The sequence below is a fragment of the Microcaecilia unicolor genome, chromosome 2, assembly GCF_901765095.1.
Source record: "Microcaecilia unicolor chromosome 2, aMicUni1.1, whole genome shotgun sequence".
NCBI lineage: Eukaryota > Metazoa > Chordata > Amphibia > Gymnophiona > Siphonopidae > Microcaecilia > Microcaecilia unicolor.
The window spans coordinates 174,261,545-174,838,260 of record NC_044032.1 but is presented as its reverse complement, the minus strand read 5'-3'; the positions used below and the strand labels follow the sequence as shown (position 1 = coordinate 174,838,260).

General features: G+C 42.4%; 1 protein-coding gene across 2 annotated transcripts; it reads right to left on the bottom strand.

Annotated features, from left to right (window-relative positions):
• Nucleotides 1–219,533: 219,533 nt before the first annotated feature.
• COMMD10 (COMM domain containing 10) lies at nt 219,534–560,132 on the bottom strand. 2 transcript variants are annotated; one of them, XM_030193512.1, is made up of 7 exons: nt 560,034–560,131; nt 539,376–539,466; nt 525,920–526,030; nt 520,921–521,076; nt 499,428–499,538; nt 224,634–224,693; nt 219,534–220,095 (listed from the first exon to the last, which is right to left on the bottom strand). In XM_030193512.1, exons 1-7 carry the CDS (start codon nt 560,066–560,068, stop codon nt 220,057–220,059), a joined length of 603 nt encoding a protein of 200 aa, XP_030049372.1. In that variant the 5' UTR covers nt 560,069–560,131; the 3' UTR covers nt 219,534–220,056. The 2 variants fall into 2 exon arrangements, with proteins under 2 accessions (XP_030049372.1, XP_030049371.1); XM_030193511.1 differs by lacking the exons at nt 219,534–220,095; nt 224,634–224,693 and adding an exon at nt 492,185–493,328 and having other exon boundaries at nt 560,034–560,132.
• Nucleotides 560,133–576,716: the final 16,584 nt, after the last annotated feature.

The following is a 576,716-nucleotide window of genomic DNA, read 5'->3' as shown; positions in this document are numbered from 1 at the left end:
GACAGAATGAACTATCTGCCTCATTAAAATATGTCTGAGAGTCAGTCCTATCAGGAGATAGACTGCTGCTCTAATGTAGGGTTACCATACGTCCAGATTCCTCTTTTTCTGGGGACTGTTGGGTGGTTTTTATAAGCCTGCCCGTTTCCCGGGTTTCTGAGCGGATGGGCGGACAAGCTGGTTGATGGGCGGGCGAGTGGACAGGCTAACTGGCGGGCGGATGGGCTGGCTGGCGGGCGGACGGACAGATGGACTGGCAGGCGGGCAGGGCTTCTCTCTCCCTCGCCTTGGTGATCTAGTTGCCTGTTGACGCTGCTTCTTTAAAGTGGCAGCCTCGCCTCACAAGATTTCTGCAGAAGTCTTGCGAGGCCACAATCTGAAATTTCGGCAGCCATTTTAAAGAAATAGCAACAGTGGGCAGGAAAGAGTGGGCTTCTTTCCTGCCCCAAAGAGGCCAGGGAGAGTAGGGGGGTTGATATGCTGCACATGGATGGGAGGGAGAGAAGGGGACAGGCTGCACATAGATAGGAGGGGGGGTTGATATGCTGAACATGGATGGGAGAGAGAATGGGACAAGCTGCCCATGGATAGGAGGGAGAGAATGGAGCAAGCTGCACATGGATGGGAGGTGGAGAAGGGGAAAAGCTGCATGTGAATGGAAGGGAGAGGAGAGGAGAGGGGGACATGCTGTATATGATGGGAAAGGAAGGGGGAGGGGAAGGGAAAAGGGGGAAATGCAGCAGATAGAAGCGGATGGAGTAGAGAAGACAGGGGGTCTTGTTGTTCATGGATGGGAGACAAAGAAAAGGGGAACATGCTGTTCATGAATGCTTGCTTTTTAGGAAATGTACATATTTTCTAATTTTGTACTTAGCAAAGTACAGAAGAAAATGCATTTCTGTTACTTTTACCAATATTTACACCACTTATGGAATCTGACTTTCTTGAGGAGTCAAAATGACTGTGCAGGAGAGTGTGGTGCAGGGCCAGGGGCAGTGCAAGGGATTGGTCGGGAGCAGGGCATGGCTGGGGGTGGGACAGCATTTGATTTTTTTCTGTCCTCTTTTTTGCCTCTGCAAATATGGTAACCCTACTCTAATGAAATCAACATCATCTGGAACTGAGTGGAGGGAGTGCACAGTAGGGGTGGGCACCCAAAAATTTTTAGTTTTCATGTTCATCATTTTTTAAATCAAGTTTATTTAAAATTTACTATCCTGTCCTATGGAAAACCTTCAGAGAGGCTTACCATCTAATCAACAAAATGAAAAACAGTAGTGACACAGGACAAGACTTGAAAAGAGAGAGTAAGGAGGTAGAACCACAAAGTCAGATAGGACAGCGGGTAGGAAAGAATATGAGGAATGTATCAAGGCTCATCCCAGAAAAGGGTAACTAAAAGAACGTGTCTTTGAACAAAAAAGTTTTAAGATCAGTCTTGAACTTGTCCAAAGTGGTCTGTAAACGAAGAGGAAGTGGGAGAGAATTCCATAATCATTATCAAATGAATTTCATTAAGAATGCACACTATCAGTAGCATACCAAGGGTGGGGCATTGGGTGCGGCCCACTCCAGGTGCAGGCAGCAAGAGGGTGCATGAAGCAGTTGCGTGTAGCTCTCAGCTCCACCTGTCCCCTGCCCCCTCTGAAGTTACTTCCTGTTCTGGGGCAGGAGACCGGTAGAGCTCACAAACGCGTAAGTGCTCCATGCACCCCCTTACTAGGAGAAAGGGTGGTAGGGGTGATGCGCTTCGGGGGTGACATGCCTCAGGGAGGTTGACACTCTGGGGGGGTCACAGCAGTGACCTGCCCCGAGTTTTTTTTCTTTTTGTTACATTTGTACCCCGCGCTTTCCCACTCATGGCAGGCTCAATGTGGCTTACGTATTGTATACAGGTACTTATTTGTACCTGGGGCAATGGAGGGTTAAGTGACTTGCCCAGAGTCACAAGGAGCTGCCTGTGCCTGAAGTGGGAATCGAACTCAGTTCCTCAGTTCCCCAGGACCAAAGTCCACCACCCTAACCACTAGGCCACTCCTCCACAAGCAAGCAAGGTACAAGCCACTGTTCACTGTCCCACAGATTCTATACAGATTGTCCAAACTTGGGTGCGGAGCTCAGATGAGCATGTAAACTAATTAGTAAACTGGGTGCTAACAACCAAATATTGAGGTTAATTGGAGTTAATTGTCACTAATTTGGATTTACGTGCACATCTGTCTACGCATAATTCTATAACGTTGGGCACCAAAAGTGTCTTGCGCACAACCCATAAGGGGGCATGGGCGTGGAGGGGTCAGGAGTGTTCCAAATCTTTAGGTGCAGTGTTACAGAATACTGGGGTTACGCCAGGTTTCAGCTGAAGTCTTCATGCCCAAAGTTGGGCGTGGGAATCCATTCTAAGTGTGATTCTATAAAGAGCATGTAAATTTGGCCATCATTTGTTGAATCTGGCCCTATGTGCACTATGCGCACTCTTTTCTAAAAGTGAAAGCAGTATTTTCACATAGCACAGAACATAAGAACAACCATACTGGGTTAGATCAATGGTCCATCAAGCCCAGTATCCTGTTTCCAACAGTGGCCAATCCAGGTCACAAGTACCTGACAGAAACCCAAAGAGTAGCAACATTCCATGCTACCAATCTCAGGGCAAACATTGGCTTCCCCCATGTCTATCTCAATAGCAGACTATGGACTTTTCCTCCAGGATCTTGTCCAAGCCTTTTATAAAACCCAGATATGCTAACCTCTGACACCAGTTCCTCTGCCAACAACTTCCAGAGCTTAACTATTCGTTGAGTGAAAAAATATTTCCTCCTGTTCGTTTTAAAAGTGTACCAGGTAACTTCCTTGAATGTCCCATAGTCTTTGCATACATTTCCACCTGCTGCTCCCAATTTGGCATAAGTGTGTGTGTGTACTTGAAGCATGTATTCACGTACTTTATAAAAATACATGTACATCAGAACTTCACTCTTGCCCTACCCATACTGTACCCCTGGCAGTGCCCGCACACAATCAAATAAAAGCAGGCAGGGCCGCCGAGAGACTAGGCTGGGCCCGGGGCCAGGCCACCCCTGGGCCCCCCCCCCCCCCCCCCCCCCCCCCCGAGGTTGTCGTCATCATCCCCCTCCGTCCACCACCGGGCTGGGCCCCTCTGAATTCAAATCATAATACCTCACCTCGACCTCGCTCCATGTGAAAGAAGCGCAGCAGAAGCAGTCTGCAGATCGCCTCCCTTTAGACCTTTCCTCCCTGTGTCCTGCCCTCGCGTGGGTTATGTCAGACGAGGGCAGGACACAGGGAGGGAAGGCCCAAAGGGAGGCGATCTGCAGACTGCTGCTGCTGCGCTTCTTTCACACGGAGCGAGGTCGAGGTGAGGCGCTATGATTTGAATTCAGAGGGGCCCGGCCTGATGGTGAACGGAGGGGGGCGGGTGGAGGGGACTGCGGCGCTGGGCCCCCCTTGGAGGCCTGGGGAATTTTGTCCCCCCCTGCCCCCCCCCCTCTCGGCGGCCCTGAAAGCAGGTGCACACTTTCCGTGCATGTATTTTTTTACGTGGGTATGTAGCTGTGCAACTTTATGAAGCTCTCTTCTGTGGTAAAGCAAGGCTTTACACTCAACAATATAATACAACACAATAGCTTATATACCGTAAGTTCTAATCAAGTAGTTCATATTCTTCTTATTGTTAACCACATTGGTTTATGGTTTACTTTATTTGATATACCACCTTTCCTTTAGTAATAACAAGCCATTGCACAATAAAAACATGATAAGCAAGCAAAGAATGGCAGTAATTTGGGAGAGACAGAGAACCAACAGAAAGAATAGCAGAGATAAAGGATATGGAGGGAACCCTATTGGGGGATTCATTCAATAGTAATCTAAAGAAGGAGGAAGGGAGAAGATTATGGAAGCTAGTAAACCTTCATGGCATCCCTAGTGGTTGGCTGGCAGTTACAAGTTTTCTTTCAAATAGCTAAGGGCTTCTTTTACAAAGCTGTGCTAGTGATTCTCCCGCAGCAAATGAGAGGAAGCCCATAGGAACTGAACGGGCTTTCTCTCATTTGCTGCGGGGGAATCACTAGTACGGCTTTGTAAAAGAAGCACTTAAAAGCAGATTCTAAAAATAGCGCTGGAACAGCACGGGGCGTTATTAGACCTATGGTCAGAGATAATTGCATGCAAATTTAAGCACGCAATTATCTCTGATCATGGGGTAGAAGTGCAAGAGAATTGTGCCTGATCATGTTCTCAGCACAATCCTCCTGCACTTGTTTGACAGGTCTGGGCTGTCAAAAGCCCAAACCTGTTAAACACAGGGGCTGGAGGTTCCTGGGACCAACAGGCCCCAACTACCCCTGCCCCGAGCAATGGGGACTGGAGGTCCAGCGGACCTCCGGTCCCCCCGACGATCACTCCCCTCCAAGGTTTATTTATTTATTTGTTTGTTTGTTACATTTGTATCCCACATTTTCCCACCTATTTGCAGGCTCAATGTGGCTTACATAGTATCGTAAAGGCATTCACCAAGTCTAGTAAAGAAACAAATACAGGTGATACTGTGGTTGAATAAGGTACATGTGTTTCAGTTACAATGGGAATCAAGGAGAGGAAAGATTATATAACTCCCTTCAACATTTCCCAAACAGTTCCTGGTGACCCAGTGGGCGACCAACCCCCCCTCCCAAGCGACAAGGGGGCTGGAGGTCCGCTGGGCCTCCAGTCCCCCCTGACGATCCCCCCCCAACCAGGCTCAGGGAGGGCTGGAGATCCGGTGGGTCTCCAACCTCCCCAGCATAGGGTCCCTGGTGATCCAGTGATCAATCCCCCCCTCCCTACCTACCTACCCCCCTGCCCACCCCGTACCTTGTGGGTTGTTGGAGGGAGGTAGCCTGCCTCCCTCCTCTTCCTTCGACGCCACAAAATGGCGGCGCCCAGCCCTGCCCAGTGTATCCTGGGATGCTCTGGGCGGGGCTACAAACCATATAAGGGAGTTATATAAGGGAGAATACACTGGGCAGGGCTGAGCGTTGAAGGAAGAGGAGGGAGGCAGGCTACCTCACTCCCTCCTCCAACCCACAAGGTCGGGGGGTGGGTAGGGGGTAGGTAGGGAGGGGGTGGATTGATCACTGGATCACCAGGGACCCTATGCTGGGGAGGTTGGAGACCCACCGGATCTCCAGCCCTCCCTGAGCCTGGGGGGGGATCGTCACGGGGGGACTGGAGGACCAGCGGACCTCCAGCCCCCTGTCACTGGGTGGGTCCAGGTTTGCTTTGTTGGGTGGAATGGGGGCCTGCTAGCATGCAAATGCATGCTGGACAGGGCTCACCATTCCTCCCCAATGATCTGCAAACCCTAACGCCAGCTCGGAGCTGGAGTAGGGTTTGCCGCAGCCAGCGACCCAATCTTTGGCACGCTGGTCGCTGACCATTAGGGATGAGTATGTTTAGCCCTGTTTTGCATGTTAGTTGTGTTCAGAGCCCTCAAGCGTGTCATTTCACGCGCATGTGGACTCTGATCATTGGGCGATAGCAAATGCCAGCGCTAGTATGGCGCTAACAGCCTCTAGCGCCGGCGTTTGCCTTTGATCATCCCCGTGTAAGTCTTTAGTAGGGATCTAAATCTAGGGTGTGAAGGTTCAGGCCAGAGAGAATGTGGGAGGGAGTTCCAGAGCAAGGAAGCAATACAGAAAAAAAAGCTCTGGTTCACGTGGTTTTGTAATGGGCTTAATAACCAGGTAGATTCTAGAAAGGAAGCAAAGCAAACAGTGGATACAAAAAAGTCCTCTCTCAAGTGGTGTCTTCTGAAACAAGTTCTTTATTGCAAAACAATTAAAACAACGACCCGACACGAATCGTGTTTCGGCCGTATAGGCCTGCGTCAGGGGTCTATAAATAAATGAACATAAATACAAATCATTAAACAAACATTTAGATTTCATGTGTAACAAACTGAAATAAAAACATGTATATGTATAAACAACCTTAAAAATGAGGTATAAAAATGCATGCATCAAGGAACATACTGTACCTATTCGCTTCCAATCAAGAAAGAGAATATGTAGATAAAAATAATAACTGATCAACTTTCTGCAAATGAAATACTCTGTAATAAAAAGAATACAAAAGAACATTACATATGACATTTAAAAGGTAAATGTAAAAATAAAACACAAAATGATATATCCCATTTATATTATTCTAACATTTAAAAAGAGTGGAGGGGTAAGTAATAAATGTTGATAATACAAGCACATGCTAATGTATATGCATCTCTACAGTTTCTAGAAAGGTTCAGTAACTATCAAAATAAGTCAATACAAGATCATTTAAAACATCCCACCTGATATTCAAAGCCATTGAAGAGAGCAGGAGAGGCTTCAGCCTGCTTATATCTCTTCTGGCTGCTCGACTGCCGATATTCAGCAGCACTTAACCGAGCAGATCTGCTGAATATCAGCTCTGTCCAGCCATTTTAAGAAATGGACAAGTCAGGGAGCAGTACAGGGGCGATGTTGGGGAGGAACCAGCAGTTATGCGGGTGCTGGCAATATTCAATCCGGCACCTGTATAGCAAAGCAGGCAAATTTAGGACAGCTCAAATGCTGTCCAAATTCATCCTCTGATCCTCATCTCCTCCAGTCCTGATCCCCCTCCTCCCTCCCCCAACCATGAGATTCCAAGCCCCCTTCCCCCTAACCATGTAAACACCTCCCACCACTCCTCAACATGCAGGATAGGCCCCCTCCCCCCTCAATGCTTTCCTGCCATCCCTGCTGGTCTGAGGGAAGGGGTGGTAGAGGCAGAAGTGAAGTCTACTCGCTCTTATCCATTGCGGCTGCCTATTCAACATGGCTGCCATGACCTCATGGTACTTCAGTTATAGAATCTGCGCTTAGCTTGCATTATCCCAGCATCTAACTCTAGGCAATCTATTGAGAATTACCCCCTATAGGTACAAGTAGTACATATACATTTGAGAAAGGATGTGAAGATGAGGTATGAATGGAAAGAGGAATATGCATGGTTAGTGAAAATGATTGGTTGGTTGTGTAGTAGGTAGCATCAGACAAGGCGCCTTTGAAAAGTTGAGTGCCACAAAGTTTCTTTAAAACAGCAAAAAAGGCTGTAATATATATATTTTTTTTTCCTTTCCTTATGTAAATAAACTATAAAAGATTTAAAAAAAAAAAAAAAGATGGCACTGGCATGGCTCAACTGTTGTAATTATTCCTTCAGAGCAAAAGAAAATAATTTGAACATGTTTTCTCACATGGAGCATAATGTAAGTTGTACACGAAAAGGAAAGGCCCCTGCCTTAGGCAGAAGTAAATACATAAAGGTAGAGGCTCTGGATGGTGACTAAAACCTGAATAAGTGTGTTGGTTAATAACCCAATGTAGGCCATTTAGGGGAGGAAAGGAGCAGAAAATGATAATAGAGTATCAAGGAGGCCTCTGTCTCCTGCTTGCTTTAGGTATCTTTATTCAAGCCCTGGTGAATACCTTATGATAATCCCTGAATATCTCCAAAATAGACCATTTTACAAGAGTTGCTCTTCAGGAAATCCTGAAAAATCCACTGCACTTTGCTAAGCAGAGGCCCAGATGGGCTGAATTGACCCCTAAGAGACTGAGGCACAGCAAATAATTCAACACAACAATTTTCTGCAGCATCATTCATGCAATGATATCCCAACCGTCTTCTCAGTCAGTGTAAGAAATACATCGACATACTTTTAACTGGATTGCAAGGAGGCATTCCCTGAATCGCATTTAGACTAGGGGAGGAAAGCACCACACATGGACAATATTTTCACAACTATAAATGCTTTTCTGCTCCTCTTCACAAGTATAAAGAATGCAGATGCATATATAGGGCAATTCTATAACCTAGGTGTCGCATTTATATACTCCTTGTATGCCTAAAAGTATAGAATACCAGCACTTACGCACCTTAGAGTACACTTACCCATGAAAGTGCTAGCAAGGTACCTAAGCACTAGCCCCTGGATTCTATAATAAGGGACCAGATTCTATTTATGGCACCTGAAAAATTACCGCTTAGGCATAATCTATAAACCATGCCTAGATTTAGGCATGGTTTATGGAATATGCCTAAACGGATTTATAGGATACGCCTAGCGGCCATGCCAGCGCCTAACTCTAGGCGCATCCATTTATGCCAAGGAAAACTTGGTGTAAGTTCTGGTGCCTAAGTTAGGCGTGGATCAGGTATACTCTATAACTGCACATAAATTTTTGGAATGCCCACGAACCGCCCATTCCACGCCCATGGCCACGTGCACCACTTTACAGAATATGCTTAGCAATAGTGCGCATAAATTCTAATTAATGCCAATTGCTGTTGATAATTGGTTGTTAACATCCAATGCTCATTAGCTTATTAACCAATTAGGTTATGCACATTGTTATGGAATACACTTTGATTTCTGCAAGGAAATCTCTGCATTATATATAGAATCCAGGATGTGGCACCTAAATTTGCATGCTATCCCAAGATGCATGCGCAAATTAATTGAATAATGAGTCCTGAACCATCAATATTTGGGTGCTAAAACCATTTATTGAGGTTAATTTGCACCGATTAGGAATGGGACTTGATATACTACCTTCCTGTGGTTTTTGCACATACATTCAAAGAGGTTTACATAGTATATACAGGCACTTATTTGTACCTGGGGCAATGGAAGGTTAAGTGCCTTTCTCAGAGTCACAAGGAGCTACAGTGGGAGTTAAACCCACTTTCCCAGGATCAAAGTCCACTGCACTAACCACTAGGCTACTCTTCCGCTCCAGAATTTTTGTGCACATCTGGCTGTGTGCTATTCTATAAGGCAGGGCGACTAACTCCCATGCGTGTATCTGAAAAGGGGTGTGGCCATGGCAGGGAACATGGGCATGTCAGGGGCATTACGAAAAGTTGTGTGTGTACTTGTAGAATATGAGGTCAGTATACCCAACTTGGGTGCCAGCATTTACACCAGTTTTCGGCAGGGATAAGTCTGATGCCCAAAGTTTGGGTGCGGGAATCAGCATTCAGCATGATATTATAGAGGGTGTGTTTTATTTTTATAGAATTGCGCTTAGTACTGATCTTTTCTAGAGCCCATTTTTGAGTGTGATTAATAGAATTTCCCCTGATTCTACAACATGTGTAAGTAGCACAGCACACAAATGCCAGGGGATATATAACCGAATGGTACATGAGCACGGTTTCCACTTAGATACAATAACTTACAGAACAGTGTGCATGCCTGTAGTTATGCCAGGTCTCTGGCTGGGTAACTGCAAGCGTGTAAATGTAATGTAACCAAAAGAAAAATATTTTTAAAACCCACCTGGCCCCTGGGAGCTGGAGGAGGGCTCCGGGATTTGTTTTGGGTCTGGGGCGGGTCCGTCGCAAGGTCACGCATCTGGCGCAAACCACGGGGTTTCTGGACTGTGCTTGAGAACAGGAGGCAGGATATGGCTGGCAGGAAAAGCCCCACCTAAGGTCTGCAGGAGCCCGGGGGAACACTGTTTTTGTTGGCATGGCGTTTGCAGACGCGATGACATCATTAATGATGTTATTCGCGTATGCACGCTGAGAAAAATGGCAGAGGTCTCCGGTGGTGGATTGGAGCCCGGGGACGCTGTGCTACCAACGCTTTTATCATAAAATAGCAGGGGATACTTGTTCTGATCCAAAGAAAGGGTCTTATTATTTAAATATAATTGCGTCCAAAATAGGGCCTTATGCATGATCACGCATGCAAGAGGCGTGTGCATGTGGCGCACTTTTAATTAATTTAAACCCAGCTGGGGTGCTGGGAGGTGAGAGGGGTTATTGGAGGCATCCTAGTTGTCAGGGTAACCCTCGAAATGGCACAAAGTTCGACTCATGCTCAGTAAGGTCTAAGGAGACCTGCTCTGACACCCTCTAAAAGGTATTAAATATAAATGTTAAAAGTTTGTGCAAAAGTTATAATGGCAAAATTCTGATGCAAGAAGCAGATATATGTGTGCTGTGGCTTTATTTGAACTCAGGATTTAAGCAAATTAGTTTGTTTATAGGAAGTTCTAACTTGGGTATTTGGGGGTTAAAAGTAATGCAGATTTTGTAGGGTAGATGTGAGAGCATGGCTCTGACTTGAATTGTTATGTTAAAATTCAAAAATGAGGGTTTAAAGGTTTATTTTTTTTGTATATAAAATAGAGCTGCAATGTTGTTAGGAGTCTTCTGATTGGCTGCTTAGGTAAGGGAGACTGAACAGTTACAGTTGTGAGCAGAGCAATGGGCAGCCTGGAGAGAAGAGCCAAAGAAATGCTGCTGGGGTGCTGTTTGACTGAGAGAGAGATTTTGTGTGTGAAATTTAAGTATTTGTGGTTGAAATAATAATAAAAGTTGTCTGAAAGTGAGAGAAACAGAGAGTGTACATTTCCAAGGAAAATTTAAGGTAATTCAGAGCAGTTCCTACTGATTAGTTCTGAACTGATAACTGACTTAAAGGTAATTTTATTTCTGTGATAGAAGAGTTTGTCACAGACAAAATCCATGTATAAATTTTGTTTAAATTACAAGAGAATTTACTGACCAGTGAAGGAGAGGGAGTGAGATCTCTTGTAGGTCTGTATCTCTGGTTATATATATTAAGGAGGTTCTTTATTTATTAAAAGAGTCTCTCTGTAATATAATCTGAGAAGATTTAAAAGACATTTCTCAGAGTAAATTTGAAGCAGTTCAGAGCTTCATGCTTTAAAGCCAAGAGATTATTGTCACTAATGAGTGAATGGTTTGCTTAAGAGAGTAGATGGAATTTGCATGTGTGTCACACTGAAGAAAGAAGACAAGAGAAATTGAAGCATCATCTCTCTATAGCTAAAGTGAGGGAAAGAAAGTTCAAGTTTAATTGAGGATACTCAGACAAGATTTATTTTCCCAACATAACGGAAGTTTTATTTTATTTTAGTAAGCAAAAAACCAGTAAGGGCATCTTGTGTCAGGCAGGCACACAAACAGAGACACAGACATTTAAGGGAGGAAGTCTCTTTCCTTTTATCTTTAATTTGTAGTAAGGATTTTAGGGAGAAGATTCAGCTGACAAGTCATCCAAGACAGATGAACAAACCAAGATCAAGAGAGCTGGAAGAACCAACCATATGTAAAAAAATCTAAGACGTTAAAGTCCTTAACGAATTTGAAAAAACGAAGCATGCACCAAAAAAACAAGTCGCACATGTTCGGTGCAGTATTGAAAACTACAATGTATCAAAGATTCGTAATCCCCGTCAGTAATCGGCCCCTAAAGCATGCGCAGAGCAGCCAAGCGTTATGCTGGCTGCTCTGCGCATGCCTCAAATGTCCAAAACAGCAACAAGAAAAAAACACAAACACGTGGCTCCCCGCTTCCCCCTGCATCATCAAAACATACATCAAAAAAGGATCTGGAGGGGGCAAAGGCACTCGTCAGAAGCGTCCAGTATGGACGGCCTTGCCCCCCCTCCCCCGAGGTCACCGCTGCTCCCCGCTTCCACTCGTATAAAATAAAAAATTAAAACAAAACTAAAAAGTTTAGCAGCCCCGGTCCCCCTCCCTTCCTGTCTCTCTCTGTACTCTTTCTCCCATAGCTCCACCTCCCGGCATCCTCCGCCCCTGTGCCCCGCCCCCCTGAGCTGGTTGCCGCCGCTCCCCCCCCTCTACCGGACCCCTCCTCCGCTTTACCGGCCCGTGCAGCGCCTCTCACCTCTGTGTGAAGGCGCTGCACGGGATGGAACAGCTGATCGGCGATCACTGCTACCTCCTCCGACTGAGGTAACTCGGTGGACTCGACTACATTTTAAAAGGTGATTAAGTAGGTCTGAATTCATTTTCTGGGTGGGGCTAAGGTAAGGTACCCCATTGCTGAGTTACACCAGTATTCTGTACTGGAATCTTAGCGCCCAGTTGCCATTATAGAACAGGCTTCCACCACATATCCTCTGGGCACCCAAATGGAGGTGCTTAGTTGTAGAATTGCTCCCTTAGGGGTCAATTCAAGAAAGGTTTCCTAAAATTAGGCACCAAAATATCATACATTAAGCAAAATTTCTATAAAGGTAATTATGCCCATTGCTGTTATAGAATAGCTACTTAGCTTTCAAGCTGTCACCCTTAGAACCTCTGCCAACATGGCCAGGTTTCGATAGCTTCATCAGGGTAGAGGTCCGAAATTCATGGTGCAAGAAAGCATTACTGTGATGTATTTTGGACCTCTACCCTGATGAAGTTGTCGAAACCTGGCCTTGTTGGCAGAGGTTCCGAGGCTGACAGCATGAAAGCTAAGTAGCTATTATATAAATAATTCTTTAAAACTTGGATCAAATTACAAAAGGGCAGCGTGTGCATTTGAAAAAATTATATGCACTCAGCTAGCCAAGCTTCTGAGGATCCACAACAATAATCTACAAGTTTCTGACAATCCACAACAAAAAATTAAAAACACGCTACAAAGTTTTCATACGTTTGTGTGTGTTGGTGACATTTGCTGAGTACTATTTAGTTGCTGGGATATTGTTTGTATGGTTTATGTTCCCCTGCACGCTGAGCTGGTCCTTCTAATTGGATTTATAAATTACTAATTAGCATTTATATGCTAACATTTAAGCATGACCACTTATGCCATGTCTATGGCGGGTGTAAATGTATGTGTCTAAATGTAGCACCCTGCGTACATAATTGATAGCATTCTATAAAGTGTGCACTAGAACAATCAGAGCACCCATGACCCACTCATGCCCCTCCCAGGTGATCACCCCCTTTGTATTTACACGCCAGACAATTTATACATCCACTTTATAGATTAGGGTCATCATTAATGTATTCATTCATTCTATATACCACTTAGACCTAAGTGGTTTACAATTTTATTTTACAGGAACTACAAATTAGGGCCCAATTAACAGACAATTAAATAATTAAGGGGGTCTTTTACTAAGGAACGCTAGCATTTTTAGCACATGCTAATAATTAGGATGCGCTAAACGCTAGTGATGCCCATATATTCATATGCTAATCCCAGTATTCGGCAGAATATGACTTCTATTTCACAAACTTGATGGCATATATCAGTCACAATAAAGAAAACAAGCTTATATATACAATACAGCAAACTAGTTTTTTGCGGACCTCAGTGTGGGGATCAAACGGCTATTAAACTTTGATGCTGGACCAAATCACCCAATGTCGTTACTGGTCCCTATTATTCATTTTTTGATAATTTTACATTGAAACCATTATTCATATTGTTTATATTGGAAGGATCTTCCTTCGGTGTAGGCTAGCTCTGGCATGGGCACCCAGGACAGATGACTCGCTCCTCAATGGTCAGCACCACGATGGCTTGTAATTGGTGCACCATTTCTCTCAGTCGATTTTCCACTCACCAACTATGTACCCTACTAAGCTACTCCTGCTCTCTTTTATTGAGCAAGTATCCACATTCGCTGCATGCACCAGTCCACTGCTTGGCAAAACGTGTGAGTGATGTGACTCAGTTCAATGTCCAATGGCAGCTAGTTCTCAGGTTGTCATAAGCAATAATACATTTTCTGGGCTAATACACATGTTTAACCTTCATGCCTGTCCTGCAGCTCAGTTAGAACCCAGAGCAGATTTTACATTCCCAGTGTACTTCTAGCCCATCCGGGCTAGACTTCCAGTAACTGCATACTCCCTTCAAACTGCCACTTCGAAGGTCTCGCTATCAGCCAGAGGTAGACTGCAATTCCACCCGATCCCAACATGGGCCATGTTTTGACAAACACAGTCTTCATCAGGGGTTCTTTCAAATCAGCAAATTACATATTGTCACACTCAAACTATCAAGTGGTTTTAGAGATGCGCAGCGGCGCAGTGCTCCATGTCCACCAATTGCTGCACATGTTGGGTTATTGTGTCAGCATTTTCTGTCTCAAGAATAAACTTTGGTCTCCCTGGACACTGTGGCTGGCTTTTTCCACTTCTTTTGATTGTTCTTATGGATCAGACTTTATACACACATAATCATAAAACATAAAACAGTAAAAACAAAATTTCAAACATTAGCACATATAAAATCTCAGTTAAAGGTGCCTCCTGACTAAGAGGAAAAAATAAAATAAAATCAGCATTTTACAATTTCTTATACTGTGTGTTCAACTGCAACCAACTAGCATTATCATGTTCAGAGCCATTCATTAATTCAGATATGACAAGCAACTGGAGTTTCAAATGCTCTTGTAAATAAGAATCCCTTCAACAATTTTTTTAAAAAGCTGCTGTATCCAATGTCAACCTAATTTGTAGCAGAAACTGGTTCCATATACTTGTTCCTGCAATAGAAAAAGTGCCCTTTCTAATTTCTTCAAAGTGTATTTTCATTAGGGCAAGCATTGTCAGGCACTGTGTTCTTTCAGATCTTAGCACTCCGTTGAAAAATAAAGAGCTGACTCCTTTTTTTAAAGCTTTTTGTATCAAAAGGAGTCTTTTAAAATTAATTCTTTCCCCAACTGGAAGCCAGTGTAGTTGTTTAAGAAACGAAGTAACATGATGAAAGTGAGGGCAACCTGTCAGTAATCTGCAATGATTTTAGACTTGTTGCTGGTAGACCAAGATGAAGCGAACTACAATAATCCTACCCACTCGTGATTATACGCTCTAAAACTGTTCTAAAATTATTGTCTAGAATAATGTTTTTCAATCTGCTCAGCAGCCATAATCTGATATGGGCCTTGAAAGACAGATTAGAATTTAATGTAATTCCTAGGACATAAAACTGTTGTACAATTGGAATCTGCTACCTATGTAGGTCAATTTTGTAAAAAACCATTTGCTCAAAAACTTAGCCCACCAGTAATACTTCAGTTGTGGCAACACCGTAAGCTAACTTTTTCTCTTTCAACCACATTGCTACAGCAGAAAAATTGATCGAAGCCGGGTAATCTTTACTTTAATTTGGCTATCAAAGGTTGAAAGGAAGCTGTGTCTTCAGCATATACTCTGTAATGTACATTCAGGGCCTACAACTTCCAGCACAGGGAACAAGATAGATAGATAGCTATTATATAAAATGGCCAACATGGAAGAACCCTGAGGTATACCTGCAATAAGCTCCCTCAGGGACTCTTGCAGAAAGTTTCATAGTACAGCCCACATGAAATTAGCACTACAAAAATACCATGGAATGCTATAATCAATGAGCATGCAAATTACTGCTGTGTCAAAATCATGGCAGTAATCCGCAGCTCATTGCTAAATTTATTAGCTCAGGCACTGACAGGAAGGGTGACATTTAACAACAACAAAAAAAAGCTGCAGGCAAACATGCCACGGCATTTTGCATCAGCTGCTCCTTTGCTCCCTTGACCCTCCCAACCCAATGCCCTGACAATCCACTCCAATACATCAATTTCCCTCCCCCACTCACCCTCCAAAAAAATATCCCTAGTGTCTAGCGGCAGCTTCCTCCCCAATATGTCCAATCCCTTGGTTGCCCTGACCTCCTCCCCCCCAAATTCCCTAGTAGTCTAGTGGTCCTCCTTCCCCCACTTCCAAAAAATTCTCTGGTAGTCTAATGAGACATCTCACCTCATGACCTCCTGCCTAGGCCTCCACCAGACCCCTACTTTAAGTGAAGCAGGAGTGATGCTCACTCACCCTGCCTCTGATGCCGTCGTGGGGACACCCTGCCCCACAGGTGCATTGGGTGAGATCAATCTGTCATATAAGGGAAAAATTCTACCATCATACTGTATATTCCTCTAATTTCAAGAAATATAACCCCTATACATATACCTCTATTGTTGTTCTCCATTTTCTTTCTGTTTGCTGTAATTCTTTCCTTATAAAGCATCGCCTCCTTTTAGACACCCCATGCATAAGAACATAAGAATAGCCATACTGGGTCAAACCGAGGGTCCATCTTGCCCAGTATCCTGTTTCCAACAGTGGCCAGTCCATGTCACAAGTACATGGCAGAATCCCAAATAGTAGCAAGATTCCATGCAATCGAATCCAGGACAAGAAATGGCTTTCCCTATGTCTATCTCAATGACAGACTACAGACATTTCCTCCAGGAACTTGTCCAAACCTTTTAAAACCCAGCTATGCTAACAGCTGTAATCACATTCTCTGGCAACGAGTTCCAGAGCTTAACTATTCATTAAGTAAAAAAATATTTCCTTCTATTTGTTTTAAAAGTATTACTATGTAACTTCATTGAGTGTCCCTTAGCCTTTGTACTTTTTGAAAGAGTAAAAAAATCAATTCACTTTTTCCTCTTCTACACCATTAAGGATTGTGTAGACCTTCATCATATCTCCCCCTCAGCCATCTCTTTTCCAAGTTGAAGAGCCCTAACCTCATTAGCCTTTCCTCATATGAGAGGAGTTCCATCCCCGTTATCATTTTGGTTGCCCTTCTATGAACTTTTTCTAATTCACCTATATCTTTTTTGTCTATAGTGACCAGAATTGCACACAATACTCAAGGTGAGGTTTCACTATGGAGTGATATAGAGGCATTATAATATTCTTCATCATATTTACCATCCCTTTCCTAATAATTCCTAGCATCCTGTTTGCTTTTTTTTTTTTTGGACACTGCTGCACACTGGGCTGAAGATTTCAGCATATTGTCTACTATAACACCTAGATCTTTTTCTTAGATGCTGACGCTTAAGGTGGATCCTAGCATCAAGTAACTGATTATTGTTCCCAATGTGCTTTACTTTGCATTTGTCCAAATTAAATGTCATCTGTCACTTGGATGCCCAGTCTTCCAATTTCTTAAGGTCTTCCTGCAATTTTTCATAGTCAGCATGTGTTTGAACAACTTTGAATAGTTTTTGTGTCGTCTGCAAATTTAATCACCTCACTTGTTGTTCCGATTTCCAGAAAGTGTCAAGAGAGAAAATAAAACAGTACACAAATACAAACAACCAAAGAAAAAAAGAACAGCTGGGCCTTCACGACTGAGACAACAGGAGTCCTTTATTTTACTCCTGTTGTCTCAGTCTTGAAGGCCCAGCTGTGCTTTTTTATTTGGTTGTTCCGATTTCCAAATCATTTATAAATGCAGGATGGGCAGTGCCAATTTTGTAACAGGATTAGAATGCCGTGATCCATTATAGAATACTAGTGCAAATCTACACTGGTGCATCCTAAAGGAAGGTGCACCCATTGGCACCCTGTCAGTGACAGGCCTAAGTGGGTGCACCTCAATATTTGCATCTGATAGTATTCTATAAGATGCACATGTTGATGAGGGACACACCCATTGCCCGCCCATGTCCTGCCCATATGTATGCCCTTTTTGCAGGTGCACACTAAAGTATATATACACTACCTTACAGAATAGTGCATCATGCAATAGTATTGGATTGGATTAGATTGGATTTATTGATTACATATACCATTTTTATGCTTAAATGTCAAAGCGGATTACTAGGACTAGGGGGCACGCAATGAAGCTACAAAGTAGTACATTTAAAATGAATCAGAGAAACATTTTCTTCACTCAACATGTAATTAAACCCTGGAATTTGTTACCAGAGAATACAGTAAAAGCAGTTAGCTTAGCAGGGTTTAAAAAAGGTTTAGATGGCTTGAAAAAGTCCATAGACAATTATTCAGATGGACTTGGGGAAAATCCACTGCTTGTTTCTAGGATAAGCAGAATAGAATGTATTGTACTTTTTGGTGATCTTGCCAGGTACTTGTGACCTAGATTGGCCACTATTGGAAACAGGATGCTGGGCTTGATGGGCCTTCGGTCTGTCCCAGTATGGCAATACTTATATACTTATGTAATAACCATTAGTCATACAAAATACAGTAAGTATACAATTCCATAATACAATTTTTAAAACACTTCCATTAGAAAATGTTTCAAATAAAATTGCTGAAACAGCCACGTTTTAGAAATTTACGAAAACTGAGAGTTCCAAAGAGAAGGTCCACATATGAGAACGCTCTTTTTCTGGTTGATAAAATCGAGACCTGGAAGCAGAAGAAGACATTTTTTGTGATGAACGTAATTCCCTCTGAGAAATATACTTTCTCAACTTGTCAGACAAACCGGAAGTTTCACATTAAATGATTTATATATTAAACACAATAGCTTGAAAGAGATGCACGCAGCCAGTGCAATTGATATAACACTGGTGTAATGTGATCAAAACTTTTGCACCCAGTTATTAACCTAGCTGCAGTGTTTTGTACCAACTGCAAACATTGCAGGCTAGATTTATTGTGATCACCAATAAGGATTTGCACAACTGCCAATATAGCTGGCTCCTTGTTCATGCAAGGTGTGTATACCTGCTGTGCACTAATTCAAGTATTGCCCCATATTTTCTTTTCTACAAAATAGAACAAGAAAAAGAGAGAACACAATGAGCATAGAAGAAATGTGATCTTTGCTTCCAAAATGCCACTCTACCAGATTGATGTGAGATGTTGGTAACCACAGCCTGTGAGACAGAATGCAAAAACGTAAGAAGATATTTCCTTATGTTGTTCATTAGTTTCTGGCATTCTTTTTCCATCTCTTCAACAGACAAGAGCAGTGAAAAGTCCTCAGGAGCCAGACCAAGTAAGAGTAGAAAGCTGAAGTGGTGTAATCTTGCTTTTTACCGCTCTCCACACTTACCAAGTCACTCACATTTTCATTTGCTTTTCAATTTTATTATTCTTACTGTATTATTGAATATACATGTTCAGTTCTAGAAATTCTACACGTGAATGTGGCAGTAACACTTATTTTCCTCAACATATCATCTTGCTTTTCATGATACATTTCTTGCTATTATATGGTTTCCAAAACCAACATTTGAAAAATGTTGTATACAGATTGCAGCAGATTCAAAATGTGGCTGCATGGGTAGTCACTAAGAAAGTTCCACAGAATACAGTGACTCTGCACTGTTTGCCAGTCATTCCATGAATTAAATTTAAACTGCTGTGCTTAGCTATTTAAAGCTTATCTTTGGATTGCCTCAGTGTAATGCGGAATAAGTTTGCAGAAGTATATTCTGACATGTCACCTGAGGTCCAGTCAAAAGCATAATAGTGACTCCAGGTCTGAAGACTTATTAATTGAAAAAATCATATATATCATCTTTTTCATCAGTGGTTCCTGGCCACACATATTGAAATAGTCTGCCTCAAGAGATCATAGAGTTACAGTTCCTAAGGTTTATAAAACATGGCTCTTTGCATTGTTGCAAGAGAGAACATCACATGGTATTGACTACACAAAGATAATAGGCCAGCTGTCTTTTAAAGGACTGAGCTAGTGTTTTCAGGAGCAACCCCTAATCCTTGATCAGCCCTCAGTCTCATGATCAACCCTCAATCAAATCACCAACCTGACCCCCACGTCAGAAGGAGGCGGGGCCTGGGCCAGGGAAGAAGAGACGTCATGGAGACTCTGCGACCAACACAACAGATCTTCCTGCCCGTGCAGCGCTTCAGAAAGAGGTGAGAGGCGCTGCTCGGGTCGGTAATAGGGAGGGGGGTCTCGGTGGAGGGGGGGAGCGGCGTAGTCGACCTCAGGGGGGGCAGCGGGGGCGGGGCACAGGGGCGGAAGAATGATGGGAGGCGGAGTTAGCTTTTGGAAAACAGAAGAACAGGAAGGGAGGGGGACCGGGGCTGCTAGAATTTTGCTTTTTCGTGGGGGGGGGGGAAGCGGCGGAAAGTGGGGAGCAGCGGGGGGGGGCAAGGCCGTCCATACAGGATGCTCCGGACGAGCGCCCTTGCCCCCCTCCTAATCCTTTGTTTTTGTATTTTGCTGATCGGGTAGCCACGTGTATGTGTTGTGGCTTTTTTGTTTGTTTGTTTTGACATTTGCAGCATGCGCAGAGCAGCCAGCAAAACGCTTGGCTGCTCTGCGCATGATTTAGGGGCCGATTACCGACGTGTATTGTGATTCTTTGATACATTGTACGTTTCAATACCGATCTGAGCATGTGTGACTTTTTTTTTGGTGCATTCTTCGTTTTTTTAAAATCGTTAGGGACTTTAACGATTTAGATTTTTTAACGTTTGGTTGATGCATCTGCCTCCAAGTCATTTTCTACTTTGAAGCCTGTTAATGAACTGGATTGTTATTTATTTTTGAGTGATGCAGACAATGATATTTTGATTTTTTGGAAAAACAAGCAAACATGCTGGCCACAACTAGCAAAATTTGCATGGGGGATGCTGTACATTCTACTATCAAATAAATAAGCAGTTGCGTGATTCACTATAAATTGCACATTGAGTGTAGGGGGAAAAATCTCATATTGTCACATAGGCTATTTATGTCCACAATTAGTGCTTACAATCTGGACAATCTGGACAAGACTTAACGTTCGTGACTTGTGTAATCATAGACAAAAACCCCCGACCTCCTATATTTGAAGTGCAATATTTTTTACTTTTTTATGCTTTTTGCTTTTATCACTCTATCAGCACTAAAGTATTATACTATTAATGGTGTTTACAGATGGACAGTTACTTATCTGCATAATCTGAACATTCTCCGGACCCCGACAGGTTCTTGTTTCGCCTGAGCTTTGTCAAGGGATCTGGGTTGATGCAGATCTTCTGATTGCACCAATATCTGCCAATTGCTAATCCAGAAACACTGCTTTCTCCCAATCTATGGTCTATCCCCAGCACAGCTCAGGTCCGCCTGCACCTGCTGCTTGTACATTCTGCTATCAGCACATCTTCTAAGAAGACATCTTCTATTGAAAGAAGGATTGTGGAAGACAGGAGAGTTAGACAGTGCTTCATAGGGCGTATTTCTCCCCTCTAGGGCATACAGAACGGGTTGTATTTTGTACCCCTGCCATTTTAATACAGTAGATTACGATTTCTTGGGGTAGTAGAAATCAGCTATTGTTGGGGTTGGATGGTGGTGAGGAGGGTTATTATAGCTGCTCACTGTTGTTATTGTTTTCTATTTGTAATTTATACATAATAGTTACACAGCATATTGTTCCTTTTTATACTTTAATAAAAAGATTTAAATATAAAATCATAATTGTTTGAGGCTTCTGTAGATGAAGACAGAGCCCATGGGGACGGAGCTGGGATGGGGTCAGAACTTGCGGGGACGGGGCAGGGATGAAGACATGGCCTGCGGGGATAGAGGCAGAGCCTGCGGGGACGGGGCGGGAATGGAGACAGAACCCACAGGGACAGGGTGGGGATGGGGACAAACTTTGTCCCTGTGTCATTCTGTAATTGAAAGGTAAATTTGTAATAGTAGAGGGTTTTTTTGGAACACTGTGAAAGTAGTTAAGGCATTCAAGTAATTTTGCTTTTCTTATTTCTCAGGTAGTATCCTTGATAAAGCTTTAAGCTAAGCACGTGCCATGTCAGATAAGAAGTCCCCCAGCTGACACTTTAAAGAACCAGATCATTCTTAATGAGTACACTGTTTACTTTATGATTAACCCCTGCAGCCGCTCAGAGGGTCTATACCCAGCACAGCTCAGGTCCGTCTGCACCTACTGCTTGTGCTCTACACTAGCACCCTCCTCTCACCGACTGGGTCACAATTGCCACTGGACGAGTCTCCCGCTCCCATATTATCCCAGTGATTTCTAGGTTACTGGAGGCCACACTCTCAGTGGTCCCTCAGTTCCCAGAAAGCACTCAGAGACCCAACACAGAAACCACCAGGATTCTTTATCGGTCCAGACATAAAGATAATGAACATTGGACAGAAATGTGCAAATAGCAAACAGTAACACGTAACTGAAAATGGATCAATTAGAAGACTAACTAAATATCAATATACTGTCTAAACAGTATCTGGGAAGATCAGGACATACAGTATAATTGTTCACAGAGCCTTAGCAAAGAGATCTGTCTCACTCTTCTTCCAGCCTAAGACTGAAGCAATAGCCAGCTACTGTTGAGTAATTTGAAAACTTCAAGCCAATCAGAGCCCAGAACAGTCAAGTTTCAAATGAAAACTGGTTACATCACTATAGGCACTTCCTATTATCTGTGTGCCAAATAAAAGAAAGTCAGTGCTCTGTAACAGCTTTAAGCATAAACATGCACCATCTGCTGCCCAAATGGAGAAATACACTTCAGACATTTAAGACAGGAAAGTATCCAATACATTTTACAGGATTAAAACACACTGTTTCTTCACAATTGACAAACTTGAGTATATAATATATATGAAGACACATAGGGGGAGATTCCATATATGCACTGGAAAATCCGTGCAGAAATCAATTTCACCTAAGTGTATTCTAAAAGATTTAAGCATGGTATATAAAATACACTTAGTTGATGTCCCAGTGCCTAAAACTAAACGTATCCATTTATACCAATGAAAATGTGGCGTAAATCCCTGTGTGTAGATTTACGCAGATTGAGCCATATTGTATAACAACACATGAAATTTGGAAATGTCCACAAAATGCTCATTTCCCCACCTATAACCATGCCCCATTTTGGATGTGTGCATTAGAATTTAGGCACAGTGAGTTACAGCATACACGTGAGCTATGCGCGTAAATTCTAATTATTGCCAATTTATTTATTTTATTTATTTATATCATTTATACCCCACAATTTCCCACCGCTGGCAGGCTCAATGTGGCTTACAACATTTAGTTAACAAACAGGAAAGTGCAATAAATTGAAAGTGATACAGGTGGCGGGAAGGTACAGGGTTAAGAAAAAGTAGTTAAGTCCACAAGATCTTTATATGAGTTGGAGTCCAGGAATCACAGAGGCAGGACGGGATCTTTAGGGTAAGCTTGCCCAAATAAGTAGGTCTTGAGAGACTTCCTGAAAGTCAGATGATCTTGAACCGTTTTTACAGATTTAGGCAATGTATTCCACAAATGAGTGCCGATATAGGAAAAGGTGGAAGCATATGTGGTTTTATACTTGAGTCCAGAACATGCAGGGTAATGGAGGTTTAAGTATGAATGAGAAGATCTAAGTGAATTCCTTGGTGGCAAGTTGACAAGGGCATCCATATATGCTGGAGCTGCTCCGTAGAGGATCTTATGGACTAGGGTGCAAATTTGAAAAGTTGCGCGCTCCTGTACAGGAAACCAGTGTAAGTTCTCACAAAGTGGTCTGGAACTTCTAAACTTTGATGCACCGAAGATTAGTCGAGACGCTGTGTTTTGGGCAGTTTGTAGCTTTTTGAGAAGTAGGTCTCTGCACCCTGCGTATATGCCATTGCAGTAATCGATTCGGCTTAAGACTAGTGACTTGTGCTTATTATTGCTTGTTAAGTGCTGTTAACAATGCTGATGGCTTGTTAAGCCAATTAAATTACAGGTATTACAATGAAATATGCTTACATATGAGTGAAAATTGGTTTACCTATAACAGGTGCTAATAGCAGTACTTCAGATCTGAATATATTATATCAGTTTCCTTTAGAATAGCCATATTTTTCTGTGGAAGAAGACGTCTATAAAATGGCCACATGAGTTACATTCTTATAAAGTAAGTATGGAGAATGTGCCTACTTTTATATGATCTGGGTGTAGATATGTTAATGGGAGGAGTTTGAGTAGAATCTGTCTGGAGGCAAAATGTATGCACATCCTATATAATAATTCTCACCTCCAGCATTCTGAGGCTGCCTGGAACTGTGGATCCCTTGGAGGTGGTCTGGAGTTGGAGTAGATAATAGTGACGTCACACAACCCACACCAGATTGGCCAGTAGAAGGAAGAGGGGCAGAGCCACGATACAGGGAGCAGCGAATCAGCACAACACGGGGAATGCACAGCAGCAGGAACAGAAGCCTCTCTCACATAGTCATTCTCACATACACTCTCTCAAACGTACACACTCAGAGGAAAACCTTGCTAGCGCCCGTTTCCTTTCAAACAGAAACGGGCCTTTTTTACTAGTATTTTATAAAATATGCACATATGAGCATACTTGACACATGTGGAAACCAACTTAACCATTTGGAACTTCCTCAATTTTCACTTTTTTAATTCTTCTGAAAGGGAGGAAAAAAGCCTCTGCAGTCACAGGTGTGGAAACTGAGCATTATTTGTTTAACCCAGTCAGCTCTCAACATGAGACCCACAGTTTCCTTCTGACTCAGACCATTCATCGGCAAAAACCTCCCAATACTGTTTTTGATTTCTTCATAACTCTCGCAGCAAACATGCAATAGACTCATATATCTAATGTCCAGTCACACAGCAAACAAAAGCACTTAACTTAAATGTGCTCCATCTTCATTCTGATCCCAATGGGGACCCGTTTCACCATCATAGGCTTCTTCAGGGGGAACTGTGAATCTTGCAGTTGAAACTTCATGTTTACCGGCGCTTCACCATCATAGGCTTCTTCAGGGGGAACTGTGAATCTTGCAGTTGAAACTTCATGTTTACCGGCAAAGATCCATGAACATAAGAATAGAAGAATAGCCATACTGGGTCAGACCAATGGTCCATCTAGCCCAGTATCCTGCTTCCAACAGTGGCCAATCAAGGCCACATGTACCTAACAGAAACCCAAATTGCAGCGACATTCCATGCTACCAGTCTCAGGGCAAGCAGTGGCTTCCCCATGTCTATCTCAATAGCAGACTGTGGACTTTTCCTCCAGGATCTAGTCCAAACCTTTTTTAAACCCAGCTCCTGCTACCACATCCTCCTGCAATGAGTCCAAGAGCTTAAATATTTCCCTCTATTTGTTTTAAAAGTATTTCCTTTATTAAAACTATGGATTAGTGGCATAAGCTTTAAGATTTGCATTGCGCTATTTGCAGCAACTTTTGGGATTTATGACCGTCACGATCATCAAGTGATTTGAAAGTATAATTTTTGCTCTCTATGTGACTTTGCACTCAAGGTGTTTGCATATGTTACTGTACCCCAAAGATTCCTGAGGAAGGCTTCACAGATGAAACACAGCCCGTGTTGGGTCTACACTTATGAAACTTATCCACAGTTTTAATAAAGAACTTGCTGTTGTCATCCTAGTTCATCAGTGTGGTCATTCCCACCCCCTCTTGCTTCCACTTCGTCTTGTTTGTGGGATTAATTTGGTTCTTTGTGGTATCTTTAAAATAGCCCCAAAGTAGATGCTTATTGGACTTCCTACCTAGGTGGCCTGTTATAAAATTACTCTCTTAATGAAATATTGATGTTACATGCTAAGAATTCTGCAATTTCATCCTTCACACTTCAGGACATAGATCAAGAAAACACAATAGAAATATTTGGAAACATGGGAAATTTAGTTTTACTTCTAGTTTTCTATTGTATTTCTTTTTCTATTTGTAATTATATAGAAAATTGCTATGGTTTTAGAAAGAGCGGTATAGCAAATTTTCCAAATAAACAGAAACATTTATTAGACACTGTGACAAAATGCCTAGTCACCCGCCTGGGGCGAACCCTGCGGCCACCTGGAGGATCTGTCTCTAGCACAGAAAAACAATCCAGGTCCACCTGCGTGTACCACGTCTGCTCTACACTAGCACCTCCTCCCACCGACTGGGTCCCAAATGCCTCTGGGCGAGTCTTCTGCTCTCAGATTATTTCCCAGTGACTTCTAAGATACTGGGACCACACTCCCAGGGGTTCATCAGTTCCCAGAAAGCACCCACAGACCCAAACCACAAATCAGGATTCTTTATCAGTCCAGACAAGCAGAGCAAATAAACAATTATGTTTATTTTCATAAAAATATTATTGAACAGTGAACTATACAACAGATGGGGAAAACAGCACACAATAACAGGTAACTGAAATAGGATTAATTATAAAACTAAACATTTTATCACTACCTGAATAGTGCCTGGGAAGTACAGGAAATATAGCTGCTCACAAGTTACAGAATATAACGGATCACAGGGTCTCAGTTGAGAGGTCTTTCTCCCTCTACTTCCAAACTGAGACTAACAAATTACCTCACAGTTAGGCGGGAAAAAGAAAACTATCACTTCTGGAACAACTTTTTAAAAAAATAATCGCCATCTGCTGGCCAACCAGGAGAAACATATCATCAGCAAAACAACCATGAGAAATACATGTCATCAGCAAAACAATCCAGTTCATAGTTGCGCTTCCAAAAAAGGGACATGACCATGGACATGGAATGGGTAGACCGTGGGCATTCCAAAAATCTACTTGCACGGTTATAGAATATATCTACTCCATGCCTAACTTAGATGCCGGCATTTACACCAAGTTTTACTTGGCGTAAATGGATGCATCTAGAGTTAGGCACAGGTATGGCTGCTAGACATATTCTATAAACCGGCTAGGCATATTCTATATGCCTAGGCGGAAATATTTTTGCCACTGATTTTTCAGATGCCTTATACAGAGTCTAGCCTGCTATGTATAAAGTACTTGTATTTAGTCTGGGGGGGGGGCATTGTTTTCATTCATCTTTAGTTTCAAACAGGCAGCTACGGTAATTTCTCACGTTATAAAAGCTGTGGCAGGAGTCCAACATTTTTGAGGAAATTAAGAACTTTACCATCTGGAACAACTCTTTAGGATGATTTATTAATCCTGAAATTCTCATAGAGAAATATCTTTTTTTCACTCCCCTTATCAGGGACTTAAAGAATGTCATTAGCATTAGAATCCCCAAGGCAACACCCATAGACATCTCAGCATGTGAAATAGCCACCTCAACCTGTATCCTGCTGAAATGCATAAAAGTTAGCTCAATTTCACAAATCTGTATCTTAAAGCTGCAACTAATCATTGCCTACACATATAAATGTCAGTATTTCTGCACATGTCAATTTCAAAAATATGTACATTCTCACCAGTGTTTACACAGGGAAATGGCTTCAAAAAAAGAAGCTCTCCTCACAGAGGCAAATTGTAACCCAGGAGACATAGAATAAGAGAGGTCACTAAATATGAAAAGATGCATTTTGGCACTGCTGGCCACAAAGTGAATGCCTGCACCGTGCTGAAAATCTGGGTTACAATATACCTCAAAATTAACATTGTTTGCCTTAACAGAGATGCAGAAGGTTTGAAAAAGAAACAGAAAGACATGAAATACAATGTTAAGGTGAAGGCCAGTGGTATCTTCCAAAACTAGGCCAGTGAGCAATCTGTATCCTAGGCTAAGCAGCAGGTGCTGGCTGCAACAGACCAGAAGTAAAGCTAGACACCTCTTATGCTACAGAAAGAAGACATAAGTATACATGAATGACTCATGTTCCTACTTGTAACTTCTGGATCCTACTTTGCAGTGACCTTTGATTCTGCAGGACAGATAGATTCTCAATATTCCAGAGGACTCTTCCAGAGTTCCCTGAGCCTGCATAGAAGACCCTGCCTATTCATTTCTATTCTCCTGCTTAACGGCTATGGTGAACCTCTGAGAAGCTAGCTATTCGTGCAAGCTATGGTATGCACTTCCAGCCTTCCAAGTCCTTTCAGTGTAGGCCATAGTCTGTATGACCTGTGTCATGTAGATTGGTTCCCTTTTCTCCCTATTGCTTTAGCCACAAAGAATTCTAGCCACAGAAAGTACTGTAGCATGCTAGTAATTCACCAGCAGCATCCTAAAGATGGGTGTCTTCTCTTTACCATGCTACTTTCCATTTAAATCATTGATGGATGCCTATTATGCATTAGGCTTGGGTTGACAAAAATCCTGCACTGCCCTCACAATGTTGCTCCTGCAATTGCATGAATGTGAAACTATAATATCAGTAGTCCTCACAATGCCTACTCTTGCCTTCCTTCCCATTAATCACAATCACTTGTGTCTGAACCCACTCTGTTCCCAGGACTGTCCACCTCTTAATCAGCAAAATCTAGCTGCCCAGTAAAACTAGATGGCTATATTTAACTGCTCCAAAAGGAGAACTTTTTCCCCTTGAGAATTTAGCTTTTTAACACTAAAGGTAGGCAGCTAGATCGCTTTGAAAAAAATACTACTTGGTGTTTTAGGTTTTACTACTACTACTTATCACTTCTATAGCGCTGTACACTTGAACATGTAAGAGACAGTGCCTGCTCAACAGAGCTTACAATCTAATCAGGACAGACAAACAGGACAAATAAGGGATAAGGGAATTACTTAAGGTGGGAATCAGTGGCATAGACACAGGTGGGTCTGCGTGGGCCATAGCCCATCCACTTATGGCTCAGGCCCACCCAACAGCAGCATATGTTTAGTGCTAGCTGGTGGGGATCCCAATCTCTGCCAGCTGAAGACCTCCCCCTGATGGTGCTGAAAACATTGCTCTCCAGTTTAGCAGTCTAAGCTTCCTAAGCTGCTGATACCAGCCTCAGTGCAAGCCTGCTGCAGATTGCCAAGGTGGAGAGCAGCATTTTCCTTCAAGCTGAGATATTTTTTTAAGTTGGGGGGGAGGGGAACACTTGCAGGCTTATTTTCGAAAGAGAAGGGCGCCCATCTTTCGACACAAATCGGAAGATGGGCGTCCTTCTCCCAGGGTCGCCCAAATCGGCATAATCGAAAGCCAATTTTGGGCATCCTCAACTGCTTTCCGTCGCGGGGACAACCAAAGTTCATGGGGGCATGTCGGAAGCATAGGGAAGGCGGGACCAGGGCGTGCTTAACACATGGGCGTCCTCAACCGATAATGGAAAAAAGAAGGGCGTCCCTGACGAACACTTGGCCGACTTTACTTGGTCCTTATTTTTTATGACCAAGCCAAAAAAATGTGCCCTAAATGACCAGATGACCACCGGAGGGAATCGGGGATAACCTCCCCCTACTCCCCCAGTGGTCACTAACCCCCTCCCACCCTAAAAAAACAATTTTTAAATATTATTTCCAGCCTCTATGCCAGCCTCAAATATCATACCCAGCTCCATGACAGCAGTATGTAGGTCCCAGGAGCAGTTTTAGTGGGTACTGCAGTGCACTTCAGGCCCATCCCCCCCCCACCTGTTAAACTTGTGGTGGTAAATGTGAGCCCTCCAAAACCCACCACAAACCCACTGTACCCACATATAGGTGCCCCCCTTCATCCCTAAGGGCTATGGTAGGGGTGAACAGTTGTGGGGAGTGGGGTTTTTTGGGGGGGTTGGGGGGCTCAGCACTCAAGTTAAAGGAGCTATGTACCTGGGAGCTTTTTCTGAAGTCCACTGCAGTGCCCCCTAGGGTGCCCGGTTGGTGTCCTGGCATGTGAGGGGGACCAGTGCACTACGAATGCTGGCTCCTCCCATGACCAAATGGCTTGGATTTGGTCGTTTCTGAGATGGGCGTCCTCAATTTCCATTATAGTCGAAAATCGGGGACGACCATCTCTAGGGATGACCATCTCTAAGGTTGACCTAAATGTTGAGATTTGGGTGTCCCCGACCATATTATCAAAACGAAAAATGGCCGCCCATCTTGTTTCAATAATATGGGTTTCCCCGCCCCTTTGCGGGACATCCTGCGAGAACGACCTCAGGAAAACTTGGGTGCCCCGTTCGATAATGCCCCTCCACGTGTCCACCCAGTTCTTGACTAGGCCCACCCAAAATCTGCTGTCTGGCTACGCCCCTTGGTACTGAACAAGTGAATAGGGGCTAGGAGTTAAAAGCAGCTTCAAAAAAGTGGGCTTTTAGCTTAGATTTTAAGATGGCCAGAGATGGAGCCTTTCTATTTATTTGTTCCAAACAATAGGCATCACCCTGTAAAGTATTAATGTAGCATAAATAGCCAGGGCTGGTGCTACTAGGTGTGCAAACTGTGCATCAGCACAGAGCTGCAGGTAGCAAAGATAAGCAGTACTGATAGATACCGGTAGCCATAGCTACATGCAGCCGCAAAACATTAAGGAAGGATCAACTCTTTCATTCACTTTGGGGCCCTTTTTGCTAAAGTGAGGTAAAATCTGGGCTTAATGGGTTTTAACATGGGAATTTCCCGCATGCTAAGCTCAGATTTAAAGTGGCAACTTTTGGGGCTTTTTCTTTTTTTTTAATTTGCAGGTCGTGCTCTAATGTTCCCAGTAGTATGCAGTACCTGTAAAACATTAATGTAGGAGGCAGTAAGTGCTCCTGCGGTAACTTTTGTGTTACCTGGTTAGCATGCGCTAATCACAACGTGCTAACCAGAAAATGCAAGAATGGCAGTTCTCTGCCCTTGACACACTCCTTCCAAAAAATATTTTTGAAAAATCCATTAAGGACTCAATTCGATTAATGGCACTCAAATTTGAGTGCCAATAAAAATTAGCGCTAAGCACCATTTATAGGATAGCATTTGGTGCTGGGATCTGTACCCAAACTTTACACCAAATAAAACCTTGTGTATATTCTCAGGCCTAAACTAGGTGTGGATCTTCCTTATTAGGTAAAATTGCACAAATTCCATGAGCGCCACTGATTCGCCTATGATCCTCCCACAACAGCACCCACCTTTCCAGATCCACACATAAAATTTTTACGTGGATCCCGGAGCCTAAAGATATGTGCACAAATGTTTTAATTAATGCCAATTAGCACTGATAATTGATTATTAGCACCCAATTATCAACACTAATTGGCTCATTTATCAATTAAATTGTGCCCATATTTGCATGCACAATTTTGACTGCCATATATAGAATTAGGGTGTAAAAGTGGGTTAGCACATGCAAACAGGCAAAATACTGCAAAATGCTTTAATGCGTTTCTGCAGGAGCCTGTTTGCAAGTGCTAACTGTGTATTAAGGGTCCCTTTATCTTCAAATCTATTCTGTAAACAAGTAAACAACCACAGCTTATACTGCTTTATTTATTTATTTATGTTTGCGTAACATTGTTATTTTTTTTTTATGCCTGAGCCAAGCGTGCCCTGGACCAGATGGCTTTAGGGTAGGAGTGGCTACCAGGCCCACTTGGGCCACGAGTCCACTGAGATGAAGTGCTGCCCTTCATCTCAGGTTATCCTGCTGCTCTTGCTTTGTGCTAAATATAAAGTAAAAAACCATACCAAAATTTAACACATTTTTTTACACCAGGAACATTTCCCAGTTCAATAGATCTGAATGCAGTTTGCATGATGTCCGTGCTTCCCTTTAGTATAATGGTTGTACTGAAGATTTTTCTGTGCTAAAGCATGAACAAAATTTGGTTTTAGTTTTGTTTCTGGTGCTGAAACTGGCCCGAAAAGCTATTTTTGGCAGGTTTTAGTCCACCAAAAATGGCTGTCTTGAGTTTCTGCAGTTTGGCAGAAATTGATGCCCTGTTTTATGATGGTTACCAAACCCAGTACTCCAGCACCCCCTTTCCTCTGCATGCTCCTTCTCCTTTCCCCTCACCACTACAGTGAAAACAGTGCTACTGGGGGCGTTTCAAAATGGCGGCACGCCAAGTTCACGGATGAAACCTCTCGACAACGACGGTAGCGAATAAACATATATACCTTTAGCATTATGCCGCATACAAAGCGCAAAAGAGCGGTAAAGACCGGGACCTCATCGGTCAGGACCTCTTCTCCTTCGCAGCCATCTATCGAGAGGTTCACCGTGCGAATGCCAGAAATATTAGCCGGGAGCTGTCCTGCTGTCTCATTGTCGGGAGAACTACGAGAATTGGGACTCGATGTTACTCTCTCACCCCGGCAACCCCACGTACCGTCTCCACCCGAAGGTCTTCTCTCTCCTGTTGGGACGCCCGAACCGGAAGTGCTCGAGGTAGTATCCCAAGTTAGAGGTCAGGACGGGAGTCGAATCGACGGAGGTTTGAAACCGTTGGGTCTTCAAACCCATAGAGTTTCTTTGGTAAAACCAGAGACTGTTACCCTTGAGAGCATATGGGAAGCTCTCCAACAACTAGATACGAAGATTTCTAACGCAACTGATGGTATGGCAACACTCGTGAGTACTGTGGACAATCTTTCTAAATCTATAGATACCATAAAAATTGACTCTAAAAACCAAATGGATCCATTTAAAAAAGAAGTGGAAAGATTCCAAGGAACTTCTAATGCAATTATAAAAGATAATACAGCAATTCATAGGAAGCTTGAACAATTGGAAAATTATAACCGCAGATTGAATTTGCGCTTTTTAAATTTTCCACAAACTGTTGGAATTTCACCTTTAGATGCATTTAAAAGATACTTAACAGAGGTCTTAAAATATTCCCCAGAACATATTCCTCCGATAAATAAAATCTACTATCTTCCACAAAAAAAGAAAAGTGAACCAGGAATGGATATGGAGTCACAAAAAGAAAAGAAAGGACAAAATTTGAATTTAACTGAAATCTTAGAGTCCTCTTTAAATGAGGACTCTGAAAGAACTACCTTAATCGTTTCTTTTATTTTTGAACAGGATTTGGAAGCAGTTAGACGATTATTCTTTAGAAATGCGCAGTCCCTGTTTTGTGGGGCGAAAATATGGATGTACTCAGATGTTGCCAGACAGACCCAGGAACGAAGAAGGGCATTTTTAGCCATAAGAAAGGAGGTCTTAGAAATAGGTGCCTCCTTTTACCTGAACTACCCTTGCAAATGTGTGATAAAGTATTTGGGGCTTAAATATATCTTCTTCAATCCTGAGCATTTAAAAACATTTGTGAATTCCAAGAAATTGTTGGCAACCTAGTATCTAAGTGGGGTTAATTGAAATCTGATTTCTGGATTGGTGTGTAAAGCTATATGCTGGTTTAATTTTTACCTTAAACTTTTCTTTCTCCTGGAATAATATGAAACTCCCCCCGACAATAATTGTGGTCTAAAGAAGATTGCTAAAATATGCCTTGAAAACTTATCTGTTAAATTATATGCTTATCTGTATTTCTTGACAAGTGTTTTCACTTGAATTGTAAATTTAAAAATTATAATTAAAAAAAAAAACAGTGCTACTTCTCACCAAGCCTGAAGTGTCACTATCTGTAACAGCCCTTGTGTCGTGGGGGAGTGGGGGGTCAGGGGCCTGGAGGTCCAGGGTAGAGGAAGAAGGCCAATGGGCCTGTCTGGGGGGCTAGGGGGGGCTTTAGGTCCAGGGGGAAACCTCCTGTTTGACAGGTCCGGGCTTTTTTTTTTTTTTTGCGCATTGGAATCGAATTCTTAAATGTCCTCATCAGCATCCATTTTAATGCACTTTGTGGCCTTGTCTTCCATGTGAGTTAATTTTCACGCCCAACTCCTCTGTGCAGTGATTGGCCAGTAACGTTGGCAGTAACTGCTCAGTGAGGCTCACGGAAGCTTTTTGCTTTGGTCCCTAAAAGGGCAGTCAAATCAGGAACCTATAAAAAGGCATAAGAATAGTCTCAGTTTTGATCTCTCCTTTTCAAATAATCACTTATATTCAATTTGCTGTTTTGGTAGCTACTTGGTCAAAATTTCCAACATATTGTTCACAATGTCATTTTAACAACTTTGAATAATTGTCATCCACAAATATGACTACCTTGCTCCTTTCTCCAAAGCATTTATGAATATGTTAAATATCACAAGTCTTAGTGCAAACCCTTGGAGCCAAAGATACTAACTGATATTAATTAAAATTTATGTGCATATTTTTAGTCATAGAGGTCCGTTGCTCCAAAAAAGGGGCGTGGCCATAGAGAGGTTATGGATGGATCAAGGGCATTCCTACAATTTATGGGCTTTGTTTGGAAACAGGGGTCCTAATGTACAGATGGACTAATTGGAAATATCATAGTGTTGTTGCTTTAGATGCAAAATTCAGACTTGAAGACAGACTACAAAATATCAAATAAGATCTTATGTTTTTGTTTTGTGCAGCTGATGGTGTTTTGAACTAGTAAAACTCAATATTCCCATCCCCATGATGCGTCCCAGTAGATGGAGGATGGGGCCGGTTCACATGGCAGCAGCTGAACACAATAAGAGACTGATCACTCCATTCATTTCTTTTGTGCTCCGTGCAACATGAAACCATGATGAGCTCATGTAATATTTATGTTATCAAGACAGAAAAACTACAGTAGCTGAAAATAAATATAATTACAGCAAAAGAACTTTTTACAAAATGTTGGAGCTCTGGTATGTCAAAAAAAAAAATGAAACCAGCATTAGGGCTGCAGCTGTACATCAGTGTGTTCATGTTCCTATTAGTGATGTCCTTCGGCCTGTATTTGGAGCCGAAATCAGAATGCACCTCTAGGGAAGAAATAGAAATTGATCATAAGAGGAATTTGATAGTACATATATATATATATATATATTTTTTTTTAATTATTTATAATTTTTTTATAAGCATTTAGCATATTACACACAAGATAACTTTGTTAAAGCAAATTTTACAAGCAAAATAAAAGAAAATCAGGAAATTAAAATTTAGGGCCCTGTTTACTAAGTCACGTAAGCATTTTAACGCATACAATTAGCGCGTGCACTAACCATGTAGGCGCCTATAGGGATATTGTAGGTGTATACACTGGTTAGCACGCATTAAAAACGCTATCGCACCTTTAACGCGGCTTAGTAAACAGGGCCCTTATCAGTTTGCTTGTTAGGGGAGGGGGAGGAGAAAAACAGGTATGGAGAGGAATACCAAGAAAAACTAAATGTAAGGCTATAACATGAATCTAAATAATCCATTATAATAGCAGTCCCAAATACTCAACTAGAACCAACTGAAATCTTCTTTAAGCCAAAAAAAGCTCTCAATTGTTCTGAGGTAAAAACAAACAAACAAAAAACCACACACATTTAACCCCAGAGTAGCAAACCAAACATTTACATGGATATCTTAAGAAGCTATCACACAAATTTCTAGTCTCCTGCCTTTAAAACAAAAAGGCTCTCCCTGAGTATTAATTGCATCTAGATAAATCCATATCTTCTGGCCAAAAAATAAATATTGAGAATTGTGAAAATGTAGTCGTAGTACAGCATTTAAATTTCTTCAAAAATAAAAGACATCAATGATGTGGCTCTTTCAGACTCTTCAGCCATAGAATCTTCTAAAAATGCTGTCAAATTGTTCAAATCAATCCTATATTCCTAGTTTTTATCCGCTGGTTGTCCACCCAGAGTATTCCCTGTGGAAATTGCTGGAAGATAGATGTGAAAGAAATTGCTCGAAGAAAATAAACCTTATTCAAATGAGGAGCTGCCTCAGAGGAAAACTTTAAAATATCCATCAAATATTTCTCAAATATATCTCCAGGTGTCAGTGCCAGTGGTTTAGGGAAGATCAATAAACATAGATGATGAGGGACATTTTCAATGTGACATCTAAATCTGATTTTGGATGTTTGAGGGGGAAAAACGTCCAAAAATCCAGTAGCAAACATGGCCATTTTTAAAACAGAAAAACATCCAACTTTTTGTTTTAAAAATGGCCATTTGCTAGATGTTTTCATGCTCAGTGCATCTATCTTTTAGAACCATTTTTGAAAAAAGAAATCCAAGGGAAAAATGCACAAAAACAAGCCATTGGGATGATTTGGGGGGGGGGGGGGGGATCATTCTTAGTAGACTGGCCACACAGACATCCCAGCAGGGGACACTGCAGTGGACTTCACATAAAAGGTCCCAGATACACATCTCACCGTTACTCCCTTATATTATGTATGGAGCCCTCCAAAACCCATCAAAATCCTATTGTATCTAACTGTATACCACTACATTAGTCCTTATGCTTGCAAGTGTCACCTATATGTAGGTGGTGACAGAACAGTGTGCTTTAAGCCTGTAAAACTGCCTTAATTATTCTTGAAATATATTTCGATACTTTGGTCAGCAGGTGGTGCATATTATGTTTGAATTGTTACAAAGAACTGACCTTTCCTTTATTAGTTAATACAGATAAAGGAAATGCCTGCAAAGATGTAACCAGCTATTTTTAAAACTTGTTGTTCTGGGCTCTGATTGGCCCAGGAACTCATTTTCATTTGGATTTTATTGGCTTTTCCCCCCAGTCTTAGCCAGGAAGAAAAGAGAGAAAGATTCATTGCTAAGGCCCTGTAGACAGTTACATTTGATAATTTGTGAACAGCTATAGGTCCTGATCTTCCTAGGTACTTTTTAGAAAGTAAGCAAATATTTAGTTAGTGTTATAATTGATCCATATTTCAGTTACCTGTGATTGTTTGCTCATTGCACTTTTTTTTGCTCATTGTTCAATATTTTTAAGACAATAAACACTATTCAGTTTATTGCCTCTGCTGTCTAGACTGAAAGGATCCTGGTGGTTTGTGTGTTGGGTCTGTGAGTGCTTTCTGAGAACTGTGGGACCACTGGGAGTGTGGCCCCAGTAACCTAGAAATCACTGGGGATAATTTGAGAGTGGGAGACTCGCCCAGAGGTGGTTGGGACCTAGTTGGTGGAGGAAGGTGCTAGTGTAGAGCACAAGCAGCAGGTGTAGGTGGACCCGAGCTGTACTAGGGATAAACCCTCTAAGTGGCCTCGGGGTAACCCCAGATGGGTGGCTAGGTGTGGCCCTCAGTAGAGATTGTTACTCTGTAATTGCCAGAAGTAGAGGCTTCAGTAAGGCAGTATAAGTTTCCTTGTATCCTCAGAGTTAATAGAGTAAGTGTTGACTAACCCCATGAAGCTGTATCAGAGAGAGGCTACAAGATCCTAAGTTAAGAAGTGACTGTGTATTTATCTTGTGGAGCCTGTGCTTCAGGAACTTATAGTAAAGTTCCAAGTGATTGTATGGTTAAAGTGTCCAGCCTGTGGAGAGAACAGACTTGGGAAATCTTTATTTTTAAGTTTAACTAAACTTGTTATTCTGCTTGCAATCCTTTGACTGGCTGTATTTATTGAGGGCTCCCTGCGTTCTTGCCAGGTCACATTCCTACAGGCAATTATCAAACTGTCCACAGGGTTTGTGAGCTACATTGTGTCCATGAGATTGGAAGTTTATCAAAAAGAAAACACCCCCTTGAGTTTCCTTTTGAAAATTAATAGAAATAAAACAAAACATAGACAAGAAAATAAGATGATACCTTTTTTATTGGACTAACAATATAGTTTTTGATTAGCTTTCAAAAGTAACTCTTCTTCAGATCAGAAATGAGTAGATATTGACAAATATCAGAATGTATAAGTGAAACACAAAAGCATTTCAGTGACAGTCTTGCAGGAAGAGGGTGGCGTGGGTTAGGTGAGAAACAGGGGGATGGGGGGGTAAGAGACAGGGAGAGAAGGATGGGTGATACGAGAGTGACAAAGCAGTATACTTTTATGGTCTATAATGGGATCGAAGCCCCAGATCTTTGTTAAGTCCTGTCTGGTGAGTGTCAAAATATCTCATCATTTTGACTTCAAAGATCTTACATTCCTGGATTGTCTCAAAATATCTTTTTCGTATTCTCACCATAAAAATCAGCGATGCAGTGTTCTGGTTTTTTACAGGGCTGTCTCACAGAGGTGACACCCTGGTTGACACTGTGATGTTTTATATGACGTCTATGTAAATTGATTCTCATCTTTAGTATCTGACTTGTTTCTCCAATATATCACCCTTCTTCACACATTTTGCATTACATAAACATAAGAACATAAGAGTAGCCATACTGGGTCAGACCAATGGTCCATCTAGCCCAGTATCCTGTTTACAAACAGTGGCCAACCAGGTCACAAGTACCTGGTAGAAACCCAAACTGTGGCAACATTCCATGCTACCAATCCTGGGGTAAGCAGTTGCTTCCTCATGTCTGTCTCAATAGCAGACTATGGACTTTTCCTTTGGGAACTTGTCCAAACCTTTTTTAAAACCCAGATATACTAACTGTCATTGCTACATCCTCCGGCAAAGAGCTCCAGAGCTTAACTATTCATTGAGTGGAAAAAATATTTCCTCCTAATTGTTTTAAAACCATTTCCATGTACCACATTTGAAGATGAGCATGTGAAGGATTCTCTTATGCTTAATGATTTTCCCATGTGAGTGACTGTGGGATTCTGTGAAAAGAGTTGACACAGTTTGCAACATGGTATATTGCAGGTATATGTGCCATTCTCTTCTTTTAGAGCTTGTTTTGGGAGCTTGCCAAAATCAATTAAATATCAACATAACTGCTAGCAATTCTGCAACTCTTTGAAATCACTTCTCGTCAAAAACTTCCTAATAGTAGAAAACTAATTCCTGGTTTAGTCAATATTATGATATACTTAGCTACTAAATCCTTGTACTAGAATCCAATTTTCAATGTATTGTACTTAAAATTATCTACTGTATTAGTTTCACAGTTATCTTCTTTCTTATTACTGTGATTAACCTTTGTTGTAAGCCACACTGAACTCAAGAATCCTTGGGCTAATTTGAGATAATTCGACTACTGCAACTCCATTTATGCAGGAATTAAAGGAGGCCTTATCAAACAATTACACACTGCTCAAAATACCAATGCACGCCTCATATGTAGATCACCTCGCTTCGCCAAATCAGCTGGTTAGCAATAAAAGATAGAGTATCTTTCAAGTGTTTTTATTCACCAAATTCTATATGGTTCTACTCCATCATATATGAACAATCTCATTGAATTGCCCCCACATAATGCCATATTATCATCCAGAGAATATCTCATTCTGCATTTCCCTATTTGTAGGAATGTAATCTATAAAACAATTCACAATGCCAGTTTCTCATATCAAGGTACTAAAATGTGGAATTCTCTACCAAAAACAAGAAACCTAATGAAAACTCATTTTTTTTTCAATTTAGCCTTTTTGAAAACAAAGAATTCTGTTTGAACATTATCCATTCATACAATTAATTTAACTTCTTCTTTCCTCCTTAGTCCCATCTAGCCCTAATTGTACCCATATTTATTCATCTTCACTTCTGAGTTTTCAAACGTAATTATGCTTTGATCATCTTCTATATCCATCTACTCTTAAGAACAGTTGCATCCAGATTAATTCACCACATATATTTGTTTTACGTTACAGCATTATTTATTGTACTCTATAATCTGTTTATATAATTTTTTAAATATGTATCATTCATTTAATTGTTATGTAAGCCACACTGAACCTGAGTCACTCTTGGGCTAATGTGGGGTAAAAATGTCATAAATAAATAAAATAAATATGTGTCATAAATAAATAAAAATAAATATGTAGACTTGCTAGTCCATAAGGTTACTCTTTTTGTCAGCTGATGTTGATTGATGAATCTGGTTGAAAAGGGCAAGCTCTAAGCATTGCACAAAGGTGGGTGGGTGGAGTGTTGGAGTGTGAGTGTAGAACTACGTGGATAGTTGCTATCGTTATCTGACAAGCAATATATTCATCTTTAATCCAATTCTAGTGAATGTGCTGTCAAACAAATTCCAAATTGATCAGTCTTTATATACAAGGTATGTGAATATCATCAATTGTTGATGTCTATGGAATGTGGCTAGATCTATTAGGAATCTATTCGTGCCAAACGAATCTCATTGAGTTTTTTGATTGGGTGACAGGAGAATTGAATCAGGGACGAGCTATGGACGTAATCTACTTAGATTTTAGCAAAGCTTTTGACACGGTTCCCCACAGGAGGCTTTTAAATAAACTGGATGGGCTGAAGATAGGACCTAAAGTGGTGAACTGGATTAGGAACTGGTTGACGGACAGACGCCAGAGGGTGGTGGTGAATGGAGTTAGCTCGGAGGAGGGAAAGGTGAGTAGTGGAGTACCTCAAGGATCGGTGCGGGGGCCGATTCTGTTCAATATATTGTGAGTGACCTTGCCGAAGGGTTAGAAGGTAAAGTTTGCCTATTTGCAGATGATACTAAGATCTGTAACAGAGTGGACACCCCGGAGGGAGTGGAAAACATGAAAAAGGATTTGAAGAAGCTAGAACAATGGTCTAAGGTCTGGCAATTAAAATTCAATGCGAAGAAATGCAAAGTGATGCACTTAGGGAATAGAAATCCACGGGAGACGTATGTGTTAGGTGGCGAGAGTCTGATAGGTTCAGACGGGGAGAGGGACCTTGGGGTGATAGTATCTGAGGATTTGAAGGTGACGAAACAGTGTGACAAGGCGGTGGCTGTATCTAGAAGGTTGTTGGGCTGTATAGAGAGAGGTGTGACCAGCAGAAGAAAGGGGGTGTTGATGCCTCTGTATAAGTCGTTGGTGAGGCCCCATCTAGAGTATTGTGTTCAGTTTTGGAGGCCTTATCTTGCTAAGGATGTAAAAAGAATCGAAGCAGTGCAAAGAAAAGCTACGAGAATGGTATGGGATTTGCGTAACAAGACGTATGAGAGACTTGCTGACCTGAACATGTATACCCTGGAGGAAAGGAGAAACAGGGGTGATATGATACAGACGTTCAAATATTTGAAAGGTATTAATCCGCAAACGAACCTTTTCCGGAGATACGAAGGCGGTAAAACGAGAGGACATGAAATGAGATTGAAGGGGGGCAGACTCAAGAAAAATGTCAGGAAGTATTTCTTCACGGAGAGAGTGGTGGATGCTTGGAATGCCCTCCCGCGGGAGGTGGTGGAGAGGAAAACGGTAACGGAATTCAAATATGCGTGGGATAAACATAAAGGAATCCTGTTCAGAAGGAAAGGATCCTCAGGAGCTTAACCGAGATTGGATAGCAGAGCCGGTAGTGGGAGGCGGGGCTGGAGGTTGGGAGGCGGGTATAGTGCGGGGCAGACTTATACGGTCTGTGCCAGAGCCAGTGGTGGGAGGCGGGACTGGAGGTTGGGAGGCAGGGATAGCGCTGGGCAGACTTATACGGTCTGTGCCAGAGCCGGTGGTGGGAGGCGGGGATAGTGCTGGGCAGACTTATACGGTCTATGCCAGAGCCGGTGGTTGGGAGGCGGGGCTAGTGCTGGGCAGACTTATACGGTCTGTGCCCTGAAGAGCACAGGTACAAATCAAAGTAGGGTATACACAAAAGTAGCACACATGAGTTGTCTTGTTGGGCAGACTGGATGGACCGTGCAGGTCTTTTTCTGCCGTCATCTACTATGTTACTATGTAATCACTGAGTAATCCTGTTCAAAATGAACTTTATCTTGGAAGAAAATAGTAATTTTAAGCATTGAACACACTTATAGGTGATAAACAGATCGTACTAGACTGTAGGTACAGAAGAAAGAACTTTTCAAAGAACAGTTTTATATTTTTAAGAGCATGTCAAGATAAATTGAATACCCTTTTATGCATCTATTTTGGATCATATCGCATGGCAGTATTACTTTGCCATGGTAAATAAAGAAGGCAATTCTATGATTGGACGCCTCTATTTGAGTTCCCTGAGAGTGTGCAGTAGGATCATATTGGCGGCTAGGTTCCGTTATAGAATACTTCCGTAACCCAGTATCAATTGTAACCAAGTACCTCTAGGTGCAGCCAAGGATAGAACAATCTCTTTCAGCAACAGGCTCCTGGTACAGTCAAGAAAACAAATGTCTACCAGCAACTTCAGTTTTAAGGCTTTTATTCCATGCAGGTTTCTAGTAGACCTGATACACGGTTCCAACAGCAGCATTCACCTTTAATCTTAAGCACATGTAAGCCACTTGAAAGTGTGTGGCAAATAGTCCCCTTTAAGCAGTAGGCTACCAGCACCTACCAGGATTCAATACAGGCTCACAGTCAGCTTCAGTCTGGGCTCTATATCCAGTCCACAATAAACAGTAGTTCAATTCCCAAGACAAACAGTTCAATCAGTTCATCACCCCTGTTAAATCACAAAGCAGCCTTTACTTTCAGGAGGTTTCAATACTTTAGGGACTTCCTCACACCCAAGGGATTTCAGCCTGCTTCAGTACTTTAGGGACCTCTCTTGCCCAAGGATTTTCAGCTTGCAACTGCTTCTCTCCTCCTGAACTGAACTCCTCTGGGACTCCTTCCCACCTGCCAAATCAATCCCTGGCTTCTGTTCTCACAACCAATCATTCTCCTTCCACTAGCTTCCCCTACACCCATACCAGCTGAGTTAAGCATTAGACTAATGAGGAGCTCCTGCACACAGGGTTTCCTATCTCTCTTTCCCCCTAGTGGCAGCCACTCTACACATCCTGCCAGCTTATACCCATGTCTCCCCGATTGCAGCTAGGAGTCCAGTCTGGGTTCTTCATCTCACCCCCTGGCTCCTTGCCTGCAATGCCTTCTGGGACTTGTATTTCAGACTGAAACTGCCTTAACCCAAATATCCTGGATGTGATTTTGTCACACAATGTACCTAATATTTAGGCACTCACACTTATACCAGTCATAGAGCATCTGAGTTCAAGCATCTGAGTACAGCAGGTAAGTAAATAACTTACAGTATTCTGTAAGTTGTGCATGTCAGTGGGAGCCCCACATGTCCTGACTATGCTCACCCCTGTGTACAGCCCCTTGCAAATATGCACTATGGAGGTTAAGGAGTAAATTCTATACATGGTGCCAAAATAATTGACACCAAAAAGGTGCTATTTTATACACAGCACTTAAAGGGGTCCTTTTACTAAGCCGCTTAAGCATCTACGTGCACCCAACGCACACCAAAATGGAGTTACCACACGGCTACCACATAGCCTTTGTGGTAACTTCATTTTTGGTGCATGCCTGCTACGTGCGCCCAAAAAGTATTTTTTATTTTCTGGTGCACGTCAGCTACATGCGCCAAGTGGCAATTGGCATGCGTAGGTCATTATCGCCAAGTTACCATGTGAGACTTTACAACTCGGTAAATGGTTGGTGGTAAGGTCTCAGACCTAAAATGGACACGCGGCAATTTTGATTTTGCTGTACATCCATTTTCGTCAAAAATTTTAAAAAGGCAATTTTTGCAGGTGCACTGAAAAATGATTCTGCCCACACCCAAAACATGCATCTACACTAACGCAGGCCATTTTTCAGCGCACCTTAGTGAAAGGACCCCAAAGTTAGACGTGGTTTATAGAATGGCGTTTATGCCTGGGAATCGTGGCTAAGTTGGGCATGGCCATTTGCACCAACTGAAACATGGTGCAAATGTAAGCACCTAAATTAGGCACGTATCCCCCCTCTTTCTCCAACAATGTACATAAATGCTAGGAATGCCCTGTTCCACCCAAGACCCTCCCATTTCATACCTCCTTTTATTTACTCACACGTAAAATATAGGCACAGATACCATGCCTAAATTTACATGTGTTTATTTCAATTGAATCTAATTAGTGCCAATAATTGGTTGTTAAGCCAATTATCAGCACTAATTGGCTCATTATTCAATTAAATTGTGTGCACAAATTGGGCACACACCCAAACTTGTGCACATCATTTTTAGCAACTTTTATAGAATTTGGGGGTTACTGAATTTGCAGAATAGCTCTTAAGCAGTATTCTAGCATATACATGTGTATATGTTAATATTTTAAGCATTTAGGTGCATAATGAGCATGGAAATGTTTGCACAAAGCTTATATAATTGTCCCCAAAGTGTCCTGGATTTCAATATGATACAGTGATGGGATAAGAGATGAAAAGCAGATTTAGAGAGAGAGGGAGAAAAAAAAAACATGCTGCGTGGTAGTAATTGCTTCTGATGTCAGTATGGTTGATATGGCCATTAGGACTGAGTGAGTTTAGAAAAAAATATTGAAATGACAAAAATTGAAGCAAGTAAAAGATTGTATTTCCTCCTGTCCTAATAATTTAAAGATTGCAGGTCTGAAGGAAAGATTTATAATTGGAGCCATAGTAAGTGAGGCAAAATAATTAGCAGGTGCTAAAGCACAAAACTGTACTCTGTACTATTTTAACTGGACTAGTATATTATCCATTATTATAGTCCCCTTTCCATCACTCAGTCTGGAATGTCTTATCAGCAGTCCAAGGGGGATTGTCATGTGCCTATGGTATTAACCTTATCAATGAATTATAAGTTAGTAGCCTAGTTTTCAGATTTTATGGATAAATACAAATCAAGTCAAAACTTCAATTTCCTTTGTGGATCAATGAATGTATTTAAAATATATCTACAAGATAAAACAGAAAATGAGAAAAAATATATAAAAATGAAGAGAAACAAGTTGAAAAGGGCATTCTCTATGCATTGACCAAAGTGGATTTCATGAGTGTGTGGATGGGATTTTGGAGTGTGGGTGTAGAACTATGTGTATGGTTGCTATTGCTAGCTGAGAACTTGGGAATGTGTGAGTACAGTGGAGAGTAGCTGTCAGTACACAGTGAGTGTGGAGTCTGGCTATGAGTGCACAATGATTGACAGGTGTACCTGAGTACTGGGAGAAAACAGGATGTGTGAGTGTGAAGTAGGTTGGGGGATATGAGTGCAAAAGAGAATGAGAGTTTTGTGAGTATGAAGGATATGAGTACAGGGGGGCCTGCAATGGGGTGTCAGTGAGGCAGTGTGATTGTGAAGAGGAGAGGGGAGGGGAGGGGTGTGGGGGTAAAAGGTCCTCCCTCCCTTCCTTCCTTTTCTCTAATTCCCTTCCTTTCAACGTCTCCCTTACTCTCTCATCCTTCCCCTCTCTCACCCCCTTCCCTTCTGTCTCCTCCTTTATCTCTTCCAATCACTCCTCTGACTTTTCTTATCCCTCAATCTAGGCCACATCTTTATCAACAAGAGGCTGATAACCTCTTTGGACACTTCCACCAGCTGTGCCACTATGAATCTAGTCACATCTTTACCAAAGAGGCCTGATAACCTCCACTGCCACTTCCAGCCAGGCTGCTGTGGATCTCCTTGCATTCGTACAGGTAGAGCCTGGGTGCCTCTACCTACCCTGATGACATTCTACTGTCCAGCTACTGCTCTTTTTGGCAGTTTCAGGTGGTAGATACTGGCCTTCTCCACTACTCCATGCCTTCTTTTTTTCGTTTTTTGCTGCTGCTTCTTCCCCTGCCACCTCATTCTCTAAGTGGCAGCATCTGTTGCATCGAGGGTCCATCTGCCATCCTGCTGCTGACTGCCTCTGTACTCTATAGATTCAATTCTGTAAATATCACCCAAATTTGGGCACAAAGAAAATGTGCACTAAGTGCTAGTCTATAAGTGGCACTCCAAATTGGGGATGTGTGCACAAAGGAACAAAAACCTCGCAGACTTGCAATCACACAGGAAACAGGAAAGGCGACTCAAAGAGGAGCATTGGACAATGCTCTTGAATATAGAGTTTATTGATCAAACTACAAACCTGACAATGCCTTGTTTCGGCCAAGGGGCCTGCCTCAGGAGTCTTTAAGTGCTGTATGGTGCCTATATCTTGACTTAAAGTTGGAGTCAGTCAATGCTGGTAGAGGGTCTTGTCAAGAAGTTGAAATACCGCCGTTGCTAATGGAGCTGTAATACTCAGAAGGAATACACTGTCAACTCGCAGGACTGAAACGAATGTCTCTGGTCCAGAAAGAGAAAACATGGCAGCTCTTATTTATTCGTTTTCTCTTTCCAAACCAGAGACATTCGCATCAGTCCTGCGAGTTGACAGTGTATTCCTTCTGAGTATTACAGTTCCACTAGCAGCGGTGGTATTTTAACTTCCCACAAAGACCCACTACCAATATTGACTGACTCCAACTTAACTATCCTAAGTCAAGATATAGGCACCATTTACAGCATTTAAAGACTCCTGAGGCTCCGCTCCAAATTGGGAGCCATATATAGAATAGCACTTACTGCTGGGATTCGATGATTTACACCAACTGAACCCAGATGTAAATCCATCCCCCAAATAGTATAACACTGTAAGCAAATGCTAGAAATGTCCCTGACTCACCCCTCCTATGGATCCACTCAGAAAAATTTACATGTGCATCTTTATAGAATAGCAACTGTAAAGATACGTGCGGAAATTCAAATTATGGCCAATAATTGTTAGTGCCCAATTATTAGTTGCAATTGGCTCATTAAGCAATTAAATTGCGCACACAATTTGGGCATGCACTCAAATTTGTGCATGTAATTTTGAGCGCTATGTATAAAATTAGGGGATAAATGCTTATGGTTGAACCACCGCCAACTCCAGGCTCCGCTCATTCTGCCTCGCCTCACCCTATGCTTGGAACAACCTTCCTGAACCCTTACGCCAAGCCCCCTCCCTGCCCGTCTTCAAGCCCCACCTCTTCAATGCTGCGTTCGGCACCTAACCCTTACCGTTCAGTGAATCCAGACTGCCCCAATTTGACTGCCCCTATCGGACCGACCGTTCACTTGTCTATTAGATTGTAAGCTCTTTGAGCAGGGACTGTCTCTCTTTGTTAAATTGTACAGCGCTGCGTAACCCTAGTAGCGCCCTAGAAATGTTAAGTAGTAGTAGTAACTTAAATCAAGGTGTTCATCTTGGTTTTTTTTTATGACTTTATTTCAAGATCTACTAGAAATCAATTTTTACTAAAGTTTCCCTCATTTTGTCATGTAAGGGCAAAGAGATTTTTCAATCCATTTTTCGATATCAGGCTGCACAGTTTTGGAATTCTCTTCCTTCTTTTCTCTTAAGCATTTGTGGTTATCTTCAGTTTAGGAAAGCCCTTAAGACAGTGGTTCCCAAACCTGGTCCGGGGGGCACCCCAGCCAGTCAGGTTTTCAGGATACCCACAATGAATATTCATGAGAGAGATCTGCATTCACTGCCTCCACTGCATGCAAATGTATCTCATCAATATTGATTGTGGGTATCCTGAAAACCTGACTGGCTGGGATGCCTCCAGGACCAGGTTTGGAAACCACTGCCTTAAGACATTTCTTTTAAAGAAATTTTATTAATTTGTGGTAACTGAGGGTTTTTTTTATTTTTTGAAAGTATTGTATAATCTAGTTTAAACATTGTAATTCCTGATGTTTGTTCAATTTGCAGTTTATAAGACTGTAGTAATAATTTTATTTATTTAATTTATTTATTTATTTATTTATTTATTTATTGCATTTGTATCTCACATTTTCCCACCTATTTGCAGGCTCAATGTGGCGTACAATATTCCGTTATGGCATTCGCCATTCCAGAGTAAGAAGATACAATTGGTGTAGCATGGAATACATGGATGGCATTGTAGAATTGATCTTATAATGTTTCGGAGTAAAAGTTACAATCGGTGTTCCATGGAGTGCATGGATATCAATGTAGAAATTAAGGAAACAGATATATCGAGAAAGTGTTCAGAATGTAGTTGGAGTGGTGATGTGTTATAATTGAATTATTGCTCATTATGGTATGCTTGTTTGAATAGATAGGTTTTCAGAGATTTATGAAAATTGATTAGCTCGTGATTTGTTTTTAAGTTCCGTGGCAATGCATTCCACAGCTGCGTGCTCATGTTGAAAAGCTGGACGCATGTGTTAGTTTATATTTTAGTCCTTTGCAGCTGGGGAAGTGTAGATTAAGGGATATGCGGGCTGATCTTTTAGCATTCCTGGGAGGCAAGTCAACAAGGTCTATCATGTAGGCCGGGGCATCTCCGTGAATGATTTTATGAACTAGCGTGCAGATCTTGAATGTGATACGTTCTTTAATTGGCAGCCAGTGTAATTTTTCTCTTAGGAGTTTTGCACTTTCATATTTTGTCATTTTGTATTTTGTAATAATAATAAGATGAGTCATCCTCTGGACTTCCAAAGCAACCATATTCCCCTTTGGGTGAGCTCTTAGGGGCTGATAGCACAAGGTCAATGCAATGGGGTGCAATATCAGACACAGCAAAAATACTGACATGAAAAAGTACAGCTGAGCACACTCACAACAGGAGGGCCACTTTGCAGTCAGGGAATTGGTCAAGAGAATAGCAGGATAATTATGGAAATTGGGTCTGAAGAATAACAGGATCACAGCAGAGAATCAGGGTTCAAAAAGTACTAGGAATTTGTGGGCCGATGATCAGAAGTAAACGCAGGTGCTAAAGGCTATTAGCACCATGCTAGCACCTGCGTTTGCTACCGCCCCATGATCAGAGCCTCCGAATGTGTGAAACAACGTGCCTGCAGGCTCTGAACGCAACTAGCATGCAAATGCATGGAAAACAGGGCTTTTAGTGCAAGTAGCATGCAAATGCATGCTAAATGTATTCCTCCCCAATGATCAGCGAGCAGTGAGTTTCTCCCTTATATGTTTTGAAGCCCCACCCAGTGCATCCCAGGATACACTGGGCAGGGCTGGGCGCTGCCATTTTTGAGGCAGCACCAATGGAAGAGGAGGGAGTCCACCTCCCTCCTCCAACAAAGTTAGGGAATGGGGAAGAGGGCCACTAGACCACCAGGTCAGGGGGGGGGGGGGGTTGATTCACTGTCCACTGGGCCACCATGGCTCTATATGAGAGAATACTAGGGGGGTTAAGGGGGCTGGAAACCCACGGATCTCCAGCCCTCCCCGAACTTGTGTCGCTGGCTCGGGGTGGGGGTACTAGGCCACCAGGGCCATGCTGTTTGGGGTCTGGTAGTCCCATGGACCTCCAGCCCCTGTGTTTGATAGGTGTGGACTTTTGACAGCCCAGACCTGTCAAACAAGTGCGGGAGGATTCCTCCCACACTTTACCCTGTGATCAGAGATGATAGTATGCATAAATTTGCATGTTATTATATCTGATCATAGGGGCAGTAAAGCCCCATGCTGTTCCAATGCTATTTTTATAGCAATGTTTGGCGCTTTCGATCATCTGCCCATCAGTAAGATCAGGTAACATGCTGGACCAAGATCTGACAAAGAAACCAGGTGAGGTCTAAATAAATATATAGATATATATACCACATCAGGAAAAGGCATAAACAAAATGCTCTTGAAAGTAAGAAACACACTAACACTCCATCATAAAGTCGTCTTAGGAACAGAGTTACTAGCAAGTAGGCTGGCACTGGAAATTCACTTTATCCTGTGACTACAATTAGGACCTTTAGAGGGAGGGGAGAGTCAGAACAGCACTAACCAGAGCAATCAACAGGATTTCCATGACATGGCTAGCTGTTTCCAAAGGGGCTTGTTTTATTTGGAGGTAGTGTGCAAACAGAAACATGAATCATCCTGCGATTTCTGCAGCATGATTCTTATAATAGAACTCACAAATTCAGTGTGGCAAAACAAAAAGTGGAAACAATTTGCATTCACTTTACTTCAAATGCAAAGAAAGACATAACATCATGAAATGGCAGAAATAGCATTGGTATCTGCCTCATGGTTGAAAAAAAAGGCTTTTCAGCAATGTTCAATCCAATCAACTAACCGTAGGAGCCAGTAACAGCTGAGATATTCCCACAGGATTTTATGATTTTCTCTTTCATTCCAGGAAAGCATGTTTACCGAGGATTCAGTTCCATCACATAATTGGATTCTACTTACTGAACCCATCACATGGCTGCATCACAAGTTGGTAACAATAAAATTCACTCTTCTTAGGATTCTGTAAGCTTAATCCTTTCATAAAAATGGGTTCTAATGGATAGCTTTTGTCAAAGCACAGAGAAATAGGTCTTAAAAGAGGAGAATTACTACCCTGCATTACACCTGTTGTATACCATCTTGGATGAATCTCTTCATAAAGGCAGTTAATAAATCCAAATAAATAAATGAATATGTTATTTGGCAAGTACTACTACTACTACTACTTAGCATTTTTATAGCGCTGCCAGGGTTACGCAGCGCTGTCCAAGTTTAACATGGGGAAGGACCGTCCCTGCTCAAAAGAGCTTACAATCTAAAGGTTACAAACTATGTAGTCAGTGTAGGTATCATGAGTGGGGAAGGTGGTTAAGCGCCAAAAGCAAGGGAGAAGAGATGGGCTTTGAGTAAGGACTTGAAGATGGGCAGGGAGGGCGCATGACGTATGGGCTCGGGAAGGCAATTGGACTATTGGGTCGTCGGGTATCTCCCACTGTATTTTGTTACTGTTTGTGTTTTTTGGGCTCCGTTTTGGTTTTTTTGCTGATAAAGTTGTAAAGTAGGCAGTATTTACAAAATCAAAATAATACAGGAAATCAAAACATTTTCTAGCCAAGAGACACACAGCAGTCACCATAAGGTTACAGCAGGATCTGTTGGCTTCTATAGGTTTTCTCAATTAAGACTTCATTCCGCTTATTGCTTGCTTGAGCTTCAGCTGTTGCTGTCTCTTGTTCTAAGACTGTCCCGGCATATTAATCTACATTAATGCTGGTCTTAATATAGGAAAAATCAGGCTTAATGCACGTTGAAATAATGAGCCATGATGCATGCAATGCATGCAAATCAGCTTTTACTACATATAAGGATTAACACAGCTTGCTTTTACCATGCACTGCAGCCAGAAAGCTAACTAAACCTCTGGAGATATAGTTTTCTCCAGGAACATAGGTTCACTAGCATATGAACTGATGCTCCTAAGGATCATCTTAAAGCAGCCAGCATATCAGTAAAAAATAAAAAGTCCCCCTTGAGGAGCTCTTCTCGGGGATAAAGTCAAAAAGTCAGTTGCTGTCCACTAGACCTTCATGTTTTGTACAAATAATGCAGAAGCTTGATCATGGTGGACCTCTGACCTCCTCCATTTCAACTCCCACTAAGTAGGAAATCCCCGGAGTCTACTGGGGTGCCCCACTCCCATAGCACCATTCCAGGTCTTCCAGTTCAAATTTTATAGCCCAAAGGTCTACACCTTAAAGCATATCTCCAACCCTGAAAATACCCATCTCCTGTCTCCAGATCCACCACCATGAATCCTCAACTCATTCAAAGATGCCATAGCTGAAAGGGTCGAATGTAACACCAGGGTTCAGCAATGTGTCAGTTTCCAAGATGGCTACCATGTGGCAACAGCAAGTGAGGATCACTCTACTACTTTCAACTGTGACCCCTTGTTGGGGGGGGGGGGGTGAGTGGTTAAGGCTTGGAAAATGGCCAGAGGAGCTGAGCAGTTGATGAGGTTTTTCAGGGAAGAGGCTGGAGCTTTGGGGGGTGAGAATTGAGTTACCAATTTGAACTCAAAGACCCAGCTAGGGGAGGGGAGCACCCCACTAAACAGCAGGTACCCCTTTCATTGTATAGGTCGAGAGGGTTAGGGACCAACCATGATGAGGATTTGGCACTACTTTTGCATAAGGCCATGGGACTTGATGGGCCACTATCCAGCTTATAATCGAAAGAGAAAAACGCCTATATTGCGACCCAAATCGGGAGATGGGCGTCTTTCTCCCGTGGGCGCCCAAATCGGTATAATCGAAAGTCGATTTTGGGCGTTTCCAACTGCAATCCGTCGCGGAAACAGGTAAAGTTGACGGGGGCGTGTTGGAGGCGTGGTGAAGGCAGAACTGGGGCGTGGTTATCGGCCGAGGAGAGATGGGCGTCTTTAGCTGATAATCGGAAAAAAGGCGTTTTTACCGGGATTTTGGGTCACTTTTTTTGGACCCTTTTTTTCCACGAACAGGTCCCAAAAAAGTGCCCCAACTGACCAGATGACCACTGGAGGGAATCGGGGATGACCTCCCCGGACTCCCCCAGTGGTCATTAACCCCCTCCCACCAAAAAAAACCCACTTTACAAACTTTTTTTCCAGCCTGTATGCCAGCCTCAAATGCTGTACCCACCTCCATGACAGCAGAATGTGTTCTATCCTGTGACAGCCTTTCCCTGATTCTGATGTGGCTCTCAGGTGAGTGTGACACCTTTTCTGTTAAGGGCACTGCAGAGTCACATCAGCAATGCATTGTGGTGGGTGTAGGGTATTGGGCTCCGTGATTCCACTAGCTTGTGGCAAATGCTCACGATGTTGGTAGTTGGTAGGCTCTACTCCCATGGTGCTTTTCCCCCTGCTTACTGGGTCAGAGTGTGCCCTGTTTTGTTTCCGGTAGTCCATGAGGTAGTGGCCATTTTTGTAAGCCAGTTTTAGATCCCTTTCACGTGTTAGCCACGTTACAGAACTTAGTTCTTATCTTGAATGTGGCTGAAAGAGAGCATTGTACAGCATTCTGCCAGCTCTGACCTACTGCTCATCTCAATACCAGGGAGACTCATTGCCAGTGGGGCACAACCTCTGATCTGCAGTTAACTGTGAGTAAGCGTGCTTATTCCAATAAAGGATGTTTTCGGAGAGATTAGTCTTCAGGTGTCAACTGATGTGCCAATGTTATATAGCAGCAACCAGTCCTAGAGGCCTGCATGTATGCAGGTCCCTGGAGCACTTTTAGTGGGTACCGCAGTGCACTTCAGCCAGGCGGACCCAGGCCCATCCCCCCCCTACCTGTAACACTTGTGCTGGTAAATGGGAGATCTGCAAAACCCACTGTACCCACATGTAGGTGCCCCCTTCACCCCTAAGAGCTATGGTAGTGGGTTTTAGGGAAGGGGATTGGGGGCTCAGCACCCGTGGTAAGGGAGCTATGCATGTGGGAGCGTTGTCTGAAGTCCACCCCACTGACCTCTAGGGTGCCCAGTTGGTGTCCTGGCATGTCAGGGGGGTGAGTGTACTACGAATCGTGGCCCCTCCCATGACCAAATGGCTTGGATTAGGACGTTTTTGAGCTGGGCATTTTTAGTTTCCATTATCGCTAAAAAAAAACAAACGCCCAGCTCAAAAACGTCCATTTTTTCGAAAATACGGTCTGTCCCGCCTCTTCACGTACCCGTTTTTGGACATAGATGCCCATGGAGATAGGCGTTCATGTTCGATTATGCCCCTTCACCTGACTTTACCATTTCAGGAAGGTTTCACAAGGGGGGAACTTTTTTTTTCCTTACTGGTACTTTGGCCTTTATAAAGATAGTGGGCCCAGGACTGGGGGCTCACTATTCCATATTAAAGTGACTGGAAATACATGTTTGTGACTGCATTAAATGCGCACTACATTCCTGTGGGGTTTGCTAATTTGCTATGCTCAAATATTGCAGGTTAAATCCCATGGCATTTTTTAAAACTTAAGTTGAGATGCTTCAGTCCACTTTAGTACATCTAGAGCCCTTTGCCAGCTGATTTCAGTTACAAAATGGATTCAAAATAAAATTTGTGTTCGACCAGTCTAAGTTGCACTCTCACCCACATGCAAGGAACAGTTAGTTCAAATTCCCTCCTAGAACTGCAGAAATCCTCCTGACCCCTCTTACTGATTGTATACATCTATGGTGTAGGGCTGTTTCTGAGTTATCCTACTTTTCAAACTTTTCAAAAATAAGCAAGATGGGGGAGGGGGACTCTCTACATTTAAAGGACCTGTATGAAAGGTGAAAGGATGATTAGATGGAAGAATGGTGATGGTTTGTTGAATGTACAAGGGAATGTGGTATGATTGGGCGTGGAACATCTTTGATTGTTGCATCGGTTTATTTATTTATTTATTTATTTATTGCATTTGTATCCCACATTTTCCCACCTCTTTGCAGGCTCAATGTTGCTTACAATACATCATGAATAGTGGAAATATATGATAAGATAAACAATTAGTTGAATGCTACAATAAAAATTATATATTAAAAAAACACAAATAGGTTTCCCTCTTTAGTAAACACTGGGCATGCTACAATGTTGTAGATTGTATTTGAATCTAGTTATGCTTTATGAAACTGTAATTTTGTTAGACATGTGAAGGAAACATTTATGTGATCTAAATTTATGTCCTCCTAACCTGTTACATTTGAATCATTGTTGAAAGTGAGAATTGGATTAAGGCTATAATGTACTGTACACTTTCTTTCCTGGTGCAGAAATAAAACACAATATCAATAATAATAAAAGAAGGGAAAAGAAACAATAAGACAAATAGTCCATAAAAACAATGTGAAGTAGTTACAAAAAGAAATCAAATTGTGATTGATGGTGTGCTCTGAACAGTTTTCTCCACCTCCATTTCAAATATTTTTCACACGTATTCACAAGATGGTAGAAATCCTCATTCCTTCTTAAGGTGCCTTTCCCTTCCTTGATGTTAGTAGCCCTCTATGTTCTTTGGACAGTAGTTGAACCTCGTATTTCTCCTCTCCCTCTCATGTGTGTAGTAACAGTTCTCCCTCGGTGTTCATTCTATCACTTCTTTGTGGATCTATGTTCCCCAGTGCTTAGATTTCCCTTGTTTGGGACAAGCCAGTGGATAAGACTCTGGGTGGGTTCTATCTCCTGTTGCTTTAAGGTAGTTGCATTTACCAGCTCCACTGCCTCCACTTTCTTTCCCTGACAAGCATTGTATTATAAAGGGATGTAGATTTGGTACAATTAAAGCAGCACAAATCTAGGAGCCATATACATGCAAGTATGTTTATTCTTGTACCCGGGTGTGACACCCCGAGCATAGTGCATATTTGTAAGAGGGCATGCAAATGGGCAGAGCACGGGAAGAACATAGGCAGGACCCCCTAATTTAGGGGTCCTTTTACCAAGCTGTGGCCAAAAGATCCTTGCACTAACAATGGGGGCCATTTTTGCCATGTACTGAGGCTCTTTTTACCGTAATGTTCACTGATCTCTTTAGAGGGCTGTGCCAAATCTCAGCGGTTGGTTAGGAATGTTTCCCCCAAGGAATCAGTCTCTGGCTGGTTTCACAGCATTACTCTGCTCCACTTCTTCACTTAGATTCTCTAAAAATAAACTCTCTCCATTCCTATGTTTACCTGGAGTGATTTCTAGCTCTGGGGTGGGGGGGGGGGGGGGGGGTTCTCACTTTTACATTTTTTTCCAGGCTATCTCAGGATTGGAGTGGCAGAATTATCTTTCTTCCTCTTGACAGCTCAACATCTTTTTGTCACTGTTTTCTAATTTTCTCTCTCTCTCTCTCTCTCTCTCTCACTTCAGTAACTACTATTGGTGGTGCTTAATTGTAGTCCCAAGGACCAAGAAAATCTCTAGTCACATATACTGACTGCCTCACTCTATCTTTATTTTTTGGGGTGGGAGTAGTATCCCATAATTCCTAGCAGCACATGGAAGTTAACCCAGTTACTGCTGGTTTGTGCAATCAGATTCCTGTTTATTCCTGTTGCATTGTGAGAGACAAATCCATTCCATTCCTGCCTGCAATTGCTTGCAGGGCTGATTTTAATGCTCCAGCAAGCAGCACTGGCTTGTTTCAGGCTTTTACACTAACCAGTGAAGGAAAATACCAGAACTTAGTAAGCCTAATACTCAGTTCTTTCTTCATGTAACACCCTTTTACCTGGGCGCTTCTGAGTCCGGGTTCTGAGTGGACTGAAGCCCCCGACCCTCGCTCACTCACTTGGCGCACGGTGCCTCCACCTGGGGAAAGAAGTGTTAGTGGGTGGGATGACCCTCTTCTCCCCCAGGAAACTCAAAGTCAAGTCCAAGCCTCTGTGGGAAAACAAGGTTGGCAGTTAAGATAGGCTGCCTGTGGGGAGACAGCTGTTCACCTTTTAATCCAAATGTCCACTCCACAGTCAGCAGCTTAAAACTTAGTTTATTCTTCAACTTCAAAGCACAGGAACATCCAACTGTATGAATTCGTCATCAAATCCTTAAATAAATCTTCCTTTGGTATTCCCCCAGCAGAACTCCTGTATTCTCCTCCCTTAAGGTCTATGTTACAAGGTACTCTCAAACCGGGCTATTTACACTTTGTACAGATCCACTCCGTGCCTATCCCCAAAGATAGTGTTCCAAAGGCTAGGCTCCTCTTTCTGTTTCAGGTTCAGACCCTCCTGATCTGACCTCCACCCAAGATGACCTTTGCGTTGACTCACCCTGACTACGGGATGGGCACTCACTGGCTCCTATCCCATGCTTCTGGGCTGGGTCTCTCCACGGCCCACCCAGAGCTCTCCTTCATAATTACTGCTTCTCCTAACAGCAACTCTCCTTATTCTTTAGCCAATGAATTCACTTCATTTCAATGGGATCCCACCTCTCCTTCTTTGGGTCACTTGGCAGGGGCTTGCAGGCAACCAAAGGCCCCCAGCTTCAAACAAAAAAAAACAAAATGAAAACCAAAAGAGCCCTCCCCCTCAAAGGGCAACTAACTCTTTTATTAACAGTTAACTCCACCTCCCCTGTCACTTTTCTTTGCACTACACTTCTCTCTGCATGCATTTTATTTCAGAAACACTCTCCTTGCTTCCTCCCACCCAGGGACGTCCTAGTCACGCCCCCCAGTGACTCTCTACAGGGACTTACTCTTCTAGTAATCCCAACCTAATAGGGGATTACTAGGGGATGGCATCTGTTTTTCCTGAGGCCCTTCACATGTATGTGTTTTATGACTTTATTCAACTCTTTTGATGGGATTTTTAAGGCCAGGAAGATGGTCTTTAAAGAGATAAACTACAGACTATTTGCATGGTCCATGCACCTTCTCTGTTCTATTAAAGATGTTGCTGATGTAAGCAGAGTAATTTTGCATGTCTGGAAAGGGATAATGAGACTTGTGCATATTGTAATGAAGATGATAATGTGTTATGTGCCAAAGAGCAAGGACAGGCCTAACATCTTTCATAAAGGGAGTTTATTCTGAGTTTCCCAGCTGTGTGGGACCTTTCAGCAGCTTTTTTTAGACATTACATTTGATTAAATTTATTCACCTAAGACACTGAACACATTTTTGTCAGAAATGTTTCTGTCTCCCAAACCAGTATGATACTTAAAGAACCTCATACATGCTGAGGAAAGGTGATATTCTTCCTTGGAGAACAGACAGATGCGGAGAAATGTTTTAATTACACTATACAAACGTATCAATGGGCCCTACAAGGATCTAGCAAGCAGACTTTGTAAAATCTCAGGCATTAACAAAACTAAGGCACATCCTATAAGACTAAGAGAAACTAATTTTACCACATCCAGAAGAAGGAAATGGCAAAATTATGGAGCCTACTCTCAAAGCTATGCCACTAAACTTCAATTCAATTCAGATCAATTCTTGTATACTGCTAATATCCCCTTTCCAGGGTTCAGTGCGGTTTACATTCTAGGTGAGACAAAAGCAGAAAGTGTTAGTGTGAGGTATGGGAAACATTAGATACCATTGGTGTAATGCATGAGATTAAACAACTATAAATGAGAACTGAGCATATCTGTGAAGGAAAAAGATCAATGCCCCTGATGGTAAAGGGGAAAACACTAATCCAGGGACTTCAATGTTTCACTATATTTGAGGCTGAGAATAAATTCATTTATCTAAAGATAAAGAGGATAAATTTATAAAGATCATCTAGGTAGTTAACCAGACATCCAAGGGCACCCACTTAAAACTACTATTATAATGCTACTATTATATAAAAGGTCATTATATATATATATATATATATATATATATATATATATATATATATATATATATATATAAGAGATATCCCTTAAGGGCTGGATTCTCTATATGGCGTCTAAAATGTAGGTGAGTTGGAATAACGTGAGTAGCACTATTCTATAAACTGCAGTAAGACACAGTGTATAGAGTAGCGCATAGGCTGGGAGAACATGCATACATTTAAGTGCTGCCATTTACACCACTGAAAACCTGGTGTAGATACCTGCAGCTAAATGTATGTGCATTCCCTCAAATTCTATAACAATGAGCGTAAATTTGATTGACACGCCTACACTCCTTCCATGGCTGTGTCTCCTTTTCAGCTACACGTATTGGAATTTACAACTGCCTCTTTTTAGAATACACCGAAAAAGAAGCGCATGGAAATTCTAGTTATTGCTTATTAGTGATGATAATTGGTTGTTATTGGCCAATTATCAAGACTAATTGGCTCGCTACTCAATTGAGTAGCACAAATAAATTGACCACACACACAATTTAATGTGTGCTACTCATCGCACCTTATATAGTATCTAGCCCTAAATGTATAAATGCAGATTTTATACTTACACATGCATGAGGAACTGATATGAAAGAAATCTTACTCAAACCTTTTGCAGATGGGGCTGGTTTTCAATGCTGGAGAGGTACAGTGGTGTGAAAAAGTCCTGCATCACCAGTGTAATAATCATAACTCATCTCTGATCATCTTTCTGCCCAAATGTAAGGCAGAAAATATTGCATATCATATGCCATTTTCAAAATTCAACTTTGCATCAGTTGTATGTGTTTTTCTGATATTTTTTGGCGCCTATAATGGTTTTTATCCAGCCCATTGGTATTCCATTAGGAGCTTCTAAATTTGATGCATAATAGACCTGAGGTCTGGAAGCGTGAGCTAAAACATGCACTATATTTTAGTGCATATTCACTTGATTCACACATCTAAAAAAATATGTCAGCAGGTGCAGCAGGAAGGTTCTGGAAGCCAAATTTAGGATATTTGAAAGAAAGATGACAATGGAACAGGAGCACATGGTTCAGAATAATGTATGTTGAAGGATACTAACAAAATAGGGAAGTTGGACCATCCAGATAGGTTGCAATACATGTAAAAGTAGCCCTGGTGCCTTTAAGTAAACAGCCAACAGAGTTGGAAGATTCCAAATTACACCTCCCATCTGTAAAGCAGGTTGTAAATACAAACAAAAACATAGTTTGAAGTCTATAAAATAAAACAGGAGAATTAGAATGTATAGCACTGAATGAAGAGGAAGATATAATACTTCCATCCACACAGGTAAAATGTACACATACCTGTGTAAATGGCAGCATTGTCCCTAATCACTATTCTGTAATTACATAGCACATAACTGTTAGATGGGCATGCACAGGGGAAGAGTATGGGTGGGTCATAAGCAGGACTGGCATTTATGAAGGCAACGGACAGAATATTAGTTGCAAATTTGGTGCAATCGTTAACACAAGCCATAGAGCTGTTGTAAATGTTCATGTTTATGTTTTAGTGTGCTGAAACCAGGTTTACATTAGTATTCAATAAGGACACTTGTGTGTATGTGTCCTTATAGAACAGGCTGACTACTCGCTTTATTCAGCAACCTCAGTGGAGCCTCCCTGTTCTAGAACATATGTTAAAATATTGGGTCAAGACAACACAAAGAATGGAGGTGACTACAATGGAAAAGTCTGTTCCAGGAATGTATCATCAGAAGTCTTTATTAGCAAATGTGCAGTTCTCAAAACAATACCAATATACAAATTTTGGACTTCAGTATCTGAAAATACTGAGTCAATAAGACTAAGATTTTTGCAGGAAACAAATGTGGAATCTTTATGAAAAGAAATTCTTCATTCAGCTGAAAAAGCGCTTGCTAAAGTCTCCAGTGACCTGTTCCGTCTCGATCTATCTGCTGCTTTTGGCACTTTTCGTACTTTTAGTGTATACTCTGGTGGATCCTCCTCTACTTCTATCCCACTGTCAGTTGGTGTACCTCAGGGATCTGTCCTGGGACCTCTTCTTTTCTCCATCTATACTTCTTCCCTTGGTACTCTGATCTCATCCCATGGTTTTCAGTATCACCTCTATGCTGATGACTCCCAGATCTACCTCTCCACACCAGAAATCTCAGCAGGAACCCAGGGCAAAGTATCAGCCTGCCTCTTTCACATTGCCTCCTGGATGTCTCACTGCCATCTGAAATTAAACTGAGCTTCTTATCCAATGGCGTAGCCACAGGTGGGCTTGGGTGGGCCAGGGCCCACCCAACAGTAGCACATGTTTAGTGATAACTGGTAAGAATCCCAAGCTCTGCCAGTTGAAGATTTCCCCCTGATGGTAACAAAAACGCTACTCTCCACGACACCGGCACCTGCGCATGCTCAGTTTTCAGTGCATTCCTTCTGCCATGGTGGAAATAAGTGTTTTCCCACCAGCTGAGATTTTTTTTTTTGGAGGGGGGAGAACACTTGGTGCCCACCCACTTCTTGCCTAGGTCCACCCAAAATCTGTTGTCTGGCTACACCTCTGTTCTTATCTTTCCCCATAAACCAATCTCTCCTCTACCCCCATTTTCTATCTCTGTGGATAACACTCTCATCCTCCCTGTCTCATCAGCTCATAACACTGGGGTCATCTTCGACACCTCTCTTTCCTTCTCTGCACATATTCAACAGGCTGCTAAAAGCTGTTGTTTCTTTTTTTTTTTTTTTTGTTACATTTGTACCCTGCACTTTTCCACTCATGGCAGGCTCAATGCGGCTTACATGGGGCAATGGAGGGTTAAGGGACTTGCCCAGAGTCACAAGGAGCTGCCTGAAGTGGGAATCGAACTCAGTTCCTCAGGACCAAAGTCCACCACCCTAACCACTAGGCCACTCCTTCTATAATATCACCAAATTCATCTTTTCCTTTCTAAGCACACTACCAGAACCCTTATCCATACTCTTATCACCTCTTGCTTAGACAATTGCAATTTGCTTCTCACAGATCTCCCAGTTAGCCATCTCTCTCCCCTTCAGTCTGTCCAAAATTCTGCTGCACGACTTATATTTTGCTAGTGTTGCTATGCTCATATTAGCCCTTTCCTCAAGTCATTTCATTGGCTCCCTATCCGTTTCCGCATATAGTTCAGACTCCTCTTATTGACTTACAAGTGCATTCACTCTGCAGCTCCTCAGTACCTCTCCATTCTTATCTCTTCCTACACTCCTCCCCAGAACTCTTCACTGGGTAAATCTCACTTATCTGCACTCTTTTCCAGGCTCCGCTTCTTTTATCTTGCTGCACCATATGCCTGGAATAGACTTCCTGAGCCAGTACCTCAAGCTTCATCTCTGGCTGTCTTCAAATCTAGAAGCCCACCGTTTTGATGCTGCTTTTAACTCCTAACCCTTACACACTTATTCAGTACCCATGTTTTATCATTCCTGCCTTAGTAATTCCCTTATCTCTTATTTGTCCTGTTTGTCTGCCCTAATTAGATTGTAAGCTCTGTGAAGCAGAGACTGTCTCTTTATGTCCATTGTACAGCACTGCGTACGTCTAGTAGCACTATAGAAATGATAATTACTAGTAGAAGAGCAATGGCGTTAATTACCATCCACCTGGCCAGAATGAACAGACAGACAATGAATTTTACTAAACTTGGTATCGTGCCTCACTAACAAGCTAGAGGCATGTTACAAGAAAACTCTATGGGGTATGTTTACTACATTCCTTTAGGCATGTTAGTGTTTATAACATGTGTTAATGGTTGACATACGTTAAATGCTAATGTGCCCATAGGAATATATTGGTGTGTTAGCGTTTAACACATCTTAACTTTAAAGGTGTATTAAAAATGCTAACACGCCTTAGTAAACATACCTCAAAGTCTAAGTCAAACATGTAAGTATAATTTGAAATGTTCATCAAAGATGATATAATTTGTTAAAAATAGGCTAAAATAATAAAACTCTTCAGCTCTCCTATATCAACCAAATCACATTCACCCACTCCTCTTAGTAAGTCATAATGCTAAATCCATACAAAGTTTGGATAACCTTCAACAATATAGGGAAGCTAACAAATCTGGCAACACAAAATAATGGGTGATTCAATTGCCTATATCAACTGGGTAAGTGTCACATCAGGACATTCTAGGGAGGTAAAATTTCTAGATTAGAATGACTGCTTAATGGAGCAGCTGTTTTAGGAACCAAGAAGCAGGGGAGCTATTTTAGACCTAGTCCTTAGTGGAATAAATGATTTGCTGTGAAAGGTGATAGTGTTGGGGGGCCACTTACATTAGTGATCATAAATTTAAATTTGACTTAATAACTGGACTGGAGAAATGACACTAAGGAAATCCATATGCTAGCATTTAACTTTCAAAAGACAGGTTATGATAAAATGAAGAAAAAACATACTAAAAGGACAAAATGCAAAGAGTTTATTTCAGTTTGAATGTTACTTAAAAATACCATCATGGAGTATAAAGTTTGGGGCGTGTCAAGATGGCGGCGTAGTCAGACAGTGAGTGAAACGCTCCTGTTAAGCTGGAAGCTAATACAGTTTTTTCTTAGAGATATGCCGCATACCAAGCATAAGGGGATGGTGAGATTGGTGCCCCCGCCCTCCTCAACCTCCTTGCCGATCCAGTGGAACATAGAGCGCTTCCTTACCACGACCTTCCAAACATTGAGGGAAAAGGATCCCATAGCGGGGATAATCAGAGAAGGGGAATCCCTGTGGGGAAAGGAAATTTCCCTCTCACCACCAGCATTGTTCCCTCCATGTCCAGCGTCGACGGCAGCTCTAGAGGTGACCCAGTATGCCACCAGAAGTTCGGCGGGAGGGTTACTGAGCGAGGGACTAGCACTGCAAAAGACACCGAGGTCTGAGGTTGGAACCTCGGAGAAAGTACCGGAGGTAAATTTAGAGAAGATATGGCTGATGTTGAATAAAATGGATTTAACGCTACAAAAGTCATCAGGTGAAGTTGCTGCTCTTAACTTTAAATTTGAAGACTTGAAATCTACGGTAGACTCGGTTAAACAAGAATTAGCAGTAAAAGTTATAAATTTACAAAAAGATGTTGAACAATTGCAAGAATTTAAAGCTACAGTAGCAAAAGATAATATAGATTTATGTCGAAAAATTGAACAGATAGAGAACTATAACCGGCATTTAAATCTGCACCTTTTGAACTTTCCCAAACTCCCTGGGAGTACCCCAGTGGAATTATTTAAAAGATACTTAAATGAAAACTTGAAATTACCTCTTGAAGCTATGCCTCCTATAAATAAATTGTATTATATTCCAAATCCCAGGAGAGAAGAAGGAGGGACGGGAGACGCAGTAAACACAAATATTGATTTGAATAACATATCTGCACTATTGGAACAATCCCTAGATCACACAGCAGAAAGGTCTACACTTATTGTTCATTTGTATTCGAACAGGACCTTAATGATGTTATGAGACTTTAAGAATGCTAACATCCTCTTTGGAGGTGAGAAGGTGTGGATATTCCCTGATGTAACAAAACAAACTCAACAAAAAAGGAAAGTTTTTCTAGCTATGAAGAAAAGGACTGGGGAAGTGGGGGGATCCTTTTTTCTAGCTTATCCATGTAATTGTGTAGTAAAGTTGGGTATGACTAAATGTTTTTTCATTCACCAGATCAGCTAAAGTCTTTTCTAGATATGAAACAACTGAAATAATATCTTTAATAGTAAGTTGGAGGAATACGCAGCAGTGTTTAAATGTTTATATAATATAATCGTCTCTATTCATTTCATCCCCCTTGATATTGTGGTCTGAGAAAGCGTAATATTTTGCTTAAATTTTATAATAGTTGATTTTACTATATTTCCTGTATGAATGAGATGGGGTTTTGCCATTCTCTTGTTATAATTTAAGCTGAATTTTTGGTTGTATTTCATTTGACAAGTGTACTCTTGTTAATAATTTTGAAATAAAAAAATAAATATAAAAAAAATATATACCATCATGGAAGCCCAGACCAGATTTTATGTATTTTATTGGGCCTGATGTACCACCAAATGGCCTTAAAAAAGGCTTCAAAATGGTTTACATAGTTAAAATAATAAAGACAAGGGAAAGAAACCTTTTTGCCAAAGCCTTTAAACCTTTTTGCCAAAGCCTTTAATCCTACTGCTACCTGACCTCTGTTTCCCCTCCCTTCTCTCTTTGCTACTGCTCTCAAAGAAATGAGAGCAGTAAAAAGAGAGAAGGGAGGGGAAACAGAGGTCAGATAGCAGTAGGTTTAAAGGCTTTGGCAAAAAGGTGGGTGTTGAGCAAGTTCGTAAAGGCAGGTAGGGTGGGTTGGTTCCTGATATGAAGGTGAAGGTTGTTCCATAGTTTTGGGCCTTGGTAGCAAAAAGCAGTATCACGGGAGGAGGTAAGGTGTAATACTGAGAGCGGAGGGAGTGACAAAAGGTTGTTATCTGCTGATCTTAAGAAACAGAGAAGAGCATAGGAAATGAGCAGGTTGTTGACATAGGAGGGGGGCTGAGAGCAATCCAGATTTGTAAACTAGAGTTAGAATTTTAAATTTCACGCGTGCAGTGACTGGAAACCAGTACTTGGAATGGAAGAAAGGGGTTAAGTGAAGAAGTTTAACAGCTGTGGATTGAACATGTTGTAGATGCTTAAAAGAGTAGAGGGGAAGTCTGACATAGAGAGAATTACAGTAGTTGAGATGTGATATAACTAAAGCCAAGAGAAGAGGATAAAGGAGTGAGGTGGGAAGAAAAGGATAGGCCGAGTGTTTGCAATGTAGAGTGAAAAATGAAGAGCAGATAACTGAATCAATCTGAGGCTTGAAGGTTAGCTTATGATAAAAAATGACACCCACGGAAGGGGTTGGATGTCAACAGAGGGTGAAGGTGGAAGGGAGCTACGAGGATTAGGGAAAATAATAGATTCACATTTTGTTGAGTTAAGAAAAAAAAGACAATCATTGAGATTAATGGAGGAAGAGGGATTGGTGATGTGACAGAGTATCTGGATGTCATTGGCATAACAAAATGGTGTACAGCCGTGGTCCTGTATGATAGTCAGAAGAGTATAGGGGCAGTAACAGAGTCATGTGGAACACCAGATAGAAGGTCAAAGGAAGAGGTGGTAGAGCGGTTAAAGGTAAGCTGATAAGTATGCCCAGAGATATAGCTGGAGAACCAGGAAAGTACAGTACCAGAGATACTGATAGAGCAAAGGCATTGTAAAAGAAGTGGTTGGTCAACCAAATTGAAAGCCAAGGATAGATCCAAACGTACTATGACCACCAAGTAATATTGAATGAAGGAGGTGTGGATGGAGTCATAGAAGGCCATAAGAAGAGTTTCAATTCTGTAATTATGACAAAAACCTATTTGAAGAGGATGAACGATGTTGGTGTTCTCAATGTGCTGTTCGAATTGGATAAGAACAATCTTCTCCAGAATTTTTGGGAAAAAGGGAAGCTTAGATATAGGATGGAAATTGGAGGGGGATAGAGGAGTTGAGCTGGGGGGGTTGAGGAGGGGATGGACAAGGGCATGTTTCCAGGCAGGGGAAACCTGACCCTCAGAGAGAGTAAGCTGATGGAGGGGAAGGAGAAAATGTGTACATAAGCGTTTGAAGAGAAAAGCTGTCCAGGGGTCCATAGATGGGGAGGAGGGGTAATTACATGAGAGGGAAAGAGGACTAGGTGGATTAAAGGAAGACCAGGTAGCAATGGGACAGAAAACTGGAGGGGAAGGGAAGATTGAAGAAGTAGTAGAGTTGGGAAGTAGGGGGTGGTGGAGGAAGGGACTGGAAGATGAGGAGGAGGAAGGGGGAGCAGTAGTAGGCTGAATTGAGCAGCACAGGGAGGTAATATTAGTTTGCAGGCATCTGCAAGTATATCAAACAGAAGGAGGGAGGGATCGTAGTCAGGGGAGATAGAGTTAAGAATTGGAAAAAGGACTTAAGAAAGGTTGATGGCAGAGGAGATTTTCATACTGTAAAAGTCCCTTTGGGCACAGTGCAGCTCTTTATGATATTCTCTATACCAGGTCTGAAAAATTGTTAGAGCAGGAGTGGAAAGCCTTTTCCACCATTTTCTTTCTGCACTGCAAAGATAAGATTTGAGAAGGCGGAAGGCTGGGGAAAACCAGGGAGTAGGACAAAAACTATGGGCATATACTGAAGTAAAGGGAGAATGACTGTCAATGATGGAAGAGAAAGAGTGGTTGTGTTTAAGAACTTTTTGCAATAGGAAGGCAGAAGTGGACGGAGGGTCTAAGTAGTCAAGAGAAATGGCAACGCAGGTGATGGAAGTGTCAGTGAAGGAGCAGGAGGGAAATTTAGATTACACTATGGGGGGTGGGGCAAGGGGAGTGAGAAGCCGAGTAGAAAGTGATCAACCCACTCCTCCCTCTCCTTCTCTGCGCATATCCAGCAGATAGCCAAGACCTGCCGCTTCTTCCTCTATAACATTAGCAAAATTCGCCCTTTCCTCTCTGAGCACACCACCCGAACTCTCATCCACTCTCTCATTACCTCTTGCCTTGACTACTGCAACCTACTCCTCACTGGCCTCCCACTTAGCCATCTATCCCCCCTTCAGTCCATTCAGAACTCTGCTGCACGTCTTATCTTCCGCCTGGACCGATATACTCATACCACCCCTCTCCTCAAGTCACTTCACTGGCTTCCGATCAGGTACCGCATACAGTTCAAGCTTCTCCTACTAATCTACAAATGCACTCGATCTGCAGCCCCTCCTTACCTCTCTACCCTCATCTCCCCCTACGTTCCTACCCATAACCTCTGCTCTCAAGACAAATCCCTCCTTTCAGTACCCTTCTCTACCACCGCCAACTCCAGGCTCCGCCCTTTCTGTCTCGTCTCACCCCATGCTTGGAATAAACTCCCTGAGCCCATAGGCCAGGCCCCCTCCCTGCCCATCTTCAAATCCTTACTCAAAGCCCACCTCTTCAATGTCGGCTTCGGCACCTAACCACTATACCTCTATTCAGGAAATCTAGACTGCCCCAACTTGACATTTCATCCTTTAGATTGTAAGTTCCTTTGAGCAGGGACTGTCCTTCTTTGTTAAACTGTACAGCGCTGCATAACCCTAGTAGCGCTCTAGAAATGTTAAGTAGTAGTAGTAGTAGTAGAAAAGGACAGGTGGAAATTGAGATGGGTGGAATGTCAAAGCTGGACGAGGTAAAGATAAGGTTGAGTGAACTATCAGCCACATGAGTTGGAAGCAGAATATGCTGAGTTAGACCCACATTGGATGCAAAGGAGAAAAAGGAGGTGGCTACATCATAAGGGGGGGAGCCATAAAGGGACAGAACAGAAAGGACTGCAAGAAGGCCACGGTAAACAGAAGACTAGCATAAAGGGGGGCCCAAAGAGCGCACAAGGAGCACGACTTGCTCCTTGGTTGTGTTTCTTTGGCATGGATGTGTGGCAGAAGCGTCTTGCCCCTCAGGTGGAAATGTAGTCGGGGGAGGGTGACATCATCTTCGTGCAGTATCAGAGGAAGTTCAGCAGGATCAGAAAAAGTATAAAATGTGCAGTGAAACCTGTAGAAAAGCACAAAATAGAGAGACAGGAGATCAACAGCAAGACATCAGAGAGTATAGTGCCAGTATTTCATACATTAAAAAAGGCAGAAAGAAGGCTAAACAACAGCCAGGATGGTTAGAAAGTGAGGTAAAGGATGTTATTATATCCAAAAGAACATCTTTCAAAAAAATGGGAAAATGATCTGAATAAAGAAAACAGGAAGCAGTATAAGGACTGTCATGTTAGATGTAAGGTATTGATCAGGCAAGCAAAAAAATAATTTGAAAATACAATTGCCATAGAGGCAAAAACTCATAATAAAGTCTTTTTCAGGTTCACCCTAAGCGAAAAGCCTGTGAGGGAATCAGGTAGACTATTAAATTATTTAATTTTCTGCTGTATACCATTTCTAAATTGTTATTTCAATCTGTTTAAGGATTTGGTGTTTGTTGCTATATTATTTAGATTGTAATGACATTTAAGTGTATTGTGACTTTGCTTGGGATATTAAAACTCTCTAAAAAAAAAGTTTAAAATGGTACTCAAGGAAGACAAGGCTATAGAGCGCATAGACTAAATTAATTTTTTGTTTTTTGCTTCAGTCTTTACTGAGGAAGATATAAAGGAAATACCCATGCAGGAAATTATATTTAATGGTGATGATTCAGAACTGATACAAATCTCAGTGAACCTGGAAGATCTAACAGAGCAAGACTGGCAAACTAAAGCAAATCACCATTATTGGGTGGCCAAGATAATGCCAGTTTTTAAAATGGATTCCAGGTGTGATCTGAGAAACTACAGGCTGATATCAGTAATGAGTAAAATGGTAGAAATTATCAAGAAGAACAAAATTACTAAACAAATAGATAGTCATGGTTTAATGAGACAAAGACAACATGTATATAGCCAAGGGAAGTCTTCCCTTGGCTACATACATGTTGTCTTTGTCTCATTAAACCATGACATTTGTCTCACCGATCTGTTACATCTTTTTGCAGGCATGAACAAGCATGTAGATAAATGTGATTCCATTCATATAAGGGTCCTTTTACTAAGTTAGATACTTAGATACTTTTATTGTCTTATTGTGATACTTTGTTCAAGAACACAAGACAGGTATAAATCTTTCACAGGACGATGTTCACCTTTGGACAACAGTCTGCTGTAAGTTTACCCTGTAAGTGAAGAGTTTTGATGATGCCTCACTTTAAGCTAAAGCCTTTCTTTTTCTTTCTTTTTTTTTCACTTCAGGCTGGGTCTTTACGTCCTAAGAGACCCTGAATCTTCAAGGAGAAAAGCTGTACCAGATTATGTGATGCATTGTTATTTTGTCCTTAACCGTCTCTTCTATGAAGAACTGAGAGCCAGGCATTACAGAATGTGCTCTAATGAAGCACAAAAGCAGAAAGCTCTATCTTGTCTGGTCCTTGAACTAAGAGATAAAGTATCACATGGCATGCTCCAGTGTTTCCTAGGAAACTAGATGAGTGTAAAACTGTTCCTTATTGTCTTGGGTTCTTTCAAAATTATCTGTTTTGCATGCAGATATTAGTTCAATGGGGGGGGGGGGAGCAAACAAGCTGTGAAATTCTACATTTACAGCTTGATATAAACACATATTTTCCCTTCCTTTGGTTCCTCCCCTTCACCTCCACATCCTTCCCCTATACTTTTACTCACCTTCTCTTCCTCGTCCCTGTCTGGCAACTAGTGGTATCCACTAGCCATTTTCCTCTTTTGCCTCAGCTCAATCCCATCTCTTACTCTCTTCCTTCAATATCTTCCCTCTTCTCTACCTGCTCTGCTTACCTCTGATCCCTTCCCTTCTTCTGCCCTCTGTCTTGTAAGCAAAATGTATGTGTGTAAACTGGCACTGTCAACATTTTCAAAGCATGCGGGCTGGCTGGTAGAGCTACTGTGATCTCTCGTCCATCACTGTGGGTGAATTCTCGGTGGAGAGACTCAGGGTGCATACTGTCCTAATTAGGTTTTCCTCTCATGGTTTATAGGGTTCTTGGGTCGGGACTATCTAAGCTGAGAGGCCATTGGCCCGTGTGATCACTCACGTCGGCCACTTTCAGAAACTCACAATCCAGTCCAGGTTTTGTTCTTAACCAATAAAGTTTACTGAAAGTCTTCAGGGCTTCTTTTACAAAGCTGTGCTACCAATTAGCAGCACACTGAATGCGAAGAAGCCCAGTCTACTCTATTCCTATGGGCTTCTTCGCATTCAGCACGCTGCTAATGGTAGTGCCCTTAAATATATTTGTTGAGATTGGAAGCAGGCTGAGGCAGCAGGCAGCTCCTCTGTAGAACCCTAACCCTTCTGAATCCAACTATTAGGGTAGTCCTCTGAATCCTCTCCTCCTCTTCCATGATCAGTTGTAACCTTTTTTCACCTTTCTCCAATGACCTCCCATTGGTCCTCACTCCTTAATGTCTATAATTATAACGGGGATAATATTCAGCAGAAAGCAGTCAGTTTTTTAGACACTGGCTAATGGCAGCTAAATTAGATCTGAATATTCAGGGTCAGCCCCTATCCGAGTACCAGCGCTGAATTTCTGGGTATTCAGCAACCTACAGGGAGTTACCGGGGTACTGTTGATATTCAGTGCTGGTACCTGGATAGTTACCTGGTAAGCTTAGGACAGTCTTTTTGCTGTCCTAAATTAACCAGATTAGAGACTGACTGAATTTTGTTTTTTTGCTTTGATGCCAAAACTGGCCCAAAATTGGCATTCAACCTTATTTGATAAGTATTCAACCTTAATGATAAGTAGTAGTAGTAGTAGTAGTAGTGCATTTTTGGCTGAAACAAAAATGTTTTGTGACATATCCCATGGCTGCTTACCTCCCCCCTCTCTGAACCATACTTGAATATGTTTTTATCTTTCCATTGTCAATTCCATATTTATGCTCTTTTACCATCAGACTCTGTGACCTCAGAGATACACCCCTCATTCAAAAATAGTAACCTCAATTCAATCAATGCTCCATCATAGGTCATAAAAAAAACTCCACCGATAACAATGTCCAACAGTATGGCTCAAATCTGGTGAAATAAGGAACAAATCCACACTAAAAAAGCAAAATCACTTTAACCTCAGGAGAATCAACACTGTTCCTTAGATGTTTTCAACATTTGCTTTGTCTAAGGACAGTGTTGATTCTCCTGAGGCAGCCTGTATTGGCGAAACAGGGAATCCTGTCAAGAATTCTTCTTTGCTAAGTGATGAATGTTTGACTTCAGTTTTGATATATCAATAGACAATTTATTTAGTTTAAATGGCCTAGTTTGAGTAAAGTGATTTTGCTTTTTTCAATGTGGATTTGCTCCTTATTTTACCAGCTTTGAGTCATACTGTTGGACATTGTTTATTAGTGGAAATTTTTTATGATCTATGATGGAGTATGGTTTGAATTGAGGTTACTCTTTTTGAATGAGCGTTCCGATGTGTATCTCTGAGGTCTTTTTTCTCCACCTAGTTTTTGTTTAATGTCCTACAGTAGACCAGCTTGTGAATATTGTTAAGAAACATTATTTTGTAGTTTTCAGTTATATGTTTCTTGCTCTTTTTTTTTGTATTTGAAATCACCCATTATTACAGAGTTACCCAATTTGCCAACTTTCCTAATTTTTGTAAACATTTCTTCATCTGTCTGTTCATTCTGTCCTGGCAGATGGTAGTACAGCTCTACCAGTATACCCTTCCCCTTCACACACGGAATTTCTATCCATAAGGATTCCATGCTGCTATGTTTCATGTAGAATGTTTATTTTGTTTGACTCAATTCCACCCCCCCCCCCCCTTCAATCTGATCCACTCTATCATTGCTATATAATTTGTACTCTGATAACACAGTGTCCTCCTTCCACCAGGTCTCTGAGATGCCTATTACCCAGAGAAATGTCCTCTTTTTTAAGAACTTCTCAGAAATGTTTAATGGATTTTTCCTCCCAGAACTTGTATACATTTTTTTAAACTCACCTATGCTATCTGCTTTTACCACATCATCCACCAATAAATTCAATAGCTTAGTTATGTACTGTGTGAAACAATATTTTCACCGATTTTGTTTTTAATGTACTACTTTCTAACTTCTTTTCATCCTTTAGTCCTTGTACTTTTTGAATCAGTAAACAACCAATTCATATTTACTCATTTTGTTCCATTCATAATTTTATATACTATATCATAACCTAGCAAAGGGCCTCTTGAGAGATACATTGAGATACACAGCACCCACACTCATAGCACATGATACGAATGTATACTTGATCTGTCTTTGTCATTTTTGGAACACAGACTGTAGAAGTCCGCCTGGCTATGGCCTTCACAACTGCTGCAGTTGTCATCGAAGCCCATTCTAGCCCATACTGATGTGTCTTGCCATATACATAGACACAGACCTTAGACATCTGTCCAAACGGCCTTACTTCCCCACTACTGGAAGTTGTCATTAAAGCACTACTTTTGCCCATCATACCTCTTCAAGAGCCATGAGGTAATTTAAATTTTGTTTTAATACCATTCTCTTTCTATTTAGGTATTGTCTGTGTTTATCCTGTGCATTTTATAATTCTGTCACGATTTTTGTCTCTACCATCCAGGGCCGGTCTTAGGCCGAGGCGACCGAGGTGGCCACACTTAAGGGGGCCCCGCATGGCACGCCTCAGTCAGCCTGAGCCTCTTCCGCTCCATCCCCGGTGCTTTAAATTTACCTCGCTCCGCCTCTGACGTCTGCACAGCATCATTGAAAGCGCTGCCTGCCTGACGTCTCTCCACCAGCCTTCCCTTCACTCGTTCATTCCCTCTGTGACCTGCCCTCGAGGAAATGACATCAGAAGAAGGCGGGGCACTGATGGAATGAACGAGCGAAGGGAAGGCTGGTGGAGAGACGTCAGACAGGCAGCGCTTTCACTGACGCTGCGCAGACATCGGAGGCGGAGCGAGGTAAATTTAAATAGTTGAACTAGAAGAGAGAAGAGGGCAGGCAGGTAGACATGGGAGCGGGAGGGATGGGGAAAGAGGAGCATTGACAAGGATGGACATGGATGGGAGGGCAGGGCCCAGGGAGAGAGGATTAATTGCTGGACATGGAGGGGAGGGAGGAGAATTGCTGGATATGGATAGATGGCGGGGGGCAGGAGAGAGACAAGCATCAATGGACATGGATGGAGGGCAGTACCCAGGGAGAGAGGAGAAATTGCTGGACATGGAGGGGAGGACAGGGGAGAGGAAAATTGCTGGATATGGATTGATGGAGAAGGGAAGGGGAGAGAAGAGAATTGCTGGATATGGGTGGATGGAGGAGGGAAGGGGAGAGAGGAGCATCGATGGACAAGGATGGATATGGATGGAGGACAGGGCCCAGGGAGAGAGGAGAAATTGCTGGGGATAGAGAGGAGGGCAGGGGAGAGAGGAGAATTGCTGGATATGGATGGATGGAGGAGGGAAGGGGAGAGAGGAGCATCAATGGACAAGGATGGACATGGATGGAGGTCAGGGCCCAGGGAGAGAGGAGAAATTGCTGGGGATAGAGGGGAGGGCAGGGGAGAGAGGAGAATTGCTGGATATGGATGGATGGAGAAGGGAAGGGGAGAGAAGTGAATTGCTGGATATGGGTGGATGGAGGAGGGAAGGTGAGAGAGGAGCATCGATGGACAAGGATGGATATGGATGGGAGGACAGGGCCCAGGGAGAGAGGAGAAATTGCTGGGGATAGAGGGGAGGGCAGGGGAGAGAGAAGAATTGCTGGATATGGATGGATGGAGGAGGGAAGGGGAGAGAGGAGCATCGATGGACAAGGATGGACGTGGATGGGAGGGCAGGGCCCAGGGAGAGAGGAGAAATCGCTGGACATGGAGGGGAGGGCAGGGGAGAGAGGAGAAATGTTGGGCAGGAATGGAGGGAAGGAAAGACAAAGGAAGGAGATGCACATGGATGGAGGGGAAGGGAGAGAGGAGAAATGCTGGACATGGATGTAGGGGAGGGGAGGAAAGTAGATGCACATGGATGGAGGGGAGTGAGGAGAAATGCTGGATATGGATGGAGGAGAAATTGCTGAATTTAAGGGCTGGACCGGAACACTTTGAAGGCAGATGCTGAAACTGGAGAAAGGATAGGGACAGGGCTACAGATGGTAGACAGGACACATAAGGACACAGGAGGATGGTGGACATGGTGAGAGAAAAAATATCAATTGGAAAGAAGACACTGCATAAAACAGAAGACACTGGGACCAAAGCGAATAGAAAAACTAAATGATCAGACAACAAAGGTAAAAAAAAATATTTTATTCAGAATGTATTAATTGGAATATGTCAGCTTTTGGAAATGTGCATCTGTGATACTTTGCATGTAAGTTTCAATTTTTCTAGTATTGCTGCATGCTGAGTCTGACTTCTTGAGGTAACTTTCCAGTTCAGTATTTTGCCTTCATATCTGTTGTGTCATGTGTTTTTCATGTGTGATCAAGGTGCAGCATCCTGCTAGCGTGTAGTATTTGCAGCCCTTTTTGTTTTGTTTTTTTTTACGAGGTAGTGTATTGGTGTTTTAGAGCCTGATGTAATTACAGTTCTGCCTTTCCACGCATAAGGTTGTAGCGCGTCCTGTCCTTGGAATTAGTGCTGTTATGGTTTGGTAAGGTTATGAGTATGTTTTTACACAAGTTTGTGTATAGTGTTTTGCAGTGCAGAGATTGTGTGCCCGCACCTCTGACCCCCCGGGGTTATGAGAATTGGAACTACTAATTGTAGTGGACTTGAACTGAATAATTTCTGGGGAGGGGGGGTTTCATGATAGCATTGTGCTTATTATTCAATCAGTTTTTCTGTACAAGTTTAGCTTCATTTGTTTTTATTTGAAATTTCATAAATAAAAAAATTTCTAAAAATTGAATAATCTTATCAATGGGGTGGAGCTGGGGTGGGGGCGGGGCTAGGGCAGGGGCAGGGCTAGGATGGGGCCCCACTTGTTTGGGAAGTGTTTTGATGAGGTCTTTCAGTTGTTTTGTGTAATCCTGCATGGGATCCTCAGTTAGTTTCCTGTAGTATGTGTTGTCTGAGAGCTGTCTGTGCCCTTCTTCAATGTATTTTTGCGTGTTCATAATCACCACCAAATAAAAAAACTGCAGCCTGAAGCAAAACTTGCATCTCTTTGGTGCTTCTGAGAGTAAATAGAGAGAATGGTAGCAATAAAAGACAGTTTTCAAAAAAAATTGCACAGTTAACTAGTGACCTGGGTAAATATTCTGGGATGAAAATTGTTTACCATGCAGTGGCTAATACAGTGGCGTAGCTAGGGTAGTTGACACCCGGGGCCGGTCATTTTTTAACACCCCCCCCAAATCCAGTACTAGGCATACCGAGAATGCAAAACACTCAGGACCTATAGAGCAATTCTACCATACCATAAGCAGTAATTTGTACGAGTCACACAAGGAAAAAGAAAGCATCTTAAACACTACAGTGAGCACTAGAACATCAATTCACCTATTGTAAAACGAAAACAGACAAATTAGTACAGATCGTCAATCCTGCACAGTCAATGCCAACCGAAAGCCATGTCTTTTTCACAAACACAGATACACCCTAATCCACTATAGAATAAGTAATCATAAACTTTCTATTTAGACAAAAATTAAACTGAACCCCCGATGCCAGACTCTGCATACAATGCAACATCACAGAAACAGAAAATGTCCCCTAGTACTGTGCAAAATATAAAGACAGCAGATGTAAATTTGAAAAAACTAATACCAATCACCACTTTACAAATTAACAAAGAGAAATAAAACAAATACAGAAAATAAAATAATACCATGTTCAGCAATTCTCCTCTCTCCTGCCCTCCCCTCCATCCATGTCCAGCAACTCTCCATTCTCCCCTGCCCTCTCCTCCCTCCATCCATATCCAGCAAATTTGCTCTCTCCCCTGCCCCCTCCATCCATCCATGTCCAGCAATTCTCTTCTCTCCCCTGCCCTCCCCTCCTCTCCTGTCCAGTGATCTCTTCTCTCCCCCTGCCCTCCCCTCCCATCCCATCCATGTCCAGCGATCTCTTCTCTCCCCCTGCCCTCCCCTCCCATCCCATCCATGTCCAGCGATCTCTTCTCTCCCATTGCCCTCCCCTCCCCTGCCCAGTGATCTCTTCTCTCCCCCTGCCCTCCTCTCCAATTCCAGCAATCTCTTCTCTCAGTACTTTGCTGAGATTAAATATTCAAAGTCAAGCAGAAAATCTCCTCTAGAAACCTTCAGTTCAGATCACACTGAATCTGCATATGCACTGAAGGTTTCTAGAGGAGCTTTTCCGCTTGACTTTGTATATTGAATCTCAGTGAAGTACAGCTCCGGCTGAGATTAGTTCAGACTATAGCACAACTTCATAACGCTTTAAAAGTTGAAAGTGATTTCACTATACAAGCATCCTCCAGAAGGCTCCTGACGCAGGCCCGATAGGCTAAAACATGGCTCGTGTCATATCCTGGATGTTGATTACTTTAGCTTTTGGAATATTGTCTCTTCAGTTATTGAGTCACCTTTTCTGTGTCCATTGTGCCTTTATGACTGCAAGAGCTTTTGTTCTTCTGTATTCACGTCAGATCCTGTAGAAGACCCAGTACCAGCACAGAACAACTTTGAAGCACTGGAGGAAGTATGGGGGATAGAGGCTGCATGGAAAAGGAAGGGTGAAAGATGGCCATAGGACCAGGGAGCATAGAAGATGAGACACTGGACCTTGTAGGCGATGCTGGACCTGGCATGGGTTAGTAAGCAAAGGAAGAGAAGAGAAATGCAGGATCTGTGGATCAGATTGTGTATTAATTGATTTTCAAACTAATCATAAACTTTGTGATCTCTATGCAAGTCCTTCTGTATTTCTTCAGACTTGGTGTTAAACCCTGACATTGTGCTCAGCCTTTTAGTCTTCTGCGAACTGGTACAAAATAGCTAATAGCCTCATGTGCTGGTAGCTAAAGTTAGGCTTTGCACAAGGTTAGCTCCTGCACAAAACCCTTTTTTGCATTTGTGTACCTACAAAATTATGCACTAAAGCCATGCTAATGTAATAGGGGGTTAAAAGAGAAAAGAATTAAGTTTTTTTTTTGTTTGTTTCTTTGACTTACCTGGAAGGGGCTCCGGGGCCATTTTGGGAGCCTTGTGGGGCCGATTTGTTAGCCGTTGTGGTGAGGGGGAGTGCTGGAGAAGCGCTCCGGGAACTGTCTGGGACAGGTGATCCCCAGGTGCTACATCTTCATTGTGAAAGATAATTTCCGAGAGGGGCAGGTGGAGAGTGTCTCTAGTCCAGGAATTATAAGGATGAATATCCTACGACATCTAAAAGGTCTGTTTAAAGATCTCTCATGTTTCACCTTTGAGCCTGTGAAAACTGCTGGGGTTCTAACTAAGATTTCTACAAGACCTGTGGCTTCCAGAGAACCGGAAAGTTTGGTGAAACTGCAGGGAAGAGTGAACCAAATTAAGCCGGTTATGTCAAAGAGAATATTGGAAGAGAAATGCCTATGATTTGGGAGAAATTCGGAAGTGTTTTTAGTCCCTGCCTCCAGAAAAAACAGTGGGAAGAGTAAAGAAAAGGCGATTGCAGCTGTGCTGGAAACGAGCGCGAAGGAGAAGCTGCAGTCTGGAAGACATGAGAGAGAGGAAAAGTCAACAAGTGTCCTAGATATGGGATATGGGGAGGAAAAGGTGCAGAAAATGCAGAGAAATTCTGTGGCAATGGAAATAAAGAAACCGGCTGCATCGTCGGAGCAAGATTTTTCTGGCTGCCTTGGCCAGGGAGACATGGACCGGTGGCAGCAGTATGACCCGAAACAGGAAAGGAAGGTACAGGCCTGGCAACAGGCACTGGCACAGTGTCCTCAAGAACCTGAGACCTGAGAATTGAGAGAAGATGAGGACATTTTACAAGCTGCAAAACTTAATCTTCGAGATTTAAACTGCTCACTTCTGGGTGAGACAGGTTCTGATGAAGATCCTGGGAAAGAGGATATGTTAGATATGGGATGCACAGAGGCTGAGGCTGAAGTGTGGAAAAAGTATGCTGAGATAGAAGATCCTATCCATTCCGATCGCCCTGTCCGTGTGACCACACAGGGTCTGGCAGATGAAACGTCTTTAGAGAGATTCAAGTGGAGTTTACGTATCTTCCCCAGACACAAGAAAGGAAATTGGTCAAGGTTCCTCACAGATGTCTTGAGTGCTGCAGGAGGGGGATCAGGTCTTGCTGAGGAAGCAGAGATTTCCAGGGAGACACAAAATCCAGGACTTCTGGGAGGCCTGCCCATATAGGGTGATAGGAGTTTTTGGGGAACATGGAAGTGTAATAAAGATCCAAAATGAAACTTATGGAGAGAAAATTGTACATAGGGACTCTCTTAAGAAATATATTTTTGAGGTAAAAGGATCTGAGGTAGAACAAACTCAGGAGAAATTGGTTAGGTCTAGAGAGAAAAGTGATGCCGAGAAAAGTTCTATGAAAGAAAAACAAGAAGGTTACGTGGTAATTACAGAATTTGTGATCAACCCAAGTGCTAATCTATCTGTAACTGAGAATAAGAATGTGGAGAAATTAAGAAGTTCAAAAAGAAGTAATAAGGGTGTGCGTTCCCAATATCTTCAGGAAACTTTTATATTGGGGTAGTGTTTCTAGGGTTAAGTGTGAAAGTGTTGAATGAAGTAATCGGGAATGGTCAGTGGTGAGGGAAAAATTTTTTATGGAGTATGTTTGGGGTATAAGGTGGTATAGGGTTGTTAGAGAGGGGGAATTTGAATAATATTGGGGACAATAGTTGGTTTTTGTCCAGGCGAATGTAATAGGGGGTTAAAAGAGAAAAGAATTACGTTTTTTTTTTTTTTGTTTCTTTGACTTACCTGGAAGGGGCTCCGGGGCCATTTTGGGAGCCTTGTGGGGCCGATTTGTTGGCCGCTGTGGTGAGGGGGAGCGATCCGGGAAGTGGTGATTTTGTTTTTTTTGTCCCGGAGACGTTTGGGCACGCCTCCGGGAAGAGGGGCATCGGGCCGCAGTAGGGGAAAAAAAACAGCAACGTTGTTTTCGGGGCCAGGCGAGAGGCAGCGTTGACATTTTTGGTGCCTGGGACGATTGGGCACGTCCCAGGCATGAAGAGGCTCTGGTGCTGTTGGCCCGTCTTCGGGAATGTTTTAGGGGCCGGGGGAGACGTTGGGGACGCTCCGGGAAGGTGGCCAGCATCTCGTTGTGCGGGAGAGATCCGAGCTGCTTCATGGCGGGTGGGCCCTGTTTCGGGGAGGCGGGAGGCGTGCCTTGGAGGAGAGCGACGAGTTCGGGGTCGCCGCGGAGGCTGAAGACGCTGCAGAAGGCAGCGTTGAAGTTTTTTTTACTCCCGGGGTGATGGAGCGCGTCCCCGGGAGTGAAGAGCTGCAGCAGGGCCGGCAAGGGAGAGAAGGAAGAGAGGACGTTGAGGGAGAGCCATGAGGGCGTGCATGAGGCGGCGTGCCTCATGCATGAATCGGGGGCGCGCGTTTTTCCGTTTAGGCCGCAACCGGGGCCTAAATTTTGGGCTGGTTCTGGAGGTTTTTTATTTTGTGCTCCGTTTTCGCCTACAGACGTCGGGGACCGGAACTGAGGATAGAGGTCAAGTGAGGGGAAAATCCAGGTTCAGGTAAGGGGTCTGTTGACCCAAGATTTTAATTTATTTAATTTTAAAATGCGTAAATATGATTTTTGATTTTTAAAAATTCAGGGATTGGTTTAATTTAAATTCTGTTTTTGGATTCAGGTTCGGGGAATTTTAGTTGATTTTTCTGGTAGGTTAGGTTTTAAATATTTTTAGGGGGTCTTTTGGTGCGGGTCTAGTTTTAAGTGGTTATGAAAGGGTTAACTTTTTACATTCGACGGGGTAGGTTCAGGGGGAGGAGTGTGAATTTTTGGGGTACTTTTTAAATAATTTTGGGAATTTTAAAGGGGTGTTTCTGGGGAAAAATGGGGACGGACGTAAAAAAAATGTTAAATTTAAATTTTGAAAACATGATTAAATAGAGAAAGTAGTGTTTAGTATTTGGGGTGATTTTGGTAAAATTTGGGTGAATTGGGACTTTTAAATTTGGTTCTGAGTGTTTTTCCCATTATTTTCTATGGGAAAAGTAAAAATAAAAAGGAGATTCAGTTGTGCTGTCCAGGGTTCCGTTGGTCAGCGGGAAGGAACGGAACCTTGGGAAGGACAACTGATTGGCCGAGGGATCTACAGAACACTGGCCGCAGTTCCGTTGCTTAGGCAACGGGGCTGTGGACAGTTGGTCAGAGGAGCTGAAGACACCGAAGAGAGAGGTTGTGTCCAGCTGCGTGTCGGAGATTGTGAGAGGGTACAGATGTTTAAGGTGACTGAATGGTGTGATAGAGGAAAAAAAAATAAAAGTTATTTGAATGTTGGTAATGAAAGAAGGGGAATGTGTTGGAAGTGAGTGCTATAGTAAATAGAGTTAGATTTTAAAGGGGTTTGATTGGGGTTAATAGGGATCCGGGTGAATTAGCTGAAGTGGTGAGGTGGTGAGTGAATGTACAGCACTAGTGCTCCTCTTGAGCAGGGAAAAATAAAAGGAAGGGCAGGTCTGGAAGAATAGGTATATTTAATTTATTTTTGGAGAAGTATATGGCCTCAGTGTAACCCTTTCAACTGACACCTAGAGGTTCTACATGAAACTTTCATTAGGGAGATAGGGCTTTCTTTCCCTTTTAAGTTGTTTAAGTTAGGTTTAGAGTGAAGAGCAAGACATCCGGACGGCGAGTGGAGTGTACAGCTGGGCCCCTACGCAAGAAAGATTTCTGTGCTACAGAGAAAAGCTAGCTAGGAGTACAGCTACTGTAAGTGACTTGGAAAGCAAACCGATTTAAACAAACATACCTACCTGAGGTCCTGGGTTCCATCAGTGAAGTGGGGATCCTAGAAAGACAAAAATAATACAGAAAGAATCAAATTCTTGTATTGAAGGGGAAAAGAAAAATAAATTCACTTAATTGAACACATCAATCTCAGGATAAAGTTATAAGAAAAAATATATAGCATACTTATCTGATGTGGTTGATTTTGTTGTTATTTTAGGTTGACCTTTAAAGAAAGAAAACTGGGGTTACTAATATTGGGGTTCTTGAAGGTTTATAGAGTAAACTTTGATTATAAAAGCCTTGGTGAAATGTTCATTCTGTTTTGAAGCAATTGGTTATTGTCTAATAAAGTACACTAGAATTATTTAACCATCAGTGTCTGGTGCCATTGGATTTTGGGAAGATCAACATCCAAATCCTAAATTAGTTTAATTTTCCTCTCCCGCCCTTTGAGGACGGGAGATGAGGATAGTGAACCTACAACACTTCCGGTGCTTTGCAGTGTGTTTCTGAAGCCTGGCCCGACTACAATCACCTGGTTTTGGGAAACACGCGGTAGTACCTGGAGCACCGGAGGTGCTTGTTAGAATAACCCTCTGCAAAGCCCTGGGCACCACATTGCATTGGCCCCAGGAACTGCTCAGGAACAAAATTCTCCCCATAGCTCTCGCATAGCATTCCAGTAGGTTCAGTTTAAGCATAAAAGGCCAGATAGCTACTAAGCATTTTTTTTTTCATAGGCATGGCACAAGGATAGGAGTAACCCTTTAGGACATCTGGCCCAAAATGTACAAAAAACTTTCTCTGACATTCCAAGCAAACAGATTAAATTCAGTTGACTGCACAATACAGTTTTAAACAGTCTTCAGGTTATATTCCCTTTTACAAACATAGCTTTTAATCTTCTACAAATGATAACATTGGACAGTCAACAATGTATTGTATCTAGGGTACCAGCAGCCTGATACTGAAATGGTAGTCCTGACACATGTGCTGTTAATTAATGGACCCAGTGGAAAAGGCAAACTAAAATAGTTTGGTTTTTGCAAAGACTTCTGTTTAAATCTATGCCAGTGCAAACAAACCAAAACAACAAACACTCCCAGCTAATCAAACAAAGTGTCACAATTTGAGACAGATGAGGAGAATGAGTCATGAGGAACAGTGCCGGTTGGTGAGAATTCTAGACTGCTGTTAGACCTGCAGATCCTGGAAGCAGTGTGACTGGGCAACCACTAAACAGAAAGAAACTGTACATCAGTCTACAGGGGACGGGTGACGGCAAAGGTTTAATTATAGGGCCATAGGCAGAGGGAGGGAGCCATTATTATTATTATTAGTTCTCCATCTCACTGGGTTTATATTTGGGTAAGGTGGAGGATGGGGGAATGCTTTCAGCTAACTTCAAGAATTCTTAATTGCAAGAAATGAAGGCTGCATTAAAATCTCAGTGAGATCCTAATGACTCATAGTGCTCATGGTGGCTAGTTTATTTTTAAATTTATCATAATGCTTTGAGCTAGCAGCAAAGAAAACATGATAGATAGTGCCATGTGGAGTATGATTGTGAAGCCATTTCCCGTCCCCGTGTCCAGTGCTTTTGCATTGGAAACTGGAACTTATCTTCTTGCAAATATAGCTGTTGCATGCACAATGAATTACCTTCCAAAATGATAAATGATTGACCCGTTCAGGGAGTATAACATCTGTCTCATATCCCTTTTGGTTCCAGGTCCAAAGGGTAACATAACAATAAGTAGAAACTTATTGTTATTCTTTTTGCTGCAGCTCAGCTTCCAAATAAAGTCATCCTTAAACATACACCCTAATCTAGTCCAAGAAACTGTGACATATGATTACATTTGAGCATTTGCTTCAGATCAGTGACATAGATTCCACCCAAGCAGCCCCACCAGTACATCTTCAATCTTTTAATATGTTTTCTCTTCAGTGTTGTCTAGAAGCCATTGCCCGATGGTTCACAGACCATTGGCTAGTACTGAATCATGAGAAAATGGTGGTTTGTTGGCTGAAGGGTCACTTGCCGCCACCTTCTGCACCTCTTTCTTTGTTGGGAACACTAATGCCAATATCACCAATACTGTTCAATGTAATGATAGTGCCACTCAGAAAAAAACTGAAATTAATGGATTTCAACCATTTATATATGCAGATGATGTCACCAAAACAATATCACAAACATACAGGACAAAATAAAAAAAGAATTGGACCTCATGGAAGAATGGACAACAACTTTCAAGCTCAAACTGAGCAGAGACAAAATCAAATTCCTAGTACTATCAAGTCCACACAACCCCACATCCTACCAAAAATTCACAATCAACCAACAAACATACCATATCGAAACACAACTTTAAATACTAGGAATCATTCTCAACAAAAACCTAACACTGGATAATCAAACATCAACAGTAACATCAAAATGCTTCAGAACACTATGGAAACTGAGAAGAATAAGAATACTATTTGCTAAACAATCTTTCCAGATACTGGTCCAATGAACGATACTATCGCAACTAGACTACTGCAATGCAGCATACGTAGGGTGCAAGGAAAACACACTAAAATTGCTGCAAACAGTCTAAAACATGGCAGCAAGACTGATTTTCAAGAAATCGAAATATGAAAGAGAAACCCCACTGCTTGAAACACTACATTGGCTACCAGTCAAGGCAAAAATATTTTTCAAAGCGAGCTCCCTAATCTTCTAGATACTATTCGGAATGACACCCGAATATATGCTTAACAAGACTGAACTATCCTCAAGAAATGCCAGCTGAGAAAACAGAAACTAACTACTCCTACATCTACCCAACTGCAAAAACACAATTTTAAAAAAATATCTACACAGCAGGATTTAGCTACCTGGGTTCCAAATGATGGAACTCAATACCAAAAACCATAAGAAGCATCACATCCCTTTTCTTTGTATTTGTATTTATCCTACCCATACAGTTCCATTCTGTGGCCCCTATTCTCCTACACTCACACCTATTGCACCTCTCCTTCCTAAATGTTCTTCCTCCCTATCTCTCTATACTTCCCTCATCTTTCAGATCATTTCCCCTCATCTCTTCCTTCACTCATTTTTTCTCTGTCTTCCAACTTACCCCTTTTTATCCTCCTTTTTCTCCACTTCTGCCCCTCACACTTCTCTTCTTCAACCCTTCTTTCAACTCTTCTCTCTCCCCACTAATGTCTCTTTTTCCCCTTCCTCACCTTCCATTTCTTCATGCCCTTTCCTAACCTCTTTCCTTTCTTCTCCCTTCATCTCTCTTCTTCATCTCTTTTCTTTACCCTTATCATACCCTCCCTTCTTATATGTCTCCTTCTTCCTTGTTTCAACTACCCCCCCCCCCAGCATGCTATTTTCCTCCCTTTCTCCACCCTCTGGGCATATTCTTCCTCCTCCTGGTTCTCTCTCCCTTTCTCTCCCTCTCCCCCTCTAGGCATTGTGTCTACTTTCCCCCTTCCTGACACCCCCTATCTCTTCTCTCCATTCCCCTCCTCCCCCACCACTTGCCATCTCTCTCACACACACACATACCTTGCTCCAGGCAGGGCTGCCGAGAGACTAGGCTGGGCCCGGGGCAAGGCTGCCCGGCCTCCACCCCCCCCCCCCCCCGCCGCTGGCACTCCCCCCGCCGCTGCCACCCCCTGTCACTCTCCCCACCGCTGCCGCCCCCCATAACTCCCCCCGCCACTGCAGTCCCCAGTCTCACCTGCCTACCTCCACGGCTCCGGGCCCCCTGCATTCAAAGCGGCACTTGCAGATCGCCTCTCTTCTGGCTTTCCCTCCCTGTGTCCTGCCCTCGTCTGATGTAACTTCCAGTGTCCACGAGGGCGGGACACAGGGAGGGAAGGGCCGAAGGGAGGTGATCTGTGACTGCCGCTTGGAATGCAGGGGGCCCGGAGCCGAGGAGGCAGGCAGGTGAGACCGGGGACTGCAGTGCCGGCGGCCTGACCCCGGCGCCGGGCCCACCTTGGAGGCCCAGGTCTGGGGAATTCTGTCCCCCCTGCCCCCCCTCTCAGCGGCCCTGGCCCCAGGTACTCCACTTCTTTATTCAGCACACACTCTCTCTCTCTCTCTCTCCCTCTCTTTCCTTCCCCTTGACACACTTTCTCTCCTTTCCCCACCCCACCCCCCAGACACACACTCTCTCCTCTCCCTCCTCAGTTCCCATACTATACTCATTTTATAAAATTTAGGCTTCTCCACATACTATACACATTTTGGTTGTTCAAACAAGAACTCTTTTCAGAACTACAGATTTGATTGGTAAATGAAAATACTTTAAAATTTAATATGTATGAATGAATTTATTGTAATATTTTGTTCTATTTGTTTAAATTGATCTATTTATAGTTTTTTGAGATATATTTTTATACTTTGTATATTTTGTTTGTTTTTAGTGTTTTTACCCCTGAAGAAGATATATTTCAAAACATGTTGGGTATCTCACTTGATCAATAAAAGTTCGAATATATTTTTTAGGTTTTTTTGTATCTGCTGCCCTGTATTTATATCTTGTTCATTGCAGATCATTGCCTGTTATTTCCTACTCTCTTCCTTTCAAGCACATTTTCTCTGTCTCTCCCTCCCCTTCTCCCTTGCTCCGTCCCCCAACACACACTCTCCTTCCCCTTCTCCTCAGCTCCCATAGGCCCAGGACACTTCCACTACTTCCAGTGATACTGCTGCTCTTCAGCTCTGTGCAGTTTGCAGTACTCCTCTTCAGCTCTGTGACCAGAGGGTGCACATGCATGCATATGCCACTTTCCAGTTATAATGCCTTTGTATCACTCTATGATGTGACCGCACCTTGAATACTGTGTGGAATTCTGCTCACCACATCTTCTAAAAAGATATAGCAGAATTCAATGGCGTTCCTAGGGTGGCTGACACCCAGGGCGGATTGCCGATGCGCCCCCCCCCCCCTGGTGCAGCGCCCCCCCACCCCCGGTGAAAGGCCACCTCCCCTCCCCAGCGAAAGGACACCCCCCTGGGTGCATTCTTACCTGCTGGGGGGGGTGCCGCGCGCCTGTCTGCTTCACTCGTTCCATGCTCCCTCTGCCCCAGAACAGGAAGTAACCTGTTCCGGGGCAGAGGGAGCATGGAACGAGCGGAGCAGACAGGTGCATGGCACCCCCCCCAGCGGCGTGCACCCGGGGCGGACCGCACCCTTCCTCCCCCCAGGAACACCACTGGCAGAATTAGAAAAGGTACAAAGAAGGGCAACAAAATGATAAAGGCTAGGAAAGGCTAAAGTGGCTAGGGATCTGCAACTTGGAGAAAAGATGGCTGAGAGAGATATGATAGAGGTATATAAAATACTGAGTGGAGTGGAATAGGTAGAGGTAAATCACTTGCTTACTCTTTCCAAAAATACTAGGACGAGGGAGCATACATTGAAGCTACTAAGTAGTAAATTTAAAACAAACTGGAGAAAATATTTCTTCACTCAGGGAGTCTTTCACAAAGGTGCGGTAGTGTTATTAGCGTGCGCTAAACACTACAGACACCCATAGGAATAGATGGGTAGAGGAATGGCCTAGTGGTTAGAACACCAGTCTTGCAATCTAGAAGTGACTGGGTCAAATCCCACTGCTGCTCCTTGTGATCTTGGGCAAGCCACTTAACCCTCCATTGCCTTAGGTACAAACTTAGATTGTAAGCCCTCCTGGGACAGAGAAATACCCAGAGTACCTGAATGTAACTCACTTGAGCTACTACATTGCCCCATGTAAGCCGCATTGAGCCTGCCATGAGTGGGAAAGCGTGGGGTACAAATGTAATAAAACAAAAGGTGTGAGCAAAAACTAAATAAATAAATGGGTGTCTCTAGCACATGCTTACTTTTAGCATGCACTAAAAATGCTAGAGCACCTTTGTAAAAGGATCCCTCAATGTGTAATTAAACTCTGGAGTTTGTTGCCAGAGAATGTGGTAAAAGCAGTTAGTGTAAGAGGATTTAAAAAAGGTTTCCTAAAAGTCCATAAGACATTATTAAGATGTACTTTGGAAAATTCACTGCTTATTTCTTGGACAAGCAGCATAACATCTGTTTTACTGCTCTGGGATCTTCTTGCCAGATACTTGTGACCTGGATTGGCCACTGCGGGGAACAGAATACTGGGCTTGAACCTTCAGTCTGTCCCAGTACGGCAATGCATATGTTCCAGCGACGGGACACAATTTCTGGGCACCTGATGCATCACCAGAAATGCTGGGTGAAAAGAAACATTTATCAGCAGCCCACAGTATTTGATGGACATTGCTCTCCACCTCTCTGAACTATGCCCATGTATCCTCATAAATCTGAATGCCAAACTAGGAGTCCTAACTTCATAAAGATAACTTGTCTTCATAACATTAGCACCACATCTTCAGCCATCAGACTTATATGGTTATCCTCACTGAATATATGCGTGAGTAAAGATAATGTTATTCATATATCTTTTTAACTGCCCCACTGAAGGTTGTCCTCTTGGTTTCTAGAGTAACCATGCTGTGCAACTCAGCCTTGTCCTTGCAAATACATCTGATGAACGTTCACCATGGGTAAGTTGAACACTAGGACTGCTTGTAGCCCTCACTGAGAAACCTTGCATGAAAGGACAGATTGTCTGCTGCTCACTTAGAAAATTCAGTACTTAATCAAAATGAGGAACAGACCCAAATTAATGGAAGAATAGGAGAAATTTCCAAGGCTCTGTATTTCAAGAGGTCCCTCCCAGTCCTAATATAATGATAAATGTTCTTCTTCTGCTGTGCTATTCATTCTTATGTAGAGTAGCCTCATTCATGCTTATGCTACTGACCTTGGTCACTGAATATTTTACTATATTTCCATTGTTTGGTATGAGCCTTAATTAAAACAAATAGGAAGGTAGACAATATCTCTCAAAAGTGCAAATAGCAGTACAACAATGCACAATTGAATGTAATAACAAAGAGGGAAAAGCCTCAGTTTCACCCTGCAAGTTCATATTCACATAGCAATTAGGGGTTACAGTGTCTATCATCGGCATAAAGAACCTCTTTGTATACTTTATTAAGGCAAAAAACATCACAATGCTCACTGCAAATCACTTTCAAAAATAGCAGTACTTAGCTTAAAATTTTTCTAACCACCACAATAGTCTGACGGTGGCTAGCATTTCGGTCTCTGCATCAGGGACTTGCGTTCATTAATCAGCAGGAGCAAACATCTACAAAACAGAATATAGATCTAGGAATATGCAAACAAAAGTTCAAAGCTCTTTACAGTCTCTAGAAATAACATCACATCAAAAATTCAGGGGGCTCTATTTACTCTCGCTCTCACTCAGCCACTAGCTCTCTCTCCTCCCTGAACAGTAGAAACCTTCTTTCCTCTTCCCCCCCCCCCCCCCAACCTTAACAGAACAAGCCCCCCTCCAAGCCTATTATACATCCCCTGGTGGTCTAGGAACTAATCGGGGCCGAAGTGATCCCCAGTTCCTCCTGCCCATGTCCTCTCAACTGCCAAAAAGACTGATGTGATCTTCAGCAGCAGTCTCATGAGACTGTCACTGAAGGTTGCAGCAGCCATTCTGAGATTGGAGCCAGTATGGCAGGAGCAATTCCCATTTACTCCTTCCCATACTGGCTCCAATCTCAAAATGGCTACCTCAACCTCCAGTGGCAGTCTCACAAGACTGCCGCTAAAGACTGCATCAGCTATTGTGGCAGCAGAGAAGGTACGGCCAGGAGTGACTGGGGTAGCGTGTGCACATCCCAAAATTACCATGGGACACCTCAGCGTGCCCCATGGTAAATCATTTTTTTTTACTGCAGTAAGCACACATTAGTGCTTACTGCAGCTTTATAAAAGGGTCCCTAAGAAAATTTTGCAAATCCTTCATACTCTCAGAAGGAAGAAACAGCTATGAGACCCTCATTAATGCCAGCCACAGTAGAACAAGCGAAATTTTTATTCCTCTTGTTTTAAAGTCCTGGTGTTAATGAACCATATGCTCAGCCTTCAGGTCTTCTATTCACTTCTTTGCATCTGGGTTTAATAGCCAATTCTTTCACTATAATGGGATTTAAATGGGCTGTGTGCTGATATGAACACAAGTGTTTGCACAGACTTTGCTGATATACAGAACACCTTTTATCAATGAGTGGTTGCAGAAGTACAGAATACTATGCATAGAAACCATGGAAAACTATGCACAAAGCCTCCTGGACATTATGACAGCAGCCACATGGATTGTTAGCAGGAGCTCATTGGTGACAGGTCAGAAGAAATATTCCTTTTCTTCTACTGAAGAAAGAACATCTATATCTTATTGATCAGGTACCAAAGCAAGGGATGAATTTAAATAATATACTGCCAGGGAGAGGGGCAAAAGGTATTCCTTAGTGCAGTAGATTTCTGAGACTATAATATTTGGAGTGTTTGGAATGGAGGCAGTATATGCAAATCTAGCTCATGCATATTCTTTATAGATATCCTGAAAACCTGACTGGTTAGGTGTGTCCCAAGTACCTGTATGTAATATGTAAACCACTTTGGCTGTACCACAGAAAAGCGGTATATCGATAATATAATAATAATAATAATAATAATAATAAGGACTGGGTTGAAAACCGCTGCACCAAATAAGATAGAAGTGTTCTATCTCATCAAATTATTCACATTCACCGAGTACCCTAACCAAAAGTTTCATTTGGAACATTCCCATCCTTCTGAAACCACTAGGTCTCACTGCAGTGCTGCACTTAACCTGGTAAACATTGGCCAAGCTGGTGCCATTCTGCTTCCAGAGTCAGTGAGTTGCTGGCTGTAGTACACTGCTTTTCATGTCAGTCCTCTGTGCACACCCAGCCAGTTGGGCTTTCAGGATATCCACACCAGCCAGTTGGGCTTTCAGAATATCCACAATGAGTATGCAGAAGATAGATTTGCTAATAAATATCCAAACCAGGACACAAAGGTTTGGTGTGGAGGTGTGGCCTAGTGATTAGGGTGGTGGACTTTGGTCCTGAGGAACTGAGTTCTACTTCAGGCACATGCAGCTCCTTGTGACTTTGGGCAAGTCACTTAACCCTCCATTGCCCCAGGTACAAATAAATACCTGTATTCAATATGTAAGTGCATTGATGCTGCCATGAGTGGGAAAGCACAGGGTACAAATGTAACAAAAAAAAAGTTACCAAAACTCAAAATTATTCAAACACAAATTCACAGCAAGGGCTACCAAAGGAGTATTAGTGTATATTTCAAAATTTTTTATGAATACCCTCAGAATTTCCACTCATTACTGCAAGTGATGATATCACTGCCTGGTGGTTCAGCACTTCGTTCATCGGGTAATTCTTTTAATATGTATATTTTTTGTGCTGGTCAGGTGATATTAATCCTCAATTCACCTTCTATTAAATATGATGTAAATATATATATAACCAATAGCCAATGCTGCTGATAATATAGTCAATACATACACATGCACTTACTGTATCTTGTGATTCATGAATGCTCCATCTTGTTGAGTCAAAAAATATATCCAATAGCCTCCCCCTAAAAGACGCATGCAAATCTATCTCATGCATATTTATTGTCTAAAAGAGCAATAGGGTTATCAAATCAGTTCAATGATTGTATATTAAATAATAAGAATGTTAATCATTGAAATATACTTTATACATCTATCATATACAGCAGAAGTGCATAGACAACTGTTGGATAAACAATATTATAGGTGACTGCCTGCAGATCCCACTCTAGATATTTATGACCATATTATATCTTTATTACAGGCGGCAGCCCAACAAGGCATAGTTACTTCGAAAGAATATTAATATATTAACAGGAAGTATCCTGTAATCCCCATATTATATTTCATACCTAAACTACACAAATCATTGATTAACCCCCAGGCCGTCCCATAGTGTCTGGAAAGGGATCACTATTGGAGCCATTATCTCAATATTTAGACTATCACCTTCAACCCCGGGTCGGTTTAGTTTAATCTTATATACAAGATTCACCACATTTATTGAGAATTTTACAACAATTATCAGTTCCCTCAGGCAGAGATTTAATATTGGTAACAATGGACATTACAGTGTTCACACCAATCTTCCACAAGTTGCAGCCTTGTCCATTATACATTCTGAATTAGAACAAATGTCCTTGTCAGCACCAGTTATTGAATTTTTGGACAAACTAGCTGAAAGTGTTCTCTTGAAGAACTATTTTTTTATTTCAAAATGATTTTTTCCTTCAAGTTAAAGGGGTTGCCATGGGGGCCACCATGGCCCCTACAGTAGCCTGTTTTTCTACGAACAATTACGAAAATAAATTTTTATATTCATCGAGGTATATGTCCCAGATAGTCTTATGAAAGCAGTTTATAGATTTTATAGATGATATATTCTTAATACGGCAGAGTGATAAAGAGACCCTTGAAGAATTTTGTTTGTATTTAAATCAATGGCGATCCACACATTCAGTTAACTCGGCATGTAGGCAATCCCGTAGTATGCCATTGAGGAAGGAGAAAGAGTTTGGCTCTTTGCATGTGTGTTGCTGACTTGCCACCACACAATGGGTAAGGAGTCATGGATTTGATATACCACCTTTCTATAGTACAACTGAAACAGTTTACATTTATTATATGCAGGTACTTTCTCTGTCCTTAGAGGGCTTACAATCTAAGGGTCCCTTTTACAGAGCGATGGTAAACCCAATACAGGCTTACCGCTTGCTCTTTCGAGACTACCGCCGGCCCAACACAGCCGCCAGCGGTAGTCATGCCCTGAGTGCTCGTCATTTCTAGGGGATAAAGAAAACCCCTGGAAATGGCTTGTGCGGCAATAACCCAGTAGTAATCAGGTGCCGGGTTAGTATGGGAGCCCTTATTGCCACCTCAGTGAATGGCGGTAAGGGCCCCATTGCATGGCCATGCGGTAAGAGTTCTTTACCACGTAGCCATGTGTACCTGGGGTCTTTTTACCTGCTGCGGTAAAAAGGGCCCTGGCGCGCGAGAAAAACAGCCTCCGCCGCCAGCTCAGGGCCCTTTATCCCACAGCTTGGTAAAAAGGCCCCTAAGTTTTTGCTCCTGGGGAAATGGAAATGTAGGCGACTTGTCCAGGATCTCAAGGAGAAGCAGTGGGGATTGAATTCAGTTCCCCAGGTTCTCGGCCCATTATGTTAACCAGTAGACTGCTCCTCCTGCATGTATGTCTAGTTAGTACACAAAACCTTGGGAGGAGCTAGAAGCTGAAATGGGAAAAGCAACTTTTCATGTCTGGTTAGTCAAGGATTTTACCATAGGCATGAGATGGTAGGGCGAATAGCATTAAAAAAGGATTGGAGGAACATGTAAGGGTGTGACAGTCTGGAAATTGATATGGGTGGCTGAAAAGGGATCATGTATATGGAGGGATCTATGACTATCTTTTGAGCTACAGATCAATGAATTGGTATGGAAATTCTTTTTTTAATTTACGTAAATTAAGAGCTATAAGATCATTCCTGAATCCTGGAAATCTCTGGGTTATTGTGCAGGCAGTTTTAACACCCTATCTGTAATTCCTTATATAGCACTATTAATGTGAATGTAAAGAAAAGAATGCAGTTTTTACAAAATACAGCAGCTAGACTGATTTTTACATTGGATAAATTTCAGGAGGCTTCTCCATTGGTATATGTTACATTGGCTGAAAATTGAGCAGCGCATTTATTTTAAGTAGCATGTCTGGTATTTAAGAGTTTTTATGGTTTAGGATCAGAGGATGTGACTCAGCTTCTATCTATTGCACCTGCATGAGTACCTTTGAGAAGTTGTACTAAATTAACTATGGATTTTCCTTTGATGAAAAATGTTAAATTAAAATCCATTTGGGAACACATTTTTGGGTATCAAAGTGCTAAAATTTGGATTAGTGTTCCAGTTCATATCAGATAGATCACTTCATATTTACAGTTTTGCAAAGCTTCAAAAACTCATTTGTTCTCTTTGAGTTCTGAACGTTTTTTCATGTCAGTAATGTACTGATTGAATTTTGTATTGCAAATGTATTTCCCTTCTATTAGGAGTGATTTTTAGTGTAATCCGCTTTGTAACTGTGGTTGATGGCACAATAGAAATGATATAAATAGAATAGAAAAGAACAGAACATCAGGTGTATAGGGGGTCTGGGGAGATCATGTGTGTGGCATCTGGAGATATGTTTGTGGGCTCTTGGAGTAGAGACTGGGGGTTGTATAAGATGGCTCTTGTATCATGTGTTTGGGAGTGCTCAGAGAGATGTGTACAGAAAAGGGATCTGGAGGACAGATGTGCTTCAGGAGCTCTGAAGAACATGGTTGGGATGAGGCTCTATACTGTTGAGCAGGGAAGTAGCTAGGTGGGGCCACGGGGGCAGGTGCCTCCACAGATTTAGCCCTGGCCCCCTATACTTTCGACCCCCCTCTGCCGCCGACCCTCCCCCGCCACTTTCAAGCCCCCTCCCCTGCCGCCACCAGGTACCTTTGCTGGTGGGGGTTCCCCAACTCCCGCCAGCTGAAGTCTTCTTCAACGCCGGTCTCCAGCGCGTTCACTGATCTGTTTCTGTGAGTCCTGACTCCTGACGTCCTGCGTGCACATAATGTGCAGGACGTGCATGCAGGACGTCAGGAGTCAGGACTCACAGAAACAAATCAGCGAACGTGCCGAAGACCAGCACTGAAGAAGACTTCGGCTGGCGGGGTTGGGGACCCCCGCCAGCAAAGCTACCTGGTGGCGGCAGCAGCAACAGGGGAGGGGCAGCGACGGCGGTGGGAGGGGAGTTGCAAGTGGCAGGGCAGGGTCGTCATCGGCGGGGGGGGGGGGGTTGAAAGTGGCAGAGGAGTTGGCAACTGGGGGAGGTGGGCTAAAATGTGCCCTCCACCTCTGGCTCTGGACCCCCCTCCCGCCAAGGTCTGGCTACGCCCCTGCTGTTGAGTAGAGTTTGCTAGGGAAGAGAATGCTGATGGTGTTCTAGGGGACATGGACCATATGTTTGGGGGTGGTTGCTGATTGTAGATATAATCTTGGGCACACCTCCAGCTCAGCGCCACACTCTGGGGTTTCACTCACACCACCTGGGACCGGGGTCACACAAACAGAATACTTCTGCCATACACACAGCTCCCACTGGCTGGATCACTCAAGTTGGGCACAGGTTAGGGCCGGAATAAATCCAGTAGGCTGAGAGTACTCTTTCTTTGGTCACTTTCACTCCAAAGATTAGTCAGTAGTCTCAGTTGCAAAAAAAACTTCAACTTGCTTTACCAACAGTAACTTGGAAAAAAAACAGTTCATAAACAATCAACTTGGTCTGCACAGTTCAGGGTCTTTTTCTTCAGATGGTCAGCACAGTGCAAAATAAAATCTCTACTTGACATCAGGGCTTTCAAACTCACAGTTCTGTTCTATCTCAAATCCCCTTCACTTGCATCCAGAACAAATACTTATCAATCTCCTTTACTTGCAGCCAGGGCATCTGCACATGGTAACTGCCGCAAAGATCCCCATCAATCCTAAGTCATTTCCACGTGGAGGGGCATTTTCGAAAGGGATGTCCTTGCAAAACATCCCTATCCAGGGGCAGGGAAACGCATATTTTCGAAACAAGATGGGCGTTCCAATTTATTTTGAAAGATGGGCGTCCTTCTCTTTTGAAAATGAGCCCAATAATCTCTGCAGTTGTTCTGTGCCATCCTGACACAAAGTCCATTTCACTCATATAATGCAAGTCCCGCCAGAAGTGAGGCAAGCCCACTCCCACTTCTCCAGGCACTCCTACTTTGCTCCCAAGTCGGGAACACTACTACAGACACTTTCTGCCTTATGAAGAGACTTCCAAACACTACACTTGCAAACATCTCCTGCCTCTCACCCATGACTTCCTCCTTGGTACTACAGGCCTCAGTGGGGGTGGGCTACCAAAGACTAGAATTTTCTCTAAGCAATGCCTTTGATTAATTTCCCTGGCCTGCCCCCATGGGCTGTGCTTCACTCTGATTTCCTCAACAAGCTGTCAATACCAGCTCTGTCTCTTTAGTGGCCAGCCAGAAAATCCTTCCTCCCACCCTTCAAGCATAGAAGTCAAACAAGGCATGGAGTAGGGCAGAGAGCACAACCCTAATGTTACATGAGAAATCCAGCAACATGGGGCTGTTTGGATTCTCTATGATGTTCCCCAATCCATTTTAATGTCAGTGTTTTGTATAACTGGCTTCCTTAATCTAAGCTAGCTAATAAAGAGCTGCCTGCCATTTTCAGCAGCATGCATGCCTCTGCCCTTATCAATTGCAAATAGGCAGCCTTGAGCCAGTCTTCTGTGGCCTTTTGGTGAACCCTCGGGTTTCCTGCACCTGTCAGAAAAGCACCAGAATGATACCAGAAGCTTCCAGAGAGGTGGAGAACTAAATAGAATGGTTGGGAAGTCTTTGGAAGCTTATGGAAAGAAGGAGGTTTTATGATGATAGAGGGAAGGACTGGTGGCAGCAGTAGCCTCCCCCCTAAGTGATATAAACCCCACCCTAAGTCCACCAAATTTGTCTTAGGTAACATCTCCCACTTCTGACCATACAATTCAGAGAGATACCTTCCTACAATGCCTGCATCAGCATCTTGACAATGAATCAGGCTGCTTACTCCCACGGGTTGGCACTATAGAGGTGCTTGTTACAGAACAAGGATTCAAGCATTAGGGGCAAGAAACAGAACTAAACAAGTTGCTGCCTTGTGTAGTGTAGTGGTATTGGGAACAACTACATCCCTCAATAATCTGGAGAAAGGAAAAAGCAGTTACTCACCTGTAGCTGGTGTTCTCCGCGGACAGCAGGCCCAGTATTCTCACATGTGGATGGCGTCATCTGATGGAGCTCAGTGCAGATGCTGCCTAGCATGCATAGCTTTAAGAAACTTCTGGCAGCATCCCACTGCACATGCACAGGTGCCTTCCAACTCTATGCGCGAGCATGAGTACTGATATAGCTGAAGAAGACAACTCCAAGGGGAGATAACTTTGCTTTCTCCGAGGACAAGCAGGCCCAATGTTTTCTTACACGTAGAATCCCTAGCTACCATGCTCATCAGAAACAATGATGCTAAGACAATAGGGTCTCAAAACATCAAGACCTTGAAGTCAATTAACCTGAAACTATATACAAACAGGTTATGAAGGTACAATCTGTAACAGAATGGGAGCTACAGGACACCTTGGGAGAGAGAGAGAGAGAGAGATGAAGATGCTGAAGAAATTTGGGGGGAGGTGGCAGAGGAGATAGTAAGCATTAAGTTGTTAGATACTTTGGGGAGAGGAGTGGTAGGGAAGAGGAGAATCTGGACTAAGGGGGAGTACAGAAGGGAAGGAAAAATCTTGGACATGAAGGTGAGGAGGTAAAAAGATTTTTGAACTGCCCTTTGATGGAGGTCACATGGTTGAAAGTTTTCCTAGGATGTCAGAATCTCTTGGGCCATCCCTGATTATGATTGCCTTCCCTTATTTCAGTAGGGACTCTCTGAATGTGGCACAGCTCTCTTCCAGAGTCTGAAGAGACTTACATGTCAGTAGAGCCCTCCCCTGCATTCTCTTCAGCTTTTCCCCAGTGTCTATATTCCTAGTTTGAACTCTAGAATGGCAATTTTTGTTTGTTATGTGTATGCAGGCATACGTATCTTCATATTTTGGCCTTCAGTTCATGTGGACAATTGAATGGGGCAAATTACACGCATATATTTGAAAATCAAATGACTGTGTGCTATCTTACTTCCATGATCTGGATGGCACCAGGAATACCACTTTTCAACCTAGCTAAAAGTACACATGCTCTGAAAGCTGGCAACCATTTTATTTGGATAAATAACTTTGAATAGTGTCCTCAAGATCTATATTTTTTATTTTAGTTACATTTGTACCCTGTGCTTTCCCACTCATGGCAGGCTCAATGCAGTTTACATATACAGGTACTTATTTGTACCTGGGACAATGGAGGGTTAAGTGACTTGCCCAGAGTCACAAGGAGCTGTGCCTGAAGTGGGAATTGAACTCAGTTCCTCAGGACCAGAGTCCACCACCCTAACCACTAGACCACTCCTCCACTCCATTATTTCCCATTATTCCCAGTGTCTCAGCCTTTAGTCCCATACTGATAGATAAACCATGGCCCTTGCCTCCTCTTTCGCAAATGAGAGAAGTGTTCCTGGGTTTGGGGACAGAAGAGTCCCAGGGCAGAGACACCCCAGTCTGAGGCACAACAGAAAACCTATACTTTCCACACCATTCACAGCCCCTTTTCTTCAGCGCCACACTTTCTTTTAGCATCTGTAGATTGCAATGTGTCTGCACCAGTATTTTCTAAAATTTCATCCAGTGGTATTTCTCTTTCATGGGCTCAGTTCCTCTTCTCCAAGCTTCTTTCCCTAGAGGGTGGCTTCTGGTAGCAGTACTATTCTCAGCAGCAGGCTGGCTGCTCTTTCATTCACTGCACTGGCTCTTCCTTTGAAACTCAAAATGCATTTCAATATTGTTTTCAGGAATGCTAGATGATTACTATACTGTAGCTCAAGAACTTGATGTGATGCTATGTGTATAACATACAAACGGCTATATTCTTAAATCATGCTATGTGTGAACTGAAAAAATGGTTAAATAATTTAGAGAACTATCAAAAAAAATACTGCAATGTTTTTTTTTAATTCTGCAGATATAGTGCTGTATGCTATATTTATAGATCAAACTTAGCACTTCTTATAAATCTTTACAGGATTTTAATTAAGATTCAATGAATATAAATTAAATTGTTACAGTTAGACTAATGCAATTAACAATTGCTGTATGAGATAAAAAAAAAAGAATATAAAGTTTGAATTGGGAAAATAATGAGATTTTCGTTGCAAGACTGGCTCTGATTAAAGTTTGGTCATAACTAAGAGTTGAAAAGTACAAGTAGCCTGCTGCAAGTCACAATTGGTTGTCTTTTGGTGATTGCTATTGTCTTGCAAAAATCTTCACACTGCTTGTACTTTTCACATCTTCTTCTAAAAAATACTATTCAGACTCTATTATATGGTACAAGTTTGTTTCACTGATCTACACAATATACCCTATGCTTTCCATGTAAATGATCCATTATACTGCTACCTATTTTGTAGGTGGTAAGTGCTCATGAGCTAATCATATGCTAATTGGTTAGTGTACAGCAATGTAACTGATTGGCACAGGATGCACCTACTCTCTGCCCCCTCAACCTGTCCCCAGCGGTAAAAAATGAAAGCTATTTTGTAGTGCATGGGACGTGTGCGCTGATGGCAAAATTACTGTGAGATGCCTGACCACGCCCTGTGGTAAAGCATTTTAAGCTGCGGTCATCACAAATTAGTGCTTACCGCAGCTTAGTAAAAGGACCACTTAGTCTTTTTTTTTTAATGTTTGGGACCCCTTAAAGTCTTGCTTATGCAATCCTTCATAGCCCTTAAGGTCAATATTTGGTGGAAGTCATAAATTGATTGGGATATGTGTTTACCAACTTTACACAAGCACTCGCTCCTTTTCCAACCCCCCCTCCCCCCATGCTGATCAGAAGCACAAAGAAACAGTAGCTCCCATCAGCCCACAGCCTTCTCCTCTGCCACTTTGGCACTAAATGCAAAATTTGAACCACGTGGTTCAAATTTTACATTCAGTTCTGGATGGCAGTATAGGAGGCTGAGGCCTGACAAAAGCTGCTCTTTCCTTGTGCTTCTGATCAGCACTGGATGCATGCGTGTGTGCCTGCATACAAGTGCAACTTTAGGGGGCAGGAGGAGTGAAGAATAGCACTGCCACTACTGATTTATTTGCTTCCCACAGCCCCATTGGAAACACTTGTTATGCAGCTCAGGGCTTCAAAACTTAGGTGCCAGGTCCCATTTTTGTAGCTGGCATGGCGACCTGGCACCTGGGATTTGTCTAGCCCTGCTGTAATTTATGCAGGTGACTGCCATACTTAGGTGCTCACCCTTACACTAAAATCAACTCTATGGCCTAAATGTTATGTATGTATATACCTAGTTACACTAGTATTCTATAATGTAGGCAGCTAAATTCCTTTATAAAATATGTGCCTACCTCACACACTCTGAACACCTAATTATAGGCATCCTGTTATAGCATTGCTCCCAAAATGACTGAAAAAACAATAGGCATGGCATCAAAATTTCTTCTACCCTGGCCCAGTACTCACAATCAAAAAACAGCTTAAAAATAGGCACAAGAAGATGCACAATTAGCCCATCCTCAAGCCAAGTACTGACAATCAAAAATAAGCATGTAATAGGTCAGATTTCTATAATGCCTCAGGACTCTCTGTAAAGCTTCAGCACCCATAGCCCCAGTACTCTCCCCACCCCTCTTTTCTTCACTACCACAGCCAATATTCCCTGTTTTAAAAATCACCCTTACAGGCCCTTTTGCTGAGGCTTTTAACAGCACAGACCTCTTCATGCCAGCTGCTCCTAATACTTTTCATTTGGGATTGATGCAGCCGACCGGCACTAAACTAGGTGGCTCACTCAAGACTGTGGTTCAGCAGGCATTGAATCAAAGCATATGAGGTTTCAGAATTTCAATGCTGTTCTCATGAGTATAAGAACCGTGGGCTTTCTGATTCAGTGTGAGCAGAGCAGCAGCTGTGAGTGAACTGCATGGTTTAACATGATCTGCTACTGTAGATATACTGCTTTAATAATATCCATACCAGTCTGGGCATCCTCCTTGTCAGGTTTCTAATCTTGTAAAACTAGACTTCTTTGCTCATGAACCATACAATATGTCTAAGGATAGATCTCCATGCACGATTTTCTTTGCTACGCTAATTAATGAATTATTCATTCCTGTATCTTGACATCTCAGATTAAACGAATGCCTTATTTCCATCATTAATCTTTACAGCAGTTACAAGACAAATGGTTTTCAAGTTTGTGATCTAGACTATTACTGCATTTTATTTTTTGATCAAGTAGTTTTAACAGTATTGGAGTGGACCGCAGTAGACTGGGGGCAGAGAGGATTCATATTCCCCTTAGAGCCAGATCAGCCCTTCTCTGACTGAAAGACATGGATTGTGGTGCCTAATGTAACTCCACACAAAACAGAGGGTAGGGTTAAATGGCTATTTTTCTCAGTTGAGGAGGGTGAATAGTACAGTGCCGCTGGGATCTGTACTGGAACCGGTACTATTTAAAATATTTATAAATGATCTGGAAAATGGAATGACGAGTGAGATGATTAAATTTGCAGTTGATATAAAACTATTCAAATTTGTCAAAACAAATGCGGATTGTGAAAAATTGCAGGAAGACTGGGCATCAAAATGGCAGATGAAATTTAATGTGGACACATGCAAAGTGATGCACATTGGGAAGAATAGTCCAAATCATAGATACCTGATGCGGTTCCACCTTAGGATCAGCACCCAAGAAAAAGATCTAGGTGTCATTGTAGCCAATTCGCTGAAATCCTGAGTGGTGTAGAATAGGTAAAAGTGAATCGATTTTGCACTCTTTCAAAAAGTACAAAGACCAGGGGAAACTCAATGAAATTGCATATAAATACTTTTAAAACAAATAGGAGGAAATATTTTTTCACTCAATGAATAGTTAAGCTCTGGAACTCACTGCCGGAGGATGTGGTAACAGCAGTTAGTATATCTAGGTTTAAAAAAAGGTTTGGACAAGTTCCTGGAGGAAAAGTCCATAGTCTGTTATTGAGATGGACAAGGGGGAAGCCAGTACATGCCCTGGGATTTGTAGCAAGGAATGTTGCTTCTAACTGGATTTGTGCCAGGTACTTGTGACCTGGCTTTGCCACTGTTGGAAGCAGGATACGGGGCTAGATGGACCATTGGTCTGACCCAATAGTTCTTATGTAGTTTTGTCTGTTTCTTTTTTGAGAACCATAGATCAGACATATTTCTATAAACAGTTGCATAGAAAAAGTAAATAAATAGTCATCTTCTTATTCATTAAAGCTGAACACTCCCCTCCGAAGGGACACCACCTTGTAAGTGGTGGAGGGGTTTCCGTGTTTCAATGACTCAGAGGGCTATGCTGCAGGGTTACCCATATCAGACAGGCCTCTGAGGAGAAACCAGACAAAGAGTGTCCCAACTTGGAGGATCCAAGATGGCGTTGAGGGAGGACGTACGCTAGTTGAATTCCCGTTTTACACCAGAATGCCTGAAGAAGAGGGCGCGCTCCCCAGAGAATGGGGGAGAGAAAAGGCAAAGCCGTGGTGCTGTCCTCCTCGAACACGGCTGGGGTTCCCACCACTTCTCAGTCTATTTTGGAGAGATTCGGGGTCATAACGTCGGGGATATCGGTTCTTGCTTCGGGGAACAGCAAGGCTTTATTGCCGAATCTAGTGGAGGGAGTGACTTTGAGTCCCCCTGATGGCACGACCCCTCCAAGACCCGGAAATAGTAATGCTTCGCTATGGAGGTCAATAATGGAAACGCCCGAGTGGGTTAGGATTTTCATGTGACCCGAGGAGGTCCTGGTGCAGCATCGACTCGGATAATAAACCAACTGGGGGATTGGAGAGTGAGCTCTTCCCCCTGAAGATATCTGGAGCGGTTTCTGTGGAGAAATTGGACTTGGTGAAGCCAATAATGTCATAATGGACGTACTATAGGAACTGCAGGAGAATGTGAATAACTCTCTTCTTCAGATGTTTAAAATTTTTCACTATGTGAGTTAAAGAATTTATATTAATACTTATCTAACAAAGTGGAAGTCCAAGATATAAAAATAGAGACTTTGATTACGGAAATGGCTTCTCTATGAAAATCAGATAATTTGGTAATGAAGAATAGTTATCTTTCTTGTAAAAATTGGAATTTCTGGAGAACCAATTAAGGGAAAATAACTTGAGAATGATAAATTTACCTATAATATCCTATATATCAGCTACTGAATTCTTGAAGAAATATTTCTCTGATACTTTGCTAATACCTTCTGATAGCCACCTTTTGGTGACTAAAACTATATTTCCTTTAAAATCTTCTTTATCAGAGAAAAGAGATGTAAGTTTAACTGACATTTTGGAAAATTCAGAAGTTATAGATAGAGTTATTATTAGTGACTTTCGTCTATGATTTAGATAGGAACAATGTTTTGAAATTGTATTTCCGATACATGGTTGATAGTTTTTTGGGTTCAAAGATGCATATATTTCCTGACACATCAAGGGAATCACAGACTGGGAGGTGTGAAGTCTTGACTTTTAAGCCAGGAATCATTGCCCTAGGTGGGACCTTCCTAGCACAATTCCCTTTTGTTTTATTTCCTTATTACTTATTTGTTTGAACCTAAGAAATTATAAGAGTTTGTGGAAACAGATGAAGAATCCTCTGCAGCAACTTCCTTCAGTTACCACTGTACCGGCTGCAATAACTACTACTACTACTACTACTACTATTTAGCATTTCTATAGCGCTACAAGGCATATGCAGCGCTGCACAAACATAGAAGAAAGACAGTCCCTGCTCAAAGAGCTTACAATCTAATAGACAAAAAATAAATAAAGTAAGCAAATCAAATCAATTAATGTGAACGGGAAGGAAGAGAGGAGGGTAGGTGGAGGCGAGTGGTTACGAGTCAAAAGCAATGTTAAAGAGGTGGGCTTTCAGTCTAGATTTAAAGGTGGCCAAGGATGGGGCAAGACGTAGGGGCTCAGGAAGTTTATTCCAGGCGTAGGGTGCAGCGAGACAGAAGGCGCGAAGTCTGGAGTTGGCAGTAGTGGAGAAGGGAACAGATAAGAAGGATTTATCCATGGAGCGGAGTGCACGGGAAGGGGTGTAGGGAAGGACGAGTGTGGAGAGATACTGGGGAGCAGCAGAGTGAATACATTTATAGGTTAGTAGAAGAAGTTTGAACAGGATGCGAAAACGGATAGGGAGCCAGTGAAGGGTCTTGAGGAGAGGGGTAGTATGAGTAAAGCGACCCTGGCGGAAGATGAGATGGGCAGCAGAGTTTTGAACCGACTGGAGAGGGGAGAGGTGACTAAGTGGGAGGCCAGCAAGAAGCAGATTGCAGTAGTCTAAACGAGAGGTGACAAGGGTGTGGATGAGGGTTTTGGTAGAGTGCTCGGAAAGAAAGGGGCGGATTTTACGGATGTTGTAAAGAAAGAAACGACAGGTCTTGGCGGTCTGCTGGATATGAGCAGAGAAGGAGAGAGAAGAGTCAAAGATGACCCCAAGGTTTCGAGCTGAGGAGACAGGGAGAATGAGAGAGCCATCAACAGAAATAGAAAACGGGGGGAGCGGGGAGGTGGGTTTGGGGGGGGAAATGAGAAGCTCGGTTTTGGTCATATTTAATTTCAGGTGGCGTTGAGACATCCAGGCAGCAATGTCAGACAAGCACGCTGAAACTTTGGTTTGGATGCAAGGTGAGATATCAGGGGTAGAAAGGTAGATTTGGGAGTCATCAGCATAGAGATGGTAGGAAAAGCCATGGGATGAGATTAATGAACCAAGGGAAGAAGTGTAGATAGAAAAGAGGAGGGGACCAAGAACAGAACCCTGAGGTACGCCGACAGGCAGAGGGATAGAAGTAGAAGAGGATCCACCAGAGTGAACACTAAAGGTGCGGAGGGAGAGGTAGGAAGAGAACCAGGAAAGGACAGAGCCCTGGAATCCAAGTGAGGACAGGGTATCGAGAAGTATGCTGTGATCGACAGTGTCAAAAGCAGCGGAAAGATCAAGAAGAATGAGGATGGAATATTGACCTCTGGATTTAGCCAGTAATAGGTCATTGGAGACTTTAGTAAGCGCAGTTTCGGTTGAGTGGAGAGGGCGAAAACCAGATTGTAATGGGTCAAGAATAGCATGTGAGGAGAGAAAATCAAGGCAGCGGCGGTGAACAGCACGCTCAAGTAATTTGGAGAGAAAAGGAAGGAGGGAGATGGGTCGGTAATTAGAGGGACAAGTAGGGTCAAGTGAAGGCTTCTTAAGGAGAGGTGTGACCACAGCATGTTTAAAGGCAGCAGGGACAGTCGCAGTGGAAAGTGAGAGGTTGAGAATGTGACAGATAAAAAGAATAAGAGTAGAAGAGATGGCATTAAGAAGGTGGGTGGGAATGGGATCAGAGGAACAGGTGGTACATTTTGAGGAAGAAAGGAGAAGTGTAGTTTCCTCAATAGTAACTTCAGGAAAGGAGGAAAGGGAATGAGGGGAAGGAGAGAGAGGGGAACGGACTAGTGGAGGGAGAGGTGGTGAGGTAGAGAAAGCAAGGTTTATCTTTTGAACCTTGTTGTGAAAGAATTCAGCAAGGGTCTGAGGAGATAATGAAGGGGGAGTTGGGGGAGGGGGCACCTTGAGGAGAGAGTTCAATGTGGTGAAGAGAAGTCGAGGATTAGAGCCAAGAGAGTTGGTCAGTTGGATATAATAATCCTGTTTGGCACGTAAAAGAGCAGATTGGAAGGAGGTCAGCATGAACTTAAAGTGTAAGAAATCAGCAAGGGCCCGAGATTTCCGCCAGAGGCGTTCGGCGGAGCGGGTACAGGAACGTAGGTAGCGGATATTAGAAAATGTGAAGTGTAAGATTAACCATTTTGAGTTTTTCTTATTTTCTTTAAGATTGTTTTCCTGATCTTGGATCTTCCTATTGTGGACAATTATGTAAATATATATTGTTGAGAGAAAATGTTTTCCTTTTTATATTAATTTCTGTATTTCCTTACATTTATGTGATAAATGTGAATGTAATTAAGTAAAATGATAAATAAATTTAAAAAAAAATGAAAAGCTGAACACTAAAAAGACAGAAATGACGTGGTTTAGGGTCCTTTTACTAAGGTGCGCTGAAACATGGCCTGCGGTAGTGTAGGCACGTGTTTTGGGCGTGCACAGATCCATTTTTCAGCGCGCCTGCAAAAAATGCCTTTTTAAAATTTTTGCCGAAAACAGACATGCGGCAACATCAAAATTGGCACACATCCATTTTGAGTCTGAGACCTTACCGGCAGCCATTGACCTAGCGGTAAAGTCTCATGCGGTAACCGGGTGGTAATGACCTACATGCATCAAATGCCACTTGGCGCGCGCAGCGGATGCACACCAGAAAATAAAAATTATTTTTCAGGATGCGCGTAGTGCGCCAAATATGAAATTACTGCAAGAGCCATGCGGTAGCCGGGCAGTAACTCCAATTTGGTGCACATTGGGCACACATAGACACTTACGTGGCTTAGTAAAAGGGCCCCTTAGGAACTCTCCTAATAATATATCTTTGGCTATTCCAATGGAACAGGCTGAGGAGCTGTCAGTAGAAAAGCATCGAAAGTGTTGAGGATGGTGCTGAACTCCTCATTTTCTGTGGAACATCCGGTCAATAACCTTTTTAAGAAGGTGTTTTTTTAGACTTAAACAGTTAAGATCAATTTGTACTTGGGTATTTCCCTGTCCCTGGTGGGCTCACAATCTGACTTTGTACCTCAGGCAATGGAGAGTTAAGGGGTCCCTTTACTAAGGTGTGCTGAAAAATGGCTTGCGGGAGTGTAGGCACGGGTTTTAGGCGTGTGTCAATCCATTTTTCAGCACGCCTGTAAAAAAAAGGGTTTTTTAAATTTTTGCCGAAAATGGACGTGCAGCAAAATCAAAATTGCCATGCGTCCATTTTGGGTCTGTGACCTTACCACCAGCCATTGACCTAGCGGTAAAGACTCACATGGTAACCAGGTGGTAATGACCTCCATGTGTCTGATACGTGTGTCCAAAATAATTTTCGGACACGCGTATCAGACTCATGCCAAAATTAAAATTACCGCATGAGCCATGTGGTAGTCGGGTGGTATCTCCATTTTGGCGCACATTGGGCACGCATAGAGCCTTACACGGCTTAGTAAGCGGACCCCTAAGTGACTTACCCAAGATCACAAGGAGCAGCAGTGGGACTTGAACGGGGCACTTCTAGATGTCAAGCCTGGTGCTATAACCACTAGGCTACTCCTCCACTTGGAGAGTCATAATCATTTAGTAGTAGGCTTAATTTAAGTTTTTATGTATGTTTTAACTGCCTTTGGAATTCATCCCAGTGGTTTTATGTTGCTATCCATTTTGGACCTATTTTTGGGAGAAGGCGGACTAGAAATATATATGATAAGATCCCACATTTACATGTATAACTTATAGAATACCATAAATTACGCGCTAAGATGCATTTCCATCTGCTATTGACATGGTGTCAGTAGGCATGCATAAATGCTGTCTTATGCTAGTATTTTATAATGGAATCTGGGCACCCAGATGCAGTTATAAAATTAGCACTTAGTGCACTGCATCTTGGCACCTAACTTTTGGTAGCCTTTATAGCATCGTCTCTATACTGTACATTGCAATGTTGTCAACCCACCGTTGCTGTATATAAATAAAGCAACTGAGATACTACTCACCTTCAAATACTAGAGGGCCTCAAGAGAGTATGGAAGTTTCTAATATGAAGCACATTGGCATCCTAGGAGGACCAAGTTCTCCTTCAGCGCTGGACATGCTGTAGGAGTATTTACCTACGAATGCGATCTCACCTTTGCTGGTCTGGGGCCTATACAAGTCTGAACCATTCTGTTATAACAATATGGATTTTTCAGCCTGTTGCCTGAATATATCTGTAACCATCAGAAACCAGCTTTTCTACACAGGAAAACTACTGCCGGCCATACTAAGATGACTTCATCCAAGGACATATTATTTGTTGCAAACTAGACCAGTTATCTCCTGGAAAGAATGAAGGAGAGAGACACAGATCGCTCCAGGAGTATGGGATCCGACAGGGAAGTTTGCATGCCATCAATAACAGTTTCTTTGCTATAACAAAGGCCTCTCTTCATGACCATGAAGCTGGCTGGACATTATTACACCGTCTGTGATTGGTCCATAGGTATCATCTGACCCTTGGATGCCAAGGTTGGACTGAAGAAGGAGAACAGAAGAAAGAAGACTAGAAGACTTGCAGAAGGATAGAAGTCTCTGAGAGAGAGCAAGAGACTGATTTCCTAAGACACCAGTGAACTGCAGACCTTGTAAAAAACTAACAAAGGTTAGCTCAGCTACCACAAATGGCCTTACTTAAAGACTGTGCCATCTGTATCCAGAATACCGACCTTGGACTTTATTCTTGGACTGAGAGACTCGCTGAGGCTTCAGCTTGAGTCTCTGAGGAGGAATCTACTACTTTACCATTGGAAGTCTGCCATAACGGACGGCAAGGTGAGATAACGGGATATACTACCTATGGTCATGGGGATAGTTAGTCCTTGGCTTTTGTCTGTGACAGATTGGTTTTATTTCAGGATTTATGGTTAGTGAGTAATTAGCTGCTAACTGTGTATTTTGCATAAGACCTGTTCTCATAATAATCATTAGGATATCAGAATTGTGATTGGTTGTGTAATCACTCATTTAGATTGTCTGTTTGGGTAATCATATATCTTTGTATATATTTTGGTAACTAATCTGGTTTTGTAATTGCTTTGCATTTGCTATATTATTTTTCTACATAATAAATCATAATATATTCCATCTGTGGCATTGTTCCTTTTTTCCAGCACAGCTAACTAGCCAGAGGGCCAAAGAGGTACGCTTCCCCTAGAAACGAGTCCAGAATAATTGCTATTTAGTAGTGTTCTGTCAGATAAGTACCTCTGGATATATATTAGGAGTTTGTCCTCCTGAATATACCCCTACAATGCTCGTCCTGCCTGAGAAACCCCTGAGCATGAATGATGTCCTTGAGTCAGAAAGGACAGATGTTGCCATACAGCCTTAGAACCACCAGTTGAGCCCAGGGTCCTGCAGAGACTTTGGCACAATTGTAGGTTATATCTTCAACTGGACTTAGGGGGAATGGGTGTTATGTATGAAGCAAGGGAAGCCGAAGTGCAAGTTCTCTGCTAGGCACACTCTTGTTTTGATGATCCTGTTTTCATACCTCTCTGATTGGCAGCCCCCCCCCCCCTCCCCAGGTGCTGGTGTATATAATTAAGGTTAATAAAAATGTACTGACTCTACCTGCAATGTTACAGAAATCATATTAAGGTAGTCCCACTAACACTGGTATGTCACTAGTCTGATTTTCAGTATGCTTAATTATCATAAATCTTGTCTAGTGATGGACTGAATATCAAACAGTAAACTGAAACTTACATTCTCAGAAATCAAATTAATTTGAAAACTGAAGCTACATTTAACTGGCAAAGATAATAATAATAGCATGATTACTAGAATCATTAATAATTAGAATATTCTGTTTGACTTCTTACTTTGTTTAATCATAAATATTGAAGACAGCAATGTTTTTATCTTGTCATCTCCCTTAACACAAAGTTGATGTCTTATTATGTAGTCAGAGACAAACACATACTAAACTTCACATACTTCACATGCACAGCAACACTCTGGACTGATCACTACAAACTATAGTTATCCCTACACTGGTGGAAGAAGGGATTACACCAAATACAAGAACACACATCTTACAACACAAGAGGTCAAGTAGACACGAAAACATTCTGGCAACTGATATACAACAATGAATGGACAGAACAAACAGACTCCATATACTTCCTCATGGAATGGGATAAAAGATGCAAATGCATACTAGATGAAATAGCTTCCATTCAAACAAGAACCTCATGAAAGCATAACTCGATACCATGGTTCAACGATGAACTGAAAAAGCCAAAAACACAATCCAGGAAACTCGAATGAGCATGGGAAAAACAAAAGACGAGCACACACTCAACACATGAAAACAATCACAAAGAAAATACAAATACGCAATAAGACAGACCAAAAGATCATACTATAAAACTAAAATAGGGACAGACTACAAAGACACAAAGAAATTATACCAACTCGTGAACAAACTCCTAGACACCAACCTGATCACTACAACAAATACAGACATCCCATCTGCAGATAAACTTGCTAAGTATTTCAATGAAAAAATTGTAAACCTACGCAACACGCTACCTCATGACAACACTGACATCGAAAACTTCCTTAATGAGTTGGACCCAACCACTGGAGAATACCCGGCTGACTGAACCTGGTTAAACTTCGCCCTCCTTACCGTCGATACACAGGCAATCAGCAGGTTCTCCAACACTCACTGCAAACTAGATACCTGTCTCAACTACCTAATGAAATCCGCCCCTGACCGCTTCATAGTAGACCTCACATCCCACCTAAATCACATGCTTCACCAAGGTCTCTTCCCTAAGGAAAAATGGCAACATCCTACTCACCCCGATACCAAAAGACACTAAGAAAAAAACAAATGAAATCACTAACTACCATCCAGCAGCATCCATCCCGTTAGTCAAACTGATGGAAAGCATGGTAGCCAAACAACTTACAGATTATATAAACAAATTCTCAATATTACACGAATCACAGTCAGGGTTTCGTCCCCTCCACAGCACAGAAACAGTACTACTCACTCTTCTAGCCAAATTCAAGCAGGAAATAGCAATATGCAAAAACATCCTCCTCCTCCAATTCGACATGTCTAGTGCATTCGACATGGTAAACCATAATATATTAATAAGATTACTAGATAAGTTTGGGATCGGTGGAAACATACTTAGCTGGATCAAGGGTTTCCTAACCACAAGAACATATCAAGTAAAATCAAGCTCAAACATATCATCACCGTGGAAAGCAGACTATGGAGTACCACAAGGATCACCGCTATCATCGATCCTCTTCAACCTAATGATGACCCCACCAGCCAAGACTTTATCCAGCCAAGGCTTTAAACCTTTCATCTATGCAGACGATGTAACGTGGAGGGGCATAATCGAACATTGCCAGCCAAATAGATCGCCGGCGATCTATGTTGGCGGCGGCGCTACAGCTGGCCGGAACCGTATTGTCAAAAAAGATAGCCGGCCAAATGCCTTGGAGTTCGCCGGGTTTGAGATGGTCGGGTTTGTTTTTCAGCGATAATGGAAAAAAATGCCGGCCATCTCCAACCCGGAGAAATCCAAGGCATTTGGTCATGGGAGGAGCCAGCATTTGTAGCGCACTGGTCCCCCTGACATGCCAGGACACCAGCTGGGCACCCTAGGGGTCAGTGCGGTGGATGTCAGAAAAACCTCCCATGTGCATAGCTCCCTTACTTTGGGTGCTGAGCCCCCCAACCCCCCCCCCCAAAACCCACTACCCACAAATGTACAACACTACCAAAGCTCTTAGGGGTGAAGGGGGCAACTACATGTGGGTACAGTGGGTTTTGGAGGGCTTCCATTACCAGCACAAGTGTTACAGGTAGGGGGGGATGGGCCTGGGTCCACCTGCCTTAAGTGCACTGCGGTACCCACTAAAAGTGCTCCAGGGACCTGCATACACGCAGGCCTCTAGGACTTGTTGCTGCTGTATAACCTTGACACACCAGTTGACACCTGAAGACTAATCTCTTTGAAAAAGTCCTTTATTTAAATAAGCACGTTTACTCACAGTTAACTTCAGATCAGAGGTTGTGCCCCACTGGCAAAGAGTCTCCCTGGTACTGAGATTAGCAGTAGGTCAGAGCTGGCACAATGGTGTACAATGCCCTCTTTCAGCCACATTCAAGGTAATAACGTTCTCTAACGTGGGTGATACATGAAAGGGATCTAAAACTGGCTTACAAAAATGGCCACTACCTCATGGACTACCGGAAACAAAACAGGGCACACTCTGACCCAGTTAGCAGGGGGGAAAAGCACCATGGGAGTAGAGCCCTGTACCCTACACCCACCACAATGCATTGCTGATGTGCCTCTGCAGGGCACCTAACAGAAAAGGTGTCACACTCACCCGAGAGCCATATCGCAATCAGGGAAAGGCTGTCGGAGGATACAACACATTCTGCTGTCATGGAGGTGAGTATGGCATTTGAGGCTGGCATACAGGCTGGCAAAAAAGGTTTTTAGTTTTATTTTTTTAGTATGGGAGGGGGTTGGTGACCACTGGGGGAGTATGGGGAGGTCATCCCCCATTCCCTACAGTGGTCATCTGGTCATTTGGGGCACCTTTTTGAGGCTTGGTCGTGAACATAAAAGGACCAAGTAAACCCGGCGATATACTGCTTATCGCCATTTTTTTTCCATTATCGCCGAAAGCTGGCCATCTGGTAGCCACACCCATGCCCGCCCATGTCCCGCCTTCGCTTTGCCACTGACACGCCCCTTTGAATGGGGTGCGACGGGAAAGCAGCGATGTTGCCAAAAAAGCGGCTTTCGATTATAACAATTTGGCCGCTTTTCCGAGATCGCAGGCCATCTCCCGATTTATGTCGGAAAATGGTCGGCGATCACTTTCGAAAATGAGCTGGATAGTAACATAGTAGATGACAACAGAGAAAGACCTGTACGGTCTTGTATGTGCTACTTTATGTGTGTACCTGACTTTGATTTGTATCTGTCATTTTCAGGGTACAGAGCATAGAAGTCTGCCCAGCACTAGCCTCGCCTCCCAACCACTAGCCCCGCCTCCCAACACCGGCTCTGCCACCCAATCTCCGCTAAGCTTCTGAGGATCCATTCCTTCTGAACAGGATTCCTTTATGTTTATCCCAATCATTTTTGAATTCCGTTACCGTTTTCATCTCCACCACCTCCCGCGGGAGGGCATTCCAAGTATCCACCACTCTCTCCGTGAAAAAATACTTCCTGACATTTTTCTTGAGTCTGCCCCCCTTCAACCTCAGTTCATGTCCTCTAGTTCTACTGCCTTCCCAGGTTCGTTTGCGGATTAATACATTTCAAATATTTGAACATCTGTATCATATCACCCCTGTTTCTCCTTTCCTCCAGGGTATACATGTTCAGGTCAGCAAGTCTCTCCTCATACGTTTTGTAACGCAAATCCCATACCATTTTTGTATTATTATTATTATTATTATTAAAGAATCTGTTAGTTCCTCCAATTGTGTCAGAGGTCTGTAGACAACACCCACATCTCTTTTTAAGGTGATCCATATTGCTTTTTCCTTTCCCCAGGTCCCTGTCATTTCAGTCGCTGCGATATAATTTCTCACATACAGAGCTACTCCACCTTTACGACCATCTCTATCCTTCCTAAATAGATTATAGCCTGGTATATTTGCATCCCATTCATGGGAACCATTGAGCCATGTCTCCATGATTGCAACAACATCTAAGTCTGCCTCCAACATCAGGGCTTGAAGGTCATGAACTTTATTGCTTAGACTGCGAGCATTTGTGGTCATCACTTTCCATCTACATTTCAGTGGAATTTTTTATCTTCTGTTTAGTTTCTTGTTTAGTCTCACTTCCTGCTGTGTTGGTATGAAGTGATTTGCTAAGATTGTTGTTTTCATTGCTTTCTTTTCTACTGACGCATCCTGTCTTTAGCTTTAGCTGGGGGGTGAACTGCCTCCATATGCCACCCCCCGCCTTCTAGTTTAAATGCCTAGAAATTTATTGTCTGAATTTCTCCCCAAGGATTTTTTTTCTGCCACAGTGAGATGTAGCCCATCGTTACAGTATAGTCTTTTGTTTTTCCATGTATTGCCCCATCCTCCTATGTACCTAAATCCTTCTTGGTGACACCAGGCTTTGAATCAGCTATTGAAATTGTCAGTACTTTGCAATCTTTCTCTCCCTTTCCAAAGATAGGTAGTACTTCAGAGAAAGCTATTGTTTGTATCAAAGATTTTAACCCCTCTCCCAGCTCCTGAAAAGCTCTCTGCGTGGCAAGTGGGGTATTACTGGACAAGTCATTTGTTCCCAGGTGGATAACAACATCAGTGTTTGACTCCTTAGTTTCTTTTCTGATTATAGAGATTATTTGCTTGGTACTCCTGGTAGCTGAAGAGCCATGCTGGCATTTCACTTTGCATGGCCCCTTGAACTGTGTTTCAAAGTTAATGCCTCTGATAATGGAATCCCCTAGTATCAACAGTTTCCTGGTATGAGTTTCAACATTAGTGATTTGGGGGTGTCTTTTCTCTTTGGGTATCTTCATATCTTTTTGTTCCACCTTCATTGCTTTTTCTTCTGCCTCAGTTTTATTTTCAGGAACATCACAGTGCTGTAATGGAGCAAAAGAATTCTGTACGGGCAACACTTGGTGAGGGCGGATGTTTCTGTGTCACATTCCTTACAAATCTAACCTGACAGAAATCACCAACGAAATCAAGATCAGCTTGAACATCATGGACTCTTAGGCTAATGCATTTCAAATAAAACTCAACAAAGAAAAAACACACTGTCTCATCCTCTCATCCCAACACAGCGCGGACAACCCCACAATCATCAACACCCCAGATTACACCCTCCCTATATCAGACAGCCTGAAAATCCCTGCAAGGGGGGGCCCGGCACCGGAGTTTTCTCTCTCCTGCTCCTGTCAGGACGCATTCACTCGTTTCCCATCAGGAGCAGGAGAGAGAGAGAGACCCCGGTGCAGGGAATTTTGCTTCCCCCCTCTCTCGGCAGCCTTGGGCCTAATCTAATCAAGGCCTGAATATTTGAGAGAACACTTACAGTGATGTACCCCATATAGATGATTACGCTGTTCCAAAGCTCACTTATTAAGTTTGACATCAATGAGAGCGATTTTTAAAAAGGTGAGATGGAGTGTCAAGGCTTTCTCATCTACAGCCCCGAGATGTGATATATGCTTCCATGGGGACCGCATGTGGGAGGAGTGCCTTCAAAGTATATTGTGAGTGGTGCTGGTATTACAGAGACATGGTTTCAAGTTAATTTGCAGAAATTTTGTATCTCACTAATACATTGGATAGCTCTCATGTTGAGGTGGAGAATATGTGAAATGCAAGGAGTATGTCTGGATCAGGCTGATTATGTTATCTGGTATAATTGCTAGTTTTATTTGTGATTATCTGATTATTAACCACCTTGAATGACTATGGTCAAACTGACAGTGTATAAGCTTTTATAAATAAATCCTTAACAGAGAGTTTTGAGTCTTTTGGACCAGTCCACTGGATTGGGAGCGCTGCAATTTTAAAATCATCCCAGTTCTAAAATAATGTGTTGTACTATCTTGGAAAATTGATAAGGGATTTACAGTTAATAACACCTGGGATACCAGCAAGTCAGTACATTGCCTGGGGAGTAGATAAGTTACAGCCCTAATGCATAGTAATTAACAATACAATACATATATTTACTATGAGGTAATAAATAACAGCACCTTGAGAATATTCTAGTACCAAAACAAATAAGTTCAGTACAAATGTCCCTAATTGGCTATCTCCTTCACTCAATTACTGTACCTCTCAGTTATTGTATAAAATCTGACAGAGAAAAGACAGGTCTATCTAATTTATCAACCTAACAGTGTTTCTCTCCTATCCAGTCATCTATATTTCTCCACCACATGGACAACATTTTTGCTTAACTAAAGAAGAACTGGTATTATAAAAGTTATGATTTTGTGCAGTAGTTATATAAAGGCATGAAATAAACTTTGGCAGCATCCAGCAACATTTGTGAGGAGCCTCTACTTCAATAGTTTTCGAGCAGAAATTCAAAGAAAGCTTGATGATTTCGGAGGACCTTTAGCATTTTGAACTAACTTTTGCACATCACAGTTCAAGGACCCCTGATGCTGGTACGTTACACTGAAACACGGCCTGTGTTGGGCCTCCATGGATTCCATCATTGCTGTTTTACACTGCTGAGATCTACAATAATTTTTTGAATCTGGCAGAATCCCAAGTCATTCATCAACTCTCCCATTGGTCTTCACCACTTTTTCCCCCATTTGGTTTTCTGTGTGGACTTTTCCTCTATATTTTCTGTCCTGGCATGAAATAGAAACCATGTAAGGAAAAGTAAACTTGCTTTTCACTTGCAAAATAATATAACATTTTACCATATAGTCTTCTTGCCGTGGAAAAACTTTAAATTTTTTTTTAAATAATAGGATATCATTAGTGACATATGCCTCACTGCGTTTTAAAAATGTTATTTCATTACTATTATAATGGATCTCTTGTATACTGGGGCTGAGGGTTATCCAAAAGGCAGATGCATAACAATTATAAGTCCCTTTTATTAAAGCTAAAGGACATTAGTGTGTGTTAAGTGCCACATGGCCCATAGGTGTAAAATAGGACATCCAGCATTTAGCGCATGCTAATTTAGTTAAGTCCCAAGTTAAAACTGCACGTCAGTGCTCCAAACTTTCTCTTTCATGGCACACAGACAAGTAAGGGGTCCTTTGTTAGTGAGCTTAAAATTAGGTGGAATATTAATTAGACACAAAAAATTCAAAAATGGAAAAAAGGGAACTGGAGACCATTCTGGCTTTAAGAATAAACTTCATTTTAATAGGTTCTCCAGTAATATAGTAGTATACACAAAAAGAAAGATTGTACAAGCTGGAATAGAATAGCCCATAAAACAAGGTAAGATAGCTGCAAAAAGAATCAAACAGCTTCAACAGATTGACAGCTCTTGGTCTCCTCTGTGCGATATTATCCACCTCAAACTCCAACATCACTCACACTCCTTCACAGACTGGACTGTTGTAAAGCTTCTTTCTCCCTCTTATGGTGCCTTTATCCTCCTGCATACAGGGCTGGTGTCAGACATGTGGAGGGGCATAATCGAACGTCGCCAGCATCTAACACTGGAGGGGGTTCTCATCACAGACAGAAAAACCCTTGTGTTTCAAAAGGTAAAGGATACTAAAAGAATCCACAAAATCAAAAAAGGAGGGGATCCATATCAAAAGAACTAATAATAACAAGTTGAACTTAACTTTTAAGCATGCAGGTATAGATAAAGAAGTGTCATGGGTTCCAAACACACCGGCTCAGGCCTCAGTTTCGCAAAACATCGCATAACAATTGATCGCACGTACAAGACTTCAAAGCGAGGACAGATTGTATTACTGGTCCAAAAAAAACCCCCGCTTTAAGTACAAGACTACAATACTTCAAAGTAAAACGAATGTGTTTATTAGGCAGTTTATCCAACGTTTAAGTAAATACATAATACAAAATAGTAATCGCATTACAATTGATCACACACACAAGACTTCAAAGCGGACTTACTAGCGCTGTCAGCAGTCCACATAGCCGGCAAGGACAATTTCTCAGCCACTTCTTATGGGAACTGAGGCAGACAACCTTCCATCTCCTCCTGGACTGGTAGGTGCAGCCTGTCTCCATTTTCATGATCTCAAGTGGGAATTCCAAGGCAGAAGTCTTCATCAGTCACAGGAAGGAGGCAGCCTCAATAGGAATAGATGCCTTGGTTCAACAGTGGCCCAGGGAGGAGTCTCTCTATATATCATTCAACTGTGGCCCCTGATCAACTTGGTCCTTTGGAGAACAGAATCTCATCCTTTTCTGGTTCTTCTGGTGGCTCTGAATTGGTCCAAAAGGCCATGGTATATGGATCTTGTTTGGCTCCTGGTGGATACCCACTTCCTGTCCCCAGGGTTCATGGCTTGCTAAGACAGAGTCCGGAGGAAATGGAGAGTCTGGCTCACTTCCGGCTTATGGTTTGAAAGGAGGTGCCTAGCGAGACAAAGACTCTCGCTCACGATCATTGTCACATTACTTAAAGCTCACAAGTTGTCCACTTCATTGGTTAGCATGCAAGCCTGGATAGATTTTGAAGGATGGTGTGAGCACGCCACCCTTTCTCTATGGAATGCCCAAGTTTTGGAGGTCCTCAGCTTCTTGCAACAGGAGTTCAACCAGGGTCTGGCACTGAACACCCTCAGGGTTCCGCTGGCATCTATTTCCTGTTACAGAGGCAAGGGTCTGGGCTCTCCCAGGTGGCTCATCATTACATTGTGCATTTTCTGAAGAAGGTCGCTCATTTGTGGCTCCCCATTTGCCCATCTTTTCCTTCCTGGGATTTGAATGCGGTACTTCATGTGCTTGTGGGAGCTCCCTTTGAGCCCTTGAGGGCTGTGTTTTTCAAAGATCTTACATTGTTTGGTTTTGTAGCCCTGGCACTTTCTTTGGATTTAACCACCACATTTGATTTCCTGGATCATTAGCTGTTGCTCTCCCAACTTCAATCTGTAGGTGTTGGAGGGACAGTATTGCATTGGTTCACCACCTTTTTAACAGCCAGTACATAGTTCTGTGATGGATGCAATAGGGATTACTTCTGAACGCCGGCTAACATGTGGGGTGCCATAGGGGTCTGCTTTGTCCCTTGTACTATATAATATTTTCCTTGCATTCTTGGTTACCCTTATTCAAGGGTTCGGGTTGAAGATGTATGTCAATGCAAACGAAATACTGCTAGTCAGCTATACTTCAGTGATCCAGATTTAGCTACTTTCCAATCTTGCCTGACCATGGTGTCTCAATGGATCTGACTCAGACCATATTTGCTGTTGAATGTCGATAAGACTGCGATGTGCTAGATTACTGGTCATTTGTTTCTAGGCCATTGTTGACTCCTATTTTATTTGGTTGACCAATGCCAGTGGTGGAAAGTTTTAAGTAATTGAGTGTTTTAGTGGACTATTGGCTGTCATTTACAGCACAGATCTCTCAGTTGATTTGAAAGGGTTTTTTTTTTATTTTACTTGCCTCCGTTCTATTAGGGATTAGCCACTTTGCATATACTTCTGCATGCCTTCTTGTTCTCCAGGATACATTATAGTAATTTTGTCTATGCTGGGGTTTGTCACAATTCTCTGAAGCATCCTCAAATGCTTCATAATGAAGCAATGTGGTTGTTGGAAAGGATACAGCGGTATGAGCATGTTACACCCCTATTTATTCACTATCATTGGTTACCGGTGAGGTATAGAATGCTTAAAGCGTTTTTGTTGGCTCATATGCATTGTATGAACAGAATCCGCTCTATCATCATTGATTCAGTTTTATATGCCTTGCAAGTCATTCCATTCAGTTACTGCCTCTAGATGAATTATTCTGGCTCTTTCTTTGGCTCACCTGACCTTAACCTGGGAACGTATTTTTTTTCCGTTTTGCCCCTTTATGGTGGAATCAACTTCCACTTACTGTTCAGGCAAAGGAATCCCATAAGAAATGTAAAGGCCTGTTAAAGACACACTTTTTCCAACGGGCTTTTGGGACAATTGTTTCAGATGGCAGTACTACTTGAGGATGTCTCAGGGCTGGTGTTACATTTAGGGGCCCAGGGCAGAAACTGGAGAGGGGGCCTAAGAACTGCCCTTCAACCTATGCCTCCTTTAACGAGGCAGTTTTGGGGACCGCTATGGTATGGGGGCCTAGGGCAATTTCCCTGTTTGCCACCCCCTAACACTAATCCTGCTGAGCATGAGTGTGTGGGTAGGCATGTCTGAGTGGAGGATAAGTCCTATGTCTTTTTGTGTGCTTTGCTTTCCTATATAGTTCTTTTATCTTTTTATTTGTTTTATTGTACAGCACCTTTACCTTTCATTGATTTGGCAGTATATAAAGATTAAATAAACTGTAAACATCAAAGACAGTCTTCTTGGTAGCCATTGCCTCAACCAGAAGAGTTTCAGAGCTTCAGGCTCTGTCTTGTGAGATCTGTTTCTCTCCTTCTTGGAGAACTATGTATCCATTCAGTTCAATCCTTCCTCCTGAAGGTCATTTCATGGTTCTATGTCAATCAAAAGGTCTGTTTGCCCTCCTTTCTGAATCAGGGTTACGTAACTACCAATCAGAAGTGGATTGATGTCCGAATTGGCCAAAAGCTGGCTACCTGCATTGGAATTCTGCTCTGAATAAGCCATAAGCAAAACAGACACTAAAAGAGTGAAGTAGAAGAAGCTGGTAAAATGGTGGAGTCTACAAGATCCAACATACAGAATGAAGCATGCCCTGCTGAGAGTGGAGGACTAGCTTAATGGTTGGAGCAGTGGATTCTGAACCAGGAAATCTCAGTTCACGTCCCACTGCAGCATCTTCTGATTATGGACAAATTTCTTCACCTTCCTTTGCTTCAGGTACAAACCTAGATTGTGAGCCCACTGGGGACAGGGAAAATTTTCTTCTGTACCTAATACTAGCACAATCTACACTGTAACTTGTTTCAAGCTAACACGGCGATACTTGTAATCAAATTCTGTACAATAAATGAGAGGTTCATGTGGAACATCCAGTCTGGAATCTCCATTCTGTCAGAGAACTGGGATGTCTTTTTTTCTAGATTGAGCCAGCTATACTTTGGCCTAGGGTCGCCGAGAGACACAGCCGGGCTCAGGGCAGGACTGGACTGGCATGTGCCCCCTCCCCACCAGGGCCACCCCCACACCCGCACCTTTCTGTCTCTGAGTCACTGCTGCGCTGCTCCCTTGCTCTGTCTTCTCCTGCTCCAGTGCTCCTGTGTGCTGGGAGCAGACTCAGGACCTGGATGACTGCATTAACGCGATATTGCGTTAATGTGATCATCTGGGTCCCGGGCAGCAAGCAGGAGCAGGACAACACAGACATGAAAGCAGGTAGGAAGAAGCTTGCCGGCGCAGGGCCAGAGCCCAGGCCCCCCCATGGAGGCTGGGCCCGGGGAATTTTGCCCTTCCTGCCCCCACTCTCAGTGGCCCTGCTTTGGCCTGTTAAACAGGGTTTAGAAACAGGCAGCTAAACTTATATACTCTAAACTAATTCTTCTCCTGCCCAAATGCCCTGGAGGATTCCTGCCTACAATAGGTGGCTATATTTAGTTGCCCTTTGGGGGGGGGGGGGATTTCCAAATTTTAGGTCTAGTTGCTTTCTTCTGAAGTTAGCCAGCAAAGCCCTTTTGAATATCAACACCTAATTAAGATGAAACAAAGTTTGAGCTATGAAATGAAGTTGGTTCATTCTTGACCTTTTGATTAAGAATGAGAACTTTATTCTAAAGGTGGTGGTGGTGGGGGGGGGGGGGTGTAATAATGTGCTTTCTGATTCCCCTAGGGGCATGAAACCTCCAACAAATTAAAATCCGGTCCTTCAGGGCTGTGAATAAGTCTGTTTTTCAGTATAACTAAAACAAGTTACTGAAAAAGGTTCATAAGTAAACACTGTATCTCAAGATACTCATTGTAGATATATGAGAACTGGATCTGTTTGTCACCATCGAGGACTGGAGATGGCCACCAATCCTCAAACCTAAGGCTGCAGGTCGTAATTCAACAGGATGTTACTCCCCTGCAGTTTCTTTTTATAGCTGAATGTTATGGAAAACTTACACCAATGACATAAATACTACCAGTAATAATAAAATAGAAAACAGGTGGAACTGAAATGACATCTGAGCTATTGGCATAAGACATTTCATAAAAGCAGCCAATTTATCAAACAGACTGCTGCAAGGGTATTTGACAACAGCCACTGTGGGTTAAATTAAGAGAGAGAGAGAGAGAGAGAAATAAACCTGAACAGAATTCAGATACTGGCAAAGAGTTAGACAAAGTTTGAAATGAGCATGCAAACTCAACTGAGAGAAGGGGAGAGAAGAGATAAATGTGGACATGCAGGTCTTTTCTTTTCCAGAACACATTTCTAATTGGAAAACAATAGGGATGCATAAATAAGTCAGCAACATGGTGCCAATGTCTTTCACAGTCATGAACTCCAAGGTTCCAATTATCATTTATTAGTCTGGGGTCAGGTTGACCCATTGCAGTTTTAAAAAAACAGAGTTTGAAAATAAATGGGACAGATGGGGAAGGCTGTTCATACAGCAGTATATGCATTTGCAATCTGGTGACAGGCAACTTGCAGGGTCTCTTTCCAAAAGCAAAGACGGGTTAGTCTGCATAGAAAGCACTAGGGAAGCATAAACATTCTCAGTATATGATGCTGGAAGCCCTCTGCTAACAGTGTGGCTCAAGGTTTGCATTTGTATTTTGTGTCTGTGGTCAGGATAAGTAGTTAAGGAATCTCATGATTTAGCCAATGCATACGGTTGGAGACTAAACATGAGGCGTCACTGGCTTCGGCTTGGAAAAATAAATGCAATTAGTGGATACCTGGGTAGTCTGAGAGAGCTTACTTTATTGAATTTTACATGATTATGTCTTATCAGTATCAGCAAATTCCAGCTCCTGCTGCAATCAAAGGGCAGCTCAGTTGTTTTCCATTATGCATCGAGGGAAGAAATTTTAAAGGGATTCTCCTGGATAAATGGGTGTTTACCCAAGGAGAAAGGCCCCTTAACATTATCCCCCCCCCCCCTCTAGTGTGAGGAAAAGTACATACGCTGGCTACAGAATTTGTAAAAAAACAGGACTAAGCACAGAGATTGGATAGGTGTGTTCAAATACCCACTGGCCTCTGATGGGCCAATGCTCAGAACCAAACGCTGGTGCTAGAGGTGATTAACACCAAACTAGCGCCTGTATGAGTGAACGCAGAATGCTTAGAAGCTCTAGTGCAAAAGACACATGAGCACCAAAGAGTAGTGCAAACAGCATGTTAATATAGTCAAAGGTCATTTCCTATTTCCCCCCAATGCTCAGAGAACAACGCACAAAACAAAGCTGCCTTACCGCTCAGAGCAGGCATTAGGATGTTTAAAGAGAGGATTTCTCATAAGTACATAAGTATTGCCATACTGGGAAAGACCAAAGGTCCATCAAGCCCAGCATCCTGTTTCCAACAGTGGCCAATCCAGATCACAAATACCTGGCAAGATCCCAAAAAAGTACAAAACATTTTATACTGCTTATCCCAGAAATAGTGGATTTTCCCCAAGTCCATTTAATAATGGTCTATGGACTTTTCCTTTAGGAAGCTGTCCAAACCTTTTTAAAACTCCGCTAAGCTAACCACTTTTACCACATTCTCTGGCAACGAATTCCAGATTTAATTTTCTCAGTTTTGTTTTAAATTTACTACATTGTAGCTTCATCACATACCCCCTAGTCCTAGTATTTTTGGAAAGCATAAACAGACGCTTCACATCTACCCGTTCAACCCCACTCATTATTTTATAGACCTCTATCATATCTCCCCTCAGCCACCTTTTCTCCAAGCTGAAGAGCCCTAGCCGCTTTACCCTTTCCTCATGGGGAAGTCATCCCATCCCCTTTATCATTTTCGTCGCCCTTCTCTGCACCTTTTCTAATTCCACTATATCTTTTTTGATAATTCTTTCTTTAAAATCTGCTTTTTTATATATGATTTGGAACAGTGCCATAGCTAAGTGGGGCCACAGGGCCCCAACTCCCGCCAGCTGAAGCCTTGTTCAGCACCAGTCTCTGGCGCCACCGCGTTGCCTGCCCTGCTCTCTCTTCCTCCTCACATCCTGCACGCTCCTTTAAGTGAAACATGTGATTGAGCTCCAACTAGCTTGACCCCCTTTCACAACTCTACAATTCCATATACATGCAGAGTTGAATACCAGTGCTTTTAACCAAAGTTAGTAATTTAACAGACAGTGCCACTGAATATCATCACAGACTGCCTGATAAAAAAGTGGGCAGGTCAGGGGCGGCACTGGGAGACATTTGGTGCCCGCAGTATTCAGTGCCAGGACTCACATAGCTAAGCAGAATAATTTAGAACAGCTCAAAAACTGTCCTAAATGAACCCACTTTGCTATGTGGGCCCCGGCATATTTAGTCAATACATGTTGAGGTTTCCGTGCACAATAACAGCATAACCCATATCCATATTGTCGACTTATTCTACTACATTCACATTCAATATTATTGCATCGCTCACTAAATTGCATTTTAACATGCATGTGAATGTTTTGGTTTTGTAAAGACATGTTAAACTTTTTTAGTTGAGTTTTATTGCACAAATAACTTAAAATCCTGCTTGTGAAGATGTGTTAGATGTATAACTTTGGGAATCAGAAACATGTCCTAATTTCACTTGTCTAAGTTTTGACTAAGTTTTGAAATTTTGCTCTCCTACTCACTCTTTACCCCTCTTCACATGTGTGTGATACTTACATAGTTTAGAGTTATAGGCAGCCTCTTGCAGTTAGGAGGGAGACATTTTCAACCGTGAGCCATCATGAGAACTTGGGGCTATTGAAAAGTAAGTTAGCCAAACTCCCATGCCTCCCCCATTGCTTTTTAACTGTTTTTGCTCAGATTTTTATTTTCACCTTAGATTTCTAAAACAATTTTGGAACACTGAGCAAAAATGGGTTAAAGAGCCTTAAATGGAGAATTGGAATGAATAGGCCCGGTTTTCAGTGATCACAGTCATCAGATAAAGCTCCAGGGGTGTTACTGAATATGCATATAAGTGGCTGCTGCGTTGCTACTCATGTGTGAGTTAGGACTGCTATTTTACTGGCCCAACTTATGTGTAGCTTATACATAGAAAAGCACTTCTATAACTGGCTCTTCCAATTGGGTGCCCCAGTGCAGCATGGGAAGCACCTATTCTGTAACATCTGTATGCCCAGATCCCATTATAGAATACTAGAATAAATTGGCATTCATAAAAGGTTATGGATTTGATATGCTGCCATTCTGTGGTATAACATTTATTATATGCAGGTACAGTCTCTGGGCTGCTATTAATTTTTGTGCTAAAATTGTAACCTAGGTTTCCGTTTTGTGGTGTTCATATGTCTCCTTTTAATTAAACCTAATATATCACAGACTGCATGCACTACTGTGGTAACAAAACAAAACCTTTTAGGGAAAGAATATATTCTATCCACAATAATGTACTTTCCCAAATTAGCTGTTTTCACAAATTGGACCATCAGAAACAACACACTACCAGAAGGTTCTTTTCTTGGTGCATGCTCAACACCTCATAGATCCGTAAGAAGTTTTTTGTTTTCTTTTCTTAAAAAAATCTCATATGTATCACTTATATGTTGATTCAGCAATATACAGTACTTACTTATTGAAATTCCATATTTAATCAAAAAGGTTCTAAAACTTAACTCATAGGTCCATTGGTAACCTCCCTCGACATAATCATTGTTTTGCAAATATCTGCATCAGGAAGGGGGCCCCTAAGAAAAAACAAAAAATTTGTGGCTCACATTAAATAAATATATATATATATATAAAAGACTTCAAGTAATCTTCTGTCACAAAATGATAATTTTCAACAAATGTTCATAGAATCCAGATCAGCAGCAAACCTGTATGTTTTTCTCAAACCTTCAGTTCCCTTTCATTCAAAAAATGGTGACGCACAGCAGCCAGTGATATTATACTAGGGTCATCCATTCTGTTTTCTCATTGATCCACAGCAGAGTTACCATAGTTAACAAAAATATCAAACACTGTTCTTTAAAAATTCAAAAATCTTTCCAAATCACCATCCTCCCACCCATTCTCAACTATATCCAAAATTATCCAATGAATATCAGTAACTGAATGATTGCACTTTTGCCAGTGAGTGACTAACGGAGCAGGTGCCTGACCTGTCCAAATTCAAGATTCTTGCTCATTTAAACTCAGTTTAATAAGTGTGGAGGAGTGGCCTAGTGGTTAGAGCACTGGTCTTGCAATCCAGAGGTGGCCATTACAAATCTTACTGCTGCTCCTTATGATCTTGGGCAAGTCACTTAACCCTCCATTGCCTCAGGTACAAACTTAGATTGTGAGTCCTCCTGGGACAGAGAAATATCCAGAGTGCCTGAATGTAACTGACCTTGAGCTACTACTGAAAAAGGTGTGAGTGAAATCTAATAAAATAAATAAGATATGAGGTCCTCTCCATGTACCACAGACTACATGGACATTGAATTACATATATAGCAAATCTAGTTGTAATATATCTGGTGGTATACCTTGCTTCTGTGTTTGGTTTTTGCCAAATGGGTATTTCAGTTGTGAGTGCACATCATTGATAGTGTCCACATCCAATATGATTGCCAGAAATCTCTTTTCTGGTAACATCACTCAGTCTTTATCTGAATACATATTCACCTATGTTCTTTGTAAGTTTAACGCTATAATAGGTTTTACATTAAATACTGGCAAAAGATTTAAATTTGACTAATGATTATATAATACAAGTGATAGTCATCGACAATTGAGTATGAGGTAAAATAAATGTCAAAAGATTTTCAGACATGTAATCAAAAATGTAAAAAGGAACAGACACATATTAAGCTAGAACAATGACATAAGAGTAGATATACCGGGTCAGAACAATGGTCCATCTAGCCCAGTATCCTGTTTTCCAAACAGTGGCCAAGCCAGGTCACAAGTACCTGGCAGAATTAGCAGCAACATTCCTTGCTACCAATCCTGGGGCAAGCAGTTGCTTCCCCATGTCTGTCTCAATAGTAGACTATGGACTTTTCCTCCAGGAATTTGTCCAAACCTTTTTTAAACCCAGATATGCTAACCACCGTTACCACATCCTCCGGCAAAGAGTTCCAGAACTTAACTATTCGTTGAGTGAAAAAATATTTCCTCTGATTTGTTTTTAACGTATTTCCATGTAACGTCCTTGAGTGTCCCCTAGTCTTTGTACTTTTGGAACGAGTTAAAAATCGATTTACTTCTACTCGTTCTACACCACTCAGGATTTTGTAGACCTCAATCATATCTCACACACTGAGCAGAAGATTTCAGCGTATTATCTACAATGACACCTAGATCTTTTTCTTGAGCACTGACCCCCAAGGTGGACCCTAACATCATGTGACAGTTGGCATTCAGTCTTCCTGTTCTTTTTATAACACAGCATTGGAATGGGGTAGGCCACTTGGATTCTGGTTTGACCAGCTATTTTCCTGACCAGTGCCTTAAGTGCTAGCTGTTACCTCCTAGAACTTGGAGCCTCCACTCCTTCACCTAGTCTTCTTTTCTTCCTCTCAGCTACCTTCCATGTCTGGCCTGAACTGGCAAAACCCTCACTGCTTGCATCAATGAGCTAACTCATCATAATGTCCTATTGTAACTGCGAGGCTTCTACAACACACTTATCTGAGTTGCCTAGGACTCCATGAAGAGTGCCCCATAGTTCAATCAGTACCACTATAGGAGCCACATGGCTGAAACAGGAAAACAGTAGAAGTCAGGGAATGGCAAAAAGAAGTATGGGTTTTACCAGTGTTTGCTGGACATGGAGTTGGGCTGAGGGAAAGAAATACCACCATGACAGCCCCTGCTGCTACCTTTGAGGCTGCATGGTCTGCAACCCTGAAGCAGCTGAGACAACTGCCACCAATGAAGCCTGCCACTGAAGCTTATCTTGGAACCTGCAGCTGCAGATAGGAGGGAGTGCTAGAGAATTTATTTATTTATTTATTGCATTTGTACCCCACATTATCCCACCTTTTTGCAGGCTCAATGTGGCTTACAGAGTGTTGTTATGGTGTAGTCATTACAGGATCTTAAGAACAATCGATAATAGGCTGAAGGTAAATGGATCTTAAGTACAATCAATGATAGGCTGAATGATCATAAATACTTTGAGAATACTTTGCTCTGCCTTATTTGTACAATTTACTTGCTGAGATAGGAAGGAGAGAGACACTCTCTCCTTTGCATGGAGGCAAGCTGTTTGTTGTTAATGTGAACATGCTGAGAATTGTTTGTAACAGATTACAGTGCCTGTATCTTTAAAATGGATGACTATAAATCCCTCTAATTCTATAGTTCCCTGTAAAATGCTTTTTCAGAGCACTTGTCCCAGATTCCTGTGTCTTATGGGTCTTTATCTATTGGCCTGCCTTGTTTTCTAAGCATGCTGGGCTAGTAGCCACACCCTTTTCCCTCTCCATCGATCTGTAGGGCTAGCCTGCAGTATTCTTCTTCTGTGATCTGAATTGTTGGTTTGTGTCTGTTGCAACAGCTCTACAAGCTCTTCTAACTCCAAGTTTTTCACCAATGTAAAATTATATACAGAGTCACTCTCAGCTTGTTTCATACATGGAGAGAGAGCTGGTTGAAAACAGACTCTTGCCTAGCACATCTGAATTATAAGTTATTTTCCTTGTTTGATTGCTGCATTAAAGAAGATTTTGGTTCAAGAGTTCTGAATCTTATCCTAGTGATGCTCTATACACTGGTGTAGACTGCATGCTAATCACCCTGGTGAGAGAGCAGAACAGAGGGACAGGATGGGGAAGAGAGAGGGCATGGAGGAAGAGATGTTGAGCACAATATAAAGGGAAGAAAGATGAGGGCTGCATTGCAAATTGCCAGGGACACTTCCAGCACCTCATACACAGAAAATCTGCTTTCGGGAACTATATCAGTGTTCAGCTTACTTCCCATCATTGTCTTTTGGCTTTGCTTGCTTAGCCTTGTCTGATTCCTTCTACCTAACTCCTGCCTGCCAGCCACCAACATCTGCAGGCTCAACCCAAGGGAAGGCAACCTGTGTATGCAGAAAATGTCCACCTGGAGCCTCCTGGACTTGCCTTGGCCTATTTATGCCTGTTTCTGGCTCAGAGCCACGTACATTTCAGCTGATCATGCCATAGCAGCAAGTTCTGACCTTGGCAACTATAACTGCACAAAAGAAACTCCTGGGCAAGTTAAGCCAATGATTGGACCTTCTGACTGAGTGGGCATGCCCAATTAATTCAACCCATGCACCTATACCACAGAAGTAGAAGTGGAGAAAATGCACCATTTACTGTGCCTTCCACAGCTTCAATAAAGAACCATGGGTTGAACTGTTTTTACCCTTCAAGACTCTTGTGTTTTTGGATCATAAATCCCAAGTTGCCTTATTTTTTCATTGTTAACTGGGAAAGCCTTGGTATGGGCCTCTCCACTTTAGAAGAAACAAGATACCATGACTTTTGATTGTGATGCCTTTAAGCATGTTTTTAATGACTCGAGCAGTGTAGTTTCAGCATCAACTACCCTCCTGCAAATTAAGCAGGGGGTCCAGACAGTTGGCCAATATGTCATTGAATTCCACATAGTAGCAGCAGAGATATACTGGAACAATGAAGCACTACTAACAGCTTCTCTAACCGCCTGTCAGAGCAGATCAAAGATGAACTCGCTTCTTAGAAGCTGCCTCTACTTCAGAACTCTGCTGTGCTGTATCCTTCTGTCTTCATGTCAATCCTCTCTTCATCAGGTTAGTGCAGTGAAGTCAGTAAAAAAAGGATAACTCTCAAAAGCTTGTCACAGATATATTAAGCTAGCCTAGAAAAGCATCACCTACAGCTTCTTTGCTAACCATTATTTCCACATATCCAAGTGGACTGGCATGCTTACCACAATTATTTGTGTAACATCGTGAGAAATTCAGCAGATTAAAGCTGTCTGAATTCTCAGTGCTGTTCCCTAATTCATTTCTCTGTCAGTGTTTCCATTGCTGGCCCTCTGTAATGTGAGTCAGTCAATAGTAAGTAGTTGTCTGCTTTTTTTCAGCAGCAGATAATCATCCCTGAGGCCGATCCTATCTGTGGCCGCTTGGTAAACTTTTGTATGTCCTATATCTGTCAAGAAAGGCACCAATACGGCACCAGAAGCTTCCAGACAGGAGTAGAACTGTATAGAGCAGTTGAAGGTTTTCTGGAAGCTGGTAGAAGCGTAAGAGTGCCTCATGATAATCGGGGGGCAGGGTCTGGTGGCAGCAGTAGCCCCTCCCCCGAGTATATAAGCCCATTCCATGTCACCCTAAATTGTCTTAGGTTCCATCTCCCATCTCTGACCTGCATATCCAAGGGAGACCCCTTCATGCCAAGCCTGCAGCTTAGAATTGAGAGAATATCCTGCCAGCTACATCCTCACAGATTAGTGCTGGATGGCACTTACTCCTGAAGCAAGAGGGGGAAAAAAGGCAAGGCATAAGAAGCAGAACCTAAGAAGTTGCTGCTTTGTATCATGCACACCTCAAATTCCATTGGAAGCAGGGCCAGTGGAATGCAGTAAGCAGGGTATGCACGACAGGGGTGTGCCAATATTCGAGGGGTGCTAGAAACTGCCAACGCTTTGCTTACCCACTGCACACTATAGCCCTCCCAAGTCCTACCTTGAAGGGCCCGCCCTAGGTGGTGTAGTGGCCTCTGCGGCTGCAGGGGCAAGAAAGAATCTCATTCTTTCCTACCCACTGCTGCTACTCTGTCTCTGCTCTGCTCTTCCACACTGCCAACATGTTTTAAAAATGGCTGACGAGACTGAAGTCTCGGCAGCCATTTTGAAAACATGAGCGATGCCGGACATAGTAGCGACAGCCCCCGAAGAAGCCACTAGACCACCAGAACCCTTCATGGTAGGACCAGGGAAGGCTTTAGTGTGTGGGAGGGGGCAGCAACTGTGGCAGTGGTGGGAGCTGTAGTATGCAGGAGAGGGCGGTGGAAGTAGCAACTGTGGCAGTGAGGGTTTGTAGTGTGCTGGAGGGGGCAGTGGGCAGGTTTTGGCAAAATATAAGTCACACTCATCACAAGAACAAAATATAAGAAAACCAATGGACTGCATTAGGGGCTTATAACCCATTTAGTTACGTTTAAACAAATGAGAGATCTGTATGAAATAAAATATTTATTTTTACTATTTTGACTTATGAAAATCACTTGTACCTGAAACACGCTCAAAACAGAATGATCCATTTGTACAAAATAGATGAGGTGAAGATGTGATTCCATGTGCCCCAAAGAAAAGAGAGTTTAATTTTAATTGAATTTAATTTCACAGTATATGCCTTCCTAAGGCAGATTACAACAGTTAAGATGAACCCATCAGTAAAGAGGATATCCTCACTGAAATTTGGCCATGTGTTACAGTATTGTATAGAAATGTGTAGAAAAATGAGCACAAAATACAGATTTTATTAGTGCTGTTTTTTTTTTTACTAGTTGCAAAAATTTTAAGCAGTTTTAGTGATATTCTATTTTATTTCATCTACATATGGGAAGCTTTCAAATAAATCAAAAAGCTGTCAAACATATATTTAAAAAAAAACCTTTTGTTCTCCACCTTTTAAGGAACTGTGCTGAAAAAGGGGGTGGGGTGGGAGAAGGGAGAAAGGAGAAGCTGGAGGGGGGACACCGACTGATAACTTGCAGGGGGGAACCAGAGACCCCAGCACCGGCCCTGATTGGAAGGGAGATAGAGAGTCCTAAGGATCCCTGCTTTAACAACCAGGCACCCTGCCCTTATCATCCAAAGAGCAGGTTCCATCTAGGGCTGAAGTTGCTAATACAAGACAACATCCAATACTGGAAGCCTGCGTAAACATCAGGATCACAGGTGAACTGATAAAACATCATCCAGCAGAGCCTATGTCTCTAAGCAGCCTGCTGATATGTGTGTCATCTTTTGTTACTTGTGAAGACAAGCTAAGGGGGAGATGAACCAAGCTTACTGTGCTTGCAAGGTTTGCTTTAGACTGATTGTAGCAGCCAGTCTAAAGCAAACATTATTTAAAGTGTAATGCACAAAGAGATTCTGCATCTTTTTTACCATTCCCCATAGCAAATACCCTATGCAAACAAGCTCATCAGTATTAAAATGAGCATTTTAGCCAATGCACCTTTAATTACAAAACTTAATGGCAGGTTTGGAGCTGTCGTTATGTTTTGCATGGTAACCCTGGTGGTCCAGTGGACCCCTCTCCCAACCCTCCAACCTTAAAACTCCCTAGTGGTCCAGTAGAACCCAATCCTGATCCCACCAAAACTTTTATTTCTGATGCCGCCCCTCATGACCCCCTCCAGAACCAAATATCCAAGGTAGTCCAGTAGATCTCCTCTGGAACCCCTTCTCCCACACCCCCTAACCTTTAAGCTCCCTGGTGGTCCAGCAGACCCCGATCCGCCCCCCCAAAACCTTCAAAAACTTCTGACTCCCAATGCCCACCCCATGAGCCTCCTCTGGAACCAAAAATTCCTGGTGATCCAGTGGACCCCCATCAAGCCCCCTCCCATCACTCAAAACAACTCCATGGTGATCTAGTGATCTGACCCCCCCCCCTCCCCTCCCTATCACAATCTTAATGCATTGGATGCAGGAGGGCAGGAGCAATGCCTACTCTCTCCTGCCCCTGGGCCCACCTTTCTCAATATGTCAGTGCCCATCCCCTGCCCGGTGAATCCTGGGATGCACTGGGAGGGGCTAAGCACTTTATAAGGAAAACTCCTTATAGGGTGCTTAGCCCCTCACACTGCATCCCAGGATGCACAGGGAAGGGGCTAGGCCCAGAAGCAGGAGGGAGAGTAGGCTTGCTCCTCCTCTCCTGCCTCCAATGCTTTAAGGTATGTGCAGCGACCGATGCACAAAGGGGATGGCATGCACAGAAATTTAAGAACAACCTTTGTGCATCGGCCATTAAATTTCCATGCATCTCATTTGTATGGCATCCCCTTTGTGCATCGGTCGCTGTTTGAAACCCAGTAAGCTCAATCACGGCTGTCGTATTTAATGGTGATCTCTGTGCATTGGCTCCTAATTCATACTCTAGAACAGCTAAATGAGAACTGTGAGTGTGACCATCTCCTACCCAGTAGGTTGAGAGAATAGAGAAGGAATAAATATAATTTATTTTGCTGCTGTGGAAGAGTGAGAAGGATTCTCAGGTTCTTTGGGCCTGGATTGGCCACTGTCGGAGACAGAGTGCTGGGCTTGATGGACCGTTGGTCTTTTCCCAGCATGGCAGTGCTTATGAACTTATGTACTTATGCTTATGTAAAGTTGTCCATGTGTTTAAACTACATAAGTATGATTGTTCATTAATTTAAAGAACAGTAAAGTTGCTGGTTCAGATAAAAGAAAGTTGGTGTGAACAGAATTCTTTGAGTGAAATATGAAGTCTGGTGACTGCTTGCTCAGCCTCCTAGGGAAATCCTAGTCCTGGCTCTAGTCCCATAATCAGGGTTACCATATGGCTCCAGAAAAGGGAGGACGGATTGAGCCTGCCGGGTTTTACTTCCATTGCTTTCCATTGAAAGCAATGGAAGTAAAACCCGGCTGGCTCAATTACTTCCATTGAAAGCAATGGAAGTAAAACCCGGCTGGCTCAATCCGTCCTCCTTTTTCTGGAGCCATATGGTAACCCTACCCATAATAAAGATCTAGAGGATGAGAAGAAATAACCAATAACCGTGGAGCTAGAGAAAGAGATGGCAAAACCTAAACCAAGCCATCTCAGCTGGAGAAGATGGCATCTGAGCAAAAGCAACTCTGGGAAGCAGTGGCACAGCCACAGAGAGACACTCAGGGGCCTGGGCCCTCTTATCTTCAGCTCAGGCCCCCTCTACATTAATAGCTGGCGGGGATGTCAAGCCCTACCAGCTGAAGAGATCTCCTCTGTGAGTCCTGCCTGTTCTGCCAGAGCAGCACTTAAGTCAGCAGACCACTTTGGCCTCTGATGTCGGCTCTCTCACATATGCAACTGAACTGAGCATGCATGGGAGTGCCGCCAATATTGATGGCTGAAGTGTACTGCCGACTTCAGAACTGCTCTGTCATCACAGGCAGGACTTGCAGAGAAGATCTCTTTGGCTGGCAGGGCTTGGCATCACCCACCTGCAAAGGTAGGCCACAATGTTGCGGTTGTGGTTGCTATGGCAGCAGCAGCGGGGAAGGGAAAGGAGAAAGGAAAGAATATCTTGCCCCTTCAGTCCACCTTTGCGCCCCCCCCCCCCCAAATGCACTTCCAGCTAAGCCTGATGGGAAGTGGACAGGGATCAATCTAGAAAATGTGGAAGAGCTGCTACAAAAGCCCAATGAGTAAGCTCTAGAATGACAAGCCATAAATGGATAATAGTTAAGCAACTTGCCACTTCCATCTCTTCCCAAACCTTTATTTTGGAGCACTCCATAGACATAAACAGCATCCTGAAGATGCCTCCAGATACACAGCATTCTTGATGACAGGCTCAGCCATAAAAAGCCAAGACAAGGAACTTCAAGAAAGTGGAAAAACAGTAGATGTATCTTTGAAAAGATGGAAGAAAATTGAATAAGAACATCATAGAAATGCAGACTGTATACATTCCCATACAAAAGATAAGTGTTGCTTCACCTCGTTTACAATTCCTGTGTAATGGACTTTATGAAATGGTTTTGATCCTCTATTGTTCGAAAAATGTATTGAAAGATTATTAGTATATCAGTTATCACACATGGAGATTTTTGACCAGTGATTGAATTATTGCTAGTGAATAACCCTCCAATCCACTTTATTTGGGGTTTTGGAATAGGGGCTTATGTGACATCTGAGGTCTTTTCCTCCACCCAGTATAATGAGTGAATCTTGTCTATCCGCTTTGTTTTGAAACATTCACATTCCCAGCCATTTTCAGACTATACAACCAAACACTGTCACCTCCATGAGAAATTGAGGATCATTGCCCTTGATCTGTAGCTGGGTCCCTTTAACTTCTCTATTCAATGCATCTAAATCCAATCCGCACTACAGAGCAGCCCAGTTTAATATGTATATCCTGAAATGTTATTACTAAATCATTAGCCTCCTGAAAAATACACAACTAGAAAGTCTACCTCATGACACTGAGAAACTAAGGAGATACATTGAAGATCTGTGCTCTCTTTTTTCTGTTCTTAGCAAGGCTGGCTTACAAAATTATATTCTTAAATTTGCTGAGTGTGTGGTTTCACATGAATAATGTAAAGAAATCCTTTGTTACTGTGGCCTCAAATCCAGAATCCACTCTTCCTTCGACACATCTAGTTTTCAGCATATTTATAATTAAAATGCACGTGGCATATTTGCATAAATTTAAGATAAAAGAATCAACTAGTCCATTTTTATTTACTTGAAAACTAGACCTTGGATCTTTTAGAAGGAGCGCTATTACCATAATGAGATGGTTCTTATGCTTTTTTATTGACAATAATAATAATAGAATGCATTTTAAAGTTTCTTCTCCTTAAATTATTGTTCAGAATAAAATAAACTATATAGTTTCTAACTAATGAAAGTTGAAGATCTCACAACCTGTGCTTGCTTGGAGTTTTCTTTCTAAGCTTTAGCAATCTAGAACAGGGATGTCAAACTTAAGGCCCTCCCATGCTGCTTCTGGGCCAACCATCCCCTTCATCTGACCCAGGTGCTTAGAGCCCAGGGTTGCAGACAAGGGGACGGAGCACCAGAATTGGTAGAAGCAACTGCAACTCTCCCTAACTAGTATGGATTGTGCTACTTAGGAGAGAACAGTGGCAAAGCAGACCTCAAACCCAGAGCTGGAACTCCCTTTTGATGTTTTTTCAAGGGTTTTAGGGTTTATTCTGGATTCTGAGTTAACTATGGAAAATCAGGTTAATAATTTGAGTAGGAAGGTTTTTTTTATAAATTACTTCAATCAAGAACAGTGAGATCTTTATTTTTCAGGAGGATTTTCGGGTCTTAGTACTGATCCAACTTGATTATTGCAGTGCTCTTTATGCTGGATTACATCATAATGTTTTAAATAAATTTCATCTTCAGAACACCGGTGTAAAAAGTTTGATCGGGCATCTCCTTTATTGCGTAAACTACATTGGTTGCCTGTTGGAGATAGGGTGGAGTTCAAGGTAACATGCTGGGCATATTAAATTATTTCAAGAAATTGTCCATTATCTCTTACTGAATTATTAACTTTCCCCTGTACAAGAAATAAGTTCTTGTTTTAGTTAAGAGTATTAGCTGAAATGATTTCATGCAAGCTCTTTTTGAAATATGTCCAGTAAGAATTGGAATATGGTACCTTGGCAAATTATATCTTTACCTAATTATTTTCAATTTCACAAGGATTTAAAGACTTTTCTTTTTAGTAAATTCTACGGTCTTAATTAGTGAATTTTAATTTCGATCTATCTTCTTTTCTTATGGCAAAGTAGCTGCCTTGGTATCTATTTTATGTTACCCTCTTTGATTCATGAGTAGAGATAAACACTAGACTAGAATAGAATAGCTGTCAAGTTACCTCGTTTGAAGAGGGAGAATATTTGGTCAGTCCTTGTTTTGAACTTATATCTCTGATGTGATATGTGTAGTCTCTGATTCTACTACTGAAATCCCTGCTGCGAGTCCCATAATGCATCAGGATGGAGATCTCAGAATTCGAAGACTGGCCCAAAATCTTTTTTCTGGAACTGGGCAACTTGGGAGCTCTGCAAGCCACTTCCCTCCTCCAATGTCCTCAAGTGTTGGAAGCATAGGGCCAGATTCAGTAAATAGCACCCAAAGTTAGGCACCAGAAAGAGCTGCACTAAACTAGTATTCTATATTGGCTTAGCGTGAATTCATGCCTAACTTTGGGTGCCAGCGTTTTCTGCTGCCAAAAACTTGGTGTAAATGCTGGTGCCTAATTTTTGACAGTTGGGCGCACAAATTCAAGTATTCTATAACAACACACCTAACTTCTGGGAATGCCCCTGATCTGCCCATCTCTGTCCCTTGGCCACACCCCTTTTCATTGGCATGCATTTCATAGAACAGTGCCTAGGGCAGATGCAAAAGTAACTCCAGATTGCTGCCATTTAGCATCAATCATTGATTGTTAATGGCTCATTAACTAATTAGTTTGCACGCAGATCTGGGATCTGCAACCTATATAGGTCCTGGGAGATGGTGTTCTATTTCTCCGGTGCCCACTTCCACCCCTCACCCTTGGTAGATCCCTCTTGCTAGAAAGATGAGGAGAACAATGATGTCTTGTGCCTCGACCTGCTTCATTCTCCTCAGTTACCAGACTGGAATATAATGCTTAGAACTGTGCAGCTCCATGGTCTCCTTTGAAATTCAAAGCATAACACTGACTCTGGATAACAGAGAAGATCAGAGACAGAAGTGCTGCACTATCACTGTATTCCTACTTCTCTTTATCCTCCTAACAAGTTGGATGGCCAGGGGTGCATGTCTGAGAGACTGGAGAGAGGGAGAATGTGCAAGAGGGTGAGGGAGGGAATGTAGTGGAGGAAGGCAAGAGACTAAGTGGAGGGAATCAGAGGGGTTGCAAATTGTATTGGAGTCAGCAATTGAGGATGAGAAGTGCAAAGGGTCTGGGTTGAGTGATTAGAGTGAACAGTGGAAAACAAACAGGGGACCAGAGTGTGGGGAGATTGGAAAATGAAGAGATATTGAGGGGCTAGATGTGCTATAGGGTGTGCATGGTACGATGAGAGGTGCTGCAGGATATATGTAAAAGGATTGGAGGGGATGTGAGGTGTGAGTGAATTGATCCTTCCTTTCCCAGTTGCAAATCTCCCTCCCTGATCCAGGATCTTTTATTTCTCTCCCCTCTCTCCTTCCTTAACCTTCTCTCGTATCCATCCTTGACTATTCCTTCCCCACCATGCATCCGCTATCCCTGCTACCTAAGATCTCGTTCTCAGTTTTCCCCTATGAGCCTCCCTCACCCTCTTCTGAGAGGCTCTCTCACTTCCTCGGCCTCCACAATCCTTCCTCTTATCTCCTTCCTCCCCTCCCAGTATTGATCAGTTAAATTTCTTCCTCCCAAAAGTACCATAGAAATTAAGTGGGCAAATAAGAAATGTCAGCAAAAGACTTTATTCTAAAAAGTAAAATTGCAGTTTACATAACTTAATATGAATATGTATGCATGTGTTCCTGCTCCCTTTAGCTGCAAAATCAGTGTCATTAAAGTACATTTTTCGCCAGTGCAGCTTGATATTGTAATGAGTTTGACACCCCTTCTCTAGAAGAAGCATCTTTGATGTTTTCACAGATATGTAGGTGCCATTGTCTATCCTCAGGAAAAGAATGAAAATCTTTCCACGGTGCTTTGCATGTAATATAATCTAACTTGCAAAAAAAAAAAAGAGAGAGCCCCGGAGGTAAACAACTGGTGATTACAAGAAGACACCTGTGAAGCAGGAGCAAAGGAGCAGGGTGAGAACCAAAGAGCAAGAGAAAAATGCTTTAGGCTTTATCGCATGACTGCTTAACCTCTCTACTATTAATGATCAAGCATTACCATATATATTATGCTCCATGTATGTTACCATATATGTATGCACCTTAATGCAATACCATTTGTAATTCTGTTACCCGGAAATGGCAACCGCCATTACGGCAAATGTAAGCCACATTGAGCCTGCAAATCAGTGGGAAAATGTGGGATACAAATGCTACAAATAATAATAATAATAAAAATACGCAAGGATAAAACAGTAGAGAATTCTAGCCAAGGCTCCAGGTTGCCCATTACAATCTGTATACAGAATTATTTCTGAAATGAGGGTGATGAAGGGGAGAGAGGTTTACAATTGACTGAAGGTTCATAAGGTTCTCATTTGTTTTATTTTGGGGTACTTTTGTGTGTTTGTCTAGGTCTCTACAAATAAATGTGACTGCTGCACTTTATAGACAGTTAAACTCAATGAGCTGCTTGCTGTCTTCATTCAGCCAGAAATTTGTAAGGGCAATTTCCAATAGCCCACCTTGTTTTGAAATGTACACAGGCTAGTTACAGTGCAGAGACTTTTAAATAGAAACCACATGCTGGGTTACCCTTTGCAAATTAGCAGCAGCAGTACTTTTATGAAAAACAGCCATGTAGTTTTTAATCTGCTAAATGTGTGGTCAGGTGGGTGGGGGTAAAATAGAGTGCATGCATTAGAAAATTGAATTGACCCACACAAGTTTTACTCCCTTGACCTAAGACCTATTTCCCCCTCCTCAGCTATGAGCACTGCTTGTTAACCCAGTTGAAAATACATGTGCTGTGGAAGGCTACACATACTTTTACACAAGGAGAAAGGGCGAGTCCAGTGAGGATATGTAATCTGAGCAAATGGTATTTATCCAGGTAAATGGTTTGAAAATCATCCTCATTATGGGGCAAATTCTATAAATCACGCCTAAAAAATCAGTGCCAAAGAAACACTTAAGCGCTATTCTATAAGTCGCACCTAAAGTTAGGTATGGTTTATAGAATAACGCTTAAGTGCAGGGGTCGTGCATAAATTTATGCACATCCATTTCTACCAACAAAGCAAGTGGTGCAAACGCTCCTGTCTAAATTTACGTGTGGAACCCCCGTGTTCTATCATTGTACGCGTAACTCGAATCCATACCCACATTCCGCCCTGAAACACCCATGACCCTCTGGATCACGCGCCTAAATTGATTTCAATTTCTGCTAATAATTGCTTGTTAAAAAGCCAGTTGTTAGCACATATTGACTCCTTAGTCAATTAAATTGTGTGTGCAGATCGGGCGTGTGCCCACATTTGTACATGCAATTTTTGGGGACTTTTATAGAATTAATCTATATGCATAGCTATAAAATACACCTTGATTTCATGCATAAATCTAGGCGCGCTCTATAGAATTTGAGGGTAAGTGGTTTACAATAAGCTCATAATAGAAACAAGCAACTAAGCGGTTCACAAAACCGGTACATAGAAGTCAATAAAAAAAAACAGTATGCTAGAATAGGTAGATAAAATTAATCATAAAAGCACTAACTAAAACAAATACCTAAAGGACAGTAATAATTATATAACAGGGCTGGATTCTCAATAATTAGTCAATACATATTAAATACACCATCATTGTGGTTTTAAACAGTGTATGAATAGTTGTGAATGAGTTATTATATATTGTTTAAGCACTGTATTAGTCATCATAGATGATGCAAAGGACAGTAATAGAGACATCAGACTAACCAGAGGCAGAGAAACAGAAAAGAGATGAGTCTTGAGAGCTTTTTTAAATGCAGGAAGAGAGAGATGATTCCTGATGTTTAATGGTAGGTCCAGTGGCATAGCCAGAAGTCAATTTTTGGGTGGGCCAACAGGTTGGATGGGTGGGCACTAGACAGTGGTGTGCTGGTAAATGTTTAACAACAGGCTCTCTCCCCGGTCCACCTCTGCACCCCCCCCCCCCCCCCATCCACCTGTGCACCTCCCCTCAAAATTGCAGAGCTGGCTATAGCCGGGGAGAGAGCCTGGGGGGGGGGGGGGGGGCAATGCATTACTGTCTCCAGGGAAAAAAAATTAAATGATCCCAGGTTCCAATTTAATTCATGTTTAATGTGGGATAAAATGCCATAAATAAGTAAATAAATATAAACTTTTAATGTTGAGCACCTGATTCTCAAAGTGGACATATTCCAAACACTATAATGAAAATAAAATGAATTTTTTTCTACCTTTGTTGTCTGGTGACTGTTTTTCTGATCATGCTGGCCCAGTATCCGATTCTGCTGCTATCTGTCCTCTTAACTCCGTTTCCAGGGCTTCCTTTCCATTTATTTGTTTACTTTCCGCCTTTCTTCTTCATTTCTTGTCCTACATCCGTAAGTAAAAGCTGGGTCCTCCGCAAACTTGACTGTCCAGTGGATCCAGCTTTTGCCTATTTTCTTCATCCATGTGCAGTTTTTCTACTCTCTTCCTTTTCTGTTATCTCATCTCCTTCCTCACTCCTCCCTCCCCCTCCATGTCCAGCAACCCTCCTCTCCCCCCTACCCTCCCCTCCATCCACCCATGTCCAGCAACTCTCCTCTCCCCTGCCCTCTCCCCTTCTTCCACCATGTCCAGCAACCCTCCTCTCCCCTTCCCTCCGTCCAGCAACCCTCCTCTCCCCTTCTTCCACCATGTCCAGCAACCCTCCTCTCCCCTTCTTCCACCATGCCCCGCAACCCTCCTCTCCCTTTCTTCCACCATGTGCAGCAACCCTCCTCTCCCCTTCTTCCACCATGTCCAGCAACCCTCCTCTCCCCTTCCCTCCATCAACCCTCCTCTCCCCTTCTTCCACCATATCCAGCAACCCTCCTCTCCCCTTCTTCCACCATGTGCAGCAACCCTCCTCTCCCCTTCCCTCCATCCAGCAACCCTCCTCTCCCCTTCCCTCCATCCAGCAACCCTCCTCTCCCGTCTGCCCTGTTTCCTTCCTGCCCCCCGTACCTTTAAATATTACAGTTTTGCTGGAGTCGCGGGCGGCCGGCATTGAAGACATCGGCAGGCTTATGCCGGTTCCAGCAGCCTTCCCTCTTCCCTCGTTGCAAGTCGGATGATGGCTCCGCCCTCGTAGATACAGGAAATACGTCAGAAGAGGGCGGAGCCATCATCCGACTTGCAACGAGGGAAGAGGGAAGGCTGCTGGAACCGGCGTAAGCCTGCTGATGTCTTCAATGCCGGCCGCCCACGACTCCAGCAAAACTGTAATATTTAAAGGTACGGCGGGCGGCGGCGGGGCAGTGGCGGGCTGGGGAGGCAGATGCGGGATCGGAGCTCAGCCTGCTCCCTCCGCTCCGCTGCCTCCACTGCTGGGTGGGCCTGAACCAAAACTGGATGGGCCTGGGCCCACCCAGGCCCACCCGTGGCTACGCCCCTGGGTAGGTCATTCCAAAGCTTGGGACCAGCATAATGGAATGCAGAGTGGCGGGAAGACATAGGTAAGAGGAGGTGAGTAATACCAGAAGGTCATTATCAGCTGAGTGGAGCAACTTGGAAAACAGTTCATAACATGTCAACATGATTTGTGCAATTCAGGGTGTTTTTCTTCAGCGCAAAACAGTCTCCACATGATATCAGGGCATTCGGACTCACAGTTCAGCTTGGTAATCTTGATTAAACTCTCAGTCCACGATCATCTCCACATAGTCTCTTCAGTTTCTTTCTGTCCCATCCCGGAACAGGGGTCATTCATACATGCAATGAAAGTCCTGCCAGAAGTGAGGCACACTCTTTCCCACTTCTCCTACCAGGGGTGTATTGTCCGCCAAGCACTCCTTCTTGTTCCCAGTTCAGGAACTCCCTGCAGGCACCCACTGCCAGGTAGCAGAGGCTTCCACTCACCATAGGCTGCAAATGTTTCCTCCTTTGGTACCCAGGACTTCCCCCTCGGTGCTACAGGTCTCGGCATGGGTGGCCTACCAAAGAACAGAATTTTCTTCATACAATGCCTTTTATTACTTCTTGGCCCTGTCCCTATTGCCTGGCCTTTACTCTGATTCTCTCACCAGGCTGTCAATACCAGCTCTGTCTCCTTAGTGATCCCCTGAAAATCTTCCCTTCTCCAGCCCTTTTCAGGGGTGGGGGGTCACAATATCGAATACAGGTCATTGTAAATGGCATTCAGACAAGGCACAATTGGCATGATCTGTTATATTTCACTCTCATATAAATAGTTTGGCCCCTTGACAGGTGGTGGTTATTCTTATAAACTAAGTAAAGTTGAACAATGAGACTTATAGAGAGGGGCTATTTATAAAGACAAGAGAAAAGAAAAGTGCTTTCTCTCAATGGTGGCTGAGTTCTTTGTACCATGCCAGACACGACAAGTGAAAATGTGTGACCAGTCAATCTTCACCCTTTCCTTTCCGAGGACGCTACCAAAACCCTTACCCACACCCTTATCACCTCTCACCTAGACTACTGCAACTTGCTTCTCGCTGGTCTCCCGCTCAGCCATCTCTCTTCCCTTCAATCTGTCCAAAACTCTGCTGCGCGTCTTATATTCTGCCAGAGTCGCTATACTCACGTTAGCCCTCTTCTCAAGTCGCTTCACTGGCTCCCTATCCGCTTCCACATACAGTTCAAACTTCTCCTATTGACCTACAAGGGCATCCACTTCGCAGCTCCTCAGTACCTCTCCGCTCTCATCTCTCCCTACACTCCTCCCCGTGAACTCTGTTCGCTGGGTAAATATCTCCTGTCGTCCCCCTTCTCCCCCACTGCTAACTCCAAGCTCCGTTCCTTCTATCTCACTGCTTCCTATGCCTGGAATAGACTCCCTGAGCCGGTACGTCAGGCTCAGTCTCTGGCTGTCTTCAAATCTAGGCTTAAAGCCCACCTCTTTGCTACTGCTTTCGACTCCTAACCATGACTCTCTTACTCAGTACCCTCACTTATCACCCCACCACTGCAATTTCCCCACCCCTAGCTGTCTGTTCGTCTGTCCAATTTAGATTGTAAGCTCTGTTGAGCAGGGACTGTCTCTTCGTGCTCATTTGTACAGCGCTGTGTAAATCTAGTAGCTCTATAGAAATGTTTAGTAGTAGTAGTAGTTGTTGGAACAGGTCCATTATCTGCACAAAAGTGGAGAACTTGCCCATAGAGACGAATCAGATTCCTTGTTTCATTTTCCCAAAGAATAAAAGATGAAATATGATTGGTCACTATGACAGATTCTCTTTTGGGAAGAACTTTTGTTTTGTTTTGCTTTTTGTTTGTTTTTCTTTTTATAAAGAGGCCCCAGTGAACCAAAGCCCCTTTCCATGCACATACCAAATGAAAACTAAACCAAAAATAGCACTGTCTTCAAAATATACAAGGAATGCAACCACAGTCACTTAAACTCAAAGTGTGGCCCACTAACTCTTTTAGGGCTCCTTTTACAAAGCCACACTAGCGATTCCAGCACAGCAAATGTGACAAAGCCCATTCAGTTCCTAAGGGCTTCATCACATTTGCCACGCCAGAAACACTACCGTGGCTTTGTAAAAGGAGTCTTTAATATTTGTTATATTCCATGCTCATGTCTAAAACCAGCTTTGACAGATATATAGTCCAAAAACTGGCAGATTCTAATCACAACGTAGAAAATAAAATTACTTTTTTTTTGCCTTCGTTAACTGGTCATTTTTCTAATCATGTAGGCCCCAACCTCTGGTTTATGCTTTTTTTTTCTGTCAAGCCTCTTTTTATGCTTCTCTGAGGTTGGGAAGATCCCACCCGCCTTAGACATAGCAAGAAGGGTTCAGCAGCCCCAACATATCATCCCCAGAGCAACAAGAGGAGCTCAGCAGCCCCAAACATATCACCTCTCACCTTCAGAGAAACAGTAAGAGAGGCTTGGCAGCGCCATCATATCATATCTCAGTGAGAGCTTATAGGTTGGGGCCTCCAAACCCCTCCCTACTGTTTCTCTGAGGCTGGGAGGCTTTCACCCCTCGAGAAACAAGACGAAGGACTCAGCAGACCCAGCAAATCACCTTCCAACCCCAGAGAAACATGTTGGGGCTGCCAAGCCCCTCTTGCTATCACCTCTTAACCCCAAAGCAATAACAAGAGGCACTCAACAGCTCCATCATATTACCTTTCAGTGGGAGCTTATAGATTGGAATGACCATGCCCCCTTGCTGTTTCTCTGAGGGTGGGAGGATCCCCCCTCCCCGAGACACAGGAAGAAAGATTTATCAGCACCAGGATATCAACTCACATCCTCAAAGAAACAACAAGAAGAGCTTGGCAGCTGCATTCAACTCTCTAACATCATCTACCTACTCCACAAACACTCCCTTTTCTCTGCCCCATCATGCCTTCCCTGTTGTGTTCTCTTGTTTCCCCAAATTCCTTCACACCACACCTTTATTTTGCTCTCTCTCCCCTTCTGCCCCTTTTCACAAATACATACTCATTCCCCTCTCTTTTCCCATAATGTACCTTCCCTTCTTGTTACCCCCCCCCCCCCCCAAAAAAAAATCTTTCTTCTGTACCCCACCACCATCACTTTTCTCTTGCTGTACCTCTTGATCACAACCTCACAGTAAAGCTTTTTTCTTAACCAGTGTTGCTGAGGTTACAAATGCTGGGCTGAAGAACAGGAGCAAGACTGCAGCTGCAATTGGGCTTCCTGACCTGACTGCACGGCCAGTGGCTCGGAGGAGGTCAGCGGAAGGTACTGCTTTCTGGCAGAGGTGAGTCAGGCAGTGGCAGGCCAAGAAGCCTCAACTCCCACAGTCTGGGGTTCAGAGGAGGCCAGAAGAAGGTGCTGCTTTTCTGTCAATGGTGGATCTACTTGGAGCAGAGCTCCAGCAGTGGCAGGCCATGGACCAAGGCCACAGCTGTGATAAAATGGGGTCACCTGACCTGATTTGCACGGCCCTGGGGTTCAGAGGAGGCAAGAGAAAGGTACGGCTTTCTGACAGTAGAGGATCAGAATCAGATCGCTGCACAGAAGCTACAGAGTCATGCTATGCTTTGTACCAATAGACCTCCTCTGCAAGTAACATAGTAACATAGTAGATGACGGCAGAAAAAGACCTGCATGGTCCATCCAGTCTGCCCAACAAGATAACTCATATGTGCTACTTTTTGTGTATACCCTACTTTGATTTGTACCTGTGCTCTTCAGGGCACAGACCGTATAAGTCTGTACTCCATGTAGTTTCTACCCCGTCCCAAATTCAAGTGCCACCACTGAAGGACTGCACAAAAAGGGGGGAGGGGACAAAAGGGATCAGTTTTCTTCCTGTTACATACACCCTGAGGATGTCTCACTACAGAGAGCTGTGTTGCTTCTGTGCCTGCTCCAAACTGAACTGCTGCCACTGAAGGATGCACTAAAGAGGAAGAGTCTGAAAAATTGGTTTTCTTTCTTGCCAATTGATACATACCCCCTGCAGGTGTGTACACGTACCTCAAGTTGGGAAACACTGTTACACCATTTTCATCTGGACTTGCTGCAATGGTAAAAAATGTAGTAAAAGCAGTTAGCTTAGCGAAGTTTAAAAAAGGTTTGGATAGCTTCCTAAAAGAAAAGTCCATAGGCCATTATTAAAATGGACGGGGAAAATCCACTGCTTATTTCTAGGATAAGCAGCATAAAATGTACTGTTTTAGGATCTTGCCAGGTTTACCCTGAATTGGCCACTGTTGGAAACAGGATGCTGGGCTTGATGGACCTTCGGTCTGTCCCAGTATGGCAATATTTATGTACTTATGTAAGTCAGTGACCCCTAGGTGCTGGCATTGATTTTGTTTTCTACTGCCATGGATTTCCTGTGAGGCAGTGTGTAGGTCTTTTGGTTCAGCTTGGGCTTATATGCAGTTTTTTTTTTGTCTTCAGAGAATATCCCTTGAATCTTAAATTGGCTGATTAAATACAAGGAATAAACTATGGAGCTGTGGAGACCCAAGTTTAAATCACAAACAAAAGAATGAAGGAGCTGTAAGATCCCTAATCAGAGCTAACAAAAGGAGTAAGGCAAGCGGGATCGGATTTGATTCCTACCTTTCTGTGGTTAGAATCAATTATATACAGGTGCTTATTTTGTACCTGGGACAACGGAGAGTTAGGTAATTTCCCAGAGTAACAAGTGGGAATCAAACCTGGTTCCCATATCACTGCACTAACCATTAAGCTACTCCTCCACTCTGCTCTATGAGAAGCTCCATTGAAAGAACTGTGAAGGCTTCTGCATTGAGCGGGTGACTCCCTCTTTGGAGAGCCATCATCCACCCAAAATCAGGAAACTCTTGTAGAACATGGGAAACTCGGGACCCAACCAGTCAGATTTTTCTCTGCATGAATGAGACCAAGAGCAGATTCAAATCTTATTGCCAGCACTTTTGCTGTAAGATTAACAGGTCAGAAGAGCAAACAATGAGCTTTAAAGTTGTTCAGAGATGAAGCGCTGGCAGTGATGTGTTGCAGAGTGGGTGGAGCATGGCCAAAATGTGACAGTGCATGAGCTGGATTGGGGGGGCCCACAAACTCCTGCTTAAAAATTTCACCCTTTTGGCACCTCTGTATTGAGTCTATATGCCGAAGAGGATCCCAGTGGTCTCCTATCTTCATCAAATGTTCAGTAAGGCCAAGGAGTTTCTAACAAGGATATTTTTAGGGGATCCACTTATAATCATGCATGCATCCACCCCTTCACCCCCCCCCCCCCTAAAAAAACTGGCTCCTATAATTCTGCATATAACTTTTAGTCTAGCATGGGATATTGTTATATATTGATTTGCTGTACTCAGTAAGTAATATCTTTCTGCCAGAAATATTCCACAGTCATGATTTTGAGTACAGTAAATAAAGTCCTTTAACTGCATAATCTTTAGTGTAGGCTTATAATACCTGATTCAAGGAATGGCATAATTGCTAAAATAAAACATTTTTACTATGCATTAGGGGACATGATGTTACATTTTCTTATCTTAATTTTGTGCCTGGAAGACAGCAGATTTAAGTTAGCCACACCAAACTGTAGGTACAAGAACACATCTGTGCTTCTGGAGCTCCCTACGGACCCTCAGTTTAAATTGGGCCCATAGAGAGCTGCATTCTCTGTCCATGCTTCTGAAACAGGCATTTTGCCAGAATCATTGTTCAGCTGGGAGGATTAATGTTTAGGCTTGGTTGTTAGTTACAGTGGGTGGTTGTGTAGAAGGATCCAGCAAAGACATGAAAGATTCAAAGCTGATTTACCAACTGTTTGCAGAATGGCTCAGAATTTTGAAAACAAGATTTTGCAGCAATCCAGAAATACAGCAGAGTTGTGACTAATATAGCACCTCTGGAGGACAAGTGTGTAGGCCGGATCCACTGGGGTAGTATGTTTAGGTTGCCTCCCCAAAGGGATATACAAAAGAATTTATTTTAGCTCAGTTAATTGGGTCCTGGTCCTGGTAGACCCGGGGGGGGGGGGGGGGGGGGGGGCAGGTGGCAAAGTGGCCCAGGGCCTTTACTAGATCATTTTTAAAAATCTGTACTCAGAAACAAACATCCATTCTGACACATGCTTTTAAATGTAACCTACAAGCCTACACGAGCAGAGTCAGCCAATCACCTGAGCTCACCATGCATCACCAGTGCCAAGTCAGGACCACTGGGTAAGGTTACCAGTTTTTTGGTTTGCAAGTCTGAGACATCTAGGTAGGGTGGTATAGGGCCTCCCTTGGGCAACTTTCCCCATAGAAATTCTACTCTACTAAAAATAAATATTCTATTCCTTTATATCTTAGGAATACACAAAATATTTAGGGTACGATACCAAAGACTTAGGCTGGGTGATGTGTCCACATAGAAGAGGGTTAATTATGTAATGAAAAGGGCCAAATTAGCTGAAAAAACAATCCAGCTGCTCAACAACTAACATTGGGGCATCTGTTCAGGTTCTGCAACTTTGAACTGGGTCCCAAGACGTTTCACGTTAATGAGCTATCTTTGGTATCTCTGGCTTGGTGTTATTATTTAGCATTTCTCTCTCTCTCTCTCTCTCTCTCTCTCTCTCTCTCTCTCTCTTTCTCTCTCTCTCTTCTTGCTGTCTGGTCTCATCTGTTCCTTTTGTTTTTCTCTGGTGTCTCCCTGCTTATTTCTGTTTCAGATCTGTCTCCTTCTTTGTCTCTTTCCCTCACCAGTGGGTATTTGAATGTTTTTTCTTCTCTTTGTATGTTTCTACCTTTTTGCCTTGATGCCCTTCCCTTTTCCTATCCTTCCTGCTCTCTTTCCCATTCCTCTTTTCTCTCCTCATGAGTACTCTCTTCCACTTCTCATCCTCTTCCTCCAACATTTTATTCCCATATTTTTCCATTCCTCCAACAGGTACTCTTTTCCTTTACACTCTCTTTCCCTCTAGACACCTCTTACTCTTTCCGCTCCCCCCTAGACCAGCATCTCCAATTTACTCTCTTACCTCTGGCCCCCTTCCCTGTGGTCCAGCATCTCCACATGTCTCCTCCCCATCCCCCTTCCAGTCAAACATCTCCTCTCTTTTTCTCCTCTCCCCTACTCTTTCCAGGACAGTATTTTTACCTTTCTACTTCTCTTCCCCTTCCAGTCCAGCATCTGCATATCTCTCTCCTCTCCACTTCCCCTTCCAGTCCAGCATCTCCATGTCTCTCAGTGCTGCAGACCAGCATCTCTACCTCTCTCTCCTAAAGGTCACAGCAGCAAGGACAGCACTAGAGAAATGTTAAGGTGCTTGTACTCAGCAGGATTCTGCTGGCATTCTGTTACTTTGGAAGTGGGATGCTGGCAGAGTTCTGTTGAATGCCAGGGCTGGAAGCCTCTGTGTGGTGCTAAACCTTTGTCTTAGCACTGTTCTTCTTGCTGCAGTGGTCTAACTAGATAAAAGGTCACAGATTTGATACACCAAAGCAATTTTACATTTATTATATGCAGGTACTCTGTTCCTAGTGGGTTCACAATCTAAGTTTTGTACTTAGGGCAATGGAGGATTAAGTAATTTGCCCAGGGCCACATGGAGATGCAGTGGGAATTGAACCCAGTTTCCCTGGTTTTCAGCCCACTGCACTAACTATTAGGCTATTCTTCTAATGCAGTGGTGGAAGCTTTGAAGGGAGATGTAGCACCAAGGGGACTTCTGTGCCCTGGAATCAGCACAAAAATACATCTACAAGAATACATACATATTTCATAGACACCTATTAACCCAACCCATGTGAGCAAATGGGAGGTTATTTGGTGAGACTCTATATACCTATAGGTTTGGAGGGGAAATATCTTTTTCTTGAACCCAAAGGAAAAGGAAGAGGAAGGAGGCTACTTCACAAAGCTGACTTGGAAGCTGTTGACTCAGCTCTCACACGTTGTCTTATTTCAGGTACAGCGTAGAAGCAGCCACATATATACCCACTTGTGCTAAGATTCTATAAAGCTGTTTTCAGTCCAATCCTAGGATGCCAATGATCAGAAGCAAACACGGACGCTAGAGGCTATTAGCGCCATACTAGTGCCCACATTTGCTACTGCAACATGATCAGAGTCCCCGAGTGTGTGAAACAGTGCTCTCGTGGGCTCTGACTACAAGTAGCATGCAAATGCATGCTAAACAGGTATTTCATTATTCCTTCCCAATACTCAGCAGGCAGCATGCCAAACATTGGCGCACTGCCTGTGGCAAACCCTACGCCAGCTCAGAGCTGGCATTAGAGTTTGAGAAACATTGAGGAGAAATGGGGAGCCCTGTCTAGCATACATTTGCATGCTAGCAGGCCCCCCCATCCCCTAAAAGAACCCGAACCTGAGCCCCCCCCCCCCCGCAGGAGCCCTGATCCCCTACCCCAAGCCAGTGACACAGGGGCTGCAGGTCCAGTGGACCTCAAGTCCCCCCAATCCCCCTAGCACCCCATAAAAAGCCCTGTTGACCCAGTGGGCCACTTATGCAAGCCCCTCCACCTGGTGATCTAATGGCCCCCTTCCTCCTGTACCTTAGCAGTGGAGAAGGGAGTAACACACTCCCTCGTTTTCCAGAGCTGCCATGAAAATGGCGGTGCCCGGCCCTGCCCAGTGCATCCTGGGATGTGTTGGGTAGGGCTTCAGTACTCCCTTATATGTAGTGATGCCCCACCCAGTGCATCCCAGGATGCACTGGGCAGGGCTGGGCACTGCCATTTTCAAGGCGGCGCTGGAAGAGGAGGGAGTGTACTACTCCCTCCTCCACCGCTAAGGTACGGGGGGAGTTGGGGTGGACTGAGCACATTCTCATGCACAATCCTCCTGCACTTTTACCCTATGATCATAGCATGATTAAATTTGCATGCTATTATCTCTGATCATAGGAGCGGTAAAGCCCCGCTCTGTTCCAGCACTATTTTTAGAGCGCTGTTTGGAACAGCGCGGGGCTTTTGATCATCTAGGCACTAGTGAGACAGGTTTTTAGGAGACTCACAATGAATACATATATGATAAATTTGCATACACTCCCTTCATTGTATGCAAATACATCTTATTCTTTGCAGATATCCTGAAAGCCTGACTAACTTTGTGTGTCCCAAGGACTGGGTTGAGAACCCTTGCAATAAAGGAAAGTCGGTACCTGCTTTTTCTTATAGAATAGAATAGGTACCCAAGTGTAGGTGCACTGTCACTTACAGTCAGCATATTGAGGGCAATTCTATATGTGTACTGTATACTGCTCTGAAAATGGCTAACTGAAAACAAGTGAGGAAAACATGCAGACTATGGCTCATGAAATTCTTTCCGTTCCCTCAGCACGTGCAAGTGTGTGGGGGGAAAGGGAGTACAGGGTTGTTTTTGAGGGTGGAAGCAGTTTGCAGGATAGTCATGCAGTTGTGGAGGTAGTTTTAGAGGATGGGGTAATTTTTGGCTCATTTCAAACGATGTGTTTTCTTACCAGTTTTTCCCACATGCCAATGTAATGGGTCTCTCAGATTGGCGGAGCTGAGGGATACCCCAGTGACAGTGAACATATAACGTGATTTATTTGGTCTGTGGCCAATAAGAAAACAATAAGACAAAAACAAAGTGAGGTAGTTACAAAAAGAATTCAGTAGTTTCACTAAGTTGGTAATTCATAGTCTCCATTTCTCATTCAAGCATCTTTCACATGTATTCATAGAATGGGTGTTGGTGGAAGTCCTCATTTCTGTGCTACTCTCGTCTCTTGTGTTGGTTAAAAACTTTATTTTCTTTACTAGGTAGTATTTCAGCATTGCTGTCTCTAATTTTTGACTTTTAGTGTTTTGCCCATTTTATACTCTGAATTCTTTCTGAAGCTTCTAGAACTCTCATTTCCCTTCTTCACTTAAATTTTCTCCCTCCCCCCTTTCAAAGCCAATCTTCATACCTCTCTTTTCCTTTCATGGTATCCTCCCCTGCATACCCTTCAATCACCTCCAGTCCAAGGGCCCATTAATGTATACCTGCATTCCCATTCTACCCCTTTGCTTTTCCAACATACAGATGTAGAGACCCCTAAGATTCTGCTTTAGATGGATAGAAGAAAACCCTAGTAGGTCTACTAAAATATTGTACTGTAGCCTGTGCATACCCCCAGTTTCCAGAACAAGGGAAGGGCTCTCCTGACCAGTGACATAATGGTAGGAGGAGAGCCCATTTGGAAGGAAAATGGGACTCGGTACAAAACCCAAGCCCTAATGGAGTTACTTGTCTCTGGTTCCTGGTTCCCCAGCCATTGCACCACACTGCAAGGAACAAGAGTCTTTGATTAGATCTGCCATTGTACCAGAAGAAGCAGAGTAGCAGTGAGATGTGACAGGGATTGGTTAGGCCTCTGCATTTCTTGAAAGTGTGCTCTGGTTAACTGCACCAGCACTCGGATGCTTCTAAGGAGAAAGAAAGAAGTTAAGCTCCTGGGAGTACTGGGCCTGGAAAAGAAGGAGAGTATACAGAGTATATACCTTGGATCTGAGCAAGAAAGGTCAGGCAGCCAAAAGGAACTGAATCTGTGACCACATCTGAATTCAATCCAACTCAGAGAAATATTCAAGAGAAAAAAGTGAAAGAGAAGTCTTGTGAGGATAGAAGAGTCCTGGGAAAATGTAGTGACTGTGCCTGCCATTAGTTTTTGCTCTCTGCCTTTTTGCCATTGTTATGAATTCTGTCTTTTTTTACTTGAAGACTATCTTTCAATAAATATTTTGGCTCAGAACTCCAAATTCTGACTTGGACTGAGTTATCGAATCAGGGTGGCAAATGTGGATAAATTTGCCAATGGCCTCCCAGACATACTAGTCCTGACCAGAATTCACATACAGTATCTAACAAGAATAACCCTGCACATGAGTGTTACCCCCCCTGAAGGTGTGTCCCCAGTCTGCCAAGCCCTATGTGGACTACTCCAGACTAGCAATGGTTACACATGCTTACATTTACAATCTCTCTCTCTCTCTCTCTCTCTCTCTCTCTCTCTCTCTCTAAATTAGCTGGAATTGAGACCTGGCTTTCTCTTCATTGCCCCTGGCACAAATAAGTACCTGAATATACTATGTAAACCACTTTGAATGTAGTTGCAAAAACCACAGAAAGGTGGTATATCAAGTCCCATTTCTCTTTCCCTTTCAATTGTAGCCCCCTCTCATGTAGGGTTCATTTTCTCATGTACCACCTTTCCCTGGAAATCTTGGTGAACCTGGAAAATGTACTGAAACTAAATGTAATTCCCTTATTCCTTATTTGTCCTGTTTAATTATATTGTAAGCTCTGTCAAGCAGAGACTGTCTCTTACATGTTAATTGTACAGTGCTGCATACATCTAGTAGCGCTATAGAAAGTATAAGTAGTACTTAGTAGTAAAATGTTAAATTAAAGAGTAGTAAATCATCTGGACTGGATGGTATACACTCCAGAGTACTGAAAGAACTACTAGTCTGATGTTAGAGATATGAAATCTGTCATTAAAATCGTCCATAGTACCTGAAGATTGGAAGGTGGCCACTGTATCGCCAATTTTTTATAAGGGTTCTGGGGTGAACCAGGAAATTATAGACCAGTAAGCCTGACATCAATTCTGGGCAAAATAAGGAAACTATTATAAAGAATAAAATTACAGAACACATAGACAAACATGATTTAATGGAACAGAGTCAACATGGATTCAACCAAGGGAAGTCACGCCTTATCCATTTGCTTCATTTCTTTGAAGGCATGAATAAACATGTGGATAAAGATGGACCAATTGATGTAGTGTATCTAGATTATCAGAAAGCTTTTGACAAAGTCCCTCATGAGAGACTCCTGAGGAAATTAAAAAGCCAAGGGATAGAAGGCAATATTTTATTGCGGATTAGGAAGTGGTTAATGGATATAAAACAGAAGGTAGTGGAGAAGGGTGAATAGTGGAGTGCCCCAGGGATCTTTACTATTTAACATATTTATAAATGATCTGTAAATTGGGATGAAAAATGAGGTGATTAAATTTACAGATGTCAGAAAACTATTCAAAGTTGTTAAAATGCATGCAGACTGTGAAAAATTGCAGGAAGACTTTAGGAAACTGGAAGACTGAGCATCTAAATGGCAGATGAAATTTAATGTGGACAATTGCAAAGCAATGCACATTGGGGCAAAATAATTCAAATCATAGTTACCTGATGTTAGGTTCCTCATGCTGAATCCTTAGGTTCCACCTTAGGATTCAGCATCAAAGGAAAAGATCTAGGTGTCATCTTGGACAGTACGCTGAAACCGTCCTCCTAGTGTGTAGTAGTGACCAAAAAAACAAACAGAATGCCAGGAATTATTAGGAAAGGGCTTAAAAAGAAAACAAAGAATACTATAATACCCCTGTATTGTTCAATGGTGCAACCTCACCTTGAGCATTGCATGCAATTCTGGTCATCATTTCTCAAAAAAGATGTAGCAGAATTAGAAAAGGTTCAATGAAGGGTGACCAAAATAATTACAGGGATGGAGCTCCTCTCATAAGAAAGATAGTCTTGAGAGATTAGAGATCTTCAGCTTGAGCAAGAGATGGCTGAGGGGGAATATGACAGAGGTCTACAAACTCCTGTGTGGTGTAGAATGGGTAAATATGAATCGATTGTTTATTCTTTCAAAAAGTGATAAGACTAAGGGACACTCAATGAAGTTACATGGTAAAATGAATAGGAGAACATATTTTTTCACTTAATAGTTAAGCTCTGGAACTTTTTACCAGAGGATGTGGTAAAAGAAGTTAATGTATCTTGGTTTAAAGCAGGTTTGGACAGTTCTTGGAGGAAAAGTCCAGTCTACTAGTATGGCTATTCTAATGTGTTTATATAAAGACAGCTTGGGACAAGTATATAGAATCTCTAAGGGAGTGATAGGGAGAGTAGATGGCATGGATGGGCAGACTGGATAGGTCATATGGTCTTTATCTGTCTATATTTTTCTATATTTCTTTATGTTTTATGTACTATGTTCCCTCCACCTGGACAATCACCTCCCTAACACAGCCTCAAATCTCATCTAAAAACATACTTACCAGAGGCTGCTTTCAAAATCTGAATCTAATTGTTCTTTTACGTGGCCTCCTTACTTCCTGTACCTCACAGGGACTCTGATTAGGTGTCACTCCTTGTGGCTGACTGACCCCTCTGTTTTCACTTAATGACCTCTCCCAAGTGTTTTGTCATCTGTTTGGCTTTCTTAGTAGACTGTAAACTTCAAAAAGCACCACCACCTCCATACCACCTGGTAACACTAAAGAAATGATGACAACAATAACTCAGGACATTTTGGAATTTAGAGTCCTATGTTGTATATTAATGATGAAGGATAGCAAATCTTTCACTTCCTGAACAGCGGGTCTTCAATTAACTGAGACTAGCTCCATGCCTCCCTAATGTATTCAAGTTAACTATGAGGTCAGATCATTTGATACTCTTCACTTTCATCTTCCAGTGTACAGCCTCAGGCTGGATTGTAATTATGCATCAGGACTACAGCCTTGGCATGAAATAGTCCTGAGGTCAAACCAACAATAAATTAAACACATGCAATTTGAGGGTCCTATAGACAATTCTTCAGCTGGGAGACAGGACTGTGACTGGTTTTCATTTTTAGGATCTTCCTGTGGTTCACTGCCACAGACCTGCGATAGACATGAGTCCTCAACTCTGTCCACTTAGATACATTGTAAAGAACTCTTGGAGGACAAGTTTTTTTTTTTTCATTAGATTTTATTAGTTTCAAAAAAGAAATATGATAAACAACAATAGTAAAAGGATCACACACCCAAGCTAAAACAGAACAGAGGAAAAGTGCCTAGAAGATTTAAACAAAAAGCCAAATGCAATCTTAGGTATTCAAAGGACAGTTTCCAAAGATATCCATGCAAGTAAATAACTATATGGCCAGTCAAAATAGAACTATAGCCACTTTTACCTATGGGCAAGGGGGGCAGCTGCCTTGGCCTCTTAACAGGAGACCAATAAGTAAAGACAGTCCTGAGCACAGAGCCCACTCCAGTCTTGCATCTTGCTCCCTCCCTCCCCCCCCCCCCCCCCCCCCCCACCTCCGGGTACAGCAGGTTCTTTGCCTTCCCCCAACCCCTCCTCCCCACCTCCATGTCCCAGTGAAAAAAATCAGCATTAAAAGCACATGGCCCCAGTTCAGCCCACACTGCTGAGGTCTCTGCTGGCCTTACCCCTCAGAAACAGGAAGTTATATCAGAAAGGGGTGAGACCAGCAAAGCCCTCACCAACGGGCTCCATGTTATCAATGCTGTTTGTTATTTTATGACACACAGCAAAGTTAGCAGGTGGGTAAGAAACCTGTACCGCTGGACAGGAAGTTTGGGCCAGGTGCCAATGGATTGGGGAAACAGGTTAGGCTCCAATGGACTGGGAGAGAGAACACATCCACAAAAGCCTGTCTAGGACCCCATGGTTGGTTAAAGCAGCCATGAATAGAAAAACTGCCATCTAGTTAAAAGTCTTTTTATTTTATTTACTTCAACTTTCAAGTTTAGTTTATTTGATATACCACAAATATAATTAAAGTCTAAGTTTTACATAATAATATGATAGATAGGGACTAAGGTAGACAGAGGCTAAAATTCAAAAGTACATGCAAAAAGAGAAAAGGGGAAGGAGGATAAAATTAACAAACAGGAAAAGTGCGGGAGGGAAAAACATAAAGAGAAGGGGCATCACTAGATCAGCTACAATGAGAGAGCGGCAGCAAGCAAGATGAGTGAAAAGTTGAAAAAGAAATCTTAAGTTGATGTGGGTAAAGTAAGAGAAAATATGCCTTTAATTAAGATTTGAACTTTAATTGAAATTTGAACTTTACCTCAGGTTTCCATCCTGAGGTACAGTGGATGATTATTCCAGACGGTTGGTTCACCACACTAAAACATGAGAACAGATAGAAGATGTCGTGACGATCGGAGAGCCCTTTTAGTTGAGTAAGGAATGAGATGGGCAGCCAAAAAAGAAGGGCAATCTAGAGATCGTACCTGATGGGTGAGGATAAGAATCTTGAACAGGATCTGGTAAGGAACTGGAAGCCAGTGTTCGGTAATGAGAAACGGAGTAACACGATCAAATTTCTTTTTATTGTAGAGAAGCTTAACAGCAGTGTTCTATACTAATTGAAGTCTATGCAGTTGTGATTTTGGAAGACCAACCAGTAAGAAATTGCAATAATCCAATTTAGATAGGACTAATGCATGAAGAAAGATACGTAAAGAAGAGGGTTCTAAAAAGGAATGGATGGAATGATTCTGCCTAAGAGTAAAGAAATATGAAGAAACCACCTTAGAAATGTGTGCATGGAAAGAAAATTACTATCTAGCGTGACACTGAGGAGGAATGAGAGGGGATGAATTGGAAGAGAGCAACTTGGCAACTGATTTGGAGAGATTAAAATGTAATTAATTTTCAGAAAGCCAATCAGTGACTAAGTCAAGTTTCTCGGAGACAAAGTACTAGATACTAAAAGAAAGTGAATCAAGAAGCAAAAGAAACTGAATATCATGGCCCCACTGACAAGTGTCATTATTTGGCCACAGCAGGTGACTCCTCATCTATCCTAACTCTGTGTTAGGCTGGTTATGTAAATATATCATATGTAATGCTTATTGCTACTATACTGTAAGAACTGTGCAGAAACAATTCCCCAAGCCTGTTACAAGCTAATGGCGTTAACCTCTTCTGCACCCTTCCCCATGCTTTGAATAAACTGATAAGGTATGAGCTCAACCACTGGCAAAAAGAAGCTGCTTTCCTCTCCACCAAGTAAAGAAAAGCAGTTGAAGGAGAGACAATGAAATGGAAGCAGCTCATGAAAAAAGGGAGAAAATAAAGTCATGGTTAAGAACATAAGAATAGCCATACTGGGTCAGCCCAATGGTCCATCAAGTTCAGCATCCTGTTTTCAACAGTGGCTCAAAGAAACCCAAATAGTAGCAAAATTTCATGCTACCAATCCCATGGCAAGCAGTAGCTTCCTCATGTCCATCTCAATAGAAGACTATGGACTTTTCCTCCAGGAACTTGTACAAACTTTTTTTTTTAAATCCAGATATGCTAACTGCTGTTACCAAATCCTCTGGTAACAAGTTCCAAAGCTTAATGAACTCACAGATAGTGAGCAGCATTGGAGCACCTAAATGAAGGTGCCCATATTTAGAATAGCCCTCTAAGGCCTCTATGGCTTGTGTAAGTGCTCGTACCTCATTTATAGGTATAGAGTTTACCAGTTATTCTAGTATTATATAAAGGAAAGTGGGCAAGTATTTTTCTTTATAGAGTAAGAGCCACATAGGCACTATCTGGGCACGGTTATAGAATTACCCCAGAAGAGCCTGTTTTTCAAAAAAAGCTGAGTTCCTAAATTTAGGATCCTAAACGTGTGCCCTATTTTCATCCAAACTTAGGGGACCTTTTACCATAGAGTCAGCATGGGTTCAGCCAAGGGAAGTCTTGTCTCACCAATTTGCTTCATTTCTTTGAAGGCGTGAATAAGCATGCAGCTAAAGGTGAGCCGGTTGAAGTAGTGTATCTAGATTTTCAGAAAACGTTTGATAAAGTTCCTCATGAGAGACTCCTGAGAAAATTAAAGAGTCATGGGATAGGAGACAAGGTTCTGGAGTGGATTAGGAATTGGTTATTGGACAGAAACAGAGCGTAGGGTTAAATGGTCATTTCTTTCAATGGAGGAGGGTGAATAGTGCAGTGTTGCAGGAATCTGTACTGGGACCAGTGCTAGTTAACAAATTTATAAATGATAAGGAAATCGGAAGAACAAGGTTGTTAAAACATGTGTGGACTGTGAAATATTGCAGGAAGACCTTAGGAAATTTGAAGACTGGGCATCCAAATGGCAGATGAAATTTAATGTGGATAAAATGCAAGGTGATGCACATTGGAAAAAATAACCTGACTCATAGTTACCTGAGGCTAGGGTCCACCTTGGGGGTCAACACTCAAGAAAAAGATCTAGACGTCGGTGTAGATAATACGATGAAATCTGCTCAGTGTGCAGCGGCGGCCAAAAAAGCATACAAGATGCTAGGAATTATTAGAAAAGGGATGGTGAATAAGAATGAAAATATGCCTCTGTATCGCTCCAGCGTGTGACTGCACCTTGAGTACTGTGTTTGATTCTGGTCATCATATCTCAGAAAAGATATAGCGGAATTAGAAAAGGTTCAAAGAAGAGTGACCAAAATGATAAAGGGAATGGAACTCCTCTCGTATAAGGCTAAAGAGGTTAGGGCTCTTCAGCTTGGGAAAGAGAAAGATGGGGGGAGATATGAAACTGAATGAATTCTCTATAAACCTAGTGGATGTAATGGGGCAGTTCTACAAATTGAAGAATAGCAAATCTCCTGGACCGGATGGTATTCATCCCAGAGTACTGATAGAACTGAAAAATGAACTTGCGGAGCTATTATTAGTAATATGTAATTTATACTTAAAATCGAGCGTGGTACCGGAAGATTGGAGGGTGGCCAATGTAACGCTGATTTTTTAAAAAGGTTCCAGAGGAGATCCGGGAAATTATAGACCGGTGAGTCTGATGTCAGTGCCGGGCAAAATGGTAGAGACTATTATAAAGAACAAAATTACAGAGCATATTCAAAAGCATGGATTAATGAGACTAAAGTCAAAATGGATTTAGTGAAGGGAAATCTTGCATCATCAATCTACTATATTTCTTTGAAGGGGTGAACAAACATGTGGATAAAGGGGAGCTGGTTGACATTGTGCATCTGGGTGTTCAGAAGGCGTTTGATAAAGTTTACCTTATGAAAGACTTCAGAGGAAATTGGAGAGTCATGGGATAGGAGGTAGTGTTCTATCGTGGAATAAAAACTGGTTAAAAGATAGAAAACAGAGAGTAGGGTCAGCATTCTCAATGGAGAAGGGTAGTTAGTGGGTTCCCCAGGGGTCTGTGCTGGGACCGCTGCTTTTTAACATATTTATAAATGACCTAGAGAGGGGAGTAACTAGTGAGGTAATTAAGTTTGCTGATGACACAAAGTTATTCAAAGTCGTTAAATCATGGGAGGATTGTGAAAAATTACAAGAGGACCTTATGAGACTGGGAGACTGGGCGTCTAAATGGCAGGTGACGTTTAATATGAGCAAGTGCAAAGTGATGCATGTGGGAAAGAGGAATCCGAATTATAGCTATGTCATGCAAGATTCCACGTTAGGAGTCACAGACCAAGAAAGGGATCTAGGTGTCGTCGTTGATGATACATTGAAACCTTCTGCTCAGTGTGCTGCGGCAGCTAAGAAAGCAAATAGAATGTTAGGTATTATTAGGAAAGGAATGGAAAACAAAAATGAGGCCTTTGTATCGCTCCATGGTGCGACTGCACCTTGAATATTGTGTTCAATTCTGGTCGCCACAACTCAAAAAAGATATAGTGGAATTAGAAAAGGTGCAGAGAAGGACGACAAAAATGATAAAGAGGATGGGACGACTTCCCTATGAGGAAAGGCTAAAGTGGCTGGGGCTCTTCAGCTTGGAAAAAAGGTGGCTGAGGGGAGATATGATAGAGGTCTATAAAATAATGAGTGGAGTTGAATGGGTAGATGTGAAGTGACTGTTTATGCTTTCCAAAAATACTAGGACTAGGGGGAATGCGATGAAACTACAATGTAGTAAATTTAAAACAAATCGGAGAAAATGTTTCTTCACTCAATGTGTAATTAAACTGAATTCGTTGCCAGAGATTATGGTAAAGGCAGTTAGCTTAGTGGGGTTTAAAAAAGGCTTGAACGGCTTCCTAAAGGAAAAGTCCATAGACTATTATTAAAATGGACTTGGGGAAAATCCACTGCTTATTTCTAGAATAAGCAGCGTAAAATGTATTGTACTGTTTTGGGATCTTGCCAGGTATTTATGACCTGGATTGGCCACTGTTGGAAACAGGATGCTGGGCTTGATGGACCTTTGGTCTGTCCCAGTATGGCAATACTTATGTAACAGTATTACTGATGTCTTCTGACTGGGTCTGCAGGCTTTGATCAAGAGAATCTCTGAAACATTTGACTTCCGTATAGTAGAGAATGGCACAGGGATGGGATCCATGGTAACCGCAGGGATGAGGACAGCGCCGACGGGGACAGGGCAGGGATGGGGACAGAGCCCATGGGGGTGGGGACAAACTTTGTCCCCGTGTCATTTTCTACTTTGTAGCCTTTTAATGAACTGGGCTGTTTCTGTTTGAGTGATGCAGACAATATTTTGATTTTTTTGGAAAAACAAGCAAACATACTGGCCTCAACTAGCAAAATTTGCATGGCGGATCCTGTACATTTCTGCTACCAGCATATCTTTTAAAAAGACATTTTCTATTGCAGGAAGGACTGTGGAAGACAGGAGAGCTAGACTGAATCCTGAGATTGTTGATGATTTATTCATCCATAGATTTAAAAATCATAACAGTGCTTCATTGGGCATATTTCTCCCCCACTAGGGCATACAGAACAGGTTGTATTTTGTACCCCCTGGACATTTTAACAGGATGAATTATGATTCCTTGGGGCAGTAGAAGTCAGCTATTGTTGGGGTTGGAAGGGTAGAAGGTGATGGTGGTGGGAGTTATTATAGTTGATCATTGTTGTTATTGTTTTCTATTTGTGATTTATAAACAACAGTTGTACGGCATATTGTTCCTTTTTAAACTTTACTAAAAAGATTTAAATATAAAATCATAAGTGTTTGAGGATTCTGCAGATGAGGACAGAGCCCACAGGGATGGGGCAGGGAAAGGGACAGAACCTGCGAGGACGAGATGAGGATGGAGACAGAACCCGTGGGGATGGGGTAGAGACAGGTACAAACTTTATCCCCATGTCATTCTCTACCATATAGCAAAGAATACTTTACCATCATTATTGTCATCATCATCTGCATTAGAAATAGTACTATCTAATTCATAACTTGCATCTTCATCTTTACCTTCGTTATCATCATCGTGTTGTCCAATTACAAAGAGGGCTTTTTCAAAGTCGGAATCATCGTCTGGTGTGGTTCTAACACATTTTTCATCTGATGGCAAACTCTCAATATCTTCAAGAACTGATGCATGAATGTCAAATGTGTGGGAACCCCTTATTCTTAAGGCCTGAAAAGCAGGCTTCCTCTCTAAAGGCTATCAATCCAGTGGACAGTCGCTCCAATGAAAATTTTCCACGGGATGACTAACATTCTGTTGTGATAGAGACATACGTCTCTATCACAGTTGCTACCAGCTTCAGCGTCATCTCCGCTTTAAAGTGACCCAAATTATCACTGATCTGTTTAGCTGGAGACCAGTTCAACAACCACAGCCAACTCTACTGTTCTTAAAGGCTATATTCAATGAACAGCAAAATTAAAGATGAGATGATCCACTGTTTGCATGATGAGGCTTGCAGTAACAAAATCCTGTCCCCAGTTTTGCTGTTTCATTTGGTTTTCTGAGGAATCATTTTTTACATCTCACTTCCGCTTTTAACTGTAAGCATCAGATGTAACTGAGTAAAAGTAGTAAAAATTAGCAAGATTATTACTTCAGTAAGAGTAACAAATGTTATCCTGTACTTCTTTACAAGTAAAAATGACAAAACATTTAAGCACAATAATTAGTTACATTTCCTTAGTTACTATACAACACTGACGGCTGCACACCACAAAGGTTGGATTGGCACTTTCGGTGACATTCCTATGCCTGAATCAAGGAGCAAGGTCTTCTTTAATGCCATTGCTCACACCAGATATCAAAAACGAGGTAGGGTTAGCACCACGCCACTCTTTTCTCCATTGCAGACCTTCTTAAAAAAAACACATACACTCATATTCTGTATTCTGCTTATTCAGTACACTGGCTGTTCTACAAAACATAGTTGTACATCTACAACTAATACTATTAACGTCATCAAAAGAACTATATTTTTAAAAATTCTAATCTAAACACACTCACTGTTCAATTTAAAACAATGAAAACATCCCAGACAATAGAACGGATACATAAATCAACTTCATCCAAGACAGTTACTGAAAACTCATACATTATTGACGGAACACTCCATCAGCTAAGGATTTTTGTGTCATTTTTCCCGGTAGCTTTGCTAAGTCAGCAATTTGGATGAGTCAAATAATTTGCTAAGGTTCTGAATTCTCACCAAAGATAAACTAAGAATTGATTGTTAATAAGAGTGGATGTATCTCTTTTCCCAGGGACTGGCAATCTTTTTAAATAGCTTTTCCTTTCATTATAATGTTACACCTGGTGCTTGTCAGATTCTTCACATGACAGGGACAGCAGGAGCATGGAATACATTTCAGAAATTCTCAGAAAATAGGATTTATTTTCACAGTTACTGAATTTTTAATTTATTTGTTTACTTTTTTTTTTTAATAAATCTTCATGCAAAATGGGAAATCATTCTTTAATGTTGGGTTTTGAAGCTACAGGAGAAAGCAATTTTTGGATTAAAAGGTGTTATTCTTTTATGTCTGTCCTTACAAATGATGTGCTGTGATCTAGTATATTGCTGGAAGGCAAACAGCTTAATGTTATTAAAAAAGCTCATGGAAAATAGGAGCAGGTCAAGGATATTTCAGTATAAGTAGAACAGGCATGTGCTCTCTTGGGGGTTGCCTGCATGTCATATGATAGCATGTGCATTATCAGATATTTAACCCCTTCCTTTACTATTAATATACTTTTGCTTGAGGCCCCAAACCTATTTTATCTCGCAGCCTCTGCATTTCCTCTTCCCAAACTGATAATTCTCCCACATTCCTAGTGGTCTATCCTCCTAGAAACACCCTGTATTGCAGTTGGTACATACCTGCAGATTGGCAGTGACCAGATCTCATCCAGGAAGCTCATAAAGCAAGGAGCAGGTAAAGGACGTATGATCTATCAGCACCAGAAGCTATGAGTAAAATTCATTGGAACCAAGTTACAGTTCTCCAGAAACCAATTAGGGGGATGCCAGTGGGTTCAAGGTCTAATGTTCAATTTATTTGGTATACTGCATATTCTATATAAAATCATAGTGGTGAGAAAGCACTTTAAATAAAATACAATATAATAAAGAACTCATATCTCAATACAATAACATCAGAGACACACTAGGATAAAAGATTTTTGGCCCTTATACAAGTACAAACAACACCATTTCAGTACTAGGAAAGGATCTGAAACTGAAACTTAGCTAAGTTTGTTTAACATTACTATTTAGCTTTCAGACAACAGAATTTAGAGGTTTTTATGGCCGATGATGAGGAAGTCCAACCCCGAGTGACCTTTACTTTGCGTCATGGGGTTTCTCGAGGCCTTTTCCTCTAAATGTTTTTAACAGTCAAAGGGCGTACTTGCACTAAAATAGCTACATACATTTTATGGAGGACCTATACAATATTATTTACCTTAATCTGAATGCTTTAGGTGCCTCACCCCAATTGTTTGTTCAGTAAACATTTGAGAAAACATGAAAAACACTTGGTGCCAGAAGGCTTGGATAACATCACCCTGCCACCTCATAAAAACATAAGCATTGCCATACTGGGACAGACCGAAAGTCCATCAAGCCCAGTATCCTGTTTCCAACAGTGGCCAATCCAGGTCACAAGTACCTGGCATGATCCCAGAACAGCAAAACAGATTTTATGCTGCTTATCCCAGAATATGCAGTGGAATTTCCCAAGTCCATCTTAATAATGGCTTACGGACTTTTCTTTTAGGAAATTATCCAACCCTTTTTAAACCCTGCTAAGCTAACTGCTTTTACCAAATTCTCTGGCAATGAATTCCAGAGTTTAATTATTCATTGAGTGAAGAAATATTTTCTCCGATTTGTTTTAAATTTACTACTTAGTAGCTTCTTTGCATGCCCCCTAGTCCTAGTATTTTTGGAAAGAGTAAACAAGTGATTCACATCTACCCATTCCACTCCATTTAGTATTTTATAAACCTCTGTCATATCTCCCCTCAACTGTCTCTTCTCCAAGCTGAAGAGCCCTAGTCACTTTAGCCTTTTCTCATAGGGAAGTCATCCCATCCCTTTTATCATTTTTGTCACCTTTCTCTGTACCTTTTCTAATTCCACTATATCTTTTTTGAGATGTGGTGACCAGAACTACACACAGTATTCGAGGTGCGGTCTCACAATGGAATGATACAAAAGCATTATAACATTCTCTGTTTTGTTTTCAATTCCTTTCCTAATAATTCCTAATATTCTATTTGCTTTCTTAGCCGCTGCTGCACACTGAGCAGAGGGTTTCAGTGTATCATCAACAATGACACCTAGATCCTTGTCATGGGTGGTGATTCTTAATGTGGAACCTTGTATCACGTAACTATGGCTTGGGTTCCTCTTTTTTTTTTAAATTTGTATGAAGTCTCTATTGAGCACTAAGGTTCCCTGTACAGAAAAATGCTAATTGAAGAACCAAACAGGTTACAGTTTTATAAGAGAAGTCTAACAGATCAAGCCCCACAATGACCTTATAGAAATACATACACACACATCTGTAGCAACAGGGAAACCAATACTACTGGCAGCTCAGAAAGACGACTCCAATTTTTTAAAGAGTATTTATCATAAATTCCGAACCAAAACCAATCCCATCTAAGCTTCACCCCTCTCCCACAGCCAATCACACAGAACTCACCCTCCTCCCTACCCTCCCCCCCCCCCCCCCCCCCCCCCAGCATGTACAATGTTGCAGGAAGGGCTCCCAGAGTGCCTCCCATTTCGCCTTCTTGCGGCATCTCACCACCCTAATTCTCTCCATTTCACATATGAACCAGAGTTTGTTTAACCATCTCATCAAGAGTGGGGTCTCTCTAGATTGCCATTGGTCTGCAATCACCACTCTTCACACAGATCCTCAATAAACGTTGCTTCACGCACTAGAATGGGCCGAATCTCTTTTGAGCTAAGAAAATGCCTCAGTAGGCAAATAATTTGTTAGGTAGTAACAGGAATTGTTCTTTCAGTGAGTCAAAAGAAAACACTCGGCCTTCATCAAATAGCTGACCCCAAGAGACCAAACCTAAAGACCGCCAACGGTAAAAAGGCCCTGAAGAAACACCAGGTGGAAAAAGTGGGTTGCTCGCTATCGGCGACAGCTTAGATAGCACCGCCTCCGGCCTAGTGAACAACCCATCCCAATAAAAGAATGTAGAATAAATCGATGGACACAAGTCCTTACACAAAGACCTATGCTTACGAGGAAGCCACATCATTGCACGAAGCGGGCAAGAACCTACCTCAGCCTGTTCCAGTTTCACCCATAACATGAGGATGGTCATGATACCACTCAAAAGCTGCTCGCTCTTGAGCTGCCCTATAATACCACAAAATATTTAGGACACCTAGACCCCCCCTTTCTCCTATCCTTGTACAATAAAGCACTGGGCAATTAAGGGCACTTATTAGCCCAGATAAAATGAACCAATTTGTCCTGCACACCCGCCAAGAAAGCCCTTGAAACCCTAAGAGGGAGAACTTGGAAAAGGTGCATCAAATGCGGTAATACATTCATCTTCAATACCGCAATTCTACCCAACCAAGACAAGTCAGTTACATCCCACCTCTCTAAGTCTCTATAGATGGCCTTCAAAAGTGACAGATAATTGGCCAAAAACAGCTCTGAGATATTGTGAGTAACAGTAACCCCCAGGTACGCTATACCTGTCGTTACCCATTTAAAAGAAAAGGAATGTTGGAGTGACACCAAAACCGGATGAGGGATACCAATCGCAAGTGCTTCTGACTTACTCACATTCAATTTGAAGCCTGAAACAACCGAATATAACGACAAGCATTGCATCAGGCTTGGCAGTGAGATTAATGGTTTTGTCAAGGAAAGGAGAACATCGTCCACAAAAAGCGCCTGCTTGTATTCGCTATTACCAGCCTGAATACCAGTTATATTAGGGTCCGACCTAATGTACATTGCAAGAGGCTCCATTACCAGAGCAAACAACAATGGCAATAAAGGGCATCCCGGTCTAGTCCCACGGGACAAGGAGAACATCGCTGAATTACCCCCATTGACCCGAACACATGCCCTAGGTGCGGTGTACAGAGCCCTAATCCATTTTCAAAAACCTGACCCAATTCCAAAACGATCCAACACTTGAAAAATAAAGGGCCAATGGACTCTGTCAAAAGCCTTTTCAGCGTCTAGGCCCAATAAACAAACAGGCAGGTTCCGTTTCTTTGAAATATGGACCAAATTAACCATTCGGCGAATATTATCCATAGCCTGCCTATAGGGAATAAAACCCGTCTGATCTGGATGTATCAATTGAGGCATAACTTTTGCAAGACGGTTGGCCAAGACCTTTGCCAAAATTTTTATATGTGAATTCAATATCGAAATGGGACGATAAGATGCACAGTCAGTCTTATCCTTGCCCGGCTTGGGGATAACCGCTATCCAAGCTTCCATCATAGAAGAAGAAAACTCACCTCCCACTAAGATCTCATTAATAATCTCTGCCAAGATGGGCGCCAATTCTCCCTGAAATGCCTTGTAAAAATCATTAGGTAACCCATCCAAACCTGGTGACTTCCCAGTTGGAAGAGCCTTGATCATCTTAGTAACCTCCGCCACTGATACCCGCACCTCTAAAGCTTCCCTCTGAGCAGTTGTGAGAGTAGGAAAAGAGCATGCTGATAAAAAATTTATGTGTCGCTTCCAGACTTGGGTTGGTATCCGAAGTGTAGAGAGATTGATAAAACGACTGAAAATTCTGCCTTATATGCTTTGAGTTGGTCACCATCATACCCCCCCCTTGTCACGTATTTTAAGAATAGTCCTATCCACCCTCGTTTGCCTCAACTTAAGCGCCAAGGCCCTACTTGGTTTATTACTAAAGACAAAATGTGAGTACCTCTGCTGTTCCTGAAAAAACTTCAATTGATCAGAGTATATCTGGTCCAACTTCAAGCGAAGCGCCTGAATTTCCCTCAAAGTTGTTACCGAGTGAGAAGATTTATGTCTATCTGATAAAATATGCAATTGAGTTAAGCACTTAGCAACCTCGGCCCTTTGCTGCCTAGCCCCGAAACTAGCCTTTTGAAGGAAGAAACCCCTTGATACCGCCTTTAGCGCATCCCAGACAACCCCCAAAGAGGGTCCCGAGTCAACATTAAGCTCTAAGTAATCTTTAAGAATCTTTCTATGGCCAGCTAGGATTTCTTCCTCCTTTAACAAAGTGGTGTTCAAAGACCACCTTCTCTCCCTCTCCTCCCCACCAGGCGAAGGGAGACCAACCCAAATCAGTACATGATCAGACAGGGTTGGCATTCCAACATCCGAAGACCATCTGGCATTAGTCAAAGATACATCTACAAAGATATAATCAATGCGGGAATAAGTATCGTGTGAATGGGAATAAAACGAATAGTCCGGAACCCCCAGGTGGGAAACCCTCCACACATCAGATACTCCAAGATCTCTAACAAACTTATTCAAAGATTGAGAAAGCATGACATTGACACCAGAAGGCGAACTGGACCTATCCAACGTCGGATGTAGCGTTGCATTAAAGTCCCCCCCTACAATAAATTTCCCCTGAGGACAGGAAGCAAAGTGTCCCACCAGCCTATTCAGGAATCCTTTCTGCGCTTCATTAGGAGCATAAATCAAAGCAAATGTTACAGCCAAATCTCCCAATAGCACACTCAATAGCAAAAAACGCCCCTCTCTGTCTTGCTTCACCCTCACCACCTGGAACTGTAACGAGGAGTGAAGCAATATGGCTACCCCCCTTTTCTTAGACCCATCTAGTGCTGACGCACAAAAAGCAAATGGGTATTGAGGATGGGATAAAAACTTTTCATGCTCTCTTCTCAAATGTGTTTCCTGGAGAAATACCACCTGGGGTTGGAAATGTGTTAGTTCTTTAAACAACTTTTGGCGTTTCTGTGGAGAATTCAGGCCTTTAACATTATAAGACAAAAATTTTAAGTCTCTTATCATATTAAACCTCTATCAGCATACATTTCACGCTTCGCATCCTGGGAGCCCCCCATTGACACAACCTTCCAGCTCTCACCCTCACTTACTCCCCCCCCCCCCCCCAAAAGACATCCAACACCAGGCTAGCTTCCCCCCCTCGATAAACATATCCTCCATCTAACCCCGCCTGGGTACACAGAAAGAAGCACATCACCCAAACCTCAACACCACCCAATCACCGCACCCGCCACCCCCTCCACCTGGCACATTCATACCCCCTCCCCACCAAACACTCTAATACTCATCCTGCCCCAAGGAGACCTCCCCCAAATAACTTCAAAAACACAAAATTGCATCAATATAAGTAACAGACAATTTCCCAGGCAAATCTAAACTTGCATTTAAAACTGGATCAACTATGTTTAAATGGGAAATCCACTAAATGTTCAGGTAGCATCCATTGATTTCTTGGTTTTCCCCTCAACCCTTTTCCAACGCTGCAGCTTAGCCCTGACATTCTTAATCGGATCAACAACCGGTGCTTCTGCAGAGGTCACTCCCGTGTCCTGCAAAGTCTTCCACACTTCTGCCAGAGTGCGGAGTCGATGCCATTTACCCCCCCCCCCCCTGCAGAGAAGCATAGCGCAAAGGGAAAAGCCCCAATGATAGGGAGGGAAATATGTTAGCACTGACTCTTGAAGACACCTGGATCAGACTATCAAACTATTCAACCTGTATGAGAACCCTATAGTGTCTCGGTCAAGGCTGGTTTATAAGCTCTGTAACTCTCTGTGTGGGTGATATGAAGAAAGGGAGACATTTCAGGTCAGGCATCCATGAGAGTAAAGCACAGCTTGGGAGAGGTTCAAAACTATCAACAGAGAGAGAGAGAGAGCTCTGTATTAAACAAAATGAATTGTTGAGCTCAAAGAAGCCCTTAGCACTCAGACAACTGTACTGGGTCAAGAATCAGAGCTCCTATAATCATTGGAGCCGACTCTGTGGGTGCTGTGGGTGCTTGAGCACCCCCAATATTGAGAAAATTCCTTGTATGTGTCCAGGGAGGGGTTATTTTCATTGGGCTTAGCACCCCCAATAATTTTGAAAAGTTGGCACCTATGCCTATAATGATCTTTGACCAAACATCATCCATAGAGAATAGTGATGAGATTCTAGTGATCATTGATGCTATGATCTTGGGGAATTGTTAAAACATTTGGCCTGATATTTGGCCAGCCTGGCTGGCATAGAAAGTCAGTGTTAATGCTTAACTTTATTTGTATGTTTAGAGGTAATTCCTGTTTAACTAGCACTACTGAATACACAGAGACTGCAGTGATGCTTATATTTCATATTATACCTTCCTTTTAATAGGCCTAACTTCAAATTTATAAATTTTAAATTTAAAGGCTGACTATCTACATTAAATGTATATGCGTTCTGACCCAGTGCTGGCCATTTTCTATATGGTTAAAATTGGGCCATTTAGCAAATTATGAGGGTGGGGTGGGTTAGGTGAGAGACAGGGAGAGCCGGGTGGATGAAGGGCAGGGAGATATCTTACTTGCATGTAATGCCCTTTCACGAACATATATGTACAAGCTAATTAAAATGCACACACTGATGTCTTGTGGCACCAGTTTTATTTTCGTATTCCTCAAGCCAGGTGCTTGAAGTGAGGTTGGTAATTCAGTAATCTAGTGCACACCAAAAGATTTTAGCAAGCATGCCAAACTTTGTTTCCCTGTGCCTTTTATCACAGGTGAGGCCAGATGGTTCGAATTCTGTAGCTGGTCTGCATCTGACAAGAGGAATTCTGATGAGGCTGACAAACTATAACACAGTTGCTAAGTGACCCATTTTCTAGAGGGAAGTCTGTTCCCACATCTTTGAGCTTATCTCCCAGCAATGCGACATGTATTTGAAATTGGCAACCAAAAGAAGCAAAAGCACAACACACAAGGGTGGAAGCAAAACCAAGTCCAAATGACCAGCCCAAACAGGAAGTAAGAGCATCAAAACAAGTTTATTGAAACCCTACACAGTCCGTGTTTCGGCAGCAAGCCTTCCTCAGTGGTTAAAATACTAAAAGGTACAACAGTGACGCCGAGAGATTAAAAACCCTTAAAAGGCACAGACGTGAAATACTGCAGGCAGCAACATGAATGTCTGTGCCTTTTAAGGGCTTTTATGCTCTCTGCATTGCTGTTGTACCTTTTAGCATTTTGACCCCTGAGAAAGTCTTTGAAATTGGCAAGACAGGTCCTGAAATGTATCAAGATAAGACCTGCAGAAAAAGAGAAGACTGAACTAAGATCTTCTTTACAAACTAGGTCACTTAGCAGATCTGCTATAGGAGCAAAGCCTGAGCTGTTTATAAAATTATCTAGGGTAACTGCATAGCCTTAGATCTCTAAGAACAGGTAAACTAGTCCTAGGTTTTCAGCTCCACCTTCAGGTTTTTCATATATAAAAGCTCTCAGGATATTTCAAAATGGTCTGTTGGCTCTCATAACAGAACTGAGTGCTCACCCTTGTTTAGGGGACCAATATGCTAAAGCACATTAATGAAGATGCAACAGTTAGCATGCATTAAGGGGCCCTTTTACTGAGCCATGGCAAGAAAGTGGTCTGCAGCAAATTTATAGAGATTAACACCTCATACAACAAGGAGAAGGCTTCTCCAGACACTAGATTAATGGTTTGTGCAGTGGACTGAGAACCTGGAGATCTGGGCTCAATGCAGCTTCCTGTGACCCTGGACAAGACACCCAACAGTCCATCACCCCAGGTACAAGCCCACTAGGGACAGAGAAAGTGCCTGAATGCAATATGTAAACCACTTAGTACCACAGAAAGGCAATATATCAATAAACATTTGTTCAATAACTCTTGAATGTATGGCTGGTTTACATTTAGCTGCAAGCTCTCATCATGCTGCCGTGCTTTTGGATAAAACCTAATTAAAATGTTTGCCAACATGCTGCTTTTTTCTCACATTCTGTGCAACTTGACCTTTTGGGATTTTTTTTTTTTTTTTTTATTGAGTTAACTGGGTTTTCTACAAATGTGTTCTAGCAGAAATGTGAGTGAGATCTAAACTGGTTAATAGTGCTGTGTATTTGGCGGGATTATTGTTGTATGAGGTGTTAATCTCTATAAATTTGCATTACCTTGGCTTTCAGATTTCTCTCCCTAGAAGTCAAATGTTGCTTGATTTGAGTTTGCAGCATGTGGTGATAAAAAGGGGAAGGGAGGAGGCAAGGAGGAGGAAAGTATGTGTGAAAGGCCTAGGAAGAGATTGAGAGGTGGTTTTGCGACCCAGCTCATTTGCACACAATATGGGGGAAGCAAGTCGGTGAGCTGAGCATGCGCAGAACAGTCAATCGCTATGCGTGGCTGCTCTGCGCATGCTACAGATGGCTCTCATACACTCAGACAAGCTGCGCCTATGATAGCAGTAGATTTACCCTTTTTTTTTTTTTTTTTGCAGACAAACAAGCACTTTTTGGGGGGATGGGCATACCTGTATTGCAGCTCCCTGCCTCTGGCTGCTGGGAAAAAGTGAGAAAAACCTCACTCTGCTGCTCTCCGCTCTTCTATGAGGAATCAGCAGCATCAGGGCTTGGTTCCAACCCCAGCTGTTCCTGCTGCTTCCTTCTATTGGCTGGCTGACATCCTAGAATGCCCATCTCCCTGAAGATGGACTCTCATTGGCTGGCTGCTGTCCCAACTCCTCCTCCCTGTAGGACTTCCCTGATGACATCACTTAGCTGTGAACTGATTAGATCCGAACTTCCTGGTGTCTGCCACCAGTAATGAGTGGGCGGGACACCCCAGGCTGATGCTGTCCAATTGGTTTAGCCCCTCTCTGTGGGGCTGATGGCATCATTTTCAGTGATGTCATCAGGAAAGCCCTGCAGGGAGGAAGAGTTGAGACAGCAGCCAGCCAATGAGAGTTCTAGGATGTCAGTCGGCCAATAGAAGGAAGCAGCTGGAACAGCTGGGGGTGGAACCAAGCCCTTTTCCCACAGAAGCTGTTTCTTTGATGGACCCTTGTCTTTCTTGCATTTTTGGTAAGTCACCATTACTTTTATGCTTTTCATTTCGGTACTGCCCCCCCCCCCCCCCCCAATTTCTTGTCAGTAAAATGTAATTTGAAAAAGAAATATGGACTAGAGGATGATAGAAGGGGAAAGTAAAGAATGAAACCTGAGTAGAGAAGCAGAGAAGAAATAAATGGAGAAAAAAGAGAAGATCAGTGTCAGATGCAGAAAAGGAAGGGAAGAAGAAGACACGAGGAGAGAGAAGAAATGGAAAGGAGATGTTGAATTTAGGAGAAGACTGGCATAAGGAAAGAGGAAAAGAAACTGGGACCAGCCCAATTAGAAAACTAAAATATCCAGATACCCAAGATAAAAACAAACAAACAAACGTTTATTTAATTCTTTTTTAAGGATCGGGATGTGTCTGATTTTTTAAAATGTACACCTTTTCTATTTTTCTGAGTATAGGAGAAAATGCATTTCTGTTTTTCTTTTACCAGTACTGCACTGCTTATAGAGTCTAGCTTTCTTGAGGGAGGGGGGGGGGTCTCCATTTCAGTTTTTGTCTGTAGGCTTTTTGTGATTCCCTATTCTGTATCAGATGAGGGTCTGTCCGTATTCAATATGTGTGACTGAGGTGAAGGATTTTGCTAGTATGTAGTGTCTGCATAGGAACTTGTAAAAGTCCAGCTTGCTCCAGTTTCCCAGAAGTAGGTATATTTGTGCTCTGGGGGCACTGTCTTTATATAGATGGGTTAGGGCTGTAATCATTTGGTAAATTTGCTATATGGGTTCTAAGTGTCTTTTTGCAGGGTTTTGTGTTATTTCACAAAGTGTCTGGTCCTGTTTGAAAGCAGATCCTTGTCGTCCCCCCCCCCCAAAAAAAAAATAAAAAAATATATATTCAATACCAGTGGTCTGCATATCAAATAGAGTCACCACACAAACAAAAGAAATTTCCTTTCAATAAAGTATCTGGCAGTGGATGGAGCATATGCTGTTCCTGAGGTAATAATCAGTATTTAGAATATTCTTTTGTATGGTGATGTGAGGAAGTGAGTGGTATAGCAGCAGTAGCTATCCCTAGGAACACTCCCTCACTAAAGATGCAGGTTAGCCATCTTACAGCAGGTGGCGCTAAGAGGATGCAATTTAGCTGCCTGAAAGTAGGTGGCGCTAAACTGCCAAAGCAGGTCCTGAGTCAGAAGGGTGGGGCTCAGAGGAAAGGAAGGTTAAATGCCCTGAGAGAGTGTAGAACCAGTGAGGCCCCGGGGCAAGAGGTCTTCAGGAAAGAGATCCCGAGTTCAGAGATCTCCTAGAGTGAGGCTCCAAGTGATGGAATTCTCCCTAAAGAATTGGCTGGGCTCCAGTAACTATGAAGGAGTCCAATGGGAAGCAAGGAATGGCCCTAGCTCAGAGGTTTGCAGGAGAAGGAACAGAAGGCTACAAAGGTAAAGGAGTGCCTTCATTTTCTGTAGAAGTTATTGAGGTTGTTGACCAGGGTTGGAAAGAGTCTGTGACAGGGGAACAGACTGTATTGCTTTAGTTATTTTCTGCCAATAAAGCTTCCTTTGATTTTCCACTGCAAACTGCTTGTGTCTGTGAAATCCTGTAGCCAACTGCCGGTCACACTCACAGGTGAGTTGTAAGGGGATAGCTCCACTGTTGGAGAATACAGAGTTTCTAATACAAAACTGGAGGTTTAAAGTATATATTGAGATTTTGTTCAATTGTGAAGAGAATCCAGACTCCACTCCTACATACAAGAACTTGTTACCAATTATAATGGTGGCTTTACTGGCCCTAGTGCAGAGGCGTAGCTAGGTGGGGCGCCAGGGGAGCAACCGCTCCCCCAAACAGACTTCCAGTGGTGCAGGCGCCTATTTTCAGGTGGTCCGTTGCGCCTACCCAGTGCATGCACGTGCATATGTAATCCGCTTTCCGCTCCCCCTGGCGTCACATCCTGGCTACGCTTCTGCCCTAGTGTCTTGTACTGCTAATTTAAAAGTTTGTGTTTGTATGGGGGGGAGGGTGATATGATGGAGGCATGATGTGTGGAAATGTCATTTTGTCTTCCTCCCCCCCCCCCCCAAAAAAAAAAAAAAATTTAGCTTGACCTGCTGTTGCCACTCCACATGGTGTTGAAAACTTGGATTTTTTTAAACTTATTTCTGTTAAGTTATGGAATCTGTTCTTAAATTCTAACACTGTATCTACATTTATTGTTATTGTATGATGATGTTATTACTTTTTTGTACTTTGTTGTACACCACTTTAACACAATCATATTAGGTGGTATATCAAACTAATAAATCCAATCCACATACTTCTGTCTAGGGATACCGCTGTGTTGTTTTCTTTTATATCACATATACTTCACCCTGCTAACACCATCTCTACAGTAAAGAATACTGGTGTCAGCATTATTCTGTGGTGATGTTTCACAGTAGGGAGGCGTATAAGGATCAAGGAAAAGATGGACTGAGCAAAATCCAGGCAGATCCTAGGGGAAACCCTGTTTCTGGAACTGGGGAAAAGATTCACTTTTCAGCAGGGCAATGATCTTAAGCAGAAAGCAACAATGGATTGGGAAAGCAAGATGAAATGGAATGTTGTCTAGTGGCCCATGTCCTGACCTGAATCCATTGAAAAGTCTGTGACAAGACTTGAAGATTGCAGTTCAGTCTGAAAGAGCTTGAGCTATTTTGCCCAGAATGGAGAAATCTGCACCATCTCACTATGCAAGGTTGGTGGATATTTATTGTAAACCACTCATGACTGCAAAAAGGACTTCCACCAAATATTGAATCAAGGATTGTGAAGACTTTTTGGTTTCTTATTCTTGATTACCTTTTGCATACTTCTATGATTTTTTTTTTCATTAAAAGAGATTCCTACTTGAATGCATTCTGAACTGCATTTTTTAGACACCAAATTGTGAGAAAAGTACAAGGGTATGAAGACTTTTGGAAGGTGCTATATATCCAAAGGACATGGGGGAAGCCACTGTTTGCCGCTTGCCCCGAGATTGGTAGCATAGAATGTTGCTACTAATTGTGTTTCTGCCAGGTACTTGTGACCTGGATTGGCCACTTCTGGAAGTAGGATACTGGACTAGATGGACCATCGGTCTGACCCAGTACGGCTATTCTTATGTTCTTATAAGACATAATCTGGCCAGTTTTATCCTGGGTGCCTGCAGTTACGGGTGTCTTGCATGAGAAAGTGCAGAGAAAACTACCATTTGCATGCATAAATGTAGCACTATTCTATATGGTAGCATGTAACTACAAGAGGGGTGTGTATGTGGGCGGAGCATGGGAGGGGCATGTTACAAGTGTTGCATGGTGCACTTAAGGGTGCCCATTTACACCTGCCATTGACCTGGCATAAACAGTCACACCTAAATGTAGACACTCCAATTCGGGTTTAAGCTATTATTCTATAACAGCATCTTGGCACACAGATGCCATTATTGAATTGGCATTCAGTTTGCGGTATTGGCATGCTTTACTGGAAGCACCATGCTATAGCTTGTCATCTTTAGATTACCAAACATCTTTTAAAATCACAAGCTCATGCTGTTTTAAATATTTGGATTGCTTTATTGTAGTTTTAATAGTACTTGATGATGAAGATGAAAATTACAATAATTAAATACAATTGCACTTTACAAAAATTAGACATAGTAATAACATACATGACTGCAGATAATGAATAAGTGGTGCATCCAATCTGCCCAGTTGTCTTCTTCTCTGGTTCCCTATCACTTTCTGTAAATGAGCTTATCAGATCCTACTTTTAAAACATCACCAGTTTTTTCTCTTGTTCCCTTCCCCCCTCAATACATTTATCCATCTTCTCAGGCCTGGTCTTATGACTGCCATCTATGTCTGTCCTGAGAATGTTTAAATTCCATTAGAGTACTGACATCGACCACCCCTACCAATAGGCAAAGTTCCAGTCACTGTCATCTTTCTCTTTGGATCTTTAATGTTTCATTATCAATCCAAAGTCACAAAACAGGAGTGGAAGAGAAAGAATGATCCAAAAGATGCAGGCAAGATTGAAGTTCAAGCTTCTAAAATCAGAGATGGTGGAAATAAAAAGAGACAAAAAGTGGTTCTGGGATCTGGAGGGGAGAAGGGACATTCTAAGATCTGAGGAAGGGAAAAAGGAAAGGGATGGCATTCTGGGATCTGGGAAGAGAGGAGGATAGGGATAGAATCCAGAATTAGGAGTAGGAGAAGGAAGAACAAATTGGTGGCGATAGAAGAATCCCTTCCTTTCATCTGATCCTGTGACTGATCACTTAGGGAAAAACAGCCTGTGATATATTTTTTTATATAATTGACATAAATGTGAGAGGAAGATGTGACAGTATCATGCAATGTCAATGGCTCTGCAGTATTCAGAGAAACCATGTGGCAGCTTTGAATCTATCCCACTTCTGCTAATCTGTCTCACATATATTGGGAAAACACTAGGTTTAGAGCTGAGCTACAGACTGTTAAAGGACAACTTGGGGGCTGATCTCTCTGAATCTACTTCCTATTCGGAAGTTTCCCCAGAAGAGGAGCCAAAACTTGGATTGTGAATTACAGACACGTGCCATGAAGTTAAGAGGAAATAGGTTAGGAGGAATCTAGGAAAATACTCTTTGATGGAAAGGTTGGTGGATGCATGGAATGGCCTCCCGGTGGAGGTCGTGGAGACGAAGACTGTATGAGTTTAAGAAGGCATGAGACAGACATGTAGGATCTCTTAGGAAAAGGAAGAGTTAGTGGTTACTGAGGATGGACAGACTGCATGAGCCATAAGGCCCTTATCTGCTGTCATGTTTCTCTGTTTCTAACAAAGCGTATTCTATAAGCCATATGCTTAGGTGGAAATGTTTACTGCGCGGTATTTGTATATATAGAATCTGGCCCTATGCCACTTACATGTGCCATTACAGAATGGTGATATTTGTTTTGCTGCCCCTTACACGTGTTAAGTGTACACTTACAGTAGGGAAGAAGCACCATGGGCCCCATGAATTGGTATGGAGAAAATGTTATTAGAGGACCTGACAGGGGCTGTGTTTCAGCTATATGCCTGTTTCAGGGGGTCTCTGATTTTACACGAGTTGAATTTCATTACTCTATTGATTTCAACGAATCTATGCATGTGTTGGAATACACACTAGCTGACCCCTGATGCAGGCATATTGCCGAAACACAGCCCATGCCGGGTCCTCTAACAAAATTGTTCTTTCACACCAATTTTTGGGGCCCATTGTCTTTCTTCCTTACTGTGCATGGTTCATTGCACTTTTGAGTCCCTCTCTTCTGTCGCTTAAGTGTACTCTTTCCCTCGACCATACAGATATTATGTACATTCACACGCACAAGTGGTGCTGAAATGTGGATGACCAGTTACAGAATTATTTGCATAAAATGTGTCCACATTTCAGTTGAGCAAAATTATGGAAGCCCATTTCTCTGGTTAAAGCATTGATTTGCCTTAGGAAATGCTTTAGAAAATCACCTCTTTATACAAATGAGAAACAGAGATATTGCAGGAAAAGAAAACCTGCTCTCTCACTCAGAGAAAGTCATGGAAATTAAATGGGTGGATCTAGGGTAGAAAAGTGGGAATACAACCTATACCAAATTCAAGGAAGACTAAAATATCTACAAAATACTTTCAATACTAGCCAAACTGGTCTGCAGTAAAATGGACACAGGATTAAAAAATCAAATGTGTGTTCCAGATCATATTTCCATTCGTACATTTGCTGCTTTTGATATGGGCAGTATGATTCTTCGAGAGGGCTGAATGAGAAAGCCCCCTTTCAAAAGCACTGGCAGGTAAAGTCAGAAGACAGGGACTTCCTACCCAGCCCACCTAGGTATTTCTCCACAGTATGCTTAATAGCCGTCTATTATTTCAAATGAACAGTGAGTAAAAGATTTAGGTGAGAGATAATGCTTAAATAAAAATGAACTGCCACGAAGAATGACATGGGGAAAATATGATTTATAGGTGTAATTATCAACCTACTTTTGATTTATACTCGGCATTTGACTGTCTAATGTAGGGGAATGAGATACAGTTTGATCAGATCTATTTCACTCATAATGCATCCCCTTTCCAACCTAGGGGAGGAAAGGATAGGGGAATCCTCTTTAATGGAAATAATTCATCTGCAGGAAAATCTTTGTTATAGCTAAGGCTGGTGAAAATGTGTTTTCTTTGTGACACTCCCTGGTTCCTTGTTCTCTGTTTTTCTTTTCTGCTCTGCTTGGATTCATACTGATAGTAAGGATTTATAATCAGTGGAGTGGAGGAGTAGCTTAGGAGGGTAATTCTTTATAGATCACCTAAAATTAGATGCCAGAATGATGTGCACTAAGCGCAAATTCTACAACAGGTCATTATAGAATATTAGTGAAGTCCACAGTTAAACAGCTAACTTTAGACACAAGCACCTATGCCAGCTCAATGGCTGGTGTAGCACCTAACTAGAGGCAGTTAGGTGCATAAATGTTAGCATTCTATACAGGGGCAGCCCAAGGTAGGGATGAGAAGATGCCACCACCCGCGCCCAGTCTGGCATCTCCCCCTTCCCTCCTCAACCATATTCCCTGCATTTACCTTCTACTGCATCCCACCTCTGAGGGAAACAGGAAGTTATGTCAAGAGACAGGCTACAGTAGGCAGAAGAGGTCGGTGCCAGTGGCAGGGCAGCCTATGGGAATCGCTGTCATTGCCACTACTACCTTTAGAAAAGGAAAAAATAAGATAAGCATGTGGAAGAGGGTTGAGGAGGGAAGGGGAGAGTGCCGCTCCTGGAGAGTTCCGCCTGAGGCCCCCACATCATTTGCCCTAATGGTAGGGCTGCCACTAATTCTATATCCTATGCAGGCCCCTGACCTGCCAGGTCCACTCCCCCTTGCAGTTGAATGCTATGGATTCTGTGTGCTTAGTTTGCAGAATCCCAACTAAGAGCAGTTATGCTCATAACTGCTAAATTTACAGAATTAGGGGCTACTAATACTACTACTTATCATTTCTATAGCGCTACTAGACGTACGCAGCACTGTACACTTGAACATGAAGAGACAGTCCCTGCTCAACAGAGCTTACAATCTAATTAAGACAGACAAACAGGACAAACAAGAGATAAGGGAATATTAAAGTGAGGATGATAAAATAAGGGTTCTGAACAAGCGAATAAGGGTTAGGAGTTAAAAGCAGCATCAAAAAGGTGGGCTTTTAGCTTAGATTTGAAGATGGCCAGAGATGGTCTTTCTTCTGTTGACTTTCTGTGGCATAGAAAAGTCAGAACAGAAGCTGAAAATAACAATGCCTATGAGGAAAGTTGATCAAATTATGATATATTTTATGGTGACAGACACTGAGGATTAATGTTATCACTTTGACAAACTGCATTGCTAATCTTCTTAATTTCTGTTTACCTTCTCTCCTACATTTTACTTCTACAAATCTATTTTCGTTTGGAATTTATTTATTCAGGTTCAGCAAATGACACACAAATTAAAGGGTCCTGATGTATCAGGAGAGGCTACACTTCAAGGCCAAAGCTGAAATTAACAAATATGTAAAACTCAGAAAGTCATGTGGATATCAAAAGTGTCTTTAAATCATTGGTTCCAAAACCTGGTCCTGGAGGTATCCCAGCCAGTCAGGTTTTCAAAATACCCACAATGAATATTCACAAGAGAGATTTGCATGCACTTCCTCCACTGCATGCAAATCTATCTCATGAATTTTCATTGTGGGTATCCTGAAAACCTGACTGGCTGGGATACCTCCAGGACCAGGTTTGGGAATCACTACTTTAAATAAAACACCTTTATTTGTGATTTCCCCCCCCCCCCCCCCCCCATTTTTTTTATTGGAAATTTCAAAATATATGTACAAAAACCATATATAAGAGAAGAAAAAAGAAAAATAATAAAAAATTGTTAAACACTAGCCCACAGTGATCCCCAAAATTAAGAATAAAGGACTAGGTTCTGTAAATGGCATCCTAATTTGTACGCCAAACAGCCTTCTGAGTTGGGCACCATTTATAGACTAGCGCATAGTGCTGGAATCCTTGCCCAACTGTTGGCATGAGGAGTAATGCAAACTGAAACCTAGTGTAAATCCTCACATGAAAATTAGGCATGGATCTCCCAAATTCTATAATAGTGTGCAAATCTTTAGTGTATGCCCCTGATCCATCCATGCTCCTCCCATGGTCACGTCCCCTTTTCAGTTGCATTCTAAAAGATTTCCTCGCACAGCTTTTTAGAATAGTGCTTAGCAAGATGTGCATGTAAATCCAAATTCTTGCCAATTAACACCAATAATTAATTGTTAGCACCAATTATTGGTGCTAATTGGCTGATTACTCAATTACATTGTGCATCCAAATTTGCATGCACAATTTTGAGCGCCATATTAAAATATGGTAAAAGCTGAAAGAGAACAGCAAATAGGCAAAGGGGCTCATTTTCAAAGCACTAAGACTAAACAAAGTTACATAGGTTCCTATGGAGCTCATTTTCAAAACTGAAAAACATCCAAAAAGTGGCATAAATCTGCATTTGAACGCTAGAGTGGAGGAGCAGCCTAGTGGTTAGTGCAGCGGACTTTGATCCTGGGGAACTGGGTTTGATTCTCATTGTGGCTCCTTGTGACAGTGGGCAAGTCACTTAACCCTCCATTGCCCCAGGTACAAATAAGTACCTGTATATACAGTGCACTCCATTTAAGTGCACTTTGGTTTAGCGCACCACTGATAAGTGCAAGGTTCGCTTATATGCATGGTTTAAGACCGCTCCTCTGAGGAAAGACTCCGCATAAGCGTGTGCATGGAATATGGAAGCCGATTGGCATATGACAACCAATGAGATTTCAAATTTACCGCCCCTTTAACTGCCACAGGCAGAATAAGTGAAAGAATGTTGCTAGAATGTACACTAGGGTCATCGTCGCGCAACTGTAAAACTTTAACACCGGCTGAACGAATAGAAGTTCTTAAAAAATTAGAAAACAAACAAAGTCAAGCATCTATTGCTAAAGAATATGGTGTCAATCCCAGTCAAATTTCACGTATCTTGAAGCAGAAAGACCAGCTTCTGGAAGACTGGCAAAACAATACAAATCCACACCGGAAACGTAAACGGGCAGGAAATGCTGAGGATGTAGAAGATGCTCTTCTTCGGTGGTTTTCTCGAGTCAGGAGCAGACAGTTTCTTGTCACTGGTCCACTGCTTATGGAGAAAGCTAATCAGCTAGCTGAAAGTCTTGGACTAACTGAAATCAAAGCCACTGTTGGATGGTTGGAAAGATGGAAGGAGAGGAACAACATAAAATTCAAGAAACAGCATGGTGAAAAACAAGATGCTGATGACTTTGGTGCTGCAAATTGGGTTGTTTCAGTTCTTCCTACCATCTTGAACGAGTTTGCACCTCGTGACATTTTCAATGCTGACGAAAATGGTCTCTACTGGCGAGCGATTCCTGATGGAACACTTGCAATCAAACAAGTCGAAACTACAGGAGGTAAAACGTCGAAGGACCGACTGACGATCCTCCTTTGCTGCAATATGGATGGGAGTGAGAAGTTGGAACCCCTTGTCACTGGAAAGAGCAAACAGCCCCATTGCTTCAAGAATGTTAAGCGACTTCCTGTGTCATACAAGGCTAACGCAAATTCATGGATGACTAGGGAAATTTGGAAGCAGTGGCTAAAGAAGTTAGACACTAGAATGAGGGCACAAAAGCATCAGATTTTGTTGCTTTGTGATAATTGTGCTGCACACAGGGATGATGTCAGGTTGTCTAACGTCAAGGTGGTCTTCCTGCCACCAAACACTACCTCTCTGATCCAACCTATGGATCAGAGCATAACAGTGACGTAGCCAAGGGTGGACCTGGGTGGACCCAGGCCCACCCACTTTGGGCTCAGGCCCACCTAGTAGCAGCACATCTATGATGTGGCTGGCAGGGATTCCCAAGCCCCACTAGCCAAAAACTCCTAACAACTATCCCTTCTGCATACCTTATAAATAGCAGATCTTCGCCTGCAGTGAGCAGCAACTGATACACACTACTCGCACCTGCCCCACAGCCTTCTCTCTGATGTATTCCAGCTTGTGCAGAAACAGGAAGCTGCATCAGAGAGAAGGCTGTGGGGCCAACAAGAGCAATGTGTATTAGTTGCTGCTCGCTGCCGGTGAAAATCTGCTATTTAACAGGTGTGCGGGGGACAGGGGATGTTTGAGAGACCATATGAAATGCAGGCAAGAGAGGGAGAGACCAAATCATTTGTGGGACAGGGCAGAGTTCTTCTGCCCATTCATCTTGGGCCCAGGCCAACCCAAAATTGAGTGTCTGGCTACGCCCCTGGGGCATAATAGCCAATTTCAAACAACATTATCAGCCTCTTGTGCTACGTCGTCTGATGAGCGTTATGGATGACCAGACTGGCAAGGATAAACATGCTGTTGAACTGGCTCGTAATCTATCACTGTTGGATTCCCTACATATGCAGAAAGAAGCCTGGAATCATGTTACACAGGCAGCCATTTTGAACTGCTACAAGCGTGCAAGCTTTGTTAGGGATGTGGAGAGGGACGAAACAGATGCAGCTGTTGCAAACGCATCAGATGAACAGGCTATTGACATCCCAGCCTTTGTTACTGAAGAGGAGGCACATGCTGACGAAATTCAACAACCTCCTGTCACTTTTGAAAGAGCGCTGGAGAGTCTCAACACCGTGCGGGCCTATCTGGAGGCCACTGGATGTCAATGCTATGACAGTTTTTACAGTCTGGCAGACATAGTCTATGGAACTCACAGACACAAGAGTGTACAGAGGACTATGACTGATACTTCAAGTAAGCCTAATGTCAGTTAATGGAGACTGTATAACGTCAGTTAATGGAGATTGTATACTGTACATATAATAAACAACACTGTACATATGTTTATCAGATGTCAAGCTTCTTTGTGTCACAACGGTTAAGTGCACACTCCAGTTAACTGCATGTATTTCTTTAGTCCCGGATCCTTGCACTTAAGCGGATTGCATTGTACTATGTAAACCAGTATATCAAGCCCAATTTGTTTCCCTTTTGTAACAAAAATGGCCAAATTGGTATTTTCATAACCAATTTTTGGGCATTTTTCTATGAAGTCCATCGGAAGTGCATTCAAATCACAAGGGGGCATGCCAGGGGCGTGTTAAGAGTGGGATCTGTGCATTTCTAACACTTGGACATTTTTCTGCCATAGTGGAACAAAACAAAAACATCCAGTGCTGTAAGTTGGACGTTTTGGTCTAGACCTTTTTTATTAATGAATAAGCCACAAAAAGTGCCCTAAATGACCACATGACTATTGCAGGAATAAAGGAATGACATCCCCTTACTCCTTCAGTGGTCACTGACCCCCCTCCCAGCCAACAAAGATTCAAATTAAACAGTACATACCAGCCTCTATGACAGCTTTAGATGCTATGGCCATTCCTATTAGAGCAGCAAGTAGGTTCCTGGAATAGCCTAGTGGTCGGTGCAGTGTACTGTAGAGAAGGTGACCCAGGATCCTAATCCACTCTATTACACTTGGTGGAAAGTGTCAGTCCTCCAAAATCTATTGTACCCACATAGAGGTAACACCTGCAGCCCTAAGGGCAGTTGTAGTGGAGTATAGTTGGCTACAGTAGGTCTTTTATGGGTTATTAAGGGCTCACAATACAACATAAGGGGGTAATGGTGAGATGTGTACCTGGGACCTTTTATGTGAAGTACACTGCAGTGCCCCCTAGGGTGCCCCACTGCTCTGCTGGGATGCCCATGTGGCCACTTTAGAAGGAAAGTTGACTCCTCCTACGTCCCAAAGGCTTGATTTTGTGCGTTTTTCACTTGGATTTTTTTTGTCTAAAAAGATAGACATACTAAGCACAATATCATCTAGGAAATGGTCATTTTCAAAGAAAAAGATAGAAGTTTTTCTGGTTTGAAAATTTTCATTTCCACGACTTGATTTTTGGACGTTTTCAAGAAATCTGTAACCAGATCTTTATCTAGTTGCTCTGATTGTGTTAGAGGTCTGTAGACAACATCCATGTGGACAGAGGTTCCATCTTTTCTTTTTGATGTGATCAATTCCCGCTTCTTTCTTTCCCCAGGCCCCCTGCATTTCAATCGCTTTAATATCATTTTGACCATCTCTGTCCTTCCTAGATAGATTGTAGCCTGGTATTTTGCATCCCGTTCATGGAAATCACTGTACCATGTCTCTGTGATAGCAACAATATCTAAGTCTGCCTCTAACATCAGGGCTTGCAGATCACGAACTTTGTTGCTTAGACTGTGAGCGTTTGTGGTCATTGCTTTCCAGCTACATTTCAGTGGCGGTCTCATCTTCTGTTTAGTTTTTTATTTAGTCTCACTTCCTACTGTGTTGGACAACAATATTAGCAAAGTGATTTCTTTACTACTGTCACATCTTGTCTTTTGCTGGGAGTTCCCACTGGAAGTGACCTGTATTCATATGCCACCCCCACCTTCTAGTTTAAACACCTTGAAACAAATTGTCTGAATTTCTCACCAAGGATTATTTTTCCTGCCACAGTGAGATGTAGCCTATCATTACTATATAGTCTTGTTTTCTCATGTATTGCCGGCAACCTATTGAAGTTCTCAGTATTTTCAAAATTTTTCTCTCCCTTTCCAAAAGTAGATAGTACTTCAGAAAAAGGTACTGTTTGTACCAAAGTTTTAACCCCTCCCCCAGCTCCTTTAAATCTCTTTCATTTTTAAAAATGAAAGAAAAATGAACATTGTCAACCTTTCCATCCAGCAGAGTTCTCGTCACTCAACATGAGTGAACGTCATTCTAAATTAACTCATAAAAATTCTTTTATATTGAGACCAATTCTTGGAAGTAGTCAGATAATCTATACTTGGAGGGTATCTTGAGGCCAGGGCTGATCCTCAGGGTTGTGAGGTCTGAGACAATTCAGCATCAGCTGTTCTCCAGACTAGAAACTGAAGAATGAAGCCATGGCCTGAGATTACAGAGCAGCAGAGGAGGGAGAGGGTGCACTACCCTCTTATCTGGCACAGATGTATTAGCACTTGAATCAGAACTCCTTTCTCAGTACGGTATTATTTCTGAGGTACAGGAAGTGATGTTTTAAGTTAGAGGACAAGGTTGCTGCAGCAGTGTGGAGCACCTCAAAGCTCTGATTAACATCCCCCTAATGATGGGCCTTCCCAGGGTTGGTGGTAGGCGTTAAGCCAACTCATGACACATTTTATAATCATGGAGGTACTGGTAGGAAAAAAAATTCATCCAAATTGCTCTGTAATTCTTTTCCTACTTTTTAAAAAATCTCTGTTATTCTTCAGCTGCAGAAGCTTTAATAATAATAATTACAGCTAATTAAGGCATGTTGAGGCAAGCCATGTCTCCCTCGTCTCAAGGTACACCGCACAGTTCCTCATTTTCACTTACTGGCTGTTGTGCATTCGAACAAAATCTCCATTCTTGACAAGCAACCCTGTTCTTTCTCTCCTCTCCTCCCCTTTTTCTTGTCTCCCACAGGCCTGAGGTTTTATATTTTCTGGACTAGAGTGCAGTTTTATATATTTTTTTTTTTTTGGGGGGGGGGAAGCAAGTTGCAAAGAGAAGTTTTATGGTCTGATCGTCACTCCACCTTACACTGCCTTCACTTACAGACAGTGAATGGAGAGCAATCAACTGTGGGAAAATAAATAAATACCCTGTCCCCTCCACACAAAATTAAAAACCTTCTGATATATTAAGTTTCCTGCATAGGAAATAATTCTGCATGCTTTCCCTTTGAAGCCGAGTTCTTATCATATTTTAAATCAAAATGATTTCATCTGCATCCTGTGTGAATAGTCAGTTTTGAAATAGGGACGTGGTAATATCAAGTTGCTTATGATAAATCCATCCAGAGTGTCCTTTCTGCTGCTTTCCTCACTCCACTCATTCCGGATGGTTTCTGTCTGTGTGCTGTAAATTAACCAGAGGTGTTAGTCTAACAAACCAGCAGTAGTTTTGAGAATCCTTATGTGTATGTTAAAATTTGGTGCTGGAGCTCCAGTTGGGCATAGCAAATAGTGCTTTGTGAATAAACAGCGCTCCTTATTCATTTATCTTAACATATTAAGGGATACTTTTACCAAACAGTGGGTCATTCCCACAAACTAAGGCCATTTTTACCACATGGGTAAAAGGGTCGTGTTTTCTATTTTTTTTAAATTTAATGGCCACAAGCTAATTGTCCCATTAGCAGGCGGTCATTAGTATGTGAGGTCCTGCCATCACTTATTTGGTAGGCGGTAAGGGCTCATGCAGTAACCACGTGATAATCGATTAGCATGTGGTGATGTAGTTGCGTTAATCGATCAGCACAGTACACACCTACTCTGTGCAACCGACCCACCCCAGCACAAAAAAATAAAATTAATTTATTAGTGTGTAGGAAATGCAGACAGATGCCAAAATTAGAGTGGGACACCTGAGCTCACCCTGCGTTAGTGCTTAGTAAAAGGGCCTCATAGTCTGTCTTTAAAGTCCTCAGTTTTACATTTTTAAAGCGCAGGGAAATGATGGACAGCTATCTCAGGGGTCCTTTTACTAAACTGCAGTAAAAAGTGGCCTGCGGTAGTGTGGACGCGTGTTTTGGCTGTGTGATGGGCCATTTTTTTACCGTGGCTGGGAAAAAGAGTTTATTTTAATGGTCCGGAAAATGGGCGGGTGCTGAAATTAAAAATAGCATGCGTCTATTTACAACCTGAGCCCTTACCACCACCCATTGGCTTAGCGTTAAGGGCTCACGCGCTACCCCTGTGGTAACCATGCAGCGTGCGCTAACTGCTGATTACCACTGGGAATGCCCCCCCCCCCCCCCACAGTAGAAGGTAGAAAATTATTTTCTATCATGGGATTCAGTGCATACCAAACTCAGAACTACCACTGGGCGCATGCTCTAGCCTGGTGGCAGTGCTGATACAGTGCACAGTACCTGTGCTTTAGCCCTCCCATGCCTTAGTAAAAAGGCCCCTTAGTTCCTAATTGAAAATGTTCATAATGCACTGCTACAACTACTTATGACTTCCAAAGTGCTATCGGTGTATGTAGAGCTGTACAGATTCATATAAGAGAGACATTCTCTGCTCCACAGAGCTTACATAAGTACATGAGTATTCCCATACTGGGACAGACCAAAGGTCCATCAAACCCAGCATCCTGTTTCCAACAGTGGCCAATCCAGGTCACAAATACCCGGCAAGATCCCAAAAAAGTACAAAACATTTTATACTGCTTATCCCAGAAATAGTGGATTTTCCCCAAGTCCAATTTAATAATGGTCTATGAACTTTAGGAAGCTGTCCAAACCTTTTTTAAACTCTGCTAAGCTAACCGCCTTTACCACATTCTCTGGCAACGAATTCCAGAGTTTAATTACATGTTGAATGAAGAAACATTTTCTCCAATTCGTTTTAAATTTACTACTTTGTAGCTTTGTCGCATGCCCCCTAGTCCTAGTATTTTTGGAAAGCATAAACAGACGCTCATTATTTTATAGACCTCTATCATATCTCCCCTCAGTCGCCTTTTCTACAAGCTGAAGAGCCCTAGCCACTTTAGCCTTTCCTCATAGGGAAGTCGTCCCATCCCCTTTATCATTTTCGTCACCCTTCTCTTCACCTTTTCTAATTCCACTACATCTTTTTTAGAGCTTACGATCTAGTCAAAGCAAACATTCATGACAAATAAGAAAATTTGGGAGAATGTGTTACAGAAAAGTGTTCAAGATGAAAAAGCAACCTTACAAAGGTGAATTTTTAGTCTGGGTTAGAACATGGCCAGAGACAGAGCATGACGCACCAAATCAGGAAATCTGTTCCAGACAAATAGCACAGCAAGGCCGAAAAAGCAGAGCTGTATTTAACAGAGAAGCGTGAGTGCCAGATAAACAGAGTTCACAAGGAAGTGTGTAGGAAGAGGGAAGAGAAGAGATGAGGAAATGCAGAGTGAATACATTTGTAGGTGAGCAACAGATGCTTGAACTGTATGTAGAAATGGATGGGGAAACCAACGTCATGAAATGTGGGGAGGTTACATGGTCATAACAATGTTGAAAGAAGATTAATTTGTTTAAAATGCAGCTGCACAATTTCAGTAGAGAAAGAAGAATAGGTTGCAGAGGTCTTAGTGGGAGGTGATGAAAAATAGAGTCGAATTCTGTAACATACACAGAAAGAAAGGGATTGATTTTAGCCAGAGGATTGTGAAAAATTACAAGAGGACCTTACGAGATTGGGAGACTGGGCATCTAAATGGCAGATGACGTTTAATGTGAGCAAGTGCAAAGTGATGCATGTGGGAAAGAGGAACCCAAATTATAGCTACGTCATGTAAGGTTCCACATTAGGAGTCACCGACCAAGAAAGGGATCTAGGTTTCATCGTTGATGATACGTTGAAACCTTCTGGTCAGTGTGCTGCGGTGGCTAAGAAAGCAAATAGAATATTAAGTATTATTAGGAAAGGAATAGAAAACAAAAATGAGGATGTTATAATGCATTTGTATCGCTCCATGGTGTTTCTGCACCTTGAATATTGTGTTCAATTCTGGTCACTGCATCTCAAAAAAGATAATAGTAGAATTAGAAAAGGTACAGAGAAGGGTGACAAAAATGACAAAGGAGATGGGACGACTTCTCTATGAGGATCTTCAGCTTGGAGAAAAGACAGCTGAGGGGAGTGGAACGGGTAGACATGAATCATTTGTTTACTCTTTCCAAAAATACTAGGACTAGAGAGCATGTGATGAAGCTACAAAGTAGTAAATTTAAAACGAATCGGAGAAAATGTTTCTTCACTCAGGCCCCCTTTTACTAAGGCGTGCTCATGTTTTTAGCATGTGATAAAGTTGTAGGTGTGCTAAATATTAGAGATGCCCATAGGAATGCATTGTCATCTCTAATGTTTAGCGCGCCCATAATTTTAGCACGTGCTAAAAACATGTGTGCACCTTAGTAAAAGAGGGCCCCAATGTGTAATTAAACTCTGGAATTCGCTGCCAGAGAATATGGTAAAGGAAGTTAGCTTAGCAGGGTTTAATAAAAGGTTTGGACAGCTTCCTAAAGGAAAAGTCCATAGACCATTGTTAAAATGACTTGGGGAAAATCCACTGCTTATTTCTGGGATAACCAGCATAAAATGTATTGAACTTTTTCAGGATCTTGCCAGGTATTTGTGACCTGGATTGGCCACTGTTGAAAACAGGATGTTGGGCTTGATGGACCTTTGGTCTGTCCCAGTGTGGCAATACGTATGTACTTATGCATTGAACTGAGCATGCGCAGAAGATGGAGCACCCTGCTGACTTCCTCACTGCTCAGGCAGCAGAGGCTGGGGCTCCAACAGAGTATCTCTTCGACAGGTGGGGTTTGAGCATCTCCACCATCAAACGTATGATTTGGAAGGTCCATGGGTGGGGGGAGGGAGAACTGAAAGGAAATGCTTGACCCCCCCCCAGTCCACCTCTGGGTCCCCCCCAAAATCGAGTTCTTGCTATACCCCTGCTCTAAGAGCGGGTGCAGCAGATGCTCCGTTCCTACTGTTCCTTTCTCTGCACAGAGCTTAAGTGGCTACAGTCACTATAAATGTTAAATATTCCTAGACTCCTTGCAGACTGGCCTGACTAGCAGGGGCGTAGCCAGACTTCGGTGGGAGGGGGGTCCAGAGCCCGAGGTGAAGGGGCACATTTTACCCCCCCCCCCCCCCCCCCGGCATCCAGTTTAGTGGCCAGTGCAGCACTAACTAGTCAAGTTCTGCTAGATATCAATGGATTGCCCCACACAAGTGATTTAACCAGCCTGGAGCTTATCCTAGCTGCTTAAATCACTTTGAATATTGACCAGCCTGTGCGGAATCCAAATTCGTGGCTTTAGATATTTGCTTTCCCAGCTGAATGATCTGTATGTGAGGGGAAAGTAAGCCAGCTTAAAGGCACTAGCATCTAAGCCCTAGTCAGCAGTGGCGTAGCTACGTGGGGCCACGGGGGCCTGGGCCCCTGCAGATTTGGCCCTGGACCCCCTGCCGATGACCCTCTCGACCCCCCTCCCGCCGCAACCCTCCCCCGCCGCCGTCGTGGGCTACCTTTGCTGGCGGGGGACCCCAACCCCTGCCAGCCGAGGTCCTCTTCTTCCGGCGCAAGGCTTCGTTCTGTTTCTGAGTCTGACGTCCTGCACGAAGCCTTGCAGATCAGCCAGGTACACTGGAGGACTCGCAATCTAGGTTTGTACCTGAGGCAATGGAGGGTTAGGTGACTTGACTAAGATCACTGGGAGCAGTGGTGGGATTTGAGCTGGTCACATCTGGATGCCAAGACCAGTGCTCTAACCACTAGACCACTCCTCCACTGCTCACTAGGCCACTCCTTCATGGATATGCGATACTGGTGCCTGGACATGGGCACCAGTTATCGGGGCATGAAGCCAGTAGCACCTAAAAAAAAAAAACTCACCACAATCAGCTGAATGTGGATACCCCCGGATTTTATACTTCTTCGTAGGAGCCAGCTCAGTGGCTAACAGTGGGTTCTGAGCATCTCCAATATCTAGTAAGCTTCTTCATTTGTGTCCAGGGAGGGGCAATTTGTATTGTGTTTGTCACCGACAATCATTCTGAAATGTTGGTGCCTATGTTCCTGGTAATTCCCTTCAAAACCAATCCCCTCCCCTGATTATAATACGTGAAGCGTCTGTTTACGCTTTCCAAAAATAGTAGGACTAGGGGGCATGTGATGATGCTACAATGTAGTAAATTTAAAGCGAATCTACTACTACTACTACTTATCATTTCTATAGCGCTACTAGACGTACGCAGCGCTGTACATTTGAACATGAAGAGACAGTCCCTGCTCGACAGAGCTTACAATCTAATTAGGACAGACAAACAGGACAAACAAAAGATAAGGAAATATTAAAGTGAGGATGATAAAATAAGTGTTCTGAACAAGTGAATAAGGGTTAGGAGTTAAAAGCAGCATCAAAAGGTGGGCTTTTAGCTTAGATTTGAAGATGGCCAGAGATGGAGCTTGGCGTACTGGCTCAGGAAGTCTATTCCAGGCATATGGTGCAGCAAGATAAAAGGAACAGAGTCTGGAGTTAGCAGTGAAGGAGAATGGTGCAGATAAGAGAGATTTACCCAGTGAACAGAGTTCCCAGGGAGGAATGTAGGGAGAGATGAGAGTGGAGAGGTACTGAGGAGCTGCAGAGTGAATGCACTTATAGGTCAATAAGAGGAGTTTGAACTGTATGCAGAAACGGATAGGAAGCCAGTGAAGTGATTTGAGGAGAGGGCTAATATGAGCATAATGACACTGGCGGAATATTAGTCGTGCAGCAGAATTTTGAACAGATTGAAGAGGAGAGAGATGGCTAAGTGGGAGACCTGTGAGAATCGTGTAATTAAACTCTGGAATTCGTTGCCAGAGAATATGGTAAAGGTGGTTAGCTTAGCACAGTTTTAAAAAGGTTTGGACGGCTTCCTAAAGGAAAAGTCCATAGACCATTATTAAATTGGACTTGGGGAAAATCCACTATTTCTGGGATAAGCGGCATAAAATGTTTTGTACTTTTTAGGGATCTTGCCAGATATTTGTGACCTGGATTGGCCACTGTTGGAAACAAGATGCTCGATGGACCTTTGGTCTGTCCCTGTATGGCAGTACTTATGTACTTAATTCCTACTTTCTAGAAGCTGGAAGTGCTGTAAAGGTCGAAAATGTACTGCTTTATCTCTTCTCCAGCTACTAGTAATGTCATAGTTAGAAAAAAGGAGATTACTTTGGTAGTAGCTCTAAATACCACTGCAAGCATCCCATAGCAGGACACTGGAGTCTTGGTCATAGTAAACCTTGTGGTCAGATTAGATTCCAGTTTGGTGTTAGATGGACAAGTATCAAGTGTAATGAAATGTTGTTAATTTTGCTTGAGAGAGCTAAGAATGCTGTGTCCGTCAGTGGATTATCGGAGCTTTGCTGCCATCTTACAGGCCACAATCTCATCCCACTTAGATGAAGAGCCCATTTAGATTATTATAGAGCCCTGTATTATGCACTGAGAAGGTGGTTTACTGGAGAAAACTAAGTAGGAAACATCTAAACGTTTCTCCCCAGGATGATGGACTGCAAAGGAGGAATGCATAAAGACTGTGCTGGATGGGGAGAGATTTAAAGGTGGTCAACACCTTGTTACCGGCAGCTAGGACCAGGGGCATAGCTAGGTGGGGCCACTGGGGCATGGGCCCCTACAGATTTAGCCCTAGCCCCCTCTATTTTCAACCCCCCCTACCGCCAACCCTCCTCCGCCGCCGCTGCCGCCTGGTACATTTGCTGGCGGGGGTTCCCAACCCCCGCCAGCCAAAGTCTTCTTCAGCGCCAGTCTCCGGCACCTTCGCTGATCTGTTTCTGTGAGTCTGGTGCTGAAGAAGACTTCGGCTGGTGGGGGTTGGGGACTCCCGCCCGCAAAGGTACCAGGCGGCGGGGGGAGGGGATCAAAAGTGGAGGGGGAGGGTCGATGGCGGGAGGGGGGTCAAAGGTGGTGGGGGGGGGTCAGTGGCAGCAGGGGAGGTTGAAAGTGGTGGGAGGGTCAGTGGCTTTTTTTTTGTTACATTTGTACCCCGTGCTTTCCCACTCATGTCAGGCTCAATGCGGCTTACATGGGGCAATGGAGGGCTAAGTGACTTGCCCAGAGTCACTAGGAGCCTAAAGTGGGAATCGAACTCAGTTCCTCAGGACCAAAGTCCACCACCCTAACCACTAGGCCACTCCTCCACTCTTTGGGAGGCAGGCTAAATTGTGCAACCCCCCCCCCCCCCACCTCAGGCTCTGGACCCCCCCCCCCCCCCCCCCCCCACCAAGGTCTGGCTACGCCCCTGGCTGGGACGTGTCCTTATCAGTTGGGATGGAATAGCTGTTTACACTGGATGGGCCAGATTACCTTTTTCTGCCATCAGTTACTATATTACTATTTTATTCTGAGGAAGAACAGAAAGAGGCAATACATTATGCAATGCATTTTTTACTGATGTGTTGCAAACCATTTAAGAGCTGTTGCTGCATATGGTTGTGTATATCAAGTTTGATAAATAAAAGAAGAAAGAGAGAAAAGAGCAGAAAGACTGGACAATGAGAAAACATTTTAAAACATGCACTCTGAAGGAAAGACACAAAAAAGAAAGCAGAATGAGGAAGGGGAGGAAACAAACAAACAAAAAAAAGGAACAGAGAGAGAGAGAAAAAAAAGAGATGCTGAGCCTGAACAGCAAGCCAGACATCAAAGGTTGGAAAGATTTATTTCCTGATAGACAATATTAATATATCATCAGTGTAAAATATCCTGGAACTTAATTCAAAGACTCTGCCTTGGCCGTGTCTTTCGCAAATAATTTACATATTTGAAATAGGAATCTGCTTGCATTCAATTGTATTTTGTTACGCTGTATGCATAATATTTTTACATTTGTAAAATTGATTCTATGTGTCAATGAAATGCTGTCGAAAAATGCAAAAACAAAAATAACAATTTGAAAAGTGCACACTTATAGTGTGACATAATGGTGCATTTCTCCTTTCCTCCATTAGCAGAGTTAGGAATGTCAACCCAGAGAGCTGAAACAGCCTTGGTAAAGTGTGTCTAACTAAGGGAGGGGAGGAGGGGAAGTTATCAAAGTGGGCTACTGTTAAGACAGGTTATTTTGCTGTTAACCCAGGTTATTAGTACCTAGGGGGCCCTTTTACTAAGCCGCGTAAGCATCTATGTGCGCCCAAAGTGTGCCAAAATGGAGTTACCACACGGCTACCACATGGCTCTTATGGTAATTTCATTTTTGCCGTGCGTCCGATATGTGCAACTGAAAAATAATTTTTATTTTCTGCCACGCGTATCGTACGCACGCCAAGTGGCATTTGACGCACGTAGGTAATTACTGCCTGGTTACCGCATGAGACTTTACCATTAGGTCAATGGCTGGCAGTAAGATCTCAGACTCAAAATGGACTCATGGCAATTTTCATTTTGCTGCACGTCCATTTTCGGCAAAAATTTTAAAAAGCCCAGACCTGTCAAACAAGTGCAGAACGATTCAGGCACAATCCTCCCGCACTTCTACCCTATGATCAGAGAGAATAACGTGCTTACATTTGCATGCTATTATCTCTGGTCATAGGGGCGGTAAAGCCCCGCTCTGTTCCAGGGCTATTTTTAGAGAGCCATTTGGAACAGCATGTGGCTTTTGATCATCTGCCCATTATTTCCTTATGTTTTCCACCACTCCCTCCTCCTCTCTAACACCACTTCTTTCCTTTCATCCCTCCCCTTCCTCTTTTTCCCTTCTCTCTAACCTTACCCCTTTCTGATATCTAGATGCCTTGTAATCTCACAGGACTCACTGCCCTAAACATTCAAACACCAACTTGAAGCTACCAGCTACCAGAATAAGGCACACACAGATAAAAAAAAAAAAAAGTACCGCTCTCCTCCTGCTAGTAGAAGGGGGTGAGGATCATGCAAAATTTGGCTCAGTGTGCCATGAGAATTGTGCAAATCTGAAAGTATACCCTGAAAGTCTTTTTAAAAAATATAAAGAAGCACTGGCTTTGTTTAACAGGAAAGGTTTTGATAAGACAAATGGAGATAGGGAACTGGGATGGATCCACCAGGATGGTTGAAAAGAGGAAGATAATTACAAGCAGTGCATTTTTTCTAGCAAAAAAGGTGCCAGTACTCAAATGCTAAGCCACCCTTCAGGGGTGGGGTGGGGGTGATCACTGAGGGACCCACCCTACAATAGCCAGGCCCCCTGCAACCAGTCACATAATCAATGACAAGGCAGAATTGGTGTGCAGAGCCTGAGTTCTTTCATTAAAACTTGTGGTCCATGGGTCAAATTTAGCAGACAATGGAAAGGGTGCCGGTACTCAGTACCCCCTCAAAAAAAGTCCTGATTACAAGTAAGTTGGAGAAGGAAGTAGATCTTATAAGCACCCAAGCCTCTGCACTCAGCAGCTAGGATACATCCTTAGTACTATGGAGAGGAATAGATGGGCAAAATGGATATATCAACAATCAGCCACTTTCTGTCCTCACCGTAAACTCCGCAGCAGTCTGAGCCTGAATGATACCTGCTTTTATCTAAAATCTATCCCAACCTTCCATATGAGCCATACAGACTTAATAGATGCTACTCTTCTTTGTATATATGCAGAGCGAAAAAAAATTTTAGGAAGCCCACTTCAATCAGTTCTTTTTGTGATAGCAGACAGAGCAGATGAGGAACATAATAATCAGGAACATATGACTCACCCGGTATTTTAGAATATGGTGTAATCTGCACAAAATTGAAGAGCGAGCACCAGACAGAAAAAAAATGACAGGATGATTTATTAGGCAGCAGTATGATAAGGAAGCATTAAATGTAGCCTGCATATTGGCAATGGAGCTAAAGTCATATTACATGAATAAAAGGACAAAAAAAAAGATGGGAAATGCAAAATTGGATACAGTGTGGTTAGTTACCATTTAGATTCAGCAATTGCAAGTGACAAAATTCTTCAAAAACCGATCCGTCTGACAACCGAATGATGTGCAGAACATAAGGAAAGTGTTACCTGTAGAACAAACCAAACTTTTAAAACACTTCGATGCGGTGCTATAGGATATGGAGATTTACAGATCACATCACTTCTCATACATACCCATATAGACCTTTGCTAGCCCACATTAATATTTCCTACTTGATAAGGATTTATCACCTTATCTTTCATAATCGTCTCAAGGGCATACATTTTTACTCAACATTTCATTAAACTATGACATATAGGAGCATAAAAAGTGGGCATCGACAGGGGGTAGATTTAGGGCAGGGAAAAGAAGTTAGGAGCTCAACACTGATTTTCAGCACTAGGGTCAAAATTAGCCCAATAAATCTAAGCATGTGAATGACAGGCCTAAATTTATAAGCATAACTTTTAAGCTGCTAAATTGAGATACAAACTCAGCTGAAAAGCTTTGCTCCTAAATTTGACTGGAAATAGGGCACAAATTTATGCGGGCTTACTGCTCGCTATATAGGAAGTACCGCCGGGCTGCTATGGTAACCAGGCGGTACTTCCCACCCCTAGCACACCGTCATTTCCGGCACTACAAAAGTTTATTTAGTTTTGTAGGACTGGAGTGTACCCAGCGGTAGTCAGGCAGTGCCATGCGCTGCCTGGTTACCGCCAGGTTAGCACGGGAGCCCTTACCTTCACCTCAATGGGTGGAGGTAAGGGCTCCCCCCTGAAATGGCCGCACGGCCATTTCCTGTAGGAAAGCAAGACTTCTCTTTTATCAGCTGCAGTAAAAGGACGCCTTGGTGTGTGAAAAGCATGTGCCGACGCCAGCGCAGGCCCCCTTTTGCCACAGCTTGGTAAAAGGGGCCCTGGGTGTATAGGAGCCAATTTTTCAAAATGATTGGAGGTGCTAACCCCAACAGAAATTTCCCTGCCATGAAAACAGGCAAGGAGTTTTCTCAGCACTGGGAGTACTCGAGCACCCTAACACCCAGGCAGCCGGTACCTATGATTGGATAGCATTTAATGTACAGTACTATCCCCTATTGGCACTAATTAGATTTAACCTTTTAGTGTCCAATGTTCACCTAATAAGCCGTAGGAGAATAGATTGATGGGAACATTGGACACTAAAGGGTTTAATTGGTATTTACGCACATAAATTTGGTGCAAGTTTAAAAAAGTGTGTGAAAATGGGAGGGTTAGGGGCAGAATGGAGGTGTTCCTACATTTAATGCATGCTGTAATAGAATAACGGGATACATGCCTAATGTAGGCACACAGATTTGCACTATGTTTCAGTTGGTGCAAATGGCCACGCCCAAAGTTAGTCCAAGAAAACAGGCAGGCAGGCAACTCACAAAATCCAGCACAGGATAAAAAGGAAGCAAAGTGCCAAAAAACATCTTTCATAAAAAGATGAATTTATTCACCACAAAAGTCATGTGCCTGACGCGGCCACACTTCACCCTCCTAAAGGGCTGCATCAGGGGCCTGATATACCACCCAGTGGTGCAGTGCAAACAGTTCCACCTACTGGACTAAAACAGCTCCTCTCTTGACAAACAGCTTTTTTCAGCACCATTTTTTTGTGCCATATATAGAATCTAGCCCTATATCTATAGTCCCCTTTATGCATAGAGGGTTGTTTTATAGCAAGTTGCCTATATGTGAATGTCAAGTGGGCACCTATTTCTAGACTATTTTATAAAGACACACTGGGGTCTATGGCACTATTTTTGAAACAGATGAATGTCTCAAAATAGCCAAATAAAACCCATCTGCCAAGAACATCCAAATCACAATTTTTGAAAGGCAGAATTTGGATGTTTTACATTGTAGTTCATCCAAATAGCAAGAGGGCATGTTGAAGGTGTTTTGGGTAGGATTAGGGTTGGTCCCAAAATTAAGACGTCTTTCAGCAATAATACAGGAAAAAACATCCAAGGCAAGAAAAAGGACATTTTTATCTAGACCTGTTTCAATCACGTCCAAGGTACAAAAAAGGTTTGAGCAGCTGACCACTGGAGGGATGAAGGCATGACCCCTCCTTAATCTCTTACCCTTCCCACCCCTCCTAAGCAGTGGCGTTCTGTGGTTCACTGCCACCCGGGGCGGATCCCTACTGCACGCACCCCCCCCCCCCCCCACAGCTGCAGGGCAACACGGCACCCCCCCCCCAGCATGACACGGTGACATGGCACTCCCCCCCCCAGCGTGACACAGCGACACGGCACCCCCCCGACCCAGTCCCCACCTGTCTACTAGCTCCGTCCATCCGGCGCCTCGCACGACTCTGCGCTGCTGTAAAAGAAGAAAATCACCTCATCGGCCCTTCCCTCACTGTGTCCCACCCTCTGATGTAACGTCCTATTTCCTCGAGGGCGGGACAGAGTGAGGGAAGAGCCGACGAGGCAATTTTCTTCTCTTACAGCAACGCAGACGCGAGGCGCCGCACCACACAGCTGCCGGGTGGATGGAGCTGGTAGGGACTCACCAGCAGAGCACCCCCCACCCGTTGACACCCGGGGCGGACCGCCCCCACCGCCCCGCCCTTGCTACGCCACTGCTCTTAAGAAATGACAGTGACAGTGGATACCAGCTTCAAGTATTTTGGCCATTTTTAATAGAGCAGCAAGCAAGTATAAGGAGTAGCCTAGGTCAATGCAGTGGACTTTGAACAATTGTGCCCAGGTACAAATTCCACATTAACTCTTATTTCTGTACAAATATGTGCGCCCTACTGGAACACAGAAATACCTATTGTACATGAATGTATGACACCTGCAAGCATGATGGCTATTGTAGTGGGTTTTTATCTGTTCCTGAGAGCTCACAATAACATATAAAGGAATTAAGGTGGGATTTGTACCTACCTGGGTCCTATTGTTTAAAGTCCACTGCTCTGACCAGGGACGTCTGTGTGGCCATTTTTGTACAACTGATGTCAGACAGGCATTTTTGTGCCTGCTTTTTTGGCATTCATATTTTGGACATTTCATTTTGGAAAATGGCAGTTCATTTTGGACATTTTCAGCGCAAGAACATCCTCATGTATTTTCAAGCAGAAAATCCCAATATTTTTCCTGTTTGAAAATGGCTTAGACAGAATTTTATTTTTTTGCTGTCATGAACAGGACATCCCAATTCTGACTTGGACTTTCTTTCGAAAATGCCCCTCTATGTGTCTTTATAAATGCTAGGAACAAAGCAGCAGAAATTGTGGTTAGACTGAAGCCTTAGATATTTGTGCCTGCTCAGGAGCGGTCAAAAACATTTATGCATATTTTTATTTTAAAAATGCACATAACTTGTGACACCTGTTTTGCCCAAACTCAACCCCTGAACATATGGCTAATGTAAAAGTAATTTTTTTTTGTCACCACACTGTGCATAACTCCTGGGGTAATTTTATAAAAACCTTTTTATGTATGAAAATTCTATTATAAATTTACCCCCCCCCCCCCCCCCCCCCAGCACTATAAGTGGAGTAGAGGGGTTGCAGTTTGGATGTTCTGGGACGATATCAACTATACATATGTAACCCCTATTAGTCTGGAGGTCCTTACAGGTGCTATTTTCAGCTGTATAGCAGGCCTGTGGAACAACTTTAGGGAGATAACACTAGTCAGCAGGTTTAACTCCCTGGGAATTTATTCTGGGTTCCAGGTTGAACCAGTAAAATTGGGAGGCCATTGGTACAAAAACTCCACTCTCTACACACCTTTCTCCTCACAGTAAGTCAGATTTCCCTCCAAGAGAGGTGTCTTCATAGGCGGTCGGTGGCCCAACTGTTTGGGGAGGCTAAAGGGGGCGTGATTAGGGGTGGGGTTATGGGTGGACCTTAAATGCATAATTGTCTGATAACACACAGAAAAAAATAGATAAATAAAAATAAAAGTCACAATTAATACCTTTTATTACATTTAGATATTAGATATGTATCATATGTCAAAGAATAAAGTGGTTGCTCAAAGCATATACTAACCACAATCACTCAACTGCAAAACACTATGCACAACTTTGTGCAAAACCACACTCAGAACCTTACTGTGCTATAAATATTACACTGGGCAGAACCTAATACACCAATATATCACCCACATGGAAAATGCAGACCGTCAACAATATGAAACAAGGGATCATAAAATCACAATTCTCATGTAGAGCCACAAAACACCCTAATTGATGTTTAATGTGGGATAAAATGCCATAAATAAGTAAATAAATATAAACTTTTAATGTTGAGCACCTGATTCTCAAAGTGGACATATTCCAAACACTATAATGAAAATAAAATGATCTTTTCTACCTTTGTTGTCTGGTGACTTTGTTTTTCTGATCATGCTGGCCCAGTATCCGATTCTGCTGCTATCTTTCCTCTTAACTCCGTTTCCAGGGCATCCTTTCCATTTATTTCTTTACTTTCTGCCTTTCTTCTTCATTTCTTGTCCTACATCCGTAAGTAAAAGCTGGGTCCTCCGCAGACTTGACTGTCTAGTGGATCCAGCTTCTGCCTATTTTCTTCATCCATGTGCAGTTTTTCTACTCTCTTCCTTTTTCCTCATCTCATCTGCTTCCTCACTCCTCCCTCCCCGTCCATCCATGTCCAGCATTTCTTCTCTCTCCCTTCCCTCTCCTACATCCATGTCCAGCAACCCTCCTCTCCATCCACCCACCCATGTCCAGCAACCCTTCTCTCCCACTGCCCTCCCCCCATCCACCCATGTCCAGCAACCCTCCTCTCCCCTCCATCCACCCATATCCAGCAACTCTCCTCTCCCCTCCCTCTTTCCATCCATACCCAGTGATTCTCTCCCCTGCCCCCCTCCATCCACCCATGTCCAGCAACTCTCCTCTCCCCTCCCCCCCATCCACCCATGTCCAGCAACCCTCCTCTCCCCTCCATCCACCCATATCCAGCAACTCTCCTCTCCCCTCCCTCTTTCCATCCATACCCAGTGATTCTCTCCCCTGCCCCCCTCCATCCACCCATATCCAGCAACTCTCCTCTCCCCTCCCTCTTTCCATCCATACCCAGTGATTCTCTCCCCTGCCCCCCTCCATCCACCCATGTCCAGCAACCCTCCTCTCCCCCTGCCCTCCCCCCCATCCACCCATGTCCAGCAACTCTCCTCTCCCCTCCCTCTTTCCATCCATACCCAGTGATTCTCTCCCCTGCCCCCCTCCATCCACCCATGTCCAGCAACCCTCCTCTCCCCCTGCCCTCCCCCCATCCACCCATGTCCAGCAACCCTCCTCTCCCCTCCATCCACCCATATCCAGCAACTCTCCTCTCCCCTCCCTCTTTCCATCCATACCCAGCGATTCTCTCCCCTGCCCCCCTCCATCCACCCATGTCCAGCAGCCCTCCCTGCCCTCCTCTCCATCCACCCATGTCCAGCAACCCTGCTGTCCCCTCCATCCACCCATGTCCAGCAGCCCTCCTCTCCCCTGCCCTCCCTGCCCACCAGCGACTCTCCTCTCCTCTCCCCCAGCTAGCCATCCATCCATCCATCTGTCTGTAGCTTTCGTTCCCCCCCCCCCCCGGGGGTCCTGTCTCTTCCGTTCCGCCTGCTCTCACCCATCCGCTCATTTTTAAAGCCCGACTCTAATGCATCTTCCTGTGTTACGCAGAGTGGGATGCGTCTGAGGGAGAAGCTTCGACGCAGGCAGACCAAGGCTGGCTCTGTGAATCCACGGCGCGGCGTCAGAGGGAGAAGCCTCAGGCTCCAAAAATGAGCGGATGGGTGAGAGCGGGGGGAGGTGTAAGACTCGCGTGGGAGGGGGAGGATGCAAAGACCACCGGTCAGCATTTGGCGCTTAGGCGCCATGATGCCATCTCTTTTAAAGATCTTTGGGGGAGCAACTGCTCCCCCTGCGCCCCACCTGGGAGGCTTAGCCTCCCCAAGCCTCTTATACGGGGCGCCTATGGGTGTCTTCCTACCATTACCTCATTAGTCAGTGGAGCCCTTCTCTGATCTGAAAAGTGCAAGGGTATGAACAGGTCACAAAGCAATATTTGAGCAGAGCCACTAGAAGCCTTTGCCATTTAAGCAAGGCAGAACCTTGAGGTCTCTGCACAGATAGGGGTATATTCAATAGAGGTGGCTAAGAGTTAGGTACCAAAATACTGGGCACTAAGCTAGTAGCTCTATAAGAGCAGAGTTGCACTCCAAATTTGTTACTAGCATAAGTCAACTTAATTATTTCACCTTGTAGACAGAATCTCTTCAAGACTTCATTTCTTAACTAGCAAGTGTATATTTCTCCGTATTAATTAACATTTAATCTGTCATGTTCAGTGATTAGATGGAGGGAAAGACTTCAGATACTCGGCTATCACTATCTTTTTTTTGTGAATGCTGAATGAGTTTCTTCATCAGTGTAAAAGACCTCCCAATCCAAAATCACATTGGAATTAGCATATTTATATTTTTTATTTTTATATTTTTACTTGTTTCAATGTAGTACTTAGTGATAAAGCCCTTATCTGCATTAAAGCACATCTTCTTCTCTTCTTCAGCATATCTGAAACATATATCTCATGCATATTCATTGTGGAAATCCTGAAAACCTGACTGGGTTGCGGCCTTCAAGGACCAACATTGAGCACCCATGCTGTAGGGGCAGCTGCAAATAATGATGTCGAGCATGCACTTAGACATATGTCAGAGCAGGTGTAAACACTGTCTGTTTCCCCACATAGACATGAGGTCTCTATATAAAATACAGAATGCATGTCTGTCTTCTAGACCAGCCCTCCCTTTCCCCACCACCCTACGCTCCTTTGCCATTTAGACGTAGAGGGGCATAATCGAACGGGGCACCCACATTTTCCTGAGGATGTCCTCGCAGGACATCCCCGTGAAGGGGCGGGGAAACCCATATTATCGAAACAAGATGGGCAGCCATCTTTCATTTCGATAATACGGTCTCAACATATAAATACACAACAAAGCATAATCGGAGTCTATTCAACCACCAGAGTGTGACACAATCCTATGCATGGACCTGACATGGATCCGTGTTTCGGCATGAATGCTTGCTTCTGGGGTCAATGTGCCTGATCTAAGTGATATGAAATGTAGTATATGCCAGACACCTGTGTGGTAACAGCAAGAACTCCAAGCATAGTTAAAGCAAAAAACAGCAAAGACGCAGTGAGGCGCGTCAGGCAGCTAAAGCACAGTTAGGCCAAAGAACATCAAAACCAGCAAAGATGCGGTAAGGCCACAGCGATCAGTGCTAATATTCAGCGGCACTATTCAGTTAACAGGTTGGGCCTGCCAGCCTGATTTAACCAGACAGGAGCCTCGCCTGCCTGGTTAAATCGTTTAGAATATCAGGCCAATTGCTGTTTAGCTGAAGGAAAAATATTTAAAAAGAAGAGAATGAATAGTTTTGAGTTCAAAATGCAAAACCTTAGTGAACTAAACCATGAAACTAATAAGCACAGTTGTGACTGGTAGCGCCTCAAAGGGTAACCAATGATGGAAGCATGAGTTTTCAAGGATAAGATTTTGTCTTCGAAAGCTCATGCCTTCATAGATCAGTTAGCTTACAAACTGCCACCAGCTTCTTTGTTGTTTTTACTGCTGCAGACTTAATACCCTTCTGGAAGTACAATTGTACTTTGCACGCTAGCTGGGTGCATCCATACAGGTGAAATGTATATTTAGACAGCGCTTGCCGATTCCCGAAGGGAAATCTTTTCTTATTTCAAAGAGACTTAATTAATTCAGTCTGCTGAGACCAAAGAGTCTGGTTTGTTATTCTCTGTTCTGGCAGCTTAATAACTGTCTAGCAGAACTTATGCATGTGTATGTGTGTCTGCACTGGCAGTGAATCAGTTGCTTTCCTGTTATGAAACAGAAAGGTTACTAACCTTTTCAGTAAAATAGTGGGGTGGAGCCAGGGAGCATCAGACTTGTATAAACACAGCTTCCGTACTCATATCCTCCTTCCTTTAAGCGTTACTGAGATAGGGGGCCAGCCGTTTTACCCTGTCAAGTTGTGTTCATATGGAAGCTGTTATTTACACAGCGTTCTGCTGAAGTGTTGGAAAGAAATGGTTTACCTTGACTCACTAACACCTTTGTTCATAATGGAAAACAGATCATAGACTGTTCCAGGTCACAGGTTATTTCACAGACATCATTTTGCCTACTGTAGACAGCCCAGCTCTGCTGTATGTGTTGCTTAATATGTTCAACCAGTGAAATGACTGACTGACTAGCAGGTGACATGTTTCCTTTCAAGCAAACGTGTTGGAGAATAGTCTGTCAGGATAGCTAATGAACTTAAAAACAGAATGTTTCTTTGCATATAATGACAATTATATTTTAATGTGCTACCAGCAACTTCCCATTTTAGCAAACAGAATACTAATTTCTCATTCCACTCATCAAGCATCTTCCTGTCCTTTCTCTCTTGCCCCTTCACCTATGGTCCAGCATTTCTCCCTCTCTGTTCATAGCTACTCATAGTCCATCATCTCTCCCTCACTCTTATTCCCCTAACATCTCTTCCCCCCTCCACATATCATCTCTCTCTCCTCTCCACCACCATGTCCATGTATCCCTCTCTCATCTCTCCCTCCCTCCCAGGCCCAACATTTCTTCCTCTCTTGTCCTTCACGTCTCCTGTGCATCTCTCCTTCCCTCTCCCCACTACACCCTACATCCAACAATTCTCCCTCTCCCTCCCTCCCCTCATATCCAACAATTATTTCTCCACCTATGTCCAACAATTATCCCCCTCTTCTACCCCCCCTGTGCAGCATCTCTCCTTCTCTACCTCCCCTCCACCCCCATGCCCAACAATTTTCCTGCTCTCTTACCCCTCCCACCCCCCCACCCCATGCAACACATTTCAAAGGGTCGCCAACAGCAAGTATGACTCACAACCACTGCTACTAGCTGACCCAGAAACCTTCCTTCTGCTGCGTTCTTCCCAGACTATAAACAAGAAGTTTTGTCAAGTTGGGAGGGGGCTCACGGCAGAGGGAAGGCTTCCGGGTCAACTGGCAGTAGCAATTCTTATATGCTGTCAGCAACCCTTTGAAGAAAGCTGCAGAGGGAAATGAAGGCAGCGGTGGGAGCCTGGCTTGCTCCCCAATGCCGGCATTGTCAAGGGTGCACCACTGCTGGGTGGGCTTGAGCACAAAGCTACACCCCTGCCTTTCATTCATGTTTCTTAGCTGTTTTCCTTTTTTTTTTTTTTTTTCTGGCTTTGCAAGTTCTTCCTGCTGAATCAGAACCAGCCACTATTGGGTATAGCACCATAACCATTCCTTTGCAAGTATACAAAGATTTTTCCCCTATTCTCCATCCCAACTCAGACAGTATATACATCATATCCAATTTAATGAACATATGACAAACTGGTAGTTCTATTTATTTTCCAGTAAAACATTCTGTACTCCTGGGTATCCTGTAATGGATAGTAGGTTATAACAGAGATAAATTGATTCCACATACCAGATATATTCAAACCACTTCATTTTGCTCTGATTGCAGCAGACAAAGCAAGTGCTTGTAGTGGACGTTAAGATCTCTATATTTATCATCCTTGCATTGGTTGAAGGAAGAAGGATGACAAATGGATGGGCAATGCCCATCGCTTGGAAACTGATAAAGATGAATGACCAAGACTGAATTTCTTACATGCTTTTCAAAAGCCCTGAGCAGATTCGTGGAGAGGGCAATTTCCAGTGATTTGCACTGATAGAAAAGCATTTTTAGCTACGTTGAGAGGTTGTGCTCCCAGGTGCTTCATTAGGTCAAAGGAGAAAAAGTGCATGTACAGATGACATTTTTAAAGTTCTGTGTGTACCTTTCAAGCAAAAGTCCTCCTGCACAGAAATCATGTGTAAATGTCATGCATATTTTCAAAGTAATGATCTTTGGGTACATTTCTCCTTTGAAAATTGGTGCACAGATTGCAAATGAAAATACCTTCAGAGTTTGCATTAATGTTGGCAGCTACTACAGTGCCTACCATCCTCTCTGAAAATAGACAGTTCAGTAGGGATGTTTCTCTCACTTCAGACTTGCACTGTGTCAGAGAGCACGGATCATTAGTCAGTTAAAAACTTTAACATTTAGGGTTCCTCTCACTGTGATACACTAACAGGTTTAGTGCATGCTAATGAATTAGTGTGCGTTAAGTGTCATGCAGCCCATAGGTTTACTTTCAGGGGCATAATCGAAAGAGAAGGGCGCCCATCTTTTGACACAAATCGAGAGATGGGCATCCTTCTTTCAGGGTCGCCCCAATCAGCATAATCGAAAGCCGATTTTGGGCGTCCTGAACTGCTTTTCGTCGAGGGGATGACCAAAGTTCATGAGGGCGTGTCAGTAGCGTAGCGAAGGCGGTACAGGGGCGTGGTTAAGAAATGGGCATCCTCGGCCAAAAATGGAAAAAAGAAGGGCGTCCCTGACGAGCATTTGGCCGACTTTACTTGGCCCCTTTTTTTTTCATGACCAAGCCTCGAAAAGGTGCCTGAACTGACCAGATGACCACCGGAGGGAATCGGGGGTGACCTCCCCTTACTCCCCCCAATGGTCACCAACCCCCTCCCACACAAAAAAACATTTTTTGCCAGCCTCAAATGTCATACCCAGCTCCATCACAGCAGTTTGCAGGTCCCTGGAGCAGTTTTAGTGGGTGCAGTGCACTTCAGCAGGCGGACCCAGGCCCATCCCCCGCAACTGTTACACTTGTGGTGGTAAATGTGAGCCCTCCAATACCCACCCAAAACCCACTGTACCCACATGTAGGTGCCCCCCTTCATCCCTAAAGGCTATGGTAGTGGTGTACAGTTGTGGGGAGTGGGTTTTTGGGGGGCTCAGCACTGAAGGTAAGGGAGCTATGCACCTGGGAGCAATTTGTGAAGTTCACTGCAGTGCCCCCTAGGGTCCTGGCATGTGAGGGGGACCAGTGCACTATGAATGCTGGCTCCTCCCATGACCAAATGCCTTAGATTTGGTCGTTTTTGAGATGGGCTTCCTCGGTTTCCATTATCAGTGAAAATCAAGGTCGCCCATCTCTAAGGTCGACCTAAATGTTGAGATTTGGGAATCCCTGACTGTATTATCGAAACGAAAGATGGACTCTCATCTTGTTTCGATAATACGGGATGCCACGCCCATTTGCGGGGACGTCCTCAGAGATGGGCGTCCTTAGAGATGGTCGTCTCCGTTCGATTTGCCCCTCCACGGGTTGTGCAGCATTTAGCATGAGAAATTCATTAGTGCACTGCAGTAAAAGGACTCCTTAATCATTATTCCCTAGGATGAATAACCAATACAAATTTGTTTTGGTGTAGTGTTTTTGTAAATAGGTTTCTCCTAGAAATCTGTGCTTCTATATCAGCTCCTTTAAAGTTACCTTCAGGAAGCAATTTAAGCCAACAGATGGATGCCCTACAGAGCTGCAGTATAGTCCGTTTAACTTATTTAAGCAAATATATTTAGAATCAGCTTAAAACCAGTTCAATGCAGGAAAATATTACCCATTTTGAATTATTTGAGATAGCATTTAAACTTAACTTTACATACATTTGGGAAAAAAAGTTAAATATTAATTATTGAAACAGAGAACAGTTTTTGAGCAGTCCTTTCCTTCTGGTCTTTTGGGATGCCAGCTCATTACAACCATATTGTCATGGGTCCCTGAATCTCACCATTAGGTGTCACCCTTGAACAGTGACTACAACTCCTACCCCCTGGGCCTGGTAAGGATGGAAATGTTTCCTCCCAAAGACTTTGAACTCTTGGCGGTTTGCTTATGTAATTGGGGTCTATGTGCTTTACAAATAGGGGGAGATTCTATATATGGTGCCTAAAAAATTGGCGCTGAAATCAGTGCTAAGCGCATTCTATAATTGGTGCCACCAATGAAAATGTGATGTAAATCCCAGCATGTAATTTAGGTGCACTGGGCCATATTTTATAACTAGGCATGTAAATTTCAGAACACCCATGAAACATCCATTTCCCTCCCTATAACCACGCCCCTTTTTACTTGCATGTGTTAGAAGGATGGCACACAGCATTGCAGAATATGCTTAGCAACAAACTTGTGTGCTAAATTCTAAAGCACCTTTTATATATCCAGCCTTACTCAGGGAGATTGAGTAACATAAAATTAAGGCTGGATACATAAATGGCGCTTTAAATTTTTCAACTCAAAGCTTCTATCTTACATTTTAAAATAAGTATGTTGAAATATATTGGAGCAAGATTCATATTGAACTGTATGAAGGAAGAGATGATTGTTTATGATCTCTATAATATATGAACAAACCAAAGAGCGGAAGAAGGAAGCAGGCTGAACAGACAATGGGATAAGCACACTAGTTTATTACTGTAATATGTGAGACTCGGCACGGCTCGGAAGTGCCTGCCTCAGGAGCCTTGTATTGAAATTTCATGTAGAAAAAAAAAAAACAACCTTTGCAGCTGAGCAGGCAAATGTAAAGTTGCTTTAAAAAGACTGTGCTTAAATAAAAGATGCATTCCTCAAAAACACCAAGCGAGTGTGCTGAGGGCGGCTCTCCTCAGAAAATGGATTAAAAAAACAAAACATCCAAAGCACAAAACCTTATTTGAAACAGTATTTTTTGGGAAAAAAAAGACGTTTTTCTTCTTCCTAGTCTGATTTCGGACGTTTTGTGTAAAACGTACAAAGTCGGACTTAGATATCATATTGAAAATGCCTCTCCACGTATCTAAGTACTTTGAAAATATACCTCTATATGTAACAAGAAAAAAAACTTGCATCTTTAAACATGTATAAATGATCACATATATAAATATAACATATATAAAAATATATATATGCAGTATAAAACTCTTCAAGATAATGAAACTTTGAAGATAAATCACCAATATAAACAAAGAGATGAAAAAGCAAACCTAGAAATAGGGACCAGACCTGAGAATGAGAAGACCTGAGAATTTGCAGGCTGTGTTTGGGGCAATATGTAGAGGAGGAGTTAGAAGACGTATTCTATTACAAATAGAGCAGAAATGTATTTTTTAAATTAAAGATACTTGAACCTGAAGGTTTAAATTCAAAGATAGAGTGGTATCATTTTTATTAAGAATTTTTTGGATCCAATTGCTTGTGGAACTATTTTTAAAGAGTCTTCTATGATACGCTGCCCTGAACCAATAGCATCTGACGTCAGTGTATATAGTTGGATGCCATTTTGATAGATTGTGAAGAGCCAAGTTCAAAAGCCATAGAGTGGAGTGAGGTATTTGAGTACCTTTGATTATATAAGTACCAATTGTGGTGTTCTGTTCTGATCCCTTCTTTTTATTTAACAGTTTGTGTTCCACAGACCCTGATGCAGCTATCTAAACTCTGGCCATTGTTGGCCATGGAATGGCAATAGAAAGAGTCTGAATCTTTCAAAGCTAAGTAAAAAGTTTGTCTGGACTATATTTAATAAAATTTTGGGAGGTATTTTAGCTCATGATGATAGAGAGAACTCCTAGAATTGATCGGCTTTTTTTTTTTTTTTTTTTTGCCACAATGGAGTCTGTTGAGGCTTTTCCTCCCTATTTTGAGGGAAATTGATAAATAAAAACTTTATAAAATATAAAAACTAAGAAGTACTCAGTTTAAGAGGATTATTACTAAGTTGGTTTTGATACAAGTTATCCTCGTGTGTTCCTGATATATTTTCTGTAGTGGATCACAGTCTAAAATACCATTTGTACCCCCATTAGCTCCTGTCACCAAAACTTTCCATGTTTCGAAAAAGAGAGGTCAAGAGGGAGAGACACAAGGGGCATCTCAGCTGCACACATCCAAGTAAATATCATATAAACCAATGTTTGTTTGAAAATTCAGAATCCTCTGGATTCAGCAACAAAAGGAAAATGCCTCTTCCTCTGTGCACCTCACCTTTGAACATTTAGCCCATAAGAAGACTTGCAGACACACATTTCATATGGGTACATAGATATAGACCTCTGGAATGAATACAGAAAACGTAATTTACTGCCTAATATAAAACAAAATTCTCAAAAAGTATTGCAAACAGATCCACAAAACTGCTAACTAATAATGAAAAATCAAAAAACTAACTAGCAGTGTCACAATGTCTATATCAAAAAAAGGGGGAAAGTCTCAACTAGTACGGCAATACTTGCATCTGAAGTTTATTGCACGTACAAAAAGTCATGATAGACTGAAAAAAACCCCATAGAAAGTAATATTTTATTAGTATTTTCTTGTACTGCTTGAACCAACAAGATATCAATCATACGTGCTGTCCTCTTGAACATAGTAAAGTGCACAAAACCACTTATCTTTATGGCGTATGCCACAATATACTCCAGCTCACGTATAGATTCCAACGGTCCCATTTCAAAAATCTTCTTCAGGGAACCATAACACGAAACATTGAATGACCAATGGCGCTGGAATCTATACGCGAGCTGGAGTATATTGTGGCATACGCCATAAAGATAAGTGGTTTTGTGCACTTTACTATGTTCAAGAGGACAGCACGTATGATTGATATCTTGTTGGTTCAAGCAGTACAAGAAAATATTAATAAAAATTACTTTCTATGGGGGGGTTTTCAGTCTATCATGACTTTTTGTGCGTGCAATAAACTTCAGATGCAAGTATTGCCGTACTAGTTGAGACTTCCCCCCCCCCCCCCCTTTTTTTTTATATAGACATTGTGACACTGCTAGTTTAGTTTTCTAATATAAAACAAAACACCCACAAATTATACTGCCTGGACAAAATAAAACTCATGCAAAGTGAAGCTGAATTGGCCTGCTGAACTGGCCTTCCATGAGGAAGTTGATGGAGTCTGTTTGTGCTGTCCATTCATTGTTGTATATCAGTTGCCAGAATATTTTCGTGTCTACTTGACCTCTTGTGCTGTAGGATGTGTGTTCTTGTATTTGGTGTAATCCCTTCTTCCACCAGTGTAGGGATAAGTTTAGTTTGTAGTGATCCATCCAGGGTGTTTATGTCCATTTAATATGTTATTATTACATTCTGGTCTGTTGAAAGTTTGTGTGAGATGAGATCAAGTGTGTGCCCTTTGACATGGGTTGCTTGCATTTGTGGCCATTTGAGATCCCATAAGTGGAGGAATACATTCACTTGCGTTGATTGAGTTTGGGTCTTCTAAGTGAAGGTTGATGTCTCCTAGTACTAATTGGAGTTGGTTACACATGTGTTTGAAATGAAGTCCACGACGTTAGTTTGGCACCTAAATTTCAGCTCCATTTCTTGAATTTACTCCAATAGCACTGTCTAGTCCTTGATATGACGATTCAAAAACTAGCATTCTAAGTCTAACCAGTTTCTTACTGCTGCAGTTTATTTTATTGGGCCTTTTAGAACATTTTCACGAAAGAGATAAACAAGTTGATGTGAAGGTGACAAGTATAAAATCTAGGATGAGATTTAAAAAAAAACTTTTGAAAATTCTGATACCAGTGCCCTAATACCACACTGGGCTGAGTTTAAAACATTTTTATTTTGTTTAAAATATGCAGCACTCCACAAAAAGAGTCTGTTCCCAGGAGTGCACAGAAGCACTTGCATGAGCAAAAGTTATTTACCAACCTTTTACAGCTCGAAGCTTGGGAAGCATGAAGTGTCAGTATTTCAGTTCAGCACAGCACTTCTGCAATAACCCAGAACAGCTTGTGCCACATAACCAAAGAATGGTTATCAATTTATCATCTGCTTATTGCAAAATACATGTACAAATTATTAATACTATCACATGAGCAATAAAGGGAATGTAGCTATCTTTATTTTGATCAAGATCTATACATCTAAGCAGGAAATTAAAAGATTTTCATGTAGTATCCATAAAAATGTATTCTTAGAAGAAATTTTGTTGAAAAAGAAACCAACAAAAATTAAGTCTCCACCAGGATTTATCGCAGTCTCCCCTGGTTTGTCAATTAACCAGGAGTACACACATTTGCCCTCTCCTTACACAAATATATGGAACTCTTCACCCAATATGACAGGAGGGCCTTGACAAACTCCTGAGAGGTCTTCAACCCACCATCTACTATCTTGACGCCTGCCTATCAAAGATAATATAGCAGGGGCCACAAAAATTATGAATGTCTCTCTTTCTAATGGACAACTACCAACTGCATTAAAAATGGCTGTGGTGCATCCTCTGTTAAAGAAAATCCACCTGGACCAGGACAAACTCAAAAGTTACCAGCCAATATCTAATATCCCATTTCTAGGAAGATTTATAGAACAGTCTGCGTTCAACTCAGTGAGTGGCCAGAAGAGAGAAACTGGCTAGATCTGATTACAGAACAGACAAGGTTTTCATATCCCTATTACACGATCTTCACATAAACCAACACAGGGGATCTGCTTTGGTGTTAGTACTGCTGGATTTCTCAACAGCTTTTGACACTGTGGATCATGATATCATGCTAGCACAACTGGCAGAAACAAGTACCAGTGGCATAGTACTTGTCTGATTCAGATACTACGTAAGTACATAAGCACTGCCACGCTGGGAAAAGACCAAAGGTCCATCAAGCCCAGCACTCTGTCTCAGACAGCGGCCAATCCAGGCCCCAAGAACCCGGCAAAAACCCCAAATTTAATAATGATCAATGGACTTTTCCTTCAGGAATCTGTCCAGACCCCCTTTAAACTCTGCAAGGCCAGTTGCCGTCACTACCTTCTCCAGCAATGAGTTCCAGAGTCTAACTACGCGCTGAGTAAAGAAAAACTTTCTCCGATTTGTTTTAAACCTACCACATTCTAATTTCATCTTGTGTCTCCTGGTTCTACTATTGTTAGAACGTGTGAACAAACGCTTCACATCTGTCCGCTCTACCCTACTCATTATTTTGTAGACCTCTATCATATCACCCTTCAGCTGCCTTTTCTCCAGGCTAGAGAGTCCTAGCCGTATTAATCTCTTCTCATAGGGCAGCTGTCCCATCCCTTTTATCATTTTTGTCGCCCTTCTCTGCACCTTCTCCAATTCCTTTATATCTTTTTTGAGATGAGGTGACCAGAACTGAACACAACTAACTAGGTACTCACATACCACCAAGGACTAACAACCAGCTGAGAATACAGTAGCAGGACTTGTTTATCCACTATTTCAGCTGAGACCTTTTCCATGCAATTTTCCTTGTTGGTCACCCTTATAATCTACCTAATTCCGCATACACTATATCTGTCCATATGTTCCACTTCCACTCTATACTGTCTATTAAGATATTTTAATGTGTGTTGGGGTGACAATGTAATTAGCACACTATGAGGCTTATTTTCGAAAGAGAAAAACGCCCAAATTCCGACCTAAATCGGGAGATGGACGTCTTTCTCTTGTGGGTGTCCAAATCGGTATAATCGAAAGCCGATTTTGGGCGTTTCCAACTGCACTCCGTCGCGGGAACGCATAAAGTTGACGGGGGCGTGTCAGAGGCGTGGTGAACGCGGGACTGAGGCGTGGTTATCGGCTGAGCAGAGATGTGCGTGCTCGGCCGATAATGGAAAAAAGAAGGGCGTTTTCAGAGAGAATTTAGGTCACTTTTGTTGGACCCGTTTTTTTCACGAACAGGTCCCAAAAAAGTGCCCTAAATGACCAGATGACCACTGGAGGGAACCGGGGATGATCTCCCCTGACTCCCCCAGTGGTCAGTAACCCCCTCCCACCAAAAAAAAACGAATGTTAAACACTTTTTTCCCAACTTGTAAGCCAGCCTCAAATGTCATCCCCAGCTCCATGACAGCAGTATGCAGGTCCCCGAAGTAATTTTAGTTTAGTTAGTGCTGTGCGGGACCCATGCAAAGAGGAAAAATCGGAAGAAAAAAAAAAAAACAAGCAAGTGCAGTCAGGGACGTCTAAATTACCAGGATAGTAAAATGGGGAATCGAACCAGCAACCTTCTGATTACAAGCTCAGTGCTCTAGCCAGTGAACCACATTATTCAGGTGCTTAGACGCCTTCCCTTTCCATTAAGTCCCTCCAAGTTTCTGTCAGCCAATCACCGCTGTTTAGCTGACACAGATGTCAGCTAAATGAGCTGTGATTGGCTGACAGAAACTTGGAGGGACTTAATGAAAAGGAAAGACGTCTAATCAGTGGTGCACTGGCTAGAGCACTGAGCTTGTAATCAAAAGGTTGCTGGTTCAATTCCCCCTTTTACTATCTTTTAATTTGGACGTCCTTGACTGCACTTGCTTGCTTGTTTTTTTTTTCTTCCGATTTTTCCTCTCTGCATGGGTCCCGCGCAGCACCAACTAAAGTAAAATTGCTCTGGGGACCTGCATACTACTGTCATGGAGCTAGGTATGATATTTGAGGCTGGCATAGAGGCATCTCAGGGGGACCAGTGCACTACGAATGCTGGCCCCTCCCACGACCAAATGCCTTGGATTTGGTCGTTTTTGAGCTGGGACGCTTCGGTTTCGATTATCGCTAAAAAACAAAAACGCCCAGCTCAAAAAACGCCCTAATCCAATGTATTTTCGAAAAAAAAGATGGACGTCCATTTTTTTCGAAAATACAGTTCGGCCCGCCCCTTCATGGACCCGTTCTTGGAGATGGACGTTTTTACAAATGGGCGTTCGCGTTCGATTATGCCCCTCTATGCCATAATTTGTTCTGTTATTTGACTATTTTTACTGCTGTGATTGTCTATTGCCTATGTTTGGCTTATTCTTGAGGTTCACGGCCTTGGGTGAATTTCTTCAAAAAGGTGGTACATCCTAATAAAATAAATACATTATAATTCTGCACTGGCTGACTGACACACACACACACACACACACACACATATACACTGGTATATACAATTATATGCAATTATAAGTACCTGGCAGAAACTCAATTAGTAGCAACATTCCATGCTGTCACGAAACGCCTAGCCACCCACCTGGGGCTACCCCCGCAGCCACTTAGAGGGTCTATCCCCAGCACAGCTCAGGTTCGCCTGCACCTGCTGCTTGTGCTCTACACTAGCACCCTCTTCCCACTGACTGGGTCACAACCGCCTCTGGACGAGTCTCCCGCTCTCCAGTTATTCCCTGTGATTTCAAGGCTAATGGGGCCACACTCTCAGTGGTCCCACAGTTCCTAGAAAGCACCCACAGACTCAACACACAAACCGCCAGGATTCTTAATCAGTACAAACAAGCAAAGGGAGTAAACTGAAAATTGTTTATTGTCTTAAAAATATTGAACAATGAACAGAAAGAGTGCTATCAGCAAACAACAACAGTTAACTGAAATATGGATCAATTATAAAACTAGCAAACAATAACAGAAATATAGATCAAATATAAAATTATCTAAACATTTGTCTACTTTCTAAAAAGTACCTGGGGAGATCAGGAAATATGCTGCTCACAGATTATCAGATATAACTGATCACAGGGCTTCAGCAAAGAGATCTTTCTCTCTCTTCCCCCTGGCTGAAACTGGGCAAAAACATGTACACTCTAAATGAAATTGAGCTCCTACACCAATCAGAGCCCAGAACAAGTTTGAAAGTATACTGCAGACTGCCTTTCCAAAAGGCTTAAAACAAAGAAAACAGCCTTGGTTCTGCAGCAGCTTCAAAACATAAACATGCACCACCTGCTGTCCAAACTAGAGAAATACACTTCAAGAATTAAGGCAGTTTTACAGGTTTAACCCCCCCCCCCCCGCCCCCCCCCACACACACAGTTCTGTCACACTACCAATCCAGGGGCAAGCAGTGGCTTCCACCATGCCTATCTTGATAACAGACTATGGTCTTTTCCTCCAGGAACTTTGTCCTAACGTTTTTCCCAGATACACTAACAGATGTAACTACATCTTCCAGCAGCGAGGTTCCAGAGCTTAACTATTCTTTTGAGTGAAAAAAATATTTCCTCCTATTTGTTTTAAAAGTATTTCTATGCAATTTCATTGAGTGTCCTCTGGTCTTTGTACTATTTGAAAGTGAAAAATCGATTCAATTTTACCCACTCTACTCCACTCAGGATTTATAGACCTCAATCATATCTCGCCCTCAGCCATCTCTTTTCTAAGCTGAAGCACTCTAACCTCTTCAGCCTTTCCTCATATGGAAGGAGTTCGATTCCCTTTATCATTTTGATCACTATTCTTTGAACCTTTTCTAATTCCGCTATATCTTTTTGTGATATGGCAACCAGAACTGAATGCAATACTCAAGATGAGGTTGCACCATGGAGCAATATAGAGGTATTGTAATATTCTTGGTCTTATTTTGCATCCCTTTCCTAATAATTCCTAGCATCCTGTTTGTTTTTTTAGCTGCCAGCATCTGTTTATATAAATGAATTTTCTCATGCCATTTGATGTTATTGTCGATTAAAGTTTCACGTCTCCAATGTCTTTCTAACCTTCTACATTCTCATTTTAAGATCAGTAATTCTTGATCAAACCATTTAACTGATTTTCTCTGAATCTTAATTCTAGTTTTAATAAGGGACAACTCATCTAGGTGTTCCCTACTGATCTGATTCCAATCATCCAGGAAACTCACGATAATTTTAACTTCAGATAGTTTAGCAATGGCTTCCTTTCATTTGTTTTACTTTTCTCAATTAAGGATTCAAGCTTCCCCATTACACAGATTTAGCAAGAACAGTTATAGAAGTACAAATAATATATTGCAAGTCTGGTTAAGTTGTCTGTATCTGAAGTATCACCAAGAACTGAATGAAATATATAGCCATGTTAATTTTTGTATTCATTAACTATTTGTGTCTTCTGCTGCCCTAATGTCCCCTGGCATGTTAGATTATTGATTGAACCAATCCAGCTCACAAGTACCTGGCAAGATCCCAAAAAAGTACAAAACATTTTATACTGCTTATCCCAGAAATAGTGGATTTTCCCCAAGTCCATTTAATAATGGTCTATGGATTTTTCCTTTAGGAAGTCGTCCAAACCTTTTTAAAACTCCGCTAAGCTAATCGCCTTTACCACATTCTCTGGCAATGAATTCCAGAGTTTAATTACAAGTTGAGTGAAGAAACATTTCCTCCGAATCATTTTAAATTTACTACATTGTAGCTTCATCACATGCCCCCTAGTCCTAGTATTTTTGGAAAGCGTAAACAGAAGCTTCACATCTACCCGTTCAACTCCACTCATCATTTTATAGACCTCTATCATATCTCCCCTCAGCCACCTTTTCTCCAAGCTGAAGAGCCCTAGCCACTTTAGCCTTTCCTCATAGGGAAGTCGTCCCATCCCCTTTATCATTTTTATCGCCCTTCCCCAGAATGTTACCCAGTTCCTAACAAATCTAAAACCCTCCTTCCTGCACCATCGTCTCATCCACTCATTGAGACTCCGGAGCTCTGCCCGTCTCTTGGGCCCTGCCCATGGAACGGCTAGCATTTCAGAAAATGCTACCCTAGAGGATCTGGATTTGAGCGTTCTACCTAAGAGCCTAAATTTGGCTTCCAGAACCTCTCTCCCACATTTTTCTATGTCATTGGTACCCACATGTACCAAGACAGCTGGCTCCTCCCCAGCACTATCTAAAATCCTATCTAGGTGACGCTTGAGGTCCGCCACCTTCGCACCAGGCAGGCAAGTCATCAGGCGATCCTCACGTCCACCAGCCACCCAGCTATCTATATGCCTAATGATTGAATCACCAACTACAACAGCTGTCCTAACTTTTCTACCATTGCTGCAATCTGACTCCTTGCCTCCCCTCCCCTGAGCCACAGGGTGCCCTTCCAGCACCTACCCAAAGCCACCATGGTGGTCTAGTGGAGTCTTCGGGGCAGGAAAGATCCCCAGTCTTTCCTGCCCGCTGCTGGTGCTGACCCCCCCTCCCCCATTGCCGCATCCCTCTTTAAAAATGGCTGTCGAGACTTCTGCTGTGGCTCGGGGAGGAGGTCTGAAATAGGTAGGTGGGTGGAGAGGGGAGCATACTGTAAAAAAAAAAAATCAAGATAACCTCTGTTTGGAGGGGCTGGTTGAAGGGACAGGGAGGGGAGGATACTGTAAAAAAAAAAAAATCAAGGTAATATCTGTGTCATTTGGAGGGGCTGGTTAAAGGGACACCCCAGTACTATTATATACATTGTGATAAGGTCACATGTATGTGATAAAGTCACATCCAGGATAGTTGGATTAAGGCAGTTTCAGTCTGAATTACAAGTCCCAGAAGGCACTGCAGGCAAGGAGCCAGGGGGTGAGATGGAAAACCCGGACTGGACTCCTAGCTGCAATAAGGGAGGACATGGGTGTAAGCTAACAGGAGGTGTAGATTGGCTGCCACTAGGGGGAAAGAAAGCTAGGAAACCCTGTGTGCAGGAGATCCTCATTAGGCTAATGCTCAACTCAGCTGGTATGGGTGTGTAGAGAAGCTAATGAGTGGAGAATGATTGGTGGTGAAGGCAGAAGCCAGGGATTGATTAGGCAGGTGGGAAGGAGTCTCATTAGTTCAGTTCAGGAGAGAGAAGGAGAGAAGCAGTTGCAGGCTGAAAACCCTTGGGCAAGGAGGTCCCTAAAGTACTGGTAGTTACAGGCTGAAAACCCTTGGGCAAGGAGGTCCCTAAAGTACTGAAGCAGGCTGAGATTCCTTGGGTGAGAGGAAGTCCCAAAAGTATTGAATTCACTGTGAAGCTGATGCAGGGGAAAACCCTTGGGTAGTAGGAGTCCCTAAAATATTAACTCTCCTGAAGGTAAAGAGAATAGAAGGTAGAAACTGCTACTGGGTGACTGAACTGTGATGATGAACTGAAAGAACTGTTTGTCTGGGGAATTGAATTACTGTTTATTGTGCCCTGGATAAAGAGCCCAGACTGAAGCCTGTAAACCTGTATTGAATCCTGGTATGTGCTATGCTGCTGTTGGAACTGTGTACTAGAAACCTGCACGGAATAAAAGTTCTTAAGATTGAAGTTACTGGTGGACATCTGTTTCTTCACTGTACCGGGAGCCTGTGGCTGGAGGAGATTGTTCTATCCCTGGCTGCACAAGAGAGGCGCCTGGTTACAACATGCAGAGATTTTTTTTCTCCTGGTAAAGGGCCACTAAACAGACATCATGTTATGAGAATTAGGTGCTCAACATTCAGAGTTTCTATCTATTTATTTACTTATTTATGGCATTTTATCCTATATTAAACATGAATTAGATTGAAACCTGGGTGCATTTAAAATCTTTTTTTCCCTGTGCTTACATAGAAAGAAAAAAAGATGGAATGTGGGAACTTGCTCCTTTTGCTTTATGGAATGCAGTGGTATATTATAAAAATGCACTTGTCTTTTTTTATTATTATTATTACTATTTCACAGAGAAGGTATTGATTAATGAGGGAAGGGTTTCCTTCATGCACAACTGTCCAGAGTCAGTCTAAATGTGCCAACATTGTCCAGTTCAGCATACTATTAGCAGCCAAGTTCATACAAAGTTAATTATGTTTAGTGGAAAATAAATCTGTTGGCTCAAGCTGCTTGCTATGTGAACATTCAATCATTGTTTCATTGTTGCTACCAAGTATTACATATTAAGGGGATTTGTTTTAATTCATTTATCCAGTCCTTACATGCACATGATTTTGCTTTTTAAACCCAAAGGTTTCCTATGATAGCATTTTACATATTTGAATTAGTTTTTCTGTAAAGTTTTGATTGATTTGTCTTTATTTGAAATAAAAAAAAGTTTATGTTTAAAACATTTTGTCAAGGGGTGGAGCAAAGTGGGGGGCGGGGCTAGGTGGGACAAGAGGGCCCACCAAACTGGCCTGCACAGGGCCCTGCAATTGCTAAGACCGGCCTTGACTCTTCTTATGCCCTATTCTTATATACTTGTTGCTGACTGGCTAGACATTTTATCTGGCCCATGATAGCAGCTCTTAAATACTACCACATTTTGCTGGTGCAACAACACTTTGGAAAGGAAAGTTAGAATATTATGCAAATGAAAATATTAGGGGGTAATATTCAGACAGCAGCAGTCAGTGGCTTTTTAAATGCTGACTGACACCGTTGAAATTATGCCCGGATAGTCAATGCTAGGCCTTGTCGAGGTACCAGTATTAAATATCCAGGTATATGCAGATAGCCAGCACTTCACCAGAATGCCAATGTGGAGCTCTTAACCGGTTAAATTAAACTGGATAAAGATTCTGCTATTTATGTAGTCTGGTTAACTTAACAGGTTAAGGTCTGAATACTATAACTTACCTGGTTAAGGGGCCCTTTTACTAAAGGGTTGCCATGTGGCAACCCAAAACTTCTGCCGTCCCAAAGTGGCTGCCGGTGGTAGTTTCGCCTTGAGCGTGCACCATTTCTGGTACTACGAAAAATGCCTCCATAATTTCTAGAACGACGCTAACCTGGCGGTAATCAGGCAGTGCCGTGCGCTGCCCAGTTACTGCTGGGTTGCCGCAGGAGCCCTTACCACCACCTCAATAGATGGTAGCGCTACCCCCCCCCCCCCCCCAGCATGGCCATGTGGTAACAATAATGGCCATGTCTTTTTTTTTTTTAAAGGGTTTTCTACCCGCTGCCCTGGTGCGTGGCAAAAACGGCCCCCATCACTATCGCAGGGCCCTTTTTTACTGTAGCTTGGTAAATGGAGCCCTAAGTGGGGACTCTTCCACCAGAATACCTACACAATAGCCAGTTTTGGCTTCAGTGGTTAGAGGAGATATTCAGTGGCACTATTCAGGTAATATCCCTCTGGGCCCACTCAGTACCTGTTAACCAGGTAAGTTAACTGGCTTTGAATATTGACCCCCTTAAATTTTAAAAATAATTCCATTGTCTACTGTAACAACAACAGTGCCCATGACTGCAGGCATCAGAATGGAATTACCTGCGCCTTTGGCGTGAGACATTTTCAGTGTAGACCACTGTTCAATAATACACATCACATATATAACTGAAAAAACATAGCACTACAAAGTATTTTCAATGAGCTCCCAGGGCAAATTCTGTATGGAGAACACTAAAATACGGTAAACTGCTTTCAAAAGGTTAGCTTATTTGCTTGGATCTCACAAAAAACATACACATACTTTTCCCTTAAGCATCTTACTTTATTTACAGATTCACAAATGAACATAACCCCATTGTACGCTTAAGATCTCCGTAGTCTTTTACTATATTTCTATCTAAATCCAGGCTTGATTGAGAGATGGTGTTGCCCTAGTTCCTTTCACTCCTGTCGATGTATACATTTTTGATGTGTGCCAACCACGGTACAAGAAGAATCATGAGCTACTTCTAGGCTGGAGAACGTGTGAAAAGCTAGATGGAGACGGTGAGGAGCTGCAGAAGCTTGGTTCAGGAGGGAATACAGATTAATCAATCTAATCTGTCTCTTATTCAATTCTACTATATTTGGATTTGTACTTGTTGCCAGGGTAAGCCCATCTGGTCTGTAGCATATCAGCAATAGGATCTTCAAGTTATTGCCCAACCTAATCCAGAGATACAAATAAGTCAGCTGTGGTACTCATCTGGGACCCTTGAGTGCAGTATGGATATTCAGATAATATACCTTTTGGATTAACCGTTTATTTTGGGAAGGAATGGAATTACTCAGTACCAAACAAAGGGTCTTAGATCTATCTAGAGTCAGAATTGGCCTCGGGGATTATGGGCCCTGTTTACTAAGCAGCGCTATAGTTACGTTAACGTTTTTAACGCACTAGTTAACCATGTATGCACATTAACCATGTACGTGCCTACAATATCCCTATAGGCCCCTGCATGGTTAGTGCGTGTGCTAAAAACTCTAACGCACCTTAGTAAACAGGGCCCTATGTTTGGTAATAATCCTGTTTTATTTAATTGGCTGGATAATTGAGCTTATCACTTGATTCTGCTTAGATGTACAAAAGCTATCATTTTTGGTTGGAGTTTGTCCGAACTTGGCTTTTATCTGGAAGTAAACAAATGCCTCTGAGAACCTAAGGCCTGGTGTGATGACTGCTCTTTCACAGGCGGGAGATTCTAACTGTGGTATTCCAACCAGCAGGTCCTCAAAAAAATATTGTTCTCTCCTAAGAAAAAAGAACACATGCACATCTCTAAAAGGTATCATATCACATAAAAATGGCTTCTAAGTGTGGATAGCCACAAATCAACATCCACAAGCTTTTGTAGAAGAAAAATGAAATTTAGGAACACACCTTAAATGCTGAAACATTGCTGTTTATTTTTTTTTCTCATTCTATTTTTAACATTTGCTGCATAATAAACAATAGCCAGAGTTAAAAACAACAAGGATGACAGTTTATGACATAATGCACTGTAGTTTTTCAGTTCCTTGACTTCATATTCTGCTGAAGTCTGGGCCATAGATTTCCTCTTTGGTCCTTTACTGGATCATAAATCTTCACCTTACAGAAATAAAATGTACAATGCAGGAAATAACAACAAAACTCCATAAAGCAAGAGTAGGTATTCACCTGTTTTCAAGCAGAAGGGTTCCTAACTAATGTTATCTGCACAGACCATCAAATAGACAATTAGAACCTCAGCCCTCCATGCAGTGCTCTCCCTTGGCTAATGTTACTAGTCTAAGAAGAGATAAACCATATAATTTTACAGGAAGCAGCTTACTGAATCCTTCAGCAAACACTGCACTTGGCAATCTATTTTCAATACAAAATAATGAGATGGCAGGAGTGCGATGGAGAAGCCAGTCTTCAAAACATCATGTAAGGGAATCCAGCTGTGCTTGGATAGTCTCTAGCTATTTTGAAAAAGAAAAGAATAAAAAAAAAGATTATTTAGATGCACACAAATGTATGAAAAGCAACAGTGTCTGCATCTATGCATATTAAACCTATTGGGATAATACTGTAATAAAAAAAATCCCATTCCAAGGAACATTTGTATACGACACTATTAAAATTCATTGCTGGTTTTAAGAATTCTGAGTTTAATATATTTAGGAGAGCAGCTGGTTTTGCTGCAAATTTACAATGCATACTAACAAGATAACAGAGACAATAGCAGTGTTTATTTGGACTAGAAGAGGATGAACATTTGATCAGTACTGTGTTGGGAGAGTTCACAAATTCCTATTATCAAGTGCAGTGTTTGACGGACATCTTATTGACTCTAGAAAAGGAGCTAAGACCCTTTTCTCTTATTTCCTCCACTAACCACTTTCGAGACCTAGCAACAGATCTAGGGATGGCAGATTGCCAACTGTCATATTTTTACTTTGTAAGGAAGAAGCAGCTAGAAGGATTCCTGCTATACTTTTTGCTTCGGAAGACAGATTTCTCACTTTAAGTTTTGCCTGTTGATTCTCTTTTCTTAAACTGTCATGTGTTGAGGCGTCTAGTGTCATTGTTTCCAGTGCCAAAGACTGGCACAGCAGTTATTTCTGCTAAAGTCAGTGCCAGCAATGGGATCGTGTGGGGGGTCAACAAAGAATGATGAATCTGCTGTAGCAGAGTTTTCCTCTAGTTTGAAGTATGTTACTTAAGTGTTAAAGCATGACAGAGGTGTGGATAAGAAAATGTATTTGCATCCCTACTCATGCCAGTTGTCACAGGATGAAGTTGACAGATGCTGCCAGAGGGAGAGGGAGAGAAAGAAAGAGAGAGGTGTAAATGATGCAGCTCTCAACTTGGAAGTGCCAGAAGGCTATTATCAATTAACCTACCTTAGATAGGGGAAGTATGAGCAGGGGGTTGAGAGAGGAAGAGTCTAACAGTAGGTGGCAAAAGAAAACATAGGTTAGATCACATGGGGATTAAAAGTCATGAGTGCAAAGGTTAACCTACCCTCTTGCTCACTAATCAGGGCTACACTAACCTCGGTAGCATAAGGTCACATTCACTGCACTTTTATTTTTTGTAATATAGGGACTCTTCTACTAAAGTGTGGTAAGCCCTTAATGCACGGTGAGCGTATGAAAACAAGCTACTGCACAAATGCATTACAGCATTTTGCAATATTTTCCCTGTTTCTGTGCACTATAACAAGCATTATTTAATTTTAAGAATTTTTCACATTTTGCCTTGGCATACAAAGTTTGGAGGATAAGAGCAAGAGGCAGGCATTCCAGCTTATAATCGAAAGAGAAAAACGCCTATATTGTGACCCAAATCGGGAGATGGGCATCTTTCTCCCGTGGGCGCCCAAATCGGTATAATCAAAAGCCGATTTTGGGCGTTTCCAACTGCTATCTGTCGCGGAAACGGGTAAAGTTGATGGGGGCGTGTTGGAGGCATGGTGAAGGCAGAACTGGGGCGTGGTTATCGGCCGAGGAGAGATGGGCGTCTTTAGCTGATAATCGAAATAAAAAGGCGTTTTTACCGCGATTTTGGGTCACTTTTTTTGGACCCTTTTTTTTAACGAACAGATCCCAAAAAAGTGCCCCAACTGACCAGATGACCACTGGAGGGAATCGGGGATGACCTCCCCGGACTCCCCCAGTGGTCACTAACCCCCTCCCACCAAAAAAACCCCACTTTACAAACTTTTTTTCCCAGCCTGTATGCCAGCCTCAAATGCCGTACACACCTCCATGACAGCAGATTGTGTTCTATCCTGTGACAGCCTTTCCCTGGTTCTGATGTGGCTTTCGGGTGAGTGTGACACCTTTTCTGTTATGCGCACTGCAGAGTCACATCAGCAATGCATTGTGGTGGGTGTAGGGTATTGGGCTCCGTGATTCCACTAGCTTGTGGCAAATGCTCACGATGTTGGTAGTTGGTAGGCTCTACTCCCATGGTGCTTTTCCCCCCTGCTTACTGGGTCAGAGTGTGCCCTGTTTTGTTTCCGATAGTCCATGAGGTAGTGGCCATTTTTGTAAGCCAGTTTTAGATCCCTTTCACGTGTTAGCCACGTTACAGAACTTAGTTCTTACCTTGAATGTGGATGAAAGAGGGCATTGAACAGCATTCTGCCAGCTCTGACCTACTGCTCATCTCAGTACCAGGGAGACTCGTTGCCAGTGGGGCACAACCTCTGATCTGCAGTTAACTATGAGTAAGCGTACTTATTCCAAATAAAGGACGTTTTCGGAGAGATTAGTCTTCAGGTGTCAACTGGTGTGCCAATGTTATATAGCAGCAACCAGTCCTAGAGGCCTGCGTGTATGCAGGTCCCTGGAGCACTTTTAGTGGGTACCGCAGTGCACTTCAGCCAGGCGGACCCAGGCCCATCCCCCCCTACCTGTAACACTTGTGCTGGTAAATGGGAGGCCTGCAAAACCCACTGTACCCACATGTAGGTGCCCCCTTCACCCCTAAGAGCTATGGTAGTGTTGTACATTTGTGGGTAGTGGGTTTTGGGGGAGGGGGGTTGGGTGCTCAGCACCTGTGGTAAGGGAGCTATGCATGTGGGAGCGTTGTCTGAAGTCCACCGCACTGACCTCTAGGGTGCCCAGTTTGTGTCCTGGCATGTCAGGGGGGCGAGTGTACTACGAATCGTGGCCCCTCCCACGACCAAATGGCTTGGATTAGGACGTTTTTGAGCTGGGCGTTTTTAGTTTCCATTATCGCTAAAAAAAACAAACGCCCAGCTGAAAAACGTCCGTTTTTTCGAAAATACGGTCTGTCCTGCCTCTTCACGTACCCGTTTTCGGACATAGACGCCCATGAAGATAGGCGCTCGCGTTCGATTATGCCCCTCATTATATTATAAGAAGGCAAACAGTCTTTATTAAAATCCAAAAGCTCCCAGAGATTTAAAGATTTGTGCCTGACATGGCCAAGTTTCACCTGAAAACAGCTACGTTTTATCAATTGTACAAATGTACCCAGAGGAAGGAGTAGTGCTTTTCATGTTTTTCTCTGTTGGACCAGAAGTGGTGACATTTGTAATTTCCCATCAGCTAGTAACATTGCCCCTGATGCAGCCATTTTCAGGCGAAACATGACCATGTCGGGCACAGATGTTTAAATCTCTGGGAGCTTTTGGATTTTAATAAAGACTGTTTGCCTTCTTATAACATCTGCCTCTTGTTTTTAGGCTCCATGTTAGATTTGGTGAACCATTTGCCTTGTTGCTTTCTCATACATAACATTTGAAAAAGAATTTTGTTCTTCTCTGAGAGTGTTTGGCGTGGGTGAGTATGGGGGGTGGCAGCATTAATCAGCTAGTGCATTATGGTTAGCACATGCTAACCAGATAACAGAGTAAATGCAGGAGCACTTAGCACTGTAAAAATAGGAGGCACTAAGTACTCCCACTTTAAATTTCTGCAGGTACCGAGTACTAATGGGTACATTAGCACACCACAAGCAAATTAAAAAAAAAAGCTCTAAAAAAGGGTGCCATGTTAAATCTGGGCTTAGCGCACAGTAAGGTTTGCATTATAACGCACTAAGCCCAGATACATATATACCCTTAATTCTTTGAGTTGGGGAGGAGGAAAAATTTAGCATTACAAAGATTTCGTAAGAAATCTATGTTTTCTAAGATCTTCCCCTGGGGACCACCTAGGGTTCTGTCAATTATGACCCAAATGTCACCAACAGAGCTGTGCTGAGAACTCTCTACTACCTCTCTTCCTACCCCAGGCAACACCAGCACTTCTTTGGCAGAACCTAAGCTCCTAGTGCTGTACTGGTGCAGGAACCCGGCGTACCCTATAGAACATGTTATCAGCACTGTTCCATCTCTTTGCTGGCAATAGTCAAATTCAGAATGTTAAAGAACTGAACCGAATGCATTATCAGATCAGTGTTTACACAGAAGGCAAAACTGATTCAGAAGCTCAAATTCCAGGGCTGAAGATTTGTGCTCATGCACCATTTCCTTATACAATTTTTATTTTTGTTACATTTGTACCCCGCACTTTCCCACTCATGGCAGGCTCAATGCGGCTTACATGGTACAATGGAGGGTTAAGTGACTTGCCCAGAGTCACAAGGAGCTGCCTGTGCCTGAAGTGGGAATCGACCTCAGTTCCTCAGTTCCCCAGGACCAAAGTCCACCACCCTAACCACTAGGCCACTCCTCCACCAATGTAAACTTATAGGAAAACAACTGTGTCCAAGGTATCTATCCCAGTAGAAAACCTAGTTGCTAATTTTGTTCAAAGCTTTAAAGACGAGGTGGTGTCTAGTAAATTCATTCAAAGGACTCTTTTTTGTATTCCACAAGGCAATGCTTTCTACTGATAGGTACTTGCAACGCCCTTTTGACAGAGCCCCAGCAACAAAGGGAAAGAATAATGTGAGAAACTGGGAGCAAACAAACAGTGCAAAAAAGTAGTTTCTAAGATATATTGGCAGTTTCCATGCCAGGGTATAAAAAGATACAGACCTTGTTATAGAACTCTAACAGCTCCTCGTGGCTGAATTCCACAAACACATTCTCTAGGTTCTACAGAAAGAAGGAGAAAAAGACAAATTTAGTATGCATGCGCCACATAAGTATACATTTCCATCCAATAACATTCATTGTTTCATGGATTTAAACTTATCAAATCAGTGGTGCATAAATCACCAGCGCTACCTAAAATATAATAATTAAGGTGTTCCAACTGCTTCCTCTCTCATCTGAAGTTTCATATTCCCAACCTATGAATCCCTATGGAATCAAAAGAGTTTAGTTCCACAATGAGGTTCATCCTTCGGGAGATGATCTCCCCCTCCCCCCCAAAGAAGGGGGTAGGGGGGAGAGAGTGAAAACCAGGCAATAAATGGCTTCATAATCATATCCCAAAGTCAGGGTTAAAATGCAAGGCTATATTTCATCTCTCTCAGCAGTGCACTTTGGACCTTAAAAAATGGTGTTAAAGAAAGGCACTTGAGGCAGTGAATCTGATTAAACTCACAAAATCACAAATGCAACACACAAGCACAAAGCTCCTACTTCCAGCATCAATCTAGGGCTTATGAGCTTTCCATGCTGAGAATGCTTGTCAGCTACATGCATCCTTAGTCAAACTCGATAAAACAGCAACAAAACAGTGCTTAAATGCAGATCTTTAAAAAAAAAAAAAATCCCACACAACTGGTGCAACCCATGATCATTAAGACAGACGGCTGTGCGATTCTGTTTATGAAGGTTAGCAGTAAGGAAAAAGCACAAAGGATGAAATGTAAAACAGGCGCTTATTTACTGTTAATGTAAAATATGTGGCTGAACATTCTGTTTTGGGGTAACTTATAAAGTCTCATTCATATAATAAGATGAACCAGAAAGACAGATGCGAATGAGATCAGTTCTTAACTGGTGAATGATGACCATTCTGTGGTGAACAAGGGTCATATACTGAGAAACCTAATTGAAGGCAGCATTTTGAACTGTTTATTATTGGAACATGAGCTGTGAAAGCTCATTGGCATGTGGGTTACTAGGAAAAAATGCCCATTTCTGAAGGGAAGGAAATGGGCGCTAGCAGGCCACCCCCCCGCACCGCGTTACGGACCCCTGTACCCCCCCTTCCGCGACCCTGTCGACCCCCCCTTCTCGACGAAAACCGTCCCCTGCCACCGTGGAGTACCTGTGCTGACGGGGGACCCCAACCCCCGTCAGCCGAAGTCCTGTGCTGGCCTTCGCGGCGTTGCTTCCTCAGTGATCTTCTGTGCTGGTCTTCGCGGCGTTGCTTCCTCAGTGATCTTCTGTTGAAGTTCCTCTGCGTGCGTCTGACATCAGACGCACGCAGAGGAACTTGAACAGATCATTGAAGAAGGAACACTGCAAAGTGCAGCACAGGACTTCGGCTGACGGGGGTTGGGGTCCCCTGTCAGCAGAGGTAGTGGATGGCGGCGGGGGATGGTTTTTGGCGGGAAGGGGGGGTCGATAGGGTTGTGGAAGGGGGGGTACAGGGGGCCGTAATGCGAGGGGGTTGTTGAAATTGGAGGGAGGGCGGAGTGTGGAACTCGGTGGGAGGTGCTTGAGGGGACACGGGGTGTTGATGCTCGTCGGGTGGGGGGGGGGGGCGGGTTGATGATGCAGCGAGGGGGGGGGTTCTGTGTTGTCTCGCTCCCTGCCACTTGCTCCGAAGTGGCAGGGAGCGGTGCACTGACAGCTGATTCCCATGCAGGTGGAAGAGTAGTGTTTCCCTACTCCTCCCCTTGCTTTGGAATCAGCTGTCACTGACGTGTGCCTGCCTAGCAGACCACCTCTGAGGGAGGCACGGTCCCAGGCACATTAGAATGTTGGAGGTGAGAATTATTATATAGGATAACAGCAACACATACAATTGTGTGTTTTTATGAAACAGCCTCTCTGAAAACACCTGTAAAAAGTTATGCATCCTCTAAGGCAGTGCTTCTCAACACAGCCCTTAGGGTACACCAATCCAGTCAGGTTTTCAGGATATCCATAACGACTATGCTTGAGATAGATATGCATACCGATGAGGCAGTACATGCAAATCTCTCTCATGTACAGTCATTGTGGGCATCCTGAAAACCCGACTGGCAGGCTGTGCCCTGAGGACTGGGTTGAGAACATTGTTCTCTCTATTTTTGCTGGCCCATGTGTGCAAGTTTTCAGTCTCGACTTGATGTGTGTGGTATAGCCTATGTTCATAATAAAGAAAGCCAGCAAACATTTTGTGCACAAACTCGCTAGATGCGTGCACTCCATTTCGGACCCTTGTGCATGCACACACACACACACAGCTTAGCAGGAATACTGGTTTAGAAGCACTGCTCTAAAGTAAATTTAACTGCATCTCTTGCAACTCAGTCCCTGGGAACATCTATGCATATAGATGTTATAAAATTAACAGGACACCTATAAAAATGTCTAAAAATATGCCTATTTCATAAAGGCCTCATATTCACAAACTGATCTTAAATCCAACAGGAGGTAAAACAGATATACTCAAAAGCAAAGCTCCTTATACTAGCTTTACTATGTGCTAAATTATGAAACATCAGGAGAACACTTCAATAATTAGACGGCTTATTTATTTATTTATTTATTTGCTGCATTTATATCCCACATTTTCCCACCTCTTTGCAGGCTCAATGTGGCTTACATTATGCCGCAATGACAACCGTCATTAGCGGTAAGAGAATAACAGAGTATTGTTACAATTAAGGTACATAAGATATCAAGAAAATTGGGAGTAAAGAAATAATTAATACATATCAGATATGCACAATGTAGGATAAAGTATAGCGTAAATTATAACAGTATGATTAAAGTAACCAAATTAAGGAGTTCAATGTTGAATTAGTTCTAATGCAGATGTGATAAGAGAATCTTTTATGAAGGATTCTTATTGTAAGTCTCGTTAAATAATTTAGTTTTCAATGACCTCCAGAAGGCTGTCAAATCATGAGTTGTTTTCAAGGCATTCGGAAGTGCATTCCAAGATTGCGCAGAGATGTAGGAGAAGCTGGATGCAAATAATGACCTGTATTTAAGTCCCTTACACTCCACTCCATCAGTTTCTCACTCCACATTTAATCTAGTTTTACCAGTTTTAATTCAAGTCAAACAATGGTCATTAATGTACATAGTTGCACAGCAATGTATTAAATATATACTGTATGCTGGTGGTAAATCTATCTTGCTACTACATAAGGAGAAATCCCTGAGACAGCTGATTACACAAAACATGGTATCATTTCAGAGCTAGAAAACAGTTAAGAGCATTCATGACTCTAGAGTATTAGTTTAACATATTTCATATATGCAGCATAGGTTTATATGCAGCTTTTTTAGGCATCTATTTTTATGCATAAAAGGGGCTAGTAAAATTACCCCAGAGATATGAAAATGTAAAAAAATATATAAATAATAATCGTAATAAACAAAACCATTCTCACCCCCTAAGAAAGTTCAAGCAATCCATAATGGTCTATGCTGGGCTTATTACAAAATTCCAAATAAGAGAATTACAAAAAGATAAAATGATCTGTTATAAAAAAAAAAAAAGTATGGGATCTAATATCACAATTTTAAATTTATATGAAAGATGATGCTCCCAGGTGATAGTTGTGACTTTATGGACACATGGATGAGAAAGTGTCCTTGTGAAATAAGAAGGACTGTAATGCCTCTTAACACAATCCTTTCTGAATTCAGCCTGCCTAGTGTTGGCAGTAATCTGCTGTAAGCATGTCTCAACCTGCCAAGCCACCTGACAAAATACCTCCGTACAATGATTCTAAGATGCAGCTGGCAATGGCCCATGTTTACATAGATAACGTACCCAGATGTGCTCAGATGTTTGGAAACTAATGGGTAAAGGCTGAAGTCATTCTTTCAAAAAACAAAATATATTGAAAGGCAATAATGTTACTAGTTTTTTTTTTTTTTTTTTTACAAGAACAGAGACCTTATTAATAGATTATGTATCAGTCATTCCAGTTTGTTTAGCCTGCAGGCTTGGCTTAAAAACACTGTCTGGCAAGCTCTGTTTTCAGACACTTCGCCTTTCAAACTTTTTTTTCACAAATGCAGCGACTGCAAAGACTGACTTGCATTGTGTACAATCTATGATTACCATGAAAACATACTTTGTTTGATGACGCCTTGACCTCAGTCTCCCCAAAAGTATAATCAATGATTACTTCTCCCACAACCCTTTCCACCTTTCCTGGGAAAAAATTACTGAGATGGCATATAAGGAACAAAATGAAAAAGCTGACACAGATATTAAAAAAAACCCCCAAAAACTAAGGGGCCCTTTTACTAAAGGGCGTTAAGCCCTAATGCGAGTTTAATGCGTGAGAAAACTCTTACTGCAAAATGCCTTAACACATTTTGCGTTAATTTCTTCTTTTTCGCCTAACTGCATGTTATTTTTTAAAACTATTTTTGGGAGGGTGTGTCATGGTTGAGGAATGGTCATGGAAGTGTTATTCAGCTAGTGTGTTCTGAATATTGCATGCTACCTTAATAATGCGAAATAGATAAATAGGAGGCAGTAATTACTCCTGCGTTCACTTTTTCCAGATACCACATACTAAGTGCAACATAGCACATGTCCTGCCAAAAAAAAAAATTAAAAAGAAATGTTTTTAAAAAGTGTGGTGTTGAATCTGGTCTTAGCACATAGGGGAAGTCCCACGTTAAGATGCACTAAACACAGATTCTAATGTCTTTTAGTGAAAGGACCCTTTACCCTTCCTAAATTAAGGACCTAAGGGGACCTTTTACTAAAGTGCATTAGGCATACAAGGAACCTTTTACTAAGCTGTGTTAGGTGTTAACATGTGCCTAACACAGCTAGAAATGGAGTACAGTGGGATATGCTCAGGAGTTCTGAGGTAACTCCAAAATGTATGCATGCTAAAAAAATATTTCTCATATAATATAAACTTAGGAAAACTCCGTCTAATGTAAGCATATGAAGAATCAGGAGGAAAAAGCCTCGAGAAAGTCCTCTTTGGTCAACAACTGTGTAAAGAGAGCTAGGACTTCTTCATCATAGGCAAAAAACCTCCTGGTTTTAATTTATTAATGTATATGGCCTCAAAAAAAGTTCAAGTGGCAACAATATCAAAAGGTACTTAGCTTGGAGGATTGAAGCAAGCTGTTTTCCTGTCTCTTCTTCTTGACTGTGGTCAACGTTGGCCCCCGTTTTGCCAAAGCTGCGTCAGAACCACTTGTCAAATTGTAGACTAGTCCATTCAGTATGCCGACGGTTGCAGGAAGGCCTTTCCTCATAATTGTACGTCCTCGGACAAAGCCAACTTGTGGGTCGGCTATCACAGAAGGTAACACCCGAGCCAATCTATTCGCCAAAATCTTAGCAAACAACTTAGCTTCTACATTCAACAGTGAAATAGGCCTATACGAAGAAGGCTGTGTAGGATCCTTCCCCGGCTTCAGCGACAACATAATCTGGGCTAATTGTAGAGAGCTGAGCATACACCCATCCGTAATAAACTGCGCAAACAGAAATTGTAACATGGGGACAATGGACGATGATAGAAGTTTGTAAAATTCAACTCTAAAACCATCAGGGCCTGGTGCCTTACATAAGGTACTTTGCTGAATAGCCAAAGATACCTCCTCTTCAGTTATAGGCACATCAGGTTTATCCTTATCTTCTTCCAAAAACTGTGGTAGATTCAAGCTATTTAGAAATGATTCTTCTTCCAAATCCTCCCCTGCCGGGCTAGTGCACAAACATTTATAATACCTCAGGAAAACCTCTGCAATCTCCGAATCCTTTCTCATCCATACCCTATCTCCATGATCTATCTGAGATATACTAGAACCTCTAGATCTTATAAACAAATTTGCCAAAAGCTTCCCCAATTTATTGACAATATAGCTGAAATTTGTAATATTGTATCGACTTTATCACCCGAGCATGGAGCAACTCACCCAAAGAAGTCTAAAAAGCCAACAATGAGCTACGCTGATGCACAGAAGGAGACTTCCCATATTGAATACGCTCCTTAATCAGTTGCCTTTCTAGCCGTAAAATCTCCCGATCTCTCGCCTTCCTCTTGAAAGAAGTATATGGTAAGATTTCTCCTCACAGCACTGCCTTAGCTGCCTCCCAAAAAAGTATTGGGGTGTGTACATGCTCGGCATTATTATTCTGATAATCATCCCACTTATGCAGAAGATATTCCCGAAATTCAGCATCCCAATACAAATGCACTGGAAAACGCCAGCGATATGCCTTATCCCCCAATGGCCCAAAAGTAAATGAGCACCACATCAAAGCATGATCAGAAACGCTATAGGGACCAATCCCTGCCTCCAACACTGAAGAAAAAAATGAAGACAAAACCAGCCAGTAGTCAATACGAGACTGAGACCCATGAGCCCTTGACAGATGTGTATAGTTTCTATCCATGGGGTGTAATGTTCACCAAATATCCAAAAGATGTAAAATAGAGCGAAGCAACGGAATACCCCTATTCGGGTTCCCAACATCTCGTGCAGAATTGGGAGATCTATCCAAGGATGGGTCATGTACTAAATTAAAATCCTCTCCCATAAGGACCGGGATATCAGACATCCCTAAAATCCTATGTGTAAGTGTTTGGATAAATTTATGATCATACACATTAGGACCATAAACATTACACAAGAGCAGCTCTCTGTTACAAATAGCGATTTTGACAATGAGGAATCTACCCTTAGGGTTCTTCCAAGTTTGCAATACTTGAATAGCCAACCCTTTCTGGAATAAGATCAACAACCCCGCTTTACGATTTATCGCTGGTGTCTCCACCAAATCTCCAACCCACCATCTTTTAAATTTAAGATGCTCTAAAGTTGATAAATGGGTTTCCTGTAAAAACACCAAATCTGCTCTCTGCCGATTTAAAGCCTGCAAGATATTTTGTCTCTTAATGGGAGAGGTTACTTCATTAACATTCCATGAAATTAACTTAATTGGGACCATGGCTGATAAAATGGCAGTACATCCAAAGATCTAATACACCTAACCAGGTCACGGAGCCACCCCAGCTCATAGCCCCCCAACCCAAAGCAACCGCAACAAAAGACCAGACTTCATTCCTCCTCCTCACCACACATACCTTCCTATCACACTGTGACCTCCCAACATAATGAAACAACAAAAAAGTAAACAAAAATACTTAACCCATCCCCAACCCAAAACATTATCTCCATTCCCCGACTTACTCCCAAAATGCACAAATAAAATTGCCTCCTTACCACCCTCCCACCTGCCCTCCCATCACAGACCGCCCAATATGGGTCGAGGCCCACGTGGAGATCATGCCCCCGAGCCCCCACCTCCTTGTAACTTAGGCACCATTAACCATTAACATAACAAGAACACAACAAGGTGCAGCATATAATAATTACTAACAGCATATGTTATATGTGTATGTGGATGCATGTGCATAGGGACATGTTGCTGGTAACAATTACCAGCAACACGTCCCTATGCACGTGCATCCACATACACAGAAAAAAACAAAAAACCCTTATCTCCATGAAACATCCAATCATCCCATATACCACCCATCCGAGATTTTCAATTCCCATCCCAGCACATCTTTCCTCCCCCTATTAAAGTTATATTTTGTGATATTTAAGACAAACTCAATAAATCATATTCAAAACTGTTCACCTTCACCATGTTAATATTCATAGTTAGTTACTCAAAAAAGGGATACCCAGAGACACATTCCAAATCCCCCCTTCTGTATGAATTTAAATACAATTAACATAATGAGAGCACATCAGAATGAAGTATATATCAGATTTCCCCAACACGTCTCCTCACAAAAAAAACCCCCAAACTCAGCTGAGAGTTCCAATTCCACGCTCATTCAGTCCATCTTCCAGACATATTGAAGGCATATCAGCCAAGCTTCTCTATGTCAATGTTCACAGATGGTCATTCAAAAGTGATAATGTTTTTATATAGACATTTTGATTCTATCTGCTGCAACAAACCATTGCCACATCAGCACACCCTGCAACTTCCAAACAAACCACTAACAACTTGCATTCTGATCCACAAAATCCACACTCCTCCACATTAATATCCACAGTCATAGCAGCCAACTTTTCAAAATTATTGGGGGTGCTAAGCCCAATGGAAATAACCCCTCCCTGGACACATACAAGGAATTTTCTCAATATTGGGGGTGCTCAAGCAACCACAGCACCCACAGAGTCGGCTCCAGTGTCCACAGTTAATTGCTCAGAGGTGTAAGAGTTAAGAGAGTTATTTTGGTCCAGTCTGCTGCATCAAAGATTTGCATTAAAGGAATGCCCTGTAATATTCCAACCAAACTGTTAATAACTAGCATTCAGAACCGCAGCAATCAAACTCCTCCATGCTAACGTTCATAGTTAATTGTCCAAAATATGGAAAAGTTTGGAGAAACATTTTGGCCCAGTCTGTTGCATCAAAGATGCACCCTAACAGTACACCCTATAATATTCCCGACAACTGACATTAATTTATATTCAGGCCCATAGTGACAATTTCTCCATGTTGATACTCCCAGTTAATTGGTCAGAAATGGAAGAACTTGGGAAAACATTTTGGCCCGGCCTGCTGCTTCAAAGGATTGTCTTACAGGCACCTCCTGCAGTATTCCAACAAACTGTCAATGACTCACAATTAGGTCCACAGCTTCCAAACTGTTCCATACTAATAGTCATGGTTGATTGCTCAAGGGTGGTAGAGATTGAAGAAATGCTTTTGCCCGGTCTGCTGCATCAAAAATTTGTGGTTTTATTCTGTGAACACCTTGAGACATGCTGGGTACAACAGGGCAAATTGAATATGCTGTAGATGCAGTTCCCCACATATCGGAGCATAAGCTTTCCTCAACAAAGAGACTCTAGATGAAGAGTCTTGAAAACACAGCACTGGTTTATTTTCAAACGTGAGTGTCCCTTTGCTCCGAATAGCGCTTAAAATTTCAGTTTTATGTACAAAATTCAGAAGTTTAAAGATAACAACTCGAGGGCACGCCTCTATAGGCCTCAGTGGGCCTAATCGATGTGCTCTTTCAATATGCAACGCTCCTGCTTCAAATTGTAGCTGCAGATTTGAAACCAACCAGGATTCCAAAAACCCCCGAAGCTCCGACTCAGCAATCGTTTCGGGTAGACCTACCAAACGCAGGCGCCCCCTTCGTGACCTATTTTCAAAGTCGTCCAGTTTGTCTTCCAAGGTACGCACCCTATTATGCAGCTCTTCATTACCTGTAGAAAATTGCTGCACCCTGTCCTCCAAGTTTGATACGCGTTGGCAATACGCAGTAAATTCTCCCTTTAAAGATTCTAGCCGACCATCAACAATGTCAAGCTTATTGGTGATACACTGCAAACGCTTATACAACGAAGCATCAATAGCCTGTATAACTTCCGTCGCAATCTCTTGTGGAGGAGGAGTGGCCCAGTGGTTAGAGCACCAGTCTTACTACCCAGGTGGAGCTGATCGAACAGTGACCCAAGTCTCCATCCTCCGCTATCTTGCTCTCTGGCGCGGCTTCTCTTTGTCTCGTCGCAGTGCTCGCAGTGCCATCCTCTCCAACCGACACAAATTATTTGCAAAACACAGATACAGGTAGCAATCCTTCGCTGGCCAGGTACCAATCACCGATATACCTTCTAAAAATAACTTATTTGAGATTTGGGCCCAGGAGCTCGCTCCACCAGCGCCAGCTTACTAGCACGGCATCACGTGACCTCTCAACTATGCAATTTAGAATTTATGTGCATCACGTTGTAGATGTTGTGTGTGTAAATTCTCCCGGGAACCAACCCTAGATCCCCCTCTGCCCACTGGCACAGGTTTTCCTCATCCAGCCATGCCAAGGTCCACCTATTCAGCTGCAGGACTCAGTACTCAGGGTCTTGGCGGGGGTTGGGCAGCCAAAAACCCCTTTCTATCAAACACAGTCCCTTTTATTGATTATTTCACCCTCTCTCCAGAGTCTGGATTTCCCCCCTCTCCCCCCCATCTAGCCAAACTTTCCAGCTCCCATTAGCACAGTGACCCACAGGAGATATATTTATTTTATTTATTTGTTGCATTTATATTCCATGCGTGGGATATACATAAAGGAATACTGTGCAGAAGGAATGGATCCTCAGAAGCTTAACCGAAATTGGGTGGCGGAGCCGGTGGGGGGAAGAGGGGTTGGTGGTTGGGAGGCGAAGATAGTGGTGGGCAGACTTATACGGTCTGTGCCAGATCCGGTGGTGGGAGGCGGGACTGGTGGTTGGGAGGCAGGGAATAGTGCTGGGCAGACTTATACGGTCTGTGCCAGAGCCGGTGGTGGGAGGCGGGGCTGGTGGTTGGGAGCAGGGGATAGTGCTGGGCAGACTTATACGGTTTGTGCCCTGAAAAAGACAGGTACAAATCAAGGTGAGGTATACACAGGAGTTGATCTTGTTGGGCAGACTGGATGGACCGTGCAGGTCTTTTTCTGCCGTCATCTACTATGTTAAATTCTAAACAATGCCAATTAGTGTCAATAATTGCTTAAATGGTAATTATCAGCACTGACTGGCTCATTAACTACATAAGGTTGAGCATTGAAATCCAGAATATGACTGGATTTGTGCATGCAACCTAAGTCGCAATATATAGAATCCTGGGGTAAGTGTATTGACGCTAACTCTGACATCTTATTGTGCAACCTGCAAAACAAATGCTGGGCATACCCTCTAATACGTGCTGCATTAAATTTGTGCATACCACACATTAATTCTTGCATTAAGCAATAGTAACTGCAAAATTTAACACAAGTGGAGGAGTGGCCTAGTGGTTAGGGTGGTGGACTTTGGTCCTGGGGAACTGAGGAACTGAGTTTGATTCCCGGCACAGGCAGCTCCTTGTGATTCTGGGCAAGTCACTTAACCCTCCATTGCCTGCTGCATTGAGCCTGCCATGAGTGGGAAAGCGCGGGGTACAAATGAAACAAAAAACAAACTTTGAGCGTGGTACCGGAAGATTGGAGGGTGGCCAATTTAACACCGATTTTTAAAAAGGGTTACAGAGGCGATCCAGGAAATTATAGACCGGTGAGTCTGACGTCGGTGCCAGGCAAAATGGTAGAGACTATTATAAAGAACAAAATTACACAGCATATTCAAAAGCATGGATTAATGAGACAAAGTCAACATGGAATTAGTGAAGGGAAATCTTGCCTCACCAATCTACTACATTTCTTTGAAGGGGTGAACAAACATGTGGATGAAGGGGTGAACAAACGTGGATAAAAGTGAAACCAGTTGATATTGTGTATCTGGATTTTCAGAAGGCGTTTGACAAAGTACCTTATGAAAGACTCCAGAGGAAATTGGAGAGTCATGCGATAGGAGGTAGTGTTCTATTGTGGATTAAAAACTGGTTAAAAGATAGAAAACAGAGAGTACGGTTAAATGGTCAGTATTCTCAATGGAGAAGGGTAATTAGTGGGGTTCCCCAGGGGTCTGTGCTGGGACCGCTGCTTTTTAACATATTTATAAATGACCTAGAAATGGAAGTAACTAGTGAGGTAATTAAATTTGCTGATGACACAACCACACCTCGAATATTGTGTTCAATTCTGGTCGCCGCATCTAAAAAAAGATGTAGTGGAATTTGAAAAGGTGCCGAGAAGGGCGACAAAAATGATAAAGGGGATGGGACGACTTTCTATGAGGAAAGGCTAAAGCGGCTAGGGCTCTTCAGCTTGGAGAAAAGGCGGCTGAGAGGAGATATGATAGAGGTCTATAAAATAGTGAGCGGAGTTGAACGAGTAGATGTGAAATACTAGGAATAGGGGGCATGCGATAAAGCTACAATGTAGTACATTTAAAACAAATTGGTGAACATTTTTCTTCACTCAATGTGTAATTAAACTCTGGAATTCGTCGCCAGAGAATGAGGTAAAGGTGGTTAGCTTAGCGGAGTTTTAAAAAGGTTTGGACGGCTTCCTAAAGAAAAAGTTCATAGACCATTATTAAATGGACTTGGGGAAAATCCACTAATTCTGGGTTAAGCAGTATAAAATGTTTTGTACTTTTTGGGGATCTTGTCAGGTATATGTGACCTGGATTGGCCACTGTTGGAAACAGGATGCTGGGCTTGATGGACCTTTGGGATCTTTCCCAGCATGGCACTACTTATGTACTTATGACCCCTAAGTTATCTATTTTCAGTCAAACTTAAGATCCTCAGTTTTCAGGTAAAAATTCAGCCCACAATTGGTTTCTAAAAGTTAGAAAGCCTAAATTTAGGACTGTTTTTCATTTGTCTAGATTTAAGGGTCCTTTTACTAAGCTGTATAAGCGTCTACATGCACCCAACGTGCGCCAAAATGGAGTTACCGCCCAACTACCGCATGGTTTTTGCGGTAATTTCATTTTTGGCGCAAGTCTGAAAAATATTTTTTATTTTCGGGCCCATGTAACGGACGCGTACCAAGTGGCATTTGGTGCACGTAGGTAATTACCGCCAGGTTATCGCGTGAACGTTTACTACTAGGCCAATGGCTTGCAGTAAGATCTCAGACCCAAAATGGACACGTGGCAATTTTCATTTTACCGTATGTCCATTTTTGGCAAAAATTTTAAAAAGCTTTTACAGGTGCGCTAAAAAATGGATCGGCATGCACCCAAAATCCGCGCCTACACTACCGCAAGCCATTTTTCAGCACGCCTTTGTAAAAGGACCCCTTAGTTCATTAGATGCCTAGTTTATGAATTTCAGTGCTAAGCTCTTAACCTTTTTCCACACCTTTAATCTGTAGAAAATTCCACCTATCTACATTTTAGGATTCTAACTTGGAAGTATAATGCAACTAGAACCCTAAATTTAGGAACTAGGCAGTAATAAACTTTTAAAAAAGCAAAGCCAGGAGCCATGAAGCTCAATTTGGTATACATCAAATAGGTCAGATAAAGTGATTTCCAAATCATTTGCAAGGAATATTACAAAAATCTGGCTCAATGTAGAGCTTTATGTAAAATATGCATTAGGCTACAAATAAGTGCTGGATTTTGCTACTCTTAAGACTTACAATACAGAAGTAAACATAATTTTCCCTTCAATCATTCCTCTAAACCTGGAGCAGGTATAAATGCTGACAAAAATTCCCAGAGGGGTAGCAAAACAGGAAATACATGTATGACTAATACATGTCCAACCAAACCATGTCCAGAGCATGCCTCCTTCAAGCTTGTGCATGTCCTGGGTATACATGTGTAAGCAGCATGCTCTCCCCTTCTGAAATCACCTCTGAATGATAAGCATCAATGTATTCTTACTTCCACACAAACAGAATATCTATTCTTTTTCCTTCTTTCAATGTATCTACCTTGGGCACATTTAAAATTTCTCTTCATTTGTTCCTAGAATTTCTTCACCTCTCCTGCTCTGTTTGTATCATCTTCTACAATTCATTTTGGGTACAGTTTCTGCTGTGCTCCTCCACCTTTCATGATACCAGAAGTAATTGACTGCCTTTGGCTAAACCATTATATTGTTTCAGCTAGGCTAAAGTAGTCATTCCTGTTACTAAAATCATCACAGAGGTACTTTGCCTACTTTTCACATGAAACAAGCTGAGAAATACTTTCTTCAAAGGCAATTATACTCAATTTCTAAAATATAATCCTATTTTTAAAATTCAGGACAAAACAATTTCTCCGCTACTTTACCTGCTTGCGCTTGACCTCTCCAGCTTTGCGTTAAATAGATGACGGCATCTATAAAGCCTGGAAAAGTAGATGGCCATCCTTTGTCTCCTAACACCTTTCAATATTTTTTTTTTTACTCAAATGAGGCATTGGAAAATCACCAAAGCACCCCAGAGGCTTAAAACACAGGGTATTTAATATTTTACAGTAAGTCAGATATTCCTTTAAAGAAATCTCCTTCTATTGTACTATTCACTGCAGCACAGAGACCATCGAGATACTGTTCATAAGGTCCTGTGTGTGCCATAACAATAAGACAGTCCCTAAATACAGTAAGTAAAATGTACAGCATTTCTCTGAACTATCAGGGATAGAGTGTTAAAAAATGTAAACATTTAGGAGGTGATATATACAATGTTTTTCTCCCCCTAGACAGAGAATGGAAGAAAAGAACCTACATGTGCAGCACTGCTAATATCTGCTCTTAGAACAAACTAAAAATGGTTTCGAAGTCAAAATAAATGAAATCTTGCTTAGAGTAACTGCTGTTTTTCGTTATGAAATTGAATCCCATATCATGTTCATCCTTCAGAGCTATACACTTGCTAGGCAAAATGTGGTTCATGTTGCCCCACTCAAGTCAGTTGAACAGATTTGGGCCTTTGCAAATAAAAGGGGTCTTTTACTCAGTGGTGGTAAGCCCAATACGAGCTTACCCCTTGCTAAATCGGAAGTACTGCTGGGCTACCGCAGCAGCCTGGCAGTAGTTCCCACTGCCAGCGTGCGCCATTTCTGGCACTACAAACATTTTTATGTTTGTAGCACCGGTGTTTACCCGGTGGTAATCTGGCAGTACCGCTTGCTGCCCGATTACCGCCGGGTTAGTGCGGGAGTCCTTATCGCCACCTCTATGGGTAGTAATAAGTGCTCCCCCCCCCCCCCCCCCGAAATGGCTGCATGGCAAGTGCTTCACTTGCCACACGGCCATTTCTTTTAAAAATACCAGCCCTTTTCCCACTGTGGTAAAAGAGGACATCAACGCGTATCAAAAACATATGCTGACGCTAGCTCAGGCCCCCTTTTGCCGCAGCTTGGTAAAAAGATCTCAAAATTTGAAGCCTTTTCCCATTTAGCTCCACAGTGTTGCAACTGCCCTCTGCCATCAACACTGATCTGTATGACCTTTACACTGAGTCTTGGGGACCTTGGGTTCTTATACTTGGAGGGTGGAGGTAGGATGGGGGGACAGAGTTAGATGGTTAACAAAAATTATTGTGTGACATTGTTTATGTACTGTTAAATTATTACTGTAAACGGTGTGTAGTTGTTACAATGCTGCCTGGGAGTTAAGCACTTGGAGCGCTATGCAGAGATATAATATGAATAACTCTAAAAGTGCTTGGAGGCACTGGGCAGCAATCTTACGTCAACGCTGAAGAGGGTAATTGTACTGTGACTTCCAAGATTAGATTATAAAACTATAATGCAGAGTTCAGTGCTAGCCTTTATGGAAGAAAAATGAAAACTGACGACCCAGATAACATTTTCCTAATTACGGAAAACATCCTATTATGTTTGAGCATCACAGTCTAAGACGTAGCTTCTAGGGTCACCGCTTCATGGGAAAGAGAAAACAAACATTTATATGACTTAACATTTATTGGTTATGACTGGCTTTAATCCATTATAAGAGAACTGAAAATAAACCCAGCTTGTAGAATACCAGTTCTGCATTTGGGCTTCTCCTGAAGTAAATCTTACTGCATTCACTGCATAAAACAAGAACTGCTGACACATCATTTGAAATATGCTGCTTTTCCAGCTAAGCCATGACAAATAAAAACACACTACTTTTTTTTTATCCTGTAAGTGGGTTTGCCTAGTCAAAGTCTTATAACAGTCTATTCTCTGACTAAAGCATGACAGCAAGTATGCAAACAGCCAAAGAACATCACTCTGCTCTAGTCTAAAATTTCCAAAGAAATTCCTCCATAAGAAAATCGTTATGGGATCTTAGAATACACAAGCTTTAGCACAGCATAATTGGTTGTAATAAGTGCTCCTGGTTTCAATCAACACCATGCTGCAAAGAAGTTAGTTATTTTTTTTATTTGCACTTAAAAATTATGACAATGTCCATAAACCATATGTGTGTATGAGAAAATTCCTATGAGTTCCCTCTGATTTATCATAAGCCCGAAATGCTTGTACTACTGTGGCACAAAAATACTTCTGTACATTTAAGAAAACTTAGAATGTAAGCCGTCCAGATCAGTGATGATCCCAGGTAAGCTGTCACCTGGGGTGGATCCCCGATGCGTGCTCCCTCCCCCCCTGGGTGCACGCCGCTGGAGGGGTGCACAGAGCAGCAGCAGCGCGCCTGTCGGCTCCACTAGCTCCCTGCTCCCTCTACCCAGGAACAGGAAGTAAACTGTTCCGGGGCAGAGACAGCAGGGAACCAGCGGAGCCGACAGGCGTGCGGCTGCTCTCTGCACCTTTCCAGCGGCGTGCACCTGGGGCGGACCGCCCCCACCGCCCCACCCTTGGTATGCCGCTGGTCCAGATAGTACCTACTGTATGGCGGGATAGAACATTTTGAATATACTTGAAATTTTAAACTTGATTAAGAAAACCTAGCCACTTAAATCCAAGCCATAATAAGGTTGTTGTTAACCGCCATTTCACATGCCCAACTCAGCACCAAGTTGCGAAAGTCCTTCATCGGGGTCTAATGCAACTACTGTTTCAACACAATTGCATTCAGTCCACTAATCCAGCTAGCATTCGCCTTTCACACTGAGCTGCGTGGCGTAGAATCAACACTCATGTGGGCAATGTAAAATAGTGTCAACCTCATGGACATCAGCTTCAAAATAACTTTACTGAATGAACACACAAAAAAACAGAATCCATTTATCATATAGAAATGATCATATGTTACCATATGGGATTATAAATTAAGGTATCTTAAATGAATGTGTGAATGTCTTAATTTATCTCCACAGAAGCTCGTTTTAATCCCATATGATTTCATACAATCATATCTGTCTCTAAATATGCTGAGGGAATTCCATTTATTTTTATTTTTTTGTTTGTTTTTTTGCTCACTCAAACTTATTTTGAAGATTGAGATTGAAACTATTTTATGCTATCTGCAGAAGTTCAGTATGAAAGGTGAATGGCAGGTGGAATAGTGGACTGCATGGATTTTTGCCACACCTGGCCCTGATGGACTTTGAAAACCAGTACCGAGTTGGGCACGAGGAATAGCAGTGTGTAACAACCGTTTTATGGTTTGGATTGAAATGGCTAAGTATCCAGTTTCATTACCAAGGGCCCTATTCACTAAGCGACACTGTAGGTGCGCTAAATTTTATTTTTAACGCACGCTAAAATTACAAGCGCTAATGCTAAAGACACCCATAGGAATAATATTCATAAGTATTACTGTGCCCTGACTGCATAAGTATTTTGGGAGTTGTGACATACAGAGGACATGTCTAGGATTTTCTGTGCACATATATGCTTTATGGATATTGTCATAATTTTTAAGTGCATATTAGAAAATAATGAATTTCTTTGCAACATGGGACTGATGACTGGAACCAGGAGCACTTATCACATGCATTATTCTCTACAAACGCTTGTGTGTTAAGATGATCCTATAATAATTTTCTTATGAAGGGATTTGTTTTTTTCTTTTCCCTTCCTTTGGTTGCGGCTTTTGATGTTACTGGTTTATTCTAAAATTAGCATAGTTATAGACCAAATCATGTAAAAACTACAAACTCTCTTTCATTCTTTTAATTTTTCTTCTTTAGCTGGAAATGATAAACTGAGTATAAACAGTATAGAGCACTGGTGAACACTTCTACCCAGGGCTTTTTTTGAGGGGGTACTTGGGGGTAACTGAGGACCGGCACCTTTTCCATTGTCTGTTAAAATTGACCCATGGTCTCCAAGTTTTAATGAAAGAGCTCAGGCTCTACACATCAATTCTGCCTTGTCATAGATTCTGTTGCATGAGGCTTGGCTATTGTGGGATGGGTCCCTCAGTGATTACCCCACCCCTGAAGGGTGGCCTGGCATTTGAGTACCGGCACCTTTTTTGCTAGAAAAAACGCACTGCTTCTACCTTTCTTCCTTACACGGCCAACAGCTCAATCCTATTATTACCTGATAATGTTGAACTACCCTTATGTTCAAAACATGCAGAAAATTTCCTACTACTACCAAGTTTCTACTTAACCAACTTATATGGGGCTCACTAACTAGATTGTGAGGAAAATGGTTGGACACCCTTACTGGTAAGGGCCAAGATCTTGCCTTCAGAAAATTTACCTTTATATATTGTCATTATCAACTTTGTTCATATATACCAATGAGGACAATCTTCAAAGCCACTTATTCGTTTCACCCAGCTCATAGATTTTCAGAAGATTCACAGGGCCTGGATCTGACTCAGTCAAAATTCCATCCCAGTTACAGTATGAAGGCTCTGCTGGTATCTGTGTTAGATGTGCAACTGCTGATAGATCATGACAGGTTAAGGTTCTGATTCTCCTTGATCTATTTGCAGCTAGAGCTATATCGAATAGCATATTTAACTATTCAGCCTAGGGACAGACCCAGTACCAATACTTGAAAGAATGAATGAAAATGAATAATGAAAAATATTATTCAGCAGAATAAAAATACAAATAATGGGCATTGATCTTTAACATAACAAATAATAAATGAAGCAAAGTGAAACCAGTGATCAAGTGTATTTTAGTAGAATTTAGCACAGTAAACACAGGATTATTCATATTCTAATTTAAATTACTATTTGGTACACCCTATTTGCAGCACTCGATACAGTAGATCATGGTGTATCTTGAGAATACTGTAGATGAATCTAATCAATTTCTTTAATGGGGTGGCCTGAGAGTTGGATCAAAGCAAGCACTAGATAGAGGGTACCTGGATTTCAGCAAGGTCTTTGACATAGGTGACTTCTAAACAAACTGAATGCCCTTGGAATGAGCCCTTAAAGTGAATAACTACATTATAAAATGGGTGAAAGTGATAAATGGAATTTGCTCTGAGGAAAGGGGCATTACCGTGGTCTGTCGAGCAGGAACTGTCTCTTCATGCTCAAGTGTACAGCGCTGCGTACGTCTAGTAGCGCTATAGAAATGATAAGTAGTAGTAGTTGTATGCCATGGGGACTGATCAGGTTCTTCTCAATATTTCCATAAGCAATATTGCAGAATGTCTATTATGAATGGTATACCTATTTTGCAGATGATGTCAAAATCTGCAGCATGCTAGAAATCATGGCAAGTGTGGAAAATATGAGGCGTGATCTTACAAAGCTTAAAGAATGGTCCAGATTTTGATAGCTTACTGATAAAAAAAAAAAAGTGAGTGGTCATACCTTTGGGTTGCACAAATTGAAGCGAGCACTATAGCATGGCAGCAGGAGAATATTTGGACCTAGTGGTTAGGGTGGTGGACTTTGGTCCTGGGGAACTGAGTTCAATTTTCACTTCAGGCACAGGCAGCTCCCTGTGACTCTGGGCAAGTCACTTAACCCTCCATTGCCCCATGTAAGCCGCATTGAGTCTGCCATGAGTAGGAAAGCACGGGGTACAAATGTAACAAAAAAAATAGTCAGCAGAAGAACGGAAATACTACTACTTCTCCCCTGCCAACTTGAAATAATTTGAACTATTTTATCTAAAGGAATGGGCAAAACTGCACCATCTGGCCGTGCAAAACCGGTAGAGATTTATCCTACATGACTTATGGCTGTTACAGCTGCATTAAGGGCTTCTACCAAGCACTGAGTCACAGGACATGAAGCTTATGCATTCATTTTTTATTTCTTTACTTTTTAAATATTTCTATACTTTTTTTTCACATTGAAAGTGTAGAGTATGTTATATAGATCAGTAGAGAAAACTCCTACCTTAATATATTCTGAACTGATTGCTTTAGACTTTAGACAGCAGAATGTGAAAAATACACAAGGGCACGAAGAGTTTTACGACATTCTAAGCCTCTGGAAGGCCTCATTTAGACCAATGTATACAATTCTGGAAAATGCACCTTCAAAATGATGTAAACTGGATGCAGTTGGTTCAGACAAATAAGTCAATGATCTTCATCATAAAGCACATGAGGACAGACCTAAAGATTTAAATATGGTTACTCTGGAAGAAAACAATGCTATTTACAAGTATAAATGTACAGGAGGCAGTTTTTTTTTTTTTATTATGAGTGGTTTTATTGTAACCTGCCTAGTTAACAGAGTGGGCTAGAAATTAGTAAAATAAATAAAGGAGGCCCTGGAATGAGGTATTTTGGGAGGAGAATGAAAAAGTATAGACAAAGGACTAATCAGAAGAAACATTTATTTACAGAAAGGGTGGTGGATACATGGAACAGCTCCCAGTGGAGGCACAGGGGCTCATTTTCAAAGCACTTAGACTTACAATATTCCATAGGTTAATAAGTAACTTTGTAAGTCTAAGTGCTTTAAAAATAAGCCAGTGTGGCAACAAGAATTCAGGAAGTGAGAGGAAGGGATTGAAGAGCAGAGCAGGTGGTGTAGATGTGCATATTGTACCTACCATCTTCTGTGTTTAAGAACGGTTATTGCTACTCGGTGATCACAGTATGGCCTTCAGGAATTCCACAGAGGACTCTATTGCCCATAATCATTCCGAATATGTACATTCTCTCCCAAGAGACAGTGATGAGGAACATGGCAGAGCAGGTATATATCTAAAGTGGACAACATTCAAATCCTGTTACCTTGGGAGGGTTCTTGGAAGAGATCACTGGGGGAAGCAGACATCCTTGATGAGCATTAATTGAAAATTAAAACAGACATTCCATAAACAGGAGCCTCACCCTGGCCATAGGATTTTTCTGTTGTGTCACTAGGAGATTCTTCAGTTTGGCTATCATCAGAAGTGGAAAACATAGGTATTATCTTGGATTCTAAATTGATTTTAGAAACCCAAGTAAAAGCAGTGATGAAACATTTCTCACTAATTTTTCACCTAGACAACCTTAGAACAGTTATGTAATCAACTTTATAACCAAGTAGGCTGCAGATGCTATAGAATGCAAAGTAATGGAAAAGAGTTGCTTCAATGTTCAAATGGTGATGTATCAAACACTGAATAAATAAACTTTCTCTTTATATGCAATTGTATTGCACATGCAGTTTAAAATCTTATAATCGAGCACTGGAAGGATATGGCCCTACATATTTAGGAGATAAGATCTCAGGCTATGTGTCCACAAGATTGCTGCAATTCAGGCAAGTTTGCAATCTGGGTATATCTGCTGTTAAAACACTAATCAATCCGTAAAGAGAAACCAATCCCACAAAAAATAGGACTAGTAATTCAATACTCAAAATCAAATTTTTTTACAGTAATAAGAAATTTTTCATAATAAAATGTTTATATATATATATAACAAGAGGGGATTCAGTATAGGCTGCACCTACAGCAGAGCTCACTTTTCCATGAACCAAGCTGAAAAATAGCTCACCTGACTGCTCTATACATCACCATTCCCCCTTAAGTGACAAACATGCCCAACCATGACTTCTTTTGATATATTTTCAAATCTACAAATTGTACTACTGTCCATAAGATACAAAGACGCTGTCAACAGCGTCTGAACTTCACCAACCACAAAGCAATATAGATTGTAAACAGTTTCAGAATAGCACAACAAAGTTCTATGGCAGAATTGAACTACTTATCTGCAATACTCCAGACGTCTCTTTGGCCCTCCTAAGTAAAAAAAAAAAAAGTTTCACTGCCCCTGAGGAAGAGTGCCAGGGGGGGGGGGGGGGGGAAGGAAAGAGAGATAGGGACAGTGTGTACCAGAAGGGGAGGAAAGATGAGTAGGAAGGGCCAGAAGTAGAAAGAAGGAAGGAAGCTGGTGTGGAGGAGGGATGAGGGAATTCTGAAGAGCTAGGGAGGAAGGAAGTATGTGGAAAGGTGAGGAATGAGCGGTGTGGGCAGAAGGGGGGGCAGCAAATTGAAGAGTGTAAGTGGGATAAAGAGAAACATAAAGAGAGGTGAAAACAAAAGAAATGGAGGGAAGGGAGAAATCTAATCAGTGCCCATCTGAAGAGAGGGAGGAAAATTCTCCATCTGCCACTAATACACTCCCCATCCCTTGCCCCTCTCACCAAAATAGGCAAACTACACCCATGGAGCAGGGGCAGAAGAAAATGTGCATTAATGAATATTCAACTATTTAATGTGTAAGTAGTGTTGTTGACTGTTTGACTATGAGTTGTTTTTTTTAATTGTGCTCCACCGAGGATATATAGATCATGTAAATAATAAATACTACAAATAAATAAATAAATTTTGGAGATTGTTGTCTGCCTACTTCAGTGTTTGCCAATAGGTAGTTGATCTTTTTAAGTAGCATCTCCCTGATGAAGCTCCAATACAAAACAAGAGCTGTACAGGTTTGTCAGCTGCTAGAGCCCTTATTGAAACAACGCAGCCATGTGTTTCAATGACTTTAAGAAAAAAGTTTACTATACTCTAAGGAAACTTGGGGGGTCTTTTACAAAGGCGTGATAGCATTTTTAGTGCATGCTAAACACTAGAGACACTTACAGAAATATATGGACATCTCTAGCATTTAGCGCACTCTTATTTTTAGCATGTCCTAAAAATGCTAGTTCGCCTTTGTAAAAGGACCCCTTAGAGCTATTAAGAAAATTTTTGAAACCGATACTTTCACACCATTTGTCCAAGTGCTAGCCAGATTTGATTATTGTACTTTAGTACTAACTGTTTGCTCTATGGAATTATTAGTGGAGGAGTGGCCTAATGGTTAGGGCAACGGGCTTTGATCCTGGCAACCTGGGTTCAATTCCCACTGCAGCTTGTTGTGACCTTGGGCAAGTCACTTTACCCTCCATTGCCCCAGCTACAAAGCTCAGGATTGTGAGCCCTCTAGGGACAGAGAAAGGAAGCACTGCATACATCTAGTAGTGCTATAGAAATGATTAGTAGTAGATCAATTGCAAATAATGCAAAATATGGCAGTTAGATTAATCTACAGCCTCACGCATTAATATTTTTTCACTGAATCATATCTAAAATTGCATTGGCAATTAAAGAACATATTAAATTTAAAGTATGTATGATGATCTTTAAGATTTTGTCAGGTATAGCTCCTTTGTATATGATGGATCTAGTAGCCTTCCTTTACAGATCTCAGACACAAAATCAATTTCTTTTACGATTTCCCACTGCTGCTGCTTTAAAATCGATTAGACATTTCTCTGTTTCACTACCTCTAGTTTTACGATGTTGTTTAAAAAGAACCTGAAAACATTTTTGTTTCCGCTAACCAAGTCTTAGGTTTTAATTGTAATTCCCAGAGGACTGATCTGGTTTTTCTTGGCTTTGTAACCCGCCTTGAACTGATAAAAGATATGGCAGGCTATAAGATGGGTTATCACATAACATAACATAAGAAATACAAGAGAGGAAAAATACGATTAACTTTGAAAGGAAAATATTCATACAAACAGAGCCAAGATCCCACGGAGAAAGCAAAAAAAGTCTAATTTGTATCATAAACAACTTCTATATTGGAAATAAAACTGTTCTCATAACATTGATAAGACCATCACAGACTAAACAGGTAAACTGCTTGTCCAAATTATGTATATAATCATTGCACATAAGTGAAACCCATTTGTGAAAACAAAAACTTTTTTTCAAAAATATATTAAAAAATGCACTTATCTTAGTATTAAGTTGACTGAAATAAGCTTATTAGCTGGGTCTTCCTTACATGGGTCCTGACATGGACTCTATTTCACGGCAAGCTGTTTCAAGGAACCCAACACAAAATAAGTTTGAACTGCTTGGCGTCACTAAGGGGTCCTTTTTACTAAGCTGAAGTGAAAGGGGCCTGCGCTAGAGTCAGCGTGTGCTTTTGACGTGCGCTGAGGCCCACTTTTACTGCAGCGGGTAAGAGGCTGTCTTTTTCAGAAGAAAAGAAATGGTCAACACTTACCGCGTGGCCATTTCTGGGGAAGTCCTTACCGCCACCCACTGAGATGGTGGTAAGCAAGCGGCACTGCCCGATTACCGCTGGTTAAGTTCCGATGCTACTAAAATAGGGGGTGTATATTAGTAACGTCAGAAATGGTGCATGCCAGGGGTGGGAACTACCGCTGGGCTTCTGTGGTAGCCCAGCAGTAGTTCCGGATTGGTATATGGTAACCCCGCGGTGCGCTGCTGCTTAATATAAGGGCCCCTAAATTCTCACATTCAGACTTTCATACAAAATTTTAAAGAAACAACCTATTTAAATGAAGTATTTGCTTGGAATTTTAAATATTCCTACATTAAAGACCTATTTTGGAGAGCTGGTAGTTAACAGTGCAGTTGATGTTAAGAAAATGTTTCTATAGACAAGATCATTTTTTTTTCATACCAACTTGTTTGGAACTTATGTATATGCAAAACTATTTTCTCTAGAAATTCTTGTTGAAGTTCTTTTCTGCTTGACGAATACAACCTAGGAAGCATTTCTCGCACTCGGGTATGAACACTTTTTCCTTTGAGTACAGGGGTTTCCTTGTTACAAGGTTTTTATTTATCTGATCACATACATTTAGTAAATCCTGAATTTGCTAATGCTATTAGGGCCAGTAAGTACCCAACATGTGGACTTGCTCTACAAGATGCTTTCTATCCAGATTGTAATGAAATTTTATTAGTCTCAGATGTCGGGAGAATGTTGATAAAGCTGCCTAGCAAATTTACTCCATTCCCCTCCTCCTCTTCTTCCTAATCCCATCAGCCCCTTGAGATTTCAGTGGATACATTTGCTTGGAAATTTCATCATGTTTATTGATAGAACATTTGCACTGAATTTACTCTCAAACATTTTATTACCGGGTGGTGTGCTACTAGAAAAATAGGGTATCCAATGTGTAAAATCAATATCATCTTTTTACATGGTGCATTAAACCATAAGAGAAGAGTCTTAGGAAGTGTCTTTTTAGCTCTTACGCTGACTCCCTTTTATGTCTAATCTGTAAATAGATAAAACATCAACCCTGTAGTCTTCAATACACTCTCATAAACAGAGCAGTAACAACTCCCTAATCCAATCAACTCTAAATTCAATAGAGTTATCCAATAATCATTTAAAATAACAAATAACTTGGACACTTTTCATGAGAGATACATTTCAACAACCTACCAAATAGAAGTGTCCAGCTGTTTACTAATGCAAAAATAATAATGCTTCATGCTGTACCAAATCAAACCTACGCCTATGTTTACTAAGCTGCGCTATGGGTGCGCTAGCGTTTTTAACATGCGTACATGGTTTATGTGTGTTAAACACTAATGCGCCCATAGAAATGTATAGGCACGTTGGCATTTAACACGCCTTAAATTTACAGGTGCGTTAAAAAAGCTAACACACCTTAGTAAACATACCCCTAAGACTCATAACATAATATCTACTTATTTTTAAAATTAGGATTTCCATTAATGACTTCCCACATTCTTGTAGAAAGTATTTGTATTCTATTCAAATATTTCCAAATGAAGATCTTTCAAGCATGGATTTCCATAACTATATGTTTCTGTATGTTACAAGACTTGCTAAACCTGCCCCTCAAAGGAAGCATCAAAGCAATTTACACTAAGCCAATCAATTGTTGATAAGCTGGGTGACGAGTGTAAAGATCCTTCAGATCTAGGAAACAACCAGTACTATTAATGGAAGGACAGAACCTAAGGAGACTGTTCTGAATTTATCCTTCTTGAGAAATCTGTTTAGACCCCAATTACCAAATAGGATGGGGACCTTCAAACATCTTAGGAAAGAAGTAGTATTTGGAATAAAAGCCTAATTTGTTTTTCCTTCTGGAATTTGCTCTACCGTTCATAATGGTAGAAAACAGAAACTCTTCAGAAACCTTTCAAATGTCTGTTAGGTGGTTCAGGCGAACATGCAGCAAATTGAACCTGTAACCATGAAATATAATTTTTAAACATTATTTGTTGGTTATTTGAGGATATGTCACAGTCATAGCCTCAAATGCAAGCAAAAACTGTCCCAAGTTTTGTCTACATCAAGCCACAAGTTGTTTTAAAGAATTCCTTTAGGAGGGCATCTTTACTTCCACAACAGTGTGTGACCAACCATAACATAGTAACATAACATAGTAGATGACGGCAGAAAAGGACCTGCATGGTCCATCTAGTCTGCCCAACAAGATAAACTCATATGTGCTACTTCTTGTGTATACCTTACCTTGATTTGTATCTGCCATTTTCAGGACACAAACTGTAGAAGTCTTGCCCAGAACTAGCCCCACCACCCAAACACCAGCCCCGCCTGCCAATCTCGGCTAAGCTTCTGAGGATCCATTCCTTCTGCACAGGATTCCTTTATGTTTATCCCATGCATGCTTGCTACCGTTTTCATCTCCACCACCTCCCGCGGGAGGGCATTCCAAGTATCTACCACTCTCTCCGTGAAAAAATACTTCCTGACATTTTTCTTGAGTCTGCCCCCCTTCAGGACATGATATGAGAGTCACTGACGGCCTGCACTTGATGGCCTACATTGAATTGAGCATGCACGAAAGTGCCGGCCTCAGAGGCTAGAAAATCCTGCAGCAGTGGTTCCCAAACCTAGTCCTGGAGGCACCTCAGCCAGTCAGGATTTCAGGATATCCACAGTGGATATTCATGAGAGTGATTTGCATGTACTGCCTCCACTGACTGCAAATCTCTCTCATGAATATTCATTGTGGATATCTTGAAAACCTGACTGGCAGGGGTGCCTCCAGGACCAGGTTTGGGAACCACTGCCCTGCAGCATGGGTACGGACTCCGGTAGTTAATCTCTTCAGCTGGCAGGGCTTGAGCATCTCTGCCAGCAAAGTTATGATTCAGCAGGGGGGCAGTGGGGGGAGGGGGAACTGTTTTGCCCCCCCTAAACCAGCCTTTGAACCCCACCAAAAAATCAAGGCCTGGCTATGCCCCAGGTGTGCACAAATATTTGGCTGGTGCATTCTTCTTCGGAGGAAGTATTGTCTTCTGTACAGCAGATACTGAGATCTATGAGACGCTGTAGGCTGTTCACCAGAGGCTATATACAGCGTCTATAAATTGACACAATGATCTTTTGACTTTTTCTCTAAATAAGTTATCTCTAGTACATAAAGCATCTTAGGGCTTTGTGGAAGCCATACTGCAATTACTAATTACTACTGTTGCTATTCTGGAAGATTTATTATAAGCATTATATCTCGATCTCTTGAAGTGCTCTCTTCTGTCTTCTATCTGCTGTGGTAAGTGTAAGAACTGGTATAAAGCTGAAAGTACTTCATTACCATTTGTGTCTTTTCTATCAAGGAACGTAGATATTGACTCATGTGCTGCTGCTGCTGAGCAGCAGCAGGTCTAGAGTTTAACATAGCTCTTTTCTCCCTACAGAATCTAGGGGAAAGTGATGTATTTGATGTGTTTTTTAAGCTCTAAGCTCTCTTTAAAGCTGACTCTACAAATACAGATTGATGAGTTAGTTGTATTTTGTGGTTACCAAACAGTGTTTGCAGAAAACGTTGGCCCTAGTCCGTGGGAAAACCCCACATAAGGGCATGCTAAGGCCAGAAAATGGCTGATTTTCTATATTTCAATTAGTGGCCATGTGCTATTTTAAAAATAGCAAACTATCACTTACCAACATCTATGTTGTAGGCAGTAAGGGCTTCCACAGTAATCCTGTGCTAATCAGCATGAAGTAATGTGGATGTGCTAACAGATTACTGCTGGAATGCCTACCTACCACCAGACATGTCCCCCCCTGTGAACTGAGCATGCGCAGGAGAGCCAGCAATAGCGTCCGAAGTGCGCCTGATGACTGAAGTGCTTGCTGCTTTTTCAGACAGTTGGGACTGTGCAGGAAACGTCTTCCTTGCCAGCAAAGGTAATATTTTAAGGTGGTAATGGTGGTGGTGGTTGGGGGGGGGGGGGGGAAGAGAACATTGGGCCCCCTCAGTCTACATCTGGGAACCCCCCCAAAAAGTGAGCTTCTGGTTATGCCCTTGGCCAAAACAGGGCCATGTTGGGTTTTAGTAAGAACTGGATGACTCAAGGGAATTGTAATTGTTGGAGAGTCATTTATCTCTTGCTCACCAGTTTAAATTCTTCTCAGGTGAATTGCAGACATAGTCTATGTAAAAAGCATTGGTGGTCTCAGCTCAGTTCTAGAAGCCATAGACAATGCGCTAACATTGCAGCCCAAGTCTGTTTCCTAAAAATCTCTGATTTCTGCTGCAAATCTTGTCATAAGTTTATGAAAAGGTTATGAAGAAAGAAATTCTTAGAACCATCACCCTCTCCTTCAAGTATAAACACTAATCAAACATATTTGTTCAAGAAACATGCTCTATTCTGTTCCTCTTCTTTGCTAACAAGGTTCTATCTTTTAATTCTTACTATTCCCCCTTTGTTCTGTTTTTTTTTGGGGGGGGTCTGTTTTGTTTTCACTTCTATATACATTTTTAAACAATTTTGGGGCTCATTTTCAAAGCACATAGACTTGCAAAGTTACACAGTCACCTATGGAACTTTCTAAGTCTAAGTGCTTTGAAAATGAGCCCCATAGTAACCTATGTAACTTGGTAAGTCTATGTGGTTTGAAAATGAGCCTCTATCGCCTTTCTTTACTGGGCAACATATTCCCATGTTTGAGGTTGTGGCTGCTAATTATCCTTCTCTAGTTTCAGCATTTCAAAAAAACATGACTACATCCTATGGAACAAGTTTTTAATTGTTTACATGTATAATATGATACTTTGGACTGAAATTCACACCCTTTTTCGCTCATTAAAATATTAAACTCACCTCATTACAACATTCTCTGACGTATCCTCAGAGTCATTAGATATTTAAAGTATCCATACTTCTCCTTCTTAAGCAAATGTACAATATCACTTACAGCAAAAGCATCCCAGGAGAAATACCCAAGGATCACCTCATATTACTAATCCTCTCTGTAGACCTAGAGTCAACACAAGAGACGCTTTCTCCCTTTTACTTACTTCCTTTCATAATCTTCCACTCATCAGCAACAGAAACATTTTGTTCAGGGGTAGAAATTAAGCCCATGTCTCCTCATCAGTTTGTGTGTAGATTATAGGTTAAGAATAGGCAGAAATTCTAGACTATTAATGCAATTTTAGAAAACAAGAAAAAAAAAAAAGAGTAATTATGAAAGAAAATCTGTGTTTCATTTATTCCTATCTTAAGCCATCAGGCCTCCAACTAAAAGGAAACCAATCTGGGTATTTAAAATGAATTTGATTTCATAATTTAGTTCTAATTTGTTTCTCAATCAACTATTTTTTTTTAAAGTTTGGTCCCTGTAATGCATCCGTGTGAATTGCAAAGGATTTACTTCATGTACAGACTTATGCAAGGGATTTTACAAATCTCTGCCATTCAGATGTTTAAAGCAGTCAACAATAAAATGTCACAAAGCAACTGGAAACATATTGAGTTCATTTTAATTAAATTTATAAATTTATTTCTTATATACCATCTGTAAGACAAAGCTATTGAAGTGGTAACCCTTTAGGTGCAGTAGGTATTTTTCTGGCGAGCTCACAATCTGAGGCAATGGAGAGTTATGGGGTCTTTTTACAAAGCTGCAGCAAAAGGGGGGCTGTGCTGGCGTCGGCGCGCATTTTTGACTTGTGTCAAGGCCCCCTTTTACCGCAGCGGGTAAAAGGCATGTCTTTGGTTTTTTTTTTCAAGAAATGGCCATGCGGCAATTGAAGCACTTGCCCCGCGATCATTTCAGGGGAGAACTTACCACCACCCATTGAGGTGGCAATAATGGTTCCCATACTAACCCCGCGGTAACTGGGCAGTGTGCGGCACTGCCTGATTACTGCCAGGTACACACACTGACGCTACAAAACTTGAAATATTTTTGCAGTGACGGAAATGGTGCACGCTAGGGAAGGGAACTACTGCCGGGCTGCTGCAGCAGCCCGGAAGTACTTCCCTTTTAACGAACAGTAAGCCCGCGTTGGGCTTACCTTCACTTCATAAAAGGGCCTCCAAGTGACTTGCCCAAGGTCATAAGGAATTGGGCTCTTCTGGTTCTCAGCCTGCTGCTAAAAACATCAGGCTACTCCTCCACTTTTCTATATCTAAGGTTGCTGGGCTTACAGCATAAAAGATGCATGTAATTCAGGAGTTGGGTAAATATATATGAAGATGCATATAGGGGGTGGGGGCATACAGAGTTTACAGAAATTGATGAAAAGTGCAGGGCAGGATGTAGAAAGGGAGTGATAATTGCAGGACTGTGGTGAGTGGGAGAAAAAGACAGGATAATATAAGAATAGTTAAGTCCATTCACTCTGTAGTGAGCCATGAATCCATTGTCCCTATTCAGCCCTAGGGTAATGGTTTTATGCTTTTTGGTGAATTACAATTCAGCAGTTTCACACTAGAGTATCCCTTTGAATTTTCTTTAAGGTCAAAGAATGTGTCCTGGAAGGTTGAAATCTTCTCTTACTGGTTTTCGAATGTTGTCAGTTCTCATGTCAGATTTGCATTCATGCAGTGCTTTTAAGGATTGATCTGTTTGTCTATACAGACAGCAGAGGGACACTGATGGCAGATGATGGCATATATAACATTGGAGGAAGAGCAGGTAAATGAGCCCTGGATGTTGCAGTTGATGTTGTTGGGTCTTGTGATAGTGTTATCTGGGTGAATATGGGGACAGAGTTGGCATCTGGGTTTCTGGCAGGGTCTAGCTGATGAATATCTATTTGAAGTTTAGAGGCTGTCGGTACAACACGATAAGAGTGTCACCCAATGGCTATGAGAGGGTGGCATCATTGGTCAGGATAGGTTATACATCCTTGATGGTTTGTTTTAGCGATTTCAGCAGGGGGGGGCTTTAGGTGACAGCTAGGGGTGTTTGGTTATTTTCCTCTTTGGGATGGTCCTGGATATTTGTTTGGCTCTGTTATCTGTTTTCTCACTTCACTGGATGGACATTATTTATTTTTTTTCAGAACAAGATGACTGGGATGCTCTCCTGGAGGAGGTGGTACACACACAAAGACTAATAGAATAAAAAAAAATGGAATCCAAATTATGGAGTCACTTAGAGGCATATTTTCAAAGCACTTAGCCTTACTAAGTTCCATAGGTTACTCTGGAACTTTGTAAGGCTAAGTGCTTTGAAAATACGCCTCTTAGGGAATCTCCATTGTCCCCAGTTTTGTTTAATGTGTTCATGAGTTCTCTGGGGTCATTTTTAGAAGCTTCACAGTATAATGTTTCATTTTATGCAGACGATATCTTTATTCTGATTCCACTAGTACCAAGTTATGATGTTGGTTATAAACTAATTCTGGAGTGTAAAGGAAAAAAAATCATTCTGGGCCTCTATGAATCTGTTAAAACTAATGCTAGAGACACTCATAGGAATATAATGGGCGTCTTCATCCTTAGCATGAGCTAATCTTTAGCGTGGGCTAAAAAGTTAGCGCACCTACAGCGTGGCTTAGTAAACAGGGCCCAGAGTTTTCTGACTGCGGATGGAAATACCAACTCGCTCAAACCCCCAGAACCCAAACCAAATATTGATTTAAACATCAAACAAAAAATTTAAAATGAATAAGATTTTGTATCGTCAACCAATGAAAAATGCGTAATACTGGGGAAACACTTCCATAATGGCCAATACCACTTTATTTTGCATCAGTTGTAATCATGTTTACAAGAAATCTGGGAGTAGAGCAAATTGCAGTAGTCCAGTTGAGGTAGTAAAACTGCCTGTGCAATAGTTCTAAATCTTCTTTCATTAATAAAGATCTTACAGCTTGTTAATTGTCGAAGCTTGGAAAAAAAAAACTTTTACTGAGCGCACTTATGTTTTTCATATGACAATCAAAGCGAGAATCATCTTCAAATTATGTACCTTTATCTTTCAAATACTAAATGGCACAGCTCTAGACTATATGGTACCACTAATAAACTTACCTCAAAGAAACACTAAATATGAGGCATCTCCGAAATTGCAAAAAAGTGATCTACAAAACTGTCCACTCTGCAGACTTCACTTAAACTAGGAACCAAATGGTGGAACTCCTTCCACCCAAAATAAGAAATATATACTAGATTCCGCAAAATCCTCAAATCGTTCCTATTCAAACAAACCCTCACAAAGAACGACCATATCTCACACAATTATTACCTGAATTGGTTATTACTCTATTTACCATTAACTTTCTCTTTGCTTCATGTACAATTTCTTAATCATAATAGATTTTCTAAATGCTAAACATCCATAGCTATCCCAGTATGATATTGTATTGTAAAACTGGATTCTTACAACAAATTACTTTCTTATGCATTATTCTTTGTTATGTATCATATACTGTTTGTTGTAAGTCACATTGAATTCAAACTTGTTTGGGATAATGTGGGATATAAATGTCATAAATAAATAAAATGTACAATCTAAAATTACAACTAGCACTCTTGAATGATCTTCAATTCTCAAATCTACCCCTGAAGTGTAATTGTTGTACTTGGAAGTTTATCTATATCTCCAAACCAAAGAATTTTGGTTTTTTTTTTGTTTATTTAACTTCAAAAGATGGCTAACAGCCCAAATACCTATTAAAGAAATATAATATCTAATAGAGTTTAAAGTTTTATCAAAATTCTGTAAAGCAGTGGCCAGAAGAAAAATATCATCCGCATAAGATAGAATAGAAATATCATCATCTGAAAAGCAGTTGCCCAATGAACTCAAAAACATATTAAACAGGGAGTGGGGAGAGTGGAGAGCCCTGTGGAACTCCACAACCAGGGTTCCAGCAAAGAGATCTACCACGCCTCCCCTTAACACTGTATAAGACCTGTTCTTCAAAAATTGCTCAAACCATCCCAACACTGTACCGGAAGTACCTAACTCATTTAATTTAAAAAGAAGCATTGAATAATCGACAGCATCAAATGCTGCCAATATATCAAACTGAAACAAAAAAAAGCCTGTTTTCCAGCATCAAGAATATATCTTATTTTTGTAGTAAGGACAAACAGCTGTGGCAAAAGGGGTCTCGGTACGAGTCTACAACACGCGGCAATGCCAGCACCAGCCCCCTTTTGCCGCAGCTTGGTAAAAGGGGCCCTAAATGTTTACCCCTCCAAGGAATGCTTGCCACAGGATGATAATTCTCAACTTTAGTCAAATCTCCACTAGAGGGCTTTGGCAAAGGAGTTGAAATAATTTCAGATAGTGATTAAGCAAAATGGTCTTCTGTCAACAACATATTGACAAAATCTGTCAAACATTGAAGAATAAAAACATAAAACAAGATCACAATAAAACTTAACATTACTTAGAACTTGACTGTTACTTACACAATCCAAGCAATGGCACAGAGAGAGTCCAAAATGCAGAACAAAGTCCAAATAACAAGAAAAGCACCAAGAGCCTTCAAAATCAGGACACAATTCCTTTAATCTTGGTATTCAAACATCAATCTTCCATAAAAGGAACAACAAGATGGACATACATCTAGTATACAACTTTTCTTTGACAATCTAACAACTTATGGCCCCGAATCTGTAGTTACTTTCTCAAAATTTTCCCACTTCTTATCTACTGGTATATTAACTATCTGAGCCTCCTCTTCTATATTCTGTTTTAAATTTACCAGTTGGCTGAACTTAACCTTCTTAAATGACTGCCTGATTTTATTTACTTTCTCCTGAACGAATGTTGCCAAGTTGTCAGCAGTAAGTTGAGAAAATTCAGAGTTCATAAGTATAGAATCAGTGTTAGTTACTCAAACATTTGAAATAAAATCTTAGAATTCCCAGCCCTCCCAATTTCTTGGCTATAAAAAGCCTTCTTGGTTCCAAGAGTATACAGTTTATATTTGCGTACCTCCTCCCTCCATAATGCATAAGATGCATTATCACCCTTTTTCTTCCAAATCCTCTCCAAATGCTTTTAAAGAAGATGCACCAAACACAAAGATGTCTAAAATATGGAGATTTTTGAACTTTTTCTGGTTCAAAAATTACCTTGTTTGGTAATGGATTTTTTGACAGTTTTTGCAAAACATCCCAAATCAGATTTGGACATCATATCAAAATGCCCCTCCATGTTACTATAAAACAAAATTTTAAAAACTCTTCTTTTATTTACTGAATAGCACATTTATAGGCATACATTGCCATTCAATGGTATTATTAGTCAAACTTAAACACAGTGTTCCAGGACACTCTATACTGCTTAGTCCAAGATTATGTTATTAAAGGCCTACAGTCTTTACAGATGGCAATACCTATGTCATACATCAGTCCCCTCCTACACCACCCTCAAAATGTCATGTATGAAGGACCAGTCATCTTTAACACTACATAACACCGTATATAGTGTTAAAGATCCAGTATTTAAAAAACAAAAAAAATCAACCATCTCTGCATTTCTTTCTTCCTACCTCTGATTTTCAATATTTATCAGCACTATTTCTAAATTTTGCTCAATTCCTCAAGCCTTTCTTCGGGACTGCTCTGTGTCCAGAGAGCATAAAAGGCTTCATTATTTTACTGCTTTTCCCTGTTCTATGTATCTATGTGAAATACAATAAGTTGACCTACCTGTTGTAGTTTTATCATAATCTTTACCAGTATTCTAGAAAGTCTGTAACTTTAGGAAGAAATGCATTAAGCCTCTATACTATCCACAATATCGGGCCAGTACATTTCTTATCAATGACACTGAGGGGTCCTTTTACGGTAAAGTCTCACGCGGTAACTGCGCGGTAATGACCTACGTGTGGTAAATGCCACTTGGCACATATCCGATACGCACGGCAGAAAATAAAACATTTTTTGGGGGGGACATGCACCAAAAGTGAAATTACTGAAAGAGCCACACGGTAGCCGTGCAGTAACTCCATTTTGGCGCACATTGGGCTCGCAAACACGCTTATGCAGCTTAGTAAAAGGGCCCCTTAGCTTGGCTGGGTTGAGGTAGGCCCTCTTAAGCATTCTGTATTGTTGCTCCTAATCTTTTATTCACAAAGTTTAACCTGTTTTTTTTTAATTCTGTGATTCTTCAGGTAGACAATGTTGGAGATCTCTATCTCCACACATCACCACATTTAACTTCTGTTAACCCTTTCTCCTTCTCGATCTATCTGCTGCTTTTCACACTGTTGATCACTGCCCACTCCTTGATACGTTGTCCTCACTTGGATTTCAGGGTTCTGTTCTCTCCTGGTTTTCTTTTTCTCTCTCCCATCGTACTTTTAGTGTATACTCTGGCGGATCCGCCTCCACTTCTATCCCACTATCAATTGGTGTACCTCAAGGATCTGTCCTAGAACTTCTGCTTTTCTCCATCTATATTTCTTTCCTTGGTACTCTGATCTCATCCAATGGTTTTCAGTATCACCTTTATGCTGAGGACTCCCAGCTCTACCTCTCCACACCAGAAATTTCAGCAGGAATCCAGGCCAAAGTATCAGTCTGCCTGTCTGACATTGCTGCCTGGATTTTATTTATTTATTTGTAGCATTTGTATCCCACATTTTCCCACCTATTTGCAGGCTCAATGTGGCTTAGATTTGCCGTAATGGCGGGTGCCATTTCCGGGTAACAGAATTATAAAGGCATTGCATTAAGGTGCATACATACATGGAAAAGGAGAATACGTTATAGTATTGTATATTGTTCATGAGTAATAGATTGGATTGTAACATATATTAAGTCATCTACTATAGAAAGATCATATTCGACTTAAGGATTAGATTGGTGGTGCTTGTTCGTTACTATCAGAGAGGTTAGTCAGTCAGGCAATTGATATGTCTTCCCGCCATCTGAAACTAAACATGACCAAGACTGAGCTTCTTATTTTTCCCTCTAAACCAACTTCTCCTCTTCCCCCATTCTCTATCTCTGTGGATAACACTCTCATCCTCACTCTCATCCTCCCTGTCTCCTCAGCTCATAACCTTTGGGTCACCTTCGACTCCCCTCTCTCCTTCTCTGCACATATTCAACAGACTGCTAAAACCTGTCGTTTCTTTCTCTATAACAACACCAAAATTCGTCCTTTCCTTTCTGAGTACACTACCAGAACCCTTATACACACTCTTATCACCTCTCGCTTAGACTATTGCAACTTGCTTCACACAGGTCTCCCACTAAGCCATCTCTCTCCTCCCTTTAATCTGTTCAAAATTCTGCTGCACAACTTATATTCCACCAGTGTCACTATGCTCATATTAGCCCTCTCCTCAAGTCACTTCATTGGCACCCTATCCATTTCCGCATACAATTCAAACTCCTCTTATTGACTTACAAGCGCTTTCACTCTGCAGCTCCTCGGTACCTCTCAACTCTTATCTTTCCCTGCACTCCTTCCTGGGAACTCCATTCACTGGGTAAATCTCTCTTATCTGCACCCTTCTCCTCCACTGCTAACTACAGACTTCATTCCTTTTATCTTGCTGCACCATATACCTGGAATAGACTTCATGTGCCGGTACGTCAAGGTCCATCTCTGTCCGTCTTCAAGTCTAGGCTAGAAGCCCACCTTTTTGATGCTGCTTTTAACTCCTAACCCTTACTCACTTGTTCAGTACCCATTTTTTATCATTCCCACCTTAGTGGAGGAGTAGCCTAGTGGTTAGTGCAGTGGACTTTGATCCTGGGGAACTGAGTTTGATTCCCACTGTAGCTTCTTGTGACTCTGGGCAAGTCACTTAACCCTCCATTGCCCCTGGTACAAAATAAGTACCTGAATATAAGTAAACCGCTTTGAATGTAGTTGCAAAAACCTCAGAAAGGCGGTATATCAAGTCCCATTTCCCTGTCCCTTCTCCCTAATTTGTCCTCTTTTTCTGTCCTAATTAGATTGTAAGCTCTGTACAGCAGGGACTGTCTCTTCATGTCTAGTGTACAGTGTTGCATACGTCTAGTAGAGCTATAGAAATGATGTGGTAGTGGTAGTAGTAGTAAAATCGAAGCCCTTCTACTAAAGAGTACTAAGCAGTTAACATGTGAATTAGCATGTGGTAACTGTTATCATGATGCCAGGACAGTTAGTGTGTGCTAATTCCTATGCTAACTGCATAGTCTCTTATGTGGTGGGAAATGGGTGCACAGAACTTTGCTGCACTTTAGTAAAAGAGCCTCTAGGTATATTAAATTGTTCCTTCATTCTTCAGCCATGTTCAAAAGAGTCCAGCTTCGACAAAGTTATTAGACTGCATTTTCTAATTATGGAGCCCTTTTACTAAGCTGCAGCAAAAAGTTGCCTGCGGAAGTGCGAGTGTTAAGCGCTTCGCCATAGAAAACAGAAAATATTTTTTACCATGTGTTTCTGGCACACAACAAATTTGGAATTATCACCTAAGGCACACGGTAGTCAGGTGGTAATGCTGATTTGGCATGTGCTGGATGTGCATAGGCCCTTATGCGCCTTTGTAAAAGGGACCCTTGACCATATATTGAGAGCCATAGAACATTCTAGTACTGATAACACTGGTGACATATGCTTGGAGTTTTTCTCTCTCACAAACAGCACTATTTAGTAGCTATTTCATAACAGTACATTTTCCTGATCTAAGGAAACTCTAAGAGTATCTACCCTTACAGCAACCTAATATTCCTTTGGTTTCACACGTCATCTAATGCTGAGTTAATGTTAGGATTTTCTTATTGCGCCATAATGTTAAATACCTGTAGAAATCTAGGAAACCAATTCCACCATACTCCATGAATCTGTGTGAGGGTGTCAGGCTAACATTAACATCAGCATATCAGTTCTTATATAACTGTAGCAAACCAAAAAGGCACAACATGGTTTACAACCAGGGCCGCCGAGAGACTAGGCTGGGCCTGGGGCAAGGCCGCCCCACCTCCAACCCCCACCGCTGCCGCCCCGTCGCTCCCCCACCGCTGCAGTCCGCGGTCTCACCTGTCTGCCTCAAGGCTCCGGGCCCCCTGCATTCAAAGCGGCACTCGCAGATTGCCTCTCTTCTGGCCTTCCCTCCCTGTGTCCTGCCCTCGTCTGATGTAACTTCTGGTTTCTCCGAGGGCGGGACACAGGGAGGGAAGGCCCGAAGGGAGGCGATATGCGACTGCCGCTACGAATGCAGGGGGCCCGGAGCCGAGGAGGCAAGCAGGTGAGACCGGGGACTGCAGCGCCGGCGGCCTGACCCCGAATTTTGCCCCCCCGCCCCCCCTCTTGGCGTCCCACTTTACAACAGCATTAACAAGACAAAAATGAGTAACAATTAAAAATATATATAACCCAGCAATACAATCTAAATGCTAAGAATGATCTAACAATAATACAAATCAAGAATAACACTTAGTAAAAATAAAAAAAAATAAAAAAAAACATGATTTAAGCAATTTTCAGAACCACAGATAGTTTCAATCCAAATAGAAGTAGGCAATCTAATTCTTGGTTGTCTACGTATCCAAAAGAAATCTATTACCCGTCTCTGTACAGAGTTAAAAAAAATAAATTTAAGAGTCGCAAATAAAAAAAAATGACCAATTTATCACCACTATAAAAGTAGATGAATAAATTTTCACAAATGTATGGCTTTTTTAGATTTTGCTGGCATACTTGCTGGTTGGATTGTGAAAGTAAAACAGTCAATGGTGTAAATTCTAAGTAATGTTAAGTTTTGTTGTGATCTTGTTTTATGTTTTTATTGATTATGGGTATTCTATTTTATAAACCTAGAATTGTCAGATGGTGCGGGTTATAACTATTTTAAATAAATAAATAAATAAAAATAATACCACAATGCCACATTTTATACTGTAAAAGTTTACAATACTATAGTATTCTGTCACAAACTGTACGTTCTCATCTTCACATTGAGTCAATTCCAAATAACCCCAAGTCCCAACTAATTAAAAAAAAATACTACTACCTCTTTTATGCCTACTTGTACTGCTAAAGTAACTGTCTATTTGGTTTCGGCCAGATCAACGCTATTTATTGTATCTCTTCTTTGATCTTCATATAAAATATGCCATAAATGTATTTGCACAGTTGTTACACTGTGTCACTTTGATATTAACCCATCCCAGAACTTAATATCTTGTAGGTTGCTGCGGTGGTAACTCATCACTGTTCAAACTTTTAGGAGCTTAATGAACAATTAAAAAGAGAAATACATGAGGAAAATGTAGCTACAGTAACACCATCACAAAAAAAACCAAAACACCTCATCAAAACCTCTGGGAGATTTCTAATCTTCTCAGAGCTAAATTTTGCATAGGAAGTGATAAATGAACTAAAAGTAATTTACTATAAAAAATTAGAACAGCCCCTTTGTGCATTTCCTTGGGTGATGTCAGAGACAAATAGTGTAAAAATCATTTAAGCCTGTCTCTGTCATCTTCATTAACTGAAGGAGAAGAATGAGTTGAAACATATGAGATGCAGTCAATTCCTTTTAAAGAGAATATATTTCCATAAAATGTGAATGACTGGGCTCTTCCAGTACTTAAGTACTAGAAACGGATCAGGTCTACAGGTAGGGATAGGCTGGAGTGGGCTTCAATGGCAACTCCAGTAGGTGTAACCTAAGGACAGTGCCAGGTGGACTTTTCTGTCTGCTGCAAGGTGGATATCGGGATTAAGCATGATACAAATGTAATCAAAATAAATAATAAAAAAAATGCATCTGTTTCAGACACAAACTTATAGCCCAAAAGGAGCTTCAGATTAAAAAATATATATCTCCTTTTCTTTTTCTACACAAAATACAATACCATGTAATCAAAAATATGGAAGTACTACAATTACATGGGAACATTATATAAGTAAATCGCTAGCAGAGACATGAGAATCAATGAAGCTTGGCTAGCCATATGTTCCGGAGGTCAGGATGGAACGTTACATGAACACTAATTTGATAAGTGTAATCAAGTGTTTCTGCCTGACATAGACCACCACCCTGCTTTGTGGAAGATGATTGATGAAGGATGTAATTAGAAGAGAGCTGCTGCACCTAAGCTTTGTCTCAGCTTTGTGCTATATTCTTAAAAGAAAAATAATGGAAGTAGAAGAAAAACAACAAACTTTTTACAAACAAGTTTTTTTTTTTGTGGCAAGATGAGAGTTGTTAATTGACGTTTTAAGGAATATTAAAAATATGATTTCAATCACAAAGAAAACAATATTTTTGAAAACGGTTATAAGAAGTAAGATACTTTTCAGAGATCATGCTCACATTAGATGCAATTTTGATATACTTTTCCTTGGATGCTGTTTTTAATCAAATGGAGGAGTAGCACAGCTTTTAATGCAAGGACAGGGTCAAAGAAACTACATACTGCCCAAAACACTGCCACAAGACTTGTATGTAACATCTCATGATTTAACAAGGCATCACCACTCCTTTACTCATTACACTGGATTCCAATCAAAGCCAGGGTTGCCTTCAAATTATGTATCTTTGCATTCCAAATTATCTATGGTATGGCTCCTGACTATATGCTCCCTTTGATTGACCTCCCTACTTGTAATTCCATCCCTGGATCCAAATAATTCCAAATTCTCCATCATCCTAATTGTAAAAAGATTGTTTATAAAACAGTCCTTTCTGCTGACTTCTCCTATCAACGTACTAATTGGCGGAATCTTCTTCCAAGGGCTGGTAGATCAGTACATGATTACAGTTGCTTTCGGAAATTATTAAAAACTTTTCAAAAGGTTCCTGCAACAAGATAATGGAAGACAGGAATAACCACTTTTAAGCAAAATGCTGTTTCAAACTTTATTCTGTATAACTGCTTATAATTTGATGTTTGCTACACAATACAAACTTGTAAAATAATTTATAAACTAATTTTTGTAAAGTTTCATATGGCTGTTTACACAAGATTTACTCAACATTTTTATTTATTTTATTTTTGTTACATATGTACCCCGCGCTTTCCCACTCATGGCAGGCTCAATGCGGCAGGCAATAGAGGGTTAAGTGACTTGCCCAGAGTCACAAGGAGCTGCCTGTGCCGGGAATCGAACTCAGTTCCTCAGTTCCCCAGGACCAAAGTCCACCACCCTGACCACTAGGCCACTCCTCAGAAGATTTATAACTATAATATGTATATACTAAATTGTTTGGATTGTAAGACACATTGAAGATGAACTTCGTTTGGGATAATGCAGGATACAAATGTCATTATAAATAAATTATTAAAACATTTTTATGCTTTCTGCAGTTGAATCTAGAAATCCAAAGCAGAGTAGAAGGCTGGTGTTTCCATTAGAAGAATTAGACGGTCATCTAGAGTGCCGACATTCTTGGGACAGCAAAAGGCAGCAGCAGCATTTTACATTTCTTAGTGGCTTAGGCCCCATGGCTGGTAAGAGGAAGGGTTTTCAAGAATGCATTGATTTCCTTTTAGGCACAGGGTTAGTTTTCTGGTATGAGCCGCAAGATCCATACCACAAGATTAACTAAGACCACGCCTCAGAGGAAACAGACATGTTCTTAAGCACCTTTCCGCCTGCCAGCATCTTCTGTTTGACAGTGAAGGACTGGGAACTGGGACACATCAGATCTTACAAATAGGTGGGAAAATGTGGGATACAAATGCAATAAATAAATAAATGAAGGGATGGTTCGTGTTGAGAGAGGAATCAGCTTGCTGGGAGATGAATCATTTCTGAGTCCTTCTAATTTCCTGCTGCAGCTACTGATGGAGACTAGCTCTCCAGGTCTGGAGGAAGAGTGAGTGCCTAATGATATCATTACCCAGTAACCAGATGAGGAAGGAGAACTTAGTGGTCAGCAGCATGAGGTGAGGAGGTTGGGAATGGAGCAAGAAAGGTTTGTCTATGGAGACTGCTTCAACAATTAGATGGGAACTGGTAGAGTCCCCAGAAAAACAGGGATGTGTTAGGTATTATTAGGAAAGGAATGAAAAACAAAAATAAGGGCCTTATAATGCCTTTGTATCGGTCCATGGAGCGACTGCACCTCGAATATTATGTTTAATTCTGGTCACCGCATCTCAAAAAAGATATAGTGGAATTAGAAAAGGTACAGAGAAGGGCGACAAAAATGATAAAGGGGATGGGACGACTTCCCTATGAGGAAAGACTGAAATGGCTAGGGCTCTTCAGCTTGGAGAAAAGACAGCTGAGGGGAGATATGATGGAGGTCTATAAAATAATGAGTGGAATGGAACGGGTAGACATGAATCGTTTGTTTACTGTTTCCAAAAAGAGGACATGAACTGAGGTTGAAGGGGGGCAGACTCAGGACTAATGTGAGGAAGTATTTTTTCACGGACAGGGTGGTGGATAATTGGAATGCCCTCTTGTGGGAGGTGGTGGAGATGAAAACAGTAATGGAATTCAAACATGCATAGGATAAACACAAAGGAATCTTGTTTAGAAGGAATGGTTCCGCGGAATCTTAGTGGAGATTGGGTGGCGACGCCGGTAATTGGGAAACAAAATGGGAGCTGGCCAGACTTCTACGGTCTATGCCCTGATCATGACTAAATTGATAGGGATGGACTGGAGTGTAAATTTTAAGGGGCTTCGACGTTAGCTTCAGAACTTAGTGCAAGAAGAGTGCTGGGCAGACTTCTATGGTCTGTGCCCTGAGAAAGGCAAGGACAAATCAAACTAGAGTATACAAATAAAGTATCACATACCATGTAAATGAGTTTATCTTGTTGGGCAGACTGGATGGACCGTACAGGTCTTTATCTGTCGTCATTAATTATGTTACTATGTAAACTCTGGAATTCGTTGCCAGAAAACGTGGTAAAGGAGGTTAGCTTAGCGGGGTTTAAAAAGGGTTTGGACGGCTTCCTAAAGGAAAAGTCCATAGACCATTATTAAAATGACTTGAGAAAAATTCACTGCTTATTTCTGGGATAAGCAGCATAAAATATATTGAACTTTTTTGGGATCTTGCCAGGTATTTGTGACCTGGATTGGCCACTGTTAGAAACAGGATGCTGGGTTTGATGGACTTTTGGTCTGTCCCAGTGTGGCAATACTTACGTACTTATGACTTCTGCAATTTTTTTGTTACAATTGTTACCCCGCGCTTTCCCACTCATGGCAGGCTCAATGTGGCTTACAGGGGGCAATGGAGGGTTAAGTGACTTGCCCAGAGTCACAAGGAGCTGCCTGTGCCTGAAGTGGGAATCAAACTCAGTTCCTCAGTTCCCCAGGACCAAAGTCCACCACCCTAACCACTAGGCCACTCCTCCACTCTTTCTCATTAAACTAAGCAATGGTAACATTAGATGCTGCATTGGGAGTACTGGTAAGAATGGAATATTCAATAAATAAATGCTCTCTGGAGGTAAGTACCCCTGCTCAAGATATGAAGGCCATGTTGCAAGGAACCGAAACTAGCTTTAAAACCCAAACAGAAAGAACTGTGGTGTTGGATTGTGAAGCAGGGAGTATTAAGTCTTTTAATACTGCCCTTATACAGAATAAGCAGGAAATTGAAGCAATTAGAATATTTGGCAACAAGCTCAAATATTATGGTCTTAAACTTCCCAGAGTATTAGGAATGTCAACTTGAGACCAATTTAAAAAAAAAAATGTATTAGATGGAAGAGCTCTAAATATATACTGAAATTCTACCTCCTGTAGGAAAAAACTTTCTAATTTTTTTCAGCTGGGAAATGTTTCCCCCAATTGAAGCAGAATCTGGGTAAGGCTGTGGGCTCTGGGACAACTCACCTGGATTAGGAGCATTTTAAAAATCTTTGGATTTGCCCCCAGAACAAAAAGCGACTCTGTTAGCAATGCTGCTGTTTGAACAAGACCGGAACATAATAATCCAACTGTACTTCACAGGTTAGGGCTATTCAGCTTGGAGAAGAGACGGCTGAGGGAAGACATGATAGAGGTATATAAAATAATGAGTGAAGTGGAACAGGTGGATGTGAAGCGTCTGTTCATGCTTTCCAAAAATACTAGGACTAGGGGGCATGCGATGAAACTACAGTGTAGTAAATTTAAAACAAATCGGAGAAAATTTTTCTTCACCCAACGTATAATTAAACTCTGGAATTCGTTGCCGGAGAAAGTTTTGAAGGCGGTTAGCTTTGCAGAGTTTAAAAAGGGGTTGGACTGTTTCCTAAAGGACAAGTCCATAAACCGCTACTAAATGGACTTGGGAAAAATCCACAATTCCGGGAATAACATGTATAGAATGTTTGTACGTTTGGGAAGCTTGCCAGGTGCCCTTGGCCTGGATTGGCGGCTGTCGTGGACAGGATGCTGGGCTTGATGGACCCTTGGTCTTTTCCCAGTATGGCATTACTTATGTACTTATGACATGGAACATGAATATTTCTAGGTCTCGTGAGTGCATAAGATAGAAAGAAATGGTTTCTGGTTGTGTATTAAGAAATCTGAATGCTAGGACCTGGGTATTTTTAACATAAGATATCCTTATAAATATTTAGTTGGAATAAGTTATATTTTATATGCCCGAGAACAGTTACATATTTCCTTGAAACTAAGCAATAATGGTTGAAGGTGATTTTGAATAGAGAAATACACCTGCATTATCTTACCTATACTTTTTTTCCTTTTAAATCTTACATTTGTCCTGATTGTTCCTTGTATTTCTCCTTCTCTATCTGCAGCATAATGGGGTCTTTTGATTTGTCCTGTGAATTAATTTGCTAATTGATTACCAATATACCTTTCTTACTCTTCCCAAACTAACAGAACTTGAAAAGAATTATACAAAAGGGGGAAAGAATGTCTGAAGGCAAAATAACTCTCTGATTTAACCCATTTTGAAATTCAATATCTTTTTACTGATTTTTCACACATGCCAAGCATCTCATTGCATTAAACTTTCAGACTGTGTGTTCCAGAGAAATAAGCTCTCCCCCTCTCTTCCCAGGACCAATGCATTTCTAAGGAAGAAAGAGTTCCAGTTTCTGTAGCACTGAAAACTTATATACAATGAAATACAGTAGTTAGGAATTTTTTTTTCTTTACTTCACCCCTTTTCTCTACTCTTCCAACCCCCAAACCTTCCCACCCCCCCCCCTCAAAGTACCCTACCCAACTGCACCCCACAACTCTCTCACAAAAGCTACTACACACAATTGCTCCTATACTCAGACTAACACCCTACAACTGTTCTACCACCCTGCATACTGCACACACCACAAACTGCCCCCTAGCTCAAAAACTGCCTCCCCTAATTGCCCCATTTCCAAACTCTACCCCATAATTGTTTTACTGCCCCATCCTAAAAACTATCCACAGTAACTACTCTCAACTCCCCAAACTAGTCTCCTACACCTAATCCAACTTGATCCAATCTGCCCCCATCTACCAAAACTAGACCCCGCAACTGCCCCACTACCCCCAGCTAACTCCTCACTGACTGACTGAATCAAACAGTTTTCTTATTGATCGCTATCCAGCTTATAATCGAACGAGAAAAACGCCCAAGTTCCGACCTAAATCGGGAGATGGGCGTTTATCTCACAAAAACGAATAAAGCGGTATAATCGAAAGCCGATTTTGGACGTTTTCAACTGCACTCCGTCGCGGATGCGGACAAAGTTGATGGGGGCGTGTCAGAGGTGTGGCGAAGGCGGAACTGGGGCGTGGTTATCTGCCGAACAGAGATGGGCGCATTTCACAGATAATGGGACAAAAGTATGCGTTTTTAGCTAGAATTTAGGGCACTTTTCCTGGACCCTGTTTTTTCACGAATAAGGCCCCAAAAAGTGCCCTAAATGACCAGATGACCACTGGAGGGAATCGGGGATGACCTCCCCTGACTCCCCCAGTGGTCATAAACCCCCTCCCACCACAAAAAATAATGTTTCACAACTTTTTATTTTCACCCTCAAATGTCATACCCACCTCCCTGGCAGCAGTATGCAGGTCCCTGGAGCAGTTGTTAGGGGGTGCAGTGGACTTCAGGCAGGTGGACCCAGGCCCATCCCCCCCCTACCTGTTACAATTGTGCTGCTTAATGCTTAGTCGTCCAACCCCCCCCCCCGAACCCACTGTACCCACATGTAGGTGCCCCCCTTCACTCCTTAGGGCTATAGTAATGGTGTAGACTTGTGGGCAGTGGGTTTTGAGGGGGATTTGGGGGGCTCTACACACAAGGGAAGGGTGCTATGCACCTGGGAGCTCTTTTACCTTTTGTTCTGTTTTTGTAAAAGTGCCCCCTAGGGTGCCTGGTTGGTGTCCTGGCATGTTAGGGGGACCAGTGCACTACGACTCCTGGCCCCTCCCACGAACAAATGCCTTGGATTTATTTGTTTTTGAGCTGGGCGATTTCATTGTCCATTATCGCTGAAAAGCAAAAACGCCCAGCTCACAACTTGGCGAATAAAACATGGACGTCTAATTTTTTCGAAAATACGCTTGGGTCCGCCCCTTCACGGACCCGTTCTCGGAGATAAACGCCCATGGAGATAGGCGTTTCTGTTCGATTATGCCCCTCCATGTGTACTGCCAACTAGCATATGTTGTTGTGGGCAGGGACATACTAATGTACTGGCTAACTATGCACATAATCTGGCTTTTTTCAGGAGTCAACAGAATTTTGCATTATGTCCAGAAGGTAGAAACCTTTTAGAGTTTTTATACACTGCTTACAAATTCATAAAAACAACTGAAGTGGTATACAAACAAAAAATGACCCATTCCTCTCTATATCAACCTCCCTCCTCCCCACATACAATATAGCATTAAAAAATAATGCTCCCAAAATTAAAAATCACAAAAATCATTTAAAAAATGTGTTCAGTTCCTCATTCCCTCCAACCCCCAACAGCGTAATCAAACTTTCCCTATCTCCATATATATAAAAAAGTCAAATCTGATTATGGCGGTCTATGCCGTGAAAATATTCCTGGCTAGACTAATCCTACAGTGGTCACGGAGTCTGTCGCAGTTCCAACAGATTCAGAATGCTGCACTGTTCCTATACAAACTGCACTGACTACTAGTATCCTACAGAGCAACTTTAAAACTATCACTGATTTTCAGAGCCAGAGTACCTGCAAAATAAGTTAAGTCATCTACATGCCTTTGAGGCCTCTAAGGCCTTCCCAAGGAGCACCACTATCTGTACCCTTGTCAAAGGAAATTGCATAGTGTTGACACCTGCCAATGAGCCTTCTCCAGAATGGCCCACACACTCTGGAACACATTCCAAATCGGCTACGCCTAACTCAACACTACCTCTACTTCAGGAAGCAGGTGAAAGCCTAGCTCTCTTTTGCAAGCCTTTAATGCATGTGGCGACTCACTAGCCACTCATTCCGAATCTGGACTAGCTTGTTTCTGCATCTTGCACACCTTGTAATTAACACCCTTGTAAATAAGGGCTTATCTTATTTAACTGTACATAAAATTTATCTTCAATTTAGCCATCTGATGACATTGTCTCACCCATCTTGTCTATCTATATATGTCAACTGCATTTGCCTTCCTTGGATACCTATTAAAGTGTTTCATTTGTAGCATATTGGCATCGTATTGGTATCGTATCATATCTGTGTCAACTGAATGTTCTATGTAAACCTACTACATTTTTTCATTTCTATTGTTGCTGCTGACATCATGAGCATGTCATCTGTGTTATATGAATGTTCTTCCAAGCTGTCTATTATGGTGCACTATTTGCAATCCACTCACATTTATCATAGCTCCATAATGGAAAACACAATGAGAATGTTATAGTGCCTTTTTATCGCTCCATGGTGAAACCACACCTTGAATACTGTATGCAGTTCTTGTCGCCGCATCTCAAAAAAGATACAGTGAAATTAGAAAAGGTACAGAGAAGGGCGAAGAAAATGATCAAGTGGATGGGATGACTTCCCTATGAGAAAAGGCTAAAGTGGCTAGGGCTCTTCAGCTTGGAGAAGAGACAGCTGAGAGGAGATATGATAGATGTATATAAAATACTGAGTGGAGTGGAACGGGTAGATGTAAATTTCTTGTTTACGCTTTCCAAAAAATACTAGGACTAGGGGGCATGCAAAGAAGCTACAAAGTAGTAAATTTAAAATGAATCAGAGAAAATATTTCTTCACTCAATGAGTAATTAGACTCTGGAATTCCTTGCCGGAGAATGTGGTGAAGGCAGTTAGCTTAGCAGGGTTTAAAAAAGGTTTGGATAATTTCCTTAAAAAAATGTCCATAAGCCATTCTTAAAATGGACTTGGGAAAATCTGCTGCATATTCTAGAATAAGCAGCATAAAATTTGTTTTGCTGTTCTGGGATCCTGCCAGGTACTTGTGAACTGAATTGGCCACTGTTGGAGACAGAATGTTGGGATTGATGGACCTTCGGTCTGTTCCAGTGTGGCAATGCTCATGTTTTACTGTACTGTTTTAATGTGTATAGTTCTGAAAATAATGTGTTTCCTACTGTTATGATTTAATTTGCCTGTCTCTAATTTTACCTCATTTAGGGCCCTGTTTACTAAGCCGCGCTGTAGGAAAGCTAACTTTTTAGTGTGCGCTAATGATAGAGACACCCATTATATTCCTATGGGTGTCTCTATCATTAGCGCATGCTAAAAGATTAGAATGCCTATAGTGCAGCTTAATAAATAGGGCTCTTATTCTATTTATGTTTATATTTGGAAATTTTACTATTGTTATGCTGTTAACACAATTCTAATGTCAAGTTATACCTGCCTTTTGTGAATCTCTTCAAAAAGATGGTAAATAGATAAATAGAAGAATGGTTGTATTCTGACTTTATTTATTTATTTTTACTTTAAAAACCTCAGTATCCAATCTTCATCCCTGCTTCCAGTGTAACTAGAACCAAGAGGCAGTGGGCATGGTCCAATCAATAGGAAGGCAATAAGGTTGGAGCAATGGAAGGCTGCTTTGGTCTCAGGAACTGGGAAGTAATGGGGGGGGGGGGGGGGGCAGAAGAGAACCCCTCCCCCCAAAAATGTCCCAATACATTTCGATGAGAGAAGCCGTTTCAACAGCTTCAATATACATACACTAATTCACTTTAACATAGAAATTAAGGAATTGCACCTTTTAAGCTACTCTTCCCAAATCACAGAAAGCCAACACAGATATAAATACACACACACACATACTAACACAGAAACACAGGCATATACAAACATGATCATCCCATATGCCCACACCCAAACAAAACAAATATAGCAAATAGAGATACAGATACACACGTGCAAATCACACACACAGATACACAGGCATATGAATGTGTGAATACATGAACACACACACATATGCAGAGGGGTTGGAGAGAATCCCATGAGTAATGCTCTGCATGCTTTCCACTTATTATTTGTTTCTTGAGTCTCTGCCCTATATTTCTAGACCAAGTTTTTGCTTACAGAATATGTAAAAATTAGTAATCAAACATATAAATGGCAAGTGACAGACTCACCTGCAAATGCGCAGTAGAGACTTCCCTTTCTGTCCCGCCCTCGCGTCAAGACGTGATGACGTCAGAGGGCGGAACAGAAAGGGAAACGGAGTCGGACTGTCGGATGCTGCCGCTGCCGCCTGGAAACAAACATCGCGCGCACCAACCTCCACCCTCCCCCCATCCCCGTCGCCGCTTCCGCCCCCCTCCGTATCGGGCCCCCTGCACGGACCTGACAGCGCCTCTCACCTCCGTGTGGAAGCGCTGCAGGCAGCAGCAGAGCGATCTGCTGCTGCCTGCAGCACTTTCACATGGAGGTGAGAGGCGCTGTCAGGTCTGTGCAGGGGGCCCGATACGGAGGAGGGAGGGAGCGGCAGCAAGGAGGGTAGCTGGAAATCTCGCCCGCTTTAACGGGCTTAACGGCTAGTTAAAACATAAAATTCCAAATGCGCCTATATTTTACTTTTATAAGATTTTTTCATATGCTCACAATAAGGTTTGTATAACCGCCAAGTACCTTAATTCCCTTCCCTCCCCCCCCCCCCCCCCCTTGAATGGCTGAACAATAGGCATATTTCATAGACTGGTCCTCCAACAAATTTGCTGCTCAAATCTGCAGACTGAACTAAGCATATCAGAGACAAAATAATAATTTCCTCTTCTGTATGACTTTAATAATACTGCTCTTATTCTTTCCTGTGTGCTAAAGTGATTGAGCTGAAGAGTAAATAATTCTGCGTTTACACAGCTAGCATGTCTGAAGAGCTAAATATTGGCTGTAACTTCTGATATCAAATTACAACTCAAGAAAGTAAACAATAGATCAACTTGTTCTAAAATTATTCTTCAGACAAAACCTCAGCAAATGTCAAGGTCTCAAGAAAAAGAGCATGCAACAGAAGTTTTGACCAGGCCAGAATGGCAAACTAATTAGCAGATTTATATTCTGACTACCACATATAACTTTATAACTTTGCTCATGACTAAGTCCCTATTTAGACAGTGGTGGAGGTTTAATATTGTGGAACGTGCTATTTCTGCAAAATCAGATTTAACACTTTTCAGAGCAGTTATTTGCCACAATTTGGCAGCAACGCACAATGTAGGTAACATTCTGCCCATGACTTAGTGGAATCTAAAAATAAAAACAGTTTTTGAACAATGCAATCATTTTGCACAAAATAAAAATGTCAGAATTCAGCCATTTAGGAAGTCTTATAAAAGAAGACAACAACCCTGAAAAGAAATGAAAATCTGAATTAGTAAAGCAACACCAGTTATGAACAGATTGGGTAAGATCTGAGACCATAAGAACTTGAATGAAAATGCATGTGTATAGTATCAGTGAAGATACCTGGCCAGTAACGAAAACGCTCTAAAACAGACTGTTTTGACTCACAGAATATAAGAAAAATTCTACATGTCAAGTGGTAAGATAACATTAAAACCGAAGTGAAAAGAGAGACTACTAAACAGTAACCAGTTAGTAAGATACTGCAGCAACAGCGACTTAGACGGTTTGGGCACCATCTAAGGCAAGCATGAACTGAAAAACCTGAAAGAAAGAGGTCCTGGAGATTCTCGGCGGCCATTTTGAATCTCGCCGAGACCGTCAGAAAGCATTGAGGAGCACGGAAAGCAGCGCGATGGGCAGGAAAGAGGGGGCTCTTTCCTGCCCCGACGTCACTAGACCACCAGGGAACATGGAATCGTGTAAGTACGGGACGGAGGTCCAAAACTCGGACAAGACGCACCGGAGCACCTAGGTTTTAGAGCACTGTGTTGAGAACTACTGGATTAGAACTATAGGCTAACCGCAAGTCCTAAACAGACCTCCGAGCAAAAGCCCAATGAAGTACAGAAAATGCATCATCCCATACTGGACCCAAGGCCAGTCCTCTAAGAATTCAGTCTCTGAAGGGATACCGAGCCCTGTGATGCCTTGCAGCCTGAACACCGGGTGAGGGAATTAACTAGCACAAGATTTCTGCTCTCCTCTCATTGCATTTCTATGATTAAGTCACAGGACTTCCTCTGAACTATGGACTACTCCCACTAGAACCAGTGTACAAGCCAGGGAGGCCCATGTAGCTCTCATGGCCCACATGCTTCACCGATTTCTCTGGTGCCAGACTTCTATAGTGATTAGAAGTGCAGAAAAAAGCCAGAGATAAACCTATGGGGCCCAGAGACCTGTGGCCTCAAACCTACAGAAGGAACCTGCCCAAGAGGAAATCAAACTGGAGTTCCAAATCAACAGAAAAGCAGACCTGAACCCCTGTTGCCCAAAGCCAAGAACTTCCTAGGGGATGAGAGGATCCCCTAAAGGATGGAAGTCCTTTAAGAATGATGACAGTGTGGGTATTCCACACCTGATATACTGAATGCCCAGCAAAGCTCTCCGGCACGGATCCAGACCTAAAAGGCATGACCCTGGCACAAATCTCTTAAGCCAACATATCTGAATCCCAGGGCAATCCAAGAAATAAAGAATGAAGCCATCAGAGAAGGATCCATGGCACAAAAATTGGGACTAAGATAGGGAACTCTGAAGAAAGGTTCCTGTAGTCATAAGGAAAACTCCCGGAGGGTAGACAGCTATATGCCTGTGGACCCAAAGCCCTCTGATCATAGACCCCCCCAGGGTGAAACACCCAACTGACATGGCAATCCCCCCCTTACAGCATCCCAGTAAGCCGAGAGGATACTCCAAAACTATGTGAGCAGGGAAATGCTTACATATTATTAGTTATGGCTTCCAACCTACCATGATTCTAGCCGAGGACTAGGGAAAGGGAGTGAGCAGCCTGAAGAAAGGAAAATTTCCAGGAATCAGCCCAGATGGCCATGGAAACTCTCTCAATAACATTAGCAATTGGACAATCATTCCAGAACTGTAAGGCATACCCTGCTGAGCCCACCTCCCAACTGTCTCTTCTCTAGCTCTAACTAGGAATCTGGAAAATCTATCAGAGAAGCACAAAACATCAACAACTCTGTCATGCCAGACCAAAAAGCTCCATGTTGGCACTGGAGAACAAGCCTCGTAGAGTGGAAGACCTCAATTTGAGGATACTGGATCCAAGTAGATAAGCTGAAGCCTGGAGTCACCATATAGGTACCTGAAAGACAGATGTTATCTTTGATTTAATAAAGACTGTTGGACTCACGTCTCCAGTGGTGAATCGTCTATTAGTCTCTACTTTTGCCTTCTGTGATTCGTCATCGTAGAGAACTTTTCCTGTTCTATATTTTGGATAGAAGAAGACTGGCAGTCAGAGACTCAAACTGTCCAGTAGAAAGGTTCTTCCAGGCTACACCCCCTCCCTCTAAATGTGGTTTACCAACCAGAGGCAGCATCCCTTGCGTGCCAATCTTTTACTGGTCCTTGCACCAGAAAGGGAGTGTAAAACCCATGGCCTAGGCCATTCTGCTGGTAAATCATATCATTCTGCTAGTGGAGCCTCTAACACCTGCTAACTGGAGTATCAAGAATTAACTAGGAACTCACCAACCCTCACTCAATCTGGTCGCTGCCAGATACCCTGCCTGGATGCTGCACTGAATCCTCCTTTTGAATCAGAAACGATTCTGTCTTGGGATGATGGATCCAACCCAGGATGACTCACCCTAGTATCACCAGCCTACCTGTCTTTAAAGAGGAAAACTATAGACTCACAAAGATAGTTAAAACCTGAAAGTGGTACACTGAATCTGGGATTGCCAGAAAGAAAAACCTCTCCAGGCACCTTGCCACTATCTACTGCTCCTCAATAGAGAGGAACATATCCCCTCTTGTATGACGTCCACAGGAACACCTACCTAGAAATCAAGTATCAGACCTCAGAGGTGAATGTCCTACTTACTACATAGCCTAGCGGCTCTCCCTAGTTAGCTTCTCAAGGCTGGAACCTACCAGTTCTTTGTGCAAAGACTGGAGGAAGCAAGCTCTCTGTGTTAGGGTACACCCCAGAGGACCCCTGCAACTAAAGCAATATGGAAGTCCTTGCTGCTACAGGAAAGAAGCTAACATGGGGCCCCACAGAGAAGCAGCTAATCCCTGAACTACGGTTCCCAGAAGCCCTTGCAAGCAGGAGAGAGGAGGGTAGCCCCAAAAGGGTGGAATGGATTTCCAACCCCAGCTGGGGGAGCAGTGGCTCAGTGCTAGGGGAGCCAGTTACTCCCTTCCCCACTAGAGGGAGAAGGGGAGGTGAAGCTCAGTCCCTTAGCTGCATCCCCGGTATATAATTCCCTCCAGCTGTGAGAGGGGGAGAGATTTCTGGGTGGCTCCCAGCCATCAGGAGGGAGAGGAAACTGATTGAGAGAGAAGCTGCCACGGCGTAGGTGGAGGACGGAAAGGGCCTGCCACTGGAGCTTCCCTGGGGAAGGGGAAGAGTAAGATGCCATGGAGTGTGAGAATGTAAAGGTAGCCCTGTCCAGCACATGAAGGCAGTGTGAGAGGCCACAGGGGTGTGGTGCTGTGAGGTAGGAGGAAAGCTGCCAGCCCTGTTTGGTACAGGGTCCTCCTGGGTGCTGTGAAGAGGACAGGGGCATTAAGTAGTGGATTCCTTTTAAGAGACTGTTTGTGAAAGGGCTGAATTATCGGGATGTATAGAACAGCAGGCTGAACTTTGACTAAGCCCTTCTGAGGGAGAGGAGAAGGTAGTGCAAAGGAAGTGGGCCTGAACAGTTAAGGAACTGAATGTTGGCTGGAGTTTGGAACCCAGCCTGAACCCTGTTTGTGAACTGCATTTCAATTTTGAGAGTGGAACTGAATTGAGAATAAAGCACTTTGGTCTTAAGTCTGTGTGGCAGTCTGGTTCTTTGCTAGAAACCTGTGAGTCTAACAGGGCTGCGGCCCCAACCCAGAGTGGAGGAAGCGGACCCCTTTACAATATATATATATATATTTTTTTTGTTCAGGTTCTTTCTTCAAACTTCAAATAATTATATTTTATGGTCTATTAGTCCTAATTTTGTATTTAAAGAAATATCCTATATTTCTAGAATTAATCAAATTTCTCTTAGACAATATACACAGTAGGAGCTAGAGTTGGGGTCAGACAGTAGAAAAATAGGGGAGTCGGAGTCAGAGGTTTGGTGTACTAACTCTACAGCCCTGCTAATTACCATCTCCCTGTTTCTCAACTACATTATCTGACACTGTTACATTCTTGCTGTGTTGTCTCTACTATATTACATGATGCTGTTATAGTCCTCCACTGTTTAGTAATTGTAAACCACCTTGATATATTTGATATGAAAGGCGGTATGTCAACTTATATAGCAAACTTTATCTGGATATCTGCCAGTATTCTTTAAAAAAATGCTTATGCAGTTAGCACCTGATGCTGAGCACTGAAGTGGTCCTGACGATCAGCCTCTTAGCTTCTAGATTGTTTCAGTTTCATAGTAATACATGTACTATAGTAAACAATAAGTTTTCCATCACAATTTCTCATTAAAAACTGGTAATTAAAAGATGAATGCTTCATTGAATAAAGAATATTGGCCTGCATGCATTCTTGTAAACATTAATATTTATGATGTAATGAATACTGTTTTATAACAAAAGAGAGAATTGTTCATTTTGAATTTCTAAACACATCCCCCACTGATTTTCAGGTTTAATTTTCTACCATAGCCAGCTGAAGGAATTTGGATAATACAGGCTGCAGCATAACATGAATTTTTTGCATCACAAAAAACAAATTTAATTCATAATTTTTAAAATTTAACCGTGCATTTACTGTATACTTCATCTTACCAACATGGGCTCAAGATGCATTACAAGTAATCTATAAATTTAAAAAATGATAATATACATTAATACAATTTAGAGTATCCATCTAGATATGACCGGACAAAATAAAGAAAATAGAAAGAAAGCTGCAGAATTATTATTTTTTTAAAATCTTGCCACATCTTCAGCTTTAACTTCATGGTCATAACAGGATTACTAATTTTGAACATTAAGGGGTCTGTTTACTAAGCTGTGCTAGCGGCTGTCCGCGTGCTAATGCTGACACAGCCCATTCAAAGTGAATGGGCTGTGTCGGCGCTAGCGTGGCTTAATAAACAGGAACATAAATCTGGATGGTAATGTAATAGAGAAGAAAGATTCCATTAACAGCAATAGTCCTTTTTTAAAAAATTTTAAAAACCCCTCCCAATCATTAAAAAGTATAAATTGAAATGAATGCATGAATGTGGGCTTAGAGAATACTGAATATGGTTGTAGTGAAGTTTTTGGTTTGGGTTTTGTGGTTATATTTGTGCTAACAGTGTTAGAACATACCAACATGGTGGTCTCTAGCTGGTAGAGCCTAATTCATTAAGGCTTTCTCTATTTATCAGAAAAATCCTTCCTTAATTGGTTATTTTAAAGTACTACTTCAGGCTTTTTTTTTTAAACCCTAATTGACTATTTTAACAACAAAATCACTATTGGGCTCATTTTTGAACGAGAAGTATACCCATCTTTCGACATAAATCAGAAGATGGACGTCCTTCTCCTAGGGTCGTCCAAATCGGTATAATCGAAAGCCGATTTTGGATGTCCCCAACTGCACTCCGTTGCAGGGACGGCCAAAGTTCAAGGGGGCGTGTCGGAGGCATAGCGAAGGTTGGACTTGGGTGTGCCTAACACTTGGGCGTCCTTGACCCATAATCAAAAAAAAGAAGGAAGTCCCTGACGAACACTTGGACGTTTTCACCTAGACCTGTTTTTCTTACGACTAAGGCACAAAAAGGTGCCTGAAATGACCAGATGACCACCGAAGAGAATCGGGGATGACCTCCCATTACTCCCCCAGTGGTCACTAACCCTCTCCCATGCTCAAAAAACATCTTTCAAAATATTTTGCGCCAGCCTCTAATGTCATACTCAGGTCCATGACAGCAGTATGCAGATCCCTGGAGCAGTTTTAGTGGGTTAGTGCTCTTCAGACAGGCCCTTCCCCCCCCCCCCCCCCCCCCCCACCTGTTACGTTTGTGGAGGAAACAGCAAGCCCTTCAAAACCCACCACAAACCCACTGTACCCACATCTAAGTGCCCCCCCTTCACCCGTAAGGGCTATGGTAGTGGTGTACAGTTGGGGGTAGTGGGTTTTGGGGGGCTCAGCACACAATGTAAGGGAGCTATACACCTGGGAGCAATTTATGAAGTCTATTGCAGTGCCCCCTAGGGTGCCCGGTTGGTGTCCTTCCATGTCAGGGGGACCAGTGCACTACAAATGCTGGCTCCTCCCACGACCAAATGGCTTGCATTTGGTCGTTTCTGAGATGGAAGTCCTTGGTTTCGAAAATCGCTAAAAATCAGACACGACCATGTCTGGGGATGACCATCTCTAAGGACGACCAAATTTAAGGATTTGGACGTCCCTGATGGTATTTTCGAAACAAAAGGTGGACGGCCATCTTGTTTCAAAAATACGGGTTTCCCCTCCCCTGGATCGGGATGTTTTGCAAGGACGTCCAAATCGAAACATGGATGTCCCTTTCGAAAATGCCCCTCTATGGGGCCCTTTTACTAAGTGGCAGTAAAGATACCGTTGCTTTGTCATGTGGCAATCTGGCACTACCGTCAGCCTAACGCAGGTGCCAGTTAGTGCTGCCTCCAGCGCATGCCATATCCAGAATGACTGAAATTTTTTTTTTAAACAGCCGGGTTAGCATGGGAGCCCTTACCATCACCTAAATAGGTGGTGGTAAGGGCTGCCCCTAGAAATGGCTGCAAGGCAAGTGTTTACTTATCGCACAGCCATTTCTTTTTTTTGGCTTTTTACCCGCTGCTGTAAAAGGGGCCTCAGCATGCAACAAATCTTCACGTTGATGCTACCACAGGGTCCCTTCTACTGTAAAAGGAGCCCCAACATTTTTTTTTTACAGAACTTCTTACAATCAATTCATTTTTTTAAAGCACAAGTTAAACAAGGCTGATTATAAAAACAGGTCTGCTATGCAAGTTGGCCACCAATATGTAACATTATTATATTATCTATAAATAAGGCTCCTGCAGTTTCCACAATTGAATTACAAGGTGAATGAAAGTCCTATAATTAAATTACAGAAAATGCCAAGAGTCTTTTAAGCATATTAAGAATATCTGTATTTTTATATTTTCACTTAAACCATAGAAATAAAACAAAATAAAACATGGAAAAGAGTGGAGGAGTGGCCTAGTGGTTAGGGTGGTGGACTTTGGTCCTGGGGAACTGAGTTCGATTCCCGGCCCAGGCAGCTCCTTGTGACTCTGGGCAAGTCACTTAACCCTCCATTGCCTGCCGCATTGAGCCTGCCATGAGTGGGAAAAAGTGCAGGGTACAAATAAAAATTAAAAAAAAAAAGATACCACCTTTTTTTATTGGACATAACTTAATACATTTTTGATTAGCTTTCGAAGGTAGCCCTTATTCGTCAGATCAGAAATAAGCAAATATTGGTAGATGACAGTATATATAAGTGAAACATCAAAGCATTTCAGTGACAGTCTAACAGGATGAGATCGTGTTAGGTGACAGACAGGGAGAGCTGGGTGGATGAGGGACAGGGAGATATATGCCACAGACTTTCTGAATAAAGTGAAAAATATCAAGCAATTACCACCGGGTACCCTTCTGGTCACGATGGATGTAGAATCACTATACAGCAAAATTCCCCATGCAGATGGCATAGCTGTATGTGAGAAGCTCCTAAAAACATCCACACTGGACCATCAATACCCACCAGAAAGTATTACAAAATTAATCAAATTTATTCTAACTCACAACTATTTCCGCTTTAACAATGATATCTATCTACAAATCAGGGGCACTGCGCTGGGCAGCAGGACAACACTCCAATATGCCAACCTCTTTATGGTTGAGCTGGAAGAGACATTTCTTAATATATACCAGACTAAACCCCTAAAATACTACTGGTATATCGATGACATTTTTATGATTTGGACTGAGGGGGACTGTGAAACAATTCTACAGTTCCTTCAATACATACCATCCTACAATCTGATTCAAAATTGACTACTCCCCAGAAAAAGTCAATTTTTTGGACACCACAGTCTCAATCAGCGATGGCTATATACAAACATCTATATACAAGAAACCCACAGACAAATGCAGCTACCTCCACAACTCCAGCTTCCACCCTTCACATACAACAAGATCCATTATTTACAGCCAAGCCACAAGGTACCACCGTATCTGCTCTAACCCAGGGGACAGAGATGGACTCCTCGAAATCCTGACTGCATCCTTTGAACAGAACCCCAAAATAATCTCCAAGAATATTGCCTCCTCCCTCAAAACACCCAGGGAAAATCTGCTACAGTAGAAGGAAAAGAAAGTAACAGACAGAATCCCCATTATAGTGACATACAACCCACAGCTGGAAAATTTAAGAAAAATCATAAAAGATCTACAGCCTCTACTCCAGGAGGATGAATTACTGAAAGAGATATTCCCATCCCCACCAGTGCTGGCCTTCCAACAGGCACCCAACTTAAAACACAAGCTAATTAGAAGTAAGCTCCCAACACAGACTCAAAAAGAAGAGAATGGCACAAATCCTTGCATTATATTCAGCTGTAAACTATGCCAAAACATTTCACAGGACCCCACAATCATTCACAAAGGAAAATATTCAACATTAAGGAATCTTTCAAATGCTCATCTTCCAATGTGGTATATATCATTCAGTGTAAAAAATGCAATGAAGGGTGCTACCAGTGGTGTGCTGGAGCCGGCTCGCACCGGCTCGCAAGAGCCGCTTGTTAAATTTTGACAGCTCTTGCGAGCCGGTTGTTGTTGGGGGCGAGCCGGCTCCATTGCGGGAGGTAAGCATGGCAGGAGGGCGCCATCACTGGCCATGCTTACCTCCCCTGCCGCTCCGAAGCATGTCCAACGATGTCCTTCGCCCCCACCCTCCCCTCTCGCTCCCCTCCGTCTTTTTTTAATTACCTCCGTCGAAGCGCCGCCATTTAAAGCCCTGCTGCATGCTGGCTGGCCGTCTCCAGGCTTCCCCTGCTTGCTTTGGATGATGTTCGTGCCTTAGTCCCGCCTTCATTCTGACGTCATTTCCTTTTTTCGCGAAGGAATATAATAAGTGAACTTAGTAAGGGGATACATATATATGGAGAAGTTTTATGCTATGGATTATGAGATTTAGGTAGAGTCACATTAGAAAATCGATTAATAATATATTTAATTTATATAAAAAAATAATTCATAAAGTGGAGACCAATGACGAGAGGCACACATGATTGATTTTTGGTGTGTTAACATCAAAGTGGAAATCTATTCCAACAACACCTCTGAGGTCTGTTAAAAAAATTTTATAATAATTAAAAAATGCAGTGATATTATTTGTTAGTGATTAAGGAATCACTTATATATACTGTCATCTACCAACATTTGCTTATTGTGATCTGAAGAAGGGCTACCTTCGAAAGCTAATCAAAAAATGTATTGTTATGTCCAATAAAAAAGGTATCATCTTATTTTCTTTTCCATGTTTTATTTTGTTTTATTTCTATTGATTACCTTTAAAGTGGACCAACACGGCTGCCACATCTCTCCACTTAAACCATGACTCTCCACAATACAGGCCTAACACTATTTACAAGAAAAGGCAAGGTGGCCCACTGAGCACTCAAATACACAAAATATTTACAAAAACATACAAGCAAAAAAAAAAAAAAAAAAAGAGTAAAATAAAATAAAAGTAAAAACCTTTAACTATGTTTTTTAGTTCACAATTTGTATAAGCCATTTAGTAACATGAAGAAAATCTTTGCTGGGCACCCTACCATCAACCTTGTATTTTATGCAACCTACATTGCCTCCATATAAACACATTTTAAAATGGATTCCATGTATTCAATGTATAATACCTGATATGGGACTTATTTTATTTATTTATTTGTTGCATTTGTATCCCACATTTTCTCACCTATTTGTAGGCTCAATGTGGCTTACATAGTGCAGTAGTGGCAGTTGCCAATACCGGCATGAACAAATACAAAGTGAAGTTAAGACAGACTAATGATCAGAACTGATAGACATATTAGGGGTCAAGGGGAAGAGTAGGTTATGTCCAATATGAACATTTATATTGTTGTGTTGTGAGATTAGGCATTTAGGTTGAGTCATTTAAGTATGCCTTTTTGAACAGGTAAGTCTTTAGGAGTTTCCGGAAGATTAGGTAGTCGTACGTTGTTTTCACAGTGGTCGGAAGCGCGTTCCAAAGTTGTGTGCTTATATAAGAGAAGCTGGATGCATAGGTTGATTTGCATTTAAATCCTTTGCAGCTTGGGTAGTGGAGATTTAGGTATGTTCGCGTTGATTTTGTTGTGTTTCTGGTTGGTAGGTCTATTTTGACATGCAAAAGCCTTATTCTGAGGAACAGAAACTGCAGATTAGGCTGGAACAAATTAACACCCTGAGGATAAATCCATAGAAAAATTCAAATTGCCCATTCATGTCAAGGAATACATGCTAATGTTATAAATAGTCTGCAATAAATGAGATAGACATGTCCTTTATGCATGCCTTATATGCATGCCTTATATGGAACTCAGTGGTTCCTAACTGGATTTAGTGCTTGACTTCTAAATGTTTAAAGGGGAATTCTGAGCACTTACTCAAACACAGATGTTCTCCCACTGAATTCTGGTTAAGGGAATGAGGCCCAACCTTTTGGATATGGTAATAAAGAGTAAGTGGGAATGGAAAAAGTCCTGGCCATGAAGTCCTAAAAACATGCCAAAGAAGAAAATCAAGACATCCAGTTTGTGAACTGCTGACATTGGCGTTTAAAAAGGAGATAGAGCAGCTTTTAAACTACAAACTGGGGGAAGACAGACAGTCGCTCAAAAGTGTATGGTTCGGGATAAGATAAGATATCACCAAAACAGGAAAGATAGGGTATCCTGATAGTGAGGTAGATCAGGTGTCCTTAAATAAAAATAAAAATCATACAAAAGATTGCAAATTAATACTGTCAAGTACTGAGCATGAAGTAAATAGGAACAACAAAAATAGTTTGAAATGTCTATACGCGAATGCCAGGAGCCTAAGAAATATGATGGCAGAGTTAGAATATATTGCACTAAATAAAAAATTAGATATAATAGGCATCTCTGAGACCTGGTGGAAGGAGGATAACCAGTAGGACACTGTCATACCGGGGTACAAATTATATCGTAGTGATAGGGTGGATCGAATTGGTGGAGGGGTAACATTGTATATTAAGGAAAGCCTTGAATCAAATAGATTGAAAATTCTGCAGGTAACAAAACACATCTTGGAATCACTATGTAACATGATATAAATTTAATTGTCAGGATTATTTAAATATATGTAGCAGGATTACTGAAATATGTAGAAGTGTGCTGAATCAGGTACCAATATAAAAATGCAGCTTTGAGATCAGCCAGCCTGAATTTCATCTTCCCCCTCCCTTTGGGAACACTTAACAGAGACAAAAGGACTGCTGCAAGGATCTCACCTCCCCCTTTCTCCCCCTTTAACAAAAGACTATTCTCAAGTAAGAGACTGCTTCAAAGTTTTAAATTTACTCTCTTCCTCTGATCAAAAAGCCTGACTGATCAACACAACAAAGGATCAAAGGTAACCAGTAGAAGCAAGGAGACAGAAATCCGATGGCGGTGGGAATCCACACACCTATTGACAAAAGGAAAGTATAATGTGCATCTGCTACAGAGACTGAGCAGAAAGGTTTTTTTTTTTTTTTTTACTTCAAAAGACCATTTGTCAGCAAAATCCAGACAGGAAGTCTTGTGATGTCATAAGACATGAGACCAAGATACCACAATGCTTTGCAACTACTCAGGGTCGAGTGCAAACCAGGAAGCAAATGCACACAGGACATGCACTCATATTTCCCTGCAAACAGACTATAAAAAGGCTGGAAAAGCCCAGCTCTCAAGCTCTCTCTCTCTTCCTGGGACCTGCAGCCCACCTGCCTCTGTCTCTGCCTCATGGCACCATAGCATGCTCTACAACAAAGACTGTTCTGTAAGTTATAACTTCTGATTTAGAACCCTGCTACCTTACTTAAGCACAGATTATCTGTAAAGATCTCTTAAAAGAACTATTTCTCGCTTGTAACCTTATTTATATGATTGCATTAATCATATTGTAACAATAAATCCTTTTAAAGCTAAATATATATATTCTGTTCTTTACACATGCTCTTAGACCTGGTAATGCAGGTTAATGCAATCCAATAAATATATTTAATTCCTTTCATTCAGTGTAATTGTAGATCTTGTTGCTTTAATTGGCAACTGGTGGAGAATTTAAAATAAATATGTATATATTAAAAATTATAACTACTAGCGAGTGCTCTAGAGCTCTTTCCCCCAAGATAAATCACTTTTTGTAACAACTATGGATTGAAATTCCATGTGTAAAGGGGAAAAGGATAGTGATAGGAGTGTACTACCGTCCATCTGGGCAGGATAAACAGACGGATGCCCATTTACTGAATCTAGTACACAATAACTTAACACTAACCCCAGTACTCGATAACCTAAGCACCTAAGTGTGACATTTGTGCACTAAGATTAGACAATACTAGCATGTATGTGTGTGAATGTAACATTCACACACTCAGTGGTATTCTATAATATGAGTATGGAAGTCACATACCCCCGGTTTCTATATAGCATGCCTAGCGTTCTGCGCCAAAATATAAGCGTATTCCATAACAACGCGCGTAACTTCACTGGCTTAACAAGCTAATCAGCGTTGAAAACAGCACTTAACAAGCAATAATGAGCAATAATTAGAATTTATGTGCATAACTCGCTAAGTGTATTAATGTACTGCACCTAAATTTTAATGCGTACAGTTCAAAAGGGGCGTGGAAATAGGTATTTCACAGGCATTCCAAAATTTACGCACGTAATTATAGAATATGATCCAGTGTGTGTAAATTTACATGAAGTGAATTACACCACATTTTTGTTGGTGTAAATGGAGACGCCTACTTTTAGGCGCTTTGATATCAACTAAGCGTATTCTATCAGCTAAGCATATTCTATATAAATTGCGCCTAAATCTAGGGACCACTTACAGAATATGCTTAGGCGGAAATGTTTACTGCGTGGATTTTTTAGGCACCTTATATGGAGAAAGCCTGGCTTGGCAGATCTTGAGCTCTCTCTCACAAAGAATCAATAAAGGAATTGAGGCACACCCTAATAGTGCAAAACATGTTCTATGTCCTTGATTCTACAAAGCTGTGAGAAGACATAAGTACCATCTGATCCATCACTGTGAATCTCTAGAGAAATAATACCAGGAGGATTCATCTACCATGAATTCTGATCTAAATCAGAAAATTGTAGAGAAGAATGTCAGGCTAGCTCTCCATGAGCTGAAGCCGAGCTAAAAGCAGGTCATGCAGGAAGACAATAACTCTAAACATTCAAATAAATCTACTATAGAATAATTGAAGCTGAGGACATTTTGTTTTCTGGGATTGTAAAGACAAATTCCCAACCCGAACCGCATTGAAATATTGTGGCATGACCTAAAATGAGCTTTTCATGCAAAGAAGCTCTTACATTATGCCTGAACTGGAATGGTTCTGTAAAGAAAAGTAGGCCAAAATTCCTGAAGGGCGACATGAGACACAGATATACAGTTATAGGAAATGTGTAGCTGAAGTTATGACTGCTCAAGGAGCTGCTACCATTTTCTGAATGAAGTGTTCATATGCTTTTCCACACAAGGATCCTTATTCTTGAATGGCCAACCAAAATATTTCCTTTCTGCCTGAGTTATTTGTTCACTGGGTTACCTTTCTCTCTCATCAAGGTTTAGATTAGGATTTAATCATCTTTGAGTATAAGTTGAGTATAAGTTGTACTAAAATACAGATCACACTAAGGGGTCCTTTTACTAAGGTGTGCTAATGATTAGCATGCGCAAAATGCTAAGAAGGCCTGAGGTAGAAAATAGGCTTCTTAGCATTTGGTGCAGGCTAAATCATTAAAAGGACCCCAAGGGATTTCTCAGCACTAAAAAATAGTTCTCTAGACTTAACTTAAGCAGTTAAAATATCTTTTGCAGTTGCAGGTTAGCTGAATTGCTACTTATATTTGAATTTAAAAGATGTACAAATGAGTGTCACTAAAGGATAGAAAAATGCCCAGTCTCTTTAAATTGGTTCAGAAACAGAGATTTCACGTGATAAAATAGATATGCAAAGTACCAACATTTCTTAAACAAAAATTATGGGATGATAAATCGCAGCGGAAGCAAGGTAGAAACAAATCAGTGGTCAGAAGCTGCTTATAGATTTCCTGTGGTAAAATATATTTGCACATTAACCTACAGAAAGCATGTTGCAAGTAGGTTAAAATCATGTTGCCAGGGACTACCATAATGAGGGATTACCAGTAGAGGATATGGTACAAGCTATAATATAAACCACTTCCAGAATCAAGAGGCGATAGCTTCAATGTATATTCTTGAAAAGGTCCATTTTGTTTTAGTGATATCCTACCAGGCTTTCACTTTATTTGTCTTTGCATTTGTCCTCTAACTTTTTTCCTGCTCTGATGCTTCTTTCCACTCTCCTGTCTGAGATAATCTGCTTTTTTCTGATCATTTCCATTCACTTCACCTGCCCCCGAGCAACATGTAGGCACTGTGTGCAGGCAAGATGAACACAGTAAGGAAGAACCATCTATTCTGTAGTGAAAGCTAAAGGTTATGCTTAAAGCCAAAGAAAGCATTTAGGACTTAAAAAATTTCAGTATGAGGTTTTTCTTTAAGAGGAGGAGGCCAAAAGGAATTAGGAAAGGGCAAGATAGACATTCCCCCTTCCCCCAAACACGATTTTCAACAGGCAAGAACGGCTTAATAGTAAAGAGTAAATCTGCCAACTCTGCTTACTTTTGTGTTGACAATTCAAGTAGCATACTATGCCATCCTATGTACTGTTATTTGAATATTTTTACTACTGTGTTTGTTGCCTATGTTCAACTTAATGTTGATGCACACCACCTTGGTTGAATGTTTTCAAAAAGGTGGCAAATAAACCCTTATAAATAAAGAAATAATAGAAAGAGAAAGTATGTTATTTTAAGGTCTTCTTTTCCACACTTTGGGGGTAAGTTTCTACATTTGCCGTGGGTATATACACTTAAGCTTATACACATAAATACTGTACATGCCTAAGAGGCCCTTTTAGAAAAGGTGCAGTAGAGCTACCACGCGGGTAGCACGTGCCAAATTGGCCCTAACACAGGGATAGCGCAGGAGCCTGGTAGTAGATCCAAAATTGGTGTGCACTGTTTCCCGCAGTAGAAAATCATTTTCTATTTTCTATGGTGGGGGGTGTTCCTGGTGGTACTTAGTAGCAAAGCCACATTGTCACGTGCTGCCCGATTACTGCGGGGTTAGCGTGAGCCCTTACTGCCTACTAAATACGTGGTGGTAAGGGCTCAGGCAGTAAATAGCCGCACGCTAATTTTAATGTGAGCACACGGCCATTTACTGTCCCATTAAAAAAAAAAAAAAAAAGCATATTCCTGCCACAGTAAAAAGTGGCCCAGCGTGCGCCAATTTCATGCACCAAAACTAGCGCAGGCCAATATATACTGCGGCTTAGTAAAAGGGCCCCTAAGTTTATCTGACCTGGATAGAGGCATTCCTAGCAGCAGGGTTTCCGTGGGCACTGGACAGACTTTAAAAAAATAAGTGCATGCACATGTAAATTTGTATGGGATATTTGTGCATGCTAAAATCAGGTAAATATGTACATGGATGCTCTGTAGGGCCATTTGCAAAGGGAATGTATGCACTTCCTTTCCCTCAGAAAGCTGGAATACCTTATGTGCATACCTGCTGCATCAGTTAGGCCGCCTCTTATATAATGATCCTTCCTATACATTTCAGTGGAGCCCTTCTTTACTGAAGCTGGAATTAGCTTATCAGAATTTGACGACTAGATCTGAAAACCACAGAATAACTTATACACTTAAAAGAAAGCTAAGTTTTGGCAAGAATTATCCTTTAACCACAATCTGCAGCACTGGGTAATAACAGCAAGGACCCCTGCAGTACATTCTTTTATTTTCCACATAGCATGTCAAAATTATTACCACATGACCACAATTTAAAGCTGCATGAAGTCGAGTAGATCTAAAGAAAATAGGAAAATAATAATTAACCCAGTGCTTTGTTATACCAGTCAGCACTGAATGATTTGTGAAGTACATGCAGGAGTGACTGTTTTTAGCAGCCACACATACAGAGGGAAAACTAAGAAGTAACTACAATGTAAATATGTATTAGCCAGTTCGTCAAACTTAGCACCCTGATTTATAACATTTGAATATATACCATATATACAAATTAAGATATTATAACATCTATATTACTGTGGTTATTGTTATTTGTATAGCACTACAAAGTATATACAACACCGTACAGGCATATACAACAGTGGCGTAGCTACGTGGGGCCTAGATTTGGCCCTAGCCCCCCTGCTGATGATCCCCTTGAACCCCCCTCCCGCCACCAACTCTCCCCCGCCGTCGCCGCCTGCCCCGCCGCTGCATCAGATACCTTTTTTGCTGGCGGGGGTCCCCAAACCCCACCAGCCAAAGAGTCTTCTTCAGCGCCGGAGTAGCGCCTTCATTCAACGAAGTTCCTGCGATCAGCTGTTTCGACGCCTTACGTCCTGCACCATGCATGTAGCCTCGTGCAGGACGTAAGGCGTCGAAACAGCTGATTGCACCTGGCCCCCCTCCCGGCGAGGTCAGGCTACACTCCTGATATACAATAGGCAGTGCCTGTATTTTGAAGCACATACATATATGAAAAACACAGACAGGACACACAAGAGTTAATTTTACATACCTTTTTTGCATGCAATACAGTAACATAGTAGATGATGACACAAAGACCTAAACAGCCCATCCAGTCTACCCAACAATCACAATCACCACCAATTCATACATATACTTGATCCTAATCTCTCTTTGCTATTTTCAGGACAAATACCATAGAAGTCTGCCCGGCACTGCCCTCATGCCCCAACTACTGGAGTAGCCATCAAAGTCCACGTCAGCCTATCCTGATCCATCTTGCCATACATGAGACACACAGTATAGAAGTAGTCTGCCCAGTGTTGTTCTTACGTCCCAACTACTGGAGCTGCCATCGAAGCCATCTCCAACACATCCTAATCTGTCTTGTCACACTTGGGAAACAGACTGTAGAAGTCTGCCATGACAAGTGTCAACCAACTTGTGGGATAGTGCCATTTTTGCTCATTCTTCTTAGCAGAACAGCTTAAACTCTTTCAAATTGAAAGGGGATCATCTATCGATTGCAGTCTTCGAGTCTTGCCCCATATTTTCTATTTGATTGACGTCTGAGCTTTGACCAGACCAGTGCTTCTCAACCCCATTCTGGAGGCACACCCAGCCAGTCAGGTTTTCAGGATTACCCAATGAATATGCATGAGATACATTTGTATATATTGGAGATCAACAGTATGCATGTATCACATTCATATTCATTGTGATAATCCTGAAAACCCAACTAGCTGGATGTACCTTCAGGAAAGGGTTGAAAAAGCATTGGACTAGACCACTCAAGGCAATCAATTCTTATGAAATCCCTCCTTGTTGCTTTTTCTTTGTGCTTAGGATGATTATCCTGCTGAAAGGTGAATCCTCTTCAAATGTTTCAGCTCTATGGCAGACTAGAACAGGGAGTCCTCCAAGACCTGTCTATACTTTGCACCATTCATCTTTTCCCTCAGTCTTTACAAGTATGCCTTCCCTCACTGCTGCAAGGCTTCTCCATACCATAATGCTACCACAGCCATGCTTTATTTTGTAGGGATGCTGATAGCAGGATGATGTGTGCGCTTGCTTCATGCCACATATATAAACTATCAGTGAGAGCAAAAAGTTCTACTTTGGTCTCATCAGACTATAAAACCTTCTTGTACATGAGCAAAGTCTTTCCTAACTATTTCTATACAAGTGCTATAGACTTTTCTTCACTAATAGATTGTCACGGTTGTGCCCATGTTACGTGCTTTCCGTTCTCTTGCCACCAGGTGGCCAGACCTGGTGGCTGCAATGGACTGTCACCCGTTCCAGATTTCAGCCCAGTCCGGTCTGGATCTTCCGGGCTGCCAGACTTGCTTGCTTTGGTTCAACCTACACAGCACCCGTAGTTGCCTGGTGATTGCTGCAGTGAGCCTCAGCTGCTGCTGGGCTTATTAGCCATTTTGAAACCTTTCTGCTTGGCCATTGCATCACCTTAGGCCCTGGTTTGTTGGTGCTTGCTGCACTTCTGTTTAGTTTGGGTTCTTGCTTGTGATTCTTGTTTGTTTCTAGTTAGTCTGTGTGTAGTTTAGTTTAGAGTTGTTTGTTTCTTAGTCTTGTTCCTTGTTTGTAGTTCTTTGTGTAGTTCTTAGGTTGTCTGTGAGGCTTATTTTCAAAGCACTTAGCCTCCCAAAGTTCCATAGAAACATATGGAACTTAGCCTCCCAAAGTGCTTTGAAAATATGCCTCTGTGTCTCCTGTCTTTAGTGGTTGCTTGCAGCTTTCAGTTCTGTCTTTGTCTGTCAGTATTTGTTCCCTTTTTCAGTGGCTGCTTGCAGCTTTCAGTCCTGTCCTTTCACTGCCTTGCTGCCCCTGTATATTCCTTTCCCCTCTGACCCTCAGTCCCTGTTCAGCCTAGTTGGGATCCTGATCCTGCCCTGTCCTATAAGTCCTGCCGGCCGCCTGCAGCCAGGAGCTCAACTCCTGGTGAAAGGTGGCCATGTGCAGGTGAAGCCTAACTGTTTGTCAGAGTTCTGCCTTGTCTTTGGTGTGGGGTGGTTTTGCCTGCCACTGCCACTTCTCGGCAGTGGCCCAAGGGCTCACAAACCTAGTTACCGTTTTGAAAATGTGACAGAATGCAAAGGCCATGAGCTCGGCAAGATCACCCTACCTGCTGGGCTGCCGGCCTCGAACTTCTGCTCTTGTTTCCCTGGTGAAGTTTGGTTCTGGCCTTATGATTGTTCCTGATCTTTTCATGACACAGGAGGAATATCGTAGGAAACTTTTGTCTGATCTACTCTTGAAGAAGCTGCCTGAAGCTGCATCGGAGAGGAAGTGTATCAGGCAGCTTGGGCTCGTGGATAACCCAGTTTCTGCCATTGATCCTAGGACCCCGCTCTGGGAATATCGCCACCTACTTGTCTCCGACCCCGTTCTGCGGGATACTCGGGAAGCTGCCATCGAAAGAAAGCGTCTTGCAAATCCCGAGGTCCAGGCATACCATCAGTCCATCCTGAGGGACGCTCTCAGCCGGATTGGTCTGGAGTCTGAGCCGAGTTCCAGCTCTAACCGAGATGCGGAGTCCGAGCCGAGTTCCAGCTCCAGCTGAGATGCTGAGTCCAAGACGAGTTCCAGCGCCAGCCAAGCTGCTGAGTCCAAGCCGAGTTCCAGCTCCAGCCAAGATGTTGAGTCCAGACCGAGTCACAGTGCCAGCCAAGCTCGAAGTCCAGTCCAAGTGGCATTTCCAGTTAAGCCTCCGAGTCCTGTTTGGGTAGCGCTTCCACTTAAGCCTGTAAGTCCAGTCCAAGTGGCATGTTTAACCGAGCCTTCGATTCCAGTCCGAGTGGCACTTCTTACCGAGCCTCCGATTCCAATCCAAGTAGCGCTTCCACTTAAGCCTGTGAGTCCAGTCCGGGTGGCATGTCTAACCGCACCTCCGATTCCAGTCCAAGTGGTGCTTCCAGTCAAGCCTCAGATTCTGGTCCGGGTGGCACCACATGCTGAGTCCAAGATGAGTTCCAGCTCCAGCCAAGTTGCTGAGTCCATGCTGAGGTTCAGTTCCAGGTAAGCTGCTGAGTCCATGATGAGTTCCAGTTCCAGCCCAGCTGCCGAGTCCAAGACAAGTTCCAGCTCCAACTGAGATGCGGAGGCCGAGCTGAGTTCCAGCTCCAGCCAAGTTACTGAGTCCATGCCGAGTTGCAGTTCCGGCCAAGAAGCTGAATCCACTCCAAGGTCCAGTGCCAGCCGAGATGCTGAGTCTATGCCGGGTGCTGAGTCCAGCCAAGCCGCTGAGTCCACGCTGAGGTCCAGTCCTAGCTAAGCTGCTGAGTCCATGCTGACTTCCAGTTCCAGTCAAGAGGCTGAGTCCGAGCCGGGTTTCAGTTCCAGCCAAGAGGCGAAGGCCAGTCCTTATGCCAGTCCGGGTTCCAGTCTTAACTCCTGTTCAAGTTCCAGCCAAGCTACTCCTGGTCATGTTTGGAAGTCCCTCCGTAGGTTTCACCATTGTTACCCGTGGAGACCTGAATTCCCCGTGGAGGTCGGGGAGGCCTTGAGGGGGAGGTACTGTCACGGTTGTGCCCATGTTTCGTGCTCTCCGTCCTCTCGCCACCTGGTGGCCAGACCTGGTGGCTGCAATGGACTGTCTGGTTACTGTCACCCGTTCCAGATTTCAGCCCAGTCCGGTCCGGATCTTCCGGGCTGCCAGACTTGATTGCTTTGGTTGAACCTACACAGCACCCGTAGTTGCCTGGTGATGGCTGCAGCTGAGCCTCAGCTGCTGCTGGGCTTATTAGCCATTTTGAAACCTTTCTGCTTGGCCTTTGCATCGCCTTAGGCCCTGGTTTGTTGGTGCTTGCTGCACTTCTGTTTAGTTTGGGTTCTTGCTTGTGATTCTTTGTTTCTAGTTAGTCTGTGTGTAGTTTAGTTTAGGTTTGTTTGTTTCTTAGTCTTGTTCCTTGTTTGTAGTTCTTTGTGTAGTTCTTAGGTTGTCTGTGTCTCCTGTCTTTAGTGGTTGCTTGCAGCTTTCAGTTTTCAGTTCTGTCTTTGTCTGTCAGTATTTGTTCCCTTTTTCAGTGGCTGCTTGCAGCTTTCAGTCCTGTCCTGTTGCTTATCCTTTCCCTGCCTTGCTGCCCCTGTATATTCCTTTCCCCTCTGACCCTCAGTCCCTGTTCAGCCTAGTTGGGATCCTGTTCCTGCCCTGTCCTATAAGTCCTGCCGGCCGCCTGCAGCCAGGAGCTCAACTCCTGGTGAAAGGTGGCCATGTGCAGGTGAAGCCTAACTGTTTGTCAGAGTTCTGCCTTGTCTTTGGTGTGGGGTGGTTTTGCCTGCCACTGCCGCTTCTCGGCAGTGGCTCAAGGGCTCACAAACCTAGTTACTGTTTTGAAAACGTGACATAGATTCCTTCCTGCAACTCTCCCATATAGGACATATTTGTAGAGTGATCTTGAACAGAGACCTCTGTTGTTCTTTTAAAATAATTTTAGGCTTTCCACATTAATTTCCTTAATACACAGCTGCCTTGATCAATCTCCTTGCAGGTACAAAATTGCTTCCACTTTACAGTAATGGACCTTACATACTGAAATTTTCTTCAGAAATTTGGATTTTGCCTTTCTAGTAGTAGTTCAATGTGAGTTACATTCAGGTACTGCAGGTATTATCCTGCCCCCTGAGTTTACAATCTGAGTTTGTACCTGAAGCAAAGGAAGGTTAAAGGCTCTGTTTACAAAGGCACGCTAGCTTTATTTTTGTGCGTGCTGTGCAGATGCCCATACTATTCCTATAAGCGTCTACACTGTTAGCGTGCACTAATTTTTATTGTGCGCTAAAAACACTAGTGCGCCTTTGTAAACGGGGCCCTAAGTGATTTGCCCAAAATCACAAGCAGTACCAGTGGGATACGAAACCTGGTTCTCAGTCCACTGCTCTAAATATTAGGGTAGTTCTCCACTCCAGGTTATGAAATTTCCTTACCTCAATCTGTACCTTTGGATAACTTTATTCCACAGCTCTCCCTGAAGCTCTGTATTTGGCATATTAAGACTTTTGCTTCAAATTCACATCATACAAAAGAAATAGCTTGATTCTTTCTCCAGAAGTATTTATATCATCCTGACTACTGTGCTCAAACTCAGGTGGACTCTATTATTGAGGGGGTTTGTTAAGATAATTTTTACAAATGGAGTTAATTTGGGCTTTCTAGGATAACGGGTGTGAAGACTTATGCAACCAAGATTTTAGTTTTCTTAATTACTTTTCAAATAATTCTATAACTGTTCTTTCACATTGACAGTGTAGAGTACGTTACACAGAACAATTAAAAAATTCTACATTAATGCATTCTGATTTTTCTTTTGACAGATTAAAAAATCAACAAGATTGTAAAGACTCTAGGCCAAGGAAGACAAATATAAAATCCTTCAACCACTCCACCCTTTTGATCACAATATTCCTATTTTCAGGTAATTTGTCAAGGTTACCTTCTCAGATGAGGAAAGGTTGGATTTCCCTCTATGCCTTAGTTATTGTTCTAATTTTGTGATATCTTGCAAGACTAATTGCTTGAAAGTAACTAATATGGGATTTAATGGTCCTTGAGAAGACTAGTGGGATTTTTCTCTAAGCATTGAAACTTAATCTAACTAAATGTACTGGATTATTCTAAAAGTATATTTTCAAACTAAGGGGCATGTTTACTAAGACGCGTTAGCATTTTAAACTCGCCTTTTAAGTTAAGGAATATCAAACACTAACGCACATACTGTATACATTCTGGCGGGTCCTCTTAAAGATTTGTTTAATAAATCCTTGGAGACGGGAGAGGTTCCATGGGATTGGAGAAGAGCGGATGTGGCCCCTCTTCACAAAAGTGGTGATAGGGAAGAAGCTGGAAACTACAGGCCAGTAAGTCTCATTTCAGTTATTGGAAAAGTAATGGAAGCAATGCTGAAGGAAAGGATAGTGAATTTCCTGGAAGCCATCCTCACCTTAATATTCCCTTATCTCTTATTTGTTCTGTTTGTCTGTCCTAATTAGATTGTAAGCTCTGTCGAGCAGGGACTCTCTCTTCATGTTCAAGTGTACAGCGTTGTGTACATCTAGTAGCGCTATAGAAATGATAAGTAGTAGTAGTAGTAGCAATAAGTTGCAAGATCAGAGACAACATGGTTTTAACAAAGGTAAATTGTGCCAAACAAATCTCATTGAATTCTTTGACTGGGTGACCAGAGAACTGGAATCAAGGATGTGCTATAGATGTAATTTACTTAGATTTCAGCAAAGCTTTTGACACTGTTCCCCACAGGAGGCTCTTGAATAAACTTGTCAGGCTGAAGATAGGACCCAAATTGGTGAACTGGATTAGGAACTGGTTACAGACCCCAGAGGGTGGTGATTAATGGAATTCACTCAGAAGAGGGAAAGGTGAGTAGTGGAGTGTCTCAGGGATCGGTGCTGGGGCCAATTCTGTTCAATATATTTGTGAGTGATATTGCCGATGGGTTAGAAGGTAAAGTTTGCCTTTTTACGGATGATACCAAGATTTGTAACAGAGTGGACACCCCGGAGGGAGTGGAAAACATGAAAAAGGATCTGCAGAAGATAGAAGAATGGTCTAATGTTTGGCAATTAAAATTCAATGCAAAGTGATGCACTTAATGAGTAGAAATCCATGGGAGACTAATGTGTTAGGCTGTGAGAGTCTGAAATGTACAGACAGGGAGAGGGATCTTGGGGTAATAGTATCTGAGGATCTGAAGGCGACGAAACAGTGTGACAAGGCGGTGGCCATAGCCAGAAGGTTGCTAGGCTGTATAGTGAGAGGACCATCAGAAGAAAGGAGGTGTTGATGCCCCTCTACAAGTTGTTGGTGAGGCCCCACCTGGACTATTGTGTTCAGTTTTGGAGGCCGTATCTTGCTAAGGATGTAAAAAGAATTGAAGCGGTACAAAGAAAAGCTACAAAAATGGTATGGGATCTGCGTTACAAGACGTATGAGGAGAGACTTGCTGACCTGAACATGTATACCCTGGAGGAAAGGAGAAACAGGGGTGATATGATACAGACGTTCAAATATTTGAAAGGTATGAATCCGCAAACAAACCTTTTCCAGAGATGGGAAGGCGGTAGAACTAGAAGACATGAAATTAGGTTGAAGGGGGGCACACTCAAGAAAAATGTCAGTAAGTATTTTTTCATGGAGCAGGGGCGTAGCCACGGGCGGTGAGGGGGGGAAATGCTGGGCCATGGGGGAGAGGACAGGAATGAAGAGAGAAGGGGCAGAAAAATATAAGGCTACCAGGGTGGGGTGGGGAGGGGATCAGATGCTGGTTAGAAGGGTGAAGGGAGAAGACGATGGGAATGGTGGAACCCTGTGGGAGAAGCCAAGAGGGGGAGGAGGGGGTGGCAAGGAGATGAATGAGATATAGTGATTACAGAGGGTAGAAATATGGTAATGGGAAGTAGATTAAAGATAAAAGAGAAAGTAGAGATGGGGAGGAGTAAGATGGGGAATGGGAGAGCTAGTGGGTGAAAGAAGAAGATGGAAATTTGATAGGTAGTTGAAAAGTAAAAAGGAGACGAAGAAGGGTGAGAGAGAGGCAGAAAAGAGCTACAAAGGAATGATCAATATGTCAGAGGCAGGAATAGTGAGGGAACAGAAAGGAGAGAGGAGAAAAGACAAATGGACTGCAGCCGCTTGAAGAAGAATTAGCAGACAACAGAGAGGAAAGCAGAAAAGAGAAATTGGAACCAGCAAGATGGAAAAATAAAATGTCCAGACAACAAAGGTAGAAACAAAGCATTTTATTTCGAATGTTTTAAATGGAATATGTTAGCTTTTGGAAATGTGCATAGTAAATGTCTTTGTATTGTGTTCTGTAGAAAAGGAAATGCATCTCTGTTTTATGTCTCCAGTGTTGCAGTAATGCTATGTTTAACTTCTTGGGGTTCCTTTTCAATTTTTGTCTAAATATTTTTATTTCTAATTTGTGATCCCTTGTTCTGTATTTGGTGAGGTTCTGTTGGTGTGACAGTAATGGCAGGTGGGAAATTGGAAAGGAGGCAAAGAGGAGAGGGAATCGGGGAGGGGAGCCCTCCTTTATTTTCTGATCTGGGCCCAAGCAGGTCTAACACCAGTCCTAACCCTTGCTGTATAGCTGGTGAGGATTCCCAGACATCCCCAGCTAAGGACCTCCTCCAAAGGCGGCCAGAACTCCCTTCTACCAAGCTCTGGCAACAGCATCCTTGAGCCATCGACAGCTAAGCATGTGTGGGGTGCAGGCATCAGTGGCTTAGGGTCATTGCTGCTGCCTGCCAAGCTTGGTAAAAGAGAGTTCTGGCCACCTTCAGAGAAAGTCTTCAGCTGACTGAGCTTGAGGATCCTCATTAGCTAAAGTATTTATATTTTGAGGTGGAGGTAGGGCGGAGCAGAGAAAGTTTTGTGCCCACCCACTTTGGGCTCAGGCCCACCCAAAACTGGCTGTCTGGCTACGCCACTGTCATGGAGAGAGTGGTGGATACTTGGAATGCCCTCCTGTGGGAGGTGGTGGAGATGAAAATGGTAACAGAATTCAAAAATGCGCGAGATAAATATAAAGGAATCCTGTTCAGAAGGAATGGATCCTCAGAAGCTTAGCAGAGATTGGGTGGCAGCACCGGTGGTTGGGAGGTGGGGCTAGTGCTGGGCAGACTTCTACAGTCTGTGCCCTGAAAATAGCAGGGACAAATCAAAGTCAGGTATACATATAAAGTAGCACATATTAGTTTATCTTGTTGGGCAGACTGGATTGACAGTACAGGTCTTTCTCTGCCATCATCTACTATGTTACATTCCTATGGGTGTGTTAGTGTTCAACACGCATCAACCATCAGTGCGCATCAAAAATGCTAACGTGCCCATAGCTAGCCTTTATAAACACAGGTCCAAGTGTTCTAATAAATCTCTCATATCTATTCCAAGTTGAAAGGATCATGTGAAACAAAGGAAAGACCTTTAGAAAGTACTGAAAGGTCTGCTTTTATAAGTATGCAAATAGAGCGATTCAGGGCTGCCAACTGCTCTATCTCCTGTGAGATGTTGTGAATGGTCTGTTTCTTTGAGCCTGGTTCTGGTTGTGGCAATATCAGCAAACCTTTCGGGGGGGGGGGGGGGGGGGGGGGAGGAAGCCTTCGAGAATCGTTCCTTTTTAAATAAAGAGAGGGTCGGAGTACCAGATCCTGAGGAAAATTCTGAAGATGTATCAAAATTAAACCGTTTATCTTATCTTTCGTTTTTATCTTAATCTTTAACCATCCAAGGATATACTATTCCCCAGAATAATCCATTTCACCTCTAGTAAATTTCTTCACTTTGAACTTACATAACTCATTCCAAGATATACCTGTGGACTTCTTTAGTTTCAAGTGGGGAATGAAGGAAGGCTGGACAAACCACAGGTTCAACAGATAAAATTTATTGCGTAAAAACAATGATCAAGAATCTTGTGCATTTTTAGCGCCAGATTCAGCACTAATTTCAGCATGATTATATGACACCTCTATATTGGACGCATGTAAAGTCATAATTCTACCCATGATCCACCCAAATGTCTCCTCTAAGCATGGGTACTGTAGAAGTACGTGCAGGCTTGCACTATACATACTTTTAGGTATAACCTGGTTTTTAAAAATTGGTCTTCTAGAAGTCAATATTAAATGACGCAGCCACTGCATGAAGATGAATAAACTGTCTGGCTTTCTTTATATCTCATTTTCATCTATTACATCCATTTAAGTAGGACCACTGAATGTGTCGTCCTAAATTTAAATGGATATGTTACCCAAGTTAGAACAGCTTATATCACATTATCCATTTACATTTTAGCCCCACAGAGAACATTTTCAAGCCCTCCCATATTAAAATAAATAACTTATAGCTGAAAATTGAGTTGTCCAGTCAAGTTATGCAGCAGTCAGTCCTAAATTTTCAACTTAAAATAATTTACTGGCTTAACTCCAAAGTTAACCACATAAAGCATTTTGAATACAGCTCATACTGTTAAAAAAGCTCAAGGGAAGAAATCCCTCTGACCAAAGGAAAATTAGCCTTATATTTTTATACTTCATTCCATTCTCAAAATTTTACAACATTTGCCTCTTAGCTAGATTATCTTGGATCAACTTGCTAGATAAAGCATCCATTAAATCTGTTTCTCTGACAATTTCCATGTTTGCACTTGTTCTATTATTAGCTGATGTTACTTGCTCCTTTAATTCTGTCACAGTTTCATGCATGACATTTACTTTAAAGTCTAACACTTGTTTAATTTCCACGTTGGCTTGCCAAATTCTATTCAAAGATTCCTTTTTAGTAGTACTTCCAGAAGCCATAAATCCTAGTTCATTTGTTGGTAAGTTGACATTGTTGATGCTCTGGCTCTCTTGCAAACCCAAATACCACAGCCAATTCCTCAACAGTGCAGCTGAAAACTAGACAACTATATTGAACAATGAAATCTCAAAATTTGGTAAGGTCCTACTATAGCAGGATACTCTGTGTCAGTCAATGCATCTTAGTGGAAGGAGACATGGCATAGAATGTGAATTTGGCGATGACAGCCACAATTAGTAGTACACATGGTACTTCATTTTATTTGCATTCCCCGCTCCGCCTCCCCAGGCCTGGATAGAAAAGGAAGACATCAATGATCAATGAGCCTACAATGCCAGAAATCACTGGAGAATCCCTGGAGAGAAAAGTATGTCTTCCTCTTTACCATTTTGGAGCACAATGAAAGACCCAAACTGAACCAAGTCTCCCACTGCACAGCGATGAAACAGAAGCTCAGTACAGCTCATCTGTTCTATCTGCCAACTTGCTTCAATTAGGTTTCTTTAAAATGCTTTTCTACTCGGTACATATATACATAGGAAAGACCGGAAGATGACAATGCCCACAGTCAAAATATCTGGTTTCATCACAGTGGCTCCACTTCTACATGCCAGCCTTCCTCACATATCACTCAGAAGTGGGGCTGACAGACTAGCAATCCCAAAATAATCACCAAGCACCACCTGCTGAAATCTTCTCTCTCGCAGGCACATGTGCCAATGTTGTTCCCATGATAGCTGTAACAACTCAGAGCTTAGGGCCAAGCTGCGGCAAAAGGGGGTTGGCGCTGGCGTCAGCGCATGTTTTACATCGCCTTGAGTGAATTCCTTCAAAAAGGCGGTATATAAATCCTAATAATAAATAATAATAATAAAATGTGCGCCGAGTTCCCCTTTTACTGCAGCTGGTAAAAGGGAAGTCTCGTTTCCCTACAGGAAATGGCTGCGCGGCCTATTCGGGGGGGGGGGGGGCTCCCTTATTAAACCATGGGGGGTGTTCCCAGGGGTAATCAGCAGCACAGTCACACTTGTGCGCACTGCATAAGTACTATGCGTGTAGCACATGAGGCCTTACCGCTAGGTCAACAGGTGGTGGGGTAAGGGCACAGGTAGTAAATAGCCACACACTACCTTTAATTCTAGCGAATCGCCATTTACTGCCCCCATTGAAAAAAAGCCTTTTTCCCAGCTGCGGTAAAAAAAATGGCCCAGCGCACGCCAAAACCATGCACCCACATTAGCGCAGGCCACTTTTTACTGCGGCTTAATAAAAGGACCTCCAAGGCTCTTCTCTCATTCTTTGTATATGGGGGGAAAATACATTTATGTCTTATAATGAAGTAAAACTTGCTGAATGTTTCTAGCCTCCAGTAGATATCAAGCTTGTAATCGTTTGACAAAAAGAAGTCTGAACAACATTAAGGTATTGGAACACAAACCATCACAGCAAGAAAACAGATTCTGGGTAAAGTCATCAACAGAAAGAAGTTATATGTATTTCAGTTCTAGAAGCTGTTACAAGCAAAGGACCAAATATAGACATTTTGTTTCCAATACAAGATAATTTTATCTGTTCCCTCTGCTTAGAATGACAGTGAGATGAGGACAACTGAAGGCAAACAGCAAACACTAAAATCTTTCCACAGGCTCACGTGGGGTTTGATTAACAAAGTAAAGTAAAGAATTTTAACCTGTAGTATTACTGAAGGATGTACTATCAAACATACTCATAATGATGCACCTAAGTTGAAGTCACATATTACCGAGTACAGTTTATATTTGAAGCCTGGGTTGCCATAAAGAGGCCCATTTTCAAAACATTTAGACTTAATGTTCCACAGGTTACTATCAGGCTTCTTTTTGAAAGAGAAGGACGCTCATCTTTCGACACAAATCGGGATATGAGCGTCTTTCTCCCAGGGTCGCCCAAATCGGCATAATCGAAAGCCGATTTTGGGCGTCCTCAACTGCTTTCCGTCGCGGGGACAACAAAGTTCCTGGGGGCGTGTCGGAAGCATAGTGGAGGCAGGACTGGGGCATGCTTAACACATGGGCATCCTCGGCCGATAATGGAAAAAAGAAGAGTGTCCCTGATGAGCACTTGGCCGACTTTATTTGGTCCATTTTTTCTTGCGACCAAGCCTCAAAAAGGTGCCCGAAACTGACCAGATGACCACTAGAGGGAATCGGGAATGACCTCCCCTTACTCCCCCAGTGGTCACTAACCCCCCTCCCACCCTAAAAAAAATTTTTTAAATATTTTTTGCCAGCCTCTATGCCAGCCTCAAATGTCATACCCAGCTCCCTGATAGCAGTATGCAGTTTTAGTGGGTGCAGTGCACTTCAGGCAGGCGGACCCAGGCCCACCCCCTCCTACCTGTTACACTTGTGGTGTTAAATGTGAGCCCTTCAAAACCCACCACAAACCCACTGTACCCACATGTAGGTGCCCCCCTTCACCCCTTAGGGCTATAGTAGTGTTGTATAGTTGTGGGGAGTGGGTTTTGGGGGGCTCAGCACCCAAGGTAACGGAGCTATGCACCTGGGAGTAATTTCTGAAGTCCACTGCAGTGCCCCCTATGTGCCCGGTTGGTGTCCTGGCATGTGAGGGGGACCAGTGCACTATGAATGCTGGCTCCTCCCATGACCAAAGGGCTTCCATTTGGTCGTTTCTGAGATGGGCGTCCTCGGTTTCCATTATCGCCAAAAACTGGGGACAACCACCTCTAAGGTCAACCTAAATGTTGAGATTTGGGCATCCCCGACCGTATTATTGAAACGAAAGATCAACGCCCATCTTGTTTCGATAATATGGATTTCCCCGCCCCTTCGCCAGGACGTCGTGTGAGGACGTCCTCAGGAAAACTTGGGCACCCCATTCGATTATGCCCCTCCACGTAATTTTTGTAAGTCTATGTGTTTTGAAAATGAGCACCATAGAGTCATAAGTTACTGTGAAATAAAAGACAACACCTGCACTTTGCCTCATTTCAAATCTATTCTTTATGTCAGATTTAAGTAGGCCACTTGATTTTGCAGCTGGGGATCAAAGGCATTCTATTTGAGTCAAGAGTATGCACTCCACATACCTGTGTGTATCAGAGGATACTGAGATGGGCTGGTGGCAATGGGTTTTCCCCTCCCCCCTCCCCAGATTATTGCTTTCTAGCCTTTTAGGAGAACAAAATGCTATTATTTTGGTAGATATATCAAACTAATATCCCGATAAATTAAGGCTGACAGTAAGTGATTACATTGTTTACAACTCAGGTGTCTGATTATTGATATCATTTGCTTGGATTACTGTACTTGCTGGTGCTACACAGTGTCCTTGAAATGGAGTTTGCTAACAAAGGGTAATGTTGGTTTTTGGTGCTTTGGCCTGTAACGCCATTAATGGTGCATCATGCTTGACTACTCAAGTGGGTCATATCTAATCCTTCTATAACAACAAGTAATCTTTACTTTTTGATGTTATTTAAGGCAGTGGCAAGCTGCTGTCAGGAAGGTTTTAAGATTACAGGGTCACAGCATTGCTCAATGATTTTAAAGAACTGTTTGCATTGCTTGTTGGCAAACTGAGGCTTGGTAAATGGTTTAGCTATTTCAGTTTGTAAATACATGTAACCTTGCTTAATAGTGATTCCAATGGATCATCTAGTATTACAGCTGAAGATGTTCCAGTCAGCTTTGAACTGGAATCTGCTCTGTTTAAGGCTGGTGCAATATGAATGGGGGTCATGTATTGGATCTGATGAAAACAAGTTTAAGCAGCCTTGCCCATGAGCCTCTCATCTTAGCAGCTCCACCCCTGAGGAGCCAGATTGATCCTCATGGATTTTAAAAAGGTGCTGGGACAACTGCAAGGCATTCTCAGCATTGAGAGGTTTGGAGGTCGAAGCTATATTGAATCCTGGTGAACTTCTGTGAACTTTGAAATCATTGAGGCATATTTTCAAAGCACTTAGACTTCCAAAGTTCCATAGGTTTCTATGGAACTTTGGAAGGCTAAGTGCTTTGAAAATATATTATCTTACTCAGTATTGTAAGCAAAGCTTTTGTTCAAGTGTTTCAGTGTATTAGGTTTACTGTGTAACTTGACCTGGACTGTACATACTGACAGGGTTAAGCGTTGCGCTAAAAGTAAATGTTTGTAACTGTAATCTAATGCATATGAAGCCTGTAGTATTGTAAGCCAGATTTATGTTTATGTTATAGCCTAATAAACCTTTATTGAGAAGGTATTACATAGTATGGATTAGTACTTCAGGTGTGCAAACCTGGCATTTGGATATAATTACTTGCCTTTCAAAATCTGATCTGAAAGTACATTATAGGGCACATTTTCATTGCACATGGATGTCTCAAAATGGCAAAAAAAAAAAAAAAAAAAGCCCATCTGCCAAAAGTGTCCAAATTGCGATTTTGGAACGGCAAAATTTGGACGTCCTGCACTGAAGTTCGTCCAAATAGCAAGGGAGCATATTATGGGTGCAATTTGGGTGGAACTAGGGAGGGCCCAAAATCGGTATGTCCAACAGCGATAATATAATGAAAAGAAACACCCAGGTCTCAAAAGGAAGACGTTTTTGTTTAAACCTGCTTCAATCACGTTCAGGGTACAAAAAGGTGCTCTGATTGAGCAGCTGACCACTGGAGGGATTAAGGCATGACCCCTCATGAATCCCCCAGTCGTTGCTGTCCCCTCTCCCCTGAAAGTGAAACCAGAAAGGAATACCAGGCTCTCTGATGGCTTCAGGTATATGAGCATTCTGAACAAAAGAGAAAAGAGGACGGAGAAGTAGCCCAGTAGTCAGTGCAATGGACTGTAAAGCAGAGGACCCAGGTTCAAGTCCCACTTCAGCTTTCTTTTTTTTCCCTTTAAATTGTATGCCCTCCAGCAACAGTCATGTACCTACTATAACTAAATATTTATGACACCTGAAAGCCTGAAGGTATTGAGGTGGTGTACAGTTAGGTACAGTAGGTATTTCCCTGTTCCTGGAGGGCTCAGCATTTAAAATAACTGTAGGGGGATATGGACCTGGGTGCTCAGGATTACAGTTCACTGAACTTACCACTAGGCTGCCCCTCTCCTAACCCTTACTCACTTGTTCAGTACCCATGTTTTATCATTCCCACATCCCTTATTTGTCCTGTTTGGCTGTCCTAATTAGATTGTAAGTTCTGTTGAGCAGGGACTGTCTGATCATGTCCAGTGTACAGCACTGCATATGTCTAGCAGAACTATAAAAATGATAAGTAGTAGTAGTACTACTACTATATGGCCATTTCTGTAAAAATGTTGCCAGATGTCCTTGCCCCTGGATCTTTGACATTCATAATCTGTAAAATGGCTGTTCATTTTGGACGTTCTAATGTATTTTCGAAAAGGAAACCTTGACGTATTTCTTGTTCAAAATGGCTGTGAGATGGATAGAGTTTTTTTGGATGTTATAAGCAGGATGTCCAATTCTGATTTGGATGACCTTTTGAAAATGCCCCTCCCCAACTAGTTAGTTTGCTCTCTCATTGGTCAGCTTTTAATATTTCTGCCACTCCATTTCTATAAGTTCCATCTTTGAGCTTGTCTGCATGGTTTGGGAAAATATACAATTTCATCAATGTTAACTCTGTGCCGAGATGATGAAATCTTATCAAGCACTTTTTGTACAAGTGTTTTACCTCAGGCACTTTCCCATTAGGCAACATCTGGGTTTGCCTCAGTGTTTGTGCCCAAGGTAGAAAAGTATGTGGCATCTTAAATGATTTAGGAGTTTGATGTCAATGTGATTTGTCCAGATCATCTTTGCTGCTGTTATTTGTAGAATATTTCCAATCTTGATGTTGATAATTCAGTCAACTGCATGCAGGGTTGTAGGGTTCTAGAAAGGCAGGGATGTAATCAACAAAGAGGGTGGCTTGTAGACTTAAACAATCATAATCATCTTAAACTGTATATCCTTCTTACAACTTTGTAATTCTTTATATTGTTACTATGTAAGCTGCACTGACCCTGCCATGTGTGGGAAAGCACGGGGTACAAGTGTAATAAATAAATAATAAAATTGACCTAGACAATGTTCCATTCTATTGGGAGCATACAACAGGTCACTCATTACAAGGGAGCAAAGGTCATGAATCTTGCCGGCTACAAAGTCTACAATACTGTAACCTGAGAGTCTCATCTTCTGTAGCTGCTCTGTGCATGTTTTTTTGTGAAGGGGGCTGCATGTGGTTTCATTTCCAGTCCAGACTACTTAAACAAACTACAACTTTCAGCATTAAATTGAACTTGAACAATCGGGTTTTCCTCTCACTGACAAAGGAGGCTGTTCTGGCTCATTCTGTGGTACAAGGCACAGCAGAATGAGAAAATACAATGAGTACTAACAGGTAACTTACTGCTTTCTCCCTAAGTAGTGTCCAGAGCAGAACAACAATAAATCAGTATCATTACTATTACATCTGGATATTCACTGAGCCAAGAACATGCTTAATATCAAAGTAGACAAGCATACCCCCTCCCATGAGTACACTTTAATTTACTTATGAGCCACACTGGACTGACCCCTCCTCATTTACAGATAACATATTCAGAATGTCCATTGCAAAGTCTCTGCATGGGTAACTGTTATAAAATGTTTAGCTGGAATGGTATGAGGTCCTGACTTCAAAGTGCTCAGAATGACTATACTCCTGTATGGTCTGGAAGTTGTCAAGCTTAAAACCTTGACACTCTACTTAACAGCGCACTGAGACAGAGTATGCACAAGTTACTAGGAATGTTCAGAAATTTTTTATTTGCTGGTTTTGTTTGTTTGTTTTTTGGGGGTGTTTTAATTTAGCTTCCTTAAATTTTGTTCATGTTATTTCCTTTTAGTGCCTGCTATTGGCAGAACATACTAAAATAACGACTAGCACCTTAAAAATAAAATGCAGGCTTTCTCCCTATGCAGACTCCCCTTCCTGTGTCTTACCACATCTTGTGTGGGAAGGAGAGGAGAGGAGCAACCCCTGATCCAAAATGGCAGCCACTAACTTGCAGCTGCCTGGAACCATTTTGAAAAACAGAACCAGAATGGTAGGTGCGACTAGGGATTATTTCTGCTCACTTTTCCACCCAGGATGAGATAAAATACAGGGGATGGGAGGAGGGATTCTTTTGGGTTATTTTTCTTGACAGGGTGAAAAATTTTTTTAATAAAAAAAAGGGAACAAAACTTAGTTAGATTCTTTTTGCTTAATTTTAAAAATGAAATCAGGAAATTCCATTTAAATATTTTATTTCTAAATTGGTATTAAACCATAGAAATAAAAAAAAAAAAATAAGATTAACATTACTAGCAGAAATGGAAGTAAGATATGACAAAAACCACCTACTTTAAGATCTAAATAGGTGAAAGTCTAAGGACCCTGTTTATTAAGCAGCACTAACGGCGCGTTAGCATTTTTAGTGCGTGTTAAAATGATTAGCATGTGCTAAATGATAAGTCGCCCATTGGAACATATGGGTGATTCTAATATTTTGCACGTGCTAAAAACGCTAGCACGGCTTAGTAAGCAGGGCCCTAAGGGTCCCTTTTACCAAGCTGCGGCAAAAGGGGGCCTGCACTGGCATCGGCGTGTGTTTATCACGTGTGCTGAGGCCCCCTTTTACCGAAGCAGGGAAGTCTCTTTTTCCTGCAGGAAATGATTGTGTACATGTACCGCCGGGTACACGGCACACTAGGGGTAGGAAGTACTACCGAGCTGCGGCGGTAGCCCTGCGGTACTTTCTGTTTAGTGAGTGGTAAGCCTGCGTCGGGCCTACAACCACTTAGTAAAATGGGCCCTAAGAGACTTAAAAGTCATAAACTGTTTGTACATGAAGCCCAAAAAGCACCCATGAGAGACTGAGAATACTGGAACAAACTTATCAGAAACAAAATCCAAATTCAATTAAGTAAGCCAAATGCTGGGAAAGGTCAGCTCTGCTCCTATGGCATTTCATTCAAATATTAAATGAGTCCCTCAATGGGCAGGATGTTGACAGAAATAGGTGGGTTAAAATGAATCGAGAACTGGCAACAGCCATTCCAAAGTACAGAGATGAACATCTTGAATAGTCTACTGAATTAATGTGCTACCCGACGAACACTGGGCAGCACATTGAGCATCTAACTGAAGGCTGCAATCTGTACAAATTCTCAGGCAGAGCTTGATGAAATGTGTATACCGAGTGACAACCACTGACAGTTATCCATAAATTGGAAAGTTGATAGAACTTGAGGCATTGTCATGTGGGAGGTTTGAATATCAGCTAGCAAGGAATGGCAGTAATGCACTTCCATCACAAAAGTTTGATTGTCCTAAGTATTGGGCCATATGAAAATCAATGTATAATAAAGTTTGAAGATTATAAAATGGAAACTTATATTTTCTGTGACAGATACAGAAACACTGGAGGTAGAAATTTACCAACTAATTTCTAGGTAGTCAGGTAGCTAAGGGGTCCATTTAGTAAGCTGCGACAAAAAGCGGCTATAAAACACCCTTATGCGGGTCTTTCCCAGGTGCTAAGGCCATTTTTACTGCAGGCACAAAATGGACTATTTTTATTTTTTGTATTAATGGTCATGCACTAATGTTGCATTAGCATGTGACTATTTTTAAAAATGACCTCATGAGCACTTACCGTCACCCATTTTGTAGGCAGTAAGGGATCATGCGGTATCCCTGCAGTAAACCAGATAGCGTGCAGTAATGCAGATGCACAAACTGGCTAGCGCAGGAACACCCACTTTCTGCTCAAGACACACCTCCTCAAAAAAGAAATAGTTTTTACCGCTATTAGTGTGTGCACATTTTGGAGCTACCACAGGACACCCAAATGCATCCCATGGTACTCCATTTTTAGGTGCATTAGGCGCACATTAGCATCTAACACAGATTAGTAAAAGGGCCCCCAAGCAAATAAAATTATATCAAAAAATACATGACTATCAAGTATACACCGAGCCAGAAGTGGAAATCCCTAAGTGTTACTAAGCTGTGCTAAAAAGTGGCCTGCACTATTTTTAGCACGTGGGTTTCCCACGCATTGAGACCACTTTTAGCACTGCAGTAAAATGGCCGCAATTTGTATTTCTCCATTAATGGCATTGTGATAATTTCCCAATTAGCACATGGCCATTACCGCCACCAATTTGTAGATGGTAAGGGCTCAAGTGCTAAGTGCTAATCGTCAGCTCTTGGTGATTTGTCAATTAGCACAGGGCATGCCTACTCTCTGCCCCTACAGCGGGATTGGCACGCGCTGATTCAAGAACTACCGCAGGATGTCTAACGCGTCCTGTGGTAGTGCCTTTTTAGAATGCGGTAAGCATGTGTTAAGGGCTTAACACCGCTTTGTAAAAGGGCCCCTAAATATTTTAAATAAATGCTTCCTTAGAAGTCACTGAACTTTTATTTCTTAAAACATATTAACTGCTTTAAAAAATATTCACCCTCAAAAAGGAAAAGAAAAAACATTTTCCACAGCAGAACTGAAAGCTGGAACCTATTTAAATCGAGGTTTTGATGGTAAAATGTTTTAATTATTAAATTTAATTTAACTGACACTTTTATTTTACTTAGTTCATATAGGATTCAAGGCAGATTACAAATCAGACTTAAAGCCTATAACTAATCATTCATAACAATAATTACTAGAGCTGTACCAAATAGCATATTTTATTGTTCAGTTGTATACGAATAATGAAAAATATTATTCAGCTGAACACTAATACTGAATACGAATAATGGGCATTGAGCTTTAACAACACAAATAAGCAATGTGAAATCAGAGATCAAATTTTTATTTCAGTAGAGTTTAGCACAGTAGAGCCCCAGATTATTTCAGTAGGATTTAGCACAGTAAAGCCCTGAATTTAAATCGCTATTCGGCCGAACACAAAGAATGTATGCAGGCCAAATCAAATCAAATACGAATATTCAGTACAGCCCTTATAATTACAATAAAAATTATTAGGCTTTAAAGATTGCAATCTACTGAAATCCCCTACAGTAAAATATCCCATAACTCCACCCCCAACATGAATTTAAAAATAATTACAGCACTGTGATAGTGATCATCATAATGGTGAAGAAATACCACCAGTTTGATGGTTACTGTTGTAGTGAGTGGGGGAGATGTTCATTTAAGTATTTTTTCTGGGGTCTCGTCAGTTCTGGTTAGACAAAAAAAAAACCCCAAAAAACCTCCATACTGATATCTTAGAGCAGTGGTTCCCAAACCTGGTCCTGGAGGCACCCCAGCTAGTCAGGGTTTTGGGATATCTACAATGAATATTCATGAAACATATTTGCATACACTGCCTCCATTGCATGCAAATATCTCCCATGAATATTCATTGTGAATATCTCAAAAACCTGACTGGCTGGGATGCCTCCAGGATCAGTTTGGGAACCATTGTCCTAGAGTGTCACATGTAATTGGAATCTTTTAGTCCTTATTCACTGGTTTTGAGACTTGTGCTTATACATTGTTTTCTCTTTTGATTGGTATGGTTTAATAAAGAATATTCTTTAAAAATAAATTACAGCAAACAGCTGCAAAAGTTCCTTCCACCCTTTAATAAGAATTCTCAGAAAAGCCTAGTTTGGGTTCTGCTTTTGATCTTTCTGGGGAGTAAACCTTGTGAAATGGATGGGACTATTATATTCAACAATTTAAACTAATTAAAACAAACTTTAGAAAAATCATCCTGGCCCCATTAATCAAAATGTGGCAGCATGATGGCTTAAATCACTATTCTAAGGTCCTTCTGTGGCAGGATCTAATTTGGACGACCAATCTCAGAGAATCAAACACCTTTTTGACCACTTCCAAAACTTGTAACTCTGTGGAGAATGCTGAATCTAATACCTCTACACTTCTCATAACTAGATTTTAAGGGCATCTTAAGCCCCCTAATACAAAATCACTCTTTTGTGAAGGCTTTGAAACATTTTTAATCCAGAGCAGAGTTGCCTTTTTCTGGATTAAGTTTCAGAAAGTTCAAATGCATTCACTTGCAGATCCTCTTCTTCTTCATGAAATTTGCTTCCAAGGTTCGCTAACTGGGAAAATTATTTGAACGTCCTAAGTGTAGGAAAAGTATGACCTCATAAATTAACTAAAAGTAGTAAGACAGGTGAGTCCTATGGGGCCTCTCACTCTTCATCTCATCTGTCACATTTCAGATGAACAATGATCCATCTGAATATTACAGCTTTGATTTTCTAGAAAGGCCTCAAATCACTTTAATATCTTCCCTGATAATTCCAATTCACTTTGTTTAACCAACAGCTTCTTGTCATCAATCAAGCTAAGTACAGCAGATAAACCCCTAACATGCCTGAATCCTATCTACCCAATTCCACCCCAACATCTAACTGTATTTGCTCCTCTACCAGACTTGGCGAATGCCTTTACGGTACTATGTAAGCCACATTGAGCCTGCAAATAGGTGGGAAAATGTGGGATACAAATGCAACTGTATATGGTTTCCTTCTCCTCACTGATAAGCACTGATGAACTCCAACAGACCCATTTCTGAGCTATAACCAGTTCTAATTCCAGACTGGGAGTAATTTGTCCAAATGAACTCTCTGTTTATTGGTTACTACTGCTTCCAATAACTTGGCCAAGAATGAATGATATGCTTGCAATTAACCTATAGCTATGTCTTGTCCGCAAGGAAGGTGAGCCCTTAGGTCCCGCAAGGCCCCGAAGGACCTCAAAGGACAGCCGTGCAACACCAAGTCTTCACCCGCGGCGACCGCCGTTCACCAAGGGTTGAGCCCCCAGCTGCAGGCGGTCAATGGGACTTCTGGAACCGCGGGGTTGACGAACTGACCCAGACTGGAACCAGGAGAGAAGAGGGCAGATGGAAAGATGGAGACGTCCAAAAACAGGCAACAGGTCAGGGCAGGCAGCTAATAGCGTAGTCAGAATCAGGCAACAGGTCAAGGCAGGCGGCTAGCAGAGTAGTCAGAATCAGGCAACAGGTCAAGGCAGGCGGCTAGCAGAGTAAACCAGGAACAGTCCAAAAGTCAAAACCAGAAAAGCACGGAAACCAACTGAGCACAGGAACAAACGGAGATTGGCCTCGGGAAACAGAACCTGAAGCAAAGTCCTATCTCAGGCCCGCTCCTTAAATACTGGCAGCATCAACCGCCCAGCCCCCGTAGACATAGCCGGCCAATCAGAACCTGGTTATCGACAGAACCCTTCTGATTGGCTCTGTCCGACCTCCCAGGCGGGACTACAGTACTGGCCTCCCAATCTAACTCCTCTGAGGTGGAGCTTCGGGTTCCCGCGCCCGAGAGTGAAGGAGACGCCGGCCATCGCGCCTCGGCGCCCTTTCCCCCACTGGCGCAAGCACAGCCCCCATAGCCGATGATCGAGAGTCCGGCAGCCGCGATTGCCGGCCCCCGGCCTCGGACAGGGCGGCCATCACTGCGGCGAGCCCCGGCTCCCCACCGCGGCCTCAAGAAAGCCGGCCTTCGCCGTGGCGGACGCCGGCTCCTGCTTCCCGCGGAGGAGCAGCCGGAGGGAGCGACGGATGTGACAGTTATTATAATCCATTCTCTCTAATCTACTGGCATTTAATCACAGATTTAAAAATATTTCCCTAAACTGGCCAGATCACAACCATCCTTTAAATTTTCACTAATAATGTCAACCAGCCTAATACGTAACACTGGCATATTTCTCAATATGCCCAAAGTCCAAGGATCCAATATACATATACTTTAACTGAATTTCTGTACTAGGCTTCTTACTTCTCTGGGTGAAGCTTCAAGAAATTTGTCCTAATAAAGTGTCCACCCGAATTAGCTTCTCTTCAACACTACCCAAGGTGGAAAATAAAGAAAAGACTGGTCCTATATGATAGTAGGCTTTATTCATTGTACATGTTCCAGGATATTTACATATGCATGCCCAACAAGGCCATGTTTCGTCCAAGGGGCTCCATCAGGGACAGTTGATTACTGTAAACGAATGGAAAAATGATGTCTTGCCTAATAATTTTCTTTCCTTTAGTCACAGCAGATGAATCTTGAGACTTGTGGGATATGACCATCTACCAGCAGGTGATGATAAGAGTACCAAACTGAACTCTGCCAGATAGGATGGTATGCTCCTTGATCAGTCAGTATTTCTTGTAAGAAAGAAGAAATAATAAGGCTAACATTTTTCCCTCCTAAAACCTGTCAACTAGCAGAACTATGCATAGGTAACCACAGCAAGAAACCTAAGCAGAGAAACAGACTGAACTGATAGTGTCAACTTCATGAAAGGGTGGGACTCTGGATCCATCTGCTGTGATTAATGGAAAGAAAATTATCAGAGGTAAGACAATTTTTCCTTCCTTGTCATCAGCAGCAGATGAATTCAGAGACCCGTGGGATGTAGCAAAGCAGTCGGTAAGTAGGGTGGGAACTAGACAAAGCCATGGAAAGAACTGACACCCCGAAGGATGCCTTAGACCTAGCTAAAACTATTAAGCAGACAAGGTCTGGAAAATGTGTGTCACAAGGACCACATAGGGGACCTTCATGGAAGAGAATGAAGAGGAGATACACCTGAAGGACACACGTGCCAAGCAATACGCGCCCAACTCTAGCGAACTATAGTTGCATATGAGGCTGCACTGCCCCAACTGGGGCCCACCAGTAGCAGGAAGGGTCCCTCCTTACATCCATCTGTCCCATCCAATTATAGACCAGTTTCCAACTTAAGCATTGTTTCCAAGATTACAGAATAGGTAGTCTTTGACCAGCTCTCTCTCAGAGTCAATCAATTATCTATTCTTCACCCTAGACAAACGGGCTTCAGGACTCACCATAGTACTGAAACTATTGTTACGGCACTTGTTAGTGATTGTCATTCTATCTTGGACAGGGATAACATTGCTCTCTTGGTATCTTTACATCTTTTTGCAGCCTTTGTGATCTTGTTGACCTTTGTGATCTTCTTGTACGTCTTCAGGATATAGGGATTGAAGGGACACCACTCACCTAGTTCACATCGTTCCTCACTGACCGCTCTTATTCACACTTCCACATTGGTGTTACCTAACATCTCTCTACACTGTGGAGTTCCACAAGGCTCCATTTTATTGCCATTGCTATTTGATATTTTTATCAGCTTCTTAGCAACCCTATTACAGGACTTCAATCTTCGTTTCTATATTTATGCTGAAACTATCCTTATTTTTCCCACATCAGATTCAGCCCCAGATCTAACCCCGCTTCAAACATTGCTCCTTTAAGTTTCAGATTGGCTTTCATCACACAAGCTTGTCCTCAACCCAGAAAAGACTACCACTTGCTGGATCATTGGCACTCAGTCTAAGCCTTCACTGGTTCCTTTCCTATTTGGTTTCTCAGTCCAGTCGATTCATTTAGATACCTGTGTATCATCACTGACACTACTCTCTCTTTTGACAAACTGATTTCAAATGTCATAAGGATAGGATTTTGTTTGGTTACAATCGCCTCTGTTCCATTTCCCAATTACATTGACTCCATCTAACTTCAAACCAGTGGCGTAGCCACAGGTGGGCCTGGGTGGGCACAGGCCCACCCATAAGTGGAACAACTCTGATGTGGCTGGCGAGCATCCAGTATCCTCCCTCCCCTCCTCCAAAGGCATTTTGGCATCTGTCAACTCAACCCCCCCAACCTCTCTGTACCTTTTCAATTTTTTGCAAACAGCGACTCATACCCGCAGCTCGTGCCAGTTCAGAGCTTTCCCTCTGATGTAACTTCCTGTTTCCACAATAGTGGTACCAGGTCAGAAAGAAGGCTCTAGACTGGTGAGAGCAGCAGGTATGAGTCACTGTTTGCTGACAGTGAAGCACTGAAGATTTGAAAAAGTATGAAGGGAAGGAGGGGAGGGTGGAATTGAGAAATTATTGGTCGCCTGGGTGGGGGGGAGTGGAGGGAGAGATGCTGGATGGGATTTTTATGCCCACCCACTTTAGGCTCAGGCCCACCCAAAGTTGGGTGTCTGGCTACGCCCCTGCTTCAAACTTTGGTCCACGCATATATTATATCACAGTTAGACTACTCATTTCCAATTATGCCAACTACAAATCATACACAATACTGCTGCTAGGCTACTCTGTAAAGAAATTTGACCACATTATTCCCTTTTTAAAACAACTCCATTGGCTTCTAGTAAAATACTGAAAACAATTTAAAGTCCTCCTCCTTACTCACATAGTTTTGCACACAGGTAAACCTTCCTATTTATCCTCTAAGATCATCCCCTATACAACAATCCAGGCACGCTGATCTTTAGATTTCAATCGACTGGTCCTATCTTCTCCTGTGCACTATAAAGAAGCCGCGGCCACCAGGCAAAGATGGTCGTGTTCAGAGTCAGGACTAGGGCTGCATTCCACACAGAAAAAAAAAGGAGGTGTTTGCTCCCCATTCAGATATAGAGTCATTCCAATCTACAAAGAGGAAACTGGGAATGGCATCCTGAGACAGAACTGACCTGAGGGACCAGCAAAGCACGAGTGGGCCATGCTAAATATGGTGATGTGGCCACCGGGTGTAGCCAGAACCATGCTCCACAGCCACATATCGAGCAGCGCAGCATTTGGAAAAGGGGAAACTATACAGACAGTGATAGAGCAGCGCTCCACATGTATCAACAGAAGAACCTCAACAGCCATGAAAAAGCCGATATCATGGAGCCACAAGATAGCCAAGCAGCTGTAGCCATTCATGGAGCTGAAGATGTCACTGTGAGGCAATGGCTGATAACAGCCACAGGAACTGCCAGAGGCCAACACAGCTAGAGCTGCTGAGTGCCTAGAGAAGCAAAGAGACACTACCATGCCACCTGTCCAGCAGAGAGAGGGCACTTGAGACAGAAAGAACCTGACAGCATGCAGTGGGCAGCGAGGCCAGGCAGCCAGCAGAGCCCCCAACATGAAGGTCCCGGAAAGCGCAACAAACTGTCTTCCACTGATCAGCAGCAAAAAAAACAGAAGGCTGCGCGTTGTTTGATTCACTATTCTGAAACCCAGATCAGAGACACCAGTGAGTATACAATCCTTTGCAGTGAGTTTGTTCTTGTTCCTTTCTATAAGAGCCATCCAGGTAATATTCAGCTGTTTTTCATTCTCATATTAGTGTGTACCAGTTTGGTGAAGCATGAACTCAACACCAATTGGGTAAGAACTTTCCTGTTTGCTGGTTCATGAATGCCAATGCCTGATTTTAGTTATTTGAAGTTTTGTCTTTATATGCATAGTTTTACACAATGATATTCTTTTTACTTTATATGAAACTTCTGTACACAAAAAATTTAAAATTCTTCCTCTTCTTTTGCATAGCCCCTTCCTTAGGTATGGAACAGAACTACAGCCAGGAGCTGGTTAACTGAAGAGTTACCAAAATAGATATGATAGTGAAAAATTTGAAAACTATTATAAGAATGTATATAATCAGCAGGCCCCTACTGGGTAGAACCAAGGGGTAACTTTTCAAAGATTTAGAGATTCTAGGTCTTGCAAAGGGCCACAAACCAGATCTTGATGCAATGGTCATATGAAGAGGGATCAGATCAGCCCATGTTACAGAAGAGAGGTTCTGTTCAAGTTTCCAAATCCTATATAGATCAGACCCAGGGGAATGCTATGGTGTTGAGCTCTGAGGTCTGTACCACATATCCACTTCCACCAAAGGCTTGACTTGCATTGCTGGTTCCCTTCTGCAGAAGTCTTGTGTTTATCAGAATCCATGAGTGTCAGTCCTCTAGTAACCTCGAGCTACCCTACTCTTTTTGTGGCACAATCCGCTCATCCTTGGACCCTGCACAAGCCCTGCCTACTGGCCCCAGTTTCAGGCTCCGCAGCACTGCAGATCGATGTTGGAGGAAGAGAAGCACCTTGGCATCAAGCTGTACTGCACCTCACTCCAATGCAATATGCTGGCATCCTTTAGGTTTTCAAACTGTTCAAAGAGGTCTATTAAAAAGACGGTGATAATACATAAAAAATGATAGCACAAAAATCTCTCATAATGAAGGCTATTTTTATCCTCAACACACACTTATCATGAGAGATTTTAATTTCCATTCAAATGAAAGGAAATATATTCAGATCCAAAAGTACTGCAATTTAAATATTCCACAGCTGTTCGCACAGAAGTAAAAGAGATGCCACTGATAAATCACCACATCATTTAGCATTAAGCTGGTGGTAAAGGTGTCCTGAAGGTCCCTCAAAGGAGCAAGTAAGGACTGTAGTCTATGAACAGGCAGTAGTTTTCACTTATTTCATAATTGATTTTGTAATAAATTTATATTTATTTTGGGCCCTGTTTACAAAGGCACACAAGCGTTCCTTAGCTCACGCTGTGTAGATGTCCACAATATTCCTTTGGGTGCCTACACAGTTAGCGTGTGATAATTTTTAATGTGTGCTAAAGAGCACTAGCACGCCTTTGTAAACAGAGCGCTAAGTGTATTTGGTTATAATATGTTATAAAGTCAAGAACCTTAAAAAAAATAAAGTAAAAATAAATGATATGCTACTTTAGTTTAGATAGGTAGGTAAAAATATTTGTCAAAGTCACATATGCAGTATGCACACACTAGTATATACATACATATGATTTAAATGCAGCTATCATAAGATCTCTTTGAAAATTTAATACCCTTTTGTAAACAGACTCTTCAAAGTGTATGAAAATAAAGTATATATGGGGTACTCCTGTACAGCTAAAAATGAATGAGGTGAACACTCCAATTCATGCGCAATTTCGGCTTTTTCGATATTGTGTGAATAGATGACTAAATGCCCTGTTTACTAAGCAGCGCTATGGGCACGTTAGCGTTTTTCGTGCACACTAATGATTAGCACACGCTAAACACTAGATCACTTATAGGAACATATGGGCAACTCTTGCATTTAGTGCACGCTAAAAACGCTTGCGCAGAAAGTAAACAGAGCCCTGTCTTCAAAGGTCATCCACTTTTCTTACCAAACACTCCACTTCAAGATGGACATTATCAGTACCATGTTAACAGAACAGCAAACACACATACTTCCCCCCTTCACTCTCTCCTCTATGTTTCTCTCTGTCTTTATTGGGATTTATTAACCGCCTTTATAAAGAGATTCACAGTGTACAGCAGGTATAGTTTAACATAAAAACTAACAATTTTGTTAGCACCATAACAATATTAAAATGTAAACATAAATACCACATGTAAACATAAATACAATAAATAAGAAACTAATACAGTAAACTGGAACCTATTAATAGAATTTCCATGTACGAAAACTGAAAAGAAAATATGTATACTTTAGTGAGGCTGAATATGTGTGCCTGATGACATCAGTATTAAATATAAGAACATAAATATAGCCATATTGGGTCAGACCAATGGTCCATCTAGCCCAGCATCCTGTTTCCAACAGTGGCTAATCCAGGTCACAAGTACCTGACAGAAACCCAAATAGTAGCAACATTCCATTCTTCCAATCTCAGGAAAAGCAGTGGCTTCCCTATGTCTGTCTCAATAGCAGACTTTGAACTTTTCCTCCAAACCTTTTTTAAAACCCAGACACACTAACTGCTGTTACCACATCCTCCTGCAACAAATTTGAGAGTTTAATTATTTGCTGAGTAAAAGGATTTCCTCCTATTTGTTTTAAAATTATTTCCAACAAACTTCACCGAGTGTCCCCTAGTCTTCGTACTGTTTGAAAGAGTAAAGAAATTGATTCACTTCTCTTCCTACACCACTCAGGATTTTGTAGACCTCAATCATATCTCCCCTCAGCCATCTCTTTTCCAAGCTGAAGAGCCCTAACCTCTTAAGCCTTTCCCTCATATGAGAGGAGTTCTATCCCCTTTATCTCTGTGCATGCCTGGATTGTATATTACAATTTACTTACGTCTTGTAAATATACACACATTTATTTCAATTAGACTTGGGGGGGGGGGGTTATCAATGTGGACTACTGTTAAATTGGGTTACTTTAGCACAGGGTCTTATGGGACCCTGTCCTAAAATAACCTGACTTAACCCTAGCTCCTGTTGATAACTTTACCCCTTTATAGCTATACTGCTATTGTTTCCTACAACATAAAGTGAGTTTCAATTCAAGGCGGTTCTTTAAAAGGTCATAAAAGAGGTTGAACCCTTAACTCCAGTGGGGCTACATTTTGCATCACTCAGTTCCAAATATTTTTGAGGAGAGGGGGAGAATGAGGAGAATTATTGAACTCAAAAAGGTTTTTGGAGATATTCAGCTTGCTCATTATAATATTTGTAGAGCATCTTCTTTTAAACTTTGGGGTTGGGCCCATGAAAAGCAACTCTTGGAGCCAATGGGTAGAAATGCTTTTGTACCAACCTGTTCATCGGGTGAGAAAGCTCCCTAGCCAAAAGTATCAGTGCCACATGTTGGCTCAAACTTGGATAAGGTAATCCAGTTTCGTCTTTTCTTTCCTACTGCTTGTTTCAGAATTAAAAAACAATTTCAAAAGTAAGTTCTGAAGATCCCTTTTAAATATTATTAATCTACACCCTCCAATGATATTTCTTCTATGTATATCATTTCCTTCTGCTTTGCAGGCCATTTTCTACTGATGAAAGAACAAGAAGCTATTGCTAACAATGTCATTCATACAGACTGCCAGGAAGCTCCAAACTGTGTTATAAATGAATAGAAAAAGTGCTAACATAAAAATAAAAAATAAAGAAATGCATAGAACATACTACTAAGCTGCTTTACATGTCTCTGTTTCCCTACTGCAGAAATTCTGCACTATTTAACAGAATGCTTCTATCAACACTTTACCCAGAAAGGCTGAAATTCCATCTTGGGAGCTCTAGTTGCACTTATACATCATGCAGTCTTTGCACCCATGGTTTATGTCATCAGAAGCTCCCCAGGGGATTATGTCTCCATCATGTATAGTTGAGTATTCTCTAAGTAATAAATATAGCCTTTCCTTGGGCACTTACACCACTACTCAGTCTCATTATTTTTGACCTTGTGATGATCATTTTACAGGCCACTTCTGAGAGAAGAAACAACAGCTTGCCAGTCTGTTCTCTGTTCTCAAGGTAGAAGAGAGTTTCATCCTCATGATGCTAGACCAAATGCTAGCACGCGTCCCCAAAGACAGACTAACAACCTATTATTATTTCTCGGCAAACTCATTTTACTCCATTACAATAACAAAAAATGCTAATAAGAGGCTCAGTTAGAAGGATGCTTCAGACTTCCTGTTATGTATGTAGTATAAACAATATTGGGAATTAAATATGCCTGAAGTAGCGCAGCAAACAAACTCTAAAAATAGCAACAGCCAACAGATCAGAAGGATGCAGCCTCATTTAACTTTCCAGACTGACTAACATGAAAGAACCTTGCTTGGAAGACATGGCACATTAATGTAAACTACGTCTCCTTACAATTTCCTCCCAGGCCTGCCAATACTCCTCCGCTTAGCCCTGCTTAACCAAAAATGTTTTACATTTGCAATGAGATTTTGATACTATCATCTGTACAGCAATAGAACACACTTTGAAAAAGAAATACATTACTTTCTTTTACTAAAATTCACAAAAAAATGTATCTCGAGTGTCACATATGAAAACAAGGGTAAATAAAAAAAAACTATAGGTGATAATATTTTACTGGACTAACTTTACGTGGCTTTCAGGAGATTTGAAGTCTAATCTACAAGTTGTTTGTTGATTTTTATTTAAACTATAGTCTCAAAAATGTTTTGTCATATTCTTAGTAATATTCTAAGAATCTTTTTTCTTCATTGTTGCCTCATGCCACCTATTCTCTCTGGAGGATTTTACAATGTTTTTTTTTAATTCAGTAGATAAGAATATATGAAAAGCCACACCGAGTCAGACTAAGGTCCATCAAACCCATAATCCCGCCTCTGATACTGGCCAATCCAAGTAACAAGTATCCAGCAAATCCAAAAAGTTGATCAATTTCTTATACACGTAGCACATTCCAGAGATGAACAATAGCTCTCCCAAGTCTACATGTCTAATAATGTTTATGAGATGCTAGATACACAGGAGAGGGAATCTGAAGTATACTCTCACGAGTGACAACACAAGCACAGTGAGCCTTTGATACTGGGGGCGTCCTCTAGGAACTTGTCAAAACCTCAAAGCCCTACTATTTATTTAAAATATTTATAGACTGTTCGATCTAGAACTATTCAATGGTTTACAAAAAGACACTCATAATAAAACACAATTAAAACAAACCAGACAAACCATATCAATACTTTGAAGAAACATATTATGTCATCATACAATCAGAACTAATCCAAAGTCTGTCAACCATTAGGAGAAAAAAGCAAAACTTTCTATATAACAAATACCTGACGAAACATAGTTTTGAACTCTTTTTTGAACAGATTGATATTTTTTATTGTTTGCAGACTTGGTGGTAAATTATTCCACAATTTAGGACCAACAACTTTAAAAGTGGAGTGGAGGAGTAACCTAGTGGTTAGTGAAGTAGACTTTGATCCTAGGGAACTGGGTTCAATTTCCACTGCAGCTCCTTGTGACTCTGGGCAAATCACTTAATCCTCCATTACCCCAGGTACAAATAAGTACCTGTATATACTATGTAAACTGCTTTTTTGTAGTTGCAAAAACCACAGAAAGGTAGTATATCAAATCCCTTTCCCTTAATCCCTTAAAAATAGAAGAATGATATTCTTCTAACCTAATGTACCTTCTGACTCCCTGCACTTTTCAAGCAAGCACCCTTGTGATATAAACCGGATCTACAACTAAAAAAGCCTCCAGGGATCTGCATCAATTGGATCAAAGGACATCAGGATCAGAAACTTCAAATTGAAACCATCACTACAATTTGTGAGTTGAAGTTTCATATCTTTAACTTATCTCTAAATTTCTGATATCTTGCTAAATCTTCCTCTGCATTAAAACTTCCAAATAATTTCACAGGAGTGAAATACAGTGATTTGATGTATGTCTCTAGTGAACAGAAGCGCCTCTTAGATATTAGATACTGGACTTCAAAAACTATTTTACCTTGTTTCAAGATTTAAAAGCACAAAATACAGGTAGAATTAGCTGACTGCATATCTCATTTCAAACAAAAAGTCTTTATTGAAGCAAACAACAGAACTCCTCTTCCTAGGAAGTCCATACTTCAAAAGGACTCAGACCCTCATCAAGCACTGTCTGCCTAATTAACACTCCACTGTTAATTGCTGCCAAAGACAAACTGTCTTTTTTGTCATAATAAACAGCTAAAGAGCTCTGTCATTTTACTTCAAACAAGAATGTGCTTTGGTATAGAAAACCAAAAATCTTCAGACATCACAGTAATAGACTCCCTTTCTGACTAGAAGACACAAACTCGAGGCAAAACTCTTTTCTACCCACATGAATACCTGCCTACCACCATCAAGAAACCCCTAAGACTAAAACTACAACCACAAATAGACCAGTACTTGGAAACTTGGGCCTAGTAAATGCCAGATCAGCCAATAAAAAATATGATCCATGTTGTCATCAATGAATACCACTTGGGAATAACTGAGATCTGGCTGGATGAAAGCAGAGGAGTACCACTGGCTGAACTATACCCCACAGGATTCACTATCCTGCAACAACCAAGACAAGGGAAGCGAGGTGGAGGTGTAGCAGTCCTGATCTGTGAGACAAACTGCGCAGTCTCCATCAGCATGCCTGCTAATCAAAGTTGCCAATTGGGCGGGTTTCTGCGACCCACTGCAGTTTTTCTTGACAGCTGCGGGTTGTGGGATATTGGGCGGCTTTTTGTCTCCACGGCCATGGGTTGGCTGTTTTTTCTCACGGCTGTGGGTTGGCAGTTTTTCCCATGGCTGCGGCCAATAGAAGCCCCGCAGAGGCGGGCTGCAGGTTTCCTTTAAATGCCTGCAGCATGCGTCCTCGTCCCTCTCTTCCCTCAGCTCCTGCAGGACAGCAGCACGCCGTCGAGTCAAGTGGCCGCAGCAAGCTGGGGTCAGTTGTGGTGGCGTTGGCTCCCCTCCTCCTGATCTGCTCTGAAGAGTCAGAACGATCAGGGGACCCACCCACGCCGCGGCCAAGAGAGAACGACAAGCCAGGCAGCTGGTAAGTCACTGGGGAGGGGAGGGGAGGCCCGGGTCGGGGGAGGGATGGAGCTAACTGCAGATCCGCCATGATGAGCTGCTACAACCACGTTGTGCTTGGTAGCATTTTTATTTAATCTGACTTTCCGGTTTGTGCAGCATGTTTTAACTTGAAACCTGGGGGAGAAGTAAAATCTTTTTTTTCCCTATGCCTAGATCAAAAGAGATAAATAGTTTGAGGTGGGAACTTCCTTTTGTTTTACGGATGGATTATGAATTTGTGATTTTGCGGGTGCTGATTCTGTTTATGATGATTGTGGCTACCTCATTCATATTCATATGTGCCTTGTTAATATTCATATTTGCCTTGTTAATATTCATATTTGCCTTAATATTTATATTAATTTTGTGCTATTTTTGGGCTGGTTTTGTGCGGGAAAACTTTTTGCCATCTGGCAACACTGCTGCTAATCCAGCTGGGAGACAAGAATACAATGTGGCTGCTTGTGGTCTACAGAGCACCTTGCAACACCACATCATCTGTGCAAGAACTGCTGAATCAGCTGACTGAGGTAACCCTGAGCTACCCTAGTTACTGATCATGGGAGACTTTAACTTACACATGGAAACTCCAGACACCACTTCAGCTGCCTTCCTTGATACGATGGCAGTTCTAGGATTCATTCAGTTGATCAAATCTCCAACCCATGAAAAGGGCCATATGCTAGACTTGGTGTTCTGCAAGGGGTCAACATCTTGGAACACAAGGCTGGTGGCATAGAGATAACACCCCTATCATGGCCTCATTATTTCCTAATCAAATTTTCTATTAAGGACGACATTAAACAGATGTGTCCAATCAAAGTTTGGAAGAAAACCCGAGACATGAGAAATCTGACTGCTGGAAACTTCCTAGAGGCCTTCTCCTACCCCCATGTGGATGAAAAGATGATGACAGAACAGGCTGATATCTGGAGTGCATGCTTAGCAATGGCATTAGAAAAAACGGCCCCTCTAAAGAAGGTCCTATTCTCCACAAACAATCCCCATGGTTTTCCCCAGAACTGCGGATCCTTAAGCATCAAGGACGTGAACTTGAAAGAAAATGGAGAAAATCTCATCTAGATGAAGATAGGCTCAACTGTAAGAAACACATGATAATGTAATGCCAGCCCGTAACAGCAGCCAAAAAACAATATTTTTCTCAACACGCAGAACAAGCTGAAAATTCAACCAAGTAACTATTTAAAATAGTAAACAGCCTACTGAAAACCCCACAACAGAACCAGCCTTCCCAGTCACAACTAACCAGTAATGATTTTGCCACTTATTTTGCCAACAAAATGAAAGGTCTCCATCAGAAAGTCCCATCAAAGCTTCTACCAGCTAATGAAGAAAACACTCTCTCTTCCCTGCCATGCACAGCCATCTGGGACTCATTCAACCAGATCACAGAGGAAGCTCTTGAAAATATCCTGAAATGTCTTTGGCCTCTTGATCCCTGTCCAGCAAAGACTGTAAAATGGGCAAGCACAGGCCTCATTGAAGGGGCCACTAAAATTGTTAACTCCTCTCTTATAGAAAGTTAGCCCTTTACACACTTTTAAGAACTCTAAGGTCCTCTCAAGGATCATCAGCATCTATACCTTCGTCAAAAGAAATTGTATGATGTGATACCTGCCAGCGAGCCTTCTCAGGAGTAGCTCCCACATTCTGGAATTTACTCCCAGAGGGGCTATATATAATTCAAGACTACCTCTACTTCAGGAAGCAGGTAAAAGCCTGGCTCTTCTCCCAAGCCTTTAATACATAGGGTAACTATACACTCATTCTGCACCTGGACTAGTCTGCAACACATACTGTAACTTAGATCAGTTCCTCGTCTCTTGCTTAACTATACAACAAACTTGCATTGAGTTTAGCTAACCATCAAATTATCCCAATTGATTCTGTACTATGAATCTTGTTCCCATCATATATCTGCTCTTGGTCCCTCAGCTATTATGGTAAGCCGTATTCTAGAAATTCTTTAGCATCATATCTTATGTTAGGTGAATGTTCTAATGAATGCTTATTAGGTGTATCATTAGTATTATGCTAACACTGTGTTATATCTCTGGTATTTGAATTCCAGTGCTGTTAAATATGTATACTTTTGATACTGTTTTGTGGTAGTTTTATTATTAGGTTTCAATCTACTTTTTTCAAGTTTACCTCATTTACATGTTTCTTCTTGGTAATTTTACTGTTATGTTGTTAACAAAATTGTAAGTTTTATGTTAAACTGTACGTGCTGTAAACCGCCTTGGGTGAATCTCTTCATAAAGGGTTAATAAATCCCAATAAATAAACTCTAAAAGGAGCTTCCAATAGGTAAGTGTCAGAGGATCTCAAAGTTCTTACTGGCTAATAAATGTGCAAAGTTGAACCAAACACAGGTGATACCAAATTATTCACAGCTTTAAAAACCAATAATAGAATCTTACAAGTTATTCTCTGTTTAATCAGGAGCCAATGAAGCTTCTGCAAAACTAGAGTAATATGGCAATAACCTGAATACCCAAAAGGCACGCAAGCACACCTTGTCCATGTCCTCTAGCATGAAATTCAACAACTTATTTATGAGCGGAGTGAAAAAAAACCCCAAAACATTTTAATGCTTGTTTTCAATCTGCTGATTGTTAGCTTCATGGAGTATCCTCTTGAATTTTACTGTTATGTTGTTAACAAAATTGTAAGTTTTATGTTAAACTGTACGTGCTGTAAACCGCCTTGGGTGAATCTCTTCATAAAGGGTTAATAAATCCCAATAAATAAACTCTAAAAGGAGCTTCCAAATAGGTAAGTGTCAGAGGATCTCAAAGTTCTTACTGGCTAATAAATGTGCAAAGTTGAACCAAACACAGGTGATACCAAATTATTCACAGCTTTAAAAACCAATAATAGAATCTTACAAGTTATTCTCTGTTTAATCAGGAGCCAATGAAGCTTCTGCAAAACTAGAGTAATATGGCAATAACCTGAATACCCAAAAGGCACGCAAGCACACCTTGTCCATGTCCTCTAGCATGAAATTCAACAACTTATTTATGAGCGGAGTGAAAAAAAACCCCAAAACATTTTAATGCTTGTTTTCAATCTGCTGATTGTTAGCTTCATGGAGTATCCTCTTGAAAGATTAAACAATTCCTAATTGTTCCACTCCACTCCTGAATTTATAACAACTTTTACCATATCCCCTCTCAGTCATCTCTATTCAAGTTGAGTAGGCCTAGCCTGTTCAGTCTTTCTTCAGAAGAAAGGTGCTCCATCCTCTTTACTGCCTCTCTCTGAACCTTTTCTAGTTTCACTGTATTTTTTTTTAGTTCAAAAGTTTTATTCAATTATTACAGTACATATAAACAAAAAAAAACATAAGACATAATCATATCAGTGAAACCAAAAGAACATTAAAGGAATTACCCAAGAAAATGACGTTAACTACAAGCTGTAATATTATTATTAGTAATAGCAGGAATTGACTGAAAGCTCTAAGATATTAGCCGTTGCATATTACAGCAATGAGGCCCATACTTTGTGAAAAGATGAGAGAGGGTTCCTTTTACTAAGCTGTGGGAAAAAGGGCTCCACAGTAGCTGTTTTTCCTGCATGCCAGAGCCCTTTTTACCGCAGCGGGTAAAAAGCCCCCCAAAAATGGCCATGTGGTGGGGAGCACTTACCACCACCCACTGAGGTGGTGGTAAGGGCTTCCATGGTAACCAGGCAGCGCATGGAAATGCCCGATTACTAGCGCTGCACTAGACAAAAAAAAATCAATTTACGGGAAATTAAGCACCAGAAATGGCACACACTCAACCCGGAACTACTGCCGGCAGTCACATTGCCCTAACAGTAGTTGTTTTAGCATTCGGTAAGCCTGCATTGGGCTTACCACTGCTTTGTAAAACGGCCCCTCAGTTTTTTCCGCTGCCACTCTCTCATATTTAACCATGAAATAAACAGTGTTCCACCACATATTATAGTCAAGTTTGGATAGGTCTTTCCAGTTGTGACAGATCATCTTGATAGCTATATGTAGTAGTATACGGAATAATTTGGCCTTATGCTTAATGTTATTTATCAGACCCATGTCACACAAAATACAGATCTTATAGGTTCAGAGAGATTGAGTAATTGGAATATTGTAGACCAAAGTGATGACCAATAAGTTTGTAGAAAAGAACAGTGCCAAAGATGATGATGTGTCAATAACAGATTTGCAAGTCTAACATTTGTTATCAATGTTTTCAAAGTGCTTAGAAAGCTTATTTGGTGTACAAAAGGCTCTATGTAAAGGAAAGAAAACTGGCTGAGAAAACACAGCTGATTTAGTAGTGTTTCCCAAGTTCAGTCCTGGAGTTGCCAGTCAGGTTTTCAGGATGTCCACAATGAATATGTATGAACTTGATTTGCATACACCCGCTCGCTGCTGGCACCACTTCAAAATGGCTGCCAAGACTTCCGCATGATTAAAGCCAAAGAGTGGAAAGAACAAACAGCCACCAGGAATTATTCTGATATTTCCACATATAAAATCTGCAGGTGGTAAAGTACTTTTTCTGCCATTTAACCCAGAATTTTCAAAGGACACTCTGTGGGAAGCTTTCCTTTGAACATTCACTAACAGGTCTGTGGACAGAAAATACAAAATTGACTGCTTGGGGGCTGCTGAAAGGGAAAGAGACTTGTGGAGAGGAATGAGGCAGAGGAGAAAGGAGGACTGAGAGAAATTGCTAGAGGAGACTGAAGAAAGAAAGAGGGTTGGCAACTTGCAGGAGGGAGATACTATGAGGAATGCATGGGGGGGGGGGGTGGAATAGACTAAGATTGGGGAGGGACTGAAAGAGGGCAAAAATTATTAGCAGGGAGAGGAAATCAGAGAGAGGGTAACTTGTAAGAAGGAACTAATGGAGAGAAAAAAAAGGAACTCCAGGGTCAATATTAGTGATTTAACTGGCTAGAAACAGCTCTTAGACAGTTAAATCACTTGTGCAGGGCTATCTGCTGATATTTAGCGGCACTTAATCAGTTAGTGTCACTGAATATCACCACAGATCATCACTAAAGTGAAGACTGACTGTCTTGTGGGAAGTCTGGGGGTCAGTCAGTGCAACCGCCTAAGTTAAGCAGCCATATTGAACCACGTAAAAGTCTGTCCTACCTTTATGCAGTGTCGCTTAGGCAGTTAAATGCTGAATATCACATTTAAATGCTAAGAGATAACAGGTTGTGTAAATCTGGATATTCAATGCTGGTGTCCGGACATAGCTTGGCACCGAATATCGGGGAATAAAGTTGGTGGCGGCTAAAAAACCCCCAAAAACTGCTCACAACTGTCAGCTGAATATGTACCCCTATATTTTTGACTATAGGTTTTGAGCATCCATCTGGAAGATGAAAGAGAAACTCCTGACCCCTCAGGATCAAAACCAAAACAGGTCTTATCTGTAAGCTGCTGCAGCCACAAACACAACAGTTCACGAAGGGGGTCTGCTGCACACTTTACTGCATCTGGTCTTTTTTTCATTACAATATGTATATATTAAACTACTATAAATCATCTAATGAAAGAAAAAAGTATACCCTGTCATTCATAAGAACCAGAAGCATACAGGCCAAAAACAAGTCAGAACTTTGAGAAAACTTCACTGCCTTCAGACTAACAATTTAAACTGATTTGAACAGTGCACTCTTTATTCCAGGCTCTGGTGTTTCAAGTTTAAAGTAACATGAGAAATCATAAGCACCAACATATGCTGGCAAGCAGCTCATTAAACTCAGCATATGCTGGTCGTCTCAGAGGAAGCAATCGACAGTGTTGGCCCCATTTCACTCTTCAGTGTTTCTGTGGGGGGTTTCATAGTGTGAATACACTGAAAACAATAAATAAATAAATAAACCAGAGAATTGAAAGTAAGCATACAGTAGGTAACAAAACTAAGCAATTTATTTGCCAGGAATTTCCTGTATAAATTACAGTCACATTTAGATGATTGTGTCTTTTCCAATGATCATGCTGGTATTGACATTTGCAAGCTAACAAAACCATTCTGCTAGACCACATATCTCTGCTGTTTATATTCATGCAGCTGCTCTAACCAATACATAAAGAAATAGAAATATGTCCTTTTCTATTACATTGAATTGTCACCAGAGTTGTTTCTTAAATAGCTATTTCAGCCTGTCTGATTCAAAATGTCAGCTAGGTTGAGATAGTACTCATAAACAGATACAGGTCAACAATACAGAACCACTCTCTCTCTGAAAAGGAAAAAAAAACCCACCTGAATAAAGAAACATTTTCAAAACAGCTCAAAGCTCAGTGTAAATTTTTATTTTATTTATTTGGTGCATTTTTACCCCACATTTCCCCACATGAGCAGGCGCAATGTGGCTTACATTAAATCAAGAGGATACAATACAATACATTGATGGCACAGAATCGGAATGTGACAGGAGGGGAAGGTACATGAGATGACACGGGGTAAATGTCAAGGGTGAAAAGCCAACAAGCGAGAGAGGTTAAACATTGGAGTTGCCAGTGGAATAAAAGCCTTGTCCAATAAGAATGTTTTTAAGGACTTCTTGAACAGTTGGTGGTTGATGAGCTCTTAAAGTGGTTTTGGTAGAACATTCCAGGATTTTGGACTGATTTAGGGGAAGGACGAAGCATAAAGGGTCTTGTATTTAACATTCCGGCAGGTGGGGTAATGTAGATTGAGGTAGGTCCTTGCAGTCCCCTTGTTCTCCTCCCAGTGGTTTTCCAGGCCTGTATTGCTACTGTTATTGCTTCAAATCCTTGCTCAAAGCCCACCTCTTCAATGTCACCTTCGGCACCTAACCACTTTACCTCTATTCAGGAAATCTTGACTGCCCCAACTTGACATTTCGTCCTTTAGATTGTAAGCTCCTTCAAACAGGGACTGTCCTTCTTTGTTAAACTGTACAGCGCTGCGTAACCCTAGTAGCGCTCTAGAAATTTTAAGTAGTAGTAGTAGTTATCCCACAGTAACTTCATAACAGACCTGGTAGAAGGTGAAAGGAAAGCTGAATGTGTGTAGCCTGGAAGGAACCCTTGTATCTGCAACAAAAAACACTTCCAAGGCTCTGCTCTTCTCAGCATGCATAGAGATACATTACAGCATCAGTGATAGCGTTGCCAACTGGATCTAGATTTGCCCGACAGGGTTGATCCAGTCCTAGGTTTATCCCACTGCAAAAGGGACTTGCAGTTCAGATGTTCCCATTGCATTCCGAAAGACAAGCAAGATTACAAGTCCCTGCATCTAATCCAATCAACTCTCTATATCCCACGGAATCCCATTAAATTGGTCCAAAGTGGCTTACAGAGAGGGAAAACATATAACAATATACACAGTACAATTATGTTTAATATTTCCCCAAAAGATTGTTCTGACATCTTAAGAAGACCTGACTATAGGGCAACTGATTGTATTTGAAATGGTAAAGCACTCCAAGATAATACTGCTTGATATGAAAATGAAGGTTCAAGAACCCTCATTGATGATACATTTTTAAAAGTATGAAAATTGAGCGAGAAGTGATATTTGGATCTATTAAAAAAAAAACACCTCTGTTTCTAACAGAAATTAGATTATTTACATACATTGATCCTGGGCCATACAGAATTTTAAACACACAGAATGCTAATCTGAATTCAATATGGGTGCATATTGGCAACCAATGAAGGGATATCAATAAGGGAGTCACATGCAGGGACTGTCCTTCTGTGTTAAGTTGTGCAGCGCTGTGTAACCCTAGAAGCGCTTTAGAAATGTTAAATAGTAGTAGTAGTAGTAGTATTGAGATTGATTAAAGATGATTCTAGCCGAGGTATTCTACAGCAACTGCAACCTTTTATAATTCTTATTCGTTAAACCTGTGTAAATGGCATTATAATAGTCTGTGATAAAATTAATTGCTGTTTTAGCCTCACAAAACTTTCTCATAAAATAAGGCTGATTTTGCCCTTAGCTTGTGCAGTGCAAAAAAACACCTTAGATAAATTTTCAATCTGTGTATCAAATGTCAATGAAGAATCTAACATAATACCCAGTATCTTAGCTGATTTTTGAACTGGTATGGTCTCACAGATCTTAATATAATACAATCTGGTAACTTATTTTTCATGTATTCAAAAGTCTATGAGAATTGTCCCAACCATTTAAATTTGTAATACAATTAGAGATGTCAGAGGAAATCAAACAACTACCTTTAACAGTGGTAATAATAAGCAAGAACACATCATCAGTATAGGCGAATAATGTTGTATCCTTTCCTACAGAAAAAGCTACCTGTAGGTATCTTTGCTTTCTCCGAGGACAAGCCTGGTAGCTAGAGATTCTCACATGTGGGAAACCATAACTACCAGGCTCACCGAAAACAACAACCACAGGTCAACGCAAAGGCGAAGGTAAAATAGTAATTAACCTGAAACTATAGACAGCTGTGTGAGAGTGCAGCCTTGAACAGAACGGGCCTGAGCAAACAAATTCTGCAGAACTGTCTTTCCAAACTATCATGTTGGGTATTCTGCTCTAGGTAGTAGTGATGTGAATGTGTTGACTGAAGACCATGTTGCAGCCTTGCAAATTTCTTCAAATGAGTCTGACCTTAAGTGGGCTACAGATGCAGCCATGGCTCTGGCATTATGAGCCTTGACTTGACCCTCAAGAGTCAGCCCAGTCTGGGCATAAGTCAAGGCAATGCAATCTGCTAGTCAATAGGAAATGGTGCATTTCCCGATGGCGACCCCATCCTGTTGGGATCAAAAGTAAAAAAGAAAAGCTGGGGGGGGGGGGGGGGGGGAGACTGTCTGTAGGGCCTACTCTGCTCCAAGAAAAAGGGACTTTGTGATTGAAATGAGTGGCAAAAAGATCCACTGAGGAGGTGCCCCACACTCAGAAGATCTCGCAGGCAATGTCCATGTTGAGTGACAACTTGTATGGTTGCACAACCCTGCTGTCTGTCAGCCAGACTGTTGGATCTGCCCACCAGGTAAGTGGCCTTGAGAAGCATCCCATGCTGGATTGCCCACTGCCACATCCAGACGGCCTCCCGACACAGTGAGCGTGAACCAGTACCCTCTGATTGTTGGTGTAGTACATTACAATTTGATTGTCTGTTTCAATGAGTACTGGGTTGGATAGCCGATATCTGAAAGCCTTAAGAGTGTTCCAAATTGCACATAGCTCCAGGAGGTTGATCTGAAGATCCAATTCCTGAGCTGACCGAGCATCCTGGATGTGAAGCCCATCCACATGAGCTCCCCACCCCAGGTGGGATACATACGTCATCAGCACCTTCTGGGACTGAGGAATTTGGATTGGAAGTCTCACAGTGAAACTGGATCGAACTGTCCACCAAAGAAGGAACTGAACCAACTCTGGCGACATTTGGATGACATCCTTTACTACTACTACTACTACTATTTAACATTTCTAGAGCGCTTCCAGGGTTACGCAGCGCTGTACAAAAAACAAAGAAGGACAGTCCCTGCTCAAAGGAGCTTACAATCTAAAGGACAAGAAGGACAAAAGGACAAGGAGTGCAGACAATCAAAAATTGGAACAGTCTAGATTACCTGGGTAGAGGTACAATGGTTAGGTTCCAAAAGCGACATTGAAGAGGTGGACTTTGAGTAAGGATTTGAAGATGGATAGGGAGGGTGCTTGGCGTATGGGCTCGGGAATTTTATTCCAGGCATAGGGTGAGGCGAGGCAGAAAGGGCGGAGCCTGGAGTTGGCGGCGAAGGGTACTAAGAGGAGGGATTTGCCCTGTGATCGGAGGTTACGGGTAGGGGCGTAAGGGGAGATGGGGGTAGAGAGGTAGTGAGGGGCTGAAGATTGAGAGCATTTGTAGGTTTATTTATTTTATTTTGTTACATTTGTACCCCGCGCTTTCCCACTCACGGCAGGCTCAATGCGGCTTATATGGGGCAATGGAGGGTTAAGTGACTTGTCCAGAGTCACGAGGAGCTGCCTGTGCCTGAAGTGGGAATCGAACTCAGTTCCTCAGGACCAAAGTCCACCACCCTAACCACTAGGCCACTCTTCCACTAGGTTAGTAGGAGAAGCTTGAATTGTATGCGGTACCTGATCGGAAGCCAGTGAAGTGACTTGAGGAGAGGGGTGATATGAGCGTATCAGTTTTGGCGGAAGATAAGACGCGCAGCCGAGTTCTGAACGGATTGAAGGGGGGATAGATGGTTAAGTGGGAGGCCAATGAGGAGTAGGTTGCAGTAGTCAAGGCAAGAGGTAATGAGAGCGTAGATGAGAGTTCGGGTGGTGTGTTCAGAGAGGAAAGGGCGAATTTTGCTGATGTTGTAGAGAAAGAAGCGACAGGTCTTGGCTGTCTGCTGGATATGAGCAGAGAAGGAGAGGGAGGAGTCGAAGATGACTCCAAGGTTGCAGGCAGATGAGACGGGGAGGATGAGGGTGCCATCGACTGAGATAGAGAGTGGAGGGAGAGGAGAAGTGGGTTCCCGAGGCTTGGGAAGCCAGGGTCCACTGGGCTGTTCTCATGTGAAGACATGCCATGGGCGCAGCATGGACACTGAAGGCCATGTAGCATAAGAACCTCAACATCTTCTGAGCTGTGACCTGCTGGCTGGCTCGGATCTGAGTGGCAAGAGCAACAGTGTTTGCTCTCGGCACAGGGAGAAAAACCTGCACCTGCTGCTTGTCTAGCAGGACTCCGATGAACTCCAAATTCTGCATGGGATGGCGATGGGACTTCGGAAAGTTTGAAACAAAACCTAGCAGCTCCAACACCCGAATAGTTCTCTTTATGGACTCCTGAGCACAATCGTTTCACATGCTCTTAACCAGCCAATAATGCAGATGGGGGAACACATGGACTCCCAGTCTGCTTAACAATGCTGCGACTACTGAAAGACACCTGGTGAAAACCTTGGGAGTCGACGCGAGATCAAAAGACAACACAAGGTACTGGAAGTGATGTGTCCCCAGCAGAAATCAAAGATACTTTCTGTGACTTGGAAGTATCGGGATATGAGTGTAAGCAGCCTTTAAGTCCAGAGAGCATAGCCAATCATTTTCCTGAATCAAGGGTGCCCAGGGAAACCATCCTGATCTTTTCTTTGACCATGAATTTGTTCAGGTCCCTTACATCCTATCCTAGACCTATCTCTCCTGTTTTCTTAGACACAAAGAAGTACCTGGAATAGAATCCCTGCCCTTCTTCCCCTGGTGGAGCGTGTTCAACCACACAGGCCTTTAGAATGGCAGAGTTCCTCTGCAAGTACCTGCTTGTGCCGAGAGCTGAAGTGAAGTTCTCAGTGGGCGTATTTGGTGGATGTTGACGCCAATGAAGGGCATAACCAGGACAGACGATTTGGTGAACCCACTGGTCGGAGGTTCTTTCTTGGAAAAAATTCAGCCTCTCCCCAACCGGCAAGTTGTCCGAGACAGTTACCTTTACTGCGGCTATGCTCTGCAGGACAATGTCCAAAGCTGAAGAATACACTTAACTTGATTGAAAACTCTTCATTCACACCATGAAACTTAAAGTCTTAAATGCAATTAATGGAGGAAAAAGACCCCAAAAGTCTCAGCACGGCAGCAAGTATAATTTCTTACTGCTGACACACAGACTCCAGTATTATCATAGGTCAAAAAACCTCCACGTGTTTTAATTCAATCAATATTTATGACTTATCAATTATCATTTCCTCAATTTTTCTTCTCTTTTAATTTTTCAAAAACTGCATCTTGATTATCCCATTGTAACAAGAACATATGAAATCACTTAGATTTCACTTTGCCCAACGGGGCTCTCCGTTTCACTCTTTATAGAGCTTCTTCAGGGTACTAAGTGCTTCTAGAACTCATCTTTTCCTATGTGCTAGCTGAACCAGTTAGGTCAATGACACTCAGTTTATGTAGCAAAATTTCATGATTTACTGTATTGAAAGGAGCCGATAATAAAATTGTAGCAAATGGTTTGGTGGCCTTTGGCTAAAGATTTTTAATTCTTGATACCATTGCCAGCAACAAAGTTTCAGTATTATGCAAGTTCCTCAAGACTGATGTAGTATTTGAAAGGATTCTAAATAGACAGTTGTTTAGTCACAATAGCTTCCAGCAGTTTATTAATCAATGGCATATTTGCTATGGGTCTAAAATCACTTGGACTGTCAAGCGCAAGGTGCAGGGCATTGCAGTTAGTACAGAATACAGTGGCAAGTCTTGTAGCTGGGACTTCCAGGTGCAATCATATAACACCAGTTCTAAAATGATTGCACTCTTTACAGAGTTTGATACAAAGGGTTAGTTTTGATACATCAACCTTTGTATTTGGCAGCACCAGTTTATTTTACGCAAACTGTCTGTGCTTATCGTCGGGTACGCACTTTATGTTCAGAAAGTGCTATGCGCTTATCATTAGATCTGGTGGCAAAGGTTCACTGTACAGATTCTAAGCTGTCTGCTTTTTCCACTGCTGGTGTATAATTGGCATTAATGAGAATTTCTGTGCAGAACTTGTGTATTCTGTAAACCAAAAAGGGGGCATAGACACGGGCAAGGAATGGACAAGGTCATGAGCGTTTCTTACATTTATGCAAGCCCATACAGAATACACCCACTCCGTGCCTAACTTCATCGTCGGCATTTATACCAAGTTTTATCTGGTGTAACTATCTACGGCTAAATTTAGTTGCATGGACGGGAACTAGGTATACTCTATAAACCATACCTAAGTTTATAGAATATGCCAGGTGTATTTTTTTGTTCCAACTTTTACAGCGCCATATATAGAATCTGGTCCTATATATTTGGTAGTTGATTTATTTATAATGAATGTTACGTTTGTTTTTTTACTTCTTTGTTTTCATACTGTAGAAAAGATCCTGCTGGCCCTCAGCTCAGAGCCCTTTTCCTCTGTTGTCCCACTTCCTTAGGGATCTTTCAACTCAAAACCCGGCTCCCTGGGGAGACAGGCTGTTTCCAGCACCTTTCAATTTACAGCAAGGCTTTTACACCCAGTTCCAATTGCAGCAGGGCTTTTCCAAACACAGCCCTAAATGTAGCCAGGCTTTTCAAACACAGTCTCAAAAAGTAGCAAGGCTTTTAAACACAGTTCCACTTGCAGCAGGGCTTTTCCAAACACAGCCCTAAATGTAGCCAGGCTTTTCAAACACAGTATCACAAAGTAGCAAGGCTTTTAAACACAGTTCCACTTGCAGCAGGGCCTTTCCAAACACAGCCCTAAATGTAGCCAGGCTTTTCAAACACAGTATCACAAAGTAGCAAGGTTTTGCGCGGGCTCAAAGCCTCCGGGTCCCACCCTCTTGGTCAGCCTTTTCTCCTGACCTCCACCCGCTTGACCCAGACAGCCCCCTATACCTCCTGCTCTGACTGAGTCAGAGCCAACAGCTCCATCGGTTCCTCAGGGACCTCCTCTGGCTCTCCTTGTTCCATTGCCTCTGGCTCCTCTCCTTCCCTCTCCTCTGGAGCCCAGTCCATTTTCTCCTCTCCCCTCCCCTCCTCCAGCTGATTCCCTTTTCCCTCATTAACCGGGTTCTGGGGTTGTTCTTTCTCCGCCCCTTTTTTCCACCACCACCTTTTCCACCAGGGTAGAGCTTCAGCTTTCTCCCTTTTTGGTTGGCCCCCTTTTGGAGCCTCTGGGAGGTGCACCCTATTTCTCCCCCTTACCAGGTGCTCTCCTGGGGCTTTCTGGGACTTGTAGTGTTCTACTCTTATGTCCCTTTTGGGCAGGATCGGAACCCCCACCGTGTCTTCTTTCCCTTTTTGGTAGCTGGGGTTCCTCCCCACCCCCTTTCTTTCTCCAGACTCCTTACAATACGTAGGGCTTTTATTATATGTGGTTTTGTTGTAAATCACCTAGGTGATCAGGCGGTGGATACATTTTTAAAATAATAATAAAAAAATACTTGGTTGTGACAAATCAGCATCTGCAGTCTTTGGAATAACAGTTTAAATAATTTTTCCCATAGACAAAGTGAAAAATTCTTATTTTCATGATCATATTCACAAGGTATGTTATCTATATATAAAAACTATCAGGTGTCGAGTTTATAAAGCCACTTGGGCAAGGATCAAGGAAGTAGAATTTGAATGTCTACATAAGACAGATTTAGCAGCTCATTTTCAAAACAAAAAAATCATCCAAAAAATATATCATTAGGTGGCAGACTATTTTCTCTCAAAAATGTCCAAGTTGCAATTTTTGACACTCCAAGTTTAGATGCATTTCTTCACAGTTTGTCCAAATTTCAAAGGGGGCACGTTGGGGGGGGGGGGGGGGTGTTTTGGGTGGGACAAGGACTAGACTACAATAATAGAACAAACCAAGGACGTCTAGGGTCAAAAGTAAGACATTTTTGGATTGACCTGTTTTAATCACAAATAAGTGACCAAAAGATGCCCTAAATGACCACTGAAGGGCTGGATTCATTAAATGCTGCTCAAAATTTGGGGCTGAAAAAATTGGCACTGAATGGTATTCTATAATGGGTGTTCTGGGATCAATGTATGGTGCTCAAAATTGGTCGCTGAATAAAACTGGCACTGAAAGGTATTCTATAACAGGCGTTTCGGGATCAGCGTTCTTTATAGAATAGCAAGTAGCACTGGGATCCATGCCCAATTTTGGGCAGCAGGCATTACACCAACTGAAACCAGGCATAAATAATGGCACACAAGTTAGGCACCGACTTGAACTATTCTATAAAACTGTGCACATTTTAAGGGACTGCCACCCTGACTCACCCCTGCCGCTTCTATGGCCATACCCTTGCCCCCTTTGAAGATCTGCGCGAAAACACTTAGGTGCCATTCCATAAATGGGTGCATAAGTGTGTCTTCGTATGGATCTGCTGTTTCTGTCCCTTTTCAGCACCATGCATCCATTAGTACGTTTTTCTGTGCCGAAAATTCGGTGAGGAAGTAGCACCAAATGTGCAGCACCATACACAGAATTCCCCCGTACATAGCCTAGGTTATGCATGGAAAACGGGGGGGGGGGGGGGGGGGGGGGGGGGGGGGGGGGGGGTTCCGGGTGCTGCAAATTCAGCCACTGAACGTATAAGTCAATATCTAGGTGCCGGCTCTCAAACATCAAGCACAACTTCTAAGGGGGTCAACAATCAAAGCAATTTAACCCAGCAGTAGAGGCTCTTGCCCAGTTAAATCGCCTATGTGGGACTACCTGGCGATAGTCATTGGCATCTAACTGGACAGTGCCACTGAATATCCCCTCTAACCACCTGAGGACCGGTGGTAGACTCACACTTATCTAATTAAATATAGATATTCAATGCTTAACCAGATTAGTTAACCGGGCAAACTGGATTGCGTAAAACAGTCCTAGCTTACCAAGTTGAATTTCTCTGGTTAAAGGTAAGGGCTGAATATTAGCTCATAACTGGATAAGTGCTGGCCAGACACTGGATATCCAGGCATAAAGCCAGCAGCAGTGAAAAAATCACTGACTGCCACTGGCTGAATATTTCCCCCTAAATGTTTAACTATACGTCTAGAGTTATACGTGGTTTTTTTTCCAAATAATACTCGCATATACAGACACTGCTGAAAATATGTGTAACTTCAGATACATAAATGACTGAGTCTCCAACCAGACAGCAGATGATCTCTTACCAAGACGTTTTACGACAACTCAAAGCTTTGGTGTATCCCTCTCCATCTGGGAAGGGAAGGAAAATGCCCTCAGATTTGTTTTAGTTGGATTAAATAACTTAACTAGGGTCAAAAAAACAAATCAAAAAACAAAAATCTGTTTTGCTCAGGGAAAGTAAAGTTATTGTTCCTTGGACCAAAAGCATATGAGAAATATTTGAACTTATTGGATTCAGTTATTTACATTGCTCAAGGAAGAATATAAAATGAAAAATCAAGGCATGGTGAATTGCTTAAGTTGCACATTTTCAAGATTTTCTGTGAATAGGTATTTTCCTTAGGCAAACTTCCCACCCTCTTGAAGATGAATAGTACTGGTTTTTGGGGCATGCTTTTCTTTGCCCCATATACTTTGTGCCAGCAGTTGCAGGATTTTCAAAAGAAAATTTTGGATATTTCCTTTTGAAAATCCATTTGTAGGTCAACCGGTACAATGCACCTGCGGGTCTGCAATCTCCTCAGGCAGCATTCAAATTGACTTGATAATGTCTGTTTTGAAAGAAATTATACCAAAAAGTTGTGGGTAGACTTTCAGACCTTACGCTTGAGTGAATTCTCACATAAAATAAGCATATCTGCATATGCCATACTCTGGACTAAAGGACTAAAATTATGAAGTTTTTGTTTTTTGTTTACCAAATGAAGCAAAAACAACATTTATCATATTACCCATTTATTTCTTTTGTACAGCAATAAAAACAATCATTTCTTCAATGTGGTATGCAATTATACATACATAAAAACACATTAAATAGCAAATTAAAACAAAACCAAACAGCTTTCCAGTAATGTCTGTATATTTGCATTAAACTCAAACGATTGGACTTTCACTCATCTGATCCCTTCCACCTATCTTCCCCTTTACATTTATATTTCTCATGTACACTTGCCATGCAGGTTTTTCAGGAGGTCAGAATAGAACAAGCATATGTAGAGTTTATAGTTTTCATATACAGTGCAATCTGGGACCAAAGAAATACATGCAGTTAACCACAGCGTGCACTTAACCATTGTAACCCAAAGAAGCTTGACATCTGATAAACATACGTACAGTACTGTTTATTATATGTACAGTATACAGTCTCCGTTAACTGACGTTATACAGTCTCCGTTAACTGATGTTAGGCTTACTTGAAGTAATCAGTCATAGTCCTCTGTACACTCTTGTGTCTGTGAGTTCCATAGACTACGTCTGACAGATGGTAAAAACTGTCATAGCACTGACATCCAGTGGCCTCCAGATAGGCCCGCACGGTGTTGAGACTCTCCAGCGCTCTTGCAAAAGTGACAGGAGGTTGTTGAATTTCATCAGCATGTGCCTCGCTGCTCATTTCATCATCTGTTTCATGATCAGCCGTTGCCTGCGCGTAGGCATATATCTGGACATAAGTGCTGTCATCAGCTGTTTGTAGATCGTAATCAACAGCTACGTAGTGATGAAACTCCTATTCAGTAACACCGGCTGGGATGTCAATAGCCTGTTCATCTGACACATTTGCAACAGCTGCATCTATTTCATCCCTTTCCACATCCCTAACAAAGCTTACCCACTTGTAGCAGTTCACAATGGTTGCCTGTGTAACATGAATCCAGGCTTCTTTCTGCATATGTAGGGAATCCAACGGTGATAGATTACGAGCCAGTTCAACAGCACGTTTATCCTTGCCAGTCTGGTCATCCATAACGCTCATCAGACGACGTAGCACAAGAGCCTGATAATGTTGTTTGAAATTGGCTATTATGCCCTGATCCATAGGTTGGATCAGAGAGGTAGTGTTTGGTGGCAGGAAGACCACCTTGACATTAGACAGATTGACATCATCATTGTGTGCATCACAATTATCACAAAGCAACAAAATCTGACACTTTTGTGCCCACATTCTAGTGTCTAACGTCTTTAGCCACTGCTTCCAACTTTCCCCAGTCATCCATGAATTTGTGTTAGCCTCGTATGACACAGGAAGTCGCTTAACATTCTTGAAGCAACGGGGCTGTTTGCTCTTTGCAATGATGAGTTGTTCCAACTTCTCACTCCCATCCATATTGCAGCAAAGGAGGATCGTCAGTCGGTCCTTCGACGTTTTACTTCCTGTAGTTTTGGCTTGTTTGAATGCAAGTGTTCCATCAGGAATCGCTCGCCAGTAGAGACCGTTTTCATCAGCATTGAAAATGTCACGAGGTGCAAACTCGTTCAAGATGGTAGGAAGAACTGAAACAACCCAATTTTCAGCACCAAAGTCATGAATGTCTTGTTTTTCACCATGCTGTTTCTTGAATTTTATGTTGTTCCTCTCCTTCCATCTTTCCAACCATCCAACAGTGGCTTTGAATTCAGTTAGTCCAAGACTTTCAGCTAGCTGATTAGCTTTCTCCATAAGCAGTGGACCACTGACAGGAAACTGTCTGCTCCTGACTTGAGAAAACCACCGAAGAAGGGCATCTTCTACATCCTCAGCTTTTCCCGCCCGTTTACGTTTACGGTGTGGATTTGTATTGTTTTGCCAGTCTTCCAGAAGCTGGTCTTTCTGCTTCAAGATACGTGAAATTTGACTGGGATTCACACCATATTCTTTAGCAATAGATGCTTGATTTTGTTCAGCCAGTGTTAAAGTCTTACAGTTGCGCAACGACAACTCCAGTGTAAACTCTAACAACATTCTTTTGCTTATTCTGCATGTGGCAGTTAACCAACGAGATTTCAAATTTACCGCCCCTTTGTCATGCGCCAATCGGCTTCCATATTACGTGCGTGTGCTTATGCGGAGTCTTTCCTGCAGAGGAGCGGTCTTAAACCATGCATATAAGTGAATCTTGCACTTATCAGTGGTGCGCTAAACCAAAGTTTGTCCCCATAGAAATTGATGGCGCCAAAAATGGGACCAAAGTACGGCATGCAGTTAGAGCATGCGCATATCCGACGTGCACTTAAATGGAGTGCACTGTATTTGGATTTGAAACAGCCTACTGGTTAGATTCATGGGCCAAGAAGCCAGGATTCAACTCTTGCTTCTCCTACTGATCTTTATCTTCATTTACGTAGAAAAATGTAGGCATATAAAGACCATATGGCCTATGCACTCTGCCCATTCATGCCATCTATTCTCCCTATCACTCCCTTAGAGATCCTATGTACTTGATTCAAGCTCTCTTGAATTCAGATACTGTTTTTGTCTCCACCACTTCCACAAGGAGGCCGTTGCATGAATTCACCACCCTTCCTGTGAAGAAGTATTTCTTCAGGGTACTTCTAAGTCTATCCCCTTTTACCTTCATCCTATGCCCTCTCATTCCGCAAAAGTATTTAAATGTCTGTATCATATTCCCTCTCCCACCTTTATTCCAAAGTATACATACTGAGATCTTTAAGTCTGTCCCCATATGCTTTATGACGAAGACCACTGACCATTCTAGAAGCTGACCTCTGGACCGACTCTATCCTGTTTATATCTTTTTGAAGGTGGTCTCCACAATTGTACACAATATTCTAAATGAGGTCTCACCAGTCTTTTTTCCTACTGACCATTCCTCTTGCTATGCAACCAAGTATCCCTTCAAGCTTTCACCATTGCCTTTTCTACCTGCTTGGCCACCTTAAGATCATCACATACAATCACACCCAAGTCCCGTTCCTCTTTCATGCACAAAAGTTCTTCACCCTCTAAAATGTACCATTCTCTTGGGTTTTTGCAACACAAAGGCATGACCCTGCAGTTTTTAGCATTAAATCTTAGCTGCCAAATTCCAGACCATTTCTCTAGCTTCATTAAGTCCTTTCTCCTGATATCCATACCATCAGGGGCATCTACTCTAATGCAGATTTTGGTATCATCTGCAAAAAGGCAAACCTTACCAGATAGCCCTATAGCAATATCGCTTACAAAAATACCTCAAATACAGTCAATTGTAGAGCCTTCCTGGGTTTGGACCTACCAGCTGTACCTGAATTTGTAACATGCCCTGAGCTTGGATCTGAAAAGGCAAGAAATTAAAATTAAACAATGCTTTTTTTCCTTCTATTTCACAAGGACGGACTCATTTCTCTGACAATGGGACCATTTACTTTAAGAATTTTGACACAATGCAAATATTATATCTATTATTCTTAGAAGCACTTAGCTGCTTTCAAAAGAACATTTACAACTTGATTACCTGAGTAATCATGTGTAGCCATGAAACCTTGAGTATTGTGGAAAAAATATATAGACTAATGAAGTCCAGCAGCTGTCTCAGTAAAACAAGTAAATCCCTGATTAGCCAATTAAAAAAAAACTATAAATTATTCTCTAAAAACCTTTTAATTCCTTAGCAATTTTTGTAGGTTTTTGTATACAATAACACATTTTGTTGATTTCTTTACCTGTACACTCTTTATACAGGCAAATGTTAATCCATCAAGACTGCTCCAGCTTCCTTTAAAATATTATATTACTAGTCCAGTTGGTTTCACTTTGAAATAAGGATGTACTTCATTAAGGTTCATTTTCTCTCTTTGGAGTCAGATTAATGGAGGGCATTTGAAGTCCACAGGATGTAAAAAAGGAAAATTTCACAAATGCCTGGAGGGAAACCAGATAATGCTTTTTTTTTCTTCCTATAAGTCACTTAAGGCAGGGTTCTTCCTTTTTCACAGAACATAAGGGAAAGGAGGAATTCAGGAATACCTACTTTTTTGCTTTGGGATTTAATATAAGTAATTACGTTTTTAACACTTGCCTGGATTCCTACTGTCAATTTTCTTCACAGCTTGCTGCCAGGGCTCTGTCACTTGAAATAAGACTTGGCTTATTGCAGTATGGTGTGATTTTACAATGTATTCCATAGAAAACTGGCCAAAAATGAAATAGAATCACACATTAAAGTCAATGTCAACATTTATTTTTACCCTGCAGTTTTCTCTTGCTGCATTGGGCCTCTAGTCCGATTGAAACCAGTGTTGGAATCCTGGCACCACAAGCCTTCATTCATAATCTCTCAAGATTTCTCCACCCCCCCCCCCCCCCCACCCCCAACACACAATCTACTGAGTCTAGTTACTGGAGTGATAATCTTTTGGCTGAAGACAATGCACAATGGTTTCTTCTGCAATTCTGTGAACAGTACATCTGAAGCATCCCTAACCCCTGAAAACTTAGCACGTAAAAGACCTGACTTGGGAATTATGGGACTGGGTCAGACTGAAGACCAATGCCAACCTTTGGGAAACACTAAGGATTGGATTCTAAATATGGCACCTGAAAATTCCCTGTGGAAAAAAAAATACGCCTAGACATATTCTGTAAAGTACACCTAAATTTTATAGAATAGGCTTAAATTTCCATGCGATATATAGAATAACGCCAAGCGCCTCTCCACATGACCAAATGTAGATGCAGCCATTTACGCCAGTCATGTTTTAATTAGCGTAAATCCTAACACCTAAATTATGCACAGAGAGCCCAATTCTATATATGGTGCCTAAAACTAATGCACATTAGGCAATTACACCTATGTGTATTCTAAATACCGTGCATACATTTATACAAGGTATTTAGAATACACTTAGGCATAGTTCATGCGATTAAATCTACGTGCATCCATTTATACCAACATAAAGCTGGTGTAAATCCCTGCACATAGATTTACGCGCACTGGCCCACATTTTATAACAACGCATGTAGATTTTGGAACGCCAACAAAATGCCCATTTCCACGCTCCTAAGCACCCCTCTTTTTGCCTGTGTGCATTAGAAATTTAGGCACAGTACATTACAGAATACGCTTAGCAATGTATGAGCGCAAATTCTAATTTTCCTGGACTGTCACGGAGTCCGGAGTAGTGAGCCCTTGGGCCACTGCCAGTGACCGGCAGCAGCAGGTAAACCACCCAAACAGGAAGCGAGGCTGAACACAGACAGGCTGGTACAAGCAGGACCAGAACTAGCAGGATGGGAACTGAAGCTGTAGATGAGCAGGGCTGGAATAAGCAAGAATGGAACTAACGGACTGGAGCTGAAGCTGTAGATAGGATTCTCAAACAGGCTTGGCTGGAACAGGATTCAGGCAGAGCTGGAATGGAATCTGAAAGCAGATAGGGCTGGAACAAACAGTGGAGGAACTGAAGCTGAAGACAAACAGGGCAAATACAAGCAGGATTAGAACTGAAGCGGGGTTGGAGTAGAAGTTGAAGACTGGCAAGACAAGAACTAGCAGGGCTGAAACTGCAACAAACACACACAGACGAAAACTCATCTGAAGACCTCTGTTGCAAAGGCATGCCTGAAAGTTCCCAGGTGCTTAATAAAGGCAATTACAGATGAGATCACAAGTAAGTCTGGAATGCTGGAACATCAGAATAGGACTGGAATGGGCTTGGCTGGAACCGGATGCTGGAACGGGCTTGGCTGAAACCGGATTCTGGAACATGTTTGGGAAACAGGGAGAAGCCAGTCCACAGCATCCATAGGGCCTGGTCACCAGGAGGCGAGGTGAGTGTAGGCATGGGATACAGTCACAACCATGACACTAATTTTTGCCAATTAGTGCTTGTTAAGATGTTAACATTTAGCAGCTTGTTAAAACAATTCATCTATGTGCGTAGTTATAGAATACGCCTAGATTTATGCGCAGAACCGCATGCAACTCTATACGCACTATATAGGATCTGGGGGAGAGCAGGTGTATTCTACAACAATGCGCATATATTTTAGAAACGCTCACACCATGCACGCTTTCCAACTATGCGACTTAGAATTTAGGTGCACCACGTTACAGAATTGTCCACATAAATGTTAATTAATGCCAATTAGTGCTGATAATTGCTTAACATCCAATTAACAGCACTGATTAGCTAGTTAACCACTTAAGTTATGCACGTTGTTATAGAATACACTTTGATTTATGTGCAGAAATTAAGGTGCCATATTTAGAATCCCGGAGTAAAAATAAAATTCTCTATTTTTTTAAAATCTGATAATGCAGGCAGGATATTTCCCTGGGCCTTTTCAACAATTTTTTAAAAGGAAAAGTAGAGCTCAGGTATGAGAAACACTATGTTATATCCATTTTATAATAGGAAAGTGTATTGGGGCATATCCACATAAAATAACTATTCTACTTGACTTCAGTAACTCTGATGCATATAGAACACTGCCAAAATGTCATTGCAGTTGCACATAGAACATTATAGCCCCCTGCTACAGAAATTAGATGACAATGAAAGAGGTTCAGTAGGTGGTACATGTAGAGTTTCAATAAGATTCAAACAGGAGTTTTAGGAGGGAAGTATCAAATCCAGTTACAAAGGAGGAACTGTGTCTTTCCACTCATAGAAGGGGGTCCAGCTAAGAAGGATGTAGAGGGTCATTGGGAGGGGAACTTCACCCAGGGGCTCACCAGAGCCTTACCTCCCTGTTCAAGGAAATAAGAATAGTAATTATACAGGAATTGCCAGCCTGGTAATCACCCATCCCCTGGAGCCTAAAAAAAAAAGACTAAAGTGTTCCCATGTTGCAGTAAGTTCTTCAGAAGTCAGTCCGAGCCACAGCTGTACCTGTGAGGCACAGAGTTCTCTAAGGCAGAAGGTCTAGTCACAGGGAGACCATCTTATACCTTAGTCAGAGAAGAGCAAACGTTGAAGCTGCCGACATCTGTAGACTCCAGTCGGGAAAGGGTTGAAGGCTATAAGTGGTGACATTGATGAATGCCAATTTCCTTTCTGTGTCATGGGATATTTACTCACTCAGGGGGTTCCATCCTTCACAAAGACAAGCTTTCAGCACTCTAGGAACCATACTATCTGAAAGGAAACATACCACCACCACTGGGATAAGGGCACAGTAACCCTATTGCCACCCATTAACAGAAGTAACACAGCCCTAATAAATCAACTAACGTGTAAACTGAAAGGAGACCAAAATAGTTGGGATACACTTGGAACTCAATACTAAAGGGTAAGGAGTTATTTCTACCACCTACTAAGTGCATGAGAGATGCAAGTGTGAAGTTCCTCCAAGGAGACCTTCTAATGTTTCTTTGATGAAAGTGTTATGATCAACGTAGCCATCAATTTACCTTTTTATTTCTCTTACATTGTTGAATACTGAGATGCTCATTACAGGGACTTAAAAAAGCCACACTGGTCTCCAATGCCCTTTTTGCTTTTGCTATTTTTCCTGTGCCTAATTCAATACTCATCATAGAAAGTTCAGGAACTATAGCAGGGAAACCCATATAGTCTGTGTGCCAAGGTTTAAAGTCAGGCAGGAAGGAGAGTATTTTAGGCCACACACATTGCAACTTGATTATGTACCCGCCTCAGGGGTGATGGACCCTCAGCATGGCCGTGCCTAGGGTCTCCGGCGCCCCCTGCAGTAGGCGCCCCCCCTCTCCGGCGTCCCCCTGCAGTTGCCCCCCCTCGAAACGATCGCTACACTACCCGCCCTCTTCTCCCCAGATCCTTTTCCTTTTTTTTTTTATTTAAATTTACCTCTGTCCGGCGGCAGCGTAGCGTTAGTGAGAAGGAGGCGGCGCTCCCCCCCCCGACGTGTCAGTCTTCCCTTCGCTCAGTGTCCCGCCTTCTTCTGACGTCATTTCTGATGTCAGAAGAAGGTGGAACTGAGCGAAGGGAAGACTGACATGTCGGGGCGGGGGAGCGCCGCCTCCTTCTCACTAACGCTACGCTGCCGCCGGACAGAGGTAAATTTAAATTTTAAAAAAAAGGAAAAGGATCTGGGGAGAAGAGGGCGATAAGCATGGTGCGGCGGGGCGCCCCCCAGAGGATGACGCCCTCCTGCCATGCTTACCTCGCTTACCGTGTTGGCACGGCCCTGACCCTCAGCCCTAATTAAGAGGGGGCCACTACATGTACACGGATCTAATGCACTTGGCCAACACCACACAAGACCAGACACAAAAATGAAACTTAAATCCTGTTTTCAAAATTTCATTGAAGAAACTGCAAGATTAGTTGTTCTTTCCATGGTACTGGCCTACAACATTACTGTAATGAGAATACAGATTCAAATCTTATCATGATCAATCTAAGTTTCAGAGGGTGGAAACAGGTCACAACACAAGTCTTTTAGGAGCTAACTTAAGCAATAGTACGGGTGAACAACATCTCTGTGCAAAACATAACATTAACTATGGGGTCCTTTTACTAAGGTGCAGTGAAAAATAGCCTGCGGTAATGTATACGCGCGTTTTTGGCGCGTGCAGAATCATTTTTCAGTGCACCTGCAAAAAATGCCTTTTTAAAATTTTTGCCAAAAATGGACGTGCAGCAAAATGAAAATTGCCACGCGTCCATTTTGGGTTGGAGACCATACTGCCAGCCATTGACTTAGTGGTAAAGTCTCAAGCGGTAATAACCTATGCATGCCAAATGCTACTTGGTACAGGTAGCTGACGCGCACCAGAAAATAAAAAATATTGTTCAGGCGTGTGTAGCCGACATGCACCAAAAATGAAATTACTGCAAGGGTCAAGCGGTAGCCGTGCGGTAACTCCATTTTGGCTCATGTTGGGTGTGTGTAGACACTTATGTGGCTTAGTAAAAGGGCCCCTATATTATTCATCTGAGAAATAACTTACATGTTCTTCATTTATAACTAATAACTAAAACTTACATTTCACAGATACATTTTCCAAACATTATTCAGGATTCATGGACATAATATAGCGCGCCATAAGGAGTTACATGGTTATTTTGTCTAAATCCACATAAGGGGATTTTCAGCCACCTGAAAGTATGCATGTATTTTGGGCTATTTTTTGGAATAGGGCATTTCGTAAGTTTTTGTACATATATAACCAGCAAGTTACTAGCACATTTACCTTAAGCCTTCAAATTAAGATAATTTTTATCTGCAAACCGATTTAGAATTCAAATAAAAATGAAGTGGGAGCAGTGTTTGACTATCTGTTTTGTTTTTTTCAGGCCAGAGGTTTTAGGTTAGGTGTGCTAATGACAATTTACCTTCAATATTGCACAAGCCATAGGTTTTTTTTTTCCAACATAAGAAAAGCAATACTAAGACCAAGGTCCATCAAACCCAGCATCCTCTCTCTAACAATGGCTGGTCCAGGTCACAAGTACCCAGGAGATCCCAAAACAAAGATGTAATTTTTCATAGCCCACTTAAACTAATAGGTGATAGCTTTCCCATCTACCCGGCAAATAATTTTTAAATTAACCTTTCCTCGAGGAACTTGTTCAAACCCTTTTTGAATCTTGCTATGTCAGTCACCTTATCCCTCTAGCAACAGATTCTGCAGCTTAATTATGCACTGCATGGAAAATACTTTTTAAGATTTGTTTTCAATCTACTGGTTGCTAGTTTCCTGGAGTGTTCCCTTATTTTATTATTATTAGGTGAAACAATAATTCCTTATTTAACTGTTTCATCCTACTTAAGCCCTAACTTGTTTAGCTTTTCATTATAAGAGAAGTGTTCCCTCTATCCCTTTATCATTTTTGCTACCCTTCTCTGGATATTTTCTAGCTCCACTATATCCTTTTTGAGATTAGGCAACCACACTTGCACACAATACTCAAAGGTGTAGTTAATACCAGAGACCTATACAGAGATATAATGATATTCTCAGTTTTGCTCTCTAGCCTTGTCAATTCACTAATATATAATTTTTTTTTATTTTTGTTACATTTGTACCTCGTGCTTTCCCACTCATGGCAGGCTCAATGCGGCTTACATGGGGCAATGGAGGGTTAAGTGACTTGCCCAGAGTCACAAGGAGCTGCCTGTGCCGGGAATCAAACTCAGTTCCTCAGTTCCCCAGGACCAAAGTCCACCACCCTAACCACTAGGCCACTCCTAATAATCTCTTTGCTTTTTTTGGCAGCCATGGCACACTGGGCTGAAAATTTCAATGCACTGTCCACAAAGACTCCAAGATATTTTTCTTGGGAGGCAACTCCTAAGACTACACCCAGAATTTTGTATCTGTATCTGGGATTATTGTTTTCCTATCAGCATCACTTTGCACTTGTCCACGTTAAATTTTATCTACCATTTTTCTGCAATTGCATTTAAAAAGCTTGTTTTATTTATCAAATAAAGCAAAAGAAAATGTATCAGTCTTACCCATATAGATTTATATACTTCATGCACACTTGCTATATGGTATTTGTAGGAGGTAACGGCCCAGAAGGAAGCAGCAATGTCCCAGGGCATATAACTCCACCACCTATGTGTGAATTGCCGCTGCTACAGTCAGTATTTCTGTTTTATGAATAACTTGGAAGTTTATTGTAAACGTCAGACCCAGGACCCCTGAGGAAGGCCTGTTGGCCGAAACACGGACCGTGTAGGGTCCCATTAAACTCTTCTGGCGATTTTACTCCCTTGTTGTCTGGTTCGTTTTTTGGTTTTTCTTCCGCTTTTTTTGTGGTTTGTTCTGGTTTTGCGGGAGATTTGGACTCCTTTTTTTGTTCGGGAGGTAACAGTAAAACATTCACGCAGAGAACTTTTATTTTTGTAAGAATGATGGCTAACTAAGCTACCTGCTGTACTAGGTGTGCCAGAATAGACTGTAAATGCCAAACAAAATACTGTCCACGAAAACATATTAAATCATTTCTATGCAAAGTCTTCTGTAACCTGTCCATATAAGATGATTATATTAACTTAAACAATACAACCAAAATATGAATACAGTGTTGCAGATGCACTTCAAAAAAATGAGCCAGAGGCAATGTAATGAAATGAGATGTCACAAAGATGCATGGTACACAGTCACTGGCAATATTCTAATGGGTAAAAAAGCAAAGGGATCAAAAAGTTAAATATCTTCACCCACTCTTTAATGAGCATTTCGTACCAGACAATACAACGGATCTTAGACTTCTCCTAGTAAGTGGTGGCATTCATTAAATATGTATGCTGCCCACAGCATCTTTGCAAATGTATTGGGACCTGGGGAGAAGGGAGGCTATGGACCTAATAAAAAGACGTGGTTAATATGACATTCAAGAAAAAGGTAAAAATATTTAATAAATTCCCATTTAAACATAATGCACATCTTCTGTATTTCTTTTCCCAGTACTTTCATCAAAATATTTCTTTACACAGTAAAGCAAAGTTGCTTGCCTTACCTACTGTAGCAATGTATTTCACCTAAAGAGAGATAATACTGAAAAAGCCATGAGCTACATCCAAATCCCTAACAGATTTTCATTGCAGATAGCTGTTCAGTCACACAAGTGCCATCATTCATCATGCTTGCTACCAAGCCAAAGTAAACTATAGAGTTTTCTGGAAAAAACTGATAGTCTTTTCTGGTTTACTGGGCTGGGATGGCTCCACAACCTCTCTCAGTTCCTACTAAACAAAATACATAAGAAACAACTTTCAAAAGAGGTGAATGGATGTCTTCAGAGAATCTTGAGTAAAAGACATTTTTCCAAGTAAGCAATTTTGCTTTCTCTGAAGACACGCAGGACATACACATAGAATTGCCTAGCTGAAGATGCCTTAAAAATAAAAAAAGAGCAGAAATATTTTTGTTGGGAAAAATACCTTTATATTTTGACTGTGTGTGTGTTTTAAGCAGGGAAGATATCTTAAAAGTTAAAACGAGCCTTGGCAGGGAGGAACTTGAACACGACATCTTGAAAATGTATGGAGGATAGACAATCCAAATTTATTACCCTGGTAGAGGGCAATGTTCAGATAATGCATGGACTTTGACTGCATCTGCAGCCTTGAAAACTCCCAAAAGAAGCAGAAAGGATTAGCAACCAGTTTGGCCAAGGTTCTAATATGGTGAGGCCCTGATATAACTGCCTATGGTTAATCTTGTTCAGGCAAAATATAAGAAGATGTGGTCTGCGTACCAAATACAAATGATGGATTGTGTCGCTATACTGCAGATCTACAGGGTAAAAAGAAAACACAAACTCAGTGAACCTAAACCACAAAATTGCTGAAGCAGGTGTGACAGGCTAAAAGGTGTTAGCTGGTTCTTGCACACCATACAAAGCACATTTGTCATCATCAAAATGTTGGAGTTACTTCCGCCAGAAAGGAGACACTTAAAGAAGCAACCTATAAAACATAATAGAGTAGTTTATGAATGGGTGAATCCATAGGGGTTCATTCTTTGGAATGACCCTCTAAGTGTCTCATCTCAATGCCCTTTTAAGAGCTAGAGAGGTTCAATGGCTTTTGCCCTGATGTCTGGAGACTTTGAGGTGCTGTTAATTTGTTGGTGAGGTCTCCTGACACTTTGCAGTTGAATATTGTTCCTTTAGCTCCAGTAGGGTTGGACTATTGAATTTTTGGAGCATGAGAACTTGGCCTGGAGTAATTTTAACTCTGTGTTGGATGGCGATTGGTAGATTGGAGAAAGTTCTGGAGTAGAAGTTTGATTTGTTGTTTTTTGGGAACTCATTGAGACAAATTTACTGCCTTGTTAGAACACAGATCCGTCTAATTCCTAGAGAGAATCCATCTAATTCTTAGTGAGCTCATATTTAAAGGGGGGGTTATATTGTTGCATTTTATATTAGACTGATTAATGAATTTATATCATTTTTAAAAAAATCTATGCTGTAAACCACTTTGTGTTCACATTTTATTAAAGACAGGAACAAACAAGAGTTATGTTATGATATCAATGTGCTTAGATGGATGACAATCAGGCTTATTTTCAAAAGAGAAGGACGCCCATCTTTCAACACAAATTGGAAGATGGGCGTCTTCTCACAGGGTTGCCCAAATCAGCATAATCGAAAGCCGATTTTGGGTGTCCCCAACTGCTTTCCGTTGCGGGGATGACCAAAGTTCCCGGGGGCGTGTCAAAGGCGTAGCGAAGGCTGGACTTGGGCGTGCCAAACACATGGGCGTCCTCGACCCATAATGGAAAAAAAAAAGGCATCCCTGACGAGCATTTGGACAACTTTACCTGGTCCAGTTTTTCTTACGACCAAGGCACAAAAAGGTGCCCGAACTGACCAAATGACCACCGGAGGGAATTGGGGATGACCTCCCCTTACTCCCCCAGTGGTCACTAGCCCCCTCCCACCCTCCAAAACAAATTTTAAAAATATTTTTTCCAGCCTCTATGCCAGCCTCAAATATCATATCCAGCTCCATGACAGCTGTATGCAGGTCCCTGGAGCAGTTTTAGTGGGTGCAGTGCACTTCAGGCAGGCAGACCCAAGCCCATCCCTGTTACATTTGTGGTGGTAAATGTGAGCCCTTCAAAACCCACCACAAACCCACTGTACCCACATGTAGGTGCCCCCCCTCACCCCTTAGGGCTATGGTAGTGGTGTACAGTTGTGGAGAGTGGGTTTTGGGGGGCTCAGCACACAAGGTAAGGGAGTTATGCACCTGGGAGCTACTTAAGAAGTCCACTGCAGTGCCCCCTAGGGTGTCCAGTTGGTGTCTTGGTATGTCAGGGGGACCAGTGCACTACGAATGCTGGCTCCTCCCACAACCAAATAGCTTGGATTTGGTCGTTTCTGAGATGGGCGTCCTCGGTTTCCATTATCGCCGAACATTGGGGACAACCGTCTCTAAGGTCAACCTAAATTTCACGATTTGGGCGTCCCCAACTGTATTATCGAAACGAAAGATGGACGCATATCTTGTTTCGATAATACGGGTTTCCCCACCCCTTCGCCGGGATGTCCTGCGAGGACGTCCTCAGGAAAACTTGGGCGCCCTTTTTGATTATGCCCCTCAATGACACTGCTTTGAGATTTATCCTGTGGCTGAACTCATCGTGTCATTCCCTACTTTTGCTGCTGTGGCTGAAAGAAGACAACAGCTTTTTTGCAATTAAAAGTATGGAGAATTGCTTCATCTTTATGGACATGTAGCAAAGGGCAGAAATGTTAGTATGATGATTAATAGATTAAGGTGTAGGGGGTAAGCCTTCTAACATCTTAGTTAGGAATTTGGGATACATATGGAGTATTACCCCATTATGATAAAATCTAATGTAAGGTAGACAAGTAATTAGGTTGCAGAGTTAACTTTGCAGGGTGAAATGATCATCATCATCATCATCAATAAGAGGACCTTCCACCTGAGGTACCAAAGTGCATAAGATTTCAGAAACTGAAACAGGATTGGGTTGGAAGCATACAGATGCACCGCGACACAGCAGGCGGCTTGATGGGAGGCTTCAACTGAAGCAGACCCCACATGAAACCAACAAAATGCTGCACAGAAATAAGGTTTACCTCTACATGTTAGTGATACGTGTCAATTGCACTGAGATGTGCTCAGTTATTTAGAAGGTATTCAAGTAACATAGTAACATAGTAGATGACAGCAGAAAAAGACCTGCACAGTCCATCCAGTCTGCCCAACAAGACAAACTCATATGTGCTACTTTTTGTGTATACCCTACCTTGATTTGTACCTGTCCTCTTCAGGGCCCAGACTGTTTAAGTCTGCCCAGCACTATCCCGGCCTCCCACCACCGGCTCTGTCACAGACCGTATAAGTCTGCCCAGCACTATCCCCGTCTCCCAACCACCAGCCCCACCTCCCACCACCGGCTCTGGCACAGACCGTATAAGTCTGCCCAGCACTATTCCCGCCTCCCAACCACCATCCCTGCCTCCCACCACTGGCTCTGCCACCAAATCTCGGCTAAGCTCTTGAGGATCCATTTCTTCTGAACACGATTCCTTTATGTTTATCCCACGCATGTTTGAATTCCGTTACCGTTTTCATTTCCACTACCTCCCGCGGGAGGGCATTCCAAGCATCCACTACTCTCTCCGTGAAAAAATACTTCCTGACATTTTTCTTGAGCCTGTCCCCCTTCAATCTCATTTCATGTCCTCTCGTTCTACCGCCTTCGCATCTCCGGAAAAGGTTTGTTTCAAATATTTGAACGTCTGTATCATATCACCCCTGTTTCTCCTTTCCTCCAGAGTATACATGTTTAGGTCAGCAAGTCTCTCCTCATACGTCTTGTAATGCAAATCCCATACCATTCTCGTAGCTTTTCTTTGCACCGCTTCAATTCTTTTTACATCCTTAGCAAGATATGGCCTCCAAAACTGAACACAACACTCCAGGTGGGGCCTCACCAACGACTTATACAGGGGCATCAACACCCCCTTTCTTCTGCTGGTCACACCTCTCTCTATACAGCCTAGCAACCTTCTAGCTACGGCCACTGCCTTGTCACACTGTTTCGTCGCCTTCAGATCCTCAGATACTATCACCCCAAGATCCCTCTCCCCGTCCGTACCTATCAGACTCTCACTGCCTAACACGTATGTCTCCCGTGGATTTCTATTCCCTAAGTGCATCACTTTGCATTTCTTCGCATTGAATTTTAATTGCCAAACCTTAGACCATTCTTCTAGCTTCCTCAGATCCTTTTTCATGTTTTCCACTCCCTCCCGGGTGTCCACTCTGTTACAGATCTTAGTATCATCTGCAAATAGGCAAACTTTACCTTCTAACCCTTCGGCAATGTCACTCACAAATATATTGAACAGAATCAGCCCCAACACCGATCCTTGAGGGACTCCACTGCTCACCTTTCCCTCCTCCGAGCGAATTCCATTAACCACCACCCTCTGGCATCTGTAATTTTTGCCTGGCACAACAGAAGGAATCTAGGGCCCAGCCCACACATCAGGTGGCAAACCTCCTCCATTCTGTGGTAAGTAAATTAATGGAAATGCTTTTAAAACAGAGAATAGTAAAGCTTTTGGAATACAATGGATTGAGGGACCCCATGCAACATGGTTTCATTAGAGGTGGGTCTTATTAAACAAATCTGATTAAATTTCTTTGACTGGGTGACCAAAGAGTTGGCTCATGGGAGAGCGCTAGATGCACATACTTAGATTTTAGCAAAGCCTCTGACACAGTTCCACATAGATAACTAATAAATAAACTGAATGCCCTTGGTATAGGCCCTAAAGTAACTGACTAGGTTAGGAACTGATAAGAGTGGAAGGTGACAGAGGGTGGCAAATAGAGCTCACTCTGAGGAAGGTAAAATTATGTATCATACCTGATAATTTTCTTTCCATTAATCATAGCTGATCAATCCATAGACTGGTGGGTTGTGTCCATCTACCAGCAGGTGGAGATAGAGAGCAATCCTTTTGCCTCCCTATATGTGGTCATATGCTGCCGGAAACTCCTCAGTATGTTGATATCAAAGCTCCATCCGCAGGACTCAGCACTTAGAGAATTACACCCACAAAGGGACACTCTGCCCAGCTCACCACCACCGAAACGGGGGAGGGGAATCAACCCAGCTCATCCCCACACAAGTGGGGGAGGGGAATCCGTCCAGCTCATCCCCGCGGAGCGGGGGAGGGACACCACACCCGCCGATGCGGGGGGATCTGGCTTATCCTGCAACCGCAACCGCGGAAGGAGCTGACTGACCCTAACACCGCCGAAGCGGGAGGGGTACAAAGCTGCCCTACAGCCGCACGAAGCGGGAGGGAGGGCCGGCAGAATTTAGGTCTCAATCCAGCCCCGAAAAAACGGAGGGGAGAGGAATGCAGCAGCTCACTGTAGCACAAAATCGTCTCAACTCCTGAAGAATCCAATTGAAAAAACTTGAACACGAAGTCCTCCTGAACAGGAACTGAAGACTAAACTTGAACCTGAAATGCAACCAGAATATAAACAGTACAGATATCTGGGAGGGGCTATGGATTGATCAGCTATGATTAATGGAAAGAAAATTATCAGGTATGATACATAATTTTACCTTCCATATCAGCATGCTGATCAATCCATAGACTGGTGGGATGTACCGAAGCAGTACTCACCCAGGGCGGGACATAGAAATCCCTGACCGCAACACTGAAGCTCCAAACCAGGTCTCCGCCCGAGCAGCCACAGTCAAGCGGCAATGTCTGGAGAAGGTATGAGCCGATGCCCAAGTTGCCGCCCTACAAATCTCTTCCAAGGAAATGGACCCGGCCTCTGCCATCGAGGCCGCCTGTGCTCTAGTGGAGTGAGCCTTCAGCTGGATAGGCGGCACCTTCCCCGCGGCCACATAAGCCGCTGCAATGGTTTCCTTGACCCATCGTGCTACTGTAGGCTTGGCAGCCTGCAGACCCTTACGAGGACCTGCGAACAGCACAAACAGATGATCCGACTTCCGGAAATCATTGGTCACTTCCAAGTATCTGATGATGACTCGTCTCACATCTAGATATTTGAGAGCAGAGTACTCCTCTGGGTAGTCCTCCCTACGAAAGGAGGGTAAACAGAGCTGCTGATTCACATGGAAGCAAGAAAACAATCTTGGGCTGGAAGGAAGGCACTGTGCGAATAGACACTCCTGCCTCAGTGAACTGCAGAAAGGGCTCTCGACATGATAGCGCCTGGAGCTCAGAAACTCTTCTGGCTGAAGTGATAGCCACCAAAAAGACTACTTTCAACGTCAGATCTTTCAGAGATGCTCTCGACAAGGGTTCAAAAGGCGGCTTCTGCAAGGCTCTTAGCACTAGATTGAGATTCCACGCAGGCACCACCAAGCGCAGAGGAGGGCGTAGGTGATTAACTCCCTTGAGAAAGCGCACCACATCTGGCTGCGAGACCAGGGAAGCACCCTTCAGGCGACCCCTGAAGCAAGTCAGAGCCGCTACCTGGACTTTAAGGGAACTGAGCGACAGGCCTTTCTCCAGACCTTCTTGCAGGAACGTCAACACTGAAGAAATTGGAGCAGTGAAGGGAGAAAGAGAGCCTGCCTCACACCACGATGCAAAGGTACGCCAAACCCTAGCGTAAGCAGTAGAAATAGAGCGCTTCCTCGCTCTCAGCATAGTGGCGATGACCTTGTCTGAGAAGCCCTTCTTCCTCAGACGCTGCCACTCAATAGCCAGGCCGTAAGACCAAAGGGGGAGGGATCCTCCATCACCACGGGACCCTGATGCAACAGGCCCTGCTCCGCTGGCAGCCGCAGAGGACGTCCACTGAGAGCCTGATCAAGTCCGCATACCAGGGACGTCTGGGCCAGTCCGGACCCACCAGGATTATCCGGCCCGGATGCTTTGCCACCCGGTCTAGCACCCTGCCCAACATGGGCCAGGGCGGGAACACATAGAGAAGCTCCTGTGTCGGCCACTGTTGGAGAAGAGCATCTACTCCCAGAGATCGAGGGTCCTGTCCTCTGCTGAAAAAGCGCGGCACTTGGCAATTGGCTGATGACGCCATCAGATCTAGGCTCGGCTGGCCCCAGCGCTTCGTGATGTCCAAGAACGCCTGAGCCGATAGCTGCCACTCTCCGGGATCCAAGGTATGGCGACTGAGAAAGTCCGCCTTGACATTCATGACTCCCGCAATGTGGGCCGCCGACAGCTGTTCCAGGTTCGCTTCCGCCCACTGGCATAGATTCATGGCCTCCTTAGCTAGAGGGGTGCTCTTGGTACCTCCCTGGCGATTGACATAGGCCACAGCCGTGGCATTATCCGACAGGACCCATACTGGCTTCAACGCCAGTACCAGGAGAAACTCCAAAAGCGCCAACCGAATGGCTCTGAGTTCCAGGAGGTTGATAGATCACTTTACCTCTACAGGAGACCAGAGCCCCTGCGCTGTTCTTCCCAAGCAGTGGGCTCCCCAGCCCGTCAAAGAGGCGTCCGTCATGACGACAACCCACTCCGGGGTCAAAAGAGGCATTCCTGCAGACAACTTGTCTGTCCTCAGCTACCAGCTCAGCGCCTTGCGCACCGCTGGGTCCAAGGGAAGGCGCACAGCGTAATCCTCCAACACTGGAGTCCAGCGCTGCAGAAGAGAGTGTTGTAGTGGTCTCATATGAGCCCTGGCCCAGGGCACTACTTCCATCGTGGCCATCATAGAGCCCAACAGCTGCACATAGTCCCAAGCCCGAAGAGGAGAGGCTACTAGGAACTGGTCCACCTGAGCCTGAAGCTTGACAATCCGATTGTCTGGCAGGAACACTCTGCCCACTTCGGTGTCGAAACGAACTCCCAGATACTCCAGGGACTGAGTCGGGCGCAGCCGGCTTTTCTCCCAGTTGATGATCCACCCCAGGGAGCTCAAAAGAGCAATCACCCGGTCCACAGCTCTGCCGCACTCTGCATAAGAGGGGGCTCGGATCAACCAGTCGTCCAGATAAGGATGGACTTGTACTCCTTCCTTTCGTAGGAAGGCCACGATGACCACCATTGCTTTGGAGAAGGTCCGCGGAGTAGTAGCCAACCCGAATGGGAGGGCTCTGAACTGGAAGTGTCGGCCCAGGACTGCAAAACGCAGAAAGCGTTGATGAGGAGGCCAGATGGGAATATGCAAGTAAGCTTCCTTGATGTCCAAGGATGCCAGGAACTCCCCTGCCTTCACTGCCGCTATAACAGAGCGGAGAGTCTCCATTCGGAAGCGCCGAACTTTCAAGGCCCGATTGACCCCTTTGAGGTCGAGGATAGGCCATACCGAACCTCCTTTCTTTGGTACCACAAAGTAAATGGAGTAACGTCCCTTGCCAAGCTGATCTTCTGGCACCGGAATGACCGCACCCAGGTGGATGAGATTGTCCAAAGTCTGCTGCACTGCCACAGCTTTGACCGGAGACTTGCAGAGAGAGTGCACAAACCCGTCTCTTAAGGGTCGGCAGAACTCTAGCTTGTAGCCATCTCTGATGACTTCCAGCACCCAAGCGTCTGAAGTTACCCTGGTCCACTCGCCCAGAAACGAGGCTAGGCGTCCTCCAATCTGCTCTGGGCCATGGACCAGTGCCCCATCATTGGGTACGAGACCCTGGGGGAGGACCGGAGGAGGCACCTCCGGGACGGCGGTCTCTGCGAAAGGAATGCTGCTTGGGGGAGAACATACTGAGGAGTTTCCGGCAGCACATGACCCCATATAGGGAGGCAAAAGGATTGCTCTCTATCTCCACCTGCTGGTAGATGGACACAACCCACCAGTCTATGGATTGATCAGCATGATGATATGGAAAAGAATGTTACCAGTGCTGTGCCGCAAGATTCAGTTCTTTTTAACATTTTTGTAAGCGATATTGCTGAAGGGCTGTCTGGTAAGGTTTGCCTCTTTGTGGATGAAACCAAAATTTGCAAAAGGGTAGACACCCCTGATGGTGTGGATAACATGAGGAGGGATCTAGAAAGCTTGAAGAATGGTCTGGAATTTGGCAGCTAAGAATTAATGCTAAAAATGCAAGGTCATGCACTTGGGCTGCAAAAACCTGAGGGAATGGTACAGTTTAGGGGGTGAAAAACCTTTACATGGTAACATAGTAACATAGTAGATGATAGCAGAAAAAGACCTGCACAGTCCATCCAGTCTGCCAAACAAGATAACTCATATGTGCTACTTTTTGTGTATACCCTACTTTGATTTGTACCTGTGCTCTTCAGGGCACAGACCGTATAAGTCTGCCCAGCACTATCCCCACCTCTCAACTGGAACTTGGGTGTGATTGTACGTGATGATCTTAAGGAGTCCAGACTGTGAGTAAGGGAAGGGAGAATGAGAAACATAAGGAATGCAAGGAAAGGTGGGGGGGGGGGGGGGGGGGGGGGACAAAGGCACAGAGGGGAGATGCTTTATAGGAAAGATAGGGACACAGAGAGAATAATGGTGGAAGGAGTGTTCCTGAGGTGATGGTCACAATTTGAATAATTTTACTTGCAGTTAGTTAAGAAGACAGTCACAACTGCCTCCTCTGGCCGGTCCCGGGAACTCTGCTACCTCCCGCCTCCTTTGTAACTTCCAGTTTCCTTGTAGGTGGGATGCAGCAGAGGCAGCTTGCCGATCACAGTCACTGCACCTGAGCGACAACAGTCCGACACCAACCAGCACCTAATCTACAAACGTTTGCTCCCCCTGATGTCAGAACGTGGCTACACCTCTGGCTGCAGCCTAAAGTCTCTCTTCCACCCTCAGCAGAGCCTCTCTCTCTCTCTCCTCTTCTACCCTACCCCCCCCCCCCCCCCCCCCCCCCCCACAACAAGCAGGAGCCTCACACAGTCTCTAGGAGCCTCACAATCCCTTTTCCCCCAACCCAGAGTAAACTATCTGAATTTTTCTCTTCTCCTCCCTCTCCCTCCCCCACAAAAAAAGAACTAGACTTTAAAATTGTAAATTGATCCTCCCAACAGGGCTGCTGGAGAATCTCCTCCCTAATGGGCCACTTCTGCTCAGGGGCGTAGCCACACAACAGATTTTGGGTGGGCCTAGGCAAGAAGTGGGTGGTCACCAAATGTTCTCTCCCCCACCCTCACATCAAAAAAATATCTCAGCTAGTGGGAAAATGCTCCTCTCTAGTCTCCACCTTGGTAGTCTGCAGCAGGCATGCGCTGAAAACTGAGCATGCGAAGGTACCAGTATTGTGGAGAGCAGCATTTTCATTACCATGTGCTACTGTTGGATGGGCCTGAGCCCTAAGTGGGTGGGCCCTGGCCCACCCGTGGCTACGCCACTGCTTCTGCTGTACCGGATCTCCTTCTGATGAACAAGGCTCTATGTGGGCTGTCTTTCCAGGGTGCCCCCCAACTTTCTCTCTTTGCCCCAGCAACAACCCCCCCCCCCCCCCCCCAGTTCTAGATCCATGGCTGCTCCTGGCACACACTCATTCCCCATGGCTCTTTCTGCCATCCCTCGGCATTCCCCCCCCCTCTCTCAAACCCTCTCTCTCCAGCACACACTCTCATAGCTCTTTCTCAGTGATACCCCCTCCTCTGTAGCTCTCTCCCAAGGGCCATCCCTCATAACTGAATTCTTCCATACATCTCTCCAGCTTTCTCTCTCCTCCACCTGCACATACTTCACAAGCTCTCCGAGGGGAGGGGGGAGGAGAAATAGAAAGACTCAGCTGAGGGTGGGGATGTGACACCAAGGCTGCTGCTGAGTGGCATTAATGTACAGGAGGTGAGCCTTTTTCAAATGAAGGAAACCTATGGAATAATGAGAGGACATAAGATGAAGTTAAGAGAAAATAGGCTTAGCATGAATCAGAGGAAATACACTTTCATGGAAAAGGTGGTGGATGTGTGGAATGACCTCCCAGTGGAGGTCGTGGAGACGAAGACTTGTCAGAGTTTAAGAAGGCGTGGGACAGACACGCGGGATCTCTCAGGAAAAGGGGAGTTAGTGGTTACTGAGGATGGGCAGACTGGATGGGCCATCATGTTTCTAGCTCCTGCACTTCCAGCACACTAATAGTCAGTGCTCGCTCTCTCTCTCCCTCCTCCTGCTACACCCCCCTCCCTACTCCCTGCAGCACAGAGACACCCATCTCCTTCTCTCCTTACCCCTGTAGCTCACAGGCACCCAGCTCTCACTCTTTGCTTTTACCGCTGGAAAAATGCCAGCTCAGAGCTGGCAGTGTTAGGTTTGAAGTAGGGACATAGCCAGACCTCGAGGTGGGAGGGGGCCAGAGGCCAAGGTGGGGGGTGTCACATTTTGGTCGCTGCCCCACCGCCGCCCCCCCCCCCTCTGCTACCTACTGCCGCTGCTCTACATCTTGGCTGGAGGGGTCCCCAGCCCCCACCAGCTGAAGTACCGCCACCGCAAATACCTTGGCTGGTGGGGGTCCCCAACCCCCGCCAGCTGAAGACTTCATTCAGTGCTGGTCTGCGGCAGCACTGCCACATTGCCTGCCCCGCTCTCTCTTCCTCTCATGTCCGGCATGCTCCTTTTAGTGAAACTCAATTTCACTAAAAGGAGCACGCCCAATGTGAGGGGAAGAGAGAGCAGGGGACCCCCGCTAGCCAACAAGGGGCCCAGAGCAAACTTGGGGGGGGCAGGCCCCCACCTAGCTACGCAACTGGTTTGAAGAGAGGATTTCTTTTGATTTCCAGTTTAAAATCTGCCATTTTTTATTTCTTTTGGAAGTAGAAGAAAGCCCTGCAAGCCTTTAAGAATTGGTACTGAGCAATAAATGTGCGCGAGTCCGAGTCCGTTGCCAGATGACGTGGTAACAGCAGTTAGCGTATCTGGGTTTAAAAAAGGTTTAGATAAGTTCCTCCAGGAACTTATCCAAACCTGTTCCTGTTATTGAGATGGACACGGGGGAAGCCACTGCTTGCCCCAGGATTAGTAGCATGGAATGTTGCTACTATTTTGGCTTGTTAGATTAAAAAAAAAAATTTTTTTTAAAGCTTGTATTTAAAGAAGCAGAAGAGTGGCGCCGATGTATGCTTCATAGGTAGGTTCACCTGGCACATGCGCACAAGAGCTGCGCTTACAGCGAAATTCTTCGGCACATGAGCCAAGCACATTCCTTTCCCCTTGCTTTCACTTTTACAACACACATATAATTTGAATATCATTTTCTTTCAGCATTGGAGACCTATTTTTCTGCACTGTTCTGGCAGTATGGGATCTGCGCTGTTTACTGCAGGAGTTCTGAGAATCGGCCAACAGATTCGATTTTTTTAGTCATCATGGCAACCTGGCGCCTGGGGTTTGTCGAGCTCTGATTATAAGTTATTAAAAGGAACAATAATTATTATAAATTCTGATTATTATTGAATATTTCTTCTGACCACTTCAGCGCTATTCAAATAGTGCTGGGCAGTTCATGGGTGAAGTCAGAGGTCATCTTAAGTGGCAATATTCACACCTCTAACTGGACAGCTATCCACATAAAGATAACACAGATAGCTATGCAGTTAGTGGTCTGAATATCACTGCCAACTGGATAGCACATCTGGGCAGTGCTGACTCCAGATACTCAGTGGCAGAAGGGGGACCAAGGCAGCTGTCTTCAGCCTTACATCTCACTCTTAACAACCACACTCTGCCTCAGGTACTGTGAATGAAATCAAAAGCATGAGCATTTTTTGAGACATGCTTTGATTTTCCCATATTTTGCATTTTACTTTTGACTCCTCAATGCCATTTGCGTACTTTGCTACTCCTAGGGGCATACTATACAACCGCCCTCCTCTGATGTAATTTCCTGTTTTCGTGAGGGCAGGACACTGAGAAGGAAGGGAAGGCTGGAAGCGAGCCTGCTGCTTTCACTGCCGCCGCTACTTGAGGTAAAATAAGTTTTAAACACTAGGCGACAGGAAGGAAAGGAGGGCTGTTGTGGGAGAAGAGGGCGGGCAGGTTGGGCTGGGGTTGGAAATGGAACTTCCGATGCGTTCTGGTTGGGTGACTGGTCCCAAAATATTGAGGGTGCTCGAGCACCCACAGCACTCATGGAGTCGGCGCCTATGAGAAACAGCATGTACACTGGTGAGTGGGATAATGCTTGCGGGGAGTGGGGTATTAAGAGAAACAAAAAGCTGCCTGCAGGAGGAAGAAGGTGGGAATTGAACCCAGGATGGAAGATACAGGAATGAGAGTTGGGAAGGAAGTGCAAGTCATAAAGCTGGTGAGGCAAAGAGAAAAGGCTGGGGTGGGGGGCATTCAAGCTAGGGGTAGGGGAAGAGGGCTAAGAAGTTCAAACCAGTTGGGATGAGGAGGGGAGAAAGGAAAAACAGAGATATGGGGGAAAGGAGTGGGTCCAAACAAACTTAGTGGTGCATAGATGGCAACTCCAGTAATTGGGAAGCACAGCTGGACAGATTTGGATGGGCTGGCGTGCAGCTTCGATGACAGCTTCAGTAGTTGGAGAATGAGGTCAGTGTTGGGCATACCTCTATGGTCTGTGCTCCAAAAATAGCAAAGCAGCAGGTTGATAGTAAAAAAGATCCAATTTTATTCACCACATAAAAGCTGACACATATAGAACCCAAATTTTTCACCCTCTCAAGGGCTGTGTCAGGGGCTTCATAAAACTGTTAATATATAAAAATGTATTAGTAAAAATCATACACATATCAATTAGTCATAAAACCAAAAAAAAACAGTAATATCCAAAATGATACTATCAGAGAAAAAACAACTGCTCATATAAATGTAGGAGGAGGTGGAATAAAACACTCACATATCCAAGAGGTGTGATCCAATTGTCACCTACTGGTAAAAAGCTAAAACGCAAATAAGGAGTAATAATATAATTAGTCTACTACTACTTATCATTTCTATAGCACTACTAGACCCCTCTTAAAAGCATAAAATACATTAATCTAAAAGTCAGCCAAAAAAGGCACAGATTAGCTAAACCTGCCCCAAAGCACAGTATAGCACACACATACCTTTCTCCAATGTGCAAGCAGCTTATGGTGGATCTGCCCCAGCTGAAATGAGCACATTTATATTGGCTGTGTGTGCAGGGATCAGAGGTCATGCCCTAAACTAAACTGAATAAAATAACGTATAAATTAGGTATAAAAAGCTATAATATCAGATAAACAAGCTCTAAAATAGTACAATACCCACTAAAATAAGCCGCATATATAAAATCATGAGAACAGTGCTATATGTTCTCTCAATGCATGTAGTAATTCAAAACAGAAAAAAATGAAACCTTCATGAAATTAAAAACAATTGCAGAGCACACTCAAATTAGTAAAATCATACTGTTTTCATAATTTTTAGACCTTAAAAACATTCAACACTAAAAAAAACCCCCATGGGAACTATGGAATGCACAAATTGAAACACAACTGAAGTAGTCAAGTATTTTATTCCACCTCCTTTTACGTTTAGATGAGTAGCTGATCTTTTATCTGATAGTATCATTTTGGATATTAATGTTTCTTTTGTTTCTGGTTTTATGATTTGACTATCTAATTGATAAGTTTATGATTTTTACTAATACATTTTTATATATTTATTAATAGTTTTATGATGTCCCTGATGCAGCCCTTTAGAGGGTGAAACAAGGTTGTGTCTGGCAATTGAATTTTATATGTGTCAGCTTTTATGTGGTGAATAAAATCAGATCCTTCTTACTATCAATCTGCTGGCTTGATGCCTATTTTGGATCTTGCAGATTGCCCATTTGTTTTCCTGAAAATAGCAAGGACAAATCAAGATCAAGTATGCATATGTGGAGGGGCATAATCGAACGGCGCCGGCCAAATAGATGGCCGACCATCTTCGGGGCCGGCTCCGCAAGGGGGCAGAGCCAACCGTATTTTTGAAATACGGTTGGGGCCGGCTAAATCGATCGCCGAGTTTAGAGGAGATGGCCGGCTTCGTTTTTCAGCCATAATGGAAACAGGGCCCGGCCATCTCAAACCCGGCGAAATGCAAGACATTTGGTCGTGGGAGGAGCCAGCATTTGTAGTGCACTGGCCCCCCTCACATGCCAGGACACCAACTGGGCACCCTAAGGGGCACTTCTAGAAATTAAAAAAAAATTAAAAATAGCTCCCAGGTGCATAGCTCCCTTACCTTGGGTAATGAGCCCCCAAATCCCCGCCAAACCCCACTCCCACAACTCTACACCATTACCATAGCCCTAAGGGGTGAAGGGGGGCACCTACATGTGGGTACAGTGGGTTTGGGGGGTTTTGGAGGGCTCAACATTAACCACCACAAGTGGAACAGGTAGGGGGGATGGGCCTGGGTCCACCTGCCTGAAGTGCACTGCACCCACTAAATACTGCGCCAGGGACCTGCATACTGCTGTCAGGGAGCTGGGTATGACAGGCTGGCAAAAAACTTTTTTTAAAATTTTTTGTGGGTGGGAGGGGATTGGTGACTACTGGGGGAGTAAGGGGAGGTCATCCCCATTTCCCTCCAGTGGTCATCTGGTCAATTGGGGCACTTTTTTGTGACTTGGACCTAAAAATAAATGGACCAAGTGCAGCCAGCGAAATGCTCATCTGAGCCGGCCATCTCTTTTCCATTATGGGGTGAAGCCGGCTATCTCGTAACCTACGCCCCTGTCCCGCCTTCTGTACCCTCCCTTGAAGGTTGGCCGGCTCCGCGAAGAAAAACAGTTGGGCTTTCGATTATACCGATTTGGCCGGGATCAGGAGATCGCCGGCCATCTCCCAATTTGTGTCGGAAGATGGCCAGCGATCTCTTTCGAAAATAGCTCAATAGTATCACATCATACCATATGCTATGAGTTTATCTTGTTTGGGCAGACTGGATGGATCGTACAGATCTTTAACTGCTGTCATCTACTATGTTACTATGGTCTCATAATGTTGAAATATAGTACTTCTGAGAAAAATCAGTGCACAGGACAAAAAAATCAGAATCTGAGTTAAAACAGTTTTTTGAATTGCATTTTAAATTATGCATTAGTCAAAGATAGTTTGACAATACTTTCACAAATAAAGTACTCCAGATGTCTCTCTTCCCTGCCTAGGACAGCTGTGGCTGCTAGACCTTCATGTATTAAGTACTGACTTTTTAATCTTCATATCGGGAGTTAGGGCTCTTTATATCATCTCTGGTGGACCTGCCCCATTATGTGGGACTTGTGGGATTTTATTGCTTCCACTTCCTCTATGATATGGGGGTTTCCTTTTGTGAGATTAGCTTAACAGGTACCCAGGATGGCCTGGAAGATACTGCTTTGCAGGTGCTGAAATGCTGTATATCTACAGCTCGATTTATTGTTGCTTTGGATTGGAAATCTTCAGCACTTTATTCAACTGCCAGTTGGCGCCAGAAACTGTTATATTTCTTTGATGGAATACCTAACTGCTCTTCATTGAGATCAGTCAGACAGCTTTCTTCCAGCAAGGGACATTCTTCAAACCTTTAGTTTGAATTATTTGTCTTCAAAAGAGGGGGGGGGAGAGAGTTTGTCAGTTGGATTTTTGGGCTGTGTTTTCTCTATTATTGTATACACTTGTCTTTTGCTTGATCTGTACATCAATAAAAGAAATTTCCAAGTAAAAAAAATGGAAACAAACTAGGAACCCAGAGTGAAGACGAACCAAACTTTATTGTTCTTTATATTAGCTTTTCACTTTAAAATTACATCACATTTGCATAGCATTTAAATTTTAAATTTTATATTTGTTATATATATGTTTTAAGCTTTATTTACTATCAAGATGTTCATGTTTCATGACATACGAATGCTCTAGCTGTTTTGTTCTTTATTTTCTTATTTGATATTTGCACAGTTTTCAGATTATATATGTATTATCATTTGTTTTTAGTGTTATATTCTTTTATATTTTGTTTATATATTGTTTTTATTTGTAGACTCCTGATGTAGGCCCTTTGGCCGAAACACAACGTTGTGTCAAGTCAATATACTGATTAATAAAGTTTGGTTCATCTTCACTCTGGGACTCCTGGTTTTTTACCCACTGCTTTGTTGTATTTTGACTATCCGTGGGACTTCGTTGAGTTCTCCACGTTTGTGGATTCTCTACTAACTTAAATAAACTCAAATTCTTTCAAATAATAAAATTGAAAGATTTTCCTAAATTATGTTACATTGCCTTTGACTAAGCAGTTTGTCATCATGATTTGCATAGCGCATCACTAGGCTGAAATAGACAGTCCCTACTCTTTGGACCTTACAGTCTATTCAAGATCAGTCACGCAACAAAACAAGTAAGGGCTCTAGGCTAATACAGTAAGGCCATGGCTGAAAGTGGGATTAAACTGAGGAGATTGAAATAATATTATGAAATGGCCAATCAGGGTTGCTAGGATGTATCCTACAGATCTCAAATAGCAGCTCTCTATCTTGTAGTTCCCCCTCAGGGATGAGCAGTAGTGTTCCAAGGTCTACTTGGCTAATAATTATTTATGGACTTACCTCTAGGAATCTGTCCAAATGCCTTTTAAGCAAAGTTACATCAGATGCCCTGACCATATCTGGCAATATATTCTACAGCTTGATTGTTCACCAAGTGAAAAAATACTTTCACTAATTTGTTTTAAATCTGCTTCCTAGTAGTTTTATGCAGTGTCCCTTAGCCCTAGTATAGTTTGAAGGCATATATAGCTTCCTAATTTACATGTTCCAACCTCCTTTTCAGTCTCTTATCCAATCTGAAGGGCAGTGCCGTAGCGAGGGCGGCTGACACCCGGGGCGGGTCACCGCTGAGCACCCCCCCCCCGGAGCGCATTCTTACTGCCATATGAAAGCGGGGGGCGGGCAGGAATGCCGATCCACCCCAAGTGCACGTCGCTGGGAGTTGCGTCGGCTCCTCTAGTTCCCTGCTCTCTCTGCCCCGGAACAGGAAGTAACCTGTTCTGGGGCAGAGGGAGTAGGGAACCAGTGGAGCCGACACCCCCCCCCAGCGGCATGCACCCGGGGCAGACCGCTCCACCGCCCTCCTCTTCCTACGCCACTGCTGAAGGGCCCTAATCTGTTCAGCCTTTCTTCATAAGGAAGCCGTTCTTCTATCATTTTGGTTTACCTTCTCTGTTCTTTTTCCAATTCCGTTATATCCTTTTAGATGGGATGACCAGAATACACAGCATTCAAGATGAAGTTGCACATATTCCCCCGGGTTCTATACAATGTGACCAAAATTGCGCACGCAAACCTGGTCATATTATAGATTTGCGCATGCAATTTAATTATTTAACAAGTCAATCAGTGCCGATTATTGCCACTTAAACAATTGACACTAATTGGCATTAATTAGAATTTACATGCATAACTTGCTAGGCGTATTCTTTAAAGTGGTGCATATAAATTTTAATGTAAGCTGCCAAAAAGAGGGCATGGCCATGGGCGTGGAATGGGAGTAACTAGTGAAGTAGTTAAATTTACTGATGACACAAAGTTATTCAAAGTTGTTAAATTACAAGAGGATTGTGAAAAATTACAAGAGGACCTTACAAAACTGGGAGATTAGGCATCTAAATGGCAGATTACATTAAATGTAAGCAAGTGCAAAGTTGATGCATGTGGGAAAGAAGAACTCAAACTATACCTACTTAATGCAAGGTTCTACATTAGGAATCACCGACCAGGAAAGGGATCTAGGTGTCATCGTTGAAACCCTCTGCTCATTGTGCAGCAGCAGCTAAGAAAGCAAATAGAATGTTAGGTATGATTAGGAAAGGAATGAAAAACAAAAGTGAGGATGTTATAATGCATTTGTATTACTCCGTGGTGTGACCGTACCTCGAATATTGTGTGCAATTCTAGTCACTGCATCTCAAAAAAGATACAGTGGAATTAGAAAAGGTACAGAGAAGGGCAACAAAAATAATAAAGGCTAAAGCGGCTAGGGCTCTTCAGCTTGGAGAAAAGACAGCCGAGGGGAGATATAATAAAGGTATATTAAATAATGAGTGGAGTGGAATGGGTAGAAGTGAATCGCTGGCTTACTCTTCCTAAAAATACTAGGATTAGGGGGCACGCAATGAAGCTACTAAGTAGTAAATTTAAAAACAAATCAGAGAAAATATTTCTTCACTCAATGTGTAATTAAATTCTGGAATTTGTTGCCAGAGAATATGGTAAAAGCATTTAGCTCAGCGGGGTTTAAAAAAGGTTTGGATAGCTTCCTAAAAGAAAAGTCCATAAGCCATTATTAAGATGGACTTGGGAAAAACCCACTGTTTATTTCTAAGATAAGTAGCATAAAATGCATTACACTGTTTTGGGATCTTGCCAGGTACTTGTGACCTGTATTGGCCAGTGTTGTGGCCATTGTTGGAAACAGGATGTTGAGCTTCATGGACTTTCGGTCTGTCCCAGTATGTCAATACTTATGTATTTATTAATCTTAAAATATCAATGAGCAGGTGGGTAATAATCGCAAATGTAGCCGACTAGAGCTTCAGGTATTCATTACTGCCAGCAGATACATTGGAATCTTTTTTTAGACACAAGGAAATCTAACAACTGTTTTGGTTAAAAAAAAAAAGTTTACCACAATACAATACAAAACACCTACATGGAAAATTTAACAAAATTGTTGTACTTAGAGCTAAAGCACTTTGCCAAACAGCCAAGAAGCCTTTACATCTTCTCTGTGTCTCAGGAGGAAAATCAATATCCTACAATTCCTCTTTTAACCAAATCTTTAAGTTACCAAGTACCGAGCAAAATAATGTCACTTACCCAGAGAAATGTCCTCTTAGAACTTCTCAGAAAGAAAGCTAAGTGGGACCTTTCCTTTCTATGTACTTTGGATTCTAAGGAGACTGCTTCAAACAAACCCTTTGAAGACAGAGAAATGTCCTCTTCTCTCAGAACTTCTCAGAAAGAAAGTTAAGTGGGACCTTTCCTCTCTATGTAATTTGGATGTTTCCTGATGCTTGAGTTTTTTTTCTCTTTTTTTCATTTTCTTGGGTCCTCTCATTATACTGTAGGCTAAAGATTATTTTTCTAATATTTCCTAGGTTAATATTGTGGGTTATTAATATTGTGATATTTTCCTTATTCAAATGCTATATTTTATTTTACATGCAACAAGAGATTTGCAATAAATAAAACATAAAAAAGTAATAAATTATACCACCCGTTTTGATACCGACTTCTTTAGTCTGGGAAGATCCTTTGGCAATTCTGTGCAGTCTGCTTGTGTTTCAACCACCTTGAATATTTTAAAAATATATGAAAAGACATACTGGGTCAGACCAATGGTCTATTCAGCCCAGTACTCTGTTTCCAACACTGGTCAATCCAAGTTACAAGTACTTGCCAGAATCCCAAAGAATAACAAGATTCTATGCAACCAGTCTCAGGGATAAGTAGTGGCTTTCCCCATGTCTATCTTAATAGCAGATTATAGATTTTTCCTCCAGGAACTTTTCTGAATTATTTTTAAACCCAGACACACTGTTACCACATCCTCTGACGAGGTTCAGAGCTTAACTATTCATTGAGTGAAAACATATTTTATTCTATTTGTTTTAAAATAGATTTGTGTGTCATCTACACATTTGAGAGCTCCAGTTAGCACAGCATGGCATGGTCAGAATTCAGCTGGTGAGAGTATGCCACAGCTGTGTTGTAGCAGCCTGTGATGACTTAGGGAAATAGTTGAGATAACGCTGGCAAGATTTGGGCCCACTGAGGTTTGCAGAGGAGGATAGCAAAAATCTATTTCTAAGGCATACTAGAGCTGGGAGTTTGACAAGCACTGGGAAGGTCCCATACAGATTAGTACTACATTCCACTAGAACAGAAGCGGACAGCAACTGCATCTGGGGAGAGAACCCTCTAGATAGTGTTCTATCCTGCAGCTCTGGAGCGTGCAGTATGTTTAATGTACAATATACTGTCACAAGGAATTTTTCACAATAATTTCTTAAAACCTCATGTACAATCAATACTAAGATAGTTATATATAAACCACAAGTTAAACCACACAAAATCCAAATGGAGATGAAGTTTTCACATGGCCTCCATCATCCTTTCACTGGTGTGCTAGGTGAAGGTGAGGCAAAGGAGCTCAACATCGACTTTCATAAATTAAAGGCATTATTAACTTCTGTATTAAAGAGGCTGAACACTGTTGAATCAATCTCCCCTTCATCAAGCCAGAAGTGTATTAAGATTTTCAGTGATGGATACTAGTGTATATATTTAGCAGCTCTGGTTGCAAATCAGCTAATGGAGGACATGATAAGGGCAAAAGGGATGGAGGAAAACAGAGCAATCTGGGGCAATTACATTAAAAAGATCTTGAAACACAGGCAAAACGAAGAGAAAAGCCGAGGAGAGAGAAAATCGGTGCACCACAGCAGGTAACATTCATAATGAAGAAGGCATTTGAAGATGTGCACCCTTGAATGTGACAAACTGGTTAAACCTACTATCTCAGTCTAGGACTTTTCCTCACAGTGTACAATTTTTGTTGGTCTCTGTCTCACAGTCAAAACAAACAAACAAAAAAAAGGAATGCAGTAAAAGGTGAAGATTTGAGCTTCTGGGTAGTGAAACTTTGTCTACCTTGCTATCAGAACGCTGAGCAACCAACCCCAGGAAATGGAATATTGTTAGAAATAGCAGGCAAAACAGATTAAAATAACCTGATGAGAAAACACTTTGTCAGCAGCAGGTGCGTGGAGTGGTGAACAGGAGTCAAATCTTCACCTGGAAAGTTGCTGGAAATTGTTTTATTAGACGTGAGATTTTTGTCAGCTGAGATTTGGATATTACAGCTTATCTGCATATTGTTTTTGTTGGTAGTTCAAAAAAAAAATACTTGATGGTTAGTTAGGATCTTAGTTTTGCATCAGTGTATAACCATTCCTAATTTAAAAGATACAGTGGGTAAGAAAGAATATGCATTTGCATTTTATATCCATTCAGCTTGTCATTTTACCTGAACAGGTTTTTTTTCAAACTTATCTAAATGGGCATCTCACACCAAAGACATCCCAGTAACCCTTCTGCCTTTTTGACATTTGTAGTTTGACCCAGTTTGTCTCAAATTACAACGGTACAGATGTAGTTTTGGTGTGATAAGGAATTCTGCCCAGACACGATGTCTGGTTCCCACCGGCATATGTGAGTTTATGTCCCTTGCTGTGAAACACTAATTTCATCTTGTATTTTTTTTTTGTAAGAAAAAGTATCTGATAATTAAATACATTTACAGACGTTTCTAAACTGAAAGTTAAACACACAGATACAAACACATGCACAGAATAGTCTGTATCACCACACCAGTGGTGTCCTGTCAGAACTTGCACTGGTTGATATGGTGGCTAATAAATGCAAAATAAATGTGGACCGTGGGATACTAGAAATACTGTAGCCTACTACCATGTTCTTCAAATAAGCAGCAAAACATGAGTGATGTCAACTGAAAATGCCGAGTGGGAACACATTTCCAGGAAAACCCCAAGATGCCCTCAGAGAATATATGGCAGGTCTAGTGAACCAGCAGTTTGTCTCTGCTCTGCATTAAATTATGGAGCTAAACTCTAGAAGAGGAGGAGGAGGTAGGGTTTATGTGACTGACAAATTGCTTGTTTTCCCTAAAGACTGGCATTAGATTTTAGTCAAACATACAGGACTCCACAGCTAACGGTTGTCTTAAAAATAAAATGAAAGCAAAAACTAGGGCAGTGTTTTTTTTTTTACATGTTAGAACTCCCTTCCCAAAAGTGGAAGACAACATTAAATTACCAAAAAAAAAAAAAAAGAGCGAGTTCTAGGACATTTGGAGTTGGGCTCCAACCTTTGTCTATTAGGATGGTGTCAACTAATTGTCATTAAACAAATAGATATTTAGTACAAGAATACCAATATCTGATAAGCAGATATATTAGACAACCCCATGCCACCTGTCACAGGGTGAAAAACAACCTATGTTGGTCATCTGGTTCTTTTATTTATTGTGGTGAATAAAATCCTTTTCAATGTAAGATTTTCTTCAGATCTGCTCCTTTGCTTTTACCTTCCTAGAAAAAAGCAGCACTGTAAATATTACAGGGATCCATTTACTAAGGTGTGCTGAAAAATGGCCTGCGGTAGTGTAGACGCATGTTTTGGGCGCGCACAGAATTATTTTTCAGCGCACCTACAAAAAATACCTTTTTAAAATTTTTGACAAAAATGGACGTGCAGCAAATGAAAATTGCCGCACGTCCATATTGGGTCTGAGACCTTACTGCCAGCCATTGACTTAGCGGTAAGGTCTAATGCGGTAACCGGGCAGTAATGACCTAGGCGTGCCAAATGCCACTTGATACATGTGGCTGAGGCGTGCCAGAAATTTAAAAATATTTTTCAGACGCACACTAAAACTGAAATTACTGCGAGGGCCACGCGGTAACCGGTCGGTAAATCCAATCTGGCATGTGTTGGGCATGCCTAGGTGCCTACGTGGCTTAGTATAAGGGCCCCACAGTCAGTTCTAGAACATCAGTGCCCCTATTGAGAAAATTAAACAAGCTGAATTACTACAGATCCATACAGATACTCAAGCGAACAGAATCCCTGGCCTTAGTCATACATGCAGAACACAGACAGATCCTCTTCAAATAAAGTATAAGTATCACAAACTAAAAGTAGAAATGTGCAGACAAAAATTAACCTCAAACCCAAAGATATCTGGCTTTGCATACAATGCAACAGCAAAGAAATTAAAGTCTTTCCTCCTATTGTCCCGGTCTCAGGCACTCGGGCACTGGACCCACGTGAGCTCTTGGACCACTGCCGACAAGCGGCAGCAGGCAAGACCCCAACCAGGACTGGGTAACAAGCAAGGCAGGAAAAGCTGTAGACTGGCTAAGCTGGAACTACCGAACTGGGACCACAGGACTGGAACTACAGCAGTAGACAAGCATGGAATAAGCAGGACAACGAAGCTGGTCTTCACCTGCGCTTGACCACCATTCCCCAGGGGTTGAGCCCCCAGGTGCAGGTGGCTGGCAGGACTTACCGGACAGGGCAGGAACTGGGTACCAGCAGGATACACACAGGGTCTAGAACACACAGGGGGGCTAGACTAGGACACACAGGGGGGTCTAGAACACACAGGGGGACTAGACTAGGACTCTCAGACAGACAAGAGACAGAACTGAAAGCTGCAGAGCAGCCACTAAAACAGGGAACAAATACTGACAGACAAGAGACAAGACTGAAAGCTACAGAGCAGCCACTAAAACAGGGAACAAATACTGACAGACAAGAGACAAGACTGAAAGCTGCAGAGCAGCCACTAAACAAGAAACACAGACACCCAAGAACTAGACAGAGAAATACAAACAAGAAACAAGACTGGGAACAAGCAATACAGTACAAGATAAACTACACAAAGACTATACTAGAAACAGGCAAGAATCTCAGACAATAAACTGGGCTAGGCAGAAGTGCACAGCGCACACCAGCATACCAGGGACCTTAGGCGATGCAAAGGCAAACACAGAAGTTTCCAAATGGCTAATAAGCCCAGCAGCAGCTGAGACTCAGCTTCAGCAATCACAAGGCACCTACGGGTGCTGTGCAGGCACAAACAAGAAAGACAAGTCTGGCAGCCTGGAAGATCCGGACCGGACTGAGCTGAAGCCTGGAACGGGTAGGGACAGCAAGACAGTCTATGGCAGCCACTGGTTCTGGCCACCAGAGGGCGAGGGGAGCACAAACCAAGACACAGGCAGAAAGCATACTGAAGCACAGAGAGGCTTAACACACACAGGTGCAGTGTAGTGGAGAAATCAGAGCCATGCTGGAAGCAGCCAGCACACAGCGACAGAGACAGAGCTAACTCAGAAAGACCAGACAGAAGCCAGCTTAGAAGCTGACCGCAAGAAATAAGGTAAGCCTGAGAGGGGTCACGACCACAGACGTGACACCTATACTATGCAAAATATAAAGATAGCAAATGTCAGTTTCCAAAACTGACACATTCTCATCACTAAGGGCCCTGTTTACTAAGGTGCACTGTCTCTAGCGTTAGCACATGTTAATTTTTAGCATACACTAAAACACTAGTGCGCCTACAGCGCGGCTTAGTAAACAGGGCACTAAATGGAAAATAAAGATTATTTTTTCATTTTAACTTTGTTGTCTGGTGATTTTATTTTTCTAATAATATTGGTACCAGTCTCAGATTGTTTTTTCCTCTGTCCTATTTATTCCGTGTCTAGAGCCTCCTGTCCATTTGCTATTTCTTTTCTCTCCTCCTATCTTCCTCACCTCCTTTCATCTGTGAAGGATCTTTCATGTGGAGCTTTCTTCCATTTATTTTGCTGCCTCTTAAATGACTCAAATTTCATCCCTCCATCTCACCATCCAGTCTTCAACCTTCCACTTTTTACTGCTTCTATCTATAACTTATTCACAAAGAGGATTGTGAAAAATTGCAAGAGGACCTTGCCGGGAATTTGTGACCTGGATTGGCCACTGTTGGAAACAGGATGCTGGGCTCGATGGACCTTTGGTCTTTCCCAGTATGGCAATACTTATGTACTTATGACCTTATAAGACTGGGAGCCTGGGCATCCAAATGGCAGATGTCATTTAATGTGAGCAAGTGCAAAGTGATGAATGTAGAAAAGAGGAACTCAAACTATAGCTATGTGATACATGGTCCCACATTAGGAATCACCGCCCAGGAGAAGGATCTAGGTGTCATCATTGATGATACATTGAAACCCTCTGCTCAGTGTGCAGCAGAAGAGAAGAAAGCAAATAGAATGTTAGGAATTATTAGGAAAGGAATGGAGAACAAAAATGAGATTATAATGCCTTTGTATTGCTCCATGGTGCGACCACACCTTGAATACTGTGTGCAATTCTGGTCAATGCGTCTCAAAAAAGATACAGCAGAATTAGAAAAGGTACAGAAGATATGGCAGGATGGGGAGGAGTCCAAGATGGTGTCAAGCTTTCTCTGAGGTGAGCGTCGGTGTTGCTAGCTGGTGCCCCAACTGTGCATTTCTTTGAACTTTACCTCTTCAATATGCCTCATACTAAAAGGAAGGGGGTTGTCAAGGCTGTGTCCTCACCAGCCATTGAAATACCCCCTAACCAGCGGCGAATCGATAGCTTTGCAGTTGTGCCCTCAAGGGTCAATGCTGGGAGCGGAGACTCCGCGTTGAGACAGGACAGAGGAGTGTCCTCTTCTTTGGAGCATTAAAGCGAATGCTACATACCTGTAGAAGGTATTCTCCGAGGACAGCAGGCTGATTGTTCTCACTGATGGGTGACGTCCACGGCAGCCCCTCCAATCGGAAACTTCTCTAGCAAAGTCCTTTGCTAGTCCTCGCGCGCCCGCGCGCACCGCGCATGCGCAGCCGTCTTCCCGCCCGAAACCGGCTCGAGCCGGCCAGTCCAGTATGTAGCAAGACAATACACTTCAAGGGAAGACACAACTCCAAAGGGGAGGCGGGCGGGTTTGTGAGAACAATCAGCCTGCTGTCCTCGGAGAATACCTTCTACAGGTATGTAGCATTCGCTTTCTCCGAGGACAAGCAGGCTGCTTGTTCTCACTGATGGGGTATCCCTAGCCCCCAGGCTCACTCAAAACAACAAGCATGGTCAATTGGGCCTCGCAACGGCGAGGACATAACTGAGATTGACCTAAAAAATTTACCAACTAACTGAGAGTGCAGCCTGGAACAGAACAAACAGGGCCCTCGGGGGGTGGAGTTGGATCCTAAAGCCCAAACAGGTTCTGAAGAACTGACTGCCCGAACCGACTGTCGCGTCGGGTATCCTGCTGCAGGCAGTAATGAGATGTGAATGTGTGGACAGATGACCACGTCGCAGCTTTGCAAATTTCTTCAATGGAGGCTGACTTCAAGTGGGCTACCGACGCAGCCATGGCTCTAACATTATGAGCCGTGACATGACCCTCAAGAGCCAGCCCCGCCTGGGCGTAAGTGAAGGAAATGCAATCTGCTAGCCAATTGGATATGGTGCGTTTCCCTACAGCCACTCCCCTCCTATTGGGATCAAAAGAAACAAACAATTGGGCGGACTGTCTGTGGGGCTGTGTCCGCTCCAGGTAGAAGGCCAATGCTCTCTTGCAGTCCAAAGTGTGCAGCTGACGTTCAGCAGGGCAGGAATGAGGACGGGGAAAGAATGTTGGCAAGACAATTGACTGGTTCAGATGGAACTCCGACACGACCTTTGGCAAGAACTTAGGGTGAGTGCAGAGGACTACTCTGTTATGATGAAATTTGGTGTAAGGGGCCTGGGCTACCAGGGCCTGAAGCTCACTGACTCTACGAGCTGAAGTAACCGCCACCAAGAAAATGACCTTCCAGGTCAAGTACTTCAGATGGCAGGAATTCAGTGGCTCAAAAGGAGGTTTCATCAGCTGGGTGAGAACGACATTGAGATCCCATGACACTGTAGGAGGCTTGACAGGGGGCTTTGACAAAAGCAAACCTCTCATGAAGCGAACAACTAAAGGCTGTCCTGAGATCGGCTTACCTTCCACATGGTAATGGTATGCACTGATTGCGCTAAGGTGAACTCTTACAGAGTTGGTCTTGAGACCAGACTCAGACAAGTGCAGAAGGTATTCAAGCAGGGTCTGTGTAGGACAAGAGCGAGGAGCTAGGGCCTTGCTGTCACACCAGACGGCAAACCTCCTCCACAGAAAGAAGTAACTCCTCTTAGTGGAATCTTTCCTGGAAGCAAGCAAGACGCGGGAGACACACTCTGACAGACCCAAAGAGGCAAAGTCTACGCTCTCAACATCCAGGCCGTGAGAGCTAGGGACCGGAGGCTGGGATGCAGAAGAGCCCCTTCGTCCTGCGTGATGAGGGTCGGAAAACACTCCAATCTCCACGGTTCTTCTGAGGATAACTCCAGAAGAAGAGGGAACCAGATCTGACGCGGCCAAAAAGGAGCAATCAGAATCATGGTGCCTCGGTCTTGCTTGAGTTTCAACAAAGTCTTCCCCACCAGAGGAATGGGAGGATAAGCATACAGCAGGCCCTCCCCCCAATCCAGGAGGAAGGCATCCGATGCCAGTCTGCCGGGGGCCTGAAGCCTGGAACAGAACTGAGGGACTTTGTGGTTCACTCGAGATGCGAAGAGATCCACCAAGGGGGTGCCCCACGCTTGGAAGATCTGGCGCACCACTCTGGAGTTGAGCGACCACTCGTGAGGTTGCATAATCCGGCTCAGTCTGTCGGCCAGACTGTTGTTTACGCCTGCCAGATATGTGGCTTGGAGCACCATGCCGAGACGGCGAGCCCAGAGCCACATGCTGACGGCTTCCTGACACAGGGGGCGAGATCCGGTGCCCCCCTGCTTGTTGACATAGTACATGGCAACCTGGTTGTCTGTCTGAATTTGGATAATTTGATGGGACAGCCGATCTCTGAAAGCCTCCAGAGCGTTCCAGATCGCTCGCAACTCCAGGAGATTGATCTGTAGACCGCGTTCCTGGAGGGACCAACTTCCTTGGGTGTGAAGCCCATCGACATGAGCTCCCCATCCCAGGAGAGACGCATCCGTTGTCAGCACTTTTTGTGGCTGAGGAATTTGGAAAGGACGTCCCAGAGTCAAATTGGACCAGATTGTCCACCAATACAGGGATTCGAGAAAACTCGTGGACAGGTGGATCACGTCTTCTAGACCCCCAGCAGCCTGATACCACTGGGAGGCTAGGGTCCATTGAGCAGATCTCATTTGAAGACGGGCCATGGGAGTCACATGAACTGTGGAGGCCATGTGGCCCAGCAATCTCAACATCTGCCGAGCTGTGATCTGCTGGGACGCTCGCACCCGCGAGACGAGGGACAACAAGTTGTTGGCCCTCGTCTCTGGGAGATAGGCGCGAGCTGTCCGAGAATCCAGCAGAGCTCCTATGAATTCGAGTTTCTGCACTGGGAGAAGATGGGGCTTTGGATAATTTATCACAAACCCCAGTAGCTCCAGGAGGCGAATAGTCATCTGCATGGACTGCAGGGCTCCTGCCTCGGATGTGTTCTTCACCAGCCAATCGTCGAGATATGGGAACACGTGCACCCCCAGCCTGCGAAGTGCCGCTGCTACCACAGCTAGGCACTTTGTGAACACCCTGGGCGCAGAGGCGAGCCCAAAGGGTAGCACACAGTACTGGAAGTGGCGTGTGCCCAACTGAAATCGCAGATACTGTCTGTGAGCTGGCAGTATCGGGATGTGTGTGTAGGCATCCTTCAAGTCCAGAGAGCATAGCCAATCGTTTTGCTGAATCATGGGGAGAAGGGTGCCCAGGGAAAGCATCCTGAACTTTTCTTTTACGAGATATTTGTTCAGGGCCCTTAGGTCTAGGATGGGACGCATCCCCCCTGTTTTCTTTTCCACAAGGAAGTACCTGGAATAGAATCCCAGCCCTTCTTGCCCGGATGGCACGGGCTCGACCGCATTGGCGCTGAGAAGGGCGGAGAGTTCCTCTGCAAGTACCTGCTTGTGCTGGAAGCTGTACGACTGAGCTCCCGGTGGACAATTTGGAGGTTTTGAGGCCAAATTGAGGGTGTATCCTTGCCGGACTATTTGGAGAACCCACTGATCGGAGGTTATTAGAGGCCACCTTTGGTGAAAAGCTTTCAACCTCCCCCCGACTGGTAGGTCGCCCGGCACTGACACTTGGATGTCGGCTATGCTCTGCTGGAGCCAGTCAAAAGCTCGCCCCTTGCTTTTGCTGGGGAGCCGAGGGGCCTGGCTGAGGCGCACGCTGCTGACGAGAGCGAGCGCGCTGGGGCTTAGCCTGGGCCGCAGGCTGTCGAGAAGGAGGATTGTACCTACGCTTACCAGAAGAGTAGGGAACAGTCTTCCTTCCCCCGAAAAATCTTCTACCTGTAGAGGTAGATGCTGAAGGCTGCCGGCGGGAGAACTTGTCGAATGCGGTGTCCCGCTGGTGGAGAGACTCTACCACCTGTTCGACTTTTTCACCAAAAATGTTATCCGCACGGCAAGGCGAGTCCGCAATCCGCTGCTGGAGTCTATTCTCCAGGTCGGCGGCATGCAGCCATGAGAGCCTGCGCATCACCACACCTTGAGCAGCGGCCCTGGACGCAACATCAAAGGTGTCATACACCCCTCTGGCCAGGAATTTTCTGCACGCCTTCAGCTGCCTGACCACCTCCTGAAAAGGCTTGGCCTGCTCGGGGGGGAGAGCATCAACCAAGCCCGCCAACTGCCGCACATTGTTCCGCATGTGTATGCTCGTGTAGAGCTGGTAAGACTGGATTTTGGCCACGAGCATAGAGGAATGGTAGGCCTTCCTCCCAAAGGAGTCTAAGGTTCTAGAGTCCTTGCCCGGGGGCGCCGAAGCATGCTCCCTAGAACTCTTAGCCTTCTTTAGGGCCAGATCCACAACTCCAGAATCATGAGGCAACTGGGTGCGCATCAGATCTGGGTCCCCATGGATCCGGTACTGGGACTCGATCTTCTTGGGGATGTGGGGATTAGTTAGAGGTTTTGTCCAGTTCGCAAGCAATGTCTTTTTTAGGACATGGTGCAAGGGAACAGTGGACGCTTCCTTAGGTGGAGAAGGATAGTCCAGGAGCTCAAACATTTCAGCCCTGGGCTCGTCCTCCACAACCACCGGGAAGGGGATGGCCGTAGACATCTCCCGGACAAAGGAAGCGAAAGACAGACTCTCAGGAGGAGAAAGCTGTCTTTCAGGAGAGGGAGTGGGATCAGAAGGAAGACCCTCAGACTCCTCGTCAGAGAAATATCTGGGGTCTTCTTCTTCCTCCCACGAGGCCTCACCCTCGGTGTCAGACAGAAGTTCACGAACCTGTGTCTGCAACCTCGCCCGGCTCGACTCAGTGGAGCCACGTCCACGATGGGGGCATCGAGAGGTAGACTCCCTGGCCCGCATCGGCGAAGCTCCCTCCGCCGACGTAGTCGGGGAGCCCTCCTGGGAGGTGGCCGCAGTCGGCACCGCACGCGGTACCGACGTCGGGGACCTCACCCCGGGTGATGGGCCAGCCGGCGCCACGCTCGACGGTACCGGAGGCGCAAGCACCGCCGGTACCGGAGGGGAAGGGCGCAACAGCTCTCCCAGAATCTCTGGGAGAACGGCCCGGAGGCTCTCGTTCAGAGTGGCTGCAGAGAAAGGCAAAGAGGTCGATGCAGGCGTCGACGTCAGAACCTGTTCCGGGCGAGGAGGCTGTTCCAGGCTGTCCAGAGTGGAGCGCATCGACACCTCTTGAACAGAGGGTGAGCGGTCCTCTCGGTGCCGATGCCTGCTGGGTGCCGACTCCCTCGGCGACCCAGAGCTCTCGGTGCCGACTCGGGGAGGCGACCGGTGTCGATGCTTCTTCGATTTCTTCCGAAGCATGTCACCGGAGCTCCCCGGCACCGACGAGGACGTAGAATCCAGCCGTCGCTTCCTCGGGGCCGAGGCCGAAGGAGGTCGGTCTCGGGGGGGCTGTACCGCAGGAGCCCTCAGGGTAGGAGGAGACCCACCCGAAGGCTCACCGCCACCAGCAGGGGAATGGACAGCCCTCACCTGCACTCCCGACGATGCACCACCGTCCGACGACATCAGCAGACGAGGTCCCGGTACCACCGACGTCGATGCAGCTATCCGATGTCTCGGCGCCGATGCAGAGGCCCGATGCCTCGATGCACTCGATGCAGGGGCGGCCGAGGAAGATGGTCTGGACGCTGACGACGTCGATGCACTCGAAGATCCCGGTGCCGATGCCGACGAAGAGCCCGAGAACAACACGTTCCACTGGGCTAGTCTCGCTACCTGAGTCCGCCTTTGAAGCAGGGAACACAGACTGCAGTTCTGAGGGCGGTGCTCGGCCCCCAGGCACTGAAGACACGACGAGTGTCGATCAGTGAGCGAGATAACCCGGGCGCACTGGGTACACTTCTTGAAGCCGCTGGAAGGCTTCGATGTCATGGGCGGAAAAATCGCGCCGGCGAAATCAAAGTCCGAAATGACGGAAAAAGAGCACCAAAAAATTTGTAAGGGAGAAAATCTCGACCGAGGCCGAAAAGAGGCCTACCCCGACGACGAAAGAAAACTTATCGGGGCAAAAAGCTGGAAGTACGGGGAGGATTAACACGAAACCCGGGGGGGGTTTCCGGAGCACTTCCCGACACTTGAAAAGACTTTTCCGAAGAAAAACACGTCAAAATAAATTTGGACGCGCGAGGTCGACTTTCCGGGGCTCGACACGGCGAAAACACGACCGTACCGAGTGCGGACAAAAGAAGACTGGCCGGCTCGAGCCGGTTTCGGGCGGGAAGATGGCCGCGCATGCGCGGTGCGCGCGGGCGCGCGAGGACTAGCAAAGGACTTTGCTAGAGAAGTTTCCGATTGGAGGGGCTGCCGTGGACGTCACCCATCAGTGAGAACAAGCAGCCTGCTTGTCCTCGGATAAATATCTTTATCTCCCCCAGCTGTAAGCATACTGCTGTTTCAACGGCCAGATTGGTGATTCTGTAAGAGTCTTCTCTTGTCGCAAGTTCGGCGTTTGTGGCGTCTTATGGTGACTGATCATCGGAAACTGGGCCGCAAATGAATACGAGAGTTGAATTAGGGGTTTCCACGCCAGATTCTTTGGATCATATTTGGAAATCCATTCAAGAATTTGGTGAAATTTTATCGAAGACAATCACAGAGGTAACATCATTGCGTTCTAAAGCTGACATGAGTAATAACTCTGAGAAGTTGAAGGTGGATTTAACTGGTCAAATTCTTCAAATTCAGACTGAAGTTAAAGGCCTACAGGAATTTAAAACTTCTGCAGTGGTGGATAGACTGATGATGCAACATAAATTAGAACAGTTAGAAAATCAAAACAGGAGATTTAATTTGTGTATTCTGAATTCTCCCACGTTGGTGACCATGACACCTTTGGATCTTTTAAAGAAGTACTTAATTGAAGTTTTGAAGTTTTCCTCCAATACTTTGCCTTCTATAAATAAGATTTTCTATTTGCCAGTTTCTTAAAAAAAAAAAAAAAATACAAGTGGAATGGTTCATGAGTCAGAATTTGAACAATCTCTAAATTTGAATAATATCTCAGCTATCCTTGAAGAAACTGTTAGTGAAATATCTCAGAGAATGACTTTACTGGTATCATTGGTATTTGAACCTGATGTAACATCTATTATGAGACAGTATTTTAAATATTCTCAAGACCTATTTTTTGGCTACAAAATGTGGATATTCCCTGATGTGACAAAGTAACACAGGAATGTAGAAAGGCTTTTCTTGCTATGAGGCAAGAAGTGAAAGATTTAGGAGCTACATTTTTGTTAGCTTACCCCTGTAAATGCAGACTCGATATGGACAAACAAAGCATGTCTTCTTTACCCCAGAACAGTTGAGGGAATTCCTGAATCTGAAGAAATTAGTATGATACAGCAGAAACATAAAATCATAGCATGGATCCTTGGAGCCCAAGCACAGGCTCAGCATATTTTGGACCCACCCCTTCTGACATGTCGTCTTACACTGGAGGGGACAAGACCAGCAGACACGTAACACATGTATGGGCCCCATGCTGTCATGTTCTTTCTGCTGCACTGGTCTCATGTTGGGGGGGGGGGCTTCTTTTCACTGTCGGTCTGGACAGAGGAGGAGACTCCAACCATTAAGTGGCCCCTGGCTCACTCAAGGGTAGCTATGCCCCAGCTCTGAGTCTGTCCATCCCCTTCCTTGGCTCCATGGTTCCACTTCCATTTAGTCTATAAATTAAGCTCTGTGCAAAGGACTAAACAGATTTAGCAGTTGCTGCTAAACATATAATTCCCTTTGAATATCTGTTCCACAAAGATTTCCAACAAGAAAATGAAAAAGAATGTGTTGAGGATATTGAGAAATACAGGGAGTACACTTCATGCTGCATTAGAGCATCACACAAAGAAAACATCTGCTTATTTGTTGCACTGGTAATTGCTTCAGTAAAAACACAGTACATAGGGAGGGAGAAGGAGGTTCTTCAAGCTAAAGGTAGAAGAACAGATTCTGGGATGGATTATAATATTTTTTTTTAAAGTTCTTAATCAAGAGTTTCCTTGGCATCTGTGGATGGAAAGTGGTCCAAAGCAGCTGTGTGGGCCTAAAGCAGCTGTATCTCTCTCTACTGAATGGGTCATTTGTTCGTATTTTCATTCATTTGCATTCCATATTAGAGAAACCAAAACAGCTAGAATTATTTGCTTCTGATTAACGAAGGTCTCTTAATCATAGGAAAAATAAGAACTAATTTACATGGATTTAATATTCATAGCGTGTTCACAATTTTTAAAAAATATTTTACTAGGCCCAGTTCTGTTATAATAATAATACAAAAGTGGAAAAAAAACCCAAAATTAAAAGGTGTACCTCAATTCTGAAATCTATTTTACAGACATACATTGATAGACGCTAATCAGTTTATCTAATTAATGTAATTAATGGTATGCACTGTTCCAATAGCAGAAAGATGAAATTACATCACTGTTAACCCAGTGTGGTGACAGACTATAATCTGTGACTGATTTTACAGTACAGCATGGGATCATTAAATAACACTTAACTAGATACATCTGAATAATTTAGTGAGCTGCTTGGAAGCAAGTCCATTTCTACCCTTCATTTGCAGGTGGAACATTTATGTGAGAAAAGCATCTCACTACATAACAGAAATCAGAGTCTCAAAACCTGCTAATGAATTTTCATACCATACGACCTGTTCTAAATTTATGTATACAATAACAGGAACTCAATACAAAATCTAGAGATATGTGACTATGACCTCTCATTGGGGCTGCTGTGAGGGAATCGGAAAAAAAAACCCGTCCAACAAGTGCTCAGAAGAGCAAGAGAGAAGGGGAAAAAAAAAGCCAAGTGCTCGTCAGGGACGTCCTTCTACTAACATGGACGTCCTTCAAGGACGTCCCTGACGAGCACTTGGCTTTCTTTTTTTTTTCCCCTTCCGCGCCCCCCCCCCGATATCGCCGTCGCCGCTCCCCCTCCCTTGAAATCACAGCTTCCCGCAGCCCTGGCCTCCCCGCCATCCTCCGCGCCCTAGGGCCCTGCCCCCTCCGCCCCCCCTGATTTCGAGGTCATCGTCGCCACCGCTCCCCACCTCCACCTGCCCCCCTCCATCTGCCACCGGGCTGGGCCCTCACAGTGTCTCTCACCTGTGAAGGCGCTGCAGCAGGCAACAGCAGATCGCTTCCCTTCAGGCCTCCCTCCTTCCTTCCCTGGCCTACCCTCGTCTGATGTAAGTTATGCAAGGGCGGGACACAGGGAGGGAAGGAGGGAAGCCCAGAGGGAAGCCTGAAGGGTAGTGATCTGCTGTTGCCTGCTGCAGCGCCTTCACACGGAGGTGAGAGGCGCTGTGAGGGTGTGGCTCGGTGGCAAACGGAGGGGGGGCATGGTGGGGACAGGGCCCCGGGGCGCGGAGGATGGCGGGGCTGCGGGAAGCTGTGATTTCAATGCAGGGGGAGGGGGGAGCGGCAACCTCTGGGGGGAGGGGCGGGGGGGGGGAGGGGCAAAAAAAGAAAGCCAAGTGCTCGTCAGGGACGTCCATAAAGAACGTCCTCTCCCCCCCCCCCTGCAATAATAAAAACGTCCTTTTTGGACGTCCTTCACTCAGCTGAGAAACCTGGAAGTCTCTGAGCCAATCAAAGCGCGTTTAGCTCAGCTAAATGTGTTGTGAGTGGCTCAAAGACGTCAAGGTCTCTTAGCTGAGTGAAGCATGTCCAAAAAGGACGTTTTTATTATTGGGGTGGAGGACGTCCAAAAGGGAGGTCTTTTTGGATGAACGTCCTCAACTGCACTCTCCTGCTACGATTGAGCCGCATCACAGAGGCGTATTTGGCATGCGCAGAGCAGCCAGCATAACTCTTGGCTGCTCTGCGCATGCTCGACCGGCCGACTGTTTACCGATGGAATAGAGAATGTAAGTGAGCTACAACGAGCAGCTCATTTGCATTCCTTTGATGCATGCTCGTTCCTTACCAATTCGCTAAGGGAATTGGTAAGGGAAGGGCTTTAAAGATTTTTTTAGTGCATCTTGGCCTAAGTGGTGTGGAACAAGAAGATGTGAATCCCTTGTTTACTTGTTTCCAAAAAATACTAGGACTAGATGGTATGCAAGGAAGCTACTAACTCCGTGGTTCCCAAACCTGGTCCTGAATGCACCCCAGCCAGTCAGGTTTTCAGGATATCCACATGAATATTCATGAGAGATTTGCATGCAGTGGAAAACCTGATTGGCTGGGGTGCCTCCATGACCAGGTTTGGGAACCACTAAAGGGGTCTTTTCTAAGCCGCATTAGCGTTTTTAACTCATGGCAGTAATCAGCTGGCAGTAAACGCCGAGACGCCCATTATGGGCCAGATTCTACATATGATGCCTAAAAAATCCATGCAGTAAACATTTCCAACTTAGTGTACTCTATAAGCAGCGCCTAGATTTAGGCGTGGTATATAGAATACATGTAGTTGATATGTCAGCACCTAAAACTACACACCTCCATTTACACCAAGAAAATGTGGCATAAATCCCTGTATGTAGATTTACGCATACTGGGCTATATTCTATAACAAAATGCATAAATTTTGGAACGCCCATTTTCCCGCCTATAGCCATGCCCCTTTTGAATTGCATGCATTAGAATTTAAGCGTTCATTACAGAATAATTACTGCCAATTAGGGCTCATTACTGCTTGTTAAATGCTGTTATCAATGCTGATTAGCTTGTTAAACCAATTAAGTTAAGTGCATTGTTATAGAATATGCTTGGATTTCAGCACAGAAAATTAGGTGCGATATATAGAATCCAGGGGTATATTTCTATGGGCGTCTTGGCGTTTATATCCAGCTGATTTCTACCACAAGCTAAAAATGCTAATGCAGGAAAAGAACCCTAAAGCAGTAATTTAAAACAAACTGGAGAAAACATTTCTTCACTCAGATTAAACCCTGTAATTCACTGCCAGAGAATGTAGTAAAAGTAGTAAGCTTAGCAGAGTTTAAAAGAAAAGTCCATAAACTGTTATTAAGATGGAGTTGAAAAAAATCCATTGCTTATTCCTGGGCTAACCAGCATAAAATCTGTTTTATACCTTTGGGATCTTGCCAGGTACTTATGGCCTGGAATGGCCACTGACCGTACAGGTCTTTATCTGCCGTCATCTACTATGTTACTATGTTATGTTGGAGAAACAGGACCTTAGGTTTGATGGTGTCTGTCTGTCCCAGTATGATGCTTATGTTACGTTAACACATCACAAAACAAGCAATTTAAAAAGTTACAAATGAACTTTAAAAATATTCCAGAACTGGAAAGGTAGGAAATTGATCTGCAGGGGTGGCAAGTTGGGTACAACAGAGGAGAGTGGCTGGAGCTGTTAAAGTAAGCTGGAGGCACTGCAAAAGCAGAAGCAAAAGCAACTTGGAATCATTATAGGAAGCTAGTAGCCCACACAAAGCAGACAACGATACAAGAGGGCAATCTAAAGGAGCTTTTCAAGGGAAGCAGAAATGAGCATGCAAAAGGAAGATGGCCATGAACAAGTTTCTAATCTTTTCAATTCAATTAAAAAGGCCAACGAGCACAAAGCCTTGTACTACAGTGAAGCAAGAGCAACATACATTCAGCGACGGGCTTGAAAATGCAAAAACAAACTTTGAAAAAATGTGGCCTTGACTATTTTTGCAGAACTACACCCCGACACACATTCTTCAACCACAACGAAGATAATTTTGTAACAGGTTGCTTAACTTGTGCAGCATATATATGTGCATAGATTACATCAATTTGCACTGGGAAAGTGCATGCACGCGTTCCCCTTCAAAACATAACCCCTGAAATTACATACAAACACTTCCACCAGCTATTTAGTATAAACAATATTTGTGAAAGTTTTCAGATTTTTATTTGAAAATCCAGATGTATGTATTGCAAACCCTGCTTGTTATCGGTTAAAATATGCATACAGTGGCATTACATGCATATTTTTACCCACATATATTATGGTCAATTTTATAGCAACCCATTTCTGAGCAGCAACCTCTCTTTTTATGAATGCAAATCGTTTGTATAATAGCCCCCATGATGACTAAATTTATGAAAGGAATTTCTAATGAGTGAAAGCATAATTATTCCTCGCTCCCACATCACCACAATAAGACAAAATACCAATCATCCTACAGTACTCCTTTGTGTACATCAGTCCTTTCAACTTCTTTTTCACCAACTTTGTAATACAGCTGTGCATTGTCATGAGAAGGCCACAGGTTTTATTCCCAAGCCAGCTAGAGATGCTGCTCATGCAGCATTCACAGCCCCTGAAGGAAAAGGAGCCTCATCCCTCATTCAATAGTAACACCCTATGGACCTACTTAGGGGTCCTTATCAGGAATGTGCCAGAGGAAGATAGATGCCACAGATCTGTCACTATTAGACTGGGATGTTAGATATAAAAATAAGGGAGAAAACCCCACATAGTTGTAAATCAAAATCCCTGGTGCTATAACTCTGGAGAGCTTGATTCTAAGCTGGAAGGCCAAAGGAACAGGAGAAAACAGTGGTCCAAAATTAGTTCCCTCCTCCCCACAAAACCAAGATTGGAATCAATATGAAACAAAAGGAAGTACAGAATACGACATTTTAAAAATTAATTTTCTATACCGATTTTAAGACTAGTTATGCTGAACTTTATATGATATGTTTTCCTTATTTTAATTAAAACATTAGATTAAGTTTTACACATACCCAGACTGGGACACTGCCTTTAAAATGATCATCTTGATCAGATGGGATACAAGCAACATCCATTCTCTTTTGCATAAAAGAAAAGTAATTCATCATAACAGGGCATAATGAAGACATTATAGATTAATATATCACAAGAATTTCCATCAGCAGAGAACATGGACAATGCCCTTGAAAAACCAAGCACTATACATACACACTTACTGTCATACTCAATAAACTGATCAATGAATTTATCATCATCCTAGGCACTCAAAGATGCCAGAAACTACATGATTACAGCTGACAGAAAAAAAAAAAGTCAAAGTACAAAAACAAAAGTGTCATTTAAAAAAACCCTAAAAAGATCACAAAGAACTAAGCACCTCTTTTACAAAGCCACGCTAGTAATTTCTGTGCGGTAAATGAGAAGAAGCCCATTCAATTCATATGGGCTTCCTCTCATTTGTCGTGCAGGAATCACTAGCGTGGCTTTGAAAAAGAAGCCCTAAAAGCAGTGTAAAAAGAACAGATTGTATTGTTTCCTTTAGTCTTTTCAATACTTCTTCTCTACTTCTAAAATCAGTTTTCTGATTTTACTCAGTTGGTAGAGTATTTCAACTAAAAGGTACACTATTATCCGTTCTATTCAGCCTCCTATACAGTGTTACTAAACACCTGACATGGTTCCCAATACTGTCCTTCTTCTTTGGCTACTATCATCACAGTTGGACAAAGCAACTTGGGGCCCCTTTTACCAAGCTGTGTCAAAAGGGGGCCTGCGCTGGCGTCGCCGTGTGTTTACCGCAGCTGGTAAAAGGTAGGTCTTTCTTTTTAAGAAATGGCTGTGTGAAGCACTTGCCGCCCATCCATTTCGAGGGGAGCCTTTCCACCATCCACTGAGGTGGCGGTAAGGGCTCCAGCGTTAACCCAGTGGTAAGCGGGCAGTGCTACAAAAATAAATATAATTTGTAGCGCCAGATAAGTATCGCCAGGCTGCTGCGGTAGTCCAGCGGTACTTTCTTTTTAGCGAGTGGTAAGGTCGCATTGGGTTTACCTCCACTTTGTAAAAGGGGACCATAATTGTTTAGGAAACACTTTTCTTCAGAGTGTTCAAAGCATTTAACAATTTCACAAAATGTAACACAATCCATACATGAAAATAAATTCTGGTTGCCTCATGACTGAATTAGAAAAGGTGCAAAGAAGGGCGACCAAAATGATTAAAGGGATAGGAATCCCACAAGAGTGGAAGTAAGGAGGAGGTAGGGAATTACAGACCTGTCGGTCTGACCTCGGTGGTGAGTAAGCTAATGGAAACGCTTCTAAAGAAGAGGATTGTGACATTTCTTGAACTACATGGAATGCGGGACCCGAGGCAGCATGGCTTCACTAGTGGCAGGTCGTGTCAGACAAATCTGACTGTCTTCTTCGACTGGGTGACCAAACAGTTGGATGTGGGAGGGGCACTTGATGTGGTACACTTGGATTTCAGCAAAGCCTTTGACACGGTTCCGCACAGGCGACTGATAAATAAATTTGAGTGCCCTCAGTGTGGGACCTAGAGTAATTGATTAAAACTGGTGAATGGTAGGAGACAGAGAGTGGTGGTAAATGGAGCTTGCTCTGAAGAAAAGGATGTCGTCAGTGGAGTACCGCAGGGATCGGTCCTGGGGCCGGCTCTTTTTAACGTCTTTGTGAGCGATATTGCGGAAGGGCTGTCTGGTAAGGTTTGTCTCTTTGCGGATGATACTAAACTCTGCAACAGGGTGGACACCCTGGAGGGTGTGAATGACATGAGGAAGGACCTAGCAAAGCTAGAGGAATGGATCGATATTTGGCAACTAAGGTTTAATCCCAAAAAATGCAGGGTCATGCACTTGAGTTGCAAAAATCCGAGGGAACAGTACTGTATAGGGGGTGAAGTGCTTCAGTGTGCGAAGGAAGAGCGGGACTTAGGGGTGATTGTGTCTGACGACCTTAAAGCTTTCAAACAAAGGCCAAAGCCAGAAGGATGCTTGGGTGCATAAAGAGAGGCATGAGCAGTAGGAAAAAGGAGGTGATAATGCTGTTGTCTAAGTCTCTGGTGAGGCCTCATTTGCAGTACTGCATGCAGTTCTGGAGACTGCGCCTACAAAATTAGTAAGCGGTCTTGAATGCAAAAATTATAGGGACAGGCTTATGGACCTCAACATGTATACGCTGGAAGAGAGGAGGGAGAGAGGAGACATGATAGATACGTTTAAATATCCCAAGGGCATTTATGTACAGGAAGACAGCCTTTTTCAAATGAAGGAGAGCTCTGGAATGAGGGGTCATATGACAAAGATTAGAGGGAATAGGCTTAGGAGTAATCTAAGGAAGTATTATTCACAGAAAGGGTGGTGGAGGCGTGGAATGGCCTCCCGGTGGAGGTGGTGGAGTTGAGGACTGTTCCAGAATTTAAAAAGGCATGGGATAAGCATGGGATCGCTTAGGAACAGGAAGAATTAGGGGTTACAGAGGATGGGCAGACTGGATGGGTCACATGGCCTTTATCTGCTGTCATGTTTCTATGTAATGTTTTAGATTCTTTCCTAATCAGGAAGCATTTACAAGTTCAGTTTTCTGTCTTGCTTTTTCCATTTACAGAACCTTAGATATCTGCAACCTTATCTGAATGGAAGTGATTTTTTTTAATTGTACTATACAGGCACTAGATGTCATTTGCCTCTCTTTTTATTGGGCTACCAAAGCTACATTTTCAAATGACTGCAACTAATACAGCATGCAATGGCTCACCTTGTGTCTAATATCAAGATCCATTATCATGTTTAATTAGTACTGGAGGTACTACACTGGTTGCTCATTTATCAGCGAATTGATTTCAAAGTTTTTTATGACTTATAAATTGTTGCAGAGGAAAGCACAGCTGTATTTATTCTCTTGAATTCAAACTTACCTCTAAATCCAAATTCCATGCTTTGCTCATCAAGCATCACTGGAAATCCTTATAGAGATCCTGCTTCATTCAATTAGGAATAAAGTCTTTGCCTATATATAAGGCCCCAGTTTCTGGAATCAGTTGCTGCTTGGGATAAGAATAAGTAAGCTTGTTTTTTTTCATATAAACTACAATAATTTTAAATGTTTGGGAAATCCTTATTCTGTTATTTGATATTTTGTTCAGCATTATTGCATAACTAGTAAAAAAAAAAAAAAAAAGGCCTGTTTCTTACAGAAATGAAACGGGCGCTAGCAAGGTTTTCCTCGGAGTGTGTATGTTTGACAGAGAGTGTTTGGCAGTGACTGTGTGTGAGAGTGAGAGAGTGAATGTGCGAGTGTGTGTGACAGAGAATGAGACTGTCTCCTCTGTCCCCTGCCCCCCTCCAGCCACTCAGCGATTCTTCTTTTCTCCCCTGCTCCCCCTTCAGGCACCCAGCGATTCTCCTCTGTCCCCTGCCACCTCCTCCAGCCACTCAGCAATTTTTCTTTTCTCCCCTGCTCCCCCTTCAGGCACCCAGCGATTCTCCTCTGTCCCCTGCCACCCCCTCAGCAATTTTTCTTTCTCCCCTGCTCCCCCTCCAGGCACCCAGCGATTCTCCTCTCTCCCCTGCCCCCCCCTCTCCAGCCACCCAGCGATTCTCCTCTCTCCCCTGCCCCCCTCCAGCCACCCAGCAATTCTCTTCTCTCCCCTGCCCCCCCTCTCCAGCCACCCAGCGATTCTCCTCTCTCCCCTGCCCCCCTCTCCAGCCACCCAGCGATTCTCCTCTCTCCCCTGCCCCCCTCCAGCCACCCAGCAATTCTCCTCTCTCCCCTGCCCCCCGTCCAGGCACCCAGCGATTCTCCTCTGTCCCCCCCTCCAGCCACCCAGCAATTCTCCTCTCTCCCCTGCCCCCCGTCCAGGCACCCAGCGATTCTCCTCTGTCCCCCCCTGTAGACACCCAGCGATTCTCCTCTCTCCCCTGCCAGGCACCCACCAAGTCTCCGTCGCTCCTTTGAAAGCCCTGCCTGTCTGTAGCCTTCCCTTCGAGTTCATTCCCTCTGAGTCCCGCCTTCTGATATCATTTCCTCTTTCTGCAAGGGCAGGAGGGAACGAACTGGAAGGGAAGGCTATAGACGGGCAGGGATTTCAAAGGAGCGACGGAGACTTGGTGGGTGCCTGGGGGGGGGGGGCAGGGGAGAGAGGAGAATCACTGGGTGGCAATGACGGACCGGGCAGGCGGGTTGGGCGTTTTTTTACAGACCGTTGATTGGTTCCTCGTTCTTGTGATGTTGCGGGACAGTGAGAGCCAATGAAACGCTGAGTTACAGACACGAACCCTACATTGCCACAGTGCCACGGAGTCAGCTTCAGAACATTGGAGGTGCTTTTTATTATATAGGATACTGTGAAATATTATACTGTAATTATTTATATTTTTGGATTTTTGTGTTTTAATTGTTGTGAACTGCCTTGTAGCCTTCAAGAAAGATGGTATAGAAAAATGAGAAGTAAAGAAAGAGTTTAAGAGGTGGGAAAGAAAAATGAGGGTAAGGTATGAAAAGGTAGGATGGATTATTTGAGGCAAAAAATCAAAGATGGTGAAGGAGAGCTGGAAAGGAAAGAGATAGTGAAAGGGGACACCTGGAGAGAAAATTAGGGGAAAATTATCAACATGGGCAACCTTTAAGATGTGTTATTTTACTGTTAACCCCAGTTATTAGTAACTGGGTTTCATTTCATAAAATGGGGCCTGTGCTAAAATAATACTTCTGAACAGTAGCCTGCATTGAAAACTATGCCTGTGGGGATGAAGAGGGCTAAGAGTAGATAGTCAGGTAGAGTATGAGAGAGAAATGGAGCAAAATTAGACAAAAACTGAATCATCCAGGTCAGATGTAGGGGAAGAAAAAAAAGAGAAAAAAATGGAAAAAGAACAGTATACCTGGAAAAGGAGTTTAAAAAGACCAACAAAGGAAAAAAAAACCCAGAAAACAGGGTCAAAGTGTTTAGGAAAACAATATCCAGATGAAAAAAGTAGAAATGTTGTTATTTTCATTTTGGTGTTTGGAATATATTCACAATGTTTAATAAAATAAAATGTGAATCTCTTTTGACAGTGCAGGAGAAAATCCATTCCTGTTTGTGTATATCCACTTTTTTCTCTGTGTATTTCAAATGTGTAATCCCTTTCTGGATGGGGGCCTGTGTGACTTGGTTGAGGGGTTCTACTTGTGTGCAGTTTCTGTGTAGAGAACTGTGGCACAGTTTGTTCTGTTTTTCTGGTGTCCTAGGGCTTGGTGCATTATTTGCAGCACTGTCTTTTCATATGTAGGGTTAGAGGGTTGTTGCTGTTTGAGTTTTGGTATTAGTCACAAGTTTGGTAGGGAAGCTTTGCTACACATATACTAGTTTATTTATTTATTAACCTTTTTAACAGTTATGCACCAACTACGTGTGTAATTCATTAGCATAATGTTTATGGTTTTATTATTTATAGCCCGCCTTCATCCAAGGCCGGTAACACAACAACATAAGCACATGCCATACTAGGACAGACCAAAGGTCCATCAAGCCCAGCATCCTCTTTTCAACAGTGGCCAATCCAGGTCACAAATACCTGGCAAGATCCCAAAAAAGTACAAAACATTTTATGCTGCTTATCCCAGAAATCAGCAGTGGATTTCCCCCAAGTCCATTTTAATAATGGTCTATGGACTTTTCCTTTAGGAAGCCGTCCAAGCCTTTTTAAATCCCCGCTAAGCTAACTGCCTTTACCACATTCTCTGGCAACGAATTCCAGAGTTTAATTACACATTGAGTGAAGAAATGTTTCTCCGATTCATTTTAAATTTACTACATACACAATTAAAATACAATCAACAACTAACAAACATGATACAGCAAGGGGGCAGAATCAGTGAGGTAAGGCAGATTACGGCAGGTCAAACGCTTGGTTTAGAAGATGAATATTTTAGCATCGATTTAAATGATGCAACATTTCCTGTGATTTCAATGCTAAGGGCAACTTGTTCCACTCTGAAGGGTTGGCAACACGAGAATGTACCGTGCACAGGCACTTGCTATTTAGTAACCTAGATGTCACGTATCGTTGCAAAACATTACATTCATAAAGAGAAAAGTCCTGATGTAATGAACTAGCAAAGTTTTGCCTAACTACTATTCTGTAAATAAATGCACATCTTACATAGCACATATTTTACAGGTGTGCGAACTGTACACATAAGCAGAGACTGGGCAAAGCAATGGCATGACTCACACTTTTGAGTGAAACTCATAAAACACTGTGTTATGCACACATCTCTGGCACCTCGACAAACACAGCTACACCTGCCCTACGGCTAGCATGAATGCCTAACTTATAAGTGTGTATTTTCGTTATTATTCTAGTATTGTACAGGCACCTACATTCCTTTTCAGGCCTGCTGACATTAGCATGTCTCCTCTAACCACAAGAAATGCAAATATATACCAATGTAGACAGGGGGTTTGTGGGGTATTGTGTCATTTGATCCCCTATGTATGAAAAAGAACCCTTAGGCTGATATTTTCCTATAGCCCAGCCTTACGAGTCTCTATATGCATGTTTCACCTAATGGTATGGGATGAGTATGAGAGATTGCATCAGAACCAAAAAGGAATCCTATGTGGATAAACAAAACACAAATACAGTAAATGAAGTTATTTGCAATAGTATTCTTTTTACTCTCTATTAACTCTTTCCAGCCAATCAGGACACTCCTTTGACATTTATGTATATTTATTTATTTTATATACTTATATTCCGCTTTAATTCCAAAGTGCATACATAAAATCAGAATAACAAAACAATAATCATCATGACAAACAATCATAGAAAATAATTACACCATACCTGAAATATGACTAAAAAGTTTCAGATTTTTCTTAAACTGAGCAACAACAGTACAAAGTCTAAGATAACCAAGTAGTTTATTATAATTATTAATATTATAGTGAACACGTAGACATGATTAATATGCTAAAAGAAGTACCTGTATATAATATGTAAACCGCTTTGACTGTAAACACAGAAAGGCAGTATATATCAAGTCCCATCCCCATCCCGTTCATACAAATACATTTGGGAGACATTCAATTCAGCTAAATCAAATTTTAAATAAGGTTATAAATAATAACAATCTAGTGGTGGTGGTGGTGGGAGGAGGTGGTCCTGAGTTTTTTGGATCTTTTTGTGAAATGAATATCTTCCAAATGTGTTCATGGAATTAATGATATAATAAATAAAAACAGTGCAATGTTAAGAAAGAAAAATTGGTTCTTGCTTTATGTTTCTTGTTCCATTCAGTGTCTTATTTTTGTCACAGATAATTTACCTAGATGATGACTCTAAAAGGGTGTGAAAGTGTCAAGTTTTTCTGTCATGCTTCCTTTGAGGTCAGAAAGATGAAATTACCACCTCTATTTTATACTTAGAAATAGCAACATAATCTTGTGCTTTTATTACTTTTTCACTTGCTTGTGCTGTTTTCCCACCCATGAAGAAATGAACATTTATAAGGTCCTTAACTGTAATAGAAGATGTCTCAGAAAATAATAAGAAAACAACAGTTTTCCTCTCTTGGGGGCTGATGTTCAAAGCTCTGGTGCTAAAGCCAACAGCGCAAACCTCATAGCACGACAACAGCACAGAAACCAAGCTAACCAATGTCCAAAGCAAACCGTACTCAACTTTTATGCCCGCTATTAAACCGAAAGCAAGAGAGAGGAACGTGCGTATGCATGTACACAAATGTTTTGCGGTAAGTGCAGCTCCTGTGCACGTACCTAGGCAAAACCTGAAGGGCAAGCATACTTCGGAGCCATTCTTCTGCACCTTTAAATATAATTTTTTCAAAAATTGCTTGCACTTACATTTTTGAAAGGCTCATATTTAAGAGCAGAAAGACAGGTGCCAATGTATGCTTTCACTTTCGTTTGAACTTGCACATATTTGTTTCTATCAGCGCTTAGAGGCCGCACGAGCTTCCTTTCCTCCTCCAAAACAACACAAAACTAGCAGTTTAATGTCAGAAATTCAGAAGAAATCCTCTCCTCAAAACCTTCAGAGCCATCCCCAAGCTGACAGTAAGTTTTCAGCATTAAGGTCAGCATTTTGTTCCATGCTGATGTCTGAGCGTTGGCAGGGAACACCAAGTAACCTCTAACATCCATTTCAAAACATTTAAATACAACTCACGGCCATCTTTGGCATGCACACTCATACCTACACTAGAAACCTCTGAACATTCTGCGAACATTAACAGGTGTGCTATTCTGGCACTAATTGCCTTTAAAGGTTTTGAGCATCGCCCTTTGGAAGGATCGCTTTTTTTTTTGCTCTTCCAGGTGCACATGGAGACTGTATGTATGACTTCATATGTGTTGTTGGATTTCTCCCAGGTCAATTTCAGTGTTACATGCTCCCACTAAGGGCCCCTTTTACCAAGCTGCGGCAAAAAGGGGGCCTGCACTGGTGTCGGCACGTGTTTTTGACACACACCGAGGCCCCCTTTTACCGCAGCAGGTAAAAGGTAGGTCTTTCTTTTCTTCACGAAATGGCTGTGCGGCAAATGAAGCACTTGCCGTACAGCCATTTTAGGGGGAGACCTTACCGCCACCCATTGAGGTGGCAGTAAGGGCTCCCACGTTAACCCAGCGGTAACCGGGCAGCGCACAGCACTGCATGATTACAACCGGGTACACACCGGTGCTACAAGAATAAAAATATTTTTGTAGCACTGGATATGACAGTGCACTGGGGGTGGGAACTATCTCCAGGCTGCTGCGGTAGCCCCGCGGCACTTCCTTTTTAACAAGTGGTAAGCCCGCGATGGGCTTACCGCCACTTTGTAAAAGGGCCCCTAAGAGATGGTCATCTTAGCTGAGTCACTTTTCACAGTGGTGCAATTAACTGTTACAACAGCTGTTAAATCTTTTGTTTGCTACCAATCATAGCAACAAACAAAAGCACAGACCTCAGTGACAGCTGTTGCCCTTGCCACTGATTGAGGTGGTGGCCTGTTCCTCCAGTTTTCCCAGGAAGCCTTGACAAAAGATGACAGCATTGTCAAAGCATCTACTTGGTGTCAGATCCACACAGAAGTCTGATAAGACTTTAACAGCACAGGCAGCCAGTACCTTAAGCCAGACAGATGTTAACTATCTGAGATGGCTGTTCACGGCATTTCTCCATAGTAGTGTTTAGGACTCAGGTTTTGTAGTTCAGAACACCTCAGCCATAGTTATAAAGACATTACAGAGATTTCTGCAAGAATGAATAAAACAAACACTGCCATCATCTCCTCATTAATAGTTTGATAATGGAGAATTTTGATTGCCCAACAATACTCATGTTTACAGTGTGACATAAACAGATAACTTATTATAAAGGATAAAATAAATTCACTGGAACAAAATATTAAAATTCCATAGTCCGATGATACAGTATTATACAGAACTACAAGGTATAAACAGTGTAGTACAGACACACACACACACATACGGGAGAGTTTCTGCTCTGTGAAGCTTACAATCTAGTCAAGACAAGACTAAATAAGCATTTCAGGAGAATTACTAAAAGATTTAAAGTCACAAGGTGAGATAATACGTGCAGTTTAACTGAAGAGAGGGACCATTTTATCTAATTGGGTAAAGCTGCAACATTCATCTCTTCCCTACATAAAACAAGCTATATAAGCAAGATAGAAATCAGGATGAGAAATAGGATGGGGGGGGGGGGGGGGCGGAGAAGCCCCAGAAATTCACACCCAGCCCAGCTCTTTCAGGCACTACCTTCTTATCCACATCGATTATACAGATAATTACTGTGAGCCTTAAGCACATGTTCCTCAGCGCACAAAATGCATACATACTTGTAAAAATATTTCGAAACTCTCCACATTTCATCACGGATTTTTGGTTTAAGAATTTGATCTCCAGGTATATGTTAGAGATTCAACCGGGCGGGGGGGGATCACTTGTATTTGAGATGACAATGACATTGCTGTTTTTTGGGGAGGGAGAGAGGCAGAGGGAAGACTTACACCGGCACACTAACGCACCATAAATGTAGCCGGGGAAGGTGCAAAAGTTGGGGGTGGGGGAGCAGCACAAAATGCTGCATTGTGCAGATGATGTGCTATTTATGGTTACAGAGCCAAAGAAATTACTGAAGAAAATAGTTATTCAATTGGAAGAATATGGGCAAGAATCAGGCTTCAAAATAAATGCTACTGAATCTGAAATGTTAAATTTGAATTTAACACAAGGGCAGATAAGCAAGATACAGAATGATCATACATTCAAATTGGCAAAAACACATTTGTTATTTGGGAGTTAATATAAGAGTGAATCTAGAAAAGCTGTTTGCCATAAACTACCCCAAATTGGTTAAATCAGCATTTGAAGAACTAGATCAGTCGGAAGGCCTCAGGGTGTCTTGGATGGGAAGAATGCATGCAGTAAAGATGATGACAGTACCAACATCTATTTGCAACCCTGCCAATTACAATCCCTAAAGCCACTCTGATAAAGCTTCAGTGAAAAATCTTCTTATACATGGAAGCTTGGGCCCCTTAGGGTAAAGCTGGAATGAATTTATCTCCCTAAGCAGCTTAGTGGGCCGGGGGTACTTAATATAACCCAGTAGATTTAAATTATTTTGATTAATCAGTTGAGAGAAATTTAAATGAACCAGCATAATTTTGCTGGGTTTTGACTGGAAAGTTGTGCTGGGTGCAAAAAGGTTTCTGTTAGCTTTAGACATGGGTCTGTGTGACAGGAAATAGCCCACTAACAGGCAGCAATTCTTTTTTTCTGATAGAGGGGCCGATGCAGAAAGTTACCACGCGCTGCAGCGCAGGATTAACGAGCAATCTGTACACTCATTATGGGCTGCACAAAGCAGGAAGGGGCTCAGCGCTCAGATTAACTCACTCAGTAGACATCAGTGCACAGCATATTAAAATACATGTTAAAGAGGCTATTAGCAAATCCACAGCAATGCAGAGAAGCCTCAAACCTCTGCAAGAAATCTACCACCAATTCTGAATCAGTGTAGAGGAGTTGGAAGTAGGGGGTTTCGGGTAATGAATAGAAGGAATAGAAAGGTTGGTTATACATGGAGTTGGAGTATGAAGGGGGATATTAGTTACATATTAATACGATATCCTTGATGGAAGGAGTTTATTTAGTTCAGTTTTATTTATTGTTTTAGTGCACTTTATTTTAACATTTTATAGTGCTCACTGTAACTTTTAAACAAAGCCATCCTCCTGCCCTTTTCTCCATCCCACTAGGATTTTTTTAAAGACCTTCAAAGCCAGTACATCTGCAATCAAAAGAGACCCTCAGAGAAAAAGCAATTCCCCACTTGCTCCTGCCCAGCTGGTGCCACTTTTACATTGACACAGTTTACCTGGAGCTACTGCTGTTCCTACTGCGAGTGAAGGGCTTTGGACTGGCCTCTTACTTGTTTTTGAATGGGAACAATTTCTCCTCCACATCCCCCCCCCCCCCCAATTCAGGCTATATCCCAGCTGCTAGCATTAACAGCTTGACTGCTTCATGAGTGAGTGAGTGGGTGTGTTGCCTCTGTGTATGTATCTGATCTGGAAGGGCAGGGTTGCTTGAATAGATCCGTTCTCAAAACTTTCATTAGGTTAGCAAAAGTAATACAAAGAAACTGAGTCCTTTTACTAAGCTGCGGTAAAAGGGAGCCTGCACTAGAGTCAGCACATGTCAAAAACATGCGCTGAGGCCCCCTTTTACTGCAGCAGGTAAAAGGATGTCTCTTTTTATAAAATAAAGAAATGGCCATGCTGTAAGGGAACCACTTACTGCGCAGCCATTTCAGAGGGAGCAGAGTGGTTTACACGTTACCCAAAGAATTAAGAAAGGAGTGCTATTTATTATAACAGGAAAGGGGAATAATGAAGGGAGAGGGATGGAGACAGGGAGGCGGTAAAGTAGAACCCATAGGGAAGGAAGAGGTGCTAATCAAATCTAAATATTTAAATTATTATTCCTCTTTATTTGGATTTAAATTTGGCAAGATTCACAGCCCAACTGGGGCACCAAGCTGCTGAGTGTACCTGCTTCCTTTTGTTGTCAAGATCTGCAGCAGCACAGTGAACTCAGCTTCCGTGGCACTGGTGCTGCTCCCACATTACACACATCCAGTCAGGCTCTGATCAGTACCAAAGGATAATCCTTGAAAAACATAAGCCCCATTTATTACGGCTTTATTTTTATATCATGCTGACCAGATATATGACCCTGGACAAGGTAATCAGATAGGCAGTAAGTGGTTAATGCAAGTCTTATAGCTTTTAAAATGTACAATAAAAGACTGGATCTGTCATAATCCAACAAGCTACAAAGAATCCTACAGAGTGATGGGTCAAAGATCAAAGAAGACAGGAGCCAAGGAGGCAATCTAAGTAAGATGTGAGAAGTCTCAGAAAGACCAGTGCAAATAAGAAGAAATGCTTTAACCTTGATGTTAACTTTGAGGAATGAGCAAGAGTAATTTCTTCAGTATTTACAGGATCCTATGAACTGAAACTGAGCACCAGCTACCAAATGGAATTCTTGTCCCCTTATATTTCAGTGGTATAGGATAAGTTACTGAATAAAAACAATGGAAACCAGGCACAGAAAGTCAGAATGGTTGCTAACAATCACAGTAAGGAAAAGAGTTGCACTGCAAGACCACTGGAAGCCAAAATTAATTGCTACTGTAAATGAAGTCACAAATCATATGCACTTGGGAGTTTTCTCACAGGAAGGCCTTACTTAAAAGGGTCCTATCATCAACAGAAGGGGGCGGGGGCCATTTTAGAAAACTGTGAAGATTTCAGAAATTGAATTCTGGGTAGGACTCTGAACAGAAAATTATTTCCATAAAACTACGGTGTCCCTTGTTTCTGGGCTCAGTATGAAAAATCTTTGACATTAACAGGAGCTAAAATGGGAGGGGGCTCTGACCCCTGCAGTTGCCTCTGATTCATAGCTAGTTATCAGAGGTGTATTTGCATGTGTATTTGCATTTCCAAGAATGCTACATTAGCAGTATTGCAGGAGGAAGGGGTTAGTGGGGGGCTGCAGTCCCTATCTGTGATAATCAAACGAGATCCAGAGATTTATTGCCTAGTATGACATTATTACATTAAAAAAACTGAATTTTCCCTTAGGTGATGGATTTGATATACATGAATTTTGCACTTCTAAAGGAAAAATACTATTTTTGATGAGTTTTCTGAAACATGTCAACAACTATCTTCATATACCTGCTTTTGAACTATCTATATATGTAGATTATTCATGTAAATTTCTGTATAACCATCTGCTGCTATACTTTATTTAGGAGTAAAATTTCAGTCATATCTTTGGTTCATCTCATATAAGAGATTACATTCTCTAAAGGGAAGACTGTTGATAGAAGCAATGCAGCTATTGCAAGCTAACATTACCTCTGAGTGTAAAACTGTGATTAGCGCACACAACAAAAGCTTTATGGTTTGCTGCATTTAAATTGTGCTAGCGTCACTAAATTACTCTGGCTAGGAGTGGATTCAGATACTCTCCAAGAAATGATACATTGCATAATCTGGTCTAGTTTGATCAGCCAAGTGCTTCATTTGGACAAACTTAACAGTAGGTTTAATAGATTCTCCTTTTCTGGAAGTGGTCAAAACCAGGAGCTAGAGTTTTAAGGATCTGGGTTTTCTAGCCCATTATAAACCATAAAGTTGTATTTCTCTGTTTATTTCTCTGTTTATCACCCTCCTCTCACCTTCCCACACCATCCTGTTAGAATATCAATGAAATGCTTTGGTGTCCCCATGCATACCCCCACCCTCCCACTCTGTCAGACTGTCAAAGTAATGCTTTGATGTTTCTCTTATATATACTATCTGCTACCACATTTGTTTATTTCCGATCTGACGAAGAAGGGCAACCTTCGAAAGCTAATCAAGAAATGTATTAAGTTATGTCCAATAAAAAAGGTATCATCTTATTTTCTTTTCCATGTTTTATTTTGTTTGATTTCTATTGATAACCTTTAAGTGTGGACTAGCACGGCTACCACACAGCTCTGCTTCAGTAACTAGAAGGTACAACCATACCGTGAGCCTCCTACAGGGATGGATGGCCTCTTTAGCACTCTTTTGCATTCAAGTTTTAACATGCATTTTAAAGCACTAATTTTACACCCACATTTAAATTTTGAGTTTTAATGTACAAAGAAAGTGGCTAAGATAAGCCTGGATTGGCCACTGTTGGGAAACAGGATACTGGGTTTGATGGACCTTCGATCTGTCCCAGTATGGCAACGCTTATGTTATGTTTTGCATTTTGCGCACATTCCATGAAAATGCATGTAAAAAAGTGCTCCAGCACATTCACAGAGAAATTCTAGACATGGTGCACTATTCTGAGATGCACGCACAACTAAATTGGCAAATGAGCCAATTAGTGCCAATAATTGGGCTCTAACAATCAATTATTGGTGTTCACCGGCAACAATTTGGATTTGGCTAAGCGCTACTCTATAAAGATCTGTACACAAATCTTAATAATGTGCAACTCAAAAGGGGGAACGGCTATGGGAGGGGTGAGTGGCGCCTATCCCGGAATGCCCATTATAGAACGCCGTTCAGCACTAAATTTTGAGCACCATTTACCAAATCCTGCCCTGAATTTATTACTGTCCTACATAATCAGGCCTTACACCAGGCTATAGTATGAAAACCTTGCTAACAGATCTCAAACAACCTTCACATCACCTCTGATGCCAGCAAAGTGGTTCTGTCAGTTTCCTTTGACCTAAGCATAGTCTTTGACTTAGTCAATCATGATCTGCTTCTCTCCAGACTTTCCATCATCGGTGTCACTGGGACAGTCCTATGCAGGTTTTCATCCTATCTCACAAACAGAACTTTTTCTGTTTAAACTTGCCACCACAACCTCTACCCCTTATCCTTTACCCTGTGGTGTCCCCCAAATTTCTGTTTTAGCCCCATTTTTTTAACATCTTCCTCAGACCCCTTGCTATCCTTATTCAGAACCTGTTTCAGCTTATTCAGCTTACTCTGGGCAAGTCACTTAACCTTCCATTGCCCCTGGTACAAAATAAGTACCTGAATATATGTAAACCGCTTTGAATGTAGTTGCAAAAACCTCAGAAAGGCGGTATATCAAGTCCCATCTCCCTTATTAGTGACCTTTCATGATCTCTGTAATCCTGATCTGACTGCCTTCCTGTATTGTTTTGTTGCTGTTTCTCAGCTAGTTCGCACCCCTCCCCCACAAAAAAAAAAAAAAAAAAATCAATTACTTCTTGGATTACAGATGTCTGCTACTCCTCACATTCGCTACCTCGTTCTTTGGTAATCCTACAACATTGGTTTACTCATACAAACACTTAGGTGTAATATACTATCAATTGTCCTTTGAAATTCAGGTGTCCTCTGTAGACAAAACTAGTTTGGCTGCCAGTTTGAAGCTGTCTCAATATATCCTCCTGTACGTATATTTCAATAAGATAAGTTATAGCCATGGTATCCTTGAAAAGGTCCAGTCATTGCTGGTAAACCTAAATTCATGAGTTTAGGTTTTCTAATATTATGATATGTGCTATATTGGCTCTTTTTAGGTGTTCTAGAAAGACTACACTTCCTGTTGTGTGCAAAGAATATACATGACTTTAAAAACTCTCTCTTGCCTGTGGCAAATACAAAATCTCTCTCCATATATTGACAATTCTGACCACAGTTGTCCATCAGTAATGTCACAATTGGAGTACTGTAATGCCCTGTATGTCTGCACAGAGTTTGCACCAGCTCCAGCTAATGCAGATTACTACAGCACAACCGACAGAAGGCTGAAGCAGCATGACCATTACCCTTCCTGCCTGTACCTTACAGGGGCAAATTTAAAGCTCTATCTTTGATTGTCAAGGTCCTCAGACAAAATGGGCCAGATTAGCTAAAGAATAAGTTAGCCCTCTACTTACCTTTGAGGCCTCTAAGGTCCTCTCAATGAGTATTGCTATTTGTATCCTCATCAAAAGAAATTGCATAATGTGACAATAGCCAACAAGCCACAGTTTGGGGTTTCTGCCAGGTACTTGTGACCTGGCCTGGCCACTGTTTGGAAAACAGGACACTGGGCTAGATGGACCATTGGTCTCACCCAGTATGACTACTCTTATGTTCTTCTCAGGAATAGCTCCCACACTCTGGAACTCACTCTCAGGGGCTCCATCAAACTCAAAACTATCTCCTTCAGGAAGCAGGTAGCTCTTCTCCCAAGCTTTTAATACACGTGACAACTGACTATCCACTCGCTCTGTCCATGGTCTAAGCTTACTGCACTCCCTGTAACTTAGACTAGTTCCTCATCTTATTCGACTGCCAATATATTTTGCCTCCAGTTTGTCCTGTTTATGTATCGCAACTGCACTTGCCCTTTTGTCTATTGTACAAACAGTATTAACATCATATCTATTTTATTTGAATGTTCTAATTCGTACCTAATAAGGTGTTTCATCTGTATTGTGGTGATATTGTGAGTATCATATCTGTGTTATATGAATGTTCTTACATGCAGCCTATTATGGTATAATTTGTATTCTGATTACATTTATCATATTTCTGTTATGCATCCTGGGGAGGGGAGCTGTAGGAAAATCAAAAGAACACATCATTACTATAACTAAATTTACTTTCTAAACTTTTATAGAGGGAAGAAAAAAAGCAATATGAACAAGTCGAAATTCTCACTAAAAAATACAATTAAGATGACCTTATAATTTTGGAGGTTTGCATTCCTACTGAAATATTTAATGTATCCAACAAAGCTGACATTTCCTAGTGAGGCGTGTGGGAAAGTCAATGCGCTTCATTTAGTGGGGAGATTCAACTCTGCATGACATGGTTTGCAAACACAGCTGGAAACAAAATAATAAAACAGTATTGAACTAGTCAAAGATTTTGACAAATTAATGGGATGTTCTGAAGTCTTTACAGGTGCTTAAAATGTGTCAGACAGTATCATATCAATTTTTCTTTAATAGATTTACTGGAGGAGATATTGCAACCGTACTAGTAGCTGTTCATTTACTAGGTAAATCACCAGAGTGACCTCAATGTTTCCTATTCCATTTGATCTATCACAATAAAACAGATTTCTTCAACACAAAGAAAACACACTCACACACACAAAACAATACACAGCAGCAAGGAGTTGAGGGGGCCTTTTAAAAATGCGTGCTAGTGGTTTTTAGGGCATGCTAATCATTAGCCCGTGCTAAACGCTAGAGACGCCCATAGATATATATGGGTGACTAACGTTTAGCACGTTCTTATTGTTACCACGCCTTTGTAAGAGGACCCATGAGTGTGCAAATTAAATTAAAATGTGCACGAGAATGGGCCTGTAACTCACAACTCTATATCAAAGGAACCTGATTTTATTGGTTCTTGTTCAATCTATGGCAACATGAAATTACTACCACATTTTATTTACTTTCTCAAATGCTTCAAACTGAACAAGGTAAAAAATATTAAGGAATATGTCCTTGTCAAAATCATTCTTTTTTCCTCGCTGAACTGGAATTTCACTCAAGGTCTCCCAAGAGCTAACAGCAGCCAGCACTATATAAGACTGTTCAATAGAACTTTTCTTGTCTTCAATCTTGGCCAACATGCAATTTCAAATCAATCTCTCAATCTATTAATATGTCCAATAGAAAATGCTTTTCTACAGTTCTGAAATGTGGTACCTAAATGTACAGTTTGTACCTTAGGATTAGGAATTAGAGTTTAAGCAGCACCATGCAGCATTTCTTGCTTTCCACTTCACCAGGAGTGTGCATCAGCAAACTTTATTCCAGGCTAAAATTAAATGTTGCGGCACACTCAATCTTAAAGCATCCACAATATTAATTTTCTACACAGTACATAAGTACATAAGTACATAAGTAGTGCCATACTGGGAAAGACCAAAGGTCCATCTAGCCCAGCATCCTGTCACCGACAGTGGCCAATCCAGGTCAAGGGCACCTGGCACGCTCTCCAAACGTAAAAACATTCCAGACAAGTTATACCTAAAAATGCGGAATTTTTCCAAGTCCATTTAATAGCGGTCTATGGACTTGTCCTTTAGGAATCTATCTAACCCCTTTTTAAACTCCGTCAAGCTAACCGCCCGTACCACGTTCTCCGGCAACGAATTCCAGAGTCTAATTACACGTTGGGTGAAGAAAAATTTTCTCCGATTCGTTTTAAATTTACCACACTGTAGCTTCAACTCATGCCCTCTAGTCCTAGTATTTTTGGATAGCGTGAACAGTCGCTTCACATCCACCCGATCCATTCCACTCATTATTTTATACACTTCTATCATATCTCCCCTCAGCCGTCTCTTCTCCAAGCTGAAAAGCCCTAGCCTTCTCAGCCTCTCTTCATAGGAAAGTCGTCCCATCCCCACTATCATTTTCGTCGCCCTTCGCTGTACCTTTTCCAATTCTACTATATCTTTTTTGAGATACGGAGACCAGGAATTCTAGCATGGGGTATTGTACAAAAGAGGTGTTCCTTTGGAGATCCAAGCTAAAAAAAGATGCAGAGACAGCATATTAACATATACAGACATTTTCAGCTGGGATAAAAAAGAAAGGAGAAGAGAAAACACAATTAACTATGTGAGGTATTCAGTGTTGTATAGTAACTAAGTAAGTGTAACTAGCTACTGTACTTACGTAAAAGTTTGTCACTTTTACTTGTAAAGAAAATTTAGTTACTTTTACCAAAGTAATAATTTTTACCAATTTCTACTACTTTTACCTCGTTACTTCTGATACTTGATGTTTAAAGTAAAAAGCAAAAGTGGCAAAGAGACCTAAATGATGATTCCTCAGTAAACCAAATGAAACAGCAAAACCTGGAACAGGATTTTGTAACTGCAAACCTCGTCACACGAACAGTAGATCATCTCATGTTAAATTTTGGTGTTCAAGGAATACAGCCTATGAGAACAGTAGAGTTACCTGTTCTTGTTGAACTGGTTACTAGTCCTCCAGCCAAAAAGAACAGTGATGAATTCAGTCACTTTGAAGCTTTGATAAAGCTGAAGCTGGTTGCAGTTCTTGGTGAACAGACATATATCTCTATCACAACAGACTGCTGGGCATCCCATGGAAAATTTTAGATTGGCGTGACAGTCCACTGGACTGATAGTCTGCTCGTCTTGCCTTAAGACTGAAGAGTTTCCATACAAATGTCATTCTTGCATCAGTTCTTGAAGATATTCAGAGTTTGCCATCATATGAAAAATAGTTAGGACAACAACAGACAATGATTTCAACTTGAAAAAGACTTACAGGGATCCATAAACGGGTATTCCCTTTGTAAAATGGGGAATAAAGATGCAGATTTCACTCCTGCCCAAGGTACACCAAGACTATGCCCCCTCAAAATCTCTGTGTGGTATGAACATAAGAACCTAAGAATAGCCATACTGGGTCAGACCAATGGTCTACCTAGGCCAGTATCCTGTTTCCAGCAGTGACCAATCCAGGTCACAAATACCTGGCAGAAACCCAAATAGTAGCAACATTCCATGCTACCAATTCCTGCAGCAACTTGTCCAAATCTTGTTTAAACCCAGATACGCTAAATGCTGTTACCACATTTTTCGGCAATGAGTTCCAGAGCTTAACTATTCATTGAGTGAAAAAATATTTCCTCCTATTTGTTTTAAAAGTATTTCCATGTAATTTCATTGAGTGCCCCCTAATCTTTGTACTTTTTGAAAGAGTAAAAAACTGATTCACTTTTACACATTCTACACCACTCAAGATTTTGTAGACCTCAATCATATCTCCCCTCAGCTGTCTCTTTTCCAAGCTGAAGAGCCCTACCCACTTTAGCCTTTCCTCATGTGAGAGGAGTTCTATCCCCTTTACCATTTTGGTCGCTCTTTAAACCTTTTCTAATTCTGCTATATCTTTTTTAAAATATGGAGACCAGAACTGAATGCAATACTCTACATGAAGTTGCATTATAGTATTCTCAGTCTTATTTACCATCCCTTTCCTAATAATTCCTAATACCCTGTTTGCTTTTTTGGCCATCACCGCTACACACTGGGCAGAAGATTTTAGTGTATTATCTAAAATGACACCTAAACCTTTTTCTTGGGTGCTGACCCCCAAGGTGGACACTAGTATCAGGTAACTATGATTTGGATTGTTCTTCCCAATATGCATCACTTTGCATTTGTCCACATTAAATTTCAGCTGCTATTTGGATGCCCAGTCTATCAATTTCCTAAGGTCTGCCTGCAATTTTTCATAGATTGAATGTGTTTTAACCACCTTGAATAGGTTTGTGTCATATTCTCAGTTTGCAAACTCGCTGAGAAATTTGCTATATGCAAACCAAATATTTTTATTTTGATATGTTGTCAGAGCAGTTTTCATGTAGAAACACTAATGACATCAGTGATCTTTAGGTTTTGCTGCCTCACTGATGGATACAAACACAACTGTTAATCCTGTTCAATATTTTTGCTGCTTTTGACACATTAGAATACTCGGTCCTTGTGCTCCTTTATCAGCATCAGGGTTGCATGGTTGCGATTCTCCTCTCTCCCTTGCTCATCACTATTGTTTATATGCTGATGACATTCAGATTTCTTTGTTTCATTAATAAATTTTCTGTTCCTTCCACTCAGTTGTCAGACAGTTTATATCTGGTCTATGACTGGCTATCCGAAAACCATCTTTTCAATATCTGACAGGTACTTGTGGCTTGGAATGGCCACTGTTGGAGACATGATGTTAGATATGATGGACTTTGTTATGGCATAGCATGCCTTATCTTATCTTGGGGGTGAGCAGAGGAGTAGCCTAATGGTTAGTGCAGCGACTTTGAACCTGGCGACATGGGTTTGATTCCCACTGCAGCTCCTTGTGACCTTGGGCAAGTCACTTAACCCTCCATTACCCCAGGTATAGTAGTATAGTCTAGTAGTAGCGCTATAGTAGTAGTATGACCTTAAAGTGACCAAACAGGTAGAAAAAGCGATGGTCAAAGCCAGAAGAATGCTTGGGTGCATAAGGAGAAGGATGACCAGCAGGAAGAAAGAGGTGATGGTGCCCTTGTATAAGTCTCTGGTGAGGCCCCATTTAGAGTACTGTGTGCAATTCTGGAGACCGCACCTATGGAAAGATATAAACATGACGGAGTCAGTCAGGAGGGTGGCTACAAAATTGGTAAGCGGTCTTGGACATAAAACATAGAAGGAAAGGCTTATGACCTTAGCATGTAAACACTGGAAGAGAGGAGGGAAAGAGGAGATATGATAGAAACATTTAAGTATCTCGGGGGCATTAATGTACAGGAAGAGAGCCTTTTTCAAATGAAGCAAAAGTCTGGAATGAGGGGGCATATGATGAAGTTAAGAGGAAACAGGCTTAGAAGGAATCTAAGAAAGTATTCTTTTAGAAAAAAAGTGGTGGAAGCGTGGAATGGTCTCCCGGTGGAGGCTGGTTGTGGAGGCGAGGACTTTGTCAGAGTTTAAGAAAGCAAGGGACAAGCATGTGGGATACCTTAGGAAAAGAAGGAGTTAAGGGTTACAGAGTATGGGCAGATTGGATGGGCCATTTGACCTTTATCTGCCATCATATTTCTATCTTATGTTGAGAATCTTTCCCTGTCTCCAAGTTTTTATGAATAGGAGTCTGCCTTTGAAGGTGGACTCAGCTTTAGGTTTGTTTTGCTTTGCTGGTTCTGCTTCCTTTTGTAAGCTTCACATGATGTGTAAGTTGAAGTATTTTCTGTCTGGTTGTACAATTCCTTGGCCTTTAAGGTTTAGATTTTGTAACTCAGTTTATCCTGGCCTCACTCCAAGTTGTCCAAACTCTGCAGTGCAATTATTATAGGCTGTTCTGTGAGGGATCACGCTATTCATCAATTGCTAACATTACATTGGCTTCCAATTGCACAACCTGCAAATTTTAATATCTAGCAGTGGAAGTATCCACAGGATCTCTTGGTTTTATATGAATATACATTTAACTTGCACTCCCATTGTTCAAAGCAGTTTATGATTCCCTCTATTAGTTAGGCTAGATTATCCAGCACCAGGAACTCTGCTTCTCAGTGACTGATGCCTGTCCCTCCCTCTGTTTTTTTCTTCCAAATTCCCTTAGAACTGAAATTAATAATTTTTGTTTTCAGGAAGCAAACTTTCAGTTCTTGATTTTAATGTATTTTTACTATGATTATTTACCTACCTTATAAATGTTAATGTTATTTTTTCTGTGATATTTTGATTAGTCATTGTTAAGTATATTCTGTTTTATTACCATCATGTATGCTTTCTGTTATCCATCTAGAACTTGCTTTCTGTGTGTTAAAATGTATTTTAATAAATGAAATAAGGAAAATGGATCTTCAACCAGATTCAGATATAAAGCATATGGGACAGACAATTGGGAGGAGAGGAGAACAGTCAGGTTGGACTGGCATGGGGTAGAAGAATAGGAAAAGAAAGCCAGGTTGAGCCATGGGAGTTTTATTTATTTTATTTATGACATTTATATCCCACATTAGCACAAGTAGAACTCAGGTTCAATGTGGCTTGCATAACAATTAGAAAAGCATGAACATGTTCAAAATATATTAACAGAAAGTAAAATAGATCATATACTGTTAGACCAGTAAAACCTGAGTCAGGAACAGATGTGATAGGGCGCTGTATACTAAGGTGTGCTAGCATTTTTAGTGTGCATTAAAAATTAGTGCATGCTAACGCTAGAGACACCCATAGGAACACTAGCACGCCTACAGCACAGTTTAGTAAACAGGGCCCTTAGTGATTTAAGCTCTATAATTGAAATACGGAGGAAAAAGGTAAAGGGCTAGGATTAACTGGGATAGACAGGAGTGGGAGGCGAGAAGAGGTAAAAATTAATGCCATGAGTTTATTTGAGGAATGCTTATTTCCTTAAAGGCTAAACTGAAGAAGTGAGTTTTCAATAGACTTCAGAATAACAAATAACCATCGGTGCATTTGATGGTTTTAGGTAAGGAGTTCCAGATTTTAGTGCCTTGATATGAAAAGTTAGCAGTATGGCTTGTTTTGTAGGTTATTTTCTTACAATTCGGAAAATGTAGGATAAGATATTCTCTAGGTGATTTAGAGGCATTACATGAGGGTAATTCAATGAGGTTGTTCATGTTTACTGGGGCCAAACCATACATAATTTTGTGAATGAAGGTACATAGCTTGAATTATATTCTATCTTTTATTGACAGAAAATGCAAATCATATAGAAAGGAGGTTGCTTTGGTGAAGCGTGGTAGTCTGAAAATGAGATGTGAGGTAGTGTTTTGAGTGGTTCTGAGAGAATATGGTGCTTCGTTTTACTTTGATTTCAAGAGCTTTGAAAGGCTAACAAGTAAGATGGCAAAAAAAATCATAAACCAGGAACGCAGTTAAATAACCCGCCACTGGCAAAAAGTTTCAAAATATTAAATTTGACAGTAATAACACTGAACACTCCACTGGATATAGTCTACACTGAACTGTACATAATTCTTACATTTTCAGAAAGCAGGGCATTTAGTGCTATTTATATCCAATGCAGACATGTAAGTTTACATCTTGAAAATCTTTTGAAGCCATTAAGAAGTCTTTCCTCTTAGGCATGTAAATTCCATGAGACAGTATAAATGAAAAAGTTAAGTGCCTTGGGTACACACAATGAGAGAGCTTTATTTGCTAACAGGATCCATAGGCAAAGGGGACATTTTAAGGATTAAAAAGCCTCTACCCTAATTTATAGTGAAATAAGGTTTGATTGATCTTGACAAGAACAGAAATTTCCTATGCACCTTTCAACAAGTTCTAATCAATCTTGGCTCAGCAAAAACTGAAATACTATATAAACTGCTGCCAGAGTCAAAAATTAATCTGTTTTGAAAATCTAAATCCAGTTCTGCTAACATTAAGATGTTTTACTCCTATGCATGTGAAAATGAAGTTTTACAGAAATAAGCCATCCTTTTTTATTGATAGAGGACATGTTCTTCTTTTGTGCTCATATGTTTTTATTGAATGCAGAAGAATATTTTATACACAGCTTGAACACTAGGAGGGAAGGAAAATGTCAATATTGTTTATATTGGAAAAAAGTCTACAGGTACTTTCTACATGCACACTTTGCACCAACTGTCAAAAAGAAAATATGTGTATGTTTTCACTTTGAAACTAACCATGGGTTCAAAGTACCTGTGGACACTGGCACCCGATTTTTGCACAGGTAGATTTTGTTTGGAAAATAATGTGCATAGACTTGAAAAGAAGACCTATATACTGTATTCCGATCCTGATCAAAACTCTCCCTAGGAACATCTCATCTACTGTAAATGAAGCTAAAGGTATATGAACTGTGGACATATGATCCCAACTACATCATGCATTTTTAAGCCTTCTCCTCAGCTCTCAAATGACACCATAGTTACTAATGTGCTCATTAACCAAAGTAGAATACAAAGTAGGAAGGTGGCAAACAGCCCTGGATAAGGAACTTTACAAGTGATCATGCCTGATGGCTGACAGTGGGGGGTATATCCTAAATAGGAATAGCTGGGTAGATTGAATGCCTCGGTTAGAAACATAGAAACATGATGGCAGATAAAGGCCATATGAGCCATCCAGTCTGCCCATCCTCTGTAACCCCTAATTCTTCCTGTTCCTAAGCGATCCCACATGCTTATCCCCTGCCTTTTTAAATTCTGGAACAGTCCTCGACTCCACCACCTCCACCACCCTTTCTGTGAAATAATACTTCCTTAGGTTACTTCTAAGTCTATTCCCTCTTAACTTTGTCGTATGCCACCTCATTCCAGAGCTCTCCTTCATTTGAAAAAGGCTCTCTTCCTGTACACAAATGCCCTTGAGATGTTTAAACGTTTCTATCATGTCTCCTCTCTCCCAGCGTATACATGTTGAGGTTCATAAACCTGTTCCTATAATTTTTGCATTCAAGACCGCTTACTAATTTCATAGCCGCCCTCTGGACCGACTCCATCCTGTTCATATCTTTCCATAGGTGCGGTCTCCAGAACTGCACGCAGTACTCCAATTGAGGCCTCACCAGAGACTTATACAACGGCACTATCACCTCCTTTCTCCTGCTGGTCATGCCTCTCTTTATGCACTCAAGCATCCTTCTGGCTTTGGCCGTCGCTTTTTCTACCTGTTTGAAAGCTTTAAGGTACTGAAATGTCATCTATTATGTTCAAGGACCCTTATCTCCCACAATTTGGATGCTGTGGGAAGGGCTGCAAAATCTAGCCCTTCCCACAGAATTCCTCATTCCCTATGGAACTGCCATAGAAAACTGGGCATCTGAAATATGGCAATGGTAGAAGTATAGGTGGCAAGCCTATTAATCAGTCCCCCATCCTCCTTCAAGTGATGATTCCATCTTGTGAAGACAGTGACAGCAGTACAGTATCTCAGGCTACATCCTCCTCCTCTCCTGCCATGGCCTGGTGTCATGTTTTGAAACCCACTAACTAAAAATGCAACACCAGACCCAGGAAAAAGAGGGAAAGGATGGAAACAAACACACATTTACACCGTTTTCAGAGCAGATGTACATTTGTGTGCTATTGGGGATGGTTCTGAGAGCCTATTTCATAAAGGCATTTAGGCACCCATGTTGCTTTTATAAGATAGGCACATTTTTTGAAATTTTGCATGAGAGTTTTGTTACAAATGTACCTCCCATATTTATTTTAAAAAATTGTATAATTGCTCTTCACATAATTTGATGTTGTTTGGCTCATAATTTCTTGGGATGTAATTTTAAGATCAGTGAACATGTTCCATACCACATAAGGATACAAAAATATACTTTAATAGAGGATCTCCATTAAATTCATGCTTTCTCATATCCTCATCTCCCCCAGCTAAGGCCATAGGTTGTTGGCAGAACTGAGCAGCTCACATTTAAAGTCAAACAATGTATGGGTACATATCTGTAAGACTGCCATACAGACATGGATTCCTATGAGGTCTCTAGCACCACCCTATATGATGACTTCTTGCAGAGTACTCAAAGGTGAAAAAAAAGGGCAGACTTTAAAAATCAGCTACTGGCACAAAAGAAAACAAGCAGAAAAGTAGCATTTCAAATGGGATGCTTAAAGAGCAAAGTAACATGGGCAAACACTGTTTGTACTACTTTTCAGCAATTTAAGAAGGTTCTAAAAACTTACCTTTTCCCCCACAGTATGAATGATTCTGATTGGCAGATTAAGTGGCGCCTGTCTCAGGTTCTTTTTATCATTCATCTGTGGATGTGTGCTCAAGTTTGTTATTGAATTATGTGTTTCTTCTAATTGTAAGCCACTTAGGGCTAGATGTTATATATGGCACCTTAAAGCGCTGAAAGAAATATACCTTAAAGCGCTGAAAGAAATATACCTAAGTGTATTCTATATACTACGCCTAAAGTTAGGCCTAAGGCCTGTCCACATGACTATATTTAGGCGTAGGCATTTACGTCGAAATGCCATGCCTACACCTAAATTAGGTGTGGAGCAGGTATATTCTGTAACAGCACGCATAGTATTTAGAAAAGCCCATGACCCGCCCATGCCATGCCCCATTTTCCAATCTGTGTCTTAAAATTTACATGCTTCCCTTTACAGAATACGCTTAAATTCTAATTAATGCCAATTAGTGTCAATAATTGCTTGCTAAGTGGCAATTAACAGTGCTGACTGGCTTGTTAAGATAATTAAATTACATAAGTACATAAGTATTGCCATATTGGGAAAGACCAAAGGTCCATGGAGCCTAGCATCCTTTTTCCAACAGTGGCCAATCCAGATCACAAATACCCGTCAAGATCCCAAAAATGTACAAAACATTTTATACTGCTTATCCCAGAAATAGTGGATTTTCCCCAAGTCCATTTAATAACTGTCTATGGACTTTTCCTTTAGGAAGCTGTCCAAACCTTTTTTAAACTCTGCTAAGCTAACTGCCTTTACTACATTCTCTGGCAACGAATTCCAGAGTTTAATTACATGTTGAGTGGAGAAATATTTTCTCCGATTCGTTTTAAATTTACTGCATTGTAGCTTCATCGCATGCCCCCTAGTCCTAGTATTTTTGGAAAGAGTGAACAGACGCTTCACATCTACCCTTTCAACTCCACTCATTATTTTATAGACCTCTATCATATCTCCCCTCAGCCGCCTTTTCTCCAAGTTGCACACACTAATCAGAATACGACCTGATTTGCATACGCAACTGAAGTCGCACTATTCAGAATCTGGGGGTTAGTGCTAAGCAAGGTATAAGTTTTAAAAATAAACTACCAAAAGCAATGCAAACATGCTGTTGCCTAAACATGTGTCTTCTCATCACACACATCGTATTAGAATACAATATTTACAAGAGTATAAGGCAGATTATATTAGTAGCAGTAAAATTTGGTTAAAAAACCCCACAAAAAAACTTGTGGACTTTCAAAAGTTACATATAGAAAGCAAGATAAAAGAAGACTTTTCTTCTTCAAATCTCTAATCCAAACAAGCAATATGAAACTAGGCAAGGTGCCCGGGTTTTTGACAGCATAATGATCTTCTTCATAATTGTATCCTACCAGTACTAGGCACTGCCCCAGCTTAGCAGTAATCTGCAACCCATCCTACAGCACTCAGACATGCAAACTAACTACATCAGGATGGCTTCAAACCACAACCATATCAATAGCAGTAAAGCACTGTATATCTTAAAACAGAAAGGGTTAGTGAGGGGGAATGCTGACATTGGGAGGGGGGGGGGCACTTTAGAGTCTTTTCCCTTTCATCTTTGGACTCTCCATCTTCCTGAAAAGTGTTGCTAGTGAGGGCTTTCTTTCTTATATCATCAGAAGAATGTCGTTGCATTTAAAGAGATTTCAACTGTAAGCCTGCTGGGAAACACCTACTAAAACCGAATGTAACTTGCCTTGAATAAGTACTGAAAAGATGTGAGAAAAATCCATATAAGAACAACAATAATAATTCCTTCTGAAACATATACTTTATCTTCACTGGCTCGAAGCTCCATTTTGGGCAGAAGCATTCTGAAATACAAGGGCATTCTAACCCTGCAAGAGCAAATTCACCTTATTGCTGAAATTAAAACCATTAGACAGGAAAGAAAAGTAAAGTAGACATACATGTGTGCCTCCATAATACCAAATCTGAATTCTGTTCTTGGTGTAAATATGTTTATATTGTAGAGGGGACGGGTAGTGCTGAAAACCATTTACATTTTGAAAACACTGGGCCTGATAAGACTCCTAAATTTGTGACATTTTCACCCAAAATCCAGAGTCTATGTTTTCTGCTGAAATTTCATCTTACTTAAAAGTTATGGTAGCAGTTCTGTAAATTAGCGCCTAATGATAGGAGTCACAAAGGGATGTGCTTAGCGTTAATTCTAGAATGGCTCAAAGTGAAGGAGTAGCTTAACGATTAGTGCAGTGAGCTGAGATCCTGGGGAAATGGGTTCAATTCCCACTGCAGTTTCTGGTGACCCAGGGCAAGTCACTTGATTCTCCATTGCCCCAGGTACAAAAAAAACCACCTTAGACTGTCAGCCCACTAGGGACAAAGAAAGTACCTGCATATAGGACTAAATTCAGTAAATAGCATCCAAATTTGGGTGCTGAAAAAAAGAGAGCATGGATTGCTATTCTATAAGTGGTGCTCCAAGTTGGTTGCCATTTATAGAATAGTGCTTGCGCAGGTCCCACACCCAATTTTGGGAACAGGATTTACAGCAATTGAAACCTGGTATAAATCCTTGGGCCTAAATTAGGTGCGGATCTCCCCGATTCTATAATACTGCGTGCATCTTTCGTAAATGCCCGTGACCTACTCATGCCCCTCCTTATGGCTGCATCCCTTTTTCTGTTGCGTGCTAACAATTTACATGCACATCTTTATAGAATACGGCCTAGCAAGATGCGTGTGTAAATTCATGTTGTTGCCAATTAATGCCAATAAGTATTAGCGCCCAATTATTGGTGCTAATTGGCTCACTGTTCAATTATTTATTTATTTTTAGATTTTGCTCACACCTTTTTCAGAGGTAGCTCAAGGTGAGTTACATTCAGGTACACTGGATATTTCTCTGTCCCAAGAGGGCTCAGAATCTTGGTTTGTACCTGAGGCAATGGAGGGTTAATTGACTTGCCCAAGATCACAAGGAGCAGCAGTGGGATTTGAATTGTGGACATGCACCCAAATTTGTGCACGCAATTTTAAGCACCATTTATAGAATTTGGGGGATAATGTGTACAACTAACCACTATCGGGCTCATTTTTGAAAGAGAAGGATGCCCATCTTTCGACACAAATCGGAAGATGGGCGTCCTTCTCACAGGGTCGCCCAAATTGGCATAATCGAAAGCCGATTTTGGGCGTATCCATCTGCTTTCCGTCGCAGGGATGACCAAAGTTCACGGGGGCGTGTCGGAGGCATAGCGAAGGCGGGACTTTGGCGTGCCTAACACATGGGCGTCCTCAACCCATAATGGGAAAAAAAAGGGTGTCCCAGACGAGCACTTGGACGACTTTACTTGGTCCTGTTTTTCTTACGACCAAGCCACAAAAAGATGCCCGAACTGACCAGATGACCACCAGAGAGAATCAGGGATCACCTCCCCTTACTCCCCCAGTGGTCACTGACCCCCCCTCCCACCTTCAAAAAACATCTTTCAAAATATTTTGTGCCAGCCTCAAATGTTATACTCAGGTCCATCATAGCAGTATGCAGGTCCCTGCAGCAGTTTTAGTGAGTGCAGTGCACTTCAGGCAGGAGGACCAAGGCTCCCCCCCCCCCCCACCTGTTACACTTGCAGTGGTAAATGTGAGCCCTTCAAAACCCACCACAAACCCACTGTACCCACATCTAAGTGCCCCCCTTCACCCGTATGGGCTATGGTAGTGGTGTACAGTTGTGGGTAGTGGGTTTTGGGGGGTTCAGCACCAAGGTAAGGGAGCTATGTACCTGGGAGCAATTTGGGTGCCCGGTTGGTGTCCTTACATGTCAAGGGGACCAGTGCACTACAAATGCTGGCTCCTTCCATGACCAAAGGGCTTGCATTTGGTCATTTCTGAGATGGGCATCCTTGGTTTCCATTATCGCAGAAAATCAGAAACAACCAAGTCTAGAGACGACCATATCTAAGGACAACCTAAATGTCAAGATTTGGGCATCACCAAACGTATTATCGAAATGAAAGATGGATGTCCATCTTGTTTCGATAATACGAGTTTCCCCGCCCCTCCACCGGAACATTTTGCGTGGACATCCTCAGCAAAACTTGGGCGTCCCTTTCAATTATGACCCTCTATATATCTCTTGTCTTCTTATCCCTTACTGTCCTAATCGAACACAGAGATCTGCACAACAGAATCAACTTGTTGTTCCCAGTTACCGTATATTAATCCATGAACACATCCGAGAATTGATTTTCTTGGTGCAAGGTGGTGGCCTGTGGAATACCCTTCCTAATTCACTGAGATTTCAAACTTCTTTAGAAAAATTCAATGCTGACCTTAAAACATATCTATTCACTGATGCTGTCCAATAATATTACCTCTTGTGAGTGGTCAGTCCAAGGTAGCCAGAGTTTTGCAGAGCTATTCCCATTGTTCTACACCCTCCCCCCCCCCTTTCTATCAAGATTGTAGTTCTGTCCATATCATCCTTTTTGTATCATGTCTATTAGTCTAGTCCTACCTTTGTTTTCCTTTTTCTATTATATTTGATATTAGATTGTAAACTGCCCTGAAGGCTCCCTTATGGCGGAGCAGTAAATATTAAATAAACTCGGAAACTTGGGTAAGTAGCAGTAGTGGCTTCAGAGTGCATCTAAGCTGTTATAGAATAGTAGCATAAATCCACTTTAGCATGCCTAATAATAGGTACCGTCATTTCTTTTAAGTTGCGCACATTGCTAGGTGACACATCCATGACATACTCATACTCCAACAGTAACACAGTTTTGCTACTAAATTTAGAGTTGGACCATGATGCTGTATGTCATATTTGATCTAATACTTGACAACTAATTATTGGCTAAAAGAATGGAATAAATAAAAAAAATAGCAATTTTTTTTCCTGTTTATTTCTTTTTAAATGTTTTGCTTTGTTCAATTTTTATGAGTGGCAACCCTCCCCCCCAAAAGTCTTTCCTTTGTGATGTGGATACTAGGAGAGTGAATGTTCAAAAGTTTAGTTGCTCCTTACATTCATAAAATAAGGACTTTGGTTGAATGTGCTGAAGAGAATTTTCAGTTATATAAACTTTAAGCACAAATGAAGACAAAAACAGTGACGGAACTCAAGAATGCTCGGGATAAACATAGAAGATCACTATATAGAAAAAGGATGGAATTCTATTAAAGCAAAATTTAAATGGCTTCATAACTGGAGTGAGCTTGAACAGCAGCTTCAGAGGCTGGGAATTAAGACCAATACCAGACAGACTTTTACAGTCTGGGTCCCAAAAATGGCAAAAAAACAGATTAGGATCAAGGCTGGAATGGGCTTCGAGGATAACTCCAGTAGTTGGGAAGTAGGACCAGTGCCAGACAGACTTCTACAGTCTGTGCCCCAAAATTGGAAGGGAGAGACAGATTAAGTGGATCATTTTCGAAACAGAAAAACATTCAAAACGTGGCACAAAGTGACAATTTTCTTGCAAAAACGTCCAAACTGCTGTTTTCAAAACCCATTCTTAAGATGGTTTTCTATGCAGGTCGTCTGCAGTGTGTTGGGAATGGGATTTGGGCGTTCCCACAACTTGGACTCTTTTTTTCCCATAATGGAACAAATCAAAAATATCCAGGACTAAAAGCTGGTCGTTTTGGTCTGGACCTGTTTCAATCAATACTAAAAGTAATTAAAAGGTGCCCTAAATGACCAGATGACCACTGGAGAAATTAAGGCATGATCCCACCTTACTCCCCCAATCGTCATTGACCCCCCTCCCAAAGATGTGCAAGAAAGAGTACATACCAGCCTCTATGACAGTTTCTGATGTTATGGCCAGTCCTGTTAGAGCAGCAAGCAGGCCCCTGGAGTAGCCTCATGTCAGTGCAGCGCACTGCAGAGAAGGAGACCCAGGCCCATATCACACTAACTGTTAAACTTGTGGTAGAAAGTATGAGCCCTCCAAAACCCACCAAAAACCTACTATACCCATATATAGGTGACACCTGAAGCCATAAGGGCTATTGTAGTGGTGTACAGTTCAGTACAGTAGGTTTTTGGTGGGTTGGGGGGGGCTCACCATACAATATAGGGGGGGTAACAATGAGGTATGTAACTGGGACCTTTTTATGTGAAGTCCACTGCTACCCCCCCCCCCCCCATATATCCCAAAGGCTTATTTTTGTGCGTTTTTCCCGTGGACTTTTCCCCCCCGAATACAGTCACAAAAGAAAAACACACTGAGCACAAAACGTCTAAAAAATGTCTAGAAAATGGCCATTTTCAAAACAAAAAAATAGATGTTTTTCAGGTTCGAAAATGGCCATGTTGGATGTTTTCAGCAAAACATCCAAAGATGGATTTAGAAGTCATATCGAAAATGCCCTTCTGTACAGTCTATATATTCAACTTTGGCCTCCTTGTTGGGTAGAATTAACCAGATAAAGTTCAGATATTAGTGAACATCAATACTATCTGGGTAACTTTTTTGGCATTGCTCCCCCCCCACCCCCCTGCATCACACACACACAAAGAATACCCCCCTGCCCTCCTTCCACTTGTCTGGTCAAAAGCTATTTGTTTGGTGTCCCCAAATTTTTTAAATAAAAACATTTATCAGGCTAACTCCTGAAGTTACCCACATAAATCTTATGAATATCGATCCCCTTTAACTTAAGTGTTAAGATTAGAAAAAATCATTGCTTTATAATTGTGCTAACGTTTGACTAAACTGTTCTTTTTTTTCTTTTTATAGTTTTCCCTCTATTCTTTTTAGCTTATCTTAATTGGTAGAGTAATTAAAACAGTCCACTGTTTTTTTTTAATGTACGTTCTTAAAAGGCAGTGGCCCTCTCAAATCCTTCCTAAAAATCCATCTTTTTCAGATAGGTTTTAAATCCTGAAACAGTTCTCCCTGAGCATAACCTTGGTTGTAACCACTTTGTGTAATAATCAAGGAATAATCAAATTCCTGAACCTCCCAATAAGCTACTGGAATCTTCTATCTGTCTGCATCTCTTGATTAGCTTGTAAGCTCCATGCAGGAAAGACTCCCTCTTATGTGCTTCAGTACAGGACTGTATATGCCTTAGCATCATACAGATGAACTCCTCCTCCTCCTGAAATTCCATAAGTTACTTATCTTAAAGACTGTAACCAATCAACAAGTCAGAAATAGTTCCAATTCGTCTGGTACAAAATAAGAACCTGAATATATGTAAACCGCTTTGAATGTTGTTGTTGCAAAAACCTCAGAAAGGAAGTATATCAAGTCCCATTTCCCCTTCTTCTGTCAGTAGACTGTCATACCTGGTCTACCTGCTTCTCCAGTATTGTAATACTGACTGCATCTCAAAAAAGCATCATCAGGCCAACAAAATACGAGTTAAGAACACTGTTTCCTAAATACAGGAGTTAAATTTTTACCTGGATTGTAACAGTAGTGCTGATTTTAACTTTACAGAAAGGGTAGGGTGTACATAAGTAATGCCACACTGGGAAAAGACCAAGGGTCCATCGAGCCCAGCATCCTGTCCATGACAGCGGCCAATCCAGGCCAAGGGCACCTGGCGAGCTTCCCAAACGTACAAACATTCTATACATGTTATTCCTGGAATTGTGGATGTTTCCCTGCCGTTAAATTTATTTGCTTGAAAATTTGAGGATTCGATAGAGAAGTGAAAAGGCCAAGATAAGAATAAGCAACTGAATTTATAGTCAGAAGGAACTTGAAGTATCTTCACAGTCTCTCAAACTATCTTACTTTAATTTAAATATCTTACATGTGTAGGTGGTTTAGGTAGAACTGTTGACATTGTAAACAGCAATGTACTTATGTAAAATTCCTAGTGTTACTCTGGACCCTATTTTCCAAACATTTTGCCATAGGAACAGAAATAAAAACTTTTTTTCCCATTCTGTACTGAGTCACTCTATTTGAAGAAGAAATGTGCTGGGTTCTAATCAAAAGTATTCCTGGAAAATGAAGAAATGTAACTAAATCGGTTACTGCTATTTTCCAAAATAGTTTTATTACTTTTTTTGGATAAGTTTAGAAAAATATAAAATATCATCTCTAGCTGCATGACTAGATGTTGTAACTAACATTCAGTGCAAAACCTATCTTAAGTGAGCATTTTTGTAAACATCTGATTATTATAACAGTATCTACTGCAAAACCCCAAATCATAGGTTTCTATGGAACTTTGGAAGGCTAAGTGCTTTGAAAATATGCCATTCTGTACAATTCACTTTTGAAAAACAGCACAATGGTCAATAAGCTGAGGTGACTTCAATCAAGATTTAACAGCTACCCTAATTAGGTAGTACAGTTTGTTCTTTTCTGAGTTTAGTCCTGTATGATACCCCAGCCAAAAAAAACCAGCGCACTTTTAAAACTAAAACAAAAAAGTGTTCACGTACTATGATACAATTGACAAATTAATCTCTGAAGTCTCCTTACTCCCATTCCTCTAACTTCCAAGGTATTCTTAAGGAATATATTTATGATAACTTTATTATACTCTGAAGAAAAAACACAAACTGCAGGAATACCTACTGGTGTCTTCAAAAAGATACTTAAGATTTTCAGGCATAAAAATTTAAGGTTCCCTTTTTATTGTACTCCTTAGATGAAGAGAACTGTAGCAGATAAATAAACCATGGCTCATTCCTGTACCTAATGCATATTAGGAAAGAATAGTTCTTCACACCTCTAGAAGAGAATAACGATAAACAGTGCACAACAACTAGAACTCACCCACAACAATAACAAGGTCTTGATTATGTAGATTGTAGACTTCTTTTCAGCAGCAACTATATAATTTATTTATTGGGATTTATTAACTGCCTTTATGAAAAGATCCACTCAAGGTGATGCGCAGCAGTATAGCTTGACATAAAACTTACAATTCTGTCAACAACATATTAATAGTGAAATGATCAAACATAAGCATAAATACAATCAATGATGAAAACTTGGACATAGCAAACGGAATCTTAGAAACAGGACTAACATGATGCAGTATCAGAAATAAACACATTAAACAGCACAATAGAACAATCAAAGTAAAAATATGATTAATAACAGAAAAGTACAAATGAAGCATCAAAATAGGGACAGCGAAAACCACAGGAGTGAAAAGAACACCGAGATCCCATGAGGAATCGCATGAAGAAAAACTGTCCTATTCCAAATATTACCTGAAACAAAAACGGAAAATAACACGATACCAACTTGATTGGACTAACAATAAATTTTTAAACTAATTGTTGAAGGCCAAAACAGTATATCACAACAGCAATTTGCTGCCTGACTTGAAGGTCGTGGTTCTGGCCTCTAAAAGCTAGAAAACTAGTCAAAATGTATTTAGTTCAATAAAAAGGTATGCCTTATTTTTTTTCCTTGTATTTTTCAGGCTGGGCGCTGCCAGAAGAGGAGGGAGTCTACCTTCCTCCTCCAACAAAGGTACGGGGGGGGGGGGGGAAGAAGAGGGCCGCTAGACCACTAGGGCTTTTCTTGGGGGGATGCTAGGGGGGGGGGTTAGGGGGCTGAAGACCCACCGGATTCTCCAGCCCCCCCTCGAACTTGTGTCGGGGGGGGGGGTCAGGGGGAATCCAGCCCCCGTGTCGCTGGCTCAGGGTGGGGGTTCGGTGGGAACACTAGGCCACCAGGGCCATGATGTTTGAGGTCTGGTGGTCCCACGGACCTCCAAGCCTCTGTGTTTGACAGGTCTGGGCTTTTGACAACCCAGATCTGTCAAACAAGTGCGGGAGGATTGTCAGGCACAATCCTCCCGCACTTTACCCTATGATCAGAGATAACAGCACACATAAATTTGCATGCTATTATATCTGATCATAGGGACGGTAAAGCCCCACGCTGTTCCAGCACTATTTTTAGAGCGCTGTTTCAAACAGCGCGGGGCTTTTGATCATCTGGGCATCAGTGCATTGCTCAGCTCACACCCTCTGCTGGACTCAACTACTCAAATCCACACTGCTAGAACACTTCAGAGGTCTCCTGCAAGCATGACACTTCTGGAGCTGCAGCTTCCCCAAGGGGGAGGAGGAAGATACTTCTTCACTATCAGGCTGTATATACAAGCTCTGTTATTGCCAGTGGGTAATTTAGGAGGAATAAGTCAAGGTCTATAGGGAAAGCATCTGTTTACTCTGAAGACAAGTGTTCTCACAATAACTTAAAGAAGTGTTTGTTATATTTCCTTGAGTTTCCTAGCATTGGTGCGTAAGTCTCATATTCTAATTAACCTCTGTTTCATCTTTGGCTACATTATATGCCTTTAAATAAATTAACCTTTATTGTTATAGTAACTGGCTGTTTCATTGCTGGTCAGTATCATTCAGGAGCTTTATAACTCAGACTCACATGACCAGAGGAACGTAATAAGTAAATAACTAATTCCAGAGTGCATACCATTACCCATATGTTACACATCCCTCCTTGCACTGTCACAAGTAGGAGGCTGTAGCTCTCTCCCCCTCTCCCATACCATTCAGCATTGTTCTTTTTCTCTCCCCCACCATCAAACACTGCTCCATCTCTCTCCCCTTCTCACACGGTATTGCCCCTGTCTTTCTCTCTACCCCCATACAGTACTACCTATGTCACAGTCTCCCCCTGCCATCCAGCTTTTCCTTTTTTAGTTCTACCCATACAGTACTGCCCCAGCCATCTAGCATTGACCATTGTCTGTCTCTCTCTCTCCCCTGCACCATCCAACAGTGCCCCCATCTCTCTCTCTCTTTTTCCCCTCCAACACTGTCTCTCTCCCCTCCCCATGCAGTATTGCTACCCCCTAGCCTCACCATCCAGCATTACCCTATCTCTCTCCACACTGCCCCTCTCTCTTCCCCTACATCATTTAGCTGTTCCCCCATCCAGCATTGCTCCTACCTCTCCCCCCACCTACACAATTATTGCCCCTGTCTCCCTAGTCCCTACCATCCAATTCTGCTCCATCTCTCTCCCTCTCATCCAGTATTGTTCCGTTTTTCTCTCTCTCTCTCCTACCCCTCCTGCTGTCATGCAGCACCTTTTGTTCTCTTCCTCCTATTGCCACCTCCACCGGACCCCACAGTAGTAATTAAACAGCAAAGATGTATGGCACCTTCTCTCTGCACTCCAGAGCTGCTTCTGCTGCTGGTCCCACCTCCACTGACATAACTTCCTCTTTCAGAACAGACCGGAAGTAAAGCTGGCAGAAGAGATAGCAGTGATGTGCAGAGAGCTGTCCCACATGTCTTTGTAGTTTAATTACTTCTGGGGGACCAGTGGAGATGGCAATGGGAGGAAGAGAACTCAAGGTGCTGCATGATGGTAGGGGTACATGAGAGAAACAGGTTGACAGTTCATGGGAGGGAGAAAGAAGGGAAATACTAGAAAGGCAGTGGATCCATTGGGCGGCTAATGTTGGAATAAGGACATTATTCCTGCAGTCCTAAGAAATGCTGAAACTCTATTGCACCCCATTCCAGCACAAATTAAGCCCTGTTAACACATTAGGTCATTTTTAAATTCCAAGTATTAGTACATTAATTATATGGAGGCATATTTTCAAAGCACTTTGGGAGGCTAAGTTCCATAGGTTTCTATGGAACTTTGGGAGGCTAAGTGCTTTGAAAATGAGCCTCATAGACTACTAATAATACACACACATAGATTTAAGCGTATAACAAATGAAAGTCCCTGTTACTCTGTACCCCTTCTCCTCCTCTTTCTAAGAGTTGTCTTTACTTTGGGTCCTCCTTCTACTGGTGAAAGCATGCACCTACTAATTGTCTATCATCTTGAAAGGCTAATGCAAATTAATACAGCCAAATATGAAGAAATGTCTCCATCTGTCCCAATATTTCATTCCTTCTAATGACCCGGTGGCTGACTGAGAATGAAAACTAAGATTATGGTATTAAAAAAAAAAAAGTGTCCATGATTCAGCACCATCACAATAGTCCAGCATACAAAAATAACTCATCTTCATTCACTCCTTACTTGTAGGTTCCTTAAGTCATAAAACTTAAAATGTATCCATGCTCAAAATGTAGAAGTTCTTTGTTTTTAATTAACTGAATCTGAGGAAATAAAGAAAAAAAATCTAGAGACAGAGGAGGTGAAGGATAGAAATGACTTCTTCACAGCTGCTAGCTCTATAAGTGGCAATAAAACTTACTCGGGCATAACTCTGCAGAGAAAAATAAAATGAAGCAGACTTAAAAACGCAGACAAATAGGCTTGCAATAAAATGCAGCATTCAATCAACTGAGAAATGAAAGTCACACCTTAAATTTAATAAATTAAGGAGCATGCAGTTTAAATTCTGGCATGAGCACCACACAAACTATGCATAGCAAAGCTAGATTCTAATAATTACTAATTGTTACTAGACTTTTTAAAAAAGCTAACAGAAAAAATGACAAAGAAAAGGAAACAAAAGGTGTGTGCCCCATCTCCAGGTATAAATAATTGGATGGCTAAACTCCATCAATCTTCATTTAATGTTTTCATCTGAAGCAATGAATTATTTTATTTATCACCCTCTGGATCAAGCCTCTAAGTTTCCAGTCCATTTAATAAGAAGGGAATGTGAATCACATATTGCAACAGATCTGCTGAGACAGGTTCTGGGGACACACTGATAAATTCAGATCCAGGAACCAGATAGCTGCCATCTGTAAACCAAGGCAGAGGCACATTAAAAATGGGCAAAACCAACATGTTCAAGGGCTTTTCACATAGAATCACACATACCCTTATATAATAATTCTGTTTTTTTCTTATGGCTTCAAACCAACTCCTTTTTTATTTTTTAACAGTACATTGGGAAAATATTGGGTACCAAACTGAAATTAAAGGTATGCACAATATGTGCTACTCCTGGGGGAATTCTGTGCAACTGCACAATGCAGAATTTGCACAGAATTTTCCACCTCCACAGAATGCACAGAATTTGGCGAAGGCGCTAGTATCAGTTCTTTTCTCTGTCTCCTCCCTGCAGAGATCAAATGAAAAGAGAAGCAGGAAGTGAACTGCTGTACATTGGGTCACTTCCTCCTCTCCCTCTGCTGGCCTAGACCCATCTGTTTATGTGAATCACGCCTCTGTACAACCCCATGGTTCACATTCAGGTCTAGGTTGGCAGAGGATGAGGAAGTGGCCCAATGTACAGCAGTTCACTTCCTCCTCCTCTTGCCACGTGATCTCTGCAGGATAGGTGGAGTGAGATCAAGAAGAATCCTGATGCTGGCTATGCCATGGGGATTGGAGGGGGGGGGGAGCAGAGAAAGTTGAGTGTGCCATAGGGATGGGAGAGGCAGCAGAGAAAGCTGAAACTATGCCATGAGGGTAGAAGTGGTGGTGGAATAAGCTGAGAGTGTACCACTGTTGTGGGCGAAGATCAAGCTTGAGGGCGTATCGTGGGGGAGAGATACAATAATAGCTTCAGAGAGCAGGAGAAAGAATGAAAGGTGGGTGAGTGTACATGGGGAGAGGGAATATGAGAGGTGGGAAGCACACAGAATTAGAGGGTCTTGCTGGGAGTCAAAGTGAGAATGCAAACTGCAGTTGGAGTGAGAGAAGGAACCAGGGAGACTGGAGCCTGAGGACAGAAAAGGCAGGAGGAAATTTCAGGCCTTATCATGGGGGAACTCTGTGCAAAAATACCACAAACAAACAAAGCAGATTTTTGTAGAATTTCAAAGTACTGAGCAAAGAATTTTCAAAATTTTGCACAGAATTCCCCCAAGAATATATGTGCACCGACAGTCAAATACAATTCAACTTCCAATATGTAGATGAAAGCATACTTGGAGAGTGAAACTGCCTACCTGGAGTACATGCTGTCAAGTTTATTAAGTTTAACATATACTTGTATTCTATCAATTCAATTAATGCTATTCCAAAAAGAACAGTCAAACTTTTCAAACACTATCTAAACTTTAACTGCCAAGCATTCCTAATTTGAGGGCAAGCAAATGATATTGCACATCTGCGGGTCTTTACATTCTTCGCTAAATTCAAAACAGGCATTTGCAAGCAACTTTGGTCCTGTGACTAGTGCCCTAACAAGTTGGTATGCCATCAATGCAAACCTTAATTCCAAAGGAAGGGCAAGATGTAACACAATCAAATTATTTTTAAAAACAACTTGTAACTCAACAAATGAAGTCATGTTAACACAGGGGAGATATGTTCTCACATTTCTGTCCCAATTAGTAGTCAAGCAGCCATACTTTGAATCCATTGTAAGGCCTTTGGGAAGAAGCAGGCAAGCCTATGAACAGACTATTGCAATAGTTGAATGACAATGGAACAGCTTCTTCTTCTATGTAGTTTTTCAATCTTCTAATACAATTTGAAAGAAGGAGCTCTGAAATACTTAGGGGCCCTTTCACAAAGTGGCAGTAAGCCCTACCACTCGCTAAACGGGAAATACTGCCAGAATACCACAGCAGCCTGACTGTAGTTTCCACTCCCAGTGCGCATCATATCCGGCGTTACAAAAATATCTTTATTTTTTGTAGTGCTGGTGTGTAACCGGTGGTAACCGGGCAGTGCCAAATACTGCCCTGTTACCACTGCGTTAGCGTGGGAGCCCTTACCGCGACCTCAATGGGTGGCGGTAAGTGCTCCCCCACAAAATGGTCATGCCACAAGAGTTTCACTTGCAGCAAGGCCATTTCCTGAAAAAAACAAAGACCTGCCTTTTACCTGCTGCGGTTAAAGGGAGCCTTGGGGCGCGTCAAAAACACGTTGATGCCAGTGCAGGCCCCCTTTTGCCGCAGCTTCATAAAAGGGGCCCTTAATTATTGTGGAGTTTATACAACAAAGTACTGTCCAATAACACTCCTGCCTCAGTAAGCTTCTCATTCCCTACATGCCTCTCCGTTTCCTTTATTCCGCAAGAAACAACTTTTTGTCATTACCATCATTATCAGAACTACACCTCACCTTGTCACATGAAACTGCTTTTCGTTATTTAGGTCCTAAATTATGGAATTAACTCCCCCTTCACATTAGGAATCAACCCTGCTTTCAAAAAAGTATTAAAAGCTCATCTCTTCACGTTCAAAAGCATGGACTAATGGGACAAAGTTAAGGGAAGTCTTGCCTCACCAATCTGCTGCATTTCTTTGAAGGGGTAAACAAACATGTGGACAAAGGTGAGCCAGTTGATATTGTATATCTAGATTTTCAGAAGGCGTTTGATAAGGTCCCTCATGAAAGACTACAGAGGAAATTAGAGGGACATGGGATCGGAGGTAGTGTCTTACTGTGGATTAAAAACTGGTTGAAAGATAGGAAACAGAGAGTAGGACTAAAATGTCAATATTCGCAATGGAGAAGGGTAGTTAGCGGGGCCCCTCAGGGATCGGTGCTGGGACCTCTGCTTTTTAACATATTCATAAATGACATAGAGATGGGGGTAACTAGTGAGGTAATCAAATTTGCCGATGAAATAAAGTTATTCAAAGTAGTCAAATCGCGGGAAGATTGTGGAAAAACTACAAGAGGACCTTACGAGATTGGGAGACTGGGCATCTAAATGGCAGATGACGTTTAATGTGAACAAGTGCAAAGTGATGCATGTGGGAAAGAGGAACCCAAACTATAACTATGTCATGCAAGGTTCAGCGTTGGGAGTCATGGACCTAGAAAGGGATCTAGGTGTCGTCGTTGATGATACATTGAAAACTTCTGCTCAATGTGCTGCTGCGGCTAAGAAAGCAAATAGAATGTTGGGTATCATTAGGAAAGGGATGGAAAACAAAAATACTAGGACAAGGGGGCATGCGATGAAGCTGCAGTGTGGTAAATTTAAAACGAATCGGAGGAAATCTTTCTTCACTCAACGCGTAGTTAAACTGTGGAATTCGCTGCCAGAAAAGGTGGCTAAGGCGGTTAACTTAGCAGACTTCAAAAAAGGGTTGGACGGCTTCCTGGAGGAAAAAGCCATAGAATGTTATTGAATGGACGAGGGAATACAGTATTTCTAGGATGGGCAGGACAAATTGCTTGTTCTTTTGGCCGCTGTCGGTGACAGGGTGCTGGGCTCGATGGACCCTTGGTCTGTCCCAGCATGGCAATGCTTATGTACATATATACCCAATCTTTCTGCCCTACTGTTAATGTCTGTTAACTAATTTCCTTCTCTTGTACCCTTTTCTACTGTCCCCCAATCTCCTCGTTTTTAATTTTGTTAACCGCATTAAAGCCTAGCCCAGGCCATATGATGGGGTATCACATGGCATAAATAAATAAATACCTCAGTCCACACTCTGCACTTCAAATCTTCTGCTCAACAACCAAAATCAGCTCAGCCACATCCAACAGCTGACACTGTTGAATGACTTGAATGGAGTGGAGGAGTCATGGTTTGAGAAGCGGGCTGAGAACCAAGGAAGCCTGGTCACTGATGCACCCTGTGATCTTAAATCACTTAATCCTCCATTGACTCAACAGACAAATCTAGACTATAAGCTTTTCAAGGACATTACGTTACATTACCTACTGAACCTGAATATAACTCACCTTGGACTACAACTGAAAAAGGCATGAGTTGTATTGAAAAATCCCTAACTTTGATTTTATAAAGATTGAAACATAAACCATTGTTCAAAAGCCAAGCTTTAATCCCCCTAATTACATTTAAGGAACATGATCAATCCATCTGTGGGATGCAAACATTATAACATTTAAATATTCAAAGGGTTTATTCAACGAACTTTTGCAGTTAGTTACTCTTAAGATTTTATATGTTCCCCCTCCTCCCTCCATTGAGCAGGCAAATTTTCTCTGGGCATCTTACTGCCTGCACAAAATTTATCTGCATTAAAAAAAAAAAAAAAAGAAGCAGGTTTGGAAGCATTCCCAAGGCATAGCAAAACTTTATCCCAACAGCCCTAATATTCACCACAGGCCAGATAAAGTTAGGTGGACAAGCCAGTCCACACAAAAAGCTGTCCTAAGTTATATAAATAACTTTATTGCTCATGGCTTGCTGAACACAGCCCTCTCGTCGAATATCCAGAGGAAAGATGCCAGGCCAAAAGGCAGAACACAATACTGAAAGCACTGTGGTTTTGATCACAATTCTGAAATATTCCTGTGATTCAGATGTACCCTGGTTAGGTATAAGCCCCCCTGGGGATCCAGAAAGGATAGCCAATTTCCCTGATTTAGGTCTGGGAGAATGGCACCTAGACAAAGCATCTTAACATTTTCTCTTTTTTTCAGGTTCCCTAGATCCCTTTGAATCCCCTACACTTCAAGAATTAATTGAAGTAAAATCTTCACCTGCTCTCCTGCAATGGAACAAGTAGAAAGAAAGTATGAATGTCCTTTAGAGGGAAATTTAGGTTTCTTTGACCATTTGGATGACCCATCTCTGTAAGGCTATAGGGAATCAATGGTTTGCAAGACAATTTTCATCAATTCCCTTGCAAGGGCATCTCCTACTATATAGGCTGGAAAACTAGATACTTCCTCTGGACACAGTCAAAACCCTGATTCTAGTAAGTTAAGAGTTTAAATTGTGAAGGACCCAGCAGATCTAGAGTGAGGAACACAGAATGTAGATGCCGGAAAGGCAAATATCTACAGGAGCAGTGGAGGGACTACAACTCCCAACTTCCCTGGAGTAGGTCACCGGATGCCTGCGGAGGTACTAAACCGCACTACAAGTCCCATGATCCTATGAGGGAGTCACATGACCCATTCAAGGGGGTAAGCCAGACAAGATTCAAGAGTTCCCGGGGGAAGGGCCAGGACCTTGTCAGGCAGGCTAATGTTAAGGATTGGCAGCTGCCTAGGATTAACAATTTAGAAGAAGACGACGAGGACATGGAGTGATTACCGGAGGAGGAAGAGAGAGAGATTTAATGGGTGGATGCTGAGGTTAGGGTGGAACCCATGGACATTTCAGCCCTGGCAAAGGTAAAAGGAGAGAAGCATAAGGGCTTCTTAACATTTTTGCTGGATAGTTTAAGTCAAAGGTGAAGGAGGGCACCCTAAAGGGGGGAACCTTGGAAGTGTGGATGCCTGAACCTGTCAGGGGCTTGCTGCAAGTATTTGAATTTGTTTGAAAGGATAATAGAAGCTGGACTTTTGTACTCAAGCCAGACCCAAGTGGGTGGGTGGATACCAGGTGTTCATGGGCTGGTATGTGAAAGGGTGGGGGTCCCAATACTGTACTAGATAAATGAACTTTATTCAAGTGAAGGAGTTTTCCTTAAAAGACTGTGCTTAGTGAATGGACTTTATTAAGGCTCAGGAGGATATACTGGGCTGCGGAAGGAACCTTATCCAAGCACAGGGTTTTCCTTAAAGGACTGTATTGAACTCTGTGGGAGACAAACGCCTAAGGACTTGAGTGCCAGAGATAAGAGGGCTTTGTCTGACACCTTTTATAGAGTGGAGGCTCTACCTTGAGCCTATATGAACTGAGCTGTTAAATGCTGTGACGCCTGAGGAAAGGCCTATCTTGGAAATAAGAGAGTTTTGCATTCATTAACTATTACGGTTTTCAGTTATTATTAAAAATTCCTGCATAAAGCCAAGGAGTCATTGTGTCCTTGGATTGGCAAGTTGGCAGACTACCTGGATGCATGACAGAGGGTGACACAAGCTGTGCAGCTAATGTTGCTGAACCCTAGGTTCTTGAGTGATACAATCCCTGAAGTGCCTCTATAAAGAAGAGAGTCATTCCTTTCAAATCTGCTCAGGAATTTTCAGGGTGGATCAAGGAGGCAGAAACGGTTTGAAAGGTGGATCTTGTAATTCTAAATAAAGTTCACTGGGACCTTCAAATTCTCTCATGAAAGGTTACCTCTTGAGCACGACAAACCAGAGAGTATTTTCTGAAGCCTGGCATAAGCAGTCATGTTAGTCTGTGAATGTCAAAGGCCAACGAAGAGACATTTGATGCAGTCTCAAATGCATAGCAGGTTGAGCAGACTAGATGCACCCCATGCTCCTGCCCTCTAGCCAAAAGGGACTGAAATTTTCTTGAGGAAGAAACTTCATCCAAGTGCACTTGAAACTAATTGGCAACATACTGCTAGTAATCTTCTATGCAAGACAAAATTGGGGTGTTCATAAATATAAGCTTCCCAAAAAGGCCTCAAAGAAGAGTTCGGCTCATTTATTTATTTATGACATTTATAGTCCACATTATCCCAAAAACAAGCTCAAGTTCAATGTGGTTTACTATTTAGATTAAAAATACATTGTTTGAATTTCAACAGTAGTGAAGTAGTATGATGAAGTGGCTGAGAGTAACAGATTAGCAAATAAACTACAAATAGCTTATATTAACTAATGTAATGAATTTTGGAATGAACTGGTGAAGAAATAGGTTTTTAGCAATTTTTGGAAGTAGTTAGCAAGAAATCTAATAGATTTTGGGAGAGGTCCAACATTTGGTTCAAATATAGGTGAAATCAGCAGAAGGTACTGATTTATATTTAAAATATGGCTGACGAAGAACAAGAGGGTCTCTGGTTCCAAGAAAGGCTTTATGTGAAGATATTTCTATTAAATGGTTTATATAATCTGGAGCCAGTCCATGCAATATCTGGAATATAAAGGTACATAGCTTGAATGAGATCCTGACTTAATTAAAGGCACTGATTATCTTTCTTGGATCTGCTGAGAGCAGTTACTTGATGCCCACCTTCTTGTTAACAAGAAGCATATAGAGTGGGTGCTTACATAGGGGTCCTTTTACAAAGGCTCGCTAGCGTTTTTAGCGCATGCTAAAAATAAACAGACACTAAATGTTAGAGATGCCCATATATTTCTATGGGCACCTCTAGCATTTAGCACGTGCTGATCGTTAGTGTGCACTAAAACCGCTAGCATGCCTTTGTAAAAGACCCCTTTATAGTTTCTTCTGGATATCCTGCAGAAGACAAGCATAATCAAGCATGTTGGGTATTAAAGGCTCCTTGGGCATGACTGACACTTCTAAATCAAACAGGATGCTTTTTATTCTTTATACAAAATGACAAAAAAAGAAATGCCCTCTAGTGAGAAACAATTTACTCTGTCATGCTGAGGACTCTGAAGTGAAGTCTAATAGAACTACTCTTTACAGATGAGGCCAAATCAAAGTCAGAATCCATGAACTGCTCTCACACATGGACTCCTCCAAGGGTTAAAGTGGTACCTGAAGATGCAATGGTGTGGGTACCACAGTAGCAGATTGCACAGGATAAATGGTAAACCTGCCTGGAACTGAAGTGGCAATTATCACTAATATAGCTATGTGGAAATCAACCAACTAGAAATATATTCAGTTAAAATAATTATTAAATGTTTGAATTTTGAATGGTTATGATAGAAGAATGGAACCATACACTATTAGAAGTAGCAGCATGAATATCTCACTTATTCTCCTAATTATCTACCTGTCAGGTTTTATGTATCATTTCAAAAGTGCTTTGTCAATAACACGGGAAAAATTAGAAAACTGACTCTTAACATGGTCAAGATCAGTGCAGGTGCCGATGCAGACAGCAGAATCAGTGTCTATGTTGATGTTCCATCACGCTGGAAGTGATGCCGCCAGACATAATCACTCTGTATTCCTAAAACATAGATGTTGGCCTGCCTGAATATCAATTAAACATTTCAGAAATTAAGTGATCTAGCTCTATTCAAAATGTCACTAAAGGCAAGATCTGGATACCTTTTGTTCTGTGGAGCAATTTTTTGAAGCCTGGTGAATGACCTTTGAAAAACTGGTACAACTTAGCTTCAGAATGAGCTGGGTGGTTATTTAAACAGCATGGGACATCTCCACCATGTCGTGGGCCCTGATGTGCCAAAGCCTTCTCTCAAGTCACTAGTGCTTTAACTCATGAGTTAAGTCTTTCAAGTTCTTGTAATGCTTCAAGTAGAGAAAGGAGGCCTTCTCCCAGCTGCATGAGTTATTCTTGATCTGAGGCATCAATGGGGATTGAGTGCCAATATGATTTTGACTGGCTGCTGGGACCTTCTCCATTGGAGTTTGAAGATAGCATGTCTTGAAACTTACTTATACTGGGCAAATACACTTGGAGACTCTTCTATCAGGCCCTAATCACTCTTTGCATCATCTTGGAATAGAAGACATATAAAGAAACACTGTGGTCTTTTCCCCAGTATTTGAAACACTAAGCCCAATCATCTATCCTGGGTACTGTCTGCAAGCACTTCAGGTACCTTTTGAAGCTGCTGGTTCACTTTTCTGATGAAGCCAAGTACAAATAAATTGTATTTTAAAAAAGATGTAAAGGAGAAATATGTGCCACCAAGTTGCTAGTGAGAACATGGATCAGCAAATCTGAGGTTGCCATTCATGTGTTAGATAGCACCAAAATGATGAACAGGGCTAGGGCTAATGTTGACATGTTAGGGCTCAGAGCAGAAATCTAGAGCACCACTCCAAAGTCTGTGGGCAAGTTATGCTTGTTTCAGGTTTGGGCAGGCTTGGGACCTCCTGTAGCCTGAGAGGCCAGGGCAATTGCTCTAGCTGAACCCCATTCCCCCATCACAAGTCCCAATGATGAAAAATAAAGAAAATCTAGAGAGTGCCAAAAACCTAACCAAGGCCATTAAGAAGGGTTAAAAAAAACCAAGAACTAAAAAATATGCTTGAGCAAAACACATAGCTGAAATGCTGATGGCCCAAAATAGCTACAGGCATGAAGTCTTCCATCAAAAAAGTAATAAAACGAGGGTTAAATTTCCGGGATAATGGCCTGGAACATGGTTCCACCATTTCTTTTCAAACTCCAGAGTAGCAAGGGTATTTTGCTCTAGCCCCTTCCTTCCAGGCAGCCTGCAGAAAAGAGGTGAGGGAATGAGCCTGGAGCAGAGTTCAATCCAGTCCAGTCATTCTGCTCCCTAATCAAGCTTCTCTTCTGTTGCTTCTACACCTGCCCCCCTTCCCTTGGCTTGACAGTTTCACTTCTTTTGTATATAAATGAACCCTTGAATAGAACTAAGGAGTAGATTCCTTAGTGTATAAAACTACACTGTACATGCCTATAAAACTTTCCTAGAAAGTTCACGAAGAACTGTCATGTGGCTCAGTGCAAGGTGCAGTCACATGACATGTGTGGTGGTGTTACATCTGCTTGTCATCAGAACAAAGTATACAATTGTGTTACATATGCCTCGTATTTTGCAGAACACTTCTTTGAGTGGGGTGACTCTGTTGCAGGTCATGCACCTGATTAGTAGACAGCAGTGCTGTTGATGAAGCTGTAGGTTTTTATTACCCTATGTCTCCAAGGCCCAAAACGCTTCAGTCTAGACAGGGACATTTTTAACACTTCTATTGTGCAGAATTATTGAGTCATTCTAGGTTTTACTGATCTTTAATGAGCCCCAATTGGGTCACCTCCTTGTATCAGTACAAATAATAGCTTCTTATATAATCAGGTTACATATGAAAAAGTAATCACAAAGTAAATATTAAAATTTAATTTAACATTTATGTTCCATCCATACTCACAATTGAGATCTGGGTGGGATTACAAGAGCAATAAGCCAGCCATTAATTAAACAAAAATACAATGAACTGATGCATGTAGATAGAAACCATCACATTTTCTTTTGCCTCTGTCACTTTAAGGAAGTACTTTCAGGTCCATGTCAGAAGAAAAATAAAATCTTTTCTTTTAACTTGATTTCTAGTATCTCATTAAATCATAATTTGCAGTTCTGACTAGTGTTCCCTGCAACAAAATGATGAAAAGAGCATTTCCCAGTGCTGTGAAGCAAGCCCCCGTGGGTTTGCTTACGTATTATTTTCCAGCTGGAGTTGTCTATTTGGCAGGAGTCAGCTATGCATGTTGGCTTAACTCTCAGCTTAATAAAACGTATCAAAGAAAAATACTCCTGGAATACCTCATAAATGCTTCAAAAATCAGTGAAGTGCACAGCAATTGCAGTTTCATATAATTCTGGAATGTTGTATCTTCCACACTGAGTTAACCAATCTTCCCTCTCCTTAAACCAGACTCTCTCATCCACAACACAAAACCAACATATTTAAATTAATACCTTCTAGCTTAGCATAGAGAGCCTCTCCTGTTAAAAAAAAATCACCATCTTCCCTAGACGTTTTTTTAACTGCCTACTTTGGAAGTAAAAATGAAAGACTAAATGCTTATTTAATTCAATTTAAGAAGACATATCTCACACTATCTACAGTTCTGGGTGGTTCACAACCAACATACAATTTCAGCTAAGAATATGAAATAACAAAAAAAATTTAAAGTAAAACATACTAGAGGATCAAAAACCTTACATAAGATCAATTTAAAAAATAATAAATCAAGCAGTACTTCAAAAATGACAGATTTTGTTACTAAAATGAATCTGATGACGAATGACTAGGCAACCAGGGAAGACGCATTGGAGACACTGTTTCAAACTGCCATAATACAACTATCTTTCCATTAATTAAACATTTTTAAATAATTTTAATGCAGGATATATTGCAAGTAAAATAAATTAATTACTAATAGCAAAAGACTGATCCTCTGACTTCAGTCAGAGGGTCATACACAGAAATGTGGGCACCACCTCTAGTACCACATACTGCCTTTTTTGTCTAGCTTTGGCTCTGTGGGTATTCACAGATGTCTTGCTATTGTTGCATTTTTACACAAACTGAGGTTGCATTGTTTTTCCCTACTTGGATGATTGATGGCTGTATTGCACATCTCAAAAGCAGAGGCGAGCAAATCTGTATCACTAGGGTTTGTCAACCATCCCAAGTCCACCTCAATTGAGATTCATGCTAACATAATAAATGTCAGAGGGAAGACCATCCAGCCTGCTGTTATTCTATCCACACTGCTAATGATATCCCAGTCACAATCTGAAAGATTTCTTTTTACCTTGGGCAATCTGTAGCATTGGCCTGACTGGGCAACCTGAAATTCAGATAACCAGTCTATTTAAAAGGCACTTGGTCTTGAACTGGCAATCCCAGGCCCCAGAGCAGGGAACCAGGCTGTTGAGCCACACAGCTACAAGAAAGGCAAGAGTTCTAATAGAGGTGATTTGCCCCTCACCATCGGGAAAGGGCAAGGTTCCAACTGGCTACAGCTTAAGAGCAGCAGAGGTTGTTTACTGGCACAACAGCGCTGTTGGAGCTGCCTCCTGAGGCACTGTGTGTTCAGTCTAATGGACCTTGTCCAGGATACTTCGACTTCTTGCCCTGTATATACCAGAGTTTCAATCCCACTGAATGTGATTTCTTACCCTGTGTATCCCAGAACTTCATTTCCAGTGAGTTTAAAATTCTTGTTTCCTAACTCTGTTGCTTGGGTACCATGCTCTGTTTGTTGGCTTCCCAGTCATTTTTACCTTGAAACATTAGACCTCTTCCAGGACCAGAGGCATTCAGATTTTATTTATTCTTCCCTGCACTGTGCTAATCTGCTCTCATAGAATTTGACTTCTGGACTAAGGTATCTGTATTAACGACAAATAGGTCTCTTTGCAAAAAACGAGACCTGCAGTACACAATGTACATTAATGCATGTTGGTGCATGATAAAGCAGTACTGTACCACCTTTTTAATATATCCATCCCTTAGTGCCCAATATACTAAGTTGATTTTTTTCCCCATGAAAACAGAATGAGGGAGAAGTCTTAGTACACCAGACTCCAACTAATTCTAAAGCAGTGATTCTCAAATTTTTTTCATGTCACAGGACACCTTGCATGGGGTTCACTTCATTATAACACTACTATCTTCATTTCCACTCCTCCCATACCCTTGGCATTACCACACTCATCTTCTGCTCCCTCATCTCCTGGCTTCATCACAATCCCTTCACTTTTCCTTCAGTCCCTGGCATCGTCTCCCCTTCACCTCAATAAGACAATTTGCAGCTTCCCTCCAATACCCTGAGACAATCATCTGCCTCTCCACCCTTTCACCCCCTGCTAGGGGAAGAAAAAATGAAAAAAAACTTGCCACAGACAGTAATTGTGGTGCTGTCGCCCCAGTTCCTCTCACTGCTCTGATCTGGTTGGTCTATGGAAAATTTTCAAGGCGTGTCAGTTGGGAAATACAATTGTAAAGGACTTCCTAACGGTTTATCAAGGGTCCATAGGGCACAAGTATACCATGGAGGTGATACATTTGGGCCTACAGAAAGGGCACAGGCATCCCATGGAAATGATGGATTGGGCCTATGAAAGAGAATACCACTATGATTCTGGCAGCCCCTGATGGGCAATGAGAAGTACTGAGAGGGTGCTTCACAAGAGAAATGGACAACTCAAAACTGTTTGGAGAGGTAGTTGGAAACTGAAGATGGTTCCACTTCAAATGGAAAATTTTTCGTGGCAACAATGATGCCAACAAGCTGAGAGGAGAGCATACCAGATGCTGTATTTTGCTCTAATATTGTCATTATGCCACCTCCTATTTTTATTTCTCTAATTATGGGAGCAGGAGAAGCATTTAAATGTGTATTATAGCCAGTGCTTTTTTTGTGCCGGTACGCAACGGTACGGCGTACCGGCACCTATTTCTCCTCCTCTCCTCCCATTATTTCCAGCGATTCTCCGCCTCTCTCCTGCCCTCCCATCGACGTGCAGCGATTTTTCCATCCCTCCCCTGCCCTCACCTCTCCCATATCCAGCGATTCTTCGTCCCCCAGCGTCCTCCTTCACTGCCTGCCAGCCAGTCGGACTCAGAAGCGAACGGTGCAGGCAGCGATTGGCTGGCAGCGTTGTAGCTTCCCTCTGCAAGTCCCGCCTATGCGTAAACAGGAAATTGTAGGCGGGACTTGCAGAGGGAAGCTACGACGCTGCCAGCCAATCGCTGCCTGCACCGTTCGCTTCTGAGTCTGATGCTGGCTGGCAGGCAGTGAAGGAGGACGCTGGGGGACAAAGAATCGCTGGATATGGGAGAGGTGAGGGCAGGGGAGGGACGGAGAATCGCTGGAAATAATGGGAGGGAAGGGCAGGGGAGAGAGAATTGCTGGACATGGGATGGGCAGGGGAGAGAGAATTGCTGGACATGGGATGGGAGGGAAGGGCAAGGGAGAGAGAATTGCTGGAAATGGGATGGGAGGGAAGGGCAGGGGAGAGAGAATTGCTGGACATGGGATGGGAGGGAAGGGAGAATTGCTGGACATGGGAAGGGCAGGGGAGAGAGAATTGCTGGACATGGGATGGGATGGGAGGGAAGGGCAAGGGAGAGAGAATTGCAGGACATGGGATGGGAGGGAAGGGCAGGGGAGAGAGAATTGCTGGACATGGGATGGGAGGGAAGAGCAGGGGAGAGAGAATTGCTGGACATGGGAAGGGCAGGGGAGAGAGAATTGCTGGACATGGGATGGGATGGGAGGGAAGGGCAAGGGAGAGAGAATTGCAGGACATGGGATGGGATGGGAGGGAAGGGCAAGGGAGAGAGAATTGCAGGACATGGGATGGGAGGGAAGGGCAGGGGAGAGAGAATTGCTGGACATGGGATGGGAGGGAAGAGCAGGGGAGAGAGAATTGCTGGACATTGATGGGAGGGCAGGGATGAGATAATTGCTGGACATGGAGAGGAGAGAGGAGAATCGCTGGACGGGGAGGGGAGGACAGGGAAGAGAATTGCTGGACATGGAGGGGAGAGAGGAGAATCGCTGGACAGGGAGGGGAGGACAGGGAAGAGAGAATTGCTGGAAATGGATGAGAGGGGAGAGAGGAGAAATGCTAGAAATGGATGGAGAGGAGAGCAGGAGATAGAAGAGAATTGCTGGACATGGATGGATGGAGGAGTTGGCTAGGAGAGAGGAGAAATGCTGACTTGGATGGAGGAGAGGGGAGAGAGAATTATTGCTTTATATGGATACAGAGGAGGGAAGAGAGATGAGAAATGCTGGACATGGATGGAGGGGAGGAAAGAAAAAAGAAGATGCACATGGATGGAGATGAGGGAAAGGGAAGAGGAGAAAAACTGCACATGGATGGAGAAAATAGGCAAGAGCTTGATCCATGTTATACCTCCTCCAGTCAATTCCATGGAGGAGGACCCAGCTTTTACTTATGGATGCAGGGCAACAAAAGAAGAAGAAAGGAGGAAAGTAAAGAAATAAATGGAAAGGAAGCCCTTAAGTTAAGAGAACAGATAGAGAGCAGCAGAATCAGAGACTGGGACCAATATGGATAGAAAAACAACGTCACCAGACAAAGGTAGAAAAAATCATTTTATTTTCATTTTAGTGTTTGGAATTTGTCTTATTTTGCACTGGGTATACTGGAGCTGTAACAGCTTACAGAAATTATTTATAATGAAAAAAAAAATCACATTATTTTTTCTCCTATACTAGTATAATATTTTCAATGATGTCTGTTTATATGCGCCATGGCTGGTATAAGGGGTGTGGCTAATGTGGGTGTGGCTATAATAGGGGTGGTGCCATGTGTGGTGACCCCGCCCACAATGAGTACCGGCACCTTTTTTTCTACAAAAAAAGCACTGATTATAGCCTGCTGCATAATGTCATTGCTCATACAGAGACTGGCCCCAAAGCAACAGGAGATGATGTAGTGCAATTGCGCTGGATGAGATAATTGGATTTATGATATACTGCTAGATGAGCAAGGTGCCAAGTAGTTTGCACTAAAATAAAGAAAAAGATTTCAATTTTTCTAACGTAAAGGAGCAAGGAGAGAGAAAAATTGGGAGGATAGAGAGAAGAGATTATTAGAAGGAACCTCTAGATTTCCAACAGAGTGGATTCCCCTGAGGGAGTGGACAACATGAGAAGAAATCTACAAAAATTAGAAGAATGGTCAAATGTTTAGCAGTTAAAATTTAATGTGAAGAAGTACAAAGCGATGCACTTGGGGTGTATAAATTCCTAAAGAGCAGTATGTGCCAGGGAATGAGAGACTGACATACAAGAATCAGAAGAGAGACCGTGGGGCGATAGTGTCTGAGGATCTCAAGGCGGCAAAACAATGTGACAAGGTGGTGGCTGTTGTCTGAAGAATGCTGGCTGCATAGAAGAACGCATAACCAGCAGAAGAAAGAAGGTGTTGATGCCCTTGTACAAGTCGTTGGTGAGGCCCCACTTGGAGTATTGTGTCCAGCTTTGGAGGCCGTATCTCAAGGACATAAAAAGATTTGAGAAAGTTCAAAGGAAGTTGACAAAAATGGTACAGGGTTTGTACGTTTGTACCATAAAAGGTATGAAAAGAGACTGGAGACTTAAATATGTATATGTTAGAGAAAATGAGAAAGAGAGGTGATATAATACAAACATTTACACACTTAAAATTCATATTAATATTCAAACAAACCTCTTCCAGACATGCAGGGGCAGCAGAACTAGAGGATATAAATGGAGGTTGCAGGGAGGTAGAGTTAGGAGTAACATCAGGGAATACTTTTTAACAGAGAGTAGTAAACACCTGGAACACATTCAGTAAATTCAAAAATGCATGGGATAGACACAGGGGATGCCAGAAAAAGGATGAAAACATATCACAGCTTTTGAGGTGCTACCTTAGGCAAGAGTAATGGGAACTGAGGCTGATGCCAGAGACTTTTACGTCTGATTCCCACAAATGGCAAAAGACAAGTGAAGCTTCAGCAATTCGTAATGAGGGTGAAGTGCAGTTCAGTGGAGAGGGAAAACATCTTGACTGGTAAGTTGAATACTGTTAGCAATACTTGGGGATGATATGTGATTATAACCAAGACTACATCATGTTTGGCTGCCTATACGGTTGGCGTGGTGGAGACTTGACAAACAGCATTTAAGCATGGGTGACTGGGGACTGCACGGAGTGGCAGGCGCATATCTGGCCACGTTGGGCAGACTGGATGGACCATGCGGTATTTATCTGCTGTCATTTACTGTGCTACTGCAATATATACAGATATTTTCTCTGTCCCTAATAGGCTTGCAATCTAAGTTTCTGTACTTTAGGCAACTGACTTCAGAAAAGAGAGCGTGTGGGAAAGTAGGCATTATTTTAGTCACATGGGTCACTCTAAATGTGTATAAGCAGCTAGACTGATTACGTCATCAGAGAGGAAAGCTACCATGCCAGCTGTGTCAATGAAGGGGGAATCCCCCACTGCGCTGTTCACTTTGCCAAATGGCAATCTCGACTCTCACATTGAAAGATTTTATTTTGGCCAAAGTGGCCCCCACTGGAAAAATAGTGAAGATTACTGGTCAAACTTATTCAGCTGATGGCTCTGCATGCTTTTCTTTAGTCAATACAATTTACTTGAGCACTTGATGCATCTACTGTCACAGAAAGGACTTTTCCCCATACAGTACCTATAAAAAATATCCTTCTTCACAAAAGCCTCTGTTTTATCTAGTGGCATATTTGCATTAAGCAGGCACGTGCTTCTACTGAGGCATTATTCTACACTATATTGTAGATCAATATTTTTTCCTCATGTCAAAACAGTAATTTTTAATGCTCACCTTCAAAAAAAAAACCTCAGTCTCCTTCGTGTGCTTGTACCCTTTATTATGGAATGGACAGAAATCATCATTTCCCTAGAGCCTAGACAAGTCAATTGACTAAAGTGGCAACAGATATTTGTCATTGTATTCAGACACTGTCTTGACATTTTTTTTATTTGTGAATTTAAAAAAAAATAATTAGTAAAAGCTAAAGACATTTTGTTAAAAAAAAAAGCATCACTATCAGCAGAGGATGGGTTTTCCACAGCACTATGGTGACTCACATCTGTAGGTCAGAAATAAAAAGACAATCACCTTTGCTTTCAGGTCCTGGATTTCCTTCAATCTACTTTTAGCTTGCTGAGCTGGCAATACACTTTGAACAACATTTCCCCAGCCTGCACATATTACCATATAAAAGCACACAATAAAATAGGAAATGATTTGCTGTTCTGCACATTCTAGGTCAATATGTTTCCAGCCTATTTAACACCACTTGTTATCCAGGAACACTGCTCTAAGGGCCTAATTTTCTAAGCTTTTTACTGCCCAGACACAAAATTGGAAAAGAAACCTTAGTAAATCAGGTCTTAAGACGCTGAAAAAAAAAAAAGCAGGAAGTCTGAAAATCAAATGGCAGATACAGAAAGAACAACAAACCTAGCCTATCGGGTGTTCATTTACACCAACTGGCAGCAATTATTATAACAATAAAGGTGTCATATTTAGCTGAGATCAGCTAAAACAAAAACCCTCAAACTTCTTTCATCTGAGCTTCTATCTTAAGATCAGCTCTACCTCTGCTCATTTATCGCTTTTATCATTACTCAGAAAAAAAATGGCATAAAAGTAACACCAGGAGAGAGAGAGGACACACCAAAGTAACTAAGGGCCTCTTATCAAGCTGCGCTAGCAGTTCCCATGCAAAGTCCATTCAAAATGAATGGGCTTTGTTGGCATTGCCGTACCGGGGACCATTAGAGCAGATTGATAAAAGAGGCCCAAAATAAATAAAGAACTAGGGAGTCACGTGATGCACTGAGGGAGGAAAGACGCGTGTCTTTAGCTCTCCGAGGCCCTCCGCTCCAAATTGCTTAAAACCTCCGAAAAAATTATACAATCAGTGACCGACTCACGCTGGTAATTCATCCAGAAGACCATGGACAAGTACGTCGAGGCAACACCCAAAGTTTTGCCAGCACGGAGCGCAAAAAAAGAGAAAGAAAAACAACGGGTGGCGGAAGCTAGTGAAGCGAAGGCCCCGCCACCATGCGGACAGAGCTTTTCAGCAGAGCAGATAGTGCAACTCACAACGGCGGTTGCCCAGGCGCTGGAACCGCGCTTCGAAAAACTGCTAACCCAGGCGTTGGAGCCGCGTTTTGAAAAACTCTCCGCGCAGTTATCAGGATTCGAAAACACACTGGCAGAGACAACACAGAGGACGGGAGAACTAGAGCGGAGAGTATCCGAGCTGGAGGACGTGCAACAGACAATACCATCACAGATGGTCAACTTACAGAAGACGGTGGGCACTCTAACAGAAAAAGTCGACGAGCTTGAAAACAGAGCGCGCCGCAGTAACCTTCAACTCATCGGCATACCAGAATCTGTGGGGGACTCAGTGCTGGCCACGGTAGTCGAAAAATGGTTGACCTCAGAGTTTGCGCTGTCCGACCATGCCGGGGCTCTCTGCTTGGAGCGGGTCCATCGGCTGGGCCGCGTCCAAGATGGCCGACAGACCCCACGACCCGTAATCATAAAGATACACAACTACATACACAAGATGGAAATCTTGCGGGGCTATCGGCTCAAGCGAGACACTACAACTTATGATGGAAAGCTCATTCGTATCTTTCAGGACTTCTCAGCCTCATTACAAGAACGCAGGAAGAAGTTCACCCCGCTGTGCCGCCGCCTACATGACATGCAAGTACAATTCATGCTCATTTACCCAGCGGTCCTAAAAATCCGCCATAATGGCAAATGGCAGTCTCATGATTCCGTGACTACAGCACAAGCCCACGTAGCCAAGTTAGAGCAGCAAAAGCAGGAGCACAGTGGGGACCAGCCAGTGGAATGAGAGTAGTTTTGCATGGACTTACATTTCAGGCACTGAATGCCACTATCACGCAATCAGGAGCAACTAAAGAGAAGCAACTAACACCTAAAAGAGATGGGGCGGTGGGCCTCGAGCATGGCAGAGGCTCCCATAGATTCATCCAGGTGTGTTTTTTTGGGTAAGGGCTTAGCAGAGAGTTTGGGGATGGGACAGGGGGGTTGGGAGGGTGGAGAAGGGTTAGAGGAGGGAAGGGGGGGAAGATACCAACATCTGATTGAGGCGGGGAGTCGGGTAGACATGGATCCTGGTGTATTAGATGAGGACTTGAAAGATGCATGCGAATGGTGGAGGTGGTGGAGAGAGGGACCTTTCTGGAGCGCCTGGGGTGTGGCTGGGAACCCCGGGGGCTGTCTCAAATTGGAACATCTGGGCAGATCCCATAGAGGGTTTAACTATGAGCGATAAGACGCGTCTGATCTCCTGGAATATCTGTGGCATTACCTCTCCTATCAAAAGAACTAAGATTCTGGCCGCTCTTAAACACCACCAAGTGGGGATTGCCTGCTTACAGGAGACCAGACTGTCGGGGGGAGGAACATGAGAAACTAAAACGGGGATGGGTAGGAGAGGTGTATTACTCTCCAGCCACCGGCAGACGCGGTGGGACAGCAATTCTCATACACAAAGCTTTAATGTGCACAGCCAAACTAGCATTCAAAGATGGCGAGGGCAGATATGTGGGAATTAAGATTAACTTGCAAGGAACTGAGATTTTATTGGTGTCAGTATATGGCCCTCACACAGAAGCAAACAGATTTTATTCCCAGCTACTAGCACACTGTCAAGCTCATGCGAACCTGCCCATGGTGATAGCGGGAGACATGAACCAAGTAATGGACCTGGCGTTAGATAGGTCTACGCAGTCACCTGGGAATTTACACAATGCCCCATCACTTTTAGATCTGTTCTGTCAGAAGTTAGGCTTGCTTGACCCCTGGAGATTGCTTCATGAGGAGGAAAGGGACTACACACACATATCTAGAGCACATCGCTCCCAGTCCTGGCTAGACTATATATTTACATCCCAAGATCTATTTCAGAGGGTAGTTGGGGCCATGATTGGCCCGGAGGAGATCTCTGACCACTCGCTGGTGTGGTTGGAGCTGGAACCCACGGCTTATTTCAGTAGACCCCATAGTTGGAGATTTCCATCCTATTTGTTTCACTCGAAAGAGCTTCGGGAACACCTACAGAAAGACTGGGAGGAGTTTTACACTCATAATCAGGGGCACTTAGAAGACCCAATCTTATTTTGGTCCACGGCAAAAGCAGTACTTAGAGGTGGGGTGATAGCGTTTGTCAGCAACCGCAACCGGAAAATAACAAAAGGTATCATAGACTTGGAGAGGAAACTTCGATTAGCTAGACAGCAGTACAGTAGGCGGCCTACACCTGCACATTATGAATCCTTCATGGCCACGAGAATAGCACTTAACAGTTTGTTACACGAGCGCACGACTCGCTCCCTTCTTTATCGGAAGTACAGATTATACAAATATGGGGATAAGGCTGGAGGGATGCTAGCGAGATTAATAAAAGGAATGCGCAAGAGGAACTACATAGTGGCTATACGTCAACACGCAGGGGGCATAGTCACCAAGCCAGAAGGGATAGCAAGGGTATTCCACAGACACTTCGCTGACCTATACAAGGGATCTCAGGAGCCAACGGACATAAGAGCAGCCATACAAAAATATCTTGATAAGGTACAAATGGGAAAGCTTATGGAGGAACAACTACCACAATTACACAAACCGATAGAGACCAAGGAGCTGCAGAAAGCTATTACCGCATTGAAGCTGCACTCAGCGCCGGGGCCCGACGGTCTATCAGGGGAATTTTACAAAATGCTAAAACCCCAGATAACAGGACCATTACTGGATTACTTCCATGCAGTGGTCGGGGAGGGGCGGTTCCCGATTCACGCAAACACGGCACTTATAAGCTTAATACCCAAAAAAGGCAGAGATCACCTACAGCCTGGCTCTTACCGGCCTATTTCGCTCATCAATGTGGAGGCCAAGCTGCTGGCCAGAATTCTGGCGGACAGGTTGGCCCCACTGCTGCCACAGCTGGTGCAGGAGGAGCAGGCTGGGTTCGTTAGAGGGCGCCAGTCGGTTATAAATGTACGTAAAGTGCTCCTAGCCACCTTCGCAGAAGCCGACACACCATCTTCAGGGCTATTAGTGAGTTTAGACGCGGAGCGCGCATTCGATCGCGTGCTGTGGCCCTTCCTCTTCGAAACTCTGAAGTGGGTAGGGTTAGAGGGATGGTTCCTGCAGGCTATATCGACTCTATACACGGGGGTGCGGGCTATGGTGTTGGTCAACGGGGTCCGAACGGAGGGCTTCGACATTCAGAAAGGGACGCGTCAGGGGTGCCCCCTGTCACCATTATTATTTCTGCTGACCCTAGAACCTTTGTTGTGCGAGTTGCGCACACACAAGCAAATACAAGGGATACACTTACATGGACATGAGCTAAAGGTACTGGCGTACGCGGATGACTTGATGTTCTTGTTGAGTCGTCCTCGGACTTCCCTGGACCAGCTCCTCCGCACCATAGAGGGCTACGGCACGCTATCTGGCTTTCAACTAAATTTAACAAAATCACTAGCGATGCCGCTGGACCCGGAGCAGCGGCGGACATGGGGGGGTTCCTTTCCTCTGAAGTGGGCGGAGGGGCAGGTCCAATATCTTGGTGTGGTGATCCCCTCTGACAAAGGGCTGCTATATGACAGGAATGTCCTCCCATTGTTGGCACAGACGAAACGCACATTGCAGCTCTGGGGGGCGTTCCCACTGTCCCTATCGGGCCGCATCGGACTATTAAACATGATGATAGCGCCCAAGTGGCTTTACCTGTTCCAGATGCTGCCACTATATTTGAGACGGAGGGAGGAGCGGGTTCTGAATGGAGTGATACAGGCTTTTTTGTGGCAGGGGAAGAAACCCAGACTCCCACTACATATTATCCAGAAGCCCAGAGCTCATGGCGGGATGGGATTGCTAAACATCAGGTACCTTACAGTGGCATGCTCAATGAGACACATAAGGGATTGGTTGACGGGGCAGAAAGACTTTTCTAATACACAATTGGAGATGTCCCTCTCTCCCCATGCACATTTAGGCTGGCTGTTACATGCACCTGGAAGGGAGGTAGCTACCAGAGTAGGGAACAACCCCTTAGTTACATCAGCACGGGCAGCGTGGAGGTGGCTCTGCAGGAGACACCACTTTGATTGGAGGGTGACTCCTTTTCTGCCATTATACCACAACCCGGACTTTCCAGAGGGTTCCTCCTCGGTGTCCTTTAAGCGCTGGAGAGACAGAGGAATACTTTATTTGTACCAACTTCTGACTGAAGAAGGGAAAATACGCCCCTTTGCGGAGCTTAAACGAGAACACCATTTGGATCAGACTGATCATTTTGCATATCTGCAAATGCAGCACTACCTGAAAGCCCTGGGCTGGCTTAACCTTAGTGAAGATGTACAAGACACCTTAAATACGGCTATGACACTTGGAGCCCAAAACTCCGTGCCCCTCCGATATCACCACAGGTTCCTCCAGGACTCCACAGAGGACATTGATTACATTAGCAGAGCACAGGCCTGGGCCAGAGACTTGGAGACTGAAGTAACACCAGAGATATTCAAAGACTTTCTTCGCTCAGCCCAAAGTGGCGCAGTTTACACGCGTCATTGGGAGTTACAGTATAAATTTGCGATGAGGCTGTATATTTCTCCATCAAGAGCGCTGAAGGCGGGGTTTGGTGACTCTGGGGCGTGCCCCAGATGTGGACAATTAGTTGCAACACTTGGTCACATGTTTTGGCACTGCCCTAACATAGCGGACTTCTGGTCCCGGGTACTGGCTGAAACTCAAACCTACTGGGGTCGCACCATACAGAAACATCCATTGCTGCTCTTTGGAGTCTATAAAGAGTCGACACCCACAGTTCCGGGATTCACCTCCTTCCTCAGACGAGCAGTGCTGACTGGGAAAAAGACTATACTATTGAACTGGCGAGAAACAGTAACCCCACCAATAAGCGTTTGGAGGACGCAGATGATTGAACTACTAAAACTAGAAAGATGTGGAGTTAAAGACTTTGCCTCCAAAGAGGGCAGGAGTTTAGAGAAAACGTGGGCAAACTTCTGGGATACATTGCAGCCAGCGGCAAGAAGCAGAATATTGAATTGAATACGTTGTTGGACAGGATCCGTGTGACTCAGACTCCTTGTAAAGAACAGAGACAGTTCGGGGGGAATGGGGGGGGGGGGGGGTAGGGGGGAAGGGGGGATTTGGGGGAGGGATCAAGGGATTCGGATAGGGAAGGATGTTGGGAAGGTTCCTTGTACCTGTTTTGGAATGTTTTTGCAGATGGTTTCTTCATGACATGTCTTGTTCCTTTTGAAACTTAATAAAAATGATTTAAATATAAATAAAGAACTAAATAACAATTTTGTGCTAGATCCATAAATTTAACAGGATATTATTATTCAGTTTCCAGTTTGGATATAGATATATCTATTCCGAAAATTTGCTTGCTGTATGTTCAATGGTTTGGAAAAATAACACGCAAACAAACACATCCACACATTTAAGGAGTAATTTTATAAAAGGGTACTCTCTTCTGCATTTTAGAACAGCGATGACAATTAGAGGCTGTACGGTCAAGTCCTAGGCACAGCAACCACCAATTGTGTGTGGAAGTCACAGAGATGGTCTTACCGCACGTAGTACAGTTTTTAAAGCCACTGGGAGTTTTAGATTACATGGGGGGGGGGGGGGGGGGAACAGCCAAAGCAAATTCTAATGGCACAATTAAAAAAACAAACAAGAAAACCCCCTAAAACAACTGAATACTGGAGTTTTAGATTACATTGGGGGGGGGGGGGGGGGGACAGCCAAAGCAAATTCTAATGGCACAATTAAAAAAACAAACAAAAAAAAACCCCTAAAACAACTGAATACTCAGGCCTAAGAGGGCCAAGGGAGCTGCACAAAAATAAGCCAAAACATATTAAGAAAATAAAAAGGGAGGGGGGGGGGGGGGAGGATTGAGAAAACTGAAGTAAAGAAAAAAAGTCCTGTGTACCACCAGGGAATGCACCAAAATTAGTTGTGATAGGGGTGGGCAGGAGTTGGGAGGGGTGGGAGGGATTGAAGACTAAACTAGGTCCTGCTGTGCCTTCTAGAGGCTATCCCTTAATGAGAGAGGCTTACCTTGTTATTGGACTATCCCAACAGCAGCACATTTCACACTAATTGAGGACTTCCCCTGAAGAAGCAGATGTGAAACGGGCTCCCATTGGGATAGTCCAATAACAAGAAAAGTCTCTCTGATGCTCAATAAGTGAAATATTACAAATGAATGAGAAACATCTGGATGTTTGATGAAATCTACTAGACATGTTCAGGAACTCATGAAATAAGGTATTTTACATTTTGTGAATAAAACGTTTTGATAAAGAATACAAAAACGAAAAGCAAAAAAATGTATATATCCAACACAGAGGTTTTTTTGGGAGCCTATGATCGAATGCAGCTGAGCTAAGAATGCTTAACTGTGCAGTTCTTATGAACAATGTCTTGGCTTTAGCACTGAAGCCCTTTTTCCTCCCGTCACTGGATATGTATAGTAAAACATGATGAACAATTAAGAATTGTTTATATAGATTCCCTGAACATACTAGTAAGCTGGGGGTAATCAACTGGCTTGAAATACGCTAAATAAACCCTAGATTGACTAAGTATGTCACGCTCACCATGAAAAAAAGACAAACTGCACCCTATCTGAATTATGAGGATGTGCAATTTGTCATTTCTACCATCAAGATCCAGTGGGGAATACTTCAGGAAGATTCCTTATTGCTGCTCTTAAATGTTATGGGTTTAGACTTAACTTTAAAGATACTAAAAATCCACAGGTAACAATGTACCTACAGTTTGCATATGATTTGAAACCTTAAAACTCTAGCAATCATCACTTAACAGACTGATAAAAGTTTGAGGACAACTTTTACTCAGGACGAATCTGCTAAAGTTTCAAAAGGTAAAATTAGTCCTTACCTGAATTTTCTTTCCATTAGTCCCAACAGATCAATCCAGAGATGAGTGGGTTATGTCCCTCTACCAGTAGGTGGAGATAGAGAACCTCAGAGGTTTACTATTTGTGGACCTGTGCATCCATCTTAACCTCAGTATTGTCGATACCAAAGAAATGGAAGAAGCAGTTCAAGTAGGCTCCTCCTCTACTGCTCCTGCGGGAGGGAAACATCCGCGGTGGAAACTGCAGCCTGATGCTTTGCAATTCTTGTTTTGTTTTGGGGTTTTTTTTAAGAACCTAAATAAGCCAAAATCAACAAAGGATGAGCATCTGGATTAATCTGTTGGGACTAATGGAAAGAAAATGATCAGGTAAGGGCTAATTTTACCTTCGATAGCATCCCACAGATCAATCCAGAGACAAGTGGGATGTACCAAAGCAATCCCCAAGTGGGGAGGAATCTCAAAGACAGAACAAGCCCTGATGGACAATGCTGGAACCAGACTCCCGACATGGAGGCAGAAGGAGAAAGCAGTGCCCGACAAAACTCGCCATCCCGAGGCAAAGCAAGAACTTCCCTCCAGAACCAAGAAAAACGACACTGACTAGAGACATAATAAAGGAGGTAGAGCAACCGTCAGCAAGAAAGCGGCTCCAAATTGCAGAAGAAAGCCTGCATCCAGCGGCAGACAAAATTGCACCAGCCCACAAAGGAGGAACCTTCATTAACCAGCGACAAAGTGAATTCTGGAAAGGATTGAGTCAGAGACAGAGCCAGACTCCACAGGCAGAGGTGATAAAAACTGCACCACCCCACCCCAAGGCAAGGCACTGCAATTAGAGCCACAGACAGGGCAGCCAGAAATGGTAAAAGGCTCAACAGCTGGAAGGAATGCCCAGCTTGCCCGCCAGAAATGAACAAGTCAGGTCAACTAGCCACCATGAAATCAGAGGCAAACCACAGCCTGACCTCCTGTGAGGAGGTCCAGCCCAACAATCAAGGCAGAATAGCCAGAGGAGGATACCAGGTGACCTTCAGGAATGAGGCTAGGCTTGTGTTCCAAAAAGAAAAACGCCCTACAGTTGGAGCCAGGCAAGAAAGCCAAAACCAGATCCAGATGCGATACACAGAAGAGAGCTCAGGTTGACCTCCAGAGAAGGAGGCAGACACAAGCGAAAGAGACAATGGTCAGCTTGATGGAGAGGGCTGGGACAAGGTCCAACCCCTCAAAATGGGCTCTAGAGGCAGAGCAAAGCTTGAGCCCCAGGAAACAGAGCAAGGCACAACCTGCCAAAATGGGTCAGGCACTACCTGGAACCGCTGGGGAAGGCTGAGTAAAGCCTGAACCCCAGAAAAGGAGTAGGGCTGCCATCTATAGATGGAAGTATGGTCAACCTCCAGGGACTGAGTGCTGCTCGACCCCCCTCTCTCCCAAGACAAAGCTAGAGGCAGTTGACTACCAAGTCCAGAGGCCGAGCAAGAGTCGACGTCCAGATACCAAAGAAAGGTCGATGTCCAGAGACCAGGGAAAGGGCGACTTCCATAGACTGTGCATGAGTCAACATCCAGAGACTGAGCATGGGTCAATGTCCAGGAACTGACAAGTCTCGCCATCAAAAGACTGTGCCAGGAGATGATGCAAGGCTCAACATGCAGAGATGGTCTGATCTGGAGCAAGGCTCGACGTCCAGGGGCAGTGAAAGGCTCAATGTTCAAATACGGAGCAAGGCCCGATGGCCACAGCTCCAGCTCAACGTTCAAAAATGGAACAAGGACCGATGGCTGCAGCAAGGCCTGACTTTCAGAGATGGAGCATAGCTCGCCGGCCAAGCCAGAGCAAGGCCTAATGTCCAGTCTCGAGACATAGCAACTTCCAATGGTCAAAGGCTGGACCAGGCCCATCATCCAAAAATGGAACCAGGCTTAATGTCCAAAGACGGAGTATAGTTTGCCGCCCAAGACGGAGCAAAACTGGACTTCCAAAGATAGAGAAAAACTCTAAGTCCAACTACAGCCTCCAAATCGATCAGGGCTCATTGCCACAGGCACACTGCGGGAAAATCAGAAACCAGAATGACTTCAATGTCATCAAGAACAATGCTGCCACTGTAGAGGATGACACCCTTATGTGCCAAACAAGGGTGCTAGCATCCCAGCACACTGAAATGCAACCAGAATGCCACAAGTAGTGATTCAGCCCTCAGAGAGCACAATAAGGTACCCTAGCTATCACCTAGGAGGCCACTAAAAGTACATTGCCTGCAGAATATGTGCATTTGAGGCGATTCTGACTGTGTATGCTCCTGCTTTTACAACTATTATTTGGTTTATTTTTCACACATATTATACAACTCTCAGAAATTTAATACTTGCATACTACAGGGACTCCTGAAGCAGGCCTCTGTGGCCGAAACATGATTTGTGTTCAGTCCAGTACTTTTTGTGAATTAAACTTCTGATGTGAACTCATTGAGTCTGTTGGATGTTTTTTTTCATCATCTTTGTTGACACCTTTACTATGTTTGCCTGCTTGTCCCATAAGAAGTCCAGTTCCACACCTTGACAGTTTACTAAAACAGGATTAAGGAACCTGTTCTTTCTTACTTGTTCAAGCAAAACTACCTGAATTTTTGCTCAGACCAGGTCAATTATTATTGGCCACCTGATTGCTGAAAGCCATTTGGGAATTCAAAATTTCCCCTAGCTCCAGGACCTTGTAGGTAAGCTCCCCATGCCAGTTTGGAAGCATCTAATTAAGACAAATCAGCATTGAAGGATTTGCAAGGGTAAACCCAAAGTCAAATGGGGAAGGGAGAGTCAACAAAACAGCATCAGCTTTGAGTAAAGAAAATAAGTTTCAGGAAGAGTAAAAAACACATTAAGAAGATCAACTGTTAAGTCAAGGGCTGCTGAAAAATACAAATGGTAAAACTGCTTGAAAGTAGAAACAATCAGCTGCAGAATGTTCACAAGATTCTGCTTACTCAATAGCAAGAAAAGCATCTGGGGAGCTGTGTGGCCAGTAGTGAACTGTTGTGCAAGATTTCTCTTCAAGAGAGCCATAATATTCCACACCAACAAGTGATCAAGTTAACAAGATCCATCTGTGTAAGTTAGTTGTTGCTGCTGCTCAACACCAGAGAATCATTCATTTCCAAAATGTTTGTCTTTCTGAAGTCTAGCGGTTTCTTTTTCTAATAATCTGTATGCTGTATGTGCGTGCATGTGTGTGCGCATATGTATGGGAAATATTGTATGACATCTTCTCTTTTCCCTTCCTAGACCTGCCATACTTGATTGCAGGAGCAGATTGCTTTACAGAGAAGATAACATCAGGAGTGGAAGCTCCATGATCCCACAGCACAGTAGATTTTGGCAGATGGGAAGCATTTGGCCTGCCTGCTTGCCATAATGCTCTGCTCTAGATTAATGTATCTCTCAACCATTAGTCTCAACTGTTGATCACACATGGCACTGTAGCCCCGGTCATCAACCCTTTCCTGTCCTTAACACCACCCACTATGCTAAGGATATCACCCATCTGTCAACCACACAAGTTTGCCTGTAGGAGACTGCTCTTTTCTTTTTTTTGCCCTTATGTATGATGGGATACCAAATCAGCCTGCTGCTCCACTAGGAAATCTGCCAACTCTCCTGCATATTGGTTGACTTTGCTATCTCTATTTGGGAGCTTCATGCAGCAATGTTATCACCTGTACAAGCTGTCACCTTTTTGGCCCTCTTGAATTCTGAGTGGATCAAGATATACATTCCCATATCTATTGCAGAACCTAGTACTAACATTCATTTCACCCTACCACTTCCCCACCCTCATCTTAAAGTTTGTGTTTAATACGTATTTGATATCCGCTGTTCAACAAATTTTACCAAAGTGGTTCAAAAAACTAAACTTGCAAAAAAGAATTTAAGTGTGGGATAGACCTTAATGAAGTTACTTGTCACAGGTTAACTTTTTAAAGAACAGGGCAGAAATTCTGTAATATCATCTCATTTTATTTATATCATTTTATTAAGTATCAAAGCACACAGAGAAATGAGTTTTAACCCAATTTCCAAGGAACATGTAAAAGAACGAATATACTTTTTAACTGTCATTTAGAATACTAAAAAAGAAAAAGGAAGTTCACTACCATTTTAATGACTTTCACTAGACATAAATAAAATGTCTTACTCCAGGCATAGAAAGCTAAAGGTCATAGTCACTGGAGCTATAAAAATGTGCCATTTATAATTCAGACAGATTGCATCTATGCCCGAGTATATATACATGTGTGTATGGAATACAAAAAAAGAAGAAAAAATAACCAAGAAAGTCTGCAGCAATTGCTGTGCCATATGCCAGTGGCACTGGAAACAGCATGATACTACCTACAGAAATACCCGTTAAAAGTTAAGAATGAGCATCAAGTTAAATACACCTGCAGAATTCCTAAGAGATCAACAATTCATTCTCTCTCTAATGGTAAACTACTGCTCAATCCCACTTTATCAACAGTCTGAGAGCTCTTCATTAGCAAAAGTCTCACTACAGCAGACAGCCCTTCAATCTGAAACAATGGAAACATTTCACATTTTCACAGCAGTTCTGTATTTGAAAATAATGTGTTAGGCTGACCTAAAAAAACATGTATAGCAGAACCACAAAATAATATACAATTTAGCATGCTGTACTGAAGCTATGAGCTAGTTCAGTTGATAACATTTAGGCAATCAAAAATCAAAACCCCAAGTTTACGGCTGGAAAACTTATACAGCAGGACACCACATTTGCTAAGTATTCTACACAGTTAAGACTTGCCTTGTTGAAAAGGTCCAGAGCCTCTGATTATACAATCTGCTGTGACTTTTCCTTTTTCCTCTATGCATGAAGTGTAGTCCTAAATAATGAATCTATCAAGCAAAGAGTCTTCTCTGGACTTTGACTTTGATGCAGTTGTTTCAGCAGAAACACCTGCATAATTTGCAGGTACTAATCGGAGCCTTCCACAATCCCTAGGCCACAGTATTTCTGGGAATGAACTCAGAGAGACAATGTGAACAGTGTTCCAAGTTAACACTGATCATCTAGATGATGTGTGGAAAATCTAGACAGAAATGAAACAGATGTGACCACACCAAGCCATTCTCACTCTCAATTGGACATATAGTCGAAAAGTAATATTCTCACCCAATTCAAAATAGCATAGATGAAATTTCTTTACAATCTTCTTAATACAGCATCTGGTGATGTTATAAACCCATTTTGACAAACTTGCTCCAGCACTGTTCTCTACAGGGAGACTACATTTTCTCATCTCATTTGCTCAGTCTAATAGAACAAAGGGCTCACAGGGGCCAGGACTGTCTATAGCTGTATGCTATTCTTAAAGGTAAATCAATATTTGTCAGTCCTATTATTAAATATAACAGGTGTATTAATATCACTTCAACAAACCCAAAGCTTCTCAAACTTTCTTCATTAGACACATACATGAAAATTATATGATTTTAAAATCAGACCTTGGTAGCGACTCTTTTCACATGAAGTACCTAGCCTCATGACTCGCTGAATCCTTCATTGATCTGTCTTTAAACTTCAGTATATTTAACATTCTTTCCTTTATTGATCCAATTAACTCAATTTTCTCATGTATTTATAAGGAAATATTGAATGACTCATCTCTCAATTTGACACTTCATCAGGACCTTAGCCAACATGGGCCATGTTTCGCCTATGCTGCATTAGAGTGTGGTTGTAAAAAAAATCATAAAAATTGTTAGTGATCAATCTTAGTGAGGCTGTAGATTTGATGTCAAGTTCTAAAACCTTTAAAAATCAGGCTTGTCCAACTTTTTTTTTTTTAATCTGGGGCCACATTTAATATTTCATAACATTGAGAGGGCCAAGTCATGCAAGCACATGAGTACAGTCACTCTCTATTTCTCTCCCATGTCCCCCAGCCTTCACCCAGAGTCTCTCCCATGTCCCCCCGTGCCTTTACCCAGTCTCTCACCCATGCCTCCCAAGCTTTCACCCAGTCTCTCTCCTATGCCTCACCCAATCTCTCTCCCGTGCCCCCCATAGCCTTCACCCAGTTTCTCTCCCAAGCCCCTTACCAGCCTTTACCCCATCTCACTCTCTCATGCCCCCTCCCTGCCTTCAAATAGTTTCCTCCACCTCATCTGTCTTCTCTCCTGTTTTCAGCTGTCGATACTTACCACAGGATCCCTACTGTGACTTGCCTAAAAACTAAGGGCCTCTTTTACAAAGCCACGCTATCCATTCTAGATGCGGCAAATGAGAGGAAACCCAATCAATTCCTATGGCCTTCCTCTCATTTGCCGTGCAGGAATCCCTAGCGCGGTTTTGTAAAAGAAGCCCTATGTGTGTTATAGAATACACCCAGTCCACGTATAATTTAGGCATCGACATTTACACCAAGCTTTACTTGGCATAACTGCCTGCATCTAAATTTAGTCACACAGACAAGACACTTTGCGTATTTAGGCTTACTTTATAGAATATGCCTAGGCATATTTTGTTTTGACACTGATTTTTTAGGCATGATATATAGAATCTAGTCCCTTATGGCTGAGTTCTTACACCAGGGAACTGTTTCCCTCCCTACTACAGTATTTCTAAAACATATTTTATTTCCTCTTCTATCAAGAATACAAGGAGCTCAAAATATGGTGGCTCTCTTCCTTTTAGAATCTAAGTACCAGTTACCAGTTCTAAGAACAAAATGCACTGGCTCCCAGTAAACTGTAAAATAATGTATACGGCGCTAGCATCTAAATGTCTTCAAGGGTCTTGGGTATTTAATAGCATGCCTGCTGATATGGACTTATTTTAAGGACAGCTGAGAGTGCCCTTCTGTGTGCCTCAGGAAGCAAAATATGCTAAACTGACTAGTACTAGACTTAGCTATCTCATACTTACATTTGGAATACTCTGGAAAGAGAATTAGACTTTTCAACAAATTAGAGAGTCTTTCTGAATATGTACAAAATATGATTATTCACCTATGCCTATGTAAGACAGGTTGAAAATACACAATTATAGGAAATTACTGAATTTTAAGTAGAGACAAGGTGATGGCCAACATGTCCAAACTTTTTACGCATATAATGTTAAACAGCAGGTTTTTATACCATTTGTTGGGTCCACAGAGGACTGGTGGTGGTACAGCACTCTAACAATTAACACAGTATGATGTGTTATGATTGATGTGCATTTTATTTTTGTAATAACTAATGTATTTATTTAGTTGATTTATGATTATGCTAACAAATGTGATTGTCTTATTTTAAGTGTTTTGAAGTAATCTTTTTGTAACCTTTTTGAGCAAAAATGATTATTTATTAGTAAAGATACTGGCAAATAGAGACAGAAGAAAGAGAAAAAAGAGAAGCTTAGAAGTGAAAGATGAGAAATTTGAAAGAATGAGAAGAAAAGATTGAGAAGATAAAGAAAGAAAGACAAGGAACAAAGAAAATACATTAAAAAAGAGACACAAATGGTTAAAGAAGAATTTCATTATTTTGTAAGCTGAGGCCACTTTGGTAATAATTCTGAACCTATTTTGAGGAGAGTGGCGGGCTATAAGTACCTATCATCATCATCATCATCACGACGAGCTGAAGGACAGCTGCCAAATTTCTTCCCATGCAAGGTCATGACACTGCTTACCAGTGTGTGTCAATGACCTCCATCCCCACCAGCCCACTTTCAAATGTCATTTGAAGGTGGACTGGCGGAGATATCCTCAAGGTTGTAAGCATTTCTAAATGCCTTGTTCTTAAAGTATGCAGCTCTTCCACCATCCACTTTCCCCTTTCTGTTCTGAGATGGGTAGAGAGGCAGAGTAGCACAATAAAAAAGAGAAAGACAATGAGGGCTGCCACTGAAGAATACTGGCAGAGTAATTAAGAGGTGATAAATGGTCCAAGTTGTGAAGGGGTAATGGACAAGGAAAAATGGGGAGGAGTACAGGGCCGCCGAGAGGGGGGGGCAGGGGGAGGCAAGATTCCCCAGCTCCACTCTCCAAGTGGGGCCCGGCGCTGCTGCCACGTCGGCAAGGCTTCCAAGCAGTGGCTGTCACAACTGCCAGGAATGGTGAGCCCTTGGACCAAAGCCGGAGCTTTGGCAGACAAATCACCTGGGCTGGCAAAGGCAGGAATCAGAACAGACTGGACTAGGACAGACTCAACAAGGAAGGACAGAGGTAACTAAACACAATGGACAACACAAGAACCAGATCCAGATGAGGCAAGAAAAAGAAGAAAAAGGGCCAGAACTGGAACAAGGCAAGACTCGGAACCGGATTAAAACTGGGACTGGAACCCAGGGATGCAAGACAAGGCAAAACACGGAAGTAGATTAAAACTGGGTCCAGAAAAGGTCAAGACAAGGACAAGGCAAGGACTGGATCCGGACAGGACTAGACTGAAAGAGACAAGACAAAGCACACCTAGACAAGCAAGACAGGGTAGGAGCTAGGCAACAAGAATAACAGAAACAAGACAAAAAACAAGGCAGGGACAGGATTCAGGATTCTGGAACGGGCTTGGCTGGAACAGGATTCTGAAACAGGCTTGGCTGGAACAGGATTCTGGATCAGGCTTGGCTTAGCTTGGCTGGAAAGGATTCTGGAATGGGACTCGGCTTGACAGGGAACAGGATACTGAAAGGGACTCGGCTTGACAGGGAACAGGATACTGAAAGGGAGTTGGCTTGACAGGGAACAGGAACAGAATTAGCTCAAACACACATCAGGAACAGAACTTGGCAGAAACAGAGCTCAAGAGCCAGGAAGCAAACATAGAAGGCAAAGGATTAAGCAGACTAAGGGAGGATAAGCAAACAAAGAAGCAATGTGCTTACCAGCACCCACAGCTGGAAAGGGAAAGGCCAGGCAGACTGAGAGGCAGCAGACACAGCTGCATAGCAATGACGTAATCAGGGATAATGCTGGCTTCTACAGACTCTCAGAATAAGCAGACAAGAACCACACACACAGGAAACAGAACAGGGAATACAGCAAACAGGAACAGAGCTTGGCTTAAACACAGAGCTTAACTATAGCAAGAGTCAGAAGCAGGGCTAGACTAAAAGCAGGAGCCAAGGGTAGAGTCAAACAGATACAGACACCAAGGGCAGGGTATGGCTCTACAGCCAGTCTTTCGGGAACAAGGTTCAAAAGTAAACTCACAGAAACAAAGGAAAGTATTGAAACACAAGACTTAGAGAAACACAGAACAGAACTTCAGGAGCAAGACTCTCAGGAACCAAGCCAAGCATGGATATGATATAAACAGGTAACACAAGATTAAGAGACCTCTTGCAAAGGCAAAACATGAGAGTTCCCAGGTGCTTAATAAAGGACTTGCTGATGATGTCACAACTTGGAATAAGGTTTGAATTTCTGGCACATCAGAGTGAGGTTTGGATTGAAAGCACACTAGGCAGCAGATGCATCAATGCGTGAACAAGGCAGTCCAGAGAAGTCAGAGCCAGATCACTGGAAAAAGGTGAGTCTGGATGCAGGGGCACAGCCACAACTGTGACAGTGGCACAGGCAGAGGAAGTGGAGGAGTGGCCTAGTGGTTACAGTGGTGGACTTTGGTCCTGGGGAACTGGGTTCGATTCCCACTTCAGGCACAGGCAGCTCCTTGTGACTCTAGGCAAGTCACTTAACCCTCCATTGCCCCAGGTGCAAATAAGTACCTAAGCCGCATTGAGCCTGCCATGAGTGTGAAAGCTCGGGGTACAAATTTAAAAAAAATAAAAAAAATAGACAGGCAGAAGAAGGTTGTATTAATTGGTCTCCTGCTTGCGGGTTATCGCATTAACGCGTTATCTTCTCTGCCGTTACAGGTTCATCTTCCTGTCTTGCTCATCCCACCTCCTGACTGTGACTACTTCCTGTTTCCACCGGCACCATGGCAGAAAGGATCTGCGGTGGCAGAGAAGACTCAGAGTTAATGTGTTAACGTGACAACCCAGTCCTGGCCAGCACACAGCGAGAGCACAGCAGGGGAAAAGACAGACAACCGGTCCAAGGGGGAGCACTGCAGACACCGAGGTAGGGTCATGCTTGATAGATGAAATTACTTTGGTTGGTGTGGGGGAGGAGGGTTCAGAGGGGGCACTTACGACTGTTTGTCCTGGGCTAGGCTTTGTCTCTCAGCGGCTCTGGAGTCCAGCAAATTGGCAGGGTAGTATGAAGATCTTAGCCCTGTTTCTGCTCATTTTCTTTGTATTTTCACTATCTCATATGTTTTATTATTGTAAACTGCTTAGCTGATAGGCAGTATATTAAGAATGAAGTAATCCTTGAACCTTACTACTACTACTTATCATTTCTAAAGCGCTACTAGACGCATGCAGCGCTGTACACTTGAACATGAAGAGACAGTCCCTGCTCGACAGAGCTTACAATCTAATTAGGACAGACAAACAGGACAAACAAGAGAAAAGGGAATATTAATCCACCAAACCATCACTGGTTTTGACATATAACAATGGAATGTAATGGCTCTTACTCCCCCTTTTTTTCCCTCTAGGGCTGCTTCCCAACCACATTCTCAGGTATAGCCAAAGTGTCTCACATCAACTTCCAATCACAGTAAATCAAAATTAACATTCCTTCTTCACAAAAATAACTCAAGCTTATTCAAGACAGATGTGTGCTAATTTAAGGCTGAAAGAGAAGCTAGTCGAGTGCAATATTGTCTGTATGTTGCACTTACAAATTTTATCTAAGAATCCTAGTTACCACACATATCTCCATTTACTCATAGATTTCTGAACCAGCAGAAGACAGTAATAAAATTCTCTCTTGCTCAGTCACACTTCAAATGCTTTCTCCAAATGATGGTGTACAAAAGAATGCAAAGTTTCTGAAAGCTTTATAGGGAGCCAGGCAAATTCACAGCAAGAGCAAGCAGAATCAATACATGAAAAATCAGAATGTATGGCACTAAGCATGTCAATCCATTAAAGCTGCATAAAGAAAAGTGGGTAAACAACTTACATGAGTTGCATGTAATTTATTGAACTAACTTAAATTTTTCTATTTTGGACAAGAAGTCAATGAAGAGACAAAAACACTGTGAAGCTCTGAGGGTTAGGGGATTAACATCCAACCGCTGTACTGGCTCATTAAACAAATCTCTCTCATTAGCAGAAAAGCAGGGGTTCTGAAGAAACTTCCTCCAAGTCAGAAACATTCTCATTATTTTCCTAGCATTTAACTGGGATGCCAGAGCTAATCCAAAAATCCCCATGTTTGAATAATTCTAGCTGGCAGATCACCAATGACAATTCAAGATAAATTATCCAGTTTACTGAAGATAAGCATATGTTCAGAAGGCCCAGTACCACTCTGATGTTTCTCCATTCAACATGGCTCTTCCATTCAATCTGGAAGATGTGGCAAGTGCTTAGTTCTTTATTACAGAAGGTTCTTATCCTTTCACATGCCAAAAGTTGTTAAACTATTATAAATTTAATCCGTGCAAAGCACTAACAAAACAGTTACATTGATGAGGCCCTGGAACCAGTGGAACTCATTCCAACAGATCACTAAATCAAAGCCCTTTGTACTTTGAATTCTCATATGCTTATTTTATATAGAAGAAACAAAGCAAGCTTACCTCAACCATTCAATATGGCTAGTAGCACGTACACGTCAAATGTCATTTAAGACAATAGTAGCAGACTGAATCCTAAAATACTCAGCTGTACACCTGCACACTACACTGACAAGTGACAGATAAGCAATAGAAAAACAGTCATACAAAAATACTAGGAACTTCCAATACACTCTTAAAAGGGGACCCAAATTCCAATAAATTTTGCATGGTTCCCTATCTCTCAGCCTTTTGAACGCCTAAGTTGTGAAATCTTTGTGCCTTCTGGGACCCTGAAGCAGTTTTTACGAAATGCTGGCCAACGTTGGCCCAGGGGCATTCCTACATCTTGATCGCTATCGATTATTATTTGTTTTTGCTATTTTGCATCTTGAGGGAGTCCCAGCACCACCCTTCCCTCCCAGCACTTTATACTTTGGAATTTTTGATGCAGCGCTGAACAGCTGCCAGCATATAGGTTTAACTATATTTTCCAAAAGGAAAGCTCAGAAGAGTAAAAATAACCATTCACCAGGTTATTGGATCCTTTGTCTGGCACTGTGTAAATCATAAAAGGTCATGAGGCATCAACAATTAAAACATTTTACTTCATGGATGCACTGATATAACAGGTGCAAAAATCCAAAATGGCTGGTTTCAGGCATAAATTCCTTTATAAGCATAATTAGGGGAACATTTTAGTATTTCCTTTTTTGTTTTGTTTTTTTACTTTTGCAACATGGGAAGCTGTCTCTCAATAAGTCATTACAAAAGGCAGAGCATAAACTACAATTCATTTCTCATGCAGAATGAAAAATTATGAAAAGTCACCAAAGGACATCATTTTTCTGCTCCTCAAGCCAGGTCACATCTGCACAGTGAGCATAAAAAAAAATCCTATCTGGTCTTGGTATCATTACAGAGGTAACGTTTCATAAAAGATAAATTGTGCTTAAATTCGCTGTTTAGGTATAAACCTACCTCCCTTTAAACAACTACTATACATGTTTTAATTTCATTCTTTTCTTGAGGAAATATTTATTTTGATGGCTGCAAGACAAAGCTCTCCAGTCATGGTTGAGTTTCTATGCCACTCTTCTCAAAGTATCCAAGAGTTACAAAGCAAGATAGGATTCTGTACAGTCTCCTAAAGTATTATTCCTTAACAAGACTGCAGTGCCCCACTAGTAAACCTCCTGATGATTACTGACCACATTTTATGTCCAAAGCTCCATCACTCTAAAAGTGGGCAGTTGCGCCAAGAGTAAATGACAGGGAATCTGCAGCTTTTAAGGCAACTACAATGGCTGCATCAAAAGGCCCAAAACACAGAATGCAGCTCCTTGGCTCTTTGCTATAAAATCAATATATTCCTGTCTCCTACATGATGACAGAGGCTGGAGGCTGCTTCCATATGAATGAATACAGTGTAATAAAAGGCCCACAAGAGAGCATGCAGTTATTTATAGGATGCCACTGGTGGCAGGGGACTGTAGAGAATGGCAGGCCATTATGGCCTAAGGAAATTTCATAAAAATGAAGACATTGTACATAGGTATTCATAAAATATTAAAATATTATGCCTTTACACATTATGGGGTCTCCAGGGCTAAATGTAATACATATTTTCATTTTTATTTTCTTCTCCTAAATTAAAAAGGCTGGTGTGAAGCTAACTTGTTAGAAGGCATACAGGGAAAGTAATCCCAAGATCTGTGACTAGAATAATCATTGAGCAAATTGCAGATAATTAGGTTTACACCCACTAGTAAGTCACTGCACAATTCTGCTTACATCAAATTGACAATCATTTTCTATTTCTTTGAGTCAAAGTTTACTTGAAATGCTAAGGACAGTTCAGTTGTTCCAGTTTCACTCTAGCATGAAGGACAAAACACAATGAAAGGAATAAACCAAGTACAATTTTATAATAATATATTTCCAGATAGTTTTGCACTATATGCCCAAATATATATTAGCACTGAATAAGTAGTTACACATTTAGATTGTGTACAAGAAAAGCAAGGAAACAGCAGCCCTTATCAACTGTATGCTCAGAGATATATACACACACTATATAATATTGTACCTTCAGTCCCAAATACCCTCAAATTAATATTTCATCAACTTATGCAGAATAATGCATGCTAATTTATGTGTGGATCAAACTTCCATGTACTGAACCAACGTCATTCTAATCTATTTCAATAAATTAATGAGAATAAAGAAAATATTTACTATGCTAATCAAAATACAATAGCCATTTACTGGAAATCACTACACAAAGCAAAAAAAAAAAAAGGCATGAACAAATGCCCAGTTATTGCTCTACTATATAACATCTTCTTGTAAGTTCCATACACAATGGAACACATTAAGGAGCTGTGGCAGGAACAAAGCAGCTCAGCTATCCAGAAATCATGTTTCAAGAAATACTGGCTGATAACTGTTAGAATATGATTGCACAGCTAAGAGGACTTAAAACAAAAAATGAGAGATTAAGAGGGGCATTTAAAAAAAAAAAATGTTAAAGTCCAAAAAAAAACCCCACATCCTGCTCATAACATCCAAAAGAAAAAGTCCATCTACCGCCACAAATGAAACAGGAAAAACATCTACATTTCCTGTTCAATTATGGCTGTGAGATGGAAGTTTTTGCACTGAAAACGGATGAATAGCCATTTTCCAAAGTGACACATCCAACTTTTGAATGACACAAAACCAGGGGCATGAATATCAGTCTGGCATCATTTTCAGAAATAAGGCCACACATTTGTCCCCAATTAGAGCCAAAATGATAAAATAGGATGGGTGTCATAGAGGGGCATAATCGAACGCAAACGCCTATCTCCATGGGCTTTTATCTCTGAGAACGGGTCTGTGAAGGGGCGGGCCGAACTGTATTTTCGAAAAAATGGACGTTTTTGAGCTGGGCTTGTTTTTTTTAGCGATAATGGAAACTAAAAACGCCCAGCTCAAAAACGTCCTAATCCAAGCCATTTGGTCGTGGGAGGGGCCAGAATTAGTAGTACACTGGCCCCCCTGATATGCCAGGACACCAACTGGGCACCCTAGGTCAGTGCGGTGGACTTCAGAAAAAGCTCCCACATGCATAGCTCCCTTACCACGGGTGCTGAGCTCCCAACCCCCCTCCCCTAAAACTCACTACCCACAAATGTACAACACTACCATAGCTATTAGGGGTGAAGGGGGCACCTACATGTGGGTACAGTGGGTTTTGGAGGCTTCCCATTTACCAGCACAATTGCTACAGGTAGGGGGGGATGGGCCTGGGTCCACCTGGCAAGTGCACTGCGGTACCCACTAAAAGTGCTCCAGGGACCTGCATACACGCAGGCCTCTAGGACTTGTTGCTGCTGTATAACATTGGCACACCAGTTGACTCCTGAAGACTAATCTCTCCGAAAACGTCCTTTATTTGAATAAGCACGTTTACTCACAGTTAACTGCAGAGGTTGTGCCCCACTGGCAACGAGTCTCCCTGGTACTGAGATTAGCAGTAGGTCAGAGCTGGCAGAATGCTGTACAATGCCCTCTTTCAGCCACATTCAAGGGAAGAAGGCATTTTAAGACATCCATTCTACATTGAAAATGAGTACCTAAGTGACCGACACATGCCTGCGTGCAATGAATCACATGCTTTCACAGCAAAATGAAATCGTTTTAATTGGGTCATCACATTGACTTCCTTGATTTATTCTTAGTATTCACAAGGAATATGATAAAGGTATATCTGCCTATATTTGGGCTAAAAAAAAACAGGTTCATTTTTGTATTTGGTTTTTTTTTTTTTAGATTATATGGTACACATTAGAGAACCAATGATTTACTCATTCTCAGCTGCTTTCTTTTCTATATATCCAATTTCTAGTAAACATTAAAAAACAAAATATTTAACAGATCTCATCTTATCCTCATAAGATATTTCAGCACATTGTTTATTTCTACATCAGAAAATGTGAGGAAGAAAAGTTATTTTAAGGTAGATTTTTAACAGATTTTGTACCTTGGGTCTTTAATGATAGAAACTTGCAAAACTACTACCTAGGGAAGATAAAAATCTATGGCTGGGGTAGAATATTTTAGTGTTCACATTTCTGTTGCAGTACTCACTGGAAGGAGGAACCTCTATGGACTAAAAGGCTGGAGTATAAATTGGAATGCAGCAGTAGCCTAGCAATCACAGGAACAAACTAAGAACCAAGGAAGCCAGGGTTCAAATCCCACTGACTCTCCTTGTGACCTTGGGCATATCACTTTGCCCTCCACTGCCTCAGGTACAAACTAAGGGCTAGATTTAATAATACAGTGGGGGAAATAAGTATTTGATCCCTTGCTGATTTTGTAAGTTTGCCCACTGACAAAGACATGAGCAGCCCATAATTGAAGGGTAGGTTATTGGTAACAGTGAGAGATAGCACATCACAAATTAAATCCGGAAAATCACATTGTGGAAAGTATATGAATTTATTTGCATTCTGCAGAGGGAAATAAGTATTTGATCCCCCACCAACCAGTAAGAGATCTGGCCCCTACAGACCAGGTAGAAGCTCCAAATCAACTCGTTACCTGCATGACAGACAGCTGTCGGCAATGGTCACCTGTATGAAAGACACCTGTCCACAGACTCAGTGAATCAGTCAGACTCTAACCTCTACAAAATGGCCAAGAGCAAGGAGCTGTCTAAGGATGTCAGGGACAAGATCATACACCTGCACAAGGCTGGAATGGGCTACAAAACCATCAGTAAGACGCTGGGCGAGAAGGAGACAACTGTTGGTGCCATAGTAAGAAAATGGAAGAAGTACAAAATGACTGTCAATCGACAAAGATCTGGGGCTCCACGCAAAATCTCACCTCGTGGGGTATCCTTGATCATGAGGAAGGTTAGAAATCAGCCTACAACTACAAGGGGGGAACTTGTCAATGATCTCAAGGCAGCTGGGACCACTGTCACCACAAAAACCATTGGTAACACATTACGACATAACGGATTGCAATCCTGCAGTGCCCGCAAGGTCCCCCTGCTCCGGAAGGCACATGTGACGGCCCATCTGAAGTTTGCCAGTGAACACCTGGATGATGCCGAGAGTGATTGGGAGAAGGTGCTGTGGTCAGATGAGACAAAAATTGAGCTCTTTGGCATGAACTCAACTCGCCGTGTTTGGAGGAAGAGAAATGCTGCCTATGACCCAAAGAACACCGTCCCCACTGTCAAGCATGGAGGTGGAAATGTTATGTTTTGGGGGTGTTTCTCTGCTAAGGGCACAGGACTACTTCACCGCATCAATGGGAGAATGGATGGGGCCATGTACCGTACAATTCTGAGTGACAACCTCCTTCCCTCCGCCAGGGCCTTAAAAATGGGTCGTGGCTGGGTCTTCCAGCACGACAATGACCCAAAACATACAGCCAAGGCAACAAAGGAGTGGCTCAGGAAGAAGCACATTAGGGTCATGGAGTGGCCTAGCCAGTCACCAGACCTTAATCCCATTGAAAACTTATGGAGGGAGCTGAAGCTGCGAGTTGCCAAGCGACAGCCCAGAACTCTTAATGATTTAGAGATGATCTGCAAAGAGGAGTGGACCAAAATTCCTCCTGACATGTGTGCAAACCTCATCATCAACTACAGAAGACGTCTGACCGCTGTGCTTGCCAACAAGGGTTTTGCCACCAAGTATTAGGTCTTGTTTGCCAGAGGGATCAAATACTTATTTCCCTCTGCAGAATGCAAATAAATTCATATACTTTCCACAATGTGATTTTCCGGATTTAATTTGTGATGTGCTATCTCTCACTGTTACCAATAACCTACCCTTCAATTATGGGCTGCTCATGTCTTTGTCAGTGGGCAAACTTACAAAATCAGCAAGGGATCAAATACTTATTTCCCCCACTGTATGCATTAAAGCAAGTTACTGTATGTGATTAGTAAAGAGGCCTCGTTCAAAATAATGAGGATTGTACTCCAATCGCATTAACATGTTAGTAAATCTAGCCCTTTGGGAACGGGGAAATACCTACTGTATTTACTTTTGTACAGTTTGATTATGTATGTTTTTTTATACACCACCTAGATTTGGAGATAGGTGAGATAAAAGATTTATAAATAAAATAAATAAATAAATAAAACTTGGCATGAGGCTGGGTTTGAAAAGGTAAGAATTGACGCCAATCCAAAATCCAAGTCAAGTTTCAAGCTTATTAAAGGGAAAGGAGAAAGGGAATGGGACTTAATATACCGTCTTTCTGTGTTTTTTCTTTTGTTTGTTTTTTTTGCAAATACATTCAAAGCAGTTTACATAGTATATACAGGTATTTATTTGTACCTGGGGCAATGGAGGGTTAAGTGACTTGCCCAGAGTCACAAGGAGTAGAAGTGGGAATCGAACCAAGTTCCTCAGGATCAAAGTCCAATGCATTAAACACTAGATTACTCCTCCACTCTTTCTAACCCACCTATCAAACTTGTGTCTAGGCAGCTTACAATCTAGAGGGGGTAGAAAAACAGTACACGAAACAGCATGCTACGAAATCAAAAAGGACTGACTGATACATGGGGAGGAAGGGAAGGAACTACAATAACCGATAGGAAAGAAAGAGAACGGGAAAGGAAAACACAATGGGGGGGGGGGGGGGGGGGGGGGAACCCATTATTATAGCCAAGTCAATGTAAAATTGTTCAAAGACTTTAAGAACACAAACCCATGTAATTCCTTACAGCTACAACTTATTCTACTAGCAAAACTATAAAAATCACTAAAACACCCATTTTAGTCTTTGTGCTCAACATATAAAATGTGCACAATCAAAAAGTGTACTTAAATCCTCATACCCCAAATTAACAAATTAGCTATTACAGCTTCAGTTCTGTCATAACCCAAAGCCCTATGTCTTCGATTTTGGATGCCTGTGAATAAAGCCACATTTCAGATGCCAAACCCAAGGATAGTACTTTGAAGGCAGGACTTTTATGAATTTATCGACACCTATAGCCTGCAGGAGAATCCAGGCCTTAGCTGCTGAAGACAAGCCTGCCCCAACTGACATGAGCAGCAGGGTGGTCAAAGGCAAGTGGGGTATGCTTCAGTTTTGGATCATAATTCCACATTCATGTCTAACAGGTAACAATACTGAGCACATTTTGTCTAGTATCCATTTAGATTCAGTTTTGAGTTCAAGAGCCAGTGGCATAGCCACAGGTGGGCCTGGGTAGGTCGGAGCCCACCCACTTTGGATTCAGGCCCACTCAAAATTGTTACACACTTGCTGTGGCTGGTGGGGATCTCTAAACCTTGCCAGCTGAAGATTTTCTCTCCTTGGGCAGCCAGAACTCTTCCAAATGTCAGCCAGTAGTACTTGCCTTGAGCTGATGCTGAGACCAGCCCTTCTGCACATGCTCAGTATTTGCACATGCAAAAGCACTGAGCATGCACGGTCTGCCGGCAGCAGCATTAATTTGAGGCAAGTGCTGCCAGCTGCCATTTGGAAGAGTGCTGGCTGCTCAAGGAGGATGAGGAAATCTTCAGCTGGCAGGGTTTGGGGATCTCTGTCAGCTCAAGGATTTAATATTTCGGGCTTGTGGGCAGGGAGGGGTGGAGAGAGGAGAAAACCAGAGGGGGACTGTGGGGGGGGGGGGGAGAATTCCATGCCCACCCACCTTGGGCTCAGGCCCACCCAAAATTGACCATCTGGTTATGCCCCTGTCAAGAGCTATTCTTTTACACCCTCTTAGGTACATAAAAGAATGGAAACATTTTTAGAGAACTTAGATCTCAACTAAAGTGTTTAGGTGCCATAGAGAAAATACTATATAGCTTTTTGTTTGTTTGTTGTACTTATGATGCTTTTGGCTAATTTTTTGCTTTGCTTATTTTTCTTTCAGCATTTTTGATCTTGCTTTCTCCCTCCATCTCCCTAATAGAAATGTGCACAGTCAAAAAAAAAAAAAAGTTTGATTCATGCTTGTTTTAAAACAAACTTTTCTGATCCAGACATTTTTTCATTTGATTTAGTTTTTTTAAGACATTAGAAGTGCATAAGAACTTTAAAATGTGTCTCCCGGATTCTATACAAGGTGCCCAAATTTGAAGGCCAAACTTTCAGCATGGAGCAAAGATGTGTGCACAAATTGTTTAAGAAGTCATTAACAATTAATTGATCTCCATTATTGCACTTAATTGGCAATTTGGATTTTTGTGGCATCTGCCTGTGTGCTACTCTATCAGCTTGGGTGCCTAAATTCCCTAGGGCTTCTTTTACTAAGGCATGCTACCATTTTTAGTGCATGCTAATATTTAGGGTGCGCTAAACATTAGAGACATCCATATGGATGTCTCCAACATTTAGCATGCCCTAAATATTAGCGTGTGCTAAAAACGCCAGTGCACCATACTAAAAGACCCCCCTAGTGTGAAACTCAAAAGGCCAGGGGAGGGGCAAGGGTGTTCTAAAAAATTGCACGCAGTTTAGAAGAATAGCGCTATTTCCACGCCCAAATGCAATGAGTTAGGCACCAGCACTTATACATGGTTTCAGCTGGTGTAAATACTAGCACCAAATTCTGTCTGGGCGTGAGAATCAGCTCTAAGTTTTATTGTATAAAGGGTGCTCAACTCAGAGCGCATTTTATAGAATAGTGCTTAGTACAATTTTTTACCACCGTTTATAGAATTTCCCCCTGTACGTGCATTAATTTGTAGGAAGATGAGAGCACAAACGATTTGCACACACTTAAAATGTTTAGGCACCCAAATGAACCAAACGTGTGCTATGTACAACCTGAATCCCTACCCTATAGTCTCGCTCATCCACTTCCGCTCCTCCTCATTCCATGCCCTGCGCCTCTCTTGCTGTGGCTCAGCGGCAACTCCTCTTCCCCAATCATGTCCGATTACAGTATTGACCCTGCCACCAGTGACCAGAAGAAGGTATTTGGGTTACCTTGTAACTAGGGCTTTTTTTTTTCCACCCTACATAATATTCAAATTAAGAGAATTTCAGAGAACTTGAGCTGCTAGTACTTCTGTGCAGGTTATTTTATTCTGCTCATGTCTTGGGTATAGTCTTTATTCATGTAAATTAATTTTTGCTTTTTTCTAAGGAGAAATCGTTGCAGCTGTTTTGAATCAGTGACAACAAAAGCATGAATTTTTCTATGCTGTTATGAGAAAGCCATTGTTTTGTTTCTAAACCTTTCCTCACCCCTTTGATGAGTACTACGTGTTGTGGATAATAAATATTTCCTGGCGTTTACCAGGACTATAAAGGTTACACTTTGAGACTAAACCCTTCAATGCTGCTATCAGTTTGGCAGGTTCATTTATTGGTTATGCAGCTGATTTACCGCCTTAAGAATGATGCGCCTAACTCTGCAACACCAGAGAAGCAATCTGAGCATAGGTGTCTCCTCTGCACTATGCAATGCTGCAGTCAAGCCACAAGACCAACCTCTGAAACAGAAAATACCACCAGTCTCTATGGTTGTCAGAAGACTGGAGGAGGAGGAGGGGGAGGGGGGGCAATAACTGCATGACACAAAAACCATGGATTATGCAGCACTGTTCATTTTGCAGAGGCCAAAAACTTAAACCCATGTTAAAACACTTATTTTCCAGTCTCATACTTACTCTGATGAGTTGCCACTATTCGATAATGGCATGCTCAGATCCCAAAAATATTTCCACCTTCTCTGATCTCAGTTATCATTTTGGGATAGTATTGATTTCCTGCCCAACTCCCTATCCTGTTACTTTGCAGTTGAATTTTGCTATTGTAGGTCTCAACAATGTAATCATACATTGGTAAGTGGCTATTTGAAAACTGCCATTGAAAGTGGTAGCATAATAGAAAACTAGAGCATATAAGGAATTTCAGTCTAAAGCTAAATGAATCGATGTATGACAGTTTATGTACAGTATGATAACAGAAAAGAGAGAATGGAACTGAGACCTCCAGGTCCGGATGTACTAAATTCCTGTAGTATTTTAGAAAAATTCTGCAAACCCTTTTCAAAAATACCTGTATGAGGGCATATGTATTTGCTGGCAAGTGCTGCGGGAGCATCCATTTTACAAACATACAAAGTGGGAAAAATCAGTGAAGAAAACTCAATAATTTACACGTGTAAACTGGTATTTTGGCAGCTTACACATATTATGTCACCATTCTGCATACCTATACATGTCAATTCTACTAACTACATTCTGAGGCTGAAATCTTAATTTATTGCGACCCCGGGCAAGTCACTTTACCCTCCATTGCCCACTAAGAACAGAGAGAAAGTACCTGAATATAATATGCAAACCGCCTTGGTTGTATCACACACAAATGCATGACCCATTTTCAATTTCAAGGGGAAAACAAACAATGGGGGGGATTAAGTAAAATACTTTTATTAAGCCCCACTGTAGAGGATTGGCTGAAACAAGCACTTTTTGAAAACTTAAACATTAGAGGGAGCTACTGTACCCTACATTTTTATTTATTTTATTTTAGTTACATTTGTACCCTGCGCTTTCCCACTCATGGCAGGCATGGAAATATAAGGTCCTACATGTCCATTCTGTTTATAAAATGTGGGATTTCTGGCACATACAACCATGTTTGATTCGCACTTCAGGCACAGGCAGTTCCTTGTGACTCTGGGCAAGTCACTTAACCCTCCATTGCCCCATGTAAGCCGCATTGAGCCTGCCATGAGTGGGAAAGCGCAGGGTACCAATGTAACAAAAATAAAAAAATAAAATAAAATAAATGTCCCCAATACAGTCCCCTTGCAATTTCTACAAATTACGGACATCCATACGTAAAGTGAGCCCTTTCTAAAATCACCATTTACATATGGATATCATTTCCATATATAAAGCTAGAATTTACATGTGGAAATTGTGAATAAGGCTTCTAAATAACTCCGTGCATGTTAAGAAAAACTTCATGAAATCAAATCAAAGTTAATAATTGCCTTTGCCTTTTTTTTTTGTACCCCGCACTTTCCCACTCACGGCAGGCTCAATGCGGCTTACATGGGGCAATGGAGGGTTAAGTGACTTGCCCAGAGTCACAAGGAGCTGCCTGTGCCTGAAGTGGGAATCGAACTCAGTTCCTCAGGACCAAAGTCCACCACCCTAACCACTAGGCTATAACGAAATGTTTAATATGTTTTAAAGTCAAACAAGGAGTGGGAACGGGATCAGGCTCATCCAAACAGACCAAGGACTCTCAATGTATGGTTAAGAACTTTGATAGTGACTCGACAAAAGTGTCACAACTACATTCGGCGATGTATCTTTAAAACAGGATAGCAACTGGTCTTTAAACAGACCGTTGATGAATTTGAAGAAGTATTGTCGCTTATAGACGCCACTGGCAGGTCTGTTGGGAAGAGCCTGATCCCGTTCCCACTCCTTGTTTGACTTTAAAAAATATTAAACATTTCATTATTAACTTTGATTTGAAGCCTTATTCACAATTTCCATGTTTGATTGTGCTTTCTACGTGGGACTTTGGTGTTCCTTCCACTTTTGTGGTTCTCTCGCATTAATATTTTTTAAAGTCAGTTCTTAAAGTAGATCTCTCGCAATTCCCTTGAAGATTTGGAAACAGCTACTTTAGCAATATATTCACAAATTACTTCATAGTCTGTAGCTCTTGCTGGTCTATGCAGAATGTGTCCTTACAAGCGAGGTTATCCCCAGAGAATGAACCAATCAGAGTTCAGCCTATATGAAGTCATTTGTGACCATTCTAAACATGGCTGCTCCCAAAGGTTCAGAGGTCTTGTCAATACAATATTTTTGTAACAGACAAGTATTAGCATATTATGGGTATATTTTTGAAATACTGCAAAATACACAGAACATACTGCATTCTTTTACACTTCCATTGTACATGAAGCAAACATCTAAGGTGATTTTGGTGAATAAAACAATATTTTGCAAATTGCCTTTTAGAAAATCTATAGGGGTACAGGTGTTCAAATATATATACGTTTACCCTATATATGTATATGTTTCAGTGTACAATCCAAGTCACAGGATCCCAAAAGGTAGCACGATTCCATGTTGCTTACCCCCCCAGCCATGAGCAGTTGTCCTGGATATGTGTGGCTTAAGCTCCAGGGTGATGCCACAGACTCTTTGCTCCAAATTCTCCATGCTGAGGAACTGAGATCAATTTCCACTGCAGCTCCTTGTGACTCTGGGCAAGTCACTTAACCCTCCATTGCCCCAGTACAAATAAGTACCTTCGACGGGACGTCCTGCGAGGATGTCTTCAGGAAAACTTGGGTGCCCCTTTCAATTATGCCCCTCTATGTAAACCGCTTTGAATATAGTTGCAAAAACCATAGAAAGGCGGTATATCAAGTCCCAAATCCCTTCCCTTTGTTTTTTCCTCTGTGCCCTCTACTTAGCACAGATAACCATGCTTACTTTTATACAGATTTGCTCTCATTTATGTATCATCTATGTCCTATTTAGAACTCAGACAGAAACTGTGTGTACAATTACTATATATTTCGAGTTGGCCTGAATATTAATAGCAAGCAAGCTGTGGCTGCTTCATTTTAGTACAGGGGGAGCAATTCCAGTCCTCTAGAGCCCCAGGCAACTCAGTTCACTGGGTAAATCTCTCTTATCTGCACCCTTCTCCTCCACCACTAACTCCAGACTCTGTTCCTTTTATCTTGCTGCACCATATGCCTGAAATAGACTTCCTGAGCCAGTACGTTAAGCTCCACCTCTAGCCATCTTCAAATCTAGGCTAAAAGCACACCTTTTTTATGCTGCTTTTAATTCCTAACCCTTACTCACTTGTTCAGTACCCATATTTCATTATTCCCACCTTAATAATTCCCTTATCTCTTATTTATGCTGTTTGTCCTAATTAGATTGTAAGCTCTGTCCAACAGGGACTGTCGTCATGTTCAAATGTACAGTGCTGCATACATCTAGCAGCACTACAGAAATGATAAGTAGTAGTACTAGTAGGTTTTCAGGATATTCACAATGAACATGCAGGAGATAGATTGGCGAGGCAGTTCAAGCATCTCCTGCATATTCATTGTGGATATCCTGAAAACCCAACCTGCTTGGGACTCTTGAGGATCGGAATTGCCTACCCCTGTTTTAGTAAGCAAGGCAACATATTTATACACTGCCCACTAAATGACATTTCTGTATGCACATTTAAACTTTTAGAAAGCACATGCATAAAATGTTTAGACCCCTCATCCTCTTAGGAAATTCAAAATACTACACAAAACACTTAAGACTGACACACAGAGGACCTGTTTCTTCCATTTGGGAAAAATTAAAAGCAAAATACAGTATTTTAGGAAAAAAAAGAGTTTATACCTGAACCTCTTATTTAATATAGCACACCAAACAGATATGTTCTGCCATGGTCATGCTGACTGATGTCTTATTTTACAGATTAAAAGAATGGCCATTTCATTTACTCCTTTGCTCTGCATTTAATTTAAGAATAGGAATTAATTTTTTGAAAGGGTGCAACAAGATGTCCATTGTCATGGCCAGATTAGAAACATAAACACTTCTTATTTCCCACAGCTACCAAATTCACAACCGACTATGAACTTTAGTTCAAATAAAAATAAATAAATAAAATGCACAGTGCTACAAGTGAAAGAGTACTACTGCCCCCTGCAGTATTTAGTCAAGAAGCTAGGAAAACAGCTAACACAAGTATTTACAACCGTACCATTCATCAGGGTTCAATGAAAGTCAACTTGGCAGAAATAATACTAGAGAGTGTACAATCCCAAAACAACAGGAAAAAATAAATGACAAACTGAAATGAATAACTTCCTAACTTCCCTCTCCATGTGTCTGGGGGCAAGGATCCTTACTGCTAAAGATTCGGCAGGGAATGAAATGGACACTGGCAGCATGGAAGACGGATGCAAATCCCAAATTCAGAGACAAATTTAGAATGATATTCTTTCCAAAGGAGAATGAATAGTCCTATAACTGTGGGTTACATAGAGAGCTTCTCAAACTTGGTTATAACAATAAAGACACATCTGAATGAAAAATGGCTTTATCAGCCTGTGAAAAATTGCAAGACCTTAGGAAATTGGAAGACTGGGAATCCAAATGGCAGGTGAAATGTGGATAAATGCAAAGTGCTGGGAAGAATAATCTGAATCATAGTTGCACATTAGGAGTCAGCACCCAAGAAAATGATCTAGGTGTCATTGTAGACAATACGCTGAAATCGTCTGCCCAGTGTGTGGTGGTGGCCAAAAAAGCAAACAATATGTTAAGAATTATTAGGAAAGGGATAGTAAATAAGACTAAGATCAGTATAATGCCTTGAATATTGCCTTCAGTTCTGGTCACTGTTTCTCAAAAAAGATATAGCAGAATTAGAAAAGGGTCAAAGAAGAGCAAACCAAAATGATAAAGGGGATGGAACTCCTCTCATCAGAAGACAGGCTAAAGAGGTTAGGGCTCTTCAATTTGGAAAACAAAAGAGACAGCTGAGGGGAGATGGAGGTCTACAAAATCCTGAGTGGTGTAGAACAAGTATAAGTGAATTGATTTTTTACTCTTTCAAAAAGTACCAAGGCTAGGGACACTCAACGAAGTTAAATGGAAATAGTTTAAAAACAAATAGGAGGAAATATTTTTTCACTCAAAGAATAGTTAAGCTCTGGAACTCGTCGCCAGAAGATGTGGTAACAGAGGTTAGCATATCTGGGTTTAAAAAAAAGTTTAGACAAATTCCTGGAGGAAAGACCTGTAGTCCGTTATTGAGATAGATATGGGGGAAGCCTCTGCTTACCCTGGGATTGGAATGTTGCTACTTTGTATGTTTCTGCCAGGTACTTGTGACCTGGATCGGACACTGTTAGAAACAGGACACTGGGCTAGATGGACCATTGGTTTGACCCAGTATGGCCATTGTTATGTTCTAACTGATAAGCTGAGGAAGAGGGCCATGTGGCTGCCATTTTCATGCCCCAACTTCCACCCATTCCATGCTGGCATTCCCTATGTAAATGGTAATCATGGTCACAGTTGTGAGGCTGACAGATAGACACGCACAGATATGTACAGGAGAATGCTCCAGTCTATGCTGCTACAGATCCATCCTTGGATCTTCTCTCTCCCTCCCTCTGCAATGTCACTCATAGGGGAAGAGTGCGGTGTTCACCAATTCAGTAGAGGGGAGGGAGAGACTGCTGCTCCACAGCAAGAGAGGAGGGTGGAGAGGACAGGGAGTGAACCAGAAGATCAGGTGAATGAGAGGGAGCAATTTTTTTTTTGTTGTTACATTTGTACCCCGCGCTTTCCCACTCATGGCAGGCTCAATGCGGCTTACATGGGGCAATGGAGGGTTAAGTGACTTGCCCAGAGTCACAAGGAGCTGCCTGTGCCTGAAGTGGGAATCGAACTCAGTTTCTCAGTTCCCCAGGACCAAAGTCCACCACCCTAACCCCTAGGCCACTCCTCCTGTGAAGGCCAAACGTAGTGGTAGTGGAGGATGGGAAAGTAACAGTCAACTGTGGGAAGAAAGAACAAGCAGATAAGAGAGAGAGATGAAAAGAGAGAAGGGAGTTATGGAATCAGAGGTGGGAGGTGAGGAGAGGGAGAAATGGCGGGGTGGGAAAAGAGAACAGATTTAGGCAAGCTGGATGGAAGGAACCAGGTGATTTAAGATAATATGGCAAAGGAGAATAAAAGGGCCTGCATAGTGTTGGGGATGGGTGAGATCTGATGAAATTTGGGTGACAAGATACCAAAGTGGAAAAGGGAGAGGGGAGCTACTGCTGCAGGTGTGTAGCAAGGTGGAATGGTCAGGTACAAAAGATGAAAGTAAGTTGGTAACTAGAAAACACAAGAAGTTTAAACAATAAAGGCATATAAAAAGTTGAAGATATAACTGAATTACGGATTATTAAATTGAATAAACATACAAATGCAATGCATTCTATGAAAATACCTATTTTTAGCATCCTCAAACACAAAACTGCTTGTAAAACAAACACAGAATTGGCAGTTTATAAAGCACCTAGAATCAGACACCCTATACCGCTTTTCAATTCCGCTGACCTTTTAAGTGTGTTAGGCTGAAATGCCTCTTTCCATGTACAATTTTAGAAATGCAGTCAATTCCATGTACCTAAATCTGTATTTTCCTGTTTGACCTAGAAGTTGGAAAGGCAAAAAAAATCCTTCTGGAAGACATTCACTTCTGTGTTCTCATTTCTAGAAGCATTTACACACAGTGTTAGGGCAGAAACGTCTAAGCTTTCTTCGGAACTGCAAGTTTGCAAGAAACAATATTTGCTCAGCTTACATGCACGCTAGTCAGCCCACTGGACACTACTACTACTTATCATTTCTATAGCACTACTAGTCATACACAGCACTGCACACTAACCACATAAGAGACAGTCCCTGCTGACCCAGCTTACAATCTAATCAAGACAGACAAACAGGACAAATAAGGGATAAGGGAATTACTTAAGGTGTGAATGATAGGCGGCTGAGGGGAGATATGATAAAATAATGAGTGGAGTTGAACGGGTAGATGTAAAGCGTCTGTTCACGCTTTCCAAAAATATTAGGACTAGGGGGCATGCGATGAAGCTACAATGTAGTAAAATTAAAACAAATTGGAGAAAATGTTTCTTCACTCAATGTGTAATTAAACTCTGGAATTTGTTGCCAGAGTATGTGGTAAAGGCGGTTAGCTGAGCGGAGTTTAAAAAAGGTTTGGACGGCTTCCTAAAAGAAAAGTCCATACACCGTTATTAACCAAATATGTTTTGTACATATTTGGGATCTTGCCGGGTATTTGTGACCTGGATTGGCCACTGTTGGAAACAGGATGCTGGGCTCGATGGACCTTTGGTCTTTCCCAGTATGGCAAAACTTATGTACTAGCACATGATCAACAACAAACCTTATCAGGTAAATATCACAAGAGCTGAACGCAACACCCCAATCCATGACCGCTGCCCATTTATACTGTTAAGCTTTACTGGAACTATGGGTACCAGAAAGAGCATAAACTTCTGCTCTCCTTGGGCCAAGTTCCCATTAGACGTTCATACGCTGATATGACTGATGATGTTCAAATCACCCCACAACGTAAAATCTGGAGAGAACAGAAATGATGCAGGGGATTTAAGATTATGAAAACACAAAACTAAACTTTTTTTCTCTGGAACATATATACAGAACTGCAGGCAATTCCAGCATTCTGTTTTTATTTGTTTCTGTGGTTTACTGAAACCCCAAGGCATGTGCTGAGGTACAATCTAAACCTCACTAGCCAGTAGCCTCCTAGTGATTCATTTTATCAATTATATTTGATGCAAACTGAAGCCTATCTAATCAATAAGCAACTGCAAAGCTATAGTTACATCATAAGAAAGAATTTGTAACATTTGAAATCTCTAAGCTGGTGCATCTCAAATTTATACAAAGTAGCACTCCTGATAGTAACTTTCCCTCAAAAGTCACACAAGCAGAATCCTTCAAACTTTTGGTGCAAACCATAAAATCTTTACATTGACCTAATACATTTGCTACAAATGAAGCCGCATAACCAGATCAATTAAATCATGGCCAAGCCAAGGACTGCAGTCAATCTGTCTGGTGCACCACCTTTACGCTCCTTCCCCACACATTCATTCTCACACACCCGTTCACTTACAGATCTTAGACTGTGCATACATACTCACTCCAGCACATCACAACAAAAACAGGACATGCAGGTTAACAAAAGCAATCACCACTAGGGGTGGCAGAGGTTGGTGCTGATATGCATCACTGTTCAGAACAGTGACATAGGGGACTGCAGTGCTTCCTAGCTTAGAGGGCACCATGCTAGCCAATAACTATGATAGGTAGTGACAGAAAGCTTGCAGGAGTGGGTTGGATGAATGGGAAAAGATTATAGGGCTGGGAATTAATCGCGTTAACTAACTCAATTAACTAGTTAATTTTTTTTGCGCATTTATACATTAATCTTGGTTCAGCATGGCTGCACTTGCCTGTGTCACAGGTTGTATCTGCAATGCAAGCAGGCTTCCTCCACTGGCCCCAAGAGACTTCCTGCAGCAGCAGAAACAGGAAGTTGCATCAGAGGAGGCGGAACGTGGCTGCAGGAAGGCTCTCGGGTCTGGCAGAGGAAGCCCACCTGCAACCCAGGCAAGTACAGAGATGCCGGACCAGTTAATTCAAGATTAATTGTGATTAAAATTTTTACTCATCCAACAGTCCTACTTAATTATGGTAAGAGGCGAAGAAAAGCAGATAAACTGACACTGCAGGCAGAATATGTCAAATTTTACATTCCATTGTGCTGAAGGCATCAATCCATGTTCACCACTATGCTTCTGTGTTATTAAGAGCTGTTGTAGCAGCATTGGGCTTTGACAGTATTAAGATGGGAGACCCCACTTCCTAAGCAGTGTTAGGCTGTCCAGAATGCTGTTCTTAGTTAAGGGGACACTCCTCTCTCTCTGAACAAGTACCACACAAAGTCCCAGGATGACTTTAGAGCAGTGGCGTAGCAAGGGCGGGGCGGTGGGGGCGGTCCGCCCCAGGTGTCATCGGGTGCGGGGGTGCTCCGCTCCCGCTGCAGTGGCGTAGCAAGGGCGGGGCGGTGGGGGCGGTCCGCCCCGGGTGTCATCGGGTGCGGGGGTGCTCCGCTCCCGCTGCTCCGCCTTTAAAAAATTTTTTCCAAGCGCCGGAGAGTGGCAGGCAGCGCGCCTCGCGTCTGCCCTGCTAGTAAAGAAGATCTCGCTGACGTTGTTGCTCTTCCCACACTGAGGCCCGCCCTCGCGGTAATAGGAAGTTGCCTCAGAGGGGGGCGGGACTCAATGTGGGAAGGGCGACGACGTCAGCGAGATCTTCTTTACTAGCAAGGCAGACGCGAGGCGCGCTGCCTGCCACTCTCCGGCGCTTGGAAAAAAATTTTAAAGGCAGGACAGGGTAGGAGCAGCAGGAGAACGATCTCAGCTGGGGGGGGGGACTCAGAGGGGAGAAGGGGATTGGGGAGGGGTGGGGGCGCTCAGAGGGGTGCTTAAAGGGGATTAGGGAGGTGGGAGAGCATCAAGGAGGGGAGAAGGGGATTGGGGAGGGGTGGAGGCGCTCAGAGTGGTGCTTAAAGGGGGTTAGGGAGGGTGGGGGAGCTCAGAGAGGGGAGAAGGGGATTGGGGAAGGGTGGGGGAGCTCAGACGGGTGCTTAAAGGGGATTAGGGAGGGTGGGAGAGCATCAAGGAGGAGAGAAGGGGATTGGGGAGGGGTGGGGACCTCAGAGGGGTGCTTAAAGGGGATTATGGAGGGTGGGGGAGCTCAGATGGGTGCTCAGAGAGGGGAGAAGGGGATTGGGGAGGGTGGGGGTGCTCAGAGGGGGGAGGGGAGTGCTCAGATGGGAGAAGGGGTCTGAAGCTGGAACTGGGGTCTGACAAGGGGGCAGGAGGGAAAATGGGTCCATGCCTGGGGCAGGTGGGAGAATGGGTCTGGGGCTGAAAGGGGGGGATGCAAGGCATGTGGTGGATGAAGGGGACTGGAACTGGGGGCTGAAAAGAGGGGGCAGAGAGAGAGGGGACAGATCCTGGATGGAAGGGGGCATGTGAGGGAGGGCAGACCCTGGACGGATGGGAGAGGGAGGCCTGGACGGATGGGAGAGGGAGGGCAGAAGGATTGAAGGGGCAGAGAGAAAGGGCAGATGGTGGGTGGAAGGGGAGAGAGAAAGAGGGCAGTCTGGGGCAAATGGTGGATGGAAGGGGCAGAGATAGAGGGCAGATGTTGATGGAAGGAGGAGAGAGAGATGGCAGACTGGAGCAGATGGCGCATGGAAGGGGCAGAAGTGGATGGAAGGGAGAGAGGGCAGACACTGGATGGCAGAGAGAGAGCGAAGACAGATGCTGGATAGAAGGAAGACAGTGAAAAGATGAGGAAAGCAGAAACCAGAGACAACGAACTGTAAATATATATTTTTATTTTTTTTGCTTTAGGATAAAGTAGTATTGTAGCTGTGTTAATAAATGTTTATTATAGAACATGTAAATAAGGTAATCTTTTTATTGGACTAATTTTAATACATTTTACTTTCGGAGAACAAAACCCCCTTCCTCAGGTCAGGATAGGACATTGTAACAGTACTATACTGAATTGACCTGAGGAAGGAGGTTTTGGCCTCTGAAAGCTGAATGTATTAGTCCAATAAAATGGTATTATTTTACTTTCTATATTTGTTTTATTTCTATTTGTTAATTTGTAACGTGGTGATTGGTATTTGTTAGTTTTTTCAAATTTACATCTGCTGTCTTTATATTTTGCACAGTACTAGAGGATATTTTCTGTTTCTGTGGTGTTGCATTGTATGCAGAGTCTGGCATCGGGGGTTCAGTTTAATTTTTGTCTAAATAGAAAGTTTATGATTACTTATTCTATAGTGGATTAGGGTGTATCTATTTGTGAAAAAGACATGGCTTTCGGCTGGCATTGACTGTGCAGGATCGACAATCTGTACTAATCTGTCTGTTCTCGTTTTACAATAGGTGAATTGATGTTCTAGTGCTCACTGTAGTGTTTAAGATGCTTTCCTTTTCCTTGTGTGACTCATTCAAATTACTGCTTATGGTATGGTAGAATTGCTCTATAGGTCCTGAGTGTTTTGTATTCTCGGTATGCCTAGTACTGGATTTCGGGGGGGGGGGGGGGTGGTGTTAAAAAATGACCGGCCCCGGGTGTCAACTACCCTAGCTACGCCACTGCTTTAGAGAGAAGCACACTGCTGCAGAAGCAGTCTTTGAAAAGAGATGCTGAACATGTCCCATCTACAGCACCTTGTGAAAGTCTTCACACCCTTCTATATTTTGCACATTCTGCTGTTTAAAAAACAAATACAATTTAAAATGCATTACAGCTATTGGCTGGAAATGTATTTTACAATGCTGGACTACCACTTTCCCGCCAACATTCTGGCATTGGAGAAATGCGCTCAATTCATACATGACACTAGAAGCATTGCATGCTAAGGAGGTCTTTTACAAAGGTGCGCTAGCATTTTTAGCATGCACTAAAAATTAGCACATCCTAACTGTGTAGACACCCATAATATTCCAATGGCATGCGTGCTAAAAATACTAGTGCACCTTTGTAAAAAGGGGCCATAAATGTTCTTATAAGCAAACAAACAAACAAAAAAAGATGTTCCTAGAAGTTTAAGAGCCGTATTTGCAGTCCCTGCCCCATAGAGTTGGGAGCATGATTGCTAACCAATTGTAACATTGTTCCTTGTCCCCACTGAAATGGTTGGAGGATTTTTTTTGTGTGGCGGGGGGGGAGTTTTGGGATGGGTGTAGGAGAAGACTGGGTGTTGGTATAAAATCTAGTGGTTTAAAATTGTTGGCTGATAGTTCATTGTACCTTGTTATTGTTCTGTTACCTTTTTTTTTGCTAACGTCAATAAACTGTTGAACCCTAAAATTCATTACAGCTTTTTAGGTCCTGATTCTTCGCTCCTTTCTAAATCTCTCTATACTTGTTCCTTCCTGCTGAAATAGATAAGAGCCTATTGTGTAGATCAGTGAAACAAAAACCTACATTAATGCATTTTGAACTGTATTTTTTTTCAGACAGAAGAATGTGAAAACCGTATAAAGGACGAGAAGACTTGCAAGTGCTGTACCTTATGCACAGAAAAGAACACCTCTTAACAAGCAATGGATATGTAACCTCAGGCGGGGGCTTGACCATTAAGACAAGTAAAATGCCCAGCATTCTCATAGATTCTTTTACGTCTTTATTAGTAGAAAACTTTCATGCTGTCACAGACCAACTGTGACAACATGAAAGTTTTCTACTAATAAAGACATAAAAGAATGTATGAGAGCGCTGGGCATTTTACTTGTCAGAAAAGAACCCCTAGCACTGTTTACAAACAGAGAGAAGCTAATTGCAGTACAAGGGTTATATTCTAGCACAGGTTGTATAACCTGGAAATTCCCTCTGCAGTAACAACTTAGCTAGCTCAATAATCCATAGGCTATTCTGGTTCATAATCATTTTATGTTTAATAGACAAAGCACTGAGCTGTGACCAATATGTAGACTCAGTGTTACAATAAACAATACCATATTAAAGTTCCAAAAACAAAACATTAATGTGCATACCGCAAACATCAACATAGAGAGAGATTTTATTAACATGCTTGTGGTGTCTTGCAAATGTTTTCACACCCTTGTACATTTTTCACATTCTGCTGTAGATCTATACTACTCTCTTTGTTCTGGTATCTTTCCCTTGTGCCCTGTTGTGATCACATGACTCACCAAACAGGAAAAAATATAAAAATTAAAATAAAAAAAAATCAACTGACCCTAAAGAAAACCAGGATTTTTTGAACTTCTTAACTGCTTACTCAGTGTTTTAATAGATTTTAGTTAGAATTCTTGTTCTCATCCATCCTGTATCACAGTTTGAGATTTTATGGTCCGTCGTTTTCTTTGCTGTTTGGTTGAGTCACATGATCACAACAGGGTATAAAGGAAATACACCAGAACAGAGTAGGATACCACTGCATAGCGATACCCTGGAGGAGGGAGGTCCTGTTTTAACTTATGGTGAAGTGCTTTTTTTTTTTTTACACCATTAAGGTTTATGAGCCCCTGACGTATCCCATGAACAGCAGCGAAACACAGCCATGCTACTACTACTACTACTACTACTATTTAGCATTTCTATAGCGCTACAAGGCATACGCAGCGCTGCACAAACATAGAAGAAAGACAGTCCCTGCTCAAAGAGCTTACAATCTAATAGACAAAAAATAAATAAAGTAAGCAAATCAAATCAATTAATGTGAATGGGAAGGAAGAGAGGAGAGTAGGTGGAAGCAAGTGGTTACAAGTCAAAAGCAATGTTAAAGAGGTGGGCTTTCAGTCTAGATTTAAAGGTGGCCAAGGATGGGGCAAGACGTAGGGGCTCAGGAAGTTTATTCCAGGCGTAGGGTGCAGCGAGACAGAAGGCGCGAAGTCTGGAGTTGGCAGTAGTGGAGAAGGGAACAGATAAGAAGGATTTATCCATGGAGCGGAGTGCACGGGAAGGGGTGTAGGGATGGACGAGTGTGGAGAGATACTGGGGAGCAGCAGAGTGAGTACATTTATAGGTTAGTAGAAGAAGTTTGAACAGGATGCGAAAACGGATAGGGAGCCAGTGAAGGGTCTTGAGGAGAGGGGTAGTATGAGTAAAGCGACCCTGGCAGAAGACGAGACGGGCAGCAGAGTTTTGAACCGACTGGAGAGGGGAGAGGTGACTAAGTGGGAGGCCAGCAAGAAGCAGATTGCAGTAGTCTAAACGAGAGGTGACAAGGGTGTGGATGAGGGTTTTGGTAGAGTGCTCGGAAAGAAAGGGGCGGATTTTACGGATGTTGTAAAGAAAGAAACGACAGGTCTTGGCAATCTGCTGGATATGAGCAGAGAAGGAGAGAGAAGAGTCAAACATGACCCCAAGGTTTCGAGCTGAGGAGACGGGGAGAATGAGAGAGCCATCAACAGAAATAGAAAACGGGGGGAGCGGGGAGGTGGGTTTGGGGGGCAATGCTGGGCAATATTTTAAGACTTTCTATTGATACATTTTACAACTGGATTCTACCTGGGCTACTGTTTCTTCCCAAAGAAGATCCTGAAGGAAAACCTGCTCAAGTCTGCCACAAAGAAACAATGGAGTGGCCCAATACAAAGAAACTGAACGACTGAGTGGTCTAGTCAAAGCTCAGACCTGAATCCAAAACAAAATCTGTGGTAAGATTTGAAGGCTGTAGTCCACAGATCATCCCCAGCCAACCCCAAACCGTCTGAATTATTCTGTTAAGAAGAATGGACAAAAGCTGCACTATCACTCAGCACAATGTTGGTACACTTATCTTAAACTGCTCATGGCTGTTATCAGTTCAAAAGAGGATTCCAACAAATACCTGGTTAAAAGTTGTGAATCTAGAAATTAGTTTTTCTTTATTCATGTTGGAATATTTCAATACTGTAATTGTTCTTTCAAAGGCAGAGTGTAGAATGTTATTGCATTGACCAGTGAACGCAACTCCTACTTCAATGCAATTTGAACTACACTTCTTAAAACAAAATATGAAAAATGTACAGGACACTAAGGGTTCCTTTTACTAAGGTGTGCTAATGGATTTAGCACACGCTAAATGCTAACAAGCACATTTTATTCCTATGGGTTTCTTAGCATTTAGTGTGCACTAATCGTTGGCACACCTTAGTAAAGGAGCCCTAAAGAGTACTTTCAGAATTTTTAACCCAAACTACTTTATGCTGCCTTCTGCCCATTTTCTAGCTAATGAAGGTTTTTTTGAGGGCGCAAAAACAAAATCTATGTATATCGATGTTTTAATGCAAGCACTAATACTGGGTGTGAGAGAGTACTAGGAGAAAAGGTGTTTTTCCAGTATTTATCCAATAAGCACTTTTTCTTCCATCAGGGGCTATTTCAATCGGTGTTCAGCAGTTAAAGACTAAAATTAGAAGTCCTAATTATGTCTTATTGTACTGCTCATTAAAGACAAGGATTTTTGTGCAAACCTACCCAGTTTTGAACCTGTTGCTTTAGTAGAACAGTGCAATCTGCTTTGCTTTCTTTAAATTATAAGTGCTGAGACACTGTGCTATGTCTTGGTTACTCTATTCTGAAGTCTCTTGTAAATGTATGGACTTGACTATTGCAATGTTTTAAAATTATTTTTATTTGGATCATTTAATATACCGCTCTTCAAAAAGCAACAGGGCAGTGTACAATCATAAGAAAAATACTGCAGAAAGACCATGAAACAAAACACACAGACAAACACACACACTAGGAAGGGATGTCTTAGTACAATTATCGACCTGTGACATATTATAAATTGCTGAGATACAAAAGGATAAACAAATTATAACAAAATCTCTATCCTACATGTTAACATTAATGTTTTTAAAACAGCTTGCCTAAATAGCCTTGTCTTAACCAATACTTAAATACTTTAAATATCTGAGTAGAGGCTTCCAAAGGGGCTTCTAAGGGTAAGAAATCCATAACTGGTGCAATACAGTCAAAAGCAGTTTTCTTCAATTCATCCAAACAAAGTTATTTATGCGATGGTACAACCAATAGAGTGGCTTGAGATGACCGTACGGATCACAAAGGTTGATAAAGCTCAAACAAACGATGAAGATACCCTGGAAAACCAGTGTAAAAAAAACATGGTGAACCAGCAACATCTTTAATTCTATACATTACAGGTAACCAATGTTATTCCTGTAATAAAGGCTGAACATGATCACTCTTTTTAACATCATTGCTGTGTTTCAGATTAATTGAATCTGCTTGATTTGATAAAGTGGACAGACTACAAGCAAAGAGTTACAGTAATCAATCTATGTCATCACCACAGAGTGCAGCAGAATATTTGCTGCTCTCAAATCCAAGAACTTTTTAAGAGAATGTATCTTCCTCAAGTAAAGAAAAGATCTTTGAATTATCTTTGAAAGATAAAGAGAAAAAGCCAACTGCTGATCTAAAATTACTGCCCAAGATGTAATTGAAGGCCTAAGAACAATTGAATGGTTATTTATCTTAGGGACAAATGGAGGGGGGTACCAATGTCCTCACCATCCAAAGCGCTTCACATTTGTCAGGGCTTAAATTAAGTTTATGATCCATTAGCCAAAGCTGTTTGTACATTAATATCCCAGGAATCATTCTCAATCACTAGCTGAATATCATTTGCATAACAATGGGATGAAGACCTAAAGTCTGAATTAACAGAGCTAAAGGAGAAAGAAAAAATATGAAACAAAATAGGAGCCAGAACTGATCCCTGGGGAACTCCAAAAGGCAATGGAAAGTCAGAAGAAATTGTATCATTAATTGCCATCTTATAGGAACGTCCTGAAAAATAAGAACAAAACCAATTTAATACTATTCCAGTAATCCTTGTGTCTTCAAGCCTTTTCAAAAAAACGTGCATGGTCAATTACATCAAAAGATGTTAAATCAAGCTGAATAACAAAACTTTCTTTACGACCATCCCTATAGGTCACAATCTCATCTGAAAGCTTTACTAAAAGTGTCTCCGTACTATGATCCTGATGGAAACCCGATTGGTAACGATATAATGCATTGATTGATTCTCAATATTGTATAACTTGTGCTACAACCTTCTCCAATATTTTTTAAGATTTAACAATTTTTATAAATGAATGGTAAGTTTGAGATTGGTCTAAAACTACTAGGATCATCTTTAAGTTAGATTTCTTTAGAAGGGAACAGATGATAGATGGTTTCCAAATTCAGGGAACATCCCATTACTCAGGCTAGAATTCAAAATATCTAAAAAAAATAGGAGCAAAATCAGACCAGTAATCTTTAATCAGCTTATTTGGGGAGAATCTGATCTGCTAATGAAGATGATGACCTAACACAGCTTAACAAGTGAAGATAGTTTGCAACGTAAAACTGTCAAAACGACTCATAAAAGAGCCAGAGTTATTCTCTGGCAATGGCAGAGGTTCAAAGGTCTGAGATATGAATGCTGCAGGTCCCTGTAATTTATAAATCTTTTCCTGCAGAAACTCTGCAAGTTGATTTGGGGAAACATGAACAACAGAAGAAAGGCAAATCTCCAGCGACAGATTCTCTACAATATGAAAACGTTGTTGTAAATAATTTCCTTCAGAACAAATAAGATTTGAAATATATTCTCGCTTGGACTGTTTTATCATGTCCATATATTTAATCAATAAAAGTTTATAAGCTGACAAACTGTCATAAGACATTTAACTTTGCCAGCTGGACATTATCAAGCATTACAATTAGTCCACAATATTGACGCTAGATTGGTCAATATCTGTGGGATTCAAGAAAACATTATATCAATTTTTCATTCACTGCACTGATTGCTTATTGTGCAACAGATCAAATTCAAGATTTGCCATTGATCTTCAAGGCCTTTAGGGATTCGGTGCAAATTTGCTGCATGTTTCTTTTGCTGCATGCGAGATTTTCAGGGACTCCTCCAATGCCATTTTCCATAGCAGGACCTCAGCTAGGGAACCTTCTGCCTAGCAACCTGCAGTCTGAGGTTAAGGTGTTGTAATTAAGAACAAAACTGAAAGTTCACTTGGTTAAGTCTGCGTTCTAGACCCAGTAATCTGCTTATTTTTTATTTTGCTATTGTTGTAGTTTTGCTGCTTATACTTTTTGTCTTTGTGTAATAGTTTTATGTGATGGTCATCATATAGAATGGTCCTGACCAGTTTTACAGGTTATAGATGTGTTGTTTATTCATTCACTTATAGTTCTTATTCTACTCAGGATTCACAAATATTTCTCAGCACTCTACATCAACAGCACAGACAAATAGTTTAGAGGGACTTATTTCCTACTAGAATACCTTCTATTTCTTTATGTGGATATGAATATGGTCAGTGGATATTCCTGAAGAACATCCATTGACCAGAATCTGGGCTGTAGGATTTGAATATAATCAGACGAGAAATGTACAAGGACCAAAACATCCTATCAAATGTTTTTCCCCACACCGAATTAAAAAATAAGTGGTTCCAGAACATTGTTAATAATATTCTGTAGAGCAAATCAATATACTGTCCATATATTGGCACATGCTATATTTTGAACAAAAACACGTGCTCACTGGTTGTAAGCAGCAGTAGTATTTATTTTAACCTGTTTGCCAAGATATTGGAATAGAATTTTATGTCTTTATAGAATAAAGATATGGATCTGCATGAACCTGGATTGGTTAGGTCTTTACCTGGTTTAGGATTTAGAGCAATACTGGAATTTATGCTTATAGGCACATCACCCAGATGTATCATGTCTAGCAATAAAGACCTTATATTTCTGCAATCTGTACTTTTAATATTTTTATTCATTTCCAATAAACATTGCAAAGAAAAAAATGTGATAAATACAGGAATATTATACAAACCCTGAAGAATTAAACAAGAAAACATTATAATAGTCCTGTAAATTAAAGCCCATATAAAAGGAGCCCAAGAAAGAGAAATTCTAGGAGAAGATAGAAATGAAATTCTAGAAGAAGATACAAATAAACAATCAATAAAAAGGCCAGCCACCACCACCACCACCACCATAACCTTGATAACCATTCTTGGTGCTGTGGCAAGATGGAAGGGCAAAACCCTGAGCTAGAAGTGACAGCCCAGCACTGCAAAACGTAGAAACCTCTGATGCGGCGGCCATATGAGTATATGCAAATACGCCTTTCTGAGATTGAGGGCGGTGAGAAATTCTCCTGCTTGAACGAAGGCTATGACTGCTCTTAGTCTCTCCATGTAAAAGCGGGATACTCAGAGGTAGTGATTTAGGGGGTCTTTTACTAAAGTTTAGCTCAAGTTACCTGCAGCAGGGCCTATTTTAGTAAAAGACTCCCTTACACCTTAGATGAAAGGGTCCTTCCTTCTTTGGGACAATGAAGTAGACAGAGTATCTGCCTTGTCCCTGTTCAGCCTGGGGAACTAGAGCAATGGCCCGAAGAGACAGCAAGGAATCTACGGTGGGGTCTGAACCTTACTGCCTTGGTTCCCTTTTGACAAGGAGACTTCAAGAAGAAAAGTGCAACCAGGTGGGAGAACTCCAATTGTAACTTTCTGTAAGGATATCCAGAACCCACTGGTCTGACGTGATTTTGGTCCACATTTCTCAAAACTCCTGAAGTCATCATCCCACCGGAGAAGAGGATTGGACCAGCCTCGCATCATTGCGAGGCATTGGGCGCTCTGACTGACAGGAGGACTTCATGTCCGCATGAAAGGCATGCCTGAAAGTGGGACTTGATCATAATGCTGATGACCAGTATGGTACCGTCTGCTGTCTGAAAATCAAGATTAAGTGCCCTGAAGATGGATGACCAACAGCTTTTGGCTTATCCTCCAGCAACTGCTGTGGCTTAGTTTCCCCCAGTTCTTCACCAAGTTACTGAGATCATCTCCAAATAGCCACTTGCCCTGAAAAGGTAGTTTAACTAAACTTTGAAGCTACATCCACTGCCCAATGACATAACCAGAGTTGCTGACATGCCGTGGCAGCCAAAGACATAGTGTGCTCCAAAACATGTCAAATAGTATCTGCCAAGTAGGCCAACCCCACTTCCAGCTGGGCATTATGGTGACGTCTTGTGTTGCAGACTGCTGAAGCCACTTCAGGCATGCTCTAGCCACTGCTGCTTGAAGGCCCAAAGAAGCCACTTCAAAAGGCTTGTTTCAGCTAGCCTTCTAGCTTCTTATCATGTACGTCATTTAAGGCAATGCCCCCTTCCAACAGCAATATAGTCTTCTTAATCACCACCGAAACAAGGGGTCCACCCTGGGAAACTGCAATTTCTCTTTCTCCTCCGGAAACAACAGGTAGAGGTGACCCATTCTTCTGTAATCAGGTCTTGATTGTCTGCATGCATCAGGAAGGCCTTAGAAGGACCTCTAAGCGCACTCATGATCAACAAAGATGGAACTCCTGACACTGAAGGAGAAGGCTCCTCAATGGAAAGCACCACTGATGTCTCAGAAATAAGAATACTGAGCTCCTTTATAAAACAACCTCAATACTGTCAGGATTCCCCTCTTCAAGAGGGAGCTCTCCCGCTTCTAACAGCTCCTTCAATGATGAATCCTCTGAATAGACCAAGGCCACATCAGATAAAGAGGAAGAAGCATAGACAGACATCCAGGAGTGGACAGATGAGGCTAACCGAGATCTCTTAGGAGCCAGAGGGGCAGTGGGGCGAGAAACTGAAACATCCTGCAGCAACTCTTATTGTCCCTGCTTCAGTATATAGGCCTGGTGTAAGAGCAACACAAACTCCACAGAAAACAAAGATTCCCATGCAGCTGAATGCTCTGTCGGGCCCTGAGGTTGTAAAATTGTGGCTGTTCTCCGTGCATGATCAGGCAGAGGCTGTAACTCACTGCCAGTCAGTCAACAAAATGGCACCTGTTCCCTCGCTCCCCTGTATCAAACTGCACACTGGCCCTGTTGGAGAGCCCGAAGTCCCTTGCATATTTGGATGCCACGCCAAATCCGAAGACGATCTGATGCCATTTCCCTCCTAAAGATTCAGAAAACAAATTGGGCCATGTCCATATCTACATATCTACAGATTAAAGGCAATTCAGGCATTGCTTGTTTTTTTAATTGAAATGTGTAAGTCACAACTTAGATGGTCAATATCTCCCACTGTAACAAAGTGGACTTGGCCCACTTTTTTACTCAAGTGCTTACATATGGGCTACCCTGTCCACCATCAGTAAGTAAAGCCAGTCTCTCAATTTGTATTATTTTTGTACAAGGTAACCTAACAGTACAGCACAACATATGATTTAAAATATAGGTAAAGATATACAGGTTCTGCTTTCCCCGAGGGCCTCCTCATCTTTCAAAATGTAATGAAGGTCAGCATAAAACTTTAGAACTCTTTAGGAAAGGTAGTACTAGCTGGAAACCATGCTAAGCTGCACAAATGAATAACACTTCAGCTTTTAAAAACAGCAATATATGCAAAGATGTATAAAAGTCACAAATCTTGGGCATCATGTCGTCATGCAACTACACCCTTGGTTTGTTTTTCTGCCACTACCAAAACAGAAGCTCTGCTTTCTTCTCTGCAACCATATGGATCTTTACTTAGTATGTTTGACCAGCAAGGTGCAAGAACTCTCAAGCTGAACTCAAGGTCTCAAATCTCACAAGAAAAGTGAGAGAGTTCTTTCTCCAAGCAGTGGACAGAAGAAAGCAGAGCTTCAGTTTTAAGGAGTGCCAACAGCCTTCAGCATGCTGCAAAGTGAGGGAACAGAATGGGAGGAACAGCTATCTCTATAGCCAGGCTGGGGGTAGGTGGCTGGCTAGATTCCTGAGTTGAAAGTGCTAGCTGGGAGGACTGAAAACTTACTTTTTTACCCAGGTATATGGATTATTTGAGCCGTGAGGACATTTTTGCTACGTGCTAAGAGCTATATTTTGCCTAGTTTGTTATTTGTTTACACTGTTGATTGTTCTGATATGTCTTATGGTGCTTTGTTTGTAATGTATTATTTTATTATGTATGCATACGCTTTTATTCTGTTAATCGTTTAGAATTTTATAATAATGTGGGTTATAACTAAATTTTATTATTATTATTGGCACTAGGAATTGTGCTGTCGGTTGGCTAGATAGAGGGAAGAGGTCTTAGCCAGTAGCTCCTAAGCATTTTCTCTGGCTCCTAAACTGAAAGAAAATTAGTTAAGAATCAACCTAAAACAAAACTTGTTAGTTTTTAAAAATGTTGGAGCTGTGAACACAACAAGGGAAAATAAAAATAAAACCATTCTAGAATACTGAAGGATACTAATGTAGGTTACATACACAGAACTATCATTAAGCAACTTCCAAAGGCTAGCAATCATATCCAGCAGGATCGCTTCTCCATTAACCTCAGGGCAGACACTTCACTGAATATTAAGGGAATGTTGCATCATACTAGCTTGTTTGGTAGGGAACTGTTCAAGACTTTTTTCCACTGCAGATCCCAAGCTCTGGAATGCTGTCCCTCAGGAACAGAGAAAAGAATTACCTGATATCTGAAAATATATTGCATGGGATTATTTTGCTAAGAAGCTTTTGGAGGTTAATGCATGGCGGGTGTAGTTATCTGGATCTCTCTCTGATACAAGGGATGTACTTAGTTTTACAATTATCAGTTCAATTTTGTGTTTACTGTATGTATTAAATGCTATATTATGCTCCGATTGTAATTAGCCAAGAGAAATATTTCTTAAGTTTTGCAAAAGATAAATGTTTGCTAAATAAAGGAATAAAGAAAAAAAAACAATGAAAGAGCCTGATCTCCATTACTACTCATGTGAACAGTGTGTTATTCTTCACTGCAGGGAATGGAAATTTTACAGCTTGTCAAATGCCATCACATCAGCAGAGCTCTCCTCATGATCATGCCTTGTCATTGTTTCCTACCTTTGAATCTTCATTGCTTATTCCTAGCTTCAGCACAGCTCGAGGGGATTTCATCTTTGCTTGAGTGGACTGAGCCATCTGGAGGTTAAGTTGCCAGGAGGTTGTCTCCAGCTACAAAAGAAAAGCTCAAATTAGGATCAGACACAGGAGAGGCAGGTGAGCAGAGAAGCATTCAGCACTGCTCTGAGTGCAGATAGTTTTTTCAAATATTTCTGCTGCACCTTCCTGAACTAAACAAGGTGGTTTACAAAGGTGGTTAAAGCAGTGGACGGAGAACTAGGAAAGCATAGTTCAAATCCAACTGCGGATCCTTGTGATGTTGGGCAAGTCACTTAACCCTCTATTGCCTCAGGTCCAAACTTAGGGGCCTTTTGACTAACGAGTGGCTTAGCGCACAAGAAACGACTTACAGCAAAACACGTAAAGCATTCGGTGATAATTTGTCTGTCAGAGTACGCTAGTCACATGCTACTTTTTGTTATTTCTTCAGAAGGGGGCGTGTCATGGGCAGGGAATGGAAACACCAGAAGAGGAGCGAAATGTTCTGCAGTGCAGAAAGCAGTCCAAAGAAGAGCAGAACACACGTCTAATATGATGAAAAAGGCTTTATTTGTGCCACTCTGTAAAATGTCACTTGAATGAAAGAGGCAGTTGTTGTGTTTCTATCCACCCTGCGAGCTGCAAGGCTGATTGTTGCTGCTTTCAATGAATTTTAGCTCTATTGCATGTATGTGCATTTTGGGACCACAATAGCTGTTTTAGCCCCTGAAGCATGCCTCCAAGTAAGTCAAAATGTGGCCACATCGGGACATTTTACAGAGTGGCACAAATAAAGCCTTTTTATCATATTAGACGTGTGTTCTACTCTTCTTTGGACTGCTATGGGCAGAGAATGGGCATGGAAGCATTACCCAGCTAGCACATTTGCATTGGTGCATGCTAACTGGATCATGCAGACTTTAGGAGGCACTAACTGCTTCCACGTTAATATTTTTACAGCTCTCACATGCTAATGGAAAAATTAGTGCAGGACCAGAAAAAAGAAAAAGCCCTACTTTAGTGTCATGTTTAAAATGGGCTTAGTGCATGGAAAAGTCCTGTGTTAAAATGCATTAAGCCCATTTCTTAATGCATTTTAGTAAATGGGACCCTTAGATTGTAAGCCCTCTAGGGTCAGGGAAAACACCTACAATGCCTGAATGTAACACCTTGAGCAACAATTGAAAAAAAAAAAAAGCACGAGCTAAATCCAAAATCCCTTCCACTCCCCCTACACACACCTATGCATAACATTTCATAAATAAAACACATAACGTTTAAACTGTTTTATTAGTGATTGACTGCAATAAACCAGACTATAAACAAACAATTCTACATAGAAAACAGAAAGCTGCCAAAGGGCAGGTAATTCCAAATTACCAAGGGGCCCTTTTACTAAGCCGTGTAGGCGCTTACGCACGCCCAACGCACATCAATTTGGAGTTAACGCCTGGCTACCACGTGGCCCTTGCAGTAATTTCATTCTTCACGCATGTCCGCTACGCGCGCCAGAATATAATTTTTATGTTCTAGCGCACAGCAGAAACCGGGCGGTAATCGTCATTCTACGCACATAGACGAATACTGCCCAATTAACATGCGAGACCTTACCACTAAGTCAATGGCTGGCGGTAAGACCTCAGACCCAAAATGGACACGTGCCAATTTTTATTTTGCCACATGTCCATTTTTGGCAAAAACGTAAAAAAGGCCTTTTTTACAGGCAAGCTGAAAAATGGATCTGCGTGAGCCCAAAACACGTGTCTACACTAATGCAGCCCATTTTTTGGCACACCTTAGTAAAAGGGCCCCAAACAGTTTATGTGGAGGGGCCATTTGCTAGATGGTGTTGTGCTCAGTGCGTCTATATTTTTGGACCATTTTTGAAAAAAAAAAAAGTCTAAGTGAAAAAAATGCACAAAATCAAGCCATTGGGATGTAGGACGAACCAGAATTCTTAGAAGACTGGCCACACAGACATTCCAGTAGAGCAATGGGAAACCCTAGGGAGCACTGCAGTGGACTTCACATAAAAGGTCCCACGTATACTGTACATCTCACTGCTACCCGTTGTATGGTGAGCCCTCCAAAACCCCAAAACAGCCCAGACCTTTCAAACAAGTGCGGGAGGATTGTGCAATTCTCCCGCACTTCTACCCCATGATCAGAGATAATTGCATGCTTAAATCTGCATGTCATTATCTCTGATCATAGGTCTAATAATGCCCTGCGCTGTTCCAGCGCTATTTTTTGAGCGCTGTTTGGAACAGCACGGGGCTTTTGATCATCTGCCTGTTAGTTCAGATGTAACATGAGCAGACTGTCTGCATTATATTATCAGAAAGAAACACCTTTACCTTCCAAAAAAAACAACGCATTTGAGAAGCCTCAAACATAACGAGTTTTTTGAAAAGATATTAAACATTTACATGGGAATCTCAATTAGAAAGTTAATACTATGGAAATAACAGATTGCTGTAAAACAAGAAAATATCTCCCAAACTGGGCCAATTTAGACATATCTAATCTAATTCACAATTTATATACTGCACCTATCCCAGAAAAAGGTTTCAGGTAGTTTAAAATACAAGAACTCACACAAAGTGAAGAACAACAAACTACATAAAATAAAATAAAAACAGAAAATCCTCCTTAAAATTTATCAAATAAAAAAGTTTTCAGTGTCTTACACGAATGCATATAATCTAATTCTGAACAAATTAAACCAGGTAAACTATTCCACTCAAGAGAGAGCTTGAAAAGGAAAAACATAGAACCAAACTGACAATTGAATCGTACATTCTTTAAAAATGGAAATTTTAATAGTAAATTATTGCGAAGTCGAACTGAATTAAAAAAGCAATACGAAAAAGTTCAATTAGCAATTCCCGAAAAACTAAAAACATACATCCCTGTTTACTAAGCCATGCTAGCAGCTGTCGTGTGCTAATGCAAAAACAGCTTCACTTTGAATGGGCTGTGTCGGCATTGCCGTGCGGCTTGGTAAACAGGGGGGGACGGTTTTAAAGATGATTTGCGCACAAACACAAAGCCAATGTAATTCTTTCAAACTGACTGGAAAAACTGTCACATTTTCATAATCGAAAAATAAACCGTACAGCCATATTCTGCAATACCTGTAATTTAGCTAACAATCTACTATTCAGACCAACATACAATGAATTACAATAATCGAGATTAGATAAAACCAGCATCTGGATGAACAGAACAAAATGAGACTTTGAAAATAAGGCCTTATCAATCTTAACCGATGCAAATGGAAAAAAGATTTTTAATCTGTGCTTCGAAGGTTAACCAATAGTCCAAATTAACACCCAGGACCCTTGATCCTTTTTCTACATTTAAGACTATTTTATTAGGTAGAGTTAAATCGAGAGGAATATCTTCGACTAACTTGGAAAACCATAAAACTTGTTTTGCCCTGATTCAACTGAAACATATGTTCAACAGCCCATTTCTGAATTTTATTCATAGCACAAAAACTTCTGGCAGGCACTTCATGCAAAGAAGCACAAGTGGGAACCAGCATTAAAATATCGTATGCATAAGAAAACAAGCATTTACCCCCATCAATAGCAAAATACAACTAATCATTACAATGTTCCAGCATGCATGTGGTGAATAATAAACATCAAGGCAACGGTTTATAAAACATGCATGTTTGTCTGCCAAAAAAAATGTATTCAATACATAAAGTATATATACCCAGAACTAATTTTTTTTTACATAATTGAATCATACAGCAATGATAATCTCTTGAATTCATCTATACATTGGTATATGTATATATGGGACCTCAGTAGTAATGGCTTCTCTAACAAGAGAACTTTACTCTTGACAGGGCAGTTTGTGTGGTGGTGGGTAATTGAAGGATGGTAGATTTTGCATGTTGGTGCAGTAGATGTGATGCTGGGGCACTTAGGGGAATTTGAAAGAGCAAGGAATTCCACCTTTTTAACTGCTTTGCTGTTTTCATTTTAAAGTTTCTATGCTATAGAAGCTGGAACTCCTTTTTCCACAGAAATCCATTGTGCCATTTTTTAAGCAGCTTATTTCACTGGAACCCACAGTCTTATTTGGCCCATGTTCATACCTGTTGTGTCTTTTAATGGGTTTTCCTCCATGGCAAGTTTCATCTCATTCTATTACATTTTCAGAGAGTGATCTTGCCCCCAGGCAGTGGTGGTAAATACCCAGATATTACAGTCATCACGCCAGCAGTATCCGTTTAGTTTGGACTTGCTATTGAGCAGCCCTAAATATATGAGGTAGCCACATAACAGCCAAGTATCTAAGTGTCTGGATAATTTTTCCAGCCCTCCTTATACAGATAAGATTAGGCCATCTAGTGTGGCTCCTGTCCACATACTTTCAATCTATGTTGTGGAAATCTATAGAGAAGCTAGTTATATGTTTATCAGTCATTGGTGAGCAAATAACAGACTTCGAATATTGAAATTTTTCATTTTCATTAAATGAAAACAGAAAAATATTAATAAAGCAAACAAGTGCAGCAACTACTGATAGCATACAGCGCTGTACAACAGATCATACCCCAAAGAGCTTACAGTTAACACTTGTTACCTTACCCAGCCATCACAGTCCACTTCGTCAGTATTTTACCCAAATGCTGACTGGAAGAGGCTTTGGAACTAGGGGACGGATGAAGAATGGATTGCGGTAGAGCCGTGCAAACTGAAAACCGTGTTTGCAGAAAGGTAAATAGCATGCTATTTTTATGTGTGCAGAACTTGAGTGATAATCAGGGGGTGCCTGATAAATGCATGTGTATAAAGGTTCAGTGGTAACCAGTTTCTTGTGTGCAAATCAGAAGTAAACAGTTGCCAGCATGAGCACATCTACAGCCATTGTACACATTGTAAACACAATGTCTTGTACTCGCCTCACAACATAACACAAACAACTTCACCACCATAACCACACCATACTGTTCTCTTCCCGTCTCACAAAATCTGAAAATTCTCGAAGTTACCATTGATCTTAACCTCACACTCGATGCCCACGTGAAGAATACGATGAAAAAGATGTTCCACTCCATGTGGAAACTCAAAAGAGTAAAACCTTTCTTCCCGAGATACATCTTCCGTACCCTGGTACAGTCAATGGTACTGAGTCACCTGGACTACTGCAACGCACTGTACGCTGGATGCAAAGAACAGAATATCAAAAAACTCCGAACAACCCAAAATATTGCCGCCAGACTCATATTTGGAAAAACTAAATATGAAAGTGCAAAACTCCTAAGAGAGAAACTTCACTGGCTCCCACTTAAGGAACGCATCGCGTTCAAGATCTGCACGATTGTTCACAAAATCATCCACGCAGACGCCCCAACCTATATGCTAAACCTCGTGGACCTGCCTCCCAGAAATGCCAAAAGATCATCCCGCAAATTTCTGAATCTACACTTCCCCAGCTGTAAAGGACTAAAATACAAGCTGATGCATTCAACTACCTTCTCATACATGAACACGCAGTTGTGGAATGCATTACCTACTTCCTTGAAACCTATTGACGAAATAACCAACTTTCGTAAATCTCTGAAGACACACCTCTTCAACAAGGCCTACAAAGAAAACCCACAACCTTACTAAATCACCTCGCCAACCTACCCAGCTATGAACGTCTACTTTCTATACCTATCCGCCTAAATCTTCTCTTCTTTCCCTTATTTAATATTTTCACATCACTAATTGTATCTGACATCCTGGAATGACAAAGCCATAACAGGACTCTGTAAGCCACATTGAGCTTGCAAATAGGTGGGAAAATGTGGGATACAAATGCAATAAATAATAATAAAATATTAGCCTCACAAAAATTTCTTGCACAGCTGATGTGTACAACAAATGCAGATGTGTTATGGCATTTTCATTTTTGTTCAGTTTTGTTCCTAAGGAAAGGAACTCCAATTGAAGACAGGAAAGATTAGACATCCACATCAACACACATAGTAAGCGTAAAATTTAAACTGACTCAAAGCAGTCATACACACACAAGGAGAATGCAACCATCCCATTCAAACAGTCCTGAAAGGTCTCTCTCATCCACCGCAGGGACAATCCACCATCATGTATTGAATGCTAACTGAAAGAAATTAGTCTTCACGGAGGTGTGAAAGGACAAGTATGAGAATTCTAACTGGAAGGGAATTCTGTAATGCTGGAGAGAGAGAGAAAGTAAAAGGCACTGGTCCTTGTGGAAGCCCACCTTGCTTTTTTAGAAGGGTGGGCTTCCACAAGGACCGTGTGGTTGGTAGCTTTCTGCATCAGCTCCCAGGAGACTTTTTAACAACACTACTAGATTCATACAGTGCTGTACCATGCTGATAACTGCATTACTATAAGTATTTTCCCCAAAGAGAAGATGTTTTACCCTTCCCCAACATTTCAGCCCCAGAGAGCAGAAAACCTGAACCAAGAATAAAACCACTGAGCCACCACACTGACTTCTTCCTCTCATACTAAACACTTTTGTGAGCCTTTGCTGAAGCCCTGCAATCCCCATGCTCTGCATCCTCTTCCATACATACCTGCTTTTTTGAAAAGGAATTAGGATAATATGGTATACAATGCTGCTTAAGTGAGAATGTTTTCAAGGCTCATTTGTTTTGTCCCGAGCTTCTTTGATATACGATATTAAAACCTCCTGGCCTATTAAAGGACTTATAAATCAGTCATCTGGAAGTGTGCACTAATGCAGAATGTAACAATTTTCAAAGGCAGCAACCATGCAATTGATTATTTGCACTTTAAATTCATCTCTAGTGCTTGCTTCAAGTTCTTTCAGAGATTCAGCTTATGCGTGACAAAATTACCGGAGAATAAAAGGCACATTCCCCCTCCTCCCTTGTCCCTTCCAAATAAACTAAACAAAAAAACATAAAAACTGAGGAGGAATGGTTAAGTGTCATCTCTAGGTTCTTAATATTTATATCCATGGCACAGCAATAGTGATCTTTTGTTTTTCTTATCTGTACTTACTGAAAGCTAAGAGATTTACTAGAACAAAACAGTTCTCGCTGGGGAGTGAGGCTTACAGCAGCAGTGGGCATTTTACCCTTACCAAACATATCAATTTCTCATTCTGATGCAGTGATTTTAGTAAGAAAAACAAAATACAACTAATCATTACAATGTTCCAGCATGCATGTGGTGAATAATAAACATCAAGGCAACGGTTTATAAAACATGCATGTTTGTCTGCCAAAAAAAATGTATTCAATACATAAAGTACAGTATATATACCCAGAACTAATTTTTTTTTACATAATTGAATCATACAGCAATGATAATCTCTTGAATTCATCTATACATTGGTATATGTATATATGGGACCTCAGTAGTAATGGCTTCTCTAACAAGAGAACTTTACTCTTGAATCGCCCAGTTCTTTATTAGAACAACTCTACGTTTTTATTAGTTTGATTTTACTTTTTTCTTTAAACTATTTGTCTCCAAACTGATATCAAATAATGTACTTAACTCAAGCTTAATAGCTCATAGGACTGTTCGCCGACATGCGGCATGTTTCACTTAAAGATGCATCAGTGTTTGGTCCTCGCACCATGTCTCATGATCATTGTTAAAATACAAAAAAATGTATTAGCATGCCTGAAATATACAGAGTGACTGTAAGAAGAAGGCATACTTAAGACAGAAAGAACCAGAAGTGCAAGGGATTTTGCCTTTTTTCACAATAGCAGTGGCTAAGTGTCTGTATCTACAAGGCTGAGGAAGCAGTTTATGAGCCTAAGTATAATAATGAGAATTACGAGTTCATATATTGATGCCTTGATTAAATTGAAACCAACCTTTCTTATGCAATAAACAGAATATAAATTAAACAATTCCATGTTTCTTCAGGCACAAGTAGAACAACAAGACTAATTCAGAATCAGTGTGTGTGAAATACTAAGTGAGCCCTGAGTTTCCTTAGCACAATTAATTGACTAATTAGAATCAGGTGCTTAATTAATTGGGAAGTAAACAAATACCCCTACAGAGTAAATCTGTACAACTGAGTTTGGGATTATTGTCCTACAGAAAGATCCAAATGGTTTTCAATTTGGTTTTCAGCAAAAAAATTAGGAGGGCATCCAACATTTCAGCCCTGGAATCATCCTCAACCTACAAATCAAAAAGAAGGACCTTAGCCATCTCTATAAAAAAAAAAAAACTGAGAAAAGAGAGCTCCTCTGGGGAAGACTCTCCTTTCCTGAGGTGGGGAGGGATCTGAAGAGACAGCAAAGAAGCCCTCCTCCAAGAACTCCTCTGGTTCAACTTCAGACACCCAACAGCAGTCCAAGTCAGACTCGGCAAAATACTCTTCATGAGAAGGCCGAGTCTGCGTCCACCTTGGTCTTCTGGACTCAAGTCCAGACTCTGAGCGAAAGCACTGACTGACAAGTCCCTTCCTGGACACTGGGAAGCTTCCTCTCCTGATGGGCTGGATAGGAGCACCACCTCTTCCAATGCCGACACCCAGCAAGGCACCAGCATCGATGAATGGGCAACTGATAAAGCATGAGTCTCCAGGATTGGTTAGTGTGGAGCCATAGCTGGCACTGATGCCCTCAAGGCTTCAGCATCGCTCCAAGCCAATATATGCTTCAACTCTTTGAGAAAAAGGGCCCAGAGCTGCTGCTCAGTGAAAGACATAAGAACATAAGAGTAGCCATACTGGGTCAGACCAATGCTCCATCTAGCCCAGTATCTTGTTTTCCAAACAAAGGCCAAGCCAGGTCACAAGTACCTGGCAGAAACCCAAATAGTGGCAACACTCCATACTACAAATCTCAGGGCAAGCAGTTGTTTCTCATGTCTGTCTCAACAGCAGACTATGGACTTTTCCTCCAGGAATTTGTCCAAACCTTTTTTAAACCCAGATACGCTAACCGCTGTTACCACATCCTCCAGCAAAGAGTTCCAGAGCTTAACTAATCGCTGAGTGAAAAAATATTTCCTCCTATTTACTTTAAAAGTATTTCCATGTAACTTCCTCGAGTGTCCCCTAGTCTTTGTACTTTTGGAACGAGTGAAAAAAATCAATTTACTTCTACTCGTTCTACACCATTCAGGATTTTGTAGACTTCGACCATATCACCCCTCATCTATCTCTTTTCCAAGCTGAAGAGCCCTAACCTCTTTAGCCTTTTCTCATACTAGTGGAGTTCCATCCCCTTTATCATTTTGGTCACTCTTCTTTGAACCTATTCTAATTCTGTAATATCTTTTTTGAGATACAGCAACCAGAACAGAACACAATACTCAAGGTGTGGACGCACCATGGAGCGATACAAAGGCATTATAGTATTTTCGGTCTTATTCACCATCAGTAAAGACACGACTGATGTAAGTGCAGGGACAGCCTGTAAAGAAGATGAAGCCAAATCAGAAGATTGGTCCGTGCAGCAAGGAAACCGACACATCGGCACTGACTCCATGTGCTTCGAGAGGGACCGATGTCGATGCTCCTCTTTGCTCAGTGCACAACATCGGAATCCCTCAGTGCTGATGAGGATGAGGCCAAATCCTGGATCGTCCTTGTTATCGGGCCCAATACTGATTGGTCTGACAGATTCCTACTGGCACCCAATATCAAGACAAGGGGAGACCTCCCTTGATACCGGTGCACCCCCAGTGATGCAGCTCCGAAAACAATAGGAACTGATGCCTTCTGTATCAACTCTTTTGGGTTCTTTTCTGCATTTTAGAACACAGGAAACAATTAGAGGCCTTGTGGTCAGGTCCTAGACACAAGTACCAATTGTGAAGGTGAGTCACAGAGATGACCTTGCTACCTCGAGAACACTAAAAAACAAAAATTACCCGACTGGGCACTCAAGCCTAAGAGGGCCAATGAAGCTGAGTAAAAAGTAAACAAAACTTAAAACAGGCGGAAAACTCTAAGGAAAATAAAGGGAAAGGGAAATGGGACTTGATATACCGCCTTTCTGAGGTTTTTGCAACTACATTCAAAGCGGTTTACATATATTCAGGTACTTATTTTGTACCAGGGGCAATGGAGGGTTAAGTGACTTCCCAGAGCCACAAGGAGCTGCTAAAGGGAAAGCAATTAAAAATTAAGAAAAAAAATCAAGTCCTGTATATGAAGGCACCAAAAAGCACAAAAAAAATGCATTGAGGAGAGCTGAAGACATGATTGCTGTGCTCCAAAAATGAAAAAAAAAAAATACTGACACTGCATGCTCACATCGGGTGAGAAGGCACCAACAAATCCAGAGTACAGCACTGTCAAAGGCTGCAGAAGGATCCAGAATGTTGGGTTGCATCCATGCTTTGCTCTATCGGATGGCATCACCCATATGTGGTAATAATGCTGTTCTCCTTGTCCTCAGAGAAACATGGGGTCCAAGTGAAAGCAGAAAGTTTAAGAAGTGGTAGCTACTGCAGCACTTCTGGTCCACTGAACCAATTCCATGGGAAGGCCTGAATTTTGTGGCCCTGACCAAGGCCACAGTAACACAGGAGACTGGCACCCATAACAGCAGTGTAAACATCATAAGCTCAGTACCAATTTTAGCGTTAGCTTAGGAGTAAAGAATTCTACCTTTGCTCTCTACCCAGTGCCACTTTACTGTTATGAAATAAATGACATATTTCTGATGTCTGTATTCACAGCTTACCTCTAATACTTAATAAATGAAATATTTTGAACCACAGTTGTGTTTAGCAGGTGGAAGCTTGTATTGCCAATTCAGTGGGGCAATTAAATTCACACCTTATTTCTGCCTCTAATAATGATTCATGAATGAGCTTCTATATAATCAAGTAAATGGAAAACACACTCTTAACTGAAGTGGAAAACACAAGTCCCATTAAGCTTGATTTGGAAAAGTAATCAGACAAACCTCATGTGGTATTCACGTACTTGTAAAACTGCCAGATGCAACACGACGTGACTGAAAACCCAATCAGCTCCCACAAACATTGCTGGGCTTGAGATGCTTTCCATTTCTAAGAAAAATTCTGCTCTCACAACAGTAAATATTTACAAAAAATGTTGAAAGGGTCAATTCATCCAGTTTATCTAAAGGTGAAAAAGGCAGCTGGGTGACTATTTTAAATACTATTCATCAACTGAGCAAAGGAAGCTGGATAACCACAAATTGAGCAAGTGAGTATATGATACAACATTTGGGACCTCATTAACCCTTTCCAGACAAAGTAGTCTCAGGTATGACCATTCCCTATAGAAAACATACTGAGCTCATGTGGGCTGTGATGTTAGCACCAGCTAAGGACAAGTTGACAAAGACAAATGCTTACGCCCACTGCAACTGCAATTCTATTTGATTTACACACTGTCCAATACTTGGTCACCCTGGCTCCATAAGACATGCATTTAAATGGTTTGAGAAAGCTGGAAGGAATATGAAAAGGTCAATGGATCAGGCTATAAAGAAGGAAATAGTGTTGGGAGGGAAACAGTGATACAAAAATAGCATATTGAAAAAAGGAAAGAAGTGCAAGAACACAAGCAGAGGATAGAGCAAATAAGAGAAGATAATCAGGATTAGACAAAGAATCAGACACTGGGAAGGCAAATATGTTTTCTAGTATGTTGTAGAATAAAAAAAAAAAAAGAGAGAAAGAGAAACACTGATTATCAGTGGACCCTGATAAGTGATTCCAATAACATGAAGCTACATTTATTTTGACATATGAAAGGCTTGAAGGAAGAAGAAGGGTCAGGTCCAGCAGCACAATTGTTACTTAGGGGTTGCTAGTCAAAAGATTTCAATGCGAAATTTGTGAATTCAGCCATCAAACGAAAATCAAAATCCAAAGTTCCCAGTTCCCTACATGGGCCATGTTTCGCCGATATAGCGGCGTCTTCAGGGGAAACTGAAGGTTCAGCAACTCAGGGAGGAACATAATCCTACCCGATCCAGATCCTGGATCGGGTAGGATCTGGGAAAGGTAAGGCCCCAGAACTTCTCTAGAGAAAGGGAAAGCCTCCACATATAATGGTGGAGTAGGCATTCTAGGTTTTTATTAGTACCACAAAGCCTTTTTACTTTGTTTTGGAAAAACATGGTTGGTTAATAAAGAGGGACTGAATGAACTGGCATGGTTAGCCTGGAGAGAGATCTCTCAAGCCTGATTCCTTTATCTTTTTAATAGGCATTCAATTTCCTAGTCGAATATTCAAAGTGAAAATGGTTCAGGAAACTTATAATGCCTTAAAGAATTTACAGTAACTATATATAATAAACCAGGGTCGCACTGGAGAGTACAGAATGGGAGAATGGCTATATCCCTATCAACACAAATAAATCTAAATAATTAATGTGTGTGTGGAATAATCTCAGAGTAAAGTCTCACCCAAGCGAGGCTGCATTCATGTGATTTATGCCTCTAAGGGTGGATAAGCTTCTCAATCATTAATTAACTCCACTTTTTTTAGCATTTTATGTGAGCAAACACCCAGTGCTCAAATTTTAAACAAAAACCTCACCTTCAATAGGAATAACCATTCTCTCATTGTCCCCCTTCAGTGACTGAACTCCCACTAGTACCCAATAATGATGCATTTCGGATGTTGGATGAAGTAGAAGCCTTAGCGCTCCTATTTGGTTGAACCCAGAGATAAAAATAAATAATGCTGTGGTCAACTGGAAAAGAAGTATGGCTTATTTCGAATGCAGACTTTTCAATGGATGCAGCTATACCATAGTATCATAGGAAGTATCATATTGCTTGATGATTTATCAGCTACCTCTGACTTACAAGAATTAAGGGGCCCCTGTACAAAGTGTAAATCTTTGCACTTACCTTGTGTTAGTTGCAAAAACTAGCACACAATAAGTTCAGAGTCTGTGCGATAAATACAAAGATCATGACCAGAATCTGCCCTGCAATTACTGCACAGGGCAATTATCACACAGCACCATGTTACATACAGCAAATAGTATTTATTTAATTTATTTATTTAATGCATTTGTATCCCACATTTTCCCACCTCTTTGCAGGCTCAATGTGGCTTACAGTACATCATGAATAGTGGAAGTATATTTGAAAATAGACATTTAGTGTTACAGAGGATCTTGGGCAGCATGATAATGATGAAACATAATAGTAGTATAACAAGCAGATATTCTAAGACCGTTCTGAATATATGTGAAGGAGTTGTCCATATTCACATTGGTTGATCTTTGTGGTATGCCTTGTTAAACAGATGGGTCTTCAGTATTTTGCGGAAGTTCATTAATTTGCTAATCGTTTTTAATTTGCGCGGCAATGCATTCCATAACTGTGTGCTCAAGTAGGTAAAGTTTGACGCGTGCATTAGTTTGTATTTTAGACCTTTGCAGTTAGGGAAGTGCAGATTAAGGAATGTGCGGGATGATCTTTTGGCATTCCTGGGTGGTAAGTCAATCAGGTCTGACATGTAGGCTGGTGCATCTCCGTGAATTTGTTAACTAAGGAGCATATTTTGAATGTGATGTGTTCTTTAAGTGGAAGCCAGTGTAGTTTTTCTCGTAGGGGTTTGGCACTTTCATATTTTGTTTTACCAAATATGAGTCTAGCTGCAGTGTTCTGGGCTGTCTGAAGTTTCTTGATTATTTGCTCTTTACAGTATGTGCACTCCAGCATGTAACAAAACACAGGTCCTATCAAAGTAAATAATACACCCACAGCATTGCTGCGACAACACCCCACCCTCCCCGTCACATCTGCTCCAACATCCAATCCCCCTCCCTTGACACCTCCCCCAACATCTATTCTTCCCCCAACCCAATCTCAGATCCACCTCACTACCCCCCTGACCTACCCAGCGGTCTGCACTGGTACCTCAGTGGGCCCAGGCAGGAATGGTGCCCAGGGTTGTGCTGGATGCAACATGGCCATTGTGACCCCTAACAGCAATTTCATAGTACTACCACTAGAGGTCATCCTTCCTATTATGAGCCCAACGAGCTACCAAAGCTGACCCTCAGGTAGGTCTCAGGAAGGGGGGAGGTGTTTGGATCCAGAGGTAGGGTCTGGAACTTCTGGGATAGAGTTTGAGCCAGTAGGATCAGAGATTGGGGGAGTGTCATTAGGGGGGGGGGGAACAGGACATTATGGGGAGGGTGCAAAGCCACACCTTCACTGACGAAAGTCATGCTATTGGACTGCTAAGGGCATGGCTGCACATAACACTTCCTCTTAAGGTGGCAGTAAATGCAGCTGTGCTACTGGTAGTCACGACAGCTTAGTGCGGTACCAACCCACACGCTAGCTGTAACAGTTGGCCACCCCTCCAACCTGCTAGCAAAGGTTTTGATATTGCACTGCTGGTTTTAATGGATAGTAGACATTATTGTGCATCTGAACTAATGTCTACAGTTCAGTAAAACCTGCACTAGTTACTTAATGCATGTTAGTAAAAGACCCCTTAAGTGTTCAGGTAAAAATGACAGAACATGCTGCCTCTCTCCCAATTTAGGGAAGCATATTTTCCAAGATGTGTTGGCTTGGAAAAGTATGGGAGCAAGAGTCAGAGGTAGATGCAGATGCCATAGACTGGTTGCCCATGTCTGTGGCCCTCATTTGCTACTCTTTCATAGATCCATGTTTTTTTTGTAGCACAAAACTAACTTCAGATTCTAATCTTTGCTGGCATTGTAATAAAGCAATTGGTAGACGCCCATACTTGATATTTCAGTGCCCATGTCTACAACTGTTTATGGGTGCAGCATGGCTAACGATAGTTCAACTGCTCTAAATTAAAGAAATAATATAATGCTTGATAACTATTGGTAAATCAAGTACATGGAGGAATAAGCTTTCCAATCCTTGTAAAAGGATCTTGGACATCTTGCTCTCTACTGCACTTCAGACAATTCTGAGTACCTAAGAGCATGCTTCCAAGTTGCGCTATTATATTTTGGTGGAACTCTGTTTGCTCAAGTATTTATTTTTGTTACATTTGTACCCTGCGCTTTCCCACTCATGGCAGGCTCAATGCAGCTTACATGGGGCACTGGAGGGTTAAGTGACTTGCCCAGAGTCACAAGGAGCTGCCTGTGCCTGAAGTGGGAATCAAACTCATTTCCTCAGTTCCCCAGGACCACTAGGCCACTCCTCCACTCATGAACTGGCAGCTGCGGAAAAGAAAAATATTCTGATGAGGATTATTCAAATATGGCAGACCCTAAAGGACTTTTTGCAGTCAAGTTAATAAATTATAGCTTTAATTGCATACCGGTCAATGTTTAATTATGACCGGTTAGTCAGTTTCCTCCCACTGTTCGTTTGGTTATTTGCTCTATTGCACTGTATATAGATTTGGATACATTTCAGTTGTATTGTTATGGTTTTTGTGTCTACTTCAAACTAAATGCAGGATCGTAAGCTAGTTGTTCCATGCTTCTCACGAGGCAAATGGGAATCGACTCACTCCAAGACCTTTTACTGGTTGGCATCTACATTGTGAAATAACTTTCTTAAGGAGATAACAGCAGAAGAAAGTTTCTAATAAAAGTTTAAGGTTTTTAGATAAGCTTTTGGTGATTTAGATGATGGGGGAGGATATACTAGTGGATTTGCAAAGTGCAATTTCAGAATAGATGTAATTTAATGTTATGGTATGTTTGTACCTTGTATGAGTGTAGCATTTTTCCTATTTGAATTAATGGAGTTCTTTTTATGAATTATTATATTTTAATTGTAAAGCATTATGTGCTGTATAAGTTTAGCAGTACATTAAGTTTTAATAAAACATAACATTATAAATAAAGAAACTGAATGCAACTTGGGAGTTACACGAATATATCAGTCACAACTTTACCTGATTAGATGCAGCTGAATATCTGGACAAAAATCAACCAGATAAAATTAACTATCAACGGGGAAATGTAATGATAATTCTGGAAAATTTCCTTGTTGTGTCTGTATATGAGATCTAATTATTCAATAAAAATATTTGAACACAAAACCCACCCCCACCCAAAAAAAACATTCACTGTTCTGCAGCTTTTTAAATATCTACTGAATCTTTCCCATGTACTATAGGAAATTATGAAAGTGCAGAATCTGAGTTAAAAGCAGATAATTTTGATTTCAAGAATAAACCACATTATCCTGAATCCTCACCTCTAAAAGAATTATGGTATTGTTTTGCATGCAGCATCCATTCTTTTGTAAGGCGTTTCAGAAAATTTAATTTGTAGCTGGATGCATTGTTCCATCATCTGTTTACAAAAAAAGTGGGAGTAAATCCTAGCCAGCTGGAACCAACTTTATCTTTCTCTGTGCAAATAACTGAACAATAAAGGACCCCATCATAACTTATGGTTTCCAAAATTGGACTAAACGTACATAGAGATGTTTCAGGCACATCTGCATTAAGCAGGAGTTTATTTTTATTAGGGCTGTACATTTAACACGTTAAATGTTTAACTTGCGTTAAAATTTTTAATACATTAATGCCATCGTTGTCTCCCCACCAGCAGTACCTATTCTTACCTCTCCTGGCATGGCACTCCAGCAGCCCCCCTCCCCTCTTCTTTGCATGCTCCTTCTCCCTGCCCCTCACTGCTGTAGTGAAAACAGTGCCGCTTCTCTCCCAACCCGAAGTGTCTCTCTGAAACAGGAAGTTCCGCCTCAGAACTTCCTGTTACAGAGGGACGCTTTGGGCTGAGTGAGAAGCAGCACTATTTTCACTGCAGCAGTAAGGGGCAGGTAGAAGGAGCAGCAGAGGAGAGGGGGGACCGCTGCTGTGCCGGGAGAGGTAAGAAGGGTGCTGGCTAGAAGGTGCACGCAGAAAAAAAGGAGGACAAAGAGAGAGAGAGAGAAAGATGTGGACCACAGCGGGGGTTGCAGGAGAAAGAGGAAGCAGAAAAAAGATGTGGACCATGGGGGGGGGGGGGGGGGGGGGGCAGGGAAAAAAGAGGAAACAGAAGAACAGATGCTGGAAATAGGGGATGGAAGGGAGATGGGAGGGGAGGAAAGAGAAGGGAAGGGAGGGGATGAGATGGTGCCCATAGAAGGGAACGGAGGGGAGGAGATGGTGCCTATCGTATAGAGGGGAAGGGAAAGGAGAATATGGTGCCCATGTAGGGAAGAAGAGGAGAGGGGAGGGAAGGGAGATGGTGCCTATTTGGATCATGTGCTTAAAAATTTTAATCGATATGCGACCCTAATTTTTATATTTACATTTAATATACTCCTTTCTTATGGAACAAACAAGGCGGTGGCCGTTGTTGAGACTTTGTACATCTGTTTGTCTGTCTCTCTACATGAGATAGCTCTAAATGCAATGTAGATAGTGCATGCAAATCCATCTTGTATATATTCATTGTGGGAAAACCTGACTGTCTGGGTGCGTCTCGAGGACTGGGTTGAGAACACTCTGATTTACACGAATGTGTGCTTGTACATGCACAGGCATTCAGTTAGACAGACAGTTGATTGGAGGCCCCAGTGAATGCAGGAAGGCTAAGCCCCACCAATTTAAAGTTTGGTGGCCTGATGGATGCAGCAACAGGGTAGCCAAGTCATGCCACATGAAAACGAGGTAACCCAGTGCTAGGCTAAATGACAGGACAGCAGGGAGGCCGGGCCATGCCTGGCCACCTGAAAATACAACAGCCTGGCATGATTGAAGCTTCTCTCTCCTCCCTGCTGAGGTCTTGAAGACAAGATCTGCTTGAGTTTCAGCAGACTTTCTGACATATGTCACTCAAGAGATACTGAAACTCACAAAGAAAAGCCCCAGTCTGCCAAGAGAGGAAGAAGAAATGGACTAAAGTGTCAAACTGTGTGTACTTTTCAACTTCATCTTTTAACCAATACATCCCTGAATTGAGCTGCCTCATTCATGTTGCCAATCCTACTGTGTGTTCTCAATTTACTATCAATGAGTATGCATCCTCACTGTCAAATTTCAGAAAACCTAACTTGAAGCAGGGTGCTCTACTGATCAGATACTAATTTTGAGAGAATAAAGAGAGGGGTAGATTCCAGTTTATCCTGAAAAACCAAGAGTTTTTCAGCTTTCCTGGTAAAATCACAGTGACTGAACAATGAAGCGTATGGTCACAAGTCATATTTTCTGAAATATAGGCAAATAATGTAGGCAGCAATAACCAACAACATTTTAGTAGGGAAGGGAGGGTCATAGATAACTCTGTGCTTCAAATAAAGTCTTATCAGAGGATGTGCTCAATCAACAGCATATTAGCTTCAACAGTAAGAAGGAATGTTCTTATTACACTTATTTTGGTGTTATACATTTCTCTGGCTCTAGAAGTTGCCAACACCCATGAAGAGAAGTGAATTCAACAGCCATTTCCCGACACATTAGAGCCAAATAGTGTTAAGGGATCACAGCTCTTTCAGCTGAGCTGTAGTCTTGAAGACTATTGCTGCTGACATAAAATTTCTAAAATACAGCTGTAAAAAAATATTGCCCAAGATTTCAAAAAATCCATCAAAGCAAGCAGTACCGAACTAGGAATGAAAGCAATTCCCAGGCCACGAAATGCAGGTTGCATACTTTCATGCTAATCCATCACCAATCCTAGTTTTCATATTTTCATCCAATACTTTTACTGTTAAACACAGTCAAAAATAAATTAGTCCAGCTCCTGGTATCCAGAAGGCACTGGAGGGCACGTGTGTGCCATGATATCCAGCTCTCTGCACCATTCACCCAAAGGCGTGGATCAAGTATCCAGCTCTCTAGCAATACAATAATCCAGAGTAAAAAAGTAGGTCCACAAATCCTGGGCCCGAAACTCCAAAACAAGAAGGTAAACCTCAAACAAGGTAAGAATCCCACAAATGCTCCATCCACGAGTAGTTTAGTATTCTCTCCAGGCAACAGGGAGAATGAACTCCAGAACTGCAATCCTACTCACCCCAAGGTCCCATGTTGGTCTCTTCACTTGAGGTTAGGGTGAGTCTTTAATTCCTCCACAATTCCCTAGTCTGTCTGCCTATGCAGATCACATGCAAATGCTACATGTTCCAATGACAGCAAATGGGTATTCTCCATTTACTTTTAGTGTTCAGGGAAATATACAAATTAAATCCAGAAAGGGTTAATCCCTCCCCCCCCCCCCCCCAGGGCACCTCCCATATAGGTACCCTGACTCGCTACTAGCTCCCACACAGGGGTCCCAGGTCTTCCCTTTATCATAAGAAAGGGTCCTGGGCCTAATTTCAGATCCAGGTAACTGTCTTACACCATCTATTCCAAGAACTTTTGCCAGGCTGGGGGGTCCTCATCTCTCTATGATGGGACGTACACCCCATCACGGAGACCAAACACAAACAGTTGGACATGGGAGGGGTGCTAGATATGGTATACTTGGATTTTAGCAAATCCTCTTGACACGGTTCCACACAGGTGACTGATAAATAAACTGAGTGCCCTCGGTATAGGAACTAAAGTGACTGAGTGGGTGTCATGAAATGTCTAGTATCTGCCTGGGGTTACCCTGCAGCCACCTGGAGGGTCTGCCCCAGCACTGCTCAGGCCCGCCTGCACCTGGGCACATGCTCTATACTAGCACCCTCCTCCTACTGACTGGGTCCCGCTTGCCTCTAGGCTAGTCTCCCACTCTCAGGTTATTCCCTGGTGATTTCTAGGACACTGGGGCCACACTCCAGGGGTCCCACAGTTCCCACAAAACACCTACAGACCAAAAACATGAACCAGGATTCTTAAAATCAGTCCAGGACAGCAAAGTCAATAAATTAAATAACTGAATATGGATCAATTATAAACCTATCTAAACATTTGTTTACTACCAGGGTAGTACCCAAGGGGGGGGGGGGGGGGGTCAGGAAATATAGCTGCTTACAGGTTATAACATATAACTGCTCACAGGGTCTCAGTAAAGATATCTTCCTCTCTCCATTCCCTGGCTGAGACTTGGGAAAATCCAGTACCTTCAGGCTAGATTTAAAATCAAGGGCCAAATCAGAGCCCGAGGCTTCAATTTTGAAAGTAGCTGCTCAATGGTACTGCAAATTGCCTTTCCATACGCTGAAACTGAAGAGAGAAAGTCTTTTTATGCAACAGCTTTAAAACTCAAAAAAGCGCCATCTTTTGGCCAATTAGGAGAAACACACTTTATGAAATAATTAATACAGTTTTCAGGCTCAGAAACCCACTGCTTCGTCACACTGGGTTAAAACTGGTTAAATGAAAGGAGACAGAGGGTAGTGGTAAATGAAGCTTGCTTTGAGCAAAGGGATGCTATCAATGGTGTACCATAGGGATCAGTCCTCGGGCTGGCCCTTTTTAACATTTTTGCGAGTGATATTGTGGAAGGACTGTCTGGTAAGGTTTGTCTCTTTGTGGATGACACCAAACTGTAATAGGGTAGATACCCCAGAGGGTGTGGATGACATGAGGAAGGATCTAGCGCAGCTTGAGGAATGGTCCAATAATTGGCAACTAAGATTTAATACTAAGAAATACAGGGTCATGCACTTGGGTTACACTCTCCAGCCTGCAGAAGTTGGGTGGGGGGTTAGACCCCGAATACTGGAAGTGTAAGCAGCTTTTAGTGCTAAAGTGCTGAATACTGGAGCAACTTTTAAGTGCTGATGATGGCCCTTTCAGGCAGGAGCTCGCAAACTTCCCCTGTCCAGCCCACTGAAGAGCCTGTAGCCTGGTTTGTTATTTGAAAGGGTATTTTTTTTATTTCTTGACAGCTGAAAGTGCCAGCAGGGTTGCTCCGGCGCGTCTTGTTTCTTCCTGCGGGTCCTTCTCCTCTTGCAGGAGTGGCAGAGGAGGCAGCTGTGGAGTACTTGCTATAAAGAACTGTCAGGAGCGACATCTACAGACCTTCCATTAAATTTTCCATGGCAAACATAGGGGCTGCTTGTGTGTATCGTTCGGAAAATGGCTGTGCATCGCTTTGCGTGACATTTGAATAGTAATTAGCTTATTATAATACCTTTGCATACGATTTTCGTTAGCTGCTACCATGACAGGAAAAAAGCTTGCAGAATCCTTTTCTGTATGTCTGGTTGTACTCTGTACTCGCTAAACCGGCTAGAACCAGTGTAAAAACCACATTGCTAGCTTGTTAGGTTTTCTGCATCTGGGCGTGAGTGGGTGGGTTGGTGTATCTCTGCATGTGTGTGCCCAAGACCAGAAGAACAAAGAGGAGACAGGCAGTTTGAAAACAGTAACTCATTAACTGCTATTTTGTGACCGATAACATGAGAAACATATGAAGGGTTTATTTCCAAAACCCTCTAAGTCCAATGCAACTAATATGCACCTAGCGGGTTTTGGAAATAAGCCCTTCATATCCAAGAAACATCACAAGCTTTTCCTAGGCGAATCCTATCTCATTTATTAAAATAATCTCTTAAGTTTTATCCTTGAATGCTATTAGGCTCTAGTATGTATAAATATGGAGAAATTGCTACAGTACCTTCTTGGGGGCCAAAATCCTCTGCCTGATCTTCTCCACAGTTTCTTGCCCTGATACAGCCCATAGGCTAGAAAAGGCCTCGGCCTTATCTGTATTCAGATGAATGTTCTCCAGCTGCTGCTGCAGAACCAGCGGTTTCACATTTTGATAGACTGCCTATTTAAACAAAAATAAATAAATAAAAGAAACCAATTTCATTACCTTTTTAAATATATTTCATTGCATTTCTAAGTATATACAGGGGCATTTTCTAAAGGATATCAAGTCAAAATTGGGATGTCCTGCTCATAACATCCAGAAAAAAATGTCCATCTCACAGCCATTTTAGAACAGGTAATATGTTGGGGGGTTTTTGTTTGAGAATATATGCGAACGTCCACAATGAACAGCCATTTTACAAACTGAAACATCCAAATTATGAACGCCAAAAATCCAGGGATAAGGGCATCTGGCTGGAAACATTTTACAGAATTGGCCACACAGACACCCTTGCAGAGCAGCACCCTAGTGATCAGTGCAGCAGACTGTAAACCAGGGCACCCAGGTTCACATTCCCCTACAAGTCTTATTTTAAATGCCGAGCCCTCCTGGAACAGGGAAAATACCTACTGTACACACATCAATAGCCTTCAGGCTTGAAGGTGTCAATCTATGTACAGTAGGTATATGTCTGTTTCTGGAGGAATTAAAAATTTTAAAGGTAAAAAAAAAAGAGCTGAAGTGGGAATTGAACCTGGGTCCCCTGCGCTGACCACTAAAATATTACTCAGACCTGCTTTCTGCTTGGTTCAGAATGCCCATAATACATGATGCTGTCAGAGAGCCTAATATTCCTTTCCAGTTTCACTTTCTGGGGAGAAGGAGGGGGACAGCAACCACTGGAGGTCATGCCTTAATCCCTCCAGTGGTCAAGCTGCTCAATCAGAGCACCTTTTTGTAGCCGGACATAACAGAAACAGGTTTAAATAAGTGTCCTTTTTAGACTTGGATGTTTCTTCCTTTTCATTTATTGCTGTTGTAATTTTGGGCCCTCCCTAGTCCTGCCCAAAACACGCCCACAGGGTGCCCCCTTACTATTTGGATAACCTGTAATGTAAGATGTCCAAATTCTGCTGTTTCAAAATCGTAATTTGGTTATTTTGGAAGATGGACAGGATTTTTTTGCCATTTTGAGACGTCCATATGCTTTGAAAATTAGCCCCAAAGTCATAAACTTCTGTTCCCAAAACATTCAATTCTAGCTTTATGATTACAGTATTTAAAAAAAAGGACATTTTTCTCAGATATTTATTACAACTGAAAACATTAAGCAGAAGAACTAGCAGATCTGCTATGCTGACTTAGACCAAGGCCAATCAAGCCCAACATTCTGTCTGACAATAGATAGTTCTCTCATATTCAAGGGTCTGGTTTCTGTAATCCTGCAGCATGTACGCATATATTAGTGAGCTACTTAATATAGTTTAATATACAAAATTAAATAACCCATTTTAAAATACGAAATACAGACCAGTCCTAATGTTCAGCAGCAACCCTTTGCACTATCATGCAGAAGGTCTCCAATTTTTTCCTTGCTGAGGTGGTTCATTGCAGAAGGGCCACACTCATGATTGTGGGGTTCCAGAAGCAGCCTTCATTGCACAGCACTCAGCTCAGGGCTGTTGCTGCAATGATCAAGCTAAATTTGCTAGAGAGGAAGTAAACAACAGATTTGGGGTTGGGGGAATCTAATGGCAGCAAGAATGAGGAAAGCAGCTGTGAGAAAGCAAAGTTATTCACCTGTAGCAGATGTTTTAAGAGGACAGCAGGATGAATATTCTTACTGATGACATCATCCGACTTAGCCCAGCATGGAAACACCACAGTGTCCTTTCTAGAAGCATTTGGAAGTGGCTCACTGTACATGCATGTGCCTTCCTGCCCACCATCACTGTGTGGGACCAGTTCAGTCCGATGCAATAGCTAATAGAATTCAACTCCAATAGGGAGTAAACATTACGATCTTACAAGCTGTAATATTGTTACCTATGGGAATCCCTAGCTACCAGGTTGCCTTAAAAGAAAAGAGGCTGCAACTGAGGCAGGATCCTAGACCTCAAATAAATTCTGAAGGCCAGTGAAAAAAAACAGCTGTTGCATTGGGAATCTTGTTCTAAACAGAAGTGAGATGTGAGCATGTGAACTACACTGCAGTCCTGCAAATCTCCTCTATTGAGGCTGACCTCAAGTGGCTGCTAACGCTGCTATGGTTCAGACATTGTGATCCATGACATGATCTTCCAGAATCAGCCCGGCTTCGGCATAAGTAAATGATATGCAATCTGCTAGCCAACTAGATAAAGTGTATTTACCGATGGCTGTCCCTATCCTGTTTGGGTCAAAAGAAAGTCAGGTAGACTGTCTACGGGATTTAGTCCACTCCACACAGAAGGCCATGGCTCTTTTGCAGTACAAAATGTGCAGTATGCTTTCACCATAACGGGCATGTGACTTTGACAAAAAGGTTGGCAGAACAATTGACTGGCTAAGACGGAACTCCAATACTACCTTAGGAAAGAACATGGGATGCGTGTGTAAAACCACTCTGTTGTTGTAAAACTTCCTGTAAGGTAGATAGCTACTAAAGCCTGAAGCATACTGGCCACCACCAAAAATAAGACCTTCAAGGTCAGGTACTTCAGGTGGCAGTTATCAAGGGTCTCAACGGGAGCTTTCATCAGCTGGGTAAGGTCTCACTTGAGATCTCATGACACTACTGGGGGCTTGGTGACAGGTTTTAGTAGAAGCCCTCATAGGCAGACTGGATAGGCCATTTGGCCTTTATCTGCCATCGTATTTCTATGTTTCTATGAGACAAACAGCTAAAGGCTGAGCAGATGGTTTTACCTTTTTACATTGTGATAAGCTACAACTCCACTAAGGTGAACCCTTATGGATTTGGTTTTTAGACCTGACTGACAGATGTAGAAAGTATTCAAGCAGTTTTTCGTTGGGCAGGAAAAGGGAATCTAGGGCCTTGCCCTCATAACAGACAGCAAATCTCTTCCATTTGAATCTATAAGATCTCATAATGGAATCTCTTCCAGAAGTAAGCAAACACTCTCCAGTAAGTTCAAGGAGTCCACATCTAATTCTCAACATCCAAGCAATGAGAGCTAGGGACTGAAGGTCAGAATGTAGGAGGGATCCCTTTTTCAGTGATGAGGGTAAAAGGCACAAGAAACAAGCCATATTTTGCTACAGTGGCCATCAGCCCACAGAGAACCCTCAGTCAGATGTACTAAAAACTAATGGGTCAACTAATAGACCTGGGAATGAGAGAAAAATAGAGTGGGGTACATGAGAGGTGTGGTGACTCTGGACGTAAGGGAGAATCAATGTGTTCGTATTTAACATTGTGATTCATATGTATTTACAAGGACACATTAAAAAAAATGGTAAGGTACCAGTTTGTAAAGCATTAGCCCGCATTTGGCGAGACTGCTTTCTCCACTTCAGGGCACACCTAAATATATTCTAAGTTTAAGATAAGAAAACAGTTCCTCCCTGCTCCCCACACCTAATACACAAGCCTGTCATCCATTTCTTGGTTCTGTTCTTCTCTATGTTCATTTTATTCCTAGGTCCTTTTCATCAAACACCCTTAACTCCTTTTATTACAAGTGTGTTTCATTAGAAGTTATGCTCTTTAAATATTTACTACCCTGTCTTTGTAACTTGTCTTGTCATAACAGTAATTTATTATATTACTACTTTGTATTGAGCCCAATGTAGTGGGTTTAGTCTTGTTCATGAGTTATACTGCCACTTGCTGAACACAGGAAAATCGCATGGGCATCCAACATGCCCCCAACCTAACCAGCTGGCGTCCTGGCAGAGGTGTGAAGTGATGCAGAATATAATTGGAATATGCTGTGCTCACAACAGCTTAAATGGTTTTCTTTTTCAAATGGTAAATTGCCGAGCAGACAAGGCTGTCATGGAGAGACTGCAAGAATGCACCAACTTGGAGTCACACACAGCACAACCTTCCTGAAAGTCCTACTTGACAAAGCAGTACCACTGCACACTTCCGTCAGAACACAAGAAGAGACGGAAGCGTTCAACTCCATAACACCAGCTGCAATTTGAGATTAGCAGGGGTTTCCCCCCCCCCCCCCACTCCCTTTGGATGGTTTCTTCCCCTCTCCCAACCTAGTCCAATCTGTCATGTCTGTCCTCAGCCAGGGGCTACAGACCATGGTTCTCTCAATCACAGTCACAAGGACATGAAGACTGGCCTCTAGAAATGACCAAGACTTCCCCTTATCTCCCCCAGGTTCTGAGAGCTTCCTCCACAGAATTCCCAGCCCAGGTTGGCCCAAGAAGCAAAATCCCCTGCCTGGGAATCTTACCTAGGTTTTCTGCATGCCTATTAGGTCACAGGAACAGCGCATAAGCAGTATTCATGGACAGTAGGCAAAAAGCTAAAAGATATGATGGCATCTCTTTAAATGAGCTATTACTGACTCAGCTTAGAAAGAAATCACTAAACAGAAATGCCCAACAGTGAGCATATTATACAAAGAAAATAACCTATGACACTTCTTTGTACTAAGATAATTGTTTTTCACTGCTGTACTAATCTTCCTTTTATCACATTTTGTTTTATGAGCTGACAAACCTGGAAATATTTCCCACTGCTAATTTTCTAGCACGAACAAAACTTTCTCAGTGTCTCCAAAGCACCACTAGACCAAGTTCCCACAAAGCACAGAGGGCATGTCTAAAATGTTCTGAATATGAGCAGAATTCTGTGGGACACAAGTGGATCATCTCCTTTGTAAAAAGCATGGAAGATAAATACTCTAAACTAAAACCTGCCCAGGTATCTGCAATCAACACAATTTTCTTTCCCATTAAAGGGGCCTGCAAACTCTCTTTGGGCTTTCTTATGAGGCGTGAGGGAGGGCTGGATGGTGTTGTGAAGGATACCAGCTGTGCAGCCATACAACAGTACCTGCTCTAAAATAAAAGCTATTGTCTCAAGCAGCAGCTGAAGGTCATTTTTCTCCAATGAAAATGCTGTTTGAAGCTTTTCTTCCTCTTCTTCAGTGAAGCTGCGTTCTGTCTGTAATGAGAGCAATATGAGAGATTTTATTCACAGCATGCTTGCTTAAAAAGATATGACCCTTCACTTCTTCCAATAAGCATTGGCTGGTAAAAAAAAAATTACATACTGTCAATGGGATTAGCAATGTGTGTCTGCTTTATATGATTCTGCGTGAAGGAGTGCAGTTTCTCAGATTTAATAAAAGCATCAATAGCCAACTCTTACCACATCTGCCTATAAGCTGCCTTCAAAAAAAAGTGTGCATCCTGCTGTACACCAGAGAACCACTCAATTTTGCTAATGAAGCTGTGTCAGGGAAAATTTGTTTAGACCACATAAATTCAAGCTGAATTAAATTAGTTGGAACTTGAAGGGAAAAAATTCTGTTTTATTAATTCATCCCTGGCAAAGGCAGTATAGTAAATGTACTTAAATGTGATTTGTTTGATTCTATAGTGCAGAGTAGAGCACTCCCACACAGCATCACACCAGATGTACCAGGATTATCCCCAACTATTTTGACTCTGAAGTTCACATCACCTCCTGCTCCATTGGAAGCCACTAGAAATAGTTTTAGCTGCAGGCCTGCTTACAGTGCCGGCAAATACATCTGAAGGTATAAAGGGAAATACATACTTTTTCCGTCAAGAAGGAAGATTGAGTCAGGCACATATGCACATTATGTCGTCTGATGGCTCCAAGCAGAACTGCTCTCCTACAGTTCAGAACCTTAGTGCAAAGTTTTGAGTACACACAGTGGTCTCCTCAGCTCTGGAGTGGAGGAGTAGCCTAATGGTAAAGTACACTGGCCTGAGAACCAGTGGAACTGGGTTCGATTCCCACTGCAGTTCCTTGTGACTCTGGGCAAGTTACTGAACCCTCCATTGGCACACGTAGAAAATAAGAACCTGTATATAATATGTAAATTGCTTTGATTGTAACCACAGAAAGGCGGTATAACAAATCCCATCCACTTTCTCTTTCTTCAGTTTTATATTTTCTGCTCTCTCACATACTTTGTTCTCGAGTCTCTTATAATAATTCTCTTGTTGCCCAAGTGAGGCTTTCAAGATGTAGCAGAAAATTCCAGAATTTGTACATACGCACGAAGGGGGTAATTCTGTACAGGCGACAAAAGCAAGCCACCTAGAAGGTGTGTGCTAAGTGCAAATTCTCTAATGGCCTTCAATTAAAACACTTAACTGCCGTTATAGAATACCAGCTTAAGTCCACAGGTACACGCGTAACTTTAGGTGCAAGCACGTATGCTAGATCTATGGCAGGTGTAAATATTCGCATGTAACTGATAGTATACTAAAAGCTTAGAGCATAAGTTCTTGGCACAGCCCTCCCCCAGCCACGCCTCTCTTGCAGTTACACGCTATAGAATTTAGGCACTAACATTATAGAATAGTGCCTAAGTGCAGTTAAGCATATAACTCTAAATTAGGGTCAATTAAACTCTAATAATCACTGATTATAGGTTATTGTCAATTTGCACTTAATTAGGCAATTAACTACCACTATTCTATAACCTGCACAAACAATTTTGTGCACTAGCCCCTAGATCCTACATATGATTTAGTAGCTTGATATACCGCACTTCCTCAAAAAAGATAACAGAGCCCAAATTTGGGCATGCTTCTACGATACGTGCACAACTGATCTGGCTATTGAGCTGTTAACCATCAATAACTGGATGTTAACAATCAATTACTGATGTTAATTGGCACCGATCAGAATTTGCATGCATATCTGGCTGCGTGATATTCTATAATGCTGGGTGTCTAAATCACAAAAGGGGGTGTGGCTATGAAAGAGGCATGGGCGGGTCAGGGGAATCCTAAAAAGTTGCACGCAGAGTTATAGAATAATGCCAGGACTAACACAAGGTTTCATCAGACTTAAGTTTTGGAATTGGCACTAAGCACTATTTTATAAAGTTTGTGTGTCCTTTATAGAGTGGTGCTTAGCACTGATCTTTTCCAGCACCTATTTTTGAGCACTATTTATAGAATTCAACACTAACTGCAAAACCATGTGCACAAAATTATAGAATGAGGGAGCAAATGCCTCCCATGCCTTGCAGAGGAACAGCCAAGGGTGGGGGTGGGCAGCAGCGATTCCCACACACTGCCTGCCGTTCAATGACCTCCTTGCAGCCACTAAGCGCTAACCTAGAAGCCTCTCTTCTGCTGCAACTTCCAAATTCTTACCAGTCAGCATGTGGCAAAGAAGCTTCTGGATTAGTTCTTAGCAGCTGCAAGGAGGTCCTTAAGCAGCAGGAAGCATGTCAAAAACACTGCCACTGCCGGCAATCCATAAAATACGAGAGGGAGAGATGTGGGTGGGATAGGGAAAAGAAGGGAAGGGGGTGAAAGATGCTAAATGGGATGCGGGAAGACAGGGGAAAAATGCTGCACAGTGGGGGGGGGGGGGGGAAGAAGGGAGAGATGCAGTAGAGGGGTAAGAAAGGGAGAAATCTTGCATAGGAGGTGGAGGGGAGGGAGACATGCTGCATGGAGGGATAGGTGGCAAGAGAGGGAAAAATGTTGAACATAGGGGTGGAGAGGAGGGAGAAATGGTACATGGGGAGCGAGGAAGAAAGGTTAGACATTGGGGTGGAGGAAACGGAGAAATGTTGGACATGATGGTAGAAGGGAGAAAGGGAGAGATGCTGCATGGGAGGGGGAGAGAGAGAGATGGTGGACAGTGGGAATGAGAGGGATAGATACTGGACAAGGGGGTGGTTGAGAGGGAGGGAGAGGTATACAGGAGGTGGAGAGGGGAGAAAGAGGGGGAAATCCTGGCCGTGGGGGAGACGGCAGAAGGGAAGAAAGAAAGAACAGGGAAATGTCAGGCTACAAGGGTGGGGTGGAGTGGGGAGGGGAGGAAGAGAGATCAGATGTTGGGCTAGAAGGGTGGAGGGAGGAAGACGATGGGAATGGTGGAACCCTGTGGGAGAGGCCAGGAGGGGGTGGCAAGAAAATGAATGAAAAGACAGTGATTACAGAGGGTAGAAATATGGTAATGGGGAGTAGATTAAAGATGAAAGAGAATTTAGGACTGGGGAAGGAGTGAGATGAGGAATGGGAGAGCTAGCGGGTGAAAGAAGAAGATGGAAATTTTATAGGTAGTTGAAAAGTAAAAAGGAGAAGAACAAGGGTGAGAGAGAAGCAGAAAAGTGCTAAAAAGGAATGATCAATATGAGGCAGGTGTAGTGAGGGGACACACAGGAGAGAGGAAAAAAAAACCCAAATGCACTGCAGTCACTTGAAAGAGAATTAGCAGACGATAGACAGGAGAGCAGAAAAGAGAAACTGGAACCAGCAAGATAAGAAAAAAAATGTCCAAACAAAAGGTAGAAAGAAAGAATTTTATTTTGAATGTTTTAAATGGAATATGTTAGCTTTTGGAAATGTGCATAGCAAATGCCTTTGTACTGTGTTCAGTAGAAAAGGAAATGCATTTCTGTTTTATGTCTCCAATGTTGCAATAATGCTAAGTTTAAATTCTTGGGGTTCCCATTCAATTTTTGTCTAAGTATTTTTATTTCTAATTTGTGATCCCTTGTTCTGTATTTGGTGAGGGTCTGTTGGTGTGATAGTAATGGCAGGTGGGAAATCGGAGGGGAGGCAGAGAGGAGAGGGAATTGGGGAGGGGGGGCCCTTCTTTATTTTCTGACCTGAGCCCAACCAGGTATAACACCAGTCCAAGCTCAGCAGTTGGCAACAGCATCCTTGAGCCATCGACATCTAAGCATGTGTTGAGTGCTGGCATCAGTGGCTTAGGGTCATTGCTGCTGCCTGACAAGCTTGGTAAAAGAGAGTTCTGGCCACCTTCAGAGCAAGTCTTCAGCTGACAGAGCTTGGGGATCTTCATTAGCTAAAGTATATATATTTTAAGGTGGTGGTAGGGCGGGGCAGAGAAAATTTTGTGCACACCCACTTTGGGCTCAGGTCTACCCAAAACTGGCTACGCCACTGGTGCCTTTGTCCTAAACGTGACCAAAATGACTGCAAGCACCGCTCAGACTTAGAGACCATGAAGAGATCATCTCAATCAGAGAGCATTTGTATGCCAAAAAGAAGTTGGTCTTGGAAAAGTCTTCCAACAAGGCTTCCTTGACCTAAGAATCCAGTTGACAAAGGGCAGAGGCTGGAGGTATCCAAGCCATAGCACAGCCACTTTTTTGAACACCTGCAGATGTGAGCAGAAGGGTCTTGCGTTACTCCAGACAAAGAGCTAGTTAAATGCAAGCAAGCCAGCACTGATAAAAGGAAGCACTTGAACTCCATTACTACAGTGTCATAAGTACATAAGTGTTGCCATACTGGGACAACCCAAAGGTCCATCAAGCCCATTATCCTGTTTCCAATAGTGGCAAATCAAGGTCACAAGTACTAGCAAGATCCAACAACAGTATAATACATTTTATGCTGCTTATCCCAGAAATAAGCAGTGGATTTTCCCCAAGTCCATTTTAATAATGGCTTATGGACTTGTCTTTTGGGAAGCTATCCAACCCTTTTTTAAACCCTGCTAAGCTAAATGCTTTTACCACACTCTCTGGCAACGAATTCCAGAGTTTAATTACACGTTGTGAAGAAATATTTTCTACAATTTGTTTTAAATTTACTAATTTGTAGCTTCATTGCGTACCCCCTAATCCTAGTATTTTTGGACAGCGTAAACAAGTGATTCATGTCTACCCGTTCCACTCCACTTAGTATTTTATATACCTCTATCATATCTCCCCTCAGCTGTCTTTTCTCCAAGCTGAAGAGCCCAAACTGTTTCGGCCTTTCCTCATAGGGAAGTCGTCCCATTGCCTTTATCATTTTTGTCGCCCTTCTCTGTACCTTTTCTAATTCCACTATATCTTTTTAGAGACGCGGCGACCAGAATTGCACATAATATTCAAGGTGCAGTCGCACCATGGAGCAATACAAAGGCATAACGATACTTGTCAGTGCCTGTTTTGTGGAACTGTCCAACGCTAAAGAAAGTCCCACCACTTAGCAATGCCCTAATCCTAAGATGCTGGTATTGGTTACAGTAGCTGATGAATCTTTGACATCTCTTCAACTGCCAGAGCATTCCCACTTATTCCTTCAAAAGATGAACTCAGTGAAGAAATACCTTAAAGATGCATCAGTGGTCGCTCTATGTTAGAACTTAATGAACCATCACTCCCTTCTTCTTTTTCCTGCTCTTGTGTCTCATTATCTTCTTCAGATTCACAGCACAAACTAGCTCAATCCCTTCTTCTTTCCTCTCTGGACTCACTTGCATCCACTGTGGATGGCCTACTAGACCCTTTGGACATACAGCTCCCCTCCACTGGAGCATGAGGAAGAGGAATTTATGTATTTCCCTTCTTACTTTTATCCTTCACTTCCATGGAATGAGTCCGCATACAAGGCCATTTCATATCCAGAGTTTGTCAATAAGATGGTTAAAGAAGTACCCTTTCCCCTTCAGCAGAAAAACACGCTCAAATTAGATGTCTTCAGGTTTTTAAAATATATAGAGAGACCCCAAAGACAACAGCAGTAGTACCTGTATATGGCATGCTCAAGGTCCAACAACTCTGCATGTGGTAAAATCCACTTTCTATTCAGTCAGTCTTTACATTGGATATGAGATTAAGTCCAACCATGTACAGGATTAAATCAAGTCCAGTTATCAAACTCTTCAGTAATTATGGAAGAAGTTATGTGAAAACCCAAACAAAATGCAGAAATAATTCTAATTCTCTCCATGGCAAAGGTTCTAGATTGATGGGCCATAAAGGAAAGAAAGTTCTTCAGGGAGCTATGTTCTCTGCTAGAATAGCCATCCACCTACTCTATAGAGTGCAATATATGCAAACCATCTTCTACAAAGTGAAAGTCTTCATGCCAGCTCTCGCTACACAACCTCAAGAGAAATTAGCATTTATTCTGGCTAATGAACAAGGCACTCACTTTATCAGGATTGCTTACGATTCCTTTGAAACCTCGGCTAGGATCCCTAATTTAGAAACTGCAGTCTTACACCTAGACTTTCACTTCAGGTTATCAGATGCGCCTTGTGCTGGGGAATCGCTCTTTGTGAAGAAAGTTAAGGAGACTGTGGACATGATGAAAGACCGTTTGCTCCATGGCTCAGCATCTCTCGAATGTTCAACCCTCCACATTGGCCACCTCTGCTAGGCGCGCCCCATTCAACCAGTACAAGTTTTACTATGAAAAAAACTCAGGGAAAACAAGCTGCAGTACCTAAACCTTGACAAAGGGGGAGGGCTCAAATTAAACAGGTGACTCCTACCCAAACTAAGCAACAACTTTCTTATTGACAGTGATCTTCACATCCAGTCTTTCTAAAGCATTCATCCTGCTGTACCAGTGGAAGTAAGGATTCAGGTTTTTTTTACTAACTGCTTGGCAGAAAATCACAACAGACATTACTCTTAATTACATTCCAGAATGCTAAAATAACAATATTTGTTACTTTTGTATGCGTTCCCTCTTTGTCTGCCCTTTACCCAGGGTCAGGTAAATGTGTTTTAGCCCCACAGGTGCATAGATGTTGACTTATGCTAGTATTCTAGCAAAAGATATGGGCGCCCAGGAACAGTTGTAGAATTAGGAGTGGCCTAGTGGTTAGGGTGGTGGACTTTGGTCCTAGGGAACTGAGTTTGATTCCCACTTCAGGCACAGGCAGCTCCTTGTGACTCTGGGCAAGTCACTTAACCCTCCATTGCCCCATGTAAGCCGCATTGAGCCTGCCGTGAGTGGGAAAGCGCGGGGTACAAATATAACAAAAATAAACAAAAAATAAATAAAATTAGTCCCTCAGGGGGAGGGCTCAAATTAAACAGGTGACTCCTACCCAAACTAAGCAACAACTTTCTTATTGACTGTGATCTTCACATCCAGTCTTTCCAAAGCATTCATCCTGCTGTACCAGTGGAAGTAAGGATTCAGGGTTTTTTTTTTTTCTGCTTGGCAACACATTATGCAGGATATCTACTGCCTCAGATTAAACAGTCACCCTCCACATCGTTTTCTACTAAGGGGAAAAAACCTCCTTCCAGCCACCTGTTACAGAAGGAGATCCACCTACTTCTCCAAACCAGTGCCATAGAATCCATCCCACCTCAGAGAAGAAACAGGGTTTCTATTCAAAATACTTTCTCCTCATTCTGTAACTTGGTGCCTACATTTATGCATTGAGAGCATGCATAAGTTACAGAATTCTAGAACTTACACGTGACTGTAACAGTTACATGTAAGTGCTAGTTGGGTGCTAAGTGGTATTCTATAACTTTAGTGTGCCACTCGCTTTGTGCGTAAATGGAAAGGGGGATGCACATAGGGAGGTATATCTAACATTTATTCAAGTAATTTACAGAAGCTACACACAGAAATGCCACATTTTGGCACATGTATTTATGCTGCCTACTGACATGGCATAAGTGAGCATGCCTAAATGTAGGTGTGTGGGAGCAAAAGAGCCCTACAGAAAGGCACTATGCATGAACCTGACGTTCTGGTTAACAGACTTAGGCCAATGTCAGGCTTGCGCTTGAAACAGGACTCAGGCTTGTGGGAACATTGCTGATATATCAAGGCTGAAGAAAGGCAAAAATAACTCCATCAACAAACTTGTTTACAGAAACTGGGACCTCATGGACCGGAGAAATCAGCTTATGGTGCCTAAGGCCCTATTTGGTCCCTCAAGCCATAACAATGGAAAACCGCAGACTCGCTGTCTTAGTCAGCAAGGCACTAAACCAGAGGAAAGGGTATAAGAAGCCTTTCCTAGGCATAATAAGGGCTGCTGCTTGATATTATCTTGTGCAGTTCACACGAGAGTTGCTATCAGTCTGGACCAAGCCAGTCACATGCAAGCCGGGCACATGCCCGCTGGGGGAGAGCTCCTGCCTGCTGACTGTCTGGGGATACTGGTCTGTTGACTGACCATCCAAAGAGAGAGACCGCCTACCATCCAAGCTTGATGCCTGCTTCCTTCAAAGTCCGACAACCTCCTGACTGCTTCTGTCCCTTGAGTTCGTGGGAGAGCCTTTTTTATCTGCAGGTTGAACTTTTCTTTTTCATAGTGTCTTGGGGAGTCAGGTGTCCTAATAAGATTCAGGACTAGGTTGTGTGTGCGTTCTCTACACTGCCTTGACAGGTACATAAAATTCAGTATTTTAACATCATTTTGGATAATTCCACATAAGTGCATCATCTCTGCTTTACTGTTGCCTATATAATAAACCAGTTTTTCTATTTTTCTTATATCTGAGCCTTGTGTCTTATTCTTTCAGTGTTATTTTTGGGCAATAGTGAACTTGGATTTTGCCGTTGGAGGGATGTCTAATTACGCCTAATTACATTCCAGAAAGCTAAAATAACAATATTTGTTACTTTTGTATACGTTCCCTCTTTGTCTGTCCTTTACGTGGGACTAAAATATGTTTTAGCCCCATAGGTGCATAGATGTTGACTTATGCTAGTATTCTAGCAAGAGATCTGGGCGCCCAGGTGCAGTTGTAGAATTAGTGCTCAGTGCACTGCATCTAGATACCAAATGTATAGCACACAGTTATAGAACTGTCCCCTTTCTCATTCTAAAAAAGATGGATAGGACATAACCATCCATTGATCTCAAGAACCTCAACTGTTACCTGCTCAAGGAAAGATTTATAATGACCACTACTCCATCAATTCTTCCTCTGCTCAAGCGAGATTGGATGTGCATCCTGGATCTCAAAAGAACTGTATATGCCTATTCTAATCCATCCTTGCTGCAAGAAATACCTCAGGTTTTCCCTTCAATCCAATCATTTTCAGTACAAAGTTCTCCCTTTTGACCTCTCCTCAGCACCCAAGGTGTTTTCCATGCATCTCACTGTGACAGCTGCACCCACCTTCACAGACAAGGCCACAAAAGTTTTCCCACACCTGGACGACTGTCCTCTATCAAAAGCCTTCATTCTTCTACAGAATCCAACTTCTTCATTCTGGGGATCCTTATCAACTTCCAAAATTCCACCCTTTGTAAAACTATTCTAGCATCAATACTATTTTATTCGAATACACGTATATTTAGTCCTTTTTATGTAAGCTTTTCAATTATTTATCAATTTAGTTTTGTTTGAATGTGTGGGAACTGATGAAATGACTGTTTATATAATTTTTCATAAATTTACATATCCTTGGCTATAGCTAGCTGACAAACTCAAGAGTGTTCTGACCTCATAAATAGTCTCTCAGTGTAAGTATTCTGAGGTCCATCTTTTGATATTGGGGAATGCCTCTAATCGATCTCTTCGCCAGTGAAGGGAACACACAGTTCCTCTTCACTGCTCCATTCTTCCTTCTCCCCTGTCTTGCTGCAGATGCCCTTACGTTTCCATTTACTTTTTCTGCTTCTCCATGCCTACCCTCCAATTTCACTCACTGAATGTGCCACTCGCTTCATCCAGAGCTCACGTCTCTGGTCCTCACATCTGGAAACTAAGCAGCCTCTAGCATCCTGTGTGAAAAAACTATCTACATCCTGAAAAGGCTTCTTCTGTGTAAACCAGTCAAGAATCTTCCATGAAGATGCCTTCAAGATCTCAGAATGGGGACAGTAAAAAGTCTAGTCACCCAAAAGAAACTCTGGAGGTATTTAAGCTCCCAGCGCAGTCACTTCTTGAGCAGTCTCCAGCTTCTATTCTTGATGTTTCTCAGCCCATTCACCATAAGAACATAAGCGTTGCCATACTGGAACACATAGAAAGCCCATCAAACCCAGCATCCTGTTTCCAACAGTGGCCAATCCAAGTTACACGTACCTGGAGATCCCAACAGTACAACACATTTTATGCTGCTTATCCTAGAAATAAACAATTGTGCCTGTGCTCTGTCGAGCATCAAAATATAGCAAAATATTTAAACACACATGAATACAAGTGTATTGCTTCTTCAGCTTATTGAAAGTGGAGTAGTCTCATATATAACACACGATAAAGATTATTTGATTTTTCACCCAATGACTGGGTGTATTATCTGTGTGTATTGTCTAATCATTGACTTAACCTCCACCACCCTTTGCTAATCTTATACATGAAAATATATTTCTGTTTATCAATATGCTATCATCTAATTTTATGCAGCACTTAGCTTGAACAAGTTGGTGCTCTTAAAACCCCGACAGGTCCCCGTTTCGTGGCTACTTTTTCAAGGGGGAGTCACCAGTTCAAGTAACTGTCTCAAGTGCAACTGCAGCAGAGTAATGCTGCAGTTGCACTTGAGACAGTTACTTGAACTGGTGACTCCCCCTTGAAAAAGTAGCCACGAAACGGGGACCTGTCGGGGTTTTAAGAGCACCAACTTGTTCAAGCTAAGTGCTGCATAAAATTAGATGATAGCATATTGATAAACAGAAATATATTTTCATGTATAAGATTAGCAAAGGGTGGTGGAGGTTAAGTCAATGATTAGACAATACACACAGATAATACACCCAGTCATTGGGTGAAAAATCAAATAATCTTTATCGTGTGTTATATATGAGACTACTCCACTTTCAATAAGCTGAAGAAGCAATACACTTGTATTCATGTGTGTTTAAATATTTTGCTATATCCTAGAAATAAGCAGTGGATTTTCCCCCCAAGTCCATCTTAATAATGGCTTATAGACTTTTCTTTTAGGAAGCTATCCAAACCTTCTTTAAACCCCGCTAAGCTAACTGCTTTTACCACATTCTCTGGCAACAAATTCCAGAGTTTAAATTACACATTGAGTGAAGAAATATTTTCTCCAATTTGTTTAAAATTTACTACTTTTCAGCTCCATTGTGTGCCCCCTAGTCCTAATATTTTTGGAAAAAGTTAAGAAGTGATTCACGTATACCCATTCCATTCCACTTCATTATTTTATAGACCTCTATCATATCTCCCCTAAGCTGTCTTTTCTCCAAGCTGAAAAGCCCTAGCCGCGTTAGGGATGTCGTCCCAACATCTCATCATTTTCATTCTCATAGGGATGTCATCTCATCACAGTTGTCATTTTCATCATTCTTCTCTGTACCTTTTCTAATTCCACTATATCTTTTTTGAGATACAGTGACCAGAATTGCACACAGTATTCGAGGTGTGGTTGCACCATGGAGTGATACAAAGGCATTATAATGCCCTCATTTTTGTTTTCCATTCCTTTCCTAATAATACCTAACATTCTATTTGCTTTCTTAGCCCCAGCTGCACACTGAGCAGAGGGTTTCAACGTATCATCAACGATGACACCTAGATCACTTTCCTGGTCAGTGACTGTTAATGTGGAACCTCTTTACCACATGCATTACTTTCAACTTGCTCCCATTAAACGCCATCTGTCACTTGAATGCCCAGTCTCCCAGTCTCATAAGGTCCTCTTGTAATTTTTCAAAATCCTCCTACAATTTAACAACTTTGAATAGCTTTGTGTCGTCAGAAAATTGAATTAGCTCACTAGTTACTCCCATCTCTAGATCTTTTATAAATATGTTAAAAAGCAGTGTCCCCGCACAGACCCTTGCGGAACCCTTTTTCATTGAGAATAACCCTACTCTCTGTTTTCTAACTTTTAACCAGTTTTTAATCAACAATAGAACACTACCTCCTATCCCATGACTCTCCAATTTCCTCTGGAGTTTTTCATGAGGTACTTTGTCAAATGCCTTTTGAAACTCCAGATATACAATAATGAACCGGCTCATCCTTGTCCATATGCTTGTTCACTCCTTCAAAGAAATACAGTAGATTGGTGAGGCAAGATTTCCCTTCACTAAATCCATGTTGGCTTTGTCTCATTAATCCATGCTTATGAATATGCTCTGTGATTTTGCTCTTTATAATAGTCTCTACCATTTTGCCCAGCAACGAAGTTAGGCTCACCAGTCTATAAATTTCCTGGACCACCTCTGGAACCTTTTTTAAAAATCGGCGTTATATTGGCCACCCTCCAATCTTCTGGTACCATGCTTAATTTTAAAGATAAATTACATATTACTAACAGCTTTGCAATTTCATTTTTCAATTCTATCAGTACTCTGGGATGAATACCATCTGGTCCAGGTGATTTGCTACTCTTCAATTTGTCAAATTAGCCCATTACATCTTGGGGTAATTTGACAAATTGAAGAGTAGCAAATCACCTGGACTAGATGGTATTCATAACATCTTCCAGGTTTACAGAGATTTGATTCAGTTTCTCTGATTTGTCAGTCTTGAATATCATTTCTGGCACCGGTATCTCTCCCAAATCTTCCTTGGTGAAGACCAAAGCAAAGAATTCATCGGACACCTTCCATTAGAAGAACATATCATTTCAAGCAGAGAAGGTTTTTAACCCTATGCTCTACTAATGGTTATCCTCCTATGACAATTCTACACTATTTATACCATTTATATTGTTGTGAATCAAACCGCTTCAGGCACATCCCAAGTATTTACTAAAGGTTTTAACACCTTTCCATCTGAATAGCAAAATAGTGCTTCCAACTTGCAAAAGCCTCATTTGAATGTTTAAGAGCAGTGTGTGGTGAAAGTATGAAGAGAGGACCAGATAACCTGCCTTGAAGAATGTAGTCAGTGAGGCACATTTCAAGAGGGCTACTGTAGTTGCTATAACACTAATTTAATGAGATTTGACCTTGGAGCCGAGAGAATATGTGCTTGTTCATAGCTGAAATACACAGAAGTCAGTCAGATTGCTAAGGTTCTTTTCACAACTGGTCTTCCAGCTGTATTTGGATCAAATGAATGAAGCAGTTCTACTCAAGCTGCGGATGAGAACCCATTAGATTGTATATGGGCTCTCATCTGCTAACTACTTCATTCAAGAACTCAACTAATCATTAACTTTGCATTAAAGTTCTGAGCCCAGGTGCCATTGGATGATGTCACCCACTTGTATGCCTGTACAGAAAATACCTGTTATAGGTGAGCAGCACGACTATATAAATTTATGGGCAGAGTGACATTATTTGTATTTATATACATCTCACTTCAATCAGTTGAAAGTATAAGGAAGTCTTAACAAAAGAAATCGGTGACTGAAGCTTTACTAAAAAGAGAATTCCAAGAAGTCCCATACAAACAGGGTGGGGGAGAACATTTCACTTCCACATTTACAATTGCCTGGCAAAAGTAAAATGTTCCCAACACAATCTGAAGCAATGTTTTCACACAAGATATTTCCTTTGTTTTGTTTGTTGTTTGTTTGTTTTTGGCTAAGGGGGCCCACAAGGCCCAGATAGTCCACATAAACCACATTGTGAAGATCCAATAGAAGATTTTACAGTTTCAGTAGCATCCTATTTTCTCATAAACAGTACAAACCTTTAAATGAAGTTTTTGAAGGATGCGGGAGAGCAGCCGAGGAAACTTGCCTGGGTCTATTGCATTCATCAGTGAAACAGCTTTTTTGATGCTGGGTAGTTAAAAAAGAAACTTGCTTAAGAAAAACTTATTCACAAGCAAGATAATACATTCCAATCCCATCTCTAGCTCATTCCCTCTCCAGAAATAAGAAAGTTCACAATCTAGACAAAGGACAGTGTTTTAATGACTAGACCAATCTAACATACTTCATTTTGCAAAACACCAATCACATTACAATTAGAACATAAGCAATCCACTTTAATGTGAGCTTCCAAAATTCAGGCTTCCTATTTAATCAGAACCATAGTTGTTGGATGAATCTTGCTATTTCTCTAATGTTAAGTAGCAGCTGAGAAGCACTGACATTGAACCTGTTAGAGCATGACATCTGAGAGGTTGCACTAGCTTCCAAGGACCTGACACTGATGCCTCAGGAGGAAGTGGCTCGATCTACAGCTTCTTTTTTTGACTTTGATGTTGACAGCTTTGAGGGAGACTTGAACAGGAAGGTTGATGAGAGGCTCATTTTGAATCCTTGTTCATTGCTGTGCATCAATTTCGACATTGTTGATTCAAAAGATTCTGGAGCTGATCCATGAGAACCTTTGTGGTAAGGTTTGAATTACTCTGTAATGAGGTTTAGATTCAACAAGGCAGACTGCAGTCAAGTCTGGCTGCGTTCAATCATCAATCTAATTATCAAATTGGTTGATTAACTGAGGGGGCAGTTATTTTTTCACATGGGTGACATCGGTGGTGGATGCCTTTGAGGCTCATTTTCAAAGCACTTAGCCTCCCAAAGTTCCATAGGTTTCTATGGAACTTTGGGAGGCTAAGTGCTTTGAAAATGAGCCTCTTTGTTTCTTAAATAAATGATGTAATAACTTAAACTGTGTTGTGTGTTTATTCAGGTTCCCTATGTCTAATATTACGTTTTGTTTAAAGATCAGAACCCATTCAGTGTGACATATTTGCAATAATAGGGAAAATCAGGAGGGGGGACTTCTTCACATCATTATAGTTCTTGCTCCAGACACATTCATGCTAGACAGAAGAAAGCCTCAAAGCCATAGCCTTCTTCCCAGCTAGATCTCGGACAGAGCTTTGACTGCTTTCAGTGGAACGTAACCAGAATTCCAGGGAAGGAGTGGCCTAGTGGTTAGGGTGGTGGACGTTGGTCCTGGGGAACTGAGGAACTGAGTTTGATTCCCACTTCAGGCACAGGCAGCTCCTTGTGACTCTGGGCAAGTCACTTAACCCTCCATTGCCCCATGTAAGCCGCATTGAGCCTGCCATGAGTGGGAAAGCACGGGGTACAAATGTAACAAAAAACAAACAGCAAAGGGGATCGCTTATGTGTTCTTTAATCATAAGAACCACAGAAAATTCTATTAAAAAGTGAATGAAACCTGTTTACTCTTAGTTTTCTTTAATACCAATTAATCACAAAGCGTTTGCTTGCTTTGGTAGGGACAGCTAGTCCATATGGTATGATACACGTCTTACACGATACAGGAAGAGCTGTAGTTTAATTATAGACAGTTTTCACTGAGTTGGAGTGCTTTGCAGTTTGCACACGCTGTGCAGCAGCCAGCCAGCTCCCCCCTCCCCCACTGTGATTCTTATGATTAAAGAACACATAAGTAATCCCCTTTGCTTTTTTTTTTTTTTTTAATGCCCTATTACACTTCAACCTCTACTAGAACCAGGATCACTACTACCTATTGAAAGCATGATAATAATACATTCCATTGTTCCATTATTATTGCCATTCACTATGTACATTTTTTGTATGTTTTTATATAGAGAGAGTACCCTCAGATCTACCCACTCTCTTTAGCACGCAAATATACTGCTGCCTGGTGGTACAGCACTTCTTTCATCGGGTTACTCTTCTTGTATTATAATTATAGAGCCACGCGAGTGCTATTAATCTGGTATTTTTCACAATACTTTCTTAGTGATACACTGTTTAAACCAGCACCAATTAAAGTCATTCACTGCTACTTAATAATGGCATAGTATTTCAATTAAACTGCACTTCAAAGCATCAGAATGGATGGTAGGTATGCAGTGGTGTCTCCTTTTAATATTGGAACAAAACAATGGAGCTGCATTATTAATTTACATGTGCTGGCCCTGGCGCAGTGGTGCGGCAGTCCACTTTCAAAGTGAAAGTACTCATTTAATTTAATTTGGCATTTATAACCTACTTTACCGACAAGTTCTAAGCAGTTTACATTGAACAGTATGTTATCAAAAGATTAGCCAGCATTAATTAGTAATAACTTACAATGGAACTGTTCAGTATATAGTAAACAATATTACATATTATTAACTGGCTAGACATGGTTGAGCATAATTGTTTATGTACTCATGCCTCCCTCCTCCATCCCCCCCTCAGGCATAGCATTACAATGTGCAGGGGTGGGGGGGGGGGGGAGGAAGGAGGCATGAGTACTTTCAATTTCAAATAAGCCAGGGCAGCACAGCGATAAGTTTAAAGGATAGGGGTGGTTTCGGAGTGCTTCTTGCATATGCTGTGCTGCAGCCCGATTGGTTGGTTCAGGCTAAAGTAGCTGCAAAGCAAGCAAGAAGCACCACCAAAAAAAGATCCAGTTGAGGAGTCACCACTTTGGTAGTAATAGTGGCTGGGGAGATTGGGAGGGGGGGCAGGGAGGAGAGGGAATAGGAGGGACCCCCCTCCTTAACTTCTGCCCTGGGACCCAGATGGTCTAAAACCAGCCCTGGTAAACCGCTGTCAACTGTTTGCCAGCCAAATCAGTACAACAAGATTTTAATAAACATATCTCAAATCCCATCCCCTTTCCTTTCCCTCTTTCTAACCCAAAAGACTTTCCTGGTGAGCTTCAGCTTTTTGTTTTACTTGTGAACCGCTGCGATCTGTTTGTCAATATTAGCAGTATATCAAGTCTTAAATAAACAAAGATGTCAACCATCTGTGAAGACTTTATATCCTGCTTGTCCTTGGGGGAAACAGATACATAAATACAGATTCTATACATTTGAACTGGAAACAGTTATTTCTCTTTTTGTTGGCTGTAAACTTCTGATAGGAGAAAGTTTCTGTACAGAAAGACATAACATATCAAATACTGTATCAAGCCAGAAGACAAAATACAATAGAAACTGATCCTGAGAACATTGAAATACAAATTTAAGAATTTAGTAAACAAGCAAAAACTTAAGTAGCTTACAAAACACCTCAGTTAAATTCAGTCCAAATTTCAAAAGGCAAACCATTCCAAATAGGAACTACTGCAAAAGTATGAAGTCTTAGTAGAAGAGGCTAACCTAAGTTTAAGAAAAAAAAACTAATTTAACATGAATTTGCCTAGTTGTGGTTTTAGAAGGTTGTACAGGAACTAAAGAAGATGTTCAGTGCAAACACCATTCATGATCTTAAAAACCAAACACAGACTTATGGCAACCAGGGCCTTAAGCAAAGGAGTAACATGATCAAACTTAGTTTCATGAAAAAGTAATCAAGAAACAGTATTCTGAAGTATCTGAATCTTGACCAACAAGGAAAAACCCAAATAAAGGGCCCTGTTTACTAAGATGCAATAATGTTTTTAGCATATGTCTAAAATTAGCGTTTGCTAAACACTAGAGACATCCATAAACTCCTATGGGGTGTCTAGCATTTAGCGTCCAATGTTTAGTGTGCGCTAAAAAGCTAGCTTGCCCTTAGCGCTGCTTAGTAAAGAGGGCCCGAGAGAACTACAATAGTCAATTTTTTAAATAATCAGTCTGAACCAGTTTTCTGATATCATCAATCGAGAAATGAAAACAAATTTGACAGAAATATTTACGCTCCAAATAAATAGAAGTCGTAAGCGTCTTAATATGCGTATCATTAGTTAAATCAGAATCGATCCATACACCCAGGTTTTTAAACAACATTCTGAAGTTGGATCATTTTACCCTCTAAAACTGGATTTATAATCAGAAAAGAAGATTTGCCATTGACCCATAACAAGAATAGTTTTTTACGCATTTAAATTTCAGTTGGTTATCAATCATCCATCTAGAAATTTTAGAAAAACAGGACTTAATGTGTTCAACTAATTCAGGAACAGTAGAGGTGACCGAAACATTATCTGTATGTCAGCATAAATATAATGACAACTTCATGGATTTAAAGGAGCTTACCCAGAGGACTAAAATAGATGTCAAACAAGATGGGAGACAGGGATGAACCCTGAGGTACCCCACAACCAGGAATCCAGGAAGGAGAGCTCTCGTTTTTCATAATTACCTTATAATTTCTATTTTTCAAAATAGAAGAGAACCAATCTAATACCCTTCAAGAATGAACCAAATTGGATTACCTGAACAATAAAAGATCATGGATCAACTACATCAAAAGCAGCTGAAAAATCCAGCTGAATGAGAACAGATGGAATGCCCTTCCTATATAATAATTCTCACCTCCAACAGGATGAGCCTGGGACCGTGCCTGCCGGAAGTGGTCTGCTAGGCAGGCATGCACTGACCTCAGTGACATCAGTGACAGACAATTTGGCAAAGCAAAACAATCTGAGTGCTGGCCATTAGGACACAGGGTTGATAGGAGAGTTTTAAAAGACTGAAGGAACTGAAAGTGTTAAATGGGGGGAGGGGGGGTTCTGAACGACTGAAAGACATGAACATTTGGGAAAGGAAAACAATCTCAATGCTGGCCATTAGCACACAGGGTACATAGGAGACTTTTAAAAGACTGAAGGAACCAAAAGTATTCAGGGGGGGGGGGGGCAAGTTCTGAATGAATGAAAGAAATGAAAATTTACGAGAGGAACACAATCTGAATGCCGGGCATTTGTACAAAGGGTAGATACGACACTTTTTTAAAAAATGAAGGACGTGAAAGTATTACATCTTGGGGAGGGGTGAGGAGGAAAGTGGTGGGGTATCCGGATACTGGGCGTTAGGGCCACGGGGGTACATAGACTTTTGAAAGCCTTAAGGAACCCAAAGTGTGGGAAGGAGGAGGAAAAGGAGGGGAGGGAACGGGGTGAGGGGCATTGGGAACAGGGGAGGGGGCCCTGTCACACACTCTCATTCTCACACACACACTGTCACACAGACAGTCTCACTCTGTCACACACCCGCACATTCACTCTGGCTCTCTCTCAAACATACACACTCCCAGGAAAACCTTGCTAGTGCCCGTTTCATTCGTTCCAGAAACGGGCCTTTTTTTACTAGTTGTCAACTAAAATCCTTAGCTCTAAAATAAGAGCTAAGAGACAGGTTTCTGTGCTCTAATACTTTCTAAATCCAGACTGACGACTATCCAACAGGTCAAAAGTCTCCAAATATTCTTGAAGTTGCAATCCAACAAAAGATTCAGATAACCCAGCCAAAAAAGGAATAATGGCAATTGGTATATAATTTGAACAAATGGACGGAGACTTAAGATGATCTTTGATTATGGGAAAAAGAATGATAAAACTAATACTAGCAGGATAATAACCCTGTTGCAACATCAAATTTACAAAAATCAATAACGATTAAAATTTCCTCAACTGGAAGATATTTCAACATAAAAGAGAGACAAGGATCCAGATCACATTGATCTCTGCTAAAGGAAGTAATAATTTTACTTAGCAAATCTAAAACAATTTATGATAATCAATATTGGTATGATTTCATAAAAGTCACATCATCTGTTTTAAATTACATTCATCTAGATGTTCAATTGACAAAGATAGGGGAATTGAGACTATCTTCAAAAAAATTAGCAAGATCTGTTGCAGAAGGAGAAAGTTGTTCAGTAGCTTCAGCAAGATCTTTGAAGAAATTATGAACAATCTAAAATAAAGTTCTGGAATCATTTGACCCTACTGCAATCTTCTTACAATAATATGGATATCCACTGGAAACTACATATTACTACTGTACCAGAAAAGCACTAAGACCATGACTCAGAAAAATAAAACTTATGATCACCAAGGTCATCCCAATTCCAACCAATAAAAGCTCACTGCAAGAAAACTGGATATAATGGAAAAGGACAAAAACCAACAAATGTCCATAATGACTGATTATTCTGTCCCCCATGTAGAGAAATAGCGAGAGAAGATCCTCCAATGTCAAAAAATACAGTTCGAGATCAAGAAACATAGCAGGAAGATACAGAAATATTTCCCATCATAGTGGGTGCCACAGGCCTGATTAAAAGCCACTCCCAAGCATACACTGATAAATTGCCTTTATATTGATATCCTATGAACTCTAGAAGGAAGCTTGCTTTGGTATGATGCAAGTATTAAAGCAACCATTAGCAATAAATTTCAGAGATTACAATCATATCCAACATATCCCAGTTTAAGAGTAAGGTTCATTACTGTCATGGTATAAGCAAATTAATCTATTTGGAAACATTATCCCCAAGAGACTCCATCAGGAAATTAAAAGTCATGGATAGTATCCTAGCCTGCATTGAAAGACAAAAAAAAAAAAAACAGGGAGTATGACTACATGTTCTCCAAATGGAAAAAGTCAATAGTAGAGTGACCCCAGAATCGGTACTGGGGTCTGTGCTGTTTAACATATTCATAAATGATCCGGAAAAAGGAGCTATGAGCAAGGTCATCAAATTTACAAAATACAAAACCTTATTTGAAATCACTAAAACACAAAAGGACTGTATCAAAATGCATAAGGGTCTTGTTAGACTAAGAAAACTGGAATCTAAATGGCAGATGAAATCTGAGATGGAGAAGATCAAAGTGACACACACACACACACACACACACACTCTCTGTTTGGGATTATCTGAAAAGAACAAAACTGAGAATGTCCTTATGTGCTTTTGAATAGGTCCATGATGCAACTATGCCTTCAGCACTGTGTGCAACTCTGGTCTCAAAAGGAATATAGAGGAATTAGGAAAGGTTTAGAGAAGGGCAACAGAAATTACAAAAGGGCTTGAACACCTAAGTCAGCACTCTTCAGCTTGGAAGAGATGATTGAGAGAGGGTATGAAACAAAATGAGTGGGATGGAATAGTTTAACAGGGGATGCTCATTTAACCTTTCAAACACTAAAACAGGCCAGTCTATGAAACTTAAGGCCATCAGACTATTAAAAAAATACAGAAAGAGAATGGGACTTGATATACCGCCTTTCTATGGTTTCAATCAAAGCAGTTTACATATTATATACAGGTACTTATTTTGTACCTGGGGCAATGGTGGGTTAAGTGACTTGCCAAGAGTCACAAGGAACTGCAATGAGAATCGAATCCAGTTCCACAGGTTCTCAGGACACTGCACTAACCACTAGGCTACTCACCCAGTACACGATCAAGTTGTGCAATCTGCAGCTAAAAGACAAGGCCACTAACATAGTGTGGCATCAAGAATCGGTTTGAACAATTTCCCAGAGCAAAAGTTCATAAAAAATGATTGACCAGGTAGACTGGAAAAGAGCTATAAGAAATAAATCTACCTTTGGGATTTGATGAGTACCCAGAGTGGTTAGTGTCAGAGACAGGATGCTTAGCTCAACAGACCTTCATTTAATTCGGCATGGCATATCTTATGTTCATAGGTTTCATGCTACTTTACTAGAAAATAGCTAATTTTTAAGCTAGAGTCCAGTTGGGAAGGCTTTCCTACCTGGCTGTACACATGCTATAAATGCCAGGGTAAGCAGTTGCTTCCCCATGTCGGTCTCAATAGCAGACTATGGACTTTTCCTCCAGGAACTTGTCCAAACCTTTTTTAATCCCAGATACACTAACCACTGTTACCACATCCTGTGACAAAGAGTTCCAGAGCTTAATTATTTGTTGAGTGAACCACATCCTCCAACAAAGTTCCAGAGCTTAACTATTCGCTGAGTGAAAAAATATTTCCTCCTATTTGTTTTAAAAGTATTTCCATGTAACTTCTTTGAGTGTTCCCTAGTCTTTGTACTTTTGGAACGAGTAAAAAATTGATTTACTTCTACTCATTCTACACCACTTTGGATTTTGTAGACCTCAATCATTTATTTATTTATTACATTTGTATCCCACATTTTCCCACCTATTTGCAGGCTCAATGTGGAATACATTGTACCGTAAAGGCGTTTGCCAATTCCGGCAGAGAGACAAATACTGATCTATTTTCCAAGCTGAAGAGCCTACTTTCTTTAGACTTTCCTCATACGAGAGGAGTTTCATCTCCTTTATCATTATGGTTGCTCTTCTTTTAACCTTTTCTAATTCCGATATATCTTTTTTGAGATACAGTGACCAGAACTGAACGCAATTTACTCAAAAGTGTGGTTGCACCATGGAGCGACACAGAGGCATTATAGTATTTTCGGTCTTATTCACCACCCCTTTCCTAATAATCCTGTCATGCCCCCTACCTCAATGCAAGCAGCATCCTCAGGCTGCGCGGGGTCCCGTCGACACGCACACTTGACTGGCACTGCTCTGAGCCATGTGTGTTTAGTTTTTCTCTGGGTTTGTTCAGAGAGCGGTGGTTGCAGGCTCCTTAATTGCTTTGCTTCCATGCACCTGTGTCTGCTCTCTCTGCCTGGCTTCCCTTGCTTCTCCCCTATTGGTCTTCCGGTTCCTCCTCCCCCTGCTCTTATCCTATGGCTGTGCTCCTCCTCCCTGCTGGTTCCTGCTGATGCCAGATGCCAGCACTTTATCAGCTGAGCTCTTCCTGGACTCCATGCTTCGGCTTCTACTTTGGTAGGTGTTACTTGCTCAGTAGTTTGTTTCTTATCTACTTGTCCCTCGTTGCTGAATTTGCCTGTACCTGGATTACCCTCTTGACCTGCTGCCTGCCTACTGACTTTGCCTGTACCTGGATTACCCTCTTGACCTGCTGCCTGCCTACTGACTTTGCCTGTACCTGGATTACTCTCTTGATCTGCTGCCTGCCTACTGACTTTGCCTGGACCTGGATTACCCTCCTGCCTGTTGTTTGCCTATTGACATTGCCTGTTCCTGGATTACTCCCCTGCCTGCTGCTTGCCTTTTGACATTGCCTGTTCCTGGATTACTCCCCTGCCTGCTGCTTGCCTTTTGACATTGCCTGTTCCTGGATTACTCCCCTGCCTGCTGACTTTGGCTGTACCTGGATCACTCTCTTGCCTGCTGCCTGCCTGGCCAAAACGTTCACCACCCCGCTTCCAGCTCCGTCTCGTAAGTCCTGCAGGCCGCCCGCACCTAGAGGCTCAACCTCTGGGGAACGGCGGTCAGCACAGGTGAAACCCGGGGTTGTCCAGCCGCCAAGCAGAACCTAGTCCAAGTAACGGGCTCAGCAGCGCTCTACTTGGTACAAATACTCACAAGTCCAACAAATTCCTAGAATCCTGTTTGCTTTTTTGGCCACCGCCACACACTGAGCAGAAGATTTCAGCATATTATCTACAATGACGAGTGCAGATCCCCAAGGTGGACCCCAGCATCAGGTAACTATGATTCGGATTATTCTTTCCGATGTGCATCACCTTGCATTTGTCCACATTAAATTTTATCTCTCATTTGGATGCCCAGTCTTCCAATTTCCTAAGGTATTCCTGCAATATTTCACAGTCTGCATGTGTTTTAACAACCTTAAACAGTTTTGTGTCATCTGCAAATTTAATCTCACTCATTGTTCCGATTTCCATATCATTTGTAAATATGTTAAATAGCACCCTACAGCTTTCTACTGTTCACCATCCTCGGTTGTGAGAAATGACTATTTAACATGCGTGGGATAAACATAAAGGAATCCTGTTCAGAAGGAATGGATCCTAAGGAGCTTAGCTGAGATTGGGTGGCAGAGCCGGTGGCGGGAGGCGGGGATGGTGCTGGGCAGACTTATACGGTCTGTGCCAGAGCCGGTGGTGGGAGGCGGGACTGGTGGATGGGAGGTGGGGATGGTGCTAGGCAGACTTATACGGTCTGTGCCAGAGCCGTGGTGGGAGGCGGGACTGGTGGTTGGGAGGCGGGGATAGTGCTGGGCAGACTTATACGGTCTGTGCCCTGAAAAGGACAGGTACAAATCAAGGTAAGGTATACACAAAAAGTAGCACATATGAGTTAATCTTGTTGGGCAGACTGGATGGACCATGCAGGTCTTTTTCTGCCGTCATCTACTATGTTACTATGTTTAACCCTACCTTCTGTTTTCTGTCCAATAACCAATTCCTGATCCACACCAGAACATTGTCTCCTATCCCATGACTCTTTAATTTTCTCAGGAGTCTCTCATGAGGAACTTTATCAAAAGCTTTTTGAAAGTCTAGATATACTACATCAACTAATTCAAAACTTCAAAACCATGGCAGCAACCCAAGCATTTCCCCTTGGGTCAGACTAAGAACTGGGGACTGAAATCACCAAGAAACAATTAACTCAAATTAGTACATAAAGAGGCATATTTTCAAAGCACTTAGCCTTCCAAAGTTCCATAGGTTTCTATGAAACTTTGGAAGGCTAAGTGCTTTGAAAATATGCCTCAAAGGCTCTTATTTTAGAAGCCCTATTTGCGAGTCACACTGGCATATACATAAATATATCAAATAAACACAGTAAATCTCATTTTAGAAAGATAGATTTACATGTATTAATCTGCAACGTGTGAATATGGCAAGGGACATGGTTTGGGTGGAACAAAAACCTATACATGTATATTCCCTATTTCAGGAGAATACACATCTATGATCACAGAAATCAATGTCAGAATTTACAGCAGCTCCTAGATATTGTAAAAATGCTCAGTTTAGACAGTACTCTACAGGAGGGATTAGGGAAGGTTGCCCCTTTTATTCCCTAGTGCTTTTTTTCCACTTCCAATTAATAGTATCAAATGATTGCAGCCTCTGTATTTAATTGTGATCATTTAGATGTATAGGTTTCCTAAATGGCACACATACATGCCTAGGTGCTGAACCACCACCTTATATGTGTAAGTGCTTATATTTAAAGACCTGCATGTTGCAGAGTTGTCTCTGTTGATGTTTTAGCAATAAGAGAAAAAAAGGATCCAAATACCACACAAAAAATAGAACACTTCTAAATACAACTAATGGTAAGTATATAGGAAATACAGGAAGCAAATTAATTTGTTCTCAAAAAACAGGGAGGAAAAGACCTCTTGAAGACCCAGATCACCAGTATCGGAGCTCAAACTTTCTTACGGCTGCCTTGTAACGTGATCGGTCAAAAAGTCATCATCAGTCTAGAAAAACCTCCCAAAAAAGTTAGGTAGATCCAGTAAACATCAAACCTTTTAATTATTCTTTATAACAGGATTGTGAAAAATTACAGAAGGACCTTACGAGACTGGGCGGCTAAATGGCAGATGACGTTTAATGTGAGCAAGTGCAAGGTGATGCATGTGGGAAAAAAGAACCCGAATTATAGCTACGTCATGCAAGGTTCCACGTTAGGAGTTACGGACCAAGAAAGGGATCTGGGCGGCGGCGTCGATAATACACTGAAACCTTCCGCTCAGTGTGCTGCTGCGGCTCAGAAAGCGAATAGAATGTTGGGTATTATTAGGAAAGGTATGGAAAACAGGTGTGAGGATGTTATAATGCTGTTATATCGCTCCATGGTGCGACCGCACCTTAAGTATTGTGTTCAATTCTGGTCGCCGCATCTCAAGAAAGATATAATGGAATTGGAAAAGGTGCAGCGAAGGGCGACTAAAATGATAGCGGGAATGGGATGCCTTCCCTATGAAAAAAGACTAAGGAGGCTAGGGCTTTTCAGCTTGGAGAAGAGACGGCTGAGGGGAGACATGATAGAGGTATATAAAATAATGAGTGGAGTGGAACAGGTGGATGTGAAGCGCCTGTTCCCGCTTTCCAAAAATACTAGGACTAGGGGGCATGCAATGAAACTACAGTGTAGTAAATTTAAAACAAATTGGAGAAAAGTTTTCTTCACCCAACGTGTAATTAAACTCTGGAATTCACTGCCGGAGAACGTGGTGAAGGCAGAGTTTAAAAGGGGGTTAGACGGTTTCCTAAAGGACAAGTCCATAAACCGCTACTAACTGGACTTGGGAAAAATCCACAATTCCAGGAATAACATGTATAGAATGTTTGTACGTTTGGGAAGCTTGCCAGGTGCCCTTGGCCTGGATTGGCCGCTGTCATGGACAGGATGCTGGGCTCAATGGACCCTTGGTCTTTTCCCAGTGTGGCATTACTTATGTACTAACATCTGCCAAACAAAAAAAATAATTAGAATAATAGAAAATAGCACTTAGCTTAGGGCGCACAACTGAATCACATCGAAATATGTTGATATATCTGTTCCGCCGGTTCACTCTTCATAAGGAACCGGATCCGCAGTTGTTTCAAACAATTCTTTATATTGCACCAAAACTGTTGCTTCAAAGAGGCAAAGGTCCCGATAGGGACCTGTTTTGCAAAGGCTTATTTCAGAGACCTTGCTGACACTTTGTGCTGTGCAATTCACTGAATCTGTTTCCAATGGCTGTTTTAGCAATGACAGTTGTAAAATGGCAATTCCTCCTGCACCCAGCTGGTACATACATGGGTATTTCTGTTTGTATTTTAGAAAAGGTTCTATGTTAGCAAATCCTTTTCTAAAATACTACTGGATTTTTACATGTCCTGACCTGGACATCCTATCTAAAATGGGGCTGCACATATTTTGTTAGATATTTGACAAGGGAAGAGTATCGTGTCCCTCTGACCAGCATATACTGTATATCTAAGCAGTTAACACCAAATGAAATAACTAAATATAATTTAACAGTAAACAGAGAAATTATCTGAAACAGGGTATTTTATTTCCTTCCTGACACCAAATTAATAAAGGATACAATCTCTTAATAGAAAGGGCGGTGAATGAATGGTTGGAGACCTGCTGAATTTTCATGCGAAGTCTTAGCTGCCCTGATCACCCAGCTATGTCAGCAATATTTTTTCTAAGCAAACAATATAAATATTTTCTGTGGGCAGGCATACATTATACTAGCAGTTTAGGTTTGTTGGCTCACCATCTGGTCCAGGTTAGGAATGGCTGTGAAAAACTCTGCCTGAATAGGGATAAATCAGGGTTATTCTGTGTTACAAAGGCAGGTTTAATTTGAAGCCTCTGGTGATGCAAGTAAATGAATGCGCTCTTCCAATAAAGCTTGAAATAAGAACTTTGGGTCTATTTTATGTGGAATTGATGACGCATATGCAGACTGCTGTTTGGCATCTGCACTGTATATGGAATTTGTAGCGTTACCTGTCAGAAGCGTATCTGGCAACCATTATTCAAGCTGGAATGATTAGATTATTGCAAAGCTCTCTCTGTATATAAGCGTTCTAAAGGACTAATCTGTGTACATTACATTTCTACAGAACACTGCTACCTGCTTTATTAAGTGTGTGTGTGTGAAATATTACCCCTGTTTAAAGAACCTACACTGGCTGCCAGTTGCTCATACCATGTCATTCAAACTGCTTTTGTTTGCTTTTTGTGTACTTCATGAAGATTCCTCTGCTTTTCTGAGGGATAGACTGTGTATAGCCCTGGTAGAGCTTTATTATCTTCTCAGGATCAGTTGCTTGCATTATGTAGACATCTAGAAACAAGCATGCCATTTCTTGTCTCTCTTTCTGTCTTCACTTCCTCCCCTACATCCATCTCTGACATTAATCATTCCCTTTCAGCTTTCCTCCCCCACCCCATTTATATTTCTGCCTCTGTACACTCAAATTTCAGCTGCCTCCTCACAATCTAGTCTTCAAGATCCCTCCTTTTTATCTACATTTAACAGTAGCTTTCCATTTATTTCCCCAGCCGTTCACTCTCTCCTTCCCTTAACTCCTGTGTCTTGCATCTCCTCTCTACCCGCATGGCCTGCAGCTTTCTTCTCACTCTAGCTGTTCTCCCCCCCCCCCCCCCACCCAGTACTCAACAGTATTCCCTCTAAGATGTACAGTAGCCCTCACCTGTATTCCTATCACTGGGAGAGGTGCAGGAATATGATGGTTTCAACTGGAAAGAGGAAGGTCTGCTGGGAATTCACAAGAAATTATCTGTCCTCTGTGACTAAAACCATGACACTGCTGCCCCACTACCACTGGTAGAAATGCTGGTAGAGGACTGCCGTGCATCTTGGAGAGAATATCAGTGTCTAGCATCTCCCCTCAGCATCCCTTCCCAACCCAGAACTCCAGGTCCAATATCTCCCTTCTGTTTACTTTCCTAACCCCAAACCTGATGCCCACCATCTCCCCTCTGCTTACTTTCCCAACCAAAAACAGAAGAGGATAACACACTGGCTTCCACACGGGAGTTTCAAAACATAGGTCTTTATTGAGGCAACAACAATAGACCCAACACGGGGCTGAGTATCGGCAAGTATGCCCGCCTGCTTCAGGCATCAATTACACTTAAGAGGCTATAAAGCTTCACGTAGTGCCCAAATGTGAGACAGCTCTGTAGAGCCAATTGATTTATCTATTTGTTTTGGCATTTATATCCCACGTTTTCCAATATAGCATTGTTTCAATGTGGCATACAGTTAGGTGGACTGATTACAATTTGTGGTACAAACACAATATTACCAGCTAGCAAAAGACTCTACCTCTACATAGAAGTCTGAGCATTGAAAGAATCACCGCAGAAATACCACTGGATTGCGTCAGCGCCAGCAGTATCTCCACGGTGATTCTTGTCTAAATCTGCTCTACAAAGCTGCTCAAGTTAGGACACTACACAAAGCTCTGCAGACTCTTAAGTATTACAATTGACCCCTGAAACAGCCGGGCATATCCACCAAAACATGGGGTCTATTGTTGGTGCCTCAATAAAGACCTATGTTTTGAAACTCCCGTTTGGAAGCCAGTGCGTTATCCTCTCCTCTTCTGCTTTCTCTTGGATTTACGTAGAGGCTTCTTCCTGTTTTTCTCCTTTCCCAACCCCCAATCCCAGGTCCAACATCTCCTTCTTGCGTTCTTTACCACCCACTAAGGGTCCACATCCTTCCAATCTCCCCAACTCTGGACCTTAGTGGTCAGTGAGAAGGGAAGCAGCTGATTCCCTTATCACCTATCTCCCTGCTACTTCCTTTCCCACCCTAACACTGAAATTCAGCATCCTTCCCACTGCTTCCCTTCCCAATCCCCACCCTCAGGTCCATCATTTCCTCCTGCTTCCCTTCTCAAACCCACCCTCAGGTCCAGCATCTTCCCCACCCCAACTTCCCTTCCCAGCCTTTACAGATCCAGCATCTTTGACTCTCCCCTTCCCTTTCCACCTGCCATCCTCAAGTCCAGCATATTCCCTCTGCTTTCCTTCCCAACTTCCCTCCCCAGCCTCTACAGATCAGCATCTTGGCTCCGCCCCCCCACCATCCTAAGGTCCAGCATAGTCCCTCTGCTTTCCTTCCCACTCCCCACCCTCAGTCCAGTATCTTCCCCCTGCTTCCCTTCCTAACCTCCATCCTCAGGTCCAACATCTTCCCCCTGCTTCCCTTCGTAACCTCCACCCTCAGGTCCAGCATCCCAACTTGCTTCCCTCCACACCACCACCACCCCTAAACCTCCAAACACCAAGTTTCGCCTTACTTCCATTCCCATTCCCAGCCCTTGGGTTCACCATCTCTTCCAGCCTCCACCCCAGTGGAACATCTCTCCTCCCTACCCTACTCACGGCTGCAAGTATCTTTCTTCTCAGTTGCCATACTACAAACTTGGAAGGCAGCGTGGGGATCTTGAGTTCCTGCATGTGCTTAACATCAGCAAGTCCTGCCTTCTCCAACGCAGAGTTCCTGTTTCATTGGGGGTGAAACTGACAAACTTTGTGCAAATGCAGGAACTGAAAGATGTCCACGCTTCTTTCACTTTTAATGCCACTTGCTAATAAGAGCCACAAGATAGTTCCCCTTCTCCCAGCAGTAGTATGGGCACCATGAATCTACCTGAGCCTGGGGAAGGAAGAATGTAACCTCCTCCCACTCAGAAGAAAAGCAAGGTGGTCACAGGGGTGTTTGGGAGCCCTTGTTATCCCTCACAAAAATCTGTCACCTAAAGCAGTCACTTCACCCTGCCTAATGAGAAAGCCACCTCTGATCATAGGATCAGTTTTTGTAAGTTGGGGAACTTAAGTAGGGTAAGGAGAATAAAGGAACTCTGTTGCGTGGTAAAGTGTTTTGTACATTGTCTCTCATGGTGCTTTCATATTGTTTTATATTCAGTGCTGTATTCTTTGGTAGTGGGTGACTAAAATATTTTTTATAAACAAATAAATAGAACCACCTGTCAGTAGAGGTGGTGGGCATATGAACAAAAACAATTCACAGAAACATGTATAAAACACAAAGGATCCTTCTCTGTAAACATAAAGGCAGATTAATTATGAAGCTAAGGCAATACTACAAAAATTGAATTGGGTAGACTAGATGGGCCTGTCTTATCTACTGCCATTTTCCCTCTATGGCCCACCCTAATTGCCCATCCCTTATCCCAATTTTAGCCAAGGCCTCTCTGCTATAACAACTGAAAATAATTAATATGATAAAATCATTATCTAGTTATCTTGTGATATCTTACTTCTAGACACCTGTATTGTGCTGAACACATGACTCAGCATCTTAGAGAGAATCTTAGAGAGAAACTTCACTGGCTCCCACTCAAGGAACACATTGTGTTCAAGATCTGCACAATTGTACACAAAATCATTCGTGCAGACGCCCCGATCTACATGCTAAACCTCGTGGACTTGCCCCCCAGGAACGCCATAAGATTATCCTGCAAATTTCTCAACCTGCACTTCCCCAGCTGTAAAGGACTAAAATACAAGCTGATACACGCCACCACCTTCTCTTACATGAGCACACAGCTTTGGAATGCATTACCTACAGCCCTGAAAGCTATTGACAAAATAACCAACTTCCGCAAATCTTTGAAGACACATCTTTTCAACAAGGCCTATAAAGAGAACCCATAACCTCACAAAACTACCTCACCAATCCTTCTAATTATTAAAGTACACCTTCCACACTATCCTGCCTAACACCTTCCTTTTCTCTTCTCTTATTTAATCTCTATACAATACTAAGTGTATCTGATATCATGGAAGGACTATGTCATAACAAACTTTGTAAGCCACATTGAGCCTGCAAATAGGTGGGAAAATGTGGGATACAAATGCAATAAATAAATAAGAAGGAGCCCTTTAACAAACATCGGTAAAAAGTAGCCTTAGTATGTCCTTATGCAGGTCATTCCCATGCGATAAGGCCATTTTTACCGCTGAATTTCTGACTTTTCAATAATGGCCACGTGCTAATGTTCATATTAGTGCGTGAGCCCCTACCACTATTTTGTAGGTGGTAGGGGCTCACGCACTAAACCTATGCTAATTAGCATGCAGCAATGTAGCTCTGCTAACCAATTAGCACAGAACATGCCCTCGCCACCTTCAGTGCATGCACATGGCAAAATTACTGCAGTATGGCTCAGCGCGCCCTGCATACCATTTATTGCTGTGGTAAACACACATTAGTGCTTACTGCAGCTTTGTAAAAGGGCCCCACCCCCCAAGTAACAAGAGAACCCTTTTACTAAAGTAAGCTAAGCAGTTAATGCACAAATTAGAGCATAATAACAGTTTCCACACAAATGCACCAACTATTACTGTGGTGGCTTGGTAGTTAGTGCACACTAATTCGCACATTACCTCCATGTTGGGAACTAGGCAGGACATGGGTATGTACTGCATTCACTTTTGCAGTTAACGTATGTTCATTTAATACCTCCTCCACATAAGGTACTAAGTGCATCTGCACTAATTGGAACCAGGTTTACAAGTGCTAATGCAGTTCTAAGGGCCCTGTTTACTACTACTACTACTTATCATTTCTATAGCGCTACTAAACGTACGCAGTGCTGTACACTTGAACATGAAGAGACAGTCCCTGCTCGACAGAGCTTACAATCTAATTAGGACAGACAAACAGGACAAATAAGAGATAAGGGAATATTAAAGTGAGGATGATAAAATAAGGGTTCTGAACAAGTGAATAAGGGTTAGGAGTTAAAAGCAGCATCAAAAAGGTGGGCGTTTAGCTTAGATTTGAAGACGGCCAAAGATGGAGCTTGATGTACCGGCTCAGGAAGCCTATTCCAGGCGTATAGTGCAGCACGATAGAAGGAACGGAGTCTGGAGTTAGCAGTGGCGGAGAAGGGTGCAGATAAGAGAGATTTACCCAGTGAACGGAGTTACAGGGGAGTGTAGGGAGAGATGAGAGTGGAGAAGTACTGAGGAGCTGCAGAGTGAATGCACTTATAAATCAATAAGAGGAGTTTGAACTGTATGTGGAAACGAATAGGGAGCCAGTGAAGTGACTTGAGGAGAGGGTTAATATGAGCATAGCGACACTGGCGGAATATTAGTCTTGCAGAAGAATTTTGAACAGATTGAAGAGGAGAGAGATGGCTAAGTGGGAGACCTGTGAGAAGCAAGTTGCAATAGTCTAAGCGAGAGGTGATAAGAATATGGATGAGGGTTCTGGTAGTGTGCTCAGAAAGGAAAGGGCGAATTTTGGTGATATTATAGAGGAAGAAATGACAGGTTTTAGCAGTCTGCTGAATACCTGCAGAGAAGGAGAGGGAGGAGTCGAAGATGACCCCAAGGTTACGAGCTGATGAGTCAGGAAGGATGAGAGTGGTATCCACAGAAATAGAGAATGGGGGAAGAGGAGAGGTTGGTTTAGGTTGAAAAATAAAAAGCTCAGTTTTGGTCATGTTTACTTTCAGATGGCGGTGGGACATCCAGGCAGGTTGATACTTTGGCCTGGATTCCTGCTGAGATTTCTGGTGTGGAGAGGTAGATCTGGGAGTCGTCAGCGTAAAGATGATACTGAAAACCATGGGATGAGATCAGAGTACCAAGGGAAGAAATATAGATGGAGAAAAGAAGAGGTCCCAGGACAGATCCCTGAGGTACACCAACTGACAGTGGGATAGAAGTAGAGGAGGATCCATCACAGTATACACTAAAAGTACGCTGGGAGAGATAAGAAGAAAACCAGGAAAGAACAGAGCCCTGAAATCCAAGTGAAGACAGCATATCAAGGAGTAGGCTGTGATAAAGTGTCAAAAGCAGCAGATAGATCGAGAAGGATGAGGATAGAATAGAGCCCTTTGGATCTGGCCAGGAACAGGTCATTGGAGACTTTAGCAAGTGCTCTTTCGGTTGAATGAAGGGGGCGAAAGCCAGATTGAAGTGGATCAAGAACAGCTTGAGATGAAAGAAAGTAAAGGCAATGACGGTGAACAGCACGTTCAAGTATCTTGGATAGGAAAGGGAGGACAGAGATGGGGCGATAGTTGGAAGGACAGAAAGGGTCCAATGAAGGTTTTTTAAGGAGTGGTGTGACTACAGCATGTTTGAAGGCATCAGGAACAGTCGCAGTGGAAAGTGAAAGACCGAGGATATGACATAAAAGGGATGACAGTAGGAGAGATAGTGTTAAGTAGATATGTGGGAATAGGCTCAGAGGAACAGGTAATTAGTTTCGAGGAGGAAATATGATGTGTAGTTTCCTCTTCAGTGGTTTCAGAAAAGGAAGAAAAGGAGGCAGGGATTGGAGGGTTGAGAGAATGGACTAAGGGAAGGAGAGGTGGAGGTGACCTAGTTGAGAATTCAAGTTTAATCTTGTGAACCTTATCATTAAAATACTCAGCTAGAGTCTGGGGAAAAATGAAGGGGGAGTTGGAGTTTACTAAGATGTGCTAGCGTTTTTAGTGTGCGCTAATGCTAAAGACACCCAAAGGAATGGGTGTCTGTAGCTTTAGCGTGCGCTAAAAATGCTACTGCACCTACAGCACAGCTTAGTAAACAGGGCCCTAAGTGTGGTAATTGCTGAGGACATGCTGGGCACACTCTCAACAATTACTGCACAGCCTTTGCATTTAACATGTTTTAATTTTTGCTGTTAAGGTGTACTAAATGCAAAACTATAGTGCACTTTATTAAAAGACCGCCAACATATGGGATAGATGAATATCAAATATTCAATCACAACCCTAGGAATCCCATTCAAATTTTTTTACTCTTACTCTAGCTCCATAAATACAATACAGGTTCTGTATTTTGCCTATCACTTAAAAAAATTTTTTTTAAATTTATAATCTAGAGACTTGGCAAGAAACATGTGGAATATCACTTATCTTACACATATGAAACTTCACAAAAATACATCACTATCAAAAAAAAGTTAAATATAATCAAAAACAATTGTTGAATTCGCAGTGGTAGTCAATCAGAGCCAGTATTAGTGTGATAAGACCAAGGCAACTGCTCTGGGTCACCATGCCATGGAGGGGAGGGGCACCAAGCCTGCCAAAACTGAAGAAAGCATAGTCTGCAGGTGGTTGTTGGATCCTCTCTCAAATTTTATTCTTGAGCCCTAGCACGTCTAATACTTGTCCCGTTCTGAAGTCTCAGCAGCAAAGCACCACTCAATAGCAAGAACTTCAGCCAAATACTAATGCGAGGGGAACTGAAACGGGGTGAACCAATACATACATCATGGCATCGAAATCAAACGAGAGCTGTCACTACCACGTGAGAAAAATAACTATCTCCTCCTGAAGTGACTGAACACTAGATACCTTGCAGTCGCTTTAACAATCGGCGCAGCAGCCATCCTGCCTGACTCTGGTCGCTTCCGCACCTATCATATGACCCTAGTCAGCTGACGCAATTCGCGTACCCAAGGAGGCAAGACCTTGGAAGGAGGACAGGTCCTCTCCTTGCGCGTACCCAATGGGAGAAGAGGGACGGGTACCCAAAAGGTACAATTTAGCCGCGCGCCGGACGGTAAAAGCTCTTTCATCGCAAGAGCTTGTTTGAGCAACGCCAACGCTCCACAATCAGAACGCCCCGAGGCAAGCCGTGCGGGTACTAAGGCGGTGCGTGCGGCTAAGCCACATGATGTCCTTACTCGTGTGCTTGTCAGAAAGTTGTTGGTGTGATTTGTTTGCTGGTTTAATAAAGAACAAGGCTCTACGTGAACCGCTAAAACAAGTTATTCCATGGAACTCGAGGATTGCTTTTGAATATGGTATTCGGGACAGTCCAGATCCAGAGATGCCAAGTTACTCGGTTCCAGACTGGAGATTTTGGAACAATCCTGGATTTCCGACCACCACATCCTTTTGCATTATGGGATCTGCTACAGTACTGATTGATTGATTTAAAGCATTTATAACTGGTACAATGCATAGAGCTCTTGGTAGTTTACAATAAGTACATTCATACTGATGACAAATCATAACAAAAACATAACCTGTGACATGATTTCATTTAGAATTACCATATGTCCGGTTTTACCCAGACATGTCCTCTTTTTGAGGACATGGCCGGGCAACTGGGCAGGTTTTGCCAGCCTGCCCATTATCCGGATTTGCGGACAAACAAGCTGGCGGATGCACCTAGTGGTGCCCTATCTGCCTCTCCCTTTACTGTACTGCCCTGGTGGTCTAGTGGCCTCTTCAGGGCAGGAAAGAGCCCCCTCTTTCCTGCCCGGACTGCCCGCAGACTTTCTTGCTGACTCCGGTCCCAGCGCCGATTCAAAATGGCCGCCAAGAGTTGAAGCAGCCTCGCGAGACTTCTGTGTCCTCTTTTTTGGGGAAGCAAGTATGGTAACAAACATGATCAGGCACTACAAATCACACACTGCTTTGGGATGTACGTTCAAAACCAGGACTGTCTCAAAATCTCCAGCCTTGAACTGGGTGTCCTTGCATATTTGATGTGACCACAGAATGAGAGACCCTCCACCCTTGATACAGGAGTAGTTTGCCATTGCTTTCTGGGCAGTGTGAGGTACCACTATGTTGTTGTTGTTGTTGTTGCTGCTGCTGCTTCCCAACATAGGGGAGCATGAGCTAGAATGTCATCAGTCTCATGGTAGTGGAAAGTTACATGAGCTGCAGTGAGACTTGGGCGTTCTGGTCCCTAGCCTACTGTTCTACTCATTAGGCTACTCCTCCAATCTTAGGAAAGTAAAGCTGATAACAAAGCGTATGGAGATGATGTCAATTCATGGGAAAGAAGATAAGGATGTAACAACTTCCTAAGCTAAACTGATGCAGTCTCAGAGACACCAAGGGTGGACCATTCCAAAGCTGGAGATTAGGAAAGCTGGCAAATTGGGCAATCTATATTAATAAATCACACCTTGAACATTGTGAAGCTCACTCCAAGGCAGAGAAGCACAAAAATCCTGTAGTCTTCATAGGCTAGGACCAGTCACCCTCACTCATAGACCCACCCTCAGCCACGCCCCATCTATATATATAAAAGGCAACCCCAACGTTCTGAAACCTCCACGGAAGTTGAGGCGCCCGAGATATCCGGTGTGCCCTGGAGTGTCTGCACCGCCCTCGCGTCAAAATGTCATGACGTCGAGGGCGGAGCTATTGACACTCGAGGGCCGAAACGGCCCACAGCGAACAAGGCAAGTAGCTTCGAGGGACGGAGGGAGGGGGCCCCTTGCTAGCGCCCGTTTCATTCCGCTCAGAAACGGGTATTTTTTCCTAGTCTGTACATAAAACGCTACCTCAACATTCTGAAGACAACCTGCTGAAGCCATCTGCAAAATCCCTAAACAGTTCGTAAATTCATGGTGGTGAAGCCATCCAACTCACCATGTCTCTCTGCCCCGCCCTCGAGGGCGGAACACAGAGAGTAAAGGGATCCATAAAGGCACCCCTACCAACTGGCAACCCCCTCCAACAAACAACGACCCAGGCAGGGGGAGTGTTTCCGTACTCCTCCCCTTGCCTAGGAATCACTACAGACTGCTGGCAAACTCCCCAACCACACGACCACAAAAGCACCCCCCCCACACACACACACACATACAAACACACACACACACACACACACACATAAACATACAAACACACATAAACACACACAAACACACACAGACACACATAAACACACACACAAAAACATACACATAAACACACAAACACACACACACACAAACAGCCTCGACGGTGCACCTCTAAGTGCCCCCCCCCCGCCGCATCGCCACAACAGCCCGTGCAACGGGGCATCAGAAAGCCCCTACCCCCTTCCCTCCTCGCCGCATCACCCAACCCCTCCCCCGCCGCTTCACCAAGCCCCTCCCCCCCACACATTTACCGCCTCGCCACCTGCGACCGCTAATACAAACTCTGTCCGGCGGCTGCTGCTGCTTCTACTCAGCAGCAGCAGCCCGTACATAAAGAAAACAAACAAACAAAAAAACAAGGGTAATCCGGGAAATTACAGACTGGTAAACCTGACTTCAGGGCCGGGCAAAATAGTGGAAACTATCATAAAGAATAAAACTATGAAAACGTAGACAAACATGGATTAATGGGACAGAGTCAACGGGTTAAAATCATCCATATTACCTGAAGATTGGAGGGTGGCCAATGTAACGCCAATTTTTTAAAAAGGTTCCAGGGGTGATCCGGGAAATTTTGGACCGGTAAGCCTGAATTTAGTACTGGGCAAAATAGTGAAAACTATTATAAAGAATACAATTAGAAACACGTAGACAAACATTGATTAATGGGACAGAGTCAGCATGGGTTCGGCCAAGGGAAGTCTTGCCTCACCAATTTGTTTCATTTCTTTGAAGGCCTAAATAAACATGTCCAAATTGTCTTTATTGATTCTTCCAAAAAAAGTTTTCAGCCAAGAAGACCCAACACGACTCGTGTTTCGGCCGTACTGGCCTGCATCAGGGGTCTAGAAAAATTATACATAGCAAAAATAAAACATACATAAAATATGCATATACAAATACTACTACTACTATATATAAAATATATAAATATTTTCTCAAAGACTTCCAAACCAATATGAAATCATACCTAAAAAATTGGTAAGTTTTCAAAATATTTATACTATCACCACTATATTTTGTAAGACACCAAGCACAATGCTGTCTTATGCTCACTTTTTAAGCCTACCTTTTACTGGCTTAAGGTTTGCTTTAGGAGGCTTTTCGCAGCTTCTTGAGAATCAAAGAGAAGCCGATACAGTGTATCATTGTTTAGTCACTTGGAGTCTTTTATTTGATTTTGCTTTTCTTAAGATATCTTCTTCATTTGATCCCTTTTGTATGTCTTATTGGATACTGAATGTCCCCTTTTTTCTTCTTTTATATACTTTCTGCTATGCCTGATAAGTTTTTTTCCTCTTTTGTTCATTATGCTTTTATATTTGGCTGCAAATGCATGTTTTGATTGCTTTTACCTTTTAAAACAAAACTTGCATTTTTGAACCCTCCCCTTTTTTATGTACCCCCCCCCCCCCTTTTTTTAATGATTTTTTTTTAGGGGCAGCACTTAACATCTGAATTATCATCAAGTCTAGCTAGTAATATATACCTTTCAGTTGGTTTAAAAAAATATATATATATATTAGTAAAAAAAAGCCCGTTTCTGACACAAATGAAACGGTCACTAGCAAGGTTTTCCTCGGAGTGTGTATGTTTGAGAGAGTGTATGTGAGAGTGACTGTGAGAGAGAGAGAGAGAGAGAGTGAATGTGCGAGTGTGTGTGTGAGAGAGAGACAGAGTGAGTCGGTGCAAATGTGTCTGTGAGAGAGAGTGTGTGTGTGAGAATGAGAGTGTGTGCAAGTGTGTATGTGAGACACAGTGTGAGAGAGAGAGTGTGTTTCACACACAGCGTGTGCGAGAGTGTGTGTGTGAGACACAGACTCTCTGTGAGACTGAGTATGAGACCAAGAGAGTGTGTGAGTGACTGTGTGACACATAGAGAATGTGATACAGTGTGAGACATAGAGTGTGTGAGAGAGAGAGAAAGACATTGTGAGAGAAAGAGTGTGTGAGAGTGTGTGTGTGTGACAGAGATACCTCCCCACCCTCTGGTGTTGGCCCCCCCCCCCCTTCTCTCTTTGGTGTCTGAGCGTTACTGTGCAGGACGCTGAGCTCTGGCTGTGCTTCAAGGAACTGACCAATCCTATTTAATAGAATGCACCTCCAACATTCTGAAGCCGAGAAACCTCGTGTGGTTGGTCACTTCTGCTTGTGACAAACCCGGAAGTACGTGATGTCAATTCAGGAGATGGATACAGAGAGCTGGAATGCCTCAGCCATGCAGTCAGCTTCAGAATGTTGGAGGTGCGTTTTATTATATAGGATATGTATATGCATTTAAAAAAAGTTTGTTGATAGTTTATATTTATGTACATATGCATAATTGGGACCATGGAATATAATGCTTTAATGACCACACATGTAGATTTGTATATGTGTTTTTTTTTTTTAATCTTTATTTATTATTTTAATATACAATTAACAAGGATTTCCTTGCATAGAAACACAGGCAAATAATAAACATCATTAAGATTCTCATCCCATTCCTTCACACTTAAGGAAAAAGAAAACTGAAGAAAAAATTCTTACAATGGACAAGAAAGTTAACAATTGATTATTCATTAAACTTAAGAAATACTTTAACCTTTCTTAGACCTCAATGATGAGAGGGGAGTGATAGAGTTAGAGAAGTGTTCAGGAATAAACAATATTATTAAGTAAAAGCTGTCTTATTCTCCAGATTATCTAATTACTTCAACTGTTTCATTTCTAGAAACAATTTCAGTTGTTCTGGTGAAAAGAAATTATATTTGTTTTGATCTAATTTAACTACACATTTAGACGGATATGCCAGGAAGAAAGAGCCTCCAATATCAATTGTCTTTTGCTTCAAAGCAAGAAACACTTTTCTTTTTTGCTGTGTTTGTTTAGTCACATCTGGATACATCCAGACCTTAGATCCACAAAATTGAGCCTTGGCATTGCGAAAATATAATCTTAAAATATTGTTATAGTCCTGTTCAAAAACAAGAGATATTATTAATGTAGCTCTATCAAGTATAGTTTCTGAAGATTGTTCCAGTATGTCAGAGATATTTTGTATATCAGGAATATTGTTTTCCATTCCTCACTGTTCCCCTTTTGATTTAGGAATAAAGTAGATTTTGTTCACCAGAGGAATAGCTTCAAGGGGAATTTTGAGTATCTCATTCAGGTATTTTCTAAATGTATCCATCGGGGTGTCTCCCAATAGTTTAGGAAAATTTAACAGGCAGAGATTAAGCCGTCTGTTATAATTCTGTAATTGTTCAATTTTTCTTCTCATATCCATATTATCTTTAACAAGCATGGCCTTAAAATCCTTAAACGAATCTACTTCTTTGCTAAGATTAGTCACTTGCTTTGTTAAATCTTCTTTAACAGATTCCACAGTTACTTTTAGCTCTTCCAACTTGGCATTTAGATTTACAACATCACCTGAAGTTTTTTGCAGTGTAGTATTCATCCGGTCCAACATCGCCCAAAGCGTTTCCAATGTCACCTCCGGATTTTTCACTGAAGGAAACCAAGTTCCTTCAGGCATCAGGGTCGAATTTTGCGTGCCCGGGTCCTCGCTGGTTACCCCTTCTGATACACTTCCGGGATCGACGGGGTTTCCCTCCAGGGCCGCTATCGACGCTGGGCACGGAGGGATCAACAGCGTAGATGGTGGTGATAGGGAGGTTTCTTCTCCCAGCGGGGATCGCGCTTCTCCGGGACCTCCCGCTATGGGATCCTCCTCCCTCTGGGTCCTGGAGAAACTGGGGAAGTACCGCTCAAGAGACGTTTGGGCTGGGGAAGACGTCAAGGTAGGCTGAGGAACTAACCTTAACGTTCCCTTTCTTTTAGAATGAGGCATTTTATTTAAAGAAAAGTAATTTTCCTCCACAAAGACGCTCAGAGCTCTCTACCATCCGACCGGTTAGGCAGCCATCTTGACACGCCCCCCCCCCCCCCCCCCCCTGTATATGTGTCTTATACATTTTTTTCTCATTATTACATCTTTTTGCATTGTCAAATAGATCTATTGTTTTGAGGATTTACTGGAGATATAAATCATATGACAGTGTTTTAGGTATGATTTCATTTTTCATGTCTGAGAAAATATATATTTATATTTTTATATGCATGTTCTATATGTTTTATTTTTGCTATATATAATTCTTCTAGACCCCCGATGCAGGCCAGTATGGCCGAAACACAAGTCGTTTTGGGTCTTCTTTGCTGAAAATCTTTTTGGAGGAAGAATCAATAAAGATAATTTGGACACCATCTGTGAGAGGTCCCTTCCTTTGGATCTCCTCTACTGTTTTGCACTTGAATTGTAAGGGGAAACACATTTCCTCTATTGTCGCGGAATGTGCCTTACAGAACTAGAGGTGTGGGTTTTGTATGACAGTCTGCCCAGTCTTTTATCGAATCCAGACTTCACTCCCATATAAAAGATATAGTTGAAGGAGGCTATCATTTACAAGGGTAGTTTTACTGGGTAGTGGATACTGGTTGGGGGCTTTCTTTATGCATAGGAAGCCTGTGAGACTTTCTTGTAGTGTCCATTCAGGGTTGGGGGGTGGGAAGAGGACAAGGAAAGAGAGAGGTGCCAGTACCTGTGGGGGAAAGAAGGAAGAGGAGAGGTGCTGATCCTGCAAAGGGTAGACAGAACAGGAGCAAGAGAAGAGAGAGGAACACTTGCTGGAACAAAGGAAGGAAGAGAGAGGGACAGATGCTGGGCAGGAGGGAAAGGAGAGAGAGAGAGAGGCTGCATGGGGGGGGGGAAGAAGAGGAGGGGAATAGGGACACAGAGATGAGAGATGCTCAACATGGTGGCAAGACAGGGGTGATGCTGGGTCAGACAGGAATGCAGAGAGAAGATGGATGGTGAACATGGCGAGCAAAGAAGTGCCAAATGGACAAGGAGTCTCTGGCAAGACAGTTAAGAGAAGAAAGCAGAAACCAGACACTAGGACCAACACAATAAGAAAAATAAAATGGACAACAATGTTAGAAAAATAATTTAATTTCTATTTATTGACTGGAATATGTCAGTTTTTGGAATGTGCATTTGCCATAACTAGTTTTAGGCTGGGGCTCTCAAGAGAAACCTCATTCAGTGGCCCTCAATCTCCAGCACTGGGATGGGCCACCCTTGGCGTCTCTGATCATCTCAGCATATCCCATCTGGTCCTAACTAAAGAGACTTTAACCAAAGTTTTCTGTGCCGCAGAGCTGTGGTCTCAGTCAGATGGCCAGGTCCTGGGCCATTTAAAAAACAAAAAAAAACTTGTGTATTGTAATACATCTTTTTAACAGGCAATCTGAGGGAAGCTGAATTCAATAAATGCAATTCCATTTTCAGTGCAATAGGAAGACATGACTACCTAACTGTATAACGTATGAATTCACATGCATCTAAAAATAGATAAGGTGATGTTTGATCAGTTTCGAATTACAGCCTGTTACTCTCTGGCTGTGTCTCTTGTGCAGCAAGGCTGCATTACAGCACACTGGTGGTGTTAGAGCTGACTCATGGCAAGTGACATACATAATCACACTTTTATTCTACACTTTCAAAAATTACCACGCTTACATCTCCAGACCAGACAAGATGCATGTTCCATCTTCACAGTAGGATTCCCACCTCTCAGTGTAATAAACATCAGTCAGTAGCACCTGTCTGAGCTACATATTCACAAGCAGAGAGAGATAGAATTATAGTTAGGAAATGGGACTGACCCCTGGCTTTCTAGTAGGTAGCAATCATATGCTGTCTTTATTAGGGCAAATATCCCAGCAACCTGTTATCCCCAATTTACAGGGGAGAGAATTACAAGATTTCTTGTGCTCCCAGCTTCATGATGCAGCTGGACTGTCTGCCCTCTGGATTCTCCTCTCTCTTCTGTACTATCTATTCAGCCTGTTCATGCATATGTTCTGGCAGGAGCAGTACTTAAGAGCACATCACAGGGCTGCCTTTACCCATGGGCAAAAGGGGCAACTACCCTTGGCCCTGCAAAACAGGCAGTGGTGGCCTTACCATTAGGCCACCTGCGGTGAGGACCTCAGGCTGCACTCTTTTGGAGGGGCATCTACTCCCACCCCCTGCCCTTCTTTCCCTGAAATTACCTTCTTTTTTTCCAAAAGTCAGGGCAGAAACGGTTCCCATATGCTGCCCTGCCACCAACCCCTTCTCTCTTATGCCTCTCTGATATAATTCCCGTTTCCTCAGAGGTGAGGCAGGCCCCAGTAGAGAGAAAGGGCCGGTGGCAGGGCAGCGTATGGGAACCACTGCCGCCTCAACTTTTGGAAAGGCAAAAAATGAAGGTAAATTCAGGGAAGGAAGAAAGGGGAGGATGGCAGACTATCCCCTCGCCTCAATGTCTTGGACCGCCCCTGAAGCAAGTCATATGCAGGTTGCAGAGAATTTATGCCTGACTGCTGTGAACTGTCATTGAGCTGGCTGCTATTATTGCATCAAAGTACTAAAACAGAATTTTAACATCTGTAAACGAGGGGAACAGTATCTAATTTATAAAATGCATATTCTGCACTGGAGAGGAGAAGAAGACTGATGTACCTAAGTTGGCCACTCATATATGAACTGTTATAATATTTTTGGTTTCATCAATTGGAGCTAAAGTAAAGTTCTGTTTGGTTCGAGTTGACAACCAGTGTGGACTAAGTTCTTGATATAGCACTAAAGCTGGTGTTGTGCTTGCCTGGCCTGCTAGGACATCCGTGAGCCTAGCTCTGGTCCCAAACAAATAAATTCTTTGTGTGCCTTTTGTTCCCACCATGCTGGTCATTAACTAGGCAGCCATCCAGACCACATCAACAAGTGGGGGTTACAGGTAAGAAGGAAGGCAGGTTGAGCAGTTGGGGCAACAGATGCTGCTGCAAGGCAACATGCAGGATGAAAAGTGAGAACTACAGCTGCAGGGAGGAAGAGACACAATACTACATGGGTTAGCCCAACACCAAAACGTGAATGTGTGGTTGCATACGTGACTTAGGAGCGTTGGGGAAAGAGTACATCCTGGGAGTGTGAGGAGGTTCTCCATGGACAAGCAGGATGAGTCATCCACACACTGGTGATATCATCCGACGAGCCCAAAGCAGATTTGCTCTCCTGGATCTCACCAGAAAACCGTTGGAGGCTCCCTCTGAGCATGCACTGGTAAACCCTTATATCCCTGGACGATCCCTTCCCATCTCAGTTTACTTTATCGGCCCTGGCCAATGGATGGCTTCCGTTACCTACTCCCCTTGTACCGAAGACACAAAGGACATGGACTGATCCAGCACAAAAAAAGGCCCAGCACAGCCACTCTGAAACCGGGCTTTAAGTGCCTGAGCTGCAAGTGGAAGATGAGCATCCCAGACCCCCCCCCCCCCCCAAGGTCTCTGTTCGGTGCCTTGGTGCAGCTCACCTCAAGGCAGCCTGCCACCTGTGCCTGCAAATGTCCCCGAGAGCCCACAAACAGCAACTGCAAGCCCTAGATTTCATAGCAGAGCAGCCCGCAGCCCGCAGCACTCTAGCAAAAGGCACAGAAGGAAAAAAAATCCCTCCCATCACATCCAGAGGCAGGTGGGGATCCACCAACCGCTACTGCCATGCCATCCATCCAGCTGCCTGTGAAGAATGAGGGCTGCCCGGGAAAATCAACCCCCTCCCCCCCATGCGGCACCAACTCACCTGGAGGCCCACGGCAGAGTTCCAGCACCCCCATGACTGCTCCTGCAACTACCAGCTGCTGAGGCTGCTCTCTCTCTCTCTCGCTGACAGCCACAGCAAGCTTCAGCTGCAGCCTTGGCTCCCATCCAGCATGGAGCTGAAGCAGAGGGACTCCCACTGCCTCCTTCAGCAGTAACAGCCCCTTCTTGTGAAAACCATGGCACGGAACAACTGTTGCTGAGTCGCCCCGATCCTGCCTCAGCATTGCCCCAGGACTCGGCTCTGAGGCTGACCACACACACCAGCTCCAACACTGCTCCAAGCTCTGTCCCCTTAAAGTACCAGCACATAGAAAACTCCCAGGTGCCCTGCACTGCCACAGATGAATTCATTGACCTCAGACCCAGCAAGGGAAACAAAAGAAGGCCCCTTTCTTCACACCAGCGCCCTTCTCAGGGAGACCAAACACAGAAAATGCTACCAGTCATCCTCTTCCTCCTCCTCCCCCAACCCATGGAAGAAGCCAAAAGCATCAGACTGCCATCACAGCTCCAAGCACAGAGGCTCAAGTGGATTTACCTGGGGCAACATGACCTGTCGTACTCCACCCCCACACTTCACAGACTCAGGGTGCCATGCCAGTACTACTCCCTCTTGAGCTACCGACTATCTCAGCCTCACCACAGCAGCAGCAGTTCCAGGACCTCTTCAGCAAACTCATCACACAGCTCTCAGTACCAGAAGCAGTTCCACAATCCCCTTTGGGGCTCGCACCCCATGTGGACCCATCTACATCCTTGGGACCAGTGACAGGGGCAACCCCCTCACAGTCATCTGCCACAGAGGGCAACACCTCAGACCTGGACACAGAAAACCTCCACATGCCACCATCCTTGGACTTATCTGGCATGCTCGCTGACCCTGCACCTACCTGCCCCCCAGAGGGCTTTACATACCCAAAATTTCTTCAGGTATCCACCAGATTCTCTCTCCAGCTGAAGTTCCAGACTCACATAATGAGGTGCTAGGCATCCTCAAATACTTGGACACACCAAAATCCTTGATAGCTATGCTGGTCCACAAACTGCTCCTGGACTGCAGAGACAAAATCTGGTAGACACCAGTCTCTGGCTCAGCTGTCAGAGGTTCAATCTCAAATACCACCTTACCACCCTAGGCATTGACAAACCGCAGCTCCCACACCATTCCATCATTGTGGAGTCTGCCTTCAAGAAAGCCAGGAGTTCTCAGTCACATGCCAACAACCCTCCAGGAAAAGAACTTAAATCCCTGGACATTATCAGTAAAAAGATCTACCACAGAGCCATACTGAATGCCAAAATCGACACCCACTTCTTGCAGCTCATCTTCTACGACTCACTGTGAAGAAAGCCAAAGAGGTCCTGGCCTCCCTCCCACTGGATAGCAAATCTCTCTTGGCACCCACTCTCCGAGACATGGAAGAGTGTGGGACACACATGATTAGAGCTGTAGGGATATTTCCCTGTGTATCTCACCTTGCTGGTCTTAGCCTGTACAATTCTAATACATCAAGATGGAGTCTGCAACCTATGACCTGCACATCAGTGAGACAGCAAATTCAGCTTTCTGCTTGTGGAAAATCACTGGCAGTCATGTAACATCCAAGGACATGCTGTGGTCAACCAACCCCCATTTATCTCCCTGAGAAGCTGAAAAGGGAGTGAGACATGGCTCCAACAAGCTGGGTGAGAAACAGAAATGCATACCAAGAAGTAACAGTTTCAAGGTCATGAACAACGGCCGTTTCTTGCTCATGGAATGAGCTGGACAAGATCAGGATTGATCCACGGTGGTCACCTGAGAAAAAGGGGCTTAGAAAGCGGGAAGAAGGAGAAGTTAGTTAGTTGGAATCCATGGAAGAAGTTGGAGCTGGCAAGAGTACAAGTGAGACCTGATGTGGTCCACAACCTTGTGAACTGCCTATCTAGAGAAAGTACTACCGTGTTTCCCCGAAAATAAGACACTGTCTTATATTAAATTTTGCTCCCCAAGACCTGCTAGGTCTTATTTTCAGGGGAGGCCTTATTTTTCGGGGAAACATCGGGGTCACTCCCCCACCCGAGATCGCCGGCTCCCCCCCTCGATCGGCGGCTCCCCCTGCCCTCAGTCGCTCCCGGAACTAACCTCTTAAATGCTTCCTTTCACTATTCATCTTCGCACTCGCCGCAAGCAGCAGGGCAGGCCACTCCTTCCTTCCATGTCCCGCCCTCGCCTGACGTAACGTAACGTCAGGAGAGGGCGGGACACGGAAGGAAGGAGTGGCCAGCCCTGCTGCTTGCGGCGAGTGCGAAGGTGAAAGGAAGCGGTTAAGAGGTTAGTTCCGGGAGCGACTGAGGGCGGGGGGAGCCGCTGATCGAGGGGGGGAGCCGGCGATCTCGGGTGGGGGGGTGACCCCGATGTTTCCCCGAAAAATAAGGCCTCCCCTGCTAGGTCTTATTTTCGGGGGAGGCCTTATATTTTCAAATTGCAGCAAGACCTCTACTAGGTCTTACTTTCAGAGGATGTCCTATTTTCGGGGAAACACGGTAGTTGGTTCAGCTGTACCTGCACGGAGTGACTGTGACCCTGCTTGCTGCAGAGACCCTGTCCTACTTCTGAGACTAAGACATGCTGGGAGAGACAGCTCAAGTCTGAAAAGGAACCTGTGCAACCTCATCCGAGAGACTGCCCGAGAGATAGCCTGTTGAGATAAACAGTGATTTACTTCTTAAAGCCGGAAAGTAGTGACTGGTGTTTACCTAAGCTTAGGCTGGTTAGAGTTATGCCCATGGTCAGGAGATAAGCTTCTAACAATTGTATTACCTCAGAACTTTAGTTCAGTGACAAATCAGGTTACCTCGTATTCCAGTAAGAATCAGAGTGTCTAGTTAGTGACAACATATTTTGTAAATCTTTTACCAGCAGGTTATTTTTCTATTTAGCTAAGCTTTGCTACAGAGTGGTCTATTTTGTATATCTTATATATCTATAATAAATCCTAATATATAGCACCTGGTTTTAGTTTGTTGCTCTCTTTTGGAAGCATTGGCTTGGTGCCAATCCAGGTTCTATTCATCCCTAGACAGAAATCAGAGTATTTTGCTTGCAAATATTTCTGTATTGGGACCTGGGCGCAGATGAGATTGGTGGGAGGTGTTTGCCTATAAGTATCATTTGCAACTACCTACAGAGCAGCCTTCAATAAATTTGAGACCTCCACTCACACAACTGGTGTAGCCATTGCAGAACGACACATGGCTTGGCTGAAAGCATCTGGACTTCACGAAGACACACATGAACGTCTTGCTGACACCCCTTGCTTGGGGGAAAATCTGTTGTCAAAGTCAAAGAACAACAAAGAGAGTCCAATTCTCCCACAAAATCACACAAAGAAACAACAAGTCAAGCGGAAGATATTCAGAAGGACCAGACTGAAGTCACAGATGTTGACAGTTAAAAACCATCGTTTTTGACTGTCAACATCTGTGACTTCAGTCTGGTCCTTCTGAATATCTTCCGCTTGACTGTTGTTTCTTTGTCAAAGTCAAAGAGACTGTCAATACACTGAAGGACCATTGCACCACCTTGTAGACTCTCGCCATAGATGGCCTGGCGCGGTCTACCTCATTAAGAAGTCACCACTCCAATCAGTACCACACGCAACACCACACCACAAGACAGTTCAACAGCCCCTCAAAATGGCAGTCGCATCGTCAAAAACAGCCCTATGGAGTTTCCTACTAGCAAAGAAAGTGCTCAAGGGAGTGAACACCAGAAGCAGACAACCTCCGCTCCCTCAAAAGCAGGCCCCCGTTTTTGACTCCTGGCAGGAGGGGCCCCTGCCAGTGGAGGGCTGTCTCTCCCTCTTTGTCAAAGCCTGGGAGCGCACATCAGACAAATGGATCCTCAGCATAATTCAGCATGGATACTGCATCAGATTCCACTTCCTCCCTCCGCCCCGTCCACCTCACAGAAGCAAAATACCAGAGCCTCTTAAACCCCTCATTCACAAGGAAGTCCAGAACCTCCTACAAGCGGGAGCCATAGAACCAGTTCCACAAGCAGAGCTCAACAAGTGATTCTACTCTTGCTACTTTCTCATTCCCAAGAAGATAGGAGGGTTCAGATCCATCCTAGACCTCTGAGGCCTCAACAAGTGCATCCTGAACAAGAAGTTCTGTATACATTCCTTGGGAACCATCCTCCCACTGCTCTGGAAGAACGACTTGGTGGCCTCTCTGGACCTCCAGGATGCATACTCACACATCCCAATCCACAGATCACACAAAGAATTCCTACGTTTCTCGGTGCTGAACCACCACTATCAATATCGAGTCCTCCCTTTTGGCCTCTCCTTGGCACCATGAGTTTTTACTGTGTGTCACAGTCACCGAAGCCCACCTCCGCTAGAGTTGCATATGCATATTTCCATACCTCGACAACTGGCTGCTCGGATCATCGCCTCTGGAGACCACAGTCTCAGTCAAGACTACATTAAATCTCCTCCAGCCACTTGGCTTTTTAGACAACACCAAAAATCTCACTTACAGCCAACCCAATCACTGGAGTTCATTGGGGCCAGAATCTGAACAAACAGCAGCATGGCCTCCTTGCTACCCCTAAGGGGGCAGGAAATATCATTCGTGGTACAGCACATCAACTGTGTGGACAGGATTCCGGCAAGGACCCTCCTGCACCTTTTGGGACAATTTGCAGCATCCATCCATGTTGTACCTCTAGCCAAGCTCCACATGCGGCCTCTCCAGTGGTACCTTTGGAAAAGATGGAACCAACACTCCCAACTACTGTCCCAGTAGATCGCCATCAACCAGCCAGCCCACAATGCACTCAAGTGGTGGCTCAACCAACACAACATCTACAGAAGCATGCCTCTCCAGCAACCTCAGCACCAGCTAATGCTCACCACAGCTGCCTCCAAGCTTGGATGGGGAGTCCACCTCCTCCACCTGCGAGCCAAGGGCACCTGGTCCCCCTCCAAAGCAAAATGCCACATCAACTTCCTGAAGCTCAGAGCCATTGCAAATGCACTTCAGGTCTTCACCCTCTGGATTCACAACAATACCATCCTGATCCAAACGAACAACCAGGTCGTTCTATATCAACAAAACAAGGGAGCATGGGCTATCTTCCCCTCTGCAAGGAGGCCTACAGAATCTGGATGTTTGTTTGCCTTCTCCACCAACTGCCTCTTACAAGCAACCTATCTGCCGGGACGCCACAACACCCTGGAGGACAGCCCCCGTTGGAAGTTGGATCCCCACGAATGGTCCCTCCACCCATGTGTAGCACAAGACCTGTTCCACAGGTGGGGCACACCATCGTTGGACCTCTTTGCCAGTGAGTCCAATGCAAAATGCACACTATTTTGCTCCAAACGTCCCTCTCAACACACACCGAGTCCCAATGCTTTCTCAATCTACTGGGGACATCAGCTGCTCTACGCATACTCCCCCCCATACCCCTCATCCACAAAACCTTACTGAAGATCATGCAAGACAAGGCTACCATAATCCTCATAGCACCTCACTGACCAAGACTGATACGGTTCCCTTTTCTGCAATGCAGCCATCAGTACACCTGCCAGATTGTCCAGACCTCAACACACAAGACCAAGGGACCATGCTACACCCCAAGCTGAGGACTCTGGCCCTATCAGAATGGATGTTGAGAGGCTGACCCTGGCCCCATTTCAACCGCCGCTGGAAGTCAACGATGTCCTGCTAGCTGCCAGGCAACCAGCCACCAGGAAATCTTACACCCTCAAGTGGAAAAGGTTCCAGACACAGTGTACCTCTGCATGTCTTAACCCATTCTCGTGTCCTCTTCCATCGATCCTTCAGTACCTACTCTGCCTATCAACAGCAGGCTTCAGAACAATTCCATCAGGGTTCACTTGAGCGCCATTTCCGCCTTCCATGACAATCGACAGCAGGACACTCTCTGCCCACCCTCTGGTAACCAGATTCATAAGGGACTCACAAACCTTCAGTGCAGTACCCCCCACCATCCTGGGACCTCAACATCATCCTCTGTCACCTCATGGTACACCCATTTGAACTTCTGGAGATGACCTCATTGTCATCATGTCCACCAGGTGCATCAGCGAGCTACAAGCCTTCATGACCTACATGCCCAACATACAGATCCACCACAATCATGCCTCACTCAGAACTCAACTGAGATTTCTGCTCAAAGTGGTTTCCCCCTGCCACATCAACCAGGCGACTGTGCTCCCTTCCTATCTGGGGCCACACCCTGGACTGTACACATGCCTTGTGCTCTACCTCCACCACATGCAGCCCTGGTGAAGACCTCTTCAGCTCATCTCCTTTGACCCCAACAAACCATAAACCCTGGTTGGCAAGCATACCCTCTCCTAGTGGAACTCGGACTGCATTGCCTTCTGCTAAGAGGTGGAAGGCCTTAAACTGGCCAACAAAGCCACAGCACACCAACTAAGAGCCATGGCCTCCACACTGGCCAACATCCGCTCCACCTCAGTAGAGGACATCTGCAAAGCCGCCACTTGGTCCTCTGTACATACCTTCATCAGATGGTACTGCCTAGATCACCCTCTGTGGACCACAAATGAGTTTGGCCTCATGGTCCTCCAGGCAGCAGTCGTGCCACAGGACGCTCATTCCAACCAAGGACCTCAAACCTACCAAATTGGCTCCTACAGCGAAGGCTAAGATC

What these genes read in the sequence shown, in the direction of transcription:
- COMMD10 (XM_030193511.1), bottom strand. Translation starts at nt 560,068, where the DNA reads ATGGCTGCTGCGCCGATTGTTAAAGCGACTGCAAG. An exon ending in TTCAAAAACTTCATTTAAAG is followed by an intron (nt 526,031 to 539,375) that starts GTTTGTACTGTT and finishes CTCTCATTACAG; the next exon opens with ACAGAACGCAGCTTCACTGA. An exon ending in TAAGCAATGAAGATTCAAAG is followed by an intron (nt 493,329 to 499,427) that starts GTAGGAAACAAT and finishes CTTATTTTTCAG; the next exon opens with GACGTTCCTATAAGATGGCA.